This window comes from Bubalus kerabau, chromosome 8 (genome assembly GCF_029407905.1).
Source record: "Bubalus kerabau isolate K-KA32 ecotype Philippines breed swamp buffalo chromosome 8, PCC_UOA_SB_1v2, whole genome shotgun sequence".
Classification (NCBI taxonomy): domain Eukaryota; kingdom Metazoa; phylum Chordata; class Mammalia; order Artiodactyla; family Bovidae; genus Bubalus; species Bubalus kerabau.
In genome coordinates this window covers 12,361,626-12,938,341 of record NC_073631.1, presented here as the reverse complement: position 1 = coordinate 12,938,341, position 576,716 = coordinate 12,361,626, and the positions used below count along the sequence as shown (strand labels likewise).

At 39.8% G+C, this 576,716-nt stretch overlaps 10 protein-coding genes, 5 long non-coding RNA genes and 2 other non-coding genes across 34 annotated transcripts in view; 8 read left to right on the top strand and 9 right to left on the bottom strand.

Annotated features, from left to right (window-relative positions):
- CDK6 (cyclin dependent kinase 6) overlaps positions 1 to 122,372 on the top strand; it is a 248,447-nt gene extending 126,075 nt beyond the window's left edge. For all 3 annotated transcript variants that reach the window (XM_055589718.1, XM_055589717.1, XM_055589719.1), the window contains exons 5-8: positions 48,198 to 48,307; positions 106,688 to 106,738; positions 111,663 to 111,798; positions 118,011 to 122,372. In XM_055589718.1, coding sequence (XP_055445693.1) covers positions 48,198 to 48,307; positions 106,688 to 106,738; positions 111,663 to 111,798; positions 118,011 to 118,157 — 444 coding nt within the window. In that variant the 3' untranslated portion in view covers positions 118,158 to 122,372. The remainder of the gene's footprint in view (positions 1 to 48,197; positions 48,308 to 106,687; positions 106,739 to 111,662; positions 111,799 to 118,010) is intronic.
- On the bottom strand, positions 79,601 to 106,572 carry LOC129658879 (uncharacterized). Of its 2 annotated transcripts, none has more exons than XR_008717555.1 (3): positions 106,044 to 106,572; positions 80,664 to 80,869; positions 79,601 to 80,280 (listed from the first exon to the last, which is right to left on the bottom strand). It is a non-coding gene; the product is annotated as an uncharacterized LOC129658879 (long non-coding RNA). The 2 variants fall into 2 exon arrangements; XR_008717554.1 differs by lacking the exon at positions 106,044 to 106,572 and adding an exon at positions 81,041 to 81,407.
- On the bottom strand, positions 83,381 to 86,691 carry LOC129658880 (uncharacterized). Its single transcript, XR_008717556.1, has 3 exons — positions 86,554 to 86,691; positions 85,804 to 85,855; positions 83,381 to 83,470 (listed from the first exon to the last, which is right to left on the bottom strand). It is a non-coding gene; the product is annotated as an uncharacterized LOC129658880 (long non-coding RNA).
- Positions 122,373 to 131,666: 9,294 nt separating the features above from the next.
- Positions 131,667 to 161,131, top strand: FAM133B (family with sequence similarity 133 member B). The gene is made up of 11 exons (XM_055589714.1): positions 131,667 to 131,837; positions 141,063 to 141,160; positions 143,115 to 143,193; positions 144,058 to 144,132; positions 144,268 to 144,300; positions 144,705 to 144,767; positions 145,235 to 145,327; positions 146,394 to 146,444; positions 152,044 to 152,136; positions 156,687 to 156,734; positions 159,552 to 161,131. The coding sequence occupies exons 1-11, from the start codon at positions 131,814 to 131,816 to the stop codon at positions 159,636 to 159,638; spliced, it is 744 nt and encodes a 247-aa protein (XP_055445689.1). The 5' UTR covers positions 131,667 to 131,813; the 3' UTR covers positions 159,639 to 161,131.
- Positions 161,132 to 161,276: 145 nt separating this feature from the next.
- Positions 161,277 to 175,983, top strand: LOC129658875 (calaxin-like). Its single transcript, XM_055589716.1, has 4 exons — positions 161,277 to 162,907; positions 171,192 to 171,347; positions 172,560 to 172,664; positions 175,788 to 175,983. The coding sequence occupies exons 1-4, from the start codon at positions 162,595 to 162,597 to the stop codon at positions 175,958 to 175,960; spliced, it is 747 nt and encodes a 248-aa protein (XP_055445691.1). The 5' UTR covers positions 161,277 to 162,594; the 3' UTR covers positions 175,961 to 175,983.
- On the bottom strand, positions 171,480 to 173,847 carry LOC129658877 (uncharacterized). The gene is made up of 3 exons (XR_008717553.1): positions 173,576 to 173,847; positions 173,312 to 173,373; positions 171,480 to 172,395 (listed from the first exon to the last, which is right to left on the bottom strand). It is a non-coding gene; the product is annotated as an uncharacterized LOC129658877 (long non-coding RNA).
- A 5,090-nt stretch (positions 175,984 to 181,073) lies between the features above and the next one.
- Positions 181,074 to 187,608, bottom strand: RBM48 (RNA binding motif protein 48). 3 transcript variants are annotated; one of them, XM_055589709.1, is made up of 5 exons: positions 187,431 to 187,608; positions 186,723 to 186,913; positions 185,078 to 185,223; positions 182,991 to 183,544; positions 181,074 to 181,400 (listed from the first exon to the last, which is right to left on the bottom strand). In XM_055589709.1, exons 1-5 carry the CDS (start codon positions 187,539 to 187,541, stop codon positions 181,314 to 181,316), a joined length of 1,089 nt encoding a protein of 362 aa, XP_055445684.1. In that variant the 5' UTR covers positions 187,542 to 187,608; the 3' UTR covers positions 181,074 to 181,313. The 3 variants fall into 3 exon arrangements, with proteins under 3 accessions (XP_055445684.1, XP_055445685.1, XP_055445686.1); XM_055589710.1 differs by lacking the exon at positions 187,431 to 187,608 and adding an exon at positions 187,232 to 187,379; XM_055589711.1 differs by lacking the exon at positions 186,723 to 186,913 and having other exon boundaries at positions 187,431 to 187,537.
- Positions 187,609 to 187,756: 148 nt separating this feature from the next.
- On the top strand, positions 187,757 to 265,057 carry PEX1 (peroxisomal biogenesis factor 1). 2 transcript variants are annotated; one of them, XM_055589708.1, is made up of 25 exons: positions 187,757 to 188,025; positions 195,896 to 196,039; positions 198,268 to 198,351; positions 208,396 to 208,510; positions 208,609 to 209,363; positions 211,175 to 211,294; positions 217,944 to 218,067; positions 218,299 to 218,402; positions 219,295 to 219,377; positions 220,542 to 220,674; positions 229,334 to 229,430; positions 230,921 to 231,091; positions 232,602 to 232,756; positions 235,448 to 235,637; positions 236,036 to 236,202; positions 238,141 to 238,275; positions 241,500 to 241,564; positions 243,723 to 243,865; positions 243,945 to 244,048; positions 244,817 to 244,993; positions 246,073 to 246,303; positions 247,494 to 247,688; positions 247,974 to 248,104; positions 248,875 to 248,964; positions 264,555 to 265,057. In XM_055589708.1, the coding sequence occupies exons 1-24, from the start codon at positions 187,900 to 187,902 to the stop codon at positions 248,915 to 248,917; spliced, it is 3,792 nt and encodes a 1,263-aa protein (XP_055445683.1). In that variant the 5' UTR covers positions 187,757 to 187,899; the 3' UTR covers positions 248,918 to 248,964; positions 264,555 to 265,057. The 2 variants fall into 2 exon arrangements, with proteins under 2 accessions (XP_055445683.1, XP_055445682.1); XM_055589707.1 differs by lacking the exon at positions 248,875 to 248,964.
- Positions 195,339 to 195,411, top strand: TRNAW-CCA (transfer RNA tryptophan (anticodon CCA)). The gene has a single exon. It is a non-coding gene; the product is annotated as a tRNA-Trp (tRNA).
- TRNAG-CCC (transfer RNA glycine (anticodon CCC)) lies at positions 220,829 to 220,900 on the bottom strand. The gene has a single exon. It is a non-coding gene; the product is annotated as a tRNA-Gly (tRNA).
- Positions 261,479 to 289,242, bottom strand: GATAD1 (GATA zinc finger domain containing 1). Of its 6 annotated transcripts, XR_008717551.1 has the most exons (9): positions 288,833 to 289,242; positions 287,972 to 288,097; positions 285,919 to 285,978; positions 284,333 to 284,516; positions 274,687 to 276,794; positions 274,370 to 274,496; positions 274,158 to 274,243; positions 273,526 to 273,675; positions 261,482 to 262,149 (listed from the first exon to the last, which is right to left on the bottom strand). XR_008717551.1 is itself a non-coding variant. In XM_055589712.1 (5 exons), the coding sequence occupies exons 1-5, from the start codon at positions 289,088 to 289,090 to the stop codon at positions 282,172 to 282,174; spliced, it is 819 nt and encodes a 272-aa protein (XP_055445687.1). In that variant the 5' UTR covers positions 289,091 to 289,230; the 3' UTR covers positions 277,464 to 282,171. The 6 variants fall into 6 exon arrangements, 2 of the variants coding, with proteins under 2 accessions (XP_055445687.1, XP_055445688.1); XR_008717550.1 differs by having other exon boundaries at positions 261,481 to 262,149; positions 274,158 to 274,496; XR_008717548.1 differs by having other exon boundaries at positions 261,479 to 262,149; positions 273,526 to 274,243; positions 274,370 to 276,794.
- On the top strand, positions 288,313 to 326,612 carry LOC129658874 (protein lifeguard 2-like). Its single transcript, XM_055589715.1, has 10 exons — positions 288,313 to 288,377; positions 298,609 to 298,877; positions 305,283 to 305,361; positions 306,332 to 306,385; positions 307,406 to 307,496; positions 317,981 to 318,018; positions 318,107 to 318,194; positions 319,759 to 319,848; positions 322,294 to 322,341; positions 326,258 to 326,612. The coding sequence occupies exons 2-10, from the start codon at positions 298,613 to 298,615 to the stop codon at positions 326,408 to 326,410; spliced, it is 906 nt and encodes a 301-aa protein (XP_055445690.1). The 5' UTR covers positions 288,313 to 288,377; positions 298,609 to 298,612; the 3' UTR covers positions 326,411 to 326,612.
- LOC129658876 (uncharacterized) lies at positions 318,622 to 328,449 on the bottom strand. The gene is made up of 3 exons (XR_008717552.1): positions 327,983 to 328,449; positions 327,181 to 327,291; positions 318,622 to 318,983 (listed from the first exon to the last, which is right to left on the bottom strand). It is a non-coding gene; the product is annotated as an uncharacterized LOC129658876 (long non-coding RNA).
- A 7,304-nt stretch (positions 328,450 to 335,753) lies between these two features.
- Positions 335,754 to 490,760, bottom strand: ANKIB1 (ankyrin repeat and IBR domain containing 1). 5 transcript variants are annotated; one of them, XM_055589695.1, is made up of 21 exons: positions 490,295 to 490,759; positions 466,821 to 466,972; positions 436,068 to 436,345; positions 418,513 to 418,813; positions 406,666 to 406,848; positions 395,891 to 396,008; positions 385,102 to 385,310; positions 383,804 to 383,892; positions 373,983 to 374,127; positions 371,426 to 371,592; positions 364,150 to 364,238; positions 355,879 to 356,009; positions 350,948 to 351,082; positions 349,874 to 349,960; positions 349,723 to 349,789; positions 347,922 to 348,067; positions 346,754 to 346,932; positions 345,897 to 345,948; positions 340,344 to 340,458; positions 339,292 to 339,425; positions 335,754 to 338,934 (listed from the first exon to the last, which is right to left on the bottom strand). In XM_055589695.1, exons 3-21 carry the CDS (start codon positions 436,253 to 436,255, stop codon positions 338,194 to 338,196), a joined length of 3,276 nt encoding a protein of 1,091 aa, XP_055445670.1. In that variant the 5' UTR covers positions 436,256 to 436,345; positions 466,821 to 466,972; positions 490,295 to 490,759; the 3' UTR covers positions 335,754 to 338,193. The 5 variants fall into 5 exon arrangements, with proteins under 5 accessions (XP_055445670.1, XP_055445669.1, XP_055445668.1 ...); XM_055589694.1 differs by lacking the exon at positions 466,821 to 466,972 and adding an exon at positions 437,263 to 437,364; XM_055589693.1 differs by lacking the exon at positions 466,821 to 466,972.
- A 197-nt stretch (positions 490,761 to 490,957) lies between these two features.
- Positions 490,958 to 529,409, top strand: KRIT1 (KRIT1 ankyrin repeat containing). Of its 3 annotated transcripts, none has more exons than XM_055589700.1 (17): positions 490,958 to 491,234; positions 495,091 to 495,216; positions 496,331 to 496,490; positions 500,370 to 500,462; positions 501,613 to 501,742; positions 502,373 to 502,616; positions 502,796 to 502,911; positions 503,131 to 503,274; positions 511,307 to 511,463; positions 512,184 to 512,291; positions 514,277 to 514,433; positions 515,669 to 515,820; positions 521,371 to 521,537; positions 522,165 to 522,252; positions 522,718 to 522,924; positions 528,475 to 528,591; positions 528,911 to 529,409. In XM_055589700.1, exons 2-17 carry the CDS (start codon positions 495,115 to 495,117, stop codon positions 528,977 to 528,979), a joined length of 2,211 nt encoding a protein of 736 aa, XP_055445675.1. In that variant the 5' UTR covers positions 490,958 to 491,234; positions 495,091 to 495,114; the 3' UTR covers positions 528,980 to 529,409. The 3 variants fall into 3 exon arrangements, with proteins under 3 accessions (XP_055445675.1, XP_055445674.1, XP_055445676.1); XM_055589699.1 differs by having other exon boundaries at positions 490,960 to 491,346; XM_055589701.1 differs by lacking the exons at positions 490,958 to 491,234; positions 495,091 to 495,216; positions 496,331 to 496,490; positions 501,613 to 501,742 and having other exon boundaries at positions 500,444 to 500,462.
- On the bottom strand, positions 499,514 to 516,096 carry LOC129658867 (uncharacterized). Its single transcript, XR_008717546.1, has 4 exons — positions 515,996 to 516,096; positions 511,365 to 511,439; positions 502,823 to 503,172; positions 499,514 to 500,151 (listed from the first exon to the last, which is right to left on the bottom strand). It is a non-coding gene; the product is annotated as an uncharacterized LOC129658867 (long non-coding RNA).
- Positions 529,410 to 553,017: 23,608 nt separating the features above from the next.
- Positions 553,018 to 569,235, top strand: LRRD1 (leucine rich repeats and death domain containing 1). Its single transcript, XM_055589698.1, has 5 exons — positions 553,018 to 555,014; positions 559,440 to 559,638; positions 566,022 to 566,183; positions 568,310 to 568,427; positions 569,049 to 569,235. Exons 1-5 carry the CDS (start codon positions 553,068 to 553,070, stop codon positions 569,233 to 569,235), a joined length of 2,613 nt encoding a protein of 870 aa, XP_055445673.1. The 5' UTR covers positions 553,018 to 553,067.
- The last annotated feature ends 7,481 nt before the right edge of the window (positions 569,236 to 576,716 follow it).

Here is a 576,716-nt window from a genome sequence, read left to right as displayed (position 1 = left end):
GCATAACATTGAGCAGGGTTCCCTGTGCTATACAGTGCATAGCCCCTTTCAATGTTAAACAGCTAATTTATCAGTAATGAATTAAATTGAGGAAAATTTTTCACGAGTTACAGAAGAAACTAGATCTTATGTTTTTTAAAAAATTGATACAGCTTTCAGAAAACTGTGTAAGTCAAAAAAAAAAAACAAACCCTAATGTGTAAAACAGATAAATAATCAGGTACTTTGCAGATGAGTTTATGGCAAGGTTTTTAAAAAGTAGCTTCTGCAATCTAACATAAAGTTAATAGATTAAAGTTCATTTTCTTAAGCCTTTCCAGAATTATATATATCATGGAAAACTACCTACTCTATCTGACCACTCTAGTTTTCAGTGGTTCTTACATACAAAAAAAAATTTTTTTTAATCCCTTGTGAATTTAAAAGTGTTAACTGTCCAGAAAAAAAAAAGAGAGAGAGAGAGACTTACATGTTCCTTTTATACCTGGACACACATAGGCTACTATCATCATGACTCTTACTTGCAAGTTGAAATTTAAAATGTAGCAAAACATTTAGGATTTTGACAAGATTGAGTAAATAATCCATTTGAAATAAGAAAAGCATCTTCAAGTTTGAACTTTCCTTAATAATGGTATAGTAAGTCAAAACACAACAAACTGTGGAAAATTCTTAAAGAGATGGGAATACCAGACCATCTGACCTGCCTCCTGAGAAATCTGTATGCAGGACAAGAAGGAACAGTTAGAACTGGACATGGAACAACAGGCCAATTCCAAATTGGGAAAGGAGTACGTCAAGGCTGTATATTGTCACCCTGCTTATTTAACTTATATGCAGAGTACATCATGAGAAATGCTAGGCTGGATGAAGCACAAGCTGGAATCAAGATTGCCGGGAAAAATATCAGTAACCTCAGATATGCAGCTGACACCACCCTTATGGCAAAAAGTGAAGAGGAACTAAAGAGCCTCTTGATGAAAGTGAAAAAGGAGAGTGCAAATGTGACTTAAAACTCAACAGTCAGAAAACTAAGATCATGGCATCTGGTCCCATCACTTCATGGCAAATAGGGAAACAGTGGAAACAGTGGCAGACTTTATTTTTGGGGGCTCCAAAATCACTGCAGATGGTGACTGCAGCCATTAAATTAAAAGATGCTTGCTTCTTGGAAGAAGAGCTATGACCAACCTAGACAACATATTAAAAAGCAGAGACATTACTTTGCCAAAAAAGGTCCGTCTAGTTAAAACTATGGTTTTTCCAGTAGTCCTGTATGGATGTGAGAGTTAGACCATAAAGAAAGCTGAGCACCGAAGAATTGATGCTTTTGAACTGTGGTGTTGGAGAAGACTCTTGAGAGTCCCTTGGACTGCAAGGAGATCCAACCAGTCCATCCTAAAGGAGATCAGTCCTGAATATTCATTGGAAGGACTGATGCTGAAGCTGAAACTCCAATACTTTGGCCATCTGATGTGAAGAGCTGACTCATCTGAAAAGACCCTGATGCTGGGAAAGATTGAATGTGGGAGAAGGGGATGACAGAGGATGAGATGGTTGGATGGCATCACCAACTCAATGGACATGAATTTGAGTAAACTCCGGGAGCTGGTGATGGACAGGGAGGCCTAGCATGCTGCAGTCCATGGGGTCGCAAAGAATTGGAGACAACTGAGCAACTGAACTGAACTCAGTGTCAAAATACAATCTTTGTCTTTTCTTTATGGCTATTATTCTCATTTTATTTCTAGAATAATTCCTTAATTTTTAGGATCAGGGACTGAAATACCACATTTAAATGCCATATTGCTGCTGTCATACATATAGCATAATCCAAATTGTATTTTTCATCAGGTTTCTTTCTCTTTGGTGGTTATAGCTCCTATTTTTAAATGAATCAAATTTTCTCTATATTTATTATAGTTCCCAAGTATTATTAGTTCTATTGTATTTAAGAAAAATATGATATTCATGGATTGCTTTAAATTTGCTCTGCAGTTTTTAGAAATTTGACGCTACTTGTATGATACCATTCACTAGGTTTTCTGCAGACATTTTCTCCAATTTCTTCTGCATGTCCCTTTGTAGCATTTGTATACGTGATTCAATCCCTTCTTTAAAACTCTAATCTTTCTATAATCAGTTTTTTTAATCTACATTCTGTTTTTAATTAATTTACTTTTTATTGAAGGATAATTGCTTTACAGAATTTTGCTGTTTTCTGTCAAACCTCAACATGAATCAGCCATAGGTATACATATATCCCGTCCCTTTGGACCCTCCCTCCCATCTCCCTCCCCATCACCCCTCTAGGTTGATACAGAGCCCCTGTTTGAGCCATACAGCACATTCCTGTTGGCTACCTATTTCACATATGGTAATGTAAGTTTCCATTTTACTTTTTCCATACATCTCACCCTCTCCTCCCCTCTCCCCATGTCCATAAGTCTATTCTCTATGTCTATTTCTCCATTGCTGCCCTGTAAGTAAATTCTTCAGTACCATTTTTCTAGATTCCGTATATGTGCGTTAGAATACAATATTTATCTTTCTCTTTCTGACTCACTTCACTCTGTATAATAGGCTCTAGTTTCACCCACCTCATCAGAACTGACTCAAATGCATTCCTTTTTATGGCTGAGTAATATTCCATTGTGTATATGTACCACAACTTCTTTTTATCTGTTGGTGGACATCTAGTTGTTCTAGCTATTGTAAATAGTGTTGCAGTGAACAATGAGATACATGTGTCTTTTTCAACCCTGGTTTCCTCAGGGTATATACCTAGGAGTGGGATTGCTGGGTCATTGGAAAAGACTATGATGCTGGGAGGGATTGGGGGCAGGAGGAGAAGGGGATGACAGAGGATGAGATGGCTGGATGGCATCACTGACTCGATGGACGTGAGTCTGAGTGAACTCTGGGAGTTGGTGATGGACAGGGAGGCCTGGCGTGCTGCGATTCATGGGGTCGCAAAGAGTCGGACACAACTGAGCCACTGATCTGATCTGATCTGATGGTGGTTTTATTCCTAGATTTTTAACGAATCTCCGTACTGTCTTCCATAGTGGCTATATCAATTTACATTCCCACCAACAGTGCAAAAGCTTTCCTTCTACTCACACCCTCCAGCATTTACTGTTTGTAGACTTCCTAATGCTGGCCATTCTGACCGGTGTGAGGTGATAATCTCATTGTGGTTTTGATATGCATTTCTCTAATGATGAGCGATGTTGAGCATCTTTTCATGTGTTTGTTAGCCATCTGCATGTCTTCTTTGGAGAAATGTCTGTTTAGGTCTTTTTCCCACTTTTTGATGGGGTTGTTTGTTTTCTTGGTATTGAGTTGTATGCGCTGCTTGTATATTTTGGAAATTAATCCTTTGTCAGTTGTTTCATTTGCTATTATTTTCTCCCATTCTGAGGGTTTTCTTTTCATCTTGCTTATAGTTTCCTTTGCTGTGCAAAAGCTTTTAAGTTTAATCAAGTCCCACTTGTTTACTTTTGTTTTTATTTCCGTTGCTCTAGGAGGTGGGTCATAGATGATCTTGCCTTGATTTATGTCATCCTATATTTTCCTCTAAGAGTTTTATGGTTTCTGGTCTTACATTTAAGTCTTTAATCCATGTTGAGTTTATCTTTGTGTATGGTGTTAGGAAGTGATCTAATTTCATTCTTTTACATGTAGCTGTCCAGTTTTCCATTTATTGAAGAGGCTGTCTTTGCCCCATTGTATATTCTTGCCTCCTTTGTCAAAAATAAGGTACCCATAGGTGCACAGGTTTATTTCTGGGCTTTCTATCTTGTTCCATTGGTCTGTATGTCTGTTTTTGTGCCAGTACCATACTGTCTTGCTGACTGTAGCTTTGTAGTATAACCTGAAGTCAAGAAGTTTGATGCCTCCAGCTCCATTCTTCTTTCTCAAGACTGCTTTGGCTATTCAGGGTCTTTTGTGTTTCCATATGAATTGTGAAATTTTTTGTTCTAGTTCTGTGAAAAATGCCATTGGTAATTTGCTAGGGATCACATTGAATCTGTAGATTATATTTGGTAGGAGAGTCATTTTCACAATATTGATTCTTCCTACCCAGGAGCATGGAATATCTGTCCATCTGTTTATGTCATCTTTGATTTCTTTCATTAGTGTCATAATTTTCTGTGTACAGTTCTTTCATCTCCTTAGGTAAGCTTATTCCTAGATATTTAATTCTTTTTGTTGCAGTGGTGAATGGGATTGATTCCTTAATTGCCCTTTCTGATTTTTCATTATTAGTATATAGAAATGCAAGTGATTTCTGTGTATTGATTTTGTATCCTGCAACTTTGCTAAATTCGCTGATTAGCTCTAGTAATTTTCTGATACTATCTTTAGGATTTTCTATGTACGGTATCATGTCATCTGCAAACAGTGAGAGCTTTACTTCTTTTCTGATCTGGATTCCTTTTATTTATTTATTTATTTTTCTTCTCTGATTGCTGTAGCTAGAACTTCCAGAACTATGTTGAATAATAGTGGTGAAAGTGGGCACCCTTGTCTTGTTCCTGATCTTAGGGGGAATGCTTTGAGTTTTTCACCACTGAGAATAATGTTTGCTGTAGGCGTACCATATATGGCCTTTTCTATGTTGAAGTAGGTTCCTTCTATGCCCATTTTTTGTAGAGTTTTAATCATAAATAGGTGCTGAATTTTGTCAAAGGCTTTTTCTGTATCTATTGAGATGATTATATTGCATTCTTTTGTAATTGCTAAAATTATTTAAAAATGCAGACATTCCAGATAGGTTAAAAAAAACGAAAAGAGAAATTTCTCAGTTATCTTTCCTCTCAGAAAAAAACACTATTAACAGTTTGGTTAAAACTATGGATGGAGATTCATGACATTGTACAGGAGACAAGGATCAAGACCATCCCCAAGAAAAAGAAATGCAAAAAAGCAAAATGGCTGCCTGAGGAGGCCTTACAAATAGCTGTGAAAAGAAGAGAAGTGAAAAGAAAAGGAGAAAAGGAAAGATATAAGCATCTGAATGCAGAGTTCCAAAGAATAGCAAGGAGAGATAAGAAAGCCTTCCTCAGCGATCAATGCAAAGAAATAGAGGAAAACAACAGAATGGGAAAGACTAGCAATCTCTTCAAGAAAATTAGAGATACCAAGGGAACATTTCATGCAAAGATGAGCTCGATAAAGGTCAGAAATGGTAGGGACCTAACAGAAGCAGAAGATATTAAGAAGAGGTGGCAAGAATACACAAAAGAGCTGTACAAAAAAGATCTTCATGACCCAGATAATCATGATGGTGTGATCACTGACCTAGAGCCAGACATCCTGGAATGTGAAGTCAAGTGGGCCTTAGAAAGCATCACTATGGACAAAGCTAGTGGAAGTGATGGAATTCCAGTTGAGCTATTTCAAATCCTGAAAGATGAGGCTGTGAAAGTGCTGCACTCAATATGCCAGCAAATTTGGAAAACTCAGCAGTGGCCACAGGACTGGGAAAGGTCAGTTTTCATTCCAATCCCAAAGAAAGGCAATGCTGAAGAATGGTCAAACTACCGCACAATTGCACTCATCTCACACGCTAGTAAAGTAATGGTCAAAATTCTCTCAGCCAGGCTTCAACAGTACGTGAACTGAGAACTTCCAGATGTTCAAGCTGGTTTCAGAAAAGGTAAAGGAACCAGAGATCAAATTCCCAACATCTGCTGGATCTTTGAAAAAGCAAGAGAGTTCCAGAAAAACATCTATTTCTGCTTTATTGACTATACCAAAGCCTTTGAATGTGTGGATCACAATAAACTGTGGAAAATTCTTCAAGAGATGGGAATACCAAACCACCTGACCTGCCTCTTGAGAAACCTGTATGCAGGTCAGGAAGCAACAGTTAGAACTGGACATGGAACAACAGACTGGTTCCAAATAGGAAAAGGAGTATGTCAAGGCTGTATATTGTCATCCTGCTTATTTAACTTCTATACAGAGTACATCATGAGAAACGCTGGGCTGGAAGAAGCATAAGCTGGCATCAAGATTTCTGGGAGAAATATCAATAACCTCAGATATGCAAACATCACCCTTATGGCAGAAAGTGAAGAGGATCTGAAAAGCCTCTTGTTGAAAGTGAAAGAGGAGAGTGAAAAAGTTGGCTTAAAGCTCAACATTCAGAAAACAAAGATCATGGCATCTGGTCCCATCACTTCATGGGAAATAGATGGGGAAACAGTGGCTGGCTGACTTTTTTGGGGGGGCTCCAAAATCACTGTAGATGGTGACTGCAGCCATGAAATTAAAAGACCCTTACTCCTTGGAAGGAAAGTTATGACCATCCTAGACAGCATATTAAAAAGCAGAGACATTACTTTGCCAACAAAGGTCCGTCTAGTCAAGGCTATGGTTTTTCCAGTGGTCATGTATGGATGTGAGAGTTGGACTGTGAATAAAGCTGAGCGCCGAAGAATGGATGCTTTTGAACTGTGGTGTTGGAGAAGACTCTTGAGAGTCCCTTGGACTGCAAGGAGATCCAACCAGTCCATTCTAAAGATCAGTCCTGGGTGTTCATTGGAAGGACTGATGCTTAAGCTGAAACTCCAATGCTTTGGCCACCTCATGCCATTGAAGAGCTGCCTCATTGGAAAAGACTCTGATGCTGGGAGGGATTGGGGGCAGGAGGAGAAGGGGACAACAGAGGATGAGATGGCTGGATGGCATCACTGACTTGATGGACATGAGTTTGAGTGAACTCCGGGAATTGGTGATGGAAAGGGAGGCCTGGCACGCTGCAGTCCATGGGGTCACAAAGAGTCGGACATGACTGAGTGACTGAACTGAACTGAAATGAATGTTCATATCCTTTTCTATTTATATGCAACCATCTGTCTGTGTACATGTAAACACGTATTACATAGTATCCATACAGGTTATTTTTTTTTGGCGGGGGGCGGTCATTTAATTATGTCCATTCATCTTACGCAGTTTTCCATATCTAACATGTAGCTTGTTTATTCTTTTTCTTACCTTCACTGTGTGAATATACATAGTAGTTCATTTTACCCAGTCTCCTAAGATGGATCTTTGGATAGTCTTTTTGGAAGGCTACAGTGAACATCCTGGACTTAGACCTTTTCCCCCAAATACAATACTTTTGTAGGATAGGTTTCAAGAAGTGACATCACAAAGACAAAAGATAATGTGTGCAGTTTTCTTCTGTCTTTATGTTTAGTTTTATAAGAAACTCCCAAACTGTTTTCCAAAGTGGCTGTACTATCTCGCATTCCCACCCTCAGCAGTGAGAGGGTGCCTATTGCTCCACACCCTCAGCAGCACTTCGTGTTGTCAGCGTTGATCCTGGCCTGTCCAGTAAGAGTGTAGTGGTGTTTCATTGTTGTTTTAATGAGTGTTGCTGCTGTTCAATCGCTTAGTCATGTCGAACTCTTTGTGACCCTGTGGGCTGCAGCACACCAGGCTTCCCTGTCCCCCATCTCCCGGAGTTCACTCAGACTCATGTCCACTAAGTCAGTGATGCCATCCAACCATCTCATCCTCTGTCGTCCCCTTCTCCTCCTGCCCTCAATGTTTCCCAGCATCAGAGTCTTTTCTAATGAGTCAACTTTTTGCATCAGGTGGCCAAAGTATTGGAGTTTCAGCTTCAGCATCATTTCTTCTAGTGAATAATCAAGGTTGTTTTCCTCTAGGATGGACTGGTTTGATCTCCTTGCAGTCCAGAGGACTCGCAAGAGTCTTCTCCAACACCACAGTTCGAAAGGATCAGTTCTTCGGTGTTCAGCCTTCTTTATGGTCCAACTCTCACATGTATGCACATTTCAAATTCTGATAATGTCAAATTGCTATCCCGCAGGATTTCCCTCTTCCTCCACTCCTCTTATCAGAATACGATTGTGCTCTCTGCCTCCTCTTTCCAGAGTGTCTCTGGTGATCACCTTTGTTGGCCCTTCCTGTTCCTCCTCCCCACTAAGAAAGCATCCTGAGTGTTCCCACCTCAGCCTTTTCACAGATCTCACCCAGGTCTACAGCTTTAACTTTCATGTCTGTGCAGAGGCAGCCCAGCCATCAGCTCTGCCAGGGGTCCCCTCTGTGCATCAGACCCTCAACCCCTCTTTTCCCTTCATGTCTCCACTTGGTGTCCCATGTACAACAGAAAAGCAACATGACTAAAATGTCACTCATGAGCTTCTCCTGTCCCAGGCAGTTCTGCTTCATCTTCCTTTCTTTAATTTTATTACTAGTAATCACCAAGGGGCTTCCCAGGTAGTGCTAGTTGGTAAAGAACCCACCTGCCAATACAGGAGACTTAAGAGACACGGGTTCATTTCCTGGGTTGGGAAGATCCCCTGGAAAAGGGCATGGCAACCCACTCCAGTATTCTTGCCTGGGGAAGCCCATGGACAGAGGAGCCTGCCGAGCTATACTCCATGGGGTCACAAAGTGTCAGACATGACTGAAGCAACTTAGCACACATGCACAGTCACCAAAACTGAAATCCTTAGGGGTTTTTTTCTGGATTCAGTTGTGTCAACGTGCATTTGATTACAGGTTCAGAATATGCAACCAGTTTTATCTTGAATAATAGTAGTTTTTAAATCTGACCCAAGAAGTCTGGAGATAAATAATTCTGCAGCTAGTTCAACTGCTCGACCGTGTCATCTGGAGTCCTATCACCAATGATTAGGAACAGGTTCCATTCTGCTCTCCTCAGTGAATGATGATTTCCCTTGTGGTCTCAAGGTGACTGTTGCATCCTCAGACATCACACCCTCATATAGCAGTTGTCTCAGCAGGGATCGGGCTTCCCAGGTAGCTCAGTGGGTACAGATTCCACTTGCAATTGCAGGAGATGCAGGAGACACGGGTTCAATCCCTGGGTTGGGAAAATCCCCTGGAGGAGGGCACAGGAACCCAATCCTGTGTCCTTGCCTGGAGAATCCCACGGACAGAGGAGCCTGATGGGCTACAGCCCATGGGGTCGCAAAGAGTCGGACACAACTGAAGCGCCTGAGTGCACACACACACGCGGTGAGTAAGGAAGCAGGGGCCAGAGAAGGTTTTTACTGCTTCTTGATCAGGGAAAACAGTCAGTTCCAAAAGCTCTATTCAGAGTTTCACTTTTTTCACCTCCCAAAACTGGATCATATACCTCCCCACAGCCCAATCACACTGCAAGTTAAGCTTTTTTTTTTTTTTTTGCTACCTAAGGAAAATCAGGTTGTGTTAGTCAGGGAGAGGGGGAATGTCTATTCCTCTGCAACCAACGGTACCAGGCCTTCATTGATCTAGGAAACTCCCCACGGCATTGGGGCAGCTGTTTAGGTAGAAACTTATGCTCCTGGCTCTTTATCAGAGGTCACAGATATATTCAGTGATCTCTAGTAAAATAGTTTATCTAGTACAGTGCTTTTAATCCCTTAGTGCTCCATATATGTTAAAAACAGAAAGCTTTAGAATTTCATGAGAATGTTGATTAGGCTAAGAATGAATGCTTACCACTCTCACCAGGACTATGATACTTTAGGTTCTTTAATAAAAGAATTAACAAACACTTGAGGGGGCAATAGCAATCTGGAAATAATCTACAAGTGACATCTCTGCATGCAAACTTGATTGGCTGTGTCAGAAGCTAAGGATAGTTTTTAAAACAGTGAAGCAGCAAGAAATATTTAGTTAAACTTATCACTTCTAAAGGATATTTATTTCATTAATTTCATCAATATATTATTTAGATATATTATTGTAATATATCAATATTTATGTTATAAGCATCTCTCGGAGGTATTATGGGTTTGGTTCCAGACTACTGCCATAAGGCAAATATCACAATGAATTCATGTGAAAGCTAGTCTTTTTTGGTTTCCCAATATGTATAAAAGTTATGTTTACACTATAGTCCGTGAAGTATGCAGTAGCATTATGTTTCAAAAAATGTACATACCTTGGACTTCCCTGGCAGCACAGTGGATAATAATCCACTGCCAATTCAGGGGACACAGGTTCGATCCCTGGTCTGGGAAGATTCCGCATGCTGTGAAGCAGCTAAGCCCGTGCTTTACAGCTTCCAAGCCTGCACTCCAGAACCCTCGAGCCGCAACTACTGAGTCCACGTACTGCAGCTGCTGAGGCCTCTAAGCCTAGAACCTGTGCTCTGCAACAAGGGAAGCCACCGCAATGAGCAGCCTGCACACCGCGGCGGGGAGTGGCCCCCACTTGCCACAACTAGAGAAAGCCTGAGTACAGCAATGAAGACCCAGTACAGCCAAAACTAAATAAACAAATATAACTGTACATACCTTAATTAAAAAATACCTCATTGCTAAATAACGCTGACCATCACCTAGGCCTTCAGTGAGTCATAATCTTTTTCAGTAGTAACATCAAAGGTCACTGATCACCATAACAAATGCTATGTAATAAAATGTAAAAGTCTGAAATATTTTGGGAATTACCAAAATATGACACAGAGACATATGTGAGCAAATGCTGTTGGGAAAGTGGTATCAATAAGACGTGTTCTACTGAGGGTTGCGACAAACCTTTAATTTGCAAAAAATAAATAAATAAACAGTATCTGAGAAGCACAATAAAACGAAGTAATACCTGTACCTAGTTAATGTGTTTATTAGTTATTAATATACTTATATAGATTTTTAAATTATACTGCTTTTTAAAGCATATGTACACGTAAATCTGAAGTTGGCTTCGTTTCTCTTTCTAACCAAAGAAACCCAGGTGAATCAGGAAGCAGGTATTGATAGATGTGGACGAGTTAGGGAATGCTGCACAGGGGAGGTGATTTTTGAGTCAAGTCTTGAAGAATGAGCAGGAGTTTGCCCGGCAGACAAAAGAGAAAGGTGTTGTCTGGGTACCATACTAGGAACCTGCAGAGCACGTGTACAAAAAAGCGAAAAGCATGTGGTTTGGTGAGCAGGGTGTCTTGGGAGAACATGATCAAGCTGCTTCTTTGTTTTTGGGTTTCGTTGTTTTGTTTTTCTCTCTAAAGATCACTCTAATGCAATGTGATGAATGAATTGATAAGAAGCTTTGGCATACATTAAGAAATTGCTGGCAGAGAGACCAGTGTGGAGGCTGTTTTAGGAGAGATATATGATGAGAGGCTGAGGGAAGGCAAGAAAAAGAAGAGATAGAAACTGTACATGTAGATACAGAGAAAACTAGGGAAAACACATCACATGCCAAAGTCTGATATGAAAAGTAGGAGTGCAGCGCTCAGTCGTGTCCAGCTCTTTGCAAGCTCATAGACTGTCGCCCGCCAGGCCCCTCTGTCCATGGGATTTCCCGGGCAAGAATACTGAAGCGGGTTGCCATGTCTTGCTCCAGGGGATCTTCCCAACCCAGGGAAGGGATCTGCATCTCCTGCATTGGCAGGCGAGCCACCTGGAAAGCCCCTGGTATGAAACTTAACTTACGAGAAAAAAATAAAAAGGAATACTCCTTTAAACTGGAAACTATCCGTGGTCATAATTCTCTTCGTGGTATACTGTCGTCGATAATAATGTAGACACACGCTTAACAACGTAGCCGCCAATATCGGTGTAATCATTGCCATTTTTATTGGCAGTGGTATAAATATGTACGGTAGTTTCTCTGGATGTGATGAGCATTTCCATTCAAAGTGGACTAGACCATGCCATGGAGGACCTGCATAAGACATCTCACTAGTAATTGTGTGAATCAGAAGTTTTCTAATGGTTTAATGTATCTCCCAATTGTCATTTAGATGAATCTATCATAAAATGACTTTTTTTTTTAAATTTACAAACAGAGCCTTTTACTGAAACTTTGTCTTTTCATCAGGACTTAAGTGATACATGCTTTAGCTTATTGGGCCTTAAAGACCCAGTACATAGTTATATTGTATCTAATTAGTCACCTGTCTTTCTGTTTCACCTTTTCCATTCCCATAATCCAGTTTTTGCTGAAGTTGGCAAATTACATACCTCACATGTGGTCATTATATGACTAAACCCTAATGAGGGTTATGTTATGTAAACAGCCACAAAATGCCCATAATTTACTCTTTTCATTAGACAACAAGCACCTTGAGGGGAAAAACCAGGCATCACACATATTATGCTCATGGAATAGTAGTTGGGAACGATATGCTTTTAAGATGTTTACGTCCATTATAAAAGTAATACATCCTCATTATGGGCAAATTTGTGTGGTCTCGTTTTATCTCCCTCTCCATTCTCTTGGTCCAGCTTGTTCATCCACTAAAAAAAAAAAAAAAATTGTACCATGGATTTATTTTGCAGTTTCCAATGCCAGAAAGTCAAAGAAGAATGAGGCTAATAAGTAAGGGGTAAGATGTTTTTTCAGCCTTTTGTTAGCTAGTTCTCCTCTTTGGATGCTCAGCTTCAGCTTTCTTCCTTCACTGCTCCTGTGGAATAGCAGGTTTAGAAGTTAGATTTTGGATGTCATTCCACCAAGAGTCTGTCGAGTTTGAGAATTATTTTCAAACTTTAAATAAAAACTTCAGGACCACATGCCCCCCCCTTCCTCCAAATACTATACACTTGAAAATGGCCGTTTCTCTCAGAAAGACCAGTGTCCCTTTCTTGAGGCTGTATGGTAAGTCAGAAGAATTTGAGCAGATAGCAGAACTTTGGAATGTAAGCACTGTATGCCCTAGTGTTCTTTCTTATATTGCATTGGTTTATCATGTGTGTGTTTTCTATATCTCACCAGGTATTGGTGAATAAATAGTTCACACCCTCCCAAGAGAATAAGGTCTTTCTTTTCTTTAAACAGTGACTCCATTGATCCTGTTTCAGAATTTCTTCCCTTGTTTCATTCTTCCTTCTTGGCAACCTTGTTTTTGAAGCCTTAAATTGATTCACAGTGTTCCTGGAATACTCCTTTTTCTCTTCCACCATTTTCAACTATAGGCAGCAAGATTTTTTTCCCCCAAAAGTCTTGCTTTATTCAAGAAGCTGTATAGCCCAGCCCATTGACTAAAGGGACGGATTCTGGAGCCAGGCCTTTTACATGGGGTTTATCTTGCTACTTAACAAGCCATGTGAACTTAACTTCTTTAGCCTCCTCTTGGTGTCCTGTTTGTTAAAATGAATAATATAAATGTACCCACTTTTTAAGATTGTTGTGGGAATTAAATCAGTCCATATGAGAAAAGAATAAGTACTCAGTACAGTCCTATAATGGAAATGCATAGTAGTAGTAACAGTCGTCTTTGCACCTAAACGTGAAGACAGATACAGGAATGAGTGTAACTAATCAAACCGTTTGCTCACTTCTAGCCAGTAACTACTAGGGCCGCTCATTTTACAGTTTACCTTGCCGACGTCTGAGGGAGACCCTTCTCTCCTTTTTCCTTACTATTTGTTTCTCAAAGGGGAGGATGTTTCTGGGACTGCTGAAATGAATCTGTTGAGGAAATCTTCTTTCCACTATCAGTATTCTTTGAACGGTGCCGAAGTTTGGGAACAAATAAAATATGTTCTTTCTAAGAGTATACAGGCACCTGGTCTTGGAATACAAGAAGTTGAATATGCAAATCCAAAAGTTACAGGGTTTTCACCAAGATACTGACTCAGAATGGGTGCCCATGTCACTGTGAATTAACTGCAGAGACAGAGAAGACCATCTAGGTCCCAGGCATTCTCTGTCTCTCAGTGTGAGGTCAGAGTCCCAGAAACCCAGTGCTATTCTTTCCGTTTTTATAAGCTGCTCACTTTCACCTGCCAGGCAGATAATTGAGGGTAAAGGAGAGAAACTGAGTTTTGACCCCAAAGCACAAACCCGCTTGCTGTTCCTTTTCTTCTTTACCACCCCTAGGGCAGCCTGCAGAAAGATAAGAAACAAATTGCTCAGGAAGGGCATGTTCTATACTTAATCTCTATAGAGAGGAAGTGGATGACTGCAAACCAGCAATTCCTAAATTATGAAACTAAATTCCTAACTGTCGTCAAAATGGGCCTTTTCATCTTATTTCTACACCAGACCATTTTGTATTCCGGTTATCACTGTCTCTTGGGGGTAGGTGCTCAGTAGTTAATATTCAGAAAGTTTCATTTTCCAAATAGGTTAGCGTTTTCCCCGGTCAGTAAGTGACTCGGTACCAACCACAGATTAGTAATTAATGTCACAAATAACATACGCTTCTTTCCCATAGTCTGCTTAAGATGTGTGTCACACCAGAACTCTGCCAGCTGTTAACCTTTCCAAAAAAACCAGTTGAAAGAAATTCCTGAGGCTTTCGGCCCAGCCCGTGTATAACCTGCACTGTCTTGTTCTGTTTCACAAAACCACGCAGGAATGCCCCACCATTCACAACCGGAGCGGGCATCTGAGCGAGCAACTCGATGGCACACTCAGTCTGCCATTCATGGAATGTGTGTGTGTGGCATTTTACACAGTTGCTCTCTCTCTAACTTGGTTTTTTTTTTTTTTTTAAAAGAACATTTGTCTCAGTATTGCTCTTATCTGTCTCATGCCTGACTCAGGATTCAGATTAAGCCATGATACTATTTCTGAAGAAAATGTACTCTGGCTTTTCTTAGATTCAAAGGAAAGGTGTGGTTTGGCCACAGAAGCAGCGTTGTGTGGAAATGTGATTCAGGAGCTTCTGCAACCCGATCTTAGTGGGATCTAGCTCTCTTTAGACACTTCCTGCTCTGAACTCTGACCGCCCTTCTGAAGCCACCAGCTTCAGGCTTCACACGAAGCCTTTCACTGTCTATTTACGTTTCATGGGACTTACACCTTTTTTCCTGCTGCAGCGAGCTCCTTCAGATTAGTAACAATGACTCTTTGCCAAGCGTGCCTCGCATCGTTGGAGGGGCCAGACACGGCGGAGATGGTGTCTTGCTTGGTGAATGTACTGTCCTGCTCTTGGGGTTGATAGGACCTTGTCAATGCTGCTGCTTTTGCAGATTTTTTATTACTACTAATGGCTTCCCTGGTGGCTCAGTGATAAAGAATCCACTTGCCAATGCAAGAGAGACAGGTTCGATAGCTGGGTTGGGAAGATCCCCTGAAGAAGAAAATGTCAATCCACTCCAGTATCCTTGCCTGGAGAATTCCATGATCAGAGGAGCCTGGACTACTGTCCATGGGGCCTCAAAGAGTTGAGCACAACTGAGCGGCTAAACAACACAATGAAATGTGTATGAAATTAAAAGACGCTTACTCCTTGGAAGAAAAGTTATGACCAACCTAGATAGCATATTGAAAAGCAGAGACATTATTTTCCCAACAAAGGTCCGTCTAGTCAAGGCTATGGTTTTTCCAGCGGTCATGTATGGATGTATGGATGTGAGAGTTGGACTGTGAAGAAAGCTGAGCACCAAAGAATTGATGCTTTTGGACTCTGGTGTTGGAGAAGACTCTTGAGAGTCCCTTGGACTGCAAGGGGACCCAACCAGTCCATTCTGAAGGAGATCAGCCCTGGGATTTCTTTGGAAGGAATGATGCTAAAGCTGAAATTCCAGAACTTTGGCCACCTCATGCGAAGAGTTGACTCATTGGAAAAGACTCTGATGCTGGGAGGGATTGGGGGCAGGAGGAGAAGGGGACGACAGAGGATGAGATGGCTGCATGGCATCACCGACTTGATGGACATGAGTCTGAGTGAACTCCAGGAATTGGGGATGGACAAGGAGGCCTGGCATGCTGCTATTCATGGGGTCGCAAAGAGTCGGACACGACTGAGCAACTGAACTGACTGACTGACTGACTGACGTTCTAAGTACAGAATACCTTCACAAGATAAAGACATTTTCAGATAAACAAAAACCAAGAGAGCTTCCTTTCATCTTTTCACTAACGAAACTTCTAAGGGGCATAACTTCTAAAGGACATAATTTCAAAAAGACTGAAACTATCTTAAAAGGAGTGTCTGAGATTCAAGAAAGAATGGATACATACATTGGTAAACACGTCCATATAAATTGTTAATCACAGTAAATGTACAAAACTCATCAGTTAAAAGATAGAGAATGTTAGGTTGGATTTTTTTTAATATTTTATGTAATACCAACTAGTGCTTTTCCAAGAAACATCTCAAATTTGATCCTCTGCTGTTGGGAACATAAAATGGTACACTGCTTTGAAGAATGACATTAACTGTGTACTTCAGCGTGTTCATACCATGAGATCTTGCAATTTCACTCCTAGTTACATACTTTACAGAAATTCATACATGTGTGCACCAATATTCAGGAATATTCATAGCAACATTGTATATAATAGCAAAACCTGAGAAAACCACAGTGTTCACGGAAAAAAGGATGGTTCAGTCTCTCAGGTATATTCACAGTAAAATTATCCAGCAGTGAAAATGAAAATGAATGAATGATTGCTGTAGACAATAACATGGATGAATCTTAGAAGCAGTACTGAGTGAAAAAAAAACCACGATAATATATATGAAATTTTAAAATATTTTAAAATTATAAAGTATATGAAATATTATAAACTTCAGAAACAAGTAATTACTAAATATATTATTTAGGCATATTTATGTGATAAACCAATATTTCTTGACAGCACGGAAATGAGAAACTCTGGGGACACAGAAGGATAAGGAGGCAAGAGACTAGAATTACGAGCAGTGAGGAATGTTAAAAACACCAGGAGGGAGCGGGGCTTGAGCACCCAAATAGCTGTAAAATCTTCAGAGCCTGGCAATCACCTCTAAGGACTTTTTTAGACACATACCTTTATTTAACATGATTTCTTAAATTTTCGCCATCTGATTTCCACTGTTCGGGCACTGAATTGAGAGTGCAGAAATTGATGAGACAGATAAAATCTCAGTCTTGTGGGGAAGATGGATGGGATAAACAAGTAAACAGTTATACACAGTCATCCCTCGGTATTCTTGTGAGAATGGGTTTCAGGAAACCACTCCCCCCCACCCCCACCCCACCGCCGCACGTACCAAAATCTGCAGAGTCTCTTGTATATGACACATAGTACACTCATCTTCGGTGTGCAGGGCTGCAGAACCCGCAGAGATGGAAAGTGCTTAGTCACTCAGTCATGTCAGACTCTTTACAACCCCATGGACTATAGCCATGGGATTCTCCAGGCAAGAATACTGGGGTGGGTTACCATTTTCTACTCCAGGGGATCTTTCCGACCCAGGGATCGAACCCTCGTCTCCTGCATTGGCAGACAATTCTTTTTACCACTGAACCACCTGAGAAGATATGGAAGCCCGACTGTAATTTCAAGTTCTCCAAGGCACCATGAAGGGCTCGAGTGTGACAGACCAGGCATATATGGATATTTACAAGGAGGGTGGTCAGAGAAAGTCTCTTATTGAGGAAGGGACAGAACCAGGCTGAGATCCTAGAGCATACCAGGCAGCAGAGGTGTTGCATTCACAGGCCCCTGGCAGGAGGGAGTTTGGACTGTCCAAGAAAAGCAGACTGGCTGGTGCAGAGTGAGTGGCCAGTGAGGGGTCAAGGCTGAGATCAGGGAGGGAGTCCTGGATCCCTTCTCGGAGGTCCACGTAAAGTGTTTGAATGTGTTTTGTTTTGTTTTTTTTTTTTAAGTTTAATAGGAAGCCAACTAAGGGCTTTGAATAAGGGGCCTAGTCCATATTAGAAGCAGAAATTCTGAAAGGAATTAGGCTGAAAGACCCAGGCAGTGATACCAATAGGAAAGAAAACAATTGATAAAGGGATACAAGCATGCAAAAGCTGAAATGATTAAAGTAATACACTTTCAGAGCGTGAAGAGAAAAACTTAAGTAATCTGGGAAATTTTGTTATACTTAAGTCTTCATTTCTGTTCCCAGATAAGTCACATGCTAAAATATTAATTACTTGTATACATACTCACACACTCAACACATACTTTTTCATAGCATATTCATGTCATAAAAGTAGGACATTTTTATTCAGAGTATTGAGAATAACTTGTTTTGTGCTTTAATAACTTAACCTTAGATGATACTGTAACAGTTAATGAGGGCATTTAAAATGTGTCTTTGCCCATCCTGGGATTTGCAGAAAGTGTGTAGAATGAGTAGTAGTATCATTAAGTATTATGCAGTATAAAAAGAGACCTGTTAAAAAAATGTTATTACTTGTTACTAAATGAAGTTCAGCTGAGATTATTATGATCAGAAGTGGATTTACTGTGCCTAATGGGTTTTCGGCTCCAGAGTCCCTCAGTTGCATGCATGTACGTGTGCACGTGTACACACACACACACACACACACCCCCCAAGGCCATGGGAAAGGCCCCAACAATGTGTGCATATGGTCTTTTATTTTTAATTGCACAAGTAAGCTGTTCTAAATGCAGTTAACTAACCTTGTGCTCCTGTGTCCCATCTTAGCTTCCTTCACCTCAGGTAGCACTAGAGTACTTGGCTGTCGTTGGAGTGCTGTTAACCCTGCAATTTTATACAGGCAGCCTCTCCCCCCATGTTACTGCGTATGTATTTTAAAGCCCTCATCTTGCTTAGCGTCATCTGGTATGCCTCTGCTTCCCTCTTCTTTGCTTTTGTTGTTCAGTCACTAAGTTGTGTCCGACTCTTTGCAACCCCATGGGCTGCAGCACGCCAGGCCTCCCTGTCCCTCACCATCTTCCAGAGTTCACCCAGTTCATATCCATTGAATAGGTGATACCATGCAACCATCTCATCCTCTTTTGCCCCCTTCTCCTCCTGCCCTCAATCTTTCCCAGCATCAGGGTCTTTTCTAGTGAGTCAGCTGTTCACATCACAGATGGCCAAAGTATAGGAGGACTTCAGCTTCAGCATCAGTCCTTCCAGTGAGTGTTACGGGTTGATTTCCCTTAGGATGGACTGGTTTGCTGTCATACAGTCCAAGGGACTCTACATGGTCTTCTGTAACACCACGGTTCCAAAGCATCAATTCTTCAGCGTTCAGCCTTCTTTATGGTTCAGCTTTCATGGCTACTGCAAAGACCATAGCTTTGACTGTATGGACTTTCCTCTCTTCTTTACTTCTTATAAATATCCACCTTGGCTTCTGTGACACAGTTTCCTGCTTTATACCCTACCTGTCTGACTCCTGTTTACAGACTATCCTCCCCTGTCTTCCCCCGACTTTAGTGCTACATATGCTCTCTTGCTCAACAATCTCCTCTGCTTCCTGTAGGAAGAGAGGGCTCATCGTCTTTCCAACTTGGTCCACTCCCTTGATCCCCAAACCTGCATATGCAAGTGGACGGCTTCACCAGTAGCAAGCCTGCATGACATTTCCCTTCTGGGTCCCCATGCAGATCGATGGTCCCACCATCCACCCTGTCACCCAGGCCAGAAACCTGGGACTTAACCCACATTTCTTTTTTCTCCCCTTCTGCTTCATTTGACTGGTTTAAAATTATTCCTCCTGCTTCTCATCCCCTCAGTGCTGTAGGTTGGTAGGTCCTTGTCCCAAGGCAGCCAGATCATTGGCAGCCTTTTGATTGAGCTCTTTCTCAGCCTCAAGGAGCTTCTCCAGTTTTATCCTAGGCAGTGACCAGAGTATTCACTCAAAAATGCAGATCTAATGTGTATCCCCTGCATAAAACTCTTCCATGCCTCCCACTCCCTGGAGGATGAAGTCTGGGCTCAATCATATGATGCTTAAGGTCCTTTATGAGCTGCTCAGCAACCTTCTGCTCAAGCTGCTGTCCCTGCCAGGCATACCTTCGCACCTCCTCTCTGAGCAGAGTAACACCGTACACCTCCGCCTTGCATCTGCCCTGCCTTGTAGAGTCGATGTATATTTAACATATGCCAATAGCCAAGATTTACTCTTATAAAAACCAGCAGCTGCAAAGTAGTTTTTAGATCTTACCTCATGTGATTCTACAGTTGTCCTGTGAAATAGGTACTATGGATTTCCCATTTTGCAGGTGAGGAAACCTGCAAAAAGAGGACCAGGATTTGAACCCAAGCTCTTAAAACACATACCTACGCTGGCACAGGCGCTTATGTGTCTGCCGCCCCTGCTCAACTGTGAACTTTTGCGAGCACATTCAGTGTCTTCAGTAATCTTCACGTCATCTTTATAGCCAGGATCCAGTGCTTGTTACACATTGGTACATTAGTGTATATATGAATGAATGAATCAATCAATCATTGATGTAATTTTGTAAATGTCTCATAAACTGCATGAGATGTGATACCAAGAGTATCTGGGAGTAATACACATATATCCGTATTTCACCCACGTGTATTTTGTCCTGAGGATCTCACAGAAATAGAAATGTTATCCCTGCCTTTAATTGAGAAACTTAAATAGGTGAAAGAACTTAAATATTGAGCATTAAAAGCCGCTCTTATTCCTGATACTGACGGACATTATTCATATTTATAGGAAGCAACCTATCTTGTTAAGGGTTCATCGTGTGCTGACAGCTAATGGCATCAGTGGTTTAATTATTGACTTATTCTAGATCTAGAGCAGACAGACTTCCTAGTATTTTGAAAACTGCTGGACACTTTAAATGTCAGCCTTGCTTTGCAAGGGATCTTATACACATGTTAAGCTTCCCATCTTCCGATCATCAACTAGTTTATCAGTTAAAATGGAAGGGAGGCTTCCCAGCCCAGTTGAAATTGGCAAGATTATTCATCTTGCCTATATCAAATGTATACATAAAAATGGCCTCAGTTCCTATTTTCAATGCAAAAACAGTATGCTTAGAAGATAGATACGGGCGCACTGCGGTTTCTGGTGCTGCCCTCATGGAGAGTCATGGAAACATGGTCTCTAGTGTGCTTTGTAATAGTAACATGCTTATGTCATGAACCAGGACTGATGTAGCCAAAAAGCTTTTTCTGCCGCCACCATGCCAAGGCTGACAACTGAATGAGGGAAAAAATGAATTAATTGCATGCATGAATATTAAGAGGTTACGTATCTATTATAACGTTGGGCCCCAAGTTGACTAATTAAAAGGAATGCAGTTTGGAAAGCTGCCACGGGCCTGCTGCTTTCATTTGGAGGACCGCAGGCTGCAGGCAGTGGCTTGCGTGCCGGGCCCAGGGAGCGCTGGTGCGGCGCAGAGGCCGTCCACACGAAGCCTGCACGTCTGCGTTACACTGACGACAGGGTGGCCCACAGGCAAACAAAATGGTTAAACAATGCATAATCAAGTTTTTATTTGGTATTTCCTGCAAGGCTGTACCAGTTGCCAGGGAGTGCACTGTATTTTTTTCTTCGGCTATATTAATTGTTGACCATGGCTGGCAGAGCACCAAACAGGGACAGATAAGGAGGAAAATGGCATCTGGACATTAAAGCCCCAAGTGTACTGGGGGGTGGGGGGAGCACACACACAAAAATTACAGCATATATCAGGAATTTTCCAACTAACGATGTGCGGATGTGAAAAAGAGCCAAACTGAGCTTTCTTTGTTCGCTACGAGAGGCCCCCCTGTAACATTCCTTTTAGCTGTGCATATTTTGGCTTCATTTGTACAGTTTTAACTTTATGCTCTGTGTGGAGAAGCTCAGTTGTAACTGGTTGTTCCTAATAATTATATTGCAATAATTAAAATTCACGGATAGCTGTTAGGTTCTTGGTCATTGAGAAACTGCTTCAAAAACCAAGTCAAAGCCAAAGACTTCTTTTAAGCGACCTTTCATTTCTGTCTAAAAGATGGCTATAATTATTTCTTTGATTTACCAACAGTTTTTTTAAAAGACAAGATTCATTGATGGAAACAAAAGAGAGACAATGTCTTAAAAACTTGGGGTACGAGGGATGGGGGGCAGAGGAGTAATGAGATCATGTAGCCTGCAAATAAAATCTTCCCCAAATGGTTTGTAAAACATGAAAATCTTTGACAGGGACAGTCCCCTTTGCTATGCTTTAAATCCATTTAAAAATGCAAAACGAATACATACATATTCGTAAATCTGTTGCAGAAACAGAGTATGGCAGTTTTGTGACCTCGATTAGAAATCATGTTACTGGTTTAATTGAGTAATAAAATGGAAAATCTCCAGCTGAACACATCTCCCTTCTTGAAAGACTGGTCAGCCTTGGACGTCCCTAGTAACCATGAAAATGACAACGTGCACTGAACCGTTAGAGCTGTGAAGTATGTTTGGTAGGGGTGTCTGTTGTGGTGTTACTGATCTGTGTGTGTGTGTGGCCCTCAGGTCCAGTGGTCATACCTGCAGCCCCCGGGGTTATGCTGCCTTTGAGTTCTGACTCCGGCATGTGGCTCCCTATAGTTATTAGCATGTTCTGCACATCAGTTTCCTCCTGAGAATATGGGCAAGACATTCAGTGCCTACATCGCAAGTCAACACAGGATTTAAATGACCAAATTTGTAATGTTCTTAGTGAAGTACCAGACATAAGGAAAACTCACGATAAACATTGCCTGTCATTACATCTTTTCTATTGTGGAGCTCTGATGTTTCTTTTCGCTTCTCAAAATAATTGTTTCTAGTTAGCGTATGCATTAGACTTGAATATATTTACTTAATCACCATTGACTTCTATCGTCGAACAGGTTGTTTTGTCTGTAATGAAAGTCAAGATAGTGGTTTTGTTTACTCTTAAACATTCTTGGAGAAGCTGAAATTTTAATACCTGTTTTCAGAAGCCCTTATTAAGACCAATTTGAGTTGAGAAAAGCTGAAGAATAGTATTCTCAAATAGCGCCATTCTTCTAGAGATGGACTTCTAACCACAGGATACGCATACTTGATGATGTTATAGACGGCTGCCTAGTAACACAAAGGCCATGACTTCATCTCCAAATGCTGAGAGAAAATCCTCTCTTATTACTGTCTCATATTTGATTGAATGGTTTTCATAAGAACTTATTTTAATAACTTTTGTGCATTTCAGTTACATTTTCTAGTGTTTGGTGTTTTTCACTTTCATCTCCAGAAGTCTTAACCCTTAACCTTAAACACATGTTAGGGATTCATAGACTCTGGATATTAGAATTGCACAATTCATTTCAACACCCCAGGAATTCTGTGTGCTGTCCATTCAAATAAAGGGATGACATTATTCATGATGATCAATATACAGGTACCAAACATTTTTAAATCCACAAAACTTCTTGTAGAGCAAAGCATCTGTTAAAATAGATACAAGTCCTTGACATCAGACCAGTTTTTCTCAAAGCTAAATCTTGTGTCCTGAAAACATTTTGAGGTCTTAAATAATATTACTGTTGAATAACATCTTTTGAGTCATTTAGGAAAGACATACATATATATGGGAAGTTTTTTTCTAGTGGGATCTTTACATCTTAACAGTAGGAATAAAAGCTTTATTAATTCTCTTCCACCGAAACGGTAACAACTAATAATAAGTGGAATGCGGTCAGCTTTAACTTAAAACTGGAAAACTCGCTTTTCATTTCTCCAGTTGGCTTTTTCTCTTCGGCTGCTTTTTAAGTCGGGCTGTTAGCAATTTAGCATGTCTTTAATTGTAAGCACCATTCTTCCAGTCCGGAGATCCCTATAGGAAGCCCCACTCTCCCAGCCGCGCCCTCTCATTGGCTTGCTGGGAAAAGAGCATTTCTGCATAAATTGGATGCTTCCTTCTCCCCAGGAGACCAAATATGCTCATGTTTCACAATCCCCTGGTTTGTAAGCCTGAGTCCGTCGCCCGAAGCTGGAAACTTTCACTTTGTAGAACACAGCCCATGTTGAAACCCAGACCCCAGAGCCCCAACATGCTGTGGGTCTGATAGCGGACTGAATGCACGCTTGTCAGCCCAGTGTTTCTGAGCTGCCCCAGCCAAAATCAGAAACCGATGTGCCTGAGAGCGGTATCCTCCAAAGAAAGGTATTTCCTTTGTGCGGGCCCAGCGCACACAGTATCCAAGGGGTTAACCTGAGAGCTGCTTTGAGAACGGAGGCGAAGGTCACCGGCGGCAACAGCAAAGACTTTTAAAGCCTGCCGTCCTGAGCCTTTCACCCTGCCTTTCCCACCCAGGGGATTGTAAACATTGGCTCCCGGCCACCACGTCCCACAGCACAAAACTTCTCTGTGCTTTCAGCATATACATTTATGTTTTTTTTTTTTTTTTAATGGAAGCTGAAGCAAAGGCGTGTTCTTGCTGGGAGCACAGAGAACATGTTTCTGTTCGGGGAAAGGAAAGAGATCCCATCCTGCTGGAATGTGGAAGCATGCAGATATGCTTATTTAGCGGTGCTTCACATGGAACTTAGCCGCTGCTCTTAGCCTGTCTTTCTCAAGTCAAAAGAATGTGTAGAATGCTGTCACTTAATCAGAACCCAGAAGAGCTCTTTTATCTGCCATTTGTTAGTAACTAGCAATATTGCCCTTATCTCTTTGTCCTTTAGCTCCAGCCAGTGCCCTGGGATATGAGCACTGGTAACAAGAAAGCACTTATTACCTTGAGCGTTTGCTTCTTGTTTTTCTTTTTTAAAACTTCAGAGTTCTTTAATCACCATCTAAGAAGTTGAAGGGATTTTTTTTTTTTTTAACTTAAATAAAGTTGTCTTAGTCCTGGGACCATGGTTGTTCGGTGATGTGGAAAAGAAACCGAGATGATTCATATACTTATGCTGCCATTGATACCTGCCTCTATAAAAGTCTGTTATCCACACAACTTGTAAATAACCTTTATGGATTCAGTCACATGAAAAAGTGGAATTTCCAGAAATATTATACGTAGCTTAAATTTCTCCCTCCTCAGTGTTTTCATATTTTGTAGGGGGGTTAATATCCTTTCACCTATTTTAAGTAATTTTATGTCATTTCAGTCATTTAATATAATAGTTTTTTCTCTTCAGTGATTTCTAAAGACACAGCTGAAAAATTCATGGTGATCAATCCATACGTTATAATAGTAGATCAGGGCAGAAAAAATCATACCCCATGACATTTTTTTAAAAGTGTATTTCAGAGGCAGGCATATAATAGTGTACCCGTTTCTTCTGAAATGGTTACTATGAGCCCATTTTGGAATAAATTTGGATGCTTGCCTACAGAAAGGTCAGTCACTAAACATTCCTGTTTGAGTAACGATGCTTGATTCTGAAAAGCCCGACATCAGCCCCTGCCACATCGCACAGACATGCAGACAGGCTCTGCTCTAGCCTCTAGCTGCAGTTGATAACAGATGTGTGACTTTGCCTTCTGCCTCTCAGCTGAAATGACTCTTAGAGGTTCTTCACCAACTCTTCTGGAATTCCAGTGTTGCTGTATGGAATCACAGAGTCCGTTGTGTACTTATAAAGGTCCTTTACGTTTTCCTCTTGATCAGAGTTCCCTTTCTCACAGTGTGACGGTTCTGTAATCAGCACCCCTGACCTGGATGTGTGTATGGGTTGACAGCACCATGTCCAGGTAGCTTCACCAAGCAGGTAGAATGTATTTATTCTTGATGATTGGAGTCTAGGCTTGAAAGGACTTTAGAAATAATCTCATGTGACCTCTGGATTTTATAATTGAGGATGCTCAGTCATGTCCAACTCTTTGCATCCCCATGGACTGTAGCCCTCCAGGCTCCTCTGTCCATGGGATTCTCCAGGCAAGACTGCTAGTGTGGGTTGCCATTCCCTTCTCCAAGGGATCTTCTCGACCCAGGTATCAAACCTGGGTCTTCTGCAGTGCAGGCAGATATTCTTTATTGTCTGAGCCACCAGGGAAACCCCTATAGTAGAGGAACCTGGGGCCCATTGATACCAAATTACTTTTTTTTGAGACAAAACACAGATATTATTTACTGATATATCTGGAACTAAAACCAGGTCTCTAGATTTCAGTCCAGGACTGTTTCTCTTACTCCATCTAGCCTTGTAGCCCCTGTACTGCATGATGAGCTCCCTGACAACCAGAGGTGGGCATGAGGTACACCGATGCTGCTATTCACACCGTGGGTGTGCCTCCATAGGCTGAAGTTGGCAGAAGTGATTATGAGCAGGTCTTTTGTACCCTGAGCAGGAAGTAGCATGAAGTCTTGGTCCCTACTTATCCCCAAGGTGTCTAGTGACTGGCATTTCAACTCTTTAGCTCATCGGCTTGTTATGCCTCAGTTTTACTGTGATAAGTTTCTCTCAATTCCTATAGCATTCTCTTTTTCTCTTGCCTATTTAACATGTCTCATATTAAAGACTGACTCTACCATACTACAGTGAACTCTCCATCAAAGCTGACAATATGACCAAAGCTATACACGGAGGCTAACTGAGAGCACTAAATGCTTTTATGACTAGATAAGAAAGACTGACTCTAACTGCAAAAGCATCAATCCAAGGACCATAAAAGAAAAGGAAGTCTTTTCAATAGGCATCTATTGCATTGACTGTTTTCTAAAGATGAATGTACTCATCATGAAAAACAGAAACATTGTTGAAGTGCAGAATGATTAATTAATTAGAAAAATGTCTATATAAATCAGGAGGCAGGAGTAAATAATGTTTGACATACAAATGAATGAATTAAGGGGGAAAAAAGTGTAAAATGGAAAAAGAAACCAGAGTTGGTCCTTCCTAAAGACTAATAGCAAAGACAATCTTCTGGCAAAGAGAAGTGTGTGTTAGTCACTCGGTCATGTCCAACTCTTTGTGACCCCATGGACTGTCGCCCCCCAGGCTCCTCTGTCCATGGGATTCTTCAGGTCAGAATACTGGAGTGGGCTGCCATGGCCTCCTCCAGGGGATTGAACCTGACCCAGGGGTTGAACCTGGGTCTCCTGCACTGCAGGCAGATTCTTTACCATCTGAGCCACCAGGGAAGTTACTTCTGGCAAAACTGCGGAGAAAAAAGAGAGTGCTATTACGGACACATCAGTGACCTTTGCTACTGGCTAGTAGACCTTTTGAAAACTTGGTGGCATGTGAGACCGGACAGATAGGATAGGGTGCAGTGCTGACCGGGAAACCTGGAACATCAGGGCGCCTCCTCTGAGTGCGTGCCTGCCCGGTCTTAAGCCTGGCCTCCCCTTGTCTCTCTCCGTGTGACTCTGTTCAGTAACCTAGGTAAGAAAAACAAATGTCACCTATCTTTGTATGTTTTAGGTTCTCATGCAAGCAACAGAACAGAGAAAATATATCCTGTAACAACAACAACAAAAAGAGTTTGGGACTGAGCAAAACAGATTGCTATTATTATTTTCAAAACTCCTATAAGTCATTCTCATCAGCCCCTGTTGGTCCACGACCTCTGTGTAAGAAATTAAGTGCTGAGTGGTGGGGGTATGCAGTATTAGGAGAAAGATTATGCTTGAGAGGTTTATAGTCTGGTATAACATGGTAAATGTGATAAAAGTTCCAATCAGTGAGGTACCCTGTAAAGAGCAAGGACAAAAAAATATCATGGAGGTACCAGTGCATAAAAATGCCTGGTTTTCATTAATAGACACTTTTTCTCACAATACTCCCCATGAGAAAAAATCATGGAATGCCTTGTATAGCTCCATTAAAAAATGAATTTATTGTAACAGTCACAAAGGATTCAGGTATCTCAAGGTAGAAGCTTCCATTCTCTTCACAAGTAGCAGCTTCTCAGTCTTGGCAATTGAGGCAGAACGGTACTGCCTTTGTTGGTTGGTATATATAGACTTATCTTGGGAGTGAGACTCAGCACGCATTTACCTCTGACTCATTGGCAAATGCACTACAGAAGGTCCTTCCTGTTAGCGTCAGTGAGTTCGATTTTGCTGCAAAATGTGTTTCCTATCGCCACGGCTTTCAGATGGGATGGTTCAGACTTTCAGTCCCATAAGTCTCATGGGAGCAAGAGTTTGACATCCTTCAGTTTTTTCAGTGACTGCTTATTGTTCTCTTGTATTACATTTCAGAAACTTTAAAAATGTCAAAGGCTTTCTTTACCTCTCAGGTCTTCTGTTTCTTTGTATATACTTGAGGTTTTCCCTTGAAGAGGTTTACTCCCTCTGCTGGTTTTAACTATGAAATGAATGAACGCATGTAATAAGTATATTTCTGATGACAGATCCCAGGGGTTGCTTGCCTGTGGTGTTCTTTGCCTTAGACTTTCTCCAAAGTGTAAAATTCTACTTTTGTTTGACTCCCTCAAATTCTGGATATAAAATCGCCCAGCAATCTGAGAGGATTTTTTATATTTCTTTTGAGAACAATATGAAATTCTATGAGACTTGTAGTAATTTGACACTTAAGTAAGTCTGGCATGCATATTTATAGTATATAATATAATAGATGCTTAGTAAATATTTATCAATTTCTTAATTGCAGCTACATTTTTATTGTATACAGACAGATTGTGCATACTTTAATGCAGGAGTAATAAATCACTGATTCTTTTTGATGAAGTCACTGGTGTTTCCATAGAGCTTTCTCCATGTAATTCCATATAGTTCTTACTGTAGTTCCAGCCACACTGTAATACAGTATTTCTTTTTATATTTGCCTTGCTGGACTGTGAAGCCCTCCAGAACAGGCACTGTCTGTTATTTGTCTTTAGAGTCTCAGACCCTGTTGGTGAACTTCAACATATTACACAATTAAAAGCTTCTTCCCAATTGGTGTCCAAGAGCCAGAAAGTTTAATTAACCAGAACTGTTTTCTCCATTCTACTTTTACCATAAAAAGGTAATTGAAGGTAAATAACTTATTCGAAATACCCGCTTTCTAAATGTGAGCACGTGTGTACTACAGAATATAGTTAGTATAGTTAATACAGACGTAGCAAGACCGCCCCACCGTCTCCGCGTGTATATTATATAGTAGCGGTCGGTGCTATGATGGTTATACCAAAGCCCTGAATGATCTTTTTGCAACTTACATTTTCTTTTTATACCTTCATTTTCAATGCAAAACCAGCTTTTCATTTACATTGCTTGCTTAAAGCAAGCTACACCAGCTCTGATTTTTTCAAGATGGCATTAGTTAAGAAGGCTAAGCTGCGTGCAAGCATACGTTCCACACTTATTTTGGGTTGTTTGTGCTCCTAACACCGGACGTTGTCTTAGACCATTGCTTTCAAAGCATTTTCCAAGGACCTCTAATTGTATAGGATAGTGAGAGGTATTATATGTGTGGGCGGGGAGGGGGGAGGCACAATTCAGTAATACTTAGTAAATGTTGAATTAAATAGATTTCTTTTTTAAATGTAAAACTTCTCAGATCCTCTAATATTCCGGGGTTAAAAATGTGAATTTCAGGAGAGTGGATTCAGCCTATTCCCAAATTTGTTTTATTTAGAACTGTTTTTTAAAATATTTTTATGTATTCCTTTATTTGTCTATGTCAGGTCTTAGTCATGGCGCGGGATCTCCACTCCTTGTTGTGGCATGCAGGATCTTTTTGATGAAACATATCTTGGCATTATTGTCTTCTAAATTCCCTTTGGGAAACAGGAGTATAGACAGTCAGGACTTAACAGTATAACCAAATGGGTTCCTTCCTCATTTTCTCCAAGATACTGTCAATTATTCATCTCTTACTGGAAATGTTTTAGTTGATAGGAAATATTGATGGAATGGCTTCAGCCTGTTTTTGAAGCCGAATGTAAAGGCCCCCAGATGCTGTGTGTGACTTTCTGGCCTGAGTCACAGTATTCCTTCCTGTGCTTCTCACTGCACTTTTGAAATCAGTCAGACGCTAAAGCTCTGCAAGTGCAGGAACTGAGGTGCATTCACCATCACAGAGTGCCCGCCATCCAGTAGCACTCTGCAAATGTTTATCTAGCAAATGAAGAAAATAATTTTTCCAGTTGTTCAGGTTTCTAAACAAAGGAAAATGGTACCACATGTATACTGATTATTGTCCTGCAGTGCACCCCTCACCCCCAGAATAGTTGTCATGGTTCCCTGTGTTTAAATTTCATGCCAGAGTGAATGTGAACGCAGGCTCACCACAGAAGGAAAAGTGGCTACATGACCTCTTCAGAGGGAAATGTGGCAGCAGGGGCCGGTAGCCGAGCGTTTGCCTCTTAACTAGGCTACAGGACCGTGTACTGACAGGTACGACTCTGTACTTTATAATGATGTTTCAGCATTTTGTTCATAGAGGAAATCTAGTAAAAACCACCTCCACCAACTTCTACAGTTTCTACGTTATTAATATTTTAACTTAGAATCTTGGCAGAAACATTGCAAACTACTTTTCTGTATAGTTTCCCTACTCAGTACCCACATTACCTAAGAACTTTGTATAAATAGTTATATGCCTCCAGAGAAGGACAAGCAGATGCTTAAAGAGTTAGAAATTTGCTGAAAGTCAGTTAGCAAGAGCAAAAGTGAAAAACCGTCTTTAATCTATTGAGCCACACAAATGATAGTTATCATTATTGATTCTGCCATTTCAAAGACTCAAGTTAGGGCTTTAGTAAATACAGACTATATTATAATGTTTTGGAAATTTATGTTCTCATAAATTTATCAAAGTGTAAGAGGCTCCACTACAGGCTAACTTGACTGGTTGGGAACGTCAAATGGTGGCAAAAAAGTGGAGACGCTGGAACTCTGATGCATTCCTAGTGGGAGTATAAGATGGTTCAGCTATACTTGGAAAAACAGTTTTGTAGTATTTGCTGACCATATGCCTTCCCTCTCTCAATAGATAGACAGACAAGTAGATACATACATACATGTATTCAAGAGAAATGAGTGCCTATGTCCAATAAGAGACATGCACAAAAATGCTCATAACAGAATGTTCATTCACCATGTGTGTTAATCACTAAAACCAAGAACTAAAACACCCATCAAAAGAAAAAAAAAAATGGCTAAATAAATTCTGGCATGTTGACACAATGGAGCACTACACGGCAAGGACAGGGAACAAACTACTGATATTGTCAGCAAGTTGTTAATAAAACAACTTACATATTAAGTTGAGTTAAAAAAAAAAAAAAGCCAGACACACAAACTGCATGACCCCTTTTCTATGAAGCGCAAGAAGACCCAGCAGTACCATCCATGATGAATAGTCAATAGAATGGTATTGACTAAGACAGACAGAGAGCACTTTCCATGGAGATGGAAATGTTCTGTATCTCCGTCTGAGTGGTGGGTACCCAGGTGTGTACATATGTAAGGGTTAGGGGCACGGAGAGAGAGAGAGAGCTGGCAATAGGTGGCTAAAGCTTATTTGCTCTTTACAAGAAATTTCCTCTAAGGTACAATGTATAAATGTGATTCTGCTTCCTTATTTATGAATGTGAAGCACCTTTTGTATCTTCAGAATAATCTAAAACAGATGTATTATTTTTTTTTCCCCCTGGTCTGGTCTTGTTTTTGTAGTTTGGGAAAAAATTTGCAAGAACCTCTCTCTTGGTCTCGCACGTAACACAGTCATTGAATGCCTGGTGTATGCCAGACACTGGGCCAGGCTTTGGAGATCCAAAGGTAACTAAGGTCCAGTGCTGCCAGTAAGTCTTGTCGGGGTGATGGAGATGCAAGCAGCTTCTTGTGGTCATACCACACCTCAGCCGGGGTTATAAGAGAGGTGTGGAATGTAGAGCCAGTAGCCTCTCAGAATGTTCTGGAAGGCTTCACCAAAGGCATCTTTTTTTTTAAAATGAAATTAACTTTATTATAGAAATTATTCTGAGGCTTTCTGGGGAAGACAAATACATTTCGACATAAAACAAATTGAATTATATCAAAGACACACTCTACCTTTTAGCTATCAACTTTGTTTCTTCCTTGAGTTTATATCTTACCCTCTTTTTTTGCACAGAAACTTCACCCATTAACAACCTTTGGAAAACCAGCATATATTTCTTTTTTTAATTCATTTATTTTTACTTGGGGGATAATTGCATTACAGTGCTGTGTTATAGTTTCTGCCGTACATCAGCGTGAATCAGCCACAGGTATACATCTGCCCCCTCCCTCTTGAACCTCCCTCCCATCCCACCCATGTAGGTTGTCACAGAGGCTGATTTGAGCTCCCTGAGTCATACAGCAAATTCCCACCGGCTGTCCATTTCACACGTGATAAAGTGTGTATTTCCAGGCTGCTCTCTCAGTCCGTCCCAACCTCTCCCTCCTCCTCTGGGTCCACGAGTCTCCTCTGTGTCTGCATCTCCATTGCTGCCCTGCCAACAGGTCCATCAGAACCATCTTTCTAGAGTCCATATATACAGCATATTCATCTTACATAAATCTAGTATATGTTGTTCCAGGTTTAATTAGATGCCAAGGGATGACACAGACTTGGAACATCAGCCTGTAAACTATAAACCAAAACGTAGAAGTAATTGATATATCTCAATAAAACTCTGAAATTTATGGCCCTGCTTTTCTTTTTGCCATATATCAGGGTCCTCAATATATTAAGCAGCTAAAATGGTGATTTAAGATTACCTTTCAATGGCTAAAGAATAATTTAAGTTTTTATGTAATCTGCATGTTTCCTTAGATATCACTGTTATTACTTCTTAGGCCATTTACCAAAGCCCTGACAGTTTCAAGGATAAAAGAAGCTTACCTGCCACAGATTTCTAGAAAGCAGCAACATTCTTTGAAATGTTTATAAATGGAAAAGTCATCTTTCTTTGAATTAGTTCTGAGGTAAAAGCCAAGTTATACCCAGACTGGAGAGTTACTTTTCCTTTCAAGTCGTCTTTGCATGCAGCAACCACACTGCCCCGAACACATGTGCAGCGTGAGCTCCTGAGCATAGGTGAGAAGCCTTCCTCTGGTTTTTATGTTCACACATGTCTCTCTCTCCTGAGGGCGGATGTACCTAGAAATACTGGTGAGTCCTTGGTATTAGTGTGGTTTCTCCTAGAAACTGAGACAATTTTAAGAGAAGCCTTGCAGCTCATCAAGAGCAAATAAATTCTGTATTTTATAAGTATTTAAAGAGCAGAACTATCCTCTCTTTTGGTAATCCTTTCCTTCCCCTCCTTGCAGAGAAGATACAAAGATACTAAAAATTCTTTAAGCATAGGAAAGAAAGGGAAAATAAAGGGCACATGTTACCCATCTGTCTTTGCTCTTTTTTAATAATGTGGAAATCAGACCATAAAATCCAGAACAATGTTATGTCCATACAGTTACACTGAACCTTCAAATCTGAAAATATTGTATGCCCAGGGATGTGAATGAAACAGTGGGTGGCAGTATCCAGGCTGTCCAAACTGTACTTTGCGTTCTCTGGTTTGCACAGCCCTAGTGCTCGTGCATCTTGCTGTGTTATCACGTTAAGAAGCACCCTGTTAGCTGTGTCAGCTTAAATGGGTGAGGGCGAGTCTGCCACAGAGTCTAGCTTGGGGAACTGGTTAGATGGGGTTTCATTTGCAGAGACAGGGAATGCAGAAGGAGAGCAAGTTTCAGGGGAAGGTCTTTTGCTGTGGTCCCCAGAGAAGGAATGTTCTGGGAGGACATAGCGAACTTGCCTTTGGTGATCACACCGCATTAGAGCATTGTGGGTAGGGACACCTTCCTGACCCTCCATCCACGATCCTGAACCCCCAACTGGTGAAATCCTTTGGGACAGCATGTCCCTGGGTAGGGGGAGGGGCAGGAGGGTGGGAAACATTTCTTTTGTTCTTGGGATATCATGAACCTGGGGAGGGGGGTCCATGATGGGGGAAACATGCCTTTTGTTCTAGTCAGCTTTCCTATTAACTCACATTGTTATGGAGATGATTGTTTGGGGAGGGGGGTGTTTTGTTTTGCTTTTGTGCATATTGCTTTTGTTTCTGGCTGTCCAGCGTGGCTTACAGGATCTTAGTTCCCTGACCAGGGATGAAATTGGCCCATGGCAGTAGAAGGCACCACGTCCTAACCACTGGACCACCCAGGAATTCCCAGAAATGATTGTTTTACAAATACAGACACTTAAAGTCATAATAAGGCATAAGACCAAAAAGCAAACAAAGATAAGTCTCTACACTGAGAGTCAACCTGAATCAGATAAACCTTGTTTCAAATCTTGCTTGTACCATTTGCTAGTTGATTGGGTCTTGGACAAGTTGCTTAATTTCTGGAGTCTCAGCTTCCTTATCTTTAAAAATAGAGTCATGGATACTGACTTCATACCACTAACCTGCAGATGCTCCACGCAGACAGGTGAGGTCCATCTGGCACAGGACTTTACATCTTCTGTGCTCTGCAGATGTTTTCTTTCCCTTCTTCCCTAACCTGCTTCTTTACCCCCCAGATGGGATACAAGTGAAAACTTTTAAGAGAAGAGATCACAAAATAACACAAGATCCCACAATAATCCATCTGCTGTTTAACAGTTCTTCTTGTCAGAGCATACTTCCTTCTTTCTAACCAGAATTCCTAATGGTGCAATCTAAGTCCTCTGCACTGTGGCCTTCTCCTTTTTTGTTTGCAGTTTTAATCTTGCTAAACGAATGGCATGAAACATCCTAATCTCTGGGAGCATGTTTTCTTTAGTTCTTGCCTTTAATAGTGAAAGCACAGGATATAGTGGGAACTCTGGAGTCCTCTGGAGACCTTACGTTTATTGCCAGCTGCCCCGACTAGTTAGTTAGCATGCATCTCTGTGAACCTTCTAGATGAAGGTGTGTCCTTACAAACTTTGGGGAGAGTGGTTTTTTCAGAATAGGCTATACCTTGGTAGTTCCTTCCAGCTCAGAAACTCCACACCCTTCCCATTTAAGGAAAGTAGAGTCCACAGATTTTAAGATGTTGAAGAATGTTTGAGCCTAAACTTAGGTCCTCAAACTGTGCATCCATTTCCGTCACTTGGCCAAATAACCTACAAGTGTTCACGTAATAGTTTTACATGCAGCCTGTATTAAGAATGAACATAGTCACCAAGGAGGAAGAAGGCGTGGACTTAAAGAGACATGCAGCTGTTTTTATCATAAAAAGTCAGTTTGTAAATTTACTTCCAAGTCTGAGTGGTGATGAGGCTTCCCAAAGCATATAGATTTTCTTAAGTGTTAAAACAACCTTTAAAAGGAAATGATGAGCTCTACAGCCTGCCATATCCTGTGTGCAGAATAATTTTCGTTTCTACTTATCTGTGAAGGTTGAAGGAATGTCTACAAATATTTGCTTGGTTTCTATGGTGAAGGCAGAGAGAGATCAAGTGTGTGATTGTTCAGTGTCAAAATCAAAACTACACTATACTGTACTTCTAAAAAGAGAGTGCGTTTGTTGCTTGAAACATAATAAGACATTTAGCGAGTAGTAACTATTTTAAGTTTCACAAGTTCAGGATGAAATTTAAACAATACGGCCTGAAGGAAAACATGGGCCCTTCAGGCATGTTAAAACTTCATTTTCCAAAAATAAAATGGTCCTCACACTTTATTAAAAAGTCATCTGTTGATTAGAGATAATGTTGGTGGACTCTAAGGATGCCTCGTGTGGGCATGGGGACATGACCACAGTCTGTAAAATTCTTTTTTTTTTTTTTTTAAATAAGTTTATTTATTTATTTTTGGCTGTGCTGGGTCTTTGCTTTATGCAGGCTTTCTCTGGTTGCGGCAGGCAGGGTCACTCTCTGGCTGTGGTGCTCGGCGTCTCTTACTGCAGAGCACGGGCTCCTCTAGGGTGCGTGGGCTCTAGGGTACTCGGGCTTCAGTAGTTGCAGCGTGTAGACTCAGCAGTTGCTGTTTGTGGGCTCTGGAGCACAGGCTCAACAATTGTGGCCCACGGGCTAAGTTGCTTCTCAGCATGTGGGATCTCCCCGGATCAGGGATCAAACCTGTGTCTCCTGCATTGGCAGGAGGATTGTTTGCTAGTGAGCCACCAGGGAAGCCCTATAAATTCCTACTATATTAGAAACCCCTTCGTCTGCCCTCGGTATCCCTACTAACCCTGGAACCCTCCATTCATTCTGCTGTCTTCTGGCTACCCTTGCATTTTTGAAGCATACATTTTTTTTTTGGTACTTCCTTAGGTTTTTAGTTTATTATTCTTTATGCTTTAAATATACAGTACATACTATTTTTCATATTGAAAAGTCAAATAGGAAAAAAACATTTTTTCCCCAAAAAAATGAGTGAATGAAAGAAAGAGAGTAGTTGTCTTAGCATTCCTGTTGGTGTGGGGATAGGTTGAAGGGGGAAATACATTTAAATCAGAAGCACCAGACAAGTGGAACATACATTTAAAAAAAAAAAAAGAAAAAAAAACCTCATATGCACAATGCTTTGTCAGGTCTTGAGGATGAAAAGTCCACTTAGGAACAGCCTCTACCCTCAGATGGTAAAGAATTCGCCTACAGTATGGGAGACCTGGATTCAATCCCTGGGTTGGGAAGATCCCCTGGAGGAGGGCATGGCTACCCACTCCTGTATTCTTGCCTGGAGAATCCGCACTGACAGAGAAGCCTGGTCAGCTACAGTCCATGGGGTCGCAGAGTCTGACATGACTGAGTGACTAAACACAGCACAGGCAGTGAGTACACGGTGAATGGAATACAGTGTGATAAGTGCTGCGTTTCCATGTAACTGGGCAGGATCAGGCAGGGCAAGACTCACAGGAATTAAGAGTGGAGTCATGAGAGAGAGAACTTTCCAGAGAAAGGATTTCAATCTATGAGAAGGCCACGAGGCACGCATGACATAGCACGCATGTTTGTACAACCATAAAGCCTCTAAACGGGTGGAGGACGCTTTCCCATAAAGGAGGAGCAGGCGATAAAGCCAGAGAGAGGGTGGGAGCCAGATCATGAGTTGAACTTGAACTTGACCCTGAAAGCTCTCAAGAACGGTGGAAGGATTTTAAGGAGGAATGGAGTGAGCACAGCTGTAGATACAGAAGAAGAGCCAGAGTGGGAGAAAATCTAGTGGAAGAAGACCCCTGAGGAAGCTGCTGTGACCTGTAGCAGTTAATGGTGGAACTGTCAGGGTCTGGTGACTTGATTGAGAATTGGGTTGTGTGGGAAGGAACCTGGGCGGCTGGTGACTTGACTTGCAAAGAGAGGGAATCTAAGAGGAAAGACAGTGTGTGCATTTTGGAATTGAAGTACCTATGGGAGTACCAGGGCTTCCCAGGTGGCGCTAGGGGTAAAGAACCCACCTGCCAATGCAGGAGACTTAAGGGAGGCGGGTTTGATCCCTGGGTTGTGAAGATCCCCTGGAGCAGGCCACAGCAACGCACTCCAGTATTCTTTCCTGGAGAATCCCACAGACAGAGGAGCTTGGCAAGCTACAGTCCATGGGGTCGCAAAGAGTTGGACACGGCTGAAGTGACTTAGCATGGGAGCACCAAGTGGTGATGTCCAGGAGACAGCTGGACGTGTGCATCAGAATTCTGGATACCATATGGACTTGAGGGTCATCCATTATGATGCCCCCCAGGAGTTGTGCATCACATTAGGAAAGCAGTTGCCCAAGAATATCCTTGTTGTTGCTCAGTCGTGTCTGACTGTGATCCCGTGGACTGCAGGACGCCAAGTTTCCCTGTCCAGAAAACAATTGTTTAAGGGACTGATTGGGAAAGAGATGGCCAAGGGGTTACTGGAAAGTCCCTGGGACCCCACCCCAAGTTCTCCTTCAGCCAGCTAATTTGACTTGCTGCTCTTCTGGTTGTGACCCACCCTGTCTAGGATAACAGGGTAGCTCTCCTAGAGTGCACACTCACTGATGAACTGAAGTTCACTTGAACCTTTAAAGACTTGATGTCTAGAATAACACCTTTTTAAAGTAAATTTGCTTAGACATGAGCAAAATGGGAGAGGCGTAAGGCTTAGAAAGAGATGGTCAGTGCCAAGGAAATGGCACCCCACTCCAGTACTCTAGCCTGGAAAATCCCATGAACGGAGGAGCATGGTAGGGTACAGTCTATGGGGTCACAAAGAGTCGGACACGACTGAGCAACTTCACTTTCACTGATATCATGAAAGGTCAGAGCCTGGATCCTTGAACTCCCCTTCATTCATCCTTTAGTGGGTCACTGTCCCCCTCAGACACAGGACACAGGTTTCTATCTACAGAGCGCCTCTTCTCCAAAGATTCCCTTCACCTTGGGCTCAGCTCTTTGCCCTGTGCCATTGTGCTTTGTGTTTTCTGACACATTCTCAGAATCAAATGAGGTTCAGCCCGCCTCCCTCCACAGATACAGTTCCTTTTTTAAAAATACACGGTTAGTGGGGCTTCCCCGTGGTTACGACTACATGTATCTGATGCAGCGGGGCGGGGGCGGGGGCGGGGGGGTGGAATGCAGGTTTGATCCCTGATCAGGTAACTAAGATCCCACATGCTGCATGATGCAGCCAAAAAAAATTTTTTTTAATTTAATAAATAAATAAAAATGCAGAATTACTCAGGTCCTCAGTTATTTTAGACATTGTTGGCCCTATATTCTCCAGGGTAGAGGACTGCCTCTCTCTACCATCAGCACTGACCCCAGGAGTTAGTTCCCTGTGGTTCTTTCATGTGTCCAGTCATCAGATAATAAGTGAGCACCTTCCATGCATTGACACTCTGTGTACACTGTGGCGGATGAATGGAATGACTCTAATGGAAAATAGGAGCTGTGACGGTGCAATGCAAACTCAGGGGAGAGCAACCACCCCCAGCTAAGACATCAGGAAAGGCTTCCTGGAGGAAGTGATCTGTGAACACTCAGACCAGCAGAGACTCAAGGAAAGAATATGCCACAGAGAGAACCACAGAAGCAGTGACCAGGTAGTTGGAAGCCAGTACATCTACACGGGAGCCAGAGGTGGTCCCCACTGGCTGGTCCCCAGTGAGTCTGGACAGCTGGGGTTCTGGAAGGACAGGCAGCCTTCCTGCGGGTAGCAGATGCACAGCAGAGGCCATGATTGTCGTTGGCTCAACTCCCAGAATCTGAAGACATTTTTGTGTAGACTTCTGCCATTTTTTTGTCATACACCAGAACATCTTTTTCTGGCCCTTAGGTTATAAATGTGTCTAGTTGAGATGATTCTGTTATTATTTGTTAAAAGTACTTTGTATGTTAACTTTTATTGGCATTGTCCTCTTTTAATGCTTTCCATTTAATTGGCCTTATAATGACAATACTGGGCCAGAAAGAATTAAAATTCTGATGGTTTATAGTCTCTTAATTGTATGATTTTAAAGAACTGAATTTTGAGACCCTTTAGGAAAAGTCAGTGAAATTACCACTAATTTTGATGTTCACTTTGCAAAAGCATGGGTATCTTCTGGAGGAAAGAAACAGACATACTAGAGAGTTGTATGGGCTTCTCTGGAGACTCAGTGGTAAAGAACCCACCTGCCAGTGCAGGAGACATGGGTTCAATCCCTTTGTTGGGAAAATTCCCTGGAGAAGGGTGAAGGGCATGGCAACCCACTTCAGTATTCTTGCCTGGAGAATTCCATGGACAGAGGAGCCTGGTGGGCTGCAGTCCATGGGGTCACAAAGAGTCGGACACGACTTAGCGACTAAACAACAACTTCACAACAGAAGGTTTTATACTGGTGTGAAGTAAATAAACGGCTTAGAGAACAACTTAGAAAGCCTTCACTTGGACAGTGTAAAAATCCTGAGTTATTCTAAGGATTTTATCCTTATTTCTCAGAAATCGCTACAGAAGTTTACATTTGAGACTTACTGAAATTGGCCCCAGAAGAATCACCACACTGTTCCCCCCGACGAGTACTTACTAAAGCAAAGAGCAGGCAAGGATGTATTGGTTCTATACAGTATATGGATTTTTTAAGTCATTACCATTGCTACATCATTTAAGACCTCTTAGAATGCTAGCAGAGGTCCCTGTACAAGTCATCCAGTCTAAATGTCCTCTATGACAGATAAGAAAGCTGAGAAAAAGTCACCACCCACAGTGGTTTCTTCATCAGCAAACTGGATGTATTAGTCAGGTCCCAGCAGGAAATAGATGGCAGACTCAAAATAAGACAATTCAAGGAAGGTTTGTTTACAGAGACAAGATTGACAAAGAAGTGGGTTTAGGGGAAGCCCAGTGGATGGTATGAACTTGAGTCTCACTTGCATAAGCTGTTACCATTCATTCCCAGGCTTGAAGGGTGATGGGGAGCAGTTAACTGGAGTTGGGTGGAGTGGGCTGCCTGGGAAGGACATTGACTTTGTGGTGACCGCTCTGCCAGCTCTGGACCACCTTGCTGGGAGGAAATCAAGGGGTTAAAGACTCAGCCTCACTGTTCTCCTTCTCTCTGAACTCCTGCCTTGGCTTCCCATTGGCCAAACCCAGTAAGAAGCTGAAGGCAAATGGGCGACACAGGTCCACCTCCCAAGAATGGGGCCCCCGTGCAGAGAGGCAAAGGGAAGCTGGCCCAGCACGATGTCCTTACCGTGCTTCCATGCTCTTTAAGCACGTAGCCATCGATTAAGGATGACTCAGAGAATATCTGCTAAGGTTTTCGGGATCTTGGTGAAAGGGTACATGAATTAAAGACTGCAAAATCTAATATTAAGTAAGAATGCTTTACTCTGACATGTATTTTGAGTCAGAGTTGGCCTTGGCTCTACTTTATCTTACACTGTACTGAACTGTTTCACAAAATTGTGAATAGCGATCAAAGCAGTTTAAACAGATACATCCACTTGTGTAAATATCCTTGAACTCCCCTTGTCTTCGGCTCCCCCTCCTATTGCCAAATCCATCCAGCACCTCTAGAGGCTGTTAATACATGTAGTGATTGGAATAAACATCATATTTGTTTGGGTTCCAGCTGGCTGCAACCACCAAACTCTGTCCATAGTTCCTATTGTTATCTTTGCTTAGTAGACAACATCATTGTTACCCTTAGAAGCCACCTTTGTCTTAGATTTCTAAATGTTGATCTTTATACATTGTACTGATTGTTTACACAACATGTCTTTTAACTGACCATTATATTTTGTTTTTAAGAGTATGTAGAATTATTAAACTGAGAGAATATGTGGGTAGAAATTAACTGATTATATTGTTGAAAGTTTTCTATGTTACTTCATGCACTAAAACCTTGAAACATTTTTTATCCGTTTTGTTCATTCTTTATAAAACTTTCTATTAAAAATTAGTAAATCTGCTTTCCTGTGACTTAAACTGGTTTTAAGTGAGGCAGTCTTCCATCAGAAATTTTTAGAGGTACAGAACTGTAGTAGTTCCTTAGGAAACAGAATTTATACTTTAATGTCAGGGAAATTTGTTACAATTTGTTCTCAGAAGCTTGGAAGTTATGTATTTGAAATCCTATGAAATTACAGAAATTGTCATCATTTCAGATATTTTAAAATTACAGTGACTTAAAGTGAGGATTGGGAGAAGGCACTGGCAACCCACTCCAGTACTCTTGCCTGGAAATTCCCGTGGACGGAGGAGCCTGGTGGGCTGCAGTCCATGGGGTCGCGAAGCGTCGGACATGACTGAGCGACTTCCCTTTCACTTTTCACTTCCGTGCATTGGAGAAGGAAAAGGCAACTCACTCCAGTGTTCTTGCCTGGAGAATCCCAGGGATGGGGGAGCCTGATGGGCTGCCGTCTATGGAGTCACACAGAGTCGGACACGACTGCAGTGACTTGGCAGTAGCTGGACAGCATTGGGGTTATTTTCTTGGAGAATCAACTAGAAATGTGTAGTTCATACTTTTTGGCATTCATGCATTTGAATTTTATAAGGATTAACCAAAAAGATATCTCTTTAGATAAATGTTGATGGTTCAAAAAGACTATAAACATAAACCCAGTGAATGAATCTCATTCCTCTCACCTTGTTACAATGATTTAAACATAGCCCAATTAAAAATCTCTAAGACATAATAGAGAGATTTTTAAATCTTAACTTTCACTGAAGTTATCAAATGGGAATTTGGTGAATACATGTGTACCATGCAGAGCACTGTTGTGGTTTCGAACCAAAAATGAAGCCTTTTTCTTTAACCTTTTTTTAGAGGAAATCACTTAACCCCAAAGGATAGCTGCATTTTTGAGATTTTTTTTTTTAAGTTCATGTTAAAATATTTCAAAGAAAATTTAAAATCCTTTTCTTTCAGTTCTTTAATTGCAACCTGTATGTTTGCCTGCTGATGTGTGCGTGTTTGGAGTGCTGAAAGAAGGGGGCTGGGTTGGATGCTGAGGAGGAAGTATGAGGTTGAAATCAGTGCCCAGGAGAATCCCACGTGGCCGCTCCCTGACTCTGGCTAAATTACCCAGCCTCTCTGATTGTTTTCTCAGCTATAAAATGTGCTTACCAACAGCAGCTGACTGGCCTTGTGCTTCTGAGACTGTCATCCAGCCCCTCCTTTCTCTCCCACTTTCCACCTCCCGCAATGCCACGTCTCCGTTACAGCTGTCCTCTTAAAGCTAGGTGTCTATGTATAGAATCCTGGCAGGCATTTTTGTATGCATAAGTGACTATTTATACCCACACATAATCTTTAATAAAAATTGAAAAAAATTTTGCACTGCTTCAAGACTTACCTGTTCACGTAACAGTGTATCATGAATATCTTTTTATGTGAACAGGAATGGGCAGGATGACAGTTAACTCATCTTTCTTGATGACTGAATAATATTCTATTGGGAATTATTGTGGAGTAAACATCCTTGCAAATACCTCTTTGTATACTAGCCTGAGTATTTCTATAGGATAAATTCCCACAGATGGAACTCTGGTTCAGAGACATAGGCACTATTAATTCTATAGATACGGTCAGATTGTCCTTTAAAAAGGTTGTGCCAGTTTGCCATTTAAAACATAAAGGGTTCCTTCCTTCCTTCCATACCATGGCCAACTCTGAATAGTGGTATTCTGTCCTTTCTGCCCATCAGGCAAAAATGATGCTCTCTGATTGTATTACTTTATTGTATATTGTTGTATTATCTTATTGTGTTAGCCTTCCTCCCTCTCTCTCCTTTCTCCCTTTTCTTTCATTCTTTTTCCTTTCTTTCTTTTCTTTCTTTCAATGAGATTGAGTATCTTTTCTAGTTTTTTCTTTTGAATTTTTTTCATATTTTTTATCCATTTTTCTTTTGTATTGTCTTATTGATATAATTTGTTTTAGATGTTTTCTCCCAGGTTGTCATTCACCCTTTGCCTTTATTTACAGTGTTTGCTGAAGAGGATTTCAGTTTTAAAAAGCTGGATCTGTAAATCTTTTCATTTCAGGCTTCTAGATTACCCATCATGCTGAGAAAGGCCTCCACATCCCAAGGTCCTCTTCCGTTTTCTTCTAATACATTTTCCTAGCTCTGTTCCTTTCTTCTTATACATGGTATAAAGTAGGGATCAAACTTATTTTTCTTCCAAATGAATGGCCAGTTGTCTTGCTTTCACCTATTGAAGTGCATTCTCTCTCTCTTTAAGATGAAACTCAGCCTATCAGAATATCTTATAAAATATCTTGTAAATATCACCTTATAAATATCTCATTCTCTTTCTGAACTTTATTCATTTTTTAATCTGTCAGCACCTACTGTTTTACTTGCTGTACCTGCTTCCCTAGTGGCTCAGATGGTAAAGAATCCACCTGTAATGCGGGAGACCTCGGTTCGATCCCTGGGTTGGGAAGATCCCCTGGAGAAGGGACTGGAAACCCATGCCAGTATTCTGGCCTAGAGAATTCCATGGAGTGTATAGTCCATGGGATTGAAAAATGTCGGACCCAACTGAGCGACTTTCACTTCACTTCAGAGTGTATTTTGGTGACAAAGAACAAATCCCCCTCATCCTAATTTCTCAAACTGTTTTCGGCTCTTCTTAAGTGTTATTCCGCCAGAGGCACCTAACTATCAAAGTTAAGTTACTCCCCCACATCACTGGATTGTCTTACATTTTTGTGTTAAATGCAGGAACCATAATTATCTTTATGATATGGCTTTTTCCCATCTTAGTCATAGTCTGTCTCACCATTTATTTAGTTTTTATTTTATATTCTTCAATAATAGTGTGTCATTTTTTTAATACAGATCTTGCTTTTTTCAATTCCTCGGTGTTTGACATTTTTTTGTTACCGTGTGAATGCGGTCCTTTTTCCATTATATTTTGTAGCTGACTTAGAAGCATTTGCGTGTTTGTTTTGTGCTTTATGTCTACTGTCACCCAAATTTTTATTATCTGAATAATATTTTGTTGTAATTAATTTCACATATTAAAACATAAAGCCAGTGTGTATAAGGCAGAAACCCTTAGAAGGACAAGGAGATTCTGGGGGAAGGAAAGCACAGACTCAATTATCTTTCAGCTTGACACAGTATAGAAGAGTATAAGTAAGGATCTGTGTGAGGTGAACTAATTAATAAAGAACTTTACACTTAAAAGAGAGTACTCTTCTTATATCCTATGAAACAAAAGCCAGTAAAATGCATAGTCATAAAGGGTAGACATTCCACAGGTTGCATTCTCTGGCTGTGATGTAATAGCACTAGCAATTAAATAATCCAGCAAGTAAAAGTTAACCATAAATATCTGATAATATGGAAATTTTAAAACTCTTTTCTAAATAATTCTTCATACTAGTTTATTCTTAAAGAGAAAATTAAAGATAAATTATGTATTATTTAAAGCTGAACAAAAATGAGGAAGGTTTATTTAATAATATATAACTAAATGTTCTATCATTAATCAAAAGTGAAAATAAAGTATCCAAGTTTCAACTCAGAAATAAATTTTAGAAAGCAATTAGGAGGGAGGATTTAAAAAGATAAAAGTAGAAGTCAATAAATTAGAAAACAGTAAGGCCTCCCAAAATGAGAAGACATTTTGAAATCAGTTTTTTAATAATGTAGCTAAACTGTCAATAACCCTGACTGATATAAAGAGGAAAAAAATTAGATTTCCTTTCTCAGAAAACCAAAAAAATAAATGAGATGAAAATAATTGCAAGAAATATTGTATAAATTTAGGCCAATATATTTTAAAATCTAGACTAAGGATTTTCATAGGGAAATTCCTTATCATTACCAAAATTGACTCAAAACAACGTTGAGACCTGAACAGACTAATTACCAAGAAGAAAGTCATGAGACTGTTAAAAACATACTGCTTGGAAAGATCCAGATCCAGGTGGTTTTACAAGTGCGTCCTATCAAGGAACTGATTACTCGTACGCTGTTTATAATATTCCAGAATATAGAAAAGGATGGACAGTTTGCATATATCCCTAACAGCAAACATGAAAAATTACACACAAAAAAGAAAACTGTAGATTAGTCTCATTCATCAGTGTAAGTTAGTGCCCTAAATAAATAGTAGCAAATAAAATCTGAGTCAAATAAAAGAATAATAAACCATGACTAGGAATGATTTATTCCAAGAAGAGAAGGGTGGTACAATATTGGGAAATCTATTAACCTAGCGTTCAAAGAGAATGGCCAAATGGTTATTATTAATAGACACTTTTTTTTTTTTTTTTTTTTTGGCCTCCCAACATGTGAGATCTTAGTTCTATGACCAGGGTTTGAACCTGCACCCCCCTACATTGGAAGTGTGGCATCTTAACCACTGTACCACCAGGGAAGTTAGATATTTTTTAAAGCTTTTGATAAAAATGCATTACCCATTTTGTGTGGTAACTAAATTTTAAAAGGAAACAAAAGGAACTTCTTAAATATATCAATATTTTTCTTATTATTTTAGCTGTCTAAACATTTATTTGATGATCATAATAAGTATCACTGGTTAAAGTACCAAAAGTGAAGATAGTTATACTAAAATGTTGTAGAATGGGTGATCAGTCAGAAATCACAGCCTCTTTAAACAGCGTTAAATAATGCTGTATTCAGATTAAACTTTTCATCTCATGCGTTTGACTCTATTTCAAACTGAAGTAAGAAGATAAATCTGTAATCTCACAGTATCTGTTTATATCTGTGAACCACTGGAGTTTAAGGTCCGTTTGCCCCTGAAACTTGGTTCACAGTGTATTAGAGAAACAGGGAAGTGTTCCTCCAGCTAGAAATATTAGTAATACAGAAATACATTATGTAACTAGACACTGGAGCCCAGAATCACTTTTCTTAACAAAAGTAGCGAGTACTTTCTCTTCGGGGATTGAATTTTTCCCACTTATCTTCTTATTATCACTTATCACTTATTATTAAGGAATGATTGCCTTAAAATCATCAATTTGGTATTTGTTGAAACACAGTTGTGACATGCTCAGTACTCTGATGGGCAGTTATAGACTTAATGATGGGCGAAAGCAGATCCATAGCCCCAGGAATGACCCATATTATGAACTACATTATGTGCTAAGTCGCTTCAGTTGTGTCCCACTCTGCGAGAACTCCATTACAAGGTATGATTTTTCAGTGGCAGTGGGTCCAGAGAGGTGATGATATCAAAGCTGAACTTTGTAGGAGAAGCAGAATTTCAACCTGTGGAGGAGAAAGAGTTTGTCAGACTAGAACAGTGTCATCAAAAACCATGGAGGCAGGAGCTGGAAGACACATTTGTATAATTGAGTGGTGCTCAAACCTGGCCAAGGGTTAGGGTTACCTAATGAAGTTTAACCAAAAGGAAAAAAAAAGGAGGAGGAAGAGAAAAAAAAAAAGAAGAACTCCAGGGCCCCCACCCATGGATATCTAAGTAAGTTACGGGCAGGATAAGGCCCAGACACATGGGTTTTTCTAGACTCCCCAGTCCTGGTGCACAGTCAGGGTTGAAAGCCAGCGATGTGGTCTCACGTGTGACTAGGCCATGTATTTCATTATCAGTCAGAATCCTGTGAGTTGGTGGGACTCACGTGGGCAGGTTTCTGCTCCATGTCATGCTGGCAGGAGCCACAGTCATCGGCTGGGGTGACTGGTCAGGCTGCAGTGTCCAAGATGGCTCACTCACATGGTCTTTCAGCCGAGAGCTCAGATGAGGCTGTCGGCTGGGACATTTCTGTGGGCTGCGCATTGCACAGCAGCTGGTTTCCAAAAGGAAGCATCTTCAGAGCAAACATTCAGAAAGGCTCAGGTAATCAGTCTTCCTATAACCTAGCTTGCTGCTAAGTCGCTTCAGTCGTGTCCAACTCTGTGCAACCCCAGAGATGGCAGCCCACCAGGCTCCCCCGTCCCTGGGATTCTCCAGGCAAGAACACTGGAGTGGGTTGCCATTTCCTTCTCCCATGCGTGAAAGTGAAAAGTGAAAGTGAAGTCGCTCAGTCGTGTCCGACTCTTCGAGACCCCATGGACTGCAGCCTACCAGGCCGCTCCATCCATGGGATTTTCCAGGCAAGAGTGCTCGGAGTGGGGTGCCACTGCCTTCTCTGAGCTTAGGTAGTCTCAGATGTCACTTCCACCATATTCTGTTGGTCAAGCAAGTCACTAAGGGCACCTCAGATGGAAGGGAAGGTGAATTAAACTCCAGTCTTTAATGAGAGGAGTGTGTATATAAGGAAAGAAGGCAATTGATGGCAACCATTTTTTTTTTCCCAAAAATTTCTACTGCAGTCTTGATGCATTAAGTTCTATAGCATCAACGCAGATAAACAGAACTTCAGGAAATCTAGATAGACATCAATGAAAGTGCAATTAGGTAAACAGAGTAATGATAGAAGGAATCTGAATAATGTAAAATGCTATGTAATAGATGCGGTATTGAATTCCTTACCTGACAAGAAAGAATATATCTTCGATTCAGACATCCATAGAATTTCTGCTAAAAAGAAGCACTCAAACCCCCATCTGCTCTTATAAATCTAGAACCTGAATGATATGATTTCCTCACCTTTCAATGTTGCAGAAATAGTTTGTTGTGTTTGGTTTATCTGTTATTACACTGCTCGGTTTAAAGTAGGGCTCTTCCCAGGCAGGAGTCCCTCCCTTTGGATGGCGTTCTCCACGCACTGTAAGCAGTTAGGTTGCACGTTCTCTCTCAGGTTCTTCATGTTTTGTTTTCTGACAAGAGTGGCATTGAAGGGGGCTTTGTTTTGATTCCCCACAGTCTCGTGATAAGAGTAGTTTTGACTTGTCCTGGGTGCTCTGCAGGCTTCAGGGTCACCATCCAACAGCCCCTGGAGTCATCTTCTAATTTCCCCAAATGGCTGACCTGGGAATTGAGCTGAACACATTGCCATCACCTGTTTTCCACGTATTGTTTTTTTTTTTTTAAGCCCCTTAAGAAAGAAACCATAGTTTTAAGGTAAGGGTTTGTTCATTTGCTTGTTTTTTTAAAGTCCTTGCTTTTGCTTTCTGAAATTCAGTTATTTTGCCATCCTAGTAAGACACCCAGAGTCTGAGGTAGGAACCCAGGTTGTGGGGATGATGTAATTTCCTGACCTATCAGCCATGAGCCCACATGACTTACTGCTCCAATCTCAGTGTCCCCGTAAGATTTTAGGAGCTCTTTCCAAACCGAGTCTCGACATGAAACCGCTCAGAATGAGGCGTGAAGCAGACGGCCGTTGCCCGCAGTAACGCTCGGATCCGCTTGTCCTTGCAGGTCGTCACGCTGTGGTACCGAGCTCCGGAAGTCCTGCTTCAGTCCAGCTACGCCACCCCTGTGGATCTCTGGAGCGTTGGCTGCATATTTGCAGAGATGTTTCGTAGAAAGTAAGAAATACTTTTTGTTTCTCTCTGTCTCCCTTGGAAAGAAATGTTTGGGGTCTTGGATAATTTAAGTAGCAGTCTAGTATCTCTCTTTCAAGTGGGATCCTGGTATCCACATCCATATGCCTCCGGCTCTCACTTCCAAGTCTGTCCAGAAACTGCCTTCGCAGGCCTTACAGGGTCACTGGGTGTGGTTGTCGCTTCTGGCTCTTGGAAGCTCTGTTTGGAAAAGAACACTCCACTGTTCTTAACAATTTATTGTTTCTGTTGGTGATAATAAGACATGGTAAACGTGAAGCATGTTATGGAATTTTTTTTTAGTGAGAAATATCCTCAATATTAGTGAGAAATATTAGTGAGAAATATTCCTCCTGTGGCCTTTTCCACAGGAGGAAGACCAGGGATATTATGTATGTGGAAATTTTGATGATGGGTTGACAAAACAGAATGTTTAGACGGAAAAGGAATAGACAGACATCTGAGCCATTTCAGAATACTTTAAATGCTGTCAATTGGAGGAGAGATTAGACAGACTCAGGCACTATAGAGGGTGGAACTAGAACCAGAGATATTAAAAGATTTTTGCTTAGAAGGTGAAAAAAATCTAATGATTAGTGTTATCTGAAGAGCAGATCAGGGCTCGTTCTCACTGGCTATCGAAGAAGAGAACAGGCCGCTGCACACTGGAGATATTTACAGCGGTATTCCTAGAGTGGGCGGGTGGGCTTGACGGCCTCCAGGGCACCTTTGACTCTGAAAGTCTGCGGTTCCTGTGTGTGACTTTCATATCACAAGAAATAGCCAAAACAATATAATAAAGATCTGCCAGGAAAAGAACCCACACCTTGGTACTAAACTCAGCCTGGTTAAAATTAAACAGAGAGGCTAATCAGAATCTAATCTCTCTTTGTCTTCTGTTTTTATTTCCATGGGAAAATGTGAGTTTGGAAGCTGAGTATTCTCCCAAGTTGGACACGTTATATTCAAAATGTAACTCCATGGTAGCTCACAAGAAAGAAATGCGGTCAGCCGGTGTTTGCTTGCTCATTTGTTTGTTTTAACCAAAGGAAATTTTGTTCCTATAACAAATCTGGGGACCTGCTTCTAGACCTCAGCAGATTCATGCATAGCTCACAGAGGGGTATCAAAGTACACAGGTGTTTAAGGCAGGCCTATTGTGTGCCAGTCACAGGACCAAACCTCTTTTCATGCATTACCTTCTTATTTCTCACAATAAGAGATAGCTGAGATGCAGTGGTAAATTTATTTGTCTGACATCAAACAAAAAGAACGAGGGCTATTACTCCAAAGGAAGTCTTGTGAGTCCGGTGGTGGTTTTCTACCAAGGAGGGAAGGAAAAAAAAAGACCGCATTCAGCTGCAATGTTTGCTAAATAGGCTAAATAAGTGGCTCTGAAAGTGTGGTTCTTGGACCAGCAGCACCAGCATCACTTGGGGGACCTTTTGGAAGTGCAAATTCTTGGGCCTCACCCCAGACCCACTGGATCAGAAGCTCTTGGGCTGGGGTTCAACAGTCTGTCCTTTTCACAAGCCCTCCAAGTGATCCTAACTCACCCTCCAGGGTAGGAGCCATTGGAGTGGATGAGAGATTCATCAGCGGTGGTGTGGTTTAGTCACTAAGTCACGTCTGACTCTTTTGCAACTCCATCGACTGTAGCCCACCATGATTCCTCTATCCATGGGATTCTGCTCCACCCAGGGATCAAACCCACATCTCCTGCTTTGGCAGGCAGATACTTTACCACTGAGCCACCAGGAAAGTCTCACCAGGGGATAGCAATCTTTAAATGTACGACTACCAGACCTCTCTCTTGAAATTCTGACTTCTTATTGGGCTAGGGCCTGGCATTCTTGTCTTTAATTAAAAGTGCCTCATGTAGTTCTTTTCTTCAAACAAATGTGGAAAATATTGGGTTAAACGCTTATGGTCAGAATCAGGAATAATTTACTGACAATATTGCAGTGTGGGAGTTAAGACAGTCATTTCAGTTCATCCCATGAACCATTTGGTGCAGATGAGAGATAGTTAGAGTTTGGAATTACTTTGACGTCTAGTGCTGTGCTCGGTCGCTCAGTTGTGTCCAGCTCCTTGGCAACCCTATGAACTGTAGCCCACCAGGCTCCTCTGTCCTTGCAATTTTCCAGGCAAAAATACTGGAGCGGGTAGCCATTTCCTACTCCAGGGGACCTTCTTGACCCAGAGATCAAATCCATGTCTCTTGTACTGTCAGGCAGATTTTTTTACCACTAGCGCCAGCCACCTGGGAAGCCCCAATGTGTCTAGCTAGAATTATCCTCAAATGTTAAGATTGGGTCCTTCTTTTGTTATGAGAGGAGGGGGATCAGTTATTTTTCAATAGTATAAAACTTGAATACCAGCCATAATTGATGATAAAACCAGTCTTTTTCTGGAAGATGTTAAAAAACAGATGAAATTTAAGATATGTAGTGTTACATGTTCTCTAGTAAGGAATATGCTATATTTTTAAGTGTAGATAGCCACCACTTATGGGACAATTGCAACCCATATTTTCATTTTACAGCCACTTTTCATTTTTACAGCCGTATTTTCATTTTGCCACTGATGTGGTGGTATAGTTGGTTGTCTGGTTCCCAGACTAGCTTGCAGAGAATCCTGTAACAACCTGGAACATATACAAAACATTATTTATGAAAATTTTCTACTTAACAACAGTTTCTTCTATGGGAAAATCCATTCTGTGTTCAGTCCAGGAGACAGGAGTACCCATCTCTTCACCCAGCCCTGGATCTGAGAAGGGACTCTGATGGAGGCATAAAGAGAGCCTCCTCTGACGTCAGCAGCAGCAGTCTGCTTCACAGTTCTGGGAAAGCAAGCTGCTGGGTAGAGACCCACTGGCTCTTCAGATGTGCACAGAGGAAAGTACCCCCTCTCTAGGAGCCTTATACTGGGAGAGCAAATGGAGAAATAATTGCAGGCAGCAGGAAGCCATATCAGAATCCAGACCCATGTGCCTTTAAGGCTGAAGGACAATGAATCCATCTGCGCCTGCTATACACGCCCTTCCTGGGGCGGGTGCTCTGTCTCCTGGGTAGTTCCTGCCGGTTTGGATGCGACCTTGAAAACAGCCATGGCATCTGACCCCTCTTCCTGCTCGGTTCACGTTTTGGTATTTCCTGCGATAACACCCAGATATCTGAATGTGCAGGCTTCTCAGTCATGCCAGCTGAATTCTGGGGTCCGGCCACCGGCTTGACCTGCTTCCAGCTTGACTCCTGATTCAGTGCAGACCCACCTGTTGTGGTGTCCAGCTGAGAGCACACAGGCCATGCCTTCTGGAAGCAGACTCTCATTGCCTTAGCTGACCCTACCTCAGGGAATCCTGGCATGTGTCCCCTCCCTCTGGCTTCCTCCTTGTTGCTATGGCAGTAGTTCCCAAATTGTGTCATCTCTTTTAACACCTTCATCATTTTTGCCATACTCTTAAGATAACTGTACTTAGTTTTTTTACTATCTTTAAATTAATTAGTGTTATCTCGCCAAACCCACATTCTGAGGACTGTTAATTCAGTTTGTAGGTGATGAACCACAGCCTTCTACAAGGCGTGTGAATAACTTGTCCATGGACATACAGCTCTTCTATAGGAGAACCAAATTTGAACCCTAGTCTGTCTGACTCTCTAATCTTTGATTTTTCCACTCTGCCATGTTTCTGCCTTGGCTGTGGTTTTACCTGTGAGGCCATATTTTTTTCTGCATTAATTTACACATGATTACAGTGTAGTAGCAATAATATTTTAAGGAGGTGAAGAAGCAAAGCATGCATCTAATAGCTTTGACTTCTAGTCTCTCCTATAGTGGAAAGGCTGACCAGTTTTCTGTGACCTTGTGAAGAGGTGCCTGCCTTTTATTCTAGAATGGGGTACCTAAGAAATATGAACTCAGTAAAAAGAATCTTAGGGCAGATGGTTGACAAAGAGCGAGAGAGTTTGAATACCACCTGTCATTATTATATGAACTTAATAATCGCTACACTGACCTTCCGTGTGTGTGATGCACGCAATCATGCCTGATTCTTTGGGACCTCATGGACTGTAACCTGCCAGGCTCCTCTGTCTATGGAATTCTCCAGGCAAGAATACTGGTTGCCATTTCCTTCTCCAGGGGATCTTCCCAACTCAGGGATTGAACTCGTGTCTCTTGCATCTCCTGCAGTGGCAGGTGGGTTCTTTACCAGCTGAGCCATCAGGGAAGCCCCTGGATCTTTTATCTTCCTCCTCGAACACTTCATCAATGGGTGATCCGTCTTTACCCCACACTGAGTCATATTTTAAGACTAAAAAACGTTGCTGCAAATTGGATCAGTAGACAACTATTCAGCTTGAAGATTGGGATGAGATGGATAGAGGGATGGACTGAGGAATGATAGAGATTGATTTTTAACTTCATAGAAAGATAGATTCACAACTGTTAACTCTCCAGGTATCTGTCTGCTGCCCTGTGATCACGGTCTGAACTGTTTTCTGTGGTTTGAAAGTTATGGGGTTTTCCAAGTGATGGCAAAGTCATAAAAAGAAAACGCACATTAAAAAAAATAAAACGTGCTACTAATTCTTTGAATATGGAGATTGTGGTAAACAGATAGTAGTTCTTAGAAGTCCCAAGTTGCCAGCTAAAGTTGCGAGCTCTGTTGATCCCTAGCTAAAAAATGCCAGATGCCACCAAGAAGAACATAACAAATACAGTCCCTGTTAGAAAGAAACAAACAAGGCTTCATGATTTTACCCCGCCTCAGATGGTGGCCTCTCTCAGCTTGCCATAATTGATTTCTATGAATTGAACACCCAGTAGCTGAGAAACTAACAGTGAAACCATCCTTTGTGGCTGAGTGGTCTGGGAGCAAACATCTTTAAAATGTCACTGAGTGCCCTGCCAACTGTCCTACTGGGTACTGTGTTGGCGTTCCCCATACTTGAGCACTTTCCTCAGTGACGTCAGGGAAATGAGGTCCTTGACCAGAGGCTCTGAACACCAAGGTACCCAGGCAGGCCCCAGCCACTGAGAGGAGACCCATCACCCCAGCTTAGGTCAAAACATTGAAGTGGAAACCAGGGCACTCCCTGGACCCTGAGGTTTCTTGTCTCTTCTTGGATGTTTTCTTGGATCTCTTTTTTTCGTTCTTCAGAGAACCCACCAGATGGGAACTCCAAAGAAGCATTTACTTGAGTGAGGAAATACCCAAGGTGGTGGTACCCAGGAAAAGAACTGATCTTGTTAAACAGTGCACACAGGGGAGTTCTAAGTAAGAACCAAGGAGTACTACTTTTTAATCGTAATCAGTGTGTTTTTTCTTACTCTTGATGTCCCTGATGCGGGGAAAGATTGAGGGCAGGAGGAGAAGGGGGTGACAGAGGATGAGATGGTTGGATGGCATCACCGACTCAATGCACATGAGTTTGAGCAAGCTCCGGGAAACGGTGAAGGACAAGGAAGCCTGGAGTGCTGCAGTACATGAGATCGCGAAGAGTCGGACATGGCTTATCGACTGAGCAGCCACAATATTACTTTAACAGGAATGTGTTTGTTTTCACAGTGTGTGCTGAGATGCCCCCATCAGGCCAGCCTTTCCCTGTCAGGGCACCCCAACAGCTGCCCAGCTTTCCACCCCTTGGGTCTGACTCCCTGGGTCTGCCTGCCAGCCTGTTTTCCTGTTTCTTGCCTATTTCCTGCCTCCTTCCCATAAATTAATCTTTCCATTGTCGCCCTTTTTCCAAAACTTGTTAAAACTGGTGTAGGATCCTTGACCCTCGAGACCTTCTGAAGAAGAAGCCCCAACTGCATTCTGCCCATCTCACATCTTATTCTCCAAGATGTAAATGTATGTTCGTGAAGGGGACCTACCTTGTGGCCCCAAAACGTGTCTTGAGGTTTTCCTCCTTAGAATCCTTTCAGTTCTTTTATCCTAGGTGGCCCCTTGCCCTCTCTAAATCTTCCAGAGCTAAACCTGGAAGATGTCTCTTCAGGGAGGAGAACCGCCCCCTCCCCAGAGATGCCCGCCCACCTCCCACCCCCACATTCTGTTGTGTATGGTGCCTAAAAAAAACAAACCCTCAATAATGAGACAAACACCCTAGTTCAAAATGGGCGAAAGATTTAAACATTCACATCACTAAAGAAGATACAAGGATATCAAATAGGCATACAAAAAGATGTCCTGTATCAGTGCGTGCATGCTCACTCAGTCGGCTCTATGTGACCCCCATGGACTGTAGCCCACCATGGAGCTGAGTGTCTTTATCTATAAAATGGAGAGACTGGGATAAGATACTACATCCATGGCATTCTGACCTTCACAGAGGTATTCATATCCTTCTACAGTCTAAGAGTGCCCAGCCCTTTCGTTCCCCTATTCAGCTTTGTTCAGAGCAGTTTGATTTCATCTTTTTTATTTACTGGGCTTCTGGAATCTAAAAGGGTTTTACAACACGGGAGTAGATGTCCAAGATTCACTCTAACTCTGATATTCTTTGCTTCGGGGCGAAATTGTGGCTTGGTCACTTCTAGAATTCTTAACACGTCATGCAGACCTCACCCTTGCTGGCAGAGGTTCTTATGACACATGCTTGTCGTGGTTCTGAGAACTCGACATACATTATACAATTTAATCCTCCCAGGCAGCTTGCCCCAGGAGCCCACATCTGGTTGTTGCAGAGCTTGAACTCAGAGCTGTATGACCTGTGACAGGTACACTGAAGTGTAATGAGCTACACTAGGAAGCCAGGTAGGCATATAAACACACAGGGCAGCAGTTACAGATGTGCACAGCGGCAGGGGGGCAGGGGGGATAGTGGTGTGTGCATGTGTGTACATGCCTCCCTCTCTACTACTGCTTTTTTTGCACATTTAAATATATAGATAATTCACGTGGAATGTCTATGAAAGTCTAAACCAGTTCTGTCCAATAGAAAAGAGAATGTGAACCATGTCATTTTAAGTTCTCTAGAAGTCACAAAAAAGAAACAAGTAAAAATTGATTTTTTAACACAATATATCCAAAATGTAAACATGGAATAGGGCTTCCCTGGCTCAGATGTAAAGACTCTGCTTGCAATGCAGGAGACCCAGGTTCAATCCCTGGGTTGGGAAGATTCCCTGGAGAAGGGCATGGCGACCCACTCTAGTATTCTTGCCTAGAGAATTCCATGGACAGAGGAGCTTGGTGGGATCCTGTCCATGGGGTTACAAAGAGTCACACATGACTGAGCAACTAACATACACACACATCCAAAATGTTATTATTTAAATGTGGAATAACTATAAGAATATGGATCATACTCTATTTCAATACTAAATTGTTAACCTGCAGTATATGTTTTTTGCTGACAGCACATCTCAGTTCAGACTAGCCGCATTTCAAGGGCTCATAGACACAGGTACTGAATTTTACGTTGTTGTTCAGTTACTGGAGTGGGTAGCCGTTTCCTCCGCTAGGGGATCTTTCTGACCCAGACGTGAAACCCACGTCTGCTGAACTGGCAGATGGATTCTTTACCTGAGCCACAGGTTTAAACCATCAAATGAAAAGATAAAGAAGAAACAGACAGCTCACTGTTTGTTGGGAAGGGGTGAGAGAATGAGTCCGTGCCCTTCTGCTGCTGCTGCTAAGTCACTTTAGTCGTGACCCCAGTAGACGGCAGCCCACCAGGCTCCCCGTCCCTGGGATTCTCCAGGCAAGAACGCTGGCGTGGGTTGCCATTTCCTTCTCCAGTGCAGGAAAGTGAAAAGTGAAAGGGAAGTCGCTCAGTCGTGTCCGACTCTTAGCGACCTCATGGACTGCAGCCTTACCAGGCTTCTCCGTCCATGGGGTTTTCCAGGCAAGAGTACCGGAGTGGGGTGCCATTGCCTTCCCCGCCGTGCCCTTCTACCCTAGGCTTATTGATTTCTCAGTCTTTTGTCTCCTACATTGTCATCTTCTCTAGTGTGGGTGGAGGCCGGAGAAGTTGGAGTCCTTGTAAAACCAGCTGATGTTGATGCAGCGCCTGGCCTTTGTCCCTGAATCAGTGACACTTAAGGGGCAGCCTGTAAATGCAGTGTTATCAGCCCTGGCTGATCAGTCTTCCCCACTGTGTCCTCTTCAAAAGCACATGCACCTGGAGCCTCCGTCGCCACAGTCTCTGACTCTGCAGGCCATTTTCAGAAACAGGAATTGTGTGGGAAGGAATGACTTAGGAGATGCAGATGCCGGTTAGCTTTATTTAAAAAAAAGAGTTTGACAAATGAAAATGTCTTCTCCTATCCAAAATCCATTCCCAAAGACAATCCCTGGATATATTTCCAGATCTTTATTGCACATTCGAAAGTGTGTGTTTGCAAACATCTACATATGTATATGTATAGATAAATAGATAAACACATGCACACCTCTGTCAGTTTATCTCACAGAAATGGGCTTATGCTGTACATATGTTGCCTTATTCATTTTATTTTATCACAATATATTATGTTAGTTCATAGAAATCAAACCCATTTTTAAACTGCTGAATCATTGTCAGCTCATTTATTTCATAATTTAATTTCCCATTGATGAGCATTTATGGATTGGTTGGCTGGTTGCATTTGGTCTTATTACAGACAGTATTGCAGTTAAATCCTGTGCTTATTTTGTGGAACATTTGCTCAAGTATTTCTGTATGGGTAAATTCCAGAAGCGAAATTATAGGGTCAAATAACATGCCTATTTAAAATTCTGCTAGCTAAACCAAATTGCTCTCCAGCAAGTAAACTCTGTTTTTACCTTAAGGTGGGAAATAGGATTGAGAGTCTCAAAAATGAAGAAAGATGGTCAAAAATAAAACAAGACAAGGACTCTTACGTAAGCCCTGGCTTCCTCATGCTGCTTCTACGCCTTTTTAAAAATAATGTCAAGAGGAAAACCTGAGTGAATATGGTAATTATAAAAACTGCTGTTAAGTTGGTTTGAAGCCTGAGGGACCTCTTTCAACTGTAAAGTTGACTGCGGGTTTCCTTTTTATCAGTTGTGTAGTGATAGGGAAGAAATCAACCTCATTTTGTCAGTTAAAAAAAATTATCGTAAGATAAAGACCCAAGCAGTTTTTCAGACTAGTTTTTTCCAGTGCACAGACAGCATATGAAGAGCATTCTGTAGAGTTCAGTAGTGTGGAAGCTTGGAGAGTAATGTATATCGAGTTTTGATCTTCCTTCCAGCCTGGATGTAGACGTGGGTACTCTTCTTCCTTAGTCGCCAGACCTCATGCATCTTTCCTTCAGATTTTGCCTTCCAGGGGACTTCCCTGGTAGCTCAGTTAGTAAAGAATCCGCCTGCAACGCAGGAGACCCTGGTTCAATTTCTGGGTCAAGCAGACCCACTGGAGAAGGGATAGGCTACCCACTCCAGCATTGGGCTTCCCTCATGGCTCAGCTGCTCCTGTAATGCAGGAGACCTGGGCTCGATCCCTGGGTTGGGAAGATCCCCTAGTGAAGGGAACAGCTACCCACTCCAGTATTCTGGCCTGGAGAATTCCACGGACTGTATAGTCCACAAGGTCGCAAGGAGTCAGACATGACCGAGCGACTTTCACTTTCTTTTCACTTTATTTGCCTTCTGAGTCTATTCGTGGAAATAACTCTAGAAGCCCCTGCATCAGCCCTGACCTTGAAAGAGAAAATGAATCTAATAGTCTCAGTTCTACATCAGTCAAAGTCTTAGGTCTTGCTGGTTACATCTCTAAACCCTTGATTTGGATAAAAAGAATATTTGATTTGAGGCAAAAAGCGGCCCATTTTTAAAATATAAAACACTGGCAGAGAAAGTAGCTGTATTGTACACTGATAGCCAGCTGTTACTAGTCTGATCTTTCCTTAGTCAAAGGCAGACTTCTCATTGCTGTTCCTGGCTCTTACGAACATGAGTTGCTTCCCAGCAGTACAAAATAAAAAGTACCAGGCCTACACAAAGTTATTTCAGCCGGAGCGTGGACCTCTGATCTGAGTTGAGTCCGGCCTTGGTAAAGCCTGTAAAGCATGATGTTACGTTACATCTGTTGCTTTATAGCAATCATGCAGCTATATTGGCAAGACAATAAATACAGTGAATAGCACAGTAAGTCCCCGGATGGGAACCTTCAAGTTGCACACGTGCAGAGCTGCACACACGCTCTCACATGTCCCACCGCGTGAGTGAGTTCACCTGTCTGGCATGCGTCGTCGTGTGCGCGCGCCCTCCGCACGTGCCTGTGTTTTTGTGCACCCTACAGTACTGCAGAGTACAGTGGTACCGTGCTAGCGCAAAAGACAGGCGTTCCTTTATTGGGTACTAGTTCAAGAACTTCTTAGAATATGCAACCTTAGATTCAAATACTTCTTTAAAAATTATATCTCAAGTCTATAAAATAACCTCACTCTGGAGAATTTTGAATGGGAATGTACATTAGCTATTACAGATACTGGATTTTAGATTAAAAATCAGATATCTTTTTAATCCAGTGACTTCACTGTGACCACATTTGTTAAAACTGAGTTCAATTTTGTGTGTGGTCTTTAGGATTTCATTGGATCCTTAGTACATATATTTATTTCAGCAGATATGACATTCTTGTGGGAAAAGTATTATAAACGTATCACAGTAGAGTACTATATAGCCGATGTGTTAGTTGGGCACCTAGGCTAACTTTGTTGGACTTAGGAACAAATTGGATCTACAAACAGATTCTCAGGACAGAACTCGTTTGTGTACAGGAAACTTACTGTACAGGGTATTTCAGGTAAATGTAAATTTGATGGGATTTCATTGTATGCCTAAGTAATGTCCCACAGAATGGTGCTAAAGAGCTAAATTACAACAAATAGTAAGGTGTGACAAAAAATTCTACTTGGTCTTGTCCTGGAGCGATAGGTTACGATAACAGTCTGTTGTAGCTCCATGTGGCCGCTGCTGTGGGATCTGGGTCTGTCTGATACCCATGCTCCACTGTTGAATACTGCGTTCCTGCCTCCCATCTGGCCTTCCCGTAGTGGCTGGAGGAGCTGATGTCTGATATACTCAGTGCTTGGCTTAGCTGAGAAGCACTGGGCATTTTCTCATAAAAATAGAAGATATTACCTGGTTCTTTCTTTTCCTCCTTTCATCTCCTCTTCTCCTCAACCCTTGCTGCAGACTTTCTCTCCCTCTTCTGTCCCTCCTCCCTGTCTTTTCTCCACTCCCACTCTGTTCTTCTTTCCCTTCCCAATTTAACTGGGAAGTACAGAGCATTCAACATGGCCTCCTGTATATTCCTTCCCTAATAATACATGGTAGTATTGAGTTCTGATTTACTGCTTCAGTTTTGCTGGATAAATTAAATTTGCAGAGATCCGAATTTACTCAGTGATAGGCTCAAGAGCTGTCGGCTGCTTGGGGGGGGCGGTGTGCATGCGTGCGTGCACATCTATAAAACCAATAATCTGGCCAAATGTATTTCTAAATCTTCTAGTTTTCTTATAAATATTTTAGAGTTTTAATATGAGAGAAAAAAAAGTGTGGCAGAGACAGCTACAGACATGTGGACTGTGTTTACTCACAAATTGAAATATTGCAAAGGACAATTCAGAATGGCAGGTTTCCGGTGGAAATTAGATTTTACTATGAGCTAAACTGGATATTACTAGCTCTTGTTCTTATCACTGGCACAATTAGAGTTTGCTGGACACTCTCAGTCCAGATCTGGGAGAAGATCCAAAACTTGGGAAATTAGGGGTCAGGAGCCTGCCAAATGTGTTTGTACTACATGGTCCAACTGTTTAACTGGTAAAAACTTTACATACTAATATTTCAACATAAGAAGGAGTTTGGAAGCCAAATGCTGTGTCCATTTTGCTGGTCAGGGTCTTACTGAATTCTCTGGATATCAGCATAAAATAAAGTTAATTTTAGAGGCACTCAGGTGAATGGGATACAGCCCCAATTAGAAGTGGCATTGAACTGAAATACACAGACATTTCTCATTTTTATCTAAACTGATACTTTTTTTTATATATTGAGTAAAAACAGTTTCTTGTTGTATTACATATGTGAGCCCTCAATCGGAACACATTAAAAATATTAGTAGCTTTTAGTTTAAAATGATACCTACTGCCCTTCTCTGTTTCTTACTAAAAAGGTGGAACCCCCAGCCCTTATAACTGGCAATGAAATAATTATCTGAATTATGTGAAAGGATCCCCATTTAGCCAGAACTAGATTTAAAATCCTGTTTGGTGATTCAGCTATCTCATGTGCACCTGGAAATAAACGCCTTTCTTCCCCTCCCTCATTCCCTTTTTTAGAAACACTGAGTTGATCGTAGTTCAAAAAACAGTCAGCTGTTTCCACCACAGATCCTAGTGAGATCTCCACAGCGGGACTGACTGCCCTCTGCCATCAGTGTTAGAGCTCTTTCTCTCCTGGGTATGGGTACAAATACCAGGAAAACATATGTGCCAAAAGAGATCGGGGAGGTGAGGAGAACAGGGTATTTAGTAGGTGGAGACAGAGACATGAGAGCGGTGTGCAGGGAAACATGCGAGACGCTAAGATTGATCTAAGAGCTACTCAGAGGCTGTTAAATGCTTACAGAATGGGCCAAAGTAATGTCTACATTTTGTTAACTACACATTGTCTGTCTGGGGAGACGGTCCTTCTTAAGAGAATGAGATAAACTAAAGGAATAAAATTCTTGTTACTTTTGAAAAAATACTACCAAACAAGCAACAGTCTCTAGAAGCCTAAAAAATGATATAAAACTCTGAAAATGATTAACTAGCAAAACCAGAAGAAATTTCTAAAAATCTGTAGACTAACTCAAGACAGTGCTAGAAGACATACTCTCTAAAAGAGAAACAGTGGAATCAACACAAGTGTCCATCGACAGATGAATGGTTAAAGAGGATGTGTGTGTGTGTGTGTGTGTGAGATACGCACAACAGAATATTCCTCAGCCATAAAAAAGAATGAAATAATACCATTTGCAGAAACATGGATGGGTCTAGAGATTATCATACTAAGTGAAGTTAATCAGACAGAGAAATACAAATATCATATGATATCATTTATTTGTGGAACCTAAAAAGAATCATGCAAAAGAACTTATTTACAAAACAGAAATAGACTCACAGACATAGAAAACAAACTTATGGTTACTATAGGGGAAAGGGAGGGAGGGATAAACTAGATCTTGGGATTAACAGATACACACTACTATATATAAAATAGATTTTTATAAAAAGGAAAGCAGTGACCTACTATATAGCACAGGGAGCTATATTCAATACCTTATAATAACCTATAATAGAAAAGAATATGAAAATATATATATATATATTACTGAATCACTTTGCTGTACACCTAAAACTAGCTGCTGCTGCTGCTGCTAAGTCGCTTCAGTCGTGTCTGACTCTGTGTGCCCCCATAAACGGCAGCCCACCAGGCTCCCCCGTCCCTGGGATTCTCCAGGCAAGAACACTGGAGTGGGTTGCCATGTCCTTCTCCAATGCATGAAAATGAAAAGTGAAAGGGAAGTCGCTCAGTCGTGTCCGACTCTTAGCGACCCCATGGACTGCAGCCCACCAGGCTCCTCCGTCCATGGGATTTTCCGGGCAACAGTACTGGAGTGGGGTGCCATTGCCTTCTCCGCCTAAAACTAGCACAACATTGTAAATCAACTATGCTTCAATAAAAAATAAAAGAGAAACAAAAGGCAACAAGAACTGAACATCCTGAAATGTAGAAACAGTAACTGAAATGGAAAGGGAGATACATAAAATGTGAAATTATAAAGAAATCAAGTACAGTAGCACAATTGAAATCTGAGAATAGGGAGTAAAAAGAATTAATATAGGAAATGGAATCTTTGATGTGAAGGACAGTATTGAGAAGTTCTCACAGAACACCGATGAACAAAATTGTTCATGGTTTAAATGGTAAGAAAAGGACAAATATGAAGACTAGAGAGTGAGAATCTGGCATATAAGAAATCAATGGTCTTGACATGCGATAATCAAAAACATAGACTAAGACGTGACTTGAGTATATGGATTGAAAGATCTCACAATATTTTGAAGATAATCATTATGGAAGAGAAAAACCAGTAGTTTGGGATGCTCAGGGCTATGAGTACAGAACTCAAATCAACTTAGATAAGCTAAAGACTAAGGAATTTGTTAGCTCACATAAACGGTGATTCCAGAGATAGATGAGCTTCAGAGTTGGCTTGATCTACAAGCTGCAGCTCCATTTTGCTGAGACTCTCTTCATTGTGGTGTCATCTTTGAAGACTCTTCCCTCATGGCCAAGTGGTTCTGGTAGTTCCAGGTTTTGGACAAAGAACACATTCTTTTGTCCCAGAGTTCCAAATAGGTGCACTGAGATTCATCCTCAGAACGGTTATGACACATGCCTACATTTAAACCAAGGAATGAGACCAGAGAAGTGGGATTTGCTGATCAGATGGTGATCTGAAGAACATCAGACCGACATAAAGCTCATCCTGGGACGTGTTAGAATTGCATAGAGAAAGAAAAAAGCCTGTGAAGAGCAATAAATTTATTTGAAAGCCATACAAGAAGAAAGGAAAATCAGGCTGACCTCAGATTTCTCTTTTATTCTAAAAGTCAGAAGAGAATAGAGAAATGGCTAGATTTGTGAGGGAAAGTCTGTGACCCCAGAACTTAGAGGTTCCAATATGTAAGGATTCCATTACTGTCTTGTTTGTTTGTTAAATACCGATTGGGCATGCTTGATTTGACTGAGAGGGATATCAAAATTAGCACATCAAGAATAGGTGACCACAGATTGTAAATTGGTGCAGCCACTATGGAAAACAGTGTGGAGCTTCCTCAAAAAACTAAAAATAAAGTTCCCATGTGATCCGCCAGTTGCACGCCTGGGATATACCCAGACAAAACTATAGTTCAAAGAGATACACACACCACTGTGTTCATAGGATGACTATGTACAATAGCCAAGACATCAAAACTACCTGTGTCCACTGACAGATGAATGGATAAAGAAGATATATGTGGTGTATACACTGGGATAGTAGCCGTTGAAAAGAATAATGCCATTTGCAGCAATAAATGGATGGACCTGAAGAAAATCATACCAAGCCAATTAAGTCATAAAGAGAAGGACAAATACCATACGATAGCCCTTCTACGGAATCTAAAATAGGACACAAATGAATGTACACACAAAACAGAAACAGACTCAGAGACGTAGAGGACCCACTTGTTGCCAAAGGTGGGGGTGGGGAGGGAAGTACTGGGAGTTTGGGATTAGCAGATGCAAACTGTTACATATCGGATGGGTCAACAGCAAGGTCCTGCTGGATAGCACGGGGAGCTATATTCAGTATCATGTGATAAACCAGTAATGGAAAAAAATAGGAAAAAGTGGATATGTATCAACTGAGGCAGTTTGCTGTACAGCAGAAATTAACACAGCATTGTAACTCAACTATACTTCAATAAAATTTTTTTTTTAAAGAAAAGAATGGGTGACCACAGCACGAAAGGACTGGTGAGATTTCCCTGTGGGACAGAGTATCTACAGACACCCAGCTCTTCACAGAGGTTCTGAGAACCGTGGCTTCAGCAGCCCTCACCTGTTGGTACTGGCCATCTAATGACCCCGTAGGAATGTGGTCGAACTAGTATATTTTTCACAACAGCATCTGGATGAAGCTTAAAAGCAAATAATTCCATTATAAATTAATGGTCCTTATTATGAGAATAGCCCTATAATTGGACTTCAGAAATTCCCCTAAAGAAGCTTCAGGCAGAGTGTACCATCAGATTTAAAAGTCTAATTAAATGAGTCTAAAATTATGTTTCATTTTAGGCCACCTATGACTAGAAAGAAATGGTTTCCAAAGGCCTTTAAAAAAAGAAGAGGAGTTGGTCAAAGGAAAGATGAAATAGAAAGGGAGATGAATGGGATAAGGAACAATTATAAAGATGTAAAATGGAGTAGCCAAATTATAGCTCACTTCGGAGGCACAAAGAGGGAGCTGACGCTTAGGAGGACTGAGGAAATGATACAAATGGCAAATTTGGGTAAACTTTCAAGTGGGATACATACCTTTCTATGTAATTCCTGACATTTTCCCATTTTTCTTTTAACCCTGAAATGTTCTATTTAAAGATTATCTATATTAATACAAAAAAAAAAAAAAAAAGTGGAATCAATCAACATGTTCGACATCAGTGGACCTGCTTTGTAAATAACCGCCTATCAGTACGATTTATGAGGAGGGTCGAAATAGGAAAGTGCATGCTGTGCAGCTCTTAGAAGTGAGAGTGCCCACCGGCATGTTATTCGTGTTGCTGGATGTCACTGTGTTGTTAATATCACTGCCTCTGCTACTTGTTGATAAGATACTGACACACTTCAGTTTTCCCGGTGCTAAAAGACCCACTGCCCCGAGAACCCCAGTTTCCTACGTGCCCCTGCCTCTCTCTCCGCAGATCACCAGGGCTTCCCTAGGATCCAGCTGAAGGGTTGTTGTCACTCAGTCGTGTCCGACTCTTTGCGACCACATGGACTGCAACACGCCAGGCTTCCCTATCCATCACCAGCTCCCGGAGTTTACTCAAACCCATGTCCATTGAGTCGGTGATGCCATCCAACCATCTCATCCTCTGTGGTCCCCTTCTCCTCCTGGCTTCAATCTTTCCTGGTCTAATGAGTTGGCTCTTTGCCTCAGGTGGCCTAAGTATTGGAGCTTCAGCATCAGCCCTCCCAGTGAATATTCAGGGTTGATTTCCTTTAGGACTGATTGCTTCGATCTCATTGCTGTCCAAGGGACTCTTAAGAGTCTTCTCCAGCACCGCAGGTACTGACGGGTTACTGGCTAGCATATCAGGGCTATCCAGAGTCATGCTCCAGCCCTTTCACGTTTAAAACAAAAAAATTTCTAAATATTATCACAGGCTATGGAGATGCTTTCCTAAGAATATCCGTTTGTATCAACTCCTACGTTCTCTTCAGTCCCTGGAAGTCATCCTCTGCTCTGGCAGTGGATTCTCCCAGCTACCCTTTGCCGATGTCAGGAAGATCATTTTTCTCTTTATATCAGAGGCCTTCTACCAGTTCCCAACTGGCTGCTGATTTTTATCCTATTTCCCAGGCCTTGCAGGCTCCCGGAAATGAGTTAAAACTAGGAATTTAACATCTTTGCTGTGAAACTCTTCCTTTGCTTTGGTTTTGTTTTTTCAGGCAAGTGGTTAGCATATCATTCACCTGTTAGCCATCTTGGCACAGAAATGTCCACCAAGAGTGGTACCCAGAATGGCCCCTAAACATGTTTAAATATGCACCTAATTTGTTTTGTTATAATGGGTCACGGGATTTTGCACCGTAATTAAGATAATGAACCTTGAACTTACGGAGGTACAGTGGATAAGAGTCCACCTGCCAATGCAGGGGACACAGGTTCAATCCTTGTTCTGGGAAGATCCCACATGCCACAGAGCAGCAAGCCCATGTGCCACAGCTGTTGAGCCCGTGCTCTAGAGCCTGTGCTCCACTGTAAGAGAAGCCACCGCAGTGAGAAGCCTGTGCACCACAACTAGAGAAAGCCCGAGCACAGTAGTGAAGACCCAGCAGAACCAAAAATAAATTAAAAAACTTTATAAAATAAAGTGAACCTTAAAATAAGTTATTCTGGATTATCTGGATAGGCCCCATCTAATGATATGAAATTTTTTTTCTTAAATTTTTAAAAATTTTATTTTAGTTTGGAGAATAGTTGATTTACAATGTTGTGTTAATTAAAGTTCAGTTCAGTTCAGTCGCTTAGTCGTATCCGACTCTGCGACCCCATGAACCGCAGCATGCCAGGCCTCCCTGTCCATCACCAACTCCTGGAGTTCACTCAAACTCATGTCCATCGAGTCGGTGATGCCATCCAACCATCTCATCCTCTGTCGTCCCCTTCTCCTCCTGCCCTCAGTCTTTCCCAGCATCAGGGTCTTTTCAAATGAGTCAGCTCTTCACATCAGGTGGCCAAAGTATTGGAGTTTCAGCTTCAGCATCAATCCTTCAATGAACACCCAGGACTGATCTCCTTTAGAATGGACTGGTTGGATCTCCTTGCAGTCCAAGGGATTCTCAAGAGTCTTCTCCAACACCACAGTTCAAAAGCATCAATTCTTCGGCACTCAGCTTTCTTCACAGTCCAACTCTCACATCCATACATGACCACTGGAAAAACCATAACCTTGACTAGACGGACCTTTTTTGGCAAAGTGATGTCTCTGCTTTTGAATATGCTGTCTAGGTTGGTCGTAACTTTCCTTCCAAGGAGTAAGCGTCTTTTAATTTCATGGCTGCAATCACCACCTGCAGTAATTTTGGAGCCCAGAAAAATAAAGTCAGCCAATGTTTCCACTGTTTCCCCATCTATTTGCCATGAAGTGATGGGACCAGATGCCATGATCTTAGTTTTCTGAATGTTGAGCTTTAAGCCAACTTTTTCACTCTCCTCTTTCACTTTCATGAAAAAAGTTAGTTTTAAGTGTACAGCAAAGTAATTTAGTTATACGTATGCTCAGACGATAGAGAATCTGCCAGCAATGCAGGAGACCCAGATTCAATCTCTGGGTCAGAAAGATCCCCTGGGAAAGGGAATGGCGACTCACTCTAGTATTCTTTCCCAGAGAATCCCATGGACAGAGGAGCCTGGTAGGCTACAGTCCATGGGGTCGCGAAGAGTTGGACACGACTGAGTGACTAACACTTTCATTTTCATATATGAATCTGTTCTTTTCTAAATTTTTTTTTCCCATACAGGTTATAACAGAGTATTAAGTAGAGGTCCCTGTGCTATACAGTAGGTCCTTGTTGGTTATCTGTTTTATATATTGAAGAAGGAAATGGCAACCCACTCCAGTATTCTTGCCTGGGAAATCCCATGGACAGAGGATCCTGGCGGGCTACAGTCTATGGGGTCGCAGCAGAGTTAGACAGGACTGAGTGACTAAAACCAAGTTTGTTTTCTAAGTCTGTGAGTCTGTTTCTGTTCATAAGCTCTTTAAAAGAGAACTTTCTCAGGCTGGAGGCAAAAGAGATGGGACAGAAGAGGAAGTCAGATTCCAAGCGTGAGAAGGATTTGACCCACTGTCACAGCCTCTGAGATTAGAACCAGAGAGAGGCCTCTGGAGGGGGCGGAGGGCCACTGACAGCCAGCAAGAAATCAGGAACCTCCATAAAACAGCCACATGGAACTGGGTTCAGCCAACAACCCAAGTGAGACGAGAAGCAGATCCAAACCTCCAGAGTGGAATGCAGCCCTTTGTGAGGCTCTAAGCAGAGAACCAGTTAAGCCAAGCCGTACCTGGACGTGTGATCTGCAGAACTTTGAGATGAATCCTGACTGTTGCTTTAAGCCACAAAATTGGTGGTAATCCGATACAGCAGCAGCAGCAGGCCAACACACCGATATATAAAATAATAACAGCACACCAACAACAAATACACCCGGCAGGATGGGATGGAAGCAGTGGTAAATGCTGCAGAACACACTGTTCATCATGGCTGGGGAAGTGTTTTCAGGCTGGGATTCTCTCCACGGTGAGCCACTGGTTCTGAAGGCCAGGAGGACCCAGAGCCAGTCTGCACTCAGCACTCGGCTAAGAGTTTACATAGGATTGGGTGTCTGGGGGAAAAACACATGTACCATTCTGTGTAAGAAAAGTTGTTTTAGAGATGGGCTGTTTTAACAAAGGGGCTTCTCTGGTGGCTCAGTGGTAAGAATCCTCCTGCCAATGATCCCTGGGTTGGGAAGATCCCCTGGAGAAAGAAATGGCAACCCACTCCAGTATTCTTGCCTGGAGAATCCCGTGGACAGAGAAGGCTAGTGGGCTACAGTCCTTGGGGTCTTAAAAGAGTTGGACACAACTTAGCGACTAAAACAGTAAAAAAAAAAAAAGAAAAAAAAATCTTAACAAAGTGGCCTTGTGCACTGCTGTGATTCAAAGAGAGGGAGCGCATTTGTAGATTCTTGTTTGTTTTCCTAAGGTTACTGTTGTGTATAGTAAGAAATTGGTGAGAAGAAGAAATTATACAAAGGAGAGATTGTTTTGACAATAGGTCCATGCTGTCCCATTTGTGTGTAATTTCTTCTGGTACAACTGTAAAACTCTGACAAGCTTTAGCAGAGTTCTGGGTGTTATTTATGAAAACTGCTTACATCAGGCTTCAACTCGACTTAAAGGTCCAGTGAGGTGCTTTGTGCCATGGATTACACTGGTGACGTGGAAGTTAGCTCATATATGCTGGAATTCCATAAAGGATGGCACTCTGGAGCCAACCTGCCTGGGTTTCAATCCCAGCTCTTTCACTGACTAGCTGTGTAGTCTTGGGCCAGTTACTGAACGTCTCTATACCTCAGTTTCCTTTTCTGTGAAAATGGATGATAAGAGGGCCTCTCTCGTAGTGTATTGTGAGAACTTTATGTGCTCAAACTACCACCTAGCACCTTGATCGGCAGCAACAAATGTTAGCTATAATTATGTTTGTTATGCTTTCCCTAAACATGCAAACATTCCTGAAACTGGGTCTTTCTGACTCCTTGTATGCAAAAAACAGTTGAGCCCAAGGATCCCCTAACTGCAGATCACCTACCCGTTGTGTACCAGCAGGCCAAACCAGGAAGTCTAGTTACCTGGCATCCCTTTCTGTCGCTTCTTACTGTTATTTTCCACTTCACATTGGTGGAGCTTTACCGATAATGTGACCTTATATTCCTTACCAGATAAATCTTCATTTTTTAACACCTTAAAAGAACATTCCCTATCTGTTCTTTTATGAAATGATGTTTCATAAGATAATAGGCATACTGTGGTATAGCAGAATAATATTAAAATAACTTTGGAAATGCTAGGTTTGGTTTCCTTACTCAGGATTTATCAGAGCCTTGATTATTAATATGAATTTTCAATGTCCAAGGATATATAGTGCATTTCTCTGCAAACATAATTTGACCATGGAACATATTTTTCAAGATATGCCTCTTCGAATTTCCTAGAAGTGTTCTGCACATCCAGTTTGGGAAACAGCTGCCATGAAATACAAGCATATTTTACCAAGATTATTTAGTATTTAAAAATTAAGAGTTTTATGAATTGTAGCTTGTTCTAAAACATTTTATGGTTCCAAATATGTATATCTATGTCTGTTTACAAGTTCCCCGGTGGCTCAGTGGTAAAGAATCTGCCTGCCAATACAGAAGATGGGGTTCAAGGCCTGGGTTGGAAAGATCCCCTGGAGAAGGAAATGGCAACCCACTCCAGTCTTCTTGCGACTAAACAACAGAAATGTATGTTTACCCAGATTCGACTTAGATAAAGCAAGGGAGAGTCTAATTCTTATTTTTTAGGTTAAAAACGGCCCTTGTTAGGGCAGGTTAATGACTTTTCCCAATAGTCCTTCTCTGAGATAGATAATGAAGATGTCATTGTACAAGGACATGATCCTCTACTTGGCAAAGACTTGGTCATCAAATGCATATTGAATTGGGCAGCCCAAGTGTCATCCATAAAGTTAGTGCGGCCTTTTTAAGAAACAGCTTGTAGGGGCCTTCCCAGGTGGTCCAGTGGCTAAGACTTTGTCTTCCAGTGCAGAGGGCGCAGGTTTGATCCCTGGTGAAGATCCCAGGTACCTCATGACCAAAAAACGAAAACATAACACAGAAGCAATATTGTAACAAATTCAATAAAGATTTTTAAAAGCGGGGAAAGGAGAGTGTGGGCAAATTGGGAGAGTAGCATAGAAACATATACACTACCGTATGTAAAATAGATAGCCAGTGGGAAGTTGTTGCATACCGCGGGGAGCTCACAGTGGTGCTGTCTGTGACGACCCGGGGGCGGAATGTGTGTGGGGTGGAGGGGAGGCTCAAGAGGGAGGGGACACATGGATACTTACGGCTGACTCGTGTTGTTGTACGACAGAAACCAGCACAACATTGTAAAGCAATTTTCCTCCGATTACAAATAAATTTTATAATAATTTTTAGAAGACTTTAAAAAAATACTTAAAAAAATAAAACAGCTTGTACTTTCAGCCAGCACCGCTTATTGAGGTGGTAACTTCTATAAGGTTACCCCCTCTGTGAAGAAATTCCTTCCTTTTGTTCTGAACTCACCTCGCCCAAATGCTAGGTGAAAAGCTTCTTTGATTTGGTATTCAAGAGAAGTGAACGCAACCAAGTTGCTTCTTAGCGATTTTGTAGGCTTCAGCCTTCTCGCCTTCTTGGTGTTTTCCTTTCTAAAGTAAAAAGTCCTCATTCTTCAGGCTTTCAGTTGACTGTGAAGATACTACACTATTGCGGGCTAACAAGTTAGCCTGCCACAGTTTCATGGATGCTGGCAGAAGACAGAAGACTCCTGGGTTAGAGACAAAGGCTACTTTATTACTCACTGCAATGGTAGTAGCTAATTACATATTTATTAGAGTTCCTGGTTTAAAACCTGCCTGTCCCGTCACTCATGCAGCTCTGGACCATCTCTGTTTTTCTCACCACCGTATCCCTAACAGCTCACATGGCATGGTGTGGCGCGGGCACCGAGTAAATAAATAATGAATGCATGAACACACTACGGTCTCTCTAGCTCAGAGCCTGTCTGTTGTTCTGAGTCGCAGAATGGGCCAAATGCATTATTTGGGTCCATGCCTTCCTCTAAACAGTTTTGTTGTGTTTCTCCCTCTTTTCACAAGCTCAAAATTTGTCTTTACTGAAGTTTGATCGTTTTTTATTTCATATTCCCGTGCATGCATGCTATCATTTCAGTCGTGTCCAACCCTGCGACCCTATGGACCATAGCCCACTAGGCTCCTCTGTCTCTGGAATGTCCCAGGCAAGCACACTGGACTGGGTTGCCATTTCCTTCTCCAGAGGATCTTCTCAACCTAGGGATTGAACCTGTGTCTCTTACAGCTCATGCACTGGCAGGCGAGTTCTTTCTACTAACACCCCTGGGAAGCACTCAAATTTTAATTTAGAGATGTTACATCATTTTACTAATTGAAATGATGTAGACATATTACATGGTACCAGTCCTAGATACTCCTGCTAGCATTGTCCATTTGGGTAATTCTGATGTTTCCATTTAACTGACTTGCATCATAAGGAAATGAAAGGTGCTGAAAGCTGAGACTCCGACGGTGTTTCAGTTATCTTTTGCAAACCTAGGTGGTTCAGATTATTCTGGGCGCTGTGGAAGATGGCAAAGTGAAACAGCGCTTCTCACTTACACATACATACCAAGGTCTGTGGCCAGGACCTCAAAGAGGTTAGAATCTATATGAGCAAATAACACAGACTTGGTGTGTTCGCACGTAATCATGGTAAGCAAGCTGCATTAGAATCTCAGCATGTGTCAGTGCTAAGCTACGTGGTACAGATTTAAATACCTCATGGGAGTTTGGCATTACTCTGAACTGGACTACAATACTAGAGATTTCATGAAGTTTGCTCTGGGCTGGATTTTGAAGCTCTTAGATTGAATCTTTAAAAAGAAGTTCATTAGGCAGGCCACAGAAGTTGCAGTGTGCTCTTAGAAACATGAGAGCTGGCTGGAGTGGTAGGCATCAAATGGGAAAGCGTGTGTTCCGTTCACGCTCACCACGGGGCTCGCAACCTTTCTGTCTCCTCTTTCATTCAGTTTAGCCGTGCGTGCGTAGTGAGGAAGCCACACCTTTGGGCAGCTATAGCTGGGATTGGAGGGGGGGGGGTGGGGGCAGGCAGAAGACGGGGCCCTTCTAAGGAGGATCCATGAAGTAAACTCCGAAGGACAAGCTTGGAACGCCAGCCTGTGTACTCATAAATTCCAGCTATTCCCAGAGATGAAAGGGAAGTGAGAGGACTGGGAACAATAGGCAGGGGTGTTCCCTGGGACCTTCTGACCGCCTGTTTACAGCAGAGGAGGAGCAGCGGAGCTGCCCAGATGGCAGGCCAATGCGAGAACGAAGCTTCCTCGCCCTGAGACCTCCTTAGGAAATCCTGTTTGTGACGGTGACTTCACTGCAAAGTGATCAGGAGTGCTCCCCTGGGTCGTACAAGCTCACTTCTAAAACCCTGAACAACCACGGTTTCTAATGAGTTTGAAATCTTATTACCATGCGCGTTCGGCAAGATAGAAACTGGCGATCAGGTGAGGCTTGGGTCAGACCTTATTTTGCAAGCCTCTGCCTATCTTGTGCCACTGACATGCTGGTCACACAATAGCTGAACTGTGAGATAAGCCTCATCTTTCTTTTCCTGTGTTGGTATGTTAGGGAATGATGGTTCTGATGGCCTTTAAAAAGCAGGAAAAGGCAAAGCCCCGTGACACCATGTCTTTGGCACTGCATTGCTTCAGTAAGAGATCTATCTTGAAAGCCTGCGAAATGCAGATTAAGTTTTTTGCGAGCTGGGTCAAAACACCGTCAAATCCAAAGCCGATTGACCAGAGGGCCCTCTCTGAAAAGATCCACTTTTTACATCCACCCTTGGAGTCTACCCTTCTCTCCTCTTTTCCTTCCGCCACTTAAGTGCTTTTGGACCTGGGGATGGGGGACAGTCTGCTTTCTACGCCAAGCCTCATGAAATGGGATTTGTCTTCCATCGCAGACAGGTGGCCAAGCTGTTACAGAGAGGGCTTTGGCCCCCCCGGATGCATGGCCCTGTGACAGCGCAGAGCCAGGCCACGTGTCTGAGCCCGTGGGCAGCCTCAGATGGTGACAGCTTCGGTCAGTTGGTGCGGAGTTCCCCTGGCGGACAACAGAGAGCAGGAGCGCAGCTGCCCTCCAGCGCTCCTGGGTGATAGGAAGAGCTCTCTGAAACAGAACACGGCTGTCCCTCCCTCCCTCTTTCCCAGGCTGGGCCAGGCACTGGGAAAGGAATTTGGGCCTTCTCAGACCATGCTTATTGTTATTATTTTGGCTTGTCGGATTTTAGTTCCCTGACCAGGGACTGAACCCAGGCCCTTGGCCGTGAGAGCACAGAGTCCTAAGACTGGAGCACCGGAGAATTCCCCCATTACCTAATACAGCCTTCTGCACTTATGATATGCATCAGGAACAGATTTCACAAGCCTTTTTCCTAGGAGACTAGATTAGTCATTAGGGTTAATTATTCAGTAGTTAGAGGAAACATCGTAATGGAGAAAAAAATCAACTTCTGGTAGCCAGGAAGCAGAGGGCCTTATAACTTCAGATTGCTCCATGAAAAGAATGTGCACTGCAGTCTTTGCACCCAAAAATCTAATCATGGTTGGAACTCTCCAGACATCAAAAACATCCCCTCCTTAGCTTTAAATGGCCTCCGGTTCCAAGCCCACATATTCTTAGGGAGCATCCTTCTCCCAGAGGAAATACAGTTGGATTGTCGTGAGAAAAGAACCCTGGGTCTTCTGTGCTGTTGGCTTCAGCAGACTCTGCCGAATCTCTACTGGTGAGATAATAAATACCACTTCCAGAAATGTGAAGGAAAGAAGCCTTTTGGTTTCGAGTTCCTCATCTAACCACTACGCAGCATTGATAGAAAAAATCTGGACCCAGTTCACTGCTTTTGCCTTCCACTCCCCCGCTAAGGGCCCACGTGAAAAGCAAATTTGGCCTTGTTTCCTTAGCATCCTCTGGGCCCAATTCTTGTCTTTCATCATCTTTCCTAAAGCTGATATGACAATTCCGCAGGGAAGAAGCAAACAGTACACTTGGATGAACTCTACAAAACTCAAAGACTTTTCCTCTTCTCCCTGATTCTGAAGTGATTTTCTGTATTTAAGAAAAGAGAAATGAGGATAGTTCTGGCCTGAACGGTTCCATATTGTTTATATCATATTGGTGATATTTTAAACTGGGCAGAGAAAGCACACAGATTGTTGGGCTTCCTAGGTAAAGAATCTGTCTGCCAATGCAAGAAGTGCAGGAAACTCAGGTTCGATCCCTGGGTCAGGAAGATCCCCTGAAAAAGGAAATGGCAACCCACTCCAGTATTCTTGCCCAGAAAATCCCATGGACAGAGGTGCCTGGTAGGCTACAGTCCATGGGGTGCAAAGAGATGAACATAGCTGAGCACACGGGCACATACAGATTGTAAGATAGTGGTCGGCCTGCTTTAAGGAACCCAAGTTGTAAATACCCTTGAAAAGTACTCAAAAATTCCAGTTATTACCAAAGTTGAAGGGGAAGTGAACAGATCTCATCAACTGCTTCTTCTGTGTCATCCTCTAGGTTAAATGTCAGCACCTCAGAGAGGCCTTTTCTGACCACTCTCCTCTTCTTTATCAGAGCATTTTATTTTCTCTTTTGCACTCACTTATTTAATGGCCATTTCTCTTTCTTCCTCCCTGAACTCCAAGGGACCACATCAAGGTCAGGGCCCATATCATTCATGCCCTCCTGAATTCCCTTCGTCTGGCACAGTGAAGCACACACATCCCAGACCCCCAGGAGTGCTGAAGGAATGAATGAGCTTTGGAAGTATGGCAAGCTAGCTTCATGTTCTTGGTGAGCTCCCAGTTCTTTGGCATCTCCTCTTTTCTTTTCTCGGATTCAACTAAAGAATGCTACTTGATCTCAACATCCAGCTTATCAGGGTTGGTTCCATTCATTAATTTTTCTTTAAAAAAAAAAATAAACAAACTAGAATTTTTGTTCAGAGTCTCAGGTCCACTAATAGTTCCATATCTGAAGAATGCAGTGTAGTGAGGGGGTTGCAGGAAGCAGTTTTGGAGTGTTTAATTTTGTCTCCATCACTTCTTGGCTGGGTAATGGTGACTCATTATTAACCATCTCTCCCACCTCAGTTTCCTCACCTGTAAAGTGACGATACTAATATATAGAGTTCTCACCTAGTGTGGACCTGGGGTTAAATTAAACAGCACATGTAAAGCAGTGAGCTTTCTGTTTCATGTTGCATATGCATAGTAAACTTTAACCCCTATCATTTTGTTCATATTGTTAAAGGACCTGGGTGTATCATTTTTTCTAGAACAGGATAAGGGGTGGCTTCCTGTCAGAGGTAACCCTGGACATTAGGAGTATTCAAGGTCAGAAAGCCTAGGACCTGGAGTACTGGATCCCACAGAGCCTCCTGCCTGAGGGCACTGGGCGGTATGGCCAAATGACTCAATATTGAAGTAATGACTAATCGTCGCAGGGCTCCTCGTGTCTCTTCCCCTCCGCCCCACCACACTCACCACAAGGCTAGAACTGATCCTGGAGTCTGGCTGAGCATACAGTGAGTCTCAGCAAACCCATCCGGTGGGATTAGAGAAGCCAGGTGGGGCACTCCGGGGTGAGGGAGCAGCTGCCTCTGGAACCGAGAGGAACTGGGGGTCCCTGTCCTGTTCCCTGTGTGCTTCACAGAATCCGGAGTGCAGTCTCCAGTGTGTACTGGCCACCAGAGAGTCTTGTTCTGAGGCACAGGAAGGAGCGCCTCATACCAGCTCATAGGGAAACTCCAAACAGTCAGCAGGAAGAAACTCAATCACAGATGAAAATGATTTTGTCTCACCGTGTGTCTGTGCAGGAATCTGAGGGGGAAAACGAGACATTCATTGAACAGAATGTACTTTGTTCCTTTTCATGTCTGTGGTTGTGTGCCTGGCTCACTGGTCTCCATCAAGAAAAGAGCAATGACTTACACATTTAACTTTGTGACCCCGTGGAGCAGTGTAGCCTGCCGGGCTCCTCTGTCATTGGAATTCTACAGGCAAGAATACTGGAGTGGGTAGCCACTCCCTTCTTGAGCAATTCTCCCCGACCTAAGGATTCTTTACCATCTGAGCCATCAGGGAAGCCTCATTTAATGATCTTATTGGACAGAATTGCCTTTCACACTGATTTGTAAGGCAGATACTTCCCTCTCCTATCTCACTTGGAACTCAAAAGAGGAGCCCATTGGCTTTAATATTTTGCAAGCATGTAGGGTCAGCAATCTGGACATTAAAATAAATCTGTCATTATTGGTTGTCTTCTTTCATTTAACAAAAATAATACATGGCTATTGTAAAATATATTTTAAAATATGAGTAAAGAATATAAGATAAGCCTGTGCATGTTAGTCACTCAGTCATGTGATCCTTGTGATTCTTTGTGATCCCGTGGACTATAGGTGTCTGAGCCACCAGGGAAGCTCTTTAAGATAAGCATTGCTTGTAGTGAACTAAACTAGTGGAGGTGATGGAATTCCAGTTGAGCTGTTTCAAATCCTAAAAGATGAGGCTGTGAAAGTGCTGCACTCAATATGCCAGCAAATTTGGAAAACTCAGCAGTGGCCACAGGACTGGAAAAGGTCCGTTTTCATTCCAATTCCAAAGAAAGGCAATGCCAAAGAATGCTCAAAGTACCGCACAATTGCACTCATCTCACACGCTAGTCAAGTAATCCTCAAAATTCTCCAAAGCCAGCCCTCAACAGTACGTGAACCATGAACTTCCAGATGTTGAAGCTAGATATAGAAAAGGCAGAGGAACCAGAGATCAAATTGCTCACATCCGCTGGATCATTGAAAAAGCAAGAGAGTTCCAGAAAAACATCTATTTCTGCTTTATGGACTATGCCAAAGTCTTTGTGTGGATCACAATAAACTGTGGAAAATTCTTCAAGAGATGGGAATACCAGACCACCTGACCTGCCTCTTGAGAAATCTGTATGCAGGTTAGGATTACACAGTTAGAACTGGACATGGAACAGCAGACTGGTTCCAAATAGGGAAAGGAGTACATCAAGGCTGTATAACGTCACCCTGCTTATCTAACTTATATGCAGAGTACATCATGAGAAATGCTGGGCTGGATGAAGCACAAGCTGGAGTCAAGATTGCCAGGAGAGAAATATCAATAACCTCAGATGTGTAGATGACACCCCCATTATGGCAGAAAGCAAAGAAGATCTAAAGAGCCTCTTGATGAAAATGAAAGAGGAGAGTGAAAAAGTTGACTTAAAACTCAACATTCAGAAAACTAAGATCATGGCATCTGGTCCCATCACTTCATGGCAGATAGATGGGGAAACAGTGGAAACAGTGACAGACTTTATTTTGGGGGGTTTCAAAATCACTGCAGATGGTGACTGCAGCCATGAAATTAAAAGACACTTACTCCCTGGAAGAAAAGTTATGACCAACCTACTCAGCATATTAAAAAGCAGAGACATTACTTTGCCAACAAAGGTCCATGTAGTCAAAGCTGTGGTTTTTCCAGTGGTCATGTATGGACGTGAGAGTTGGACTATAAAGAAAGCTGAGTGGTGAAGAATTGATGCTTTTGAACTGTGTTGTTGGAGAAGACTCTCGAGAGTCCCTTGGACTGCAAGGAGATCCAACCAATCCATCCTAAAGGAAATCAGTCCTGAATATTCATTGGAAGGACTGATGCTGAAGCTGAAACTCCAATTCTTTGGCCACCTGATGCGAAGAACTGGGTTATTTGAAAAGACTCTAATGCTGGGAAAGATTGAAGGCAGGAGGAGAAGGGGATGACAGAGGATGAGATGGTTGGATGGCATCACCAACTCAATGGACATGGGTTTGGGTGGACTCCAGGAGTTGGTAATGGACAGGGAGGCCTGGCATGCTGCAGTCCATGGGGTCACAAAGAGTCGGACACGACTGAGCTGAACTGAATGAGAGCATCTTGCTGTTTCAGAAAATAAGAAAATGCTAATAAAAAAAAACAACCTGGTAATATGTTAAAAGGGCACAGAGTCTAGCGTAGAGAGACAACTAGACAATTCTAAAACAATCTGAGGCATTAAAATATATAATTACAGTAATGAATTCAATACATTGAATAAAACAAAAATCCATGAGTCCATACTTTAAGACAGGAGAGAAGAGAAAGCTCTTTCTTACATTGTGCTCAGACTCTCTGCAGCTCCATGGACTGTAGCCTGCCAGACTTCTCTGTCCATAGAATTTTCCAGACAAGAATACTGGAGCAGGTTGCCATTTCATACTCCAGGGGATCTTCCCAACCCAGGGATCAAACCCACGACATTTGGGTCTTCTGCTTTGGCAGGCAGATTCTTTACCGCTAGTGCCACCTGGGAAGCCCTTCTTACAATAAATGCCAACTATACAGATAGAATGATAGAACAGCATCAATGGATGCTAAAGTTCTGAGTGAATTTATTTCATAAAGATCGAGAAATTTATATGATCTCAAAATAGCTCTCTATAAAACACTTTTTTTTTAAGATGAGTCAAGAGGAGAAAGAAAAATAAACTGTACACCACTAACCAAGAGTTGACCATTATTAGTAACTTAACAAGTGTCTTTCAATTTTTTTCTAATGTTATAATGTTTTTAATGTCTTATAAAAATGAGCTCACGCTTTTTTTAACCTTTTTTCTCATATAAAAATATATCATGATCTTATTTACTTGTATTTAAATATTACTAGGCACATACTGAGTATGTATTGAATGAATGAAATTCACAAGCCTTTAAAAGCAAGGTTGTGCTATATGCTCTTATAACTCTTCTGCACTCCCAAGATTTTTTTCCTTAGTACTAATTCCTAGAAATGAAATAGTGAGGTAAAGAATATTTAGAACCCCATGGCCTTTGATATATGGAGCCAAATCACCCTCCAGAAAGATTCTTCTACCTTATTTTCCCACGAGTGATGTATTAAACACACACCTTTCAATACATTTTAAAGAAGAAGACTGGGATTAATGTGTGTGAAACACCCAGAGTAGGACCCAAGTCATTGAATCAGAAAATAATAGTCATTCACATCCTCTTCTCTCTGTAGGTTAGGTTCTATGAGAACTAAAAGCTGGGGATCGCTGTTTTGCAAAACCTTCCCTCTTATCAGATGGGGTTTTTGTTAATGCAGAAAGCTCCGAGTTGGGATAGAACCTGATTTTAGTTGAGCCACTCACAGACCAGACCCTCATCTCCTAGTCTTTATCAGAAAACCCTGGACTTCTCTGGTGGTACAGTGGATACTAATCCTGCTGCCAACACCGGGGACACGAGTTTGATCCCTGGTCCGGGAAGATTCCACATGCCGCAGAGCAGCTAAGCCTGTGCGCTGAAACTGCTGAAGCCTGTGGGCCTAGAGCCTGTGCTCCACAACAGGAGAAGCCTGCAAGCTGCAGCTGGAGACTCGACCCCGATCCCGCAACCAGAGAAAGCCTGGGGCGATGAAGACCCAGCACAACCAAAGATAAATAAACATGAGTCGATATAGGTATGGATGTAACTGAACAAGATTCTGTATACCTATGGCAACACAACATTGTAAGTCCAATTTATTCCAATAAAACATTTTTTATTAAATAAAAAGAAACCCTACCACCTGTGCTAGCCCTGGAGTCTGCTATGTCAAGGTCAAGGATGAGGGGAAAAACCTCATTTCTCATGATGATGGGCTGGCATCAGGCACCTGTTATCAACACAGAACCTCCAAAAGGTCCTCTTCATTGGACTTGGATGCTGGGTCCTTAAGACCCTCGAACACCAGCAACCAGTGCAGTTTCCAGAGGTGACAGGGCAAAGTGCAGGTTGCACCCGCCCTCACTGCAACTGAGCAGGCTGCCCTCAGAAGCTCCATGGTCCCCATGGCAACTCTCACCAGCTGACGTAAGCCCCCAGCTAGCTGGAGCCGAGGTCTGTCTGCATATTCTCCGGATCCATATGCGATACCGATGGTTAAGGAGAACCAAGAAGGGGATATTCAGAGAAGCATCTTTGGATGCCAAAGATGAGAAATCATTAAAGCTGTAACCATGACATGGCTTTGCTTATATTTTCCTTTTTTGACTTCCGCCAGCTCACATGTTCTCAAGTGATGACAGTTGGGCTGATTGAGAGCCGTTAGTCAAATCCAGTAATAGTATTAATCTGTGGCTGGAAACGACTGTTAAAGAAAGTGCCAGGCTATTCAGTTGTGGTTTTTCTTCCAGCTTCCAGTCATGCCAACCTTCCAGTGGGAGGAATAGAGGCTGTGGTAAAGGAAACCGTTGATAAACGAAAGAAACCAGAAACTGTCACTACCCATAACAACGAAACAACAACAAAAAGATTACAGAAAAGAGGGGGAGACAAAGGAAATGGCACAGAGCAGTTTCAGCCTGCAGTCTGATGTGATCATCAGGCAGGAGGCTAGCGTGGTGCTGCCTCAGGCACTGACTCCAATTTTCCAGTGAGAACAGGAAGACTATAAGTACCAAGTAACAGTGCTGAGCAGGAAAGCTTTTCTTGAGGGAAGAGAAAGCCTGGAGTTTAACTGAAGCTATTTTTATCAGCTTCCTAACATGCTTCTCAGACCACGGATACACAAAGGAAGCTAGGAGTCCAGTCACCAAATTATGTCAAAAGAGCTTACCCCGTAATCCTCTTGACTGAATTCTCTAGAACAAATGGTTCATAATGTTGCACCATTGTTGAGTTTTCAAGAAACGCTTGTTGTAACTGAGAAGGTCTTTAGCAGTCAATGTCTTCTATTTGCTGTTTTTATTTTGAGAACTTTAGACTGGCAGCTCGCCATGTGTGTTCACCAAAGCTCAGAAATGGAGTTGTTGTTGGTTTTAACTTTAAAAAGTGAAAAAACACTGTCAGTAAATATGTATTCAGTGACCTGAAAAGTTAAATGGTTCTATAAAGGAACTGAAGGTATAACTTCCAGAGTAACATCGAGAAGAATCTGAACACTGTATGCCTGAAGCATTTTGCTGTCTCCCAACAAGAAAATAGCAGTTTTACCAGCTATTCTACCGCGTTTCCAGAGAAGGCGATGGCACCCCACTCCAGTACTCTTGCCTGGAAAATCCCATGGACGGAGGAGCCTGGTAGGCTGCAGTCCATGGGGTCGATAAGAGTCGGATACGACTGAGCGACTTCACTTTCACTTTTCACTTTCATGCATTGGAGAAGGAAATGGCAACCCACTCCAGTATTCTTGCCTGGAGAATCCCAGGGACGGCGGAGCCTGGTGGGCTGCTGTTTATGGGGTCACACAGGGTTAGACACGACTGAAGCGACTTAGCAGCAGCAGCAGCAGCAGCTACCATGTTTCACATATTATACCTTTTTTCCATTATTTATTATTCTTAGAATCAGGATGTACATTGGAATCAGTTGGTAGCACCTTAGATTTAATGAAAGGTGGTGCTAAGTCACTTCAGTTGTGTCCGACTCTTTGCAACCCCAGGGACTGTAGCCCGCCAGGCTCCTCTGTCCATGGGATTCTCCAGGCAAGAATACTGGAGTGGGTTGCCATGCCCTCCTCCAGGGGATCTTCCTGACCCAGGGATTGAACCCACATCTCTTACTTCTCCGGCATTGGCAGGTGGGTTCTTTACCACAAGCGCCACCTGGGAAGCCCTCATATATAATGTACAGTAATGATACTTATATTTATCATGTTGTACATTACATACTTAGTACTTAAGTATCTTATAACTGGAAGTTTGTACCTTTGACCACCTTCAGTCTACTTCCCACTCCACCTCAGCCCCACCCCTGCCTCTGGTAAGCCCAAATCTGAACTCTTTTTCTATGAATTTGTTTTTTGAGTATAATTGACTTGCAACACTATGTTAGTACCCGGTACACAGCACCATGACTTGTATGTCTCTGCGTTTCAAACTGGTCACCGTGATAAGTCTCGGTGCCATCTGTCCCCATACAAAGATATTATGTAACTGTTGACTGTATTCCCCACACTTTACATTTCATACCCCAGACTCCATGACTGAAAGTTTGTACCTTTTCATTTCTTTCATTTCATTTCTCTTTGTAGAGAGAGAAATGAAATTCCTCTGTTCCCCCAACCCCTATTCCTCTGGCAACTACCTGTTTATTCTCTGTATCTATGAGTTCATTTGTTCCACGTATAAGGGAAATCATATGTTATTTGTCTTACTCTTTCTGACTTATTTCACTGGGTATAATACCCTCTAGGTCCATTTATGTTGTAGCAAATGACAAGATTCCATCCTTTTTTTATGGCTGACTGATATTGCTGTGTGTGTGTGTACTGTAGCTATACTGTGTATGTCGACAACTTTTTTTATAGTGTCACTGTGGTTGTTGTGGACAGCTTCTTTATCCATTTTTCTATCAATGGACACGTAGGTTTGCCTCAATGTCTTGTTGTTCAGTCGCTAAGTTGTGTCCAGTTCTTTGTGACCCCATAGACTGCATCACTGCCAGGCTTCTCTGTCCTTCACCATCTCCCGGAGTTTGCTCAAACTCATGTCCATTGAGTCGGTGATGCCATCCAACCATCTCATCCTCTGTCGGCCCCTTCTCCTCCTGCCTTCAATCTTTTCCACCATGAGGGTCTTTTCCAGTGCATTGGCTCTTTGCATCAGGTGGCCAGGGTATTGGAGCTTCAGCATCAGTCCTTCCGATTGTAAATAATGCTACAATGAACATAAGCATACATATATTTTTTCAAATTGGTGTTCTCATTTTCTTCAGATGAATACCCAGAAGTGGGATAGTTGGAGCATATGCGTATTTTTAATTTACTAAGTAAGTGATGTTCCATAGAGCATTCAAGGAAGAGCCCAAAGAGCCTAAGGCTGAGAGTTGGTGTTGCCCTCGGGGCCGGCCAGTGGCAGGGTGGGACTGGGCGTGTCCGGCCCGGGCGGGCGGTCCACACAGGGCGTGCGGTCCTGCCGCCCGCCAGAGCCTGTGCCTCCACAGCAGGCCTCTGAGGCAAACCCCACATTTGCTCTGAAGCGTCCTTCTATCTGGGCATTGGCAGAACTCCCAAACAAGTGGGGAAAGGCACCAGGAAAGTTCATCCTCAGATGAGCGGATCAGTTAAACATCAGACAGTAGGACGTTGTTCCATGAGGGGCTGTGGGACCTGTGTGGCCGCGCTCCCCAGCCACGCCAGGCTCACCCTGCAGACACTTCTCTTGTGTCAAGGTCTTCCTGCTTTCAGGAACCCCATTTATCTTTTAACATAAATTGTTTGTTTTGAAAATAGTGCTGATGCTAATAAAATAATACAATAAGATAAAAACACCAAAGATATACTAAATGTACAGCATAACTTGGTAAATTAATAGAGCAGGGCAGGACTTCCTGGGTGCAGTGCTGAGGCCGTTGTGCTTCAGTGCAGGGGACACGGGTTCCAGCCCTGGTCGGGAAGCAGATCCCACCTGCCGTGCAGCACAACTTGGTACGACCCAAATAAAGAAATAAAGGTCTTCTTTTATTAAAAAAAGAATAGCAGTTCAGAAATGTCTTTAAGACTTTTTAGCATGCAAAACCAAAGGAATCTAAAGTGCATGTTAGTTTTGTGCTAAAGATACACAATTTGAAAGTACGTTTAATGAGCAAGGCATGCAGTGTGCACTACCAGGCTATACCAATATTTTATTTTAACTATATTAGATACTTCCATTTATAATGCATTAAAAGCCGTGTGTGTGTGTGTGTGTGCGCGCACGTACGCACGTGTTCAATCATGTCTGACTCTTTGCGACCCTGTTGACTGTAGCCTGCGAGGCTCCTCTGTCCATAGAATTTTCCAGGCAAGAATACTGGAGTGGGGTGCCATTTCCTTCTCCAGGGGATCTTCCTGACCCAAGGGATCAAACCCATGTCTCCCGCATCTCCCGCATTGCAGGCAGATGGTTTACTGCTGAGCCACTAGGAAAGCTGTTCTAAGCTTTAAATGGCTCTAATCAGTTAGCTGAGATGAACACAGTACAAGCTTTCAAGTTTTAAAATTTATTTTGAGCCTCACTTTTTTGAGTACTTTCTCAAAATATGGTAATCACCCTGTATTTGTACCACTGGGAGTGCTGTCTGCTGTTTATTACGGATTAATAGTAGATGTTAGACTTGATACTTGATCTAAGCCTCAGTTCCTCCTTTTAAAATGAGGATAATATTACGTACTTAGCAGAATGCTCTTAGAATTAAATGAGATACTACGTGTAGAATAGAGTAAAGCTGCCCCTGGCCTACCACATGTGCTTGGTAAGTTGCATCTGTAATTAATAGCCATCAGTGGTGAAGAAAAGTTAGCTACTCAACATATTTTAGGTGGCACTGGTTTTTATCTACATAATTTCTCTAACATAATGGTCTTAAGGCTAAGGTTTCTTTTATACTTTCTTAAAGTTCCTCTCAGAGTTTTAATTTGCCAAATGTCATCAGAAGCTTGTTGGTAGGTTGAAAGACTAAATTTCACTTTCCAGGAAAATGCATCCCTCAGTTACAGTACCAAGCCTACCAGTGATGATCAAGAAGTCCCAAAGGTCAATACATAATTATACTTTATAATCAGAAAGTAGACCTTTTGGACCAGACTATTTTCTGAACTGAGAACCAGTTTTTGAATAAATGTTCAGCCACAATTTAAATCTTGAATCTAGTTGGGAAGTGTGTAACACCTAATGTAACCTGCCAGCCCCTTTGACCACATAGCCTTAACTACATTAAAAAAAAAAATGCCTCCCAAAGTTTTTTAATATCGATATATTCATCTTTTCCTAAGACCATCAATTTAGAGATAGCAAAACATGACTGGACTCTTTTTTAACAACTTTTATTGTATTTTTCTTCTTAGAAAGTAATACATTAGCAAAATTTTAGAAAGTTTGATTTTGGAAAAAGCAGAGAAGCAAAAAAGGGAGGGTGAAAATTGCCCACAACCCATAGATAGAAAACATATCTTAAGATTTTCATTATCGGCTTCTTTGTAGTCTTTTTATATATATATATAAAATATATATATATTATATGCTATGAATATATTTTATATTATGTATACATTTGACCTATATTTCCAGGTTTTTTATATGTAATTTCAGTATATAAATTTACAGTAATTATTACTGTACATATTTTTTACCAGTTGTTTCATTTGTATGACTGACACAACTTTATGCCTATAATGTCCTTCTCTTATAATTGTAAAGTCAAGTGCATGGTGGATTGAGTCATACGTCTGTAGAGAATGTGTAATCCAATCAGATCCTGAATATGTTCATTTGTTTCATAAATAAGTACTGTGCACTGGGGCCAAAGGTTTCCCTAGATAACTCGTTTGTAACATATTTTTAATGTCCTGTGTTAGTTGCTCAGTAGTGTCCAGCTCTTTGCAATCCCGTGGACTGTAGGTCTCCAGGCTCCTCTGTCCTTGTAATTCTCCAGATAAGACTACTGAAGTGGGTAACCATTCCCTTCTCCAGGAGACCATCCCCACCCAGGAATCACACACTGGTCTCCTGCATTGCAGGCAGATTCTTTACTGTCCAAGCCGTCAGGGAAGCCCTTTAATGTTCTATGGTAGATTGCATTTAAATGTATGATATAATAGCATCAATAAGAAATTATGAATAACAGTGTTGATTCCAGCATTTGCACTTACCACATATCTGACTGTCTGTTTCAGTTACAAAACCCTCCTCTGAGTCCCAGCTTCCTCATCTGTAAAATGAGGGGAGTATTGCCTGTGCTTCAGGGTTGTTTGTAAGGATTAGAAAAATAGGTCTTACCTGTCGTTCCTATCCCATTTCATTAGGCAAAATTATCTGGCTTTGTTGGAAACTGAGAAGTAGAAATGCATAGAATTATTATCAGTGGTGAATATGCATAAGTATGGAAGTGTTTAAGCTCACCACTAATCAGCGGAATACACATTCTATTAACAGTTTATGAATGCACTTGGGGCTGGGGGGGAGGTTCATTTACTACTATATTGCTAGCATCCAGAACATCATCTGACACTCATTCTCTGAAGTATTCTCTGAAGGAAGGAATGAAGAAGTGAATGAACAAAATATCAAACGTTGAGCAAGTCATTGAATTTTGCAGGACCTCAGTTTCTTCATTAATATAAGAAAAAGACCATGTTTAAACTATGTTGATGGAAGTAGAAAGAGGAATACTCTAAAACTAGTCCAACTGCCATGGATACTGAATAAGAAAACACATTTTCTCTCCCTATTTGTCATTATCCTAACCATATCATCTTTAAGGTTTTCTGAGCCAGTGATATTCCTAAGTAGCACGGCAGAATATCATAGGTACGTTAAACTCAAAGACGGGGCCAAAACAAAAGCATTGAATTTTCTTTGCATACTTAGCCAGAATGAAACCAGACAAAGAAATGGCCAGCAGGGAAAGGGGCAGGGCAGAGGCTAGGATAGAAGGTAATACACTATGAAGCCAAAACAAGTGACTTTGTAGTACAAGAGTGTTTATTATATTTGCTACGTTTTTATTTTGAGGTATAGTTGACTTACGGTGTTGTTGGTTCCTGATGTATAGCTGCCTGACTCAGTTCTACATATGTATATTTTTCATCTTCTTTTCCACATGGTTTATTACAGGATGTTGAATGTAGTTCCCTGTGCTGTACGACAGGATCTTGATGTTTATCCATCGCGTGTGTAATAGTTTGCATCTGCTAGTCCCAAATTCCCAATGTATTTGCTGCTTGATTAATAGTATGACTTTAACCAAGCAGCTAATCTTACTTGCCAGCAGTTCTGATTCGTCCAGTTTGTTATTTCTGCAGCCCATCTGTGGTATCGAGTGGGACAGGAGCTGTGATGTGGATTCTTGAGCAGATGAGCAGAGGTTAAGTGGCCACCTGCCTACACTCAGTGATTTGTTAATCAGTTACAGAGCCTGTTAGGAGCTGGGTCTCTGGCTCCGGGGTTGTATTCCTTTTCCATTACACGTGGCTCAGTGCTTCTGTCTTGTTCTAAAGAAGACGCTACAGGGGACACAGCCCTGTCCTGCTCCTGAAACAGCATCGTTACCTGACAGGCTGGTCTGCGAGGAGGACCACTGTTACCTTTTTTAGAAGGCTGGGGTTTAATCTTTTTTTTTTCCCAAGAGGAAGTAGCCATAATGGTGCACCAAAAATAACGCCTTAACTGCTAAATTCTACTTAGTAGGTGGTTTCCCAGAGATGATCCAATGCAATGAGTCATCACTCCGAGCATATTAGCACATTATTTCTCTTTTTCACTAACCCCTGATGCTTTTGGTTACATATTTCTTAACCTTTAGAGCCTTTCTGGAAGGTTCATAGTCTTCATGCTATGAATATAAACTATCCCCACATGACCCTCTTTTTCTTCTGCTTCCACTTTTGAAATCGAAGGTAACCCCTGACTCAAGAGAACAGTCAGGATCATGACCTCAGATAAAAGAGCAACAGTTTTCTCCAGCTAGAAGTAGCTCTGTCTCACGCCCAGTAATAATCAAGAATGTAAATTAATATAAATAAATATGTGCGACCCAGATCAAGAAAACTATAGAACTTGATCGAGAGATACAAAAGATGTACCTCAATGTAGAGATTTGAATATTGGAAAGATACTACATTTTCCTGAATGAGAAGGTTGAATGTTCAAAAGGATGCAAGAACTTTCCAAATTAATTTATAGGTTTATGCAGCTTCCGTCAGAAGTCCAGTGGGATTTTCTAAAATATGTTTGGAAAAGCTACATTGATGAAAGTAGCCAAGAATTGTGTATGAAAAAAAAAGTTTAAAAGGAGACTTCTACCACCAATCAGTAAAATGTATGTGTTATGCAGCCAGAATAATAAAAACAATTTGGTTCCAGCAGAAGAAATGACAGACATTAATGGAACAGAATAGACAGCCCCCCAGAAAACTCCAATCCAGAAAGTGTTATAATTCATCATAAATCACAAATCCTGGGAGGCAGAATAGCTGGTTCAACAAATGAGGTACAGTAACTGACCAACTCACTGCAGGGGAAAATGGTAATCTGATTAGATTCTCTCTGTTCTTTACCACAGAGCAAGTAACAGATGGCTTAAAGATTTATATATTAAAAATGAAACTGTAAAAGTATAAAGAAGCTATAGATAATATGGATGCCTCTAAAATGGAGCTAGACTTTCAAAGCACTAAAAACAAAGAAAAATGTTAACATATTTGACTATATAAAAATTGAAAGCTTCTGTTCATCAAAAAAACAAAGATGCTGCAAAGTTTCAGAGCATATGGTAAACTTGGAGAAAATGTTTGCAAGGAGTATGACAAAGGCATAACATCCTTAATGAATAAAGGGCTCTAAAGGTTAATTGGGAAGCCACAGCACACTCCACTGTTACTGCACCACTTTCCTCTCACATTATATATTAATACATGTCAGAGTGTAGCATAGCTTTTGTAAACAGAATACCATTCAGATGACATGAGTGAAAGAAATTCAGATCTTATTTTCCATTCACATAGTCTTTGTTCAAAGGCAGTTGAAGGAAACGGCACATTATGCCATAAATACTTCAGGACGGTTTGTCCACATTGACACTTCCATTTCCTAAAACAAAACCCTCACTGGGCCACAGGGAGAAAAAAGGCGAGCTTTGTTAACCAGCTTTATTTCAACAAGCACATCCATATGGTAAGAACTTCCTCTGATGAGTCATCCACAGTTGTCAAACACCAACTTTCCTTTGTTTGACCCGAGCAGAAATAAAAGTCTGTGGAACTATAATACAAGAGTATGAATCATTTAATTGTGTTTTATTCCTATCTGAATTTGCATCCGTCACAAACCCACTGTGTCCACCATGAAAAATTGCATTCTTCAAATATCACTGAAAAAAAAAATCCTGCTCAAATGCTTCTGTTCTGTCTAGATAGTCTGTGAAATTACTAAGGAATGTTGTGGGCTTTGCTTCCTGTGCTAAATTGTTAAATTATCACACATTATTGGATTCCAACCAAAATATTCTGGATAGGAATATTATATTCATACAGGATACTAGTTGTCTTGACCATTTAGAAAGGAATAAAGGGAAAGGATTTGAACTGTTCCTTGTCGTAAAACAGCAACTCTAAAAGGGTAGGTAGAAATGTGTCTACAAATAATATTTTTTTAATATGCCCTTGATTCTTTTCTTCATAGAGGCTTGAATCATACTCAGTCTCAGCTTTGTTTTGACGGCCAACCACTGTCTTGTCTTTTTATTCTTGTTCAAACCAAGGACTGTACAGCCAGGATTCTGATCCTGGTCTGGAGTATGATGCCATCTAAGTTTGTTTGAAAGAGACCTTTAGAGATCCCATCTTAACTGCTTCCATATAAAAAGAGAAAAGAAATGATAGTTGATTTCTTCTAATTAGTTTGCTGTATTTTCCAATTTTTCTACAATACATGTATATTTCATAATCAGAAAAAAAAATTATTTTTAAAGTAGCTGCCCATCATTAAAAATATAAACGCAAAAAGTAAGCCTTTTTAAAAAATTCAACTGGCTCTGAGGTCAGCAGAAATTTATCCTGAGAAAAGAAATGCTAACTTTTGTTGACTGATCACATTAATTTCTCAGTACTAGAGACATATAAACCTCACTGACATCCTGTGGCCAGTGCCCATATTTGTATGCTAAGCAGATTTTTTTTTTTTTTTTTTTTTTTTAAGGAAAAAATGAGAAAATCGGTTTTCCACCATTTGGAGAGTATTTTTAACTAATGATTGAATCCAATTTGAGGATATTTTTGGATCATTTGTAATACTGTATGAGTGATACTTTTGGTTCCCTTTTGAGAAAAACTGCTTTTTTTTTTTTTTTAATAAGCCACTTCAACCAATAGACACACATCTCTTGCAGAAATTTTCTAGTGATTATGTTACCCCAAAATCAACATTAAAACTTGCAGCCTTGGATTATGCATCATTTTGCTGACAGCTGGCTGATGTCAGTATTAGAGTGTTTGCAACAGAGAGCATGTGCATATGAGCATAGAGGTAATCCTAATTATCTGCTCAGAGACACACCCACATGAGAGCCCATAAAACTCTCTTTGGCAGAAATTGTTGTGTCAAAGACAAGACCAGTGGATTCAAAGACTAAAAGGAAGAGTGGTTTGGAAAGCTACATTTTTCTTACCATAACTTTAAGTAATATTTGCTATTGGACTAGGTCACTGTTCAGTGGGCTTACTTTAAGCATTTTCTGCCTTAAGCTCATTATGTATTGCTTTGATGTCTGCCTATCAGACAGAGAAAACTTGACTCAGGCGGGCCGCCTTGGCTCACACAGGTAGTTTGCTTTCCGTGGTATATGTCGCTGATGAATCACAGCACCTCTCCCACTGCACCTAGGCTGTCGCTGTTTAGTCACTGTTAGTCCAAGTGTTAGTTGCTCAGTTGTATCTGACTCTTGGTGGCCCCATGCACTGTAGCCCTCCAGGCTCCTCTGTCCATGGAGTTCTCCAGGCAGGAATACTGGAGTGGGTTGCTATTTCCTTCTCCAGGGGATCACACCTGCATCTCCTGGATTGAAGGCAGACTCTCTACCGCTGAGACACCCAGAAAGCCCACTGCACCTAGGTAGCATTCCAGAGGCATTCTCAGCTGGGCTCACAGCCCGTTACGGTCATCAGTCACACTGGACAAGACGCATTCTCTTTGCCTGCCTAGATGTGCAGTAGCTCCATCCAGTCTCTACTGGTGGTCTCCTCTTTAGATTATGCAGGGCTTCCCTGGTGGCTCAGGTGGTGAAGAATCTGCCTGCAATTCAAGAGACCCAGCTTCGATCCCTGGGTTGGGGAGATCCCCCGGAGAAGGGAATGGCAACCCACTCAGTACTCTTGCCTGGAGAATCCCATGGACAAGGAGCCTGGATGGCTACAGGACTGAGAGACCAGCACTCAGATATGCACTTCCCTCAGCCAGTTAAGTTGACCAGGCAGATTAAACCACAGGCGATGCCCTTTCCCTGTGCGAGAGGTATACAGTTTTACAAAGTCTTTTGCTACAACAGAGTAATAGCAAATTGAATTTAGGTGTGAGGAGGGAGCTACTGAGTGTCTAGTCCCTTATTGTCTAGAAACAGTGAGTTACTAGGAAAACAAGAATGAACTTGTCTCTTTGGACCACCTTCATTCTTACTGTTTTGAGAGATCTCGTTTGATTGTTTACAAAAGACCTCTGAAATAACAAAGATACTTTTTTAAAAATTAGTCTTTTTTTTTCCCTTTTACTATAACTTCTTGTACTGGGTCTCCTGGGTAGGGTCACCAGCCACCCGGTTTGCCTGGGACAAAGAGGTTTCCCTGGATACAGGATCTTTAGTGCTAAAAGTGGAACCATCCTGGGCATACTGGGTCACTTGATCACCCTGTTTGTGGATGCCCCCCCACATGGCCAGTATTGAAGAACAGAGGTGCCAAGATTCCCACCCAACCAGCTCCCTCATGTAGGTTTTCTTTCTCTCCCAGGAAGGCAGAGGAATTGTGGGACAGAATGATTTTATTATGTGATATGATGAGGTTCTAGTTTGGGTAAGTCATGGTTCTAGTTCACATTTCTGCAGAGTGAAGGTAATTGGTAAGCCCTCGCATCTGGTCCCATCACTTCATGGGAAATAGATGGGGAAACAGTGGAAACAGTGTCAGACTTTATCTTTGGGGGCTCCAAAATCACTGCAGATGGTGATTGCAGCGAGGAAATTAAAAGACGCTTATTCCTTGGAAGGAAAGTTATGACCAACCTAGAAAGCATGTTAAAAAGCAGAGACATTACTTTGCCAACAAAGGTCCGTCTAGTCAAGGCTATGGTTTTTCCAGTGGTCATGTATGGATGTGAAAGTTGGACTGTGAAGAAAGCTGAGCGCCGAAGAGTTGATGCTTTTGAACTGTGGTGTTGGAGAAGACTCTTGAGAGTCCCTTGGACTGCAAGGAGATCCAACCAGTCCATTCTAAAGGAGATCAGTCCTGGATGTTCATTGGAAGGACTGATGTTGAAGCTGAAACTCCAATACTTTGGCCACCTGATGCAAAGAAGTGACTCATTTGAAAAGACCCTGATGCTGGGAAGGATTGAGGGTAGGAGGAGAAGGGGAAGACAGAGGAGATGGTTGGATGGCATCACCGACTCGATGGACCTGAGTTTGGGTAAACTCCAGGAGTTGGTGATGGACAGAGAGGCCTGGCGTGCTGCGGTTCATGGGGTCGCAAAGAGTCAGACATGACTGAGCGACTGAACTGACTGAGCCCAGTTAGTAATTAAAGCCTGGTAGACTACAGTCTATGGGGTAGCAAGAGTCAGACATGACTTAGCAACTAAACCATCACCAATCAGTCTCTGGCACTGCTTTTGCCAAGTGTTCCTGGTAATCTCTGATAATCCTTTCTGTGTCTCCACATGCCACCAATCACCCTTGCCCCAAATGATCTTCCAGCATGTCGTCATTAAAGTTTTTCAATACCAAGCCCAACTTAAAATACATTGCATATTACAGCTCGAATTTCCATAAGGGAGGAAGAGAATTACACAGGCTCTGTAGTTATATGAAGAGACAGAAGACCGCCTTCCCCAGGGCATTGAACCTGAGATGTCTGACTATAAAAGCAGGTTATCATTCATGGTGAGAGAGGTGATTCCATGGGAAGTCCCAGATCTTGGACTTGCCTCCAGGTTCCTAGTAATTAGTAATACTAATACAAACGTTTTACCCTTGCAAGTTAGCACATCTCAGCTTTGACTCAGACCTCTTTTCCTGGTTCTCAAGCTTTGTTTCAAATGCAAAGTTGTAGTAGTGCTTGCTAGTTGTCTGACTTTAGGTTAGACTGAGGATGAAAATGCAGTAATGCAGGGAGTAGCCTAGCCTTTAGAAATGCTCAGTTACCTGATCATTTCTTTCCTGCCTTAAGAACTCCCCTGATGGACTTCCTGGTGGTCCAGTGGTTAAGAATCCACCTGCCAATGCAGGGGACTTGGGTTCAGTCCCTGGTCTGGGAAGATCCCACATGCCACAAGGCAACTGAGCTCACGTACTGCCACCACTGGAGCCCACATGCCTTAGAGCCCATGCTCTGCAACAAGGGAGGCCACCACAATGAGAAACCCACGCACTGCAACTCGAGAGCAGCACGTGCTCTCCGCAACTAGAGAAAGCCCGTGCGCAGCATCCAAGATCCAGTGCCACTAAAAATAAATAAATAATCAATTGTTTTTTTAAAAAAAACCTTCCCTGATGAGCAGAGTGATTAGACAGCAAGAGATAAGGGAGGCACCAGGTGAGTAACTAACATGTTATTTGGCAAGAAAAATTCTTGGAAATTACATGAAATAAATACTTGAATCCCAGACACAGAATGAGACAAATTTTGTCTCTTGTTCCTGTCGGACCAAAACATGCCAGCCCAGCCTTCTAATTTTAAAGGTAGGAGAGGTGTTGTATTTAATAACCTGAGGAAGGAAGTCTTATGGACTGAATGTTTGTGTCCCTTTCAAAATTCAGATGTTTAAGCTCTAACCCCTAATTTGATGTGATTTGGAGATGGGGCCTTTAGGAGTTAATTAGAGTTAGATGAGGTCATGAGGGTGAAGCACCCATGAGGAGATTAGTGCCCTTCTAAAAAGAGACACCAGAGAACTTGCTCTCTCTCTCTCCATCAAATGAGTAATGCAATGAGAAAGTGGTCTGCAAACCAGGAAGAGGGTCCTCATCAGAAATCGATCATGTTGGCACTTTCTTCTAGGACTTCTCAGTCTCCAGAGCTGCAGGTTATCAACTTCAGTCATTTAAGCCACCCAGCCTACAATTTTGTTATATCAGCCCAAGTACCCTAAGACTAGGAGAAGAGAAAGACAATTCTTTCATTAAATAAGTGTATATGAGAAATAATAGTTTCTGGCAAGTGATAGATACTCAACATTTGTTCAGATGATTAGAAGTGACTTTTTTACATCTTAATAACTGCTTAGGCTTTCTTAGTCATGTATAAAATTGACTAAGTCAGTAAAAATATTAATTCGTAAGTTTTGTAATGTTTCAGAAATCTCAAGTGTTTGGGTGAGCTCTAGTTTAATTGGCCATTTTGAATCGAAAACCATTGGAGTTTTCCTCTCTCTCTCCCCCTCTCTTTTTCTCTCAAGGAAGTTACTCACAGTCCACTAAATATGAGCCCTCTGTGGAGAAATAAATTATTCACAGCTGGTAACTAGTGAAAATGAATTCAGCTATTTACTTTTAAGGAAATGACCAGGCTGAGTGTCCCCTGCTGTGCACAGAAATGGCAGCACCCTGTAGCTTGTGTTCATCTGGTTTTTGCTGTCAGGAGCACCTCCCTTACCGACACAACTTCATCTCAGCTTCTTTTTGCCCCAGTCCTTCCTTTTTTATTACTTGGCCTTTCCTTTCTTTTTTTTTTTTTTTCTCCCTCCAGCCCTTCTTCCTCTCTGGGCTGGCTTTCTTCAAGCTCCTCTTCCCCCTCCACACCCTCGTTAATCCCTCACTCTCTGTTTCGCCTTTGCTTCCCTTTCTGCACTTTCCCCTTTCTTTGTCTTCCAAGGAGCCCATCCCTGTCCTGCATGCCTTGATGAAGTAAGCCCGCTAGGGCAAAAGTTCTCCCCCCACAGGCCTCTGCTGCTTCTCTGCTGGTTTTGGCAGGCCGCATGGTTTTTAAATACCCACTGTTTGCAGATACTGCCTAGCCCCACAGAGCAGGTAAAGCATAAATGGATACAGCGGTAGAAATCAAATCTGGTTTCGGCTCTGACTGTGTATACATCTATTCACACATACGTATCTGTGCAAACACACATGCTCACACTTGAATTACCCAGAGATGAACCAAGGAAGTGAATTTGGAGACGTGCGAGACTGCACCTTATGGAAAGACTAGAGAGGAAAGCCTTCTTGATAGAAGAAACAGTAACCATTCAGTATGTATTTAATGAGTGCCAATTATGGACAGAAAGTTATGTGCCCTAGATATAGAAGCAAGTAGAGGTTGATCCTGTCCTCGGGGAGCTTCTGGTTTGGCTATAGAGACCAACAAGTAAATGAGGTAGAAGTGGTTAGCCCAGGAGTGGGGAATGAAGAAGTGAGATGAACAGATTAAGTACGTGCAATATATAGCAAGTATATGGCAAGCCATGTTGGGGACTTTTCCTACGGATTTTAAAAAATAACTGATGCTCAGGACTTCACTGGTGGTCCAGCGGCTAAGACTCAACATTCCAATATAGGGTGCCCAGGTTCAATACAGAGAAGGCAGTGGCACCCCACTCCAGTATTCTTGCCTGGAAAATCCCATGGACGGAGGAGCCTGTTAGGCTGCAGTCCATGGGGTCTCTAGGAGTCGGACATGAATGAGCGACTTCACTTTCACTTTTCACTTTCATGCATTGGGGAAGGAAATGGCAACCCACTCCAGTGTTCTTGCCTGGAGGATCCCAGGGATGGGGGAGCCTGGTGGGCTGCCGTCTATGGGGTCACACAGAGTTGGACACAACTGAAGCGACTTAGCAGCAGCAGCAGGTTCGATGTCTGATCAGAGGACTAACTCCCACAGGCCAAAATAAGACCCAGCACAGTCAAATAAAAATAAATGTAAAAAATGTTTAAGTAGCTGATGCTCATGAAATAAGGCTTACCACGTGGCTCAGTGGTAAAGAATCCACCTACCAAGCAGGAGACATGGGTACAGTCCCTGGTTCGGGAAGATCCCCTGGAGAAGGAAATGGCAGCCCACTCCAGTATTCTTGCCTGAAAAATCCCATGGACAAAGGAGCCTGGTGGACTGTAGTCCACGGGGTTGCAAAGAGTCAGACATGACTGAGTGACCGAGCACATACACATGCTCATAAATGCTTAGTACAAAATAATAGAAAAATGCAGGGGCGAAAAATCACCTGTAATATCACCATCCATAGGAAAGCATTAGATAGTTTTCTGAGTGTGTTTTTTAATCCATAGACATTTGGGGGGTTTATTATATAACCCTAATCTGATAAATCAGGTATTTGGGGAGATTCAGATACTAGTAGGTTATTCAGAACTTCTAAAGCACTTCTCTCCAAATGAGTACATGATTGAATATATGGGAGAAGAAATGTCTATCACTGAACTTTAATACCATGTACTTTCCATATATTTAGCCCTAAAGCAGTTTTCTTAGCAGTTTTTCTTTTTCGGTCCTGAATCTGTAATGTTTGCTTGGAAATATAATTTAACCACTTTTTAAAAACAGCTTTATTGACCTATAACTCACATACCATGCAGTTCACCAATAGCAATTTTATAGTTCAGTGGTTTTTAGTGCAGGGTATCCAGAGAGCTGAGCAGGTGTTGCAGCAGTGAGTGTTGGGAGGATCTTCATCACCCTAAAAAGAAGCCCCATGCTTATTAGCAGTCGCTTCTCATTTCCCCACGAGGCCCTGTCCTAGGCAACCACTGGTCTACTTTCTGACTCTCTAGATGTGTCTCTTCTATATAAATGGAATCACACAGCACGTTGTATTTCGTGACTCACTTCTTTTATTCGGCATCATGTTTTCAAGGATCAGCCACATTATAGCAGCATTTCATTCCTTTTTATGACTGAATGATACTCCAGTGTATGGCAGTATCACATTCTGTTTAGCCCTTTATCAGTTGATGGACATCTGGGTACTTTCTTCCTTTTGGATATTATGAATATGAATATGCTTTGTACATTCATGTACAATTTTTTGTAAGGACATTTCAGTACTCTTGGGTGTATGTCTAGGTGTCATTTTTAACTTCACTGATAACAGCTTTAGAACTGAACATGAGTTACAAGTATAAAAGAGCAGACATTCTTCTGGGTAATATTTTCCGAAAGGTCATTTTATGAACGTGGAAAATTCCTCTACTAGTCAAGAAAAATAGCAGTTAAAGCATAACTGCAGGTCAAATGCAGGTTACAGAGGTATTCTATAGGGTGATCCATGACACGCTCATCTTTTTAGTACAATGAAAGTATTGTAACCAAATGAAATCTTTGATCTTCCATTATGCATGAATCATTTCCTTCCTATAACAGACATATCACCATACATGTCTTGTCTGCTAGAAAACATATCCTACTTCTAAACATTACTTTGCACCGTCCATTGAGATTATGAATAATATTTACATGTTCTTTTAGTTGTTTGTTTTAAAAGGCATGTAGTCTGAAACTCGCTCCCCTTTTGTAATTTGACCCAAGAAAATTCACTTCACTGATAATGGTGAGCAAGTTTTTTGCTAAACTTACATTCAGAAGAGGAAAGGATATTGCCAATTCAAAATGAGTTAATCTTCACTAGGAAAATTTGACATTCGCTTTTTATTTTCTTGATGATAAAAGTGTTCAGCGTTATAACAGATGTGCCTGCTAAGTCGCTTTAGTCATGTCCGACTCTTTGCGACCCCAGGGACTGTAGCCCGCCAGGCTCCTCTGTCCATGGGATTCTCCAGGCAAGAATACTGGAGTGGGCTGCCATTTCCTTCTCCAGGGGACCTTCCCGACCCAGAGATCCAACCCGTGTCTCTTGCGTCTCCTGCACTGGGAGGCAGGTTCTTTACCACTAGTACCACCTGGAAGCCCCTTTACAGATGTAGAGAATGTATAGTGACTCCAGAGGAAGGACTGTTAGGTTTGACTTGAGCAACCACCACACTGACAGACGTCCTCTTCCTTTCTTACACATCATGCTAAACGTTTTACCCTATCATCGGTGAGTAATAGTGGCCAGAGCAAGGAACATCTACCATATATAAGTGTGAGAAAGCTGTGTATTTAGCTGCTCTTCATTATGGGTCTTCTATAAGCTGGACATTTTTACAGATGAAGCAACCAAGGTTTAAAGAGGCTCAATGACTTTCCTAAGGCCTTACAGGGAGAAGTGGCTGAGTAGGGGTTCACACCCAAAACAGTCTATCACCAAAGTCTATGCCCTTTCCCCAGTCAGCATATATTCTGAGAAATCAACATGGTAAAGGGCTGGGGGGAGTATTAAGGCTTGCATGTGTGCATGTTGAGTCGTGTCCAACTTTGCGACCCCATGGGCTTCCTCTGTCCATGGGGATTCTCCAGGCAAGAACCCGGAGTGGATTACCATGCCCTCCTCAAGGGGCTCTTCCTGACTCAGGGATCAAACTCTCATCTCTTAGGTCTCCTGCACTGGCAAGGCAGGTTCTTTACCACTAGCACCACTTGGAAGCCCATGTTAAGGCTTAACCTCTCACAAATTTAAGAAAGCCTTAGAGAAATCCTTGGTTTAAAAAAAAAACCCAAGGTCTACATTTATTTTGGCACAACGGTGATATGAAAAGGAAAATGACTTTGCTATGGTTTGAAATGAATGCAATTTGCCATTGTATTTTGTAGTAATCTCCCTTTGGTTAGGAAAAAGAGAAAAAAAATTATATGTATAAATGAAAATGTATGCCTTTCATAGAATTTATTTTATCAGTATTAACTATTATCAAGTATAATGATGAAGAAAGATATTCAAATACTCGGAAATCATGTAAAATCCTCTTTTATAAAAACATAGCCATGTTCAGTTTCAGATGTTTTCCTCCAGATATTACGTATCTTGTCAAATAAGTTGGCTTCAAACAGTAGCATGGGCAAAGTCCTTCTGGAAGTTTATCTGGGAATTCAAAATAGAAGGAGGCTCAGGGGCATGAGAAACAGAAGGAGAGTTTATGCAATAGACCATAAAATTTCCAAAGACTGGAGAAAATCTTTTGGAGAAAAAGGAGACTCATAAACGAGAGGAAGAGAAAAGGGATGAAGGCATAAAATTGGAAATGGATTCATAAAACTTAGATTGAACAAAGGTCCTTAAATAACATTTCCACTGTTCCCCAACCACTTGGTTAAACTACTGAAAAGTATTATGACTAGCAATCCCACTACTGGTCAGATACCCAGAGCAAACCCTAATTCAAAAACATACATGTACCCCAGTGTTCACAGGAGCACTCTTTACATTAGCCAAGACACAGAAGCAACCTAACTGTCCATCGACATAGAAATGGATGAAGAAGATGTGGTACATATATACAATGGAATATTACTCAGCCATTAAAAGGAACTGTAGGTTTTTATATAGTAAAAAGTGTAAAAGTTACCTTAAGTGATGTTCTGTATAATAAAAGGATTTTTTAACATGTTAATCCAGTAAAGCAATTGCACTCATTATTTTCAGACGTTTTTGGTAATAATAATCTTTCTATTTCATTAATTAACCTCCCACCCCAAAATATGTATATAGGAATTCTTTTTAAAAATATAAAGACAGGCTTCAGATTTCCTACCTTCAACAGAATATCTCTGTTGATAACTATGTTTTTAAGTAATTAGTCCAAAATAATTCATATGTCACCTGAGAGTCTTATGTCCAAAACCGGACAAAATAGGATAGCTTTGTGGGTCTCTCCCTGCTCCCACAGTGATTTTTTTTTTTACTGTATGATTAACTTTAAAAAAAAACTATTTGTCTAATTTATTTATATAGCTGTGCTGGGTCTTAAGTTGTAACATTCAAACTCTTAGTTGTGGCATATGGGATCTAGTTCCCTAAGCAGGGATCAAGCCCAGTCCCCCTGCATTGGGAGAGTGGAGTCTTAGCCACTGGACCACCAGGGAAGTCCCCGTATGATTTTATCTTTGATGAGGCTCTGTCTCATGAATATAAGAGAGCATTCCTTTTCCATTTTCATTCTTCAAGGGGAGCCTCTATAAGTACACACTATTTCCACTAGGATTTCCACAAGAGGTAGATTCTCAGGCAGTGGGAAGAAACAGCGTTTAACATTCCTGTGGCCCTCCTCAGGTTGTCTCTATCTGCCCACCTCTGTCTTAGTCTCAGTCTCTCAGTCTTTCTGTGTCTTTTATTCTCCCCTGTCTTGCTCCTTCAACCCTTTACTTCCTTCCCGCTTGACTCTAGTTTATGGTAATAAAGAACCAACCAAGTCTGACTCATACATGTATGTGTGTTAGCAATTGTTCAAGGCAGTAATCACTAAACCAAAGATTATGTTCATATTTGTCCACCTAAAATATGCCATAAATTATATGAATTGAAGCCTATTTATCTCAGCTAATCTGAAGGAGGAAGAAATATTCAAAATAATCTCGATGAAAGTATCAGTCCTATATGTTTCTTCAGTTCGTGGTGCATGCATACTGAATACGGCTGAGACTTCTTACCAAAGAGCCTTATTTAAAGATAGAATAAGGTCCTTGTTAGTCGCTCAGTCATGTCTGACTCCTTGAGAACCCATGGACTGAAGTCCACCAGGCTCCTCTGTCCATGGGCTTATCCAGGCAGGAATACTGGAGTGTTGCCATTCCCTTCTCCAGGGGATCTTCTCGACCCAAGGATTGAACCTGGGTCTCCTGCATTGCAGACGGATTCTTTACCATCTGAGCCACCAGGGAAGCACCAGGGAAAGTCCTCAGGGAGATCTTATTCTCACATCTCCATATGCCACCGTAGCACAGCCAGGAGTTCATCATGATGAAAAGTTTCATCTCTTCTCTAAACCCATTGTCTTTCTCCACGATCCTGATGTACATAGCATCCTTTATCATAAAACCAGCTCATACAGACTATTCCAAATTTTCAGCCAAAAACTGAATAGATGATTTTAAGAATTTGATCACATGACCAACCTCTTGGCCAGCTGAGAGTACCAGTTCCAGTTAGGCCTAACGCCCCTTCTCTTGCCTTGTGACTATTTCTTTGCATCTGAAGATCCATAGATCCAATTTATAGAAGCTAAATTGCCAGCAGTCAGAGTCAGTCGCTCCGTGTAACTCAAGCCAACCCACATCTGCTGCAAAGACAAGTTAATAGACCTCAGAATCACACACCAAGACTTCCTAAGGTGGCAAGGGCAATTTGAGTTCTACACCGTTTTGTAGCCCCTGAGCTTCTAGTATGCCCTGGCATGTTTTTCTGAGTACTCACAGAAGATTGGTTATGATCCAGCCCTTCTGCTTGCTACCCTCATTAAAGGAAGCCAAAGTGATGAGCCAGTCCTAACGCAACAATGCAGGGCACTTTTCACTTCATGGGCCAAGTCCAACCAATAGAGATAAGACTACAAGTTCTTACAATATGGTAGACGACCTGACTTGAAAGTCCTCTGTTAAAACACGTAGCAAATGTAAGATAAGATAGAGCAAGCTCAAGTACATAGTGGAACCAGCAAAAAAAAAAAAAAAAAGTTAGAATATTGCCAAGGGACAAAAACAAGAGGCGAGCTGAGAACCAAAACAGCGAGGCCAAGAGCCACTACCGTTCCAGCCGAGCTTCAGGCTGAGCTCTCGGAACCCACCCCTACGAAGGAGATGTTCTTACGCCTTTGCCTGAAAACATCCATTCAAGTTGATCTGCTTTGTTTGTTTCCCAATAGCTATGCCAACATACTTATTTTAAACTGCTCCATAATCCTCACAAGTAATTTCACTCATGCTTGTGGATACCAATCTTTTTCATGAAGGGTGAGGGGCTTGGCATGTTGACATAGCAACTTAACCAGCTCAGCAGATTAGACTGATGCTCCCGGTGCCTCTGAGCTTGCTGACCTGGCACCCTAACCTCTCCAGCCATCTCAGATACTTACTTAACGAGGAGAGGACTTTTGTTCCTGTTCCCAAACCTAATGCCAGCCATACTTAGCTTTATATATTTATACTTTTGTTTGTTTCCAAAGAATTAAAAGATGATGTATCCACGAAGATGTGTGAGCTAAACAGCTATAAAAGATTGGGCTATAGGAAGAATTTAAAGATCTAGAAGGGCCATCAGTCAGTACGTTTTTATGAAGAGGATAGAAAGCCTTGATCTGATGAATTGTTTTGTTCCTTGTTCAGGTAGAGCAAGAATTTAAAGATAGTTGGACGCTTGCAAAGCAATGTAAGAATCCCATAGACAGACTTCCCTGGTAATCTAAAAATCCACCTGCCAATGCAGGGGACATGGGTTCAATCCCTGGTCCAGGACGATTCCACATGCCAAGGGGCAACTAAACCCTCACGCCACAAGTACTGCATGAGTCCACGTGCCCTAGAGCCCAAGCTCCACAACAAGAGAAGCCCCCACAGTGAGAAGCCCCCAACTACTGCGTGAGTCCATGTGCCCTAGAGCCCGAGCTCCACAAGAGAAGCCCGCATAGTGAGAAGCCCCCAACTACTGCGTGAGTCCACGTGCCCTAGAGCCCGAGCTCCACAAGAGAAGCCGCACAGTGAGAAGCCCCCAACTACTGCGTGAGTCCACGTGCCCTAGAGCCCGAGCTCCACAAGAGAAGCTCCCACAGTGAGAAGCCCCCAGCTACTGCGTGAGTCCACGTGCCCTAGAGCCCGAGCTCCACAAGAGAAGCCGCACAGTGAGAAGCCCCCAACTACTGCGTGAGTCCACGTGCCCTAGAGCCCGAGCTCCACAAGAGAAGCCCGCACAGTGAGAAGCCCCCAACTACTGCGTGAGTCCACGTGCCCTAGAGCCCGAGCTCCACAAGAGAAGCTCCCACAGTGAGAAGCCCTTGCACTGCAAGTAGAGAAAGCCAATGTGCAGCAACAAAGACCCAGCACAGCCATTAATAAACAAACAAATAATCCTTTATAAAAACCTGTAGGCACTCACTTACAAGACATCAGGTTCTCTACAAAGTGCTCATCAAGGGCCCCTGTGCTGCTTCACCCCAGAGGCTCAGCTAAAGTGACTGTCTGTGATTGCAGAGAACATAAGTAACCAAAATCAAAACACAGTAATGAAGCATTCGGGCTTTGGGGCAGAGCAGACCTGGTTTAAAATTTTAAGTCTGCAATTTGTTATAAGTGCTTAGGTAAGTCATGAAACTTCTCCAGTCCTCAGTTTCCTCATCAGAAAATAGGGATGATAGTAATACTGTCTTGCTCCTGAAGTTTTTGTGAGAATTAAATGAGATGTTGTTAGGGCAGCCCATGGCACTATGTCAGATACGACACCGGTACTGTATAAATCATAGCTGTTAAGAGTCCATTATTGAGCTTTTCAGAAACTTTCACTTCTCACCTTGCTATCTTGTAATACCTCTCTGGATGTCTCTTAGAACCCAACCCCATAACTTCTTTAATGTTTATTTATTTGGCAGTGCCAGGTCTTAGTTGCAGGATGTGGGATTTTTAGTTGCGGGAAGCAAACTCTTTGTTGCGGCATGTGGAATCTAATTCCCTAACTAGGGATCGAACCCAGGCCCACTGCCCTAGGAGCATGGCGTCTCAGTCACTGGGCGACCAGGGAATCCCGCCAACTCCAAAATTCTTTACTAATTTGGCTGCGTTAGTGATGTCTGTGTTAGTTCGCTAGGGTTGCTGCAACAAAATGCTGAAGACTTGCGTGGCTTCAACGACAGAAGTTTGTTTTCTGACAGTTCTGGAGGCTGAAAGCCCAGGATCAAGGTGTCAGACAATTGGGTTTCTCTGTGAGCGCTCTCCTTGGCTCACCTTCTGCTGTGTGCTCATGTTATCACTTCTCTGTGGGCATGTGTGCCTCTGGATTCCTCATCTCAGAAGGACTCCACTCAGGCCGGATTGGAGCCCATCCTTGTGACCTCATTTGAACTTACCTATCACTTTAAATTGGACTTCCCTGGTGGCTCAGATGGTGAAGAATCCGCCTGCAATGCAGGAGACCCGGGTTCAATGCCTGGGTCAGGAAGATCCCATGGAGAAGGAATGGCAACCTACTGCAGTATTCTTACCTGGAAAGCTCCGTGGACAGAGGAGCTTGGCAGACCACTGTCCATGGGGTCACAAAGAGTCAGACACAACTGAGTGACACTTTAAAGACTATATCTAAATACAGTCTCATTCTGAGGCACTGGGGTTGGGCTTCACCATGAATTGGGGGTCGGAGGGGAGCGAACACTATCTAACCCATGACGTCACAAATAAATTATCTTCCACTGCATTTGAAAATAACCATTTTTGAGAATTCACTAGTGCCCAGTGGTTAGGGCTCCACATGTCCACAGAAGGGGCCACCAGTTTGATCCCTGGTCTGGGAATTAAGATCCTGCAAGCTGTGGTGTGGCTAAAAATAAAACAAACGAAAAGAATGATTTTCAAGAACAATGGCCTGGATGGAAAGGATGGTTGAGGAATTTTAAGGTGTCTTCTAGCTACTAAACTGCAGTGATTTTGCAGGGGTCTCCATATATAGCTTATATAGCAAGTTAATTTATTGTCTGCAAAAATATTTAAGAGGTCCAGTTTAAGGCCTTATAATTGATGTGTAATATTTTTAAAATATCTCTGATAATAGGCAGCACGTATTTTTAAAAACACATGGCTGTTGAAAAATACCTTTTGGTGTCGTTCATTGAACCAGGAGTTAGGGAACTTTTACGTGTGTACCATAGGATATGTAAAATAAGATGTGTATTAACTGGACACCAGTTCAGGTAAAGCATTAGGTCAAAGGTTAGGGGACAAACCTAGAAAACTCCCTGCTCTCTGCTTAAGAAAGTGCCAGAACTGTCCCCAAGTGAGTTCACTTGTCCCCAGCTGAGTTGTCAGTTAAATGCTCGGTAATGAGATAATAAGGCTTGCGTGTTCACGATTGCCTCTGAAGCCCAGAGTTAGGATTTTGAACTTGTGATAGTTAGCTGGCATAAAACTGGGAGAAAGGGATGTGGTATAATCAGAAAAAACAGCCCCATAGGTAGCTCACTGCAGCATTCCAGACAAGTGGAAGGAGAGAGACCGATGAGGAAGTACTGTGATCGCAGAGTGATGTTAAGGAAAGGCGCTCCACCAGAAAACTAACTTACAGTTACCAAAGGGAAAAGTGAGGAGGAAGGGATACATCAGGAGTATGCGGTTAGCAGATACAAGCGACTATACATAAAGTAGATGTGGACCTACTGTATACCACAGGGAACTATAGTCAATATCTTGTAATAACCTATAATGGAAAATAATTTAAAACATGTTTATATACATGCTGGGCTTCCCCAGTTGCTCAGCAAGAAAGAGCCCACCTGCACACTGTTTACAATAGCTAGGACATGGAAGCAACCTAGATGTCCATCAGCAGACCAATGGATAAGGATGTTGTGGTACATATGCACAATGGAATATCACTCAGCTATAAAAAAGAACATATTTGAGTCGGTTCTAATGAGGTGGATGAAACTGGAGCCTATTATACTGAGTGAAGTAAGTCAGAAACAGAAACACCAATACAGTATATTAATGCATATATATGGAATTTAGGAAGACAGTAACATCGACCGTATATGCAAGACAGCAAAAGAGACACAGATGTAAAGAACAGACTTTTGGACTATATGGGAGAAGGCAAGGGTGGGATGATTTGAGAGAATAGCATTGAAACGTGTATATTACCATATGTGAAATAGATGACCAGTGCAAGTTTGATCCATGAGCAGGGCACTCAAAGCCGGTGCTCTGGGACAGCACAGAGGGATGGAGTAGGGAAGGGAAGTGGGAGTGGGGTTCAGGATGGGGGGACACAGGCGCACCCATGTGTGATTCATGTCAGTGTATGGCAAAAACCACCACAACATTGTCAAGAAATTATCCTCCAATTAAAATAAATAAATGAAATTTTAAAAAAAGAATCTGCCTGCAATGCAGGAGACCCGGGCTCGATCCCTGGGTTGGGAAGATCCCTGGGTTGGGAAGATCCCCTGGAGAAGGAAATGGCAACCCACTCCAGTATTTTTACCTGGAGAATCCTACGGACAGAGGAGCCTGGAGGGCTACAGTCCTTGGGGTCACAGAAGGTCAGGCATGACTGAAGCAACTGGGCATGCACGCATGCACACATACATGCGTTCATACATATATAGAGAGAGAGTTGGAAAACTTTGTTGTACGCTTGAGACTAATATTAAAAATCAACTATACTTCAGTTACAGAAAAAGGAAGGGTGCTCTGAGAAGGATCTGACCAAGAGTAATTTCAAAGAATTCCACATACCTCTGGTTTGAGACTAAGATAGTGATGGGTTCCATCCGATCCCAAAGTTAAACAGGACTTTGAAGCCAGGGCCTGTATATGCTGGTGGCAGTGTTGTTACAGTGACTAAGACTAGGATTCTCAGGATGGGGTTCCCTGGTGGCCCAGTGGTTAAGAATCCGCCTGCCAAGCCAGGGGATATGGGTTCAATCCCTGGTCCGGGAAGCTCCCACATGCCACAGAGCAGCTAAGCCTGTGCACTTCAGCTGCTGAGCACACGTGCTGCAAGTACTGAAGCCCTCTCACCCTAGAGCCCATGCTCCACAACAAGAGAAGCCTGAGCACCGCAACTAGAGAGGGGCCCCCGCTCACCGCAGCTAGAGAAAGCCCGCACGCATTAACAAAGACCCAGCACAACCAAAACTAAAAATAAACAAGTAAAAAATTAAAAAGAAAAAAGGATACCCAGCATGGGAGTGAGACACCACCAGATATTCCGGAGCAATCCTTACCGTAAGGAGAATGCAAGAAAAACCTTCATTTACGAAAGGTTACTTATTCCCCACCCAAAGAATATGTTGATTTCTGTTAAATAATCATCAGGACAAACTGGACTGAAATGTAACCGGAGAAAATTCCTTGTTTAACGTGTGTCTTTCTTTCAGGCCACTTTTTCGTGGAAGTTCAGATGTCGACCAACTAGGAAAAATCTTGGAGTAAGTAGTACCTGTGATTTTACATCCGTGTCTGTAGCGTTAGAACATTTACGGTGACCTTCCTCTGACGTTCATATAATACGTTTTATCTCTTGTCTCTCCTACCCCAAGCTGCTGCTGCAGACAGTGTTACTATTTGTGTGGTGAGTGGGGATGTGGTAGACGTGCCGTTTCATGCAGAGCCCGTCACGACGTGTGGCCTGACTGCTCTGCCCTGGAAGCCTGTGTGTTGCTTGTGTGGCTCCTTTGGCAGCTCCCCTTTGCTTGGCTGAGCTCCCGTTCTTTAGTTCTGTTGTGTTGTCTGCTTGGGGTCTTTTCAGATGCTTCCACCATCAGAGGGTGGGGCGCTCAGTGGCCTGGTAACCCATCCTTATTCACTAGGCTTCATGTCCCCATTGAACATCCTGTAATCAGCCAGGTTGGCTTTGCATTGTTTGGTTTTGTCTTCCTGGGCAAAGGATGGTCTGCTACTCAATTGACTTCTCTTTGGAACACTGAAAAAGGAAATGAGAATCCTAGGTTCCATCCCTCTGTCTGTGGCTAAAGAGCTATGCAGCCTTGAGAAGGTCACTCCGAACACTGTGTAGAGGACTCACCTGGTGCCCAGTGTCACATAATAAGCGCTTGTAAGAATGCCAGCTCTTCCTGTAATTCATCATTAGTTGCTTCATCTTTTTGTTCTTCTTCGCCTGAGAAGTGACTTAGAGGTCCTTCCTTGTGCTCAAATTCTTTGGTTCCAGTTGTCTGTGATGTAGCTCCTTGATGATTTTCAGAGTTGCATTAAGTGTTTGCGTGTTTGTGCATGTGAGGCTGTGGATGCTTCTGTGTGTCTAGAATGTGAAGAAGAGGCTTTTCTTCTCACAGAGCATGCAATAGGGCATCCTTTGCCAAGCTCCATCAGGACCGGAGTGGCAAGAAAAGAAATGGGAGTTCTAGAGCCAAAAATGGTACATTGGTCTGTACCGTTTGATAGGAATCCCCATGATTATTATGATATTCAGGCTGTAAAACTGATGAAAAGTCCCCCTAAAGAAAAACATTATATTTTAACACCGTCTTCTCATGCATAGCTGCTGAAGACAGTTGGGATAAAACGGGAACCTGAGTTTGTTCTTTTGGCGACTAGAAGAAGCAGCTGCAGCAGGCTTCTGTGAGTGCCAACATCACTGCTGAGTGTCAGACCCGGTGGCTTTCAGGCCTGAAAAAACCGTGTGCAGCTTTTACTGTCTGGGGGCTTCCCAGGTCTAGGACAGGCACCACAGTGACTGCTCCTGCCGCTGCTACTGTCCACTCTGTCGGATGGACCAGCTCAGGACCAAACTTGCACGTGACTCTGCCTCTGGAGGTCCGGTTCTCCGTCACTCAGGGGTGAACTCCCATCGGTTCTTGCCTGTCCTGTTGTGAGTATGTTTTGTGCGCATGTGATCGTGAAGACGGAACCGTGAGAGTCAGGCCTACCCGTGAGCCTCTTGTTAAAAGCAAGAACACTCTTGACTGAAGCCAGCTTGCCAGGCACCGAAGGCCTTCGCCTGCTTTTCCTAGCTGACCCCATTTGGGTGTTCTGTCTGCCTCCAGCGCCCTTACTGCCGGTGCCCCAAGTGCTTGAAGCCCATGAGATGGACCAGAAGGAACCTCTGACAAACACATTTGACTTGCTTCCAAGGGAATCCAGTTCCACTTCTGGCCAGGGCCTGAGATCTAGGTTTCCCGTAGAAAAGAAGCCGTGACGCTCGATATGTTTTGTGCCTTTAGATTTTACTGCTTGATTTCTGGCCTTGTGTCTCTGTAATTCTGTTCAGTTTCCTCCGAAGGCTTTCTTGACTTTGGCGTAGAGAAAAGGGGCAATGCTGCACCCTAGTGTCCCTTTGAAGTACTTGAAAAATAATTTCTGTCCCAGCCATTTATGCCATTTATAGGTTTTGTGGGCTTCCCTGGTGGCTCAGCTGTTAAAGAATCCACCTGCAATGAGGGAGACCTGGGTTTGATCCCCAGGTTGGAAAGATCCCCTGGAGAAGGGAAAGGCTCCCCACTCCAGTATTCTGGCCTGGAGAATTCCATGGGCTGCATAGTCCGTGGGGTCCCAAGGAGTTGGGACACAACTGAGTGACTTTCACTTTTACAGGTTTTGTGCTCTGTCAGTCTTTCCAATACAAATGTCAACTTTTAAGGCTTATATTCAGCTTGATCCAAATACTGAAATTCCATGCACGCCCATTTGAATGGACCTATTAGAATTTCACAACACTCATGTATGGACCATAAAAGTTCATAATAGATATTAAACTGAATATATTTTAAAGGGAAGCCATATTCACATTCTCTTAAGGGGAAAAGCCTTCTGTGTTTAGGAAGATTTATACTTTCAAAGGACAGCAAGTACTTTGAAAGTGAAACTGAGTGCTTTTAATCCGTGACATTTTAGAGCATTTTTAAGAGCAGAGTCATAGTAAAATGGAAATAAAATACTGGATTTGGAGTAAGCTCTCTCCAGCCTCTGGGCTGAACTCTCTCTGTGTGGCTTTAACCATTCATTTTATTCCTCATCTTAAGTTTCCCCGCCTATGTAATGAAAATAATAATATATCTAAACTATATGTCTCAGGAGGTGGTAGATTTTAAAACACTTTTAAAAGTTATTTATATACATATAGGGACACTGTTTTTCTGAGAACTTTTGGCATTCAGCTGCCAACATTGCCAGATTTAACTCAACATAAATATATTCAAAACTGCACATAAAAAAAGATTTTCAATTTGTACTAAGAGTTGTTAGAATTGATTTCTAGGTAACTGGTAACAGTACACAAAAATATTGATATAAAAATGGCCAAAAAGCCAAAAATGAAAGAAAGGCAATGTTTTAAAGTCATTTAGTAAACATTCTTCTGTTCTTCCTCTGACTGTCCCATTCTATCCAAACACACACACATTTTTTTTAAATAATTAATGGTAACCTTCTCGCTGTCTTCTTTTTATTCTTATTCTAGATCTTGCTATTAAATTTGTTTGTTGCTCAAGTTGTCATTTCCCTTCATCTGTTTCAGTAACTGTGTGAGTCTCTCTATCTGCCTCAGTAACCTGGCTCTCCCTGCATGTCTGACACGGGTGGGGTAACAGTGACTTTCACCAGGCACCCTGTGGCAGGCGTCTGCTCTTCCCAGGTGAGACCTGTGGCCTGGGCTCTGTCGAGGTAAGAGAAGGGGAACAAAGTCTTGCAGAAATCTTGTGGAATTTACCACTACCTGTTCCTACACCCTGGAGACCCATTCAGGAGAACACCCCAACCACACCACCACCCAGGCCTCTCAGGCCCAGCAAGTACTGGCCAAGAAGACTATAATGCAGGGCAGCACCATTTCTAACTGTAGTCAGAAAGTTTGCTCAGTATTTCAATAGCCATATATTCTGTCCGCTAAATTCTAATTTTTCTTGTGGTTGTTGTTTAGTCGCTAAGTTGTATCCAACTCTTTGTGACCCCGTGGACTATAGCCCACCAGGCTCCTCTGTCCATGAGATTTCCCAGGGAAGAATACTGGAGCGCGTTGCCATTTCTTTCTCCAGGGGATCTTCCCAACCCAGGGATTGAATTGCATCTCTTGCATCTCCTGCCATTGGCAGGCAGATTCTTTACCACTGCACCAACCAGGGTTCAGAATTAATCAGAGTCTATATGAGATATAAGTTCTTGCTTCCCCTGAATTTCCTTGTTCAACCCTACTTACTACCTGTATATAAGTTATAAGGAACATCTATATAATGTGTAAGTTGTGTAAGACCACAGAAGGTTCTTCTGAAGAACCTTAAGTCACACACCCATAGAACTCATCAGTTGATATTTTCAGTGTGTTGGTGACGCATTGCCTGCACATTTTAGATTAATAACGTTATTTCCCTCTTATGATACTAATGGGTAATGCATTGATATTGATATGCATTGATACACAGTACATTGATATTGATATTGACTGATCCTGTGGGCCAGGCACTGTGCTGTGCATTTTACAGAAATCATTGCTGATCCTTAACACCACAGATTATTACCCTTGTTATATAAATAAAGACTCACTGAGACTCACAGAAGTTAAATAATTTGTTCTTACCTACCGATAAGGCAAGTTCAGGATGTGAACCCAGTTCTGCCTGTTTCCAAAGCTTGTGCTGCTTTTATATCGCTCAGTTCTTTCTCGGCATCTCTGATCCTAGGATGAGCTCAGAGGAAACAGAAGATAACAGGGTTTTTAATGGATTGTTTGCTCACTTTGCAATACCCAAAAGTAATTCTATCAAATATGTAAATAAGTTAAATTTGTAATATGTAATGAATAAGTTAAATTTGATATTAAATGATAAAATAGTGTTTGTGTTACACAGAACTAACATACCTTTTAGCCTCATTGGGGGGGGTCTGACTCTAATCTGTGTAATTTCTGTTTGGGGACTCATTCTTTAACCCAAAATGCAACCAAGTTTACGTGTCAACACATCATGTTAGATGAGCATCCTAAAAGTGTGTCAACACAAAAGTGTTTGATCAGGACACAAAAAGCCGTCTGGGGCATAAAGGAAAACACGATGCGTCCATGCGGGTCTCCTTTGAGTATTTAGATCCTGGTCCGGCAGTGTTTCAGGGCTTATTGGTAAGTTTCCATTTCTGCGTGATCTCTTACATCTCACAGCTGCTGCCAGAGCGATTGTGTCTCTCTCTCCCCAGTGGCCTTTACAATCCTGTGAGATTGCCCTCCCCCCAGGGTCACCATACTGCGCTAGCACAGAGAAGAGCCCTGCCGGTCATGCGAGTGGGGGACTCCTGGGGCTCTGTGTTCCCCCGGGCCCCTCCCTTAGGCTTCACCTCCTTCTGGAATTGGTAGAAAAATCGCGTCAGCACAGTAGCTCATGCTTACATTCACCTGTGGTTCTTTTGTAGCGTAATTGGACTCCCGGGAGAAGAGGACTGGCCCAGAGATGTTGCCCTACCCAGGCAGGCTTTTCACTCAAAATCTCCTCAACCAATTGAGAAGTTTGTAACAGACATTGATGAACAAGGCAAAGACCTGCTTCTGGTAAGTTCACACGATGCAGTTGGTCTTCTCTGCACTCACGAATAGAACTCATCAGCTAATATTTTTAGCGTGCTGGTGATGCATTGCCTACACATTTTAGATGATTGACGTTACTTCCCTCTTATGATGATAATGGGTAATGCATTGATATTGATACGCGCTGATATTGCACTGATATGCAATGAATTGTTACTGCTATTGAGAAGTCCTATGTCCACACTGGGCGCTGGGCACAGCATCAGTTCAGCCTCACATGCCGCAGCCTCACAGGACAGAGCCAAAATCTCTCTGCAGCTTTCATTTCCACCCCCGTGGCAGCTAGTGACTTTTGATTCTGCAGTGTCTTCAGGTCCTATAGAAAGGGAAAGAATCTGATTCACACCCTTTCATTCTGCCATTTTTTAATGTTCTTTTGAATGCAGCCTTAGAATCCTCTGGATTCGTCTAAACATATGCTTCAGTAGAAGTAAATATTATGTTTCCTTGTTTACACTTTCCTGCTACTTTAAGCAGCTTCTTTGGCATTTTAAATGTGTCTTTTCTTAAAACAGGCACATCTTTAGGAAGATGTTTTTCCAAAGGAACCAAATAGCAAGACTCCTTCCAGTTACTGATTTATTTAAGAAGTATTGAACGTGCCCTGCCATATAAAATACCTCACCAAAAACAAAGGTCTATGCCCTGTTTGAGACTCAAACTCATATACTTGGCTTTGTACATAATTCCCTGTACTTGGAGACCAGGGCAATGTACCTACTGGACTACTCCTGGTGTCTGGAACCCAATGAGTAGTAATGAGTCTATTCTTTACCAGCCAAATGAACAACCTTTGATATCTAGCCAAGGAAGTGCTCCTAGACTCAGAGGAGCCAGTGCTCCCATTCTGTTAGTGTATTACAAATTTAGATACAGACCTAAGAGTCTATAAGTCTGAGGAGAAATGTTATGCTTCAGCTCTGTATGGACACAGCCATTGACTGGCCTGTTTGCAGAACCATGGATTTTTCCCAGTGAAAGCCCTAACTCCATCTTCACCTCATGGTGGCTCATTTGATGGTTAGGCAAAAGTTCCCTCCACTGCCAAATTACAGATGAGACAGCCCTATTCCCTCCCTGCTGTTTCTTTGTAAGACACTCACTAAGGACCTTGGCCCGCATCCTTTGAGATAGATTAATTAGAGAGGAGAACATTCACCTAGACAAGGGCTCACTGTATACTGCATACATACCCAATGGTTTACGTGCTATCGAGGAAATTTCTTCCTTGATTTCTCTTACATTTCACAGCTCATTTGGTGGGGAGGGTCTGATTCTAATCTTACGTAATTATTGTTTGGGGAATCGTTCTTTAACCCAGAATGCAACCAAGCATGTATTTGCATTACCTTAAGAAAAGGAGATTTGATGGATCGCTTCTGGTGGCCTGCAGATGGAGAGCCGTCCAGAGTACGTCACTGTTGTGCGCATCGCCTTCTCTTACCAATTCTGCTTTTCCCTGCCCTTCACTCCACCTCGTTGCTTCTTTTCAGTCCTGCTGTCTGTTCCCCTTAACATCAGCTGGTCTCTTGACTACCAGAACTCACTAATTCACGGATCCTTTCTTCTGCAGTCCCTCTGCGAGCATTTTTCCTGCCTCTGTTTCCTCCATCGGATTCTTACAAAGAGGAATCTGGCTGGCACACCTTACGCTTTTGCTGCCAAACCATGGTATGGGTTGGTACCTAAGGCCAAGCTGCACTCCTAGCCCAATCAGCTATGCTGGGAGAGGGTGAGGACTACCTGATATAAAATACAGCCACCATAGGCTTTCCTTGTCAGCAGGAACTTTGAATGAAATGTTTCTCTTAGTAGAGGGTTCTGGGTAGAGAGTCACAATGATGAACAACTTTAAAGTAACCCACTGTTTCAGCTACTGGAACGTCCAAAGACAGCCCCAAAGATTTCCTGGCCCCAACATCAGTAGGAATCACCGAGAAGAACTTAAAATTTAAAGATAACAGACAATCCCATGTGTTCATTCAAGGTCCCCTGATAGCGGTGGTGGCTTTCAGAGTCAGACTACAGGTGCTAATCTGAAGAAGTAGCAGGAGACGAAAAAGGAGCAAAGAAACCTACCAAAGAGAGAAGGAGGTCGGTAGATAAGGAGTGGCAGCAGAGATTAGAAGAGCAGAGGAGAGGAATAAAAAGCAGAGCTCAGACTCCCCTGGTGGACCAGTGGTTAAGAATCTGGCCATCAATTCAGGGGGACACGGGTTCGATCCCTAGTCTGGAAAGATCCCTCAAGCCACAGAGCAAGTAAGCCCGTGTGCCACGGCTACTAAAGCCTGCATGCCTTAGGGCCCATGCTCCACAACCGGAGAGGCCACCGCAATGAGAAGCCTGTGACTACAGCTGGAGAGAGCCCGCACGCGGCAGCAAAGACCCAGCACAGCCAGCAACTGGTTTTTAAAAATTTAAAAAGCAGAGCCAGGAACATCATGACCAGTTGAGGGTTAAGCGTGAAGCATAATATGCACAGATATTCAGGGAAAGGACAGTCCAAGACCTTAAACCTCAGAACTATCTAAAATCTCTCACCGTTTCATCTTAGAGAGACACGAGCTAGAACTGTAAAGCTGAGAAAGCAGCCCATGCAGTACGAGAGAGGCCCCTGCGACCCTCAAAGTACTGTTCCTCTATTGAAAATGTTTTACTGGGAGGGCAAGGGAAAGGAAAATTGTTGACAATTAACGTTTTAAAGTTGAACGCTTTTCCATTTCTATCTGAAAAGAAGTCGACTTTATACAATGCTTCAGTCATACGTGTATGGATATATACATCAACATTTATAAATACTCTTATGTAAATCTATAAGGAAAGTAGTGTGCAGTAACAAGACAGTTCAGGGGGAGAGTTATTTTTAGCAACCCAAACCTACATATCTTTACAAGTTTTGCCCCGTCCATCGTGATTAACTTTGGAGGCTGGATACGTCCTCCAGACATGATGCTCTTGTAGAAAAGAAGTTTTGGAGTTCTTGCTATCTAACTGCTTTCAGAGCCTGAGGTAGTACTTTTTTTTTTTTTTTTTTTTTTTGATACTTGTATTCGTCTGCTTCTGCTGCATAACAAGCAACCAAAATAAATATCTCACTAGCATTCAGCAGTCAACCTTTGTCTCTTGCTCATGGGTCTGCACGTTGGCAGAGACAGCTCTGTGAGTCATCTAAAGCAACTCTTCTTCAGCCAGTGGGTCAAGTGCTGGTCTTCCCCATGTGTCGCGTTCTGGGACCCAGACCAAAGGGACTTTGGCTCCCTGGGGCGTGTTTTTCTCATCATGGAAGGAAGGTGGGTCCTCCCAGAAGGGCAAGCAGAAACATACGATGCCCCTAACGGCCTAGGTAGGCTTGGCAAAGGTACCCTGCTATTTCTGTCCGTGTTCCATTGGCCGATGAAAATTACATGGCCGAGGCCAACTTTAATAGAACAAACACTCCCCCAATGGAGGCAGAGAAGGAAAGAAAGGAAATTTGTGTTGGAAAATCATCCAGATCCACTGTAGTAGTCAAGTAGCAATTCCAAAAGTTCGTTTTAAGTCAGTTATTTGGCAAGCAAATTATATTTTTTTGCAGAAACAACATTATTACGCAAGAGTTTGAAATTAATTCTCAAAATAGCCAGTTGCTCTGTTGAAGTAGAGCAATAACAAGACTCAAGCACTTTTTCTAACAATATTTCTGTAGGACAAAGTGTGTTACAACCTCCAGCTTGAGATTCTCACACACACGCCCCACCGCAGGCTAAGGATTCCTCCTCCTCTCTGCCGCGCTCCCAGCTCTAAGCTTTCAGTGTCGTGTGGGAACAGGCCTTCCTCCCAGAGGATCCTCTAGGGATGTCTCTATCTTGGACATATTTCCACAACTTTTTTTTCCTTCTTTCCTATGTCCTGGGAATTAAACTAGCAGCTTCCTTTTCTAGTGCCACTACGTAATTTTCTCCTTCTTGGACTCTGGGAAGAGAGAACTCCGGCTCAAGAATTTGCCCCTGCTTTCCTGTCCTTTGAGAATTCAGCCCTTGTAAAGCTCTTCTCAAGATGTTTATTGCTATTCGAGACAGTAGAACAAGCGCCTTCCTCTGCTTGTTGTTTGGACCTAATTTTCAGAAGACAGGTTGGCATCCATGGACTGGTAGGGAGCTCAGGATAAATAAGATTTGGGGGGACCCAAAAATTCACTTGACGTTAAGTGTAGAATTTTCTGTTTGTACTTTTCTAGGTCAGTTGTATTCAGCCGAGTTTTAGGAGTCGCTAATCGAATCAGGACTGTGAAAGACTTGAGGGCTCAGATTAAATGGAAGAGGTCTACATAATTGTGATGATGCTAAAGCTAGATTACATACAGCAGGGGTCCCCAGCCTCTGGGCCACGGACCAGTACCTGCTGTCAGATCAACGGTAGCATTAGATTAAAAATAAAGTGAAAGTGAAGTCGCTCAATCGTGTCCGACTCTTTGTGACCCCATGGACTGTAGCCTATCAGGCTCCTCCGTCCATGGGATTCTCCAGGCAAGAGTGCTGGAGTGGATTGCCATTTCCTTCTCCAAGATTAAAAATAAAGTGCACCATAAATGTAATTCCCTTGAATTGTCCCCAAACCATCCCACCCCCACCCCCATCCATGGAAAAACTGTCTTCCACGAAACCAGTCCCTGGTGCCAAAAAGGTTGAGGACCACTGACGTGGAAGACTGAAATTCAGAGACATTTCAGACCCCAGCCCGCTTCAGCAGACACTGTCACAAGGATGGAGGAGCTGGCATAGCTTCTCTGCTCCCTGGGAGCTCCTGAGGCAGTGGTGTGGACAGGTGGGGTGTTACTCATCGCTAGTTGGTGCTGACCACCTGCTGGGCATGCTGGAGGAGTTGCTAGAAGGAGAGGAGGAGGATTAGAAGAACAGGATTGCCTGGGGTTGGAGTGGAAATGGAACTGAAATTAGAGGAATGTTAATAACTCATTGATTTGTACTAGCAGCTTAGGAAGACAGATAGCTGCTTTCCTCCTTTCACCTTCTACCTGCACTTGGTCAGCAGCCTGAAATAGACTTTAGTGATTTGAATTGAATCTAATGGTCTCCCTGTATGGCCACTGCTAGCCCCTATGGCACCTTGACATGAATTAGAAGGAAGGCATCTCTCCCTCCAGGAGGTACAGCCCTAGGGTGGGGTACATGACTTGCTAGTGGATTGGGATAATCAGGGTCTAGGTTTAGCCCTTACTTGTTGCCCCTTCCACTGGCCCTGTGTTTAGTAATTAGCCTTACACCTGAACAAGGCAACCCCTTCCCATTTCCCGCTCATGGATAAAACTTGGGCAGAGTGAAAAATCAGGGTGAAGACTGACTATGGCACCAAGTTTGCTAGCATCAGAAAAATCAGTTCCCTAACTAAAGTTATAAGTATGCTGTAATAAGGGCTTCCCAGGTGGCTCAGTGGTAAAGAATCTGGCTGCCGAGCAGGAGACCTGGGTTCAATCCCTGGTTCGGGAAGATCCCCATCCCTGGGTTGAGAAGATCCCCTGGAGAAGGGAATGGCAACCCACTCCAGTATCCTTCCCAGGAAATCCCATGGACTGAGGAGCTTGGCGGGCTACAGTCACAAAGAGTCAGACACAACTTAGCAACTCAACCACCACCACCACATGCTAATTAATAATAATATGATTGAGTTGGAAAAAAATCTAGGTAGGTAACAGTCCACAAGCAACCCAAAAGGTGTTGCCTTTTGAAGCAAAAGGAGAAGAGGGCAGCAGAGGATGAAATGGTTGGATAGCATCACCGACTCAATGGACATGAATCTGAGCAAGCTCCAGGAGATAGTGAAGGACAGGGAAGCCTGGTGTGCTGCAATCCATGGGTCAGAGTCGGACACAACTTATCAACTCAACAACAAGACAACCACAACAACGTAAGATGAGTAACTCTCTACGTTGTTGTATTTAGTGTCCCTGAAAGTAGATATCCATTCTCATTATGCATGCTAGGTTGCTTCAGTTGGGCCCGACCCTCTGAGACGCTAGGGCCTATAGCCTGCCAGACTCCTCTGTCCATGGGATTCTCCAGTCAAGAATACTGGAGTGGGTTGCCAAGCCCTTCTCCTAATACATGACAGTGAATAGATACGTAACTATATAAGCACATGGACGAGTTTTATGTCACTCTGTTATTTTTTCTCCATCACAGAAGTGCTTGACATTTAATCCAGCCAAAAGAATATCAGCATACAGTGCCCTGTCTCACCCATACTTCCACGATCTGGAGAGGCGCAAGGAAAACCTGGATTCCCACCTGCCGCCCAGCCAGAACAGCTCGGAAATGAATACCGCTTAACCTGCCTTGAGCTGATCATCCCGAGAACCTCCTTGGTGGCTGAGGGGTCCCCCGAGGAAGCCTTGCAGAGCTGTTGAGGATCACTGGCTGGAGACCTTCTAGCTGCTGTCTTCCGGATGGGCTCTGCTTCTCCGAGGAAACCACCTCGTTTACTGTTTTGAAATCAATGCAAGAGTGATTGCAGCTTTATGTCCATTCGTTTGTTTGTTTGTCTGTTTGTTTCAAGAACCTGGAAAAATTCCAGAAGAGAAGCTGCTGACCCATTGTGCTGCCATTTCATTTTTTTTCTGATCTTGAATGCTGCCAGTGTGACATGAGCAACCTGGGCACAGCTGAGTGAAATTGTACATGTGATCTCTCTGTAGCTGCTGGGGCCTGATGTGGTACTTCTGAGTGAGTGAGGGTGCATGCGCGTGTGTGTGTGATTCTTGATCTCTTAAAAAGTGTTACTTTCTGTAAACGAGAAGAAGAGTTAAATTTTAAAGACTCAAAAGTGACCGCTAAATAACAGGTGTCTGTTGACTAAAGGAGATCCACCAAAATGGGCTTCTCAAATTAGAAAATTGAGCCTGTGTCCTTAGCATTTCTTTTGTGGTCAAAAGCAGTCAATTCACTAGTAGTAAAGGGTTCACCATCTAGGTGAAGTTTTATACACACAACAAAAAGAAAAAATAACTCTAGTATCTTTTAAGAAACCTGTTTCTGAAAGCACATATTCTATTTACTCTTCAAAAAGCTGCATTTACTCCTTGTCATTTTAACCTGTATAGTATGCTTGATTGTTTCTTTTAAAGAATACCCTTATAAGCTTGCTATAGATTTAGGGAGTGTACCTCAGCAAGGTAAAATTGTCAAAAAAAAAAAAGAGAAAGCCTTTATTTCCTGGTTTGGAATTTATTTCTTTTTTTGGTTTTTGTTGTTACTTTGTTTTGGTTTTGATTTTAGGAATTTTCAGGAACTGTTTCCTTTTTGAGTTGGAGGATAGTTCTCTCTGACTAGAGGCAGGAATGCCATGTAAGTTCTCCTCCACCTTTTACACTGTACTTCTTCTGCAGTGCTCTGCCTAATTTGCAAAGTGTACATCTTTATCTGTCCCCCAGCATGTCTAATGTATTCCACTAGCCTTACACAGTTCATGACAGACCGCTTAGGCTGCTCTCATGCATCTCCTCCTTTCTTTCCTTCAATGAACCTATCATCAGTAGTTTGATTCCGATGATGGCTTTTGGCTCCAATTCCACAATCCTAACAGAATCGCATGTGTTCTCCCCCTACTGCAATCTTCCTGGTGTTTACTGTTGTTACCTAGGCAGTGAGCAGAAGACTGGTTCTTCTCCATCACTGAGATGTAGATTGCTTTAAAGTGTTCCTTAGTGTTTTGCATTTTTATAGATTATATTGTCAGTGTAGTATCTGAGGGAACGTCCTGAACTATTTTTTAGGAATGTGTATTTGCTCTGTAAAATTACCTATTCTCCATCCACCAGGCTGCGCTTGCTTCTAGGGCCTTACGCACATTCCCCGCTCCCTGCAGAGCCAGCCTGACCTGGGCATTGTGAACAGCCTTACCGTTCCTCTTGCCATTTTTCTCTGCAGTACTTTATATCCCATGCCATCTCTGCCGTCTGCGTAGGTAGTGCTCAGTCGGCTCTAGTAACCAGAAGACACAGAGATGAAGTATCCTTTGGTAAGTTTTAGCTCCCTTGGCTTTCCAATTCATGTTTCGCGTGTATGCAACAGTTAGGCCATGTTTAGCATTAGGGTCTTCAAAGAATGGACGTTGCTTCTCTCAGAAGGAAATGTTCTATATGCTGTTCATGCATAATCAGGCCTTTCCGAGTTCTCCATTACTTAATATTGTATACGACTATCTTGAACAAGAGAAAAATTAGGAGACTTTTCTCTTTGAGAGCTTTCTGGGTTGGGACCCATTCTTTTCTAATATATATATATAGTTTAATATTGTTCTAATTCAGTAACTTTAAGAGCAGGAAAATTTTTGCTAAGGCAAGCTCTGAATGAGGAGATGGGCCATCAGGATGCCTTTCCAGTCTTCCTGTGACGGCATCCATTATCTTTTGCCATCACTGCAAATGCTTGAGATATAACAGACCCAGAACATTCGAGGCAAATGTACTTGTGGTCCCCCCAGATAAGTAAGGGGGACCACAGATAAATGAGTTCTGTCTTTCCTTTGGGGGTCAAAATAATAAAGACCAGGGGCCTGGAAATTGAATTTTAAAACACTGCACTGATCTGTCAGGAGCTTTTCAGTAAGTATCCATGGTTAGAGTGAACATAACTTGGGTTTTGGCTTTTGCAAAAATTTTTCATAAGTTCACTCAAGAAAAATGCAGCTGTTCTAAACTGGAATTTTTCAGCATTCTTTAGCATTTTAAACACGTAGAAAGTTCAATTTTTATTTCCAACATATGCTCCTGATTCATTTATTGGTGGCGTTTATAAAGAAAACTTCAAGCACGAACATTTAGATACTTGCCAAATTACCCTGTGAGCGGCAGAGTGAGAGAGCTTTTCGTCCTCTGTGAACTCGTTAAAGAGTCTGTCCCCGGCTCCTCCATCCTGGTGGCTGTAGCACTTGAGTGATTACTTTTTTGTTTTCTGTCTCTCACATCCGGCTCACCACTTCTGAGACACAGATCCCACACATGCACCTTTGCCATTAGGGCACTTTGAATCATAGAGCAGAACACAAGCTTACTGAATGCGGCTTATTCTTCTGTGACATATGGTTTCAGACGTCTTTGCCAAAACCTAGGCAGTGATTAGCTGAAAAGGTCATATTGCCCCAGGGTTACACTGAAGCAGCTTATAGCACTAAGAAACAGGATGACAGACTTGAAATCACATTTGAATTTCTTACTAGGATTGGGACAAGAATATTTGCCCGATCGTTTCTGTGTATTTCGATCTAGCGGCCCACACATGGGGAACTGCTGTGCCAGGGTGGACTTGTAACAACCTACATGTAAAGAGTCCATTTAAGCATCATAAGCTCTCACCTGGCAAAGGTAATAAGGCTGTACCCTTATAATCTTAAAAACAATCCCCAAGAGCTTGTCAGAACCCAGTGCACTGGAGCCTCCCACTTGGCCTCCCCCTTTGAAGTGGATGGGAACTCAAGGAGCGGAGAACCTGTTTTGGAAGAAAGCTCCAGGCCATTTTAGCCCCCTGTATTCTCATGCTTTTCTCTCAGGAAGCACACATTTTGAATGACTGACTTTTCACTTAGCCTCAGCTGACTTATACTAAAAATAGTTCAAAATATTCACCTGATTCTCAGCCTCTTCATTTTGGGTAAAAATGAAAATTTCAGAATGCATGGGATGTTACTATCTTAAATAAAGCGTGGATCTTTTAATAGAGAAATTTATGATATGACTCCAGAATGTGATACTACCCATCCTGGTGAGAAAAAAACTTAAATATGACCAAACCTTTGAGTCTTAAATAGTGGATTTAAAATGAGTTTTTAACTAACTATGGCTACTTCTCTTAAACAGGGGTACCTATAAAAGTCAGTAATGACAATTCTTATTCCTTAATAGAAATTAAATCATGTATGCTTCCTAATATCATAAACATACCAAAATTCTTCTCTAAAGAATTGCTTCTCTTTTTAAGTGACTTTACTGTAATTTTTATGATAAGCACATGAGAGTGTCTCATTTTCCAAAAACAGGCCAATGTTGCATAGGTAGGTGTAGGAAAGAATAATGTTGAAAGTTAATAAGCCACTGTAGTTACTTAATTGTGTTAGTGCAATTTCTTGGAACAGAAATAATTGAATATTATATATTCCAGATATTGATAGAATTCAAAAGAATGCTTAAAGACATAAAATAGTGTGTTTATAAAAATAAAGATGCGATTATTTCTAAATTTTGTAAAAACCAGAAGATACTAGGCAGTGGCTAGAGGAAATTCTGGAGAAAATGAAGGTATTCAAAGAAAGATAGTTTCAAAGTTACGTGTATTTTATTTAAAGTCACCTGGCAGCTATGAACGTGATATGGTCAAAAACAAGTTTTATGGAAAAGCCATTCCAAACAGTTATCATTTCAAAGGTTGAGCTAAGCAAGCTAAACCACCCCTATTCCTTCCACATTTCATGGGAAGAAGCAGCCACGTGAAGCTACTCTTGTGCAAGCCTGAAAATGTTCGATGTTAAAAACAATAAATTTTGTAAAGGTATGTGTTTCCTGTGCCACCAAGACTTTTGAAAACTTGTGAAACCTAAACCGTTTATCATGTGTGTTCAGTACATACAGACACATGATGAGGAAGATAATTACATGTTCCTTCCCTACAGTGGAAAAACTTCAGACTCCCATAAACCTGCCAAGCAAGTCCCCAGATAACTGGCAGTGGTGTCTCCCTCAAAGGCATAAGCAGATAGTAGTTTCACTTTTTTCTCAATGTAATTTTCAACCTGGTTTTATTACACACCTATATCTCAAGCATTTCTAGTTTGTCCTTTTTCAGAAAATAAACCAAAAATATTCCTTTGGCCTTATCCATCTTCCGACCTTTGTTAACAACAAAAAATGGAGAAAGAGGAGGGGTCTGATTTTTAAATGTTTTCCTCAGTTGTTTTTGTTTTTTAAATGAAGTGCAAGCCAGCTTTTCAAATGTTTTCTATTTCTTAGCATTCCCTGAGAGTTAATTGAGATAAAAGAATGGACATCCATCAATATATTTTATGTTTTCTTAATAACTGGTGCTCTGGCCTTCGAGAATATAACGACTCACCTGAAAATAAACACAGTTTTTTTTCCAACTATCTAGTTAAATACTAGTACAGCAATTTGAAGTCAAAATATTAGGAAAGGGAAGTGGTTTTTCTTTCACGTGTCTGTTTTTAAATTCACATTGTCCTAAGGGATGGCCTTTCTTGTTTTATTCTAGTATATTCCACAAGGTGGCACTTTGAAGGGGGGTATGGAATCTGAGCGACGCCTCTAACTTTATTTTTCTGCATACGTTTAACTTTTGCCTAGCACTTGTTTTTCAGGATGATTCATAGTCCTCACGATGTTCTGTACCTTAGATATTTTAACTGTCAGCTAAGTTCTGAACAGTTGTCTGCAAGTAAATTGTTCTTGAGGATGCATAAGACACCCATTTTGATTATTTAAGTGTATGATGAAAGCCTAGTCGTTAATTTGTTCATGAAACATTTTTTGAGGTAACTCATTACCTCACTTTTCCAGGTCCAGAAATTAGAAAGTTGGACAGGCTTATTACTCAACAGGCAACACTCATCTGTGAATAGGATAGTGTGGTTAGGAGTGTAAGACTCCTCCAGAGGCCTCAGGCACAGTATGTATATCCCATGTCAGCTGCTTTCCCATTGCCCACCCTCGTGGCCATTACACCATCCAATTTAAAAACCCTAACTAAAAAAATCAGATGAAGACACTGTTTAAGTGACACATCAGCTACTAAATAGACCAAACTATTTTTTCAAAGATCTGCTATGCTGAAACAGAGCCCTAAAATACTAAAAGACCTGCAAATTTGTATAGTCACAAGTGTAAATTCACAAGATATTCTAATTTTTAAACATTTTCTTTAAGCCTAAGAGCTAATAACTTAGGAGTATATCTACATTAAGTGATGTCTCCGTTTGTGAAATTCCTTGGCAACTTCATGTTATAGAAATATATATGTTTTCATACACTTTTGTTTTAATTTACAGATCTGCTCAGACACCATTATCCACCTGATTATTTTAGTCAATTTGAGAAGTCATTTTCTTCTGTAGTGTCACTGAAATTTAGAAGGAAAGAAATTACATTATTTTTCCAGCCTTCCCTTAGCAGAACCCAGCGGAAGGCCGTTTATTCCTTCTGAGTGGCAGAAACTCCATAGTCCCTGCTTCACTTTTCTCCGAAGCAGCCAGATGGCTAGTCTCAGTAATTTATACTGAATCAAAATACCGCACACATTAGGCGCTGTCAAATCTTCGGCCTGTCCATCTTCTTAAAATCCCATTGAAGAAGATTCCAGTTTAAGCCCCTCAGTGGAAGGCCGAATTCAAACCTCCAGTCTGTTATCATTTGGGCCAGTCTGAACCCTATTTACTCCTGTTCAAAACCTCCCTCCCACCGAAAAAGCCTTCCCGTGCGCTGCACCATCGCCCCGCCCCTTTGGCCGTAGAGTATCAGTGGGCGGGGCTGACCGAGACCCGCCCACCGCTCACCTATTCGTACCTGAAGTTGATGTACAGACCCGGCGGGATACTGTCCGAGGTCCGTGTGCCCTGCTGCTGTCTCAGAGGCATCTGTTCTGCAGTCTTAGGAAGTAAAATGTCCCTAGAGGCAAACGATGTCTTCTGTGCATAAATAAGTACAACATAATTCTCCGAAAGTTCGGGTATAAAGAGATGCTACTCTATCAAGCTATCTACCAGGCATCTCTCAAGCTCTAAGCTCTGCTTTTTTTTTTTTTTTTTCCCTAAAAGAAGTTGTATAATTACAGGAAAGATTTTTTTATTTTTTTATTTTCTATCATTCTACATATATGATGGCAAAAGATATGCCTGGAAAAGTTTTGTTTGGAAAACTTATTTTCTGCTTCATCCTCGGTTGGCAAAAGCTCCTAACTCTTTAGTTTCAAACTTTTTTTTTCTCCTTTTTCTTTGTCAGGTAAATAAAGGTATATGTGAGCAAATTATGTTATGTAGGAAGGAGACTCTCCTGTTGAGAGGAACCTTTGATGTGAATTGTTTTGTCAAACAACCCCTTCCCTATTTAAGGAGTTTGGGTTGTCAAATGTAGTTTTTCTTAAAGGGGACACATAACTGCATAATGCTGTAAAGAACTATGATTGTAGCACTAATCAGCAAGCTTAAAGCCACAAGTTACATCATTTCTAACTCTGTGGTTTCTAGCCAAACCCATTGAAGTGCTTAGGTTACAGTCCTGAAGAGACCCTTCATACCCTTACTTGAAAGTTTCTAATCTTAAGTTTTATTAAATGCAATAATATGTATTAACTAGCAATATTTGTGTGATCACCAGCAACTCTGAATTTGACCTTGAAGTCTCTGGATAAGGAAAATAGATCCCAGCAGTAATACACATCTTGAACCCTCTGCCCCCACCAAGTGTATTGTATATCTTGCCATTTTGGCCCTGTGTTTGCAAGAAATGTATACGGGAATATTTTAATTCCTTAACTTACTTTGTATTCATTTTATTTTTCTATGACCAGTGATAAGTCTGTTAGTTAGCACATGGAATGAATAGCATCAGCTACTCCTAGGATCAGCACTTAACACGGAGGGAAATTTTTATTCCAAGTTGTTCTACATTTGCATAAATTATTTCTATTATTGTTCATGTATATTATTTATTTCTCAGTCACACTAGGCCTGTGAAAGCGCAACAGAAGGCAGACTGCATTAGGATTTGCATTTAATGCTCATAATCATGGTCTTGATGGAACTAAGAAAATTAAAATTAAGACTAAGCCCCCAAGTAAGCTGCATGCATTTTAACATGATTAGTAGAATTTAAGTCTATAGAGATAGTATTTTTGTGTGTCTAGGTGTTTTATAAGTATGTAGAGGAGTTAAAGCAAAGGACTTAGTTGTTCTCTTGTCAAGTATGCATATGTTATGGTGTGAAATACAGCAAAAATTAAAACTGCAGATAGCAAAGCATCAAATAAGGCCTTCAGTTAGGAACTGTGCCAAGTGGTCATCATAATAGATGGCAGGTAGAGACAGATGCCTGGTTGGCACTTCCGCTTAGCTGGCCGAGAGAAGAAGCACCCCCTACCCCGACTCGATCTGTGCTCTCATAGGTGTTGGGTACCGTAGGGGGATCAGGTAGCCCTGTTGAAAGGAGACCAATGTGTGAGTTTTCTGTAGAAGCAGAACTGCCAGCCTGTGCCATGAGGCTTCCAGAACGTGCCAGATGGGAGAAGTCCAAGGTTGTGTGCTTCAAGCAAGGTGGTTTTGTAGAGAAGCACTGCAGTCTGGTCACTGAAGCAAAGAAGGGCTGCGGGTACGTTGTCAACGATGGGATCTTAACCACCAACAGTCCCTAACACCTCAAAAGCTCGTTGCATGTCTGCTATTTTAAGTTTTGACCTGAAGGTTACAAGGCAAGTGTTTTGTATAGAAGAGCAGTATGTGTTAAGAAAAGCACAATGTCGGTTCCCATAGAGTGCAGAGTAGGACTAGAGGATTTTATAGGCTTATCATTTCTGAGATGTGTTAAAAAAAAAAAAAGGCATGTTTTCACCTTAAAATGTATTGGTGTTTCTGCACTCCTATAGGGCCTAGTTAAAAGTTTCTTTTAGATTTCAGCAAGGCTGTTGCAGCCAGGGAGTTATTGTTTGCTTTTTTTTTTTTTACTTATTTTTATAATAGAAGATGTTTTTAAAGTAGAAGAAAATCTTAATTAGGGCTTCTGACTTGTTGGTTTCTGTGTTTGAAATCATGGTTCTGGAGATGTGGGGATTGCACATGCGCATGTCAGATACTGACTGAGGCTGTGTGCGCCAGCCCAGGAGAACAGATGCTCCACCAGCCTCTGCATCCTTTCCTCGCTCCCTTGGCAGTGTTCCCTGCCCCCTTCCTGACCTATCCATCCGCTGCCCCTCATCCTCCTCTGCTGTACTTTGGGGTCAGGGACGTGACGAGAGATGCTTTAAGCATCCTAGGTATGCCTGTTCAGGCTTGGCCACCATCCCTGTGGCCATAGTTCTCAAGAGAAAGTTCCCGGTGCTGAACACAGAGAACAGTCAGGACACCAATCACAAATGCCTTCTCGCCTCTTCGTATGGATCTTGATTTTTAAACCCAGTCATTCTACAGAGCATTCCGTTTCCGCTGTGGTGCAAATAGAAAAACTAACCCAAGACTATAAAGCACATTCCAGGCTGCTGTTTTCTGTCCATCTGCAGGCTGTTCTTTCACTGTATTTCTTCATACTTGAAACTCATTCTGCTATTTTAATATCAGGTACAGACGTATAAGGGTGCATGTTCCTTAAAGGTGCGAAACAACTCTCATTCCGTTTGCTCATGTTGCTACATAATGCTCTGTTTCGGTGCTTTGGGTTCAGCAGGTTGGAGAAGCAGTGCAGAAACTCACTGCTGGGGTCACAGTTTTACACGAATGTTGGCAGGTGGCTTTGTGGTAGATATGACTTCCACTCTTCTCTCTATCCACAAGATGGAGAGTTCCTACACTGGTCAGGCAGGCTCACCGGGGTGGCCTTCCTCACAGGGTCCACAAGCCTGTGCTCTCCCCAGGAGTGGGTGCAGCACACCTCTCCAAAAGCAGGGGCCTGCCTACATACCCAGGTCACTTAGCCCTCAAAGAGAAATGACCTCGGGTGTAGACAGGAGAATGGAAAGAGCCGTCTCACTCTAGAGGCCAACCTCGTAGAAAGCCCTCCTGAGGCAAAAAAAAAAAAAAAAAAAAAAAAGAAAAGAAAGAAAATGAAAAAAAAAGAGAAAGCCAATCTGTAAAATTACCCTCCTCCCAGTGCCCTGAGCTGAGTGATTTTGCTTCCTTCCTTTTAGCTAGATGAAAATATAGGTCAGTTTACCTAGACTCTTCCTTTCGGAAGAGGAAAATAGAAAAGTAGGTATTTGTATCATGAGAGATATGGAATGCAAGGACCGCCAAAACTTACATTAAATACCCCCATTGCTAGCAGTCTGTTCCAAATTAGCTCAAGTAAGTGGTGCATGATGACTTGGGTTGCCAAGGGCAAAGGTAGGTCTCCTAGCTCTTACTCTTAAGACTTGTTTGGAGAGGAACTACCAGTGGTGACTGAAGCGATGGAACGTGTTGGAAAATTCAGAGGGTTACAGATCAAGAATCCTTTGGAAACTGGATGTCTTACTGGGTGCTAGAATGCAAATTTAGGTATTTATTGTCAGGTAATGGAATTCATTGTTTTTTTTAAGAATTGGTGTTGAAATGTCATTGTCCAGTTCATTGTTTTCACTTATGCACAAGCTGAATTGAGGCAAAAAGACAATGGTTTGTATATTTGTCATATCTTTTGTATTTCTTACAATAAAACTCTTGGTAGCAAATAAAAATAATAAAAACAGCAATTTTGACCTGCTTTCTGGGAGATGAATTACTATTCTAGTTATTTTTCTTTTTGCTTAAATGTAAATGTAATCCTTGTGAGTAAGGTAACATAATTGGAAGTTTTAGCCAAATATGTTTCAAATTTTTAAGAGGCTCCTTTTTAGGCTTCAAATGTGAAAAAAGTAACTACTCATTGAACTTAAAATTTCCATAACACATACTTAGTAAGCTCTTATTAGTCGACTGTGGTAATCACTGAAGACCCAAAAATAAGTAAAGCATGAGCAGTCCTTTCTAAAACTTCCAGACTGAGACTATGAAAAAGGTTTGTGTAACCAATCACTGATAACCTGGGGAGGAACAAAGATTTCACATTGGAAATGTTGCTTGCACCTGCGTGCGTGTGCGCTCAGACGTGTCCAACTCTGCGACCCCATGGACTGTAGCCCGCCAGGCTCCTCTGTCCATGGAAGTTTCCAGGCAAGAACACTGAAGTGGGTTGCCATTTCCTCCTGCAGAGAATCTTCCCAGACCAGGAATCAAACCTACATTTCCTGCATTGGCAGGCAGATTCTTTACCACCAAGTCACCTGGGAAGCAGAAATGGTGCCTGAGTGGACTGACAATAAAAGTTAATGCTGGTGAGTCACGCAAGGAGAAATATTTTGTGTCTGCAGTGGCCTGCAGTTATGAAATAGCAGATGGGAAAAGGCAGGAGATTGGTGAGGCCGCACCTGGAGCAGTGGCTTTTAAGCTTTTGGATCATAACCTATAGAAAGAAATAGAATCAAAGAGTATGGCTGGTGTGCACTCACACACATGGACACACACAGACACGCATTGGAAACATATTCCACAAAATGATTCTGTGTGTCCCGCACAGGTTTTCTTATTATCCTCCACAATAAGAAAAAAATACTGGTGGAAAGCCACTAAATTCACTTCATATAACTCCACCGATAGGCCATGACTCAATGATTTAAAACTGTAAGGGGGAGGGGAGTGAGGTCCAGAAGAGCTTAATATGCCATGTAAAGGAGTTTGGAACCGCTGAAGGATTTTAAAGAGACAGACAATTTCTGCTAATGTGTGCCCATTTTTGTTTGACTGACTTACTACATCAGAGTGAAAGATGTAGCAGCTCCTGAGATGCTACGGGCGAACCAAAAGTCGGACTATAGTCGCTGTCTGATACTTATATTCCCGTCTTTGTGTCCAATATCAGGTATTTTAACATTAGTCCTCCAGAATTCTTGGGGGCTCTCATTAAGACTTCTAACTTTTTAACAGGCCCTTAATTGCATCTATATTTTTAGGATCTACACAGAATATTCAGAAGGGATGATACAGAGAGTCAGGAATTTGATCTTTATTAAGAAATGGAAGTTTTGCTGTTTACTAAGAGATCAGTCATAATTACCTGTTTCCATAAACCATAGGCATCCACAACCAGGTTTAGCTGGACCATTTTTTTCAAAGTGGTTTACAAAAGACTTTGAGCTAGTTAGTTATCTCTGTGTCTGTTTAGCTACTTAGAACCTCAGTCCATTAAAAGCGCAAGAGGCCCCTGCCACTGATTTTTCTCTCTGGACTGTGAGCCCAGTTTACAACTCCCAGTTCTTTAGGGACAGTGATGGGCCCCAGGAAGTCATATTTGTAACAGCCCTAGCAAACTAATATGTTAATTCAATGAAGAAAGGATAATCGTTCCCACCAAATGGTTCTGGAGAAACTGGTTATCCATATGGGTAAAAGAAAATGAAGCTTGACCCTTAACTTTACACCATGAAAAACAATTCAAAATGGATCATGGACCTAACATGGAGCTGGAACGATAAAACTTGCTGAAGAAAACATAAGAAAAAGATCCTTGTGACAGGGTTAATATCTGTAAAGTTCCTGGGATATGAAAAAACACTATCGTTAAGCCATGAAAACAAACTTCATCTTGTTCAGACAGACAGAGAAGCCTGTCCTTGCTAAGAGGATCCCAAGCTTAAGTCAGGGGTGAGGGAGGAGGAGGAGGAGAAATGAAATCTTGGAGACCCAATTTACAGCAAGAAGTAAAGTGGTGTTACTAAGGAGAATAAGCTTTCAGTATGGAATAGAACCCCCAGTGGCTGCATTTGAGAGTCTGGGAAAGTTCTGAGAGAACGGGAGCTGGCATTTGTTGCGTGATACAGCATGAGAAAGGGAAGGAGGGGAAGACAAACTGGGAAGATGGTTTTAAGTTTTCTTATATTTGAGTATAAGCCCATTTAGACATTTTCCAGGCGTCTACGAAAGATCCAAATTGATTTTCAATTTCTAATGATGTGCTGAGATGGATCCAGGTTTATCCAGATCTATTAATTCTAAGTGAATATAATGGCACCTTCTCTGAAGCCCCGGAACACCTCCCTTGAAGTTTTAGTGTTTTACTGACATTATTACGGCATGCTATGTAGTAAAGTTGACCCTGCGTTTATCTATCTCCCTAACTAGCTTATAAACAGGCCCTTTGAGGGGAGCACTTGTGTCTTAATCTCATCTTCATGTCTTACTCGTATCCAGCTTCCAGTCACTCCGAGAATTACACCAAGCAGGTGTTCAAAGGGCTTTCCTGGTGGCTCAAACGGTAAAAAAAAAAAAAAAAAAAAAAAAAAAATCCTCCTTCAGTGCGGGAGACCTGGGTTTGATTCTTGGGTCGGGAAGATCCTCTGGAGGAGGGCATGGCAGCCCACTCCAGTATTCTTGCCTGGAGAATCCCATGGACGGAGGAGCCTGGCAGGCTGCAGTCTATGGGGTCACAAAGAGTCGGACACGACTGAGCGACTAAGCACAAGTACAGGTGTTAAAAAATTAGTGTGAAATGGATACATGAGCGATAGATGAACGGGATTGACCTTAAAAGGCAATGTCTTTAGCACTATCTATGAGAACACTGACTTCTCCGCCACCACTTGATGGATTCTGAGGGACTACCTCCGTCCTAGCCCTCACTTTATCTGTACCCAGCATCCGCACTATGCCAAGCACACAGGCATAGTGGAATAATAGTGGAACACAACAGGCCTTGGAATAATCACTGTATCCTCTGGAATGAGGATTTCAGTACATCAGGAATGGCAGAAAGCAAAACAATCCAAGGCCAAACACAAAGCAGCTGCCTGGGCCATGCTGCTGAACTGCTGCTGCTGCTGCTGCTGCTGCTGCTAAGTCGCTTCAGTCGTGTCCGACTCTGCGCGACCCCATAGACGGCAGCCTAACGGGCTTCCCCATCCCTGGGATTCTCCAGGCAAGAACACTAGAGTAGGTTGCCACTTCCTTCTCCCATGCTGCTGTACTGGGTGAGTGGCAAAGCTCAGGAATCCCCAGGCGACCCCTGGGAACCGCAAGTGACCGCGGGCGCCTGCCTCTCCTCCGAGGCGGTAGGTGGCGCTGTGGGCTACCGCGGCCGCTGGGTCCGCGAGGCGCCGCTCTCTCAATGGGGTGGGGACTTGGCCGAGGGACCTGCTTCGGGGCCTCTTCGTTAGCCGCGCTGGCCTGGTCTCCCCGCTGAGGGCTGGCTTAGCTCTCAGTCCGGCACCATGGGGAAGCGGGACAATAGAGTGGTGAGTACCGGGCGGGGAAAACAGTGGGGCGAAGCGGGGCGCGGCGGCGGGAGAGCGGGACCGCTCGCCCTTCCCGGCTAGGCCTGAGAGTCAGCAGCGGCGCTCGGACCTTGAGATTGGAGACCCGGCTCCCCCCAAAGCGGGGCCGGCCCCGGACGCGCTTGCGCCGCGCACGCAGTTGGCGCCTGTGGGCCCCCCACTCCTTTCCCTCTTCTCTCTCGCCCCCCTTTTCTTTACATCCGGTCAGCCCTGCCGCACCTTCTGGCAGTGCTCTGTGGCATCCTTCTCCCCCGCATTTGGGCCAGCAGTGCCCACTGTGTAGAGCCGCCAAGGGTCCTCTGACCCCTCCTGTAAATAAGTGCGAAGTCTGAGGCCCGGGAAGGCGCCGGAACTCGCCCCCGCCACCCCGACCGGTATCGCCCGCCCCATCTCCGCCGCTCTCGCGCATTCGGGTGGGACGGAGGCGCGGAGGTCTGGGACGCTGTCCCTACACCCGGGGGCCTGCAGGGCGCCCGGTTCTAGAGGCAAGCGGGCTCCCTGGTTTAAGAACCAGGATCAAAGCCAAATGCTTTGATCCGGCCCCAGAGCCCACCACTACGCATGTGTGTCGCTCTGTCGTGTCCGACTCTTTTGTGTGTGCGTGCGCGTCGCTCTGTCGTGTCCGACTCTTCTGTGACCCTGTGGACCACAGCCCGCCAGGCTCCTCTGTCCATGGGATTTTCCAGGCAAGAATACTGGAGTGGGTTGCCATTCCCTCCTCCAGGGGATCTTCCCAACACAGGGATCGAATCCGGGTCTCCTGCATTGCAGGCAGATGCTTTACCGTTTTAGCTACCTGGGAAGCCCACCTGGCACTTAGTAGGCCCCGAGAAGGAATAAATGGCTTGATGGTTGACTCTGGACTCAGACCCAGGCTGAAATGTCAGTTTTGGGCTCTCCGGAGTTGGATGACCTAGGATACGTCGCTGTTTTCATCTGTAAAGTGGGATCAGTGCAGCCCGTAACTTGGCAGAATAGTTGAGACCGCACAGGGCAAGGTGGGCGGGCGAATGTTTGGTCTGCAAGTTGTTACTCTGTAACAGAGATGAAAGAGATACAGAAGTAGCTAATAACAGAAAGTAAGAAATGGCTGATGAGAATGCGAGGTTCTGAGGTTAACCATTTTCACAGGCAGACGTGGGAGAAAGGCATTCTAGGTGTCCACTAGCTTGGTTTGGAAAGCCCAGGTTGTGAATCAGATTGCATGGGCCATAAACAAGGAATTTGCGATAAGCTTAAGTTACACTTGCTAGGCTTGGCCATAATAGAGTTTTAAACCAATGTGCAGCAAAAAAAAAAAAAAAAGAAAATGCTGTTGAAGTTAACGTACTAAATTTAATGAACTAGCTTTTTAAAAATTAAGCGATTAATTTCCTTTGCTGTTTGGGGGAGGGAGAGGTGCTCAAAGAGCTTTACTTCTCTGAAATACTTAATATGTTCAAAACTCTTATCTTAGTTTTATATAGTCTTCATAATCAAAGATGTCTAGGAACCACCGTGGTGAAGTTTGATTACAAGGTTGAGGAATGTTCTTTTTTCATGCCTTCCTTTCTGTAGGTCAGACCTTATGGTATTGATTCTCGTAGAGTTGAAATGGTGTTCTCATGGAACTTCCTTAGGCTTAAGGTATTGAGTGTTTTGGCTGTTTAATGACCTTAGGCCTTAAATGTTTAGAAATCACTGGACGTTGGGTACAGTTTTCATGCAAAAGCCTAACATGTTTTGTTTTACTGGCAGAAGGTGTTAGACATTTTTTTTAAAGCATTTGAAAAACTTTTCAAGTTAGTTTCATTTACTAGAGCATTTTTGACAACTCTGGGCTCTGCTGATTCCTTGGTATGTGTCTCAGCATAGGTAGTTCTGGTAACATTTTGTATGCACTTGAAAGATTATAGAAAGGGAAACAGAACATTAAGAGATAGAAGACACAGGTTACCCAATTCAGCCTCCTCGCTGCGGTGGAGGAGGTGGAACTATTAAAGTGTTAATCTCTCAGTCGTGTCCGACTTCTTTGCAACCCCATGGACTGTAGCCTGCCAGGCTCCTTTGTCCATGGAATTCTCCAGGCAGGAATACTGGAGTGGGTAGCCATTCCCTTCTCCAGGGGATCTTCCAACCCAGGGATTGAACCCAGGTCTCCAGCATTGCAGGCAGATTCTTTACCCTCTGAGCCACCAGGGAAACCCCCGAACTATTAAAACTGGGACTCCCCCCAAAAAACACCATGGGTCATCTGGCAACTCAGTTCAATACATCATAACTTTTGACTTTAAATAAAATAAACATTTGCATCTGAAAATAATGGCATTTTTTTCTTTTTACATTGATGATAAAAATCATGGTTTTAGAGATGACAGAACTGCTTTCTAAAAAAGCCATAAATTTCAGGTTGAAGTTTTTTTAAAAATAGGCTTTACTTTTTGGAGCTCTTTTGGTCTCAAGGCAATATTGGGCAGAAGGTACAGAGAGTTCCCATACGCTCCCTGCCCATAGACATGCTCTGCCTCCCCTATCTTCAACTCCCACACCTGAGCAGTATGTTTGTTACGGGCAATGAGCATACATTGGCACATCATTTTCATCTGAGGTCCTTAATTTAGGTTCAGTCCCCGGGTTGGAAGATTAGAGTTCCCTCTTGATATTGTACACTCTTTTTTATTGATTTATTTATTTATTTAGATATTGTACATTCTTAAGCAACTTTTTTTTCCCACTGAATATTTTAACCCTTGAGATTTGTAAAGCATGAAAGTGTTAGTTTCTCAGTCATATCCGACTCTTTGCAACCCCATGTGGCCCGCCAGGCTCCTTTGTCTGTGGAATTCTCCAGACAACAACACTGAAGTGGGCAGCCATTCCCTTCTCCAGAGGATCTTCCTGACCCAAGGATCGAACCTGGTCTCCCACATTGCAGAAGATTCTTTATACTGTCTGAGCCACTGGTTACCCTTTGTGCCCATTATTTTCCAGAAGTTTCTTTCCTGTTCTTTTCTGTTTTTACTAAAACAGATGTATCCTCTAGATAAAAATAGGTAATCAAAGTAACGAATGAAGTTCTGCACATTTTGTCCTCAACAACCACACTGCAGTTGCTCTTTTCCTAGCTGCCCACTTACATATTCCCTTGAGCCTGTTTTGCCAGCCTGACTTCCAAAAAACCAACCCGTTTTTCTGTTACCCAAGCTCATGGAACAGTTTGGAGCCACAGACAATTCTAGTTACATATAAGTATGGGTGTTTGATTTAAAAGGTCACAGTATTTAAAATGATTAAGTCATAGCCATTTTAAGAAATGGCACAATTTCTTTATTTTGATTTATACTCAGCCATTATATATGCTATGTATAATGTGCTAATGTTAGAAGCATTATTTTTCACACTTAGGCATAGTAAGTGAAAGAGCTTTACCTTTGTGAAATGGTTTTGGTTTTTAAAACCTTTTTGCTGTGCATCATAAAGAGGAGCACTGTTGCTTAATGATTATGAGCACAGACTCATGATCAAGTGTTTTGCAAGGAGTTTTTAAGGTGCACTTCATAAGTATTACCATTGTAATTGAAATAAATAATGGAGCTATTTAGAGTGTACTTAAGCAGACTGGGCATAGAGTTTATCAAAAGCTTGAAAGTTAAGCTTTACATACTTAACTTATTACATACTCAGTATGTAATAGCTTTACATACTTAACCTTATTACATACTCAGTAATAGCACTTGTAATTGTGCCATAACTTATCCATGATTGACATGGACTCTTAGCATATGAATGTACTATTTTATATTCCTCTGCAAAGTAAGCAGTAAGATAGGATGATACATACTTTGAAGATGCAGTTTCACAGTAGACATTAAATATATGCTAGAAAATTTAAAGGCTGTAAAACAGTAAATGTTGTGTTTAGATTATTTAAAACTACAGTGGAAAATTGCCTCTATACTAAGTCCTCTGCATACGAACCTTCAAGTTGCAAACTCTCAAAGATGCAAACACGCTTTCGCATGTATAGCCACGTAAGTTAGTTCGCCTGTCTGGCGTATGTTGTCATGTATGTGCATCCTCTTCAAGTGGTTGTGCTTTTGTGTACTGTACAGTAGAATGCAGTAGCACGGTGTGTTTATGGCAAGTCCTGAATGTCCAGAAGCAAATAAAAGCGGTGGTGATGCAGCTGTTACTACTGTACTCTTGGAGGTCACGTGCTATAATATTAAAAAATGTTTTCTTGGGACTTCCCTGGTGATCCAGTGGTTGGGAATCTGCTCTCTAGTACAGGGGATGTGGGTCTGATCCCTGGTCAGGGAACTAGGATCCCACCTGCCATGGGGCAACTGAGCCTGCGCACCACGACTAGAGACCTCGTAACTAAGACCCAGTTTTCATGGCACAGCACAATCTGATTGAGAAATGGTTCGTTGTTGCACAAAAGGTGACACTTCAGAATGACAGCCGTTTTGATTTGTGGGCAGCTCATGAAGTACTGACTTGCCGAGCTTTTTCATCTTTCCAGTTCACTTCAAATGCCAAATATAGAATGGTTGCAACTATAGAATGGTTGCAGTTGAGTTCTTAGGCAACTTCGCATGTAATTGTAAGAGGATCAGCTTCGATGATTGCTCTCAGATGGTCATTGCAAACTTCCAATGACTGGCCACCGTGCTCCTCATCTTCAAGGCTCTTCTTGTTTCCTTTGCAAAACTTCTTGAACTACCACTGCTTTGTACATTTCAATAGCAGTTCTTGGGCCAAATGCATTGTTGGTATTGGGAGTTGTCTCCATTCGTTTACGGCCCATTTTAAACTCTAACAGGAAAATCCACTCAAATTTGCTTTTTGTCTAACATCATTTCCATAGTCCAAAGTAAATATAAAATAAACAAGTAATAAGTCATTAGCAAAAAACCGTAAAGTGAGAAATGTGCATTAAAATTATGTATAACATGACCACATTTATTATGACTGTATTCCAATGTCAAACGGCAAATTTCAACAATGCAAAAACTGCAGTTACCTTTGCACCAAGCTGGTATTTCATTTGGGGAATATAGTGTATTTGATGAATCTCAGGTTGATGGCTCTTTGGGTATTTTCAGTTTTTCCTCTTTTGGTGATATAGTTTTAACATCCGTGTATATATTTATAACTTTGAAAATAAAGTTTTTACAGTTTCAAACTTAAAATGGTTTATCATTAAGTACTGCTAAAATTATGACATGATACCTAAGAAGTAAGAAGGTGATAGATACTGTACTCCTGGTTTAAAGTGATGATCTTAGTTTGTACATTACACTTTTGATTGTTAAGATGGTCAGTGTCATTGGTTGGGCCAACAACTGCTCTGTTGTGGCCTTTGTTGGTTGTCATTTCCGCATAAACTGATTAAAAATCTCAGTAGAGACAGTTGAGTGAAATTTGAGGGCATAACATTTGATATTAAAAATATGACTTTTATGCCTCAGTCTTCAACATTGCATTGACAGCCACATGTAGCCCCCATCCTGTAATTGTCTCTGACCTTAGGAACTCTAGCTGTAAGAAAATTATATTAAAGGTTTAACTGTTTTCATCTCAAGTAATTAGGCAGTATCCAGTTGAATGGAAATAATTCTCGGTATGTGTTGTTTATAATGATTGTGTATTGTTTACTCTGCCAGAGAAATCTAGATGTATATAACTTACATTTGTTATGAAGGTGGAAATTTTGTCATTTTTAAAGATTTTAAGTAAAATGCAATAGATGAAAGTCCCTTTTCACTTTTCTGTGGAATGTTAAGTACTAAGTTTCAGGCCTTAAAATCAATCTTTGTGATAGTCATTTTCAACCAAAGTTCTTTTTATTTAAAGAGTAGAAAATGGAGAAGGAAATGGCAGCTCACGCCAGCATTCTTGCCTGGGAAACCCCATGGACAGAAGAGCCTGGCGGGCTACAGTCCATGGGGTGTAGAGAGTCAGACACGACTCGGCAACTCAAGGGCAGCAGCATGGGCTTGGCGGTTTCTGTTCTGAGCGCTGTAGGGAGCTAAATGGTTAAAAGTGTAATTTGTGATAAAATAAAAAGTGGAAGAGTATTTTAATAAATGTTTGTTGACTTGAATTAAGTTGGAAAACTTAATCATAGGATCAAGAAATTGAGACTGAATTAAAGACTAGATTTTGTATCTGTTCTAAAGTGAATTCTAATAAAACAGTGTCTGCTAGACACTGTCATTAACAAATATTCTGCTTTATTTTGTCTCAGTATGTTTTTGGGCAAAGTGTATAAAAATATGTATTTCTGCTCTAGTAAGTGTAGTTTACAGAGCATAATATCATCATAATTTTGTGGGTTTTTATTGTACAGAAATATATATAACATAAAGTTCACCATTTTAAGCATTTTTAAGGGTATAGTTCATTAGGTACATGTGTTATACAGCTATCACCACTGTCCATTTCCAGAAGTTTTTCATTATCTCAAACAAGCTTTGTACCCATTCCACCACTCTCAGCCCCTGGTAAACTCCCTTTTTTGTCTCTGAGTTCACTTATTCTAGGTACCCCAAATAAGTTGAATCATATAATATTTGTCCTTTGGTGTCAGCTTTATTTCACTTAGTATGCTTCCAAGGTTCATCTGTGTTGTAGCATGTATCAGAATTTCACTCTTTTCTGAGGCTGAATAATATTCCATTGTATGTACTGAATTGGCCAAAATGTTCATCTGGATTTTCCTGTAAGATGGTATGGAAAAACCCAGACAAACTTTTTGACCAACCCAATACGTGGTACATTTCGCTTATCCGTTCATCCATGGGTGGATGTGTGGACTGTTCCCACCTTTTGGCTGTTGTGAATAGCGCTGCTGTGAACGTGGGTATACGTGTATCTGTTTGAGCCCCTCCTTTCAGTTCTTGGATCCTGAATCATATGGCAATTCTGTGTTTAACTTTTTGAGGAATCGTCAAACTTTTCCAAAACAGCCGCACCATTTTTTATTCTCACCTGCAGTGCTTAACGGTTCCAATTTCTTCACATCCTTGATGACACTTTTTATTTTCTGTTTTGGACAGTAGCCATTCAACTGGTGTGAGATGGTGTCTCGTTGTTTTGATTTGCATTTCCCTCGTGACTAGCAACTCCAGGAGATAAGGGAACACAGAGGAGCTTGGCATGCTTGGTTTCAGGGAGTCGACAACAATGACAAGTAACAGCGAACATCTTTTCATGTGCATACTGGACATTTGTTTATCTTCTTTGAAGAAATGTCTAAAGTCCTTTGCACATTTTTGAATGGGGTTTTGGGGTTTTTTGTTGTTGAGTTGTAGGATTTATTCATTCTGCATGTTAAACCTTGTCAGATATATGATTTGCAAATATTTTCTTCCATTCTGTGGATTGTCTTTTCAGTCTTTTGATAGTATTCTTTGATGCACAAATGTTTTTAATTTTGCTGAACTCTTGTTTATTTTTTCTTTTGGCGCCTTGCATAATTTAATTTTTGATAGTTAACAATCTGTGTATAAAATTGCTATCAGGATGGCACAGTATTTCCTGAGATAAAAGATAAAGTAGAATAAGCAATGAACTTAGTGTTAGGTCTTCCATCTTTGAAATCAAGTTTCTTCATTTACCATTGAGAATAGTATTACTACCCTTAGAGCTTTATTGGGCTTTTGGAGAAAGTACTACAAAGCCACCTCAGAGTTAAAGAAGAGGTATCAATATTATTTTCATCAAATTTCTGATGAAGATAACATTTTCTGTGAAATAGTGGTATTACTTATCTCCCAAACCTCTGAGGCTTAATGTTGTTCAGTTGCTAAGTTGTGTCCAACTCTTTGCGACCCCATGAATTACAGCGCTCCAGGCTTCCCTGTCCTTTACTATCTCCCTGGCTTGCTTAAACTCATGTCCATTGAGTCAGTCATCCAACCATCTCATCCTCAGTTGCCCCCTTCTCCTCTTGCCCTCAGTCTTTCCCAGAATCAGGGTCTTTTCTAATGAGTCAGTTCTTCACATCAGGTGGCCAAAATATTGGAGCTTCAGTTTCAGCACCAGTCCTTCCAATGAATATTCAGGACTGATTTCCTTTAGGATGGACTGGTTGGATCCCCTTGCAGTCTAAGGGACCCTCAAGAGTCTTCTCCAACACCACAGTTCAAAAGCATCAATTCTTCGGCCCTCATCCTTTATAGTCCAACTCTCACATCCATACTTGACTACTGGAAAAACCATAGCTTTGACTATATGGACTTTTGTTGGCAAAGTGATACCTCTGCTTTCTAATACACCGTCTAGGCTGGTCATAGCTGTTTTTCAAAGGAACATGCGACTTTTTAATTTCATGGCTGCAGTCACCATCCACATTCATTTTGGAGACCAAGAAAATGAAATCTGTCACTGTTTCCATATTTCCTCCATCCATTTGCCATGAAGTGATGGGACCAGATGCCATGATCTTCATTTTCTGAATGTTGAGTTTTAAGACAGCTTTTTCTCTGTCCTCTTTCACCTTCATCAAGAGGCTCTTTAGTTCTTCTTCGCTTTCTGCTGTAAGGGTGGTGTCATTTGCATTTCTGAGGTTACTGATATTTCTCCCAGCAGTCTTGATTCCAGCCTGTGCTTCATCCAGCCCAGCGTTTCTCATGATGTACTCTACATATAAGTTAAATAAGCAGAGTGACAGTATGCAGCCTTGACGTTCTCCTTTCCCAATTTTGAACCAGTTGGTTATTCCATGTCCAGTTCTAACCGTTGCTTCTTGACCTGCATACAGATTTCCCAGGAGGCAGGTAAGATCATCTGGTATTCCCATCTCTTTAAGAATTTTCCACAGTTTGTGGAATCTACACTTTGACTGTGACCTACACAGTCAAAGCCTTTATCATAGTCAGTGAAGCAGAAGTAGATGTTTTTCTGGAATTCTCTAGTTTTTTCTGTGATCCAGCAGATGTTGGCAATTTGATGTCCTATTCCTGTGCTTTTTCTAAATCCAGCTTGTACATCTGAAAGTTCTTGGGTCCACTGTTGACGCCTTGCTTGACGGATTTTGAGCATTATTTTGCTAGCGTGTGAAATGAGTACAACTGTGTGGGAGGTTGAACTCAATTCTTTGACTTAGTTTGACCTAGTATGCGTTTATAGTAAAGATTGCTTTATGAGTAAGAAAATGATTATTTTAATGGAGTTAATTTTTGTTTTTTTTTCCTCAAGGCCTATATGAACCCAATAGCAATGGCCAGATCAAGGGGTCCAATCCAGTCCTCAGGTCCAACGATCCAAGATTATTTGAATCGACCAAGGCCTACCTGGTATTTGTGAAACAATTTACCTATATAAATATATATAAGGTTTTCATAAATGTTTTAAAGGTCATTTTACAGCTTCTACTGATTGCCAAGCAGTTGCTGGATGCATCATTGTTTGAAGTAGTATTTAATATGTGCTTACTTTTGAACGTATAAAGCACATGCATGAATGTAAAGCAAGCATTTAGGAACCCACCACCTAGTACAGCTAAAGCTGAAGCACTGCCAGAGAATCTTGCATACCAAAAACATCCCTGGCTCCTAAAAGAGACCTTAACCTTGCAGTATTCCAAGCTATTTAAAATGGTAGGTTTGAATAATTTAACCTTTGAGGTGTAACCTTAAGTGTTGAGAAAGAAAATGTTAGGCCTTGTTTCTGGTTTTATCTGCTGGCTTTACAATGTGTTAAGATTTCCCATTGTCTAAGTTGTGTGTTAAAGTTTGTTGTTTTGCCCTCGTTGAGTGGCTCTGATCTTTGCTAAATAAAGCGTCGTAGCTCTAACATTATTATTTTTCAGTATGTCTTATTATTAAATACCCATACTCCTGAAGTGACATAAGAGAAGATTCAGAGCTGTTAGCTTTTTATTCCTTCTAAGGGCCCCCGAGAGCTGGGCAGCTAGAGTTGAAACTTGTGCTTACACACCGGAAGGAACCCTTAAATAGGAAGTAAGCTGTGTCTGCCCCTTCATCAGTGCCGTTGTTTATTGTTGCAGCATACAGGGAAATAAATTATTGCAAAACAAAGTGTATTTTATCTTTAAGATTGGGGAGAAGGGATGAGTACTTTTTTTTTTTTTGAGAGGGGAAAGGGGAAGTGCCTGAGCTAGTGGATTACATATGTGGTCAGCCATTGCCAAGACAACCCTCAGGTTGGGTAATTGCTAGAAGGATTCACAGATAGTTGTGCTCATGGGCAAGATTTATCATAGTGGGAGGATACCAGGCACAGTCAGCAGAGGAGAAAGGCACCTGGGGAGAAGTCCAGGGGAGATTGGGGCAGCTTCTGGCACTGCTTCTGCGGAGTCATACAGGATGCTGCCTTTAATTCCCCCAGCAGTGAGTTGCGATAACACGTGTGAGATGTGGCCACCTAGTGTGATTCAGTATGTCCAGCTTTTTTATTGGAGATTGATCAGCCTCTGCCTATCAGCTGCCAAAATTTCAGACTTCCAGAAGGAATGCAGATGTTCATATAAACTATCGTGTGTGTATAGATAGGCATAGTGAGCACTCTTCTCAGGGGACAGTGCCAAGATCTAAGTGTCCAGATACCAGCCAGGGCCACTCTTTCTTGTAAGCAGGTACATTATAAACTGGGTGACTTAGTAGTAGACTATAGAAGTTCAGTCACACAGGCCTTAACTCACCCTAACACTGCAGCTGCCAGCCTTGTGACCTTCCCTAAGCTGCAGCCTCTTTCTCTCCCATATAATGGGAGTAATAAAGCTACCTTTTCTCACGGGATTGTTGTGAGGATGAAAGGAAGATGTATTTAAAACAGTACCTGTTGTGAGCATGTGCGCTCACTTGCTGAGTCATTTCCAACTCCCTGTGACCCCGTGGACTGTAGCCCACCGGGCTCCTCTGTCTATGGGACACTCCATTCAGGAATACTTCAGTGGCTTACCATTTCCTCCAGGGCATCTTCCCAACCCAGGGATTGAACCTGTTTATATAAACTTATAGATATATAAATTTAAATAAATATAAATTTATATAAAATATTGGTTCTTATAAACCCATGTTCTGGAGAGGAATGATTATGTTATCTAATAGGATTTATTATGATAATTAATATACAAGGACATGAGCAAAGAAATTTTAAATGTAGCAACACTGGAGCTGGAATGGAGGCGTATTAGGATATTTAAAAATTATGAAATTTTTGTTGTTTGTCAGCATCCATCTCTAATTTGAATTGCTTGAAAATTTATTGTACACTCTATTTTTTAAGGGAAGAACTGAAAGAACAACTAGAAAAGAAAAAGAAAGGCTCCAAGGCATTGGCTGAATTTGAAGAAAAAATGAATGAGGTTTGTAAATTGTGCCTTTAGAAAAAGAGACTAATCTTTTTTTTTTTTTTAAATAAAAAATGAGATAATTTTTAATAAGCCAAGAGTTTGGGCCTAGCTCTTTAAGGGGGCTCTGTATTTTAGAAATGTTTTTGTTACATTGAATATGGTTTGTATTTAAATATTTGACGTCTTTAAAAAAGAGAAAAAACATCTTACGGTAATTTAAATCATCTTAAGTCTTCTAAATGTTAGGTTCTTCCCTTCTCTCCCCTAGTCCCCAGGCCCCCATCTTACCCTGAGATTTCCACAATGATGTTTGCTTGTTTTGATTACAAATCTACATGTAGTATTTCAGCCACAGTATAGATTAATTGAACTTTTATTGTCTGGAAAGAGAATTTAACCACCTTTCTTAAAAAGAAAAAACTTCTCAGTTTCAGTAATAACAACCTACTCCTCCTTTCAGTATACAGTGTGGAATTTCCACTTCATAATATCCTCTTGGAAAAGAGCTCGGTAGAGGCTCCTTTGGTGACAGGGAAGAGGATTCTTAAACCTGCAGCATCTTTTGACTGTAATTAGAGGCTGAGATGGGAGCAAGATAGTAGAGGATGGAAGGAAGGAAGTAGTTGTCTGTACATTTCAGTATAAAAGGAGAAGGGGGCAACAGGATGAGATGGTTGGATGGCATCACTGACTCAATGGACATGAGTTTGAGCAAACTCAGGGAGATAATAAAGGACAGGGAAGCCTGGCGTGCTGCAGTTCATGGGGTCGCAAAGAGTCGGACACAACTTAGCGACTGAACAACAAAGGACAACAACATTTAGATATATTAGGAGGGGAGAGGTGACTTCTGATGTGTTTATAATTTTTCTGCAGAACTGGAAGAAGGAACTAGAAAAACACAGGGAGAAATTGTTAAGTGGAAGTGAGAGCTCATCCAAAAAAAGACAGGTAGTGCCATTTTTATTTTATTGCTACTCTTAGTCTCAGAGTTGGGTTTACATAATACTGCTGTGTACTGCTGTTAATAGGTCCATTGGAAAACACTACCTTATTTAGATTTGTACTTGTATTTTTTGCTTTTAGAGAAAGAAAAAAGAAAAGAAGAAATCTGGTAGGGTGAGCAAAAGTTTTCCATTTTTCTAAATGTTATAATCAAGAGCCTACAGAACAAAAAGTAAGAGTAATTGATACAACCTGTATGCTAACTCTAGCTAAGTCAGAGTCTGGAGGTCCTTTGGTAGTTATGGGTGGGTTTGTTCTGTTAGTGATAATAAAAGGAAGATGCTGACCTGCTTATAACTTAGTGACTCCTTCACCACAATTAAAGAGGGAAAATTGACCACATCTTTTGTTACTTTGGGGGGGGATGGGGGGCAGGGGGTGAAATTTGACATTTAATATTTAAGTCATATGGCATCCGTTTCTCAGAAACTAGATTGATCTCATTAAGTATTTGAGAGACTTAGTAAAAGAAAAGTTCCTGCATCTCACAAGCTTTAATTGTTTTGTGCTTGGTCAAGTATTCATCTTCTTCTTCATCAAGCTCTGATTCTTCCAGCAGTTCTTCAGATTCTGAAGATGAGGTAATGTTTGCTGTCGTGATGAAATATGAAATACATGAAATAGCATCTCTGATATCTTTCATAACAAGGGGAAACCTATTATGAAGAATCTGTTGGAAATGTTTACTTCCAAGTTTTGATTGATTATCTCTGAGAGCACTGACGTGAATAAATAACTAGATACTTAAATATTGGTAAATGTATTTTTTAGATTCCTAAATTTGTCTTGTTCGTTTAAGAATGTTAGTAGAAGAAATGGATTTAAAAATCAGAAAGTCCATTTTAGCTAAGAATTACATGTGACTCAAATCACTTAAGGTTTTTTAATTTTTAAAAAAGTGATGTATGTTATATTTTAAATATTTTTAAATAAAACATTTACAAGCTGATATTTTCATTAAGTTTTGTTCATTGATACAGTTTTGATGTCAATTAAATGCAATGAATATATGCAACGAAACAAAGCAAATTATTTATGTTTCATGTAGGATAAGAGACAAGGAAAAAGGAAAAAGAAAAAGAAGAGTCGTTCACATAAATCTTCTGAAAGTTCCATGTCAGAAACTGAATCAGACAATAAGGTAAACTGTTTAAATGAGCAATGTTTTGGATAGCAGACATTTAATTAGATTTTTCTTTTAGTTCTTAAATAGTTCTCTCTTAAATAGAACTATCTTAAATAGTTCTCAGTGTTGAAATGATACTGTTTTTTGTACTTAGATGCTCTGTGCCACTTAATTGATGCACTTAATATTGTCCATAGGGCATTTAATTGTTCTCTAAATGCTCTGACATACAGGTCTCCGTGTCTCAAAATTTTCATGGTAACTTTATGATAAACATGGCTGACATTGTTTTTCCCATCTTCATAAACCATTTATAGTGCAGATAAAAAGCATCTTGCTTAAATTCATACAAATAGTATTAGAATTGGAAGTTGAATCTGTCTTCTGATATCTGATCCAGTGTCCTTTTTATGGTACTATACCTCATCTGTTCTGTACTATCCAGAATTATCAGGTACAGTTAACTTTCAAACATTAGTGGTCATAAGAAATACATGCAGGTTATAGTAAAAATGTAGATTTCTGGGCCCCATCTCCACAGTCTGATTTAGTGAGGCTGATTAGGATCAGAAGTCTACATTTTTAACAAATAGTCTCTGTGATTCTGACATGGTGTTTTACAGTTTGACAAGCACTGTCCTGGGGGTCAAGGAGAACAAAACCACTAAATGGTTTATAGAGGATATCTACTTGACCTACTGAGATTTCTTCTGATAAAATTCCTGGCATCTAGAAAGTACTCAGTAGATGGTAGTTTGTTCTTAAAGCAGAAGAGCCAGTTTAATGATACTGATAGCTAACGTTTATTGGATGCCTGCTATGTATTAGGCCTAGTTCTAAGCACTTGACTTTTAATTCAGTCCTCTCAGCAACTCTATGAAGTAGATACTTGTTTATCCCTTTTGATGGATAATGAAGGCTCAGAGAGGTTAATAGCTAGCTCAGAGGGTTTCAAAAGTAGAAATTCTTGCCTGGAAGTAAATTTCTTTCCATCATAATCACCTTTTTGATATTTTTGTTCATTATGGTATAATGCTCTATCTTTCACATGTAAAATTAATATACATATATGTTTGTTTAGGATAGTTTAAAAAAGAAAAAGAAGTCAAAAGATGCAACTGAGAAAGAAAAGGTAATGTATATTTTATGTTGCCTTTTTTATATTTATATATATGTTTAATATTATTTATTCATTTTTAACTGCGCTGGGTCTTCATTGTTTTGTGCGGATTTTCTCTAGTTGCGGCGAGTGGAAGCTACTCTTTGTTGCACTGCATGGACTTCTCATTGCCGTTGCTTCACTTGTTACAGGCTCTGAGGCATGCAGGCTTCAGAAGTTGTGGCGCACAGGATCAGTAATTATAGTACTTGGGCTTAGTTGCTCTGTGGCATGTGGAATGTTCCCGGACCAGGGATTGAACCCATGTCCCTCGCACTGACAGGTGTATTCTTCCCACTGAGCCACCAGGGAAATCCCTACATTGTTTTAATTTAAGATTCTTCATTTCCTTTAAGAATAGTTTCAAGCAATCAACAATAAAGCATTCCCTTTTTAACTTAAGAGATTTCTTTTGCTTATTGGGTTCGTTATTGAAGGTAAAAGATCAGAAGAGTATTCCTGCAGAGAATTTGTGTAGATGTAATGTATTATCTCAAAATTGAAATAATGAAGTTTTAAACATTCCATTTGTTTCCTCACTTCATTTTAAAGAAGGTCCTTTTAATGAAAGAACATGGATTTCTGTGTCAAATTGAGTATACCATAGATAATTTGAAAAATGTTTTTTCTACTGTAAGTAGATGTTTTGTCTTCATTTATAGCTTATCTATGCTTAATGCTAAATTTATGCCTATCTAAGTTTCTAATTTATAATTTCTAGTCTTTTTAATTCCCTGGAGAGGAAATGGCAACCCACTCCAGTGTTCTTACCTGGGAAATCCCATAGACAGAGGAGGCTGGCAGGCTACAGTCCATGTGTCACAAAGAGTCGAACACAACTTAGCAACTGAGCACATATGCAGTCTTTCTGATAAAAAGCCTAAAGAAAGCATTACTAATAAAAGAAAACTAAATACCAGTGTCACCAAGTTTTATTCAGTCTTTTTATATCATTCCAATGGACATGAAGTTGGGCAAATTCTGGGAGATGGTGAGGGACAGGGAGGCCTGGTGTGCTGCAGTTCATGGGGTTGCAAAGAGTCAGACACAACTTAGTGACTGAACAACAACAAAAATTGAGATGAAATTCACATAATATGCTGTGAACCATCTTTAAATTATAATTTGGTGATACTTTGTTTATGTACAATGCTGGGCATTGATCTGCTCTTTAGTTTCAAGACTTTTTCATAATTACATTAAAAATACCCATACTCATTAAGTACTCAATTTCTTTCTGTCTCCTCATCCTGTGTTAGCCTCCATTCTGCTTTATGTGTCTATGGATTTATGTGTTCTGGCTATATCATACAAAAGCAATTATACTGTATATGACCTTTTGTGACTGGCTTCTTTCCCTTAGTCTATGATGTTTTCTCTTGGGTATATATGGAGAAGAGGTTTCTTTCTTTTTTTTTTTTTTTTCCAGTTTGCAAATAAATACACTAAAAAAGAAACCATATTGACAAAGTTGGTTTCATTAATTCCAAGGATTCAAGCATATAAAATTTATTAATATAACTCACCATATTAACTGCAGAAGGCAATGGCACCCCACTCCAGTACTCTTGCCTGGAGAATCCCATGGACGGAGGAGCTGGTAGGCTGCAGTCCATGGGGTCGCTAAGAGTCGGACACGACTGTGCGACTTCCCTTTCACTTTTCGCTTTCATGCATTGGAGAAGGAAATGGCAACCCACTCCAGTGTTCTTGCCTGGAGAATCCCAGGGACGGGGGAGCCTGCTGGGCTGCCGTCTGTGGGGTTGCACAGAGTCGGACACGACTGAAGCGACTTAGCAGCAGCAGCCATATTAACTGCTCAAAGGAAGGAAACTGTGATTATTTTCATAGTTCCAATAGGGTGTGATATAATTTCAACAGAAATTCCTGATTTTCAAAACCATTATAAAATAATAAGCGGTTATTTTCCTGTGTTTCAAAAAAATGTAAAACTGAAAACTGGCAGTTTACAAACATGAAATAACTAATAAAACATCTGCACTATGATTTTGAAGTACTTCAAAATATGCAAAATAAAGAGCAATACATACACATACAATAAATAACACATATATATACCCAGCAGAATTAACAAATGGTTTAAATTTTGTCATGTCTTGTTTTATTGGCAGAAGTCTCTGTCACACTCTCCTTCACTATAGGCAGCTGTTTTTGAAATTACTGTGTATCCTTCCCATCCGCCTTTATATAAGTGTATGTTCACACATATTTTCAAAATGGTATCATTGTGTTTTCTTCTGAAACTTCCTTTTTTTGACACAACATTGCTGTTGACATTTATCCTTCTTGATACTCTCAAGTTTGTTTCTTCTGCTTCTAATATTCCATTATTCTAATGCACCACAATTTGTATTTCCATTCTTCCGTTTGTAGACATCTACGTTATTTTCTCTCTTCAGTAGTGCAAACAGTGCCGCAGTGGCAATTTGTTTCCTATTGCTCCTTTTCCTTAGCTTTTCCTTGATTTTCTAAGGTATACCTGGAACTATAATTTCTGGGTGCAGGGAACATGTTAATACACTTAACTTGTCTGCATTTTACTCACCAAAGTGCTTATTTTCTAATTTACATTCCTACTAGTAATGTATGATAGTACCCTTGTTCCTCGTACATACTCACCACGCTGTTGACGCCTCCTTTTTTGCTAGTTTAATGTCTGAGCCCCTTCATTTATTAGCCATGCAGATTTCATTCTCTATGGATTGCCTTTTCATGGTCTTGGCCCATTTTTCTGCTTGATTTTAATTGTTCCAATTGGTAAGAGTTATATACCTTGATTGCTAATCTTTCAGACACATAGTTAACATCTCTTAAGAGAAGTCTACGGTTTCTCTTAATCTTATTTAGGATGTCTGTTATAATCTTATAATGTTTTATTAATCATTATGTTTAGCTCCATTTTTATTTTAAATTGTTCCAAAAGTGCTTGGCAATACAATACCTAATTAGAAAATATAATGGAAAAATATATTTCATGTATAATATTTACAAAAAATATATAGGAAAATCTTAAGGAAGTGAGTAGGACTAATTTAAAGAAAACTATACACATCTATTCAGAAATACATGAAAATTTAATAAAATTTCTGTGTGTGACTTGCCCTGCTAGAAGTTGAAACATTTTTCATATACTTTGATTAAAGCAATGTGGTATGGTACAGGAATAGAAAAAACAATGGAACATTGTAGAGTCCAGGTAAAAATTGATGAGCATTTGTGGAATTTAATATATGCCAGAGGTGGCATTTCTTGGGCCAAAGTGACTAACCATTTGAAAAAATTTAAGTTGAAGAAAGCTGAGCGCCGAAGAATTGATGCTTTTGAACTGTGGTGTTGAAGAAGACTTTTGAGAGTCCCTTGGACTGCAAGGAGATCCAACCAGTCTACTCTGAAGGAGATCAGTCCTGGGATTTCTTTGGAAGGAATGATGCTAAAGCTGACACTCCAGTACTTTGGCCACCTCATGCGAAGAGTTGACTCATTGGAAAAGACTGATGCTGGGAGGGATTGGGGGCAGGAGGAGAAGGGGACGACAGAGGATGAGATGGCTGGATGGCATCACTGACTCGATGGACGTGAGTCTGAGTGAACTCCGGGAGTTGGTGATGGACAGGGAGGCCTGGTGTGCTGCGATTCATGGGGTCTCAAAGAGTCGGACACGATTGAGCGACTGAACTGAACTGAACTGAACACGCCTTAAGGCCAAATAAATTCCCAGATAAGTCAGAAATGTGTGAAGTGTAGCTAGAGAAAGACATGGGTGAATATAACATCAGAGTGAGAAAAGCCTTTGCCTCAAAACCCAGGAACTTTTGACCATATAATTCAAATTCTGAATGGCAAAAAGACATTTAAGCTATGAACAAAGTTTAAATACATATGAATAGACTAAGAAAAACTACTAGAAATATGTAAGACAAAAAACTTGATCTTCAGTAGTTAAGGGAAAGAGAATACCTCACACGCATAAACATAGGCAAAACGTGTGTGTGTGTGTGTGTGTGTGTGTGCTTAGTTGTGTCCGATTCTGCAGCCCCATGGACTGCAGCTGCCAGGCTCCTCTGTCCGGGGCATTTTCCAGGCAAGAATACTGGAGCGGGTTGCCATTTCCTACTCCAAGGGATCTTTCCGACCTAAGGATTGAAACTCTGCCTCTCGCGTCTCCTCCATTGGCAAGGTAGATTCTTTACCACTGTGCCACCTGGGAAACCCAAAAAACATGTTTAGGCAATTCTTAAAGAAAATATGAACTATATTCTAATAATCTGAGACTGCTATGACTGATGAAAGAATCTGATGAAGAGGCTTTTTGGTGAGGTGTGATTGATGAATGAATGAAATCAACAATTTTGAGGATTGTGGGAAAGGGAGACAGTCATTTGGATGAAGGCTACTTTGGTTTTTGATTTAGTCTTTATTGTTAGATAAAGATTTTGCCCTCATATACCCTTTACTCTGTTTCAACTTTAATAGCAAAAACCTATATGACTGCCCTCCAGAAGGAGATGGGTTAAGTAGATTGTGGGATATACTTTAAGTGATATGTATTTTCAATGTATATCAAAAGTGGCCAAAAAAAAAAAAAAAAGTGGCCAAAAATGATGGTGTAATTGGCATGGAAAGATACTGTTGGGTGAGAAGAGTGGGTTACATAAACAGGTATTTATGTACAGGCATACATACACACGTAGATGTTTTCCAAAATCCCTGTAGTGGGATTTGGGTGCAAGATGAATTATTTCTACCAAAATAGTGAAGCTGTTTACAGAAACAAATCACATGTAATCTAACGTGTATCATCACTTTTAGTTTATTTTCTTGTTTACATCTTCAAAATTGGGTTCATGCTATAGAAAAAATGGTCACTTTTTTCTGTGTAAGATTAGGTGGTAAGCATTTTTTCCTTAATGTGGTTTTGGTTTTGTTATGAACTACTTCATACACACAGATAAAGGATATGGGCATACCCAGAACGCAGCTTGAACACATCTTCATGTTTCGTCGTTTTGCTTCAGGTGTTTTCAGAGTACTTCTCCCTTCTCCTAGTCTTACTCTCCTTTTCTTCCCCCGAGTTATACATTTTCTCATCATTAAATGCTTAGGGATTAAGTTTGGGTTTTTTTGTTTTGTTTTTTAATGTGAATTTAACACTTTAAATGCATTAAAGTGCAGTGGTCTTTTTAGATCTTTTCTATAGCACTAGGCCTGTCTGATCCAACCTTGGATTGAAACAAGAGTTAGAATGCAAAGGACCCAAATCTTATACTATGTTTTCATTAACTCTTTAAGATTCTATCATGTTTAATTAGAGAAAATAAAGAGGTTATTACATCTAAGTCAATGTATAGTTATTTCTTTTCAAGTTACTTAATAAAAGTAACTTTTATTGAAATTAGAAACTGATTCCTGTCACCGATTTTAGACAGTTCTAAAATGAAAATGGGTAGTTTTTGTGATAATAGGAAAATTTTTTAAGTAAAACTTAGAAACATAAAATTCTTGCGGCATACTATTATATCTGAGTCAGCATACATGTATTTATTTTTCACAGGACATTAAAGGGCTCAGCAAAAAGAGAAAGATGTATCCAGAAGATAAACCATTATCATCTGAGTCAGAGTCAGAATCAGAGTATACTGAGGAGGTAAGTATATAATTAAATCCATTTTCTTTACCTTAAAATATCTAGTTATTTGACTTAATAAATGTGAATTATTAAAAAAATAATTTTTCATAAGTATTTGGCTCACTTTTCTAACATGTTAAAGAAATGCCATTTAAGAATAAATTCTGTATTTTTACAGACGATAGTAATACAGTTTTTATTTTGATAAATGTATTCCCACATACCTTTCCAATCTGAGAACTTTTATTTTTACTCTCCTAATATTTTCTTTAAGTTTTACTACCATTTTGATGACATGAAAAATACTGTATAGTATGTAGCACATTAAAACCTAGCATTCCCTTGTTTTGGTTTTGAACTGCTCTTTAGGAAGCAGAAAGATTATAAGGTAAAGCAGAAATGTTGACAGGACCTCAGTTTTCCTATCCATAAAATGAGGGACTACGATTAGGTAATCTAGACCGTCCTTTTCAGCTATAATATCCATGTCTTAGATTTTGTACTCTATTGGAATTAGAGTCCATTCTTAGTTCATTTTAGGTTTCTAAGTTATCATCTTTGATGTAGTTCTCTGCTTAGACTTGAATTCCTCATTTGAAAAATAAAACCTGTAGCAATTTTATAGCAATTTATGTAGCAATATTTCACACTATTCATTTAATGAAATTTGTAGGTAGTATAACTTACCTGTACACATTTTTATATTATTGATAGTATCCCCTAAAGAAATAAAAATGAATAGAATAAAATATATAATTTTATAAAATTATATTTCGGTATATAAGTATTTGAGCATAATAACACTAGAAGACATAAAATATTGAGCTGCAGCAAAATTCAGGCTATAGCAGGCAAATTGACCTATGCCCTTAAAAAGCCATACAATAGCATTGTCGTCGGTGACATTTTCGAAAATGGTAGACAATTCCCAGTAAACCTCCGAATGAAACAAAATACAGTCTTCCCTCCATTTACATGATATCGCTCTTGTAAGACATTTACTATCCTGTCATTCTTCCCTGTCTGCAGGGAGTTGGTTCCAGGACCCCAGTGGATATAAAAATCCACAGGTGTTGTCTCTTACATAAAATGGCATAGTAAATACTTGTGTATAACCTATGCACATCCTCCCATATACTTTTAAGTTATCTGTAGAGTACATATAATACCTGCTGCTGCTGCTGCTGCTCAATCACTTCAGTCGTGTCTAACTCTCTGCGACCCCATAGACGGCAGCCCACCAGGCTCCCCCGTCCCTGGGATTCTCCAGGCAAGAACACTGGAGTGGGTTGCCATTTCCTTCTCCAATGCATGAAAGTGAAAAGTGAAAGTGAAGTTGCTCAGTCGTGTCTGACTCTTCGCGACCCCATGGTCTGCAGCCCACCAGGCTCCTCCGTCCATGGGATTTTCCAGGCAAGAGTACTGGAGTGGGTTGCCATTGCCTTCTCCGACATATAATTACCTAATACAGTGTAATGCTGTATAAATAGTTGCTGGTATGTGGCCAATTCAAGTTTTGCTTTTTGAAACTTTTCCCCCCCATTTCCCCCCCCCCCCCCAAAAAAATTGTTTACTTCTGGCTGTGCTGAATCTTTGTTGCTGGGTGGGCTTTTCTCTCATTGCAGTGAGCAGGGGATATTCTGTAGTTGCTACATGCAAGCTTCTCACTGCAGCAGCTTCTCCTGTGGAGCATGGGCCCTAGGGTGCGAGGGCTTCAGTAGTTGTGGCATGTGGGCTCGATAGTTGGGGCTCTTGGGCCCTAGAGCAGGAGTTGTGACACATGGGCACAGTTGATCCGCGGCATGTGGGATCTTCCGGATGCAGGGATTGAACCCTCATCTCTGGTATTGCAGGTGGATTCTTTACCACTGAGCCACCAGGGAATCCCCTTCCTAAATATTTTTGATCTGTGGTTGATTTAATCCATGGGTGCTGGACCCATGAATATGGAGGGCCAACTGTATGTTAAAACCCAGTACAAAATACTTTTGTGTTCATATTTTAATAAACTTGTTCAGTCACTCAGTCATGTCCCACTCTGCGACCCCATGGACTGCAGCACACCAAGCTTCCTTCACCATCTCCTTAAGTTTGCTCATGCTCTTGTCCATTGAGTCAATGATGCCATCCAACCATTTCATCCTCTGTCATCCCCTTCTCCTCCTGCTCTCAATCTTCCCAAGCATCAGGATCTTTTTCAGTGAGTCGGCTCCTCACATCAGGTGGCCAAATTCAGCTTCAGCATCAGTCCTTCAATGAATACTCAGGGTTGATTTCCTTGTGGATTGACTAGTTTGATCTCCTTGCTGTCCAAGGAACTCTCAAAAGTCTTCTCCAGCACCACAGTTGGAAAGCATCAGTTCTTAGGCGCTCAGCCTTCGTTATGGTCCAACTCACATCCATATATATGACTACTGGAAAAACCATAGCTTTGACTATATGGACCTTGTTGGCAAAGTAATGTCTCTGCTTTTTAATACACTGTCTAGGTGTGTCGTTGCTTTCCTTCCGAGGGGCAAGCATCTTTTAATCTTGTGGTTGCAGTCACCATTTTTCCCCATGTATTTGCCATGAAGTAATGAGACTGGAGGCCATGGTCTTAGTTTTTTGAATGGTGAGTTTAAGCCAGCTTTTTCACTCTCTTCTTTCACTGTCATCAGGAGGCTCTTTAGTTCCTCTTTGCTTTTTGCCATTAGGGTGGTGTTATCTGCACATGAGGTTATTGATACTTCTCTCAGCAGTATTGATTTCAGCTGGTGATTCATCCAGCCTGGCATTTCAAGCATGATGTACTCTGCATATAAGTTAAAAAAATAGGGTGACAGTATACATACACCTTTAACGTACTCCTTTCCCAATTTTGAACCAGTTTGTTGTTCGATGTTCGGTTCTAACCGTTGCTTCTTGACCTGCATACAGGTTTCTCAGCAATACCAGGTCTGGTATTGCCCTCTCTTAGAATTTTGCACAGTTTGCTGTGATCTGCACAGTCAAAGGCTTTAGTGTAGTCAATGAAGCAGAAGCAGATTTTTTTCTGGAATTCCCTTTCTTTTTCTGTGATCCGGTGGATGTTGGCAATTTGATATGTGGTTCCTCTGCCTTTTCTAAATCCAGCTTGTCTATCTGGAAGTTCTCGGTTCACATACTACTGAAGCCTAGCTTGAAGGATTTTGAGCATAACCCTGCTAGCATGTGAAATGAGCACAATTTTGTGGTAGTTTGAGCATTCTTTGGCATTGCCCTCTTTGGGATTGGAATGAAAACTGACCTTTTCCAGTCCTATAGCCGCTGCTGAGTTTTCCAAATTTGTTGGCCTATTGAGTGCAGAACTTAAACAGCAACATCTTTTAGGATTTTTTACTTTTTATAATTGGGTCCATTATATGAATGTCAAGCAGGCTATTATAAATTTATGTCAGGGCTATCCTATTGCATGACAGCCCGCCCCTGTATTAACCTGGCCCTCCCCACTCAGTCATTGTGATAACAAGAATACCACCAGAAACCATATTTTTATTTTCTAAGTGTTTTCACGAGAGAACTTCCACCCCTGTTGAAAGCTAATAGTCTCTCATGTTTATTTGTTCTATTCCTTTAGTCTGTTTTAGTTTGTTTGTTCTATTGTTAGTTACTTTTCATATATTTAACATATAGTAACCTAGCAGATAAACCAAACAATTCAACATTTTGGCAATTTCTGCCCTTCAGTATTATAATATGTTGTATTAATTATGTATTTCTTAATATAAAATGTTATACTTGGATTGAACATTAATACACATCAGCTTTAGCACCTTGAATGTAATGTAAATCCAGTGTATCACACTTTAAAATATTTAAATAAAACATTAATGGGGTAATAATTGTTACTTAAAAAGATTTTAATTGGTTCATTGATACCAAGTATACTAGATACATTTTTATATATATGTATATACACATATAAAGCTACTATTTATTACCAACACCATAGGTAAGAAAAACACCTACCATATTCCAGCCCGCTGCCTTGAGGGTGTGTTTTACCTACATTTCACCAAGAGGCTACAATGAGAGTAATACATAGCAGAGGTAGGATTCAGAGCTTAGTCTGTTTTCTTTCACAGCTCAAATTTTTTATCTACCATACCTCTACTGCTGTTTTTAGGTGCTGAAAGAGTGGCTCAGTGGTAAAGAATCTGTCTGCAATGCTGGAGACCCAGGTTCGATTCCTGGGTCAGGAAGATCCCCTGGAGAAGGGAATGGCAACCCACTCCAGTATTCTTGCTTGGAGAATCTCATGGACAGAGGTGCCTGGTGAGCTACAGTCCATGGGGTCACAAAGAATCAAACACGACTGAGCGACTAACCCTTTCACTTTCCTTGAAAGGTTTTTCATTGAATCCTCCCTGTGATTTAACTTAGGTTTAAGGAACAACAAAGCAACTTAAAATGTTATTTCATTGTCAAAAAAATGTTTTTTACAGAAAAATTCTAAAAATGCAAGTTATATTAGTGAATGAAAAAAAAAATGCCTTGGGTATAAGTTACATACTTAACTTTTCTCCACAAAAATTTTAATTCTGTAGGTACGAGCAAAAAAGAAGAAAAGCAGTGAAGAACGAGAAAAAACAACAGCAAGTATCACTTATGTTTTTACATAATAAAAGTATAGCTGTTTTGTTTCATATAAACCTCATGATAAAGCGTGATTGCATTTACTAGAACTAAATATTTATTGAGAAAGATGTGGTGTTCAGCAGCTTCACTTAATGAGTTGGAGAAAGTTAAATTTGCTTGGAATAAAAGGAAGCATATCCTGGTAGCATTTCAGTATTTCACTGTTAAAACTGTAAGCTTAAACTTTTGTTTGACTTCCTTAAACGATACTAGGAAACATGAAACTAAAGTATGGTGATTCCCTCCATCTTCGAGAGTAGTTATTCCCAGAGCTACCAGACCTGATACTAACAGAAAAAAGCTCCTGAAGCACAAGCTTCAGTGAAAAATAAGCAGGAATGTGACATTACAATTGATTCATAAATAAAGATAACTCTTGTCATTTCTAAAGCCAGCTCTACTGCTGTGCAGGTTGAGAACGTGGAAGAAGAGAATAAGGAAAACAGACCTGGTATCCAGTGAGAAGCAGACCAGCCTAGAGAAAGTGTATAACAAATTACCAAAGAGAAATGGAGGTCATACCACCAGACTAATTTAGGAGCACTCACATAAGTATGGACTGTGGCCTTTAAAGGCATTTTCTTAGGGAGACGTAAAAGAAACATGAACGGCATCATTTGTAGGTTTGAAAGTAACTAACCCCTCCTCAAAATGTCTTTAGCTCTTAAAATGAGAGTCCTCTGGAAAGAAGGTTCACCTGATAATGTATGATTCATAACGTTTTATATGCTCCGAGATCAAGGAAACATTTAAGAGACTTTTTTCCTGAGTGGGAAAATAATTTGGGTGAAGACTGCTTTCATCTTTGGTTAGATTATTAAGGCATAAAGTTAATTAATTTGGGATAATTGTAATTTGTATTTGCATACTTTACTGTTTCATACATTCAGTTCCATGTATTTATTAAGCTTCTCTATGCAGGCACGGTTCTGTCTTGGTATAGCTGTTATGAAGTTCAAGATAGATAAGAGGGTGAAAAATGAGAGGCTGAGGGAGGGAAGGCCTCTTTAAAAAGTAAAATTCAGCTGAAATCTGATTCACAAAAAAGAGCCAACCAGTAGATGAAAGGAAGACTGTCCGAGACAAAGAGAAGAGCTCAGGACCTGTGGTGGGAGTGAGCTTGGTACACTGGAAGAAATGAAAAAAAGTAGGCTTGGCTCCTCCATAGAAGACAAAGAGGAAGAGCGTGCAGTGAGGTTGGAAAGGAAGCAGAGGCCCTGTGACAGAGCACACCGGGCTTTTATCAAAGCAAACAGGTGGCCTGAATCAACTTCACCTTTGTAAAATATTTGACGGAGGTGATGAGTAGACATAATGAGAAATGCTGTCATTTGCATTGCAGTGATAGTGATGGAGATGGACTGGCCTGGTAGATTCGAGATATGTTTTGGGCTTAGGTGGTAGGACTTGCTTGGTGCTTCACGGGTGGAGAGTGGAGTTAAAAGAGTAGAGTCAAAGAAGCTTAGATTGTTTGGCTTAACTAAAATGACAAATTAATTACTGGTGCCATTTACTAAAATGGTTGAGAAAGAATCTTGAGAGAAAAATTAGGCATTTTTAATGGTAGTTTTAAATATGTGTGGTAGAGCTATTGATGAGGCGCTTGCAGTCTTCAGAGCCTAGGACTGGATATAAAAATTGGTTTGTAAGTGGTATTTAAAGCCTGTGACTGGGAAAGCATGTGGAAAAGAAGGAAGCCCACAAAGGTTGAGCAGAGGAGGAACCAGCAAAGGAACTGAGGTCTTTGTGATAGAAGAAAAGCAGCAATGAGGTGTCCTGGAAGCCAAGAATAAAAGTGTTTTTAGGAACAGAGTGGCCATCAGTCCTTTTATGAAAAAGTAATCTGTACCCAAAACTTACCTTCAGAAGTCCAAATATAACATTTGGACTCTGTAACAGTCCTTGTATACTTGGACTTGTAATGAGAAGAACAGTGGAAGTTGTTTTAAGAGCCACAAAGTAGGTAAAAGGCCTTAGTGGGAGCAAGGGGTGGGAAGTTCTCCTAGATTAGGAGATGGACTGGAAGCTTTGCTCTTGCCACCTCTGTGTGCCTCTTCCCTTTTTACTTTCTTCTCCTGAATATCAACACTAGTGTATTACTTGATACCCCATTTCCACATACCTGTTTCTAAAAGGTCTGCCTTTCTCTTTTACATCAGAAGGTCAGGGTGTAGCAAAATTTTAGCCTCCTTTGTCTAGTCACAATATGACTACTTTTACAATGGCCTTTTCCTCTAAAAATCAAGTGCTAAATAGACTTTTCAACTTTGCATCAGTATTTTGTACCAGTTAGTTGTTAAGTTAATGAAGTAGTCCTACCAGCCTAAGCAGTACATAATATCTGTTCCTTTTTACTTAAAAATAGGTTTAGTGTATTTTTCCTTTGAATGCTACCATTTTACAATTGTTTTACTGCTATGTGACATTTCCTTTGCAGTAACTATAATTATTGCAGCTTTAAAAATGAGATAACAGAAAGTATAGCAGTTGATACCATAATTCAATTGAATTTATTTCCTATAGGAAATGTTGTTAAAAGCTACATTAATGTGCTACTGACATAGAGTTTTTCCTTATCTTTTGAAAATTGACAAGTACTTTCTTTCCTCTGAATACAGTATTATTGAGACTTTTTGAGAAATGTTTTGAGTAACTTACCTGTTTGTGTGGATTGTTTGAAATGACTATGTAGTAACTTAGCAGTATCATAGTGAAGTTGTTTTTAATTTGCAGCTTTTCATGTAGCTATATCTAACACGGAACTATCTTTTCAGGAAAAAACAAAAAAGAAAAAGAAGCATAAGAAACACAGTAAGAAGAAGAAAAAGAAGGCTGCTAGTTCAAGTCCTGACTCACCATAACATTAAGAAGAAGCAGGATTCACTTATAAAGAAAGTGCAATGTCTAAGGAAATTTCAACTGTGAAAATTATGACATATTTACTAAAATGCATGAATTATCTTGTTTTTAAATTATTCCTGGACTGTCAGTAGCCACTCAGATGCCACTGTGTGAAGGGCCATAACTGTTGCCTGCTGCTTGAACATCTGTTTTTTTCCCTCTTCCAGTAACTCTGGGAGGTAATACACTGCAGTCATACTAGTGGTTTAAGGTATTTGGGAATAAAGTTAATACTTTGACTAGAAGTATCTAATGATAAATCAACAAAAACTGAATCTGTTACACATCATTAAGATGTAATCAGAGATGACCAGATGACTCTAGTTAACCTTTTTTGAAGTAGGGATTACGTTGATATTTCAAAATCCTTACTCTTGTAGATAAGTGTATTTTAAATTTTTCCCCTTTTTATTTACCTGGGGAAGGAGCTTTTAGGGGTGGGGGGTGGTTTGCTATCACTTTAGCTAGCAGAATAGCGTGCCTTTATCCTCACACATCTTATTTTTGTGGACACAGTAGCCATGCTTCATGGGGAGGTCAGAGCCAGGTATGGCAGTCTTGCCCTTTACTGAGCTTAGTCACATCCTTGGACTCTGTCCCATGCTACTTTGAGTGAACCAGAGAAATAGCCTTTTGCAGCATGAGAATGCCCCAAAAGCTCTGGGATTTACCTCCACTTCGATAATACTGAATGGTTTTTAGCATTAGAATGTGTTATAACATTTGAACTAATTTTGACTACACTTTGGCTTTGAAAAGGAATCATTTCAGATAGACACTGGTACTTTTTGAACTTGATAGCTAAAGATTCTAAAATGCATGTTTTATACTGTTAAGTTTTAACCAGTCAGGAAAATTTTATGTAACCAGTGATAGTTCTTTTATTTTTTGTATGAATTTTGTTTAGGCTGTAATGTTTAGCTTTTTATTAACTTCTTATTCTTGCTATCTTAAATTCCTTACTGTGTTTAACAGCATACTTGCCAAGCTATTTAGCATGTAAAAAGCAGGTTTTTGATTTTTTTTTTTTAACAGCTTCATATTGAAGCTGAGACTTACCATAAATAAGTTGAGTGGCAGGCCTGGTATGCTGTGTCTTGTTACATAAAACTATTGCCAGAATCTTAGTAAATATAACGTTTTAAAAGTTTGTCTTTGTATATTCACAACAGATTATGACAAGTTAAATTTAAGTGAGAATTACATTATTGCTTTTCCTGTGTCACATTTTACTAAGATTTTGTGCCTCATATCTCCTGCTGAACTGTTTACTAGTAATGTTAAAGAGAATTGAAAATCCTTTTCACTTTACATTTTTATATAATCAGGTAACATGAAATATAATTTGATGTACAATTTTGCCTGTTACAGAGGGTGTGCTAATTATAGTGGCATATGCACAAAACATGTTGGCATGACAAGAAGCTGAATAAATAGCTATTTTACTTAAAAATAGCTGTGTTCTTATCAGCTCCCTTTGAGTCACAAGTTATAAACATTAAGAAACACTATTAAGTATGAAATGGTAGATAGATAAGACATGTCCCCAGATTTTTAGCAAATTTCCCTAAATCTTATGCTTGAATTTTCATAATCTTTCCTCTTTAAAGAAATCTACAAGGTTTTAAGTACACAGCAAGTTGGGGAGACTTTTTTTATCCTAAAAGAAGTTTCTCAGAATTGTTCATGAAATGCTAAAGGATAGGACAAATGTATCGAGTTACTTGTTGATCAGATTTGCTTTGAACATAAAAGTATACCTTTACAGACTGGTCCAGTATAAGATGATTAACGTACCACTAAAAGCAGCAGTTCATTTTATTAGACTGGAGAAGAAGGTGATTTGGCAAAAATTGTATTCTTTCCAAGTTGTGCTGACTGTCTAGGAAACTACTTTTTCATTGGTCTTCTTGTGGTAGCCTTAACAGTCTTCCAAAAGGTATACAAGAAAATTTGAACAGGTGATATTATGTGCAAGTTAATAATATCTCTTTCTCCCTCCACCAAACTCATTTTTATTAAATAATTATATACTAATTTTATAAACATAAAACATGTTATTTGGATAATGATGCCAAGGTAACTGCAACAAAATTGATGAGTGTCTGGGCTGAGAAATTGAATTTATACCTGGTGCTACCTTTTTCTGATTGTTTTGAATTCCTTTGGTTGCCCTTAGTATATTTAGGTGTTTAAAATACCCTCAGATTATTCTGTATTTATTTTATCCAGAGTACAGATTCATATTCCTCCAGTCAAGACGTGCTAAGAGCCTGATTTTCTTTTAATTTCATGGAGAACAATTGACTAGCCACTAAGAACAGTTATTAAAACTTGCCAGTTTTCAACTTAAAATCAGTGAACATTTGGCATTTCCTTAAGAAAAGTTTTGCGAGTTTTGCTTTTTTCCCAGTTGTATTTGCCTAATTTGTTTTTATATGTTATTTAAAATTTAGTAAGATTGTTCTAGATTCTGAAAGTCATTTTAGTACTTTTTTTTCCTTGCCTTACCACAGTGAAGACCAGCAGACATACACAAGAAGATACTTGTTTTTTATACCAGGATTCGACAGTAGACATGAGAACAGTTACCATCTTGGCCAGCTTTGACATAATCATACTATATTTTCCCACCAGTCAGTCAGATAAGTTGGAGGGGTGAATGTGAGGATTTTATGGTTCTCTAGTTCCCAGTTTGAGGCCTCTGTTTGCTTATCATGAGAAGGTACTTGGTTAGAGTTTTCAGAGGAGGTTATATATAACCTTTGAAGGAGCTCTTTATAGCCTAGGAAGTTATTTTATTTCTACTTAAGGATAAGGTCTTTATTGTTATGTGTTCATCCATAAACATTTTCAACTGTAGAATTTGTTCTCAAGAAATATAAGTGGCAATACTCTTAGATACCACTTTAAGTGATGTTGAACCACAAAAATCAAAATTGGATTAGCTGTAATATTTCAGATCACAATAACTTTAATGAAATCACTGCCATTATTGCATATTTTTCCAATTACTTGAGAACCTTCTATGTTTGGTTGCTGGGATATTGCCATGGTCACATTCTGTGTTGGTTTGGAGTGGTGAGTTGTGGAATCAGTGGCAACTCAGGACGCCCAGGCTTGGAAGTAGGCTGTCTGAGAAGTCTTCATTGTTTTGAAGCCACACTTGACATGGACCAGAAGGTTCTGAAGAGACTGGTGGAATCCATCAGTAAGAGTGTCAATAACTGTAAGTACTGACCAGATACCCAGCACTGCCTGAACATCTTCAGTCAAATAAAAACATTGGGTAGTTGGCAATGAACAAGTGCTTTATAACCCCAAAGTAGAGTTCTCCTATTTTCTATCTAATATTTTGGTCATTTAAAAAATATAGGTACTAAGTGAATGATAATGCCTGCACTTACACAGAAAATATTTCAGTCATCAGGTGTCCTAAAATACATGACATATGTGGGAAGACTAGCTTGAGAATTTATGTGACAGTGTAAATGCTAAAGGATTATGTGCCTACGGAGTTCTGATTTTATTACAGTCTGAAATTTAATAAGAGATTTCAAAGTATAAAGGTTTACTGTGACAACTTCCCTGAGTTCTCTGGCACAAAAGCCATAGCAGCAGATGACTGCTGTACTTCACAAGATTGATCGAGATACATAAGGTATTTTAGATGTTAAATATCTTGTTGCTTTTGCATATGGCAAGTGTTTATTGAAACTAATAGATTTTTTTTTTTAGAATTCCTTGCCCTGCCAGATTTAAAAAAGTAATCTTGTGAATTTTTGTTTCTAAAGCCTGACCACAAGCAATCCTGACTGATTTCTAAGAATTTGTTTCTAGACTTTGAGGAAGTACTTTTATTTCAGCCAGCTTTACGGCCTCATTATTGGGCACTTGCAGTTTTCCTTGTGTGACTTTGGCAGGATGGTTACTACCTTGTTTAAGCCTCTCATTGTGGATGTAATTCAGTTTTCTCTTTTCCTAGTTGGATTTTAAATGATCTAAGCTCCTCAAGCACTCCTGGGCCCGGTTTCACTCCTGTTCTGCTGCTGCTGCTGCTGAGTCACTGCAGTCGTGTCCAACTCCGCGCGACCCCATAGACATCAGTCCACCAGTAGTTGTCCTACTACCGAAAAATCCATTCAGCAGATTTACCTAGTGCTGAATGTAGTGAGACATGCCTGCTGTTAATAGCCTGAGTTTTAGAGCACTCAAAAGGCAATTATGCTTACTTTGAAAATCTGACTTCCCTTTCCTTCCTGATGAAATTTTTAGAGGTGTCTGCTACCCATATGTGTGTTTAAAACCATTATTTGTTACTAATATTTGAAAGCAATTCTCTGAAATAATCAGTAGATACAAGTATGTAAAACTTAATGAGAAAAAAAAAATTAATGAGCCCCATATCCCATATAGTCTTCCACAAAAAAGATATAGCTGTTTAGAAAAAAAAGAAGTTGCATTCCTTCCTTATTCCGAAGTTTTTGACACTTGATAATTGTTAAGTTACTGTTAACAGTTCAGACCCTAAATACTTGAACAGCTAGTGACCAGGATAACCAGATTATTAACAGCTGATGTTTGTTGAGCTCTTCATTGGCAAGATACTGCAAAATGGTTTATGTCCATTGTCTTTACTTGAAACAGACCCATTGAGGTAGGTGATGTTATCCATGTTCTTAGGTGAGGAAACTGCATCTTAGATTGTTTGTGTAAAGTTACCCAGTTAGTGGACTATTTGTGGGGGCTGAGCTAGTCTGATGTATACTCCATCTTTATTTTTTCAAATTAGTCAGCATTATACTAGTCCCTGATGGTCATTCTGTACCCTGTTGTACCATAGTAAAGGCACAATGAAAAGTTGTTGAAATCAGTTCTCGTTCTTGAGTCCTTCCAGTTGAGACCAGGATAGACAATGTGCTCTCATGACTAGAATTTGGTTGATGATGGGTATTGCTGCTTTGGCCATCCCAAGAAGGGACTGTCTTTATTATTTCTCTTGGTGTTCTAATTGTGTGACAGAAAGTTGAAGCGATTTTTCCTGGGCTTTGCTTTAGAGCTTCTTAGGAGGGAGCCTTCATAATTTGCTAGGCCCCTCAAGTGCCACATGGCCATCCAGCCACTACCATTGTGTGACTCTGCTCAGATCATCAGCCGGTCACCTCCAGTGACCTCACAAAGGAAATTCACTACCTTGCTAAACAGCTGTTTACTTTTTTTTCCCTAACAGATCTAGACTGTTTTGTGTTCTAGAGCTAATATGACTACTGTCTTCATGTATACTGCTCTCTAGAGCTACAGTGTTCATTATAGTAACCACTAGCTTCATGTGGCTATTTAAATAAAATATGTAGAACTTAAAATCCAGTTTTGCTCACATGAGCCACTTTTCAGGGTTTAATAGCAGCAACTGAGTTGTGGCTACCAAATTGAACAGCACAGATATAGAACATTTCCATCATCTCAGGAAGTTCTATTAGACATTGCTGCTGTAGAGTCATGCAAAGAAGTTATTCCCTTTTCCAAATAATGGCCCTTTAATCTGATGGGGGAGGCAGATAATTATCTCATGGTATATAGTAAATGGCTTCATGGGTGTGTAACCTGTGTGTTCTTATAGGGCCCCATGCTAAGTTTAAGGCTCTGCTAACACTGACTTAAATTATTTTTTTGTGCTTCCTTGTATTTATTTATTTGGCTGTGCCAGGTCTTAGTGGTGGCATGCTGAGTCTTCGCTCTTTCTTGCAGCATGCAGGATCTAGTTCCCTGGCCAGGGATCTAATGAGGGCCCCGTGCATTGCGTGCACAGAGTCTTAACCACTGCACCACCAGATCCAGTCCCAAAATTCATTTTAAATTAGAGACCTGCATTTTCATTTTGCATTGGGCCCACACATTCTGTAGTTGACAGTGGCCATGACCTCGTATTTGTAGTATGGTAGGAGTAGCTCCCCCATCAGCATCACCTAAAGGTTAATATTGAAAATGTAGATCCCTGAGTACCACCCTTAGTGTATTTTTAAAAATCTCTTATCAGTGGTGCCAAGCCTCCAGAGTGTTCACTTCATGTATTCTTAGACACTATAAAGTTTGAGGATCCTAATCTGAATTGTCTTTTCTTCAGACTTCAATTCTGTAGCCTAATGTCAATCCCATTTTGACAGTGAGTTGGGAATTGACCCAGTCGTTTTCACACAGATTGTCATTTTTATACTTAGGTACATTAGCAAACTTTTTTAAAGATAAGTGAAGAATTTAAAAATTATTCTTAGTAGTGTCATGTGGTTTCTTTCAACTGATCATTTTGGCATCTTAGACCTACTCTGGATCTTGACTCTCATCCAGCATATTCCTTAACTTCTCCAGTTTACAAGTGATTGATTATCATTTATTTAGCAAACATGTATTGCGAGATTACCATTGTCCTAGGCTCTGCTGCTGCTGCTCCTAAGTTGCTTCAGTCATGTCTGACTCTGTGTGCACCCCAGAGATGGCAGCCCACCAGGCTCCCCTGTCCCTGGGATTCTCCAGGCAAGAACACTGGAGTGGGTCGCCATTTCCTTCTCCAATGCATGAAAGTGAAAAGTGAAAGTGAAGTCGCTCAGTCGTGTCCGACTCCTAGCGACCCCATGGACTGCAGCCCACCAGGCTCCTCCATCCTTGGGATTTTCCAGGCAAGAGTACTGGAGTGGGCTGCCATCGCCTTCTCCGGTCCTAGGCTCTACTGGTTACTGAATAGATATTAACATAAAAGTAAGAGATTTTGCTAAAATCCCAAGTATTTAGTGAACTAAATTTCCCTGATCCACTCCTACCAGATGGAGGAAATAGTTAAATGTAGTATGGTTTGACTTTGTAAACTCATGAGCCTGTCTTTTCTGGGCACTCAGGAGTTTTTAATACAATTGACCATCTTTTTTAGGACTTAGACCAGGACCACCTAAGCCCACTAGTCCAATATGTGGCTTTTCCTGCATTTGTGGTACGTAACATGAGCCAGTGTGTGCATACGTAGGTCTGTGTACGTACATATTTCCTGGCTGTGTCTGCTGAACAGGCTTTGCTCTAGCACCACCACCACACTCATACTTGTGGTCTCCCAACTGTGTGGAGGTTTTCCCCAGCAAGCAGTTCTCTGTGACATTAGCTGAGTGTCCCTATAGTTTAACATTACCTGGGGAGCATCAGATTCTACAGGTTAAGAGTTCATTCCTACCAGACAGTACCCCACCAGATGCCAATCACAAGTCCAGGTTATTGTGCTTCTGACCAACTGGCTACAAATCATGACCCCTCCTGTGTTCAGTTAATCTGCTAGAGCACCTCACAGAACTCAGGCTGCAGCTTGCTCTCCAGATTACCAATTTATTATGAAAGGATATGATTGAGTAGCTGGACGGAAAAGATACGTAGAGCAAGGTATGTGGTAAGTGGTGTGGAGTTTCCAGGCTCCCTCTGGACACCTTGGTGTGTTCACCAACCCAGAAGCTCCACTTTTGGGTGATTTTATGGAGGTTTTATTACACAGCCATGATAGATCATTAACTCAATTTCCAGCCCCCCTCTGGAGAAGGATGGAGGTGGAACTAGAATTTCTACGCTTTTAAACATGACTTGGTTTTTCTGGTGACAAGCTCCCACCTAGGAAGAACCAACAGTCACCTCATTAGAATAAAAGACATTCCTGTCAACAAGGAAATGCTAAGGGAATTAGGAGCTCTGTGACAGAAACCAAGGGGAGAGACTAATTTTTTTTTTTTCCCTGCCCATTATTTCACACGGATAATACAAGATGGGACTGGCAAGTAGTGCCAGAAAGCAAGGAAGTGTTGCAAAAGGGTGAGGGCATGTGAGACAGAAGAGCCAACTTGAAAGCTCCCAGTGGCCAAAGCTGAAACAACTTGGGCAGCAAAATTATTGATAAGTGACACAGTATTGGCCTAAAATACATATATGTGACTTCATACTGATGTAAATGATTCAATAAATGGAAAAGAGACAAATCTTCCTTTGAAGATCTTAATAATATAAATACCCCTTCCCTGTGAAGTGGAGTTTGCTGCTGCTGCTAAGTCGCTTCAGTCATGTCCGACTCTGTGCGACCCCATAGACGGCAGCCCACCAGGCTCCTCTGTCCCTGGGATTCTCCAGGCAAGAACACTGGAGTGGGTCGTCATTTCCTTCTCCAGTGCATGAAAGTGAAAAGTGAAAGTGAAGTCGCTCAGTTGTGTCCGACTCCTAGCGACCCCATGGACTGCAGCCCACCAGGCTCCTCCATCCATGGGATTCTAGGCAAGAGTACTGGAGTGGAGTTTAATTAAACCTTTATCATGAGAGACTGGCTTCTAAGGAATAGATTAGAGAAAGGGGAAGTAGATTCAGTGGAGAAACTAGACTGACTGAACTGCGTGATCCTGCTTAGCAGCAGTGATACATTATGTTAGTGTCATGTATCTGATACGTGACAAGAACAGCACTTTATCCCTCTAGTATTTTTCCCCAAAACATAACCACAATTTAATTATGAGGAAAGCATTAGGCAAACCTAAATTGAGGGACATTCTGCAAAATAAAAACTGTCAAGGTTATGAAAAGGACTAAGACTGAAAACTTGCAGGATTGGAGGAGACATGACAGCCAAATGGATCCCACATGGGATCCTAGAATAAAAAGGAAATTGGTGGGAAAATGGGTGAAATCTATAATTTAGTTAGTAATAATGTGCCGATGTCAGTGTACTAGTTTTGACGAATGCCCCATGGTTATGTAAGATACAGTGAAGAGTTTATGGGAATCTTACTCTGGGTGCATCTCTTATGTAAAATACAACTATTCCAAACTAAAAAGTTTAATAAATAACGGGTCAATCTCTAGTTTATGAATACCATTCTCATTACCCACAATTTCTCAAGTATCATTTACAGGGGTTCTTTGACCACACATGTAAGGTCTTTAGATATAATGAGCTGCATAGATAAAACTCAGAGAAAGTTACTATCTGCTGCAGATTGTGTTTAAAATCCTTGATTATTTTGCTGGATAACTTGTTAGTATTTGATTCAGAGCAGTTCCTGCCTCCTGACTCACTTTCTTCAGATGGCCATTTCACATCGCTGTAACACTCAAACGTTAATTCTCCATCAGAGTTGAGCAGGGCTAGTTTCAGGCAAACATTAGTGTAATATGTACACCATATAGTGTGTCCACATACCTGAGCTGTGTTTCTCCTCATATTCCATAAAAGAAGGGGGGAAAAAGATGGTTTTTGTCCTCAGAGCACCTGCAGCCCCTTCTGTGACCAAGTCTTGAAAAGTCATGTTGCTTTATTTCTATTGTACTCTTGGTTGAAATGGTGGTCAAAAAATCCCCCTAGTTTTAAGTGAAGGAGACAAACCCCATCTTTCTAAGGGAGAAGTATCAGAAGTCTCATTGTAAGAAGAGCATATGAGTGCTACAGAATTTAAAAGTATCTGGGAAAAGATAACCTGTCACATCTAGATTGACCATGAATAAGGCAATTCCAAGAATCCACTGCCAAAGTGATCCTCCTTAAATGCAAATCTGATCCTGTTAACTTGGCAGCCAAAATTTTTCAATGAGCCCCTCTGTAAAGTCAAACGGTTCTGTCACCTAGCTGCACCAAACCATCTGTGGCTCTGAGAATATGCCACCCTGCCTTCAAACTGCCTCCTCTCGTAAATGCTTACTCCTGTGAGTGCTTTAGCTCAGGTGACACCTCTTCCTGGAGCCCCTTCTTATTCACTTACTGCCTTTCCCCACTTAATGATTCCTTTCTTTGGATCACTACCAAACACTTTAATCATAGTGTTCGTAACACTTTTATTTCACTTCTTTGTCTCTTGACCAAAGTGTAATAAATTCAGGGCAGAAATGATGGTGTATTCATTGCCTAGGTTCATGGGAGTCCCTTAATAAATGCTTAATAGATGGATAAAAATGACCTTTATGTCAAATTTGGGGGCTATGTATGAAGACTGAGAATCTAATTCAGTTGATAAATAATATTAGGTATCTTAATTGTTTATTCTATAGATTTATCAACCTTTACCCTAAGAGCCAAGTCATTCTGACCATGTTAGAAACCCTAATGTAAACTGCATATTTGCTGTCAGTTCTCATTGGTTTTCGTTGGGTAACTTGAAATCATCTCAAAGACAAAATCTAGAAAATATTTCTCCCTCCACCGTCCCCAAAAGAGGGAGGGAGCAGAAGGAAGAGAGAAATAGAACTAGTAACCAGCTTCCCTCCTAACTCTTAGTTCTCTCAAATTATCTTTCATTCATAGAATCAGACTTTTATAAACTGAGGGAATCTCAGAGATCATCTAGAATAATACTCAAATTTTACAGGTGAGGACTGTGAGGCATAAAGAAGTTGAATTGTGTTAAGTCAGCTATGTAGGATAAGAAATGGAAGTGGAACCCAGATACTTAAGTCCAGTACCCCCAACCCACAAAGCCTAATCACTTAATTCTCAGTTTGGACAGTGCATTAGAGTCACCTATGTGCTTCTTAAACAGCGTATCAGGCTCCCTTACCTGCTTTCTGACCTCATTTCTGTGGTCCTAACCAAAGGAGAAGGCAATGGCACCCCACTCCAGTACTCTTGCCTGGAAAATCCCATGGACAGGGGAGCCTGGTGGGCTGCCCTCTATGGGGTCGCAAAGAGTCGGACACGACTGAAGCGACTTGGCGGCAGCAGCAACGGAAGTTTATTGCTCCAGCCAGGCTTCTAGGCTTCCAGTTTTCCCCTTCAATACAACTTTGTCAGGTGGGTTTTCTTAAACCACTTCTCAACCCTTACAGCGTAGAAGAATTAACTGAGCTTTTGTTTCAAAGGTAGCTCCTGGACCCAGTGTTAGCAACTGTGACTTAGTAGGTCTGGGGCAAGGCCTTTGACAAGAAATGAGAGGTGGATGATTTTCATACAGAGGGGTCCAAAGATGATACCACAAGAAAGCCTGCTCCGGTAAAATAAATGTTAATCTCCTGACCAGGCATTCAAGGCTCTCTTTCAACAGCCTGTCCTCTTCAGTCTTGTTTTTCACTTCTTTCCAACTTGCTGTGCTCCCAGCAAAACATATTCAACCTCAATCTCAGTTCTTTCCTTTACTCATGTTATTCCTACTCTTCCTGGAATTCTCCACTTCTTTACCACCCTGAATACATTCCTTTCTGGATAAATGCTCTGCATCCTTCAAGGCCCAGTTCAAAGTCTACTCTCATGAAAATAGCACAACTCTTTCTCATACAGATTTCTCTTCACATGTCTATAGTGGTGAGTGTTATATGACATGATTTAACATTTATATACTGTCTTAATGAGACATCTGAGTGGCATCTATCTTGATTGTGTGAGCTCTTAAGTAACAAGTCCATGTCACAGTTTTTAAACCACTAGTACTTTAGAGAAACAAAATAGCTAATTAGTAAAATATATTTTATTGGGTTGAAGGTTAAATCTAAGTTGTATTTGTATTTTCATTTTACAGTCAAAAAGAGTGAAATAGAGTGTCTCATAAGAATTTTTCACAACGTGGTGGGAAGAGGTGATATGAAACTTGGTAACGTCGGACTAGATTGTAACACATTTCGAGTGATCCTGCACAGCATATTTGGAATGACTGATGATGTGCTAATGAACAGGGGTAAGGAGTCATGGAGACTGAAATGGGCCAAGCTGAGATGGCAGGTGTGTGTGGGTGTGTGTACACACATACATATATACACACATATATTCAGTTTTCACCAAACACTGAAATTTTTTAATGCAAAAACTATAAATATAATTCTGGTAGTGCTACTGATTTAGAACAGTAAATTTGATTCGATCATGAGGATGGATTTTATTATAAACTCACTCAAATTGTTGTCTCATAGCTGTAGTACTTTGAGAAAGAACCAGTAATGAACTAAATAAGCTAGCAGTGTTCTTTTTAAAAGATAAGTTTGTGGTTTCCATTGTCTTTGGATTCATATGCTGTAGACATGTAAAACATGTAAAGACATGTTGACTTCTTCAACACACACAAAAAGAAAATTACTGATTGTATTGAAAAAAATTAATTTTATATTTAAAATAGGAAATTATATAACGTGATCCAGTCAATTTCAATAACAAACTTTTAGTGTTCAATTTGATGTCTTGATGTGTGTAGACACCATGAAAACTATATCATGTCATGTGGTGGTCCTCAGTTATATCCGACTCTTTGCAACCCCCATGGACTGTAGCCTGCCAGGCTCCTCTGTCCATGAAATTTTCCAGGCAAGAGTACTGGAGTGGGTTGCCATTTCCTTCTCCAGGGGATCTTCCCAACACAGGGACTGAACCCTCATCTCTTGCATCTACTGCTTGGCAGGTAGGTTCTTTACCACTGAGCCACCTGGGAAGTCCATAGTCAAAATAACTTATGTTTCCATTACCCCCAAAAGAGTAAACAATATTGTATTTTCTATAGGATAAAACCAAGATTTCATTGGTAGTTTCAAAAATAATGTATTATTTTACTAATTGATCTTTAGGTATAATACAAATTCTTTAGAACAGGATTTTACCACTCTTTTCAGAGTAGAAAAAATTATCACATTGATTATCTACATTATTGGTCTTTTTTCCTCAAAATAGCCATACAAAACATCACAAGTGACACTCATCATTAACCATGGGAGGAGAATGGCTTCTTTCTGTAAAATCTGTTGGAAATACACTTCCGGTTATTTTTGATTCTTTCAAGAAAGATTGTGCCCCTCTTTTGTCCCCCTCTTTTTGGGAGGAAATACTTTTTTTCTCTCTATTCATACTACTCTTGAATAATAGCTATAAATTACAATACACTAACACATTCTTTTTATTTCAGTATTTTTTGCATTTGACAAAGACAATGATAACTATATAAATGTGAAAGAGTGGGTTAAAGGACTATCAGTGTTTCTTCGAGGGACTTTTGAAGAAAAGCTGAAGTGTAAGATTTCTATATAAATTTTAACATATATTGTCAATTTTATATTTAATTAATCCATAAATTATTTTTTAAAAAATATAAACTCAGTGTTATTCTCTATAGCACTCTTGCAAAAGTAGTTCATGAGAGTTTAAAAAAAAATGCAGATGAAATGGGTGACCTATCTTATAGGAGAGTCCCTAGACCTAGGACACTTACTTCAGTAGTTCTGTAACAATCAAATACCACCAGGATGGCTCTTTGGCTCATAGCCTGGGCAAATAACAGCAGCTACAGGTCAGGACGGGTGCCAACTATGATCATAGGCAAGGCTGAGCTCTCTGGGGCTGTGTCTGGGCTCAGCAGGAAATGGGCCTTGAATATGGGCAGCCGTGTAGTTTACTGTGGGACTATTGCTTGTCTTTCCCTCAGAGAAAGTATGAGGGATGAACACACAACAAGGCAAAGCACACAACTGTCCGACACCAGCACTCTATTGTTAGAGTGAGTGCAGGTGGATAAAGAGAGGGAGTGAGACTGAGGCAATGCAATCCCAAAGGAAGGAAGTATCATAAAGGGAGCTTCCTACAGAAAAGCATCATCAGGAGTTCCAAAGACGAAAGTCTCCCAGTTCACAATTTTGTAGAGCTAGCTCTGGCTCACCTCACCTGTACCACCGCTGTGATGCATGTTTTCTATGTTTGACACCTCCTGTGCCAGGGTGTGAAACCTAGAAAGAGAATAGAAACAATTTTAAACAACAGTGTTCAAGGGAACAGATATCAAATTACTTAGGAAACACTGCAGAGTTCTGAGTATGCAAGCAAATTTTTATCCCTTCTGCCACTTGATTCTGGATTTGGGATGTTCAAAAGAAAATCTCTAAGTTAAATACATGTTTTAAAAATGATAGTAACATTTTAAAGACTCACCAACTGTATTTGACATTTATGAGTTGTTTCTCTGTTTTATTTGGGGGAGGTCTTTTTTTTTTCCTTTTTTTTTAATACTTAAAAAATTGGTCAGCTGCTGAAGAGCTGGGCAGATGGCTCGAGAAAGACGTCGGATGTCATTGTCCTCCCAGCTTTTCAATCTTCCCCTGAAGCCCCTCAATAAAATGGTTTGATCCAAAAAAAAACTAAAATTGAGGTATAATTGACATTCTGCTGCTGCTGCTGCTAAGTCGCTTCAGTCGTGTCCAACTCTGTGCAACCCCATAGACGGCAGCCCACCAGGCTCCTCCATCCATGGGACTCTCCAGGCAAGAACACTGGAGTGTGTTACCATTTCCTTCTCCAATGCATGAAAGTGAAAAGTGAGAGTGAAGTCGCTCAGTCGTGTCCGACTCTGCGACCCCATGGACTGCAGCCCACCAGGCTCCTCCGTCCATGGGACTCTCCAGGCAAGAGCACTGGAGTGGGGTGCCAGTGCCTTCTCCAATTGACATACAACATTGTATAATTCCTTTTTTTACTTACATGTTTTTTCCCCCACTTTTCTCCAATTTTCACAGGATACCATTAAGTATAGTAGTCACTTGTTCCTTATAATTGCAGTGTTCTTATACAGAAGTCTCACTGAGAAATGAAAAGTGAAGTTTCATGAATGTAAATTCTTGTGAAAGGGTTCGTGACGAAGTGCAGCTGGACATGATGAACTGCTGTTGTTTAGTCTTTAAGTCGTGTCCCACTCATTTGCCGCCCCATGGACTGTTGCCTGTTAGGCTCTCTGTCCATGGGATTTCCCAGGCAAGAATACTGGAGTGGGTTGCCATTTTCTTCTCCAGGGATCTTCCCAAACCAGGGATCAAACCCATGTCCCCTGCATTAGCAGGTGGTTTCTTTACCACTGAGCCAACAGGGAAGCCAGCATATAATGAATAGCACCACACTATCAATTTTTTTCCCTTTTCTAATCCCACTGCCTAAAAATACTTCATGTATTATATATTTCAAGACATGGTAATTTGGGGAAAATACTATTTCTAGTAGGGTTGTGTCACAAGCTCATATATGCTATATATTAGAAAAATGCAACAAAAGAGCTAATCTGATACTCTGGAATTTAATACCTGGTTCTTTTTCTTCCTCCCTCACTGCCTCCCTTCCTCCCTTCCTTCTTTTCTTCCTATCTTGCTCTTCGTTCTTTCCTTGTCTCTCTGTCTCTCTCTCCCCTCCCCACTCCTTTCCTTTCTTTCCAAAAACATTTAACTAGATTACTAACTCAAGAACTACTTCACTGCTATATTCCCAGGACCTGAATAAGGTCATGTGTGGGATGAAGTTATGATAAACTGTAGTAGTGCTTACATGGTGCAGTGGAAATCATGGAAATCGTTCTCCAGGGAGAGATGGATCATTCTGGATAGTGAAATGGGCAGTCTCCAAGGAGATGACAGACTCACTACCCACTACCCAAATATATTGAAATATGTTTTTTTGTCAGTGATATAGTGATGTGTATACACTAGCTTTTTAAATCTGAGTAAGAAGGAAATTGCCTGGAAAATCCCATGGATGTAGGAGCCTGGAAGGCTGCAGTCCATGGGGTCGCTGAGGGTCGGACACAACTGAGCGACTTCACTTTTACTTTTCACTTTCATGCATTGGAGAAGGAAATGGCAACCCTCTCCAGTGTTATTGCCTAGAGAATCCCAGGGATGGGGGAGCCTGGTGGGCTGCCGTCTATGGGGTCATACAGAGTCGGACACGACTGAAGTGACTTAGCAGCAGCAGAAAGAAGGAAATTATAGCAGCAAGATACACATATATATTTATATGTGTATAAATGAAAAGAAAGAATTTATACACATATGTGTGTGTGTGTGTGTGTGTATCTCACAAAGGATATTTAGTCTCGTGGAAAGATTTATAAAATTCTCTACTGTGTAGAATGTTGTTGTTCAGTCACTAAGTCATGTCTGGCTCTTTGTGACCCCATGGACTGCAGCACGCCAGGCTCCTCTGTCCTCCATTGTCTCCCAGGATTTGCTCAAATTCATGTCCACTGAGTCCATTGAGTCTGGACTATAGATTGTATAAACTGTTTTTATCCTTCTTTAATTACATACTGAAATAACTGAGAAGACTAATGACATTTTAACTATTTTTATCCATATCTATAAACTTCTTGTGCTTTGAAAAGTTTGTTTTGAAGTTTATTATTTCAATGGTGATGGTTACATTTCTCGAGAGAGAATATATGACATGTTGAAGAACAGTCTACACCAACAGTCACCTGGAGAAGAGACTGATGAAGGAATAAGAGAGTTGGTAGATATAGCACTGAAGAAAATGGTAAGAATAAACAAGCTGTAATTCATTATATCCAGTCAAGTGGATGTGAGAAAGCTAAAGAAATGATTTGGTTCCCTACGTGGTGAATGTAACCTTCGTGAGGGCAGGAGTTCTTGTTTGTTCTCTGCTCTATCCATTGCCTAAAACAGTGCCTGGCTGACAGTGGTTACTTCATAAATATATATGGGATGGCTGGGTGATTAAATGAATCACCACATTAAATGAATGTTAATTTTATTTATTACTGTACTATCAGTAAATCCTCATCTGGGAAGGAGGGTGATAGATTTAGTTCTTTTAAAATTGAATGCCACTGTAGTCTCTCTTCATGACCTTTGCTTTCTCATCCATCTCAACACTCATTATAATGAAATAGCCCATATAAACTGCTTACTACATGCTGGGCCCTTCACAGAAGCTTAATATTTAAACATGTTTTATCTTCAAAACAACAGTATGAAGTAGAAAATATTATCTCTTTTGCAGGTGAGAAAACTGAAGTGCAGATAGGTTTATACAAGGTCATGATGGAAAATGAGGTGCAAAGTTTATCTTTCAATGAAACCAGTAACACCTCTTGATTATGGCCATAGTGATTTCTTTTTCTTCTTCCTGTGACCCTAAACTAGATACCAATGGTTTAAGACTCTGAGGCCGCCAGGGTCCAGCTCACTATCTCTTTGGAGTTGAGGAAGTAAGCGATGAGGGGGTCTGCCGAGTCTCAGATTCAGCTAACAGACCAGAGGGTGTCCTCTTCCATTGGAAATGCTCAGTAGCCACTAAGAGGCGGGAGGGCAGACTTCTTGAGTGACAGTATCCTTCCCAGTACCACACCCACGCCCCCTTTTTTTAAAATACTTAAAAAACAAAAAAATTTACTTGGCTGCACTGGGTTTCAGCTGTAGCACATGGGATCTTTAGTTGCAGAATGCAGGATCTGGTTCCCTGAAGGGCGACTGAACCTGGCCAGGCTCCCTGTGTGGGGGGCATGGAGTGTTAACCACTGGACCACAAGGGAAGTCCCCCCAACCCCTTCTTTTGGAAAGAAAATGTTATGGAGTGAATCTTTTTCTGAAAATTATTCAAACTTTTCTTTAAATTAAGAGCCCCCCAGCAACCTTGATTTAGTTATGCTCAGAAGTGAAAAAATAAGGACTCATCAAGTCAAATCCAAATTGAATTAAGCAGTTAAAACTATTCATAATCTACACACACGATTTAGTTACTCTCTCATAGTCCCTGTCATGAACACTGCATTCCAGCCTGGTCTGCCTGCTTCCTGACTTGCATTCCGGCTTACTGTCATAATCCATGCTGAGCCATTCCTCTGCTTTTCCTCACCACCTATCTACACCCCAACCATCTTTAAGGGCCTAGCAGAAGTCTGCTAGCTTCTCCTCCTGATCCTAGTCCTTCTTGCTCTCTCAGTGCCTGCTCCTTATTAAGCAGCTTCACTTTTACACATTTTACGTTATATCCTTGTCTCAAGTTTAAGAGATGCTTTGTGAAACAAGACTAAGCTTAAGAATCTTTGGCACTATTTTCATGACAAAAGTAGCAGTATGGTAACGGGCTTCCTCTAATTTTGTTTCATTTCCCCAACTTGGGTAGAAGTCCTTTAAGGATTTTGATTATTACTTACTTATTTGGCCGCACCAGGCCTTAGTTGTGGTGTGCGGGATGCTAGCTGCCGGCCCACGAGGGAAGCCGCCCGAGGGACAGGGTTTTCTATGCCTCAGGTAACGCTGGGGCTGCTATGACAAAGTATCATACTCTGGGTAGATGAAACAACTGGAGTTTATTTCTCACGATTCGCGGAGTCTGAGAAGTCCACGATGACAGTGCCGGCAGGCTCACTGCCTGGCTGAGCGCTCCCTTCTTGCCTGCTGACGGCCACCTCCTCAGTGGGCCCTCACATGGCAGACAGGGAGCCTTGGCCTTCCTTTTACTCACAGGGACCTTCATGACCTCACCGAAACCAAACTTAGCTCCCAAAGACCCCCACCTTCAAATATGATCCCACTGCAGTGGTTAGGGCTTTTATTTGGGAGATGTGGAGAGACAAACATTCTATTCATAATATCAGGTATTAGATTAAAAGGAACAAAGCAAGTTGCCTCCATAAATAAGCACCTTTTGATGTGTGCAAGTAGTGCCTACGTAAGTGTGAACTTTTTTGATTTGGTAAAATCTTTTATTCTACAGTTCTTTTCCATGCAGAATTAAAATTAACTACTCTGTCATTTACCAAGAAATCATCTTCCTCTCTAGGATTACGACAACGATGGCAGGGTATCTTTTGCAGATTTTGAAAAAGCAGTGAAAGAAGAGAGACTTTTGTTGGAAGTGTTTGGGCCATGTTTACCGGATGCAAAGGTACAGTGGCAGCAGCGAGTTGGTTTGGGGGAAATTTTCCAAGGATCTGAAAAGAAATACTTGCTAGACACTTAGCTCTATAGGGTTCCAACCTACTGCTGAAGTTCCGGCAATCAAGGTCTTTGCCCCATCTTAGCATTTGGGACCCAAGACGGTAGTGACAAAGGAATTATACACAAGACTCTCAGCTTTTAACCACCTTAATCATACACAATTCCTAATATTCTGGATGTTAATATTTTCTCCCTCTAAACCCAAGGTATACTGGCTTGCTTGAGATACAACAGCAAATACAGGGTGGATTCAGCAAGAACCTACCATCAACTGCTAGGAGAAAACTCGATCTCTTTCTCATTTGTTGTCAATGAGAATACACTTTCAAAAATTTTGGACACATGCATAGTATAGTATTTTATTTGTGCTCAAAAAGTATTGAATTTGACAAATGTTTTCTGTGCCAGAAGAGCCGGCCTGATAATTGACTTCACTATTTCCTTTCTTAATTCTTTGAGCAACTGTGCTTTGCAAACACGTGATATAGGAAGAAACTTTTTATTCTCTGCAGTAATTTAGATGGGTGATTTTTGTGGATGAATTTGCATAATGTTAAGCTATCCTTCATAGCTCAGTTGGTAAATAATCCGCCTGGAATGCAGGAGACCCCGGTTTGATCCCTGGGTTGGGAAGATCCCCTGGAGAAGGGAATGGCAACCCACTCCAGTATTCTTGCCTAGAGAATTCCTGGAAAGAGCAGCTTGGCAGGGTACAGTCCCTGGCGTCGCAAAGTCAGACACGGCTGAGAAACTGACACTTTCCCTTTCAAGCTATCGTTAAGTCATCTCAGCTTGTCCTGCTGTAGTTTATCCCCACATTTTAACTGTCTGGAAACCTGTATTAAAAATCAATGTGTAAAAGGCAAACTTTTTAAGAGGACTGATGGGTTAAACAGTATAGAGTAACAGACTGGAGTAAGTACTTAGGTTCAGAGGGAACCACCAGGGTTCTTCAGCTGCTCCCCCGAGTCCGTCCGTGGCCCGTTACCTGGAGTCTTACTGCTCCAAGTGTAATCTGTGCACCACTGGCATCACCTAGGAACTTGTGAGAACTGCACTCAGACCCCTCCTCAAACCAGCTGAACCAGAATCTTTTTTTCTTTAGTGTGTGACACAATTCAGGTTCATTTTCTCTCTCGTGTCATGGTCCATCTTGTGTCTGTGGCCAGGGATGAGGAGGAGTGCTGGCCTCCACAGTCACGGAAAAGGTCAGGGACACAGAACCCACATAGCAGCTCCTCCCTTCAGGACTATCAGAGAAAATTTTAATTGACATAAAATACATGTCATAAAATTTATCTTAACCAGTTTTAAGCGTACAGTTCAATAGTTGTAAATACATTGATGCTATTTTGCAACCAATCTCCAGAAATCTGCTCATCTCGCCAAATTGAAACTCTATACCCATTAAACAACTTCCCAGTCCCATCACCCACCAGCCCCTGCCACCACCATCCAAATCTGCATTTTAATAAGACCCCAAGGAAGAGACTCAGAACACCTAAAAGTCTGAAAAGCCTGATCTAGACAGCAACTTGCTCTAGTCTATGTTGAAGTTGCTAATGTATTTTTTGACTAAGAGTGCACAGAAAGTACAGTTGACCCTTGAACGATACAGGTTTGAACTGGGAGGGTCCACTTGTATGTGGAATTTTTTTCTATTAATAAATACATACTATATGATCCACGGTTGGTTGAATCTGAGGATACAAAACAACAGATATGGAAGGCAGACTGTAAAGTTACATGTGGATTTTTGCGTGGAGGGTCAGCAACCCTAACGCCACATTGTTCAAGGGTCAACTGTATGTAATTATCTCACAAGGAAGTAGGGCCAGTCCCCTTGCCTGCAGCTTCTTTTCATACCATCCACCACGCAGTGCCATCCTAACAAGCTCGCATAACGTCATAAACGAAGGTGAAACTTTCTAACCTTTATGTTCAAATTCAGTCCATTAGGCAAGAGACCCTTAGGATGGGGAGAGAAGAAAAAGAGACACCATCTGGTATGGGCCTCTTCTGGTTACTGTTATCAGCAAAAAAAGAAAACGGCAAACAGCCTGGACATACTTGGACCTCCAATTATGTGGCCCACGGACAGGGAAAACATGTGGGAAGTAGTGGTCAAAGTCTACCATTTACAAACACGGATTTGTTTCTGCCTCAGACGAAGTAAATTATCTTTGAAGTTAACTAAAGCATATATGCTTCTCATTTCAGCTTTGTGCTAACAGTTTATTAACTTTTTTGCTTTACAGAGTTGTCTTGATTTTGAAGCCCTGGCATTCCAACATATCCTGACTTCTAGTTTTTGAATGTTACTCACCCAAAATTATTAAAATCAGAAACAGATCCTGGTTGCCTGTCTTTATATTGTAAAGTACCTATAGTTGCTTCAGTTGGTTTACATATAGTGATTGCAACATGAGAAATAATGTTGTAATGAACGATTTCTATAATATTAAGTATGGATCAAAATAACATCAATTGATATAATAAGTAATGATAAACTAATTAATTTGTTAAGTTAAACCAACAACCTTAGATCTTGGAGCAAATGTTGTGAATCAGCCATTCACAATCCTCTTTTCTCCTGCTTCCTCAAAAACAAATAGAAAACCTAAACATCTGACATTCTACACTCTTCTGTTAGGAACAGCAGTGGGCCCAATTCCAGCCAATAAGATGTAACCAAAGTCACGGAGTGGAGGTTCTAGAAAAGTTTTATTTTTTTTAAAGGGACATAATTGGCTGGCGTGTTCTTTGTTCACGATAAACTAATTTTAAAAGATGAAACTAAATTAGACAAGTAGCTTGAATGAAACTACAAAGAAGAGAGTGCATTAAAAAAAAAAATACCAGCAGTAAAAATCTCTACAAGAATCCAAATGACAGCCTAAAAATAAAAAGTAGTCCTTTAAAACTATTAATTTACTGCAGGCAATTTATATCCTTCTTCTTTGTTTTAAAGGACGACTTCTATGCACATCTTCCACTTTGTCCTCTGGAGGCTTTGGTACAGATGAAATTACCTAGTTTTAAAGAGAACCACCAACAGTTTAATTTTTATAGTAGAAGAGTAATAAACTATTAGAAGAGGTAAGATGTACACCCAGGAGTTTAATCCTTGCCATCACCACACTTAAGGCTGTCAGCCCAGGTTCAAGGTGCAGCCTACAATCTAGGCACAGAGCAAAGTTTTCTGTCCAAATACTGATGGGAGTAAAATTTTTAAAGCCAAGAAAAATTCTGAGGGGAGAAAAGTAAATGTATGCTCTACTTTAACATTCCTTTATAGAGCTGTTATTTTCTGAAGTCACTTGTAATTTTATGAATACAGAGAGATACCCTGGTTTTGTGTAACTTGAAACACGATAATGTTTGATATATTCAGAGACAAGGAGGCTCCAGCCAGGATGGTGGAAGAAAAATGTAGAGAAATAAGCAAAAATGCTAGAATCCTCAATTTCTCAGGGAAAAATGAAACCAAATACATCAGAACAAAGTAGACAATATAAGTTAAAGGACATACAACAGTCTTCACTGAAAATGGAAAATTACTAGAATCTGACATAACTGTATTTAGTATTTTTTCTTCTACAATTTCTAAATCCAGGACTTGGACCTAACTTTTTACTTGAAAATACAGTCGGCTCTGGCTAAGATAACTACGTACGTGTGTCTGTGTCTCAGTCCATCTGCACCTGCAGGCTGGGCGCCAGCACGAGCGAAAACAATGCTACCGAAGTTTAAGCATAAAAACTGTGTCCCTCAGTTTTTATTATAAAATAATTCCTCGTCCTTAACTGGATATAACTTTAATGTTAAGAAAAGGTACATAAAATAATCTACCTTAGCCTTTCTTAATCACATTTTTGAAATATATGTACCACTATGTGAAAAGCATTTTCTGAACCTGAGTTCAAGTACAAGAGAATGGTCTTTCTCCTTCAGATGATTTCTAAAGACTTGCCCCACAGTAAGGTATCTTTCAAAAGCTATCTCAAATATTAACTTTTATTTGTGCTTAGAAAATGGAAAATGATAATGTAAATAACATTAAAAAACTACTACTTAAGGAGGACAATTTATCAATAGGTCTAGTCTACTTAAGAAATATGAAATTAAAATGCAGACCTTCAGGCCTAATCTTTAGAAATCTCACCTTCTTCTATGATTATCAAAGAAGCAAAATAAGCATTTGAATTTTTAAATTTATAATTGTGAACTTGAGAAATAAATTATAATAATTTCCCCTCAATGCAGTAGTTCTCCACGTTGGCTCATATTACAACTATCTGGAGAGGGATAGTTCTGTTTAAAAAGGGAGGGCCTGGGCTCCATTCTCATAGACTGATCTGACTGAAACTACTGCTTTTATATTTTCTACCTAGAGTAACATAAAATATACTTAAAGAAAGGATTAGAGGTATCAAAACAAATACATATCTGTAAGTCAAATTCAGTTACTTCAACACAGAATTGTAGGAAAATACATCTAAAAATTAAAAATGGGAAAAAAAGAATGACAATACTGAAGTTCCTACAAATAATTCTCCACTTAGCTGTTAGTCCTTATAACCAAACTGTCTCTTAAAAGTTTCTTTTTTAAACAATCTTACCTCTTTAAGTTTATTCCGAATTAAATTCGCCGTTGTATTCAAGGAGTCATCATGCATGTCCACTTTAGGAATGTCTGGTAACTGGGGGCCAATCATAACCTCCTTGCTACTTGTGTATGCTTCAGCGAGAGTCTCACGCTTGCAGTCGTCTTCTCTTCTCCTTTTCCGCTCCTGCAGCTGTGTTGTCCTAGGCATAAACCTGTCAACTGCCTCTGAAGGAGTGAGAGCCTTCTGTGTGCCAGGGCGGGCCAGTGAATTTTGTAAAGTTTTCATCTGCATTTTCTGCAGAGAGTCACAGTGGTCACAACGCCCCAGTGTTTCATCGAAGTTTCTACCATCCTGAGAGGAGTTTGATGGTCTGTCTACATGTTCTCCTGATGAACATTTACACTTGGGGGAGAAATAACACAAAGGCAACTCAGAAGAATAAGGAAGACAAAGATCTGAGTTCCCAGTTGAAGTGTTCAGAGAGGCTGCAGGAAATCCAGATGTCTTTGAATGGAAGGCCCCTCTAAAATCTTTTGCATCTTTATGCTTCTTTGTCATGTAATGATCTGTATGTTACAATTTAAAAGGCAGGGAAAGGGAAACAGAAATGGTTCATTTACTGTTTTCACCATGTAGAAACATGTAACTTTAAAAAGAAACATTAAGATGTTAATGAATGCTACACTAAAAAATTTATTCTTGAAGAAGTACTGTATTTACATGGTTTAAAAGCTAAAAAGGATATCTGTCCAGTCTTCTCCCTCCCACTTAGCCCTCTTGTTCTCCTATAAAACCCACTTCTCTGTATCTCTCTGCTTTCCAGTTAACTCTACATCTTAGGGAGTTTTTCCATGTCATTACACAGAAAACTTTTTATATCTTCAAAGTATTTTTACTATTTGAACGTATTGTGCTTAGTTTGTGTTTGTAGTTTTTATTTTTTTTTTTTTTTTTTTATTTTTTTAAATATATATTTATTGATTTATTTGGCTGCACTGAGTCTTAGTTGTGGCATGCACAATCTTTAGTTGCAGCATGTGAACTCTTACTTCTGGCATATGGGATCTAGTTCCCTGACCAGGGATCAAACCCAGGCCCCTGCATTGGGAGCATGGAGCCTTAGCCACTGGACCACCAGGGAAGCCCGTGTTTGTAGTTTTTAAAGGAAACAATATGCTGGGTCCATATTTTATCATTTCCTTTGCCACACGGACAGGTTTTCCTGGAGCCAGTTCTTTACACATTTACACAGATTATAGTTCAGTGCCTACGAATGACCAAAGACTCCCAACAGCTCTTGCCAAAAATTCAGGTAAGTTTACCACTTCGCTCTTCACACTGCCAGGTGCCCCTTACCCAACCAGTCAGAAACTCATCATATTCAATAGCTTTTTAGACACTGTCTTTTTAACCAAAGGGTGAAAATTTGGTAATCTGAGCCTCTAGAATTATTCGGATTTCAGACCACACACACTATCATAGTCCAGTGCTGACTCCTCTAGTTCTACAATCCATGAACTAGATCCTATGACTCCATTCTGTGCACTGGGATTTTGTGTCCAGGGCAACTTGATTAGAAACACGGGGCATCTGGCCAGCTGGTGTTGTTCAACAGTGGAACTTCCCCACTGTTTTCAGTTTTAGATTCACAATTCAAACTGGTCTGCACATCCGAAGCTGTTTCTCACTGCCTTGTAGTCAAAGCCTTAATTCCTCAGCATGGACACAGGCCTTTCAGGATTCACTCACTGTCCCCTTTTCTAATCTCAGATTCACACGTAAGCTGCTGTGTTGCAGTTATATATTACTCACAGTTGCTGAAAATGCATGACACTCATTTATTCCTCTGGCCCATCTTTCCATCTGCTCCTCTCCCTTTCTGGGTAATGTCTACTTTCCCTTCAGAACTCAGCCACCTTTCTCATCCTGCAGGAATCTTCCATGAAAATAACATCTATCCCTTCCCAGGCCAGATTACATAACATTCTGTAAAGAAAAAACTTCGTAGCTTATACTCACTAGACTGGGAAAATTCTAGGAGGATAAACTCAGCAAAATGCCTGACACATAGGAGGTGTTTAGTAGTAGGCTTTACATACCTTTATTTTTAGTCATTCTTGCTACATAAGCATTCCTCTCTCGTAATTTTTTTCTGGTTTCTTCAACTGTTTCAAATTCTGGAGCATAGCACACATGAAGCAACCCACCAAAGAAACTCTGCTCATCCATTTTTCTCTTGGCTATCCTAAACAGAAATTCACGATATCATGTTTTACTTACGGTGAAAGCTTAACTAGTATACAATGCTTTGATCTAGAAAGCAAAGTCCAGATGTTGTTGTGTACATAAATCCTATGTCTTGGGAGTTAAGATGCTCTGCACGTCAATGGTATTGACCCTACTGATCCACTGCATATTCTTTCAGAGCCTTTCTTCCCCTCTCCCAAGAGTCTTCATAGGTTTTAAGCTAAGTTTTCCAAACATATCCAGACTCCTTTTAACCAACATAGGATTCAGCTGGTTGGCCTGAGGTACACAATCTGTGGTCATGAAATAGAGATTCTGTGTTAAAAGGCCCTCGAGAATTAGCTCATGCCCAGCTTAGCCTTTTTAGCACAATGTGTTCCTATAATGGGGTTCAAAGATAAGAAATTAATAAAAATATTACAATTATTAATAATGGAGGAGACACAAATATGTAACAGTAAATGAGAAAAGGAGAGGATTGTATTCATTTAATGTATACTTACTAAACATCTATGACTGGCCAGGAATTACTACAAAATTAAGTACTTCTGTGTCCAGGGAAAATGGTAAGAAATACTCACTGAGATTTTACCATGTGCCAGGCAGTGGCCTAAATGCTTAAATGCTTCACTTGAAATCACGCTTCTCAACATCTCTATGATGACTCTGAGGCATGGGGAGATCATTTGTCCAAGCTCACCTTGGTTTGTGGAGCCAGGATTCAAATCCACATGTCACACTGTCTGGCTCATCGTAAAAGGGGTGTGGGAGATGCAAAAGCTTCGTGGAATGAATGCACAGTAAGAAAATATGCTTCCCTAACCATGAGGAGCTGGCAAGTTGGTTAGGGCAGTGAGATTATACATAAGAGCAACTGGAGAACAATATATGACCCATATACCCCAGTACTATTTGTAGCACAGAAACTGTGAATTGTAACAGCCAGGGAAGGATGGGTCTTGAAGCATATTAGTGACAAGAATATAAGATAAGGCATTTCATATTTCCCTTATTACAGCAGGGGATTTATGCTACAGAGAAGAAGAAAAAGATGGGGTCAATTCGAGCTAATGTTGTTTACTGCATTCTGAACAGGAGGCATCGCATCTGCTAAGCCCTCTACGTGGATTATCTCATTTCATCCTCATACAACTTCAGTAAGTAGACCCTTTTTTACCATTCACATTTTATAGAACAGGAAAACAGGTTTAATGGGATTAAATAACTTGTCCAAGGTCATGATGTTAGTAAGCAGTGGAACCTAAAAATTTAGTCCAAACCCAGTTTTTACTCTACCACACCACAAGACAGAAAATGGTTAAGCATGGAGATGACCTGATGGACAGACTTTTGATAAAGCTAACACTTACATTAAGAATATTGGAGAAAAATAAAAAGCCATGTTAGATTACTGGGTAATTCATGAAAGAATAAGGGAGGCCAAAATGATAGCAATGGGAACAGAGGAAATGAGACACTGCTTAACTTGCATATTACCTTGCGCTTTGTAAATTGAGGAATTTAATAAGATAAACTTCTGTAAACTCTTCTGCTGGGTATTCATCTAGAGCATAATACTGTTCAATTGCACCATATAGAGCAAATCGCTCAACTAATTCCTTCATTGCTCCCACTGCAGGAACTCCTTGTATTAATAAGTACCAAGACTCCAAATTGATTGTATATACCTAAAAGAAATGCAGACACATTAAATGTATTTCACAAACAAGCCTAAGACAACCTGTTACTATTTAAAAAAAAAAAAAGACTGAAAACAAGAACTACTCTGTTCAGGTCTGCAGAAAAGTTGTTGTTTTTTCTTTTTTTTAAATCTGCCCCTCTCTTTGTAGAAACAATAATTCACCCTACATGTGAGGGCTTCGAGCTAAAACACATAATAGACTACCTCCAATCGACATGTCTTCAGAAGCTGCCTTGGTAAATGTTACAGGAAAGAGTTAAATATTCACTACTGTAAACACGGAAGATACGACTAAAACACATACCCCGTTTTCACGGAGCTCCAACAGTTGACCAGAGGCCGCGAGAGTATCTGCTACCTGAGTACCGGCGTTCCTCACACTCATCTCCAGCAAATGGGTGTGACCGAAGCCTTTCAAGACTTTCTTTACATTAACTAGGAGTGTGAAGCTACAGCTCACATAAAGCTACCGACGACAACGAATGAAACCAAAATCACTTTACCTTCACAGCGCGAGGCCGTCGGCCCTCCCGATACTTGGCTCTCGAGTCACACACAGCTCTTTGGATGTGGTGATCCAATACGCCCCCAATTTGCCCTCCACCCGACGCCATCTTGCCGGCTTTGGCCCTCGCAGAGACGACAACATCCGCCTGTTGCCCTCCTGATTATCCAATCAGAGAGAGGGATGGGTCAAGGCGCGCCGAGATTGGCTGAAGGAGCGACAGGGCTGGCCATCGTTTCCTGTGAGCAAGTAGGCGGCGAGCGAGCTGCCGCCCTCTAGCGGCGCGGCGGAGAGGCCCGGCGATCCGGAATGGACTTGCTTGACGCTCCCGCTACCGAGGCGCGACGGGCGCGAGGGGCGGGACCTGGGGGCGGGGCCGATCGAGTGTATCTGGCCCGCAGGCCCTCGGTCCGCAGTTAGCCAGGTCCGCTGGGGTGGGCCTCTGGCGGGGCCCTCGCTTGCGGAGGATGTGGGGCAGCGGTCGGCTGGCGGGTTCTGGTGGCGGGGCGGCCGTGACCGTGGCCTTCACCAACGCGCGCGACTGCTTCCTTCACTTGCCGCGGCGCCTAGTGGCCCAGCTGCACTTGCTCCAGGTAACGCGCCCGCCCCCACGGACTCCCCAGCCCGGACTTGGGACTCCTGGGGGGCCGTCTGCGGTCGCCCAGGACCCGGGCCTTTTCGGGACGCAGCGGCCGCTCGGGTGTCTCCCGACGGCGGGACGCGGGCTGCTCTCCCCCCGCCGCCGACCTGTTCAGCAGCCAGAACGTGGGCCGTTCTGGAGCAGGGCCGGTCCGGGCGGTCTTTGCAGCCCTACCACGTCGGGTGCAGCCCCGGGCCTTTGCGTTAACTTGCCGTACGTATTCCAGGTCTTTACTCGGTGAAACTGGGCTTTCAACATTCTGATAATTCTGAGTTCAGCTATTCCTCACTCCAGGTTGGAAAAGCTTTGGAGAAGTCGGGTTTGTCTTTGCGGGTTTTGTTTTGTTTCGATCGTAAAAAACGTTTTTCCTGCCAGTGATTTCCAGGTGCGCCTGCCTGACTGTGGCCCAAGAGTCCCTGTAAATTAATAGAGACTGAGCCGCGCGCGAGAGATTAATCAAATGAAGGTTCTCGCTGCGTCTCCGCTGCTCAGAATACCTCCGAGGTGTGCCTGGAACGTGCAGTGGGATTATGCATACTTGGACCTCTGCAGTTAGTTGCTGTCTGGACATTGTGATTGTGGTGGTTCATAGCTCTAATCACATCCCTAGTTTCGTAATTGTAAAATAGAGGCACCTGGTCTACCAGTTTGAGTGTGTGATGAGGACAAAAAGAATACTTGAAATCTTTGAAAATCCTGGATGCATAGTACCCACTACGGGCTGATCCTTGCAGGAAATATTTAGGAGTTTGCAATAATTTTAAATATCCCGCCTCTCCATTTTAGCTACTTCCCTTTAACTACTTTTCTAGATTGTTTTCCCCCAGTCTTTCAAAGCATGTTAATTTCAGTGGATTCTGCCATTATTGCTTTTACTATAGAGAGTCTCTTGGAGCTTCCCAGGTGACAGCTGTAAAGAATCCTCTGGCTAATGTAGGGGATGTAAGAGACGCCGGTTCGATTCCTGGGTGGGGAAGATCCCCTGAAGGAGAAAATGGCAACCCAGTCCAGTAGTCTTGCCTGGAGAATTCCAGGAACAGAGGAACCTGGCGGGCTACAGTTGATGGAGTGGCAAAGAGTCACTGAGCATCTGAGCAGCAGACAGTCTCTAGGCTCTAATGAGCTATCCCTCATGGCAGGAGATAAGTTAGTTTTGTCACCAAGTCCTAGGTAGATCCTTCACCCTCCCCCCCTCCCTGCTCTCAGTCAGCTCTGATGGAAATTTAAATCATCACCTCAGGAGTTTATTGGAAACACTCCTCACCTGGTGAGCTTATAGGAGTGCTTCCTTATAGTAACTAATTTGCTCCTAGAATGTGGGTGCTGTATGAAGTTTAACGGTCTTCATCTTTGTTTTAAATTTTAAGCCTTTGATAAGTATTTGTAAGAATTAATTCATGGATATCTTTTTGAAACTTAAACTCCCTTAGCCTTGGAACAAACTGTTGTTTCTGTCTAGCCTGTGTCAGAAGACTAGGCCAACTCCTCTCCCTAATTATAAAAGTAATACATGTTATGTAGAAAATTTGGGAAGCATGGAAAACTATAAACAAGAGAATAAAAGCTACACATAACTCCCAAACCTAGAGATAACAGATGTTAACAGTTTGGATCAAATCTTCCAGTTTTGTTTCAAATCTTCGTTTTATTTCAGATCTCTATTTTTAACAAATCAAGGCCTGCACACACTGGTAGTTTTGTATACTGATGTTTTCTTACAGTCTTATGAGTGTTTTATTTTATTAAAAGGTAATTGTCATTTTTTTTTTTTTTTAAAGTTGCTCAGTCGTGTCCAACTCTTTGCCACCCCATGGATTATGGAGTCCATGAAATTCTCCAGGCCAGAATACTGGAGTGGGGTAGCCCATCCCTTCTCCAGGGGATCTTCCCAACCCAAGGATCAAACCCAGGTCTCCTGCATTGCAGGCAGATTCTTTACCAGCTGAACCACCAGGGATGTCTGGTAATTGTCACTTTTTAGGTTGATTAGTGTTCTGTCATAAGTTTGCCATAATTTAATTGTTCACTGGTTGAACGTTTATATTGTATTCAATTTTTAGACATTAAAAATGATAATATAATTATATTTTAAGAAAAAGTTAAAAGTAACATATCTTTGTGTAATATATAATAAAACATTGTTTTATTTTCTGGTTAAAATGGGCTTTCAGAAATTATTGAGTTAGAAAGCATAATTTTTAAATTTTTTATTTATTTTTGGCTGTGCTGGGACTTCATTGCTGCACATGGGCTTTCTCTAGTTGTGGCGTGCAAGGGCTACTCTGTGTGGTTCGAGGACTTGGCATCTAAGTGGCTTCTCTCCTCTCCTGTGGAGCACAGGCTCCAGGGCACGTGGGCCTAGCTGCCCCATAGCACCTGGTGTCCACCCAGACCAGGGATGGAGCCCGTGTCCCCTGCATTGGCAGGTGGATTCTTAACTACTGGACCACCAGAGAAGCCCCCATGAATAATTATTAAGGCAGAAAGTCATGAATTAGGAGTTAATAGGCGGAATTATTTTACATCAGCTGAAGCATTGAATACATAATACAGATGATACTGTAAAGGGAAAAAAGTTAGAATGATTTTCTGAACTGTATCAGACTTACCTTTTTTTTTCCCCTTTCAGTTTTATTGAGATATAATTGACATACAGCTCTGTGTACATTTCTTTTCTAATATTTATTTATTTGGTCCTGCTGGGTCTTTAGTTGCTGCTCTCATAACCTTTGATCTTTGTTGCATCTTGCAGGATCTTGTTCCCCAACCAGGAATCAGACCCGGGCCCCTGTATTGGTGTGCAGGGTCTTAGCCACCGGACCACCAGGGAAGTCTCCCTGTGTCAGTTTAAAGTGTACAGCACGTAATGATTTGACTTGCATCATGAAATGATTATCAAAATGTTTAGTGAACATCCATCATCTCCTATAGATACAAAGTTATAGAAAAGGAAAAAAAATGTTTTCCTTGTGATGAGAACTCAGCCTTTACTTTCAACCACTTTCATGTATTAATGCAGCAGTGTTAATTGTATTTACTATGTTCCTAAATGCTTTAAAAATAGATATTTTGGTTTTTTGATGGACTGCTGAATCTGAATCTTTGGGAGTGAGTGGGCTTCAGGCATCTGTAGTTTTATTAAAAAAGTATCTTAAGGCTTCTTGGATGCACCAAGTCAAGACCCATTATTCCAGAATCATACAATGTTTATAGTGAAAGAGACCATCTATATCTAGGTCATGTCTGTACTTTAATGTGTAAGGAAATCAGCCAGTACATTTCCATGCAGTTAATTTGCCCTCATCTAAAACTCACCTGGCTTCCCAGGTGGCTCAGTGGTAAGGAATCTGCCTGCCAATTCAGGAGATGCGGGTTCAATCCCTGGGTCAGAAAGATCCCCTGGAGAAGGAAATGACAACCCACTCCAATATTCTTGCCTGGAACATCCCATGGACAGAGGACCCTGGCAGATTCCATCCATGGGGTCTCAACAGAGTTGGACACGACCGAGCGACTGAACAACAATAACTCACCTACCCGGAAGAAATATCAATAACCTCAGATATGCAGATGACACCACCTTTATGGCAGAAAGTGAAGAGGAACTCAAAAGCCTCTTGATGAAAGTGAAAGTGGAGAGTGAAAAAGTTGGCTTAAAGCTCAACATGCAGAAAACGAAGATCATGGCATCTGGTCCCACCACTTCATGAGAAATAGTTGGGGAAACAGTGGAAACAGTGTCAGACTTTATTTTTCTGGGCTCCAAAATCACTACAGATGGTGACTGCAGCCATGAAATTAAGACGCTTACTCCTTGGAAGGAAAGTTACGACCAACCTAGATAGCATATTCAAAAGCAGAGACATTACTTTGCCAACAAAGGTTCATCTAGTCAAGGCTATGGTTTTTCCTGTGGTCATGTATGGCCGAAGAATTGATGCTTTTGAACTGTGGTGTTGGAGAAGACTCTTGGGAGTCCCTTGGACTGCAAGGAGATCCAACCAGTCCATTCTGAAGGAGATCAGCCCTGGGATTTCTTTGGAAGGACTGATGGTGAAGCTGAAACTCCAGTACTTTGGCCACCTCATGCGAAGAGTTGACTCATTGGAAAAGACTCTGATGCTGGGAGGGAATGGGGGCAAGAGGAGAAGGGGACGACAGAGGATGAGATGGCTGGATGGCATCACTGACTCAATGGACGTGATTCTCAGTGAACTCCGGGAGTTGGTGATGGACAGGGAGGCCTGGCGTGCTGCGATTCATGGGGTCGCAAAGAGTCGGACACGACTGAGCGACTGATCTGATCTGATCTGACCTCCCCCATGCTCACCTTCTCACTGTTGCCTCCATAACCCAGCTCCTTCCCACCTCTGTACTCTTCCTCAAGCTATTCTTCCCGAAAACATTTTTCTGCATCTGACGCTACTAAAAACAGCATAATCCTACCTCCCCCATGTAGTTTCAGATTCTCTCTTGCCCATATTTGTCTCCTTTTCAGAACTTCACTGCTGTGTTTATGTGCTAACAGCTCACTTGTTATACTTTGTTCTGTGTTTCAAATATTATCTTATTGTCCAAGTCTGTGTTTGAAGACTGGGTACCCAGAGTATGCTTTAACTCAGGATTTCTTAACCTTGGCACTGTTGACATTTTGAGCTGGAAAATTTGCTGTTGTGGGGCTCTGTCCTGGGTAGTGTAGAATATTATTTAACAGCAACTTGGCCTCTGCCCAACGAGAGCCAGCAACACCCCTCCTCCCCCTCGTGACCCAGAGTGCCTCAAGACGTAGCCGAATGTCTCCTGGGGCACAGTTACCCTCAGCTGAGAACCACTACTAGAACTCAGTTACTTTGTCTGCACTGCTGAAGCACGGGAGTGGATTCAAATCCACACAGAGTGCAACCAAATGAACCTATTAAATAGCCCTCCAAAAATAACCAGGTACAGTTTTGCATTTCCTTTGTGTTAGCCAGAGATGAGCCAGGCCTGGGACCTGGCTGAACTAAGGCATTGCAGCCTGTGGTTTTACCCAGCAGTTCCCTTCAAGTGATACTGATACCATGGGTTTGGGCAAAACTAGATGGTCAGTCCAGAGAAGGCGATGGCACCCCACTCCAGTACTCTTGCCTGGAAAATCCCATGGACAGAGGAGCCTGGTAGGATGCAGTCCATGGGGTCGCTACGAGTCAGACACGACTGAGCAACTTCACTTTCACTTTTCACTTTCATGCATTGGAGAAGGAAATGGCAACCCACTCCAGTGTTCTTGCCTGGAGAATCCCAGGGATGGGAGAGCCTGGTGGGCTGCTGTCTATGGGGTCACACAGAGTCGGACACGACTGAAGCGACTTAGCAGCAGCAGCAGCAGCAGCAGCAGCAGATGGTCAGTCACTTGTTGATTTGATTGAACCCCTGGAAAAGGGGCTCCTTTCTCTATAGTCTGTCCTTTTCTTTTCTCTACCTGAGTGCCCAGGGGCTCTGTGGTCCAAGTGAATGATTTTTGACATAAAAATGGACTCAGAACATTAGTCTGCAAAGTTTACTAAATGCAGCTGAATATATGGGTCTGCTTACCACTTAAAAAAAAAATATATATATATATATATTTATTTGGCAGCATCGGGTCTCAGTGGTGGCACGTGGGACCTTCACGGAGGTGCACTGACTCTCTAGTTGTGATGTGTCGGCTCAGAGCACAAGGGCTCAGTAGTTGGGGCTGCGGGCTTAGTTGGCGTCGTGGTTCCCTAACCAGGGATCAGACCCGTGTCCCCTGCTTTGCAAGGCAGATTCTTAACCACTGGACTACCAGGTAAGTCCCTGGTGACTACCTTTTGACCAAATGAATAAGTGAAGTATTTTTCATATTTCACAAAATTGATTTTTCCCTTTTCCAGGGAGTTGGTGAGTTGTTTTTTTTTTTTTTTTTTCCAGTATTGCAGGGCATGTTTCTTTATTTAACATCTGTGATTTTAAAAGTTTCTTCATATGAAGTAGGAGAATTGATCTGGATTAAAAGTCACTGACTATGCTATCCCAGATTCTCATCCTCTCAGCTCATGTAGTAACAGCTGACCCAGTGACTGAAGACTTGACTCCAGACCTGGGGCTCTTTCTGCCGTATCACACTGTTCTCAGTGGAAAGATTTTGTCAGCCAGACAGGTTGGACGCTCCTGTCAAGAATTCTGAGAAAAATTATACAACTAAGTGATAAACGATGATTTCTTATAAACAAAGTTTTAATAAATTTAAAGTACCTTATATTGCCTTGGAAGTGGCTCCAACATTCTTTGAAATTTGTCCTATTAAAAGAAATACAATAAGCAGTCCATAGCTAGTTTTGAGATAGTAAAATTTGATGTAAGTAAATGAATTTAATATTTTAAACTTAATAAATTTATTTTGATTTAAGTGAATTTAATAGGTGGCAAGTAGTGGTAAAGAACCCACCTGCCAGTGTAGGAGATGTAAGAGACAAAGGTTTGATCCCTGGGTCAGGAAGATCCCCTGGAGGAGGGCATGGCCACTTCAGTATTCTTGCCTGGAAAATTCCATGGACAGAAGAGCCTGGCAGGCTACAGTCCGTGGGGTTGCAAAGAGTTGGACAAGACTGAAGCGACTTAGCACAGCACAACAGGACTAAAACTTCCTGAGATGTTAAGTGTTAATGGCTATTAATGAAACCCTTACTTTTTATTAAAAATGATCTGTATGTGAAAATACTTACAATAACAAGTGGGGGGAAAGGATACTAAATCATAACTGTAATACAACGGTTAACTTGTGCATAGAAAAAAGGATTAGCCAGAAAAGACCAAATTGTATCACATGGTTGATAATTCACATGGAAATATCAGTAATTTTTTTAATATATTTTCCAAGGTTTATGTACTTTCTAATATTTCTGTAATAAGTTTGTAATTTTTTTAATCATAGTAAATGACTTTTAATCCTTAGACATAAACTTGCATATTTTATATAATTGCTATTAATAATTTATATAATTGCTATTAATGAGAATAAATTTTATACTTTGCTTTTTTGACTTATAAATATGTTTCCATAGTTCAAGACTTAAAATTACTTAAGCTGAATAATATAAAATTTCTACAATGCATAAAAGAAGCTATTAACAGTAATTATCTTGGGAACAGGAACCAGCCCTCACATTTTATGTCTTTATACTTTTTGTGCTTTTACCATGTGCATTTATTACTCATCTAATAAACAAATGCTAATGCTTTTTATTGATTATGTGTTTCTGGGCTTCCCTGGTGGCTCAGAGGTTAAAGCGTCTGCCTCCAATGCAGGAGACCCAGGTTTGATCCCTGGGTCAGGAAGATCCCCTGGAGAAGGAAATGGTACCTATTCTTTACTAAAGTAGTAAATTTATAGCTTATTTCCATATTGCTAGACATATAAAGATAGCCCTGAGTTTTCATAATTATAGAAAATACTGCAGGGATATGTTCTGGTGCAGTTTTTTCTTTGACTCATTAATCCTAAATAAGGTCAAAGGCTCTCTCAGTTTACTGGCTCCCTGTTGCTGTTGCCATTGTGGACTCTGGAGCGGCTGAATCAGTTTATCCTGCCATTAAGGATATACAGGTATTGGTTTCCCCATAGTATCATCACGTTAGGTAGTGGAAATGATTACAACTTTAAATGCTGTGATGAAGGTGGTCACAGAGAGCTATCAACTATCTATAGAACTCGCTTTGTACATGTGGATTGCAGTTGTAGTTTATCTTTTCTGTGAATCCAGAGAAGCGTATAAAAACTTTCAAACCCTTTCTCCCCCATTTCTTATTTCTTGAATAAACAGAATCAAGCTATAGAAGTCGCCTGGGGTCAGCAGCCTGCATTCTTGAGCTGGGTGGAAGGCAGACATTTTAGTGATGGAGGTGAAAATGTGGCTGAAATTAACAGACAAGTTGGTCAGAAACTTGGACTCTCAAATGGGGCCCAGGTAAGCACAAACTGTGATGACCGTGACTTTTTAAAATGTTATATAGCAAAAGAAGTAAAAGTTGAGATGTATGTTTTAGGGAGGTAAGATGACACCTAACTTGTGAGCTACTATAACCAGGGTAAGATATCCAGATATGTCTGCTACCTGTCATGTACTCGGTTAAGTCCTTGTCCAATAGTCTCCCATGCTCGCTAGCTGATTTTCTAGTCTACCTTTTATTGTACTCAGTTTCCAGGTTCCTAAATTTGTTCAGTTATTCTTTATGAATTATTCAGTTTTACTTACTATGCTTAGATTGTAAACTCCAAAGCTTAAGGACTCATGTCTGTCTCCACTTTATCATATTCACCAGTTTATGTTTTTAAATATTTTAAACTGCAGAAGTAACACATATTCAGTACAAATATTTTACAATTGAAAGTAAAAAATGTTTTTCCCTTTCTCTAACCCCAGCCTCGCAATGAGGGTGTACTGTGGGGTCTCCCTAGACCGTTAGGAGTTAAAGAAGGAGATCATACATATTTTCTGCAATTTTCCCCCCACAAACTGTATCAGAGATCCTTTCCATATGTTAAGATAATATGCATTGAGCATCTCTGTATATGTATGAAATGAAACCTTTTTTTGGTGGGGGACCACAGTGGAGCATGTGGGACCTTAGTTTCTCTACCACTGGACTGCCAGGGAATTCCCAGAAATGAAATAGATTTTCAAAACTGAATCGCCAAGTCTAGGGTGCCACACATATAAATATTTGATAGATGGGGCTAAATTGCTTTCTATTACCAGTTTCTCATGAGGCTTCCCAGGTGGCGCTAGTGGTAAAGAACCCACCTGCCAACGCAGGAGACTCCAGTTCAGTCCGTGGGCCCAGAAGATCCCCTGGAGGAGGGCATGGCACCCCACTCCAGTATTCTTGACTGGAAAATCCCATGGACAGAGGAGCCTAGCGGCTATACTGTCCATAGGGTCGCACAGAGTCGGACATGACTAAAGCGACTTAGCATGCACACATCAGTTTCTCAAAATAAGTTTTAACTTATTTTGAACACAGGTTAGTTTTGTTCACGCGCATTTCTGATAATGAGAGTAAGCCACTGATGAGAAATCCATTGGCCTAGCAGTAGTCTCTTGCTTACCTTAAATTTTTGCTGGAATCTTAAAACTTGAGCACCAGAGTAGCCTTACAAATCACTGACTTTGCTGCCTTGTTCTACAAGCCTAGGCAAATGGACTGTTTTGCCCAGGTTTCCATAGCAAGCTATGGAAATAACTAACATAATTCTGCTCTCTGTGTATATGGCACTTCTCTTTAGGAAATATCCAAACCCTGAACAGTCCTGCTTGTTTTTCATTCCCATCTGCTCTAAAGTGAATTTGCTGTCTAATTTGCTGCACATTCCCTGTATGGACTGCAGCGGCTCCACTAAGGCCCCCGTCATCGATGGGGCAGGAAGTGGACTGGCTTGACTGGACACCAGCTTCTCGCTTTATGCCTCCTCAGAGTCCCGCCTTTCAAGTAGTGTATGTGGGAGGCGCCAGGGGGAACAACTGGGGAGCGGGCAAGACGCTCGGGGAAATTCTGCTCCAACCCACAAAAGCGAGAGGGAGCATTTACTCCTCGGGGGCTCTGGATTTTACTCCTCTAATCCCCAGAAATGCCCGTAGAAGTGGAAAGAAAGTGAGTGGATTCCAGATTCCTGAGAGACACTAACCTTCCTGTGTCTCTGTAGACTGGAGTGACAGAGGATTTGTTTCACTATATTTTAGCTGTGAATGATTATACTTGTGAATAATTCTAAATGATTGGTTCTGATCTCTATTTCAGTGTGTGACTAACTTTTCCAGAAGCACCATGGCTTGAAGTTTGTTGCGGAACATCTAGAAGCAATAGTATTTATATACTAGATCAAGCCATGACTTGATGACATCATTGTTTTTCTTCTATTTTTTAACTTACATTTTTTTCTTTAAATGGTTATGTTTATGTTATTTTTTAAAATGTGTATTGTGCTAGGATGTATTTCCCTTTATTTTATAGTTGTGAATTTTTTTTTCTAAAATGCTGAGTATATCAGCACCTACCTAAGAAGAGCTTGATAAATATTTGTCAAATAAAGGACTACACACACACGTGACTACAGAGCTAAAAGAGAGAAGTTCCTATTTTCCAGGGATATTAAAAGTCTTTTAATGGTAGTTTTATCCTTTAATTTTTTTTCCAGGTGTTTCTCAAGCCTTGTTCCCATGTGGTGTCTTGTCAGCAAGTTGAGGTGGAACCCCTTTCAGCAGATGATTGGGAGATACTGGTAAAGAAAACAAAATGAGAACTATCCAAGTTTAAGGTCAAACTACTTCAAAATATCAGTGTCTTGTATGTTTTTTTGAGTATAGTTATTTACAGGGCTGTGCTAATTTCTGCTGTGCAGCAAAGCAACTCAGTGATGCACATACATACATTTCTTTTTGTTCCCTTCCATTATGATTTACCCTAGGAGATTGGATACAGTCCCCTGTGCCGTACAGCAGGGCCTTGTTGTTTATCTATTCTATACGCAATAATTTGCATCTGTTAGTCCCAGATCCCCAGTCCTTCCCTTTCCCTCCCCTGCCCCTTGAGCAACCACAGGTCTTTTCTCTCTGTGAGTCTGTTTTTGTTTAGTACATATGTTCATTTTGTGCCTTATTTTAGATTCCACATGTAAATGATACCATATGGTATTTGTCTTTCTCTTCCTGATTTACTTCACTTCGTATCCAATAGCTAGTTGCATCCATGTTGCTGCAAATGGCATTGTTTTGTTCTTTTTTACAAAAGAACAAAAGTAGTATCCTGCTGTATATGGACACCACATCTTTATCTGTCCTTCTCTTCCTGATTTACTTCACTTCGTATCCAATAGCTAGTTGCATCCATGTTGCTGCAAATGGCATTGTTTTGTTCTTTTTTACAAAAGAACAAAAGTAGTATCCTGCTGTATATGGACACCGCATCTTTATCTGTCCATCAGTTGATGGGCGTTCAGGTTGTCTCCATATCTTGGCCGTTGTGAATGGTGCTGCTCTGAACATAGGGGTGCGTGTATCTTTTTGGATTATAGTTTTGTCTGGATATATACCCAGGAGTGGGATTGCTAGATCATATGGTAGTTCTATTTCTAGATTTCTGGGGAAACTCCATACTGTTTTGTTGGCTGCACCAACTTACGTTCCTCCCAACAGTGTAGGGCAGTTTCCTTTTCTCCACACCCTCTCCAGTGCTTGTTATTTGTAGACTTTTTAATGATGGCCATTCTGACTGGAGTGAAGTGATACCTCATTGTAGTTTTGGTTTTGGTTTCTCTAATAATTAGTAATGTTGAACATCTTTTCGTGTACCTACTGGCCATCTGTATGTCTTTTTTGGAGAAATGTCTACTTAGGTCTTCTGCTTTTTTTTTTTTTTGATTGGCTGTTTTCTTGAATTATATGAGCAGTTTATATATTTTTCAGATTAAGCTCTTGTCAGTTATATCATTTTGCAAATATTTTCTCCCACTCCTTAGGTTGTCTTTTTATCCTTTTTTTTTTTTTTCCTGTGCAAAAGTTTGTAAGTTTGATTAGGTCCCATTTGTTTATTTTGTTTTTATTTCTATTGCCTTGGGAGACTGATCTAATAAAACATCGGTACAGTTTATGTTAGAGAATGCTTTGCTTGTATTCCCTTCTAGAAGTTTCATGATGTCATATTTTGTGTTTAGGTCTTTAAGCCATTTTGAGTTTATTTCTGCGCGTGGTGTGAGGGTGTGTTCTAACTTCATTGATTCACATGCAGCTGTCTAACTTCCCTAGCACCACTTGCTGAAGAGACTTTGTCCCATTTGATTTTCCTATATTCCTGTTGAAGATGAATGGATTAATGGACCATAGGTGTGTGGGTTTATATCTTGGCTCTCTATTCTGTTCCACTGATCCACATGTCGGTTTTTGTACCAACACGCATTGTTTTGTTTATGGTAGTATTGTCTGAAATCTGGGAGACTTATGCCTTCTGCTTTGCTTTTTCCCTCAGGATTGCTGTGGCGCTTCTGGGTCTTTATGGTTCCATATAAATTTTTGGATTATTTGTTCCAGTTCCGTGAAAAATGTCATGGGTAACTTGGTACGGATTCCATGAAGTTTGTAGGTGGTTTTGGGTGGTATTGCCATTTAACAATATTAATTCTTGCAGTCCAAGAGCATGGGATGTCTTTCCATATCTTTGAATTCTCTTTAATTTCCTATATTAATACTTTATAGTTCTCAGCGTCTAAGTCTTTCACCTCCTTGGTCAGGTTTATTCCTAGGTATTATATTTTGGTCCAAGTTTAAAAATATTGTTTTCTTACATTTCCTTTCTGATACCTCGCTGTTAATATATAACAAATGCAACTGATTTTTGAGTGTTAATTCTGTATGCCGCTACTTTGCTGAGTTCATTCATTAGATCTAGTAGTTTTTGTATGGAGACCTTAGGGTGTTCTGTATAAAGTATCATGTCATCCGCACATGGGCTTCCCTGGTGATAAAGCATCCGCCTGCAGTGCAGGAGACACAGGAGACTAGGGTTCAATCCCTGGGTCAGGAAGATCCCCTGGAGGAGGACATGGCAACCCACTCCTGTATTCTTGCCTGGAGAATCCCATGACCAGAGGAGCCTGGAGGGCTACAGTCCTTGGGGTCACAAAGAGCTGGACACAACTGAGTGACTTAGTAGGGATGCATTTGCATATAATGACAATTCAACCTCTTCCCTTCCAATCTGAATACCTTTTATTTCTTTTTCTGTCTGAGTGCTGTGGCTAGGACTTCCAATATTATGGGGAAGAAAATCAGTGAGTGGGCATTCTTGTTTTGTTCTGGATTTTAGCAGGAATGCTTTTGGCTTTTTACCGTTCAAGGTTACATTGGCTGTGGGTTTGTCATAAAAGGCTTTTATTATATTGAGATATGTTCTCTCAATACCCACTTTTGAAAGAGTTTTTATCACGTTGTTGCTGTTCAGTCACTAAGTCGTGTCTGACTCTTTGCAACCCCGTGGACTGTAGCACACCAGACTTCCCTGTCCTTCACTATCTCCTGGAGTTTGCTCAAATTCTTGTCTGAGTCAGTGATGCTGTCTAACCATCTCATTCTCTGCTGCCCGCTTCTCCTTTTGGCTTTAATCTTTCCTATCAGGGTCTTTTCCAATGAGTCAGCTCTTCGCATCAGGTGGCCAAAGTATTGGAGGTTCAGCATTGGTCTTTCCAATGAATATTCAGGATTAATTTCCTTTAGGATTGACTGGTTTGATCTCTGGTAGTCTTAAGGGACTCTCAAGAGTCTTCTCCAGCACCACAATTCAAAAGCATAAATTCTGTAGTGCCCAGCCTTCTTTATGGTTCAGCTCTCACATCCATACATGACTACTGGAAAAACCATAGTTTTGCCTATACTGACCTTTGCAGCAAAGTGATGTCACTGCTTTTTATCCTGCTGTCTAGTTTTGTCATAGCTTTCCTTCCCAAGAACAAGCATCTTTTAATTCCATGGCTGCACTCACCATCTGCAGTGATTTTGGAGCCCAAGAAAATAAAATCTGTCACTGCTTCCACTTTTTCCCCTTCTGCTTGCCGTGAACTGATGGGACTGGATGTCATGACCTTAAGTTTTTGTAATGTTGAGTTTTAAGCCAGCTTTTTCACCCTAACTTTCTGCAATTAAAGGAATATCATCTACATACTCTGAGGTTGTTGATATTTCTTCCAGCAATCTTGATTCCAGCTTGTGATTCATCCAGTCCAACATTTAGCACAATGTACTCTGCATATAGGGCTTCCCTCGTAGCTAAGCTTGTAGCTCAGCTGCAATGTTGGAAACCCTGGTTTGATTCCTGGGTTGGGAAGATCCCCTGGAAAAGAGAGAGGCTACCTACTTCAGTATTCTTGGGCTTCCCTGGTGACTCAGTCAGTAAAGAATCCGCCTGCAATGTGAGAGACCTGGGTTCAATTCCTGGGTTGGGAAGATCACCTGAGGAGGGCATGGCAACCCACACCAGTATTCTTGCCTGGAGAATCCCCAGACAGCGGAGCCTGGTGGGCTGCCGTCCGTGGGGCCACTAAGAGTTGGAAACAACCGAGAGACTGAGCACAGCCAGCAGCACTTTGCATGTAAGTTAAATAGGCAGAGTGCCAATGTACATCCTTGTCATACTCCTTTCCAAATTTTTAACCACTCCATTGTTCCACATCCAATTCTAACTGTTGCTTCTTGACCTACATTACAGGTTTCTCAGGAGGCAGGTGAGGTGGTCTGGTATTCCCATCTCTAAGAATTTTCCAGTTTGTTGTGATCTACACAGTCAAAGGCTTTAACATAGTTAATCAAAGTGAAAAAACTGAAAGTTGCTCAGCTGTGTGTCTGACTTTTTGCAACTCCAAGGAATTCTCCAGACCAAAATACTGGAATGGGTAGCTGTTCTCCTCTCTAAGGGATCTTCCCAACCCAGGGATTGAACCCAGGTCTCCTACATTGCAGGTGGATTCTTTACCAGCTGAGTCACCAGGGAAGCCCTAGTTAATGAAGCAGAAGTAGATGTTTTTCTGGAATTCCCTTGCTTTCTCTATTATTCAACGAATGTTGGCAATTTGATCTCTGGTTCCTCTGCCTTTTCTAAACCCATCTTGTACACCTGGAAGTTCTCAGTTCACGTACTGTTGAAGCCTTAGCTTGAAGTATTGTGACCATAACCTTACTAGCATGTGAAATGAGTGCAATTGTACAGTGATTTGAACATTCTTCAGCATTGCCTTTGGGATTGGAATGAAAACTGACCTTTTCCAGTCCTATGGGCGCTGCTGAGTTTTCCAAATTTGCTGACATATTGAGTGCAGCACTTTCACAGCATCATCTTTCAGGATTTGAAATAGCTCAGCTGGAATTCCATCACCTCCCCTAGCTTTGTTGTTAGTAAAGCTTCCTAAGGCCCACTTGACTTCACACTCCAGGATATCAGACTCTAGGTGAGTGATCACACCATCGTGGTTATCTGGGTCATTAAAAACTCTTTTATATTGTTCTTCTGTGTATTCTTGTCACCTTGTCTTAATCTCTTAATCTCTTCTGCTTCTGTTAGGTCCTTACCCATTCTGTCCTTTATTGTGCCCATCCTTGCAGGAAATGTTCCCTTGATATCTCCAGTTTTCTTGAAGAGATCTCTAGTCTTTTCCATTCTATTGATTTCCTCTATTTCTTTGCACTGTTGGTTTAAGAAGGCCTTCTTATCTCTCTTGGGTGTTTTCTGGAACTCTGCATTCAGTTGGGGCTGTCTTTCCCTTTCTCCTTTACTTTTTGCTTCTCTTCTTTCCTCAACTCTTATAAAGCCTCCTCAGACAACGTCCTTGCCTTCTCGCATTTCTTTTTCTTTGGGATGATTTTGGTCATGCGTCCTGTACAGTGTCACAGACCTCCATCCATAGTTCTTCAGGTACTCTGTCTACCAGATCTAATTACTTGAATCTATTCGAGACCTTCACTGTATAACCATAAGGGATTTGACTTAGGTCATAGCTGAATGGCCTAGTCATTTTCCCTACTTTATTCAGTTTAAGTCTGAACTTTTATGCAATGAGAAGTTGATGATCTGAGCCACAGTCAGTTCCAGGTCTTGTTTTTGCTGACTGTATAGAGCTTCCCCATTCTTAGTTGCAAAGAATATAATCATCCTGATTTCGGTATTGACTGTCTGGTGACGTCCATGTGTAGAGTTGTCTTTTTGTGTTGTTGAAAGAGGGGCTTTGCTATGACCAGTGTGTTCTCTGGATGAAATTTTGTTAGCATATGCCCTGTTTTCATTTTGTACTTCAAGGCCAAACTTGCCTGCTATTCCCAGTATCTCTTGGCTTTCTGCTTTTGCATTCTAGTCCCTTATGATGGAAAGAACATTTATTTATTTTTTTTGGTGTTAATTCTAGAAGATGTTGTAGGTCTTCATAGAACTGGTCAACTTCAGTTTCTTTGGCATCAGTGGTTGGGGCATAGACTTGGTTTACTGTGATGTTGAATGGTTTGCCTTGAAATGAACTGAGATCATTCTGTCATCTTTAAGAGTACACCCAAGTACTACATTTCAGACTCTTGTTGACTATGACAGCTCCTTCATTTCTTCTAAGGGATTCTTGCCCACAGTAGTAGATGTAATGGTCATCTGAATTAAATTCTCCCATTCCCATCCATTTTAATTTACTGATTCCTAAAATGTCGATGTTCACTCTTACAATCTCCCGCTTGACCATATGCAATTTACCTTGTTTCATGGACCTAACATTCCAGGATCCTATGCACTGTTGCTCCTTACAGCATTGGACTTTACTTTCACCACGAGACACATCTACAACTGGAGTGTTGTTTCCATTTTGGCCCAGATGCTTCATTCTTTCTGGAGCTATTAATAATTGCCCTCTGCTCTTTGCCAGGTAGCATATTGGACACCTTCCAGACTGTGTCATGTCTTTTTGCCTATTCATACTGTTCATGGGGTTCTCACGGCAAGAATACTCTAGTGGTTTGCCATTTGCTTCTCCATTGGACCACTTTTTGTCAGAACTCTCCACTGTGACCCATCTGTCTTGGGTGGCCCTGCATGGCAGGATTCATAACTTCATTGAGTTATTCGAGTCCCTTCACTATGACAAGGCTGTGATCTGTGAAGGAGTGTTAAATTTTGTCAGATTCTTTTTCTGGGTCTGTTGAGATGATCATGTGTTCTTTTGACTTTTCTTTTGTTTCTGTAGTGTATTACATTGATTGATTTCCATGTGTTAAACTATCCTTGTGAATTTGGAATGCATCTCAGTTAGTAGTGGTGTATGATCTCTTACGTGTTGTTGGATTCAGTTTGCTACCATTCTTTTGAGAATTTTTGCATCTGTAGTCAACAGAGATACTGGCCTGTGCCTTTCTTTTCTGATGTATCTTTGTCTGGTTTTGGTATCAGGATGATGGTGGCTATATAGAATATCTTTTGGAGTGTACCCTCCTTTTCCGTCTTTTAGAAGAGTTTGAAAAGGCCCAGTATAAATTATTCTTTGTATGTTTGGTAGAATTCACCTGTGAAGCCAACAGTCCTAGAAAATGTTCCATGTGCACTTGAAAAGAATGTATATTCTACTTTGGGGGGATGTAATGTCCTGAAAATATGAATTAAGTGTAACTGTTCTATTGGGTCATTTAGGATTCCTGTTGCCTTATTGATTTTCTGTCTAGATCTGTTCTTTGATGCGAGTGGGCTGTCAAAGTCTCCTACTATTATTGTCTTCCTGTCAGTTTCTCCCTTTATGTCTATTGTTTAGTCACTAAGTTGTGTCCAACTCTTTCTGACCCGGTGGACTGTAGTCATCCAGGCTCCTTCTGCCCATGGGATTTCCCAGGCAAGAATACTGGAGTGGGTTGCCATTTTCTTCTCCAGGGGATCTTCCCAACCTAAGGATTGAACCCACGTCTCCTGAATTAGAGGCAGATTCTTTACCACTGAACCACCAAGGAAGCCCTTATGTCTGTTAGTATGTGTTTTATGTATTTGGATGCTCCTGAATTAGGTGCATGTATGTGGACAAGTATAATATCTTCTTGTATTGCTCCTTCTACCATTATATGGTGTCCTTTATCTTTCTCTTTGGCCTTGTTTTTAAATCTGTTTTGCCTGATGTTAAGTATTGCAGTTTCTGATTTCCTTTTATTTCCAATACATGAGATATCTTTTTCTGTCCCCTTACTTCTAATCTGTGTCCTTTGCCACAAGGTGGGTCTCATACAGGCTGCATATTGCAGCCTTTTTTTTTTTTTTAATCCAGTCTGCTGCCACTCTGTCTTTTGATTGGAGTATTCAGTTCAATGACATTTAAGGTAATTATTGATACATATGTATGTATTGCCATATTAAACCTTGTTTTCCAGTTGATTCTTTTTCTTCCTCTTTCTTTTTGTGGTTTGATGGTTTACCTTATGCTTATGTTCTTTTGGGTTTTGTGCATTTATTTTATGTTTTTGATTTGTGACTGCCCTGTTTTTTAAATATGTTAACCCTTTTGTATATCTGCTTGCCCTAAACTGATAGTCATATCTGCTCAAACATATCCTAAAAAAAAAAAAAAGAATGTGCATTTTCTTACTGTCCTTCCCCACATCTTATGATTTTAATGTCCTTTTTTATATCTTCATGTTTATCTTTTTGCTGTTGCTTGTATTTATCATCACTTTCACAAATAGATTTTTTCCTTTTTTTTGGATATTTATACTAGCCAGCTTAAATGATTTACTTTCCAGTCATGATTTCTCCCTTTCTATATCTCCTTGCTTCTTTTCTATTTAGAGATCTTTTACTGTTTCCACAGTTTTACTATTGGTGTATTCATTTAGTTTTTGCTTGCCTGAGAAATTCTGTATTTTTCTTCTTATTCTAAACAATAATCTTGCTGGATAGAATATTCTAGATTGCAGAATTTTCCCTTTCAAAACTTTGAATATATTTTGCCGCTCCTTTTGGCCTGCAGTGTTTCTGTAGAGAAATCAGCTGATAGGCTTATGGGGGTTCCCTTGTAATTAACTCTTTGTTTTTGTCTTGCTGCCTTTAGAATCCTCTTTAACTTTTGCCATTTTTATTATAGTATGTCTCGGTGTAGGTCTGTTTGGATTCACATTGTTTAGCATCCTCTGCACTTCCTATATCTGAATATCTGTTCGGTTCTTTAGGTTTGAGAAGTTTTAGTCATAATCTCTTCAAATACACTTTCAATCTCCTTTTCTCTTCTCCTTATGGAAAACATATTACACATAGATCAACGCACTTTGTATTATTATCCAGTGGGTCTCATATTGCTTTAATTTTTTTCATTTGGCTTTCTGTCTGCTGTTTCATGTAATTTCCTTTGTTCTGTCTTTCAGATCACTTATTCCTTCTTTTGCATTATTTATTCTGGTATTAATTACCTTTAGCTCAACTTTTATCTTGGCAAAGAATTTTCTAACTTTTCTTGGCTCCTTATAGTCCCTAGTTCCTTTCTATAGCAGTTTGCATTTCTGATGATAGCCTTTCTTAATTCCCTTAGCATTTTCATTGCCTCTTTTTGAAGTTGGTATCCATTAGACTGACGAGGTCTGTTTCACCATTCCTTTAGGGGAATTCTCTTGGTCTTTTAGTTGGGAGAAGTTCCTGCTTCATTTTACTTATATTTCTCTTAGTCTTTGAGTTTAGGAGAAATAGTCATGTACTGTAGCCTTGGAGGACTCTTTATATGTGAGGGCGTCCCTACATAGCTTGTGTGGATGTAACACTTCTTTGAGGGTTGTTTTCAGTTTGAAAGCTTGCTGTCTCTTTTCTCTGCGTGTGCTGTCCATTATCCACTTGATAAGGGGTGTGCAGGTGCTTGGCCCATGCACAGTCCCAAAAAGGCAAGGGCAGCAGTCGGCGCTCAGTCATGGGACCCTGGGTGGTGGCAGGGCGTGCTGCCTGCCGCAGTCTGCCGCTACCTCGAGTCTGAGGTGGTAGCGGCCGCTTGTGCCTACCCTGGAGCTCATGTAGGTGGTGCCCACACAGAGGGAGAGGAGTTCTGTGGAGATCCTGCGCCTCTCCTTGCATGCCCCCTAACAATATCACCTTACCTCTCTGGTGGGCCCAGGCTTATCCCCATATTCCCTTGGTTGGGGCACGTGACATGCTAGTCCCCTTGGGCCGTCCATACTGCCAACCCCAGTCCTCTCCCCAGTTCTGCCTCTGAAGCCTGAGCCTCAGCCCCCACCTGCCTCCGTGGATGAGCGTCTGAGACTGGGCAGGGCCTGGTGGCAGTACTGACCATCTTTGTGGGTCTGTCTCTACGTTGCCCTCTGTAAACCAGTTGCGATGCTCTCTGAGACTCCAGAGCCCCTCCTCTGTCCCCACTGATCACTCAGCCTGTGACAGGGCTTCCAAGCGAGGAGAAACCTTTCCCCTCTCATAGCTCCTGTCCAGATTCCTTTCTCTCTCTCTCTCTTTTTCTTTGTTTTGTCCTTCACAGTTAAATGGAGATTTTTTGCCCCTTGGAAATCTAGAAAATGTTCTACTAATGTTCACTAGATGTTCTGTGAGAACAGTTGCACATGCAGATGTATTTTTGATACATTTGTGGGAGAAGGGGAGCTCCCCATCCTACTCTTCCTCCATCTCGATCTGATCCCCCAAAATATCGGTGTCTTTAGATTTCTTTTCTCTGAGTGGTGTTCTAAACCAAGTAGGTTTGCTTTATAAGAAAGAGTTGAGGTTTCCTTTCTACACATGAAATAGACAAAATGTAAAGGGAACTGACCTTTTTGTTTATTTCTAGGAGCTGCATGCTGCTTCCCTTGAACAGCACCTTCTAGATCAGATTCGAATAGTTTTTCCAAAAGCCATTTTTCCGGTCTGGGTTGATCAGCAGACTTACATATTTATCCAGATTGGTAGGTGCTGTTGTAACACTTGCTGTCGTACTCTCCACTGTCGCGTTGACTCCAGAGCAGAGGTCAGTGCTCACTAATGACCCTTGTTTTCTGTACAGCTGCACTGATACCAGATGCTCCTTATGGAAGGCTGGAAACCGACAGCAGACTCCTGATTCAGCCAAAGACCCGCCAAGCCAAAGAGAGTACATTTTCAGAAGCAGAGGATATACCTGGGAAATTTCATTATTATGGAAGAGACCAAAAAGGATTGACAAAAGAACTTCAAACCAAGCAACTTCAATCAAATACTGTAGGAGTCGCTGGGTCTAAAGAAAGAGAATCAGAGAGTAGAATTGACTCATCATTTATCCCAAGCTTATGGACTATGATAGGAAGCATTTTTTCTTCTGGGTCTGAGAAGAAACGAGACACATCCTGGGGGTTAACTGAAGTCAATGCTTTCAAAAACATGCAGTCAGCAGCTGTTCCTCTGGACAATATTTTCAGAGTATGCAAATCCCAGCCTCCCAGCATGTGTAAGGCATCAGCAACTTCTGTGTTTCACAAACATTATGCCATTCATGTATTTCCATGGGACCAGGAATATTTTGATGTGGAGCCCAGCTTCACTGTGACCTATGGAAAGCTAGTGAAACTGCTTTCTCCAAAGCAACAGCAAAGTAGAACAAAAGCACCTGAAAAAGAGAAGCAGATGTCAGAGCCTCTAGATCAAAAACAGGTTAGCCCAGACCATAGTCACAAAGCTGGCAAGGCCTGTGTGCTAAAGGTAGTCTGGAATGGACTTGAGGAACTGAAGAATGCCATTAAATACACCAAAAACTTAGACGTGCTTCATCTTGGGAAAGTCTGGGTTAGTATGTCTTTCTGTAAAAAATATTGTGTTAGTTGCTCAGTTGAGTCCGACTCTTTGCAACCCCATGGACTATAGCTCGCCAGGCTCCGCTATCCATGGAATTCTCCAGGCAAGAATACTGGAGTGGGTAGTCATTCCTTCTCCAAGGGATCTTGCCAACCCAGGTATTGAACCTGGGTCTCCCGCATTGCAGGCAGATTCTTTACTGTCTGAGCCACCAGGGAAGCCCCAAATTGTACTATAGTTGATTTACAATGTTGTTTGTTTCTGGTGTATAGCAAATGGTTTAGTATAAATCTTAGAAAATAATTTTATGTTGCTTGAACTTGCCCAAATTTTGAACTAAAATATTATAATATTTTATGCACAAGTTGAAAACCAGTGTAATAAATACTATTTAAAGTCCCCCCTCCTCTAGTCTTCTCTGGTGGCTCAGATGGTAAAGAATCTGCCTGCAATGCAGGAGACCAGGGTTTAATCCCTAGTTTGGAAAGATCTCCTGGAGAAGGAAATGGCAACCCACTCCAGGATTCTTGCCTGGAGAATCCCATGGATGGAGGAACCTGGCCGGCTACAGTCCATGGGGTCACAAAGACTCGGACACGACGGAGTGCCTAACGACAACAGCAGCCCCCGTGGGGACACATTCTGGTTGCAGGGTAAAGTCCTTGTTTGGGTAAGGTTTGTGTGTGTTTCTGGCGAATAAACTTGGACAGGTAAAGCTAAGATAGGTACAGGCCCAGAGAGGTCAAAATTACCTGCCTGGGGTAACAAGTCAGTAAGTAGAATGAGGATTCAAACCCTGGCAGGCTGACTCTTGAGTTCATGCTTCAAATGGAGTGCCCTACGAAGCCTCACATCTTTAATGCCTGAAGATTTGCTTCCACCTTCTTGAAAGCAAAGGAATATCTTGGTATGTACTGGGGGAAATGCCCAGTGTAGGGAGAGACCCACGGCGTGAGATGACCGGGGTTCAGAGGCACCCAGAAAGCTCCTTGCCCTGCTGGTACTGTTCCTTTACTGTGATGGCGAGCGAAAGTAGCGCAACAGCATTTCCTCTCCTCATCCCAACTTCAGATGCTAATTTTACAGGAAATGAGTCACCAGCCTCCTTTATTTTAATCTAATTTTGAAGGAAGATTATTGGAACAGGGAAGAACGATGGAAAGGAAAGGGAGTCTCCTTAGTAGGTTTCTTTTACTCTCACAGCTTGGACCTTGAGGTCGGTGACTTACAGGTTGTAATCTCTTCAGCCTACATCATTCTTAAAGCTCCAACCCTGCCTCATATTTTCTGTTATCTCTAATCTCTTACTCAAGAAGGTCCCACTGCATCTTGAAAATCATATTGTCTGAACTTGTTAATGGACCTGTCTGTTTCTGATAATCATTCTGCCATTAGGCAGGAAACACTGTTATTTCCTTGATGTTATATGGTGAGGATGGGGTGAAAAAGTGGTGGCCGAATCCTAGAGACCAGGAGAGACGGCGGTGAGGAGCCTGCACTCTGCGGTCAGGCTGGGAGGGTGGCCAGTGAGAGGTGGCAGTTAGCTGCCACCAGGAACTCAGGCTGGCTTAACCGGAGAGACCAAAAGTGATCACCTTCTGAAGAGGACGTTAAAGAAACAACTGTAGGGAAAAATTGAAATGTTAGTATTAGTACCTGAATGCCCACCTATATTGTCAATCATGGCAGTATCTTATCATTCACCTGAGTTGATAGAAATTAATATCATTGTTTATGCTGTGGAATATTTCTTAATCAAGATTTTAACATTTATATTTTAAATTCATTTTTATATATTTCAGATTCCAGATAACCTGAGAAAGAGACTAAATATAGAAATGCATGCAGTCGTCAGAATAACTCCAGTGGAAATTACCCCTAACATTCCAAGATCTCTAAAACTACAACCTACAGAAAGCTTAGTGAGTTCACATTTATATGTTATATCACAATTATTTTACATGCATGGTAAAATTTCTAGTTGCTTTAGCTAAGTAATAAGAATGTACTCCTTTATTCTAGAAGGGCAAAGAAGTCTTATTGTCTTTTGGTTTTATTGTAATAAAACACATATAAAATGCTGTTTTAACTCTTTAACTGCAATTTAGTGCCATTAAGTATGTTTATGACATGAAACCATCACTATTTCTGAAACTTTCCCATCCCCTGAATAGAAACTTTGTGCCCATTAAGCAATCACTCCCACATTTTCCTCCCCCAATTCTCAACTGTGATCAGTCTCTGAATTTGCTTATTCTAGATCTTATATGTAAGTGGAATCATACAGTATTTTCCTTTGTGTCTCTGTTATTTCATTTAACATGTTGTCAGGGTTTATCCACACTACAGCATATATCAAACTTCATTCCTGTTTATGGCTGCATAGTATGCCATTGTATGTATATATACATGTTGTTTATTCATCTGTTGATGGACATGGGGTTATTTCTGTTTTTTTTTAAAAAGACTCTTGTGATCACTGCTGCTGTGAATATTGATATACAGATATTTGAGTCCCTACTTTCAGTTCTTTTGGGTACATACCTAGGAGTTGAATTGCTAGATCAAATGGTATTGTTTACCTATTTGAGAAACCAAAAAGTCTTTTTTTTTCCCCTGCTCTGGAACTTGGTTGCTGCCGGCAGGCGTTCTCTAGTTGCAGCGAGCAGGGGCTGCTCTCTAGTTGCAGCGCACAAGCTTCTCCCTGCAGTGGCTTCTCCTGTTGCAGAGTGTGGGCTCAGTACTCGTGGCGCTTGAGCTTAGTTGCCCCATGGCATGTGGGATCTTCCTGGACCAGGGATCAAACCTGTGTCCCCTTCATTGGCAGGCCTGGACCACCAGGAAAGTCTGCAAGAAGTCTTTAATACATGATATACATATAACATACATTGTGCCAATGCAAATATGGATAATTTGGCATTTAAAGGATTGATCTTTTTGCTACATCTGGGCAGTTTTTTAAGAAAATTCTCACGTTTCAGTATTAACAGTGCAGTGTAAAAGAGAGCTAGACTGTTTTACTTTTCAACACTTAATTTTGATAGAAACTGATATGGTCAGAAATTGAAGTATGGAACTTAATTTTAAAATCTCTTTAGAGTATTATCAGGTTTCCCTGATAGCTCAGTTGGTAAAGAATCTGGCTGCAATGCTGCTGCTGCTAAGGCGATTCAGCCGTGTCCGACTCTGTGCGACCCCATGGACTGCAGCCCACCAGGCTTCTCCATCCATGGGATTATCCAGGCAAGAACACTGGAGTGGGTTGCCATTTCCTTCTCCATGGCTGCAATGCAGGAGACCCCAGTTCGGTTCCTTGGTCAGGAAGACTCCCTGGAGAAGGGAAAAGCTACCCACTCCAGTATTCTATCCTGCAGAATTCCATAGACTGTATAGTCCATGGGGTCCAAAGAGTCAGACGCAACTGAGCGACTTTCATTTATTTTCTTTTAGAGTGTTATCATCTGTACCAACATAGATTACCAGTTCTCAGAGAATTGTAACACAGGAAAATTATTATATGTTTAAAAAATGCCAAACATGATTTAATCCTTCTCTAATAATTTGCATTATACTTCTGGATCCTCTGGATAATGATGGTCATTATGTCAAGGTCATTATAAAATCATTTTAACAGATCTTTCTGCTTGATGGAACCTCAGATAAAATAGTTTATATTTTGTGACTAGAGAAGAAGAAAACAAATAGAATACATGCCATTTCCATAATAGTATGCAACTGAGCATTTAACTTATTCACTGGTTTGTAGTTTTAACTTTCTGATTGTTTGGTCTTCAGTTGTTTTCTGATTTGTGCTTTGTGTTACAGTTGATTTACTTTAGAGTACAGTTGATTTACAGTGTTGTGTTAGTTTCAGATGTATAGCACATTGATTCAGTTCTACATATATCCATTCTTTTTCAGCTTCTTGTCCCATGTAGATTCTTACAGAATATTGACTGGAGTTCTCTGTGCTATACAGTAGTTCCTTGTGATTATTTTATATACAGTAGTGTGTATATGTTAATCTCAAACTCCTAATTTATCTTCCCTCCACCTTTGCACTTTGATAACCATAAGTTGTTTTTGGAATCTGTGAGTCTTGTTTCTGTTTTGTAAATAAATTTGTATCATTTTTTTAGATTCAACATGTAAGTGAAATCTTTTTCTGTCTGAAATAGAAGTAATTCAATTAGTATGATTTATGTCAGAGTGTTCTGGCTATGTTTTCCTCTAAGAATTTTTAAAATTAGATTATAGTTACTTTACAGTGTTTTACAACAAACTGAATTAGTTGTTTGTTTAGTTGCAAAGTCATGTCTGACTCTGTGCGTGCGACCCCATGGACTGCAGCAACCAGGCCTCCCTGTCCTTCACTATCTGCCAGAGATTGTTCAGACTCATATCCATTGAGTTGGTGATGCCATCTAACCATCTCATCCTCTGCTGACCTCTTCTCCTTTTGCCTTTAATCTTCCCTAGCATCAGATTCCAGTGAGTCAGCTCTTCGCATCAGGTGGCCAAAGTATTGGAGTTTCGGCGTCAGTCCTTTCAGTGAATATTCAGGACTGATTTCCTTTAGGATTGACTAGTTTAATCTCCTGCAGTTCAAGGGACTCTCAAGCATCTTCTCCAGCACCACAATTTGAAAGCATCAATTCTTTGGCACTCAGCCTTCTTTATGGTCTAATTCTCTCATCGATACATGAGTAGTGCAAAGACCCTGGCTTTGACTGTACGGACATTTGTCAGTGAAGTGATGTCTTTGCTTTTTAATACAACTGTAGGTTTGTCACAGCTTGCTGCCCAAGAAGCTAGCTTCTGATTTCATGGCTGCAGTCACTGTCCACAGTGATTTTGGAACAGAAGAAGAGACACTGTCACTGCTTCTACTTTTTCCCCATCTGTTTGCCATGAAGTGATGGGACCAAATGTCATGATGTTAGCTTTTTTGAGTGCTGAGTTGTAAGCCATCTTTTTCACTCTCCTCTTTCACCTTCATCAGGAGGCTTTTTAGTTCCTCTTCACTTTGTGCCATTAGGGTGGTGTCATCTGCATATCTGAGGTTGTTGATATTTCTCCCAGCAGTCTTGATTCCAGCTTGTAACTCATCCAGCCCAGTATTTCGCATAATGTAGTGTCTAAGTTAAATATGCAGGGTGACAATATACAGCTTTGACTTACTCCTTTCTCAAGTTTGAACCAGTCTGCTGTTCCATGTAAGATTCTCTTGCTTCCTGACCAGCATACAGTTTTCTCAGCAGACAGGTAAGATGGTCTGGTATTCCCATCTCTAAGAATTTTCCACAGTTTGTTGTGATTGGCTTTCCCATAGTCAGTGAAGCAGAAGTAGTTTTTTTTTTTTTCTGGAATTCCCTTGCTTTGTCTATGATCCAGTGAATCTTGGCAGTTTGATCTTGGTTCATCTGCCTTTTCTAAGTCCAGCTTGTACACCTGGAAGGTCTTGGTTTTTAAGTATTGCTGAAGCCTACCTTGAAGAATTTTTGAGTATAACTTTACTAGCATGAGAAATGAGTGCAAATGTATGGTAGTTTTTACATTCTTTGGCACTGCCCTTCTTTGGTTTGGAATGAAAACGGACCTTTTGCACTCCTGTGGCCACTGCTGGGTTTTCCAAATTTGCTAACATATTGAGTGGAGCACTTTTAACAGCATCATCTTCCAGGATTTGAAATAGCTCAGCTGGAATCCCATCACCAGTAATGCTTCTTCCTAAGGCCCACTTAAGTTCACACTCCAGGAAGTCTGGCTCTTGCTGAGGGACAACACTGTCTTTGTTATCCGGGTCATTAAGAGCTTTTTTTGTACACTTCTTCTGTGTCTTCTTGCCACCTCTCCTAAATCTCTGCTTGTTTTTTCAAGCTTCTGGTTCTTCGTTAAACATTCTTGTGCCTCTGTCTGTGCCATGATTCTTTTGTTGAGATCCTGAGTCATCTTTACTCTAATTACCCTGAATTCTTTTCCAGGCAGATTGCCTGTCTCTACGTTACTTAGTTGTTCTTCTGGGGTTTTATCCAATTTCTTTGTCTGAAACGTGTTTCTCAGCTGGGTCATACTTTCTAACTTTCTGTGTTCGTGGTCTCTGTTCCTCAGGCTACAGGCTTGTGGTTCTTCTTGCTTCTGGTGTCTTCCCCCTAGTTGGTGAGGTTGATCCAGGGGCGTGTGCAGGCCTCCTGTTGGGAGAGACTGCTGCCTGCCCCCCGGTGTGTGGGTCTGGGTCTTGTCTGTCTTTCGGCAGGGCTGTGTCAAAGGGTGTGTTTGGGGGCAGCTGTTGGCTCAGGGAGACATTTGGGCAGCCTGCCTGTTCCTGAGCTGGGCTGTGCTCCCGCCCTGGTGGTGGTTCTAGGGCGTCTCAGTGCTGGAGCCTGCAGGCTGTTGGGGAGGCCAGGCCTCCGGGAGAGCTCACGCCCGTGAACAGTGCCTGGAGCCCCTGCCACCGCTGTCCTTGTCCTCACAGCGAGCCCCAGCCAGTCCCCGCCTCCCCAGGGAGCCGCCCACGGCCTGCGGGCAGTTCCGGCCCGGGTTCCCGTGGCGTCACTGTCTAGCCCTGCACCCTAGTGCACGTGAAGCCTTGCTGAGCACCGGAGTGGAAGCTGCACTGGCCTCCACAGACCAGAGACGCTGATGGCTCCTCCTCCCGGTGCCAGACCCCCGCCTGGGCCGCTGACACGGGGCCCAGAGCGCTCTCACTCCTGTGGCAGAACTTCTGCGATACTATGATTTTCCAGCTTGTGGGTTTCCCACCCCGCGGGTATAGGATTGGATTATATCACAGAAGCACCCCTCCTGCTGTCTTATTGTGGCTTTTCTTTGTCTTTGGATGTAGAATATCTTTTATGATAGGTTCAGGGGTTTTTTTGTAGATGTTTATACAGCAGTTAGTTGTGATTTAGCTCTTTTCTTGAGAAGAGGTGAGCTGAGGTCCTTTTGCTCGCCCTCTTATCTCTGTCTTGTCTCTCAGTATCTTTTTAAAAACCATGTGAAGGAAATTTAACATTGTCTTGATAACCCCAGGATTTTCAGAGTCAGATATTTTGCTGTCTATATTGCATTGATATTCTTAAGTAATCTTTAAACATATAGGCCACAGTATAAAAGTTTTTGTAATATGGAACTTTTATGGCTCTTGACTTATAAAGTTCTGAGTTCTTTTTTTTTTTTTAAGTTTATAGGAGCTCTGCTTTTAACGTGGTTATTGATCTTGATATTTTTTTTCAAAAACTAGGTCTTATGTACAAAAGTAATTAGCCACTGCTCATGAGTTTTGTGTTTTCCCTCTGGTATCAGCAATGGGGTATTCCCTTTCCTATCCCTAGTTGTGTGCTGTGGTGGGAGCTGTGTGACCTTGGCCGGTCTCTCTAGGCTGATTATATCATTTAGGACAGAAAGGTGTTTGATTCTAGAAGAACTATGAGTTGCTTTCTGATTCGGAAACTCTTGATTTTAAAAAGTTTTCATTTTCATGTTATGACTTTCTCTAGGTCTTTAATCCCATTTTCCAATAATATGCAAAGAAGTAACTGACTTATTTCTGTGATTTTTAAGAGTGGGAAAGTGATGCCTTTTCTTAGTTTAGCTTGCTTTTTTAGTGGTGAGCGTATTCTAAACCAAGCTTAATCAGTGGATCTAATGAATGAAGAGAGATAACAGACATGAGTTGTTATGTATGAGCTGTTAGATAATAGATATGGGAGTTGCAAAATGGTAGAAGTTTATTTTCCTAGGCAGATAGTGTCCTTCACATATGAATTTTGGTTAGTTCTGTTTTGTATTTCAAGAAGATTGTTTAAACTTAATAATATTAGTCTAAAAGCTTCAGAAATTAGCAGTGTTTTTCTTAGAATTTCTTCATATCTTTCGAACAGTTTATTAACACTCTACTTGTTGAACGTATCAGCCATCATAGAAAAAAAAGAAAGTGAGACTAACACACAAAGAGTTTGTTTTTCTCGTGTGCAAAGAAGTTTGGAGGAGCTCACAGTGGTTAGACCACGTAAGCACGATGCAGGCTCCTTCGATCGTTCTCTTTGTCATCTTTAGCCTTTGTCTCCTCCTCTTAGATGCAGGGTGTTTATGGTGGTGATAGACGTCACATCTGCATCCTTTCAGCAGAAGGAAAGGCATCTTCTTCTTGCAGGGTTTCTCCACCATTCAGTTTGGGAGAGAAGGCCTTCTCTTGGGTTGCTGATGGTAATTTGTTGGCCAGAGTGCAGCCACACACATGCACACACAGCTCCAAGCTGGGAACAGGGGAGCCCGCTCCCTGACTACAGAGTTTGCTTCACAGGAAGCAGGAGAGAATAGGGTTGGAATGGTTATCAAGTGAGCTGAATTATGCTCTGTGTATCACTGGGCATAGAAAAAAAGAGCATTTAAAACTTTGCCATTTGTATGAGTTTTTCTTCAGGCCACACCATACTCATTGTACTGTAATGTCAAGTCCCAAACCTGTGCCTGTGACCATCGTTTTATTGGCAAGATAAGGTATTAAAATAAGAATGTTAAATTCATGTAGTAGAATATCGCCACTGTTTCTTTCCTTTCCTCTGGCAGTCTGAAGACGTAAGTGAAGAAGACATAAAAGCTGTGTTCTACTCATGGCTGCAGCAGTCTGCCACTACCACAATTCCTCTCATAGTATCAGAGGAGGAGTACATTAAACTGGAAATGAAAGATGGTAAGTGTATTTTATTTGTTCTTTTGATATTTTTCCTATTAAAGAAGTTGGACAATTTTTCATTGTTTTTCCATCTTGTGATAGGTATGAACAGGAAACCTAATAATGATAATTAAACAGTAGATTTTATGTATCAAAGAATCCTTTTATTTAAATGTAAATAAATTTAAATTTTAAAGTATTTCATCTCAGCTTCAGTACTAACTACATTTATTACTTTCTTTTTAATAGGGGTGAAGGAGTTTTCTCTGAATATAGTTCATTCTTGGGAAAAGGAAAAAGAAAAAAATATTTTTTTATTGAGTACCAATCTGCTGCAGAAGATGACAATACAAGTAATTACATACTACTGAATATTTAATGATAATATTTTCACATGTGATTGATGCTAAAGTATGAATTTACTTGTTAAGACCTTGCATCCTAAACTGTATAAGAAACTCAAATGATAAGAGTAAGGAATAACTTGATTTAAAATATTTTATTCTGTAATCTCTTTAACTTACTTAAACAAATGATTGATTTATCCTAAATTTAAAATGGATGCTTCAGCAAAACTGTTCCAGGAATAGAATTGATCATGTTAATTGGCCAATGGATCATGATTTTAAACTCTTCTAGTATGGGAACAAATGAAAACTTAGCTGAGGGCGGGTAACTTTTTTTTTAATTCATATTTTTATTTGCAATTTTGCTGCACAGCCCATATTATTTTGTCAATTCTTAAAGTCTCAACTCTTCACAACTATTATCAGATTACTTTTCTTCCAGATATATGTTTAAAGTACTCTTTTTAGAACATTATGTTTTGGTTAGGATATTTACTGTCATTATAGAACTGAAGATGAATTAAAGTCATTTAGAATTTCAGTGGTTTGGAACTAGATATTATTTCTTTACTTTGGTGAAATACAATTTAAGGAATACCATTCAGAGACGATACAGATGGAAGATTGTGAAAAGAATGTGACATAAATCAAAATTGCAAATAAAGATATATCTCTAAACTGTATGAAGAAGACATTCTTTACTGCTTGTTAAATATTTATATTCCTTAGACAAGTAAATTATTATTGTCAGGGCTGTTTTAAGTAATAATCTTGCATGCAAAGTATATCTTTTCTCTCTGGTGTAACAGAATCAGCAATTCAGTTTCCTGGAACCCAAGAAAAGCAGGCAAAAGGTATTATTTTGACATGTAAAATTGATTTTTCCTTGCTACTATAGGTCCTTCTAGATCCTATGGTAAAAGAAGAAAACAGTGAGGAAATTGACTTTATTCTTCCTTTTTTAAAGCTGAACTGCTTGGGGTAAGAAGTTACGGCCAAACTGGCATGTTTAGACACATTTAACATTACCTGTTTTAGGGCTTTTATGTGTAAATATTAAAGTAGATGTCAGTGTTGTTGACTAGTCTTACTAATGTAATGGTAGATAGTTTTTTCAAGGATTGTTTCTGTTTTCACACCTGGCTTAGTAATTTGCCTTCTCTTCTGAGATAAACTGAAAGTCTGAAACTTATTAGAAATTTTACTTTGAGATTTGATCTGTGAGAAGAGAGCCAACTAGATATGACCTGGATCATACACACTTGAATAAAACAATAATTTTTTGAAATTAATAAATTCGCTTTGAAAGTTAAATCCAAAGACATTAGTTGAGTGTTTAAAAATATTTCAAATTAAGTTATTCCTTCACTGTCTTATAGATGTACTGATTGATGGGAATTATTTGTGTTTTCCTTAACTTTTAAGACAAATTTGAAAAGAACCTCCTCAATTTCTTTAGCTCTTAATACAGTATAAGAATCTCACGTAAACTGTTAATTCTTAGAATTCGTCACAGAGGCCTTTAATGGATGTAGTAGTAGTGATTTGATTTTCTGTAATAGTATAATCTAGAAAGGTTTTAGTTAAAGGATTAAACTACAGAGCAACAATAATCTGCTTTTTAAAGTAAATAATCTACTTTATAAAGTAAAAACTCTTCAGGTCAGACTAATTTTAATAATTTATGATATTTATTATCAGAAATAAACTGGCAGAATCAGGAAATAGGTTGAAGTTCATGTTTGTGTAATCTTCAGATTGAAACTGGATTTCAAAGATGAAGTTTAAGAGGAAATAAGTCTTCAGTTATCCTAATACTTTAAAAGCACTCATGTATGATAATGTTGATTAACAAGCCAGAAATCATTTTGAGGGGGATATATGTGTGTATTAAGACAAATCCCCTTAAGGATTCCTATTTGGACAGAATTTCTAGTTACTGCACATATTTGAAAATAGTAAAATTAGTTTTAAAATCTGTGACTCAGATTTGGCATTAAATCATTTTACTTTCAAGTAAGGGGAAATTTCCAAGATTTTACTCTTTTTATAAATCATTAGCCTGCGAAGGAAAATTTCCAAATTGTTTATAGCTAGATTTTATCCTGTTTTAGCGTTTGATCATGCAATTTACATGTTTTGCAGAGGAGTGAATTCCTTAGGCGTCTCCTCCATGGAGCACATCACTCATAGCCTCCTGGGGCGCCCTTTGTCTCGGCAACTGGTGTCCCTTGTGGCAGGACTTAGAAATGGAGCCCTTTTACTCACGGGAGGGAAGGTATGTGGTTAAAATATGCTCATTTTCGTTAATTAGCATTTTTTTAACTTAAAATTGAGAAATATTTATGTGGCTGCGCCTGGTCTTGGCTGCAAGCATGTTGGGTCTTTCCGTTGTGCCCTACAGCCTCCTAGTCGCAGCCTGCAGGATCTAGTTCCCTGACCAGGGATCAGACCTGGGCCCCTGCATTGGGAATGCAGAGTCTTAGCCACTGGACCATCAGGGAAGTACCTGATTAGCCATTTTTAATTCCTCTCTCTTTGAGTTTTAATCATCTGTTATATAGGGTTGTTGATACGATAGATGGAAAGATTTATTCATTCACTAATATGTTTGAGTGCCTGCTATTAGATATTGAGAAAATAGTGTGGAATTGGGCGATGCTCTCCCTGCTGTTTTTCTATTTCAGTTGATATGATTGTATGAATTTTCTTTTTTATGATGTTGGTAGGGTGTTAAATCGGGATTCCCTGGTGACTCAGTAAAAAATCCACCTGTCAATGCAGGAGGCACAGGTTTGATCCCTGAGTTGGGAAGATGCCCTGGAGAAGGAAAAGGCAACCTACTCCAGTATTCTTGCCTGGAAAATCTCGTGGACAGAGGAGCCTGGCAGGCTACAGCCCCTGAGGTCGCAAAGGGTCAGACATGGCTTAGTGACTAAACGACAACAAAGCGTGTTAACGGGGCTGATTAATGTTGAAATGTTGAATCAGCCATGCAAATCTGTAATAAATCCCACCTAATACTGGTTTGTTATTCTTTTTATACTTTGCTGAGTTCTGTTTGCTGATATTCTGTTAAGGATTTTTGCATGTAAATTCACGATCAATATTAGCCTGTAGTTCTGCCTTTGGTTTTGCTCTCAGAGTAATACTGGCTCACAGAATGAGTTGAAAAGTGTTCCCTTCTGTTCTGTTTTTTGGAAGAGATTGTATAAAATTGATGTAAATTCTTTAAAATGTTTGGTAAAATCTCCACTGAAACCATCTGTGCCTAGAGATTTCTTTATATATTTTTTATAAATTCAAAGTCTTTAATCATCTGTTTCATTTTGGCAGGTGTTGGGTAGTTTGTAGTTTTTGAAGAATGTGTTTGTTTCTTCTAAGTTGTCAAATTTGTGAGCATGAAGTTGCTTGTAGTATTCTCTAACTGTGCTCTTTTAAAAAAATTTTTATAGGAGTATAGTTGCTTTACTGGAGAAGGGAATGGCAACCCACTCCAGTGTTCTTGCCTGGAGAATCCCATGGACAGAGGAGCCTGGTGGGCTACAGTCCATGGGGTCGCAAAGAGTCGGCCACGACTGAGTGCCTGACACTATAATTGCTTGACAATGTTAGTTTCTGCTGTACAGCAGAGTGAATCAGCTCTAGGTATACATATGTGCCCTGTTTTTTAGATTTCCTTCGCATTTGTGTGTGTCCCATTTAGGTCACCATGGAGCACTGAGTAGAGCTCCCTGAGCTATACAGTAGTATCCTTATTAGTTATCTACTTTATACATAGTATCAATAGTATATATATGTCAGTCCCAATCTCCTAATTCATCCACCACCCCTTCTTTCCTCACTCGATGCCCATAGGTTTGTTCTGTATGTCTGTGTCTCTGTTTCTGCTTTGCAGATAAGATCATCTATACCATTTGTCTAGATTCCACATATATGCATTAATATGATATTTGTTCTCCTGACTTCACTCTGTGACAGTCTCTAAGTCCATTCACATCTCTACAAATGACCCAGTTTCATTCCTTTTTATGGCTGAGTAGTATTCCTCTGTGTGTGTGTGTGTGTGTGTGTGTGTGTGTGTGTGTGTGCGCGCGCGCGCGCGCACACGCGCGCGTGCACACGTGCCACATCTTTTTTTTAACCGCAAGAAACATTTTGTATTGGGGTATAGCCGATTAACAATATTGTGACAGTTTCAGGTGAACAGTGGAGGGCCTCAGCCGTACATGTATCTGTTCTCCGCCAAGCTCCCCTCCCATCCGGGCTGCCGCCTGACACTGAGCGGAGTTCCTTGTGCTGGACAGTAGTGTTTTGTTGATTATCCATTTTAAATATAGCAGTGTGTACATGACCTTCCCAGAGTCCTTAACTGTCTCCTCCCCCTGGCAACCATAAGTTCATTTTCTAAGGCGGTGAGTTTCTTTCGATTTTGTCAGTAAGTTCATTTGTATCATTTCTTTTTAGATGCCATATACCAGGGATGTCATATGATATTTTTCCTTCTCTGTCTGACTGACTTCACTCTGTATGACAGTCTCTAGGTCCATTCACATCTCTACAGATGACCCGATTTTATTTTTATGGCTGAGCGATATTCTGTTGTGTGTGTGTGTGTGTGTGCGCGCCACATCTTCTTTATGCATTCCTCTGATGGTCGTTTAGCTTGCTTCCATGTGCTGGCTATTGTAAATGGTGCTGCAGTGAATACTGGGCTGCAAGTGTCTTTTTGAATTATGTTTTTCTCTGGGTATATGCCCAGTAATGGGATTGCTGGGTCATATGGTAGTTCTGTTTTTAGTTTTTTAAGGAACCTCCATACTGTTCTCCACAGTGGCTGTACCAGTGTATATTCCCAACAGCAGCACGTCTTACTGTGCTTTTCACGGATTGGAAATCTGTTATGTCCTGTTTCCTGATATTGGTAATTTGTGTCTTCTCTTGTTTTAATCTTTGTCAGTCTTACTAGAGGTTCCCTGCTCTTTGAAGGGGCTTACAGTTTTCTTCTCTACCAATGCAGTATTTTTTCCAGGGCTGCAGTGTGATTTTTGTGAGTCTTTGTGGGTTTTTTTTTTTTTTCCAATTCAAAATCATAAGGCTTTTTATTTCTATTCACTTTTAACTGCAGCATAATAACTTTTTTCCTCTTACTACCCCAGTTGCTTTCTTTTGATTTCTTACTTGAAATAGAGCAACTACTCCAGTTATCCAGGTTTCTACTTTAGTAAACTAGAAACAGAAGAACAGATTAAATCCAATGTAAGCAGAAGAAATAATATGAATTAGAGTAGAAGCTATTGAAGTGAAAACAGGAAACCAGTAGGCAAAATCAGTGTGAAACCAAAGGCTTTTTTTTTTTTTTTTTAAGATCAGTAAAAATTGATAAACCCTTAGGCAGGCTAAGGAAAAAAAAAAAAAGAGGATACAAATTACTAGTATAAGAAGTGAAAAGGGGGGCATCAGTACAGATCCCACAGACATTAAAGGGATGATAAGGCTCTATGCTGACCTCATGGGGTATAATGGGCAGGCGGTGGGGGCGAGGCTCAAGAGGGAGAGAATAAGCATGTACTTAGAGCTGATTTGTCTTGTAGGCAGAAACTAACACAACATGGTAAAGCAGTTATCCTCCAATTAAAAATAAATTTTAAAAACGGATAATAAAGTAGGAATCGTAATAAACAGCTTGTGCCCCTAAAAATTTTTAGCTCTATGCCTAAAAATTTGATAACCTAGATAAATAGACCAATTCCTTGAAAGACACAGGCTGCCAAAACTCACACAAGAAGAATAATGACAATATGAAATGGCTTACATCTATTAAAGAAATTGAGTCTGTGATTAATATCATTCTCAAACAGAAAGCACACACCCAGATGGGTGCGCTGGGCACACACCACCAAACTCTCAAGGAAGAAGCTGCTCTGGTTGTCTACAGTCTCTTCCAGTGGGTGGGAGCAGAGGAGAGTCTAGTCTATTCTGTGAGGCCAGCATCACCTAATACCAAAACAAGACAGGCGTCACAAGAAAACTACCGACTAAGACCCATCATGAACACAGATGCAGAAATCCTTAACAAAATATTAGCAAATGTGATCAACTAATGTATAAAAAGAATTATATACCACAATCAAGTAGGGTTTATTCCAGATATGCAAGGCTGCTACAGTATAGCAGTTACTCTAAATGTTCCTAAATTACCTATGTCAAATTTCAAAATATATCATCATGGTAGAATATTATTTTAAAAAACAATTCCTGTTGACTGAGAAATCAGCCCTCCACCATGTGACTTAGGGGTAGCATGCTTAATGGAACTAGTGGAAGAACTACTACTCATATGTAGTAGGACTCAAATTGGGCTTCCCTGGTGGCTCAGGCGGTAAAGCATCTGCCTGCAATGCGGGAGACCTTGGTTCGATTCCTGGGTCGGGAAGATCCCCTGGAGAAGGAAATGGCAATCCACTTCAGCACTCTTACCTGGAAAATCCATGAACAGAGGAGCCTGATAGGCTACAGTCCACGGGGTCGCAGAGAGTCAGACATGACTGAGCGACTTCGCTTTCACTTTCACTCTTATGTACTTACTGGCGGTGACTTAAGGCAGTTTTTCAGTTTCTAACCTCGCCTTTTAGGATTAATCTCATTTAAGAGAAATGACGTATAAACTGAAAGGTACTAAAATGTGAATTACTTTGAGTGAGAGAAAAGACCTTGTGACTAAACCAGAAGTATAACAGGTGGGACACACACTCCCATACCCTAATCTCTTTATTCTTTAGGGTCCACTGACTTTAAAAATAAATGCAATTCTGTAAACTATAATGATGGTACTATTGTTGAATGCTTGCTAAATTTAAGACTTTACACAATAAGCTTGGCTAGTTTTCCTGCTCACAGTAATGAAAAGCAAAATATTAGAACTGGTGCAGGGCTATTAAAAGCTAGGCAGGGACTTCCCTGGTTGTCCAGTGGATAAGACTCTGCACTCTTAATGCAGGGGGGCCCAGATTCGATCCCTGGTCAGGGGACTCGATCCCACATGCCACAGCTAAGACCTGGCTGAGCCTAAATAAATAAATAAAATATATACGTTTAAAAAAAAGGCAAGTCAAAGCAACAATGGTAGTAGCCTAAGGGAGTAAGCCTATATTAAAAGAATTATAGAAACCTAAGTGTTTGATCTTCTAGGGGCCACTTACAGCAATGTTTAGCAAAATTTAAATGTGTATACCCTTTGATATAGTATTGCTGCTAAGTCACTTCAGTCGTGTCCAACTGTGCGACCCCATAGTCGGCAGCCCACCAGGCTCCCCCGTCCCTGGGATTCTCCAGGCAAGAACACTGGAGTGGGTTGCCATTTCCTTCTCCAATGCATGAAAGTGAAAAGTGAAAGTGAAGTCGCTCAGTCATGTCCAACTCGTAGCGACCCCATGGACTTCAGCCCACCAGGCTCCTCCATCCATGGGATTTTCCAGGCAAGAGTAGTGGAATGGGGTGCCATTGCCTTTAGCTTGTAGAAATTTATTCTGAAGGTGCAATCTGACAAATAAACATAACTCCATGGATATTTATTTTAGCTTTACTTATCATGGTTAAAAATCGGGAGTAACATAAATATACATCGGTTCACTTCTGTCGCTCAGTCGTATCTGACTCTTTGTGACCCCGTGAACTGCAGCACACCAGGCCTCCCTGTCTATCACCAACTCCCAGAGTCCACCCAAACCCATGTCCATTGAGTCGGTGATGCCATCCAACCATCTCATCCTCTGTCGTCCCCTTCTCCTCCTGCCCTCAATCTTTCCCAGCATCAGGGTCTTTTCAAATGAGTCAGCTCTTCACATCAGATGGCCAAAGTATTGGAGTTTCAGCTTCAACATCAGTCCCTCCAATGAACACCCAGGACTGATCTCCTTCAGAATGGACTGGTTGGATCTCCTTGCAGTCCAAGGGACTCTCAAGAGTCTTCTCCAACACCACAGTTCAAAAGCATCAATTCTTCTGCACTCAGCTTTATTTACAGTCCAACTCTCACATCCATACATGACCACTGGAAAAACCATAGCCTTGACTAGGTGGACCTTTGTTGGCAAAGTAACATCTCTGTTTTTGAATATGCTATCTAGGTTGGTCATAACTTTCCTTCCAAGGAGCAAGCATCTTTTAATTTCATGGCTGCAATCACCATCTGCAGTGATTTTGGAGCCCAGAAAAATAAAGTCAGCCACTGTTTCCACTGTTTCCCCATCTGTCTGCCATGCAGTGATGGGACTGGATGCCATGATCTTAGTTTTCTGAATGTTGAGCTTTAAGCCAACTTTTTCACTCTCCTCTTTCACTTTCATCAAAAGGCTCTTTAGTTCTTCACTTTCTGCCATAAGGCTGGTGCCATCTGCATATCTGAAGTTATTGATATTTCTCCTGGCAGTCTTGATTCCAGCTTGTGCTTCTTCCAGCCCAGCGTTTCTCATGATGTACCCTGCATATAAGTTAAATAAGCAGGGTGACAGTATACAGCCTTGATGTACTCCTTTCTTGATTTGTAGCCAGTCTGTTGTTTCATGTCCAGTTCTAACTGTTGCTTCATGACCTGTATACAGATTTCTCAAGAGGCAGGTCAGGTGCTCTGATACTCCTCTCTCTTTCAGAATTTTCCAGTTTATTGTGATCCACACAGTCAAAGGCTTTGGCATAGTCAATAAAGCAGAAATAGATGTTTTTCTGGAACTCTCTTGCTTTTTTGATGTTCCAGAAGATGTTGGCAATTTGATCTCTGGTTCCTCTGCCTTTTCTAAATCCAGCTTGAACATCTGGAAGTTCACAGCTCATGTATTGCTGAAGCCTGGCTTGGAGAATTTTGAGCATTACTTTACAACGTGTGAGATGGGTGCAATTTTGTGGTAGTTTGAGCATTCTCTGGCATTGCCTTTCTTTGTGACTGGAATGAAAACTGGCCTTTTCCAGTCCTGTGGCCACCGCTGAGTTTTCCAAATGTGCTGGCATATTGAGTGTAGCACTTTCACAGCATCATCTTTCAGGATTTGAACTAGCTCCACTGGAATTCCATCACCTCCACTAGCTTTGTTTGTAGTGCTTCCTAAGGCCCACTTGACTTCACATTCCAGGATGTCTGGCTCTAGGTGAGTGATCACACCATCATGATTATCTCGGTCATGAAGATCTTTTTTGTACAGTTCTTCTGTGTATTCTTGCCACCTCTTCTTAATATCATCTTCTTCTGTTAGGTCCATACCATTTCTGTCCTTTATCGAGCCCATCTTTGCATGAAATGTTCCCTTGGTATCTCTAATTTTCTTGAAGAGATCTCTAGTCTTTCCCATTCTGTTGTTTTCCTCTATTTCTTTGCATTGATCACTGAAGAAGGCTTTCTTATCTCTCCTTGCTATTCTTTGGAACTCTGTATTCAAATGGGTATATCTTTCCTTTTCTTCTTTGCTTTTCACTTCTCTTCTCTTCACAGCTATTTGTAAGGCCTCCTCAGACAGCCGTTTTGCTTTTTTGCATTTCTTTTTCTTAGGGATGGTCTTGCTCCCTGTCTCCTGTACAATGTCACGAACCTCCATCCATAGTTCATCAGGCACTCTATCAGATCTAGTCCCTTAAATCTATTTCTCACTTCCACTGTATAGTCATAGCTGTGGTGTTGGAGAAGACTCTTGAGAGTTCCTTGGACTGCAAGGAGATCCAACCAGTCCATTCTGAAGGAGATCAGCCCTAGGATTTTTTTGGAAGGGATGATGCTAAAGCTGAAACTCCAGTACTTTGGCCACCTCATGCGAAGAGTTGACTCATTGGAAAAGACTCTGATGCTGGGAGGGATTGGGGGCAAGAGGAGAAGGGGACAACAGAGGATGAGATGGCTGGATCGCATCACTGACTCGACGGACGTGAGTCTCAGTGAACTCCGGGAGTTGGTGTTGGACAGGGAGGCCTGGCCTGCTGCAGTTCATGGGGTCGCAAAGAGTCGGACACGACTGAGCGACTGATCTGATCTGATCTGATCTGTATAGTCATAAAGGATTTGATTTAGGTCATACCTGAATGGTCTAGTGGTTTTCCCCAGTTTCTTCAATTTAAGTCTGAATTTGGCAATAAGGAGTTCATGATCTGAGCAACAGTCTGCTCCTGGTCTTGTTTTTGCTGACCGTATAGAGCTTCTCCATCTTCGGCTGCAAAGGATATAATCAGTCTGATTTCGGGATCGACCATCTGGTGATATCCATGTGTAGAGTCTTCTCCTATGTTGTTAGAAGAGGGTGTTTGCTATGACCAGTACATTCTCTCTGCAGAACTCTGTTAAATATACATCAGGAAGGGTTTTGATAAGCACGTTATGGTCTAGTACATCCTCAGAGTGGCATTGTACTAGGGGGCTGATGTACCTCTATGTCTGTTGATAAAGAGGACAGTGATTTATTGTAAACCCTCAGGGATACTGTAATCCCAGCTTAATAAATTTGCATAAAATGTTTGTGGAGTGTCTGGAAGGAAGATATGGCAAAACAGTGGTTAGTAATTTTGTGAGGTGGGGTGGTTTCAGATTGTTTTTTAACCTCTATCTCTAAGTATCTATAGTTATGTTGTGTTTTTTGAATGTTATTTTTATTTTTTTAATTTTTATTTTATTTTTAATTTTATTTTATTTTTAAACTTTACATAATTGTATTAGTTTTGCCAAATGGTTCAGGGTGGGGAACACATGTATACCTGTGGCAGATTCATTTTGAATGTTATTTTTAAATTAGGTATGTGGATTTTCTTCTTTTTCCCCAGTTTTATTGAGATGTAATTGTTATATAGCATTGTGTAGTATATACTTGATTGATGAGACTGGATGTTCGTGATTACCACAGTGACAGGCTGTTTCTGGGACTGAATACATTGAGCGTTCTTACGACACAATTACTTTCTAGGGAAGTGGAAAATCAACTTTAGCGAAGGCAATCTGTAAAGAAGCATTTGACATATTGGATGCCCATGTGGAAATAATTGACTGTAAAGCTTTACGAGGTATGAATATGGTAATATTCTACATATATGTCTTTTTTGGTAGAAAGAAATGTTACTATTTAATGCTGCTAATTAATAAATAGAAATAGCTAATCTTTATTTAATTTTTCTGTTTGTCATTTTGGTAATTGAAATTACTTAGAAATTTTAGATCTTTGGCAGTCTGATGTTTTTAATAAAAATCTTAAAACTCCCCATATTTGCTGGAGGCTCTTTTTTCCCTAGTCAAAACTTTGTAGACAATAGTCCTAAAAAATGCCAATTTGCACAACTCTGAGAAAATTAGTATTTAGTATATATTCTAATTGAGTAGATTAGATTAGATTCAGTATATTAGATTCTGATTAGAACTCTAATCAGAAGTATAGATTACTTCTGAATTGCTTTGGGGAACTAGTCGGGTGACTGTTTCAGGGGAGGGAAAGTGGGTGGCTGTAGACAGCAGAGAGGAAATTTACAATTTACCGTACACAGCTGACTCTTGAACAGCGCATGTGTTAGGGGTACCAACCCTCCATGAAGCCACAAATCTTCGTATGACTTATAGTCAGTCCTTTGAACACGTGGTTCCACTGCATCCACGAATTCAGCCAACCTTGAATGGTATAGTATTGTAGTATTCCCTATTGGAAAAAATCCACATATGCATAAGTACACTTGCACAGTTCAAACCTATGTTGTTCAAGGGTCAACTGTACACTTATACTTCTGAAAGTCTGTAATATATTATTATCCAATTGTTTAAGAATCAGAAAAATTTTACTGAGTAGTTAGTTTTTTCTCCCCTTGCAACCACTCCTACTAGTGGTAGTCTAGTCATTATATTCTGTTTATTAATCTAGTATATAGTAAGAAACTAAGAAATAGCCTTTGAAAACCCATTACTTCATATTCTATAAAGGTGGTTTTTAGAGACTTTGTCCTTGTCTTAGAGTCTTGCTTGCAGCCTCATGTGAAAATTTTAAGTTTGAAGTAACAGGAACTCTTGACCTTTCTTATGAATTGGTATGTTCTCTATTCTTTGAAAATGAAAAGTTTGTAATTCACCATGAAGATGGGAGTCACATTAGTAATTTAAATACAGCAATTCTAGGATCTTGAGGCAGCTACATTTGTGTTTGCTTTTGTCTGATTCTTGACCCCTTATTTTCATTTATATTTTCCCACATCCCTGTTTTTATTTTACTGTTTTGTTATAAATAGGGATCTGAAATTCTCCATGGAATGAACAAACGCATATGTATAGAAATTATAGTAGCATAGTCTTTCAGTTTTATAAAATTCAGTACTTTACTGAGTCCTTTGAAGCTGTATTAATTAAACTGTGTTAATGACTAACAATTTTAGTGATTGGTATATTAACAAAATACTGTATGGATTAGATTTGCATAGTCAGATCAATATTGAGCTTTTCTAATGCTTTCAAGGGCAGCCTGAACTTTCCCAGCCTTCAAATAACATTAAAACCATTTTATATCTTCTGTGTTAAGGAAAAAGGCTTGAAAACATACAGAAGACCCTAGCAGCAGCTTTCTCGGAGGCGCTGTGGCGGCAGCCTTCCGTTGTTCTGCTGGACGACCTGGACCTTGTCGTTGGGCGCTCTGCTCTCCCGGAACACGAGCGCAGTCCGGAGGCCGTTCAGAGCCAGAGGCTCGCCCACGGTAATGCACACGGCTGCTCGGTGGCTGCAAGCCTTCTCCTTTATCAGTCAGCGTCTTTAGTGTTAGTGGTAAAGCTGTGCTGTTCGGAGAACAGGATATGTGCTGTGTAATGTGTTGCTTTTGAGGCCTCTGGGAGCACTGTATAATTGTGTAGTTATCCTGTATTAGCAAGATCCATAGAAGAGCAGTGTGAACATTCTCCAACCTCATCATTAGTCTTTGGGGCCGTATTCTCCTCTGGAGTGGGTTGCCATTCCCTTCTCCAGGGGATCTTCCCGACCCAGGGATTGAACCCAGGTCTCCCACATTGCAGGCAGATTCTTTACCATCTAAGCCACCGAGGAGGTTCTCTCTTCTCCACTTATTAGAAATTGCTGAACTGTACAGCTTTACTTTTGCTCATTTGACAAATAGCTCTCTGTTGCTTGTGCACAGTCTGTAGTCTGAGAGTCTTGGAGAGGAAATAAAAGGAAACAGATAGTGTTAGTACAGAAGACTCATAGTTATGGCAGCTACCATGTGTTGGCTGTGAGGGTTGCTTTGTATCCCCACGCAGATACTCTCCTGGTTTTACAGGTGAGTAATTGGAAATTCAAGCTGATGTAATTTGACCAGGAAGACACAACTAGGAGGTGGGTGGGTATGTTCTGCTGGAAGGTGTGCAGGGTGCGATAGGAGCACATGTACTAAACTGGAGGTAGTTGGGTGAGAAGTTATCAGGGAAGGTTTCTGAGAGCCGTTCATAACTGGGATGAGTTTTGATGGAGGAGTAGCAATTGGCACGGAGCAGCTTCAGGCTAATGAAGGCACAAAGGAAGTGTGATCCACCGGCAAAGGTGCAGAAGTCCAAGAAATTCCAGTGGAGCTTGGGGTTCTAGGAGAGGATGGGATCAGGGGTTGGAGGATTTGACAGCATTCATCTGCATCAGGGTTCTTAAGAGATGAATACAGAATGCAACCATAATGGCTGGATTACCATAAATTAGTGTTAATTTCACATTTGGAATCTTGTAGTGTCTGAAAGACTTGCTAGTCTCGTGTTTAATTTCTAGGTCAGGATCAGATATATGTTGTTAATGCCTGTTTCGTTTCTTACCTCATACCAAACCTTTCTTGAGCTAGGGTAGAAAGAGATTGTCCAGAAAGCCATAGGTATATAAGCTGTATTTTGCTTGCTCAATAGAACAACAATATGAAAGTTTATCATCCTTCTATAATATTTATTTCAGAGACTCCTTTTCATTTACCTATTAAGATCCAGAAGTTTACCTAGTAAGAACCAACCTCACTAGGTATGTTTCTGAGTACACAACATTTACCTTGCTTCCTTTGCCTCTAATAGAGTAACTGGAACCTGGCCAATCCTAGGTCCTCAGTCTAGGTAAAGAGGAGCCATACCATTTATACTCTACTTTAAAGGTCAACTTTAGGTTATTATTTTTAATTAGTGTATGATTTTAAAATTTCACTTTTATATAATAAGCTTTTACACTGTGTTGCTTAATTCCAGGTTTGAACGATGTGGTGAAAGAATTTATTTCCATGGGAAGTTTGGTTGCGCTGATTGCTACAAGCCAGTCACAACATTCTCTACATCCTTTACTTGTTTCTGCTCAAGGAATTCACTTATTTCAGTGTGTCCAGCATATTCAACCTCCTGACCAGGTAATTAATACTTGTGAAGAGTGTTGAAATGTGTCCCCTTTTATATAAATTATTTATCAATTTTATTAATGATTATAACTTTATTAAAATGTAATGCTTATGTTAGTGATCTTAAGAAGACTTAAAAATCAACCTTCAGTGCATGTTTTACTTAGATACGAAATTTTCACCTGTAACCATCTGAAATATTACCAAGTACTTTCCAAGGAAATATCTTTTTTGAAAATAACATTTCTTCTTTTTTTCTTACTAAATTTTTTTTTTTTCCATTTAAAGAGAAACAAAAAAAACCTAAAAATTCTGAACTGCTTCATTCTGCATCAGTAAAATCTGTAAATACACTATGGAAATTAGAATTCTTTTTACATTTAGTGATATACAGTTGACAAGAACAATTATATATATTTAAAGTGTACAACAGTGATTTGATATACATTGTGGAATATTTACCACAGTCAAGTTACTTAACACATCCATTGCCTCATGTATTTACCTTTAAGAAATTCTTCTTTTAAAAATGTGACTAGCTAAACTTTTTTTTTTTTTTAGCAGCACTAATATTCTGTACCCACTATGACTCTGACATCCGTTTCCAGTATGTGGGGTTTCTTCCCCACACCACCAAGCAACTCTTGGAGACCAGGTGGATGTCCTACAGTTCAGCCTGATTCTGACACTACCCAGAGATAGCGTCAGATTTCACGGGTTAAGGGCTCAGTCCCATAAGACTGCCCTCCACGTCAGATACCAGTGGCACCCGTGCTTCTGACTGGTTTTCCGTCAGAGGTTCCCATGACTCCCTCTTTGGCTTCAGTTAATTTTCATAGCAAGTCAGAGAACTTGGGAAACTAGTTTACTCAGTGGATTACCAGTTTGTTACAAAGAATATGAACAGATACAAATCAGCAGTCAGGTGAAAAGACACACAGGATGAGGTCGGGAGCAAAGGAGCTTCTGTCCTCGTGGAGTTTGGGGCTTGCTCTGGTGGCAAGTGGAAGTGTTCGGGTCTCCAGCCTGAAAGTGAAAGTGCTCCTCCCTCAGTCGTGTCTGACGAGTTGCGAGCCCATGGACTGTCGCCCGCCAGGCTCCTCTGTCTGTGGAATTCTCCAGGCAAGAATACTAGAGTAGGTTGCCATTTCCTTCTCCTGGGGATCTTTCCAACTCTGGGACCGAACCCAGGTCTCCTGCATTGCAGGTGGATTCTTTACTGTCTGAGCCACCAGGGAAGCCCTTCTCCAGCCTGGGAGCTCCGCGGACCCTGTCCTTTTGGGGTTTTATGGGAGCTCTATTACATAGGTATCGTTAATCAAATCATTGGCATAGACTCAGCCTCCAGTCCCTCTCCCTCCTGGGAAATCAGGGGTTGGGACTGAAAGTTCCAGTTCTCTAGCCTAGGGAGGTTACTGTGGCAACCAACCGCCTGTAGTCAGGTGTGCTCCAAAAGTCACCTCGCTAACATAAACTCAGATGTGGCCGAAAGGGGTTAGGAACGTCAAGACACGATTATTACTCTTATCATTTAGGACATTTTAAGGGTTTTAGGAGCTCTGTGCCAGAAGTGTGACAAAGACCAAATGTGTATAAGCACATACAACGCATCGTCTCCTTTGGGGCTTACAGTCCTGATGGCTTTAGTGGCAGTGCACTCCAGGAATGTTTCCAGACAGGCAACCGTATTTTAACTTTCTGATTAAAATTCTTACCTAGCATCTACGCTAAAAGTACTCAGCCCCTATGCTAATTAACTGTTCCTGTAGTTAGGGTGTTTGGGGTGGACGTGTGCACGCTGCTGTATTAAAATGGATAACCAACAAGGACCTACTGTACAGCGCAGGGCACGCTGCTCAATGCTGTGCGGCAGCCTGGATGGGAGGGGAGTTTCGGGGAGAATGGACCCACGTGTATGTGTGGCTGGGTCCCTTCACTGCTTACTTGCAACTATTACAACATTGTCTTGTTAATCCGCTATACCCCAATACAAGATAAAAAGTTTACTTAAAAAAAAATCACAATGTACACTTTAAATATCTTATAATTTTATTTGTCAATTATATCTCAAAGCTGAAGGAAAAGAAAAGGATAAAAATATACCTGTTATTAAGCAAAGCAGAACATAGCGGTATCGACCACTAAATGTTTTTAGAATTATGTTTTATGGGAATAACGACAACATAATGCTCTTAAAGGAGCCAAAATACAAACCTTTTTACTGGAGAAAGAAAGAGCCATCATTTATCAATGTAATTCTTTTTACAGCTTTATTAAGGTATAAAAAAATTGAAGACAGCAAACTTACTATTTAAAGTGTACAGTTTGGGAGTTTCCTAGTGGAATAGCGGTTAGGATTCAGCTCTTTCACTGCTGTGGCCCAGGTCCAGTCACTGGTTGGGGAACTGAGATCCTGCAAGCCATGTGTTGCAACCAAAAAAAAAAAAGTGTACAATTTGATCGGTTTTAACATAGGTATATACCATGAAACCATCACCACAATTAGGGCAGCAAACGTGTCCATCCCTCCTGGGTGTTTCCTTAGTGGCCTTTGCGGTCACCCCTCCCCCAGTCTATCTGCAGCAAACACAGTCTGATTTCTGTCCCTGCAGATTATGGCAACTGGATTTTCCTCAAAATACGTGTACAAAAGTTTACACTCAAGTAAAATTATAAATCTGAATTTCGTGTTTTTTTCCTTAGGATCAAAGATGTGAAATTCTGCATGCTATAATAAAAAATAAACTGGACTGTGACATGAAGAGGTTCACCGGTCTTGATCTGCAGCGTATAGCTAAAGAAACTGAAGGGTTTGTGGCTAGAGATTTTACCATGCTTGTGGATCGAGCCATACATTCTCACCTCTCTCATCAGAATGTGTACACCAGGGAAGGTACGTTTTATTGCTAAAACCAAAATTTGGTTCCTTCCTTCCTTGTGGAGAAATGTAATTGTAGTAAGGTAAGAATTAAATCTAGTCCATGTTAGCATTCAAATAAGCAGGTATTTGAATAGAAAATGGGCATTTCCAGCTAAGTTGACAGCATTTTTTTAACTGAGTTAAGATTGGCTGTGAAATCAGATGGGGAAAGACAAATACCACATGATTCTATTCATGTGGAACATAAAAAACAAAATGAATGAACAGACCAAACCAGACATAAATATGCAGATGTGAAGAACAGAGTGGTGGTTACTAGAGGGGAGGGCAAGCTGGGTAAGGGAGGCAGCTGTACGAGAATTCGTGTACAGATATGACCACCAAAAGAAGTTGTGTTTATTTTTAAACAGAATTAGTTTTAACAACATTGGACTTCCAAAAGGCGCTCCGAGGATTTACTCCTGTGTCTCTGCGAAATGTCAACCTGCATAAACCTAGGGACCTGGGCTGGGATAGGATCGGTGGACTGCATGACGTTCGGCAGATACTAGTGGATACTATCCAGTTACCAGCCAAGGTACTTAAAAAAGAATTGAGTACCTCCTGCTTCCTGTAAAACCCCCGAATCACTGGCTCTGGCTGTATGTGTTGGCCTGCCCAGTCTCAGTTTGACCCAACAAGAATTTATTGTTACCAAATAAACGTCCAGTCCTATTTTGGGCACTTGAACAGATTTTTTAAGTATTCGATACGGTCCTTGCCCATAAAGCTGGGGTGATATTTATAGTAAATAATTTTTTTAATTTTTTATTTTTGACTGCACTGGGTCTTCATTGCTTTGTGGGGGTTTTCTCTAGTTGAGGTGAGCAGGGCCTGCTCCTCATTCCGGCGCACGAGCTTCTCGTTGCGCTGGCGTCTCTTGTTGTGGCGCACAGGCTCTGTAGGGCACGCGGGCTTCAGTAGTTGTGGCACGTGGGCTTAGCTGCTCCAAGGCATTAGAATCTTCCTGGACCAGGGATCAAACCCATGTCCTCTGCATTGGCTGGTGGATTCTCATCCACTGTGCCACCAGGGAAGTCCTGTAGGAAAAATACAGTTTGATGTGAATTTCAGGGTTCTTGGATTTTTCTTGAATAATTCAATTTCACTGAAGCATATGAGCCATCAGCTACAATTGAGCAGAAACAGAAATAAACTAGAAGGTGGGAGAGTCATTGAGGCCCCAGAACTGATGGAGTAAGCCAGATTTTGGGTGACAGTCTAGAAAGGCAGAGTTAGCAGGCAGCACTGACCAGGCTGACCGTTCTTTAGATCAGAAGTAGAATCTAGAAGGTGGTGTGTTTGGATGAGAAACCTGAGCATGAAGGATCTTTGCTGATATCAGGGACCCGACCAAAGAGAGAAAGAAATGGGTAAGGCCCTCAGTTACATGTAAGTCCTGGAAACTCTGGTGGGGACTGGGATGTACTGAGTGGCACCCACGACTGGGGGTTAAAGCCTGTGTGGAAGGACGTGGACGGGGGACGTGGCCTTCAGGGTCATGACCCGAAGGCTGGGTCTGGGCATCAGCATCAGTGTCCAGGCATGTGAGGCCATCTGCACAAATGCTCACTTTGGGACCTCGTTCAGATTAGAATGGAGGTCAAGATGAGGTTGGAATTTTGTCAATATATGGGACTAAATAGACGTACCCAATAGAGGAGACCCAGTGGGCTTCCCCAATGGCTCAGGAGTTAGAAAATCCACCTGAAGTGCGGGAGACATGGATTCAATCCCTGGGTCGGGAAAACCCCCTGGAGAAGAATGGCAGCCCACTCCAGGATTCCTGCCTGGAGAATCCTGTGGACAGAGGAGCCTGGTGGCTGCAGTCCACAGGGCCGCACAGAGTCGGACACGACCGAGCGCAAGCTCACATGCTGCCCAGAGGAGACCAGGGGGTTGCTGACAGAGCCAGACAGCTTTCTTGCTGTTCAAAAAGCTTTCTTGTTCAAAAGTTTTGAAACATGTTCAGAAAGTTTTCTTGCTGAGAAGCTGGTGGTTTAGAGGGTAAAATAGAGCAGTCAAATTACTTGCTCAGCATGGAATTTCCTGGGAGATTTTACTATTATCATTACACATGCTTCTTTATTATTTTCTTTCCTTGACTGAGTATATTTGAATAGGTGTAGCAGTCATAGCTTGCCCCATGAGCCATACAAGCGGAGGGCAGTATACTTATTTTTATTTTCTTAATGTAGCACTATTAAAATGTTTGGGGGGAAAAAACAGGAAAAGTGGAAAGAAGTTCAGATCCATTTGTATGCATTTTATGTGGAATGTATTCCATGGTCCAGTGGGAAGAGTCTGTGTTAGTCCCTTTGAGTCCATTCTTTAAGTAGGAATGTGTTTCTGCCGTTGCAGTGTTACAGAGGCGGCAGTTGTTACCATCCAGGGCCTTTTTTCTGTACACTGATCTTTAGCTTCTCAGTCATTTGTTTTAGAGTTGAGCTCTTTGTCATACTTTTGTATTTTTCAGTACCCGGAACTATTTGCCAACTTGCCCATACGACAGAGGACAGGAGTACTGTTGTATGGTCCTCCTGGAACAGGAAAAACCTTACTAGCTGGAGTAATTGCACGGGAAAGTGGAATGAATTTTATTAGTGTCAAGGTATGTTTGGTGTTTATCTTTTTTCTTTTTTTTTTAATTGAGGCAAACTTTACATCCTTATTTTGCAGTGTACGCTTTAGTGGCATTTAGGGCCTTCACAGCGCTGCGTAGCCACCGCCGCTCTAGCTGCAAAGCTTTTTCATCACATTCTCCATCCCCTCCCAGTCCCCTGGCAGTCACCAGTCTGCTTTCTGTCTCTCTGGATTTGCTGTTGTAGATATTTCATAGAAAAGGAATCATGCAGTATGTCTTTTGTGTCTGACTTCTTTCACGTAGCATAATGGTTTCAGGGTTCATCCAAGTTGTAACATGCCTCAGTACTTCAGGACTGTGGATGGCTGGATGATCATCAGTCTTTTTCAAGTTGGTGTGGATATGCCATAGTTTGGTGAACCTCTGGGTTGTGCCCACTTCTTCGCTGTTATGAATAATGCCACTGTAAACATTTGTACATAAATTTTTGTGTGGACATATGCTTTCAGTTCTCTGGAATACATATATGCCCCAGAGTATAACTATATATAGTCACTCATATGGTAATTCTGTGTGTAACTTTTTGAGGAACCACCACACTTTTTTGGTGACTATACTGTTTACATGTGTAGCAGCGTGAGAGTGAGTATACCTATGTTTCCATATCCTCGCCAACCCCATTTGTTTCTTGATAGTGGGTTAGTCTCATATTTGGAAAACTATTAATAGTAGAAGCAGTGATCAGTCTGTTAAGCTGTGTGGGAAATTGAATAATGAGGCATCTTTCTTTTGTAGGGCTTATTATTAATATGTTTTTGCTCAAGGCAGCAATAGAATTATGTATAAATATTCAGATAAAAGAGCCAACTTGAAGAGGGAAGAAAAGCTAGAGGACTAGGGCCTGGAGACCACTCTAAGGCAGAAGGTGAAATTTTTATGTTTCTGTTGTTTGTTGTCTGTATCTCACCCTTGCTGCCTCACACCAAGTTTAAGTTTTCTCAGACATAGGGTGAATATGGTCCTTAAAAGGACACGCTAGGATGGGGGAGCCTGGTGGGCTGCCCTCGATGGGGTCTCACAGAGTCGGACACGGCTGAAGTGACTTGGCAGCAGCAGCAGATCCCCAGGGAGTCACCAGGTGGCGCTAGAGGTAAAGACGCTGCCTGCTAATGCGTGAGATCCCTGGGTCTGGAAGATCCCTTGGAGTAGGAAATGGCACCCCACTCCAGTATTCTCGCCTGGAAAATTCCATGGGCAGTGGAACCTGGCAGGCTAGTCCATGGGCTGCAAAGAGTCAGACTTCACTGTGCGTGGTGCGGACCATTTTGAGTAATGCTTCTCACTCCACCACTGGTGTGTCATTGTGGTCTGGGATGTGATGTCTTATTTGTAAAGTTTCAGCGCCCCAGCCATATGTATTTGCCAAAGAGCAATTACATTTTTTTTTTTTTTTTGAGCGATTACATTTCAAGGCAAAGGAATCATAAGCAAATTTCTCCCCTTCCCGCCCTGGTCTGGAAGTAGGGTGTTTCTGTGAAACGTTTCCATAAACCAAAATGGTATAAAGCAAACTCACAGTCAGACACATCCTGCAAATGGATGAACAAAGCAAACTGAGGTAAAAGCACAGCTGCTCACAGACGCGTTCCAGCTGTGACAGAAAGCGTGTGGAGAAGCTTGGTGAGCCACGCCTGCTGCTGGGGCGTGTGCTGCCGCGGTAACGGTTCACCGCCAAACACTGAATGCTGCCCTCACTCTCTGCTCTGTTTCATAAATGTGAAGGGTTTCTTTGGATTTCTTGTTAGTGAAAACAGTTACTAATTAGGTCTTTCATGAATGCAAAGTAATGTAAAGTGAACTTCAAAAAGAGAGGGGAGAAAAAAAGAGGGAAACCCTACATTGTAATCTTATTCAAAAGTGATTTACAATCTGAAAGCCAGTTTAGTAATTTGCAGTTGTGTTATATCTACCCTCTTTATCACATCAGTTTTTGTGAGCTGGTTATGTGAGTATCCTGGCATTGATGGAGAGCAATGATCATATTCTTTTTTACTTGTCACTAGAATGTCATTTTATTGTGTTTTTTTAAAAATAATTTTCAAGATTAACACTTGCAAATATTTTGTATTTTGGATTGTTCCATTAAGGAGGACATCTCATCTCTCCCCTTTAGTAAATCTTCAAATCACAGTTGGGATGAGCTCTCAGTACATAGGTTTCAGTAGAGAGCTGAGGCTGTGGGTCAGGGTGGGTCCTGGGAGGTGAGCCTCAGAAGCAGGCTTTGCACGGACACCAGTATGCTGCCTTAGTTACTTCTTATTTCATCGTTTATAGTTCTGTATACTGAGAAAATATAACTACGTACTAGTATATTAATAGATATCAAATGATAGCTGAATATTAGAAATTCTTCATTGTGGTCACATATCCTGATCATATTTGGTCTTTTCATGGTAAATGATTTGTCATTGGAGACCACGTTAGCCTTGTTCAGTTTTTTTAAATGTCCCAATTTAAGGAAAAACTGTCCTCATTATTGATTTTGTTATATGTAGTAAAGCTTGTTTTGAAAGTTTTTTCAGTTGACTTTTAGGAAAAACAATATATTCTTTAAATAACATATCTATTTATTGAACAAATAAATTGGTTTCAGTAATTGAAGATGCTGATTAAAGAAATTCATGTCTCACTACATGTTTTTTGGAGTCTCCAAAGATTTGAGACAGATAGAACATTTTCCTCTTTTAAACCATTCATTACTTTACTAAATGAATTATTCAGCACTTACCATGTAGCAGGCACTGAAATTGGATTCGATAATAAAGCTGCCTTTTCTGAGCTTATATTCTGTTACTGGAGAGAGACAATAAACAGACACAGTTAATGCATAACACACTGTCAGGGGGTCGTAGGAAGACAGTCAAGGAGGATGTAAAGTGACCGGAGTGGCTGTAGATGGGGTTGTCAGGCAGGGCCTTTTGGGTAAAGGCCGACAAAAAATGTCCGATATCTGAATGAAATGAAGCAAGAAGCCGTGAGACTCTGGGGACAAATGTTCTAGGCAAAGGAAACATCAGGTATAGAACTTGTGGTATGATATTTATTCCACTCACATTAATTTTTTAAATGTATTTTGGAGAAACCCATTTAAACGTTTTCTATTGTTACATTTAGACTTAGCCATGGACAAAAATACTTTGTTTTTAGATAGTTTTGAATTCATTATAATTTAATTTTATTTTACCTAACAGGGACCAGAGTTACTCAGCAAATATATTGGAGCAAGTGAACAAGCTGTCCGGGATGTTTTTACTAGGTTAGTACCCTATGAATGTTTTTTTAACTAACTCTGTGGTTATTTATCAGTCAATACTTGTTGATCTTGTTTTTTTAAAAATCTGATTTTTGAAACCTGTGATTTAATGTAGGTTATTAATAAGCTGGAGAACAAAATTTCAGTTTTACCAAATACTACTTAAATATACAACATTTTTCATACTAAGCTTTAGAAATTATTTGGTTTTATATTTATAATAGAAATATTTCTGAAATGTTGAAAGTGAAATCATTATCGGTTAAAGTATATGAAGCACATAATTGCTAGTTTTATCTCTCTTGTAAGATTCCATGTGGCCAACTTAATTAAAATAGAGTATAATTATTACTGCATTTATTTTAAAATACTTGTGAATACAGAAGCTAATATTTAAGAGTGAAAATAATACTTAAATGTGATGGGATTACAGAAAGCTTATAAATGAAAAAGCCACTTTGTTCCTTTACTAAAATTTTATTATAAAATATGCAGTTAGAATATATATAACATATCTATATATTTTAAAGAATAACAAAGTGAACTCTTATTTCTACCACCCAATTTAAGAAAAGAATATTGCCAGGAAGGCCTCATCACAGATAAAGACAGTCAACCACATACTGACCAACAGTTCAGTTTACCAGAATGATATTACATTTATAAAATTGTATCTAATACTGTTACTTCAAAATACTTAAGGCAAAAATTTATAGAGCTCCAAAGAGAAACTCACAGATTTATCTTCATAGTGGAAAATTTTAACACAGTTCTCAGTTATTAATTTAAAAATAGTAAAGAAAAAAAGTAAAAACTTAGAAGACTTAAACAACATATTCAGCAAGATTGATGTAAGGATATTTAGAACATGTGCCCAACAATTGGGGAATACACTTTCTTTTTAAGCACACCTGGAACATTTTTGAAAGTTGGCCATATGTCAGGCCATACATAGCAGTTGTAAGTTTCAAAGAAATAATGTAATGTGGACTCTATTCTCATTTTAAAACAAGTTAAAATAAAGGATAAGGGTCCCCCCAATACATTTAGCTGGGCTTCCCTGGTGGCTCAGACAGTAAAGAATCTGCCTGTGATGCAGGAGATGCAGGTTTGATCCCTGGTGTGGGAAGATCCCCTGGAGAAGCACATGACAACCGACTCTAGTCTTCTTGCCTGAAGAATTCCATAGACAGAGGAGCCTGGCGGGCTACAGTCCATAGGGTCGCAAAGAGTTGGACACACCTGAGCGACTAACACTTTCAGACTGGAGAACCGGAACACTTCCACTTGCCATCAGACCAAGTCCCAGTGATGAAAAGATAATAAGAGGATATTATGAAATAATAATATAAATTTTATGCGAGTATATTTGAAATTTGGGCAACATAGATAAAATATATTTGACCAAAGTCAAGCAAAGAAGAAACAAAATCTGAATATTCTTGTACTTGTAGGGAAAAAATGAGTCACTAGTTAAAAATTCTTGCACAAGTTGAACATCAGACGTCTTTGGGTTTTTAAGAGAGTTTTGCCAGACATTTAAGGCACAGATAATCCAGTCTGTTGTCGGTGCCAGATTTATCTTACTTGCCATGTATTTAATAAAGATTTTTTTTTTAAAGCAACCTGACAGTTATTTTGTATTAAGGGCGATTCTTCAGATCTCTGGTCTATCCTTTTACCAGAGATGAGATTTATTTTCATTTTATAAGGTTCTCTATAAAATAATTTTAGTCATATGTTTTTTTTTGTAACTTGAACTTTGTTTAGTTTTGTTAATTGACTAACTTTGTATTAATTAAAAAGAAGGTAACATAATAAGCATGCCGAATTTTAAATTCACAGAAGACATGAAGAGACATTACACAAAAGAAGTGCAGGTGGCCAAAGCATATTAAAAAGAGTTTACTTGTAATAAGGATCAAAGAAGTTTTTAACTTATTGAATAAGACTGGTCCAGAAGGCACAGATCTTCCCTGACTTCTCTAAGACCTGGTGTACTAACAGCAAGATAATTACCATTTCTTAAGGGTTTGTTGTGAAGAATTAAATACATATATATGTATGTATATACAGATATATATATATATGAAATTGCAAACATATGAAATTGCAAACTTGGAGGCCCTCTTCAACTATGAGATACTGTTTGTTTCCCCAGAGCACAGGCCGCAAAGCCCTGCATCCTTTTCTTTGATGAGTTTGAATCCATTGCCCCTCGACGTGGCCATGATAACACAGGGGTTACAGATCGTGTGGTTAACCAGTTGCTGACTCAGCTGGATGGAGTCGAAGGCTTGCAGGGTAATAATCGTAAATACAGAAATACCTTCTAATACCAGATTCCCACAGGATTTAGTAAAGTGTTTTCTTTTCCCCCCAGGTGTTTATGTGCTGGCTGCTACTAGTCGCCCTGACTTGATCGACCCTGCCCTGCTCAGGCCCGGCCGACTAGATAAATGTGTATACTGTCCTCCTCCTGACCAGGTGACAGTTTCATATACCTACAAACGCTCCACTCTTTCCTTGTGAGCTTTACTTCTGCCAGGTAACAGCAGTTGTCCTTAGAAGACCAGTTTCCGGCACAGGCCCTAGTCACTGTTTTCTTACAGCATGAAAAGATTCTGAATTAGATGCAAAGCCTTTCTTTGGCCCAGCCATCCCGTGCAGACTCCCATCTGAAAACTTTGTGTTAGCCAGATGGAAAAAAGGGCAGGAAACCAAGTATTGCTGTCCGTGTTCCCTGTGTTCAGAGATCACACAGCTCATTATCTAACAGAAGACTGATACAGAATCAAGCATAGTAGTATAGGAAGCATCCATGCTGGTCATGTAGAGAGATGCCTTTTAACCAGTCTAGTCCTGTGTTCCCAAATTTAGAAACGAATGGATAAGTGAAAGAAGAAATAGACAAATCAATAGTCACAGGTATAAATGTATATCACATGTAGCGATTATTTTTTCTTTTTGAAACATTTCTTGGCTCCTTTGCCCAGATCTAGAAGATAAGCACTAAGCAATGATCTACACTGAATAGTTGAGAGTGTTGATTTTCATTCATTTTCCTCCCTGTGTTCCTTCTGTTAGACAAAAGTACCAAGGAGGATAGATGTAGTCTGGTGGTACGTTGCTCAACTGATTTGTAAACCTGATTAGATACATGAAGTGAACGTATAAGGAAAATCTTGTTAGATGCACAGTTGAAAATATTGTATTCAATGGTATTGTTAAGTCAGTGAGTTTTTCTCCCTTCAGGCGTCACGTCTTGAAATCTTAAACGTGCTCAGTGAGTCTCTACCTCTGGCAGATGATGTGGACCTTCAGCACGTGGCCTCGGTGACCGACTCCTTTACGGGAGCTGATCTGAAAGCGCTCCTTTACAGCGCCCAGTTAGAGGCCCTGCACGGAAGACTGCTGTCCTGCGGGCTCCAAGTGAGTTATCGGAGGAGGCTGTTACTGTGGGGTCTACGGTGATGTGAGCAGTTCAGTGTCAGCTTCAACCTTAAAAACAAATTTTATTTTTGAACAACTTTAGTTTAACTCTATAGAGATTCACCTTTAGTCGAGTGTGCCGTGATTGGGGTACTGGCTTTGTAGAGAATTTGTACTTACATGAAGAATTTGGTGTCTGTTTCTTTCACCTTACCTTACTGTTGGCAAAATATAGTTGGTGTGTGGAAGGGTATCCTTTGAATTGAGGTGTCAGGAATTATATTGCGATTTCAGATTTTTTACTTTTTTAAAAAAAATCATCAAATAGTTGTTTTGAAGCTCAGGTTGCCCCAGGTCCGGCCAGGATGAGCCCCTTCGGATGGCTTCTGTGCTTTTGCACTGTATTGTCCTCATTCTCTGATCATTACTTCCCTACAGGACAAGATGGTCTAGGTTTATCCTGTACTTTTGGTACTCCAGCCCCAGAAAGTTTTTTCTGTAAGGATAATATTTTAATTTTTGCAACAAAGAATTTGAACTCTGCCGTATTATGGACTTTACCATATATTTTCTAGGAAGACTTTTCCTATATACTCCTCTCCTTCACATTTTGTTGGAAGTTATTGCAGGGACTAAATTTAGATACTTCCAAGTTTGTGCTACTTATTTTGGTAAGCCACGAAAGGTGTTTCCTCCCCCGGCCCCACTTCACTAGCAGAAAGGGTGTTTATTTGTAAAGCACTCTATAATGATGCATCAACCATGTTTTAGAATGCTTTCTCATTTCAGAATAGAAAAATATGAATTTAAAGAGACATGAAAATAAAATCCAGAGGTCTGAGTCCTAGCTTTGTTAGTTTTGGGGGAGATGGTTGGCCAATTACCTATGTATTCCATTTTGTCTTTCCTTATTTTAATAGTTAAAATTATGTGATAAGCCTCAGAAGCATTAGAGAATCAATAAGAACTTTTGTAAAAAGGGCCTGGAGTTTCCTCGATTTGTTAGAATGCTGTGTGGTTTATTTTGAATTGTGGATTATTGAGAGCTTTACAGCTGGTTGTCCTTTTGTGTGTTGTAGGATGGAGGTTCCAGCTCTGATAGTGACCTGAGTCTGTCTTCGATGGTTTTTCTTAACCACAGCAGTGGTTCTGATGATTCAGCTGGAGACGGGGAATGCGGCTTAGAGCAGTCCCTGCTTTCTCTGGAGATGTCTGAGGTGCTTCAAGATGAATCCAAGTTCAATATGTACCGGCTCTACTTTGGAAGCTCTTACGAATCAGAACTTGGAAATGGAACCTCTTCTGATTTGGTAACTTGTGTAGTTGTACAGTTTTGAAATAGGAAGCCATATGTTGATTCAGTTTATGTCCTAACTAGCCCCCATGTTCTTTCTGGTTGGTGTGACTCCGTCAGTAAAGCAGTCTTTCCATACACTAATCAGTCATTTTCATTCCTTGTGAAGACAGGGCTGGCAGTAGGGGGAGCCGAGGTAGCCAGGGGTTGTGATTACCCTTTGGTTTCTTTCAGGTTTTTCTCTCTTCATTAGCAGCTTTAAAACATCTTGAGTAGCAGATCAATTTTAGGTTAAATTCTATTATTGTAGAACAGTTGAGGATAATGAGAAATTTGGTATGATCTCAAAAATTCTGACAACAAAATATTATCTTTTGGTACTACTTCTGGTAGAAAGTATAAGCATAGTGAAAAAGTTATTAGTAATGTTTCCACAGAGAAATGTTTAGATTAAGTTTGTGTGTTTTAGTGGCTAAGTCGTGTCTGACTCTTGCGATCCCATGGACTGCAGCCTGCCAGCTCCTCTGTCCATGGAATTCTCCAGGCAAGAGTACTGGAGTGGGGTGCCATTTCCTTCTCCAGGGGATCTTCCTGTCCCAAGGAATTTGAACCTGGGTGTCCTGCATTGCAGGCAGATTCTTTGCCGACTGAGCTACGAGGGAAGCCCAGATTAAATTTGGGCAATACCATTTTTCTAAATTAAAATAGCATTCAGCACGTCTCTCAGAAGACAGTGATTCACTGTTACTTAACATTTTTACAAATATTCAGTAATTTTTTAGGTAGATTTCCTTAAGTAGGTTTTAAAAAATAGTAACCCATTTTTAATTCTCAAGAATAGTAAGCAGTTTTAATTCTAGTCTTTGCTTTCTGTTTCTTAACATGTAGAAATGCCCCATAACCTTAGTATACCCTCTCATTAGAGCATTAGTGGTGGATTTATAACAAAGCATTTAAAAAAAACAACACCCCGCATGATGGCAGTTTTCACTCTGGTGGTTCAACCACGTAGGTGTAGATGATCCTTTATAGAATATGAATGTATTTTAACCTGCTTATATTTTAGCTAGTTACAATATAAGCTTACCCGTGTTAAAGTTTTCCTGCTGAAAGTTTGTCATTTTATCTTTGATAAGTACATAACTTTTTTCTCCCTTGCTCTTTTTCCTTCCCGCCCATCTCGCATTATTATACTTCACCATGCAGAGCTCACAATGCCTGTCAGCACCAAGCTCCATGACTCAGGAGTTTCCCGGAGCTCCTGGGAAAGATCAGTCACTACGACCTCCATTGTTCAGAACGGCCTCCCAAGAGGGTTACCAAGAACTCACACAGGAGCAGAGAGATCAACTGAGGGCAGATATCAGCATCATCAAAGGCAGATACCGGAGCCAAACTGGAGTAAGGCTTTCCCCCTTCATCAGAATTGTAAAACTTCTTACAGATTGTTTTTCCTGTTTTTGATATGTATTTTTTTGATTTGTAAATGCGCTCTCTTTATAAAGGGCTGAAACACATCGACCGGTCAGACAGTTATGTGCTAACAGTTTTTGGTAATTTTATGAGAAATGGAAGGCGTAGTCCCAAGAAAATGGCAAAAGCAAATAACATTCTTTTTCAAAAGCAAATAACTCTTTTTCATTATGTCCCTTAGTTAACTTTCTGTCATTTTATTTTTTGTTTAAGGAGGATGATGCCCTTAACCCACCAGGACCCATCAGAACCAGTTTGGCTATTAGCCAGTCACATTTAATGACTGCGCTTAGTCATACTCGGCCGTCCATCAGTGAAGATGACTGGAAGACCTTTGCTGAGTTGTAAGTAACAAATTCTGATTCAGAAGTATACAAACTATTACAAGCGACAGTTCTTCAAACTTCTAGAGTTCTTTTTCGAATCACAAATATGTGGAATATTTAAAAGCCAATTCAAAAACATTTGCTTAGCAGCCATGCATTCAAAAACACTCAAAAATGTCAGGAATAAAAAAGTCAAAAATAAATTTTTATTTTTATATAAATGTGTGTTTATATAAATCAGACTTATTCAAATGGTTAATGGATTTTTTAAATTTTAAAAACAAAAAGTATATTAATGAAACATGATTTCTCTCTACAACGATCCCCATTTCTAACTTAAATAACCACAGTAAGACTAAACTGTTTTCAAATTAAATCTAGTTTCAATAAACTTGGCCTGATTATTTACATAAGTTCAGCAAGAATAGTAATTGACTATATAGGTGCTTTTTGCTGGAAATTTTTAGAAGGAATCTCAGTTTGATGTTTTAGAAGACTTGATGCCTGGAAGCCAAGGTAAGTACTTACCATAACATGTTGCTTGCAGTAGCTATATACTGCTGCTGCTGCTGCTGCTGACCCTCAAACAACATGGACTTGAACTACAAGAGTCGATTTTCAGTAAACATGTACTACAGTACTACACAATCCATGGCTTGTTGAATCTGGATACAGAGGGCTGACTGAAGATTTATGTCTGTTAGTGAGGGGTGGGGTTGGTGCACCTCACTCCTGTGTTGTTAAAGGGTCAGCCGTATTCAGGTGGCTTAAATTCCTCTCTTTTGGAGGTCCCCAAGATACCCTGAAGTCCCTATACCTGCCAGGAAATGACCTTCCTAAACTCATCTGGAAAGGTTACTGGGAACTCTGAAAAAAAGGTACCAGGCGGGTTTTCCAAGGGGCGTTATTGGTTCCATAAAATCAATCTTAGTTTCTTAGAACTGGTCTTTGTTCTCTGTGCATTCTCACATGTGACATTACAGTCAAAGCCTTGGTAAGACAACCGGTGCTTCCAGCTGTGTCCTGTCACAAGGAGAAAGGATTCTCATTGAACTTACGGAAATAACTGTAGCCAGAGGAATATTCATTGAGAGTTTCTGAATTCTGGAAGGATCAGGTAGAAAACATGTTTCATTTTTGTTCACAAAGGCATATTTAACCAAATTATTGATAGCTTAAAAGAAAAAAAGTTTTCCTTAAATCGGGAAAAAATAAAACAATACTGGATAAACCCAAAGTCATAAAAACTATATTGTCCTCAGTAGTTCATTCAGTCCCATGTAATTAATTTTTACGGATCTTTTGTTAGCAGTTTTATGAAGCCATCAGTTTCTCCATTAGAGTTCTAACAAATTCTTACCTAATTCAGTGATATAAACTGAAAATTATCAGAAACCAGCTCTTGTTAGAGTACATCCCATGAGTCTCACTGAAGATCTAGCACTTTTGCAGGAACACTTTTACAATAATTATAAATGACAAAAGACTTAAAAATGGCTGTGGTTAAAGATTTGATGAAACTCTTTACTATAGAATTTGGGGAAGTTTGTCAAAAATATCAAGAGGTTTTAAAACACCAGTACTATCTTACGTATCTTACTGTTAAACAATACTTACTCGCTTAACCATAGTTTGCAGGCAAATGCAGAGTTACATAGTTGTAAAAATCAAACACTTAAGACTTTCTTAAGACATGAGGTATAGGGAATTCTTTGGATAAAATAGGATTTTGGTTTCTAAAAATGTTTTCTATGAAGACTACTTAAAAAGGTAAAGAACCTTTCCTAGTCTCAGCAGTAGCAGACCAATAGCCAAAAAAATTTTTGTCCTGAAGGAGAACAGTTTAATATCAGTAGTATATAAACTAAAACTTTTTTTTTAAAACCCCATAGTAAATTCATTCCATTTTTCCACCTTGACTACACAAAGTCAGTCTCTCTGCAAGTTTCTGTATTTGTTCAGTTTGTCCTTTATTCTTTCCCATTCTGAAACAGTCAGAAGAGAGTTGCATAGCTGTTTTCCTTGTAATTTCTCAGTTCTAGTTAAAGACGTTAATTAGAATCCTTAACACAAAACTTAACTTGTGATTTTGAACTGTTACACTGGCATTTTGTAGCCTGGTGGATTACTGCACACATTTCATAATTTCCAGAAGATACACCTTAGCAGTACAATTCTTCAGTGTAGAATAGGACACATTTCTTTATACTTTGAAATATTTTTATTTTCTACATTGTAAGAAGCCAAAAGTAAATAATACCATGTTCAGTAGTTAATGTTTCAGTATTTTATCATATTTAAAAATGATCTAGATATCCAGTGAATTTTCATCATTTACCAAAACTAAGGGTTTAAGTTACTGAAGAGATTATGGAAACAAAGGAGACATACCATAAAAATTATTACTGAGAAGTTCACTTATGAAAATTTTATGGGCTATTAAAGCAGTTAACTGTCATGGCAAGTTTCATAACAGATATACTTTAACTTTTATTTACTGGACAGTATCCCAGATCCCTTTATTTGGATTAGTTGGTATTATGTTTCTGAGAGTTGAGAAATCTTAAATTTGTGTTTTCTTTAAGCCAATTAAGTAGATCATTTTACAAATTACGGCAATATTCATCCAAAATACCATATATACATCGATATAGCAAACACAAACAGATCCTGTTTAATTTCCATCCCCAAATTTTAGCCTTGGGAGGTTTTTTTTAATTGGAATATTTTACTGTGTTGTTAGTTCTTATACAGAACGTGAATCGGGTATTTGTATACATGTATCCTTTCGCTCCCTCTTGAGCCCCCCCTTCTGCCCCACCCCTCTAGGTTACAACGGAGCCCCCAGCTGAGCTCCCCGTGTTACTCAGCAGCTTCCCACGAGCTGTCTTACACATGGTAGTGTATATATGTCAGTTCATCCCACCCTCCCCTTCCCCCCACTCTGTGTCCACAAGTCCCTTCTCTACATCTGCTTCTCTATTCCTGCCCTGCAAATAGGTTCATCATATATGCACTTAACGATTCTTTTTAGATTCTAGACTCCACGTATATGCAATAACATACAATACTTGTTCTGACTGACTGCACTTTGTATGACAGACTCCAGGTTCATCCACATCACTCCGTATGACCCAAACTCATTCCTTTTTAAACCATGGGCGTTGTTACGTGTGTGTGAAAGTCGCTCAGTCACGTGCAACTCTTGCAACCCCATGGACTGTAGCCTGCCTGGCTTCTCTGCCCGTGGACTTCTCCAGGCAAGAACACTGGAGTGGGTTGCCGTTTCTTCCTCCAGGGGATCTTCCCGACCCAGGGATGGAACCCAGCTCTCCTGCACTGCAGGCAGATTCTTTACCATCTGAGCCACTGGGGAAGCCTAGGAATTTTTATGTCTGTATTTTTTAAAAAGCCTCTCCTGTTGCTTCTCCTTTTTTCCCCCCAGTCTCAGGTGATTGTGGACAGTTGTTTTAGTTATCTCCTAGGATATGTACAGGGACAGAGGAAGAAAGTAAGTTTTCTGCTTACTTATGTTCAAATAGTGTTGATTTACAGTGTTAGCTTCAGGTGTACTACATAGTGATTCAATATTTATAGATTACACTCCATTTAAAGTTACTGCAAAATAATGGCTACATTTCCCTGTGATGAACAATACAGTCCTTGTTCCTTATTTTATACAGAGTAGTTTATACCTCTTAATCCCCAAACCCTGGCTTGCTCCTTTCTTTCCTTCTCTTGTCTGGTAACCACTAGTTTGTTCCCTGTATCCGAGTCCATTTCTGTTTTGTTTTATACATTCATTTGTTTTTTTAGATTCCAAAGTAAGTGATAATGGTATTTGTCTTTTCTGATGGTATTCTCTAGGTCCATCCATGTTGTATCAAATGGCAGTGTTTCAGTCTTTTTTACTGGCTGAGTAATATTCCTAAGTAATATTCCATCTTATTAAGCCAGTTGTTTATTGATGGACACTTCTGTTGCTTCCATACCTTGGCAATTCTACATAATGCTTCTTTGAACATTAAAATACATGTATCTTTTTAAATTACTATTTGTTTTTCTACTATATTACTATATTTACTATATTAATATTCTATATATATAGCAATATAGAGTATATTAATACTATATAGCATTACTATACTATATTACTAGTATTACTATACTCTATATAGTAATATCTAGTATACTAATTAATACTAATTACATTCTGGGTATATATATCCAGATCAGAATTGCTGGTTACATGGTAGTTCTAGCATTCTGGTCTTCGAGGCACGTCCGTCCTGTACGCGCCTCCATTCCGTTTTCAGTCGTGGTTACATCAACGCTTGTTGCCACCAGTAATGTCAGACGGTGCCCTTTTCCCCTCGTCCTCGCCGTTACGATCTGTAGTCTTTTTGATGATAGCCATTCTGACAGCTGTGAGGTGGTATCTCACTGTGCTGTTGGTTTGCATTTCTCTAATTAGGGATGTTAGCCTTCTATCTGTATGTCTTCTTTGGAAAATGTCTGTTCTGATCCTCTGCCCATTTTTCCTCAGGTTTCTTTGATATTGAGTTGTGTGTACTCCTTACAGTCTGGGTGTTAACCACTTACTGGTCACATCATTTGCAAATATTTCTTCCCATTCGGTAGGTTATCTTTTTGTTGATTATTTCCTCTTTCTAGGAGTCTGGAGGTACATTTATTATCAGAAGTCTAGAGTAATTATTTACAATTTCCTATCTTTAAATAGTTCTAACATCCTGATCTTTTACACTATCTGCAATCATTTTGAGGTGGATAGGGGAGGTCTGGGGGTTGGTAAAGAGAGGTGAACTTTTGAATTGTTTCCAAAGCCACATTTCTGATTTTGCAGAGACCAATTTGTAAACTATGGACAGTTTCTTATTTCCTTAAAAAACTGGATGGCAGCCTGAAGCTATCAAGGGCCTGACCCATCCAACTACATGAAGAAGATCTTTAATTATGAAGGAAATCAATCAAAAGATGTTGCCTCTAAGAGACCTACCTTAGGGCAAAGGACATGCACAGATTAAAAGTAAGGGAATGGAGGAGGATGCCATCTCAAGATGGCAGAGTAGAGGGATGTGAGCTCACCCTCTTCCTGCAGAAACACCAAAACCACAACTAACTGGTGAACAACCATTTACAAAAAAAATTACTGGAACCTCCCAAAAAAGAGATTCTACATCCAGAGACAAAAGACACAATAAGATGGTAGGAGGGGCATTATTGCAAATCCCATACCTTCTGGGTGGGTGACCCACAAGCTTGGAAACAATTCTACTGTGGAAGTTATCCCACAGGAATAAAAGTTTTAAACCCCACATCAGCCTTCCCAGCCTGGGGGTCCAGCCCCCAGAGAATCTGGCTTTGAAGGCCAGTGGGGTTTGATCACAGTATTTCTACAAGATGGGGAGAAACACAAAGTCTGCTCTTAGAGGGCACACACAAAGTCTCATGTACACAAAGACCCAGGGGAAAAGAGCAGTGACCTGATAAGAGACAGGGACAGACCTACCTGCTAGTACTGGATGGTCTCCTGCAGAGGTGGGCGGGAGAGGTAGTGGCGACCATGACTCACTGCAAGAACAAAGAAAGACACTGGCAGCAGCGATTCTGGGATGTACTGACTAGCATGAATCCTCCCCGAGGCTGCCATTAGCCCCTGCAGGCTCCAGTGCTGGGCGCCTCAAGCCAAACCACCAACGGGGCAGGAACACAGCCCCACCCATCAGCAGACAAGCGGATTAAAGACTCCCTGAACATGGCCCTGTGCACCAGAGGGACAAAATCCAGCTTTACCCACCAGTGGACCAGAATCAGCCCTGCACAAATGTCTCCGACAGCCGCAACCACCAGAGGGCAGTCAGAAGAACTACAGTCCTGCGGCCTGTGGAACAGAAACCGCAATCACAGAGAGTGAAAGTGAAGTCACTCAGTCGTGTCCAGCTCTTTGCGATCCAGTGGACTGTAGCCTACCAGGCTTCTCCATCCATGGGATTCTCCAGGCAAGAATGCTGGGGTGGGTTGCCATTTCCTTCTCCAGGGGATCTTACCAACCCAGGGATCGAACCCAGGTCTCCCACATTGGAGGCAGACTCTTTAACCCCTGCCTCAGGGAAGCCCCAGAAAGTTAGTCAAAATGAGATTGAAAAGGAATATGTCCCAGATAAAGGAACAAGATGACACCCAGAACAACTAAGTGAAATAAAGACAGCCAACCTACCAGAAGAAGAATTCAGAATAATAGTGAAGATGATCCAAGATCTCAGAAAAAGAATGGAGGCAAGGATTAAGAAAGATACAATAAATGTTTGCTGAAGACCGAGAAGAACTAAGGAACAAACAGATGAACAATATGAAATGAAAAATACACCAGAAGGAATCAATAGAATAAGTGAAGCAGAAGAACAGATAAGTGACTGAAAGATAATAGTGAAAATCACTGCCACGGAACATAACAAAAGACAAAGACAGTCTAAGAGACGTCCAGGACAATATTAAAGGCACTGATATTTGCATTAGAGAGTTCCCAGAAGAAAAAGAGAGAGAGAAAGGATCTGAGAAAATATTTCAAGAGATAATAGCTGAAAAATTCCCTAACATGGGAAGTGAAATAGTCACCAACATCTAGGAAGAACAAAGAGTCCAGATAGGAAAAATCCAAGTAGGAACATGTGTAAGGAACATGCTGAAACACATATTAGTCAAACAAAGATTGAATACAACAAAAGAAAAATTACAAACATTAAATATAAAAGCAACAAATGCCATCCAAGGGAACTCCCATAAGTTTATCAGCTGGTCTTTCAGCAACGGGAATAAGACTAGGATGCCCAATCTCACCAGTTTTATTTAACATAGTTTTGGAAGTCCTAATCATGGCAATCAGAGAATAAAAAGAAACAAAAGGACTCCAAGTTGGAAAAGACATTAAAATGTCACTGTTTGCTGTTGAAGTGATACTATACATAGAAAATCCTAAAGACACTACCAGAAAACTACTAGAGCCCATCAATGAATTCATTAGAGTTGCTGGTTGCAAAATTAATCCACATAAATCTGTTGCATTCCTAGATACTTACAATGAAACAAAAAGAGAAATTAAAGAAGCAGTCCCATTTACCATCACAGCAAAAAGAATAAAATACCTAGGAATAAACCTATCTAAGGAGACAAAAAACCTTTACTCTGAAAACTGTGAGACATTGATGAAAGAAATTGAAGATGACACAGATGGAAAAATATACTATAGTCTTGGACTGGAAGAATCAATATTGTGAAAATGACTGTACTACACAAGCCACGCTACACATTCATTGTGATCTGTATGAAATTACCAATGGCATCTTTTACAGAACTAGAACAAAGAGTCTTAAAGTTCATATGGAAACCCAAAAGACCCTGAGTAACCAGAACAGTCTTAAGAAAAACAGCTGGGAGAATCAGACTTCCTGATGTCAAGACTATATTATAAAGCTATAGTCATCAATACAGTATGGTTCTGGCACAAAAGCAGACATATCATCAATGGAACAGGATAGAAGCCCAGAAACATAAACAATGGAGGAGAGAGAGTCTATTCAATAAATGGTGCTGGGAAAACTGGACAGCTCCACGTGAAAAAAAAAAACAAAAAACATTTTTTAACACCATACAGAAGAATAAACTTGAAATGGATTAAAGGTCTAAATGAAAGGTCAGACACTATAAAACTCAGAGGAAAACATAGGCAGAACACTGACATAATTCACAGCAATGCCTTTTTCAATCCATCTCTCAGAGTAATAGAAATAAGAACAAAAATAAGCAAATGGGACCCAATTAAACTCAAAATCTTTTGCACAGCAAAGGAAACCATAAGCAAAAAGAAAAGCGACCCACAGAATGGGAGTAAATATTTTCGACAAGGGATTAATCTCCAGAATTTACGAACAGTTCATGGAGTTTAATATCAAAATAAACAACCCAATCAAAAACTGGGCAGAAGACCTAAATAGACATTTCTCCAAAGATGACATACAGATGGCAAAGAGACATAATGGAAGGATGTTCAACATCACTAATTACAGAAATGCAAATCAAAACTACAATGAGGGCTTCCCTGGTGGTCCAGTGGCTAAGAATCTGCCTTGCAATGCAAGGGACATAGGTTTGATCCCTGGTCTGGGAAGATCCCACGTGCCACGGAGCAGTTAAGCGTGTGTGCCACAACTACTGAGGCCCGAGCGTGCGAGAGGCTGTGCCCTGCAACTAGAGAAGCCACTGCAGTGAGGAGCCTGTGCACCACCACTGGAGAGCAGCTCCCACTTTCTGCAACTGGAGAAAGCCTGTTTGCAGCATCAAAGACCCAGTGTAGTCAATAAATAAATTCTATTTAAAAAAAAAACTACAACAAGATATCACTTTACAGCAGTCAAAATGGCTGTCACCAACAAACCCACAAACAATAAGTGCTGGAAAGGGTGTGGAGAGAAGGGAGCCCTCCTCCACTGTTGGTCAGAATGTACACTGAGACAGGCACTGTGAACAGTATAGGTGTTCCTTAAAAATTCAAAATAGAGATACTCGATGATCCTGAAATTCCACCCTGGGCATATATTTGGAGAACAATAGTCTGAAAGAGTACATGCACTGCAGTGTCCACTACAGTCCACTTACCAGTGCCAAGACATGGAAACAACCTAAATATCCACTGACAGATGAGTGGATGTAGAAGATTTGGTGCACACACACACACACACAGGCATATTACTCAGCCATTAAAAAAATGAAATAATGCCATTTGCAGCAACATGGATGGACCCAGAGATTGTCATATTGTGTGAAATAAGTCAGACAGAAAAAGACAAATATCATATATTGCTTTTATATGGAATCTAAAAAAAAAAATCATTCAAATGAAAGGGAATGGACAAAGATACTCCATCCAAACAGAAATGACAAAACAGGGATTGCAATTCTCATATCATACAAAATGGACTTTAAAACAAGATTATAAAGATAAGGAAGGACATTAATAAAAGCATCAATACGTGCAAAGGATATGACACTTGTCAACATATGTGCACCTAATATGGGAGCACCCAAATGTATAAAACAAATACTAACAGATTCAAAGAGAGAGAATGAAAGGACCACAGTAAGAGACCTTAACACCCCCTCACATCAATGGGCAGACCTTTGAGACAGAAAGTGAATAAGGCAACAGAGATCCTAAATGATAAAATAGCAGTTAGACTTAATTGATGTCTTCAGAACATAACATCTGAAAACAAACCAACCAAAAAACCAAAATACAATCTTTTCAAGTGGACATGAAATATTCTCTAGGGTTGATCGCATCCTAGGACACAAAACAAGCCTCAACAAATTTAAGAGTATAGAATTATTTCAAGCATCTTTTCTGATCATAATGGCATGAAACTAGAAGTCAACCACAAAAAAATGAGAAAAAAAATTACATGCAGACTAAACAATATGCTACTTAAAACCAAGTGGTCAGCAAAATCGAAGAAGTGAAGTACTTTGAGGCAAATGACAATGAAAACAGAACCATATAAAATCTATGGGATGCAGCAAAAGCGGTTCTTAGAGGGAAGTTCACAGCAATACAGGCTTCTTTAAGAAATAGGAAAATATAACAACTTAATCCACCACTTAAAGAACTAGAAAAAGAACATTCAAAATATCACAATGAAGGAGATGATAATAAAAATCAGAAGTAAAATAGATGTAAGAAACATAGGAAAAGATCAATAAAACCAAGAGCTGGTTCTTTGAAAGGTAAACAAAATTGGCCAGGCTTACTAATGAGAAAAGAGGGAAGATCCAAATAAACAAAATATGAAAGAGAAGAAATCACAACTGATACCGCATAGGGGGAAAGGTAAGAATACTATAAACAGTTGCTGTTTATAGTCACTAAGTTGTGTCTGACTCTTTGCAACCCCATTTTTGGGGTTGCAGCAAGCCAGACTTCCCTCTCCTCCAGTGTCTCCCAGAGTTTGCTCAAGTTTATGTCCATTGAGTCGGTGATGCTATATAAACATCTCATCCTCTGCCACCCTCTTTACTTTGTTCTACTGTGAACATACCCTGTTCTACTGTGAACAATCATATGTCAACAAATTTGACAGCATAGAAGAAATGGATCCATTTTTAGAACAACAGCCCACCAAAACTGAATCAAGAAGAAATAGATAACCTGAGCAAACCAATCACTAGAAATGAAATAGAATCTAATTTTAAAAACTCCCTTCAAACAAGAGCCCAGAACCAAACAGCTCACTGGAGAATTGTACCAAACATACCAAGAAGAAAGCACATTGATCCTTCTCAGATTCTTCCAAAAGATTGAAGAGGAAAGAATACTCCCAAAGATATTCTTTGAAAGCACCATCACTTTGACACCAAAACCAAAGACACAACCAAAAAAGAAAATTACAGGCGAATACCTTTGATGAATAGAGACACAAAACTTCTTAACAACACATTAGCAAAGTGAATCCAACAACACATGCAAAAAGTCACACACCATGACCAGTTTGAATTCATCTCAGCGTCACAGGGATGATTCAGCTTCTGAAAATCAATGGGATACACCACATCTGGATGACAGTAAAAGTGACTGGTGAAAGGAATCCAGATTGGAAGACAAGTGATCAAACTCTGTTTGCTGATGACGTGGTACTATATACACAGAAAATCCTAAAGACGCTACCAGGAAGCCATAAACAAAATGAAACACAACCTACAGACTAGGAGAAAATATTTCTCCTAGGGATGAACTAGGAGATGCGACTGACAGAGGGTTAATATTCCAAAATATACAAATAGCTCATACAGGTCAACAACAAAATAACAATCAACCCAACTGAAAAATGGGCAGGAGACCTCAAGACATTTCTCCTAAAACAACATACATATGGCCAATCGGCACACAAAAAGATGCTCAGTATCACTAATTTTTAGAGAAATGCAAATCACAACTAGAGTGAGGTACCCCCTCACACCAGTCAGCATGGCTGTCATTAAAAATTCTACAGATAAAGAATGCTGGAAAGGGTGTAGTGAAAAGGGAGCGCTCTTACACTGTTGCTGGGCATGTAAATTGATACAGCCACGATGGAAAAAGTATGGAGGTTCCTCAAAAAACTAAAAATACAGTTGCCAAAAGATCCAGAATCCCTTCCTTGGGCATATAGCCAGACAAAACTATTAATTTGAAAAAATACCCAAGACCCCTGTTTACACAGCAGCATATTTATTACAGCTGAGACATCAGTTCAGTCACTCAGTCGTGTCCGACTCTTTGCGACCCCATGGACTGCAGCACACCGGGCCTCCCTGTCCATCACCAACTCCCAGAGTTTACTCAAACTCATGTCCATTGAGTCAGTGATGCCATCCAACCATCTCATCCTCTACCGTCCCCTTCTCCTCCCGGCCTTCAGTCTTTCCAAGCATCAGAATCTTTTCAAATCAGTCAGTTCTTCACATTACTGCTACTGCTAAGTCACTTCAGTAGTTTCCGACTCGGTGCGACCCCAGAGATGGCAGCCCACCAGGCTCCCCCATCCCTGGGATTCTCCAGGCAAGAACACTGGAGTGGGTTGCCATTTCCTTCTCCAATGCATGAAAGTGAATTCGCTCAGTCGTGTCCGACTCTTAGCAACCCCATGGACTGCAGCGCACCAGGCTCCTCCGTCCATGGGATTTTCCAGTCAAGAGTACTGGAGTGGGGTGCCATTGCCTTCTCCATCTTCACATTAGGTGGCCCAAGTACTGGAGTTTCAGCTTCAGCATCAGTCCTTCCAATGAATATTCAGGGCTGATTTCCTTTAGGATGGACTGGTTGGATCTCCTTGCAGTCCGAGGGACACTCAGGAGTCTCCTCCAACACCACAGTTCAAAAGCATCAATTCTTTGGTGCTCAGCTTGCTTTATAGTCCAACTCTCACATCCATACATGACTACTGGGAATACCATAGCTTTGACTAGATGGAACTTTGTTGGCAAAGTAATGTCTCTGTTTTTGAATATGCTATCTAGGTTGGTCATAACTTTTCTTCCAAGGAGTAAGCGTCTTTTAATTTCATGGCTGCAATCACCATCTGCGGTGATTTTGGAGCCCAGAAAAATAAAGTCTGTCACTGTCTCCACTGTTTCCCCATCTATGTGACATGAAGTGATGGGCCCAAATGCCATGATCTTCGTTTTCTGAATGTTGAGCTTTAAGCCAACTTTTTCACTCTCCTCTTTCACTTTCATCAAAAGGCTCTTTAGTTCTTCATTTTCTGCCATAAGGCTGGTGCCATCTGCATATCTGAAGTTATTGATATTTCTCCTGGCAGTCTTGATTCCAGCTTGTGCTTCTTCCAGCCCAGCGTTTCTCATGATGTATCCTGCATATAAGTTAAATAAGCAGGGTGACAGTATACAGCCTTGATGTACTCCTTTCTTGATTTGTAGCCAGTCTGTTGTTTCATGTCCAGTTCTAACTGTTGCTTCATGACCTGTATACAGATTTCTCAAGAGGCAGGTCAGGTGCTCTGATACTCCTCTCTCTTTCAGAATTTTCCAGTTTATTGTGATCCACACAGTCAAAGGCTTTGGCATAGTCAATAAAGCAGAAATAGATGTTTTTCTGGAACTCTCTTGCTTTTTTGATGTTCCAGAAGATGTTGGCAATTTGATCTCTGGTTCCTCTGCCTTTTCTAAATCCAGCTTGAACATCTGGAAGTTCACAGCTCATGTATTGCTGAAGCCTGGCTTGGAGAATTTTGAGCATTACTTTACAACGTGTGAGATGGGTGCAATTGTGTGGTAGTTTGAGCATTCTCTGGCATTGCGTTTCTTTGTGACTGGAATGAAAACTGGCCTTTTCCAGTCCTGTGGCCACCGCTGAGTTTTCCAAATGTGCTGGCATATTGAGTGCAGCACTTTCACAGCATCATCTTTCAGGATTTGAACTAGCTCCACTGGAATTCCATCACCTTCACTAGCTTTGTTCGTAGTGCTTCCTAAGGCCCACTTGACTTCACATTCCAGGATGTCTGGCTCTAGGTGAGTGATCACACCATCATGATTATCTCGGTCATGAAGATCTTTTTTGTACAGTTCTTCTGTGTATTCTTGCCACCTCTTAATATCTTCTGTTTCTGTTAGGTCTATACCACTTCTGTCCTTATTGTCCCATCTTTTCATGAAATGTTTGCTTGGTATCCTAATTTTCTTGAAGAGATCTCTAGTCTTTCCCATTCTATTGTTTTCCTCTATTTCTTTGCACTGATCACTGAGGAAGGCTTTCTTATCTCTCCTTGCTGTTCTTTGGAAGTCTGCATTCAAATGGATATATCTTTCCTTTTCTCCTTTGCTTTTTGCTTCTCTGAGCTGAGACATGGAAACAACCTCAATGTCCATTGACAGATGAGTGGATAAAGAAGTTGCCGTGTGTGTGTGTGTATATATGTGTGTGTGTGTATACACACACACCCCGGAATATTACTTAGCCAAAAAAAGTGAAATAATTGCATTTGCAGCAACATGGATGAACCTGGAGATTATCATACTAGGTGAAACAGGTCAGAAAGAGAAAGACCTGTAGACGTATGCAACCCCAAGGCTGGCTGTTGTACCCCTTTGTGTCTTTTTACTGTCGTCTTTCCATAGGCAGCATAAGATACTTGTTTAGCATTAGTGCTCTTCATGTGTTTTTCAAAAAACATAAGTTTTCTCCAGCTTAAAGGATCCATCTGGCCACTGACAGATAGGGTCTTAATGGTGACTGTAACCTGCAACCCTTTTTATGGCTTAACCATGAATGACCATAAGAAGTGTTCAAAAAGAGTGCAAAGGATGTAGGTTTCAGAAGATCCACAAAGTTTACTCACAGAACTAGCCAAAGAAAGCAAAGTGCTTCGTGGTCACAGGCAGTGAGAATGGGGCAGTGAAGATGGAGTCTCCCGTCTCCCACCAGAGTGCGTGATGCCGCCAGTTGCAGACCTGCCCTTCGCTGCACCCACAGGAGCTCCTGGAGCGGGGCTTCCCTGCACCAAGAAGACAGTGAAGCTTGAGCCAACAAAGGCCCCTGTGGGCTGGGACACCTTAAAGCCAACTCCCTAAGAGGTGGCACAGCTGGACAAAGAGATTGCTGCTTATCACTTCTTGTCTCAGATCCTGAGTTTTCTTGATGCCCATCAGATTCAAGCTGATAGTTAATCTTCTGGCTGGCTTCTCGCTGATTAAGCCTCAGAGAGTCACAAGCCCATACCAGTCACAAAGCCAAGCTCTCAAGACATAGAACAAGGGGAAACCTCACCTGTTTAAATAAAGGGGACCCACTGCAGTGTGTCTAAACAAATGCACATCTATTAGAACCATGAAGTCACCAGTCTCTGAGGCCAGTGGGCTCGAACAATGGGCATAAATTAGAACCTATCCCTGGCGGCTCAGCTGGTAAAGAATCCATCTGCAATGCAGGAGACCCTGGCTTGATCCCTGGGTCGGGAAGATCCCCTGGAAGAGAGCATGGCAACTATTCCAGTACTCTTGCCTGGAGAATCCCCATGGACAGAGGAGCCTGGTGGGCTAAGCCCATGGGGTTGCAAAGAGTTGGACACAACTAAGCGACTAGGCACACAGCACACACTGCGTTTCCACTCCTTGGTTTTCTTCCTCATGAGAAGTGACACAGAAGCCAGACGGAAGCAAACAACAGCTGTGTTTGGGGAGAATTGGATCAACAGAAAACAAGAGTACTCAGAAGATATCTTTTCCAGAGTTGCTGTAGCTAAGGCACTAGTTCACACAAAAATTTTTCTCCTGCTTCTGAATTTAGAAAAGGACTCTCCCCACTCTCACTTCCACTGAACCTGCAGGCAGAGACCCAGGACACTGACATGGTAAGGATTCTGGCCCTTGACTGGCTCTTGTCAGAGGTCCCAGGATCTCCCACCTGCAGCGATGGGAGGCCTCCATATGCACCAAACTGCAGGGGTAGCAAAACTTTCCCTTCTCGGTTCTTTGGCTTCTCTATAATTGACTGACATAAGATGTTAACAGGTGATAAACTAATTTTGTAGCTACAGGAACCCCATAAAAACAAGACTCATTGGCGGTCAATGAGCTGAGGCCTCTGTAGTGTCCTGAACTGAGGGAAGGGATGGGGCCTGAAGCTTCAGAGGTGAGGAGGGCAGTTCACAAGGAGATGAGACGAGCAGACGTTCTCCCCGCCACACAGATAAAAAAAGTTATGTCTGGTAGAGGCTCTGTCTGGTGCAGGCCCCAGTCTCAGTTATTTAAGGCAGTTAAGGGAGAGGTAAAAGGCTTTCCTGGGTCTGCTGGGTCTTGATTTCCTTCAAGAAATTTTTTCAAAATAACCCATGTGCCAAAGTGGTTCACTAGGGGGCCATATTCTGCTCCCCTTCAACAAAATATGTGCTTATTGTAGAAAAATCAGAAAACAAAGGGGAAAAAAAAAAAGCAGTTTCCCTAAACCTCATTACCTCCCAAATCTTATTTATTTGTATGCTTATGTTTTCTGTTACTAAAATAAGACACTCTGCACATATTGCTGTATAGTAGTCGTCCGTCCATCCACACATCTTTAACATTCTTTCACATTTTAAATAAGTTTACTATTTTGTCATTTATATAGTACAGCTATGGCGTAACATCCAGTTTTTGGACATATAAGTTGCATCCAGGTTTTCACTATGAGCAATGTGATAAACGTTCTCTTACCTCTGTTTGCACATATCCTTAATTATTTCACTGGGATAGAAGTAGAATTGTCGCATCAGTTTACTCACAGTTTTTTTTAATGCTTTCGAAATCTACTGCCAAATTGTCTTTCAGAAATGTATGTAGCAATAGCAATATAGTTATAGTACCAGCTTCACCATACCCTAAGTTAAATATTTTAGTCTCTCTCTAAACTTGGCCACCTCATGCAAAGTGTTGACTCATTGTAAAAGACTCTGATGCTGGGAGGGATTAGGGGCAGGAGGAGAAGGGGCAACAGAGGATGAGATGGCTGGATGGCATCATTGACTCAATGGACGTGAGTCTGGGTGAACTCCGGGAGTTGGTGATGGACAGGGAGGCCTGGCGTGCTGCGATTCATGGGGTCGCAAAGAGTCGGACACGACTGAGCGACTGAACTGAACTGAAACTTGGCCAATTTCGAGAAAAGCTGTATACATCTTAAAATTTTTACATTTCTCTGATTACAGTATAGCCTTTAATCATTGTCATTTGTATTTTCTCTTTTCTAACTTGCCTCGTTGTTCCTTTTCTGTTGGAGTGTTCAACTTTTAAAAACTCTTATAAGAACTTTTATAAGAACTGTCTTTTGTTTCTTAAAAACTTGTTTGCAGCAATCCATTGTTTTATGTTTTGTAAGTTCAGCATTTTTAAGTATTAAATGTTATCTTTTTTTTTTTTTTTAAAGGTATGAAAGCTTTCAAAATCCAAAGAAGAGAAAAAATCAAAGTGGAACAGTGTTTCGACCTGGACAGAAAGTAACCCTGGCATAAACTATGCTTCTGATTCTGCGTGTGTGTGTGTGTGTGTGGTGTTTGTCCCTGTGTTGTAACACTGAAAATGATGTCTGTACATGTCTTTTTAATTTAACTTGTTAATCTATAAAAACAAAGATTGGTAAACCTGTTATCTAATGATCAGGATTATTTGACAGTAATACTTTAAAATAGAGATATTTATAATATCTATTATAAATAGATTCTGTATTTTATTTCCTATATATATGCAAATTCTTACTGAAATAATATTGGCCACATGGAATAACTGATTTTTTTCTCCTTTGAAGAAGAGAGAAAGTAATTAAATACATTTCTTAGAATTCACGGTTGCATATTCAACATCTTTCATTTGATAACTTTTATGCTTAGCACCTTGATTATTTTGGAAATAAAAAATTCAGTTATCTACTGATCCAATGATCTGTTCTTTTTATCTGAAAATGTAGAATTTGCACACAGTTTAAATAAATTGAGTTGTTCCTTCAATGAGAAGTGAAACGACATCCCCTAACATACTACATGCAGCTGCAAGGCCAGGAGCTTGAATGATGTGCAGTCCTCCCCGCCAGCTCCGTGACAAACCCATCCTGCCGTGCTCTGATCTGTGAACTAACTGTAATGTCACTACCATCAGCACAAGCTGTATAGCATAATGTGGTAAGGGCAAAGGACAAAGGTCAGTAGAATATGCAAATAAACACATAACGGAGCAAACAGAAATGTATCGGCTGTAACCACTGCCCTTCTTGCAACTAGTCATTTGGTCATGACTGATAGATTTTATTTCTCTCTTCCATTATTTATTCCATGTTCCTCTGACTTCCTCCCTCACGTTAGTAGATTAGAAGCTTCCCTGGTGGCTCAGCTGGTAAAGAATCTATCTGCCTGCAATGTGCGAGACCTGGGTTCAATCCCTGGCTTGGAGAAAAACCCCTGGAGAAGGGAATGGCACCCCACTCCAGTATTCTTGCCTGGAGAATCCCATGGACAGAGAACCCTGGTGGGGTACAGTCCATGGCATCACAAAGAGGAGGACACAACTGAGCAGCTAACATTTAGTGGATTAGAGGCCTTTATAAGTAGGGTGGTCTAAGCTGTCATTTCCATCTTTGCCTTTGGTGACCTAAGATTGCAGGTGTTCTCCATTAAATTAACCATGCACACTCAGTATCAGAAGTTTCCAGCCGTTCTTCTCCCATCACCCACTGTATAGCATCAGCTTCGTATTGACTCAGCCAACACTGTAAATCCTCCCCTTTCAAACCACCGGAATCATCACTATGTTCCCCTCCCAGAAGCATGCCTCCTTTGCTTACCTCTAAATCCACAAAGCCCAGAATCACAAGAAAGGCAAGCAAAGATGTTTGAGTCACTAGGAATTAACTGAGACATGTCATTCTCCCTCGCACTTCGGTTCCCAGCTCCTTAGCGCCTTCTGTTAAGGCCATGGGCACTGGTTCACAGTATGTATACTGTGTACTGCATCTTGCAGAAAGCAACTCCAACTTCACAGTCAGTTATCTCCCCAGAAGCCCAGCTGTTTCTGGGTGAGAGGAATTTACGTTCAGTCTAGGGAATTCACTATAAAGTGAGTTTTGTGATCAGGAGCAAATGCCGTAAGGCATAGTGTAATAGTGTGAGAGTGTGTGGTGAGTCCGTGAAAGAAATGCTGGGCTGGAAGAAGCACAAGCTGGAATCCAGATTGCCGGGAGAAACATCAGTAACCTCAGATAATGCAGATGACACCACCCTTATGGCAGAAAGTGAAGAAGAACTAAAGAGCCTCTTGATGAAAGTGAAAGGAGAGTGAAAAAGTTGGCTTAAAGCTTAAAGTTGGCTTAAAGCTTAAAGTTGGCTTAGTTCAGAAAACTAAGATCATGGCCTCTGGTCCCATCACTGCATATGGTGACTGCAGTCATGAAATTAAAAGATGCTTGCTCCTTGGAAGAAAAGTTACGATCAACCTAGACAGCAATATTAAAAATACAGAGACACTACTTTGTTAACAAAGGTCTGTCTAGTCAAAGCTATAGTTTTCCCAGTAGTCATGTATGGATGTGAGAGTTGGACTATAAAGAAAGGTGAGCGTCAAGTAATTGATGCTTTTGAACTGTGGTGTTGGAGAAGACTCTTGAGAGTCCCTTGGACTGCAAGGAGATCCAACCAGTCCATCCTAAAGGTGATGAGCCCTGAATATTCCTAAGAAGGACTAATGCTGAAGCTGAAACTAATACTTTGGCTACCTAATGTGAAGAACTGACTCATTTGAAAAGACCCTGATGCTGGGAAAGATTGAAGGCGGGAGGAGAAGGGGATGACAGAGGATGAGGTGGTTGGATGGCATCACCGACTCAATGGACATGAGTTTGAGTAAACTCTGGGAGTTGGTGATGGACAGGGAGGCCTGGCGTGCTGTGGTTCATGGGGTCACAAAGAGTCAGACATGACTGAGCGACTGAACTGACTGAACCTGGCTTCCCAGGTTGCTCTAGCAGTAAAGCACCTGCCTGCAAATGCAGGAGACCTAAGAGACTAGGGTTTGATCCCTGGATTAGGAAGATCCCCTGGAGGAACACATGGCTACCCACTCCAGTATTCTTGCCTGGAGAATCCCATGGACAGAGGGGCCTGGCAGGCTGTAGTCCATAGGGTCACAAAGAGTCAGACATGAGTGCTTCTTAGCCTAGCACCCAAGGTCTCTACCTCCAAATATATTCTTTAGATTTTGCATAAAAAAGAAAAATACGTAGTTCTTGTCTGAGCCTTCTCCTTCTACACTGACTTATTATTGTCTCCCTGGGGCATGTAGGGACAGGACAATAGAAGGAGCTTCCTTTTACAAGGCTGATCCCATGCAGATGGAGGTGATTTGGGTATTCAAGCAAGGGACACCAGCTGGGCCACTATCAAGCAAGATTTCAAAAGGCTGGGGATAAAAGGGACTCCAGTTTCTTCCATGTGTCCACATCCCAATTACCAGGAATTCAACTCTTTTCCAATCAATACCTGTTGAGGTCCTTTAATGGACCGGAACCTGGTGGTCCAGAGTCGACAATAAGAAAGTAAAAGAAAGAGGCTGATATTCCTTGGTTTATGCAGAAAACCAATAAAGCCCTTGATACAGGGCTTGTGTTGCTCATGAAGGCACTGGGCGCTCTCTCGAGGGGGTGAAGTCACAGTTCACCTTCTCGAGAGGGTCTTAGAAGCCTGGGCGGGAGAGCATGACGCGTTTCTACACTCCAGAGAATTAGCTGGAAAGAGAGAGAAAGACACGGGGACCCAAGCTCTGATGGAACAAGGGTGTTTTATTCAACATAGTGTGGGTATATATACTGTCTTACAAGGTAGCTTCATTCAGCAAAGATAAAGATCAAAAGCCAGACTTACAATTTATCAAGGAAACATAAGGCAATCCATATCAAAGAGAGAGGGTTGTAAATAATCACTTTTACCCTATGGTTCATAAAAAGGAAGAGGGTTGTAAATAGTTACTTATCACCTTATGGTGAAACTAATGAAGGAAATGCACGCATTCCTCAGTCGGAGCGGTTTGCCACCCCTCTTAATTCCTGAATATTCAGGAATTAATAAGGAACAGAGGATTCATGACAGATCCAAAACAGCACACAAGAAGCCTCCTGTTAAATGCTTCCTGACAAATACCTAACTTTTTCATAAGAGATCTAAAATGGCTGTGAACTCAATGAATAATGCCATCCAGTAAACTATGGGATCAAACTCCTGTTTTCGTGCCAGAATTTGGCACAAAAACAAAAATATAGATCAATGGAACAGAATAGGAAGCCCAGAGATAAGCCCACACACTAATGGTCACCTGCTCTATGACAAAGGAGGCAAGAATATACAACAGACAAAAGACAGTGTCTTCAATAAGTGGTGTTGGAAAATGGGCCAGCTATGTGTAATAGAATGAAATGAGAACATTCTCTAAGAGCATATGCAAAAATAAAATGAAAAGAGAACCCTTTTACGCTGTTAGCGGGAATGAATTGGTACAGCCACTACAGAGAAGAGTATGGAAGTTCCTTAAAAAACTAAAAATAGAACTACCATATGATCTAGCAATCCCACACCTGGGCTATATCTGGAGAAAACCATACTTCGAAAAGATACATGTCCCTCAATGTTCATTGCAGCACTATTTACAACAGCCAAGAAAGGAAGCAACCTAAATGTCTTATCAACAGAGCAATGGATACAGAAGGTGTGATATATACATACAGAGGAATATCACTCAGCTATAAAAAAGAATAAGACAATGGCATTTCTAGCAACATGATGGAAGAAGAGTTATGACCAACCTAGACAGCATATTCAAAAGCAGAGACATTACTTTGCCAACAAAGGTCCATCTAGTCAGTTCAGTTCAGTCGCTCAGTCATGTCCGACTCTTTGCAACCCCATGAATCACAGCAGGCCAGGCCTCCCTGTCCATCACCAACTCCTGGAGTTCTCTCAGACTCACGTCCATCGAGTCAGTGATGCCATCCAGCCATCTCATCCTCTGTGATCCCTTTCTCCTCCAGCCCCCAATCCCTCCCAGCATCAGAGTCTTTTCCAATGAGTCAACTCTTCGCATGAGGTGGCCAAAGTACTGGAGTTTCCGCTTTAGCATCATTCCTTCCAAAGAAATCCCAGGGCTGATCTTCAGAATGGACTGGTTGGATCTCCTTGCAGTCCAAGGGACTCTCAAGAGTCTTCTCCAACACCACAGTTCAAAAGAATCAATTCTTCAGTGCTCAGCCTTCTTCACAGTCCAACTCTCACATCCATACAAGGCTCTAGTTTTTCCAGTGGTCATGTATGGATGTAAGAGTTGAACTATAAAGAAAGCTGAGCACAGAAGAATTAATGCTTTTGAACTGTGGTGTTGGAGGAGACTCCTGAGTGTCCCTTGGACTGCAAGGAGATCCAACCAGTCCATCCTAAGGATCAGTCCTGGGTGTTCATTGGAAGGACTGATGTTGAAGCTGAAACTCCAATACTTTGGCCACTTGATGCGAAGAACTGACTCATTGGAAAAGACCCTGATGCTGGGAAAGGTTGAAGGCAGGAGGAGAAGGGGATGACAGAGGATGAGATAGTTGGATGGCATCACCAACTTGATGGACCTGAGTTTGAGTAAGCTCTAGGTGTTGGTGATGGAGGGAAGCCTGGCATGCTGCAGTCCATGGGGTTGCAAAGAGTTGGATACGACTGAGCAACTGAACTGAACTGATGGACCTAGAGATTATCATAGAAAGCAAAATAAGTCAAAGATAAATATCATATGATATCACTTATATGTGGAATCTAAAAATGTGATGCAAATCAACTTATTTATGAAAAGAGTCACAGACTTAGAAAACAAAAAACTTATGGTTATCAAGAGGGAAAGGTGGGGAGAGGAATAAATTAGGAATTTAGGGTTAACATATATACTATTATATATAAAATATATAATAAACAAGGATCTATGGTATAGCAGATACCATAGCACAGAGAACTCAACTCAATACTATGTAATAACCTATATGGGAAAATAATCTTCAAAATAATGGATATATTATTATTAACTGAATCAAAAAGATTCGACACTGAAAGACGAACCCCCCCCCCCGGTTGGTAGGTGGCCAATAGGCCAATATGCTACTGGGAAGAGCAGAGAAACAGCTCCAGAAGGAATGAAGAGGCTGAGCCAAAGCAGAAAGAACGCCCACTTGTGGATGTGTGATGGCGAAAATCAAGTCCGATGCTCTAAAAAACAATATTGCATAGGAACCTGGAATCTTAGTTCCATGAATCAAGGCAAATTAGAAGTGGTCAAACTGAAGATGCCAAGACCGAACATCAACATTTTAGGAATCAGTGAACTAAAATGGACTGGAATGGGTGAATTTAACTCAAATGACCATTATATCTACTACTGTGGGCAAGAATCCCTTAGAAGAAATGGATTAGCCATCATAATCAACAAGGAGAGTCCGAAACGCAGTACCTGGGCGTAATCTCAAAAACGACGGAAGGATCTCAGTTTCCACGGCACACCATCCACTGTCACAGTGATCGTCGGTGCCCCAACCGCCAGTGCCGAAGACGCTGAAGTTCAACTGTTCTATGAAGACCTGCAAGACCTTCTAGCACTAACACCAAAAAAGATGTACTTTTCATTACAGGGGACTGGAAGGCAAAAGTAGGAAGTCAAGAGACACCTGGAATAACAGGCAAGTTTGGCCTTGGCGTACAAAATGAAGAACAGCAAAGGTTAACAGTTTGCCGAGAAAACGCACTGGTCATAGGAAACACCATCTTCCACCAACACAAGAAACAACTCTATCCATGGATATCACCAGATGGTTAATACTGAAATCAGATTGATTATGTTCTTTGCAGCTGAAGATGGAGAAGCTCTATGCAGTCAGCCAGAAGACAACTCGGGAACTATCTGTGGCTCAGATCATGAGTTCCTTATTGCAAAATTCAGACCTAAATTGATGCAAGTAGGGAAAACCACTAGGTCGTTCAGGTATGACCTAAATGAAATCCCTTATGATTATACAGTGGAAGTGACAAATAGATTCAAGGAAGTAGATCTGATAGAGTGCAAAGCAATCAACACATTCAATGCAATCCCTATCAAAATTCCAATGGCATTTTTCACAGAAGTAGAACAAGCAATCCTATAACTTATATGAAACCACAAAAGACTTCAAAAAACCAAAGGATCTTAAACTCATCTAGAGGCATCATACTCTCGGATTTAAAACTATAATATAGTAATCAAAACAGTAATGGTACTGCCATAAAGACAGACATATAGATCAATGGAACCTAACAGAGAGCCCAGAAACAAACCCACATATTTATGGTCAATTTACGACAAAGCCAAGAACATGCCATCGTGAAAGGACAGTATCTTCAGTAAATGGTACTGGGAAAACCAGACAGCCACACGCAAACAAATGGAACTGGAACATTATCTTGCACCACACACAAAGTTTAACTCAAAGTGGATTAAAGACTGAAATGCAAGACCCAAAATCATAGAACTCCTAGAAGAAATAGTGGGTGATCTCCTTGACACAGGTCCCGGTGACAATTTTTTTGAATTAAAACCATAAGCAAAGGCAACAAAAGCAAAAATAAACTTCAGCAAAATGAAAAGGTAAACTACCAGTATCAGACAATACTTGCAAATAATATTTATGATAAAGGATTAATATCCAAAATATACTAAGAACTCATTCAACTCGACAGCAAAAATAATAAAATAATCTAGAAAATGAGCCGAGGACCTGGACATTTTTTTCAAAGAAGACATACAGATGGCCAACAGGTACGCGGAAGGATGCTCAACATCACAGATCAGGGCAATGCAAATCAAAGACACGACCAGATGACCACTCACATCTGTTAGAATGGCTGTTATCAGAAGCACAAGAAATGAAAAATGCTGGCAAGGGTGTGGAGAAAATGGAGCCCTTGTGCACTGTGGATGGAAATGTAAATGCATCCAGCCACCACAGAAAACAGTACAAAGGCTTCTAAAAAAGCTAAAAACAGAACTACCGTACGATCCAGCATTCCCATTTCTGGGTCTTTGTCCAGAGAAAACAAGAAACACTAACTCAAAAATATACAAGCACCACGGTGTTCACTGCAGCATTATTTACAAGAGCCGAGTTGTGGAAACAACCTGTGTCCATTGATGGGTGAATGCATAAAGAAATGGCAGTACATGTGCACAATATTAACCAGCCTTCTGAAAAGATTTAAATAACTAAAAAGATTTAAATCTTATAATTTGCAGCAAGATAGATGGACCTTGAGGGCATTATGCTAAGTGAAATAAGTCAGAGAAATAAAACCATACAGTTTCACTTATGTGGAGAATCTAAAAAAAATAGTAATATAAACACGACCTCATATACAGAGAATGAATTGGTAATTGCAAGAGGTGGAGACAGGGAGTGGACAGGGGGCGAAATGGGTCAAGTCAAAAGGTACAAACTCCCAGCTGTCAGTCATGGGGATATGATGCACACACAGCATGGTGGCTGTAATTAATAACACTGCATTGTACATCTGACAAGTTGTTAAAACTTTTCCTCACAAGAAAAGTCTGTAACTACGTATGGCGACATACTAACTAGACTTATTGTGGCGATCATTCTGTGATGCACACAAAAGCGAGTCGCTGATGCTGTATGCCTGAAACTAATGTGTGTCAGGTATAACTCAGTTTAGAAACATTTTTTAAAGTAAACAAATAAGTATCACATTCTCTTGGGGAAACACTGCTTTCAATCGCCCTTCTTAAATGAAACATCTCATGCGGTGGGGAGGCTCCCCAGGACAGCCACTGTAGTTCCAGGCTGTCTCAGCAAGATGCTGCCGATTATGTACTTACAGCCTCTGGGGCCACAGTTCTTAGATGCAGATCAGGCAGCTGTGCTGCGAGGTGGGAGCTCAGTTCTGAGACTGAGGACTCCACTGCTTTAGCTACACCTGGGTCTCTCAAACCGTGCGTTGTTCCACAGTGCACCTTGTTAGTTCCATGGAAAATTTCTTGAGCCTGGCAGGTGACAGGCATCAGTCCAGCCCACTCGTGACCAGCTTACCACGGCACAGGGGTCTTAGGCGGCCAGAGCTCTACCAGCTCTGCCTGCGACTTTGCCGTGCCGGCTTCGCACTTTCCACTGGTAACAGATCTGTTGTTTTTTTCTGAGATTTCTTTTACAGTGGTGGACGCTGTAATGACTTTAAATATTTTGAGTTGTGCCTATCTACTCAAGATTGTGCCAGCTGGTGAAACCACCAGATACTTCTTGTCTCCACTTACTTGCGCAAGTCCCACAACAGTTTACACTTTGGACTTACCTTGAGGCTTCGCGAGTCTCCTCACAGTTGCCATCTTGCTTCCTTTAGGTTGAGGGTTCCCATTATTATTCCTTGTTGAAATGATCCCAATTCAACCAGACTTAGTGTTTCTGGCTGTCTTTTTTTTAATTGCTGTGTGACTTTATTACTCTAAACATACAATAAAAAAACAAAAACTAGCCCAAATACATCAAACGATAGCACACGTAAACCCAAGACAGGCCAGTTCGCACCCGTCCTTCAGAGTTACGGGCACTGATACTGACGGCGAGGCCAGCGTGCTGGCTGTTGGGGGAGAGGGCCAGGAGAGGGGTGAGGTGGGGCAGCCCCCGCCCGTGTGTGTGTGTGTGTGTGCATCAGCTCGCCTGCACCCGTGGGCACCTGCGGGCGGGAGGGGAGAGGGGCAGGGAGCCAAGGGGCTGGGGGGTGCGGCCCCGAGCATGGCCTCTGCTCACAGGCTCAACCAAAGAGAAAGCAGTCATCTACCACCGAGTGCCCCACTCAGCTGAGCCTCAGGCTGGGCTGCGGCCACCCCAGAGCCGTCCTCTCCAGTCGTCCAGCTCCTCGGGAAGCCAGACCCTCTCCTGCCCACCAGGACAGTGTCTGCACCCAGGACCTGCAGAAGCCCCCACCTGGCTCGAGGTCTTGCCGGGCGGCTCTTCCCAGTGGGGCACCCAGGCTGAGCGTCCCTTCTGCCTCTGTTACCCAGAAAATTTATCTTTAAAAAAAGACAAGGTTATCTCAGATGGGACCCACAAGATGACCCCTCAGGTGCCCCAGAAGGAACCAATCACAGAGCAAGGCTAGGGGCAAGGACCTGGCAGGGCCTACCTGAAGCGCTCACCTTATGGAGCAGGTTGGCCGCAGAGTCCCAGTGCCGTCGCCCCCAAGACCTGGGGTTTTCACACTCAAATTGTCCTCCAGGAAGGATCCAGACAAACTTGAAGAGCTCAGAAGGCAAACTAAGCAGCCTGGAGAGTGGCAAAGAGGCAGTGAAATCAGGGGCTTCCGGGCTCCCTTCGCCACAGTTTGGGAGCCCCCTGACATCTCCAGTAGCTGTCTTCAGGACCCATGTTGTTGCTGTTCAGTCGCCCAGTTGTGTCTGACTCTTTGCCACCCCATGGACTGAAGCAAGCCAGGCCTCCCTGTCCCTCAGCATACCCTGGAGTTTGCCCAGGTTCATGTTCTTTGCATCATGGATGCCATAGAGCCATCTCATCCTCTGACGCCCCCTTCTCCTTCTGCCCTTGATCTTCCCCAGCATCAGGGTCTTTTCCAATGAGTTGTCAGGACCTGTATCCTCACCAAAACTGTCGAGTGACAAAACTCAAGCAATTTAGTAATGATTTGGGGGTCCTTTGGTCAAGGGAAAACAACCCACGGATTCAGGACCTCCCAGCAGCACAGCCTCCTCACAAATGCCTGGCAGGAGCTTCATCAGCCTTAGAGGCTATGTGGAAACAGCCTGATTGGTCAGGGGGCTTCATTAGGAGGCGAGCAAGCCCCGAGCTCCAGGGTCAGGTAAACGAGCCACAGCGGAGCTGCAGTGTAGTATAGAGTGCTCAGTGTATATCGGGTTCCCTGACAGGGGACTAGTTGCTTTTAACAAAGCTAACTGGTATAAACAGGCCTTTGATGAGCTTCCTCAATTACCCCAAGGCAGGTGTAGAAACTGAAGTCTTTATCAGCTGCATTTTATATACAGAGAGAACTAGCCTGAGAAGTGGTTCTCACTGCTGGAACTATAAACATTTTTTTGGCTTTTTTCTTAAATTTTACTAAATTCTTTGCAACCTAATGGGGTCCCAGTCTCACGCCCACAGACACTGATTTACTTAGTTGCTTGCAAGAACTTCCCAGCAGGGTTTCCTTTTTCATTTTGTATTTTTTTGTTTTTAGTTGTTAAACCTCCACAGGGGATTGTAATGTGCTCCTGATTCACTGGTATAAATTCGTGGGAGGACAAGGAATCTAAAAACATACTCAAAATCCATATAAGTCTTAAAATATAAAACGTGGATAATCCGAGTGTGATATTTGTGAATTTGCTAGGTACAAAAGTACGGGCAAGTGACTATGGAGGAGAATGGATAGAAAATGAATTTTCCTTCAGCAAGAGATGATGGTGTTGGCCTTTGTAGTTCAGAACCTCTTAGTCCTGTTAATAAAGCCACAGCCATGAGGACCACCAAGTATGGTGGGGGTCCCGAGGGTCCCGGGTGAGCGGACGGTGGGCCGCAGCCCTGGGCCTCTCCCCAGCCCTGAGGTGGCCGCCGTTTTGAAACCCTGACAGACGCCAACATGTCCTAAATGCAGCCCCACTGTGAGACCCGAGTCACGAAGCTGCCCACGTATCCCTCGTCCAAATTTAGGGCACTGTTAAGGACAAACAGGAATTTAAAATAAGATGCTTAATTCTGTCGAAAATAAGGCAAGGGATTTTCCTTTAGGTCTGAGTATTTACCTTAGAAAACTTGTGTTTTCTCACACTCTTTGAAATGTATTTTTAAGAAACGCAATAAGCCTTCGTCAGGTTTGCGCTCTCAGGGCCCTGGGAGCCATGCCTTTGACCTGTAACTGTCAGGCCAGGGCACCCCATCCTCCAGCTTCTGTGGAGAGGAGGAGCTACACTTCAGTGCTGCAAACTGCTCAAGTCTTCCTGTCATACAGACGTGCGTGCCCCTTTCACCCCTCAGAAAGTCGATCAGCTAAGGAGGTGGTCGCCCCACTCACCAGGGAAATTCACCGAGAGCCGCATGTGACCAACAGCGCCGTGTGGTTCTCGGAGGACCACTTACCGTTTATCTGAGAACACGTGTACAGCGACTGTACCTGCCTGGCCGCACAAAAGGGTCTTTGTGCGACCTTTGTTTTTGCGACCTTAGCCAAATGCCTGTGATGGAGCAGCGCGTTCTAATTTAACCCTCAGTCAATAGTGTTTTCTTTCTCTACTACCTTTTTGGAGAAGACATCTGAATTGAGAGTTTTTTCGAACTGTATATTTCCCCAACAGCACCTTCGTTCTTTAAAGTGATGGTCTTTTTAACTTGCACATTTCCTATCCACGGTGAGAAGTACTAAAGGTACAGGTGTTTTTGTCAAACTTGCTCCCTTCCACAACAGGTGGAACACAGAAGTGAGAGGAATTCCAAATAGCGATATTGTCACTAGAAGCTGAGGCTGATTGGAGCTGCTGTCTGTAATTGAGTAATTACTTCAAGCCAGTCTGTCATGTTCAGTGAGAAATAATGGTTCATGATTCCCACTTCCTGAAAGAAAAAACAAAAAGAGAGGTTTTTTTTAAGTTTTATATACACATTGTTAGGAATTAAAAATGTTAATAACCCAATGTGTTCATCTTTCCCTTTGTGACATCTTTACTTTTCAATTAAAAGAAATTTACCAAAATAATACACGTACACAGTGATTTTTTTTAAAAGGCCAAGGAATTCTAAATAGTTGTAATGAAAAACAGCAGTTCTTTGCTTTATCCTTCACTGTCTCCGTAACTGTATCAGGATTTACAGAGCCACGTACTATTGCAGAAGTATTACCTTACACAACGACTGGAGCCCACTCAACAGCCTGTGTAAGGCTTCTGCTTCTGTGTCCGGGCTCGGCTCTAACATCACCAGGGCAGGCAGTCTGGAGGGAAGATGGGCGTGGAACGAGAGCAAGGACAAACTGGAGCCTGCATTTGTCTCTCAGCCCCTTGGCGACGGGGCTGGGAACACGGTCTGCGGGCCACATCGGCGCAGACCTTCCATTATAGGGTGAGAGACACAGATCTACACTATGAGTAATAGGAGCCATTGGTGTTTGCTAAGGAGGCAAATGAAAATTCAATCTTAATTCTAAAGATACTACACAAGTATCCACCAATTTATAAACAAATGGTCAGTTTATACACTGGTTTAAAAATATTTCATTTAATAAATACCTTACTTTGTATTCATTTTATTGATCAGTCATTCTTTGAGTATCCTAATATCTATTACATATTGACGACAAATCTGTCAACCAAATCACGAGTACAACAACACTAGTGTCTTCTACTTACACCATTTTGGGGCGGAAAACCCTTATTTACATGAAACAAATGAATGAGATAAATTCAAAGTCAATATATTGGGAAAAACACATTTTAATCCACAACTCTTAATACTAGCATTTAGTTATTTACAATGGTATTTACAATCAATTTTACAACAACTTTTGTGAAGAGAGATTAACTATAACATACAGCCATGTATCTACAATATACAGATCATAACTTTCTTCCAACTAATAAACCATAACTGTGTATAAAAATGGTAACAGTTAAAACTGCTACAATTCAAAATCACTGTAATTAAATTAGATTCTGGTAAATTTTCCTGGGGCTGGGAAATAATGGTCAGCTCAGAAGAGGAGAGGAGGCAAGTACATGTAAACCCCACTTTCTCCCACTTTGAAGCTGATGCTCCCTGACGCAGCTGACCTGCCCTTGAAGTAAAATCTGTCCCTGAATCCTGACTAGAATTCCTGTGCCTGACCTTCTAAATCTCAAACACTGTTTTAGGCCTGTTATGATGAATCCACAGCAGATGGCTTTAACTTTGGGGTGGACTTGTTTTTAGATACCAATGCTCAGTCGCTCAGTCACCGTCTGACTCTTTGCAACGCGTCTGACTCTTTGCAACGTGTCCAGCTCTTTGTGACCACATGGACTGCAGCACGCCAGACCTCCCTGCTGCTGCTGCTAAGTCGCTTCAGTTCTGTCCGACTCTGTGCGACCCCCTAGATGGCAGCCCACCAAGCTCCCCCGTCCTGGGATTTTCTAGGCAAGAGTACTATAGCGGGGTGCCATTGCCTTCTCCGCCAGACCTCCCTGTCCACCACCATATCCCAGAGTTTACTCAAACTCATGTCCATTGAGTCGGTGATGCCATCCAACCATCTCATCCTCTGGAATCCCATTGTCTTCCCATCTTCAATCTTTCCCAGCATCAGGCTCTTTTCAAATGAGTCCGTTCTTTGCATCAAGTGGCCAAAGTATTGGAGTTTCAGCTTCAGCATCAGTCCTTCCAATGAACACCCAGGACTGATCTCCTTTAGGACGGACTGGTTGGATCTCCTTGCAGTCCAAGGGACTCTCAAGAGTCTTCTCCAACACCACAGTTCAAAAGCATCAATTCTTCTGCGCTCAGCTTGCTTTATATTCCAACTCTCAAATCCATACATGACTACTGGAAAAACCATAGCTTTGACTAGATGGACCTTTGTTGGCAAAATAATGTCTATGTTTTTTAACATGCTGTCTAGGTTGCTCATAACTTTTATTCCAAGGAGCAAGCGTCTTTTAATTTCATGGCTGAGTCACCATCTGCACTGATTTTGGAGCCCCAAAAAATAAAATCTGTCACTGTTTTTATTGGTTCCCCATCTATTTGCCATGAAGTGATAGGACTGGATACCATGATCTTAGTTTTCTGAATGTTGAGCTTTAAGCCAACTTTTTCACTCTCCTCTTTCAAGAGGCTCTTTAGTTCTTCTTCACCTTATGCCATAAGGGTGGTGTCATCTGCATATCTGAGGATATTGATATTTCTCCAGGCATTCTTGATTCCAGCTTGTGCTTCTTCCAGCCCAGCGTTTCTCATGATGTACTCTGCATATAAGTTAAATAAGCAGGGTGACAATATGCAGCCTTGACATACTCCTTTTCCTATTTGGAACCAGTATGTTGTTTCATGTCCAGTTCTAACTGTTGCTTCCTGACCTGCATATAGGTTTCTCAAGAGGCAGGTCAGGTGGTCTGGTATTTTCATCTCTAGAAGAATTTTCCAGTTTGTTGTGATCCACACAGTCAAAGGCCTTTGCATAGTCAATAAAGCATAAGTAGATGTTTTTCTGGAGCTCTCTTCCTTTTTTGATGATCCAGCAGATGTTGGCAATTTGATCTCTGGTTCTTCCACCTTTTCTAAATCCAGCTTGAACATGTGGAAGTTCACGGTTCGTGTACTGTTGAAGCTAGGCTTGGAGAATTTTGAGCATTACTTTGCTAGTGTGTGAGATGAGTGCAATTGCACAGTAGTTTGAGCATTCTTTGGCATTTCCTTTTTTTGGGATTGGAATGAAAACTGACCTTTTCCAGTCCTGTGGCTACTGCTGAGTTTTCCAAATTTACTGATCATGGTCAAGGGTTCTGACAAAACATGGTCCACTGGAGAACGGAATGGCAAACCACTTCAGTATTCTTCCCTTGAAAACCTCACGAACAGTATGAAAAGGCAAAAAGATAGGACACTGAAAGATGAACTCCCTGGGTTGGTTGGTGCCCAATATGCTACTGGAGATCAGTGGAGAAATAACTCCAGAAAGAATGAAGAGACAGAGACAAAGCAAAACACCACCCAGCTGTGGATATGACTGGTGACAGAAGCAAGGTCCGATGCTGTAAAGAGCAATACTGCATAGGAACCTGGAATGTTAGGTCCATGAATCAAGGCAAATTGGAAGTGGTCAAACAGGAGATGGCAAGAGTGAACATCGAAATTTTAGGAATGTCAGCAAACTAAAATGGACTGGAAATGGTGAATTTAACTCAGATGACCATTATGTCTACTACTGTGGGCAAGAATCCCTTAGAAGAAATGGAGTAGCCATCACAGTCAACAAGAGTCTGAAATGCAGTACTTGGATGCAATCTCAAAAACGACAGAATGATCTCTGTTCATTTCCAAGGCAAACCATTCAATATCACGGTAATCCAAGTCTATGCCCCAACCAATAATGCTGAAAAAGCTGAAGTTGAAAAGTTCTATGAAGACCTACAAGACCTTCTAGAACTAACACCCAAAAGACATCCTTTTCATTATAGGAGACTGGAATGCAAAAGTAGGAAGTCAAGAAATAGCTGGAGTAATGGGTAAATTTGGCCTTGAAGTACAGAATGAAGCAGGGCAAAGGCTAACAGAGTTTTGCCAAGAGAACGCACTGGTCATGGCAAACACCCTCTTCCAACAACACAAAAGAAGACTCTACACATGGACAACACCAGATGGTCAATACTGAAAATCAGACTGATTATGTTCTTTGCAGCCAAAGATGGAGCAACTCTATACAGTCAGCAAAAACAAGACCAGGAGCTGCTCAGATCATGAACTCCTTAATACCAAATTCAGATTTAAATTTAAGAAACTAGGGAAAACTGCTAGACTATTCAGGTATGACGTAAATCAAACACCTTACAACTATTTAGTGAAAGTGACAAATAGATTCAAGGGATTAGATCTGATAGAGTGCCTGAAGAACTATGGACAGAGGTTCGTGACATTGTACATGAGACAGGGATCAAGACCTTCCTCAAGAAAAAGAAATGCAAAAAGGCATAATGGAGGCCTTACAAACAGCTATGAAAAGAAGAGAAGTGAAAGGCAAAGGAGAAAAGGAAAGATAAACCCATTTGAATGCAGAATATACCCATTTGAATGCAGAGTTCCAAAGAATTGCAAGGAGAGATAAGAAAGCCTTCCTCAGTGATCAATGCAAAGAAATAGAGGAAAACAATAGAATGGGAAAGACTAGAGATCTCTTCAAGAAAATCAGAGACACCAAGGCAAATTTTCATGCAAAGATGGGCACAATAAAGGACAGAAATGGTATGGACCAAACAGAAGCAGAAGATATTAAAAAGAGGTGGCAAGAATACACAGAAGAGCTATACAAAAAAGATCCTCAGGACTTAGATAATTACGATGGTGTGATCACTCACCTAGAGCCAGACATCCTGGAATGCGAAGTCAAATGGGCCTTAGGAAGCATCACTACGAACAAAGCTAGTGGAGGTGATGGGATTCCAGTTGAGCTATTTCAAATCCTAAAAGATATCAATGCTAATGACCTGTTAATCATTTTTATGGCTGCCCAATGTTAGTCCTAGGTGCGGTCAAGAAACTACTGCTCTGTGGTGCCTACACAGCATATTTCCTGTGTCTTCAGTGAAGCTAACTGTCCACACTATAAGCCTAACATTTTGATGAAGCCTCGTCCCGACTGAGAAGGTAGGTCAGAGCAGTGAAGAGCAGCTCTATTAAAATCAACCAGATGATTCTGAATTTCTCCCTACTACAGAAGACTTAGAGGAAAGTTTTTAAATGCCTGGGCTAATAAAAATCATCCACCAGTCCCTTTCCTTAATAAAGCAGTCAACAGTCTGTTAATATATTTTCTAGATAATAAAATAAAGCTTTTTTAAGAGATACTGTGAGAGATATTGTTGATCACAGCTATATTTTACTTGATTTAGCTCTTGGTTAGAAATTTGTATCTAAATTAATATTTTATTCTTATAGAAAAATACAGTCCATTTTATGAGTTTCTAGAAATAAATTAAGGAGAAAAATAGACACTACCTGTTCCTAATAGTCTCCCTGGAAATGACAGTATTTGCCTGGGAGGATATACACACTTAATGTGTATGTAATACTTCATTTCAAAATATATTTAATTCTTTTCTATCTCTTTTAATTTTCTAAGTGACTAGTAATACACAAGCTAGTGATTAGTCATTTTTCCATCCAAGAATTTCATTAAAGAAACATGTGGCATGTCTTACAGTGGTACAGATACAAGGGAACTGGAAATCCAGGTTTACTTTTTAAACTATAAATGGTTGGCAACTGTTTCCTTTATAGTTATTGCAGGAGTAGGTCCAACATGAGTCCATATATAGCCCTTCTCTGGTCTGGTGGGAACTGTGGGAAATGGTGATGAACGTGACTTGAAATATTCAGAAGGTGCATGACAGACAAATTCCAAGTATTCCATCTTCCTTGGAAGATCCTCCTCTGGTCCTGGAAGGGAGCCACAATTTACATTTTTGAAGATATGTATCATTTTCATAAAAATTAAAATTCCTAAACACTACGAGAAACTGGTCTGGTGCTAACCTGACATTAACCCTTGAAATATATATTATTTTGAAGTTACTGCCTATCATTTTTTTCTGCTTTTAACTGCTTAAGGAAGACAGTATTCTCTCCAAAATATAACTCAATATAGAAAGGATTCTAAAAGTGATATTTAGCCTTATATAATGTCTTCTATATGTCTGCTGCTGCTGCTAAGTCACCTGAGTCGTGTCTGACTCTGTGCGACCTCATAGACGGCAGGCCACCAGGCTCCCCTGTCCCTGGGATTCTCTAGGCGAGAATACTGGAGTGGGTTGCCATTTTCTTCTCCAATGCATGAAAGTGAAAAGTGAAAGTGAAGTCGCTCAGTCATGTCAGACTCTCAGCAACCCCATGGGCTGTAGCTCACCAGGCTCCTCCATCCATGGGATTTTCCAGGCAGGAGTACTGGAGTGGGGTGCCATTTCCTTCTCTGCTACTATATGTCAACACTGATCTAAATACTTGACAGATACATCAATGCTTTGAATCCTCACAGCAACCCTCTGAGTTAGGTACTATGATTATTCCCATTTTACATGAGGGAAAGAGGCGAGAGAGATGAAGGAAACTGCCTGAGATCACACAGCTAGTAAGTGGCAGTCCTATGAACCCAGACAGTCCAGTTCCAGAGTCTGGGCTCTGAAACTTTATGATATATGGTCTCCTTCAGAACATTAGGAAGAGGAGGTGAGAGAGAAGCCCAAGAGGTGGTTCAGGCACATTACTGCCTCTGCTGACAATCGGATCTGACGGGACAGGTAAATAAAAGTTCACTCTTCTATGTACTTACAAGCAGAAGACTAAAACTGCTTGGCCACGTGTCAAAACTTGACACGCAGGTGAGAATAACAGTTATACTTTATTTGTCCTTCCATTCTCTCGGAAAAATACCTTTTGTGTTTTTTCTTAGAATGAAAAAGTAATGTATGCTCATTGCAGAAAGGCTGGAAAGTTTGGGGGTAATTTTAAAACTCTAAACACTTTCAAAATTCTATTTATCAACAACTTCTTCCTGTGAGTCTATGTCAAGAATCAATTCTTTGGTCAGCCTTGAAATCAATGAGTACGGTGGCTGCCATTTCAACCACCAACAACAATATAACAGGTTACAAATGGTCCAGGATGACGTGTGTGATATGTAGAGGAACACATGTTGAGAATGTGTAAGATGTTGAAACATAACCATGACAGTTCCTCTAGAAATTATTTTTAAGTAACTTTTTGTATGTTACCTAAATAATATAGTTCTTGAGCAATAAATTCTTTTAATAGAGTTTAACCCTGGGTCACCCAGAAAAATCTTATCCACACAGCTTTTTAGTAGGTGCATGCTGCCCCATAACTCAAAATAATTGATAGCCTCAAACCCCAGCTTTATAAAATTTCATATTTTCTGTAAAATTATCTTTTTTGTACTTATGCTTCTTTGTTATGGACTGAATTGTATGCCCCCAAATTCATTTGCTGAAGTCCTAATCCCTAATGTAGTAACATTTGCAGAGAGGGCATTGAGAGAGGTAATTAAGGGTAAATGAAGTTGTAAGGATGCAGCTCTCATCCTATAGAATTGGTGACCTTATAAGAAGAGGAAGAGACGCTAGGAGTGTATGCACACAGAGGAAAGCTCATGTGAGGACACAACCAAAAAAGTGGCTGTCCACAAGCCAGGAAGAGAGCTCGCACCAGAAACCGACCCTGACAGCACCTCGATCCTGGACTTGCAGCCTCCAGAACTGTGAGACAGAAAAATTCTGTTGTTTAGCCCATTCAGTTTATTGTATTTTGTCATGGCAGCCTGAGCAGATGAATAGTTTCACATAATAACGGAAAATAAACTGGTTCAAGAACCTGTCTGTCCCTGTCTAACTCACCCACGATGTAGGACGCAGGGTCGAACTGGTCCCTGGGGCTAGCGAGAGTGGGAATGAGCCACGTCAGCGCTGCACTCTTCTCACAGTACTGGTCCTGGATAAAACCTCTGATCTGAGCATAGTAGGGTTTTCCATCTTGTTCATCAATTACAGAAACAACATCTCCAATTTGGTAATAGACTCCCTGGGAGAAACAGAAGATAAGCCTATATTTAAAAAAACAGAACAACACTACAGGTGCGAACTGAAACTTCCTTAATATGAAAACAACAGTTTTCTAAGTGGTCAACAGAAGGTCTTTGAGATGGTCTGATGCGTTGACATTTACATGGTTGTGATTGATGCCAATTCTAAAGCTGTTTCTTTTTTCTGTCTTTGGCTGTGCTGGGGTTTGGCTGCTGTGCACTCCTCACTGGGGCCTGTGGGCTTTCTCCAGCTGTGGTGCACAGGCTCTCTTGTGCAGCCAAAGGGCTTCTTATGGTGGTGTGTGGCCTCAGCAGTTGCAGCACATGGGCTCTCTAACTGTGGCTCACTGGCTTAGCTGCCCCCTAGGCGTATGGGATCTTATTTCCCTGAGCAGGGATCAAACCCGGGTCCCTTGCACTGGAAGGCAGATTCTCAATCAATGAACCACCAGGGAAGTCCCTAAAGTTGTTTCAATTTTGAATGAAAAAAATTTCACATACACATGATGACTTGCAGCTGGAGAAAACATGTGTTTATAAAAATAATTGTATATCACAATAGTACAATCCCTACTCTTTTCGCCAGAACCACTGCACTGGACAAAGTTAAGTGACTTGCTAAAAGCTCCATAAGGCAGCACCACAGCGGAGGCGCCGATACCAGCCCAGGAGTCTACCTCTGTACAGTCTTGAAAAGCAGTGCTTTTATCAAAACAACTTCACCTCTCCCCCTCACCACGGACTTCCAGGAGCAGCCAATCCCCACTACTGCCTTTCTCCTCTCACTTCTTGAAGGCATTTTTGAACCTCTGTGCCCACTCCCATCTCTGTGTCAGGCTCCATCCTCTATTTGTCCAAATCTCTCCTCTCCCTCCTTAACCGTCAGTGTTGTCAGGTTCACTAGGATGGCTCGTTGCCCTGGCTCCACACCACACATTTGGATTTTAAAAACAATTCCCATAATCTACATTAAAAAATACCTAAGATCCTCATATAGTATTTCCATAGGCAACTTCCTCTCCCCACTCAGCTCTGGATGTTATATAATAGCCATGTATGGGGGAAAAGAGCTTAGAAAGGAACAAAAAACACAATCATACCTTATACAGAGTAGCGAAGACCTTTAGACTAACCCAAAATTTTAGTACCACATTATGCCTTCCAGGTGGCTCAGGGGTAAAGAATCCACCTGCAATGCCGGAGATGGAGCTTCAGTCCCGGGGTGGGAAGACCCACTAGAGGAGCAAATAGCAAACCACTCCAGTACTCTTGCCTCGGAAATCTCATGGGCAGAGCGTGGCAGGTTACAGTCCATGGGGTCACAAAAGAGTTGGATAAGTGACTAAACAACAACAAAAATACAATACATTCAAATCTTCCTTCAATAACTATGATGCTCACCTTGTAGAAGATTGATTCTGCAGTGATTATGGTGGAAACGGACTCAGGAGCTTTGATAGGCTATGAAAAAACAGAAGTAAAAATATTAGCACATTCATAGTGTGTGTGTGTGTGTCTGTGTGTGTGTGTGTGTGTAGTGTGTATAGGCATTTTTCCAGCCACATATGAGTTCTGTAATCTGAGAAATACTAAAGTTGTTTGGTGACAAGAACTGCAGTGTTAAAAAAATAAAAATCTTCTGAACATTGTGACAAAGCATGGTCTGAATATTTCTGCTGTTATTTCCGTTACCTTTAGCTTAAAAATTGCTGAGAATTAAAGGACAAGCTCCTGATCATGTGGCTGAGACCTAACAGAACCCTTCTCAGAGCTTTACTGCACGTAACAATCTAGTTTTAAAAAGTATCTGTGGCTTTAATGGCCTGAGCATGACAGAGGTGGAAATAACAAACAAGTCTCCTCAAAGACATTTTCCATCTCAACTTAACTATAGCTATAATATCATCAGAACTAGTTTTCTAACAAGTCTGAACCAAAGGAAGCTTTCTTGGGAGCTGCTAGTAATTTGCCACCACTCAATCATCATCGAAATTTCTTCTTAAGCTATAATACACACTTTTATGCCATGACACAGTAACTAGGCCTTCCCAAATATGTCTTGATATCATCCTTGAAGAAAGTGGTTACAAGAAAAATTGATATTAAAATACTTTCAGAAAACATATTCCACCATACATAAGAGGAAAAGGGTGTTTAAGTGTGTACAACTATAATCAAGTATTCACATATTTTGTCTAGTCAATAATCACATTTTAGAAAACAAATTTATTAAAATCCTAATAAATTAGAAGCAACAATGGCACCCCACTCCAGTACTCTTGCCTGGAAAATCCCATGGACGGAGGAGCCTGGAAGGCTGCAGTCCATGGGGTCACTGAGGGTCAGACACGACTGAGCGACTTCACTTTCACCTTTCACTTTCATGCACTGGAGAAGGAAATGGCAACCCACTCCAGTGTTCTTGCCTGGAGAATCCCAAGAATGGGGGAGCCTGGTGGGCTGCCGTTTATGGGTCGCAAAGAGTCGGACACGATTGAAGCGACTTAGCAGCAGCAGCAAGGTCATATAAAAACACATTTGGATATTGTCAAAATTACAGATCTTGGTGTCCTGGGTTCCCCCTCACCTTTGCTTAAATACTGGAGGGGTTTACATGACTTTCATTTTCAATCTACATACGAGTCGGACATGACTGAAGCAACTTAGCACTCTCAAGAAAAAGAATCCACAATCTGCACAAGAAAATAATGCAAGGCCTCTCTGAGGTTTTTAAATGAATATACCCAGCTTCAGAAAATGCCTCTAATGGTGAGTGAAGCATTTCTGGTCTGAAAGCAGAGAACCATATTGAGGCTTAAAAAAAAAACCAAAAAACAGTATCGAATGCTTTGCCCAGTGTGTTTGACCACTGTCCCTTGTATTTACAAAATCAAAAATAAGCTTTCAGTTACCCCAGCACAAACCTTACAACGATCTACTTTCTTATAAAAGAAGAGATAAAGAAGATTTAGTAAAACTTTTGATTCATATTCATCAAGTTGATCACTGTAAATCAGTAAGAAACATTTTTGGGGGGCCATATAACAAGCAAATACGGAACTGAATGAATTCCAGTGTTATTATTTACTTAAAGCTTTAGAAAAGAAAAAAAATGCCATGCCCACACCAAGAACTGTAATCCATCTCATCTTTTGCATAGAGAACCCAATAAAATGTGCTCAAGATTTAGGTTTCCTTTAGAATCATGTTTTATGTTCCCCAGGGGGGGGAAAAACTAAAATAAGGAAAAGAGGATATCGTTAACTTTATAAAACAGTAAGCCTCCTAAAAGAGCTCCTTCCCTTTCTGAAAGCCTGGATCAGTCCCCAGAAGGCTACAGAAGAGCTGCCAAGCGCAGAGTCCAAGTTCAGTGGTGAGAGATGAAGGCGGTGGTTGGTCACACTACACACAATGCCACAATTACGGTACAAGACACTGTCCACAATCATCTTACATTTTTTAATTTAAAAATATGTCTTCTCCCTTTCCCTTTAGTGGAAACTTTCTTTTCAGCAGCTGGAGCAGATTTGTATTTAGTGTTTCTGAGCCGAGCGGACCTCCTGTGAATTTCCTGCTTACTCTGTTACATAAACAAAGAACAAAAAGAAGAGAAATAAAAAGTGTAGAAAGGTTGCTGTCCTGATACAACCATCTTACAAGGATCCCAGAGTATGCACTTTAAACGAACATTTAAAAATAAATTGAGTGCAACTTTTCTTTTCATGCTGGGTAATAATCAAACAAACTGGATTAATTTAAAAAGGGAGAGCCACAGGCAAACATCTCCAGAGACTTCAAAAAAATGTGTGAACTACTTGTAAAAGGGCAACGGGCAGCAAGAGGAGTCAGTCTACGCCAAGGTAAGACCATCGGTTGCGTTTATGACACAAAATTCCTTAAAAACTCAACTCTCCTAAGCCAGAGAATGGGTGTGGTATGCCACCTCCTGCCGTGGAACACTTATGTTACTACTGAAAATGACCTGATAATCTTAATAACATGACATTATGACAAAGAAAACTTTATCAACAGGGAAAGAGGTCCAGTAGCCGTGACCCTGTAGACATCTCTGTGTAAACGTACGTAAGTACCCTGAGATGTCCGGGTGCTACCCAAAGTATCACAGGGGAGGGATTTCTGAGGGGTTTTTCCTCTTCCTGCTTCTCTAGACTTAACTTCTCATGAGAAAAGGGGCTGAGAAGGGGTCAAACCAACGACGACCTTCCTGTCGCGGACGGGAGGGGGCGGCCCGGCCCAGTTTGCCGGGAGGGCGCCGCTTCGGCCTCCGCCCGCGGGAGGGGCCGCAGGGGCTCACCTGCTTGCCGCCCCCGCCCCCGTTGCTCTGCGGAGGGGCGGCCGAGGTGCTGGCGAAGGTCGCGGCGCTGAAGCCACCCCCTGTGCCGCCGCCGCCGCCCCCTGTGCCGCCGGCCGCCCCCGGGCAGGAGCCCCCGCCGCCTGCGCCGCCCCGGCCTGTGCAGTGGTGGCAGAGGATCTCCCCCTGCGGGCCCTTCTTCCACATGGAGGACGACGTGGTCTTGCAGACGCTGCAGGTGGGCTTCAGGCCCAGCGGCATGGTGGCCGGCTCGGGCGGCCCCCGCGGGCGCAGCGACACGGGAATGGCGACCGCCGACTTCGGCGGCCCGCGGGCCGGCCCGCCACTCCCACTGACAGAAGAGCGGCGCGGGCGCGGCGCCGAGCTGCCCAAGCCGGGACCGGGCCGCGGCAGCCGCCCCCTGGAGGCAGGAAGCCGGTTCCGCCCGCTCCACAGCCAGCCCCAGGCTCGGCAGCTCGAGGCGCCAGGAGGCGGGGCGGGGCGGGGCGGGGCCTGGGACGACAGCCTGGCCTCGACCTTAGGGGGTTTCCGGTGACGGGCGGGGCGGGGCGGGGCCTGGGACGACAGCCTGGCCTCGGCCTTAGGGGGCTTCCGGTGATGGGCGGGGCCGCACACTGGCCTCCGGCCTGACCGGAAGTGCATTGCCGGGAATTACTGGGACTGCGGCGAGGTTCACGCGCTTTTCGGCCTTTTAGGCCTACGATTGACTTATAAAATACAGGACGCCTAAGTGAATCTAAATTCCAGATAAGCAGCTAATAACTTACTAAAGCCAATGTATCCTATGCAATGTTCGTTGTTTATCTGAATTCAAATTTAACTGCGCAGCCTGTATTTTTAATTTTCCAAGTCCGGCACTCCTACTTAGGACCTCTTTACGCTCTTTAAAATTATAATTTACACCCCATGTACGTTTGCTTATAAGGGACATTTGAGTATTAGGAGTTGAAACATTTTAAAACCCTGGAGACCATTCATACGTTCATGGCACTTGAGTGGCGGTGTCATGTTGAGTCCGATAGCCTCTGAGCATTAGGCCGGGGAGATAGTACTGGTTTGGCATTGTTGGGAGGCAGATATGGCCCCGAGAACCTCCAGAAAGGGTCTTGGGAGCTCCCTGGACCGCACTTGGGAACAGCTGACCTAAGACAAGGGCATCATGAGAGTCCAGCCTTCTCAATTAATGCCGCTGGTCAGTACCAGCCTGGCCAGGGAAACGAGTCTCTACCCAGCCTCTCTCAGTGGAGCGGTGGTTGCCTGCCTCTCTTCGTGATCCTGGGTTTCCTAGGCTTGAAGTTCTCTCACACCTCTTGATGAATATGTTGGTGGAGGGGTGTGGGAGGAAGAAGAAAGCTGTATTGACTGCCTTATCAAGTTGTGAAACTGCATTTAGGGCTTCTGCCGATTGTGGTTTAAGATATTATCCCTATTTTACTCTTAACTGATGATCAACAGAGGGACTGTGATTTGGCCTGGATGCCCGGGTGGACACTGGTCTTGAAAGCACATCTGGACAGGGCTCTGCCGCAGCCCTGCATCCTGAGCTGCGGCTCTGGTCATCCTGGCTCTGAGTCTAGGGTTCCCCAATAGTGGCCACCTCATGCGAAGGGTTGACTCATTGGAAAAGACCCTGATGCTGGGAGGAATTGGGGGCAGGAGGAGAAGGGGACGGCAGAGGATGAGATGGCTGGATGGCATCACTAACTTGATGGATGTGAGTTTGAGTGAACTCCGGGAGTTGGTGATAGACAGGGAGGCCTGGCAGGCTGCGATTCATGGGGTTGCAATGAGTCAGACACAACTGAGCGAATGAACTGAACAGTACCAGAAAAAATTAACTACATTTCAGACTGTTATTGGGTATAAGAGCAATTGTGAAAGTGGCTGAGAATAGGTACACAGTGTGGTCTCACTGTAGAAGGCTGCACTCCGTGAGAGGCATCTAGATATTAAATTCTATGCTTCCTAATATATCTCTGCTGCTAGTACACCTGTCTTCGCACCACCTCCTGTGAGATTACTGCCTCTCATTCACGGAAAACTTTGGCCCCTGGCTCACCAGCTTCCTCTCCACCAGAGACACCATCCTGTCTGGGGCCCACATCCACATGTATAACCATTCAATGTCCTCTTTTCTCCATTCCTCCTCATTCCAACATCTCCATCTCCTGTCCTTGTCAGCTCCCATAGCTCCTGGTTACACCCTCTACCCTTCTGAGATCATCAGAAAGAACCACATTTTTTCCTTGGTTTTTAAAAAAAATTTTTTACAACCTTTTAAAATTAAGTATAATACACATACTGTAAAGTATCCAAATGCATCTAAATACAGCTTATCACAAAGTCACCGCACTGGGCCAACCAAATCAAGAAATAGAACATTAGCCCCTCACATGCTCTTTATCCAGAGATCACCACTATACTGATTTTTAACAGATTTTGTGGCTTCCCTTTGTCAGGGTAAGGAAGGTCCCATCTATCCCTGTTTTCATCATGAATGTGTAGAATTTTATCCAACAGTTTTCTGTATGAGATGATCATAATGCTTTTCCTCCTTTTTAAAAAATCGTTTATTTTTCCTCTGTCGGGTCTTTGCCGCTGCGCATGGACTTTCTCTAGCTGTGGAGTGGAGGCTGACCTCCAGTTGTGCGTGGGCTCCTCCTTGCCCAGTGGCTGCTCTTGTCACAGAGCGCAGGCTCTAGAGTGCTCAGGCTTCATAGTTACAGCATGTGGACTCAACAGTCGTGGCTCATGGGCTCTACAGCTTGGGCTCAGTGGTTGTGGTACATGGGCTTCGTTGTCTGTGGGATCTTCCCAGGCCAGGTATCGAACCCGTGTCATCGGTATTGGCGGCAGATTTTTATCCACTGTACCACCAGGCAAGTCCTGCTTTTTCTTGTCTGTTAATAATGTGAATTCAGGTTTCTGAATGTTAATACTGCCACTAATGGAATGAATCCAGCGTGGCTATTGTGTACTATTCTTTTCACATATTGCTGGATTACTTTACTAATATTTTAAGATTTTTGTATCTGTGTTCATGAGTGAGTTAGGCTTATAATTTTCCTTCCTCTGTCAGGCTTTGGCAGCAAGATCATGTCAGCCAAAGAAAGGACTTTGGATTTTATTCTCAGTGAGATGGGAAACCAAAGCTCTTCTATTAATATTTACTGATATGAAAAGATTTCAGATATAAATTTTCAGAGGGGAAAAAGCAATTTATAGGACAGTGCATAGAACATGATCACTGTATGTAAATTAAATATCTATGTACATGGTGTGTACCTGTTTTAGTTATTCAGGCAAAAAAATGTTGCTAATTGATGCACAGAGGTGGTGAGACAGGCTTACACTTTTCTTTTTGCACCCTTTTTTTTCTTTTATAACAGCTTTATTTAGCTATACAAAACAGTCCACCCTTTTATTTTAAAGTATACAATTCAGTGGGTTTTAATATATTCACAGATTTGTACAACTATCACCGCTATCTAATTTTCGAACATTTTCATCAGTCCAGATAGAAACTATCCATTAAGTAACCATTAAGTAGTCAAAGGGTTAAGTCAAATCTCCCCCAACCACTAATCTACTTTCTTTCTCTGTGGATTTGCCTGTTCTGGACATTTTGTATAAATGGAATCACACAATATGTGGCCTTTTGTTTGCACCTCTTTGTCATTTGAAATATTTCTTACCACATTGTGTTACTTTTATTTTTAAAACAGAGGAAAAAGTATCAAAAGGAAAAGAAGGAAATTGGTGGTTTCTTGGTCCTAAAAATCCTCTGCCAGCTGGAGGTGATAGGTCACAGCAGACAGTATCTAGTCAAGGACTGGCAAGCAGACCTCCTCTCAGCATCTCAGTCCCTTCCTTGTCTGTAAATTGGGGAGGGTATCACCCACTCCAGGGCTGCAGCAAGATTTGATCAATTATCACGCCTGGCCCATAGATCTCAGTCAAAACGTAGGGCTTGTCTTCCGAGCAGCAAAGCTATAGTGTCACAAAGCTCCTATGCAGATGTACTGGAGTGTTAACAGAATAGACCAGTGTGCTGCAAGGATAAATAGGACTAGGTGATGGGGGAGGGGTGGGGTCAAGTTGGGAGGTGAGAGAAATGGGCAGGAGAGAAGGACTCAGGATGACACTGTCAGTGAAAGCTCTGACCCAGTCCTGCTCCCTCGTGGGCGCCTCAGCAAGAGCCGGAGCCACTACTGGCCAGGCCAGGGCTCCCTGAGGCACCATGGAGATCTCAGATTGAAGAAGGAGAGCGAGAGACCTAGCTTGGACGCAGGGGAAAGAGACGATTTGGTGCCTATGGGATGTCTGAGAAAATTCTGCAGGTGGAGTGTGTCTGTCTGTATGTATATTTGTGAGTGTGCAAGCTGTGAACACAAAAATGAATACCTCCCAAGATCTTAACATTCACACTATGGGAAAGAAAGAAAGCTGAGCTCCCCGGGGGATTATCATTGTCAACGTGTGGTCTAATTTGCATGATTTAGGTGCTGCATGCTTCATTAATTAAAACTCTTTTTAAAAATGCATAAAATATATTCCAGGGCCTGTTTCAAACAGATGCGGTTCACCACATTTTGTATCTTGGTTGCGTTTGGAAGGCAGAGTTCCTTGTCCAACCACACCCTTGTCCTGCATACCTCAAGGGCACACAGCCACTGAGTCTCCTTTACCTGCCTGTCAAATGAGGGTAACGAGAGAGCACACCTCCTGGGTTAGTGGGAGGATTCAGTGAGTTAGCACAAGTGAGTGGTAACAACTCTTCCGCCTGGTCACTGCTTGATTTCATGCCAGTCCTGAGGCTAATAAGACAGGAGGAGGCATTCTTTTGACCAGGCTGGTCAAATGTATACCCCTCTCCCCCACCTACAGTCTTGGAAAAAGTGTAATTAACTCAAGTTGCCTATTAACATTGACAAACTAGAGAAAGAATGTGTGTGGACTGGACAGGGTGAGACCTATGGAACTGCCAGAAGAGAGAGAGGGCCAGGGGCAGGTGTTCCTGCTGACCTCGTCTTCAGTCCTCAGGAGGGGTGTCATGGCAGGCCTGTCTGCCTCTGCAGTCACACCTTCTGTGCAATAACCCAGAACTTTCTTTCTGTTCTGTGTGTGGGGCCCCATGGTTCCCACGCCAATGCCTCTGTTCAGGGTGTTCTCCTTACCGGGAATATGGGTCCTCTCAAGGCATCATAAGGACCCTATCCATCTTCCCAGAATCAGCTCAGGCATCATTTCCTCCAGGAAACCTCATGCTAGGAGTCACAGCCCTCCCCCACCCCTACCGAACTAAGTAGCTGTTCCTTGCCCTGCCTTCTCCCTCCTCTTACCCTAGGGTGCACCTTCGTACCCTTGTCTCCTTCACTACACCAGGAGCATGTTGAGGAAAGGAAGTCTGCCCTTTTCCTCTTTGTGTTTCTTCTACCTCCCCACATCTTGCATTGTTTGTTGTTGTTGTTTAGTCACTAAATCATGTCCAGTGCTTTGCGACCCCGTGGACTGCAGCCTGCCAGGCTCCTCTGTCCATGAGATTTCCCAGGCAAGAGTACTGGAGTGGGTTGCCCATTTCCTCCTCCAGGGGCCCTTCCTAACTCAGGGATTGAACCCAAGTCTCCTGCATTGGCAGGCGGGTTCTTTACCACCGAGCCACCAGGGAAGCCTGCACTCAGTAGGTAGGCATCAATTAGCAGTCTAATGTGTGTGGATTAACATATCAGTCAGCCTTTTCTCAGCTGAATGAACAGCCTCAGTTCCAGGCGGTGCCTACGCCCATTCCCCTCCTCACTGCCCCCACCTCATCGGCTGACTTCTCTCACCAACCAGCCTGCATCGGGCCTCCCTGGCTCCCCCCTGGCCTGCAGCCTGAGCAGGCATCCCCCTGCACCACAGTGGGCACTCAAGTTGCCCATGAACATCATCATCCACCACTCAGCACCGGCTGGATCACAAACGAGTCTTCCTTATTTGAAATAACCATGCGGGATCCCTGGTGGAGCTTCCTAAGCATCTTCCTCCTATTTGGGAAAAAGTGATGATGTGGTGAGGAGGACACCTTGTCTTCTGGTTGCCTCTGCTAAGGCCTCGGGACCCTCCTTGACACGGAACCGGTTTGGAGATGGCGGAACAGGCGTCCCTGAGACTCAGCACCAAGTGCCTTGGCCATCACCGGCCACCAAGGGCCCAGCAGAGGGACCTGACTCAGAGCCCATCTGCCAGGCAGCGGGGGTCCTGGCCCACCCCGGCCTCCAACTGCCACTCCCCTAACTGTCACTCAGAACTTTGCTTCTCGGTACCCGCACCCGTGCCTGCCTGCCCTTCGAATGACTGCTGGCTCAGGAGCCAACACGGCTCTTTGAGGACTGGGTGAAAGCCACATTGTGCGATTCAGGTATCCAACCGCTGTAGTTTTATAAGGCAACCTCAGCTGTCTTTGACTCTTGTTCCTTTGGTTTTGGTCTCGAGAGCTCTTCGAATCTTGCTGCCTCTCTACCTTCTGATTTGCGGGATAGCTGGGGAACCAACTTGGTTGTTTGAGCATCTTTTAACCTTTCTCAGCTGTATGTGAAGACTGTGTTCCTCAGAGGGGTTCGGATTTTATCAAAAAGAGAAATATTTTATTTACCCGAGGAAATGTAACTATCTTTTTAATATAAATAATAAGTTTTCATTATAAAAATTCATACAATTCAGCATATCCTTCAATTCTGCTGTGTTAGTGATAACCCATTCCTCTGATGTTGGATATTTAGCCTGTTTTAAATTTTTTGGAGTTACAGTGACTGATATAATGAACTTCCTTACACATGTATTGTTGCCTGTTTGTGTGGGTATTTTTATGAGGGAAATTCCTAAAAATATAACTGTTGTGTCTAAAGTGGCACACATTTTAAATTGTGATTAATGTTGCCAAATTACTCACCCAAAAAAGTCTGCACACCTGCCAACTCCTGTGAAATTATGTTAGGGCTGATTTAGCCACTGGACACAAGATGCATTGCCGAGGGCCCACAGTAGTTTTGGGGGTTATGAAAACTTTTAAAATTTCTTTTAAAATGAGAAGAAAAATGAATACAATAATAGTGAATATAAAATATACAGTGAATCCAGCCTGGATTATATTTTTTATACTAATGAAACCGTTAAAATATACTCCTTCATAGTTTATTATGGAGGTAGGACCCAGGAAGCCAAATATGTATAGGCCCCTTACCAGTCATAATGTGGCCCTGGCTTATCCATTTCTCCACATCCTTGCAATTCTGAGAATTCTTTTTTTAGTTTTTAACAGACTTTTATGCTAAACAAACAAAAACATTTCACGATTGTATTTCTTTTCTTTGACTATTTGTGAGGTGTAGTCTCCTAAGTTGATTGACCATTTAAATTTCCTGTATGAATTGCTTACTTATGTTCCTTTCTTATTCTTCTATTGACTTGCTCACCTTTTCCATGTTAAGTTCTTTTTACATTATAGTAAATATTGCAAATTTTATTTTCAGAATTTTTCATTTCAGATTTGTTGGTATCTTTTTATGATGATATTTGAAGTGTTCCTGTACCCCAGACCTGTCAAGCATTTGTTTCATGGTATCATTCTTATACAGGCTTATATAAATTTCATTGATATTTTCTTATTTGGCTATTAACATTTATTATAATCTTTCATTAATCTGCAATGAATTATTGTAAAAGATGTGAAATAGCTATTAAACTTTGTTTTCCAAGAATAGCTAATTGTTCTAATACCACGAGACAATGGAAATACCACCTGTACCAAATATTAAATTCTTACATATATGATTCTATTTCTTGAATCTCTTCCATCCTGTTGATCCATTTATCTGTTGCCCTGTGAACACTGCACTTTTAATTATTTAACTTTATTATATTTTTATTCCATTTTCCCTCTTAGCCAAAATCCTCTTTCAAATTTTGTCTTGATTATTCTCACACATTTACTCTTTCTGGGGAGATTTAGAGTTATGTTTTTAAGTACTGAAAAAAATTTCAATAAGTTTTGTAAAATTTAGAGATTAATTTGAGAAGAAGGGATAACTGTCTACAAGAGAGTCTGCCTCCCCAGGGGCATGGATGCCAGCCCCACCTGGTCCATGGTTTGCCCAAGCCCTTGCCATCTCATTCATCTCCTCAGACATTTCCATGGTTCCTTGTGGGGCAGGGGGCCAGTAGCAGGGGCCTGCCTGAGTCTGCATGTCCCCAAGAGGTGAATGGGGGCCTTTTCCTTTGCCATAAATGGTCTGCGTGGTACTAGTTTTCTGAGAACTCTGTTCTGTTGAGGAGCGCTGTGGCAAAGCCCGCCATAGTCTCTTGCTGGATTTCTGGTCTCTGCTTCCACTTTTGCTTCCTCAGGTCCATTCTCCACATTGCGCCTCCTGTAACCTTTCTAGTCAGATCCCCACAGCCTCCTGCTGGAAAACCTTCAGCGATCTCCCCATTGTATTAATTACTTATTGCTCCGGACATAAATTACAACAAATGTAACACCTTAAAACAACACAAAAATTTGTGATCTTAGAGTTCTGGAAGTCAGAGGTCAGAAATAAGTTTCACTAGGTTAAAATCAAGATACGTTCCTACAAATAGAATACATTCCCTGACCCTTTCCGACTCCTACAGGCCTCCTTGCACTTCTTGGCTCACAGCCCCTTCCTCCACCTTCATAGCCAGCTGCTGAATCCCTCTGGCCTGTGCTGCTCTCGTCCCATCTCCTTCCTGACGCTGACCCTCCTTCCTCTTATAAGTATGGTGATCAGGACCCTTGTAAATCAGTTGGGTCCACCCAGATAGTCCCACCTCACACTCCTTAACTTATTCATGCCTGCAGTGTTTCTTTTGCCACACGAAGAAACCAGTTCACAGGTTCGGGGGTTAGGACATGGATACCTGTGTGCGGGCGTGCCCAGTCTCTAAGTTGTGTCCGACTCTTTGTGACCCCATGGACTATAGCCCGCCAGGCTCCTCAGTCCATGGGATTTTCCAGGCAAGAATACTGGTGTGCGTTGCTTTGGGGGACTGCTATTCAACCAAGGCCTTCAAGATGAATTTGACTCCCCAGCCCCACAGCAATCTGCCCCCTCCACTCTCCTGTTTCTAACCTCACTCTGCTTTCCCCTTCCAACTCCCCAATTCCATCCACATGAACTTCTTTCAGTTTCTGGAACCTGCCTCTCTGCTTCCTCCAGTCCTGGTCCAGATGGACTCCTCTGCCTCAGAAAACCTTCCCCTATCTCTTTACCTGACTGACTCCTTCTCATCTCCCCACCTCGGCTTAAACGTCACTTTCTCTGGAGGCTCTTGACTGCCTCTTCTACTCCTTGCATCTTCTTCGACACTTTGTTACTCTCATAATATCCTCCATGTTTCTGGCCCTACTTCTATTGCCTTTTATATGATTGCTTATTTGATTATCTTCTCTCCCAAAATGTAAGCTCTTTAAGGGTGAAGGTGACAAGGGCAACTCAACGTAAGAGGGAGTTTATTCACTCACTGCAGAATAAATCTATAAACATATTACTTTCATAATAGAAATAAAGTTATTTTAATCTATAGTTCTCATATTAAAACTATTTGTTCATTTATTCAACCAGTATGTGTGGAGCAATGACTTGGAAAGTACAGAGCAAAGGGAGTTAAAATAAAGAAAAAAACATCATCTGATGTTATGAAGTTGCTAAGGTGGTAGAGGTACACTCATAAGGACCTGAATAACAGTGTTCCCTCTCCAGGAAAATGGACTTGGAGGTCAGTGAACCAATAGACTTTAGTTCTGGAGATCATCAACATCTGGTTCGGAAAGCTGCAGATCCTTATACTGGGGGCAAGTCTGCTCGGTCCTATGGAACTGCACCTTCAACTCAGGAGCCACGACAAGCTCATGGAAATCCACACTCAAGAGCTGATAGACGAGCAGATACCTATGTGGTACAGATTTCACCAGAGACTACTACAGACGACAACAACCCTGGCCCATTTTCAGAAACAGCTGTCCGCAGAGGTAAGAATAAACAAATGGCCTTTTTGGAAGAGAACAGCAAAAGTTCTCTTAAAATATTTCCACAGGGTGGGTTGTAAGATTTAAATTTGCCTTTAGTTTTTCCCATGATGCTTTACCATGAAACAGGACATATGTAAGAACACATGGCTCCCCAAGTTTTCCAAGGCATTCATAAACTCATGATAGACATATTATGGTGAATAAATTGTGGTTTTCTTAAGAAATGTGAATTAGTCATTGAACACAGACTGTCTTAACTTACATACAAAGTGATATTATGATACTGTCTTTAGTTTTAAAGAATACTAATTCAGAGCCCTACATATTAATTCTATATCAGAAATACATTCAGGTGTAACAGAAGTCCAAAAAACTGTGGCTTAAATAAATGAGAATTTTTTTTCTTTCATGAAATATGAAGTTGGAAGTTAAGCAATTCAAGGCAAATGCTGTAGGTCCCAGAAAACAATATGCCACGCCTAGGGCTTCTTCTAACTCCTTCTAACTCAATGGAACTAAGCCATGCTGTGTGGGGCCACCCAAGATGGACAGGTCATGGTGGAGAGTTCTGACAAAATGTTGTCCACTGGAGAAGAGAATAGCAAACCACTTCAGTATTCTTGCCTTGAGAACCCCATGAACAGTATGAAAAGGCCAAAAGGTAGGACACTGAAAGATGAACTCCCCAGGTCGGTAGGTGCCCAATATGCTACTGGAGATCAGTGGAGAAATAACTCCAGAAAGAATGAAGAGACAGAGCCAAAGCAAAAACAACACCCAGTTGTGCATGTGACTGATGATGGAAGCAAGGTCCGATGCTGTAAAGAGCAATATTGCATAGGAACCTGGAATGTCAGGTCCATGAATCAAGGCAAATTGGAAGTGGTCAAACAGGAGATGGCAATACTGCACGTTGGCATTTTAGGAATCAGTGAACTAAAATGGACTGGAATGGGTGAATTTAACTCAGATGATCATTATATCTACTACTGTGGGCAAGAATCCTTTAGAAGAAATGGAGTAGCTACCATAGTGAACAAAAGAGTCTGAAATGCAGAACTTGGATGCAATCTCAAAAACAACAGAATGATCTTGGTTCATTTCCAAGGCAAACCATTCAATATCACAGTAATCCAAGTCTATGCCCTGACCAGCAACACCAAAGAAGCTGAAGTTGAATGGTTCTATGAAGACCTACAAGACCTTTTAGAACTAACACCCAAAAAAGATGTCCTTTTCATTATAGGGGACTGGAATGCAAAAGTAGGAAGTCAAGAAACACCTGGAGTAACAGGCAAATTTGGCCTTGGAGTATAGAATGAAGCAGGGCAAAGGCTAATAGAGTTTTACCAAGAGAACGCACTGGTCATAGCAAGCACCCTCTTCCAACAACACAAGAGAAGACTCTACACATGGACATCACCAGATGGTCAACACTGAAATCAGATTGATTATATTCTTTGCAGCCAAAGGTGGAGAAGCTCTATACAGTCAGCAAAAACAAGACCGGGAGCTGACTGTGGCTCAGATCAGGAACTCCTTATTGCCAAATTCAGACTGAAATTGAAGAAAGTAGGGAAAACCACTAGACCATTCAGGTGTGACCTAAATCAAATCCCTTATGATTATACAGTGGAAGTGAGAAATAGATTTAAGGGACTAGATCTGATAGACAGAGGGCCTGATGAACTATGGATGGAGGTTCATACAATTGTACAGGAGACAGGAATCAAGGCCATCCCCAATAAAAAGAAATGCAAAAAAGCAAAATGGCTGTCTTGGGAGGCTTTACAGATAACTGTGAAAAGAAGAGAAGCTAAAGGCAAAGGAAAAAAGGAAAGATATACCCATTTGAATGCAGAGTTCCAAAGAATAGCCAGGAGAGATAAGAAAGCCTTCCTCAGCGATCAATGCAAAGAAATAGAGGAAAACAATAGAATGGGAAAGACTAGAGATCTCTTCAAGAAAATCAGAGATACCAAGGGAACATTTCATGCAAAGATGGGCTCAATAAAGGACAGAAATGGTATGGACCTAACAGAAGCAGAAGATATTAAGAAGAGGTGGCAAGAATACACAGAAGAACTGTACAAAAAAGATCTTCACAACCCAGATAATCACAATGGTGTGATCACTCACCTAGAGCCAGACATCCTGGAGTGTGAAGTCAAGTGGGCCTTAGGAAGCATCACTACGAACAAAGCTAGTGGAGGTGATGGAATTCCAGTTGAGCTATTTCAAATCCTAAAAGATGATGCTGTGAAAGTGCTGCGCTCAATATGCCAGCAAATTTGGAAAATTCAGCAGTGGCCGCAGGACTGGAAAATGTCACCTTTTGTTCCAATCCCAAAGAAAGGCAATGCCAAAGAATGTTCAAACTACTGCACAATTGCACTCATCTCACACGCTAGTAAAGTAATGCTCAAAATTCTCCGAGCCAGGCTTCAGTAATACGTGAACAGTGAACTTTCAGATGTTCAAGCTGGTTTTAGAAGAATTAGAGGAACCAGAGATCAAATTGCCAACATCTTCTGGATCATCGAAAAAGCAAGAGAATTCCAGAAAAACATCTATTTCTGCTTTATTGACTATGCCAAAGCCTTTGTCTGTGTTGATCACAATGAACTGTGGAAGATTCTTCAAGAGGTGGGAGTACCAGACCACCTGACCTGCTTCTTGAGAAATCTGTATGCAGGTCAGGAAGCAACAGTTAGAACTGGACATGGAACAACAGACTGGTTCCAGATAGGAAAAGGAATACGTCAAGGCTGTGTATTGTCACCCTTCTTATTTAACTTATATGCAGAGTACATCATGAGAAATGCTGGGCTGGAAGAAGCACAAGCTGGAATCTCCCAGATTTCTGGGAGAAATATCAATAACCTCAGATATGTAGATAACACCACCCTTATGGCAGAAAGTGAAGAATTAAAGAGCCTCTTGATGAAAGTGAAAGAGAGTGAAAAAGTTGGCTTAAAGCTCAACATTCAGAAAACTAAGATCATGGCATCTGGTCCCATCACTTCATGGCAAATAGATGGGGAAACAGTGCCTGACTTTATTTTTTTGGGCTCCAAAATCACTGGAGATGGTGACTGCAGCCATGAAATTAAAAGACTCCTTGGAAGGAAAGTTATGACCAACATAGACAGCATATTAAAAAGCAGAGACATTATTCTGGTAGGTCCGCCTAGTCAAGGCTATGGTTTTTCCAGTAGTCATGTATGGATGTGAGACTTGGACTATAAAGAAAGCTAAGTGTCAAAGAGTGAATGCTTTTGAACTGTGGTATTGGAAAAGACTCTCGAAAGTCCCTTGGACTGCAAGGAGATCAACCAGTCCATCCTAAAGGAGATTAGTCCTGAGTGTTCATTGGAAGGACTGATGTTGAAGCTGAAACTCCAATACTTTGGCCACCTGATGTGAAGAGCTGACTCGTTTGAAAAGACCCTGATGCTGGGAAAGATTGAAGGCGGGAGGAGAAGGGGACGACAGAGGGTGAGATGCATGGATGGCATCACCAACTCAATGTTCATGAGTTTGAGTCAACTCCGGGAGTTGGTGATGGACAGGGAGGCCTGGCCTGCTGCAGTCCATGGGGTTGCAAAGTCAGACACGGCTGAGCGACTGAACTGAACGGAGGCCTTCTTAGGACCTGGATGACTTGATGATGGACTCTGAGCTTCAAACTTCACTGCTGTCTTCCCATGGCCCTCACCCTCTACCTTGTTACTGGAAAGATGCCTTTTGAAACTCTTAGCTGGCAGCTGAGTCGCCAATGGCCTTTATGACTCCCTGACATGGATAGCACTTTGTGTTGGTTGTTGGCTTTCTTCTTTTGGCTCGAATTTCTCATCACATGGAACTGGGTCCCAAGAGGTAGACCAGATGGACAAGCCCCAGTGTGTAAGCAGTTTATGAAGCTTCTGCTAGTCAAGCCAGTGCTAATGTTTCACTGGCCAACATGTCATGTGGCCAAGCCCAGCGTCAGTGTGGGAGGGAACTACACAGGCTTTGCCCATTATAAATTCTTATTTGTCTTCTTGTAATTGGAGTGTAAGTGTTCTTCATGTACTAGATCACTTTACAGATACATGATATACAAATACTTTCTCCCAGTTTGTGGGATTTTTTTTTTCACTTTCTTGATGGTGTCATTTGAAGCACAAAGCTTTTGCCTTTTTTTTTTTTTAAAGTGAGAATTCTTTTTTTTAAATTAATTTATTATTATTATTTTTGGCTGTGTGGGGTCTTCATTCCTGCCCATGGTCTTTCTCTAGTTATGGCAAGTGAGGGCTACTCTGTCGTTGTGGTGGCTTCTCTTGCTGCAGAGCTTGGGCTGTAGATGCAGGGGCTTCGGTAGCTTAGTTGGTGCACAGGCTTAGTTGCCCCACAGCATGTGGACTCTTCCTGGACGAGGGATCGAACCAGTGTCCCCTGCGCGCAGGCGGATACTTAACCAATGGACCACCAGGGGAATTCAAATCCACTTTTGATGAAATCCAATTTTTTTTTTCCCCTTTGCTTGTGTTTTAGGTATCATTATCTAAGAAAACATTGCCTAATCCATGCTCACAAAGATTTACACCTATACTTTCTTCCAAGAATTATATTTCTTGTTTATGTTTATGATCAATGTTTAGTCTGTGTGTGTGTGTGTGTGTGTGTGTGTGTGTGATATGCCCAAATTCATCATTTTGTATGCATATGTCTAATTGTCCCAGCACCATTTGCTCAAAAGACGCGTCTTTCTCCACTGGATTGTCTTAGTATGTTTATTAGAAATCAATTGGCCACATTTGTGGTCAGTTCCACAAATGTAAGGGACTGTTTTAGGGCTCTCAATTCTATTTCATTGATCCATATGGTCTAGTCTAATAAGGCTGGGTCACATTTAGTATCTATTCTCTTATAGTTCTTGATACATACTAGATGTGGATTTAAAGTTAACTAAGCAGATATTTTAATGCAGTAGCACACATTTGGGGATATATGTTCTGGCATATCTCAGTGCTATTTCTTTATTGTCACACTTCCAATGCACAGAAACTGCCCAGCAGAAGGACACATTGACAATCCTATAAGTCAACTTTAAGCAGCATTCTTTTTTTTTTTTTTCCTTTTAAAATTGGGATTGTTGTTCAGTCACAAAGTCGACTCTTTGCAACCCCATGGACTGAAGCATGCCAGGCTTCCCTGTCCCCCACTAACTCTCAGAGTCTGTCCAAGTTTATGTCCATTGAATTCGTGATGCTATCCAGCCATCTCAGTTTCTGCTACCCTTTTCTCCTTTTGCCTTCAATCCTTCCCAGCATCAGGGTCCTTTCTAATGAGTCAGCTCTTCTTATCAGGTGACCAAAGTATTGGAGCTTTGGCTTCAGCATCAGTCCTTCTAATGTGTATTCAGGGTTGATTTCCTTTAGGATTGACTGGTTTGATCTTGCTGTCCAAGGAACTCTCAAGGGTCTTCTTCAGCACAGTTAGAAAGCATCAATTCTTTGTCGCTCAGCCTTCTTTATGGTCCAACTCTCACATCCATACGTGACTACTGGAAAGACCAGCTTTGACTATATGGACCTTTGTTGGCAAAGTGATGTCTTTGCTTTTTAATACACTGTTTAGGTTTGTTATAGCTTTCCTTCCAAGAAGCAAGCATCTTCTAATTTCATGGCTGCAGTCACCTGTGATGGGAGTGATGGGAGAAGTTGGGAGAAGTCCACAGAAAAGCAAATGGTCATTACCAAGGCCATATCCGGAGGGCTCTGGAAAAACCCATGTAGTTAGCTGGAAGTAAACATAGATGCTAACACACCCTGAACTCCGCTTTGGCATGCCACTTGCTTGAAACTCCTTGGTTATACTTACCACTAGTCAGATTATGCAGTTTCTGCACAAGTAGGAGGGAAGGGAGTTGCTAAAGACAGGGAGGGTGGAGAGAAAAGTGGTGGAGCAGCCCTGCAGACTCCCTGCAGAGGGGTGAACGCCCTCTCCACCGGCAGTCCCTGGTGCGTCACTGGCTCCGTCTATGCAGGGATGCTGCTGGGTCCCTAAGGATGGGCTGGCGACATTCTGAGATTCTCAGGTCACTTTTGGTCCTTAGGAGGATGGGGTGTGCACAATACGGAATCAAACCCCTGAATTTGGTCTTTAGATTGTGGGGGCTCTTATGGATAAACCCTTGCATCTCCACTAAAATGCCTCTTACAGTCTGGACTGAGTCTTTTCTGAGAGTTCTGCAGAGCTGTACTGTCACACCATTGGCCAACTCTAAACTCACACTCCCTCTCCTGTCCTCAAGAAAATCAGAGGAGAAATTTATTTCACTAACTGTCAAAAATCGGTAGTTACATTTTATACTTTTACTTTTGAATACTGTCTCATAAAAATAAGTTTCTGTCTCCTCAGCTTTCATCGTAAAAGTGTTATTCCTCCTGTCCATTCAGCTTCTGATCACTGGGGCAATCATCAGCCTGTTTGTTTTCTGGTAGGTCTTCATTACTGATGTAGATGACCTATTAAGTTGCCCACGTTAATTCTCACTATTTAGCTTGACTGAATTTTTATCATTAAAAAATTATCTATTTTTTCCGTAATCATTCATGTGTGTCTGTGCTCAGCTGCATCTGACTGTGACCCCATGGACTGTAGCCCTCCAGACTCCTCCATCCATGGGATTTTCCAGGCAAGAATACTGGAGTGGATTGCCATTTCCTTCTCCAAGGGATCTTCCCAACCCAGGGACCGAACCTGTATGTCTTGTGTATCCTGCATTGACAGGCGGGTTCTTTTCCACTGGGCCACCTGAGAAGTCCAACCATTCATAGGATATACCATTTCTATGGCTTTGTTTTTCTGAGGCAACTCCTAGACCAAAGTGTTAGTAGATTTCTAGAGTTTCACTTTAACTTCCTAAGCCAAAAAACTTTTCCCTTACTCTTATTTTGGGTACCATTTTCTTTTTTATTTTCCCTGAGCTATTTCCACAGACAAAATCGAGTAAAGGCAAAAAGGTGAGATTGTGAAGGCCTTGAAGGCTAGATCTCTGTTAAATGCAGAAATTATTTCAGGGCGTATGATCCCTCACTGCTTAAACTCATCCTTGGAAATCTATATTTTAGACAAATATATGAAAATTTTATTACTTTTGTTTATATACACATCTCAGTATTTTAAAATAAAATCGTCACTGGGACATTTGCATTTATGCAAATTTCACTTACTACTTATGACTGTACTTTTTATGACCCTATTCTTAGAAGATACAGTTTATCTTTATCTTACAGTTTAACAGTTATATGTTTCCCTCTTTCCTTTCCCATCTGTCATTGTCAACTACTTAGCGTTTTCCCCCTTTCTTCTCATGAGATTGTTTAATTTATACTTAAATATTATACTAGTTAGCAAAATAAACTACTTATTGTGTAAGACAATATCTTTTTTTTTTTTTTAACCAGGAAGGCTTTACGATCTTGGGTGGTCAAGAATCCTTGGTTCACTTACACACTCTTGTAAGTATTATTGGATTAAATAAAAAGTGTTCTTTCTACTAGCTATCAGTTGATGTTCTTTATTGAAAATTAGGTAAAGGTAACAAGACTCTTGAGAGTCCCTTGGACTGCAAGGAGATCCAACCAGTCCATTCTGAAGGAGATCAGCCCTGGGATTTCTTTGGAAGGGATGATGCTAAAGCTGAAACTCCAATACTTTGGCCACCTCATGCGAAGAGTTGACTCATTGGAAAAGACTGATGCTGGGAGGGATTGGGGGCAGGAGGAGAAGGGGACGACAGAGGATGAGATGGCTGGATGGCATCACTGACTCGATGGACGTGAGTCTGAGTGAACTCCGGGAGATGGTGATGGACAGGGAGGTCTGGCGTGCTGCGATTCATGGGGTCGCAAAGAGTTGGACACAACTGAGCGACTGAACTGAACTGAACTGACCTGAACATATTCTTGTAATGACAAAATTATAGAGATGAAAAACAAGCAAATTAGTAGTTGCTGGGAGTTAGGGCTTTATGAGTGTGTGTGTATATGTGTGTGTTACCATAAAGGGATGGTACACTAGCTTAATGATGAGATAGTTCCACACCGTGATTGTGGTGCTGGTTACATGGCTCTGCACACAGATTTGTGTCACAGGTCTATGACATAGCATTACATATATACACGCTATACCAATGTCGCATACTGGTTTGGGTATTCTACTTTAAATATGTAAAATGGGGGGCCAACTGGGTCAAGGGTACACAGGACCTCTGATCCTTTGCAATTTCCTGTGAATCTACAATTATTTCAAAGTAAAAATATTTTTTAAAGAACCCACAAACTGTGTGTGGATGGCAATGGGAAAGGTTAGTTTTAAAACCAAAAAAAAAAAAAAAAAGAAGAGGTAAAGATAATAATCTTTATTTTTCTTTATAATACTTATCATCAGATCAAACATCTCTGTATTTCTCTACCTGTAATATATCACATGATATAAGCCCTGGAAGCAAATAACACATGGTTTTAAATTCTCCCCAGGCCAGCCTTTTTTGTTGTATTTATTGTACTCGCCTGCTGTGGGAATCTCCGCCGCCAGGTGCCTGCGAATTACATTCTCCTGGGATTGTTTGTAAGTAAACCTCTTTAGCATCTGTTGTCATTCACCTCTGAGATATATTTTCATCCCATTATTCCTTTTTTTGTGGAAAAATCTTCCTATGGAATAAGAAGATTGAAATTACTTGTGAGATGTTCTCTTGGATGAATTTTGAAGTCAACTTACATATGAGGTGGACTCCACACCCTTTTATTTTTTTTTTTTTGTTTTTTTTTTTTTTTTAATTTTATTTTATTTTTAAACTTTACATAACTGTATTAGATTTGCCAAATATCAAAATGAATCCACCACAGGTTTACATGTGTTCCCCATCCTGAACCCTCCTCCCTCCTCCCTCCCCATTCCATCCCTCTGGGTCGTCCCAGTGCACCAGCCCCAAGCATCCAGTATCGTGCATCGAACCTGGACTGGCAACTCATTTCATACATGATATTTTACATGTTTCAATGCCATTCTCCCAAATCTTCCCACCCTCTCCCTCTCCCACAGAGTCCATAAGACTTCTATACATCAGTGTCTCTTTTGCTGTCTCGTACACAGGGTTATTGTTACCATCTTTCTAAATTCCATATATATGCGTTAGTATACTGTATTGGTGTTTTTCTTTCTGGCTTACTTCACTCTGTATAATAGGCTCCAGTTTCATCCACCTCATTAGAACTGATTCAAATGTATTCTTTTTAATGGCTGAATAATACTCCATTGTGTATATGTACCACAGCTTTCTTATCCATTCATCTGCTGATGGACATCTAGGTTGCTTCCATGTCCTGGCTATTATAAACAGTGCTGCGATGAACATTGGGGTACTCGTGTCTCTTTCCCTTCTGGTTTTCTCAGTGTGTATGCCCAGCAGTGGGATTGCTGGATCATAAGGCAGGTCTATTTCCAGTTTTTTAAGGAATCTCCACACTGTTCTCCATAGTGGCTGTACTAGTTTGCATTCCCACCAACAGTGTAAGAGGGTTCCCTTTTCTCCACACCCTCTCCAGCATTTATTACTTGTAGACTTTTGGATCGCAGCCATTCTGACTGGTGTGAAATGGTACCTCATAGTGGTTTTGATTTGCATTTCTCTGATAATGAGTGATGCTGAGCATCTTTTCATGTGTTTGTTAGCCATCTGTATGTCTTCTTTGGAGAAATGTCTATTTAGTTCTTTGGCCCATTTTTTGATTGGGTCATTTATTTTTCTGGAGTTGAGCTGTAGGAGTTGCTTGTATATTCTGGAGATTAGTTGTTTGTCAGTTGCTTCATTTGCTATTATTTTCTCCCATTCTGAAGGCTGCCTTTTCACCTTGCTAATAGTTTCCTTTGATGTGCAGAAGCTTTTAAGGTTAATTAGGTCCCATTTGTTTATTTTTGCTTTTATTTCCAATATTCTGGGAGGTGGGTCATAGAGGATCCTGCTGTGATGTATGTCAGAGAGTGTTTTGCCTATGTTCTCCTCTAGGAGTTTTATAGTTTCTGGTCTTACGTTTAGATCTTTAATCCATTTTGAGTTTATTTTTGTGTATGGTGTTAGAAAGTGTTCTAGTTTCATTCTTTTACAAGTGGTTGACCAGAGTTCCCAGCACCACTTGTTAAAGAGATTGTCTTTAATCCATTGTATATTCTTGCCTCCTTTGTCGAAGATAAGGTGTCCATATGTGCGTGGATTTATCTCTGGGCTTTCTATTTTGTTCCATTGATCTATATTTCTGTCTTTGTGCCAGTACCATACTGTCTTGATAACTGTGGCTTTGTAGTAGAGCCTGAAGTCAGGTAGGTTGATTCCTCCCGTTCCATTCTTCTTTCTCAAGATCGCTTTGGCTATTCGAGGTTTTTTGTTTTTCCATACAAATTGTGAAATTATTTGTTCTAGCTCTGTGAAAAATGCTGTTGGTAGCTTGATAGGGATTGCATTGAATCTATAGATTGCTTTGGGTAGTATACTCATTTTCACTACATTGATTCTTCCAATCCATGAACATGGTATATTTCTCCATCTGTTAGTGTCCTCTTTGATTTCTTTCACCAGTGTTTTATAGTTTTCTATATATAGGTCTTTAGTTTCTTTAGGTAGATATATTCCTAAGTATTTTATTCTTTCCGTTGCAATGGTGAATGGAATTGTTTCCTTAATTTCTCTTTCTGTTTTCTCATTATTAGTGTATAGGAATGCAAGGGATTTCTGTGTGTTGATTTTATATCCTGCAACTTTACTATAGTCATTGATTAGTTCTAGTAATTTTCTGGTGGAGTCTTTAGGGTTTTCTATGTAGAGGATCATGTCATCTGCAAACAGTGAGAGCTTTACTTCTTCTTTTCCAATTTGGATTCCTTTTATTTCTTTTTCTGCTCTGATTGCTGTGGCCAAAACTTCCAAAACTATGTTGAATAGTAATGGTGAAAGTGGGCACCCTTGTCTTGTTCCTGACTTTAGGGGAAATGCTTTCAATTTTTCACCATTGAGGATAATGTTTGCTGTGGGTTTGTCATATATAGCTTTGATTATGTTGAGGTATGTTCCTTCTATTCCTGCTTTCTGGAGAGTTTTTATCATAAATGGATGTTGAATTTTGTCAAAGGCTTTCTCTGCATCTATTGAGATAATCATATGGTTTTTATTTTTCAATTTGTTAATGTGGTGTATTACATTGATTGATTTGCGGATATTGAAGAATCCTTGCATCCCTGGGATAAAGCCCACTTGGTCATGGTGTATGATCTTTTTAATGTGTTGTTGGATTCTGTTTGCTAGAATTTTGTTAAGGATTTTTGCATCTATGTTCATCAGTGATATTGGCCTGTAGTTTTCTTTTTTTGTGGGATCTTTGTCAGGTTTTGGTATTAGGGTGATGGTGGCCTCATAGAATGAGTTTGGAAGTTTACCATCCTCTGCAATTTTCTGGAAGAGTTTGAGCAGGATAGGTGTTAGCTCTTCTCTAAATTTTTGGTAGAATTCAGCTGTGAAGCCGTCTGGACCTGGGCTTTTGTTTGCTGGAAGATTTTTGATTACAGTTTCAATTTCCGTGCTTGTGATGGGTCTGTTAAGATTTTCTATTTCTTCCTGATCGAGTTTTGGAAAGTTGTACTTTTCTAAGAATTTGTCCATTTCTTCCTCGTTGTCCATTTTATTGGCATATAATTGTTGATAGTAATCTCTTATGATCCTTTGTATCTCTGTGTTGTCTGTTGTGATCTCTCCATTTTCATTTCTAATTTTATTGATTTGATTTTTCTCCCTTTGTTTCTTGATGAGTCTGGCTAATGGTTTGTCAATTTTATTTATCCTTTCAAAGAACCAGCTTTTGGTTTTGTTGATTTTTGCTATGGTCTCTTTTGTTTCTTTTGCATTTATTTCAGCTCTAATTTTTAAGATTTCTTTCCTTCTACTAACCCTGGGGTTCTTCATTTCTTCCTTTTCTAGTTGCTTTAGGTGTAGAGTTAGGTTATTTATTTGACTTTTTTCTTGTTTTTTGAGGTGTGCCTGTATTGCTATGAACTTTCCCCTTAGGACTGCTTTTACCGTGTCCCACAGGTTTTGGGTTGTTGTGTTTTCATTTTCATTCGTTTCTATGCAAATTTTGATTTCTTTTTTGATTTCTTCTGTGATTTGTTGGTTATTCAGCAGCGTGTTGTTCAGCCTCCATATGTTGGATTTTTTAATAGTTTTTCTCCTGTAATTGAGATCTAATCTTACTGCATTGTGGTCAGAAAAGATGCTTGGAATGATTTCAATTTTTTTGAATTTACCAAGGCTAGCTTTATGGCCCAGGATGTGATCTATCCTGGAGAAGGTTCCATGTGCGCTTGAGAAGAAGGTGAAATTCATTGTTTTGGGATGAAATGTCCTATAGATATCAATTAGGTCTAACTGGTCTATTGTATCGTTTAAAGTTTGTGTTTCCTTGTTAATTTTCTGTTTAGTTGATCTATCCATAGGTGTGAGTGGGGTATTAAAGTCTCCCACTATTATTGTGTTATTGTTAATTTCTCCTTTCATACTTGTTAGTATTTGTCTTACATACTGCGGTGCTCCCGTGTTGGGTGCATATATATTTATAATTGTTATATCTTCTTCTTGGATTGATCCTTTGATCATTATGTAGTGACCATCTTTGTCTCTTTTCACAGTCTTTGTTTTAAAGTCTATTTTATCTGGTATGAGTATTGCTACTCCTGCTTTCTTTTGGTCCCTATTCGCATGGAAAATCTTTTTCCAGCCCTTCACTTTCAGTCTGTATGTGTCCCCTGTTTTGAGGTGGGTCTCTTGTAGACAACATATGCAGGGGTCTTGTTTTTGTATCCATTCAGCCAGTCTTTGTCTTTTGGTTGGGGCATTCAACCCATTTACGTTTAAGGTAATTACTGATAAGTATGACCCCGTTGCCATTTACTTTATTGTTTTGGGTTCGAATTTATACACCATTTTTGTGTTTCCTGTCTAGAGAATATCCTTTAGTATTTGTTGGAGAGCTGGTTTGGTGGTGCAGAATTCTCTCAGCTTTTGCTTGTCTGAAAAGCTTTTGATTTCTCCTTCATACTTGAATGAGATCCTTGCTGGGTACAATAATCTGGGCTGTAGGTTATTTTCTTTCATCATTTTAAGTATGTCTTGCCATTCCCTCCTGGCTTGAAGAGTTTCTATTGAAAGATCAGCTGTTATCCTTATGGGAATTCCCTTGTGTGTTATTTGTTGTTTTTCCCTTGCTGCTTTTAATATTTGTTCTTTGTGTTTGATCTTTGTTAATTTGATTACTATGTGTCTTGGGGTGTTTCGCCTTGGGTTTATCCTGTTTGGGACTCTCTGGTTTTCTTGGACTTGGGTGATTATTTCCTTCCCCATTTTAGGGAAGTTTTCAACTATTATCTCCTCAAGTATTTTCTCATGGTCTTTCTTTTTGTCTTCTTCTTCTGGGACCCCTATGATTCGAATGTTGTAGCGTTTAATATTGTCCTGGAGGTCTCTGAGATTGTCCTCATTTCTTTTAATTCGTTTTTCTTTTATCCTCTCTGATTCATTTATTTCTACCATTCTATCTTCTAATTCACTAATCCTATCTTCTGCCTCTGTTATTCTACTATTTGTTGCCTCCAGAGTGTTTTTAATTTCACTTATTGCATTATTCATTATATATTGACTCTTTTTTATTTCTTCTAAGTCCTTGTTAAACCTTTCTTGCATCTTCTCAATCCTTGCCTCCAGGCTATTTATCTGTGATTCCATTTTAATTTCAAGATTTTGGATCAATTTCACTATCATTATTCGGAATTCTTTATCAGGTAGATTCCCTATCTCTTCCTCTTTTGTTTGGTTTGGTGGGCATTTATCCTGTTCCTTTATCTGCTGGCTATTCCTCTGTCTCTTCATCTTGTTTAAATTGCTGAGTTTGGGGTGTCCTTTCTGTATTCTGGCAGTTTGTGGAGTTCTCTTTATTGTGGCGTTTCCTCGCTGTGTGTGGGTTTGTACAGGTGGCTTGTCAAGGTTTCCTGGTTAGGGAAGCTTGTGTTGATGTTCTGGTGGATGGAGCTGTATTTCTTCTCTCTGGAGTGTAATGAAATGTCCAGTAATGAGTTATGAGATGTCTATGGTTTTGGGGTGACTTTGGGTAGCCTGTATCTTGAAGCTCAGGGCTGTGTTCCTTTGTTGCTGGAGAATTTGCTTGTTATGTCTTTCCCTGGAACTTGTTGGCCCTTGTGTGGTGCTTGGTTTCAGTGTCGGTATGGAGGCGTTTGATGAGCTCCTGTCAATTAATGTTCCTTGGAGTCAGGAGTTCCCTGGAGTCAGGGATTGGACTTAAGCCTCCTACTTCCAGTTATCGGTCTTAATTTTACAGTAGTTTCAAAACTTCTCCTTCTATACAGCACCACTGATAAAACATCTACGTTAACGATGAAAAGTTTCTCTACTGTGAGGGTCACTCAGAGAGGTTCACAGCGTTACATGGAGAAGAGAAGAGGGAGGAAGGAGTTAGAGGTGACCCAAATGAGATGAGGTGGAATCAATAGTGGAGAGAGTGGGCTAGCCAGTAGTCACTTCCTTATGTGCACTCCACAACTGGACCACTCAGAGATGTTCACGGAGTTATACAGGGAAGAGAAGAAGGAGGCAGGAGACAGAGGTGGCCAGAAGGATAAAAGGGGGAAATGAAAAGGCGGGAGACAGATCCAGCCAGTAATCAGTTCCTTAAGTGTTCTCCACCGTCTGGAACACACAGAAATTCACAGAGTTGGGTAGAGTAGAGAGGGGTTAGGGAGGAGATACAGGTGACCTGGTGGAGAAAATGGAGAGTCCAAAGGGAGAGAGAGCAGTCAAGCCAGTAATCTCGTACACTAGTGAAAAATGGGTCCTGAAGATTGGGTTCTTAAAGGTACAAAATTGGTAACAAATACATAAAAACAAAAATTAGAAATCTAGAGTAGAGTTTGGAATTTCAAAAATGCGATGTTAATGAAAAGGAGAAGGAAAAGAAAGAGAGAAAAAACGAACAAAGAAAAACAAACAAGGTCGTGAAAGTAATAAAGAAACTACAGGTACAAAATTGATAACTAATACCAAACAGCAAAAATTAAAAATCTAGAGTAGAGTTTGGAATTTCAAAAATACAACGTTGAAAAAAAAAAAAAAAAAGAAGAAGAAGAAGAAAAATAAAGAGAGAAAACAAACAAACCAACAAAAACAATGTCGCAAAAATTATAAAGAAAATACAGGTACAAAATTGATATCAAATACCAAAAAGCATAAATTAAAAATCTTGAGTAGAGTTTGGAATTGCAGATATACGATGTTATATAAAAGAAGAAGAGAAAGAAACAGAGGAAAAAAAAAGTCACAGAAATTATGAAAAACACTATAGGTACAAAATTGATAACATATATCAAAAGGCTAAAATTAAAAATCTAGAGTAGAGTTTGGAATTTCAAAAATGCAATGTTAAAGAAAAGAAGAAAAAGAAGAAAAAAAAAAAAAAAAAAACCACGGTCAAAAAATTATAAAATATATATATGAAGTTTGCTGAAGAAGAAGAAAAAAAAAAAAAAAATAGGGTCTTTTTTTTTTTTTTTTTTTTTGCAAAGTAATAGTTATAAAAGTGAAAATTAAAGGACAATAGAGGACTTAAAAAAATTTTTTTTTAATTAAAAAAAAAAAGAAAGAAAGAAAGATTGATCGTAAAAATAGTAAAAATATATCTAGGTCTTTCTCTGGTTTTGTTGTGAGTATTGTGGGTTCAGTTCATTTTTGGCAGTTCCTTAGTCCGACTTATATTTCTCAAGATCTATAGGCCCCTTCCTATGTAATCCGTAGTAGCCACAGGGTTTTAATCTATGGCCTGTAGCTTCCAAGGCGTTTCCCTCTGTTATAGCTTCTTCTGTTTGCTGGTCTCTTCAGTGTCTGGTTCCCGCCCTGACACAAAGGGGACGGTGGAGGACCCTATTTTTTTTTTTTTTTTTTTTAATTTAGGCTCACTTGTTCAGCCGCGCTGTGGGGAGGGAGGGAGGGATGCTGCAAACAGATAACACTGGCGTGCGCTCGCAGTGCCTCGGCCACACTGGGTCTGCCCCCGCTCACGGCGCGTGTAACCTCCCTGCCCACACTGCTTGGGCTCTAGGTTGTTCCGCCGGGAACAATCAGAGGCCGGCCCTGGACTGAGCTCCCAGGTCCAAGCCGCTCAGGTTCAGGCACTCGGGTAGTCCTCAGAGGCGCAGACTCGGTTGGGCCTGCGTTTTGTGTTCTTCCCAGGTCGAGCAGCTCAGGTGATGAGGTGTTTGGCGGGCGCCAATGCTGCGACTTATCGCCTCCCCGCCACTCGGTTATCTGGGTGTAAAACCGGCGCACCTTCTCAGGCAGATATTGACCGTCCAGACCCCCAAGAAGTTTTAGTTAGCAAAGAAGCCTGCTTACAGTTTTATAGATAGTGTCTCTCTGGGGCTGCAATTGCCCCCTTCCGGCTCTGGCTGCCTGTCACCGGAGGGGGAAGGTCTGCAGCCGGCTATCTCTGTTCAGTCCTTTGTTCTGTGCGCGGGCCTGGCGGTGTCTTAGGTTAGGGCTGGCTTTTCGCGTGGTAGATATCCCACAGTCTGGTTTGCTAGCCCAAATTATTTCGCTCAGATAGCGCTCAGGACATTCGGCCCGATTCTTACTCTAAGGGACACAGCCCGTGCCGCACTTCCCTGCCCAGCCCCCGCTTGCTAATGCCGTGTGCAGGCGTCTGCGCTGCTTCTCCGCTGGGGGAGTTCCCGTAGGGCTCACAATCCGCGATTTTTAATTGTTTATTTATTTTTTTTCCCCTCCCTTTTATGTTGCCCTCTGTGCTTCCAAAGCTCGGCACAGATTCGGCAGTGAGAGGGTTTCCTGGTGTTTGGAAACTTCTCTCTTTTTAAGACTCCCTTCCCGGGACGGAACTCCGTCCCTCCCTCTTTTGTCTCTTTTTTTGTCTTTTATATTTTTTCCTACCTCCTTTCGAAGAGTTGGGCTGCTTTTCTGGGTGCCTGATGTCCTCTGCCGGCATTCAGAAGTTGTTTTGTGGAATTTACTCGACGTTTAAATGCTCTTTTGATGAATTTGTGGGGGAGAAAGTGTTCTCCCCGTCCTACTCCTCCGCCATCTTGGCTCCTCCCTCCACACCCTTTTAACAAGCTAGAGAATTTGGGGACCTTCGGCTACTCCTTTGGGCTGGCACACTTTCCTCTGAGAGGCCTGCTCCCGAGTCTCCCAGGACAGTTGACCCGACTGTCCTCTGTCAGGCACAACAAACTCATTTTGGTATGGAGAGTGAGTTCCACATTTAGTTCACAACTTGTGTGCAAGAAATGTAACCTTCTCTGTAAAATGTATTTTACTTCTATTTCCACGTCTCCTGACTATGTTGTGATTGAGGTTTCTGTTCTGTTAATGTTTATACCAGTTGGGCCAACACTCTTGCCTCCTGGAGGCAGTGATTTCACTGACAATAAGCATTTGCTCCTCTTAGGAAAATTCCTTGCTCCTCTGAGGAAATCTCACTGTGGTTCAATGAGTTGGAAAGAAAGTCAGACTCTATGCAATTGCTCCCACGAACTGCTGACCACCCTTCCATGAGAAGATTTACTCACCAATTCATTTGCTTCTCACCTGGTTCCATATCAGTGTTGAGGTAGCTTATAAAAATACAACGTAAGAAGATAAGTTGGTGGGGAAATCTGATGGAAGGAAAAATAAGGAAAGACAAATGAAGCCAGAGGTGAGATTAGCGCACAAAATGCCTAGTCCCGAGCGTTTGAGTTTGATCAGCTTAGATTTGGATCTGCGCCTCCTGGTGGTCAATGTGAGTAAGAATACATGGGCAACGGTGTTTCTCAGCACTCAGAATCTTGCATCTTGCAACCCGAAAATCTGAGGATCTTGCATTGTCTAATGTGAATTACATGTTGGGAAGAATAGCTTCCTCGTGTCACTGGAGAAGACAGAGCATCTGGCCAGCTGGGAATGTCCTCAGGCCCTGGAGCACTGCCAACTGCAGTTCTCAGCGCCCTGCTGGACAGTCGTGGAGCCCGATGGTGGGCCTAGGCATACCATAACTGCCTTCTTGGTCTCATCCTCCGGCTTGACTGCCTCTGGTTCTCAGCTCCCCCATCTCCCATGCTGCCCCATCCCTGGTTCATGTGGACCAAGGGAACCCTCGGACCCCTATACAGTCCCCACACTGCCCCGGTGCAGCCCACTTCAGAGTTGAGGATTGGCACCTACCAGTTCAGCTGCGTGCTCTGTAGGTAAGTGTCCTCCAGCCCCACCCCCAGGTACTGAGGTCTCAATCCTCATCCCACATCTGAGGTTTGACACATTTTGTTCTCATTCAAGCACTATGGGAAAGGTCAGTACTGAAACAGTTGCTGAGGCGTTAATAGAACTAGCACGTCCTGCTCTGATAAAATGTTAAGATTTGTGTGGATGGTCCCATTTGATTAATGACAGTATGGTCTACAGATAAAGCTTGTACCTTGGTTTCTACATTCCTAATTAATAACATATTCAGTTTAACTTGGGCTTCCCTGGTGGCTCAGAGGTTAAAGTGTCTGCCTGGAATGTGGGAGATCTGGGTTCGATCCCTGGGTTGGGAAGATCCCCTGGAGAAGGAAATGGTAACCCACTCCAGTACTCTTGCCTGGAGAATCCCATGGAGGGAGGAGCCTGGTAGGCTACAGTCCACGGGGTTGCAAAGAGTCGGACACGACTGAGTGACTTCACCTTCACCTTCAGTTTAACTCACTGAATATGTTGAAAGTTACTATTGTATTCTAAGAACTTTTTACTCATATGAGAATTTTTTCTTGTCAGTCTTAGGGAGAACATTAAGAAAATGTTTATTTCCATTATTTCCATGTGGCATAGCCTATAGCTTTGTGCGCTAAGATCATGAATATTCCTGCTAGCTCCCTCTAACCTGGCAGAACACACATACCTCAAAGCGGCTCTTCTGGATTTGGCGCCTTGGGAAGCAGGCTTCTGATTTATTGTGAATTTTGTTTTTTAGACAGTTCTTCAAGGTTTGCTGCTAGGAACCGTGTCAGTGTAAGTCTTTGATACACATCTTTTCATTTGTGTGTGCGTGCTTTTCTTGTAATGTTACGTGAATGATAATCACAGTCTCTGGTTTTAGCTTCTATCACGTCGAGGAAGTGTTATGGGCAACAGGAGCGACTGCTCTGGTGACGCTATCACTCAGTTTATTTGCTCTTCAAACAAAAGTACGTATTTTTGAAGCAGCTTTCTGTCATAGGCAGTGTGTGATTATCTTCCTCTGCCCGTCCTGACCCACCCTGCTTCCTCCTCCCCCTGGCTGGCTGCTTTCTGTGGGCCTCACCTCCACTGAGCACTCGTCTTCTGCCTTCTGGCTTTCCTAGTGACCTTGCTAAAAACGTAAGAGGGGCTTCCCTGGAGGCCCAGTGGTTAAGACTTCGCCTTCCCGTGCAGGGGGTGTGGGTTCCATCTCTGGTCAGGGACCTGGGATCTCACACACCTCGCATACAAAAGAGAAAACATAAAGCAGAAGCAATACTGTAACAAAATTCAATAAAGACTTACAAAGATGGTCTGCATCAGAAAAAATTTTAAGTAAAAGGAAACAGGTAAAATTAATTTGAATGATATATTTCATTTAACCCAATATATATGAAGGGTTATTATTTCAACATTTAATCAATATAACAAAAGTAGTCATTTTACATTCTTTTTTTTTCCAAACTAAAATTCAAATCCAGTGTGTACTTTCTACTTGCAGCCATCTCAGTTTGAAGTAGCTCTATTTCCAGTGTTTATTAGACATGTATATTGAAAGCTCAGCTCTAGATGAATTTTCTTGGCAGACATCAGGGTCACCTGGAGAGCTTGTGAAACGTAGACTGCTGAACGCCACGCCTGGAATTGTGAAGACAAGGTCTGGGCTGGGGCTCAGTAACGTTCACTTCCCAGGCACTGCCGATGCTTCCGGCCCAAGAACCAGCCTCGGTGACCTGGTACTTTATTCTCTTGGTGTGCTGAAGGCAGGGAGTGATATAGGGAGATAGAGGAATTAGGAAAACCCGCTTGCAAGAAAACACATTGGATTCGAGGATCTTCTTTTGCTTCCTAATCCAATTTTTTTCAGGTCAGAAGATGCATATTCCTCTTTCTTTTAAAAATGCTAATCTTCTCTAAGCTGATTTGGTTATTGATTCATAAAAGCACATTAATAAATTCTAGGTTTACAAAAGGATCATTAAGTTTTGAAAGCTTAGTATATATATTTCACCTGAAATGTATACACTGAAATTGATACATACAAATGCGAGAAAGGTACCCAGTTAATATCTTTGTCTACTGAATGCCATTAATGTATTCTATGCACATGCTTTTAAAAATATGAATGATTATGATCATACTATACTTACAAATTTACATCCTACTTATTCAGTGTACATTTTTTATTAGGGAAAATTTTATAAAGATATACACACAAATAGAATATTTTAACAAACCCCCATGTGCCAATTACCTAATTTCAAAAACTGCAAATTTGTGGCTCCTGTTATTTCATCCATGCCTTATCTTTTCTCTCTCCTGAAGAAGCACGATACCTTTATGTAGTATTTTTCGGTGTGTAGGGCTAATGGATTTCCATGGTTCTCAGGATTAGCCAGGGTACATTGTTAGCAAATGGGCCAGTTTCTGCCTAGGGGATATGAGATATATCTCTAAATACCCTGAAATTCCTATGGATGATAATTGAATCGTTTTTTGTGTTTTTTTGTTTTTTTTTTTATGTTTCCTCAGTGGGATTTCACTTTGCTAAACGGAATGCTGTTTGTTTTACTCTTCGTACTTATCATCTATGGAATTATCTTAATCTTCATTCGAGCATATGTAAGTGGGCCCTCCGTTGAAACCCTCAGAGGACCGGTAGAATATCGGGTGAAGTGCTGGTTGTGTGGTGAAGCAGACACCAGATGGGTGAACCTTGCAAAGACACTGGTGGGAGAAAGGTCTATGAATAGCGTGGGGGTGACAAGGGCCGTAAGAGCTATCAGAACACGACAGCACATGTGAGACCCGTGGAGGAGAGGGACGTAAGAGGGGAGCTTGCTGGATGCCGTGCCGTCTAAGGAGGCTTTGGCAAGCCCATCAGGGGGTCCTGGGTCGCCCAGGAAGGCTCTGCTGCCCCCTACCAGTGATTGACAGGGGAAAGCATGACCCAGGAAGGAAACCGCAGTGGGTCGCACTGTGCGGCCACCAGGGCCCTGGTCAATTACATGCCCCTCCCCATAGCTGGAGGTCTCCAAGGTCGCCTGCCACACCTGTGTGGTGGGGGGACCATTGAGAGCAGGTCTGGGTGTGAAGATCGAGCTCCAACCTGAGACAACAGCTGTCCTCCCCTAAGAGAATCACGGAGGTGACCAACCCACAGGGCAGATCAGATTCCAACTTCCCTACATGGTGCTGCTTGTCTGAAGTAACGAGGGTGCAGAGATGGGCAAGCATGGATGGGCTTGCTTTTCTGACAGCAGCAGCCTAGAAGAAGCTCCTCGTTTTCCAATTCCAGCTTTCTTCCTTCCATTTTTTTTTTTTTGCTTTAATATATTCATTGCCTTCTTACTAGATATCATACATAGGCCTATATGTTTTTCACAAAGTCATCAAGGTTAATTCTCACAACATTCCTGAAAAGTACATATCTAATCTTATAGAAAAGAAAACAGGCTCAGAGAAATGAAAGAATTCACACTCCACACTGCACCCAGGGAGTAGATGACAGGAGTGGGGTTAGAGTGAGGTCTGTGTGATCTGGTGGTCACACCCTTTCCACCACACACACCGTCCGTGGACTGAGTCCGGTGTGCAAGTGGACAGGCGGAATGAGAAGGTCTGGCCCCACGTCTGGTAGGGGCCTGGAGTGGCCCCTGTATGGAGACCCTACTGGAAGCCAGGCTCACAGAGGACTGGCCTGGGGCTTGTGACCATCTGTCTAAAGCCCCAGGGCCAACTTGGTCCTGCTGCTGAATTAAAGAGTTTCTGTGGCAACAAGTGGTGTTGCTAAACGGACTTCAGACACAGAATCAGTATTTCTGCCTGGATTTTGGAGATAGACTCAAAGACGTCATAGATATGTCTTTAAAGGCCATAGTTCTCCATTTATTGTTACTGATGGTGGCACAGATACTGTAGTAATAATACACATATTTATGTGTTGGCTGGGTTCCTTACATCTTTACCATGCCACTCAGGAGCAGTTAAGAAACTGTATTTCCTACTAGATACATGAACCCTAGTTTGCATTCTAAATTTCCTGTCACAAATACAAATAATATATAATCTTAAGCATATGATTAAATGGAAGTCGGACAGCTAAGCATGCACGCCTGATGGGCCCTGGCAATTCCGAATCCTTCAGACTGCAGGTGCCAGCTGTCTTCTCACACCCAGCTCAGTCTGAGAACAGGGGGCCTCACGCAGTGTATTGCTGGCCCCTGGTTTCTCTTTTTCCTCAAGAACCTTCTCTGGTTAGCAGAGGTTCCCCATCTCTCATCCTGAGGAGTGAATGCCATTGTGTTTCTCAGATGATGTACACCACTTCCTTAGTCTCTTCTGCAGCATTTAGATCAGTTTGTCACATATGCTGATCAGGGCTGTTTTGGTGGCAAGGAACACATACCACTCAGATTGGCTCAAGGCACAGGCCCAGAGATGCTCATGGAGCTCCTAGATGGGAAGAAGAGCCAGAATTCACAGAAATGGAAACCCCACCGCCCTTTCTGGGTCATCTCAGCTTTAAAGCACTAGCTAATCCAGCTAGTGCTAATCACACAATGGCGGCCTGGATCCCTCTATCGTGAGAACTGATTTCTACCTGGCCCAGAGGATCTCTATGATCCTGATCCTGTAAGAGGTTCCTGGTCAGGCAAGAGATTCACTGCTGTTGGAGTGGCATCTCCCACCTCTCGTCAATCAGCTCTAGCAAGGCTGTGTGAGGGTCACAATATTCCCGGAGCTGAGGGGAGGGTACTCTTTCTAGAAGAGCTGTGTGGATGGGGCAAAAAAGGAAACATACTCAGTATATCCCATTTGCCTTACTATGCATGAGATGTTTAGTACTTGCTCGATGACCCTTACTTGATATACATAATGGCTAGTTTTCACCTCCTCGCTGAATGGAATTGAGTTGATACTGTCGACCGACTATGTTCAAGAGAAACTAATTTCCCCACAGCTTTGACTTTCTAAGCGTCTTATCTAACAGGAGTGACCTAAGTGACCCCCTGTGTTGTTCCCCACCTTGCTCTTAACATATCGTTGTATCCTTTCTTTTTGCAGTGGTTGCATCTATTGTATGCTGGACTTGGAACTGTGATCTTCTCACTCGTACGTCCATTTCTCCCTTTCTTTAATAAAGAATATGAATGTGCATTGACAGGGCCTTAAGACCTCTCCTAGGCCTGGAGTCAAGCGGAGTCAGTAATTTACTGGGAAGCCCTCCCGCTGACTTGCTCCTTCTTTCTTCTCATCCTCTTCCTTCTCCTTTTTACTTTTTATAAAGACAGTTCTTCTCAGAGTAGCTTTAGGTTCACAGTAAAACTGAAAGGAAGATACAGAGATTTCCCAGCCTCCATACAGGCATCACCATCCCCAATGTCAATATCTGCCACCAAAGTGTACCATTTACTACAATTGATGAACGAACCTACATTGATATATCACAATCACCCACATTAGGGTTCACTCTCTGGTGTTCTACATTCTACGGGTTTGGACAAATGTATAATGATATGTACCCATCATTGTAATACCATACAGAGTATTTTCACTGCTCGAAAAATCCTCTTTGCTCCTCCAAACTGATCCCCAACCCCTGGCAACCACTAATCAGGTTATCTTACTGTTTCCAAGTTTTGCCTTTTCCAGAATGTCATACAGTAGGAATCATATAGCATGAAGCCTTTTCAGATTGGCTTCTTTTACTTAGCATGTGCACTTAAAATTCCTCCATGTCTTCTCATGGCTTGGTAGCTCATCTCTCTTTAATGTTGAATAATATTCCACCATCTGGATGTACCACAATTTATTTATTCTTTCATCTACTGAGGGGCATCTTGTTTGCTCTCAAATTTTGGCAATTATGAATAAAGTTACTACAAACATCCGTGTGCAGGTTTTTGTGTGGATGGATGATTTCAGCTCCTTTGGGAAGATTCCAAGGAGCACATTTACTGGATCATACAGTAAGAGTATGTTCAGTTCTGTAAGACAGTATTCCAAAGTGGTTGCAATATTTGCATTCCCCACTAGCAGTATATGAGAGTTCCTGTTGCTTCATGTCCTCACCAACATGTGAGGTTATCCGTATTTCAGATTTTGGCCATTCTAATAGGTGCATAGTGGTACCTTATTGTTATTTTAATTTGCATTTTCCTGTTGACATAAGATGTAGAGCATCTTTTCATATGCTTATTTGCCATCTATATATCTTCTTTGGTGAGGTGTCTATTAAGTTCTTTGGCCCATTTGGTAATCAAGTTGTTTGTTTTCTTACTGTTGAGTTTTAAGAGTTCTTTGTATATTTAGGGTAACAGTCCTTTATGTTTCTCTTGCAAATAATTTCTCTCAGTTTGTAGCTTGTATTATCATTCTCTTCACATTGTCTTTCACAGAGCAGAAAATATTAATTTTAATGAAGCCTAATTTACCCATTACTTCTTTAATGGATAATACTTTTGGTGTCATATTTAAGAAACTATCACCATACCAAAGGTCATCTAGATTTCCTCCTATGCTACCTCCTAGGAGTTATATGTTCTACATATAAGTCTATTATTCATTATTTTTTAAAATTTATTTATTTAATTTTTTTGACCATGGTGCATGGTATGCAGGATCTTGAGCAGGTATTGATTCTGCGCCCCCTGCAGTGGAAGCACAGAGTCTTAACCATCGGACTGTCAGGGAAGTCCCTGTTATGAGCAATTGTGTGAAAGATGTAAGATCCGTGTCTAGATCCTTTTTTTTTTTTTTGGCATGTGGATGCCCAGTTGTTTCAGCACCATCTGTTGAAGAGACTAGTATTGCCTTTGCTCTTTATTCTCTTCTGCTGATCTATATATTCATTAAGTCTTTATCTTGATTACAACTTTCTAGTCAATGTTGTTGTCTGGTAGCATCAGTCCTCCAACTTTGTTTTTCTCCTCCAGTATCATGTTGGTTATTCTGGGTCTTTTGTCTCTCCATATCAATTTTAGCAGTGGTCTGTCAATATCCACGAAATAACTTGCTAGGGTTTTGACTGGGGTTGTGTTGAATCTATAGATGAAGTTGGGAACAACTGATATTTGACAATATTGAGTCTTTCTATCCATGAACATGGAATGTTTCTCCATTTATTTAGTTCTTCCCTAATCCCATTTGTCAGAGCTTTATAGTTTTCCTCATACAGTTCTTGTACATATTTTGTTAGATTTATATCTAAGTATTTACTTTTTTTGGATGCTAGTGGAAATGTTTTTGTGCTTTAATCTCCAGTTTCACTCATTCACTGCTGGCATATAGGAAATCAATTGACTGCTGTATAGTAACTTTGTATCCTACAACCTTATTATGATTGTTCATTGAACCCCTAAATGTGCCTGGGGCTGCAAATCTTGATCAGGGCTTCCCCTTGAGCTGGCTGTCTCTGGCATGGTGTCCTGAGTCCTCTTTCCCTGGGGCCAGGGGGCAAATAGCTTGATCCCAGCTCACTTTCCTCTCCCACTTCCCTGTCTGCCTTCAAACGCATACCCTCACCAGGGAGGTGCACTCTGCACTCCTCACTACCAACACATGAAATGATTAGGAGTCATTATCTCTCTTACAAGAAGAAATAAGATAAAGTCAGCAGTTCTTAGGGGGGAGGGAGAAAGAAAAGCACTTTTCCATAGAAGTTAGGACTCCGGGGTGACAGATGGAGGCTAGGGGCAAGGCTGGAAGCTCAGCTGCTGGGGGCCTTTTTTTAAGGATGACCAATTGTCCTGGTTTGCCTGGGACTGAGGGGTTACTGAAGACACATGAAGTCCCTGGGCAAACTGGAGTGGTTGGTTCATTCTAGCTTTTTCTGCACAAAGTTGCTGAAATCAGACATTGGGAGGGGGAGGATAAGTGGGATGGGACTCAGTGGTCCAGGCGAGGGAGCTGCCTTGGCAACCCCCAGCCTCAGGTTTGACTCCCTTCTCTACCACTTGCCACAGAGTGATCTTCCCTTCTTGGAGGCTCTGTTAATCTCATCTGCCTCAGCTAGGTCGTTCCTACTTTATATGAGATGATGTCTATCATGAACGGATAAGAGGCTACCTAGAAGGTGCCCAATTCTTCCTTTTCCTCATGTTCTTTTTTCCTCTTCCCCTCTTCATTCTTAGAAGCCTGAGTGGGAACCAGGACCCAGGGAGAGCTGGTAACCTGAACTACTGGGGATGGGTTTCACTGTAGTGGCTGTTGTTCTAAAACGGCTTATTTTCAAGAATCTTTAAAACCCCAAGAACTCCCTGTAGTGCCAAGGTTGCCCCGCTGCCTCACGGCACTGGACTCCGAGTCCGCAGTCTGGATAGAAAGGCCCGAGGAGCTGCCTGTTTTCCCTTCCTCCCTCTAACGCACTTGTGCTGCCCACATTTGCTCACTTTGCAACAAACACAAGGGTGAGAGGGCTCTCCGACTTTCTTCTTGATGTTTAAGAAGCCTGTAATTTTACCTACCACAGCTGAGCTAAGACGTTTAATTGGGGGTTATTTAACCATACATAAATCTTCTCCTCATTCTATTTTGGAAATACTGACATCATCACAAAGCCATCTCCAATGTCAAGCTTTGAAAAATGCTATCACCCAAAGGAGAGTCCAGAACTACTGCCGTGGGTAATGTGTCAGGGAACCATCTGTTTCTTCCTTCTTTGTTTTCAGTGAGAACATACTGGAAAGTCACAAACACAGGGCATTTTGTAGTTTCTCTCTGTGTCCAATCGGCCCACCTGGTCCACGTCACTGATGAGAGGCACAGAGGTTTCTGGACTTGGAAGGAAAGGAGGGGTCACAGATTTGGTCCTACTGGCTTCAGGAGAGTGAAGCGCTTGCTTTAATAGATAGAGCACCAACCTGGGGAGATTGTGAATGATTGAGGCTCTAAGAATAACATCTCTAGCTACAAATTTACTTTTAGTGATATATTTACTGATGGTAAGATGCTTTCCAGGTAATCTCAGGACACTTCTTTGATCAAAATGTACACTTTAAGTAGCTAATTCTTCTTTCTTTTCTTTAAGTACTTGGTGATGGATGTGCAGCTGATGGTGGGAGGGCGCCATCATCATTCTGACCTGGACCCTGAAGAGTATGTTTTTGCTGCCCTGAACATCTACATGGACATAATCAACCTTTTCCTTTTTATTTTGCAACTGATTGGAATGGGACGGTAGTCACATGGGCAAGGCTGGCTCATGCTGAAGAGAGGGAAGGAGGGACGGCTGTGAAGACTGCAGAGGTTATCACTCCATAAGTCCCTCTATTTTAAAAAATAATTTTAAAAATACTTTTTTTTCTTGTCAAATGAAAGCAAGCATTTGGTAGATAGTAGCTATAGCTGTTATATATTTTTTAGTTCCAGTGTTACATTACAAAACTTTCTGGTGGACATTTTCTGATTTTTATAAATTTAAAAGATGAGTACATAACTGCATACTAACAAATATTTGTAAGATGCTCATTACTTTGTTGAAGTTTTCCAGGTACTACTTAAAACTGTAAACAATGTCTGTCTACATGAATAAAACTGATTATAGAAACCTATATTTACTCCATTCTCTTCTCTTGATGTGGACATTTGGTGGGAATATTTTGCCATCTGACTTAAGAGTAAGGTGAACCAAAGAAGTCTGCCTTTCTCTAGGGTTCAAGTCAGACTGGAGAAGTAAATTCTATCTTGAGAGATCTGTTTCTATCTCAAACAAACATCTGCTCCCAGGCCAACCTTTGAGGTCTGAACTACTTCCGTGTCTGGCAGGAAGATAAGCGGGGGCCATTTCTAGCCTGGATGGATTGTGCGGGGGATAGGATGGGGAAATCAGATGACATCTTCTAGTCTCTCTGGATTTATCGTGGAGCTTTATTTCTAGGTTTAACTGAACACACAGACCTCAGATAAGACACATGGACTTAAGCAACAAGCCCTACAGTCACATACACCCACCTGAATTTGATGACCTGTTCCAAATTAGCCATATCTCCACTCCTGCGGTAGAATTTCTTTCTAGTGTTTGTCCTCTTATTACCAGCAAAGTCCTGAAGATTGATGTAACCTCTGAAATGTGAGCAAGTAGCAGAGAAAGGGACTTTACAGCCACCCAGAAAAAAAAAAAAAAAAATCTAGGGCCCTGTAAAGATCCTGGGTGGGGTTGTCTCAACAAATATCACCATGCGCACATATACCGGCCAAAGTCATGGGGAACTACTTCCATACGAGAAAGCAAATTCCCCTGGGAAGCTTGAGGTTTGCATATTCTTCTGGCATCAAAACAACCTTCCTGCATATTATAGGGACACCTGGTCAATTTACTTCTCCATTGACATTTCTGCTGTCCCCACACATTAGACATTTGTTGCCTCAGCAATGCTCCCAACAGAGTCCACTCTGAGTCTACTGTACGTGCCATCACATGGAAGTCTATTATTATATTGTATTTAGATTGATAGTCATTTAGTTGTGTCTGACTTGTTGTGACCTCATGGACTGTAGCCTGCCAGGCTCCTGTGTCCATGGGGATTTTCCAGGTAAGAATACTGGAGTGGGTTGCCATGCCCTCTTGCAGGGGATCTTCCCAACCCAGGGATCAAACCCAGGTCTCCTGCATTGCAGGCGGATTCTTTACCATCTGGGCCACCAGGGAAGCCCCTGGTGGTGACTCAGTGGTGACTCAATTAAAAGAGATTCTAACACTCCTATGACAAACTTTTGACTTCTGCATTTAATAAGGACTCTGAGCAAGACATACCTTTTAGGGTCAGCCTATGAAATGAGTAATTACTTTGCTCTCAATGATAGAAATTCATCTTTTGAGAAGACAGTCCATGATTTGCCCGTGATGGGTAGCACATCTGTAAATCAACCCAAGGTGTCCGGAATGTGGCAATGGAAGCTTAAAGAAAAAGAATCCATAGAAAAATTTAGGTTATACTTTCATAATGCCCACAAATGCTGGGCCTATAATTTACTTTTAACTTTTGTTCTTTGTGTTATCCCAAATGGGTATTCCCTCATTTAGCTTTAGGCATGGTTTGCTGAGCAAATCTATCATACACAAATGGACCCTGGTGAAACTACTCATGTTAAAGGCTAGTATGCTGTTAGCCATGGCACTTCTAACACTGGTATGTCACTTAAAGAATATCAATGGCCCAAATGCCATGCCATGCGTTTGACACAAATGTTGGCAGTTTTGGTATCTTTTGCTTAATCAAAGTCCTTGAAACGAATGAACTGCTGAAAATGTAAAATCATCAATGGTTTGCAAGTTGTAGGACTCTGATAACTCATAATGCACTAAGGAAACGTTTATCTGATTGTTGCGCTAAAGCAGGGGTCAGCAAATGGACAACACATGCCAAGTTTAGCCTGTTACCTTTTAGATTTTTAAAATTTTATTTTGAAATAATTATAGATTTACAGGAAGTTGCAAAGGTACTTCAGAGAGTGTACTCTTGCCCCCTAGTGGTTCTCTCTTACATAATGTACAATATCAAAACCAGCGAACCGACACTGGGTGTATCTATGTATAGCTGTCACTTTATCACACGTACACTCATGTAGCCCCTATGGTAACCAAGATGCAGACTGCACCATCACCACAGAGGTCCTCTTTCTATCCCTTTAGATAGACACACACACCTCCCTTGCCCTCCAACATCCCTGACTCGTGGTAACCACCTGTCGTTTAAAAATGTTAAATGGATGAAGCCATACAGTGTGCGACATTTTGAGATGATTTTAACTCAGAACGCCCCTGAGATCCATTCCAGTTGTTACAAGCTGTGTCACTAGTTCATCCTTTAAATATTCCATTTACTGCAGTAAAGCATGCCGTTAATACAAGACATTCTGGTGGACTTCAGTCTGCTATGAACAATTGTGTACAGGTTTTGTGGACCTAAATTTTCACTTCTCTGTCATCAGTGTCCAACAGTTGATGCTTGGTCATATGGTTAGTGTAGTTGGTTTTTAGCAAAACTATTCAGCTATTTCCCAGGGAGGCTGTACTGTCTTACATCCCCACAGGCAGTGTATGAGTGATCCAGCTGCATCCTTGGCAGCACTTGGTGTTGATACCACTAACCACTTGAGCCATCCTGATACGTGTGTAGTGTGCCTTGTGTTAATCCCGCAGTCGTGTTTGACTCTGCGACCTCATAGACTATAGCTCGCCAGGCTCCTCTGTCCATGGAGTTCTCCAAGCAAGAATACTGGAGTGGGTTGCCATTTCCTTCTCCAGTAGCGTGTCTCACTATGGTTTAAACACGCATTTCCTACTCAGTAGGGATGTTAACATTTTTTTCAGGTGCTTATTTGTTAGCCATACATACGTCTTCTTTGGTGAAATGTCTTTTTTCCATTTTATATTGGATTGTCTATCTTTTTACTGTTTAGAGAGTTCTTTATATATTCTAGATATGTGGTTCGCAAACATTTTCTCGCAGTCTATAGCTCGACTTTTTCATCTTCTTCATAAGGTCTTTTGCAGAACAAAGCTTTACATTTTGATTAGGTCCAACTTATAAATTTTTCCTTTTATGGATCATGCTTTTGGTACCAAGTGTAAGATCCTTTGCTTAACCTAGAATGTAAAGATATTGTTATTTTTTCTGGTTTTTTTTCAAAAGTTTTATATTATCTATGATCTAGTTCAAGTTTTGTATAGTGTGTGATTCAGTGGTTCATATTTTTGCCTGCCTTATTTACCAGCACCGTCCCTCCTCTGTTGTAGCATCGTTGTACATTTGTCAAAATCAGTTGATGATATGGGAAGGAGGCTATTTTTGATTCTCCATTCTATCAATGTGTGTGTCTATCCCTCCATCAGTATCAGTTTTGATTACTGTAGTTTTGCAAATGGGTAGAATGACTTTTCCCACTTTTTCCTTTTCAAAATAGTTTTAGCTGTTTCAGTTCCTTTGCCTTGCCATATTTTTAGAATACTTCACAATTTCAGAATTATTTACAGCTATAGGAAAATATTGCTGGGCTTTCCTAAAGTTGCTAATAAACAACTGAACCAAACCCAGGCATTTTGTGGACTGAGACCCCTGAGGAAGCCAGTGGTTTTTCTTTAGTAAATGAAGATATATACAAAATATCCCCCAAAGATAGCTACTGATTTTTCACGTAGTCAAAATACTTGTTGCAGCAGTCAGGCTGGCTATGCTCTCTAACTTACCGTTTGTTTGACTTGCAAGGCCTGTTGGGTCCATGTTGGTTACTAGGCAACCCACCCCAAAGTGGAGATGTCACATCAGTGACATCAGTGACTCCCAAGGCCTCCAGGGGTCAGGCATTCAGTTTCAAGAAGAGCCTAGGAGCCAACTGGAGTACTGGGTGGCTGTGTCAGGCAGGCTGCAATGTTATGCTGGGAAATGGCTTGAGTACTTGGGCTGCTACCAAGTCTTTAACAAAAGGAGTGATTTCACTTTCTCTTGTTGGACTTCTTTATTGTTTCATCTGGACCACAGGAGAGGGGACAAAGAAACAGAATGGGAAGGGACTCAGGCCCCATTCTCACCTCGATGCATGTTCAGTTCAGTTGCTCAGTTGTGTCCGACTCTATGTGACCCCATGAATCGCAGCACGCCAGGCCTCCCTGTCCATCAACAACTCGCAGAGTTTACCCAAACCCATGTCCATCAAGTCGGTGATGCCATCCAGCTATCTCATACCCTGTCGTCCCCTTCTCCTCCTGCCTCCAATCCCTCCCAGCATCAGGGTCTTTTCCAATGAGTCAACTCTTCACATGAGGTGGCCAAAATATTGGAGTTGCAGCTTCAACATCAGTCCTTCCAATGAACACCCAGGACTGATCTCCTTTAGGATAGACTGGTTGGATCTCCTTGCAGTCCATGGGACTCTCAAGAGTCTTCTCCAACACCACAGTTCAAAAGCATCAATTCTTTGGTGCTCAGCTTTCTTCACAGTCCAACTCTCACATCCATACATGACCATTGGAAAAACCATAGCCTTGACTAGACAGACCTTTGTTGGCAAAGTAATGTCTCTGCTTTTGAATATGCTGTCTAGGTTGGTCGTAACTTTCCTTTCAAAGAGTAAGCGTCTTTTAATTTTATGGCTGCAATCACCATCTGCAGTGATTTTGGAGCCCAGAAAAATTAAGTCTGACACTGTTTCCACTGGTTCCGCATCTACTTCCCATGAAGTGATGGGACTAGATGCCATGTTCTTAGTTTTCTGAATGAGCTTTAAGCCAGCTTTTTCACTCTCCTCTTTCACTTTCATCAAGAGGCTTTTGAGTTTCTCTTCACTTTCTGCCATAAGGGTGGTGTCATCTGCATATCTGAGGTGTTTGATATTTCTCCCGGCAATCTTGATTCCAGCTTGTGCTTCTTCCAGTCCAGCGTTTCTCATGATGTACTCTGCATATAAGTTAAATAAGCAGGGTGATAATATACAGCCTTGATGTATTCCTTTTTCTATTTGGAACTAGCCTGTTGTTCCATGTCCAGTTCTAACTGTTGCTTCCTGACCTGCATATAGGTTTCTCAAGAGGCAGGTCAGGTGGTCTGGTATTCCCATCTCTTGAATTTTCCACAGTTTATTGTGACCCACACAGTCAAAGGCTTTGGCATAGTCAATAAAGCAAAAATAGATGTTCTTCTGGAACTCTCTTGCTTTTTTGATGATCCAGTGGATGTTGGCAATTTGACCTCTGGTTCCTCTGCCTTTTCTAAAACCAGCTTGAACATCTGGAAGCTCATGGTTCACGTATTGCTGAAGCCTGGCTTGGAGAATTTTGAGCATTACTTTACTAGCGTGTGAGATGAGTGCAATTGTGCGGTAGTTTGAGCATTCTTTGTCATTGCCTTTCTTTGGGATTGGAATGAAAACTGACCTTTTCCAGTCCTGTGGCCACTGCTGAGTTTTCCAAATTTGCTGGCATATTGAGTGCAGCACTTTCACAGCATCATCTTTTAGGATTTGAAATAGCTCAACTGGAATTCCATCACCTCCACTAGCTTTGTTCATAGTGATGCTTCCTAAGGTCCACTTGACTTCGCAATCCAGGATGTCTGGCTCTAGGTGAGTGATCACACCATCATGATTATCTGGGTCGTGAAGATCTTTTTTCCACAGTTCTTCTGTGAACTGAAGCAGGGCAAAGGCTAGTAGAGTTTTGCCAAGAGAATGTGCTGGTCACAGCAAACACCCTCTTCCAACAATACAAGAGAAGACTCTACACATGGACAGCACCAGATGGTCAACACCAAAATCAGACTGACGCATGTAGCAGTCCCTAGGTAAGAACAGCCCCACTGACTCTTATGCGACAGGGACCTGTGGGCACATAACATGTCAATTCCATTAGACCTTCAGAGCTGGGAGCAACGTGACTTTCTATCAGCCAAAGAGCTCCACTACAAGGGAAGCCTCCCTTCTCCACTAAGGAGAAATTCCCTTTTCCGAGCTGAAGAGTCTAAACTGTGTGAGTCAGGAGCTATAAACAAAAGGTGGCAAATGGATGCCACATCACCTTGTCCCTTAGCTGAGAGGGTAAGGAAGCTAGGGGTGGGGGAGGTAGGCTGCTGGGTGGGAAACTTAATTGTTTTGGTCTTTTCCCCCACCCCCACCCCTTGCTCCCTGCCAGTGCCTGAAAACCTGCAAAACTCTCTCTCCTATGGCAGTGGTGATGCCTGCCAGTATCAGAGGAAACTAGTCCAGGGGCTTCTTTCTTCTTCACGTGCACCTCTGTGCTCAGCCTGTAGTCCTTGGCACCTTCTGTCCCTCACAGGCACTGCTGGCCCTTTGTCATGAAAGCATTCCTTCTTGTCTGCATACCGGAGTTGGCAACAATCAAGGCATATTAGGACAGTTTGTTTCAACCCTATTTCCACCATTCAGCCTGTAAACATTAACTCAACTCCTGTTCAGTAAAAGCTAGGCCAGTGGGGACACTTGTCCTCCCCCCATCTTTAATCCATCTTGATTGACAGCACTGACTACCAGACTGATTCCAGGGAATCTAATATTCCCAAACCTGGCCCAATGGTTCCCCTTCCAGAAAAGCGTCTGTCAGCATTCCAATCCTTGCTGCTGAAACCATCTGAGGTTTGACTTTATCCAGTAAGTTAGCCTGTCAGTTTTGTGGATGCTGACGGAAGACACAGGATCCTTGATCAGAGGCCTGTGCAGCATGCAGAGTGAGTATCTGCATATTTATGTCCGTTTTCCAGGTCCCTAGTTCCCACAGGCAACACCGTAGGCCTGGATGAACGCCAAGCACGCAGCGGTCTGTGTCACAGCTGAGGAAGAGAGAGCAAGAAATCCAACACTTTTACAGCAAACCTGCTTCTTGTCCCCAAGCTTACTAGAGATATAAATGCTGAGAAGTGGCTCAGGCAAACCCCTCATCAGTTCTCGTAGTCTTGGCACACTCAGCAAGATGTGTAGGCACTTCAGAGGCCCAGGAGAACTGGACTGTCTCATCCCATAACTACCATTTTCTGTACTGTTTACTCCTCATGAATCTTTCTCCCAGCTTGTCTGTGAACTGATGCCTTGTAAAGGCTAGGCTGGCTAAGAGATGATATCTATATCCTGATCAGGAATATTTTCAAGTTACAGTTTTAAAGACTGAATAAAAGTAATTTATTCATAAGTTTGGCCACCACTCAGTTGGTTGAGAGAAGGAAATGGCAAACCACTCCAGTATTCTTGCCTGGAGAATTCCGTGGACAGAGGAGTCTGGTGGGCTGCTGTCCATGGGGTCGCACAGAGTTGGACACAACTGAAGCGACTTAGCATGCATGCATGCATTGGAGAAGGAAATGGCAACCAACTCCAGTATTCTTGCCTGGAGAATCCCAGGGACAGGGGAGCCTGGTGGGCTGCCGCCTATGGGGTTGCACAGTCGGACACGACTGAAGTGACTTAGCAGCAGCAGCAGTGTGTCAGCCACTTGTCATTCCTAAGTACAACAGAGAGCTAAATTTAGGAAACTCTTCTGGTCCATCTTTCTTTAAGCATGACTAGACCCAGTTCTTAGAAGAATGATCACATAATAATCTAGAAAGACCTGCTTCTGCTAAGTCACTTCAGTTGTGTCTGACTCTGTGCGACCCCATAGACGGCAGCCCACCAGGCTCCCCCGTCCCTGGGATTCTCCAGGCAAGAACACTGGAGTGGGTTGCCATTTCCTTCTCCAATGCATGAGAGTGGAAAGTGAAAGTGAAGTCACTCAGTCGTGTCTGACTCTTAGCAACCCCATGGGCTGCAGCCCACCAGGCTCCTCCTTCCGTGGGATTTTCCAGGCAAGAGTACTGGAGTGGGGTGCCATTGCCTACTCACATCTTTCCAGAAAGAAATCTACTGGAGAGAAGGGGATAATGACTGACAAGGCAGTAACATACTGTTGCTAGGTGATGACCTTGTAATTACAACCACAGCCCAGGGCTAAGATACAATTACTACTCAGCCCCAGAGCCAAGCACATGAATGCTTTTCTCCTATGGAGTTTAATTTCAGCCTGAAAAAGGAAAAAACCCAAATTGGTATTATCATGTGATATTTAGATTCTAAAATTTTACTCTTTACTAATTTACTAACTGTAACTTTTCAAATTATGACCAAATTTCAGTAAGTCTGAGACTGTAATTTCATAACAGGTAAGCCACAGTACGTGCTATGTCACTTCAGTTGAATCCGACTCTTTGTGACTCGATGGGTTGACTGTAGCCCACGAGGCTCCTCTGTCCATAAGATTCTCCAGGCAAGAATACGGGAGTGGGTTGCCATTTCCTCCTCCAGGGGATCTTCCCGACCCAGGGATCTAATCCTGTCTCAAGCACTGGCATGGGGCTTCTTTACCACTGAGCCACTAGATTTTAATTTCATTAACGTCAGCAACATGATCCAAGGACTAAAAAGGGAACAGAAATGAGATCAGTGGCTGTAATAAACAATATTTAAGGAGTAATTCTGCATACTGACACTGGAGTTAAGCTTGGGATCCACAAACTGACAGGCACAAATGAAACGACGACTCTTGGAGGTTACCATGCGCACATGCTGTGAAGTGTCAGCTGGGGGTCTGGGACTTGTGTCTGAGCACTGAAGTTCAGATGCCGGGGGCTGCTGTAATTACTTAGACGGAAAAGAACAATTAAATGATTGAGAAGCAGGCATTTCTATTCATATGGCATAAAAAATTTTTCCTATCCTAAGCAATTTCACAAACTATCTTAAAATTCTTTTTCTATGTCTCTATTAGAGACTTCAAGGAAAAACCATAAGTTTTCTTCTGAAAGTTGTTACAGTGATTAAAAATAATGAGTGCTGAAGTCACAATGTTTTAACACATTATCATGCAACGTTTTAGGCTTATCTCTGGGGTATAAAATGCTCAGTAAGTGGGCTAGTATAGAAAATATTAGGAATTAATCTATTACATGTAAGAACCAAATTAACCCCATCATATTAGAGGGAATTTAATGTGAAGAAGATTAGCTTCCTGACTTGGTTAAACAAAGTCTATAATGAGACAAAAGTGAAGTAGTTTAAGTAATAAATGTTTAATCAAAGAATTTTACATATTATTAACAGCATTCATTTGGCCAAACATCTACACGTTTGTAGAATCCTATTGTATATAAAGTGGGAATGTATCAAGTATAGACTATGAAAGTGCAAATAACAAGTCAAGGTTAGAGTAATTTTTTCTTACATTATAAAATTAACTTGTTTACAAAATAGGCTTTGCCAAACTTTATTTCTGAATCGTAAAGTCAGTGACTGTGTTTTTAAAATATGTACCAAGGAAATACAAATTGGATACTGATCCTTTTCATGCTCAGGAGAGACCACAGAAACACAGGGAAGTGCACACGCGTGTGGAACCAGAAGCCTCGACGACACTGCCGGCACGGCGCTCTTTCCCCGGCACCGCGGCTCTGCAGCCGCCTCAGTGTGGCAGACTCCTTCTATTGAAAAACTACAACTTGATCTAAAAACTGATTGGTGTTGATATTTTCAATCTAAATTAAACTGGTAAAAAAATCCTTTAATGGACTATTTCAGTTTCACATACAGTAATACACTGTAGATAAAGGTAATATTTTCCCCAACTAATTTTAATAGGGATTGATATCAATCAATGTTTCTGACAGCTGGGGAAATAAAAACCAATGTGGACTTCCGATATCCATGGCACAGGAGCAATTCCCACACAGTTTATCCTAAGGGAAGAGGGGAATATTAAATACTCTAATATAATGTCTGAGCCATACGATTCGAAGTACAAGGAAATTCCAAAAGCAGGGTTTGGGACAAAAAGTAATCAAAAATTGTTAATTACAGCTCATGTGGATATTAATACTAACATAACCTTTCACCCATCCCAGGACTTGCCTGTACAAACTTGGTACTGGAATTTTGGTATCTGTAGATTTCTGATAAGAATCTGGCAAAACATTAAATAGAGTGTTGCATATCTATTTGGCTTATGTTAAGCTAGTTTTCATATTATGTAAGTAAAACAGCGATTCCAACAGTTTATTCTAGTTTTAATTACACACTGTACCACTGTATCTTAATTACAACTAAGACCAGCATTTTCTTCACAGTAAGACACTGGTAACTAGGAAGTTGATTTTTTCCAACACTAAACAGTAATCACACAGCAAATGAGTATTGTGCAATAGAACAAACACGTCAGCATTTGCGATTTAGTCAAACAAACCGATTGAACATTTAGTTGTTATATTTACTGTAAAGGCAAGGCCATGGGTGGTTTTATGGAGGTCTTTGCAATTCATACAGCATAGTTACTTCAGAAGAGACATTGAAGTTGGAATTACTTACTTGACTGGCAACTACCCATTGAGGTGAGGCAAAGGCACGGTAACATGTTGCGCAGGATGCTTTACTGAGTTTTTTTTTTTTTTTTTTTTTTTTTAATAATTGTGGGATTTACTATAACTCATGAAAACTCCACTTTTTTTTTCTATTTTATAAAACACTTACCATTAAAAGTAATTGCACCCATTAGTAATTAGAATGCACTGTAAAATTGTGAAAACAAAGAACTATGATTGCACTTCCAATAAAGTGTCTCTTAAAATACAGCACCGCTGTTGCTAATCAACTGTATTTTAATATTAAAATAAACTGTTTTGAACAGCAGCATTAGATTTAGTTAACTTAAGCTACAGGCTACATTTATTTAAATGCAGTCTCCATGGCAACAAAAGCCCACTAAATTCTGGAACATCACTGCTACCAAGTGGCACCTTTTACTTCCAGGAAGGCTGAGACTGCTTGGAAGCCCTCTGGGACACCGCACACCTGAACGCCTTGTTAGCGCACGAGTCAGAGTTTGGCACAAGTGGACTGTAAATAGACATGAAAAGAGATCTCCGATTCATGTGAAATTAAAATTAATTACACTGTGGTAGACGCAACGCTAAAGAGAAGCCTTGGCTACCTCAATTCACACCGCTCAGACAAAAAGGAAGAAGGAAAGTTACAGAAGAGCACAGAGAGATGGAGGAATGAAATGTTAGATCTGTCCAAAATAACTTCTGAAATGAAGAAAACTTTCAGTTTTTTTTTTTTTTAAAGGAAAAACCACCCAAGGATTAGAAAGTAAGCCTTTCATTTAATGTTCAATTTAAGTACTGCTGATCTAAACAGAGGACTGCATTTTCTTGAATGTGGAATCTAAGCTATTTATTCCATTTGTGTTAATCTCTCCGGCTCTTCTGTTTGTCAGCATGAAGGGGAAAAGCTATCCAATTAAATACAGAAGAAATTCCCTGTCAGGTTAAAATCAGAAATGAAGCTATACCATTCAAGGGAACTCCTTCATATTTAATCCTAATGTCAGTGGTTTATAATTAATTGGAATTAAGTGGATCAAGTCTCTGTAAAGCATACTCCACTAGCATACCATCTGTACCTGCAAGTCACTAGAGCCCCGAGATGTGCAGTTCATACTAAGTGGACTTGTTCAGGCCAGTCACTTGAGGTCTGAGGTGTCTGACTTGAAACATCGGAACCATCCCCCTTGCTGGCAGCCTCATTACCACTGTCGCCAGCTTGAGATGCTGCTTCCCCAGCCAGAATATTTCCCTCCAAAGCATTTTCTTCTCCTCTTTGGGTTCCTCTACCTTCACTGATCGCAGCATCTCCAAACACTGAATCTTCTGGAGGCATCAGTTCCACATCCCTCACACCTTCTGACTCGTCTTTGACACAGGGGAGCTGAGAATCTGCACTGATTTCTGTAGCTGCTGGAGGAATCAGAGCAATACTTTGAGGGTTCATGTCATGAAACCAAGCCATGATATTGCCAAGAAGATTGTCATTGATGTTGGCGTCCTGGCTGGCTGAGTCAGGGTCACTGGATGAGGGGAAGAATTCACTTCTTGCCTCACTGGGAGGGTGGGAACTCAGGGTGTCAGTTGAAAATGGGTCTCTTTCTGCTCCTAGTCTCATGAGGCTGTCACCAAGTTCCAACAGCTCAGAGCTGCTCAATGCAGCTCGAGGGCTATCTGTGTTCCTGGGGACGGAGTCCAGTCTGGAAGGTAAAGAGGTGCCTATTGCCCCTAAGGATGCTTCATTACTGAGAAAGTCTGTACTTTCTTCATCGATGGCCAGCCCAGATTCTTGCAGAGATAACTGTATTGCAAGAAGTATATTGGGATCGTCTTCATCCAAGGAACTCAGAGCCTGAGGCAACAGAAAGTAAAATTACTGCAAAATTTAAAAGGAAAAATGATTGAACCCAGTGAGGTCTGCCACTGTTCTTTTACCAAACAGATAATTAATAGTACCTCTATTTATACAGAAGAACTTTTTGACCTACTAGAATCTTATTTTAATTTTCTCCTTGCCCATGCTAAAGGGAAAATAAATTACTTAAGTGTAAATCTGAAATGGAAAAATCTTTCCCTGTAGTATAGCTCTGAAGCAAAGATTGTAGAAGGGAAGGGAGAAAAAGGAGAGCAACAGAAGTAAAAATAGGAAGCCAGGCTCAAGGGAGAAAGAGCAAAAGGCAGGGGCAACGAAGTTGCCCAGAAAGGCTACCTGAAGAGAGTCCTGGTTCTCAGAGCGACTGGCGGGTGTGTAGTCACGCAGGGAGGAGGTGTGCAGCGCACTCATAGATGCAGAACTTACCACGGAGGTGCCTGGCCTGCGGCCACCGCCACCTTCCGGGAGATCTGTGTCAAAGCAAGCAGTGCCAGAGAGTTTAGTCACATCAGGCCTCGTACATCTTTTTAACTAAATCAGTGACTTCTCTTTGAGCGCTGGTGAAAGCCCGGGGCCACAAGTTCACTTCATCTTTCAGAGATTTTTCATCCATAATGTCTCACCACAAGCAACAATATATATCTAACACAATTATTTCAAATCCATGATCAGTCTTTACAACTTTATTTAGATTATACATTGTTCTATTCATAAAGGCAAGTGCTACCAAGTGTTCGTTTTCTTCCCCTTAGGCAACAAGAAAGGTGTTTTAGTTTTCAGAGTTCTTAAAACTAAAGAATTTGCAAGTTACAATAGCCCCCAAAGCTAATCTTTAAGCCTGTCGATCCTGATATATTAAAGATGAGCTGCTGACACTGCTGTAGTTTGAAGATTTTCAATTAACAATTTAATATTTAAAGGATGATAATTTATCTTCACTACTAGGAATTTTAAAAATGTTGATAGGAAAACTGAGGTTAGGAGAAAAATATTTCATGAACACACTAAGAGTAACCAACAGCTACAATCTATCAAGTGCTATTTGTATTTAAGGGTTTTACAGACACTACCTAATGCTCACAACAAGCCCACAAGGTGACACTACTGTTGTTGCTTCTCTAGAATGAGGAGACCAAAGCTTGGAGAGGTTGGGGGACTAAAGCTTCACAGTGACATGCAGCAGAGCTGGAGACATGAGCTCAGGTCTGTCTGACTCCCCAGTCCATGGTTTTAATCGCCCTGGTTTTCTGCATCCTGTGACATTAGAAGCACCTGCATGCTGACTGTATACCTAAATTACAAACTCTTTCACAACATTTAGATTAGCCACTTTTTGAAGACATGCAAGAGAACTAAGAGATTACAACAAACCCAATGCAAGGACTCACCTAAAGTGCTTTCACTTGGCTCGTCGGGGTCTGGAGGGTTACTCAGCAGACTGTGCACGTCTCCTCGCCGGCGCTGTTGTCTGTGCCTCCTCCGATACTGAAATTCAGCATATTCCTGCATAAACCACAGGTTATAAAACACGGGAGAGCATGCACATTTTAAAATGCAAATAAAACCAACCATACACTTTTTTTCCAGGAAAAAAAATGTGTGATTTTATACACATATTATAAAATCACTTGGCTTTAGAAAAAGAAACTTCAGGTTTTGCCATGCTAAGGAAAACAGAAAAGGTAAAATGGAAAAGAAAAATTTTACATAGCCACTGTAACTGTCTGAGTAAATTTGGAATACTTGCAAGCTCCAATGCTAGATCATAACTGAGCCTCATTTCATATGCCTGGATCTTGTTATCTAAAGTTATAACTAATATCAGAATAATTTTACTGATATGAGTTAGGCCCTCTCTGGAGGTCTGGTTTTTAAAAAAGGACTGTGATATATGCAACAGGAGGAAAAAAAAAAAAAGGAAAAACAAAAGCACAAACAGTTAAGTACTTGTTAAGATTGATGGATCTGGTATTCTTTGGGACTACTACAAACCATATTCACTGCAAAAAAGAATATGAGGTTACCTTTAAAATAAGGTACTACTTGGCTTCCTTCCTGTGTTAGCTCATATGTAGGGTGATCTACAGCCCAGGCAAGGCAAAGTGTTTTCAATTTAGCATATGGGAAGACACAGATGTGGGCAAATGTCCCCTAGCCTATTTCACATTTGTGATAACAGTTTAAAGTGGGTTTGCTATCACTGGAGGCAGAACCTGGGACTATCTGCTATCATCTGGGTACACATGTCCTTTTCCAGATTTTAGTGACAGACCAGTGTACATGATACAGCATGTGTGTGTTAGTCCTCAGTTGTGCCCAACTCTGTGTATTCTCATGGACTGCAGTCCACCAGGCTCCTCTATCCATGGGATTTTCTAGGCAAGGACACTGGAGTGGTTTGCCATTTTCTTCTCCAGGGGATCTTCCTGACCCAGGGATCGAACCCGGGTCTCTCGCACTGCAAGCAGACTCTTTACTGACTGAGCTACCAGAGAAGCCCTCATACCAGCATAAAAAGGCTAATTTTGAGAATCATTGTAGAATCTTTGAGTGATACACACTAAAATATGATTTTAGTTTGATTCGTGATTATCTAGTTACTATGATTATCTAGTTACTCTAGAATATTCAATATGATTATATTGTGAAAGTAACAAATAGATGAGAGTAAGTTTTATAATCCCAGTAAAACTTTCACATCGTATGACTCAGGTGAAATTCTCCTTTATCTATGTAAGTAGCTGGACTCTAATTAAAGAATGGAAGGCATCCTATCAGGTTGGAAATAAATGAACATAAGATACTACAAGTGTCCAGAGAGATTAACCAGGTTCTTTAAAATTTACTGCTGAGCTGAGGCATCGTTTCCTCTTTTCCTGGAGGCTGGTGATCTAAAACTGGATGACTATGTCATCATGGTTCACAGGACCACCAAGTACTACCACATTTCTCAGACAAAGATGGCAACAAAATATTATGCCAGTTTGAGACTTATCTTTGTGATCCACACAGTTAAAGGCTTTGGCATAGTCAATAAAGCAGAAATAGATGTTTTTCTGGAACTCTCTTGCTTTTTCGATGATCCAGCAGATGTTGGCAATTTGATCCCTGGTTCCTCTTCCTTTGACTATGCCAAAGCCTTTGACTGTGTGGATCTCAATAAACTGTGGAAAATTCTTCAAGAGATGGGAACACCTGACCTGCCTTCTTGAGAAACTTGTATGCAGGTCAGGAAGCAACAGTTAGAACTGGACATGGAACAAAAGACTGGTTCCAAATAGGAAAAGGAGTACATCAAGGCTGTATATTGTCACCCTGCTTATTTAACTTATATGCAGAGTACATCATGAGAAACGCTGGGCTGGAAGAAGCACAGCTGGAATCAAGATTGCCTGGAGAAATATCAATAACCTCAGATATGCAGATGACACCACCTTTATGGCAGAAAGTGAAGAAGAACTAAAGAGCCTGTTGATGAAAGTTAAAGAGGAAAGTAAAAAAGTTAGCTTAAAGCTCAACATTCAGAAAACTAAGATCATGGTATCTGGTCCCATCACTTCATGGCAAATAGATGGGGAAACAGTGGCTGACTTTATTTTTTGGGGCTCCAAAATCACTGCAGATGGTGACTGCAGCCATGAAATTAAAAGACACTTACTCCTTGGAAGGAAAGTTATGACCAACCTAGACAGCATATTAAGAAGCAGACATTACTTTGCCAACAAAGGTCCGTCTAGTTAAGGCTATGGTTTTTCCAGTGGTAATGTATGGATGTGAGAGATGTACTATAAAGAAAGCTGAGCGCCAAAGAATTGATGCTTTAGAACTGTGGTGTTGGAGAAGACTCTTGAAGAGTCCCTTGGACTGCAAGGAGATCCAACCAGTCCATCCTAAAGGAGATCAGTCCTGGGTGTTCTCTGGAAGGATTGATGTTGAAACTGAAACTCCAGTACTTTGGTCATCTGATGCGAAGAGCTGATTCATTTGAAAAGACCCTGATGTTGGGAAAGATTGAGGGCAGGAGGAGAAGGGGATGACAGAGGATGAGATGGTTGGATGGCATCACCGACTCAATGGACATGAATTTGGGTAAACTCCGGGAGTTGGTGATGGACAGGGAGGCCTGGCGTGCTGCGGTTCATGGGGTCACAAAGAGTTGGACATGACTGAGCGACTGAACGGAACTTGAGATTTATCTTTAGGAAGAATTTGTTTACTTTGTACACTTGGTGATGGTACAAAGTTACTCAGAATTAAATAAACTATTTCATAGAATATACGTATTTCCATTGAAGAAAACTAAATAGTTGAAAAACAACTGTAAAAGAAACTTGTTATAATTATTCTGATAAAAAAATCAAATGGCATTCTCTCACCATGTAATAGACTTTTAAAAAATTGTTTTCATAAAAGTAAACTTATCTGAAAACTTCCATGGATTCCTAAGATCTCCAAGTAAGCATATGAAAGGCTTTAGTCAGAAAACTCCAATAGGTTTGAGAGTGTTATGGCTACAGAGAAGAATGAGAAGTTCTAGGATTTATAGGGGGAAAAGCTGCCAGGAGTTTTTTATTCTTGTAAATAGTAACAGCCACCGTTTATTGAACACCAGCTCTGTCAGTGACTTAAACAGATGCTTTAATCTTTCCAGAACTTCCATGGGGGTAGATATCAGGATCCACATTTGAAAGATGAGAAATGAAGGAAGGTACAGCCTAAGCCGACCTTAAGTTATAGGGTTAGGCCTTGAATTCTGGTGTCCCTGAGACATCTTGATCACACTCTCTCCTCTGGGCTCCACTGCCTTTGTTGTTATTTTAGTTGCCCATTTGTGTCCGACTCTGTGCGATCCTATGGACTGCTGCCTGCCAGGCTCCTCTGTCCATGGAATTCTCCAGGCCAGAATACTGGAGTGAGTTGCCATTTCCTTTTCCAGGGGATCTTCCCAACCCAGGGATCGAACCCATGTCTCATGGAGCACCTGCACTGGCAGGCAGATTCTTTAACACTGAGCCACCAGGGAAGTCCCACAGCCCTTAAAGTGGCACAAAACAAATATTGATGCTTGTCAATGACTCATTCAATTTAGCTTAAAAAGAATAAGATCTAATTAACCTTAACAAAAAATATAAATTCAACCTAAAAGTCTATTGAAGTTTGGTAACATTATTTTTTTCATAATCTATATAAAGGCAAAGAACTAATTTTCAAAGATATAATTTTGGTAGATACTTGATAATCACACACATGACAAATTTTAAAATTTCATGTGGCATGGTAATTCTTTGGATTTGCAATGTTTACACAAAAGCTTGGTGCTCAATGTGCCAAATACCTTAAAGAATAAAAAAGTTTAATTATTCTTAAGAATAAAATATTATTTATAATTTCACATTTTTTCAATCCCTAGAGAACAAGAGCTCAATAATTTTATTTAGAAATATTTACACGTGAGATAAAAAGCTTCTCTATTTTTACTAAAATGAAATTGTGTCAATCATATTAGTAGGCTCTCAATATTCAAGGACAAATATTTTGAAATTCTTTAAGTTACTGCCATAGTCAGAAGTCTCAAGATGATGCATACCTGATTGTGAATATATTTTTGCTCTATTGTGTTTCTACCTTGATACTGAAATCTGTGTACTCTGTTTTTGATAACTGAAGCTTATTTATTCCTCCTTTAAGGTGGAAATTTTCCGAACTATCCCCAAAGCTGAAATTATAACACAGAAATATTAAAGTATAGGTTCCAGTAAAGAAAAGGTTCATAATTTGTTCTACAATAGAAAATCCATTAATATATCAAAAATTCTTTAAAAATTTAAGTGACTTTAAAATTTTCATATCAGAGCTCTAAGCACAAATTTTTCCTCAAGTCAATGCTGTTTTGGATATATCTACCAATATCAAAAGGCCACAAGGTGACTGCAAGTATTCTCAGCAGCTGAAAAGAGAAAGTATCTGATTTAAATAAACCACAGTCATTTACGAATAATAATCATTTCCATTGTCTTTCAGTTGCAGATATTATATGGGCTATAAATGATAAAGGTTTCATAGTTTACAAGAATTAAGTTAAAAGGTTATATCAAAGTGTCGAATGGTATACTGTTGTATGAAGAACAAAGTAGAGAGAACTGCTAAAACCATTTAAACTCAGACTTAGCAGTGACAGTGGCAATTTAAATCTCAGAAAACAGCAATATGTTTAAGATTTTCGCTTTATCTTGTTTTTATTGCTATTTGCAGTATTATGGACCTTCTTATTTTAAAGTGGGATATAAACAACAACAATGAAAACAAGATTGTGAACATCTTAAAGAGAAGCAAAAAGCAAATGATCAAAGCATTCTTTCTGCATAAAACATTAATGTTAAGCTTTCACCTAACTGACTATAAATCAATTCTAACAGGTTGTTTCAATAACTTAAAAAAATAGATTTTGTATTTATGCTTTTTATAAATTCAGACTGAAACAAGTAATATTATCATTAGAAATGAATTTCTAATACATAAAATTCCTATTTCTGTTAAAGATATTTTCCAAAAATATACCCTAAGTTGGTCTCCCATAATTAAAATTCAGTAATTAAAAATTATAAGAGGGGGTATGCATTTAATAGTGTGATGATAATTCAATACCATAAGAAGGTAAATGTAGGCTCTGCTGAGGCACTGTTACAATAAAAGAAAGAAAAAACATTGTTTACAGCCTCAAAGGGATATTTAGAGAATAGAAAAAGTGAAAGGGAAAGTGAAGCTGCTCAGTTGTGTCTGAGTCTTTGCGACCCCATGGACTTTAGCCTACCAGGTTCCTCCGCCCATGGGATTTTCCAGGCAAGAATAAACAAATGAGGGTGCAAATATAAGCAGGATTGCACTAAGGAAAATTATAACTGACCCAACCCAACCCAACCCAACCCCCACAAAACAATTACCTCAGGTGATGCAAATCCTAAATATTCCCAATCCCATGTTCCACCAGCAAAGCTACAAAGAAATCAGACACACCATTTGATTTCTTATCAGTACAACAAAGTTCAAATAATCAGACCCTTGTCCTTTGAACACTACTTCTAACTCCTTTGCTTGGAACTTGCTTAACCAAAGACCAACTACTGAATATAATTAAAATAATTCTTTCAAATTCTATGTTGTTTTATGTTTATGTAAAATGGTGGAAAATTAAAAATCACCATGCTATACCAGAGTATTTTTTATGATTGCTTCTATTTTTAAGTTTATATAAAAATAAGGGTCCAAGGAATTTCTAATCCTTATAATTAGTACAAACAAGAAAATATGCTTCAATTTATAATGTCAGTATAAGTATCTGAAATAAAACAACCAAACTCAACTGTTCTTTAATGGATGAGTATGTGGATCAATTACAAAACTTTACTAACATCAGATTTCTAATTTCCTCACAACTTTTTACCAGAAAATACAAGTATGACGATAATAAGTTAGCAAGGCTTCCAAATTCTACATCATGTCTATGACTGTCAAAATGACACATTACAATACTTGAATTATGAGTTCACTGAAGTGTGAAATTTACCTGCCTTAATTTAGTCTGAGAAAGTACACAATGACCAACAAAAAATAACAAGAAAAACAGAAATAGTACTGGGGAAAAAAAAATCACCAAAAAGAAGTTAACATACTTTTATAAGCTATTGATATTTCAGGTATAAGTAACTTTCAGGAATATGAATCCCAGTTGGACAAAAAATACACTTGCTGCCTCTGTGGCTGGTGCTAGGGTGAGGTTCACAGTGTGCATCCTTTTTACCTGCGTCGTGGAGCTTCTGGTGAGTCTGCAGGAGCAACTCCCCGAGCCACAGACGCCAGGAACTCTTGCCTTTTCTGCTGTACAAGGCATGCCGCCTTGATGATCTTGTGGCGGGGTGTGCGAAGGTAAGGCCTATTGACTTTTTGGGCAAGGTCTTCAGTGACCATTTCTAGGTCTGTCTATGTTAAGAAAAAACAAACAAAAAAATTATAGGATAAATGGGTAAGTCAATAGCAAATTCAGTATCTATCTGGTTAAATCTAACTCTCTTTTGAAATCAGAAAGTAATCCAACTATCATAGTAACTTCCAATTTAACAAGTTTCTACTATGCAAATTTTAGGAAAACACCATTCATTCAACAGGCATTTATAGCAATGTAGTTGGTATGGATTACAAAGCAGTAGTGAGTACAGCAGCTGTATAAAAAAAGTTTATAAACTTGCCTGTGTGAAAAAGAACTAACAAAATTCAAAGCATTGTACATGCAAGTGAAGGCCACATGGCATAGACTTTATGTAAATGCTGAAGGAAGGTGAGGCAAGGCAAAACCTTTGGGATCTGGGGTTATGTCTGGAAGACCTCATGGAGAATACGAATATCAAGCATTGAAAGAAATACAAGACATAAATTAGTAGAGGGGAGTTTAAACGGATGATAAAAACATCCGTAGCAAGAGGAGAAAGTTTGGTTACTTCAAAAAAAGAGGAATGTATAATATACTTGGTTGGCTATACTCATGTCAGTTGGCTTAATTAAATGTTTTATTTTTTAAAAGTACGCTGTTTTTCTTTCAGTTGCACTGTTAAAATGAACTGGCAAATACCAATGTTCTCGTCTAGTAAGTGATGCTGTTAGTTTCACTTTTGAAGATAAAATTCTATCAGGCCAGATTTCAACCTCAACCAGTTTAAAATAAATAATTGCAGTGGGAAATGCTTGCCTAGCTCAGAGCTCACTCGAATCTGCATAGTGACAAATTCAAACATAAAGAAAATTTCAGTTTATTACTGTAACTTTTGTTTTATTTAAAAACCATTCTAAAAATGGAAACAAAATTGTTAATTACACTCCAGTAAGATAAAACTTAGTTGTAAAGTGGTTGAGAAAGGAGAAAACCTGTTTTTCATCATAACTGCATTTAAGTTTAATAAAAAAAGATATCTTACCTGCATGAGTTCAAAAATTTCTTTCTTTGTGCTTTTAAGTTCTAAGAAAAATCCATATGGATAAGAACACTTAAGAATGCGTCGAGTTTTTAAGAGCACATGAACTGCATCTTCAATGAAAGTGGTATCTGGACAGGCTCCTTCAGCTATAAAGTAAACCAGGCACGGTAAAAAAATTTCTTTGTAAATATGCTGTTATAAAATTAAACAACTAAGTTTTCTTAAAAGAAAAGAAAAAAAAAAAGAGACAAATCTCCAAGAAGAAACTGAAGAAGCTATATCATAATATTTACTTGAATCAGACTAAAAACCTATGTAAAACTCATACATTTTGCATTTATGTGACCTGCATACATTTATAAATGGAACACACCCCTGCAGTATCCCAGGAATGCAGTCCTAAAGGAAAGCATACAATGATCCTGGATTCTGTTCTCACCCTGTTTGTAAACAAATCTAGCTTTAAGTTCTAGGCTTTACTAAGTTTCTCAGGTTGTCCCTAGCAGAATTTAGAACAAATGCCTTCCTAAGTTCTTAAAAAAAAAAAGAGTCTAATTATAAATTATGCTTCTTCAAAAATGATATTGTAAGGTAAAAGATATAACACTGTGGGGGAACAACTGGGTAGTGAATGCTATTAGCAGTAAATGAACACTTCAGGGAGAGAGAGAGCAGAAGAGGGGAAGAGTAGCTTCATTTCTTCCTTTCTGAATCTTCTTTTGATTCTTTCTTATATCTTACTATGCTGGCTAGAACCTCCAGAAAGTTGAACAGAAGCAGCAATTCAAATCTACAAGTATTTATTTTATATTTACATGTTTTGGGCACTGTTCTAAGTATTAGGGACACATCGGTGACAGAACATACTGTAGAATCTGTGAAGATTTTTTCTTTCAATTTTTACTGTGGACAGTTAACACTTCAAGAGTTTACTATTGGCTTGATATAGTTACGTCATTACTATGGTCTAAGAACTAGTAATTAACAAGGAGATTAAGCTGCTATTGATGCTTTTTGTCCCATTCTAAGCTATTTAGCTTACAGTTATTGTTTTAGTAAGAAAGTTATTCTCATGAAAAGGCTGTTAGTACTCACTACTTTTATAAAATGGACCAAAAAAACATAAAGATGATTGATTGCATTTTAGGCTTAAAACCTTTTATAGATAAGCTATAATTTAAAAAATATGACTTTTTAAAACAAACATGCCAGAACCTGTATGCTGTATAGTCACTGTGAGGTATTTATTATATTCTAATTATGTAACTAGTATTCAATCCATTTTTAGGAATGTTCTTTTTGAACTTCCATTTTAGGGACCATAAGTAAGCGCTATCTCATGCCTTTGCTTTTTGACTCCAATTTCCATTATTTACCAATGAGATGATTTTCTCCCAAACCCGTACTTGACTTCCATTCCATAAAGCACTCTGCTAAATTTCTCAAGAATCTTTGGGAGTTAGTCATACAACTGGACAGCCTGTGAATCCTGCTCTGTTGACTAGGTCAGGGATGCCTTTTCAGTCCATATACTTTTGCCCACATTGTAGAGCATCAACAATGGTGCAGAGTAAGCAAAACCATGATGTGTGCTGAGGAGAAGGTGAGGTAAGCCAGGTGGAAAACCTAATCAGGGGCCTCAAATGCTAAACTGCACTCTGGACTTCAAAGAACTCCAAACTACCAAATGAGCTAATGGAGATAATATATTCCTTTAAGGGTCTTAATCTCCTACCAAAGAAGTGATTTAAGCATGACAGATATTTTATATTAACTATCATATATATCACTTATAACTTACTTTCTTTGAGAGCTCTACTCAATTGCTCCATCTTTTCTTTGGCTGTTTTAAGAAGGCGTTGTTCTAACTAAAGGAATAGAAATAAACATATCATTTTCTTTCTTACTCACAACAGTATTATACAGTACATCTGAAATGATATAGGACATACCTGATAGCTATGTTCATGATTTTTAAATCTTGTATAATAGTGCATGAATCTGTCAAGTTCCTGAAATCGCTTGTGTTTTTTTTCAGCCTAAGAAACAGAAGTCCAAATGACTTTTATAACATAAACAAAAGTACTAGCTATTAAAATTGGGCTTTTTTTGACCACACAAAAAATTTTTATTAATAAAAGATAGTAATGCATACAAATTTGTTGCTTGCTTTGTTGAGAAAATAATAACCAATACATTTTAAACGCTTTCCAGGATAAAGTCTTGCATTTGTATTTTCTGTGACAAACCACTGAATCCACTATTCCCAAAGTGTGAGGTAAATATGTCTCTCAAGCCCTATGGTCATCAGATCTTCAATGTTTTATTATATTGTTTATTGCTATGGACAGAAATGTGTCTCCCATCAAATTCATGTTGAATGTCTAACCCCCAACGTGACTATATTTGGAAACAGGCCCTGTGATATCACCCTGTGAGGTGATAAAGGTGGAACAAGGTCATGAGGGTGGAGATCTAATCCAACAGAGCTGGTGCTCTTACAAGAAGAGGAAGGGACACCAGAGCTTGCTCTCTCTCCTCCCTGTGAAGACACAGTAAAAAGACAGCTGTCCGTAAGCCAGGAAGAAGGTCATCACTAGAAACTGAACTGGCATAGATCCTGATCCTGGACTTCGTAGTCTCAAGAACTGTGAAAAACACATTTTTGTCATTTGAGCCACTTGGTCTATGGTATTTTGTTATGGCAGCCAAGCGGACTAAGATACTATTGTATGAAATAACATATCATATTGTTGATATAATGTTAAAATTATTTTTAAGTCATTTTAGAGTTATGCTGGGATATATGTCTTCTCTGATATTACCCATATAAACAAGAAAAAATTAAAAAAAAAAAAAAAAGAGCTCAGGCTTATACAGCCATTTTGTTTAAATTAAAGGCTATGTAAAAGTGTATTGAATTTAATGCCTCATTACAATAAAGGTAGGAAAAGAAGAAATGCAAAATACTTCCACTGGTATTAAGTGGCTTAACCAGAGGTCTTGGCTTAAACAGTTTTCTCTACCTCCACAGTCATTTCTTTGGATTGCTCCTCCACATGCTGAATGACTTCATAGCGAGTACATCTATAATATCCTCCAGTGGAAGAACTATGTTTTTTCCATTCTTCCAGACAAATCCAGCAAAAGTCATACTTGCACTGCAAAAGAAAACATATGTGCAAACATCTCCCCATGTTGGTATGCAAATTACTTTTCAACTTCTAGTTAATCAATTAGTTAAGAGATTAAACAATCCTGCCTGTGTGATCAGGGACACAAACCTTCTCAAAGACAAGCCCTCTGTTTCAGGTCTTCTCTGAAGGCCTTATCCGCACTATGGAAAGTTGTGGGGGTAGTTTAAAATTATTGTTTATAAGGATAAATTAAAATATAAATAATATTAAGTAATCTCAAGAAACCTTTAAAAATATCAATATGATACTCTTTCCAAATAACAAAAACAGATACTGACAAATGCTTCATTTTTCACGTGCATAGTAATCTTACTTTGGTCTCTAAAGCTCTACCTTTGACTTTGACAAACTGGTTTTGAAAATGGGAGTAAGTTAAAAAGGTCTTTAATCAGAACATCTAACAAAAAACCTATTTCTCATTAAAAAAATTCTTTAACTACCGTAATTTGCAAACAATGCCAAAAATACGAGCATTCCAGTATGAAAATATATCCTTTTTTTCTCTTAAATGCTTTTGGATTTTGAGTCAGAAAGATCTTCCTAATTTAAATCAATGTTTTCTCGTGGTACGTTTACAGCTTATTTTTAAAAAATATTTACATCTTTGATCTGTTCAGAATTTATCTGGGTATTCAGTATGAATTAAACTTTCTCCCATGCAGCTGTCCAGTTGTCTCAATACCATTTATTACACAGCCCACATATCTCTACTGGTTGGTGATGCTTCCTTTACCAACACTAAATCCCCATGTATGTATCTATTTCCCTGGGCTTTGTTTTGTTGATCTGTAGATTCATGTACCAGAGCTATGCTGTTTTAATTACTGAGCCTTTATAGTGTGGCCTACTATACTCAATTCTCTTGCCTGGCAAATCCCATGGACGGAGGAGCCTGGTAGGCTGCAGTCCATTGGGTCGCTAGGAGTTGGACACGACTGAGTGACTTCACTTTCACTTTTCACTTGGAGAAGGAAATGGCAACCCACTCCAGCGTTCTTGCCTGGAGAATCCCAGGGATGGGGGAGCCTGGTGGGCTGCCGTCTATGGGGTCGCACAGAGTTGGACACGACTGATGCAACTTAGCAGCAGTTCCTCCTCACTGCTCTTTTTCAGAGTTTTTTGGCTCTTATTTCGTTTCTCCATAGGAATTTTTGAATTAACTTGTCTAGATGAAGAAATAAAACCTGTTGGTATTTTTGCTGTAATCTTTCTAAGAACTTTGTTAGCTTTCCATTTGTTTGTCCACTTCTAAGACCTAAAGATAGGGGTCTTAACATTTTCTTCAGGTACTCTTACACATTTCTTAAGCTTTTTTCTAGATAAAGGAAGTCTTTTCTTTCAGCATATACTCTATCTGGATGTTGCTGGAACACGTGAAGGCTATTACTCTCTGCATATAACTTTTGTATTCTGCTAGATAATTAAATTTTTATTGTTTGCAATAGTTTTTCAGTTGATTCTGTGGGTTTTCTAGGTATACAATCATGCTGTCTGTAAAAAAAAAGAGACAATTTTATTACCTCATTTCTAACCTTTACATCCTCAATTTCTTTTCACTGTTGAATTATGTTGACTGGTATCCTCGGTCCAATGTTAATAATATTTGTGATGAGAGCATTTTTATGTTGTTCTCCATTTTAGAAGAGTACCACTAGTTTCCCTACTAAATACCATGTTAATTTTTGGACAAAGTAAATTTATTTTTGTCATACTTGAAAGGAAAATTTTGTGTATTCCTATTTCTTTGTGTGTCTTATAAAGAATGGCTGCTGAGTTTTTGTTAAATCCTTTTTTAGCATCTACAGAAAATTTACATAGTTTTTCATCTTGTATCTACTAAGATGAGGTACAGTAATAGCTTTTAAAATATCAAACCATTCTTATATTCCTGAAATAAACCCCATGTGATTAATTACTTTTTAAAAAATTAAAAACATGTTTTTTCATTTAGATATAACCGATGGTCAACTACTCTTCTAATGCACTCTGTTGGATTATATTCGCTAATATCTGTATTTTCTCCTCCAATATCTTATTTAGGACTCATGCATTGTTGTTCATAAATAAGACTGATCTATACTTTCAATGGGGATTCCAGGTGGTGTTAGTGGTAAAGAACCTGCTTGCCAATGCAGGAAACTCGAGAGAGGTGCGTTGGATCCCTGGGATGGGAAGATCCCCTGGAGAAGCAAATGACAACCCGCCCCAGTGTTCTTGCCAGGGAAATCCCATGGCCAGAGGAGTCTGGCGGGCTACAGTCCTTGGGATTGCAAAGAATTGGACATGATTCAGTGTGCATGTGCGCGCACGCACACACACACACACACACACACACACACACACACACACAAACATTCAATATTTATCAAGCACTCATATCAAGGCTCTACTCATTTTATAATAATAATCTGAAAGTTTCCAGGTTTTTCCTTTTTCCTATTTGTCCCAGAAACAGTTCAAATCATATTGAAATTACTTATTCCATAAGTTTTGATAAAATTTTATTGTGAAACTGTTAGGGGCTATTGCTTTTAAAGAAGACATTGTTGAAAAAAACTCGTCTGGGGGGTGAGTTTGTTTGGATATTTTTTCTAGGGTTAGTTTAATAAATTAAATTTTCTTAGAAAATCAATCCATTTCAAATCCAAGTTCAAATTTATCTGAAAGAGTTGAGCAAAATTACCTATTATTATTTTACATTCTATGATAAGAAATTTTACATTCTATGATAAGAAAAAGAAAATAGAACTTTGATAATTTGTAATTTTTTAGTTGCAGCATATACATTTTCCACAGAACCAGATCAAATTTCAAGTGATTTAAAATGTGTAAGAATAAAATTTAAATAGTTTCCTAAAAATCATCTAAAGGGAAATGAATTGAGTTTTTTTAAAAGATGAACCTATTTTTATATTGCCAAATGTATCATTATTTTAAAATGTTTCACAATTTGATTCCAGATAGTAAAAACAATCTATTGAGTAATAATAAACACTGAAGAACTAATAAAGACATATTATCATTTAGTCATTGTGTTATAATATGGATTCAATTACATGTGACTTCTTGTTCTACCTTAAAAGTTAAAAAAACCTCTAAAAGCATAAAAACTTTTACTTTCTAGATGTCTCCTTTTATGTCATAAGAATGAAAGAATTACTCATCAGTTTCCTCTGTTGAATGCAAATACTAAAACAACAAAATTCTGTAAAAATTATCCTTCAGTTAAAAAAAAAATTATCAGAATGAGATAGGGCAGGGCCTGAGTTTGCTGGAAATAAATGTTGTTTAATGACGTACAGAAACTGACCATAAGAAATAGGTATGCATTTACATACATATAATTTTAAATCAAATATTAAAAAATGTTGAGCAACAACAACAACAAGACTATTCTTATAGAATGTAAGTAAGTGCTCCTTTTAATATGCAACGGAAGCTTAAGCAAACTTTAAGCTAAGTTACCCTGTATCATTAGCCTGATTAGTTCATGAAAATACTTATTTACTTGATATGTATTCATCAACTACTTACTGTTGGTGAGTGCTATAACTGAAATAGTGAGTGCTATGACTGAAATAAAGGTAACAACAGTGGATTTGGTCTTTTTATTAGTACCCCATCTGCTGATTTTTTATGGTCAACCTTTTGTTGTGTAAAAAAATTTTCTTTTACACATCTATGTAGTCTGTATCAGACTGTCCAAGAAAAAACTAATATGAATGTTGGAAATACAACTGCATATAAATGAAAGAATTTTGCCCCGATCAGCTGAACTAACAAGCACTCCTGAGTATTCAGAACACTGTACAAAGTTTTTCTTCTGAGGAAATCACTGCTGTCTCACTAAGACAATTCACTCATGTTAGTTTATTATAATATAAAATCATCTGGCAACTGTCATTATTTTTGAAGTCATAGTAATAATGATTATTAGCTTCAAGGTAAAAAATCAATAAGTACTTAAGATATTGATGTATTTTATCTAAATCTTAACTGTACGGGTTTCTTTCACATCCTAAATCAGAATAATTATATTGCTCTTCTCTCAATAATTTTAAATAAATATTTTTATATACATGGCATTTGCAAGGAAAAGGAAAAAAATTGAGAGTACAATTAAACAAAAACAGTCATGAAAGTAGGCATGGATTAATAAAATATTAACTTCTAGAATATTTCTTTTAAATATAGTAGTTTCTTTCTGTGCAACTAAGTCAGAAGGGTAACCTTTTAAAAGTAATTATTAATTTTTAGCCAAGTGACATTTTCACTTTCAATATAGTAATAAGTTACTTATTTAATTGATTGTTACTAGCAAACTTAAAGTCTGCACACTGCTTTGGGCACTTTTCTTATACAGGATTTAAATTTGGGCTTAAAGGGTTCGCTTGGGGCCTGATTTGAACCTCAAGACTAAGCAGTATGCTCCAAAATAAGTTTTGTAACATCTCTATGTAAGGTAGCACTTGATCATTTACATATTTACATATACACAGAACTCTCTGAGGATTATGGACTCCGGCATCTCTGATCTGGACAAGGACCATGGAATCCTTACCTTTGTTTTTAACATTCACCATGATTGTAAAAATTAGTAATATAAATCAACATTTACGTTAATTAACAAAGAATGTGGAATACGATCTCCTAGAATCACTCTGAAAGACAAGATTTTTATGCTTACAGTATTTTTCCTTTGGATTCACAATCAAATTAAGGTTCTAAACACAAAGCAAGTACAATCCTCTTTAACTTACCTTAGCACACTGCATGTGATTGCATCCCTCATTCTTCTGTATTGGAGACTTACAATTCGCACAAGGCTTGGAGTTAGTTAACAACCAGAGACAATTGGCAGCATCCTCATAAGCTTCACTGACTCCTACAACTTTGGGGTATTAAGCACAAATACAAAAATAAACAATTTAGTGTACAACTTCAGATGGAAAAAGACTCAAAGTTTTCTTTGCAGGTTGCCTCTCAATTTTAAATATATATACTTATTTTTCTATCAGAGTCTATGGCAAAGTTTTTAACCCATGATTATTTAAGATAAACTAAAAATGAATCCAATGACATGTCTAGAACTAAATTCATTATTTCCCCCCAATCTCCTTTCTCTACCTCCTGTGCTGGTAAATGACTGATTATCTACCCAGAATCAATCTAGGAAGAACATGATCTTGGACATCTTCCTCTTTGCCTCATCTGCTGTATCCCACGGGTTCTATCTCTTACTTTTTCATATCCATCTCCTCTCCATTTCCAGCTAGGATCCTCCAAACCTTTTTGCCTAGATAATTAAAACACAGAAACCAACTTAATCTCCCCAGATCCTTCTCCCTCATCCCCCAAACCCCACTAAATTGCCTCTGTAAAGTGATCTTTTAAAAATACAAATCTTTAAATCTTTTAGTTGTTCCTCACTGACTACAAGATTAATCAAATTTCTTCAGCAAAGAACACAATGGACTTCATGATTTGGCCACTGACTGACTACCTGGCAAGGTCCTCCCATCTGCTATACCCACACCAACCTTATACTCTTCACCATCTTATAAACTATTTATTCTACTTAAATATGAGATCTGCAATCTTAAAGAATGTCAGGGTTTTTAAAGACTCTAAATTTTACATTTTATATTCTATAAATCCCTATCACCACCTACAGAGAGATTTAGGGGCTGGAGAGAGTGGCAGATGGGTAATTTAAAATTTATTTTTTCCTGCAAGATTGTCAGTACTCAAGTTTGCTTTCTAACTTCAAGTACAGAGGAAAGTTCTACGTTTTCTTCACTGAAAAGAGATTCTGAAAATCACTGTGAAATTCTTGAGAGTGGTCCATTCTATTAAGGCCCTCATTATATGCAGATTGTCTAGAAAGGGTGGGGTAAGAGGTTAGCCCTACTGAGGAAAGCAGGGGAGAAATCAACTCTAAGTTTTGAAGTCTAAAAGAAAAAGTCACTCAACTCCTAGATTCAAATCCCTGGAGAGGGAAGGGGACAAAGCTTTGCGGTCTGACCCTTGGGAAGTAGTTCTGCATATGAACTGGAAGCGCTGAGCACCAGCAGCAGTGCTTTGATGGAGTCTAGCAGTGGAGGGGGGATGGTGTCTTGCCACACGGAACCCTTAGTACCTACTTACCTAAGTTTGTGTCAACAATAGAACAGCAGCTACTGCTTGACTGTAAAGCACTGCTCTTCCACATAGCAGAGAGAAAAAACTGCGGCCATGAACTGCTCAGACTCCACTCCATTTCTAAACCCACCTGGGAAGATGGTTTCATTAGGGTGCTGGGGCAGAGAATTCTTTGATAATTTGGTGGAAAACAGGAGTTTCAGGAGGAACTTACTACCCTTCAGTTCAGTTCAGTCGCTCAATCGTGTCCGACTCTTTGCAACCCCATGAATCGCAGCACACCAGGCCTCCCTGTCCATCACCAACTCCCGGAGTTCACTCAGACTCACATCCATCGAGTCAGTGATGCCATCCAGCCATCTCATCCTCTGTCGTCCCCTTCTCCTCCTGCCCCCAATCCCTCCCAGCATCAGGGTCTTTTCCAATGAGTCAACTCTTCGCATGAGGTGGCCAAAGTACTGGAGTTTCAGCTTCACCATCAGTCCTTCCAATGAACACCCAGGACTGATCTCCTTTAGGATGGACTGGTTGGATCTCCTTGCAGTCCAAGGGACTCTCAAGAGTCTTCTCCAACACCACAGTTCAAAAGCATCAATTCTTCAGCGCTCAGCTTTCTTCACAGTCCAACTCTCACATACATACATGACCACTGGAAAAACCATAGCCTTGACTAGACGGACCTTTGTTGACAAAGTAATGTCTCTGCTTTTCAATATGCTATCTAGGTTGGTCATAACTTTTCTTCCAAAGGGTAAGCGTCTTTTAATTTCATGGCTGTGATCACCATCTGCAGTGATTTTGGAGCCCCAAAAAATAAAGTCTGACACTGTTTCCCCATCTATTTCCCATGAAGTGATGTGACCGGATGCCATGATCTTCGTTTTCTGAATGTTGAGCTTTAAGCCAACTTTTTCACTCTCCTCTTTCACTTTCATCAACAGGCTTTTTAGTTCCTCTTCACTTTCTGCCATAAGGGTGGTGTCATCTGCATATCTGAGGTTACTGATATTTCTACCTGCGATCTTGATTCTAGCTTGTGCTTCTTCCAGCCCAGTGTTTCTCATGATGTGCTCTGCAGATAAGTTAAATAAGCAGGGTGACAATATACAGCCTTGACGTACTCCTTTTCCTATTTGGAACCAGTCTGTTGTTCCATGTCCAGTTCTAACTGTTGTTTCCTGACCTGCATATAGGTTTCTCAAGAAGGCAGGTAAGGTGGTCTGGTATTCCCATCTCTTTCAGAATCTTCCACAGTTTATTGTGATCCACACAGTCAAAGGCTTTGGCATAGTCAATAAAGCAGAAAGAGATGTTTTTCTGGAACTCTCTTGCTTTTTTGATGTTCCAGCGGATGTTGGCAATTTGATCGCTGGTTCCTCTGCCTTTTCTAAAACCAGCTTGAACATCTGGAAGTTCACGGTTCACGTACTGCTGAAGTCTGGCTTGGAGAATTTTGAGCATTACTTTACTAGCATGTGAGATGAGTGCAATTGTGTGGTAGTGAATGAAAACTGACCTTTTCCAGTCCTATGGCCACTGCTGAGTTTTCCAAATTTGCTGGCATATTGAGTGCAGCACTTTCACAGCATCATCTTTCAGGACTTGAAATAGCTCAACTGGAATTCCATCATCTCCACTAGCTTTGTTCGTAGTGATGCTTCCTAAGGTCCACTTGACTTCACATTCCAGGATGTCTGGCTCTAGGTCAGTGATCACACCATCGTGATTATCTGGGTTGTGAAGATCTTTTTTGTACAGTTCTTCTGTGTATTCTTGCCACCTCTTCTTAATATCTTCTGCTTCCGTTAGGTCCATACCATTTCTGTCCTTTATCGAGCCCATCTTTGCATGAAATGTTCCCTTGGTATCTCTAATTTTCTTGAAGAGATCTCTAGTCTTTCCCATTCTGTTGTTTTCCTCTATTTCTTTGCATTGATCGCTGAGGAAGGCTTTCTTATCTCTCCTTGCTATTCTTTGGAACTCTGCATTCAGATGTTTATATCTTTTCTTTTCTCCTTTGCTTTTCACTTCTCTTCTTTTCACAGCTATTTGTAAGGCCTCCCCAGACGGTCATTTTGCTTTTTTGCATTTCTTTTCCAGGGGATGGTCTTGATCCCTGTCTCCTGTACAATGTCACGAACTACCATCCACAGTTCATCAGGCACTCTGTCTATCAGATCTAGTCCCTTAAATCTATTTCTCACTTCCACTGTATAATCATAAGGGATTTGATTTAGTCACTCCTGAATGGTCTAGTGGTTTTCCCTACTTTCTTCAATTTCAGTCTGAATTTGGCAATAAGGAGTTCATGATCTGAGCCACAGTCAGCTCCCGGTCTTGTTTTTGCTGACTGTATAGAGCTTCTCCATCTTTGCAAAGAATATAATCAATCTGATTTCGGTGTTGACCATCTGGTGATGTCCATGTGTAGAGTTACTACCCATAGTGGCTGCTAATGAGCTCTGGAGGTAATGCTGTCTACAAAAGGTGCTGCTATAAAACCTAATTACTAAGTACAATGTCCGATTTTTGTTTAAAAGTAGTGGTCTTTCTCCTCCCTTTAGCAACAACGTTATTTTTAGCTCAGAGGCTCCAATATATTCTTATGACCTTTATTGTCCATTGTTACAATAAATAAAGCACAAAGGCATTTAAACAAAGCAGCTGTGTGGCCTGCAACATAACAGTTTTTTTCTCTCACCCTTGGAGAAAGAATGCTAGTTTCTGATTGCATTCTAGGGGATTACATGAAGTAAGTGGTGTTCAGAAAATAATCGACTATCAGAACAACAAATCCTTGTGCTAGAAAAAATGCCTTCACTACCAGAGCTCTGAGCAAGCTCATTTCGGACATCTGCCCTTTGTATATACTTTTCTCAGTACCTACAACACGTGTGCAAGGTCCCTTCAATCTACCTGGTGAGCCCTCTTCACCCCCTCAGACTTCCAAACTCTTTTTTCAGCTGCATGTGGATCTTGATCTTCTTTCCTTAATAATCCAGTCTCTTTGTAAGAAAAATTAATTTCATTTAATCAAGTATTACAGTATAACAATATATTAATAGAATCAACATCTGTTAGTGAAAACAAAGTTGCTTTTAAAGACTGAATTCTTAAAAACTATTTGAATTTCATTTAGTAACCATTATTATGTGTACTATGAAAAAACACTGGTGTTAAATTTTTATAAATTACAATTTCACAGAAAATATAATCATTCCTGTTTCTTGCTCTGATTAGCTACAATAGAGGTAGGTTCGGTAGTAAAAGACAGTGTTTCAACTTTATATGGAATTAATTCTTTCAATTAATAATTGAAAGAATATTTTCTCAGTATATTTTCTAGTATTTTTCTCATCAATTAGATTTTGTCACTCCTTTTAAGTCTCATAATTTAAAGACTCTGGAAAACCGGTGATAAGGGAGAAAACACTCTCATGAATCTACCAGTTCTGTTGAAAATTCTTATGTCAAATATATGTGACCCTGACCCAAACTAATATGTAAACCCAATACAGTAGTAAATCAAACTTTTCTTTTTTAGAGTATTATTTTTGTGTTAGTATATTTAACAATGATGTTCTACTTAAGTATTACAATTGGCCTATTATTGTTTGCTTTAAGTCTTACCATAAATTTCATACACTTAAATTAAGAGTTTACTGGTCACCACCAGCTTTCACTGTGGTGGGTATGCATCAGGACAGTGAGAAAGTTTTCTTAGCAACAGGGAATCTTCCCTGCAATCTTGGTGTTGGCTCCCTCTACAGTAGACTACTTGTGGGTGTCTTGGGTCTCTTGCTTCCTATCGAATTTTCTAAAGTTCCTCCATCTTTCTGAAATAAGATACCATTTGGGACTCTTTGAGGGTGACCTTCAGTTTTTCACTTGAGGTCTCCCTATCTCCGAGCACCAGAGATAGCCATGTATACACTGTGTGCACCATTTTCTAACTCTATTTGTCTTCTCTCTTCATTATCAAGATCTTTGTCTTATGCAAGAATATTCTGTCACAGTTCCACCAAAAAGCTGTACTGTACAAAAAGCTGTACATACAATGAAGTTATCTTATTTCTCTTCTATATACCTCTCCCCTCCCAAGTGTGGTGCTTGTCTTGTTCAAGCCCTTATATCATCTTACCTGTACATTCCGAAGTTACTGCAGAAACAGTGCTCTTACCTACTCCCTGATTCATCATCCACACTTGCACCTGACTGATTTTTCTAAGCAAACATCTTCAGTTATCATGTCCTTCCTTAAAACTCCTTTTTGGCGTCTCGGGATAAAGCGAGACCTCCCAGCATTACACACAACCCCACCCTGCAGGCGCAGTCTCATCTCTCACTGCATGTTTGTACTGGCTAAAGGGACTTGCTTGCAGTCCTTGGATATGCCGTGCTATTGCACAGCCCCACTGCACCAGAGCCTAGAATGCCCTTCTTATTTTCGTCTGTGTGAAGAACATCTACCATCTTTCAAGATATGGCTTAGGCATCAATTATTTTTATAAAGCTTTCCCTACCTCTCTCCTAGATGATCTCTTAACTAATCCCCTCCTTTGTTTCTCCTCTCCCTCACAATGTATCACAGGTATACTGTTCTCTAACAGCATCTCTAATACTTATTGCTCTGAGTTTTGTACACAGCTGTCTCCATCTCTAAAATGTAAATTTCAAGAGCATAGAGGGCATTCTATTTCTGTATTCTACCATAAAATAGCACTAAATTAATGGTAAAGACATAATGAAGACACCATTTAAAGGCAACAAGTTATTCCTAAGTTTTCTCAGCATCTGTTTTGAGCTGCAGACAGGCACTTGTTAAAATCCACCAGACATCTCCACACATATGTCTTGCAAGTAACTTGAGTGCAAAATGGCCACAACAAAATTCATTATTTTCCCCTGAAAGTTATTCCTCTACCTGAATCTCCTAAGTTGACCAATGACATCATGATCTACTCTCTGACCCAAACTAAAAACTTACCTTCCTACCTCTGGTCTATCCCTCCTTTAGTCTATCACTCCTAGTCATCAGTTATCTTAATAAACAATATCTTTAACCATGTTATTTCCCTATTCGAACACTGCATTCTACAGCTTATTCTGTTAATAGGATAAACTCAGACAATTTGGCAAGAACTCTTTCAATCTGGCAACACCTATCTTTCCAGCCTCATCTTTTGCAAATTTCTCCCATGGACCTTAATTTTAAACTCCACAGAATGTATAAAGATATGCAGGTAGGTGGGCAATAGCAAGCCATCTCTAATGGAAATACAGATGTTTCCAGGTGTCAGAAGCAGGAAAAGAAAGCAAAATCCAATCATCTTGCCATATTTAAATGTGTTAGAGGGTAATGGTATTAATCTCTCTATGGAACTCTCATACATAGACATAGTACACACAGATGAAGAACAGGGAAAATGGATGGGTAACCAGAGAGCAATGACACAGTCTACCTGGTATTCAGAGGAGAGATACAATGAACCAGGGGACCAAGAACAATCTATACAAACCTTTCTGATTTGGGAAGCTGGTATTCAGAAGATATTTGACTGAACGATCAATGTTCAGGAAAGCAATGATTAACCAGATATTACTATAAAATGTCCTAAGACTATCCAGCTGCCTCTGCTCCTGTTTAGAGAACATGCATTTTCTTAACACGTGAAAGAGATCTCTGTCATGGTCAGTTAATAAACTGGTATTCTAGTCTACCTAAGTTGCCTCTTTTCCATGGATCTGAATAATCCCGAGTAGTGCACAATATCATCTTGTGAATATAAAATGCTGAGAACCATTTTTTCAGGCAATGGTATACTGTCCAATATAATAGTAATACAAGGCTGAGGAACTGAAGGCTGCCAGCCAGTCTCTTCCAGTATTGCTTTAGCTGCTGACAGATATGCCTCTGCAGATATGCTAAAACTCAATTCATATCTTGCTGCTGCCAGGAGGATTCCTTAACATCCTCTGTCCCCAACCTAGTTAGTTGTTTTTGTACTCTCATCTAACCTAACTATGTTAGCTACCATATGATAGCGAACTGTAATATCTGACTGCTTCCCTACTAGCCTCTGTACTCCCTGGAGACTGATGTCATCTTTATTATGTGCTTTGCTCATAATAAGTGAAGATGAACCACATGAATTCTTAATCCTGATTTGCAATACCTTAAACTCCAATATTTAAAAAGTCAAAAAACTCCAAATGAGTTTTAATTTATATTAATTTAAAAGAAAACAGCTGTCATAAAATATGTCAGGGGGTAAAAAATTATGGCAAAGCAGATATATTTACCTATCAAACATAGGAACTGCTATTAGGAAGGCTAATTCAAACCTATTCTATTTGCCCTGTGTCGCTCAATCCAATCTGTTAGCTTCCTATCTGTGCAATGGCATAACTACCATCAGTCTCATAGCACTTCTGTGAGGATGAACGGAGAAACTATACTTAGAGACATCTCATTAAAAACTAGTTAAACAGACATCGCATTTAATCTAAGTAAATCTACAGAACCACGTAATAGCAAGAAATTGACTTGCCTTACCCTCCACTGGAAGCTTCCTCTCAGTACAGACCATGCATTTCTTCTCATGAAGTCTAGAAAAGCTGGCGAGCTCACTCCAGGATAAAAGGGAAGGACTACAGGAACAGAACTTAGAGTGACTTTATTTACCTTGGAGTCCTAATAAGTCTGTTAGAAACATGGAACCTGTCTATGCTTCCCCCTGAGATCTCCAAAATGATATTGGCTAGAGGGCTTAAAAGGGGAGCTCTCCACTAACAAACCTGAAATCTTTAGAAATGAAGACTAAGAAACAGGACCACGTTATCTTTGGAATGCTATTAGAAAATATATAGCTATCTAAAATTCCCCTTACGTTCTTCCGGTTTCATTTCAGTTATTTTTTGTAGCCAATTTTTCCACGTTTGGCAGTCACAAGGCTCATGGGCTTCACCAAGGCACTCCCTGAAGAGGAAAACATGGAAAAGGTAATTTTAAAACATGCTTCATCAACATCAAGATAAAAGAGCAGGTGGGAAGTACTGTTCTGAATGAAAAGTTGAGAACACCAAGGCACAGCGGCCCCTGAGAGATGAAGCATTCAGCTGAGAGAATGCAGCACGACTCTACAGCTCGGCAGCACTCGGCCAGCGCTTTCCTTCAGCGGTGCATGTATGCCCACATTTTAAAAAGCTCTAAACAGATTAACTAATATTTATAACAGTCCTTCAGCTTCCCAGGTGGTGCTAGGGGTAAAGAATCTTCCTGTCAATGCAGAAGACACAGGTTTGATCCCTGGGTGGGGAAGACACCCTGGAGAAGGAAATGACAACCTACTCTAGTATTCTTGCCTTCTAAATGCTGGCGTGCATTGTCATTTCCTTCTCCAGGGTATTTCCCTCATCCAGGGATCAAACCCGCATCTCCTGTGTTGCAAAGAGTTGGACACAACTGAAGTGACTTAGCACGCAGGCAGGCCTTAAGAGCGGTAAAGATATTTTTATCAGTTAGGTTCTGTCTCACTAACAGTTTAAATTTTTGCAATTCAAAGTATGTTCCCCTGGGGAACAGCACTGCCATTACTTGAGAGCTTGTTTACCTGCACAGGAGCAGACTGCATAAGACATACTGATTAGAACCTGCCTTTTCTCAAAATAACCGTATGACCCTTTTGCATTTTAAAGTTTGGGAAGTACTATTTTACATTACATTCTTGTCACTACTTTTACCTCTGAATCCCCAAGTAACAGCAAGGGCAATCTAACTTACTTTCAAGTGTTTGACAAATCCTAATTTTCTGTCCTATTGGCATTTGGCAAATTTTGATTTAAATAATAAAAACTCTATCAATGTATCATTGTAACTTAATTATATATTCTTTCTACAGGCATATAAAAGTCAAACATTAAAAATGACATAGAGCCTTTACAAACTGTTTAATTCAATATATTATAGTCTATAGGACAAACTGTTACAATTAATAACAAAATATCATTTTGGGGAAAGAAAAAGGCGATCTATAAGTGCCATCATCACCATTATCATCACCAGTGTCATTTTAAACAAAAATCTTATTTACAATTTAGCTTTGTTAAGAAGACTTGCTAACTGACAGGTAGTCTTACAAACAATTATGAGGTAACATTCCACTGTGTTAAGAATGTATCAATTCTATTTCATACCCATGGCTACTATTTTTGAAAAACAAGAGAGAACAAGTGTATGGAAGAATGTGGAAAAACTGGAACCCCTGTGCATTGCTGGTAGCAATGTAAAATGATGCAGCTGTTATGGAAAACACTTTGGTATATTTCCTCAAAGAGTTTCAACAGGATTGGAAACAAGGACTCAAACTTTTATGCCAATGGTCATAACATTATTCACAATAGCCAAAAGATGGGAACTAGACTGTTCATTGCCATATGACTGGATAAACAACGAATATATATACATATATATGTATATACACACACACAGCGAAGTATTAGTCATAAAAAGGTATATATATATACACACAATGAAATGTCAGTCATAAAAAGGAATGAGCTTCTGATACATGCTATAACATGGAAAGAATCTTGAAGACATGTTAAGTGAAATAAACCAGAGACTAAACGACAAATATTGTACGACTTCAGTAGAATAGGGACATTCATAGAGACAAAAAGTAGAATGATGGTTACCAGGAGATGTGGCAGGGAGGCAGGATGGGGAGTTACTGCTTAATGGTTACAGAGATTTTGTTTGGGATGATAAAAATGTTCTAAAATGGATGGGATGACAGTTTCACAACAGTGAATGTACTTAATGCCATCAAATTGTATACCTAAAAAAATTACTACGTACACCTTGAAAGAATAATTTTCTTAAATTTCTGATTATTACCATATCTGGTATTTGGGAAATCTTTTCCAAAACTGGTTTTATATAGCTCCTTAGTAACTTAGCTATAATTTAACAGCCTTTAAAAAAATATTGCGTTGATTAAAAGTGGAGGTAGATGTATTCGGTATATATTTTAGCACATATTAAAATCAACTCTGCTTTCCAGAAATGTAAGGGATATCTGTGATGACTGTTCATTTTAATTTGACACATATATTAGAATAAGAAATATGCCACAGATCTAAAAACAGTATTTCCATTTGTTGTCTGAAAATGGAATACAGAATCTATATTTCTCATGAATCATCAAAAAAACCCAAACGAACATAAAAAAACCACAGTGCAGAAATTTTACAAATCTGCAATATCTAAAACAAAACAAATGAAGTCAGTAAAATAAATTATTTTCAATAAGTTTAGGATTTCCCTCCTCCCCTGGCATATTCACTATTTTTTCCTAGTAGAATCAGCATCAGTATCAGTATGACTGACTGTGCTACCAGCACATTTTCTGACAGAAAAAAAGAAAAATAATAATGGAGGAAGAAGTCCTTTGCTTTCAAATAGAGTCTGAAAAAAATGAATGCCATGTCTTTCAAAGGCCGTACTTGCTTATTAGTGGGCTTGGCTCACTGAGGCCATGCTGCATTAGAGAGCCGTCAGTTTTTCTTCTCTAGAACCTCACAGGAGGGCACAGGCGCTCCCTCAATCGCTAGCCTAATCAGTATGATCATGTCTGAGTGTTACAGCCCGTTGGCACAGTTTCTACCACTTTCCAATGCTGCTGCTGCTGCTGCTAAGTCACTTCAGTCGTGTCCAAAAGGAAGCTTATAAATAAAGGAGGAGCTAGAGCAAAAACCGCGAATGAGAGTGTTGCCATTGAATACTACTAAGTTTCTCTGAAAACTAAGGCATAAGAGAAAACAAGCCTGAACTTCTGCAAAGCACAGCAATGACAATGCTGTCAGACGTTAACAGGTGACTGATATCCTGTGGTCATATATGGATGTGAGAGTTGGACTGTGAAGAAGGCTGAGCACTGAAGAATTGATGCTTTTGAACTGTGGTTTGGAGAAGACTCTTGAGAGTCCCTTGGACTGCAAGGAGATCCAACCAGTCCATTCTGAAGGAGATCAGCCCTGGGATTTCTTTGGAAGGAATGATGCTAAAGCTGAAACTCCAGTACTTTGGCCACCTCATGCTAAGGGTTGACTCATTGGAAAAGACTCTGATGCTGGGAGGGATTGGGGGCAGGAGGAGAAGGGGACGACAGAGGATGAGATGGCTGGATGGCATCACTGACTCGATGGACGTGAGTCTGAGTGAACTCCGGGAGTTGGTGATGGACAGGGAGGCCTGGCGTGCTGGGATTCATGGGGTCGCAAAGAGTCAGACACGACTGAGCGACTGATCTGATCTGATCTGAATCTAGATCTTGCCATGTGTAGGGAGAGATAGTATTCTGAGAGAAATAATGAAGATACTGAAAGTTCTGCTGACACTGGAAAGCTAAATTCCTGAAGAAAGTGTTAACCAAGACACCAATGACTAGTGGCAAATACTTTGACAAATTTGTCATCATATAGGCTAGTGGGAGAAAGCATTCTGGGTTCAGTTATTAAGGGCACAGAACTTGTTGGTGAACAAGTTAGAACAGAAAGGGCTATACTGTAGTGGGAAGAAAAATGCCTACTCCCACCTTCCCTCCTAACAATGAATATATTCATTCTATCCGGGCAGACATATCCTGGGGACAGCTCTCAGCTGATTCTGTCACATTTAGTTCTTAAAAAGAAGAAATTATTATTGGCATTTCTGATGGTTTTTACAATCATATTTAGAAAATATTTTTGAACTTTTGGGAGAAAGAAAGAAGCAAACCCTTTGCAAGATCTCTCTTGCAAAGCTTCCTTTTGCATGAGGCAGATTTTTTATCTTTGAAACACTAGATAAGGGCAGCGGAATTCTCCTTAGAACTTCTTTTTTCCTTAGAATTTCTGATTACAGGCAAAGCTATGAATATAGTCAGTGAATATGAGTAGGCAGCTATGTAAAACAAAAAATGCCAATTAATGGTTAGAGAAGTGAAGCAATAGAGAAATCCTAGAAAATACATATATCATATACCTACATATATCAATCTTGTAGCTTAAGGAATTTCAAAACTGAAAAGTAACAAGGTTAAATCTTGAATTGCAATCTTAGAAAATGATGATACTATTGGCTAAGTCCTACCATACTGCCAGCAGGAGGAGTAAATAAGCGTGATCTTAAATCCATGTGGCCATCCACAGACCCCTTAAACTGGGATAAAATTCCAAGTAGGGCCTGTGATTTTGGCATACAGTTTCCAATGCAGATTGAGTATACTCAGCCTAATATTTTGGGTATGAGAAAGAGTAAGCTGACATATTTCTCTAAACACTACACTAGAAATGTACAGCTTACAGCATCATGTATATGTATGCATATGTATGTTTTACAATCTAATCTATCTTGGTAGGTTTCTCTATTAGTTTCCATATTTTCAGTTAATCCAAACTTGCTACCTATAGCATACAAAGAGAGGTGGGGAAGAATACAAGAACATAAAAGCTAATCCTGAGTTAAAAAACTAATAAAAACTAGACCACAGAAACCAAAGTTTATCGTCTTAACTTCTACATATTTTACTAATTTGTGTTTTCTGTTTTCTAAACATTTTACTAATCTGTGGTTTCCATTTTTGTAGGCTCTTCAAAAACCCTCTTAATCAGTTTTTTCTAAACCAGGGAAGCTTACACGAACCAGAGAGCTCAGAAAATGATTTTCCGAAGGATAGTACATAATTAGTAACGTTCTAGGCTGAGTGCTTGAAGGTACTAGAACTTAAGTTTCTCAAGAAACTCACTTCAAATAAGTTCTTTTATTTCCTTATTTTAAATACTCTTACTTTAAATAAAGTAGGCTCATATTCATCTATGGATAATTTATCTACAATTAAGTTTATGTATATTCATTAACTCACTTCCCATTTCTGTTGCTGAATCCTTATCTCTTCTGCTGGGGTAATGAGGTGGAATTAAGGGTCAACCATTGAATAATAAAACATGTAAAATGAAAAATCTGTTGCTGCTGTTCAGTCGCTAAGTAGTATCCGACTCTTTTGTGACTCCATGGACTGGAGCCTACCAGGCTCTTCCGTTCATGGGATTTCCCAAGTAAGAGTACTGGGGAGGGTTGCCATTTCCTCCTCCAGGGGATCTCCCCAACCCAGGGATCAAAATCACATCTCCTGCATTGGCAGGCAGGTTCTTTACCACTGAGTCACTTCAGTCTAGTTCAGTCGCTCAGTTGTGTCTGACTCTTCGCAACCCCATGGACTGCAGCACGCCAGGCCTCCCTGTCCATTACCAACTCCCGGAGTTTACTCAAACTCATGTCCATCGAGTCGGTGATGCCATCCAACCATCTCATCCTCTGTCGTCCCCTCCTCCTCCTGCCTTCAATCTTTCCAGCTTCAGGGTCTTTTCAAATGAGTCAGTTCTTCACATTAGGTGGCCAAGTATTGGTGTTTCAGCTTCAGCATCAGTCCTTCTAATGAATATTTAGGACTGATTTCCTTTAGGATGGACTGGTTGGATCTCCCTGCAGTCCCAGGGACTCTCAAGAGTCTTCTCCAACACCACAGCTCAAAAGCATCAATTCTTCGGTGCTCAGCTTTCTTTACAGTCCAACTCTCACATCCATAAATGACTACTGGAAAAACCACAGACTTAACTAGATGGACCTTTGCTGGCAAAGTAATGTCTTGCTTTTTAATAAGCTGTGCCACTAGGGAAGCCCGAAAGTAAAAATTAGGCATGTGCTTTTTAAATGTTGTGTAAAACTACCGCATGTGGATACAGGTATGTGGATATACTCTAAATATTTATTCAGTATTTTGTTGCTATTTTACTTGTTGAATCTGATTTAGTTATGAAAGTAGTAAACACTGTTTTTCTTTTATTAATCATTATATTCAAGCAGTTAGCATAGAGGCCTAGAAAACTTTTTCTGTAAAGGATCAGTCAGTAAATATTTTGAGTTTTGCAGGCCACATGGTCTCTGCTACAACTACTCAATACTGTCACAGTCTGAAAGCAGCCACAGACGATAGGTAAACAAACTGACATGAGCAGGTATGGCTGTGTTCTAATAAAACTTTATTTTAAAAAATTGGTGCAGACACTACGTTGTTGACACCTGACCTAGAATTCACTGCTATATATAGGTTGGCAGTTCAAACAATAATTTTAGCTAATGATGATGAGTCTAAGAAATAGATCTTTCATGGTAGGGACACTTCCATAACTATGCCCTTTTACCATCTAGCAGTGCCACAATTTGACTTTGGATTCTGATAGGTATACTAAACAAAGATTAGTGTTTTATATCCACCTCAAATATATCCTTGCGTATGTGATAAATCTGGAAATGCGCAAAAAGCATTACAAATACTATTTCTTCCTTTGACCATTAAACAAAAACAAAAGTTATTATAATTGAAACTACTCTGAATAAAGTATAACGCTGATGTTAGACAAACACACAGTCAGGTGACTACACACACTGACTATACATCATAACTGATTTATCATCAGTTCATACTTACTGAGTACTTATCAGGCACTAGAAATTATATAAAACACAAGATACATGAAGTGGTTTCTAACTGGGACTGTGCAACAGAATCACATAAGAGTTTTTCTCCAAAATCCACTAAATCAGAATTTCACTTGTTAGGGTCTAGAATGAAAATATGGAAAAGCTGTTTTATATTAAACTCTGGGCATCCCTGGTTAAGTATCACTGCTAGACACTTCTACTTTAAGAAAAGATATCAAACTCTAAATATTTTCTAATCTAAGGTCAATAATTTGGTATTAAAGTTCAAGTTCATGGGTTCTAGCATCAAACAGAGACAGAGTCTAATCTCATTTCTGCCAGTTCCTAGCTATATAACCCAGGGCAACCACTCTGCGTCTAAATTTCCTTATCTGTAAAATGGGTATAATAACAGCATTCCATTCACAGCACTGCTGGGAGAATTCAGTATTTGAAAATTTTGACAAGGTGGTTGGCACACATCAAGCACACAGTAAATGTAAACTATCCCTACTGCATACATTTTTTAATAAATAATAACGGTATCAAAAATACTACTTAAAGGCATGACTCAGAGTATAAAGTCTCTTTAAAAACTGTCAGAAAGGTGACTAGGCTATTCCAACTTGTCCTGTACTGACCAGCAGAAGAGGTGTCCTTTCCCACAGTCCACAGCAGGAGCTCTGAGCAAGGGGAAGCTGAGTGTGTCAGACCCAGAGGTGTCTGATCCTTGTTTTGTCAGTCTGACTGCTCTTTCACAGCCTGGAGTAGGACACCATTTAATGGCAGGATTATTTTCAACAAAGGCCTGTTTAAACAGCAATAACAAAACATAAAAAAATATTTCAACTCTCAATTCTAACAGACTGTAAATGTCAATTTACTTCAGAATGAATGAAATGAAAAAACAAAGAGTAGTCAGTTTCAAGAAATACTTAAAACAGTACTGGAATGTATTAAATAAGAAAGAAAAAATGTGGCAATTACCTTAGTAATAATATTTAAAATTTATGTATTATTTAATCTAAGAACCAAGTAGATTGATGACAGAGTAAAAATGCAACTACTCATACCGAAAATGTGTAATTTAAAAATGTTTTCTCACAATATGCCACTTTTCTGATGGAAAATAATTATAATAAACAGAATTTTATTTGAGGATTAGCTGTATTAGAATAATAAATTTCTACATGGTACTTTAATAATACATAAAAATCAATATTACAAACACAGAGTTATCATATGATCCAATAATTCCACTTCTGCATATATACCCCAAATAATTAAAAGCAGGGACTGGAATAGATATTTGTACACCCATATGCATAGCAGCATTACTGCTGCTGCTGCTGCTAAGTCACTTCAGTCGGGTCCTACTCTGTGAGACCCCATAGACGGCAGCCCACCAGGCTCCCCCATCCCTGGGATTTTGGAGTGGGTTGCCATTTCCTTCTCCAATGCATGAAAGTGAAAAGTGAAAGTGAAGTCGCTCAGTCGTGTCCAACTCTTAACGACCGCCTGGACTGCAACCTTCCAGGCTCCTCTGTGGAGTGGGGTGCAGTTGCCTTCTCCGAGGAGCATTACTAACATTAATCAAAAGGCACAAACAACTCAAATGTCCATGGATGAAAGTGTGGATAAACAAAATGTGCTACATACATTACTGGAATATTACTCAACCTTAAAAAGAAATTCTGATACATGCTACAATGTGAATGAACCTTGAAGACATTAAGCCAAGTGTAATAAACCAGATACATAAGGATAAATACTGTATGATTCCACTTACATGAAATAATATAATATTATATGGATATAATATGGTTTATAAGGACAAATGCTGTATGATTCTACTTATATGATTCCACCAGGCTTCCATGGGTCAGGAAGATCCCCTGGAGCAGGAAATGGCAACCCACTCCAGTATGCTTGCCTGAGAAATCCCATGGACAGCGGAGCCTGGCAGGCTCCAGTCCATGGGGTTGCAAGAGTCAGACATGACTTAGAGACTAAACCACCACTGCCACCACTTACATAAGATGCCTAGAAACACACAGAGACAGAAAACAGAACAGTGCTTACTGGTGGCTATGGGAAGGGGAAATGGGGCATTTGTGTTCATGGAAACAGAGTTTCAGTTTGGGATGACGAAAAAAATTCTAACCATGAAGGGTAATGATGGTTGCACAATAATGTAAAAGTACTTAATAACAACAAATTGGTCACTTAAATCTGTTTAAACTGGTAAAGTTTATGTGTATTTTATCACAATAATGAAAAATGTAAAAAAAACACCAATTTTATGATACTTTCTATGTTAAAGAAACAGCAGGACTTCTTTTTTAAAAGTCAATATATTAGGGTTCGGAGAAGGCAATGGCACCCCACTCCAGCACTCTTGCCTGGAAAATCCCATGGACGGAGGAGCCTGGTAGGCTGCAGTCCATGGGGTCGCTAAGAGTCGGACACGACTGAGCAACTTCACTTTCACTTTTCCCTTTCCTGCATTGGAGAAGGAAATGGCAACCCACTCCAGTGTTCTTGCCTGGAGAATCCCAGGGACGGGGGAGCCTGGTGGGCTGCCGTCTATGGGGTTGCAAAGAGTCGGACACGACTGAAGTGACTTAGCAGCAGCATATTAGGGTTCAGACTATAAAAAAATCTGAACATGCCTGTTAAATCCCACAAAAAAGATTTGCATACAGTAATGAGTAACTCCTGAGTGAAAATAAAGAAGGGAAAAACAAGATGAAATAAACATTATACTTTATTATATGAAATGATTACTTGAAATATAAAAAAATCCATAAATTTCCAGGTTGATAATCTTTATTTCTAAATATTTATACTGAGAGTAAAAATATATCATTTAGAAAATTTAAAATAGCTACTATTTAACATGAATGTTTTTTTGACCAATTAGTTACAAAAGTTCAACACCCAAATCAACAAATAGTTCTGCACAAAAGTTTTATTTTCTGGTAAACTACTATTGCCACTTTTCACTTTTACTTCTATCATGATTATAAAACAATACTTTAGCTTAAAACTTTAATTTAGGCCACTACTCCTTTATTCTGAGAGACAAAAGCCAGAGTCCATTACTTTGCTTTCAAAAATAGAACAAAAATTAAAAATTTTAATATAGGTTTAATAAAATTTAAATTGTGGAGATTACACAGATAACTGGCAACATACCTTAATATCAAACTGTAGGTATCGTTTGTCCATCTCCTTAGAAACTACACTTTCTATTATATCCACAGGCACAAGTTGGAAGCAATCATATGCAGGGCAGAAAATGTTGTGAGCTTCACCTTCTTGAATTTTCAGATTCAAAAACCTAATACAATTGTCAATTGATAGAAAGAAAGGCAAGGATAGAATTTATTTGCACATTCTAAGAATTTTTCCTGATGCTGAATTTTGTTAGAGTATAATTAAAACACATCAATAAACAAAGTGTGCAATATCAACTGTAATATATTAACTCAAATAATTCACAAACACTGAGCATTTATTATCTGCCCAGCCATTCACTATATGACTATTTATTTATGCACATCTATGTTTTATACATTTTTTTACATTGTTTGCTTTGTCCTCTTTAAAAACTTGAAACAATATATTTAAGAGTAAAAATTTAGAAATAAGTGATTTAGAAAGGTCATATTCGATTCTCAATATTCTACGCCTTTAAAAAAAGACAGCAATGGTATATAGATTTAAGCCACACAAAAGTCAAGAGATTTTTGAGACGGCACTGGAATATAGTGTAACTTTTAGAAGAAAAGGTTTTCTATTTATATTTAGATAAACATTAAAATGTGTTTCATGTCCTACTCTAGGCACACTGGTTGAGGTAGTAGGGAAAAGGCATCGTAGAAAGTGACAGGAATCTAATCCAAGGTCAATTAAGTGGTCAAGAGCAAGATTTGGAATTAGAGAATTCCAGGCCTGCCACTAACAAGTTGTATGATCTTAAGCAATTATCATGTAAGTGTACTGTGCCTCAATTTTACTATCTATAAAATGGAGATAACAACATGCACTTCCCAGAATTGTTTTCAGATTATATGATATAATGTATGTGAAATATCTACATGGTGCCAGGCACAGAATAAAGAATTAAAATATTTTACTGATGGTTTGATTATTAAGAATATTTCCCATGGAAAAAGAAGAAACAAACTTTTGAACTGTGAATTTCCCTTGCCTGAGGAGATATATATTAAAAAAGAAAAAAATCACTAAGACTGATGTCAAAGACCTTACAGTCTACGTTTTGTTCTAGAAGTTTGTGGTTTCAGGTCTTACATTTCAGTCCTTTAATCCATTCTGAATATATTTTTATGCATGGTATATGAAAGCAGTCCAGTTTGATTTTTTCATACGTGACTGTCTAGTTTGCCCAGCACCATTTACTGAAAATATTAATATTGTGTCTTCTCCATCATATATTCTTTGCTCATTTGTTGCAGATTAATTGCCCATGTAAGTGTGAGCTCATTTCAGGGCTCTTTTATTCTGTTCCATATAGCTATGTGTTTTTGTGCCAGGACCATACTGTTTAGGTAACTGCAGCTCTCTTGTTGTTCTTCAGTTGCTCGGTCGTGCCTGACTCTCTGCGACCGAAGGACTGCTGCACGCTAGGTTTCCCAGTCCTTCCCCATCTCCTGGAGCTGGCTCAAACGCATGTCCATCGAGTCAGTGATGCCATCAAACCATCTCATCCTCGGTCGCCCCCTCTCATCTTGCAAACTGTATTTCCCAGTATCACGGTCTTTTCCAATGAGTCAGCTCTTCGCATGAGGTGGCCAAATTACTGGAGCTTCAGCTTCAGCATCAGTCTTTTCAATGAATATTCAGGGTTCATTTTCTTTAGGATTGACTGGTTTGATCTCCTTGTAGTCCAAGGGACTCTCAAGAGTTTTCTCCAACACCACAGTTCAAAAGCATCAATTCTTTGGTGCTCAGCTTTCTTTATGGTCCAACTCTCACATCCATAAATGACTGCTGGAAAAACCATACCTTTGACTATACGGATCTTTGTAGTAATGTTTAAAATCAGAGAGTGTGACAAATTTAACTTCATTCTTCTTTCTCAAGATTGCTTTGGCTGTTAAGGGTCTTTCGTATTTCCATACAATTTTTAGAATCATTTGTTTTAGTTACGTGAAAAATGTCCTCAACAATTTTTAATAGTGTAAAGGCATGATGAGACTAAAAATTTGAGAACTGCTAACTACAAAGTTGCTTTTTCAACAAAGCAGGAATCACTTCCTTTTAGCTCTGAACAGGTTCCCTGTGACGTCAGATATAATTTATCTTAATAGTCTCCTGTCACAGTGCACAATGCACATAGATATAGTTAATATATGATGATGTTTTAAAATTTTACGTATTCGAAATACTCCAGTGCGGCGCTGGAGTGGTGAATGGCTGAGAGGAGCTACCCCAGAGCCAAGGTCAGTAGCGGCGGCCATGAGGAGATACCCCATGTCCAAGGTAAGGAGCAGCGGCCGTGCTTTGCTGGAGCAGCCGTGAAGAGATACCCCATGTCCAAGGTAAGAGAAACCCAAGTAAGATGGTAGGTGCTGAGAGTGGGCATCAGAGGGCAGACAGACTGAAACCACAATCACAGACAACTACCCAATCTGATCACACGGACCACAGCCTTGTCTAACTCAATGAAACTAAGCCATGCCTGTGGGGCAACCCAAGATGGACAGGTCATGGTGGAGAGTTCTGACAAAATGTGGTCCACTGGAGAAGGGAATAGCAAACCACTTCAGTATTCTTGCCTTGAGAACCCCATGAACAGTATGAAAAGGCCAAAAGGTAGGACACTGAAAGATGAACTCCCCAGGTCGGTAGGTGCCCAATATGCTACTGGAGATCAGTGGAGAAATAACTCCAGAAAGAATGAAGAGACAGAGCCAAAGCAAAAACAACACCCAGTTGTGCATGTGACTGCTGATGGAAGCAAGGTCCGATGCTGTAAAGAGCAATATTGCATAGGAACCTGGAATGTTAGGTCCATGAATCAAGGCAAATTGGAAGTGGTCAAACAGGAGATAGCAATACTGCACGTCGGCATTTTAGGAATCAGTGAACTAAGATGGACTGGGATGGGTGAATTTAACTCAGATGACCATTATATCTACTACTGTGGGCAGGAATCCCTTAGAAGAAATGGAGTAGCCATCATGGTCAACAAGAGTCCGAAATGCAGTACTTGGATGCAATCTCAAAAATGACAGAATGATCTCTGTTCATTTACAAGGCAAACCATTCAATATCACTGTAATCCAAGTCTATGCCCTGACCAGTAACACTGAGAAGCTGAAATTGAACAGTTCTATGAAGACCTATAAGACCTTCTAGAACTAACACCCAAAAAAGAAGTCCTTTTCATTATAGGGGACTGGAATGCAAAAGTAAGAAGTCAAAAAACACCTGGAGTAACAGGCAAATTTGGCCTTGGAGTACAGAATGAAGCAGGGCAAAGGCTAATAGAGTTCGCCTAGAGAACGCACTGGTCATAGCAAACACCCTCTTCCAATAACACAAAAGAAGACTCTACACATGGACATCACCAGATGGCCAACACCGAAATCAGATTGATTATATTCTTTGCAGCCAAAGACGGAGAAGCTCTATACAGTCAGCAAAAACAAGACCGGGAGCTGACTATGGCTCAGATCATGAACTCCTTATTGCCAAATTCAGACTTAAATGAAGAAAGTAGGGAAAACCACTAGATCATTCAGGTATGACCTAAATCAAATCCCTTACGATTATACAGTGGAAGTGAGAAATACATTTAAGGGACTAGATCTGATAGACAGAGGGCCTGATGAACTATGGACGGAGGTTCATGCAATTGTACAGGAGACAGGGATCAAAACCCATCCCCATGGAAAAGAAATGCAAAAAAGCAAAATGGCTGTCTGAGGAGGCTTTACAAATAGCTGTGAAAAGAAGAGAAGTGAAAGCCAAAGGAGAAAGGAAAGATATACCCATTTGAATGCAGAGTTCCAAAGAATAGCAAGGAGAGATAAGAAAGCCTTCCTCAGTGATCAGTGTAAAGAAATAGAGGAAAACAACAGAATGGGAAAGGCTAGAGATCTTTTCAAGAAAATCAGAGATACCAAGGGAACATTTCATGCAAAGATGGGCTCAATAAAGAACAGAAATGGTATGGACCTAACAGAAGCAGTAGATATTAAGAAGAGGTGGCAAGAATACACAGGAGAACTGCACAAAAAAACCCCGATAATCACGATGGTGTGATCACTCACCTAGAGCCAGACATCCTGGAATGTGAAGTCAAGTGGGCCTTAGAAAGCATCACTACGAACAAAGCTAGTGGAGGTGATGGAATTCCAGTTGAGCTATTTCAAATCCTAAAAGATGATGCTGTGAAAGTATTGCACTCAATATGCCAGCAAATTTGGAAAACTCAGCAGTAGCCACAGGACTGGAAAAGGTCACCTTTCGTTCCAATCCCAAAGAAAGGCAATGTCAAAGAATGCTCAAACTACCGCACAATTGCACTCATCTCACACGCTAGTAAAGTAATGCTCAAAATTCTCCAAGCCAGGCTTCAGCAATACATGAACCATGAACTTCCAGATGTTCAAGCTGGTTTTAGAAAAGGCAGAGGAACCAGAGATCAAATTGCCAACATCTGCTGGATCATGGAAAAAGCAAGAGAGTTTCAGAAAAACATCTATTTTTACTTTATTGACTATGCCAAAGCCTTTGACTGTGTGGATCACAATAAACTGTGGAAAATTCTTCAAGAGTTGGGAATACCATTCCATCTGACCTGCCTCTTGAAGAATCTGTATGCAGGTCAGGAAGCAACAGTTAGAACTGGACATGGAACAAAAGACTGGCTCTAAATTGGGAAAGGAGTACGTCAAGGCTGTATATTGTCACCCTGCTTATTTAACTTATCTGCAGAGCACATCATGAGAAACTCTGGGCTGAAGGAAGCACAAGCTGGAATCAAGATTGCCTGGAGAAATATCAGTAACCTCAGATATGCAGATGATACCACCCTTATTGCAGAAGGTGAAGAAGAACTAAAGAGCCTCTTGATGAAAGGGAAAGAGGAGAGTGAAAAAGTTGGTTGAAAGCTCAACATTCAGAAAATGAAGATCATGGCATCCGGTCCCATCACTTCATGGCAAATAGATGGGGAAACAGTGGAAACAGTGGCTGACTTTATTTTCTTGGGCTCCAAAATCACTGCAGATGGTGACTGCAACTGTGAAATTAAAAGACATTTACTCTTTAGAAGGAAAGTTATGACCAACCTAGACAGCATATTAAAAAGCAGAGACATTACTTTGCCAACAAAGGTCTGTCTAGTCAAGGCTATGGTTTTTCCAGTGATCATGTATGGATGTGAGAGATGGACTATAAAGAAAGCTGAGCACAAAATAATTGATGCTTTTGAACTGTGGTGTTGGAGAAGACTCTTGAGAGTCTCATGGACTGCAAGGAGATGCAACCAGTGAATTCTAAGGGAGATGTTCTTTGGAAGGAATGATGCTAAAGCTGAAACTCCAATACTTTGGCCACCTCATGCAAAGAGTTGACTCATTTGAAAAGATCCTGATTCTGGGAAAGATTTCAGGTAGGAGGAGTAGGGGATGACAGAGGATGAGATGGCTGGATGGCATCACCGACTCAATGAACATGATTCCGAGTAAACTCCGGGAGTTGGTGATGACAGGGAGGCCTGGCATGCCTCAGTCCATGGGATCACAAAGAGTCGGACATGACTGAACAACTGAACTGAACTGAAATACATCAGAGCAGGTTTAACTATTTCAGGAGAATTAAATGACAGAACCCAGAAGACCTTACTGAAGAAAAGGTAATTTTTCTGTGAGCCAGGCTATCAATTTTCAGCAACATACAATTTCTCACTAAATTTAGAAGTATAACATAGTCTTGGTTAAATGTTAGTAAAAGAGGAAAATCTGGATCAATCTTGACTTATATTTTTATCTTGTAGGTCAGCTTCATACATTATATCCTAAGCTCCCACTCCACTGTTCATTACTGAGCTTAGTAAGATTCTAATAACTAACATTTACTGAGTGGTTACTATGTGCCAGGCACTGTTCTAAGCATTTTACATGTACTTATCCATTTAACAATTAACTGGAAACAGTCCTATAAAGTAATATGACAGTTACCATTTTATAGATTAGGAAATTGAAGCACAGGGAGCTTATTGCTTACTTAAATCAACAACTAATAAATAGCAGGAAGGATATTCTAGGTTGGACAGAAAAATACTAATTTTTCTTTCATCGAAGCCCTCGGCATAGATGCTTCAAAGCATATGTATGGACTGATGAAATAGAGGGTAGAGAAGAGTAAGGTAAGAGGTTTTCAAACTATCTAAAGTGAAAGTGAAAGTGAAGTTGCTCAGTCATGTCTGACTCTTTGCAACCCCATGGACTGTTACCTATCAGGCTCCTCCAACCATGGGATTTTCCAGGCAAGAGTACTGGAGTGGGTTGCCATTTCCTTCTCCAGGGGATTTCCCTAACCCGGGGATTGAATCCAGGTCTCCTGCGTTGCAGGCAGACGCTTTACCATCTGAGCCACATATTGTGTACTAAAAACTGTGCTACTGAGGATACAATGGTGAGCAAGACACTCCGTATTGAAATGCTAAAATTGCAGTGAAGGGCCAGGTATTGATTTGTCCAGCAGAAAATGAAAATATTCTTCAAATCAAATCAAGCACCACAGCTGTCATATTTTATTACATAAAAGATCCAGGCTTCAACAAAAAATTACACAGAAAAAGGAAAGTATGGGCCATACCCAAGAAAAACAGTAGTCGGTAGAAACTGTCCCTAAGGAAACATAGATACTGCACTTATCAGACAAAGATTTTAAGTTACATATTTCTTAAAAAGTCACATAAATGGAGGAAACAATACCTATAAAACTAAAGAAAATTATAAGAACAATGCCTCACCAAATAGGGAATATTAAAGAAAAAAGAACATATATAAAAACAAACAAATTCTGAAGTTAAAAGTAAAATAACTGAAATGTAAAATTCACTTATGGGGTTTAACAGCAGATCTGAGGAGGAAGAAGAATCAGCAAATTTCAAAAAAGTTCAACTGAAATTACCTAGTTTGAGGGAAAAAAAGAATTTTTTAAAAAAAGAACAGGGACTTCCCTGGTGGTCCAGCGGTTAAGAATCCGCTTTGCGATGGAGGGGACACGGGTTCAGTCCCTGGTCAGGGAAACTGAGATCCCACATGCTGTGAGGCAACCATGCCCGTGCACCCTGGAGTCTGTGCAACACAACTGGAGAGCCTGCGTGCCACAGGGAGAAAGCCCGCGTGATGCAACCACGACCTGACGCAACCAAGTAAGTAAATAAAGAGAACAGATCATCAAAGATCTGGGCAGCAAAACCAAACGTACTAACATATGCATAATGGAGACGCAGAAGGAGAAGAAGGCGTGAGAAAGAGTATTTGAAGGTATAATGACTGAAAACTTCCCAAATCTGATGAAAAACATTCAACTATGTATCCAAAATGCTCAAAAAACTCTAAGCAGGAAAAGCTCAGTAAGATCCACTTCTATGATGAACAGCAAATCTCTATGACATCTTTGACTCTTGACTGACGCCTATACATCTAAACCCTATTTCCAGCTAAGTATGCCAGCGCACAACCCACACTATAATCGTCATATGCCTTGGCCAACACTCTTCCTCCTAAGCATCCCACAGTTCTCTAAGCTCGGTCTTAGTTGGAGTACCGCCATGCCACCCACCACCCAATCCACTTTTAACCTCTCCCTCATCTCCTTTTTCTTGGAAATTCCACCATTAATGGGGGGAAGGAAATTAGCATTTATTGAGGAAAACTTCCTATGGGCCAGGTGTAATCTCCCCTGCTTCACCTTTACCACCACCCTATCGGGGTCACTTGGATATCCATTTAAAACTAAACTACTTAAGGCTTCCAAAATACATCACACTGTTTCATGTCTTTGAGAATGCTGATTCTTTAGCACAGAGGTTGTCTGTCCTACTTCTTTGCCTCTAGCTAATTTTAACTCACACTTCAAGACCTGGTTCTATTATCTCTTCCAGGAAACTTTCCCAAGTAACACACACAAGACAATCTAAGGGCCTTGAAACATTCTTTCTTGCTTCTTAGACTGGGGAGTTTCTTTTCTATGTGCCAATGAAAGGATTGCAATTAATTTAAAATCTGTTTCATTCACAGATGAATCACTCAATCTGGAATGTGTTTTACTGACACTGCAGATACCTGACTGGACAAGAACTATCTGGTAGGGGTGAGGAGAACACTAGGTGGGCTGATAAGGGACCATGGAAAACAACAATCAGTCTTTCAAATTTAAATCTTACCACTAATTCCTCATGGCTAGTCTGTCATGAGTATGGGAGATGGTTCCTGTGATAGGAGTGTGGTGAGGAAGGTCAAAAAAATAAAAAAAAAAACTCAAGTAAATCTCTTAGGGGGACTCAATTTTATAGAGAAATGAAGGTCAACAATATCAAACTTGGTAGAACCCAAATAATACTTCCTAATGCAATTCAGTTGACAATTTTAAGCTAAATAAAGTACTAAACCTATGGAGGACTTTCTGTGCTCAGAACTAGGTCAAAGTTTGCTTTGTGTTATGAGCTCTGACCCTTGCCAATTAATTTATCTGTATCAACTGCACCCATCTGATCCTATCTAATTAGACTCAGAGTAGAATCTATGTTTTAAAAAGAATCAGATAATTTTATTTATTCTGATTTTTGAAAACCCTTTTTAAAAGGTTCTTTTATTCCCCCCTCCAAATAAAATCTTGCCTTATATCCCAATTTGGAAAACAGATAAGAGAAAAGGTGCTGTGCTGTGTGGTCAGTCGTGTCCGACTTTCGCGATACCAGGGACCATAGACCACAGGGCTCCCCTGTCCAGGAGACTCTCCAGGCAAGAATGCTGGAGTGGGTTGCTGTTTCCTTCTCCCAGAAAGACAGAAAGAAGATCAGTGTTTGCCCACAGACGGGAAGTAGAGCGGGGTGGTGGTGTTGGTGGTGGTGCAAGTATAAGATGGAGGTAGGAAGAGACGGGTGGGATGGATTTCAGGGGAAATGAGGAAACACTGGGGGGTAATGAGTATATTCATTAACTGGATTGTTTCATGACATTGTATGGTATATGGAGTCAGAGCTTTTTGAATTATTTAATTTGAATATGTGGCTTACTGTATGTTAATTATACTACAACACAGTTACTAATAAAAGAAAACCAGGAAACGTCCTCAGGTCCTTGTCTAACCTCACATGGTGCTCCCCAACTCCCTACACTTGGTACCCAGTTTTAAAAACTTTTATATAGTTTGAAAGAATAGTTTTAAAACTTTTGTCTAAAATACTAATGACATGCCTTGCTTAGGTCATCAATCAATAGATTATGTGTCTCTGGGGATAACCTAATATCATATTGCTCATCACACTGATCTTCTTCATTCTGTTTATAAACCTCTCTTGAAAAGTACATTAGAGTAAAATTAGTGGATGGTGAGAAAACATAAATTGGCAAGGTACTGGGAAGGAGGACAGAGACAAACATGAGAAGGAAAATAAAATTTCAATTTGTAATATAGACTAATCATACCTAGAAGAGACATATAAGTTTGAATTGATTAGAAAGGAATTTTAAATATCCGTATTCTTATATCTGCTTGCTTCCCCACAGTACCTCACATTAAGCTAAATAACCTTAATTACTAAATTAAACAATTTTATAAAATAGATGGGAAGATAGCAAAATAAAAACAAAATTCTTCTTTAGTAGCAAAATATAATACATTTCAGTGTAATTCTGAGACCAATATAAATAATCCATATCATTAAATATTGAAAGCAAGCAGTTTTACTGCCAAATCAGAGTGCTATCCTGCAGTAAGAAATATGAAGTTGCACATATACTCACGACTCCCAGCATCCTCTACAGAAGTCATGTCCACAGGGCATGTCCACTGGGTCTTCAAACACTGAAATACTGCACATACAAATATCACACTGAAAATGAAGAAGAAAAATGATTTCAACAAAGTCATACTCTTGATGGAGAACATTCCTTTGTTCATTAGTTCATGGCAAAAAATGCCAGTAATTATATAAAGTGTTTCAAAATTATAAGGGAAGTTAAAATTACTGTGCCTATCTTTGACTAAATAACAAATATCACGCTTACCTCATTATAAATTACTGTGGGACTGAAATGTTTTAATGCAAAAGTTAAATTCTTAAATTCTAAACTTATGTGCGAAATTAGTCAGCAACTATTTGTTTTGAAAGGGAACATAAGAAACAAATCATTACAATCTATTCAGGTCAAGATCAAATTGCTCCTTGCGAGATAACCACTTCAATATGGTGTCCTTCACCCTATACTCAGCCCAGAAAATCTACAAAAATAAAAAGTAACTTTATTTTTTCAATACAGCAACTCAGCATATTCAGAGTAGCAATTTAAGGATTTCTACCCAGGGAACCATGCTACAAAGCTTTGTACCTTCTACACATAACTAGGAGAATCAAACTTTAAAATGTTACAGATGTGAATTACCGAAATAGGATGCTGTTTTCCAAGAAGGTCCAGATAAAATCTGGAGTACATTCATCATGTACTCCATGATAAATGGAATACATTTATCATGTATTTTGAGCAGCTGAATTATTCAAGAAACATAAAAATTGCCTATATCAGTGCATCAATGGTTTGACTATTAAAAATGGACACAACGGCAGTACTGTGTCTCAATAAAAAGCAAATATTTATTATGGAAATGTATCTGGATAAATAACTCCAGAAGCTTCATTGAAACACAGTTATCAACATATTATAAATGTATTCTGAAAAATATAAAAAGGGTCTCATATTTTTGGTTTTAGGTGCTTAACACAAACTCAATTTTTAATATTTCAATATGGCTTATTTGAAACTGTAAGTAACTGGAGCTTTTCAGTGAAAATATCATAAACAGTTTTGCCAAAACCTTTAATGTTTCCTGTTTTAAAAGAGAAAAGAAAGCCCACTTGTTTTTCAATCTATAACTCAGAGATCACAAAAACAGTCTCTGATGATAAATATTTAACCAAAGCATGAAATAATCGAGCCCTTTAAGCAGGGTACAGGATTCAATTAAAAGAAGAATACAACTAGAGGCTCCATGAAACAACGTTAAAATTAAAACTATGAGAAGTACACTGAGTACTAAACCGTACCAAACTGGTATCCAAATCCCCAGGCGATAAACTTAATTCATCTGGAGAGGTGACGGAAGAGCGGGTCGTCCTTGGCGTTCTTGGAGAAGGGAGTGTGTCCCAGGCGTTATACCCGCTTGGTGGTGGCGTTGGCATCTGAACACCTGATCGTTGGCAGCAGTTCTCTGGGTTGGACATCCAAGCTTCAAGTAATTTCTCCCTGTCCCAGTCTTTAAGACAAATGGAATGGATATCTCTCAAATAACAGAGAAAACATGGTGCTGTTTTAAGAGCTTCATAATAACAAAAGAGAGACTAAATTACATGGCTATAGGTCCTCTAGAAAGAAAAGTTATTTGTTAGCAACACTGTAATTACAAATGACATACTTAGGTATGTTATATCCATTCATATTCTTAAACAGAATTGAAACTTTTATAATTTACCATGGCTTAGCACCATGTCAATATTTAACAAGATCGCCAAAAATTTCAGGCATTTCTACTCATAATCAAAAGTGGTGGCTCATACATCATTGGAATTTACTAAATTTTTATTGGTAAAGGTTTGATTAAGCCATTTTATTCCTTCAAGAATAACATATAACTTCACAATTGGCCTCACTGCTGTCAAGTTGTAAAATTTTACATAGTTCATAATAAACATGTCAAAATGCCAACAACTCCTAAAAATTCATTTGATAAACATCTTGAAAGCAGAAAGAACTTCTTAAGGGATTATGATTATAAAGTTTTAGGGAATTTGATGTAAATTATATATTAAGTGAGCCTGAATCTGGCTTAACTAAAAAAGGTTATCTTTCTACTATGAATACTTTAAAAACAGCCAAGTCACCTATGTTATTACACAGACTCACAAAAACCTAAACCTTTAAAAACAATAAACTGATATATCCAATGATTTTGCTAGGTGTTTAACACATATTATTTCACCCATTCCTCCCAGCAAACTTTCCAATCATTATTGAGGTGAGGAAACCAAGACTTGGAGAAATTATGTGACTTGGCCAGGCTCAAACAGATATGAGGTATATGAAACAAATTTCTGTGAATCCAAAGTCTGTGTTCTTTCCAGTGCAGCCCAATAAAGCACAGGTCAGAAGTAACACAGAGTCAATTATTTACCATAGGCCCATTTTATATCATTTTACAAACCAAATACAAATATCTGTGGAAACTCTATATGGAAGACTTTTTTCAACCATATTAAGTCAATATATTTGGTGGTTTAACAGGATAATTAGGATTCAGGTATGCAATGAAGACAGAGAGTGTTTCCATAGGTGCAAAGGCACAGGAGTACAATGGAGAGATGTGAACAGCTCTGTAAAGTTAGAGTTGACTCATTGGAAAAGACTCTGATGCTGGGAGGGATTGGGGGCAAGAGGAGAAGGGGACGACAGAGGATGAGATGGCTGGATGGCATCACTGACTCGATGGATGTGAGTCTCAGTGAACTCCGGGAGTTGGTGATGGACAGGGAGGCCTGGCGTGCTGCGATTCATGGGGTCGCAAAGAGTTGGACACGACTGAGCGAATGATCTGATCTGATCTGATCTGATACTTTGGTTTGGGGAGATAGAAGATAAGATTGGAAATAGGAGTCAGATTACAAAGAAGAAAAATCCAGCAACTGAAAAGCTCTGCATATGAGTGTATTCTCGGAAATGTTGCTAAATGGACCTGAGGTTTTTGATAGGTCACCACAGGCATATCTTGGACTTATTGCAAGTTTCGTTCCAGACCACTGAAATAAAACAAACAGTGTAAAAAAGCAAGTGACACAAATTTTTTTGTCTCCCAGTACATGTAAAGATTATGTTTACACTACATTGGCTATTTTTTTTTTTACTATAATGCTATTGCACACTTAACAAACCTTACGGTACCTTAATTAAAATACTTTATTGCTAAAAAACACTAACCATCATCTGACAAGGTAAGGTTGCCACAAATCTTCAAGTTGTAAAAAATGCAACATCTACAAAGCACAACAAAGTGAAGTGCAATAAAACAAGGTATACTTGTAATTAACAAGTTCAAACTTTCTTAGAACAGTATGATTATTTTTCAAGTCTCCATTAAAACACTTTTAAATAAAGGGAGAAAAGAACTGCTATAATTTATCTACACACAAACAAATTAAATTCTAGTCTTGGATTCTGTCATATTGCTCATTTAGCAAACATTTGTTGAGTGTCTTCTATGTGCCATACACCATGTCAAGCTGTAGGGATACAATGGGAGGGAAAAACAGGCACAATTCCTGCTTTCATGGAATGTAAAGTCTAGTAAAGAGAAAGTCATTAAATAAAATCAATACATTAAAAAAAATATCATCACTGTCAGAAGCAGCATTAAGAAGAGGTAGAGGCTCCCATTTAGGGAGGTCAGAGAAGGTGACTGGGGAATTGGCCTGGAGTGAACATCTGAGGGATGAGTGAGAGCTAACTAGTTAAAGGTCTCCAGAGACCAGAAGACCAGAAGGAGACCAGAAGGACCCTTTGAGCAAGGCTGAAGAAACAGGCTGGGACCAGGCCATACAGGGGGCTTCCCTGAGGCTCAGTGGTAAAGAATCCGCCTGCAATGCAGGAGCTGCAGGAGACACGGGTTCGATCCCTGGGTTGGGAAGATCCCCTGGAGGAGGGCATGGAAACCCACTCCAATATTCTTGCCTGGAGAATCCCATGGACAGAGGAGCCTGGAGGGCTACAGTCCTTAGGGTCACAAAGAGTTGGACATGACTGAAGCGACTTAGTACGCATGCAGTCCATATAGAACTTCTAAATAACACTCCTATCATCAGTTTACGAGTGACAGGAAGCCAGAGAAAAATTTGGCATATGGGTAGGAAGAAAAGGTTGTCAAAGTTAGATTTGAACAGATCTTTCTGACTATACTATGGAGAGAGAAACTGGATAGGACGAGAGTGGAGGGAAAGGCAGACTAGCAAAGGCTACTGGGAAGTACAAGTAAGAGATTATGCAGCTAAGGCCGTGGCTGGCTGCAGTGGAGACGAAGAGAAAGGGAGAACTTCAGATTTGGGAGGTCAGACTGAAAATTTGGTGACATTGGGATGTAGTGCCTGAAGGAGAGGAAATGTCAAAGTTTTTGTCCCAGGTCTACCACGTTTGTTGGTTGGTGCTGCCTTCCATGTAAATAGGAAACACCAGAGACTCAGGTACAGGTTTAACAGCGTGATTTTAATTTTAGACATGATGAGATATTCTAGAGGTACTTTCAAATAGGCAGTTAAATATAAGCGTATAGAGTTCAGAGAAGAACTCTAGTCCAGAGGGAGAAATATCTACAGAAGACTTGGGAGAAGATGTCATTTCCTAGTAAGAGAGTAGAGTGAGAGAAGATGTGGACTATTCAAGTTCAATTACCTTAGAAGTGATGTGTCTCCAAAGGAGCTTTAAAAAATACTTCAATATACATTTACTCTAAGGACAGTCAAACTAGACTTGGCCTCATATTTTAAAAAACAGAAATGGCAAACAGCTCCAGTATTCTTGACTGGAAAATTCCATGGACAGAGGAGCCTGGCGGGCTAGAGTCCACGGGGTCACAAAGAGTTGGATACGACTGAGTGACTGAGCAAACACACAAGTAAATTTTACTTATTTACTCATTAGGTAGCTTTCAACTATTAATACATGTTACTTTTATTACTGAGGAAATGCTCAGAAAATGACCTTTGTATTTTTAACAGAGTCATTCTTAAAATTCAATTACTTCTCAGTAAATATAGCCAAACATTTCTGTCTTCTGTCTTCAACCTCATTACTTTGGGACTAAATTTGACAGTACCTAAAATAATGCTTAAATTTATTTTCTTGTGGAAACCTGAATGAATGTTACCAAGGATACAATCTATAAATCTACCAAATAGTTCAGTTTAATAGCTCTGAAACAGAGCCCATCCGGGTTTTGACAGCAATTAGTGTAAACTGTAGTTCTGTGCACTGTCTATTTTATTCACTAACATCATATACCTCTGAAAATCTTATTTGATTATCAGATGTCACTGATATTACCTAGAAGAATGTAGAAGAAATGTTCATTTGAAAGTCTGCATTGGCCTCTATTTTATGCTCTGACAGGGGAATGCAATAAATTAACAGAACTCTTAAGTTATCAAAAAGTTATCACAGAATACACAAAAGTCAACTGCTGCTGCTGCTGCTAAGTCGCTTCAGTCGTGTCCGACTCTGTGCGACCCCATAGACGGCAGCCCACCAGGCTCCCCCGTCCCTGGGATTCTCCAGGTAAGAACACTGGAGTGGGTTGCCATTTCAAATTCAATTAGATATCACCTTATTAGAGTTGAGCCTATTATGTAAAAGAAGTAAGTTAAGCAAATATCAATAGAAAGAAAATGGAGTTTATCACTTACAAATACTTGATGACATAATGTATAAACACTAGAGAAGAAAATCTTTGTTTTAATTACAATAAAGTTACTGGTTAAGTTAGCCTTAGATTTTTACAGGATACAACATTATAAGTTAAAATTATGATACATTATATAACTTAGCTCAATGCAGACAACTGTGGCAGAAATGGGTATACTTACAGAGAAGAATTGCTGCTTATGGTTAAGTGTGACCATGTGACTAAAGTCTGCTCAGTGGAATAGGTGCAGGGGTGATTTATGTTACTTCTGGGACAGGCTCAAAAAACCCTCCCACATCTTTATCTGCATGCTTTTTCCTTTCTGACTGGTTGGCTAGAATGGAGAGAATCCCCAGGGCAACCTCAGAAGCCACTGTTGGGATGGCAGAGTCTCAGTCAGTCAGGATAACTCTGTGGAGCGGAGCCACTGCCCCATTCCTAACCTAAATAAAACACCTTAGACTACTATTATGATCAAGACACATTTACTGTGGTTGACTCTATACTTTCACTTCAGCAGTGGCCTACTCTAATATAACTGGCACAACACAGCCCCTCGCAGATGAGTGACTTCTACTTCTATGCCGGCTCTATATCATATGTACATGAACTCTATTTGAAAGCTCAAGCAAAGGACAGGTCGCTGTGAACCTTATACAAAAGAAACACAATTTAAGATATTTTGTATTTCTTTCCCAGTTTCTATATTATGACTGGTAAGCATTATTACTGATTAAAAGGAAAATATTTTATCTTTAAATTCTAAGATTTTAAAAACTATTTTGAATTCCTCAATTTCATTTTTGAACCAGGTCTAGATTTTTTTTTTTCCCAAAGGATTACTTCAAAGTTTTAAAGATGACAATGGAGAAATAGGGTTTTATAATAAAAAGATGGTTTAAAATATACAAATAACATTTCAAATATATTATCTATTCATTCTGTAACTATGTTCTCAAGGCTTAAGGGATGGTTATTGTAGAAACAAAAAAAACAATAAAAAGCTGCCCTCTAAGAGCTCCCAGGTTAATGTAGAGGAAAAGCAAATACAAAGATTATTGCAATATTGTATTCTAACTGTATGACACATGTATGCACAGGATATAATGGGAAGAGACAGGAAGGCTCTCAAAGTAACCCTGGGAATACATAAGCTGGAAAGATTTCCTGGAAGTGGTGCTTAATGAAGACAAGCAGGAGTGGGTAAAAATACATGTGGAGACTGACAGCCCAGGTGTACAAGCCTGAGTCATAAAGATATACTAAAGAGATGGGGTGTTCCAAGTCTGGGGAGAGCCAGTGAAGGGTTTTTCAGCAGGGGAGATAAATGCTCAAAATTTTAAAATGCAATACAAAAAATGAATACGGGTGAAGAGGAATGCCAACAATGGACTACAATTTAGATGAAAAATAATGACAAACTGAATTTAAGTCGGGGCAGTGAGAATGGAAAGAGCTAGGGAGACTGGGGAGAGGATGGGAGCTATTTAGGAAGAGAAATGATGAGGCTGTGCTCAAATGTAATAAAGAGGAAGAAGGAAAGTGTGACTTAGTCTGGTCAGGGTAATTAAATGAATATGGAGGCCATTTATCAAGATAGTGGGAGAAATGATGAGTTCATGTATGGACAGCCTTTGGTTAGGGAGAAAAGGTTAAAAAGACATTTAGAAATAAAGTCCTAAATACTACATTAAGGTCAGGTTGTAGCTATGTTCTTTATTATCTAGGTGGTTTTTGAAACCCTTGGTTTCAAAATGTGCACAAGAATGTTTCTCAGATACGGGTCTATTTGGTAGGCTGTTTATAACACATGTTTTTATGCCTATTCCCTCAACTAAAGAAAAGACTTAGATTCTCTAGAAGTCATCCTAGGAATTTCTGGTTAGTTTCCCAGGCAATTCTTATTTACACCAAAAGTTAGAGCCACCAGTATACAAAGTGGAAAAGTGTGTCAAGTACAGAACTCTGGGAAATAGCAATATTGCAGTTTGTGATTCTGGAGGGTAATATACCAAATTATTCACAGAAATGAGCAAAGGAAGATGAAATATGCAGTTTAAAATTTTCTTCTATATCAAAAGATCATATAAAAATTTTTGGAAGTAGACATTCTATTTTAATACAGATGATAAAGATTTATAGTTAAAACAAAGAGGTATGTCTCAAAATTATTGGATGAGAAAGACCATTCACCTTTCCCTTTTTAAAAGTAATTTCTAAATCAGAAAAAAACTCTTTGAATAAGCCAAAATGTCAAATATCAATTGTGCAATTGGAGGGTCCAACTCAGCATGTGACAATTCCCAAAATGGTTGTCTTAAGGATCACAGAGGACTTACAATAAGCTGAGCACTTTTTCTAAGTAAAGTTGGTAATGTCCTCAAAAAAATTTTAAAAATGAGCAAAAAACCCCCCACCGTAAAAGGAACAGTATATCCTTGCGTTGACTCTGTAGATTCTGCTTTGTGCATTTCATGGTGAGAAACAGTTTTTACATAAAATAAATACAGCTGACAAAAAGAAATAATAATAACAAACTGTTAGTTAACTGACTTTATTTAATCGGCTTTAGTAAAAATTAATGTCAAAACCAGGACTAGGGCTATGGACTTCAACTCTCAACCCTGCTCGAATCAGATACATTTCTAAAATTAGACGATCTATAAGTTGGTTATTTGCTCAATTTTCAAAAAGAGATTTCTTATTTCTTCTCTGATTCATAGCCAGTTTATATTTACTTCAAAACACAAGGATGTCGAGTACTGCAGTAACCACTGCACAAATAACAACTCAGGCTTGTTTAGCAAACCATTTTGTTTTATATTAAAACATTAAAACAGCCATCTTTTTTTTTTTTTCATATTGATTGATAGTTATTTGAGGACATGCCATGTCAAAATAAAACAAGAGAGTCAACTCTTGCCTTTAACAATAATATTGTATTATAAAAGCACGTTACAACTCCATCCCATTTTTGAGTTCTAGTTACTGGGGTATGTGGCCTGATGATTATCTGAAAGCATTTCTCTATTCAGATCCATAATCCAAGTGCTCTCTGAATATTATAAGGTGACAGTAAGTGGCAACTGGAGGAGGAGGAGCAGAGAGGAGAATAAGTTTCTCCCAGTTAAGGGGAGGATGAGGATGTATGAAGATATTTTTGCTGTCTTTTCACCCTTATACTGTGTTAAGTAATGCTTACAACATAAATTCAGCAGGCTTTTCCTGAGCTGTAACTCAGAAATTTACTTCCTGCAAACAATGTATTTACAGATGTGTTTATTAACTTACACAGCATCTCACAAAAACTAGTAAAGTTAAAACGGTGCACTTCTGCTGCTGTTGCTGCTGTTAAGTCGCTTCAGTTGTGTCCGACTCTGTGCGACCCCATAGACGGCAGCCCACCAGGCTCCCCCGTCCCTGGGATTCTCCAGGCAAGAACACTGGAGTGGGTTGCCATTTCCTTCTCCAATGCATGAAAGTGAAAAGTGAAAGTGAAGTCGCTCAGTCGTGTCCGACTCTTAGCTCCTCCATCCATGGGATTTTCCAGGCAAGAGGACTGGAGTGGGGTGCCACTGCCTTCTTTGTTTGCAGTGTTTTACGGGAATACATATTGCCATTGTGATAGAGCTCTAGATAGACTGAATAAAACATCTAAAAGTTAAAAGTAGTTTAAAAAGGCAAAGAAATAAATATCACCAAAGAAAAAAGATTAATTGTAGCTTAAATATAAAACCGAATCACTAATTAGCCAAACTATATAGATCTAATAAAAAGAAAAGCCAGGTTGAGAGAACCAACATTTAAAAAATGCTGAAAAATAAGGCATAAATCTGCATAATGTTAAGTTTTACTTTCATTCTCTCTTTTCCCTCTTCTATGTATGCCTTACAAATAGCTGTGAAAAGAAGAGAAGCAAAAAGCAAAGGAGAAAAGGAAAGATATAAACATCTGAATGCAGAGTTCCAAGGAAAAGCAAGAAGAGATAAGAAAGCCTTCTTCAATTCGAGAGCAAATCAAACCTCTATCCAGACAAGACAAAATAAAACTCACCATCTCCTGGAAAAAAAAAAAAAAAAAAAAAGAAAGCCTTCTTCAGCGATCAATGCAAAGAAATAGAGGAAAACAACAGAATGGGAAAGACTAGAGATCCCTTCAAGAAAATCAGAGATACCAAAGGAACATTTCATGCAAAGATGGACTTGACAAAGGACAGAAATGGTATGGACCTAACAGAAGCAGAAGATATTAAGAAGAGATGGCAAGAATACACAGAAGAACTGTACAAAAAAGATCTTCATGACCCAGATAATCACAATGGTGTGATCACTGACCTAGAGCCAGACATCCTGGAATGTGAAGTCAAGTGGGCCTTAGAAAGCATCACTACGAACAAAGCTAGTGGAGGTGATGGAATTCCAGTTGAGCTATTTCAAATCCTGAAAGATGATGCTGTGAAAGTGCTGCACTCAATATGCCAGCAAATTTGGAAAACTCAGCAGTGGCCACAGGACTGGAAAAGGTCAGTTTTCATTCCAATCCCAAAGAAAGGCAATGCCGAAGAATGCTCAAACTACCGCACAATTGCAATCATCTCACACGCTAGTAAAGTAATGCTCAAAATTCTCCAAGCCAGGCTTCAGCAATACGTGAACCGTGAACTTCCAGATGTTCAAGCTGGTTTTAGAAAAGGCAGAGGAACCAGAGATCAAATTGGCAACATCTGCTGGATCATCAAAAAAGCAAGAGAGTTCCAGAAAAACATCTATTTCTGTTTTATTGACTATGCCAAAGCCTTTGACTGTGTGGATCACAATAAACTGTGGAAAATTCTGAAAGAGATGGGAATACCAGACCACCTGATCTGCCTCTTGAGAAATTTGTATGCAGGACAGGAAGCAACAGTTAGAACTGGACATGGAACAACAGACTGGTTCCAAATAGGAAAAGGAGTACTTCAAGGCTGTATATTGTCACCTTGCTATTTAACTTAACTGCAGAGCATATCATGAGAAACGCTGGACTGGAAGAAGCACAAGCTGGAATCAAGATTTCTGGGAGAAATATCAATAACCTCAGATATGCAGATAACACCACCCTGATGGCAGAAAGTGAAGAGGAACTAAAAAGCCTGTTGATGAAAGTGAAAGTGGAGAGTGAAAAAGTTGGCTTAAAGCTCAACATTCAGAAAACGAAGATCATGGCATCCGGTCACATCACTTCATGGGAAATAGATGGGGAAACAGTGTCAGACTTTATTTTTTTGGGCTCCAAAATCACTGCAGATGGTGACTGCAGCCATGAAATTAAAAGATGCTTACTCCTTGGAAGGAAAGTTATGACTAACCTAGATAGCATATTCAAAAGCAGAGACATTACTTTGCCAACAAAGGCTCATCTAGTCAAGGCTATGGTTTTTCCTGTGGTCATGTATGGATGTGAGAGTTGGACTGTGAAGAAGGCTGAGCGCCGAAGAATTGATGCTTTTGAACTGTGGTGTTGGAGAAGACTCTTGAGAGTCCCTTGGACTGCAAGGAGATCCAACCAGTCCATTCTGAAGGAGATCAGCCCTGGGATTTCTTTGGAAGGACTGATGCTAAAGCTGAAACTCCAGTACTTTGGCCATCTCATGTGAAGAGTTGACTCATTGGAAAAGACTCTGATGCTGGGAGGGATTGGGGGCAAGAGGAGAAGGGGACGACCGAGGATGAGATGGCTGGATGGCATCACTGACTTGATGGACGTGAGTCTCAGTGAACTCCGGGAGTTGGTGATGGACAGGGAGGCCTGGCGTGCTGTGATTCACGGAGTTGCAAAGAGTCGGACACGACTGAGCAACTGATCTGATCTGATGTATGGTTGTTTAGATCTGCTCTAAGGGCTTATAAGAAAACTGTTCATATTCAATTTGATCTCAAATGTCCTGGGCAAAGTATTTGCTATTCTGTTGAAGATTCTATAGTTGGTAAGCTTTAGACATCATTGTTTTCATTTGTTACAGAAATTTTGATCAAGGTACCAAATTTACATTCTAAAAATCGAAAGTAGGTAAAAAAGGCAAAGAAATAAATATAACCAAAGAAAAAAGATTAACTGGTTCTTCTTAAAGGAATTTGATTTCTACAGTGCCTTGCCTGCATAGCATTTTTAAAAAAAGAAAACAAAGGAAAAAATAAAGAAAAGAAACTCAAAGAGAAATCTATTGCTTAAAAAACTTTTCTTTTTCAAACAGAACTCTATTTTGACAATTTTAAAATCTTGGGAGAATTAGCTCTTAGAAGAATTAAATATTTAAAACGTGCTGAAAAAACAAGAGAAAAGTAAAAGTGCTTCAAAAGCCATCTTTTAACTGTGTAAAGTTTCAAAAGTACTCAGGACATTTCTTTCATTACCATGAGCTCGAAGTAAAGCTTCAGCAGTAAATAGTGGAGCCTGGAGCATGTCTGCTGTTTCCACAATGAGCATATCTTTCAATCTACGAAGATCCTGAGGTCTTAATCCTTCATATGGCTGTAAAAAGAAGAAAAACAAAATTAAATTGGCTATTATACCTTTAGGAAGTTCTGCAAATCTATAAATAAATATATATGGTTATCATTTATTTAATCTTTCAGTTCTGGGTTGGCAATGAAGCTAAAAAGGCACTGTATCTTCCACTATCACGAACTTCAAACTACTTTATCACGTCTTTTTTTAAGTTGGAAAGTAGATGCCTGGTCTCACGAACCTCATCACTCTAAAACAAAGAATTATACTATGGTGACAAGATCATCTTATAGTTTCAAAAATCTAAGTAATACTAAACAAAATCATTAGAAATAGAAACCTACAATTTACCACTGATCAATGGTTATGATTAATGTTCTAAAGTATTTTTATCCAGTCTTTTCTTTCTGCAACTCAACTGTATGTGAATATGTATGTATTCACTTATATACAGCTTTAATCACTGAACCACCAACATTTACACTTATTAAGACTGAATTTGGAGAAAAAGTGATTATCATATACTATTCAACTTACTCATAAATGTATTATCTGTTTATTCAAGTGTTTGTTAACACTCCATAAAGGTACTTTATCATTTCAAGTGTTTTTTTATTCTTCTGTTATCCTTTATCTTTTCCCCCCTTTGCTTTTAACAGAAAACATATAAAGAATAAAATCACAAATGTCCCACCATTCATAAATTTATAAATGCCAAAATAACCTGTGACATGTTTTCTTCATTTCATTTCCCCAATTTCCCCATCTTCCCCATCCTGTTTATGGCAATCACTACCATGAACTTGATTTGTAGCTATTGTAATAATAAGGCATAACATTTAAATATCATTAAGCAGTTTGCCTTTATTTTTATTCAATACTGCATTTTTATTACTAATATTAATATATAGATATCTACTTCAATCCTTTAAACAGATGTAACCAGCTTACTGCAGTAAGCACAGAACTAAAGATAACAACTTAAAAAGCACTAGAAATTCTGAACTACTCATCAGAATTACAACCACAGAGGATGTCCTTTGGTGACATTTATCAAATATTCCAGAGAGTTCTGGAAACCCCAGAACAGATACAGTTAGTAAACTCCATCTTTTACAGTTGGCTTACAGTTATTTTAAAATTAGATATTAACTTTATTTCTTGGTTTCCTTTTTTTTAATTATCATGGAAACCATTTCATCAGTTGTTACTCAACCCCATATGACAGGAACTCTATTCATCAAGGATATTTCTCTCACTTGATACAAGTTTTCTAATCCTAAAATGTCTTCTGGTAGGGATGCATATATAAGCAATGAGTGTATTTATGACAGGAAAGACTGACAGACTTGACTGCAAAAACACTGCCAAGATTTAAACATAAAAACTGTGTTGCTTTTAATATATAAGGAATTTGTGACAGTCAGTAAATTTAAAACATCGAACGTCACAAAAACACAAACATCCTTAAGTATATCAGCTCTTTACCTAACAAAATGGTCAACGTTTGGAACTAAAAAACAAAAAACCCAACAACCACCCTCAATATCGCTAAGGTCGCAGTGAGATAGTCCTCTGATATACTGTGGGTAAAAATAGAAATTGGTATATCATTTAAAAACTAAGCATCACATCTGTGGGTAAAAATAGAAATTGGCATATCATTTAAAAAATAAGCATCATATCCCATGAGTCTTAAAAATATTCATTTTTTGACTCAATAATCTTACTTACAGGAATTCATCCTAAGGTCTAATCGCAATGTGAACAGAACTGGTCATCTGCAATGTTACTTATAAAAGTGACAAAATACAACTAACTCAAATGTACTTTAAGGGAGTTAAAGGATGTCTACACGTTCAGAGTAGTCAGCAGTCACTCAAAATATTTCCTGTAAGTTTATAAATATCAAGAAATGTTAAGGAAAATAAAAAACTATAGGACACAAAATGTCCAATATCATCACACTGATGAAAAGTGGAAGGTAATGTGTTACAAGTATTATTTACAAGCAGTAGAAAAATGAATATTTAAAATTTTTACTGTGCTTTTTATAAAGAGCATGTTTGGTTGAAAAAAATTTAATTAAAAAAATTAAAGAAAAGTCACTGGGGATGTTAAAGAGCTTTAAACATTGGTGGAACATGCACTCAATCGGTCTGCAGTGTTACTCTTTTTATAAATGATGGTAAAGCCTTAATACTGAATACACCACACAGCACACTGTATTAATAGTCTACTATATCAATACATGCATTCAGCTATACTGCCATGAATCTCTACATATTATAGGTATCCTATGACCCTAACTAGAAAAAGAAAAAAAAAAATTAACCTAAACTTCTAATGTAATTTATTATTATATCCCTCTCTAGGGATTAACTAAAAAGAAATTAAAAAGGGAAATTTAATCCCAACTATCCTTTGAAAAGTACCCCCAAATCATCATGTACAGCTTGCTTTTAAGCTAATTTATTAAAACACACCTTTTCATGCACAACCCTTCATGATTAAATTTGTAGTATTCAGTCTAGCCTAGAAGTTATTCACTATGTATAATACTGCTTCTAAGTTCAGATTTGGGACTCCAGGTATTTTTCCTGCCCCAGTAATGAAAAACAATATTTCTTGATATTCCCACTGGTGACAGTTGTATATTTCCCGGTATTAATTCCTTAATGTTCTTCTTTAGAGTAGCCTTCATTCTACCTAATTTATGTTGAACAAAATACAATGTGATTTTAGATATATCAAGAAAGCAATAACGTAAAGCAACTTGTATACATTCCTTTTTTAAAAAATACACAGCTTAAAACTTCAATAGGTAACAATGGAAGAAAAATAGTTCTTGAAGGAAAAAGACATACTGCCTTCATGAACATGTAACATGATCACTCTGAATCTCTGCAACTGAACTAGGTTACGTGAAGCACTTTAATACATAGTTCAGTCCCAGGTCAGTAGGAGTCCAATATGCTATTGGGGAAGAGTGGGAAAATGCTCCAGGAAGAATGAAGAGGCTGGGCCAAAGCGGAAACCATGCTCAGCTGTGGGTGTGGTCTGGTGGGGAAAGTAAAGTACGATTCTATAAAGAATAATAACACACTGGAACCTGGAATGTCAGGGTTTATGAATCAAGGTGAATTGGCTGTTGTCAAGTAGATGGCAAGAGCGACCATCCACATCTCAGGAATCACTGAACTAATTAAAATGGATGGGAATGGGCGAATTTAATTCAGATGACCATTATATCTACTACTGTGGGCAAGAAACCATTAGATGAAATGGAGTAGCACTCATAGTCAACAAGAAGAGTCCGAAATGCAGTACTTGGGTGCAATCTCAAAACCAACAGAATGATCTTGGTTCATTTCCAAGGCAAACCTTTCGGCATCACAGTACTCCAAGTCTATGCTCCAAACACTAACACTGAAGCTGAAGTTGAATGGTTCTATGAAGACCTACAAGACATTCTAGAACTAAAACCAACAAAAGATGCTCTTTTCATCACAGGAGACTGGAATACAAAAGTACGAAGTCAAGAGATACCTGGAGTAATAGGCAAGTTTGGCTTTGGAGTACAAAATGAAGCAGGGCAAAGACTAACACAGTTTTGCCAAGAGAATGCACTGGTCATAGCAAACACCCTCTTCCAACAACACAAGAGACAACTCTACATATGGACATCACCAGATGGTCAATACCAAAATCTGACTGATTATATTTTTTGTAGCTAAAGATGGAGAAGCTCTACACAGTCAGCAAAAACAAGACCTGGAGCTGACTGTGGTTCAGATCATCAGCTCCTTATTGCAAAATTCAGACCTAAACTGAAGAAAGTAGGGAAACCACTAGACCATTCCGGTATGACCTAAAACAAATCCTTTATGATTATACACTGGAGATGATGAATCAATTCAAGGGATTAGATTTGGTAGACAGACTGCCTCAAGCACTATGGATGGATGTTCGTAACACTGTACGGGGGGTGGTGACTAAAACCATCTCCAAGAAAAAAGAAATGCAAGAAGGCAAAGTGGTTGTCTAAGGAGGCCTTACAAATAGCTGAAAAAGAAGTGAAGCAAAAGTCAAAGGAAAGAGGGAAGGATATACCCATCTGAAGGTAGAGTTCTAGAGAACAGCTAGGAGAGATAAGAAATCCTTCTTAAGTGAACAATGCAAAGAAATAGAGGAAAACAATAGAATGGGAAAGACTAGAGATCTTTTCAAGAAAACTGGAGATACCAAGGGATCATTTCTTGCAAAGATGAGCACAATGAAGGACACAAACAGCAAGGACCTAACAGAGGCAGAAGAGATTAAGAAGAGATGGCAAGAATACACAGAAGAACTATACAAAAAAGGTCTTAATGACCCGGATAACCCTAGAGCCAGACATCTTGGAGTGTGAAGTCAACTGGGCCTTAGGAAGCATCACTACAAACAAAGCTAGTGGAGGTGATGGAATTCTTGCTGAGCTATTTCACATCCTAAAAAATGATGTTTTTAAAGTGCTACACTCAATATGCCAGCAAATTTGGAAAACTCAACAGTGGCCACAGAAGTGGAAAAGGTCAGTTTTCGTTCCAATCCCAAAGAAAGGCAATGCCAAAGAATGTGCAAACCACCGTACAATTGAACTCATTTCACATGCTAACAAGGTAATGCTCAAAATCCTTCATGCTTGGCTTAAACAGTACGAGAACCGAGAACTTCCAGATGTACAAGCTGGATTTAGAAAAGGCAGAGGAATCAGAGATCAAATTGTCAACATTCACTGGATCATAGAGAAAGCAAGGGAATTCCAAAAAAAATCCTATCTACCTCTGCTTCATTGACTTTGCTAAAGCCTTTGACTCATTGGAAAAGACTCTGATGCTGGGAGGGATTGGGGGCAGGAGGAGAAGGGGACGACAGAGGATGAGATGGCTGGATGGTATCACCGACTCCATGGACGTGAGTCTGAGTGAACTCCGGGAGTTGGTGATGGACAGGGAGGCCTGGCGTGCTGCGATTCATGGGGTCGCAAAGAGCTGGACACGACTGAGCGACTGATCTGATCTGATCTGAAAGCCTTTGAGTATGTGGATCATAACAAACTGGAAAATTCTTAAAGAGAAGGGAATACCAGACCACCTTACTTATCTCCTGAGAAATCTGTATAAGGGACAAGAAGCAACTGTTAGAACTGGACATGGAACAGCAGACTGGTTCAAAACTGGGAAAGGAGTACGTCAAGGCTGTATACTGTCACCCTGCTTACTTATAAGCAGAGTACATCATGTGAAATGCCAGGCTGGATGAATCCCTAGCTGGAAATAAGATTGTTGGGAGAAATATCAATAACCTCATATATGCAGATGACACTAATGGCATAAAGTGAAAAGGAACTAAAGAGCTGCTTAATGAAGGTGAAAAAGAAGAGTGAAAAAGCTAGCTTAAAACAACATTCAAAAAAATGAAGATCATAGCATCCAGTTCAATCACTTCAGGCAGGCAGATGGGGAAAAAGTGGAAACAGTGACACATTTTATTTTCTTGAGCTCCAAAATCAGTGCAGACAGTGTCTGCTGTCATAAAATTAAAAGTTGCTTGCTCCTTGGAAGAAAAGCTATGACAAACTTAGACAGCATATTAAAAAGCAGAGACATCACTTTGATGACAACGGTCTGTACAGTCAAAGCTATGGTTTTTCCAGTAGTCATGTATGGAAGTGAGAGCCAGACCATAAAGAAGGCTGAGTATCAAAGAACTGATGCTTTCAAACTGTGGTGCTGGAGAAGATTCTTGAGAGTCCCTTGGACAGCAGGGAGCACAAACCTGACAATCCTACAGGAAATCAGCCCTGAATATTCACTGGAACAACTGACGCAGAAGCTCCAACACTTTGGCCACCTGACATGAAGAACCAACTCATTGGAAAAAATCTTGATGCTGGGAAAGATTGAGGGCAGGAGGAGAAGGGGTTAACAGAGGATGAGATGGTTGAATGACATGAGTTTAAGCAAACTCTGGGAGATAGTGAAGGACAGGGAACTGGCATGCTGCAGACCATGGGGTCGCAAAGAGTTGGACACAACTTACTGACTCAAAAACAACAACATGTAGGCAGTATCCCTCTCTTCTGCAGGAAGGATTAGATTGAAGGTGCCTTTCTCTTTTCTGTTGCAAAGATAAGCTGCTTCAATTTTCAGATTAATACAAACCATCAATAACCTTCAAAGCAGTCCAATACTGATACAAAGAAAGAAAAAGAAAACTAATTTAAAGACAAACAGGGAATAAAAGTGCCTCTTTTGCATCAGTGCATATTACTGCTACCAAAATACCACTGAAGAAAAGTGAAACAGTCCAACATGTAAACTGTACCACTTTGAAGTCATGTATAAAGTGATAGTATCTTCAAAAACTCTTTCAGAAGAGACTGTGACAAAGGAGTTATTAAAGATATATTTATTTTTCCCCACAATTAAAATAGCTTTCCCTGATTATATAGGTGAAATAAGTTCACTGTTGGAAAAAAATGAAAAAACAGGTACTTATTGACCCAAGTATATTGGTAACTGTTAAAATTTTAAAAGATGTGAAAGACACTCAGGAGAAGGAGAGGATACTTTCAATTTCTCTCAATACCAACCTCACATTAGCTGACCCCTGAGCTGAGCCTGGCTCAGCGATAAAGAATCTGCCTGCCAATGTGGGTGACACAGGAGACGCAGGTTCTATCCGGGGTTGGTAAGTTCCCCTGGAGAAGGGAATGGCTAACCACTGCAGTATTCTTGACTGGACAATCCCAATGACAGAGGAGCCTGGCGGGCTGTAGTCCATGGGGTCGCAAAGAGTCGGATACGACTGAGCACACAGCACAGAGCTTAGTCTGAAAAACAGTAGGGGAAGAACAAGCACAGAAAGACTCAGGGCTCTCAGAGGAAAGCAGCTATGCCTCCTAAGTGTGGTAGCCAGCCAAGGCAACGGCCAACTGTACTGGTTCCCTGTCAGAAAAGGAGCTTTGAGCCTCCCTGAGTTATAGGCTAGGAGGGGAGAGGAATGGGTGGGTTCTTGCGATGGCTTTCCAGTACTGTATTGCACAGTTTTCCCTTCCCTTATCTAGCTGTAGTCACACAGTCTTCTACAGAGCCTGACTCTTACTAGAGTCTGTTCTTTCTTTGGGGGGTTGGATAAAATAAGTACCTCCACTCCTAGCTATCACTCTAATATATCATCTTGTTTTTATTTCTTCCAAGCAGCTAAAACCCTCGATATTGTGTTCATTTATTTTTTAATCTTATTTGTGTGCATCTATCTTTGCTAGAATATAAGCATCTAGAGGGCAGGACATCTTTGTTCCTCACTATATCGCTAATTTCTGTTAAAACACTGTCTGGTAAAGTAGTCACTCAAAATTTTGTCAATGATGGGGTGAAGAAGAAGACTGCCCATTTACAGACTATCATCTGGAGGAGAGGACTAAATTAAAATGTGTCAGGAATTCCTCAGTGGTCTAGCAGTTAAGACCTTGCCTTCCAATGCAGGGGGTGTGGGTTCCATCCCTGGTCAGGAAGCTAAGATCCCACATGGCTGGTGGCCAAAAAAACAAAACATATAACAGAAGCAATATGGTAACAAATTCAGTAAAAACTTTAAAAACGATCATTAAAAAAAATCTTTAAAGTAACCTTTAACTAAAGAAAATATGATAGGTAAAACAATATAAATCTTTTAAGAAACTCTTTTTTTGGTCATCTGGAGAGGTAGAAGCTTACAAACTGTCAGAAATTCATGGGAAATTAAAAAACAGACAATACAGTTATTTTTCTAAACACAAACAAATAATAGTTATATAAGTCCTATTGAACCAAATTCAATTCAGTTCAGTTCAGTCGCTCAGTCGTGTGCGACTCTTTGTGACCCCATGAATCGCAGCACGCCAGGCCTTCCTATTACCAACTTCTGGAGTGCACTCAAACTCATGTCCATCGAGTCGGTGATGCCATCCAGCCATCTCATCCTCTGTCGTCCCCTTCTCCTCCTGCCCCCAACCCCTCCCAGCATCAGAGGCTTTTCCAATCAGTCAACTCTTCGCATAGGTGGCCAAAGTATTGGACTTTCAGCTTTAGCATCAGTCCTTCCAATGAACACCCAGGACTGATCTTTAGAATGGACGGTTGGATCTCCTTGCAGTCCCAGGGACTCTCAAGAGTCTTCTCCAACACCACAGTTCAAAAGCATCAATTCTTCGGCGCTCAGCTTTCTTCACAGTCCAACTCTCACATCCATACATGACCACTGGAAACACCATAGCCTTGACTAGATGGACCTTTGTTGGTAAAGTAATGTCTCTGCTTTTGAATATGCTATCTAGGTTGGTCATAACTTTCCTTCCAAGGAGTAAGCATCTTTTAATTTCATGGCTGCAGTCACCATCTGCAGCCCCCAAAAATAAAGTCTGACACTGTTTCCACTGTTTCCCCATCTATTTCCCATGAAGTGATGGGACCAGATGCCATGATCTTAGTTTTCTGAATGCTGAGTTTTAAGCCAACTTTTTCACTTTCCTCTTTCACTTTCATCAAGAGGCTTTTTAGTTCCTCTTCACTTTCTGCCATAAGGGTGGTGTCATCTGCATATCTGAGGTTATTGATATTTCTCCTGGCAATCTTGATTCCAGCTTGTGCTTCCTCCAGCCCAGCGTTTCTCATGATGTGCTCTGCATATAATTTAAATAAGCAGGGTGACAATATACAGCCTTGATGTACTCCTTTTCCTATTTGGAACCAGTCTGCTGTTTCATGTCCAGTTCTAACTGTTGCTTCCTGACCTGCATACAGGTTTCTCAAGAGGCAGATCAGGTGCTCTGATATTCCCTTCTCTTTCAGAATTTTCCACATGTTATTGTAATCCACACAGTCAAAGGCTTTGGCATAGTCAATAAGAACCAAATTAGCACTGAATAAACATTGAGAAATCAATCACTTTTAGAGGAAAAATTTATTGTGTATTACAATAACTTATTTAAGTATTATTTATGGATGTCCACTGTACAAGCAGTGCTTTCAGAATGGAAAATATTCTGCTGAATAAGAAAGTTATGATTCTGGCACTAACGGAGTTGACAATCTAATAAAAGAGAAAGGCAATAAACAAGTAAACAAATATATAAACAAAATAATTACAGCATGTGATAAAAATAAACAGGGTATTGTGATAAAGAGTAAAAGAAGAAGAGGGGCCTACTTCAGAAGAATGGTCTAAGACTGCCTCTTTGAAGATCTGATATAGTCAAGAGAAAACTTGGGAGATGATTTCAGACATAAAGAATAGAAGTGCAAAAAGCCTTAGTGCAGTCTAAGTACTATAGCGTGCCAGGAAAAATCATTTGAGATAAGGCTGAAAAGGCAAATAGTGGCAAGACCATATAAGTTCTCATATCTGAGCAAACAGTTTGGATTTTATTCTAAGTGCAATGAAAATCACTAAACGGTTAAGTGATATGATCTAATTTAAGTTTAATAATGTCACTCTGGCTACTGTGCACAAAATGGATTCTAAGGGGACTAAAACAGAATCAGGAGACCAGTTAGGGAACTACTATAGCAGTTCAGATGAAAAGTGAAGGTAGAAAGGACGACTGAGGGAGGCAGGAGCAGAGAAGGAGAGAAGTAAACGGATTTGGGTTGTATTTTTGGAGGTAAATTGACAGAACTCCCAGATTGTTTGGATGTGATGAATTGAAAATGTTGCTACATTTATGCTTGCATGGGTGGAGGTAATGTTTACTGATATAAGGAAGACTTAAAGGAAACCCAGGGAGCTAAGTCCCTGCAGCCCAGGGAAGAAGTGTCTCACTAAGAAGGGAGTGGTTAATTGTGTCAAGTGGTGCTGAGGAATTCAGGTAAGATGAGGAGAGAAAAGCATCAAGTAAGAGGAGGAGAGAAAAGGATTTGGCAAGATGGTGACTCTTAATGTCCATGTCAGAGCAGTTCCATCAGAGTAGAAGGGGAGAAAGTTACACTGCAGAGGGCTGGAGAGTGAAGGGAAGGTGAGGAAGTATGTACAGACAACTCTTAAATTTTGTTTTTCTCATATGAAGATCAGGGATATGGGGCTACAACTGAAGGGGGACAGGGACAGGAAGAGTGGTTAATGGAGAAGTTGTTTTGTATTTTAAGATGGGCGTTATCCAAGCATGTTTGTTGAGAAGAGCAATCCAGACAGGCAGAGACTGAGGAACAGGAGGACTGGAGTCTTGGAGTCAGCATCACTCTATACAATTAAACATATACATGGGGCTTCCCTCATAGCTAAGTTGGTAAAGAATCCGCCTGCAATGCAGGAGACTCCGGTTTGATTCCTAGTCAGGAAGATCCCCTGGAGAAGGGATAGGCTACCCATTCCAGTATTCTGGCCTGGAGAATTCCATGGACTGTATAGTCCATGGGGTCACAAAGAGTCAAACATGACTGAGTGACTTTCACACATACAAACACACATAAGTCAAAGGACAGGTTTTCTACATCTTTTTCATACTTATGGCTTTTTCAGACGTATTTTCATACTTATGGCTATACAGACGACGGAATGTATAGCATACTGCAAAGAAGACCACACAAACTGGGTTTTAAAGAAGAAAAAAAAATTTATTACAATATTTGCATAATTTCTTTCATTAAAAAAAACTTACCTCTCGTTTATCTAAAGCAGCATATTCAGCTTCTATTTCTTCAGCTTCAGGATCTCGTGAGAATACCATTTGAGATTCTAGATTTAGGGCCAAATCTTTGTGGTGCTGCTTTTCAGCACAATCACAAGGAGTATCTTTATTCTCATTCTCAGCAAACAGGTCTCCTCCATGTTTTACTAAAAGCTAAAAAAGATTTTTTCAAAAAATTGCACCTATAGATTTAAATGACAAGTTATTCCATGCTACATATTAAAACTTTTTAATATAATAAAAGAAGCATGACAAAAAATCAATAATATGTAATAATATGAAGTGACAGTAAAAGTTAGATACCAGTGGCTTCTGATTTTAAGATAAGCAAATTACTGTTAATCTGTGTTAAGATGACTTCCTTTGGTTAAAAACAACAAACCTGTTTCTTAAATTTTATAAAGAAATTCTTAAACATTCTGTCCAATCCAAAGTTTTACTTAAAAATGAGTAATTTTATAGCTATTCAATGCTTTAAATTTTATACATTTCTACAAATCTTTCTCAAACAAGAAGGACATAACCACTAACACCTGCTATCCTGGCAAGGCAGACAAAAATTTTCATTTGTGTCATTCATTATCCAGTTAAACACTGAAATGAAATTAGGTTTAGCAAATCACTGAAGCAAAACTGTTTCCAATATTACTCAAAATAAGCAATGGGAATAGCTACTCACAGCCAAGGTAAGAAGATACTCCATCAAATCTCTTGATATTTAAAGGAAGGATTTCACCCAAAGAAATCCCACTTGTAAAAACGCATAAAAGAGTAACTGTGTTTACTACCGAGGGTTCTGCGGATTTTGTAGAAGCTTAATACACTGCTACTAAGGGCTGTAGGTTCAAGGTTCCCCATTACATGTGCAGACGCTGGGAAGGACATGAATACCACGAGGGCCATAATCCAGGACACCCCTGAAGGACAGCCTAACAATTAGTCACAGAGTGAATTCTTTTACAGAATTCACTCACCACCACATAACACAGTAACAGACACCACCTATTGTTTTCTGAGTGCCAAGCACTATGCTGAGACCTCTAACACATATTCTTATTTAATGTTAACAACCCCAAGTAGTAGGGACACTGTGATGTTTCAGAAGAGTTAAATAACTTGACCAAAATTACCGACTAATAAGGAGCAGAACTGGGTTTCAGACACAAGTTTGACTGAGTTCTTAATGACACTGTATTGACACAAAGAACAGGTTGACCACAAACATTAAAGAAGTCACACGTATCCTGGGCCTACTGTAAAGTTCTGGCCAGATCTCTTTTATGATCTAAACGTAAATACTTTTTAGCGATTTTCATTGTTTAAGGGAGTTAATCAAAATGGCAGTTTCTTTTCATTTTCTTCCAAATTTTATCTCCTCTCCTTCCAACAAACACAGATCTTCCTGTAAAATTCCTTTATTGCTTCTGCAATTCTCATGGTTTCTCTACAGTCATCCCAAGAGGCCCTGACAAAATAAGGGACCTACGCCAATGCCAGGCCTGGAAGCCACTGACAAGCCCAGTGGACATGACTCTGGCTTCCTGCTTTAGGCCAAAGGTATTCCTCAGACCTAAGATGGTTTACAACATTTTTTAAGTTGTAAAAACAAGCAAACAAATCAAGAAGAATATGAAACACAGACTTGTGGTCACAAAGGTTAAAATAGTTACACATTACATCTGGCCCTTTAAAGAAAAAAAAAATATGTGAAGCATAAAGTCTCAGCAGTCACTGTTATCATCTGAAACCCTTCAGTCTAAGTGTGGTCTGGGGACCAGTGGTATCACTGGGGGTTTGTTAGAAATGCTGAATCTCAGTGTTACCACCCAAGCCCCTCCCACTCCAGACCTCTATATCAGAATCAGATTTTAATCTCAAGGAGATTCTTATGCACATGAAAGTCTGACAAGCAATGACCCTACACTCTGGCCTAAGTGGTATGGAGACTGGTATATTTATATTACCTAATCTATTTAATACTGGGAAGTAATAAGCCCACAGACTTACCATACCAACTGCAGGATCTATTACTGTTTTCAGCCTTTCAGCTTCACAGGTTATCCAACACAAAACAATTTGCTTCTGACTGCTACAGAACTTGCCTGGAGAATCCCATGGATGGAGGAGCCTGGTGGGCTGCAGTCCATGGGGTCACTAAGAGTCGGACATGACTGAGCGACTTCACTTTCATTTTTCACTTTCATGCACTGGAGAAGGAAATGGTAACCCACTCCAGTGTTCTTGCCTGGAGAATCCCAGGGATGGGGGAGCCTGGTGGGCTGCCGTCTATGGGGTCACACAGCATTGGACACAACTGAAGTGACTTAGCAGCAGCAGCTACAGAACTAAGAGCTGACTTTGTTCTCTGCTTCTTTATTCAGAGTGGTAGGAAATGATTTCTAAAAAGCACACTGGGATAGCTTTCAAAGCCATGATTTGACTTACATCCAAAATAGATACTACCACAGAAGACATTCCAAATATTAGCAAACAAGATAAATCATATTTAACTTAATTATCCCAGTCTTTAGCAAAAGTAAAGACAACAAAATTTAAGAGGCTGTGCCGTTCCAAAATATTGGTGAGAGGAACCTTCCAGTCTGCATTCCATGGGCTTTAAAAAAAAAAAAAAAAAAAAAGAGTGTATGGAGAGGGAATGTGCGAGAAGTCATTGTTGAGAGTCACTGTTGACAATTTTCAGAACTTGAGATTTCTTACATTGACTGGTGATCTGTCTTCAAAAGCAGTCCCAAAATGAGTCTGCTGGGAGTGAGGTGAGGGGTCCCCAAAATCTGTTATCTCATTGCTGGAGAGATACCCGTGATGGGTGATGGGAGGGAAGGCTCATATTTGCAGCACGTGTCCATTTGTCTTGGCAAGGAAATCAATGTATATGCTACTTTGGGCAGAGAAGCCAGCTAGCTAACAGCAGTACTGCCTGACACTGGAGGAGGAATTTTTAAAAAAGTGTTTCAGCATACTGACCTTTGGGGCCTAAGGTAGAAACACCAGTAAACACAAGATGTCAAGACATGTTAAACTTCTGCTACATATGTTAGTCACTCAGTCGTATCAGACCTTTGCAACCCCATGGTCTGTAGCCCACCAGGCTCCTTCTGTCCATGGAATTTTCCAGGCAAGAATACTGGAGTGAGTGGGTTTCCATTCTCTTCTCCAGGGGATCTTCTCAACACAAGAGATCAAACCTGGGTCTCCCACATTGCAGGTGGACTCCTTAACGTCTGAGCCACCATTTCCTGCATAAAGTCAGATGTTTTGCTTTTGCATAATAGGGAGTTACACTTGGTTGGGAAGAGGCAGTTTTTAAATGCTTCAACCAAAGCATCCAAGTATCATTTTCTTCACTCTCAAGCAAGGAGAACTGAATATTTTATTCAAATATATATATATATATATATTTAGCCTATTTCACATACTTGGTGGTATACACAATTTTCTACCTTAAAAGAAACATCCAATTATCACCGTCTCAGGACATCTGTTTATTGATGTTGTCTTCCTTTCTATTCATAATCCCGCAGGAAGAGGGGAAGGACAGCCCCCAGTTGATGACAAATCCCTTTCCACCCCTTTGATCCTTCATCTAAATGCCTGGTGACTCTGCATAAGTCATTTAACTTCTGTAAGCCTCAGTTTACACAGGTCCATTTGTAAAATGAGGCTTACATTATTTTGAGAAAAAGTGTAAAAAGAAAGATAATAAGTCTGTTCTAGTTGTAAAATTCCCATTTCCTAATCTGTTTCCTCTATGACCCTGAGCACTCCATTACTCCCACCCCCTTTAGTCTCTGACTCTACTGGCTCCTGGCAGAGGAGTCCCCTATCTTAATTCTGTTAGTCCTCTAATGACTTCCTTAATACTTTCTCAGCCACATTTCTGAAATTAGTGACTGACACTCATTGTCTCTACATTTCCTCAGCAAATTACTCAATTTCTCCCAGCAATCTAACTTCTACTCTGCCCACTTCACTCTAATATTATTCCTGAAAGTCATTAATACCTCTCAAAGCCAGCCGCCTTTCTCAGTATTCTAATTCCTTGCCCTTTCTGAAGCATGGCAAATGACTGACTGCCTCCTCTCCTTGAAATTCTTCTCTTGGCATCCTCGATGCTGGATTATTTTGGTTCTCTTCTCTGCTTTTTTGTTTTTTTGTTGTAGGCCACTTCTTGTTCTCATTCCCTTTAAACACAGACATTTTCCAAGTTGATGCTGTGACTTTAATTCTGTAATTTTATCTATAATCTAAAGTCCTGTCCTTGGATTTGTCATCTATACCTTATCTTGCTTTTAGTTATCAACTCTATGGAGATAACATTTGATTCTAAATCTATATTCATTACCCCCAGTTAGTTCTAATTTTTAACAGCCTGAATACCATTTCATGTGGATAATCTAAGACCTCAATCTTCTTCTAAATGACAATTCAAGATATTCGCCTTTCCTTCTAACCAATTCCTTCACCTCATCTCACTTTTAACTTTTTTTCTTTATACTGTTGAAGTACACTTCACATACAACACCTGAACTCACTTTTTCGATGTTTGTCAATTGCTAGCAGGCTTCAAAGTGAACCAGGTTCAAAATCATGCTCAGTTTACTTAAAAATAAAGTTAATTTGTTCTACTCTAATTATAGATATGATAGCAGATTGTTATACAAAATGCAGAAAAATCAAAGTGAGAAAATTATATTATCCAAAGATAGCTCACCTTTTACATTTTAAAGTCTTCATCACCTTTAACCTTTCTCTTACTTTCTTGTATAAACTGACCAAGTCACCAAAATGCATTTGTCTCATGCTTTCCATTTCTAATACCACCGCACATACCCAGGCTCTTTATCAGTTCACAGCAGAATCAGTGCAATAATATTCTAACTCCTATCACTATCTTCTAATATTTTGGTTTTCAACCTTGGCTGTACACTGTAATCATCTGGAGAAGTTTTATTACAGGGGCCCCATGCTCAGAAATCCAATTTTATTGGTTTGAGATATGGTCTACAGAATGGGATTTTGTGTGCAGACATGGTTAAAACCACTGTTCCAACACAAAGGTTTCCAAATTGTTTAAGAATCACTTGGGTAGTCTGATAGTTATACTAGGGTGATCTGGAATGGAGACTAAGTATATGCACATTTTACAGATTATTCCATTGTAGGTCCCACAGATTACTGCTCTAAGCTAAGGCTTCTCAAACTTTAATGTGAATATGGATGACTTCAGCGTTCCTGTTAAACTACGGATTCAGACTCAGGTGATGAGATGAGGCCTGAGATGCTGCATTCCCAACAATACCCAAACTGATGCCAAAGCCAGTCTGAGGAATAGTGTCTCGGTAGCAAGACTTTAAGAACCACTCCTTTATCAGTACCCTCTTTCAAATAAAATCTATTCTACATTACAACCATTAGGTTAATCTTACTATATTTGCTTTCTTTTTTTTTTTTAATATTTGCTTTCAAAATAGCACTAACCAAAAAAATTAAATGGCTAAATTTTCTATAAATAAATTTCAAATTAGCACTTAGGATTTTCTACTTACTATGGCTTCTATCTTCATTTTAAATCATCTGTCTTATCAAGCCTCTCCAAAATACTTCAATTTGCATATGTTTGAGACGTAGAACAGTCCTTCTCAAACTGCAACATGCAAACGAATAACCAGTGAAACTTGCTTTACGCATTCCTGGAGTCTACCCCAGAGATTCCTATTCGGTATCTGGAGGTCTGGCAAGTACAAGAATTTGTATTTACAACAAGAGTTACTGATGCTACAGGTCTGAGGACCACATTTTGAGCAGCCTCCTCCAAATACTTAAACTGAAGTCTTATCCACTCAAATATTACTACTATCCAAAATATTTTCTGGGCTTAGGAAAATTAAAATGATCTTTCCTTCCCTTCAGTGCCTGTAACAATATTTTGGATGCAATAATGAAATCATAACTATCTTGATTAAAAATTAGAAAACAGAGGCCCAGACAGGCACAGTTACTTCCAGTTGCTAAGGTGGGGCCACAATTTCCTTATTCTTTTCTATAGTTTTAAAACCCCAGGTGCTAAAAACACAATTGCAATTAAGTAAAACTTTTCAGTATAACTTGTGAATGATTTGTATGGCTTTTCAATGAAGTGTGAAATGCTCTGACAGCTGCTGAGTGTCATATAGGCCCTGTGGCTACAAAGGGGAAGTGGGACTTACCAGCTTTGGTTTTCTAGTGACCTTTATTTGATCTGACAATAAGCAGCAACACTTAAAGCTTTGAATAAGCAAGTAGGACAAAGGTGTATAGGAAATATCTAATGATAATACTCATTTTAAAAAATGCTTTTCACAAAGAATTGAAGCACTATTAAACACAACAGCCACCTCTGTCACATCAACCATTTCTTGAATCACTATGACAGGTGAAGCAGCAATATAAATGAGGCCTAATGACTGGGCTTGCTCTAGGGAAGTCGGCCAAGAGGAGAAAAATCACAAATTAGGCCTTGCTAACAGACCTATCCCATGGATGGAGGAGCCTGGTGGGCTGCAGTCCATGGGGTCACTAAGAGTCGGACACGACTGAGTGACTTCACTTTCACTTTTCACTTTTATGCACTGGAGAAGGAAATGGCAACCCACTCCAGTGTTCTTGCCTGAGACTCCTAGGGACGGGGGAGCCTGGTGGGCTGCCGTCTATGGGGTCGCACAGAGTCGGACACAACTGAAGTGACTTAGCAGCAGCAACAGACCTATGCTGGCCAAGAAGCAGTAGTTAGAACCTTGTATGAAACAACTGACTGGGTCAGGATTGAGAAAGGAGTATGACAAGGCTGTTTATTGTCACCTTGTTTATTTAACTTACACACAGAGCACATTATGAGAAATGTCAGGCTGGATGAGTTTTAAGCTGGAATCAAAACTGCCGGGAGAAATAACAACCTCAGATATGAGGATGATACCGCTCTAATGGCAGAAAGAGAAGAGGAACTAAGGAACCTCTTGATGAGGGTGAAGGAGGAGAGTGAAAAACCAGTTTAAAACTCAGTATTAAAAAAACTAAGATCATGGCATCCGGCCCCATTACTTCATGGCAAATAGAAAGGGAAAAGGTGGAAGCAGTGATAGATTTCCTCTTCCTGGGCTCTAAAATCACTGCAGCCATGAAATCAGAAGACAACTGCTTCTTTGCAGGAAAGCTATGACAAACCCAGACAGTGTGTTAAAAAGCAAAGACCTCACTTTGCCGACAAAGGTCCATAGAGTCAAGACTATGGTCTGTCCAGCAGCCACGTACAGTTGTGAGAGCTGGATCATAAAGGCAGAGTGCCAAAGAATTGAGGCTTTCAAACTGTGGTGCTGGAGAAGACTCTTGAGAGCTCCCTGGACAGTAAGGAGATCAACCCTGAATATTCCTTGCTGTCCAGGGAACTCTCAAGAGTCTTCTCCAGCGGTGTGCGGACTGATGCTGAAGCTCCAATACTTTGGCCACCTGATGCAAAGAGCCAAGTCACTGGAAAAGACCCTGATGCTGGGAAAGACTGAAGGCAGGAGGAGAAGAGGGTGACAGAGGATGAGATGGACATGGCAAGTACTGAGCCTGCGTGCCCCACCTACTGAAGCCTGTGTGCCCCAGAGCCCACACCGCAACTGCTGAGCCTGCGTGCCCCACCTACTGAACATGCATCTACAGCCTGCGCTCCCCCCAAGAAGCCCATGCACCATAATGAAGAGTAACCCTGGCTCATCTCAACCACAGAAATAACTCACGTGGCAATGAAGCCCTAGCAAAGCCAAAACAAATGAAATTATAAAAAATTTTTTTAATTAAATATACACTATCTGGGTTTTCACAGAAAAATGTTTGCTTACCCTTGGAATGATTCTTTGAAATATGAAAAAATTAGAATTAAAGGGACTTTAATTTGCATTAATAAATGTTCAACATATAAGCATTTCTAATTTTCAAATAACTGCAGTCTACTCTTCTTTGTGTTACTTTTATCTCATAAATAATCTGAATGATTAATTTGTCAAACTTCAAATTTTCCTACTTAAGGAAAAGTAGGATTTGATATAAGCATCTGTTGTTAGAAGCTGCCCCGTAGAGATAAAAAGAAGGGGCTGGCCAAAATAGGCAAGGAACAGCTGTATTCTGCAAATTAGTGGCATGAGTTTGACACAACAAAACAAAACAAAACAAAAACATTGCCAAGATAAATCCAGGTATCAAGAGTAGATATGGTGGTAACGGTAGCATCGTTAATAGGAACAAGGCAGTCCAGAAGAGGAGCTGTGGATAGAGAAGCTTGAGTATAGTTTTGGAAACACTGACTTTGAGAGACTGTTGGAATGTTCATATGAGGAAATCAGCGAGGCAGTAATATAGCATGAGAAACTTCAGGGTGAGCTCTCCATTTATATGTGTGTGCGTGTGTGTATATGTGTGTGTGTGTGTATATATCAGTGTATCTATATCTATAGCTTATATAGCCACTGATGCCTTCACACATGCAAGTTTCTAAAAGAACTCTGTGATTAAGAGGTTTTTATGTTATGTTCTGTGTATGTACATGTGTGTGCCCCTTTAGCTTACTACAGAACATCATTATCACAGAGAGAAGGGGAAGTTGTAAACATTTCATTTAAATGGTTCAAAATAATGAGCCACAAGAATCTGTGTGTTTAAATGCACATACAAAATTGCCCAATGTCAACTTTATCAACTCTGTCCTTAAATAAACACAGAAAAAAAATCTTCAATAACTAGAAAAGACATATTTCCATAGACATTTATAAATAAATCCTTAAGAGTTAAAAAAAAATAGTTTGGCCTTAACCGTGGAATAAAATAATCAATTTAACCTTAAAGGCCAGACATTAAAAATGGGATCTATTTTGCTACAATCACAGATTAACAGAAAAATTAGTGCTAAAGGGTTCTTTTGAGGTAACTGTGAAAGTTACCTCTTGGACGGCTGGATAGTTTCCTCTTCTTTGATAATCTCAAAGAAGCTGAGTGACTGGAGGTCTACAGATAACCACTGTGAGGATCAGGGCTAGACACCAGTGCTCTTTACACCATACTACGATAGCTTAATGAAAAAGGTAATAAACATCTGGTAACACTCTTTCACTCAACCCAAGCCCTTTATATCATGCTTGGCATCAATGAGCACTATGAATACTAGAAGACCTTACACAAAGACACTTAAGGACTAATACTCTTAAAGGACAGTTACAGAGTAGGTTATGTATGTCAGTGTGTTTGTTTTATGTACTAGAACTAGAAAACACAATAAGGCCTCTGGGAATTAGTTAATGTACACTTTCTTGTGAAACTCTTTGTGTTTAGTTAACAGTTAACATTATCAAAAGTCATTCAAGACCTGAGGCTGGGTAAATATAAAGTCAAGTATATAAAACAGATTTAAAATAGCTTTATATGGGTAAAATGACATGCTAAAATCTGTTGATGACAACTAGAATAAATGCAATGAAGGTATTTACAGGGTTCTATTTACAGATTTTACATTAAGTCAAAGAGCTCTTCTGAATACAGAAAAATGAAAATAGTTATTAAATGGTGTGGCTTGTGTAACATCATATACTGAAAGATCAAACAGTAAAACATACACATTCACACCAAGCAAATCATCAGAATTGTCAGTCAGAATAAATCTGGCATTAATTTTCTTCACTGAATAAAAAGTAATATACAAACACATAAATGTGTTGGCAAAAATACCACATTCACCTTTTGAAAACAATTTAATAAGCCCATCACTGTAAACTTACTTCAAAATCAACAACTACTAAAGCAATGCTTATAGAGAATTTTTGGAAGCAAGATATAAAGCAGCAATTTAAAAGCAATATTATTACTATCAAGAATAAGCTATTTTCTACTCTAGCTCACTTGAAAATTATTAATATGATGCTGATGCAGTCCTGTCAACAACAAGTCACTACAGCAGTGATTCGTTCTTAAGACGTGGGCATAGAACAATATATAAAAAAACTTGATTAAAAGCCTCAGTAATTCTGTCAATAGCCTCATTCCATGCTAAATCCTAGGACATCCTTCTACCACACTGAGAATCAATGTTAGAAAGTAAAGCTTAAGATTAGTTTTAAGTTAATGACCATCACTGGACTTCCCTCATAGCTCAGTTGGTAAAGAATCTGCCTGCAATGCAGGAGACCCTGGTTCGATTCCTGGGTTTGGAAGATCCCTTGAAGGAAATGGCAACCCACTCCAGTGTTCTTGCCTGGAGAATCTCATGGGCAGAGGAACCTGGCGGGCTACAACCCTTGGGGCCGCAAGAGTTGGACATGACTTAGTGACTAAACCAACCAACTAAATGACTGTCACTAGCTAAGCAGTGGGCAAAGGTGACACAATTCCAAGAGCTGAAATGACTAATATTCTAAAAGATCAGTAAGTATCACAAACAAGAGCAAAAAACACAAGATAAGGCTTCCAGAAGTTGAGAACAACTGACATTTCAGATACGCTAAAGAAGTCATATAAATGGCCATAACCTTTTAACATGAGTAAGAAAATGCAGAACCTTCATGTTTTTTGTATATTTATTTTGTACATGTATTTTGTATATGTACATTTATTTTGTATATGAATTTTGTATATTGTATATTGTATATTTATCAATTTAGAAGTATAAGTTTACACACATAAATAATATTAAGGAAATACTAAATTTTAAGATGCATATTTTAATCTTATTAACATATATTTAATCTGGAAAACTACTTTTCTAATCAAGACCTACATATCTGGTAAATGGATACTCTGATTCAATTTATAATGCTACACTGAAACTTAAATACATTTATGCAAAAGAACGTCTAAGAGTTACGTATGGATTGACATGTATATAGCTGAGAGAATACAGCTGTATAGCAGCAAGGACAGTATAAAGAATAATGATTTCTTAGCTTAGTTAAGATCCTATACTATACGGTTGACTTTATCTAAGCCTGTTGTTAGAGAGAGATATATATATATACACACACACACACACATATATATATATATATATGAAAAACATAGATGGAAAAATTCAAATACAAAGTACTCAGGTACTTTAGTGCAAATTACACAGAAAAAACCCAGCACATTTTAATATATAAAATTTTTTAAAGCCCCAATAAATATATTCATTAATATTTATCCCTGCTGCTTATTTAGTCAGTAAGTCGTGTCCAACTCTGCAACCCCAGACTACAGCCTCTTTTGTCCATGGGATTTCCCAGGCAAGAATACCAGAGTGGGTTGCCCTTTTCTTCTCCAGGGGGATCTTCCTGCCCAGGGATCAAACCCAGGTCTCCTTCATTGCAGGTGGATTCTTTTACTGTTCAGCCACCTGTGAAGCTCATAGCTTAGGGAACTGATCACTTCTAGATAATATAGGTAAAGGTCCCACTTGTCAAGATTTGCCATATGTATACATTCTATAAATTGGTGTCTAAAATCAGCGACAAGTGAAACTTTTGATACCAAAAGTATTACTCTCAATAAGATAGTGTTTGTATGATGACTGCTATGTTCAGGGATGTCAGTCAATTTTAAATTGCTTCTGATTTCATTTCATTTCCAAGGATGAATGTTTGTGGGTTTGTTTTCCCTAAAACAAGGGCTCCCAATTCTTTTAGAACCACAAGAGACAGAAATGACTAGTCAAATTAACTAAGTAAAACAAATATTGATTATCACACATTACCAAGACACAGATTTTACCATGCAGATTGCTAAAACAAACAAACGGGCACACCAAAGGTTTACCTCTACGCAGGTTTTCATCCCTGAGGCAGCAGCATAGTGCAGGGGTGTGTTCTTTTTGTTATCAACAGCGTCAATAGCTGCTCTCTCATATTCGCCTTGGTCAAGTTTTGCTCCTTTCCATCTTAAAATCATCTGTAGACAATCTGCTCTTCTAAAATCATCTTCCGCAGGGCGTGCTAAGCGAGGATGAAGGGCTCCTTCTGAGATCATAATCTGAGGTCCCATACACAACAAATGCATAGATGTTTCATTGTGCACATTCCGTTTATTTGGATTTCCATCTCTACCAAAAAGAAAGGTCCTAAAATGGTAAAGAATGAAAATCAGGTTTTTCCTACCTGGAAATAATACACAGGAGATACATGTAAAGCTCTACTTCTAAGCTGCTAATCCAGTTTCTATTGAGGCACTGTTTCACAATAGGTTGAATGACTAATTTTTTTTTTGGTTGTGCTGGGTCTTCGTTACTGTGTGGGCTTTTCTCTAGTCGCGGAGAGTGAGGGCTCCTCTCTAATAGCGGTGCACAGGCTTCTCACTGCAGGGGCTTCTCCTGCGCGAGGGCTTCAGGAGTTGCGACACATGGGCTCAGGAGTTGCAGCTCCCACACTCCAGAGTATGGGCTCAGCAGCTGTGGCACACGGGCTTAGCTGTTCCGTGGCATGTGGGATCTTCCCAGACCAGGGATCAAATCTGTGTCTTCTGCATTAGGAGGTGGATTCTTTACCACTGAGCCACCAGAGAAGCCCCACTAATTCTTACAATTATAAAAAAACTTGATTCTAGAACAATAATACTAAAAAACCAAAGTTGACTATCATTACAGTGTTTGCTAATAAAAGAGAAAAAGGCATAAGAAGAAAAATGAAAGGTAAGGAAAAGGAAAATGACAGAGAAAAGGAAAAGGAGGAAGAAAGAAAGGAACCAAAGGGCCACATAACGGACTAGTATGTCAATTAACATAAATGTCTTAGGTACATTATTAAACATATCCCAGCAATTTATTTCAGAGAAGGCAATGGCACCCCACTCCAGTACTCTTGCCTGGAAAATCCCATGGACGGAGGAACCTGGAAGGCTGCAGTCTATGGGGTCGCTGAGGGTCGGATACAACTGAGCGACTTCTCTTTAACTTTTCACTTTCATGCATTGGAGAAGGAAATGGCAACCCACTCCAGTGTTCTTGCCTGGAGAATGCCAGGGACGGGGGAGCCTGGTGGGCTGCCATCTGTGGGGTCACACAGAGTCGGACACGACTGCAGCGACTTAGCAGCAGGAGCAGCGATTTATTTTTTTGTTATTGCTCTGCTATATTTTATTTCTCTTGAGTACATATTTACTTAAGAAGGATGCTGACCATATAGGAGAAGCAAGCAATGCGTAAGTCTGGAAGTAAATGTTAAATCTAGGAAAAATTTATCTGAGTTTTCCCCAGCTTTTGAAAGAATAAGGCATATATTTATACAATGTAATACCTTCTTAAGGCTATAAGCTAGGTGAGTACTGGAAGAGCACGATATAATTTCAAGGTGGTAGACCTTACCGATGATAATAGGTGAGCTGCCTTAACTTCTGCCAGATCCAGATCTGAGAGCTGTGTCTAGCATCCACTACATCTTTTGGGCTAGGCTCAGTGGATTAACATTTGAGCCAGTTCAGTGGCCATAACAGGAAATGAGTTGGATAAACCTAGTATAATTCAGTCAGCCTGTACTAAAAAACACAAGTATACTATGAAATGGGCATACAGTCCCATATCCAAAGATGAGTCAATTTACTATGGAGGGCTGGTATCACTTGCGTTCCTATGTCTAAGGGCAGAATAGCAATGGGAAGGGAGCAGAAGAGTTAAAAGCTAAATCCTAGTTATATCTGGATTGTTTTTAGGTTAGTTTTAGCTTAGAACAAGAAAAAACAAAGACAAAACCCTGACTAGGAAGGAACTAGGAAGAGCTCTTCGAGCCAAGCTAGAAAGCTCTTATGAGGAAAAAGGCCGAGTAAGATGTCTTACGGTGGTTTCCAATTTGTAGAACAACTCTGGGTATCTTCTGCTTTTATCATTTAAGATTCTAGACAGTTCAGCAATACAGCCCTTCAAAACTAGCCTATTAGGCTTCTAGGGTCCACATTCATTTGAGCCATCTTGAAAGTAAAACATGAAGTCTCTGAAGCAGGAACAAATGAAATAATAACTAGTCCCACATACCCTAACTCCTACCACTGGGGATATGCAATCTGAGCCAGATCAGACATCACATAGTACATGTACTGGGGTCTGCACTGCAGGGCAGTGTGACAGGCAGACTAGTATCTCCGCCCCAAAGAGGTCTATGTCCTAATCCCCGGGACCTGTGAATATGTTACCTTATACAGTAAAAGAGACTTCACAGATATGATTAAGTTAAGGTTCTTGACATTGGGAAAGTATCCTAGTATCCAGGTGGGCCCAATGTAATCACGAATCCTTAGAAGAGAAAGACAGGAGGGTCAGAATCAAAGACATATTGGAAGATGCTATGCTGCTGTCTTTAAAAATGGTGGAAGGGGCCACAAGCCAAGAAGTGCAGACAGCTTTTAGAAACTGGAAAAGGTAAGGTAAGGGATTCTACCCAAGAGCATGCAGAAGGGATATAACTCTGCCAACACTCTGAGTTTAATTCAGTGGAACCATTTCAGATTTCTGATCTCCAGAGTTTTAAGATAATACATTTGTGTTGTTTTTAGTCACCAAGTTTGTGATAATTTGTTATAGCAACAATAGGAATGAGCCCTAAATATAAGACTCTGGGAAGCTTGTATAGTAGATCTCCTTCCCTCTGGAGACCAGGGAAGGTGTGAGGAGAAGGGGTTGGTGGGGGGGTGGGGATGGGTGGGGGGTTGTGTGTGTGGAGGGGGAACCTATCCCTGCGTATGAACACTATTCTAGGGAAGACCTTGGGTTCTTATGCTCTGCAATGTAAAATATGTTTCTGGGCAAGAGATAAGACTATCATCTCTGAGTCTTACAATTCAGGGAATGTAGGAATGGTCTCAGGTCTCATCCACTCCTAATCCCCCAGGCAAATGTTAAGCAAGTATCTCCTGAGAAGTAAGTATCTCCAGTATCTCCTGGAGTTCTCAATCTCTACTCAGTCCAAGTTTAACTTTCAAAGCTTGTCTCTGAAGCTCAGGTCCCAAGTTCTAATAAAATTTGCTCAGAAAGCCATTTTCTCTAAAGTCCTACAGAGCCTTTATGGCCTTCTGACTCCCTCAGTACATGGGTATGCTCTTTATTGCTTACTCTATCTGGTTTCCAAGGATCTGACTTAGCCATCTAAACAAACCCAACCCTACTTAGAAGCCTCTTTACACTAAGCTCCCTCCTCCAGCTGCATTGATCATTCCCTTCTTTGTCTTCCTATCACATCCTAATTATATAATTCATTACATCGTAACACAGTTACTTTCTTACATATCTGTTCCTTTCTCCCACTTGGTTTATAGCCTTTTAAGGCAAGATCTATATCCTGTTCTTTCTTGAATCCCCAATATGGTGTCAAACACACAGGAGACTTGCTATAATTTTGATAGATGAACTACTTTGTGTATTACTTTTATGATGAAGATTAGTGATGTGGCATTGGGAATACATTAAGACAGAATTCTAGATCTCTCAAGCCAGTAGCACAGCAGACTGGTCAAGAACCCAGTACCTACTGACCAGTACAGACTGCCTGGCTGTAGTCCCAGTTCTGTCACTTTCTAGGTGTGTGATCTTGCACAAAATAGCTAATATATAAAATATACCATGTATGTAACCAATATAAACACATAGCTAATATACATATTATATACATAAAACCAACTAATATATGGCTCCTATTCTTTGACCAAATAAACCTACTCCTGAAATTTATCACTTAAATGTCTGGTTATAGGAAAACTGGGAAATATAAATCATAGTATTTCTGTACAATAGAAAATTATAAAGTCATTAACAAGTCTATATAAGAATATTTATAGTGAAAATCAGAAGGGACATGGAATGATTCTAACAGTTGTTTAAGGGAGGCAGGAATGTGAGTAGTTTATTTATATAACCATAATGTTGCTTCATAATTTAAAAAAAAAGGAAAAATATATTTTTCCTAAGTCAACAACTGATGATAAAATTTTCAATGATATTTCCCTGTATTTATAATGGCTGAATTACAGTGAATAACCAAAATTTTAAACACTACTCTAAAAATGTGTTCAAGATTAAAATCTCTTCCAAGAGCCATTATTAACAAAAAAAGAGATTTCATTTTCTTAAAAATTTAACTTAGAAGTAAATTATTAAAATTAATTCTGATTACATATGATTCTGTACAGCAACATAGATTCAGCTTTTCCTATCCCTATTTCCAATATATCACGTATTTTCTCTTTTAGTTTGTTCAGGAGACCTCAGGTTCTCATCACCATGGAATTTAACACAAGGTGGAAGGATGTCAGCTGATATGGAGACCGACTCTCTCATTAAACAATCCTACATCCTCCCCAATAGAGAGATGAGATAATGTGATAATTTAGCAAACATTCTTATACCCAATCTGCCAGACTCTGATTCAGCAAACCAAAGCAAGTTTATTATTCTGAAGTTAAAATATTAAAAGAGCTTAATTATTTATTCAGGAAAAATTCTCAAATTTATTAGATACAGTACTATACCTGCATAAACATTCTGTACTAAAACTGTCAAGTTGGATATTCTAATTTTATTGATTTACATTACTACTTTTATATTATATACTTAAATTCAAAAGTAGTCTTCTTTAAGTTACATGAATGAGTAAATGGAATTACAAATTTGTAATTGACATGTAAGTTTTAGATAGGCCCCTCTTATAACTATGCCAGTAATTATGAAGTGTATTTTACTACTTACATACAAGGTTAATTCTTGGACCAGGATAGGAGATAACTGGCAGGAAGGAAGGGTAAGGAAAACATTAACCTGGAAAAAAATTCCTTTCATTTGACCTTAATAACCCATCGAAAGTGATTTGTTTGTCTAGATTCTTTCAGTGTTCATTGTGAAACAGTCAAACTATAACTGCAACCTATAAATCTACATTTACTCTCCACTTCAATATAACCCTATTCTGATCACTGTACTAAAACGGCACTCGTTCACATCATCAGGAATTTCCTAAGAGTTAAGTTCTTATCCTCAATTCTTGTTTTAACCTTAAACTGCTAATAATTCATTTATATACTTATCTCTTTATTACCTTGGTTTCCATAACTACCCATCTTTTTAACAGGTCTCTTCATTTTTTTAAGAACAATCTCACTTTTGCCTATGATGATGGCTCTACTTTCCTACCTCCTTCAGATCAGTTCAGTCGCTCAGTCGTGTCCGACTCTTTGCGACCCCATGAATCGCAGCACGCCAGGCCTCCCTGTCCATCACCAACTCCCGGAGTCCACTCAGACTCACGTCCATCAAGTCAGTGATGCCATCCAGCCATCTCATCCTCTGTTGTCCCCTTCTCCTCTTGCCCCCAATCCCTCCCAGCATCAGAGTCTTTTCCAATGAGTCAACTCTTCGCATGAAGTGGCCAAAGTACTGGAGTTTCAGCTTTAGCATCATTCCTTCCAAAGAAATCCCAGGGCTGATCTCCTTCAGAATGGACTGGTTGGATCTCCTTGCAGTCCAAGGGACTCTCAAGAGTCTTCTCCAACACCACAGTTCAAAAGCATCAATTCTTTGGTGCTCAGCTTTCTTCACAGTCCAACTCGCACATCCATACATGACCACAGGAAAAACCATAGACTTGACTAGACGAACCTTTGTTGGCAAAGTAATGTCTCTACTTTTGAATATGCTGTCGAGGCTGGTCATAACTTTCCGTCCAAGGAGTAAGCGTCTTTTAATTTCATGGCTGCAGTCACCATCTGCAGTGATTTTGGAGCCCAGAAAAATATTTCCCATGAAGTGATGGGACCGGATGCCATGATTTCCGTTTTCTGAATGTTGAGCTTTAAGCCAACTATTTCACTCTCCACTTTCACTTTCATCAAGAGGCTTTTGAGTTCCTCTTCACTTTCTGCCATAAGGGTGGTGCCATCTGCATATCTGAGGTTATTGATATTTCTCCCAGAAATCTTGATTTCAGCTTGTGTTTCTTCCAGTCCAGTGTTTCTCATGATGTACTCTGCGTATAAGTTAAATAAACAGGGTGACAATATACAGCCTTGAAGTACTCCTTTTCCTATTTGGAACCAGTCTCTTGTTCCATGTTCAGTTCTAACTGTTGCTTCCTGACCTGCATACAAATTTCTCAAGAGGCAGGTCAGGTGGTCTGGTATTCCCATCTCTTTCAGAATTTTCCACAGTTTATTGTGATCCACACAGTCAAAGGCTTTGGCATAGTCAATAAAGCAGAAATAGATGTTTTTCTGGAATTCTCTTGCTTTTTCCATGATCCAGCAGATGTTGGCAATTTAATCTCTGGTTCCTCTGCCTTTTCTAAAACCAGCTTGAACATCAGGAAGTTCATGGTTCACATACTGCTGAAGCCTGGCTTGGAGAATTTTGAGCATTACTTTACTAGCGTGTGAGATGAGTGCAATTGTGAGGTAGTTTGAGCATTCTTTGTCATTGCCTTTCTTTGGGATTGGAATGAAAACTGACCTTTTCCAGTCCTGTGGCCACTGCTGAGTTTTCCAAATTTGCTGGCATATTGAGTGCAGCACTTTCACAGCATCATCTATCAGGATTTGGAATAGCTCAACTGGAATTCTATCACCTCCACTATGATGCTTTCTAAGGCCCACTTGACTTCACATTCCAGGATGTCTGGCTCTAGTTCAGTGATCACACCATTGTGATTATCTGGGCTGTGAAGATCTTTTTTGTACAGTTCTTGTGTGTGTGTCCTATCTCCTTAATGGAAGCAAACTCACTTTCTGAGTCTGTTTTCTTCTCTAGACATCTTCCTTCCTTCCAGAGAGCAAATCCATTCTTAAAGTCACTTATCTTTCAGTGGTTTCTATGAATACACATTGTAAACTGTAAACTTTTATTGGAACCCAAATGACAGACAGTGGCAGCAGAATCATGGTTTTTCTCAAAGGGCTTCTACTATTATTTCAGTGATAATTCTTAATGCTTGATAACTCTGACTACTACCCTGACCTTGAGCCCATATTCTAAATTTTTATGGGTTTCCCTGGTGGCTCAGCTGGTAAAAGAATCTGCCTGCAATGCAGGAGACCTGGGTTTGATCCCTGTGTTGGGAAGATCCCCTGGAGAAGGGAAAGGCTACTCACTCCAGTACTCTGGCCTGGAGAATTACATGGACTGTACAGTCCATGGGGGTCCCAAAGAGTCTAAGCCCCATTTTTCTTGCACATTCCATCATTATCTCACATTCAGTTGAGCTCCCCTCAAAATAACCGTCTTCTTTGTTACAGCCTCAATTTCTTGTCATAACACTATTATTCCAGTAGTTACTAAGATATACATACACTTTCAGTTCCCTTTACATCTTACCTTTCATGCAACATTATTTTTGAGTACCTGTAATTGTATTACAGAGGTTAGGTATATTATTAAAAAAATAGATTAAGTACCTGCCCTTACAGTGTGTGCACAGCAAGGGAGGTTAGGAGAGAACTGAATTTCAATCCATTTATAAGAATTTAATAACTCCTGAAATACAAGAATCAAACAAAAACCTTCCAAACTGGAAACTCTGTTTTAATTTTCAAAGCTTGATATTAACATATGCTCTGACAAACACGTGCTCTAATAAAGATTTTATATTTCATTTATACCAAAAGACAGGCCCCTTTCATATTCTAGGAAGCACAAGAAGTTATCCTATAAAATCTAAGGAACAAACACTCTAATTTCCCATTTTATACATGCTTATCCAAACTAGAACATGTGGACTCCAAAGTCTAAACAGTGCTTTTGCTACATCAAATAGTAATTATTCATGAATATTTATGAATATGGATTCAGTTTCCCAGGAAAGAAGCACTGTGGTATGGTATGATGTAAACACATAGCATTCAGGTTCAGAGAGATACAGATGCAAACTAGCTCCTGAACTGTAAACCGCCCTTCTTTTACCATATTATTATGTCTAAGAAGAGGGGAAAGCTGTGCCTGCTGTTGCAGGTACCATAAAGCTAAAGGAAATGGGGATTAAATCAAGGCCTTATTGCAATTTACTTTATGGCTACTAAAGTATATTGTCCTTGGCTAGGTATACTCCTTTGCCCACCCATATATGTCATGTGTTAGGAATGTAGCCAAGCTTAGTCAGAGTCTATACCGAAGCTAGCAGGCAGGTATGCCAGGTTTCATGAGGCAGCATGAGAAAATAATGGCCATCAACTTGTTACCAGTTTAGAAAAGTTAAACACAGTGAAACATTTGAAGCTATCTAAAACATAAAGCTAAAACAGAGTTGGTATTTCACTTCATGTTGATGTGTGCTATTTATCCTTATTCTATTGAATTCATGACACAGTGTTAGTTCAGTTCAGTTGCTCAGTCGTGTCCGACTCTTTGTGACCTCGTGACTGCAGCACTCCAGGCCTCCCTGTCCATCACCAACTCCCGGAGTTTACTCAAACTCACGTCCATTGAGTCAGTGATGCCATCCAACCATCTCATCCTCTGTCGTCTCTTTCTCCTTCTGCCTTCAATCTTCCCAGCACTAGGGTCTTTTCCAATGAGTCAGTTCTTCACATTAGGAGGCCAAAGTATTGGAGTTTCAGCTTTAGCATCAGTCCTTCCAATGAATATTCAGAACTGATTTCCTTTAGGATGGACTGGTTGGATCTCCTTGCAGTCCAAGGGACTCTCAAGAGTCCTCTCCAATGCCACAGTTCAAAAGCATCAATTCTTTGGCGCTCAGCCTTCTTCACAGTCCAACTCTCACATCCATACATGACCACAGGAAAAACCATAGCCTTGACTAGACGGACCTTTGTTGGCAAAGTAATGTCTCTGCTTTTTAATATGCTGTCTAGGTTGGTCATGGAGAAGGCAATGGCAACCCACTCCAGTACTCTTGCCTGGAAAATCCAATGGACGGAGGAGCCTGGTAGGCTGCGGTCCATGGGGTCGCTGAGTGTTGAAAACGACTGAGTGACTTCACTTTCACTTTTCACTTTGATGCATTGGAGAGGGAGATGGCAACCCACTCCAGTGTTCTTGCCTGGAGAAGCCCAGGGATGGCAGAGCCTGGTGGGTTGCCATGTACGGCGTTGCACAGAGTCGGACAGACTGAAGCGACTTAGAAGCAGCAGAAGCAGCAGGTTGGTCATAACTTTTCTTCCAAGGAGTAAGTGTCTTTTAATTTCATGGCTGCAGTCACCATCTGCAGTGATTTTGGAGCCCCCAAAAATAAAGTCAGCCACTGTTTCCACTATTTCCCCATCTATTTGCCATGAAGTGATGGGACCGGATGCCATGATCTTAGTTTTCTGAATGCTGAGCTTTAAACAACATTTTTCACTCTCCTCTTTCACTTTCACCAAGAGGCTCTTTAGTGCCTCTTCACTTTCTGGCATAAGGGTGGTGTCATCTGTATACCTGAGGTTATTGATATTTCTCCCAGCAATCTTGATTCCAGCTTGTGCTTCCTCCAGCCCAGGGTTTCTCACCATGTACTCTGCATTTAAGTTAAATAAGCAGGGTGACAATATACAGCCTTGACATACTCCTTTCCCTATTTGGAACCAGTCTGTTGTTCCATGTCCAGTTCTAACTGCTGCTTCCTGACCTGCATACAGATTTCTCAAGAGGCAGATCAGGTGGTCTGGTATTCCCATCTCTTTCAGAATTTTCCACAGTTGGTGGTGATCCACATAGTCAAAGGCTTTGGCATAGTCAATAAAGCTGAAATACATGTTTTTCTGGAACTCTCTTGCTTTTTAAGTGTTAAGTGACAGAGTGTTAAGAGTTATTTAATTACAAAATTGACTAAACAATTAAAATAATAATATGATTTGTGATTTTCTCTGCCCTCAATAAATTTTGAAAAAAGATACACAGATTAAAGAAATTAGAGTTGTCTAATCTTAGGAAAGGAGAGCAAAAAGTAATTTCTGATTCTAAGACAGGATGTTAAAGGCTTTAATAACGAAATTATCAATCAGTGATCTCCAAACAATAAAGAAAAAACAAACACTTTAGACTGAAATTGAAAGTATAAAGTAAAACTGTAAGTATAAAGTATATGGCCAAATCATAAAAACAGTAATTTTAAAGAGAATATATAGTCACCTTTTCTTCACGTCTTTAAACACTCATCAACAGAATGGTAAGCAGAAGCTGGAGACAAATACATCCCTTCTTAGATAAACCAATAATATTGATCAAATCAGCAATTTTTAAACTTTCTGGTAGTAGACTATTATAACTTTTACAAATTTAAAAATTACTGAAGATTGGTGTTGGGAAACTGGGATTGATATATACACACTGCTGCTGCTGCTGTTGTTAAGTCGCTTCAGTTGTGTCCGACTCTGTGCGACCCCATAGATGGCAGCTCACCAGGATCCCCCATCCCTGGGATTCTCCAGGCAAGAACACTGGAGTGGGTTGCCATTTCCTTCTCCAATGCATGAAAGTGAAAAGTGAAAGTGAAGTCACTCAGTCGTGTCCCACTCTTCACTACCGCATGGACTGCGGCCAACCAGGCTCCTCCGTCCATGGGATTTTCCAGGCAAGAGTACTGGAGTGGGTTGCCATTGCCTTCTCTGTATTATTTTACACACTACCATGTAGCCAGGCTTCAGCAATACATGAACCGTGAACTTCCTGATGTTCAAGCTGGTTTTAGAAAAGGCAGAGGAACCAGAGATCAAATAGCCAACATCCGCTGGATCATGGAAAAGGCAAGAGAGTTCCAGAAAAACATCTATTTCTGCTTTATTGACTATGCCAAAGCCTTTGACTGTGTGGATCACAATAAACTGTGGAAAATTCTGAAAGAGATGGGAATACCAGACCACCTAATCTGCCTCTTGAGAAATCTGTATGCAGGTCAGGAAGCAACAGTTAGAACTGAACATGGAACAAGAGACTGGTTCCAAATAGGAAAAGGAGCTCTTCAAGGCTGTATATTGTCACCCTGCTTATTTAACCTCTAGGCAGAGTACATCATGAGAAATGCTGGGCTGGAAGAACCACAAGCTGGAATCAAGATTGCCGAGAGAAATATCAATAAGCTCAGATATGCAGATGATACCACCGTTATGGCAGAAAGTGAAGAGGAACTCAAAAGCCTCTTGATGAAAGTGAAAGTGGAGAGTGAAAAAGTTGGTGTAAATCTCAACATTCAGAAAATGAAGATCATGGCATCTGGTCCCACCACTTCATGGGAAACAGATGGGGAAACAGTGTTAGACCGTATTTTGGGGGGCTCCAAAATCACTGCAGATGGTGACTGCAGCCATGAAATTAAAAGATGCTTGCTCCTTGGAAGAAAAGTTATGACCAACCTAGATAGCATATTCAAAAGCAGACATTACTTTGCCAACTAAGGTCCGTCTAGTCAAGGCTATGGTTTTTCCAGTGGTCATGTATGGATGTGCGAGTTGGACTGTGAAGAAAGCTGAGCACCAAAGAATTGATGCTTTTGAACTCCGGTGTTGGAGAAGTCTCTTGAGAGTTCTTTGGACTGCAAGGAGATCCAACCAGTCCATCCTAAAGAAGACCAGCCTTGGGATTTCTCTGGAAGGAATGATGCTAAAGCTGAAACTCCAGTACTTTGGCCACCTCATGCAAAGAGTTGACTCACTGGAAAAGACTCTGATGCTGGGAGGGATTGGGGGCAGGAGGAGAAGGGGACGACAGAGGATGAGATGGCTGGATGGCATCCCTGACTCGATGGACGTGAGTCTGGGTGAACTCTGGGAGTTGGTGATGGACAGGGAGGCCTGGCGTGCTGTGCTTCATGGGGTTGCAAACAGTCGGACACGACTAAGCTACTGAACTGAAATGAACTGACTGATAAAGTATTTTAGTGTGTAGTATTTTACATACTACTATATGTAAAATAGATAACTATAATAATAAGGACTGATTTTATAACACAGAGAACTCTACTGAAGACTCTATAATGACCTTTATAGGAAAAGAATCTAAAAAAGACTGGATACATGTATATGAATAACTGATTCACTCTGCTGTAAAGCAGAAACTAACACAACATTGTAAATCAACTATACTCCAATAAAAATTTTTAAAAAAGATCTCTAAGAGCCTTTGTTTATGTGAGAGATGTTCAACATATTAAAAATTAAAATAAATTTTATCCATTAAAAATAAACTCATTATATATTTGACATTCCTAATATCTTAAAATGAAAAATAACTATATTTTTTTAAAAATTAAGTGAACACAATGGCACTGTTTTACATGTTTACAAATCTTTTTTAACATTTGGCTAATAGAAAACAGATTCTCATAGTATTAAATCAGTTATGATATGTTTCGTTTTGGTTGATGCATATGAAGAAAATCCAGCCTTATATAATTAGAAAAGAGAGAAATGTTTTAAAATAGCCTTTTTAGAGAAGTGTGAATATTCATATTTGATACCAAAAACTCAACAAGTGGTCATTTCTTAGATTACCTGCAGTATAAAATCTGAAATCTTATCAATGAACTTTTGCAATGTTTAAAAATCTACTGGTTTACCTTATATTTTGAATAAATCTTTTACCCATGCATAACTGCAAAAAGTCATATACTTATCTTCTGAAAAATACTAATTCACTAAGTTATACAGATCTTCTAGATTTTGTCACATTTCATTATAGAGTATTTTAAAAACTCATGTTAATTTATATCACTGCCAATCTTAATTAGTAAGTCCCTAAGTACTGGGAAGCTGTCAAGCTTAAGGCAGTAAATATAAGTTTTCAAAATTCCAATACTCACTGGCAAGCTCAATCATCTTTTACTGTTGTTATTAGTTTAAAATGTTTTCATGAAAAAATAAGCATCAACATTTCAACTCACACCTCAAACAACAGTACAAGTGTTCTTCCTCAAAGCTATCAGCAGACAAGAGCAGAAGGACTTTGTGCATTCTTTTCATTTATAGACTAATAAAAAGATGTGTACTCAAGGATGGAGATTAATTAACATTAGTAATTCTACTGCTTCATCGAGGAAATTTTAAGTAAAATTGGCTTTTTATTTTTTTAAACAGCAAGTGGCCGGCAGTGAGGAATACAGTAATTACTAGTAAGGTTCGGTGCCACTGCCTTGATTCACCCAAAAGCATTGGCAGTTTTATCCTCCATTTTCTGCACTATCACCACAAATGTCAACACAGTGAAAAAGGCAAATAACATCTCAAAATCAGTATTTATTTAAATACTAAAAATAGTTTTGATCTACTTTACCTCTACAAGTCCTCAGAACGCACTCTAAGACTCACTAGATTAGACAGGAAAACAACCTAAATGTCCGCTGACAGACAAACAGCTAGAAAATATGTGGTGCATATATACAGTGAAATATTTACTAGTCAGCTATAAAAAAGAATGAAACAAAGCTCCTGAAGCAACATGGATGGACATAGAGACCACCATAGTAAGTGAAGCAAGTCAGAAAGACAAAGTCAAACACCATATGATATTACTGGATCTAAAATGCGACACGAATAAACCTAAATATGAAACAGAAACGAAATCAAGGGCACATAGAACAGACTGGTGGTTACCAAGGGGAAGCGGGTGGGGAGGGCAGGAGTGAGAGTCTGAGATTAGCAGATGCAAACTGGTATCTACAGAATGGATAAACAACGAGTCCCACTGTACAGAACAGGGAGCTACATTCAACATCCTGTGACAAACTATAATGGAAAACATATGAAAAAGAATATATGTATAACTGAATCACTTTATTGTACAGAAATTTATACAGCATTGCAAATCAACTACACTTGAATAAAACTAAAAAAAAGACTCAATGGATTAGATACATCTCTTAAATAAAGTTTTCCAATTTTATAAAGTATATTTTAAATTATACTATAAATGATTAAAAAGTATTTTCCTACTTGAGTTCTTTTATGTTAAAATAGACATATTACCTTAGTCATAACATTCAAAAACATTTTACTGTGGTATTCTAAGAAAGTTTTAATCACATAAGAAGACCTGATATTAAATGTTATTGTTAGTGTTCAATATTCAGAACCTAAAGCAACAGTTTCATAATCTCACTGAAAATGTTCAAATCAAAAGCAAAGACTGAACAGACTAATCAAGAGTTAATCTCCTTAGAGCATTACTGTTCAGCAGTGTATTTGTAATATTTACAATCTAGTCAAAGAGATGAGTTTAATAACAACTGGATGATTTAAAATCTAAGTTATAGGAATTTCTGAGAACAATACTGCAGGTCAGAACAGTTGGTAATGAATTCATAAAAAGGCAGAAATCAAGTAAGGACTTAAAGGACAGGGAATTAGAGAAGAAACAAGACATTTCAGAATCAGGGATTAACAATAAAGCTAAGGGGATGGCATTTTTAAAAGTGGGAAAGCAAGAGGGAAGGCAACCAGTCTGACTGATATGATCATGTTGGAGAATAATGAGAGATTAGGCTGACTCGGCAGAATGAGGGCAGAGAAAAAATAAGGCTTCAGAAGCCAAGTAAAAGGAGGCAAACAATAGTGTACCGCTACAGTTTTCTTATGACAGAACGTTGAAAAGGATAAAGTTTTAGCAAGATTAACCTGAACATGAGACTTGAAGAGGAAAAGACTTGCAAAAGGAACATTTAGGAGTCAAGTACTTTCAGTATTGGAAGAAGGGGTTGTTAAGAGTAAACAAACTTTTAGGCAACAGGAATGGAAAGACATGAACCCATCAGATAAGACGGAGTGAACTCTGCATTAGTAACAGGTTAGGTAAAGGAGATGAGTAAGTCAAGGATAATCTGAAGATATTTAGGGTTACAAATTTGAGAAATAATAAAACTATACACTATGCTATGCTATGCTAAGTCGCTTCAGTCGTGTCCGACTCTGTGCGACCCCATAGACGGCAGCCCACCAGGCTTCCCCGTCCCTGGGATTCTCCAGGCAAGAACACTGGAGTGGGTTGCCATTTCCTTCTCCAATGCATGAAAGTGAAAAGTGAAGTGAAGTTGCTCAGTCATGTCCGACTCCTAGCGACCCCATGGACTGCAGCCTACCAGGCTCCTCCGTCCATGGGATTTTCCAGGCAAGAGTACTGGAGTGGGGTGCCATTGCCTTCTCCGAAACTATACACTAGGTATCATGAAACATAACACATTCATTTAATTATACAAGCTTAATATTTTAGAGACAAGGAAACTGAAATCCAGAGTAACTAATCTGTCTTGCTAATAAGTGTTTTAGGATTCCAGGGGGTGCTAGTGGTAAAGAACCCACCCGCCAATGCAGGAGATGAAAGAGATATGGGTTCAATCCCCTGGAGAAGGGCATGGCAACCCACTCCAGTATTTTTGCCTGGAGAATCCCATGGACAGAGGAGCCTGGTGGGCTACAGTCCATGGGGTCACACAGAGTTGGACACAACTGAAACGACTTAGCACAGTGTTTTAGGCATTCCTGACATACAGGTTTATCTGACTATAGAGATAAGAGGCTACCACAGTGTTGAAAGCCTAAAGACTATAGTCATCTGCCTATATGGGCAGTTAGCTTTGCCATTTATAAGCTGCAGAGTTCTGAGAAGTTGTTTAATCTTTCTGAGCTTCAGTTTTCTCACTTCTGAAATGCAGATGATAAACGACCTTATAGAGCTAGAATGAGAATTAAATGAGACAAGGCACATAGAGCAGTTAGTAGTGCCTAGAAAACAGTTAAGCCCTCAACACGTTTGACATTATTTTTTAGTACAATATGTCAGTGTAATTAACATAGGGAACATCCATTTTTGAAAGAAAAAATGTAAAATTTCAAACAAGATTAGGTGGCAGTAGCTTCTAAGTGGGTATTTTTAGAGAAATGAAAATAAGAGATAAATGAAAAATGGAGAGGTAATAGAAATATCTCTTTTTAAATCAAGAAATACCTATTTTATTTTTAAGAGGTTACAAAAATACCTACTTGATAATCATAGGCCTGAATAAACTAAGTTATTCATGGAATTTTTCTCATTTACAAATCCTGATCCTAAAGACAGTATCTGTGCAATGACTTTTAGAAAGGTTCTATTTACTTTGTGTAAGATACTATGCTAGACGCTAGAAGTACAAAGAAAGTCCTTTTAAAAAGCTGTAATTTAGGTAGGCAAAGAGTAGGTTTACAAATTTACAAAACCAATGGGATGGTGTATACCACACAAGTAATAAACAAAAAAGAACCACAGAAGTTCAAAAGAAGACTGAAGTTCCTTGCGGACTAAAGTTCCTTACAGGTTGTGACAGGAATAAGACAGATAAAGAATGCCTAGGACCCTGCTGTTAAGTCACTTTAGCCTGCCAGACTTCTTTGTCCATGGAATTCTCCAGGCAAGAATACTGGAGTGGGTTGCCATTTCCTTCTCCAAGAGATCTTCCCGACCCAGGGACCTAACCCACATCTCCTACATTAGCAGGCAGATTCTTTACCACTGAGTCACCCGGGAAGCCCAGGACATTGAAGGAAGGCTAAAATTTAGGTAAGAAATAGAAGGCTGAGAGGAGAGATACTCCCGGGAAACAGCATTATGAATGTGGCAGACAGAACACCCCTGGCATGATACAGGGATACCAGAAAGAGCAGCTTAATTTGAACAACAAATTTGTATAAAAAGAAATAGAAAAAGGATTGAAAAGCTTTTTGTCAAGTTCTAAAGTGCTCAGAATGCCAATTTAAGAATTATATTTCACTGCATAAGCAAAGAATTGTTTCTTTCTCTTCTACCACCAGACTTCCACAGCTGCACAATCTACTACTAAAAACACTACATTTATTTTGGAACTACTTTTCTATCCTTTGCTTCTTTCATCTTATAAATTAGCAAATAGCAAATTTAACTCCCATGTAATTAAGAAGAATTCACATACTGCTATCACTAATGCTTTCTACCTAAAGAGATTTTTAAGTTTCTTAGTATTGATATTTTCAGTTCCAAGAAAACGTTTTACTTTTAGAAAAGTCTTCTCTGTAACTGAACCTTTTAAAAGAAGGAAACTCAAATCTGATCAAGACTAGGTAAGGGAAACACATCAGTTTTTCAACTAAATTGCCTTGGACACCATTCCCTGCAATTTTTTGATAGATGACAAGTACTTTTCTAGAACTGAAACATTTTAAATTAAAACACTACACTGTTATAAAGAATTCATACTATGAAACATACGATCAAAATGTATTTACCGTAAAAAGAATATGTGAACTAACCTCAGAAATGAAACACATAATAAAAAAATCATACTTAATAATTTAGGCATATTCAGTTTTACAAAGTTTAGTTCACTATAATACCACATAAGGCATGTATTCTCAAAGACCAGAGCGGTTTTTTTTCCCTTTCTCTAATCTGTTACCAATTGGTTTCCAGTAATACTTACCCTAATATTCTATTCATTCCATGTCTAGCAGCATAGTGTAATGGAGTATTGTGCTGGTAGGGCTCCCCGTAAGATGTATTTGGATCAAGGGATTCTTTTAGCTGAGGGTTGCTTTCGTATATTTGGCAGGCCAGGTTTTCATCACCATTGATGAGTGCTTTACGGAATTTGGTGGTTGAACTTCCCATGTTTTGTTTTGCTTTTTTCTGATAGGCAATGGCACTTTTTCCTTCACCCTTCAGCCACTTCTTAAATGCTTCTGCAACATGTTTCACATTCTAATGGAGGAAAAAAATATTAATTGTAAAACCAGTAATTATGAAGCGGTATCCTAAGGAAAAAATACCACAATTAGGAATATTAATAAAATCCATGAAGCATATGTAAGGGAAAGAATTATGTTTTACCAAATTTATCTTAATAGCCAAAAAAAATCTCTAATGTTTAATATTGCCCAAACTAACTTCTTAAACTACAATATTTTCCCATACAGAAAGTGACGGTTTCACAGGCTGTACTTTATACTATAAAGTTACATATATACACGGTCTTTTCAATTTTCTCCTTCACAGAGGCAGGAAATGAGTTTGATTAAAATTTATGGTTGAATACACTTAAATTCTTGTATAAATTACATATAAATCTGATTCAGCCAATTTCTAGGATAATGAAAAATACAGGAAATTTTGCTCATATAAGAACTCCAGAAAATGTTAAATTACAATAAAGTAAAATGAAATTGTTCAGTACTTAGAAGGACTTCAAAGAAAAGATTTTTCACATGTAAATACAGAGGGCTATACAACTCACAGCAAATGAATAAAACTAACTACAACTAATTACACTCAGAATAATGAAATAGTGATTATTCTACCATAATACCATTACATTTATTTTCTTCTACTGTAAATAATTCAAAACAAGGCTGAAAACATGAACTGTTTATGACTACTGTATTTGGAAAGAGGTTATAATAAAGATCACAGGTATTTACTACTGAAGCAATGTGAGGTGGGTAGGGGAAAGACAAGAAAACAATCACTTAATTTGGAGTATGAAATCTCAAACTAGCTGTGTAATTGTAACTACCCTTCTAATGCCTCAGGTTACGTCTATACAGTAAAAGGAAACAACCATTTCTTAAGGACAATAGTCAGGATTATGAGAGCTACTTATTTAAGTACCTACCACAGACCTTGGCTAGTATGCTTAATAAATGCTAGTTTTGTTCCATTCCAATAAATGTTTCTGAATCTAGTCTTCAGTCATTATCAAAACCAGTCATAAAGGAAACAGCCTATGCAAAGGAAGGTATGAAACAAAAGGTTTATTCAATTGGTGAGTACTGCTAATAGAAAATAAAACTGAAAATAGGTTGTGGCCAGACTAAGAAATGTGTCCTTTAACGGGTAAAGAATGGATGAAAGTGAAAGTGAAAATCACTCAAAGAGTAAGAAATATGTCTTTCCCTAATTTCCTGATTATCCTTTAATTGTGAATGGCTCTATAATTTTTTTTTCTTCTTCATTTGGTGGCTCAGAGGTTAAAGCGTCTGCCTCCAATGCGGGAGACCCGGGTTCGATCCCTGGGTTGGGAAGATCCCCTGGAGAAGGAAATGGCAACCCACTCCAGTATTCTTGCCTGGAGAATCCCATGGATGGAGGAGCCGGGTGGGCTACAGTCCACGGGGTTGCAAAGAGTCGGACATGACTGAGCGACTTCCCTTTCACTTTCTATAATTTTTGCTTTTAATAAGAAAGAAATATGTCTTTCTTATTCTTTATTTTTTGTGGATATAAGGTAACACTTCAATAGTATATGTGACATTTAAACTACACCTCCACTTGTATTAATTAATGTTTGCACTCAGGGATTTTTGTTTACAATGAATTATACTATGGCTCAAATTTTAAAAATTATAGTAAGAGGGTTAAGCTCAAGAGTCATATGTTAGAGGGGTGAAGGTACATAGAACCAACTGCTACAATAAGTAACCTTACAAGGGAGTGTAAGATTCCTCAATAGACTCTTCCAGTTGGACACTATATTTCTAAAGGTTATCTTTAGTACCAGTTAAATTAAGAGTAGGAGCCAATTATTTTGTTGAGGCCAACCTTCAGCCCATAATAATGACTTTAAAAATAGTTTACTTTTGTAGTAAAAGGTAACATATTAGGAGATAGATATTTATTTTTAAACAACTTCATCTTCTATAAAGGATTTCTGGGAGTAGTTTATTAATTTAAGCGCACTTGAGTTTTTGAGGCAGTTTATTAACCTATGAATGAGGAAACTGGGAGACATGCACTGAATCACAGAAGCAGAAAAGACTATATTTAAATCATACCAGCCTATCTTTCCAAATAGGAAAGCTTTTGAACATTCATGGGTTGTTGCTTGCCTTCATCATTATCTTATTGCTCTTGTCCAAGTCTAATGCTTCAGTAAGACTGAAATTTATACTACAGAATGTAGAGTTTACAGTACCTCTAAACAAAGCAAGGTTTAGTGCCGGTATCAGCAAACTTTTCCCATAAAAGACCAGATAGTAAAATATCTACTTGTGAATCATATGGCTCCCTGAGTCATATGATCTGTCTTAAGTACTCAACTCGGCTGTTACAGCTTGATGGCCATAGGCAGTATCTAATCGTAGAATAGCTGTGGTTGTGTTCTATGAATTTCATTTACAAAAGTAAGATCCGAGATGTGGTCCATGAGCTGTAGGTTGGTAGACAACCCCTGATGTGGTGGAAGGAAAATAGCAGGTTTGGAATCCCACATCTACTTGTTAGTACTAATAACACAAATCATTTAACCTCTCTGTACCTTAATTTTTTCTTATGTAAAAAAGGTATAAGGCCACCTACCCTGCGGAATTGTCAAGATTACCTAGGTTAAGTATGTAATACAGTGCATAGTAGGTACTCACTAAATTTTATCTCCTTCTCCTATCTGCAAGCCATTGGTTAAGAGTTGCTGCCTTTAAAGAACTCAATACTCGAATTCTTTTCAAAAGACAGTGAAACCTTAAGAAAAATGTCACCTACTCTAAGTTTTATATCAGAACTGATATGTACCTGGTAGTCTAAACTTCATCATTTATTAGGGGTCTGACCTTTGACGATAAAAACTATGTATTTTTTTCAACAGTCTTCTGAATCAAAGTTAACTCCTCTTTCACTAATTTTCTAGGTCACTGCCAGTATTAACAAAGGTCTCTCCAGTGTAACTGCACTTACAAATACTAAGTGAAAGGTATACAAAATTTAGAACAAAGCCAGCGCAGGAGACAGAATCTCACACTGGAGGTACATGGAAAACACACACATACACACATAAACATATATAAGGCAGGGAGCAGGAGGTCTTTTGGAAAAGACCCTGATGCAGGAAAAGACTGAAAGCAGGAGGAGAAGGGGATGACAGAGGATGAGATGGTTGGATGGCATCACCAACCAGATGGACATGGGTTTGGGTGGACTCCGGGAGTTGGTGATGGACAGCGAGGCCTGGCGTTCTGTGGTTCATGGGGTCGCAAAGAGTCGGACACGACTGAGCAACTGAACTGAACTGAGGAGGTCTTACTCCAAAATGTTGCTACAAATGCAATATAGTTAAGTGATTTGGGAATTAGCTTGCCTAATTGCATATTAAAGTGAAGTCAAGTGTGGCTTTAATCTTGGTGGCTTCCTGCAAGAAGTTCATGAACATCTATCTGCAGTCTACAGCAAAACTTGTGGGTATTAGAGATTATTATCAAAATGATCTGAGCTGAGAAAAACCTCTTAACTAAGACAGCAACTTCCCTGTAAGATGTATTCCAGAAATAAAATGTCCAGACAAACATGAAAGTATTATGCTGACAGCTCTGGAAAACTCGCTGCGGCAGTTTGGCTGCCCGAGGTTTCTGAGCAACCAAGGAAAGAGATCATCTAGCAAATTCTGGCTGCTGCTGGATACCATTTATATCTATACAGCTTTCACTGTATGGAAAAGGATGCTGCAGTTAGTAAAGAAAGAAGTGAAAACAGCTGCAAAGGACAGCAACTGAGTGCCTCTTTTTGCCAAACTGGCAGATGAACACAGAAAACAGCTAGCATGAGGTCCACGGTGGAAAGCTGTTCAAACACGGGATACAACCACTGCATGCAGCATCACTCTTAGAATTATTCTATTTCCTATTAAAACATAATTATCTGCAATGATCAGAGAATTCTAAGTTCTAAACTCCCTGCTAGTAAAATTTTCAAGTAGCTACAATTTTTCTTAGACGGTATTCAGCTTTCATACATTTGACTTTACAACCACTGAAAATATGTAGTGCTCAAAATGAATATTTTGGGCTCTAATGTTAAGATAATGTCAGTGAAGAGCTCAATTTTAGCAACTTTGGCATATCTGGTTTGCTTTCACAATTTTTGAATACCATATTGTCTTTATTTCCTGAACATAGGTAAAAATGTTAAGTTGGAAGCATTTTAGTGTGGTGTGAAGAAATAAAAGTCTTAAAGTTGATGCAACTGAGAAAAAGAATTATTTATGCCTCAAACTGAGGCTGCCTAAACTTAAATCAACTGTATATTCAATTTAAAAAAGAGATAAATGGTTAGAAATTTGTAAACAGATATTATTTTAAGAAGTAATAATTATGAGATGAAAACAAGATAGTGGAATAGAAAAGACTTGAGCTCACCTCATCTAGAACCTACCAAAAAAGATACTGTAGTTCCAAAGACAAAGAAAAAGCCACAATGAGATGGTAGGGGGGCAAATTCATAATATAATCAAATCACAACTTGCAAACTGCCAAATAATTATATCATGAAGTTCTCCTACAGAAGAGAAAGTTCTGAACCCCATGTCAGGCACCGCTCTCCGGGAAGGACTCATGCAAGGACTCATGCGCGCTAGGATCTAGGGTGAAGAAGTGACTCCACAGGACCCTGGGAGGTCTTTGAAAGGTCTCCTGAGGAAGCGGGGGTCGGCTGACGCTCACTTGGGGGGCAAGGACACAGGGCCAGAGGCCCCAGGGTATGCTCATCGGTGGGGGCTCTCCTGGAGGTCACCATTGTGGCACTGGAACCTTGTCTCACCTGTAGGTGCCAGTGGTGGGATGCCTCAGGCCAAAAAACCAACATGGTGGGAGCACAGCCCTACCAACAGCTGACAGGTGGCCTGAAGTCCTCCTGAACCCACAACTGCCTCTCCACACATCCCTTGACAGAGCCTTGATAACCAGAGGGCTCAGGCACCAGTCCCTGGACCAATCTCATCCACCAGGGAGCACATAATCCAGTAATCATGATACCTACTCAAAGGTGTTGAAAATCTACAGCCACACAAAAACCTGCAAATGGCTATTTTCTGTAGTTGTTTAATCACTCATGCATGTCCAACTCTTTGCAACCCCATGGACTGTAGCCTGCCAGGCTTCTCTGTCCATGTGATTGTCCAGGCAACAATACTAGAGTGGGCTGCTATTTCCTTCTCCAGGGGATTTTCCTGACCCAGGAATGGAACCCGTGTCTCCTGCACTCGCAGGCAGATTCGTTACTGTTGAGCAACCAGGGGAGCCCACTTGGATGTCTACGGCAGCTCTATTCATAACTACCAAAAACTTGGGAGCAAATAAGATGCCCTTAAGTGAGTAAATGAATAAATTAACTGTGGTACATGCAGACAATGGTATAGAATTCAGCACTATAAAGAAATGAGCTATCAAATCATGAAAACACACGAGGAACCTTAATTGTACATTAGTAATAAAGAGAAGCCAAAAGGCTACAGACCACAAGATTCCAACTACATGATATTCTGGAAAAAGATAAAACTATCCAGTTTTAAAAAGATGAGTGATCACCAGGGCTGGGGACAAGGGAAGGCTGAATTGCTAAGAGTCGGACACGACTGAGTGACTTCACTTTCACTTTTCACTTTCCTGCATTGGAGAAGGAAATGGAAACCCACTCCAGTGTTCTTGCCTGGAGAATCCCAGGGACGGGGGAGCCTGGTGGGCTGCCGTCTATGGGTTGCACAGAGTCGGACATGACTGAAGTGACTTAGCAGCAGCAGTAGCAGCAGTGAATTTTTAAGGTATTGAAAGTATGTTGTGTGATATTCTAATGATGGAATATCATTATATTAACAATATAAATAATACATGCATATTATAATAATAATTAATATATTATTTATACATGTCTATATTATTAATACACGTATCCAAATCTACAGAATGTTAAACACTTAAGAGTGAATCCAAAGGTACACTGGATTTTGAGTGATTCTGTCGTGTTAACGTAGGTTCACCAGCTTAACAAGTGGGCCATTCTGGTGAGTAACGCTGATAATGGAGGGGGCCATGCATGCATGGGGTTAGGGGTGTGTGGGAAACCTCAGTGTATTCCCTTTAATTTTGCTGTGAAACTATAAAGCCCTAAACAAGAGATTCTTAAAAAAAAAAAAAAGACCAGAATCCTAATCTTTATGTTAATCTCTGGGCATTTGCTTCCTTGACAATATAATGAACACGAGTTACTGTGAAAAATAAAACTGAAAGTAAAGTATTTAGCACAGTGACTAATAAAGAAGGCATTTCATTAGTCTGCGTACTTTCCCCTGGGTGTGTGTGCATGTGTGTGTGCATTTCCCAGAAGCCATTTCATAATTACTTATTGGTTCAGAACTTTAGGACAGTTGAAAGAGTTAGAAATTTAACCATCAGATAGGTTGTAAATGACTGTCCAAATCTAAGTTGTGAGAAAACTTCCAAATAATATTTTATCATTATGTACTTATAATTCATTTCTGAATAGTGCTGGAAACTAAAATTACTTAAGTAAACCATACACATGCATTAAAAAGAAACAAACAGAAAAGACAAGGAAATATATGCCAAGGACATAGGATAAACTTATGTTAGTCTTTTATGACAACTAAATTAAGGAATCTAAATAACATTAGATAAGATTTCTAAAATTTATAGGGAACTCACAGAACAATCAATCCACATTCACTGCTGGTGTGCCTATGTGATATAGTTTCCATAATGAAGGGATATTTTACCTCACTTGAAAAATGTTAGGTTAAAATTAGTTCATTTTAAACCAAAATTTTCATTAGTTCAGTTCAGTTGCTCAGTCTTGTCTGACTCTTTGCGACCCCATGGACTGCAGTACTCCGGGCTTGCCTGTCCATCACCAACTCCCGGACTTTACTCAAACTCATGTCCATGGAGTCGGTGATGCCCTCCAACCATCTCATCCTCAGTCGTCCCCTTCTCCTCCCGCCTTCAATCTTTCCCAGCATCAGGGTCTTTTCCAGTGAGTCAGTTCTTCACATCAGGTGGCCAAAGTATTTACACATACTTATAAGTATACTTATAAGTATTTCATACTTTTACAAAAATGACAAATATATTATTTAATATTGTTAAAAAGGTTTATTCCCCATTATCAAGATCCTAATTTTAATTTAGGGTGTTCTGCCCACAGGAAATTCAAGACTAAGAGGAAATCAATTCTTTTTATGCAAACTAATGTTCTCTCAAGGTTTTCCTATTAAAAATGAGCTTAAAACTTCACAATGATTCTTATAATTTACAATGTTAGAAAGCTCTAGGGAAAATTTTAAAAATTAGAAGAAACAGTAACACTGAAAGTATGTGAGTACCTAAAATCTATGACTTTAAACAGTATATTCTAAATATACATCACTAGTATTAGAATTATGCTACACATAAATGATTCTTTTAATTGTTATTATCATAGTTTTTATTTACTATGTTGAGTATAAGTCGAAAGTATGGTACTGTCTGGTCTTTCTAACTTCTGAAACTATGTATGCATGTTAAAAACTGAATCAAATTTCAATTTTTGGAGTTTTAAATTTTGTAACATTTAAAGATAAACATCTAATCTCTCAGTATTGGAAAGTTATTAGCACCATCCACTATAGAACCATACGAAGAGAAGTGGAGAAAACAAAAGAAGGGAAGCTGTTGGTTTTCCTCTCCTGTCTTTTATTCACAGTAAGCTATCTGAAGATCACCAACAGGGACAAGGATGAGTGATTGATAATCTCTGATGTCAACACCCTGCTTACATATTCAAGTGAGAGGGAAACCCAGGGGGTAACAAAGCTTGGATCTTGCTTGCTGATCATCCTCCAGATAAAAGTGAGATAAATAAAAACATCATTGTTTTTCTATTTCCCAAATATAAAATGGATCTCTTTTCCAAAATTTCATTTTCAGCTCTTTGTATGGAACTTAAAACCTTATTTTAGAAACTGCTTCATTTTATTTCTAGAGCATATCTAAAGAAAGTTATTTCAATGCATGAAAATTCATAAACTAAGTGTTCATAACTCAAGAAATAACAGAACTTACAATCTTCTCAAAAAAGAAAAATCACTAGAAATACCTATAATGCAATAAATGAATTACACTTCAAAATAAAATCACAATGAGTTTTAAGTCTTAAAAAAATCTTTTCAATATCTCTTATCATAAACTAGTCAAATAGAGTATTATTTTAACTTTCAATTTAAGAGGAGAATATATGTCCACTTGAATCTAAAATATACGAAAGAAAATTATTCTAACACTCAAAACACACAAGTAGCTCAACTGCTTTTAAATTTTCAATTTCCAAGAAACTATGAACAAATGTTTCTCAGTTTAGCTTCCAATTAAGTAAATTATGGTAAATCCATTCAACAGAATGCTGGGATACATTAGTTGAAATCATTTTTATAATTTTATATTCTGTGGAAAAAAGCTTTTACCATAAATGTTACATATACTACCATCACCACTTAAAAAATACATATTTATAGAAAAAGACTAAGGAAATATGTATTACCCTATTAACTGTGAAGGGAAGAATTATGCCAACTGTACTTGGAATTCTTCCTCTATTCTTTTTGGCATTAACAAAAAGTATTTAAAACAGATCTACTAACAATGGACATAATAGGGAGAACTTGACAAGAATACAGTAACAGTAGGATTTTAACACTCCACTTACCATCAATGGACACATGATCCAAACAGAAAACCAACTGGGACACAATGGCATTACATAACAAACTAGACCAGTTGTACTTAACAGTTACAAAATATTCCATCCAAAATCAGCAAGATACATACTCAAGTTCACATGGAATGCTCTCCAGAATAGGTCATCAGGCAAGTCCCAATGAATTTAAAAGGACAGAAATCATATCAAGCATCTTTTCTGATCTCAACAGTATAAAACCAGAAATCAAATACAGGAAGAAAAATGGGAAAAACAAAAACAAATAGAGACTATACACCTCAGAAAACAAGAAAAATCTCAAATAGACAAGCTAAACTATCACGTAAAAGAATTAGAAAAAGAACAGACAAAACTGAAAGTCAGCGGAAGGAAGGAAACAGTAAAGATCAGAGACAAAAAAAAAAACAAACAAACTAGAGAACCCCTCTACCGAGAAAGGAAAAGAACAACGAAATGAGGAGTTCTTTTTTTCAAAGATAAAATAATTAAGCCTTTACACAGGTTCATTAAGAAAAGACAGAGGACCCCAATAACAAAATAATAGGTGAAAGAGGAGAAATTACAATCAGTATCACAGAAACATAAACAATCATAAGAGAATACTATGAAGAGGTAAATGCCAACAAATTCAGCAACCTGGAAGAAATGGATAAATTCCTGGAAACACACAATCTTGCAAAACTGAATTAGGAAGAAACATAATTTGAATAGACTGATACTAGTATTAAAACGGAGAAGGCAATGGCACCCCACTCCAGCACTCTTGCCTGGAAAATCCCATGGACGGAGGAGCCTGGTGGGCTGCCGTCTATGGGGTCACACAGAGTTGGACATGACTGAAGCAACTTAGCAGTAGCAGCAGTATTAAAACTGAATCAGTAATCAAAAACCTCCCAACAAAGAAAAGTCCAGAACCAGACAGCTTCCCAGGTGAAGTCTACCAAACATATAAAGAAGAGTTAATACCTACCTAGCCTTCTCAAATTATTCGGAAAAACTGAGGAGAAGGTCACACTTCCAAGTCCATTCTAAAGTCCACCACTACACATATCAAAACCAGACAAAGATACTATGAAAAGGAAAATTATTTCAATATCCTTGATAAATATAGAGGTAAAAATCCTAAACAAAATATTAGCAAACCAAATTCAACAATATACAAAAAGGACCATAAATCATGGTCAAGTGGGATTCATTCTGGGGATGGAAAGATGGTTCAATATCTACAAATCAACCAATGGGATGAATCACGTTAACAAAACAAAAAATAAAAGTCACATGATCATCTCAACAGGTACAGACAGACCACCTGACAAAATTCAACTTCCCTTCATGAGAAAAACCCTCAACAAAGTTGGCATGGAGGGAACATATCTCAACATAACAAAGTCCATTTATAACAAACCCACAGCTAATTCATATTAAATGGCAAAAGTAAAAAAACAATCCCAGTGACCACTGCATCAAAAAGAATGAAATACCTAGAAATAAACACACTAAGAAAGAAAAAACCACAGTCTGAAAACTATAAGACACTGATAAACGAAACAGACGATGATACAAATAAATGGAAAGGCATTCATATTCATAGACTGGAAAGATTAACATTGTTTAAAGGTCCATAAACCTAAAGCAATCCTTATCAAAACAACTCTTGACAAATGTCACAAAACTAGAACAAAAAATCCTAAAATTTTCTGGAACAGAATCACAAAAGGCCCCAAATAGTCAAAGTAATCGTGAGAAAAAAGAGCAAACCTGGAGGTATCACACTCCCTTAACTTCAGATTATACTAAATGCTACAGAATGAAAAAAAAAAAAGCTAAGGCTCAGTTCAGCTCAGTCGTGTCTAACTCCTTGTGACCCAATGGACTGCAGCACGCCAGGCCTCCCTGTCCATCACCAACTCACAGAGTTTACTCAAATTCATGTCCATTGAGTCGTTGATGCCATCAAACCATCTCATCCTCTGTTGTCTCCTCCTGCCTTCAATCTTTCCCAGCATCAGGGTCTCCTCAAATGAGTCAGTTCTTTGCATCAGGTGGCCAAAGTATTGGAGTTTCAGCTTCAGCATCAGTCCTTCCAATGAATATTCAGGACTGATTTCCTTTAGGATGGATTGGTTGGAATTCCTTGCAGTCCAAGAGACTCTCGAGAGTCTTCTCCAACACCACAGTTCAAAGGCATCCATTCTTCGGCACTCAGCTTTCTTTATAGTCCAACTCTGACATCCATACATGACTACTGGAAGTCATAGCTTTGACTAGATGGACCTTTGTTGGCAAAGTAATGTCTCTAGTTTTTAATATGCCGTCTAGGTTGGTTATAACTTTCCTTCCAAGGAGTAAGCATCTTTTAATTTCATGGCTGCAGTCACCATCTGCAATGATTTTGGATCCCCCAAATATAAAGTCTGTCATTGTTTCCTCTGTTTCCCCATCTATTTCCCATGAAGTGATGGGAACAGATGCCATGATCTTAGATTTCTGAATATTGAGCTTTAAGCCAACTTTTTCACTCTCCTCTTTCACTTTCATCAAGAGGCTCTTTAGTTCTTCTTCACTTTCTGCCATAAGGGTGGTGTCATCTTCATACCTGGGGTTATTGATACTTCTCCCGGTGATCCTGATTCCAGCTTGTACTTCATCCAGCCCAGTGTTTCTCATGATGTACTCTGAATATAAGTTAAATAAGCAGGGTGACAATATATAGCCTTGATGTACTCCTTTTCCTATTTGGAACCAGTCTGTTGTTGCATGTCCAGTTCTAACTGTTGCTTCCTGACCTGCATACAGGTTTCTCAAGAGGCAGGTCAGGTGGTCTGGTATTCCCATCTCTTTCAGAATTTTCCACAGTTTATTGTGATCCACACAGTCAAAGGCTTTGGCATAGTCAATAAAGCAGAAATAGATGTTTTTCTGGAACTCTCTGGCTTTTTCCATGATCCAGCGGATATTGGCAATTTGGTCTCTGGTTCCTCTGCCTTTTCTAAAACCAGCTTGAACATCTGGAAGTTCACGGTTCACGTACTGCTGAAGCCTGGCTTGGAGAATTTTGAGCATTACTTACTAGCATGTGAGATGAGTGCAATTGTGCGGTAGTTTGAGCATTCTTTGTCATTGCCTTTCTTTGGGATTGGAATGAAAACTGACCTCTTCCAGTCCTGTGGCCACTGCTAAGTTTTCCAAATTTGCTGGCATATTGAGTGCAGCACTTTCACAGCATCATCTTTCAGGATTTGAAATAGCTCAACTGGAATTCCATCACCTCCACTAGCTATGTTCTTAGTGATGCTTAGTAAGCAGCACTTGACTTCACATTCCAGGATGTCTAGCTCTAGGTGAATGATCACACCATTGTGATTACCTGGGTCATGAAGATCTTTTTCGTACAGTTCTTCTGTGTATTCTTGCCACCTCTTCTTAATATTTTCTGCTTCTGTTAGGTCCATGGACTGCCCATCAGAACAAGACCCAGTTTCCCCCTCAGTCAGTCTCTCCCATCAGGAAACTTCCATAAGCCTCTTATCCTTCTCAGAGGGCAGACAGACTAAAAACCACAAAAAACTAACCAGTGTAATCACATTGACCACAGCCTTGTTTAACCATCCATGGGATATTCCAAGCAAGAATACTGGACTGGGTTGCCATTTCCTTCTCCAGGAGATCTTCCCAACCCAGGGATTCAATCCAGGGCTCCTGCACTGTAGGCAGACGCTTTACCGTCTGAGCCACCAGGGAAGTCCAGCATAAAAATCAGACACAGATCAATGGAAAAGAGTAGAGAGCCCAGAGAGAAACTCATGCACTTATTGTTAATTAACTGATGATAAAGAAAGCAAGGCAATGCCAAAGAATGCTCAAACTACCACACAATTGCACTCATCTCACATGCTAGTAAAGTAATTCTCAAAATTCTGCAAGCCAGGCTTCAGCAATACGTGGACCGTGAACTTCCAGATGTTCAAGCTGGTTTTAGAAAAGGCAGAGGAACCAGAGACCAAATTGCCAACATCAGCTGTATCATCAAAAAAGCAAGAGAGTTCCAAAAAAACATATATTTCTGCTTTATTGACTATGCCAAAGCCTTTGACTGTGTGGATCACAATAAACTGTGGAAAATTCTGAAAGAGATGGGAATACCAGACCACCTCTCCTGCCTCTTGAGAAATTTGTATGCAGGTCAGGAAGCAACAGTTAGAACTGGACATGAAACAACAGACTGGTTCCAAATAGGAAAAGGAGTACATCAAGGCTGTATATTGTCACCCTGCTTATTTAACTTCTATGCAGAGTACATCATGAGAAACGCTGGACTGGAAGAAGCACAAGCTGGAATCAAGATTGCCGGGAGAAATATCAGTAACCTCAGATATGCAGATGACACCACCCTTATGGCAGAAAGTGAAAAGGAACTCAAAAGCCTCTTGATGAAGGTGAAAGAGGAGACTGAAAAAGTTGGCTTAAAACTCAACATTCAGAAAACGAAGATCATGGCATCTGTTCCCATCACTTCATGGGAAATAGATGGGGAAACAGTGGAAACAGTGTCAGACTTTCTTTTTTTGGGCTCCAAAATCACTGCAGGTGATTGCAGCCATGAAATTAAAAGACACTTACTCCTTGGAAGAAAAATTATGACCAACCTAGATAGCATATTCAAGAGCAGAGACATTACTTTGCCAACAAAGGTCCGTCTAGTCAAGGCTATGGTTTTTCCAGTGGTCATGTATGGATGTGAGAGTTGGACTGTGAAGAAAGCTGAGCACCGAAGAATTGATGCTTTTGAACTGTGGTGTTGGAGAAGACTCTTGAGAGTCCCTTGGACTGCAAGGAGATCTAACCAGTCCATTCTGAAGGAGATCAGCTCTGGGATTTCTTTGGAAGGAATGATGCTAAAGCTGAAACTGCAGTACTTTGGCCACCTCATGCGAAGAGTTGACTCATTGGAAAAGACTCTGATGCTGGGAGGGGTTGGGGGCAGGAGGAGAAGGGATGACAGAGGATGAGATGGCTGGACTGCATCACTGACTTGATGGACATGAGTCTGAGTGAACTCCAGGAGTTGGTGATGGACAGGTAGGCCTGGCGTGCTATGATTCATGGGGTTGCAAAGAGTCGGATGCGACTGAGCAACTGAACTGAACTGAACTGAAAGAAAGCAAGAATATATAATGGGGAAAAAACAATCTAGTCAAATAAGTAGTGTCAGGAAAACTGGACAGATAAAAGAATGAAATTAGAATATTTTATTGCACCATATACAGGATAACTCAAAATGGATTAAAGGCCTGAAAATATAACCTAGAAGAAAATACACAATGTACTCTGACATAAATCTTAACCATGTTTTTTTGAATCTGTTTTTTCGGGCAAAAGAAACAAAAGAAAAAATAAACAAACGGGACCTAATTAAATGTACAGGCTTTTGCACAGCAAGGGAAACCATCAATAAACCCAAGAGTTCCCACTGAATAAGAGAATATATTTCCAAATGGTATGTGTGATATGAGAGTAATGTCCAAGATATATAAATAGCTAATAAAACGCAATATTGAAAAAACAATTAAAACATGGGCAGAAGACCTGAATAGACATCTTTCAAAGAAGACATACAGATGATCAACAGGCGCATAAAAAGATGCTTAACATGACTAACCATCAGGGAAATGCAAGTCAAAATTACAGTGCGATATCATCTCACACATGTTGGCATGGTTATCATCCAAAAGATAACAAATAATAAATGCTGGTGAGGATGGAAGAAAGGGAAACGTTGGTGGAAATTTAAATTAGTACATCCACTATGGAAAACAGAATGAAGGTTCCTAAAAAGATTAAGTACAGACTACCATATGATCCAACAATTTGAGACTTGGGTATATATCCAAAGAAAATGGAAACATTAATTTAAAAAGATATATGCACTGCAATTTCACAGCAGCATTATTTATAACAGCCAAGATATAGAAGCAACCAAAAGTGTCCATCAACAAATCAATGGATAAAGACAACGTAATAAATATATAATGGAATATTTATATATAAAAAAAGAAATCTTGTCATTTGCAACAATGTGAATAGAATTGGGGGATATTATGCTTAGTGAAGTTAGAGAAAGATAAATACTGTATGTTTTCAATTATATGTGCAATCTAAAAATTAAACAAATGCAGAGGGTGTGGAAAACAGGGAACCTCTTACACTGCTGGTGCGAATGTAAACTGATAGAGCCACTATGGAGAACAGTCTGGAAATTCCTTTAAAAACTAAAAACAGAACTACCATATGACCTGGCAATCCCACATCCGGGTATACAACTGGATAAAATCATTAATTCAGAAAGATGCATGCACACCACTGTTCACTGCAGCACTGCTTACAACAGCTAGGACGTGTGTGGTAGTCTCTCAGTCGTGCCTGACTCTTCGTGACCCCATGGACTATAAACCACCATGGACTATAAACCAGGTTCCTCTGTCTATGGGATTCTCTGGGTAAGAATAATGGAGTGGGTTACCAGTTGCTCCTCCAAGGGATCCTCCCGATCCAGGGATCAAACCAGAGCCTCCCACATTGCAGGGAGATTCTTTACCATCTGAACCACCAAGGAAGCCTAGCTAGGATATGGAAGCAACCTAAACATCCATCAGCAGAGGATGGGTAAAGAAGATGCAATACATACATATAACTAAATATTATTCAGCTGTAAAAAGGAAGGAAATTGTGCCACTTGCAGAGATGTGGATGGACCTAGCCACTCATAGAGAATGAAGTAGAAAGAAAAAAGCAAATGTCATTTAGTATCACTTCTATATGGAAGCTAGAAATTGATACAGATGAACTTAATTATAAAGTAGAACTAGAGACACAGATGTAAACAAACTTATGGATACCAAGGGGGGAAAGAGGGGTAGGATGAATTGGGAGGCTGGGATTGACATATATATACTACTATGTATAAAATAGATAACTAAAGAGAACCAATTGTACAGCTCAGGGAACTCCTGCTCTGTGGTAACCTAAATGGGAAGGGAATTCAAAAAAGAGGGGATATATGTATAGCTGATACATTTTTCTATACAGCAGAAACTACCACAATATTGTAAAGCAACTCAGTTGAGTTCAGTTCAGTTGCCCAGTAGTGTCTGACTCTTTGCGACCCCATGAATCGCAGCATGTCAGGCCTTCCAGTCCATCACCAACTCCCGAAATTCACCCAAACTTATGTCCATCGAGTTGGTGATGTGATCCAGCCATCTCATCCTCTGTCGTCCCCTTCTCCTCCTGCCCCCAATTCCTCCCAGCATCAGGGTCTTTTCCAATGAGTCAACTCTTCGCATGAGGTGGCCAAAGTACTGCAGTTTCAGCTTCAGCATCAGTCCTTCCAATGAACACCCAGGACTGATCTCCTTTAGGATGGACTGGTTGGATCTCCTTGCAGTCCAAGGGACTCTCAAGAGTCTTCTCCAACACCACAGTTCAAAAGCATCAATTCTTCGGTGCTCAGCTTTCTTCACAGTCCAACTCTCACATCCATACATGACTATTGGAAAACCCATAGCCTTGACCACACGGACCTTTGTTGGCAAAGTAATGTCTTTGCCTTTTAATATGCTATCTAGGTTGGTCATAATTTTTCTTCCAAGGAGTAAGTGTCTTTTAATTTCATGGCTGCAATCACCTGCAGTGATTTTGGAGCCCAAAAAAAGAAAGTCTGACACTGTTTCCACTGTTTCCCCATCTATTTCCCATGAAGTGATGGGATCAGATGCCATGATCTTAGTTTTCTGAATGTTGAGCTTTAAGTCAACTTTTTCACTCTCTTCTTCAACTTTCATCAAGAGGCTTTTTAGTTCCTCTTCATTTTCTGCCATAAGGGTGGTGCATTAGGGATGTACAAAATGATAAATATAATCAACACTGCTGGATGTTACAGATGAAAGTTGTTAAGAGAGCAAATTATAAGAGTTCTCATCAAAAGAAAAAAAAAATCCTATTTCTTTAATTCTATGTCTATATGGGATGAAGGATGCTCACTAAACTTGCTGTGATATCCTCACAGCAAGTTTAGTGAGCATCCTTTATCTCATATAGACATACTTTAATGATGTATATAAATTAAATCATTGTGCTATACACTGAAAACTTATCCAGTGTTGTATGTCAAGGAAGGAAGAGAGGGAGAGAAAGAAAGAGAGAAAGAAAAAGAGAGAGAAAAAGAAAGAGAGGGAGGGAGGGTTGGAAGAAGAAAAGGGGTAGATAAACTATGTTCATAGATTGGAAGACTAAACACAGAATTGCAGAAATCCTAGAATATACTCAGCAAACTTGAAAAAAGGGATGGTGAGACAACTTAAATATCTGATTTCAAGATGGTGTCATACTAGCATAGAGGTTTAGCAAATAGATTAATGGAACAGAATAAAGTCCTCAGAAATAGAATCAATAGCATTAGGGTGCCGGGACAATTCAATAGAGGAAAGGTAAGTCCTTTCATCAAATGACACCAATTAATAGATATCCATTTGGGAAAAAAACTGAACCTTCACCCTTATCTCAGATGATGTATTAACAACAGATCCTAGATCTTAGTGTAAAACTTAAACTGACAAATCAGTATACAGAATGAATTAAGAATTTCCATTAAGTGGTATGAACAAAGACCAAAAGGATACAGTGACAGACTACAATATTGTTTCCAATTATTCACTTCTCTTTCTATAGGAGGATTTTACTTCCTTGCCATTTACAGCAGTGTTGGCCATTTGATCTGCTGTGGCCAATGAAATGAGTAGAAATGAGCATGACATTTCTGAACCAAAGCTCTGAGAGTCATCGTGTAATGGCTGCTCTTTTTCTCAATGCCATAAGACCCAGGCAGTAGCTTCTCCTTCAGCCTGGGTCTCAGAAGGAAGACATGAAGCAAATCTGAGCAGATCTGTAGCTGACATGTAACTGAATAAAAAATGTTTGTTGTTATAAACCACTTAAATTCTGCAGTGATTTGTTTTCATAGCATAATTTGGTGCAAGCTAACTATTAGAGGACTGAACCAACAATTCACAGTAAACCCCAAAAATCTATAAACATGGCTAAAACAGAAAAAGTTTATTTTTATCACATAACTATAAATCAGGAAGGAGGTAGCCCAAAGCTCTTATCTAACCTATAAACTACATAATGTCATCAATGTCCTGAGCTCCCCCAATTTTATACTCTGCCATTCTTAGCTTGTAGGTTTCATTCTCAGGGTTGTAAAATGGCTGTAACAGCCCCAGACTGTACCCTTGTTATATCTCATTACGCTGATCTAGATCACATAGCTATCAGTACCTTCATGGAGAACTGGAGAATAGTTTTCACCTTTTATAGTTTCCATAGTTGAACAGGAAGAAAGAAAAGATTTAAAAACAAAGGTTGGGTCAGCACACATAGAGTGTGTGGCACAGATGCCACTTCCACTTACTAGACTAGCAGAAGGGCCTGGAAATGAGCTGAAGTGCTGTATTACTGGTGGGAAGTATAATTTGAAACAATAATTTCATTATTTTAAGTAATTTGTTCATGTTGAAGATGAATATATCATAGGCCTAGAAAACCTACTTTTATATATATATATTCTTATATAAACTTATAATGTATATGTATTCTTATATAATATATATTTACTTTTATATTTAAATGAGGTATAACAAGGCCAATTTATTTCTTTTGATAAACTAAAAATGTGTTAGTTACTACAGTCATGTCCAACTCTTTGAGACCCTATGGATGGTAGTCTGCCAGGCTTCTCTCTCCATGGGATTCTCCATGCCACAATACTGGAGTGGGCTGCCATGCCTTTCTCCAGGGGCTCTTTCCAACCCAGGGACTCTTCCCAACCCAAGGAAAACCCACATCTCCTGCATTATAAGCAGATTCTTTACCCACTGAGCCATCAGGGAAGCCTAGACTAAAAGTGTCAAGAGTACATTTATGTATGAAAGGTAGTTCTGTGGAATTTTTATTTCCATAAATAAGCAAATATATATATACACACACACACACACACAAATAACATGTGTATGTGTGTTTATACCAAGTTAGGATAATGTTACTTCTTACTGTGGGTTATGGTTTTAAAAAATTAACAGATATTGTCTTAGGATAACTCCTGACAGGTACACAAAGAGATCTGTACACTTATGCTTGTTTTGTAATTATTTATAATAGCAAGGCTTGGCAACCAGCAGACTCCACTGTACCATAAAACTGGCTGAGTGGTTTCACTGTGGATCTCGACTGTACAGTGCTTAGGTCTACTCTTTTAGGCTAAACAGAAGGAGGAGGCTGGGGTAGATGTGACCAGTTAGTACGAATACTTCCACCTAACCCCATTTCCAGAATGATCCATCACCCTCAGCTGACTGCCCCTGTGCTTCTAGCACACTTTGTTCAGATAGTATACATCCTGTTAGAGGAGCTAAGATGCAGAGAAGGCACAGGATCTGGACAATTTTACTCCACATAAAATTTTTCAATCTCTGCTATTTCAGTCACATCCATTAATTCTTCATTCATAGCTACCTGTACCCCCAATCCTTATATTTTTTGGGTTTCTTTAGCACTAATCAGCCTTCTTGTTTTCTTTCACAATTGTAGAATTAGGTTTGAACTTTGCTTAATCATTTAGCTTTGCTCAATCAGTTGCCTTTTTTGTCTTTTTTTTTTTGATGTTTTTCATCTGTTGTTTTCTCCTCTTCTGTTCTTTTTTACTTTACCATAAAATTCTGACAGAACATAAAAGTCATGACATGCATTCATGTTGTTGTGTAACCATCACCAATCTCCATCTCCAGACTTTTTCACTTCTCCCAGACTCAGTCTGTCCCCAGCTCACCCTCTCTTCAGCTCCTGGCAACCACCATTCTATTTTCTGTTTCTCTCAAGTTTGTGCTTTTAAAAATTCAATTTTCCAAAATGGAGATCTATCTCCTTCATTCAGTTCTAGGACAAATTCTCTGATCATCTTTGCCTCTTCATTCCTCTGTTCTCCCTTTCCAGAATTCCTGTTATTTGGATAATAGATGTCTTAGCTAGATCTAATTTTTTTAATCTTCCTCTCAACTTCTATCTCTTTACCTTTTTCTTCTACTTTTAGAAAAATTTCCTTAACTTTATCTTCCAACTATTCTACAGTATTTAAATTTTAGCTACAATGTTTTAATTTTCAAGCTCTTTCTTGTCATCTGGTTGTTCCTTTCCCTATAGTATCCTATTTTGGGATCATGGATATAACATCTCATTTCTATGAAGATATTAAAGTCTTTTTTAAAAACTTTTGTAGATTTAACATAGAGATGCCAATTCCCCTGAAATTGATTTATAGAGTTAATATAATCACAATCAAAATCCTAGAAGGAATTTTTATAGATATAGACAAGTTGAATCTAAATTTTATATGGAAAGGTAGAGAAACCAGAGTAATTAAAACCAATTTTTCAAAGAAGAATAAAGTTGGGGAAAATATTAATTGATTTCAAGACTTAAAGCTTCATTGATAAGTGTGCTACTGGCAAAGAAACAAGACATACAGATTCATGGAACAAAAAACAGACTCCAGAAATATATCCGTACAAAAAATTCACTTTTGACAAAGGTGCAAAAGCAATTCAATAGAAAAAAAGAGTTTTGTTTTTAAAAACAAATGGTGTTGGAACAACCAGACATCCATTTGAAAAGAGAAAAAAAAAGAAACAGAACAGAATCATGACCTGAGGTGTAAGGACAACTTACTCTTTTAACTAAAAATGGTTCATGGATCTAAAGGTAAAACTATAAAACTTTAAGAAGAAAACACAGGAGAATTAATACAAAACATTTTTCTATTGGGTTCTACTTCCTTTTTCTAAATGAAAGACCATTTTAAAATTAGGCTTTTCTGAAGATAGCAAAATTCTTCTATTGTTAAGTAACTACAGCCCTCGATCTAAGAAGGACATTTGTTTAGAATATGGGGACATTTTATTATTTTCCTGTTCCTTAAGGCTGTCCCAATGACTGAATCTAATACAGGGTAAGATATGCTATTACAAAAGAGATTTCAAAAGAAAGTGAACCTATCCCATAGGTACTGTACAGTACATAACTGCATTAAAGATGAAAGATACAATTTCTAATGTTCTTTGTGCTTAATGTCAAACATTAAGAAAAGTCTGGCAAACACTGTGTGATCCACAGGCAGGTCTACAAAGGTATCCTCTCATGATGAATAATTTATAGTTTAGAGTACTACTCTCCCCAAACACTCTACTACAAACTGTTCTAATAACAAAGGGTATTTCTCCCTTTAATCCTTTGAACAAAATGTACTAAACAAAAAGGTAAGGAAGAGAGGTAAGCTGAAAGGAAATATCCACAGGGCACTGTAGTGGTGTTGCTATTAAGTCAAATGACACTGATTAACAGTAAACACAAATTCTAAAAGAAGACTGAACAAAGTCTTTACAACATGATTTTTAAACTTGCTGATTTTACAAGATAGTTGTATTTCCTTAAAGATAAAGATTCTACAAATGCTTTCCTCCATTACATTCCAGTTTATTTGTATTATCTGGCAGCTGTTCCACCCTTCTCTGGTAAAAAAAAAAATCCAATTTTTCTGAGGAAAAATTCCACCACAAGCAGGACATGTTCAGATAGGGTCGGCTCTACTCTCAGTTCAGTTCAGTTCAGTCGCTCAGTCGTGTCCGACTCTTTGCGACCCCGTGAACCGCAGCACGCCAGGCCTGCCTGTCCATCACCAAGCCCCGGAGTTTACTCAAACTCATGCCCATTGAGTCAGTGATGCCATCCAACCATCTCATCCTCTGTCATCCCCTTCTCCTCCTGCCTTCAATCTTTCCCAATATCTGGGTCTTTTCAAATCAGTCAGTTCTTTGCATCAAGTGGCCAAAGTACTGGAGTTTCAGCTTCAGCATCAGTCCTTCCAATGAATATTCAGGACTGATCTCCTTTAGGATGGACTGGATGGATCTCCTTGCAGTCCAAGGGACTCTCAAGAGTCTTCTCCAACACCACAGTTGCAAAGCATCAATTCTTCAGCGCTCAGCTTTCTTTATAGTTCAACTCTCACATCATGACTACTGGGAAAACCATAGCTTTGACTAGATGATCCTTTGTTGGCAAAGTAATGTTTCTGCTTTTTAATATGCTGTCTAGGTTGGTCATAACCAACCTAGATAGCTCCTTGCTTCTTCCAAGGAGCAAGAGTCTTTTAATTTCATGGCTGGAGTCACCATCTGCAGGGATTTTGGAGCTCCAAAATATAAAGGCTCGGGGGCATTGCAAGATGGTGGAGGAGTAGGTGGATGTGGAGTCCATCTCTCTCCACGGATACATCAGGAATACACGTTAAGACACAGAAATGCATGCGTAACACCAGCTGAGAGTGGAGAGGAGGACCTGACCAGTAGAAAAGAACATACAGACCCACACAAAACTCAGTAGGACGAAGGAACTAGTGGGGAAGAAATGGAAATGTTTGTTAGTAGGACTGGACCTGCCCTTGGCAGGTGGGGGAACTGAAGCAGGGGTCTGATCCCCCATTGGGCAATTGTCTGAGTTAGAAGAGAAACATTTAAGGCTGAGAGGGAAACAGCTAATCTGTGGCAGCCTAAATGGAATGAGAGTCAGACAGTCCTTGCCACAGCCATACAGGCCCTGGACGGCGCAGTTGCTGGGGGCTGGAGTTTAGGGATTGTGGAGCAATCCCAGGGCGAGGGCTGCTGTTGACTGTGGAGAGAGATCGAGGGGATGTGAGGGAGGAGATTGTGGTGGGAAATGCTCGTGGAGGAAAGCTGGGCAGCCATGGAAGCAAGGCGATACTGCTGAGTCATGCATAGGGGGTGGAAGCATCCCCATGGCCTCTCCCCGCACAAGCCAGCATCGGCAGCTGAACAATAGAGAGGCTGGCCCGTCAAAAATCTGACCCACTGAACTACAGAGTAGGACCCCACCCACGGTGCTCCTTTAAGTGCCTGATGTGCTGATCTACACAGTAGGACCCCAGGCGGGGGGCCCCTCTATGGGCCTGGTGGGCCAAACAACAGAGAAGGACCCCAGGCAAGATGCCCTCTAAGTGCCTGAATGGGCGGAGCTGCAGAGAAAGACTGGCCAAAGAGGCCTTCTGATCGCCAGCTACAAGAGGCTGGAAAAAAGACTGAGAGGGCCATAACTCCGGCGGTGGAGGCAGTCTATGTCTCTGCACACTTGGCGCTGCCAGGGTCCCTGCAAGCCTAGCAGCTGCGCTACCTTCATGCTCAACTCTCACTGGGGCAGAGCTGCCACAGGCAAAAAAAATCTTGCGCCCATGAGCGCAGGGTAGCTTTGGTCCTGTCTGACTTGTTGCGACCCTGTGGACTGTGGCCTGCCAGGCTTCTCTGTCAGGGAGGGGGGTTCTCTAGGCAGGCATACTCAAGTGTATTGGCCAGTACTGGTTTCCATATCCTTCTAGAGCACTATATCTCCTGCTGCCCCAGCCAACTCCCCTGAGTACCTGGTGCCACCAGAACCCCTGCAACCCCAGCAGCTGCACCACCTCCACACCTGGCCCTCTCAGGGGCAGACCCAAGTCTTCCAGGGCAGCCTCAGGAGCAAACCCCAGTGGACATATCCAGAGGTGGGCCAGGGGCAGTGTGACTAAGGAAGAAGGCCCAAAACCCTCCCACCAGCTGGACAAGCTACAGATTAAATTCACACAATCAACTAGGCAGACTCTGTGTCTATGGAATATATAAAAGGTCACTGAGAGCTCCCACAAAAGAAAATGCACTAGTTCTGATAGCTGTGGACACTGGAGGCAAGAACACAGAGGAGTAGGAGCAGATTAGAATCTGAGCTGCCCCCACAGCAGGCAAGAGACCAGCACAGTGCTGGGCATCCTAGGGAGGTGGGGTGGACTGTAACTCCCAGCAAGGCAAAGGACTCTGACAGCAGTGACTCCAGAAAAACACTTATTATGACGATGTTCTGACTTTGCCTGTAGAGTCTTTTAGATCCGCGCCCCTACCCCGTTCTAGTTGACAATTTTATTGGCACTATGAAATCTAACTAAGGTTTTGAGCTTTCATTTTTCTTTTTTTTCCTCAGTCACATTTTTTATTGTTGTTATAAATTTCTGCCTCTACATTGGGCTTTTGCAGTTCTGGGGAGTTGTTTTACTTTTTTTTTCTTTTTTCTTAATTTTAATTTTTTAAGCCTATTGTTATTTTTTCTAAATTTATTCCTTTGTTTGCTTTTCCTACTGTTCTTTTCCTCTTGCAGTTAATCTTTAATATACATAAACCTTCTTTATCTACCTCTATTTCACTTTGCATAGCTATTCTTTCTTTTCTTTCTTACCTTTAGTCTCAACATATTTGTTAGTTTTATTTTCATTGCTTTATACCCCAATTGGCACCTTGCTTTAGTTTTGTTTTCCAGTTTGTGCTTTAGATAGTTTTGTTCTGGTAGATGTAACTTTTGGTTCCTTTTGTTTACCAGGTCAATCTACTGTACTATATTTTTGTTGGACTGTTTTGATTTTGCTTATGGGTGTATATGTATGTGTGTATATTCAGTCACTTTTTATTGTTATTATAAACCTCTGCATTTACATTGGGCTTTTGCAGTTCTGTGGAGTTTTCCTTTTTTTCCCTTTTTTTCTTCCTTCCGTTTTTTTAAATCTTTTCTCTTTTTTTATAATTTTAACTTTTTTAAACCTATTATATTTTTTCTACATTATTCCTTTGTTTGCCTTTCCTACTGTTCTTTTCTCCTTGCTGCTGCTGCTGTTGCTGAGGCTACGTGGCTTCAGTCATATCTGACTCTGTGCGACCCCACAGATGGCAGCCCGCCAGGCTCCTCTGTCCCCGGGATTCTCAGGCAGGAACACTAGAGTGGGTTGCCATTTCTTCCTCCTTTCCCCTTGCAGCTAATCTTTAATATATATAAATCTTCTTCATCTACCTCTATTTAACTTTGCATATCTAGTCTTTCTTTTCTTTCCTTTCTTCTCAACATATTTGTTAGTTTTGCTTTCACTGCTTTATTCCCCACTTGGCACCTTGCTTTAGTTTCATTTTCCGGTTTGTGCCTTAGTTAGTTTTGTTCTTAACTGGTAAATATAATTTTTGATTTCCTTTGTTCGCCAGGTCAATCTATTGTACTTTATTTTTGTTGGACGGTTTTGACTTTGTGTATATGTATTGTGTATATTCCATTATTTTAATTATTATTTGCCTGATTCTGGAACTGCCATTTGTCTGGGGTTCATCTTTGGTTTCTCATTTTTGGATATTTGTTGTAATCTCACTTAATGCCATAACAAATCACTTGTGGAATCTTAATTCCTGACCAGAGATCAAGCCTTGAGCCTTTGGAGTAGGAGCACTGACTCTGAGACCCTAGACTACCAGAGAACTAACTCTAGGGGGTATCAAATAGTGAGAACTCACACAAAGGAAACCACTGTAATACAAGACCCAGCATCACCCAACCACCAGTAGCACCCTGTGCAGGATGCCTCATCTAAACAACAAAACAAAAAAACCACCCAATCATCAGCAGACAGGATTACCACCTCACTCAGCCTTGCCCCTCAGAGGAAAACCAAACAAACAAAGGCTCAGCACAAATCTCACCCTAAAAGAAGCTTACACAAACCACTCGACCAACCTTAGGAAGGCAGAAACCAAAAGGAAGAAAGAATTCAACCTTGAAGCCTGGGACTAGCAGGCCTCAAACACAAAAAGTTAAAAAAAAAAAAAAAAAAAAAAAGGCCGAGAAATACTACACAAATGAAAGAACAAACTAGAAACACAGAAGTTGAAATAAATGAAGAGGAAATAGGCAAACTACCTGAAAAAGAATTCAGAATAATGATAGTAAAGATGATCGAAAACCTTGAAAACAAAACGGAGAAAATGCAAGAATCAATTAACAAAGACCTAGAAGAATTAAAGAATAAACATGCAGAGACTAAACAACACAATTACTGAAATTAAAAATACTCTAGAAGGAATCAATAGCAGAATATCTGAAGCAGAAGAATGAATCACTGAGCTGGAAGATAAAACAGTACAAATAACTTCTGAAGAGCAGAATAAAGTAAAAAGAATGAAAAGAATTGAGGATAGTCTCAGAGACCTCTGGGACAATATCAAGCGCACCAACATTCGAATTATAGGGGTCCCAGGACAAGAAGAGAAAAAGAAAGGGTATGAGAAAATTTTTGAAGAGATTATAGGTGAACATTCCCCCAACATGGAAAAGGAAATAGTCAATCAAGTCCAAGAGGCATAAAGAGTCCCATACAGGATAAACCCAAGGAGAATCACGCCAAGACACATACTAATCAAACTAAAAAAAGACTAAACACAAAGAATATTAAAAGCAGCAAGGGAGAAGCAACATATAACATATAGGGGAAACCCCATATGCTTAACATAAGACAAACACTAACAGACATAAAAGGAGAAAACGACAGCAACACAATAATAGAAGGAGACTTTAACACCCCACTCACACCCATGGACAGATCATCAAAACAGAAAATAAGGAAACACAAGTCTTAAATGATACATTAGATGAGATGGATCTCATTGGTACATTCAGGACATTCTATCCAAATGCAGAAGAATACACCCTCTTCTCAAGTGCACATGGAACATTCTCCAGGATAGACCACATCCTGGGTCACAAATCAAACCTCAGTAAATTTAAGAAAATTGAAATCGTATCAAGCATCTTTTCTGACCACAACGCTTTGAGACTAGATATCAATTACAAGAAAAAAAAAAAACAACTGTAAGAAACACAAACACATGATTAAACAACACGTTTCTAAATAACCAACAGGTTACCAAAGAAATCAAAAGGGAAATTAAAAAATTTCTAGAAAGAAATGACAATGAAAACACAACTCAAAACCTATGGGATGCAGCAAAAGCAGTCCTAAGAGGGAAGTTTATAGCAATACAATCCTACCTCAAGAAACAAGAAAAACACCAAATAGACAACCTAACTTTACAGCTAAAACAACTGGAAAAAGAAGATCGAAAAACTCCCAAAATTAGAAGGAAAGAAATCATAAAGATCCAAGCAGAAATAAATGAAAAAAGAAATGAAAGGAACAATAGTAAAGATTAATAAAACTAAAGCTGGTTCTTTGAGAAGATAAAAAATTGACATACCTTTAACCAGATTCATCAAGAAAAAGAGAGACGAATCAAATCAACAAAATTAGAAACGAAAAAGGAGGGGTTACAACAATGCAGAAATACAAAGGATTATAAGAGACTATTATGAACAACTGTATGGCAATAAAATGGGTAACCTGGAAGAAATGGACAGATTCTTAGAAAAGTTCAATCTTCCATGACTGAACCCGGAAGAAGTAGAAATTATGAACAAACCAATTAAAAGCACTGAAATTGAAGCTGTGATCAAAAATCTCCCAAAAAACAAAAGTCCAGGACCAGATAGCTTCACAGGACAATTCTATCAAACATTTAGAGAAGAGTTAATGCCTATCCTTCTAAAACTCTTTCAAAAAATTGCAGAGGAAGGAACACTTCCAAACTCATTCTATGAGGCCACCATCACCCTGATACCAAAACTAGACAAAGACAGCACACAAAAAAGAAAACTACAGGCCAATATCACTGATGAACATACATGCAAAAATTGTCAACAAAATTTTAGCGAACAGAATTCAGCAACACATCAAAGTGCTAATACACCATGATCAAGCTGGGTTTATTCCAGGAATACAAGGATTCTTCAATATATGCAAATCATCAATGTGATATACCATATGAACAAATTGAAAGATAAAAACAATATGATAATCTCAAGAGATGCAGAAAAAGCCTTTGACAAAATTCAGCACCCATTTATGATTAAAACTCTTCCAAAATGAGCATAGAAGGAACCTACCTCAACACAGTAAAGGCCATATATGATAAGCCTACAGCAAGCATTATTCTCAATGGTAAGAAACTGAAAGTATTCCCCCTAAGATCAGGAACAAGACAAAGGTATCCACTTTTACCACTATTATTCAACATAGTTCTGGAAGTCCTAGCTACAGCTAGGACTGTATCAGAGAAGAAAATAAATAAAAGGAATCTAGATCGGAAAAGGAGAAGTAACGCTCTCACTCTTTGAAGATGACATGATACTGTACATAGAAAACCCTAAAGATAGTATCAGAAAGCTACTAGAACTAATCAGTGAATTTAGCAAAGTTGCAGGATACAAAATCAATACACAGAAATCACTTGCATTTCTATATAGTAACAATGAAAGATCAGAAAGAGAAGTTAAGGAATCAATCCCATTCACCATTGCAACAAAAAGAATTAAATATCTAGGAATAAACTTACCTAAGGAGACAAAAGAACTATACACAGAAAATTATAAGACACTAATGAAAGAGATCAAAAATGACATAAACAGATAGAGAGATATTCCATGTTCCTGGGTAGGAAGAATCAATATTGTGAAAATGACTATACTACCAAACACAATCTACAGATTCAATGTGATCCCTATCAAATTACCAATGGCATTTTTCACAGAACTAGAATAAAAAACTTCACAATTCCTATGGAAACACAAAGACACCAAATAGCCAAAGCAGTCCTGAGAAAGAAGAATGGAGTGGAGGAATCAACCTGCCTGACTTCAGATTATACTACAAAGCTATGGTCATCAAGATAGTATGGTACTGGCACAAAAACAGAAATACAGACCAATGGAACAAGATAGAAAGCCCAGAAATAAACCCATACACCTATGGGTACCTTATTTTTGACAAAGGAGACAAGAATATACAATGTGGCAAAGACAGCCTCTTCAATAAATGGTGCTGGGAAAACTGGACAGCTACATGTAAAAGAATGGAATGAGAACACTTCCTAATACCGTACACAAAGATAAACTCGAAATGGATCAAAGACCTAAATGTAAGACCAGAAACTATGAAACTCTTAGAGGAAAACATAGGCAGAACATTCGATGACATAAATCAAAGCAAGATCCTCTATGACCCAGCTCCTAGAGTAACGGAAATAAAAACAAAAGTAAACAAGTGGGACCTGATTAAACTTAAAAGCTTTTGCACAGCAAAGGAAACTATAAGCAAGGTGAAAAGACAACCCTCGGAATGGGAGAAAATTAGAGAAATGCAAATCATAACCACAATGAGATATCACTTCATATCGGTCAGAATGGCCGTCATCAAGAAGTCTACAAACGGTAAATGCTGGAGAGGCTTTGGAGAAAAAGGAAGGCTTTTGCACTGTTGGTGGGAATGTAAATTGATACAGCTACTATGGAAGACGGTATGGAGATTCCTTAAAAAACTAGGAATAAAACCACCATATGACCCAGCAATCCCACTCTGAGGCAACCAGGGTTGAAAAAGACACATGTATCTCATTGTTCATTGCAACACTACTTACAATAGCTAGAACATGGAAGCAACCTAGATGTCCATCAACAGATAAAGAAGTTATGGTATGTATACACAATGGAATACTACTCAGCCATAAAAAGGAATGCATTTGAGTCTGATGAGGTGGATGAACCTAGAACCTATTACACAGAGTGAAGTGAGTCAGAAAGAGAAAGATAAATATCGTATTCTAACGCACATATACGGAATCTAGAAAAATGGTTCTGAAGAATTTACTTACAGGGCAGCAATGGAGAAACAGACAGAATGAACTTATGGACATGGGGAGAGGGGAGGAGAGGGTGAGATGTATGGAAAGAGCAACATGGAAACTTTCATTACCACATGTAAAATAGATAGCCAACAGGAATATGCTGTATGGCTCAGCAAACTCAAACAGGGGCTCTGTATCATCAGCCTAGAGGGCTGGGATGGGGCGGGAGATGGGAGGGAGGTTCAAAAGAGATGGGATATATGTTGAGGTTTGACAGAAAACAACAAAATTCTGTAAAGCAATTATCCTTCAATAAAAAAAAAATTAAAAAAAATAATAAAGGCTCTACCCTAGTGGTAAGCATAAGGCCCCAATCTGGCTAATCAATGTTTTTTATTCTTCTATCCACAGTGAACAGTTCGTGCAAAGTGGACCACTGACTTAATTCTAGGGCTTCTGTTGGAGGGACCAAGAAAGAAGTGTTTCCTTCTGCATCTGAACAAAGAATGTGTAAGTCATCGTGTTTTCTATCATGTATCTCCCCCACTGGCCCACAGCTATCTGGACTAAGGACGAACATCTGACCCAAAGTGAAACTTCGAGCAAGCCAGCAGCCTATTACAAGGTCTGGTTCAAGAATTCTACTCAAAAGCAGGTGCTATACTCTCTTTTACAGAATTTGAAAGTATTGAGAGAGAGGGAAAACATGAATTAACTGCACTTTCATACTTCATTATTTCTCCTCAACCCTCCACAATTCTTCCCTGCAAAGATCTATCTGCTCAGGACCTACCCTTTTCTCATGAACAAAACAAGCACATGGAAGGAATTCTTTCATCTTCTCATAGTCAAGTTTATAAACCAATTTGCATTCATTTTTTTCTTTTCCTCCTGTTAGAATGAAAGCACATGCATCGCTTACAAAGCAAAAGTAAATGACCTACTTATACTATGAATTCCTTGCTTTTTAAAAACATTTTCTTCTTTTCCAAAAACTATACTCTTTCATTTACCTTATCCCATTCATAGGCCAGCAGTTCCCCAGAATTGAGGGACGATATATGCCCTGATCACCTATCAACATGCAAACATGCTTATTCTTTTCCACTTTAAAAAATCTGCTTCTTAAAGGATGGTCTTCTCAATAATGCTCGGTCAATGACATCTACATGGGGAAAAAAAGAAAAAAAGCAATCTTGAAATCTACCTAAAACCTCACACAAAACTGAAATTCCAAATGAATGGCAAATCAAAATGTGAAAGGCCAAACAATAATTCTTTCAGAAAAAAACTGTGGGGAAACACATTTATAACTAGGAGAAGCAGAGATATTTTAAGCAAGATACTGTTAACAGTAGTTTATTTCATGTACATGTCACTGTCTTTTCCCCCATAATTGTTTCAAATCTCTGCATTTATAAGGATGTAATGCATAATCAGGTTTTTTCCCCTGCCACAATCATTTCCCTCCCACTCTCTTGCAGAAAAACCACTACCTTGAAGTTGGTTTTTCTAAATATATGGAATAACCTAGCTATTCATCAGTAGAACAGATAAACGGTGGTTAGTCATACAATGGAATACTGTGTAGTAGCTAAAACATACCAAAAAATCTGCACGATCATTATCTAAAGAAGTGGGTTTTTTAATCCAATCAAAATAAACTTGTGGCTAAGTATAGTTTTATACTTCCTTATATTTCCCACAGATACGAGTGTCTGTATTTTCCAAATCCAAACTCAAGAGAGTCAGGTAGAACAATTTAAAGCCCAAATACAATACTTGAAAATACTTATCCTGGATTTTCTGAGAGGTGTATAGTGTACCCAAAAGCAACAGAGCAAGTGAATATGAGTAAACAATCTGTATCTAATTTATCCATTGTGTTCATTATAAGAATAGCTGTCAGCTGGGACTCGGTTCATCACACATAGGCATTTCAGCAGCCTTTTTACACTAACTTCTAAACTTGTAGACAAAGTATGAAACTTAAAACTTCCTGCCCCCCCTGATGTTTTTTTCCATTTGAAGGAGCCCAACTGGTGTTATATTTCTAATTTTTGTCTACTCCAAGGATATAAACAAATCTGGAGAGAAAAAACTGGATATGCTTACTGTTTTTACCTCTCAACTTGTCAGAACTCAGGGAAGACACAGAAGTGCTTCCAAGCGTCACTCAACAAAACATTTTCTTAAAGAAGGTGAGAAACATAAACTTTACCCCTTTTAACAAAGGATCATTAGCACTGATCTTCATGAAAATGAAATTTCCGAAAATGACTACAAAATTGCATTATATAAACATAATAACTATAAAGAATAAAATTCCAATTGATGGATTCACTTTGCTGTTCTTTGACAAAATGTAACTTACAGGCTTAAGACTGTAAATTTCAAATAATGCTATTAATGAAACTAACAACTCAAACAATACATGTACAGAAGTCAACTGAAAAAAACGCCAGAAGCCTAGGTCTATAAGGAAAAGCTCATAAAAACACCTAGTCTTATGGTTTAACCTATACTACAATCCCACCTGCATTTTATAGTAAAGAAACACAGGCTTCGGGAGTTTAATTATTTGGGGAAGGCCTTATGGTACATTTAGAAAAATCTGAAGACAAGCTTCAGTTTGAATCCTGGCTCTGACACTTACTAGCTTACAAGCTACTTAAAATTTTTGAGATTTTTTCCCCCCATATGTAAAACAGATAATTAAGACTCCATTGCTGGGTTATTATAAAACAGAGTAACAACATATATAAAATACATTCAATATTTCCTAAATAGTAGGAATTCAGCAAATGTACCTGGAGGGGGAAAGGGCAACCCACTTCAGTATTCTTGCCTGGAAAATCCCATGGACAGAGGAGCCTGGTTGGCTATATAGTCCACAGGTTGCAAAAATGAGTTAGACGTGACTGGGTCACTGAGCATGCATGCGCTGTACAATGTAGGCATCATCATCATCATTACTAACTTGCCTAGAATCACACAGCTATATCTAGTTCCAAAAACTTGTTTCCTTCTTTAAAAATGCTTAATAAAATTTTATACAGAGTATAAAAATTGGAAAATACATAGAAAAAGATAAAGAAGAAAATTAAAAGATCACTATTACCCTTAAACCCTGTAATAATTACTGTTAACACATTGGCATATTTTCCTTCTGTATGTACAGAGCCTTCTTTTAAGTCCAGAACTGGATCATGATGTAAAAATAAAGGTGAAATTCTTTCTTTTGCACTTAATTTTTATCATGAGCATTTCCTCATTTGATGAACACATAATTTTGATATGAAACATAGATAATTGGGCTTCCCAAGTGGTACTAGTGCTAAAGAACCCACCTGCCAATGCAGAAGACATAAGACACACAAGTTCAATGCCTGGGTTGGGAAGATTCTCTGAAGAAGGGCATAGCAACCCACTCCAGTATTCTTGCCTGGAGAATCCCATGGACGAAGGAGCGTGACAGGCTACAGTCCATAGGGTCGCAAAGAATTGGACATGACTGAAGTGACTGAGCATGCATGCACATAGATAATAAATTAGTCCTTTCTCTATTGTTTTATATTCAGCTCAGTTGCTAAGTCGGGTCTGACTGTTTGTGACCCCAGAGACTGCAGCACGCCAGCCTCCCTGTCCATCACCAACTCCTGGACTTTACTCAAACTCATGTCCACCAACTCGGTGATGCCATTCAACCATCTCATCCTCTGTTGTCTCCTTCTCCTGCCCTCAATCTTTCCCCGCATAGGGTCTTTTCAAATCAGTCAGCTCTTCGCATCAGGTGGCCAAAGTATTGGAGTTTCAGCATCAGTCCTTCCAATGAATATTCAGGACTGATCTCCTTTAGAATGGACTGGTTGGATCACCTTGCAGTCCAAGGGACTCTCAAGAGTCTTCTCCAACACCACAGTTCAAAAGCATCGATTCTTTGGCCTTCATCCTTCTTTATAGTCCAACTCTCACATCCATACATGACTACTAGGAAAACCATAGCTTTGACTAGATGGACCTTTGTTGGTAAAGTAATGTCTCTACCTTTTAATTTGCTAAGTTGGTTCTAACTTCACTAGTATGGATAAGCTTATGTACACCTTTGAAGCTATGTTCTTACCCCCCACAAGAGGTCTTAAGCCATGTGGCAGTATCTGTTTTCTCAGCAAAGTCCCTACTATTATTATACATATTGACATTCAAGTCTTGGTTTGTATCTGGAAGATCTGTTTATACTTTACATATCTTTAGCTATTGACACTGAATCTTAGCATTAAGTACATTCCATTGCCATAGCAACAAAATAAAGGTTAAGGGCTTCCCTTAACTGTCTGTCTACTGCAAGCCAGAGACCCAGACTGAGACTGGAAATTCTTCAACAGCAGAGACAAGAACCTGAATCCTATGTATTTGACTTAACGTTTTTGAATTCACTTTATATTCCATATATCTTAGTGAAGTAATGAAAGACAGAGGACTATAACAACCTTTAATACCTAAAAAAGACATGAAAAATTCATATTTGAGCCACCAACGTTTCCCTGTATCCTGAAGAAATAGCAACAGGATAACCCTAAGTGCTTCAGTGACACTTTTTCAAATTGAAAAGTTAGGCAGGATTTAAAACATGATATGACAGTAGGGCACAATATTTGAACTGAAATATCTACAGTGTATGACTTCCACAGCAATACGATCCAAGTCTTGCTGGGCTTGAGAGAAAGAGGGCAAGGTACCTCTGTGGGATCTAACTGCTCCAATTAAGGTAGTTAGTAAGCATCGGCTACACAAAAACACTAGAACCTACAAAATACTCAAAAATTGAATCGGGACCAAGTACCCTCCATTCTGGTTTACAAGGAGGAATAGGTATCGACCATTCTTGCTAAGTCACTTCAGTCATGTCCGACTCTGTGCGACCCCATAGACGGCAGCCCACCAGGCTCCCCCGTCCCTGGGATTCTCTAGGCAAGAACACTGGAGTGGGTTGCCATTTCCTTCTCCAATGCGGGAAAGTGAAAAGTGAAGTTTCTCAGTTGTGTCCGACTCTTAGCGACCCCATGGACTGCAGCCTATCAGGCTCCTCCGCCCATGGGATTTTCTAGGCAAGAGTACTGGAGTGGGGTGCCACTGCCTTCTTCGATCAACCATTCTCGGAGAATATTAAAGAATCTACAGTATAAAGTTATAAATCATGATGCAGAGTCATCTAAAAGCAAGCTCCATATCCAAATATAATAATGACTGTTAGGAAACTCCACTTTCAATGACAGTGATGTAAAAATTCATATGCTTTCAGTTCAGTTCAGTCGCTCAGTCATGTCCAGTTCTTTGCGACCCCATGAACCACAGCACGCCAGGCCTCCCTGTCCATCACCAACTCCCGGAGTCTAGCCAAACCCATGTCCATCGAGTCGGTGATGCCATCCAACCATCTCATCCTCTGTCGTCCCCTTCTCCACCTGCCCTCAATATTTCCCAGCATCAGGGTCTTTTCCAATGAGTCAACTCTTCACATCAGGTGGCCAAAGTATTGGAGTTTCAGCTTCAGCATCGTTCCTTCCAATGAACACCCAGGACCCATCTCCTTTAGAATGGACTGGTTGGATCTCCTTGCAGTCCAAGGGACTCTCAAGAGTCTTCTCCAACACCACAGTTCAAAAGCATCCATTCTTCGGTGCTCAGCTTTATTTATAGTCCAATTCCCACATCCATATGGAATCTACATGACCACTGGAAAAACCATAGCCTTGACTAGATGGACCTTTGTTGGCAAAGTAATGTCTCTGCTTTTTAGTATGCTGTCTAGGTTGGTCTTAACTTTCCTTCCAAGAAGTAAGCGTCTTTTAATTTCATGGCTGCAGTCTCCATCTGCAGTGATTTTGGAGCCCGGAAAAATAAAGTCTGACACTCTTTCCACTGTTTCCCCATCTATTTGCCATGAGGTGATGGGACTGGATGCCATGATCTTAGTTTTTTGAATGTTGAGCTTTAAGCCAACTTTTCACTCTCCTCTTTCACTTTCATCAAGAGGCTCTTCCGTTTGTCTTCACTTTCTGCCATCAGGGTAGTGTCATCTGCATATCTGAAGTTATTGATATTTCTCCCGGCAATCCTGATTCCAGCTTGTGCTTCCTCCAGCCCAGTGTTTCTCATGATGTACTCTGCATATAAGTTAAATAAGCAGGGTGACAATATACAGCCTTGACGTACTCCTTTTCCTATTTGGAACCAGTCTGTTGTTCCATGTCCAGTTCTAACTGTTGGTTTACAGAGGATTAAAAAATGCTCATTTCTCAAAAGAATATATAGACTTAGGAACGACATATGCTAGGGAAGCATGCTGCAATAAAAATCAGTCAAAAAGTAATTTCAAGTCAAAATAAAAGGCACAGAACATATTTTTAGAAAAGGGAGGAGCAGAAAAATAAGAGCTGGAAGTCAATGGTCTGTAGCCTATTCTAGAAGCACATGATTGTCAAGCACACTTCTCAGAGCATAAGCAAAATAAGCACATAATATAATAAATTCATGCAACCAACATTTATTGAGCATCAACCACGTCCCAAGCGTGTAAGGGAAATACAGCAGGAACAAAATAAAATATTTTTATTCCCATGGGAATATTTTATTCCCACTCCCAGTATTTTATTCCCCATTCCCATGGAGTTTACACTCTGTATTCAATAGTGTAAGGTGTTATTGAAAAAATAGTAATAAAGCCCGGAAGAGGATAGAACTGGGGGATGTAGTAATTTTTCATAGGATGATTAGGGAGGGTGACTTTTAAGATGAAATAGTGAGCCACGTGTTATCTAGGGACAAGAGTATTCCAGGCAGAGGCAACAAGTGAGTGAAAAGAAACATGCCCTGTGTGTTCAAGGAACAGAGAGGAGACCTGTGTGGTGCACAGTGAAGAAGAAAGTGGTAGGATATGAAGTCAGGAGATATAATGGGGGCAGGCACACTGTCTAGGGTCTTGAAGGGTCATCATAAACCCTTAGGCTTTTATTTTGGATGAAAAGGGAAGGCACTAGAGGGTTTGGGGGAAAGGAATGAAATGACCTGACTTGCTTTAACAAGATCACCCTAGCTGACTGTCTAAGAAGACTAATGGGGGTGGTGCCAAGGTTAGAAGCAGGGAGACTATCCAGAAAGCGGCTGCAATAATCCAAGTAAAAGATGATGACAGCTTGGACTGGAGAGTTAGCAGCAAAGGTAGTGAATACTCAGACTCTGGATTTATTCTAAAAGTAAGAAGAGACAGAATTTGCTGACAGATTGGAAGTACAGATGAGAGAGAAGGAAAAGACAAGAATGACTTCAGGGTTCTTGGTTTGAACACCAGGAAGAAAGGGGTTATTACTGAGAGGAAGACTGCAAGCAGTGAGGTGACTGGAAAGGAAGGAGATCTGCCTATATTTGAATGGTACACTCAAGAAACCTATTAATACCAGGCAGGCAAAAGGATACATAAGTCTGAAGCTGAGGAGAGAGGTCTGGACTGGAGCTACCATTTAGAAACTGACAATATACAAGTTGTACTTCTTTTTGTATAAACAATTTAACATTAAAATATAAGCCCGCTGATGCTTTCCACACATTTTTCCAATTTTAAAATGCTGAGATTTCCTTCCTATCTATTCTATTCAATTATAAGTTACTTAAATAAGTTACACTACAATTCAGTTCAGTCGCTCAGTCGTGTCTGACTCTTTGCGACCCCATGAATCGCAGCACACCAGGCCTCCCTGTCCATCACCAACTTCCGCAGTTCACTCAGACCCATGTCCATCAAGTCAGTGATGCCATCCAGCCATCTCATCCTCTGTCGTCCCCTTCTCCTCCTGCCCCCAATCCCTCCCAGCATCAGAGTCTTTTCCAATGAGTCAACTCTTTGCATGAGGTGGCCAAAGTATTGGAGTTTCAGCTTTAGCATCATTCCTTCCAAAGAAATCCCAGGGCTGATCTCCTTCAGAATGGACTGGTTGGATCTCCTTGCAGTCCAAGGGACTCTCAAGAGTCTTCTCCAACACCACAGTTCAAATCAATTCTTCAATGCTCAGCTTTCTTCACAGTCCAACTCTCACATCCATACATGACCATTGGAAAAATCATAGCCTTCACTAGACGGACTTTTGCTGGCAAAGTAATGTCTCTGCTTTTCAATATGCTATCTAGGTTGGTCATAACTTTCCTTCCAAGGAGTAAGCATCTTTTAATTTCATGGCTGCAGTCACTATCTGTAGTGATTTTGGAGCCCCCAAAAATGAAGTCTGACACTGTTTCCACTGTTTCCCATGAAGTGATGGGACCAGATGCCATGATCTTCGTTTTCTGAATGTTTTAAGCCAACTTTTTCACTCTCTTCTTTCACTTTAATCAAGAGGCTCTTCAGTTCCTCCTCACTTTCTGCCACAAGGGTGGTGTCATCTGCATATCTGAGGTTACTGATATTTCTCCTGGCAATCTTGATTCCAGCTTGTGCTTCTTCCAGCCCAGCGTTTCTCATAATGTACTCTGCATATAAGTCAAATAAGCAGGGTGACAGTATACAGCCTTGACGGACTCCTTTTCCTATTTGGAACCAGTCTGTTGTTCCATGTCCGGTTCTAACTGTTGCTTTCTGACCTCCATATAGGTTTCTCAAGAGGCAGGTCAGGTGATCTGGTGTTCCCATTTCTTTCATTCCAATCCCAAAGAAAGGCAATGCCAAAGAATGCTCAAACTACCGCACAACTGCACTCATCTCACACGCTAGTAAAGTAATGCTCAAAATTCTCCAAGCCAGGCTTCAGCAATATGTGAACCGTGAACTTCCTGATGTTCAAGCTGGTTTTAGAAAAGGCAGAGGAACCAGAGATCAAATTGCCAACATCCGCTGGATCATCAAAAAAGCAAGAGAGTTCCAGAAAAATATCTATTTCTGCTTTATTGACTATACCAAAGCCTTGGACTGTGTGGATCGCAACAAACTGTGGAAAATAAATGCATTAAATAGGATACAAAAATGAGACGCCTAAAGTCCAATTAAGGAAAAGTAGTGTAAACAAACGACACCAAGGAGTAAAGAGTGTGAATAAGGAAAAGGCAGGTGGTGAGAGGCATCATGGAGACAGTTTAGCTACACGTTACATTAAACAGGTCACTGATTTGTGACTGCCACTGCCTGGATTTAAGGGCAGGAAATTCCATCTGGAGAGGTCGCTTTAAAATGATACTCTAGGTAGCAGGGGAATGAGAGACATTCCTGTGTAAATGGATTGGAACCATTTTTTTCTCGCTCCTATCCATCCTGTACCTGACTGCTAATCTTACATATGTACAATTCTGTTTACCTTCTTTTATGAAATAAGATTGGAATTATGGCTAATTTCATTCATTTTAAGCTATTTTATTGTAGACTTTCTTTAGTTTTGGGAGAACTGCTTTTAGATCACTGTGATACACACACATTTATATCCTGAATTTTTAAAACTTAGCATCATAACAAAAAGTTATGGAATTTTAAATACTGCATTAAAATCTAAATTGTAGCAAAATTTTTCATTCATTTTATTATCTCCCCTGTCAGGGCTCCTCATCTAAAGAACTCTGAACACAGAAAATGATTTTCAATGAGGAACTGTTTTTTAAAATTCTCCCAATGCTTGTATACAAATAGTACCATCCCAGAAGCATGAGAGAAATAAGTTAATTCATTACAATAGATGTCAGAGACACCAGCAGCACCTGGGAACGTGCTGGAAGTGTGAACTCTCAGGTTCTTCCCTGGACTTACTAAATCAGAAACTTTGGGGGTGGGGCCCAGCAATCTGCACTCAAGCTCTCCCAGTGACTGATACATGCTAAACTTTGAACATTAAGGCTCAATTCTCTCAAGGAATGCCTGTTGAAAAAGGCTACTAGACCATAAAATCTTGAACATAGAAACCTTATTATGTTTCACTTTTGACTGCCTTATGTAACTAGCATTTAATCCACATTCAGAATTTTGGAATGGTTAAATGAAAAAATCAGAGGTACACCTCTCTCCAAGTTTCCTTGCTTTTTTACATTCTATGATACCAAGTTACCAGCCCAACCTTTACCCTTCCTTTCTAGTCCTCACTATTCTATAGAACAGGCAATGTCTTTCCAATCAGAATATTATATTTGAACTTTTAAAGTAATTCTGTGAATGCTGCGTCGTCACATTTCACAGCAAGAAAATTCCTTCAGAAGATTATTTCTCCAAAGGCATCAATTTACGGACGAGAAAAATAAATGTGTGGAGAAATCACATGACAAGCACATCCTTAGACACTAAAAGATAAAATTATTACCTTCAATTAACTTTATCTGGCCTGATTTAAAATAGCTAGTATATTAGATTTAAATAAAGAAAGGTGTTAGAAAGATTGAAAGAATCATCTTTATACCTGGTTTCTGGAAATAAAAATAAATATAACACCAAAATCCATCACTTTATTTATTGGCAACAGAGTGTGCCCTTTTCTCATTCTTTCATCTATACATTAACTATGGGGGGAAAAGATCCCTAACATTAATAAGAATGCTATTCAGCTACCTAGTGAAATGGCATGCAATGCTTGCCCTCCGCAGGGCACCCAAAGCTGGTGCTCTGGGACAACCCAGAGGGATGAGGTGGGAAGGGAGGCGGGAGGGGGACCCAGGACGGGGGGACACATGTATACTTGTGGCCGATTCATGCTGATGTATGGCAAAAGCCATCACAATATTGTAAAGTAAATACCCTCCAATTAAAACAAATTAACTTATTTTAAAAAATACTAAGTTTCCCAGAAAGGAATCTCAAGACTTTACAGTAACTGTTTCATTCAGGTAATGTGGTAATTTTTCTGACCAACATTTATCCTCCTGGTTATACTCCATCGAGCACAGAGGCTGCCTAGAGAAAGGAGCTCCTCTGATACTCTGTATCCCAAATTGAAAGCAATTTTAATTGTACTCTCATCTTATTTCACAAGGATTCAGAAATTTATAAGCAACATACTGATAATTAAATAAGGAAGGGGATATAGTGTACTGAAGACAGCCTGGTATATGAACTTTGGAGTCACAGAGATCTTTAGGATTTGAGAGAGAGGGGGAGAGAGAGAGAGAGAGAGAGAGAGGGAGAGAGAGAGTGAGTGTGTGTTCGAAGATCTATTCAAGTGTTTTTATTTTAAGTTTTTTAAAATTGTAGTTGATTTATGACACTTAATTTCAGGTGTATTCAATATTTTTGCAGATTGTATTCCATTATAGGTTACTATAAGATAATAGATGTAATTCCCAGTGCTATACACAGTAAATCTTCCCTGCTAATCCTATTTTTCACATGCATGCAAGGTAAGTTGCTTCAGTTGTGCCTGACTCTTTATGACCCTATCCACTGCAGCCAACCAGGCTCCTCTGTCCATGGGATTCTCCAGGCAAGAATACTAGAGTGGGTTGCCATTTCCTCCTCCAGGGGATCTTCCTGAACCAGGATCGAACCCACATCTCTTACATTGGCAGGTGTGTTCTTTACCACTAGCGCCACCTGGAAGATCCCCTATTTTTACACGGTGGTTTTTATCTGTCAATGCCATACCACTGATTTATCCCTCCCCACCTCCGCTTCCCCCTCTGGCAACCATAAGTTTGTTTTCTGTATCTGTGAGTCTGTTTGTCTTTTGCATATAACTTATTTATATTATGTTTTAGATTCCACATATGAATGATGTCATATAATATTTGTCTTTCTCTGTTTAACTTATTTCACTAAGCATATCCTCTAGGTCCATGCATGTTGGCAATATTATATTTTTATGTCTGAGCAACATTCCATTGTATGTATATATGTATACATATAGAGATATATCCAAACTACACCTTAAGCCATTTGTCTGTTGATGGCACCTGAGCTTGCTTCCGTGTCTTAGCTATTATAAATACTGCTGCTATGAACACCGGGGTGCATGTATCTTTTCAAATTAGTGTTTTTGTTTTTTTTCTGGATATATCCCCAGGAGTGGAATTGCTGGATCATATGATAGTCCTACTTATAGTTTTTTGAGGAACAGGGATTCCCTTTTCTCCACATCGTATCCAACATTTGTCATTTGTAGACTTTTTCAAGATAAGCCATTCCAAGCAGTGTGATTTGCATTTCTCAAATAGTTGGCAATGCTGAGCATCTTTTCATACACCTGTTGGCCATCTGTGTGTCTTTATAAAAATATCTACTCAAGTCTTCTGCCCACTTTCTGATCAGATTGTTTGTTGTTTGACTATAAGTACAGGGCTTTACTTCTGGGCTCTTATGTTCCATTAATCTGTGTGTTTTTGTGCTAGGATCATTCTGCTTTGATTACTGTAGCTATACAGTGTAGACTGAAATCTGGGAGGGTCTTAGCTCCAACTTTGTTCTTTCTTCTCAGGATTACTTTGGCAATTCTGGGTCGTTTGCAGTTCCATATAAGTGTTAGGATTATTTATTCTAGTTCTCTATGGATTCAAGTTTTAATTCTTATCTGTACTTATCGTTTGACAGAATAGAAGCCATAATGTTAGCATACTGCCTCATACTGTTGATTATCAAGTCTTTAGTTATTTTAAAATACAGAATTCTTGAAAATAGAAACTATGTTTAATAGTATTTCTGTATTCTCCTACATTATATTCAATTAGGTGTTCAATAAACATTTACTGAACTAATATGGGACAGATTTTAATATATCAGATGAATGTCCTACCTAATAGGTGCCCTTGCTTCCAGATTTCAGCCCCCAAAGCATCCCCTTAAGCCAACTAGCTTAAGACAGATCTGCTTTTGTCCAATTCCACTTAAAAACCTTCCAAGGCTTCTAGCCCTTAAGCTGTTAAAGAAAAGTTCCTGCTAATACCAGAATCGATCTCACCATAATCTATCTCTATCAGACCTACCTCTAGACTACTCAAGCTACAGCAATGCTCTTGCCATGCCCCTATAAACTCCTCCTCAGCAGGCTAACTTCTACTGGTCATCCAGGTCTCAGTTTAGAAGCCATTTTCTCTATCAAGGTCCCTGATCATGGTTCTCCAAGCCTCCACTACCAATTAGGTGTCCTGCCTCCCTAACCTGATAATACACTCCACCCACCATCTAATACTATAATAAAGTGCTTAACCTGCTTCCCTAATTAAGTGGTAAACTTGAGGACAGGATCACACATTCAGTTTTACACCCACCGTTAAGTTCTGGCACATTTATTGAGCATAGTGATAAAGTCCTGTGTTCTCAACAACAGTTTCCAATTTGAAAATACCATCATGCTTATTTCCCTGTTTACTTATAAATAACTGGGGACAAAAACAGCTGGCTGACTGATAGATTAAAGAAAAAGATTCTGGGGCCTTATTCTGCCCACATTTACTATGACACAGAAAGCAAAATCAGCATTAATTTTTTTCAAAGAACAGAAAAACTATTTCATGAGTACTTATTACTAATGGGGGACCTGTTTTGTCTTGGTCCCAACCCCAGAGGTTACAGTCATCAAACTGGATTTGATCCTAAAAGCAGCAGAGCCACGGTTGATGGAAGAAGAAACAGAAGCTGCTGCTCAAACTGGAATGCCATCCTGGGACCGAAAGGTGACAAGCACCTGTTATGGACGACTGAAAAGAATGGCAAGTGAGTCTGTATCCCTGACAGGCCAATGGAACCACCACTGGAACCAGCCCTAGGCTTCCCTCTAACTTCTCTTACAGTGGCCCTCCATATCCATGGATAAGAAACCAGCATACATGGTGGGCTGATTGTAAGGGACTTAAAACATCCGCAGATTTCTGCCTGGGGCCCTGGAAGTAATCCCTGCAGATACAGAAGGATGGCTGTACTTAAGGAAAAGGCCCATCCCCCGGTTTGTTTCTACCACTCTCTTTCTGATTTCTAGAGCAACTGAAGATGATTTCTGATCGACAGGAAAGACAATACAAGATCAGAAGAAAATTCAGAAAAAATTTGTATACTCAGAACAGTATAGAGATATTCTCAAGACTAGAATACTGGAAGCCACAGGGGAAAAGATAGACATAAATGATAATGTGAAAGACCAAAAGAAAATGTGTGGCCAGTGATTCCATAAACTAAGACAAAAAACAGAAGACAGACTGACAAAACATACTGGCAAACAAAGCTAAAGGATTATATCCAGATGTATCAAAGGCAACCAACAACTCAATAAGGAAAAAAATCCAACAGGAAAAAATAAGTAAAGCTATGAATAAGCAATTCAAAGACCTGAAAAATCAAAAGGACCAACAAATATATGAAAAGATGTTCAGCTTCACAAGTAGTTAGGAAAATGGAGAATTAAGCACCTTAAGAAACTTTTTAAAACTGATTTTATATTCAAAGAAAAATATCAGTGATAGTGAGTTTCTGAGGTAAATAGTTACTCTCAGATTGAAATGATGGCAGTAAGAACTGTGACAACGTTTCTGGAAAATAATCTGGCATTATTTGTCAAAATTACGCAGTATACATTATGTACAAGATACTTGTCACAATATTGTTTGTAATAGAAGACTAGAGACAACACAGATGTCCAAAATGAAAACAGATATGGCTTCAGATATCTACTACTACAAAACTAACCACTTCAAGCTTGCTGCCTCTAAGCAACGTCATTTCTCACAACTCTATAGGTTGGCTGGGCCATCTCTTTGCTTTTTTCACCTCTGGTTCCTCTGCAGGTGCATTCAGCTCAACCGTCAGCGAGGTTAGTACGTCCAAGATAGCTGGTTGGTGGTGACTGGAGTGTCTTGGTTCTCCCACCCTGCTGTAAGCTAGACCGGCTTCCTTACATGGCAGCTGTGGGAAAGCATTCTTTGAAGTCTTCTTAAAGACTAAATCCCACTGTGGCGGATTCATTTTGATATTTGGCAAATCTAATACAGTTATGTTAAGTTTAAAAATAAAATAAAATTTAAAAAAAAAAAAAAAAAAAAAAGGGGAAAAAAAAAAAAAAAAAAAGGACTAAACCCCAGAACACATCATATCCATCATATTAATTGGCCAAAGCAAATCATAAGGCTAACCAATATTCAAGAGGTGGAGAAATAGATAGGAGAAGCAGCAAGGCCTTGTATCAAAGAGGAATACATATCAGTATGGGAGAACTTTATGGTCATGAATCATTCTATCACCGGTAGGTAGGGGTATGTGTGTGTGTACTACATACATACACACTATGTTCATAAATCTGTAGTTCTATAACAGTAATATTATATAGGTATATATTTCATCACATATATGTATGTTTGTAAATCTTGGAAATATGCTTATAAATTAACTAATGAAATATTGAGCTATGTAAAGTAGTCAGTACGCTGGCCAAGAACGCAGAGCACTGAGGGCATGTCAGGAAGGCCAACACAGGTGTGTCCCGGAGGTGAGGATAACAGGGTGTTGTATGCAGACAGGGTGCTGTGGGCCCAGTGAGGGCCTGTGGATCCACAGGCCAATAGGCTCAGCAGTCAACGATGCAGGGTGTGGTAGGGAGAGATATACGGAGATGATGGTCTGCATGACGGAGAGAATGGAAACAAAACAACTGGACAAATGATGACTATAATGAGGTTAATGTGAAGCCAAGCTTCTTACCACCAGAGAAGGCATTATAAACATGGAAAGGGCAAAGATTAAAAGAACCCTGGGATACCAGATTGGAATTAGAAGTATACAAACAAACTCCTGGTTTTATAACATATGTACACAGGTATAGAAATAATGATGGATGTATATGAGTGTATTATATATATATACACATGTATATAAACCATACTCACACATTTCCTAGTTCCTATAAGCAATGACACCCCAGTGGCAATGAGCAAACTAAGTCTCTAAACTTTTGTTTTTAAAAACCATCTTCTACATGAACAAAAATACCAAATAAGGCTCCTTGGAGAAATGGCTGATTCCAGGGCTAGGCCAGGCAAAGTACAGTACGAATCAGGAACAAACAGCATGTGCCAGAAGTGCACAATGAATGAGACAGCGCATGATAAGTTGGCATGGGAGCCAGCTTGAAAGGGCGCCCACTGGCTAAACCAGGGACAACTGAGACAGCAAAATAAAGAATAAGTAACAAATCACAGCACACTCAAATCAAAACCCATGAGTCCTTACTGATTTAATAAACTCATAAACAGAGGAGAAAGCAAAGTTCTACCTTAAAATACCAACTAATACATGTAAAAGGACTAACAGAAACAGAAAAATATACAAGCAATTAATTCAGGTGGGAGTCATCACTGATACCCACACCAAGGCTAGTGAGTAGAGGTTTGAAGAGAGTCAAGATGTGTAATTTTGGAATACCTCTTCACACATACACTGATCAAATGCAAAAGGACACCAATATGATCAAGGTGTTTATCACCAGCAGCAGTGCGATTTGACATCATATGCCTGCGGATGCAAGGCACCGGGAATGGCACAGCCCCACTTCAGTGGTATTCCTGCCAGGCATGTCAGACTTGATTGGAGTCACGAGGAAATAGCACATGGGCCTAGGTTAAGGGTCATCCTAAAGAACGGAGGGTCTGTACTTCCTAAAACTGTCAAAGACATGAAAGACAGGGGGAAAAGGAAGCTGAACAAGTCTGTAAAAACATGACAACTAAATACAACGTGTATTCATGGATACGATCCTAGACCAGAAAAGAAACAGATATTGTTGGGAGAGTCAATGAAATATGAATAGATTGGTAGGGTTGTTGTATCAATGCCTATTTTCTGATTTGTAGGGTTACATAAGACAATGCTTTGTTTTTGAGAAACAGACACTGTAGTATTTATGGGCGATGGAACACCATGTCTATAGCTTGCTCTAAAAGTTTCAAAAAAAAAAAGACTTATTATGGGTATATATGTATGCATTTATACACACATACACAAACATGTATGTAACATACATATAAAGAAATAGAACAGGCAGTGGAAGAAATACAGTAAAATATTAACAATGGTGAAATCCGAATGAAGGAGATATAGGAGTTCTTTGTACTGTTCTGACATCTTTTCTGTTAAATCTGAAATGATTTCAAAATACTTTTTTTTTAATGTTATTATCAATATGTGATACAGAACATCTGGTGTTACAGCAAATGATAAGCAGCTATTGTCTGAAGCTAGGAGACAGAATGAAAACGCTGCCTTAATATGTATATTTACATACTTTCCTTTCCAATACCCAGAGGGGAAACATGAATAGGAGGGCAATGTTTTTATGCATTTGGCATAAAGGCATCTCAATGTCTTTGCTTTTGATTTGTATTTATTTTGGCTGGGCTGGGTCTTCGTTGCTGTGCGGGTTTTTTAGTTGCAGCGAGTGGGGGCTGTTCTCTAGCTGTGGGATGCGGGCTTCTCACTGCAGCGGCTTCTTTTATTGTGGAGCTCGGGCTTGGTTGCCTGTGGCATGTGGGATCTTCCTGGACCAGGGACTGAACCCATGTCCCCTGCATTAACAGGCAGACTCTTAACCACTGAACCACCAGGAAAGTCACATTTCAGGGTTTTTAAGTGAACTTTCTTATCTTCTCATGGATTTTAAATAGGCGTTTTGAAGTTCCTTAATAAAAGGAATTCTGACTTTATTCATCTGTGTGGTCCCAGTACCTAACACATTAATGATTTTGTCAGTTATATCTTGAATACAAATTCTACCCCCAGTATTATTCCGATCAGAAAATACAGTGATCTAAGTACCAAGAATTCTACCACACTGAATTCTATGTCAAGCTAAAATATATACATATATATTAGACTGATGTTTGAAAAACATCAAGGATTATCTTTCTTAGGAACTTGGAAGATTATATGCTCTACATTCCTAAAAACAAGAATATATAATCAGAAGCAAAAGGCCTTAGTCTAAAGAATGGCTAACTGTTGACAGTTTGGGTTTAAAAAAAAAAAAAAAAAAGGGAAAAAAACCCACAAAACCCCAAAAAACAGAATACAAATGAAACTTGGTCTAAAGACCTGACACTGGTTGATCATCTTTTAAAAAGTCTAAGAGGGTCTGAAAAATAATTAGATTGAACTATATCAAAGTGCTGATAAAGCATATATCCTTCCAATAGATGAGTTAAGATCATTTCTAAATCAGAAGGAATACATTTTCATTGCAGAAACCAAAACTCTTCAAGGCATCAAAGAACTGTTAAAATTAAACTCAAAATGTTTAAAAGCTGAATAGATTTTATATTGCTCAATACTCTCTCCTTCATGGAGAATACAAATATTTTTAGTACATTTTCTAGGCTCTTGGTCCCCCTGATTAACTAGAAAAAAAAAAAAAGTTACATATGCCTGAAAATCTATGTTACAGGTAAGCATACAGAACTTCAGAGTGTCTTTTCAAAGGTTTAAACAACTGAAAACTACATTTTGATACTATACAATTCATCTGTTCCAGTAAATAAAAGATACTAATACCTTATGAAATTAGAATCTTTCATTCAAAGTATTATTAACCTGTCCTGACCAAGGGGTAAAAGACTTATACACTGAGAACTATAAAACATTAATAAAGGAAACTGTAGATGAGTCAAAGAAATAGAAAGATATACCATGCTCTTGGATTGGAAGAATTAATATTGTTAAAATGGCCATACCACCCAAAGCAATCTACAGGTTTAATGTGATCCTTATTAAATTACCCATGACATTTTCCACAGAACTAAAATGTGTAAATCCTAAAATTCATACAGAACCATGAAATTCGGCCCAGAATTGCCAAAGCAATCCTGAAGAAAAAGAACAAAGCAAGAGGCATCACCCTCTCAAGCTTCCAACAATACAACAAAGCTACAGTAATCAAAACAGCATGGTACTGGCACAAAAACAGACATATGGATTAATGGAACAGAACAAAGAGCCCAGAAATAAACCCACACATCTACAGTCATTAATCTTCGACAAAAGAGGCAAGAATATACAATGAGAAAAAGACAACTCTTCAACAAGTGATGTTATGGAAAGATGGACAGCCACATGTAAAAAGAACACATCCTCTCATCATACGCAAAAATAAATTCAAAATGGCTTAAAGACTTAAACATTAGACATGACACCATAAAACTCCTAGAAGAGAACATAGGCAAAATATTCTGACATAAATCATATCAATGTCTTCTTTGGTTAGCCTCCAAAGGCAAAAGAAATTAAAAACAAAAATAAACAAATGGAACCCAATTAAACTTGCAAGTTTTTGCAAAGTAAAGGAAACCATAAAAAAAGAAAATAATGAAAAGACAACCTACAGAATAGGAGAAAATATTTGCAAAATGATGCAACTGACAAGGGCTTAATTTTCAAAAACTACAAATAGCTCTTACAAGTCAAAAACAAAACAAACAGCCCAATCCAAAACTGGGCAGAAGATCTAAATAGACATTTCTCCAAAGAAGAAATACAGATGGTCAACAGGCACACAAAAAGATGCTCAACACCTCTAATTATTAGGGAAATACAAATCAGAACTACAATGAGTTACCACCTCACACCAGTAAGAATGGCCATCACTAAAAAGTCTACAAATAACAAATGCTATAGAAGGTGTGGAGAAAGGGAACCCTCCTACACTACTGGTAGGAATGTAAGTTGTTGCAGCCACTGTGGAAAATATACGGAGGTTCCTTAGAAAACTAAAAACAGAATTACCATATGGATCCAGCAATCCCACTCTTGGGCATATATCTGGACAAATCTATAATTCAAAAAGATACATGTACCACCTCCATGTTCAAAGCAGCGCAATTTACAACAGCCAAGACACGGAAGCAATCTAAATGTCCACTGATGGATGAATAAAGATGTGGTACATATACACAATGGAATGCTACTCAGCTATATAAAAAAAGAATGAAAAAATGCCATTTGCAGCAATATGATTCAACTGTGGAAAATTCTAAAGAGATGGGAATACCAGAACACCTGATCTGCCTCTTGAGAAATCTGTATGCAGGTCAGGAAGCAACAGTTAGAACTGGACATGGAACAACAGACTGGTTCCAAATAGGAAAAGGAGTACGTCAAGGCTGTATATTGTCACCCTGCTTATTTAACTTACATGCAGAGTACATCATGAGAAACGCTGGACTGGAAGAAGCACAAGCTGGAATCAAGATGGCCAGGAGAAATATCAATAACCTCAGATATGCAGATGACACCACTCTTATGGCAGAAAGTGAAGAGGAACACAAAAGCCTCTTGATGAAAGTGAAAGTGGAGAGTGAAAAAGTTGGCTTAAAGCTTAACATTCAGAAAACGAAGATCATGGCATCCGGTCCCACCACTTCATGGGAAATAGATGGGGAAACAGTGGAAACAGTGTCAGACTTTATTTTTGGGGGCTCCAAAATCACTGCAGATGGTGACTGCAGCCATGAAATTAAAAGACGCTTACTCCTTGGAAGGAAAGTTATGACCAACCTAGATAGCATATTCAAAAGCAGAGACATTACTTTGCCAACAAAGGTTCGTCTAGTCAAGGCTATGGTTTTTCCTGTGGTCATGTATGGATGTGAGAGTTGGACTGTGAAGAAAGCTGAGCGTCGAAGAATTGATGCTTTTGAACTGTGGTGTTGGAGAAGACTCTTGAGAGTCCCTGGGACTGCAAGGAGATCTAACCTGTCCATTCTGAAGGAGATCAGCCCTGGGATTTTTTTGGAAGGAATGATGCTAAAGCTGAAACTCCAGTCCTTTGGCCACCTCATGCAAAGAGTTGACTCATTGGAAAAGACTCTGATGCTGGGAGGGATTGGGGGCAGGAGGAGAAGGGGACGACAGAGGATAAGATGGCTGGATGGCATCACTGACTCGATGGACGTGAGTCTGAGTGAACTCCGGGAGTTGGTGATGGACAGGGAGGCCTGGTGTGCTGCGATTCATGGGGTCGCGAAGAGTAGGACGCGACTGATCTGATCTGATGCAACTAGAGATTATCATACTAAGTGAAGTAAACAAGAAAGAAAGACAAATACCACACGGTATCACTCGTATGTGGAATTCAAAATATGACACAAATGAACCTATCTATGAAACAGAAACACAAAGAGAAGAGACTGGTGGTTGCCATGGGGAGGGGACTGGCAGAGGAATGTAGCAGGAGGCTGGGGTTAGCAGATATAAGTTTTTATCTAAATAGGTAAGAAGCAAGATCCTACTGTACATCACAGAGAACTACATTCAATATTCTATGATAAACCATAATGGAAAAGAGTATTTTTAAAAGAATGTATATATATCTATAACTGAATCAAATGGTTATACAGCAGTAATTAACACGTTGTAAATCAACTTTACTTCAACTTTAAAAATTGTTTTACCTACAGAAAAAAAATTAAACAGTTATAACTATATAACAAGTTTATACATAACTATCTAACAAGGACTTCCCTTGTGGCTCAGCTGGTAAAGAATCTGCCTGCAATGCAGGAGACATGGGTTCGATCCCTGGAGAAGGGAAAAGCTACCCACTCCAGTATTCTGGCCTGGAGAATTTCATGGGCTATAGTCCATGGGGTCGCAAAGAGTCGGACATCACTAAGCAACTTTCACTTTCAACTATATTACAAGTCTTTTTCCTTAATGGGAAATCTTAATGTCAAATCTTTTCTAGCGTATAACAAATAAAACAATATTCAGCATTACTATAAACCAGAATCTGTGTGGTTTTTAAATGGAGATAAAATACTTCTTAGGAAAGTAATAAGAATCAAATGAAATAATGTAATAACTAAATACATGGTGGTCAATGTGAATTAAACATTCAATAAATGGCCTTTACTGTGTTAATTCTCATAGAAAGGAAGTCAAACAATCCTGAAATATGGTCAAGTGACTTAAAAACGTATTAGAGATGTCTGTAAAGGTATATGGATAAAATCACAGTCAAATATACAGAAAGGCAAATTCAATAAGGAAAGGAATCTTAATTTACTTATCCTTGGAGTCCCCGAATCTAACACACAGCCTGGTACACAGAGTAGGCATTTAATAAAGGTTACTGAAATGAAGTGAATATGAAAGTTAGTTATCTGAAAAAAAAAACACACAAAAAAAACAGGTAATCTGAGGTTGTCTGAAAAATAAAGAATCTCCAAATTACCAATACTATTGTCTGAGGAAATCACACTTCAAGAAAGAAAACAAAATACCTACGCATTTTAAGACCATGCACAGAAACTCCTCTCAGACTGGTCTTTTTAATAATGATGAAGTCACTCTCAAATCTGTTTTGGCAAATGTGTCATATATAAAGTTCAATATTAGAAATATTTTAAAATTTCATCTAATTAACTGTGCATCCCCAAATGGGGAAAAGTACCCAAAACACTGAGGAATCTTTCCTAACTTCCATTGGAGGAGAATCAGATAAATTTAAATCTTGGTTCTTCCATCTATTTATATATGAAAATTAGTTTAAGCTTTTACCTACAAGTAAGTTGTAAATACACATATTTCACTTTCACAAGTTCAAATGCACACCCCAGAGAAGGAAACAAAAAAACCCCAACTCTCTCAAAAGTGGGTAGTGCTCCCATTATAGGAGTATAAAAGAGTAGCAAACAAAATTTCTCTCCCATGTCTCAGCAGCCACCTGTTACAGCCCACACTTATGGCACAGGCAGCATGGTTCGGGAACACTTTCATATTGAAAACTCAAAATTCCCAGTGCAATGGATGAGGGAAAAAGCATAATGTGGAGATACAGCCCTATCTTCTCCACTCTAAGTCCAGAGGTAATAGAGGTCAATACAGTTTTTTTTTTAAAGATTTTCTTCAAGTTATTTCCCATTTTACTAAACGTAAAAACCACACCCTTAGTAATACATTTGACTCTGTGCGGTGCTTGGCTTCTGAAACATGCCAGCAAAGTACATTTCCAGAGAGACAGCTGGAGCTACATCTCTTAAGCCTACTTCAAACTAAAATCTGTGAACAGTGTGCAGTTATAAATCAAATAATAGCCTCAAATCAACTGCTGGGAGGTTTTGAAAACAAACAAACAAAAAAAATCACTCTTAAATACATTTACCTTTCTGAACAAAATGATAATGTTTTCAGGAAAACACACACACACACACACACCCCTCCCCCCAAAGCTACCAGTCTACATAAGAGAATAATTTAAAGAAGAGTAACAGAGAGCCTGCAATACACAGAGGAAAATCATTCTTAAATTATCTTTTGCTTTCTTCAATGCCTTGAAAAGTATAAACTACATGAAGGCACCCAAGTCACCAGACACTGACAGCGTTACAGTTATTCTTAAGGGTAATTTCTGGAAAGTTCTGCAGTGGCAATTTAAAAAAAGCAAACCAAATTTTAACGAAGAAAAAAATGCTTAGTTCAAAATCTGGAAATACACGTTGATGGTTTTTACGGTGAATTTTTTTTTTTCTTTAAACTAAGAAACAGGAAGGTGACAGGCACAATGGTGAGTAACATCTGTAGGTGGCTGAGCCAAACCAAATTCAAAAAGATCTCTGTGGAATTAAGGATTTCAAATAATATCTTGACAAATATAATATGACATGATCAAAAATCACTTTAGCTACTTTTTTCCTTTACTAAGAAAGCAAAACCTTCCAGTACAAAGGTTTTCACATCACACACACTGTAAGAATTAAATGTAAATCCAAAACACTAAAATTATCAAAAGGTAACCAAAACACATTTGAAAATATGAGACTTCCGTTTTTCATACGGATTTCTCAGACCTACTAGTAAATCTCCCCTGGAATGGGTCTTCATTTCAATACAAGACTGTTCAATATGCCACTTCGTGTGAATACAGCTTGTGAGACTAATTCTCCAAACCTCCTCCGGAGATGCTTAATTACAGCTCTAATTCCAATTTCCTGCGACTCAAACAGTCACACACAGAAAACAGCTTATATACACAGGAGAGGAGAGGAATGGAGGTCCAGGGGAGCGGCCCGATTTTGTGTAGTGGCAGAAAGCTGCAAAAATAAAGGTTCACTGGAGCTATTATCCCCACCCATCACAGCCCTCCAGAACGCTTTCATCCATCCACCCGCTCCAGACTCTCGAGCTCTCCAGAACGGACGAACCCGTGGCTTTCCACGTCTCAGAGGATGGGCGGGGGAGGCTGTGAGGTCCGGGGTACACACAGAAATAGAGGGAGGGCACAGATCCTTTGAGGACGGAGGGACAAGGAGATGCATCCAGATGAGGAGGCTGGGACGCGCCACGGAGACACCGAGGCTTGCAAATTCGCTGACAGAAAAGCTCACAGGAGGCAGACAGAGGATGTTGCCTGTTCAGAGACGGGAACAGACAATCCTCCAGAAGAGAAGGGAGACGGCATCTGTACGAGTCCCGGGAGGGCGTGAACTAGGTAGCGCTGAACTCGGAGCTCAAAATGGGTAGAAACCGCCTCAAAAAGACCCGCACGGCGAGGCTGAGACTTACGGTTACTTCCCGGGCTGAGGGTAAGGGTCGGGTGGACCCTGCAGCTCTGCAGCTCTGCCACCGCCGTGGCGCCCCTGTCTCTCTCGCCGAGCCGGTGACCTCAGGTACTCTCTGCGCCCCACCCACCCGGGGGGACGCCTCTTCTCGGCGTGCGCCCCCTCCTCGCTGGCCCGGACGCGCCCGCCTGGCAGAGACTGCTGGGGCCGAGAGTGCGCACTGGAGGCCCGTGGGGACGCAGCGAGAGCTGGAGGCGCCCGCGGCGAGGCTCAGACTGGGCGGGCGCCCCCCATCCCTCTCCGGCCGCCGCGCCGCCTTATTCGGGGGAGGGGAAGAGGGGGCGGTGGCTCTCGCCTCCGCCTCGCGGTCAAGTCCGGCTCAGGCTCCAGCCTGGAGCGCGCGCGCGCGCAGCCCGGGCCGTCCTCCTCCCCTCCCCCGCCTCCGGCTCAGCTGCTGGCGCGCCCGCAGCCGCCACCACCCGGTCCCCGAGCCGCTCGCCACCAGCCCCAGACAGCCGGCACCCCAAGCGAGAAGCGGCAGGAACGGCAGCACCTCAGCCGCTGCCCCGGAAGCTCTTCCCCGCCAACCGGGAGGCTTCAAGGGGTGTGAACCCGGAAGCGATTTCCTCGCCCCGGTAGCAGCGGGATGGAACGCTAAGGCCTTTGAAGACCTGGAATCCCCTAATTTAGAAAGCAGGTGAAGTGTGTATGGCGCAGAGCTCAGAGGCGAGCAGAGGCTAATAAAGAGCCGGTGGACAAGAGGCTCTCCGATCCCAGAGACCGGATCTCTCGAGTTGCCGGGTGTGGGTCGCGGCCGCACACGCCGGGCGGCTTCAACTGGCGACCGAGTGTTTTCCTGTCACAGGAAGTTGGGCCTGGCCGCTGGGAAAGCGAAGGGAAGGCGGAATGAGAAAGCTGTGAAGGGCCCCCGCCCCCGCCCCCAGGTGACTGTCCCACCCTCTGAGTTGAATGTAGCGGCCCGGGAGGCACTCGGCCCCCAAGCACGGGTGAGACGTGGAGGAGGACGGTCCAGACTCCAACGAGAGAGACGGAGAGGTAGGAGGCCGAACTGTCTCCATCTAGGCAAGGACTTCATTTCTTATAAGTAGTTACAGAGACGCCAAAGACTTTTTGGGTGGCATCTCTTTGTGCAAAGAGGCGTGCCCGCCCTTTTCTGGTAATGGACGCTGATGGGTGGTGGTGGCCGAGGAAAAACCTCCTAGGAAGTTTTTATTTTTGTCACTTCAGGAAAAGCGATTGACAGCAGCTCGCCCCTCCTCTCTGTCCTCTGCATCATTTAAGGCTTTTGGCTGTCTTTCTTTGCTTGTTTCTCCGTGGTGTTTTTAGCTTCACCAGAAATTTTTCATCTAGCTGACCTGACTCCGGATTTCACCTCCATTCCCATCTCACGCATGGAGAGGTTTTTTAACTTCAGTCTGCTTGCCAATGCTTCCTTCACCATCATGTCTTTTAACTGTTTTGATGTCCTTATTTATTTGGGGGAAAATGTCAAAAGCTCGAAAATGTTTTCATAACAATAGAAAATCAAATATTTTATGGTCTTTTCGACTTAATCCCATGTTAGTGTATTGGTTATTTTCCCCTTAGAACTGGGTTGTGGAACCACAGTAGGACTTGATATAAAGTATATTTGGATATACTACGGATGAAATCAGGCTCCCCCAAATAACTTCTTCAAAGATACCTAATATTCACTGTAGGAATTCATTAGTTCCTTCTCTGTTAGTCAGATTTAGTATAATTGCCTTCAAAAGTTATTTGAAGATTATTAAATATCTTACAGAATAGAATGTGACTTAACAGAAAGAAAGAACTTGAAAATTACTGATGATGCTTTTTCATATTACCTAATGTTTGGTAGAACTGGTTGAAAGGACAGGAACAGAGCAAACTAGAAATAGCACCAATGACTGTTTTCTATTCTGCTTTATTATTATTTCCTCTCTTTTTATTACTGTAAGCCAATTTGAGTGGCAAAAGGATGAAATTTTTAATGGTCAGCCTATCCTTGGAGGGAAATTCTTACTGATATTTAGTTGCCATCTCTTGTCTCTAATACTATAATGCTTTAAAATATTAAATCGTTTAATGAGAGTAGAGAAGTGGCTAGTAACTTAGCTACTCCGCCTCGGTTTTTTTCTTCTGTAAAATGGAGATAATAACAATAATAACTACGTCATTAAGTTTGGGGAAGAATAAAATGAGTTAATGCATGTAAAGCCCTTAGCACAGTATCTAGGATGTAATAATCATTGTAAGTGGTGGTAATTATTCATATTATTTTAAAAAGTTGAGAAACTTTGCTTAAGGATGAAGGAGAGGGAATCAGGTACATCCTACAGAGCCCTAATGCTCCATTTTTTTGTTTTTAATTCATGAAGTACACTTTCTGATCATTGTTGCTAATTTATATTAGCATGTACTTTGCAAATTGGTAAATCATCTTGTCTGGAGTAGGAAATGACAACCCACTCCAGTATTCTTGTCTGGAGAAGCCCATGGACAAAGGAGCCTGGTAGGCTACAATCAATGGGGTCTCAAAGAGTCCGACAGGACTGAGCAGCTGCACACACAAATCATCTTGTCAGTTTTGACTTCTGGTAACTAAATTTACAATACCTATATTCATGTACTGAATCTTCTCTTTTTCTACACTGCAAAAATACTTTGAAAGTTTGTCCATCTTGGGGATTGTGTGGCGGTCCAGTGGTTAATTCAGATTGTGCATGCATTGCCTAGGTCCCATTTTCAGTCCCTGGTCAGGGGACTAACATACTGCAAGTCTTGTGGCATGGCCTAAATAAATTAATTAATTTCATTAAATTTGTCCATCTGTACTCTATGTAGTAAACGTTTCTTATTAGCAACATTATTGGCAGTTTGTTCAACAGGACCTGCCCCATGAGGACTAAATGGTGTCTGTTCACCCCATTTTTCACCCAGTCATAGAGATGAGAAATGCCCATATGTTTTCAAATGATGCCTGGTAGGTCTCAGGCCAAATGAGAACCTCTTCACTTATTTGTAAGGCATCATCCGGAGAAGGCGATGGCACCCCAGTCCAGTACTCTTGCCTGGAAAACCCCATGGACGGAGGAGCCTGGTGGGCTGCAGTCCATGGGGCCGCTAAGAGTCAGACACGACTGAGTGACTTCACTTTCACTTTTCACTTTCATACATTGGAGAAGGAAATGGCAACCCACTCCAGTGTTCTTGCCTGGAGAATCCCAGGGACGGGGGAGCCTGGTAGGCTGCCGTCTATGGGGTCGCACAGAGTCGAACACGACTGAAGTGACTTAGCAGCAGCAGCAGCATCATTAGTCAGGCAACATAGCATCACTTATACCTAAGCATTTTCCAAAACAGAATGATTGGTGAACAAAATGCCACATTCTTCCTATTCTTAGTCACTTGAACGCTTACCTAAAATTCAGTCTAAACACATTACAAACTAGTTATACAGTTTTCTGTTATTTTTAGCTCAAATTACTCTCTTTCAATCCTTTTGCATGTGATTCTGCCTTAGCAGTTTTGTCTTCATATATTAATAGCTTTTGTTCTTTTCCTAACTTAAGCCTTTGTTTTCTTCCTTCATGTCACTGGAAGTATGTATATTTCAAATATTCATTTTTTTTTATTGTATCACATTTGTTTATCTTTTAAAAATTCAGTGTACTGTGCAATACCAAATATTCTAGGTAAGTAATAAGTATTAGGAAATAAAGCACTTTGCCAATAGATTTTTCTTTTTAACAGGTGACTAACAGTTTAATCAATTTGCTTTAAAGTGTGTTTAGAAAACTAAGAATTACTTGATTTCTCATTTTAGATGCTTAATAGAAAAAGGGTTTCTGTAAATATGCCATATATGTTATACAGTGTATTCATAATACAGTGTCTTTCTTCTGGGGACTGTCAATATTCAAAGAGGCAGGCATACATTTCAAAAGTTAGTAGGTTTTATATCCTGAAGTCATTGTTAATCTGAGGTGAAAAGTAAGTGCTAAATTGGAATTCTGAGAAGAAAAAAAGTCTCATTTTTTTCACTGATAGGAAGTTCTGTTGCATGAGGTGGGTTTTAAGATGGTCTTATGAAAAAACTAAACTGAAAAAAATCCCACAAGGTATAGAGTGAGAATGCATGTCTTCAGAACTTTTCACAAAATGAAATGTCTCAAACTTAATGTTTTATTGTAGTTTCTCTGTTATCTATAGTTTGTCTGGATCTAAATTAGTGAAAATTTTTATAACCTAAAAATTTTTATAAATTATAAATAAATCTTATAAAGTTTTATTACTTAAATAATTTATAGATTAAAATAATTTAAAATTTTTGTACAATACTTATAATTTTTAAAAAATTTTAGCTAGTGTTTACTTAAAATGTCAAAGGTTACTGAATTTTAAAAGCATTCTTTTTAGGGAAATTTTTTAGTTTTAAGGCAGTGGAAGGGAGTAAATTAAAGATTTTTTGTTATTATGTAAAGAAGTGAATTACAGATTTCAAAATGACTTTATTTTGCAGTTGAGAAAACAATAAGGTCCTCTGTCTCCTGAAAGTATATATCCCCATTTAAAAAAAAAAACAAAAATCTACCTTTAATAGAAAAGGAAACAAAGACTACAAGGTATCTGAAATTATGTGTAGAGGTTACTAGTGGTGAGATGTGATCAGTCATCTCTCACTTGCTTTTTATATAGTACATATATTCTAAGACAGAAAAACCAACATTTTATTAACTGTTCTCATCATGATTATGTCTCCTTTAATCTTTCAAGGGATTTCTTTGTTTTTATAAAGCAATGGGAAATCCAGAAAACATAGAGGATGCATACGTTGCTGTTATTCGGCCGAAGAATGCTGCCAGTCTCAATTCTCGGGAATACAGAGCTAAGTCATATGAAGTGAGCACAGTTGACTAACATTTGATTTTCTACCACTGAATGTCATTCTCCATTATCATTTTCATTCACATTTAAAGTCTTACCATAGCCTGTAAATTCTTATTGGTAACGTAGATATTGACAAGCTAGAATTTATGATTATAGAGCTCTTCCCATCACCATGTCTTCTTTTTTTTCTGCTGCACGTATTTTGACCATTTTTTTCTATTCATTGATATGGGTAAATTCTTAGATAGTAAAAGTTACTTATTTGAGTTTTGCATATATAATTTATGAGAGTTTGGTTTTTACTAGAGCTTCTGGAATGGCTTGCAATAAAATTGCAAAATTCCAGTCTAAATTTTATTCATGGTTATTTTTCAAAACTCTATTTTTAACAGTTCATTTAAAAATATCTTTACCTTTAATTATTTTAGGCAATTAAATTACTTCTCTGAAGTCTTGAATACATTATTAGTATTAGTAAACATGACTGAGGCACAAAAAAAGAAAAGCTCAAAGCAGATTTTTATCTTTACTATGCAGCAGATTCAAGCATCATAAAATACTTCTAGTCTAATCTAATTTCACCTAACTTCTCTGCACGCGTGCATAGCCGCTCAGTCCTGTCCAACTCTTTGTGACCCCATGGGCTGGCGACCCCATGGGCTGTAGACCACCAGGCTTCTCTGTCCATGGGATATCCCAGGAAAAAATACTGGATGGGTTTGCCATTCTCTTCTCCAGGGGATCTTCCCGACCAAGGGACTGAACCTGCATCTCTGGGTATTCTACTTTAATTGCCTTTTCAAGGTTAGTTATCTGAAACCTATTAAAGGATATTGCAAGGATTCTGAGGAGGCTGCCATTCAGCAGTGCTGTGGCTTACTAGTTCTCAGTCCTGGCTACACTTTAAATCACCTGGGGAAGTTTAAAACTTCAGTACCACGACCTTACTCCCTAACATTCCAATTTACTAGGTCTGAGATGAAGCTATACATTGATACTGTTCTAAAAGGGTACATGTTATTCTAATATGCAGCTAGGCTTAAGGTTAAGAAAGATTTCTGGCTGTATTTTAGGGCAAGTACATTTTATTTTAAACATTCTCTTAATGTTGTTTTTCTCATCCAAGATTTTGTTGCATGAAGTTCCCATTGAAGGACAGAAAAAAAAGAGAAAGAAGGTTTTGTTGGAAACTAAACTGCAAGGTAACAGTGAAATAACACAAGGCATATTGGATTATGTAGTAGAAACCACCAAACCAATTTCTCCTGCAAACCAGGGTATCAGAGGTAAGAAATTTTTCTCTTTAACACAGTTGGTTTTAATTGCTTGTGAAGGAAGACATTTAAAAAAATATATTAAAGTCAGTTTCTTTTTATGTTCCTTTTCATTGAAAAACTTGAAAAAGACTCATAAATTTCTGGTTTTTTTTTTTTTAAGGTGGAACCAAACTCCCTTCAAGAAGTTCCTTGACTATAATGCTTTTTAAGTTAAAAAATATTTTTAAAATATTTGAATAATTTTAAGTAAGAAAAAAAATTGAAAAATATTTTTGCAGTTTCTTTTTTTTTAATTGGAGTATAGTTGCTTTACAGTGTTGTGTTAGTTTCTGCTGTACAGCAAAGTAAATTAGCTATATATACACATAAATCCCCTTTTTTGATTTCCTTCGCATTTAGGTTGCTTCAGAGCACTGAGTAGAGTTCCCTGTGCTGTACAGTCGGTTCTCATTAGTTACCTATTTTATACATAGCAGTATATATGTACGTCAGTCCCAGTGTCTCAATCCGTCCCACCCTCCCCTTCTTCCCTTTGTATCCATACGTTTGTTCTCTCTCTCTCTGTCTCTATTTCTGCTTTGCAAAGAAGTTCATCTATGACATTTTTCTAGATTTTACATATATGCCTTAATATATAATATTTTTCTCTCTCTGACTTACTTCACTCTGTGTGACCATCTCTAGGTCCATCCATATCTCTGCATATGGCACAATTTTGTTGCTTTTTATGGCTGAGTAATATTCCATCATATGTATGTACCACATCTTTGCTCATTGCTCTGCTGCTGGATTTTTAGGTTGCTTCCATGTCTGGGCTATTGTAAATGGTGCTGCATTGAACATTAGGAAGCATATATCTTTTTGAATTATGGCTTTCTCCAGATATATGCCCAGGAGTGGGATTGCTGGATCATATGGCAGTTCTAGAAAAATATTTCAATTGTGTTAATGATTTGTTCAAGAAAGAGAGGAAGCCAAAGTGGCTTGAAAACTAATAAGAAAGCACAAGTTATTTTTGTTAGAAGTATATTTCCCTAGATAAGTATCTTTGAACTACTATTTTTATTTCTTTACTCCAGGACACAGAAAACTATAAACCTCTCTCCGTAACTAAGTAGCAGTTAAGATTCTGTGTATTAGAGCAAGTCATATAAATTACAGGTAGCAGAGGTTTTCTTCCCATTTGGTCACAAGAAGAAAATCATTTTCAACGAGCCAAACTGTGAACTGTAGAAATATTCACTCTAAAAGGTTGAGGCCCCATTTACAAGATAATCTATAGCTTATGAAACTGATTAAATATCAATGATCAATTTTATCAGGCTGTGCCTCAAAAGAAGCAGATAGCAGTTAGAAGTTCTAGAAATTATATATCTCTGTCCAGAATTCAGGCATTATAATTAAAAAGGTAAAGCTAATTTCAGTCAGACAACCGTTGAGAGCAGTTGTTGGTAGTGAAGTAAAACGTACCTCTCTGTGCCTAAATTTTGGGGTTTTTTTTTTTCAGCTTATTCAGTGTTTTGTTTTTTTTTTTTTCCCTGTTTGTTCATCTCTTTTCAGTAAAGAGACTATTATTGTTGTAAAGATAAGGCTGAATCATGTCATTTGATTTATTGGTTATTTGGGATACCTGTTCTCTAGAGATAAGCTGAACTAAGCCTGTTTGATAACTTCTGAAGGTACCATTTACCATATTTTACCTCCCCAACAGGTAACCTCCTCAATAGGGCCTGAAGAGTTTTTGCAGTTCTGACCATTGTAACTGGAGATTACAAGAAGTTCCTGCATAAACGTACAGATCTTTGATACACATTCTGAGTCCCACAAAGAGAATCCCCTTTCCCTGATTATCAGATTGACTTTTTAAATAAAGTGATCTAGAAATTGATCTTAGCTGAAAAAGGGGACTATCCCTGTGGGTGATCAGGCATGTGGAAGGCTCCTTTGGATGCCACAAATTTGTCATTTTTTCTACCTGTCTTAGACGTCTCTTAGTAATTTGTATTACTATTACTTAATTGTTTTAGTTATCAGGACCTATTCTGAGATCAAATTACTGAGACAAAGTCTGAGCCCAAATCACGTATTTGAGCTAAGATAGAAAAGTCATAATTTGCTGTGAATTAGCCAAACTCTAACACTTGGTTCATTCACCAAGAAAGGGGATATACGTGATATCAGTGTGAACAAAAATGTCCCCTGGCACAGAGGACTGGTAGTTTTTCTTAGAAGTTACGAGTGGATAAGCACCCTGAAATATGTCTAGCACAATTATGTCTTGTATACTTAGTAGAATGTGCTAATAAATTTTCAGGCAGCTTTTAATAAGAGAAATGAAAATAAAGTTTTTACTTAACTAAACAGTTAAAATAATGAACCATATCATACCTGACTATCCTATTCAATTGAGTTTTTCTAAAAGTGTGAAATATTTTTATAGAGAGTATGATTTCTTACATAAGTATCACATGAAAATTACAAATGACTTTATAACTGCAGTAGTTTTGCCTTTTTGTGCAATGCTATACATAGTTTACAAAGCACTACCACAATTACTTATCCATGAAATTCTTAAATTGATCCTGTGAGTTGGTATACGGTCATTTTCACATCTGTAAAATGGAAATGCAGACATGCTGCCAAGTCGCTTCAGTCGTGTCCGACTCTTCGTGACCCCATGGACTGCAGCCCACCAGGCTCCTCCATCCATGGGATTTTCTGGGCAAGAGTACTGGAGTGGGGTGCCATCGCCTTCTCCAAATGCAGACATAGGCACCTAGAAAAATCATATTCCCATTTGTGGAGGACTTAGGACTAGAACTGTATTTCCCAACTTGTAGTCAGTGCTTTTCTCCTCCCCTAACCCCCCCACCAGCACCCCACCCCCTGCCTGAAATAGATCTCATAGTTGCATATAAAATTGGCAAAGTAGTCAGTTTCGATCAGAACTAGGTTTAGGGAAGCTACAAGGCAGGAAAGATTAAGTGGGACAAGACCTCAAACCAGACAAAAGTAATATTACCTCTGAAATTTATTAGAATGTTTTTCTTTATTTAACACTTACATTTTGTACAAGTGTCAGTTTTGTAGAAAATTGTTTGGGGGCTCCAATAATAATCGGCCATAATAATCACAAATATTCACTCTAGCATTTTGTGAATGAATGAAGCTGTTTGAACACTTGTAGTATATACTTGTCCACAGATGGCATCCAGCCAGGCATTCCTACCTGGGTCGAGAACAAGGTTCTGTTTCTGGGAGTGGGGAAGTTGGAAGGGTTGATAAAAATCATGACAAAGATAGCCAGAAAATGAAAGGTTTCAGAGTGAAAAACTTTTTATTTATTGCCCCTTTGCTGCAAATCAGGAACAACAGACTAAGAGTGATGGGTAAAATTCAGAACAATAATTTATAGCCCAATCAGATTTTAATAAAGCCTGAAATTGAGGATGGAGGTTGAATATTAAATGAAGGGTTACTAAACTTTAAAACTCTGTAATTCATATATACTACCCTTCTTGGCCAGCTCAGACTTTAGTGAAATTCTCACCATCTACGTCCCAACTGAAGACGTGCATGCCTCTTCACCTTGCAGGATGCTCTGCTGTTCGGCTGCTCTGCCAGTCCTTAGTGGGGCGGATTTCCTTGCTGTGCATGGGGAGCTTCTCTCCTAGTGAGTCAGAACCAGGGATCTGTTGTTAATTGCCTACAGAATGATGTACATTATTATCAGAATTACCAGTTTTTATTAGTGCATATAATAAAATTGACTTTTTATATTTCAGTTCCTCTTATACTGCCTTTAAAATATTTTTTCTAATTCTCAAGGTAATTTATAAGATTTTAAAAGGCCCGTTATGTTTATCTTTACTGACTTAAAATGATTAGGAAAACGAGTGGTCCTGATGAAGACATTTCCTCTGGATGGGGAGAAGGTGGGCAGAGAAGCGGCATTATTTATTGTTCCATCAGTTGTTAAAGGTAAAGCCTTGAGTTTCATCTTGTGAATCTTGGTGTACCTTAAGTGCTAAGCTAAAGTCTATGGAGGAACTTAGGAATTTGGAGTCATAGTTACTATTGCAATACTGTTGTAAAAATCATATTTTTAATATAATGGAAGATGGAGAAATTTGTTATTTAACGACATTTGATTCCCAAGTAATATTCAGGCTTCTGGACTAATCGTAAAGTTTTTGTTTCTGTTTTTAAAAGTAGAATAAAGAAGTGAGGAAGGAACCTATAATAAAAACAAAAAGTTTTCAGGTTATAATGAGGTATTTTTCAGACTGTGCTATATAAATAGAATAGAAATAAAAATGTACGTATTTTGGGAAATTAACAGACTATCATCAGAACTTGTCTTGTATTGGATAAGAAAGTGTCAATAATAGTTTTAAAATACTCCACCCAACAATAATGGTAATATTTAAAGAACTTAGATCTAATGTGAAAATTTAATTTGAGCTTTGACAAGGAATTTATCCTATCATCCTGGAATAATAGAAAAAAATATTGAGCTTCAGTCAGACCTGCAGTCTACCAAGGTTTTGTTATGGGCAAACCACTTCTTTAAGCCTCACCTCTTTATCTATAAGATAGGTATCTGCTCCTGCTTGATTCATTGTGCTGGAAGAATCCAATGAGGTATTAGATGTAAAAATCATTTTGGAACCTGTAGAGTACTGGCCTCATGTAAGGTAGTAATCATACTGATGATATATTAATGGCCCAATGTGGGCATCTCATCAGACTGCTGCTACACAGTACTTAACATATGTTTTATTAGCCAGCTCTGCCATTCCAGATTTCTTTTTCCCAGCCATACTTAGGTTAAATAGTTCAGCATTTTATATGATATTGGAAATCTTATTATTAATTAGAATTTTACAACATTGTTGAGCAAGAGAAAGGGGAAACAATTTCTGTAGTCCTACAAGATTCTAAATTCTGCATTCACCCAACTGGACAAGGTCACAGAGCTGGCCAGCCCTTGAATCCAAGTCTTCTAATTACAAGTCTAGAACAACTTATACTTACCAGTTTTTTTAAACATACTGTATATGTTTAAATAAAAAACACGCAGTTGTAAGCCTTTTATATGATGGCATAAATCTTCATTTTTCTTTTTCAGATAATACTAAATATACTTATACTCCAGGATGCCCAATTTTTTACTGCTTACAAGATATTATGCGAGTCTGTAGTGAATCCAGCACTCACTTTGCTACACTTACAGCAAGAATGTTAATAGCCTTGGATAAGTAAGAACTGCCATTAAAAATATTTTTTAATAAATCAAATACATATTCATAATAGAAATTAGCTTTGTGAGATAGAAATACTTTATGGATGAAAATAATAAAATTTATAATATATTTATTATGAAATGGTAAGTTTTTGAAGTATAATATAAAAATTTTAAACCCCAAAGATAAGATTGTCCTGATTTATTTGCAACATGTTAATTTTATTCTTTGAAAGTGACAAAGATTGCCCTGGCTTAAGAATTAAGATTCCTTTGTTATAAAACAAGGTTTATTATTGATTTACCCCTATTAGTGAACAAGTCATTTAACCTGTCAAGCCTTTGTCCTGTAATAACAGGTCTCATGTCACCTACATCTCAGTGGTTTAAATTTTAAAGTGCTTCATGTTTTTGAAATGGTTTTAATTATTTAGTGTTATATAGATTTTTTTGTTATATGCATTTAAAAAGAATAGTTTGCTGTATCCAGTAATAAAACTTTTATTTAGAGTAAGTGAAATACTTAACTAACACTAATTAAAATTATAAAAATCTGAATGTAGTATTAGAGTTAGACAGTAGTTTACTTTTTTCATCTTCACTTTAGTACAAATACTTCTACTGCCTCTTCTTTCTATTTTGCCAGGTGGCTAGATGAACGTCACACACAGTCTCACTTTATTCCAGCCTTATTCCGACCTTCTCCTCTTGAGCGGATAAAAACTAATGTTATAAACCCTGCATATGCTACTGAATCAGGTCAGGCAGAAAACTCACTACATATGGGCTACAGTGCACTAGAAATAAAGAGTAAAATGTTAGCCCTAGAGAAAGCAGATACCTGTATTTACAACCCTTTGTTTGGATCAGATCTTCAGTATACAAACCGGGTAAGAATTTTGGCTCTTATTTCAAGAGATATTTCATTTCAAAATATAATTTATTTTTCCTGAGACAAATGCATATATTAGTAATTATAAACACTGAGATGACATCCTCACTTAGCTCTGCTTTTATACTTAAGGTCATAAAGCTCTTAAACAGCTTTTGTTCTGTTTTCCCTTTCTAGGTAGATAAAGTGGTAATAAATCCATACTTTGGTCTAGGAGCTCCGGACTACTCGAAAATCCAAATTCCCAAACAGGAGCAATGGCAGAGGAGCAGGAGCAGTGTCAGCGAAGACAAGTACGACTCTGGTTTCACTTCACTGTGCCTTTAAAAGCCTATATGCTAATATTAAACAATTATTGTAAATGATATATGCAGTAGTATGCAATGTAATCACTGCGTAAATGATTCAGTTTACAGCTGTTCGGTGATGTGTAGCTTTCATAGATGTGTCATATTTGTTTCAGAACAATTTGAATTTCAACAGTGTTGTTCTTGTTTGTTTTTCATGATTAGGGAACGACAGTGGGTAGACGATTTTCCTCTCCATCGAAGTGCCTGTGAAGGAGATTCAGAATTACTAAACCGACTTCTCAATGAAAGATTTTCAGTCAACCAATTAGATAGTGACCACTGGGCACCCATTCATTATGCGTGCTGGTAAATAGACTACTTATTCTTTTCTTGTTAGAAAGAATGAATCTTTAGTTATTAATGTTAGTGTTTCTTTTCAAAGCTGTTCTCATTCCAGCCACGTTTTCCTCCACTGTGTGTGTTTGCCTTCTGCGCTTTCTCTGTAGGAATCTTTGATTACTATGCGTGTGCCACAGCATCTGGCCCGTTTGAAAAGTATCATTAATGTTCTCAGGCATTTCTTAGGTCATGAAGTAGGATAGCTAATAACTAACAAGTGCCACTGCACAGCAGTTGGTCCCTTAGTCACCCGCAATGTCTGTTGTTTTGTACTGGGGTTGTATTATGTCTGCTTATCCTTATTATAAAATGTACGTGTGTTAGCTACATATGACTTGACCTGCATCATGTTAGAAAAGTATTCTTTTAGTTCTTTGGAAAGCTATGGTATCTGGAAACATCCAAAAGTTTTCATTAGAATTAAAGCCTTTTTTTTTTTTTTTTTTTTTTTGATGAGATGGATTAGCTCTCAGGAGTGAGGTTAGCTCTCTCCACTAGTTGCCTATGGAGTTCTTGGTCTTGCACTTTTCTCACATAATCATAACTCTTCCCCTCAGCCTGGACTGAGTTCTTAAATTTATGTTCATAGCAGTAGTTAACCATTTGCTATAGCCTGTCCTCTAGAAAGGATGTAATGAAGTTATTTACCCTTATATATTTTTTAATTTATTTAAATTGGAGGCTAATTACTTTACAATATTGTGTTGGTTCTTGCCATACATCGACATGAATCAGCCATGGGTGCACATGTGTCCCCCATCCTGAACCCCCTCCTACCTCCCTCTACACCCCATCCCTCTGGGTTGTCCCAATGCACTGGCTTTGAGTGCCCTGCTTCATGCATCCAACTTGGACTGGTCATCTGTTTCACACATGGTAATATACATGTTTCAGTGCTATTCTCTCAAATCATCCCACCCTCGCCTTCTCCCACAGAGTCCAAAACTCTGTTCTTTATATCTCTCTTTTGCTGTCTCGCATATAGAGTCGTCATTATCATCTTTCTAAATTCCATATATGCATAAATACACTGTATTGATGTTTTTCTTTCTGGCTTACTTCACTCTGTATAATAGGCTCCAGTTTCATCCACCTCATTAGAACTGACTCAAATGCATTCTTTTTAATGGCTGAGTAATATTCCATTATGTACATGTACCACAACTTTCTTATCCATTTATCTGCCAATGGACATCTAGGTTGTTTCTATATCCTAGCTAATTGTAAACAGTGCTATGATGAACACTGGGGTACATATGTCTCTTTCAATTCTGGTTTCCTCGGTGTGTATGGCCAGCAGTGGGACTGCTGGGTCGTATGGTGGTTCTGTTTCCAGTTTTTTAAGGAATCTCCACACTGTTGTCCATAGTGGCTGTACTAGTTTGCATTCCCACCAACAGGGTAAGAGGGTTCCCTTTCCTCCACACCCTCTCCAGCATTTGTTTGTAGACTTTTTGATAGCAGCCATTCTGACCAGCGTAAGATGGTACCTCATTGTGGTTTTGATTTGCATTTCTCTGATAATGAGTGATGTTGAGCATCTTTTCGTGTGTTTGTTAGCCATCTGTATGTCTTCTTTGGAGAAATGTCTGTTTAGTTCTTTGGCCCGTTTTTTGATTGGGTTGTTTATTTTTCTGGTGTTGAGTTGCATGAGCTGCTTGTATATTGTTGAGATTAATTCTTTGTCACTTGTTTCATTTGCTATTATTTTCTCCCATTCTGAAGGCTGTCTTTTCACCTTGCTTATAGTTTCCTTCATTGTGCAAAAGCTTTTAAGTTTATTAGGTCCCACTTGTTCATTTTTGCTTTTATTTCCATTACTCTGGGAGGTAGGTCATAGAGGATCTTGCTGTGATTTATGTCAGAGAGTGTTCTGCCTATGTTTTCCTCTAGTTTTACCTTATATTTTATGGGAAAGTTGCTTTTGACTTACTGTTTAAAATGAGCTTCTCTGGCTAGTTTGAGAAGTGCCTACATTGTTTATTGCCTGTTAAAGTCCACAGCTTTTTAGCTGCATGGCATTGAGCAAGCAACTTTACTTCACCTCTCTGCATCTTAGTTTATTTCAGTCAGTTCAGTTCAGTCGCTCAGTCGTGTCCTACTCTTTGAGACCCCATGAATCGCAGCACACCAGGCCTCCCTGTCCATTACCATCTCCAAGAGTTCACTCAGACTCACGTCCATCGAGTCACTGATGCCATCCAGCCATCTCATCCTCTGGCGTCCCCTTTTCCTCCTGCCCCCAATCCCTCCCAGCATCAGAGTCTTTTCCAATGAGTCAACTCTTCACATAAGGTGGCCAAAGTACTGGAGTTTAAACTTTAGCATCATTCCTTCCAAAAAAATCCCAGGGCTGATCTCTTTTAGAATGGACTGGTTGGATCTCCTTGCAGTCCAAGGGACTCTCAAGAGTCTTCTCCAACACCACAGTTCAAAAGCATCAATTCTTCGGCGCTCAGCTTTCTTCACAGTCCAAATCTCACATCCATACATGACTACTGGAAAAACCATAGCCTTGACTAGATGGACCTTTGTTGGCAAAGTAATGTCTCTGCTTTTGAATGTGCTATCTAGGTTGGTCATAACTTTCCTTCCAAGGAGTAAACATCTTTTAATTTCATGGCTGCAGTCACCATCTGCAGTGATTTTGGAGCCCAAAAAGATAAAGTCTGACACTTTCCACTGTTTCCCCATCTATTTCCAATGAAGTGTTGGAACCAGATGCCATGATCTTCGTTTTCTAAATATTGAGCTTTAAGCCAGCTTTTTCACTCTCCTCTTTCACTTTCAAGAGACTCTTTAGTTCTTCACTTTCTGCCATAAGGGTGGTGTCATCTGCATATCTGAGGTTATTGATATTTCTCCCAGCAATCTTGATTCCAGCTTGTGCTTCTTCCAGCCCAGTGTTTCTCATGATGTACTCTGCATATAAATTAAATAAGCAGGGTGACAATATACAGCCTTGACATACTCCTTTTCCTATTTGGAACCAGTCTGTTGTTCCATGTCCAGTTCTAACTGTTGCTTCCTGACTTGCATACAGGTTTCTCAAGAGGCAGATCAGGTGGTCGGGTATTCCCATCTTTTTCAGAATTTTCCACAGTTTATTGTGATCCACATAGTCAAAGGCTTTGGCATAGTCAATAAAGCAGAGATAGATGTTTTTCTGGAACTCTCTTCCTTTTTCGATGATCCAGCAGATGTTGGCAATTTGATCTCTGGTTCCTCTGCCTTTTCTAAAACCAGCTTAAACATCAGGAAGTTCATGGTTCACGTATTGCTGAAGCCTGGCTTGGAGAATTTTGAGCATTACTTTACTGGCGTGTGAGATGAGTGCTAGTTTATTTGTCTATACGTAAAATACAATAATTAGATCATTTCCAACTGAAAGTCTTTTGATTTCTCTGATTTCAATATTTGTGATTAAATAGCTAAATATAGTTGCTTTTAATATATATCTTTTCTCTGTTGACAATATGCTATTTCTTTAAAAATATCCTTTATTAAATATGCTCAATTTTTTTCTGCTTCCTTAAAAATATTTTATTCTATAAATGTAACCTTAATTGTTTTCCCATTATAGGGAATTTTTATACTCAGATTTGAAGAGTTACCCTAAGTCTTCTTTCACTGAAGTTATAATTGTTTTTTCAGATTACTGGTAAATACTGGTAGCAGCAACAGTACCAGAAGAAATCACATGCTTTTCCTTGAGCTAAACAAAAAGAAGTAGAGAATATAGTTCAAACATCACGAATTGAGAAAGACAGAGCCAGTGAATTTTAGCTTAGGAATCCCAAAATTACATTTGGCTATATTGTTGCCCTTTCTGTGGCAGGGCCTCATTTCCTTCTCTATTAAGAGAGCGGTAATATTTTCAACTACGTATTACATAAAAACAGAAGTATGGTATTGTATTTAACGTGCTTTGGAATGTACCTACATTTCAGTCCGCACTGAATATTTTAGTTCCTAAAAGTATGGCCTTTAGCAAATTAGTTAATGTCTCTAAGGATCTATTTCTTTATCTAAAAGATGAGCTTAATTTTAGTGCTTTTTTTAAGATTAGAGGAGAAAATGTGAATAAATGCTTGGAAGGGTACCTGGCAGTAATAAGCATTCAAAAAAACGGCTATTATTAAAGTATTATAAAAATTTAAAGATTTTGATGTCTGAATCTAAAATTCATTCATCTGTTGTATTTTTATTTGGATATTACTCCAATACACTGAGGAAGAGTTTTATCCATCAATAAAATCAAATTTCCATCAGCTGGAAATAATAACCAAGTTTAAATACCAATAGTAGTAGTAATATAGGTCACCTTGCAATACTTTTAATAAGATAGATCATTTGATTGGTGTGAACTTGAATGAAGACTGATTAAACTATTTAGTAAAGAACATAAATTACTTTATCTTGGAAATGTACTCTTACTTACTAATTAATACTAGGATTAGAAGAGGAATACTGGGCTGTCTCATCAAGAGACTGGGATGGGGTCTATCTTTATAAGCTTATACAAGATGTTTTAGCCCTCTTATTCTGTCTTCTCATCTTTAAACTGGAGAAGTAAATGGCAACCCACTCCAGTGTTCTTGCCTGGAGGATCTCAGGGAGTGGGGAGCCTGGTGGGCTGCTGTCTGTGGGGTCGCACAGAGTCGGACACGACTGACACGACTTAGCAGCAGCAGCATCTTTAAACTGAAGGATTTTATTAGCTCAGTGGTTCTCAAACTTTTGTGTTAAAACTCCTTTTATTCTTCAAAATTACAAGATCCCAAAGAGCTTTGGTTTATGTGAAGTAATACCTAGTGTTATATACTTTATTAGAAGTTAAAACTGAAAAATGTCTTAAGAATTTAATTATTTTAAAGTAGCATATTAATATAAATAGCAGAGTTTTCCAAATATATCTTATTTTCCAAAATAAAAAAGTTAATAAGAAAAGTAGCAGTGTTCTTGCCTGGAGAATTCCAGGGACGAGGAGCCTGGTGGGCTGCTGTCTGTGGGGTCACACAGAGTCAGACACGACTGATGTGACTTAGCAGCAGCAGCATTGTTTTACATTCTTGCATCGTTTTACTGTCCAACCTTATAGAAAATAGTTGGATTCTCACATCTGATCTTGCCTTTAATTTGTTTTAATTCTCATGTCAGGGAGCTTCTAGAAAACTCTGCTATACACTTAAGAGAAAATCATAGTGAAAAGGGCGAATAAATCTCAGTATTACTATGAAATATGTTTTACCTAGAGGACACGCTGAAAATCTTTCAGCTATCTTCCTGGTTTCCTGGATCAGTCTTTGAGGATCACTTAATGAAATCACCCCTAGGATTGCTCCAAGCTTTAAAAATTATATTGATGACAGGTGCCTAAAAACTTTTCTTTACCAGAATCACCATTTCCAAAACTATTTAATTTGGCTTTCTCCCCATATGGGTAACCTCTCAGCCACTCAGTAAATGTCTCACTGACATCTCATATTTTCTCACCTCTCTCAAATCAGTGTCTTCTCTCTCTGATAGTACTTCCAGGCTTCACATCATTGGTAGAGAGTGTTTCAGAACTCTGATGATTTGGCTCCCTACAAATTATCCCATCTGATTTCATTTGGGCCTTCACTGCAGCGAGCTGTGTATTGTCTTTATCTCATTCATCCTGTCAAGCTTTCGGTCCCCTATTCTAAACCTAGGAACTTCCTGGTGGCTCAGACAGGTAAAGAATCTGCCTGCATTGCGGGACACCTGGTTCAGTCCCTGGGTTGGGAAGATCTTCTGGAGAAGGGAATGGCAACCTACTCCAGTATTCTTGCCTGGAGAATACCCATGGACAGAGGAGTCTGGCAGGCTACAGTCCATGGGGTCGCAAAGAGTCAGACACTTTGCACTTTCTGCTTTTCTGTACTTTCTTTTCTCTTGTCTTCAAACATACATGAATCCTCTCCCTACTCAAAAAAGAACCTTAATTTGAACCTGCTGGCCCTTCTGGCCACTGTGCTGTTTCTTTCCTTCCTTTCACAGCGAGACTTCAGTGATTACAGGACCATACTCACTGCTTTCTCTTTTTCAGTCTTCATGAACCTTCTTAACCTTTCTGAGTTTTTAATCTCTTTCACTGCTCTGCTGCATTTAACGCTGTTGACCACCCCTTTGTTTGCAGAACAAATGGCAGTTGAAAGCGCAGCTATAATAGAGCTATAATGAAGGTCAATACAAATGCAAGATAATACTTGTTATCATTATTCTTATTATTGAAATACTGGTCTTCATCCTGTGACCCAAGGATGTTTTATATTAATAGTATGGAAACTGTTACACTAAGAGTCAGAAAATTGGATTTTAACTGGTTAACCATGAGACCTTGGGCAAATTACTAAACTGGTACAGGCTTCATTTTTTTCATCTGTGCATTAGAAATATCTCTGCCTGCCTCATAAGTTGTTGTGAAGATTATATTAAGTAATTATATAAAGAAGTACCTTGAAAACTTTTTAATCATACACAGTGTTGAATTGTCCCCCTCAGTATCTTTTTCTATTCTGAGAGTATGTTTTTCAAGATGCATTTCATTGTTCTAAGATGTTCATATTTCTGTCTCAGAAAGGTTTCATCCATTCTCGCAGCTTTAACAGGCTCAGTTGGATGAATTTGTATATCTGGTACCTCAAGCCTTTGCCTTCCTCCTGAGTATCAAGTCTGTGTTTTCAGTTGCCAGCTGAACAGTTTAGTCACCCATTTTCTTAATGCCTGAGGCAGTATGGAGAATGCAAAGATATAACTTTAAAGGAACATCCAGGCTGACAGAAATATATATATAAAAGGATGAAAGTAGTTAATGAGATTAAAAAAGTAAAAGTAAAATGGTAAATTATAGTGGGAATATATATAGGAGGTAGTTGGTAAACTGTTTCAGAGAAATAACAGAACTTAACCTGAAATAAAATCAGGAGGAGGAAAAAAGACATCTCAAGAATAGCTAAGAACGTAAGCAAACAGTCACGTGAATGAGAAGGGTAGGATACAAGTGGCAAGTTCAGGGCAGAGAAAAGCCAGAGCATGTGTGAAAGGGAAGAAAGTAGACAGTAAGTTGGTTTAGTTCTAAAGATGTGCTGTTTGCCCCTCAGATGCACCATATCTAAGAGCAAATTTCCTTTCCCTTTTTACCCATTTATTTCCAAAAAAATGAATTGCCTTTCCACTATTGCATTAGATTGAAGCCTTATTGTAACTAGATGGTAAATTCACTATGTCTGGCACATTCTTTGTACTCTTTGCTTACTTTTTTTCCTCACTACCTAGAATATTTTAGTTCTCTTCAGCATCTCTTCAGCTTTTAAATTGTTCTTCTATCAGAATACTTTTCAGGACTCTCTTAGACTGAAATCTTATCTTCCTTTTCCAGCATTTTCTAAAGCATCATTATATACTATTATTTGACAAATATATATTTTTTGATTGTTACCCTCAACTGTTACTTAAATTTTACAGCATGATGTAACTTATCTCACATGTTTGTTTTCTTCTGATTACATTAGAAGCCTTTACCAGAGCAGAGACCATTTATCTTAACATATCTTTGTGTCTTTCACATTGCCTCATTCAACAGCTACATGTAAATTAGGTCTTGGGCCCATTGTAAATTTAAAAAAAAGCATTATTAAATTTATGCGTTACTTTCTGCTCCTGAAAATATTTTTGACTAAAAATTTTATCTCCCTAATTTATAATTTTTGTATATTTTGTACGATTGTGATTCTGTATCCTCTGCTCTATCTTGTATTTGAGATTATATTTTCTCCCAGTTGATCAGAAATAGAAACATTTGAATTAAATCAGAGTACTTCATAAGAAATCCATAAGCACTGAAAACATTTACATCAATGTCTTCATTCCTTGTTCTCTGCCATAGAAAAATCTTAGATTTCTTTGAGATGTCTGAAATTTGGATTTTTCATACACTTCATATGACTTTTGTAGGTGTTTTATTTTTTTGTAGGTATGGAAAAGTTGAAGCCACTCGCATATTGTTAGAGAAAGGAAAGTGCAATCCAAACCTTTTAAATGGACAGCTTAGCTCTCCTCTTCATTTTGCTGCTGGAGGAGGACATGCGGAAATCGTACAGATCCTCCTAAACCATCCAGAAATTGACAGAGTAAGTTATTTTCCAGGTGTTGTTTTTTTTTTAACATCCAAACAGTAAATAACTAGTAATGACACTTAAAATGTTTAGTCGTACACTTGTGAGGGCAGCTGAGAAATGAAAACAAATTTAACTTGCTATATAGAATAAATAATATGTATACACTTTGCTTTTAAATTGTAATAGAATACACCTCACATAAAATATACCATTTTTGCCATTTTTAGTTGTACAGATCAGTGGCATTAAGTACATTTACATTGTTTTACAACCATCAATACCATGTAGCGCCCAAATGTACATAAAATTTAGCTTCCTGTCATTTTATATAAAGTGTCTCCTGTATTGCAGGGAGATTCTTTACCAACTGAGCTATCAGGGAAGCCCTTATATAAAGTGTTTTCTAAAAAATATCTTAAAGAAGGAAAAAGATATTTTGGAATTTGTACTATCAGATGTGTAAGGGAAAAATAATAGCTTTAACAAGACCTTTGTTGTTGCTCTAAACAGAAGTTTTGAAAAACAATAGCCACAGTGATTAGTGCTTTGAATCTTTCATCTTCGGCTGTTCATGTTTACTTGAAGTATAGCATGCGATAAGTATGCTTAATACCTACTTAACACTTGCCAATAGTCTTTTTAATGAAATTTTGATTGACTCATATTTTCCCTTACTTGTATATTTGTAATGCCTTTTTTCTTTAACCTCTGATTTTTCCCTCACATTCTTAGCACATAACAGACCAACAGGGAAGATCTCCTTTAAATATTTGTGAAGAAAACAAACAAAATAATTGGGAAGAAGCTGCAAAATTGTTGAAGGAAGCCATTAACAAACCAGTAAGAATTACCTTCATAAATATTAGTTAGAGCCAAGCATTGTATTAAAGTTGATAAAATTTGAGGATCTGTGGTAAGAACTGAAGGATGAATGTATGGATGGCTTCTTTACTACTTTTATAAAGCCTCATGTTTAGACATCGTAGATATTAAATTTGCTGTCATCTCTAACATTTGGGCATTTATTCTTGCATATCGAAATAAAAGTTTGCATAAGTAAATCTTTCAATCACTTAAAATTAATCTAATTCCCAATGTAATCTCTATACTTTATATGGTGATTACAAATTGTAACCACTTCATTGAAGCATCTCTCTCTACTTAGGCCTTCTAAATGAAGTGAAAGTGTTCATCGTTTAGTCATGTCCAGCTCTTTGCGACCCCATGGACTGTAGCCTGTCAGGCTCTTCTCTGTCCATGGAATTCTCCAGACAAGAATACTGGAGCGCGTAGCCATTCCCTTCTCCAGGGCATCTTCCCAACCCAGTGATTGAACCCAGTTCTCCTGTGCTGCTGTCTTTACCGTCTGAGCCACCAGGGAAGCCCCTAGGCCTTCTAAGCAATATGTTACATTTGTAATAATCATATTACACATTGTTCAGTAATTTAATTACTTATCTAGTTCAGATTCATTTTCCTCCTTAAGATTAGTGAATGGGTTAAAATAAAAGAGTTTCTAGTCTTTTATTTTGCCCATTCAGCTTGGCCTTTCCATCTACTTATGTACAAAATAGTTAGCAGTGGCATTAAGATAGAGAAGAATTAACAATTAGAAAAAACTGCTATGCCTCAAAGTTATGGTGACAGTAAACTGTTTTCAATGTAAAAATTGTTTGAAAACTTGCAAACCAGATAAAAGAATTTATACCAACTAATAAAGGATAAAAGTTTTATACCAACAGGATATAACCCATATGTCTGAGCCTTTCCAGACATTTCCATTAACTAGATAATATGTACTTGTTGAGCATTTTTGTAAATTTACCACCATGAAATGCTGAAAGTGATGTGATAAATAATAAATACATGATCTCTGTCTTAAAGGGAAATCTCACACATTCATACACAATTTTGTCAAAACATTATTCCCTGAGCACATGACAAAAGCAAGGAAATAGATAAGCAGTACAGGCACCCTTATATTAACTTCCTTGCAATTTACTTTCTAATTGTATAGTTAAAAACACATTTTTATTTCTCATATAATCTTTAAATCTGGAGGTATACGATAAAAGGAATTAGGTACTTTTACCTAAAATGAACTGTCCTGGAAGTTGTTTAGAGGCATCAGTTACTTCCTATAACAGTAAAAATGAATTGATAATATCATTTCTCTCTGTGATTTTCTGAACTGGAAGAAAGAAACTGGCTCAAGGTCCATTGTTCATAACTTGTATCTGCAAAGTCCTTTATCACAGATTCCTTCTGGGATAAATTATTGATGGTGCACATTTCTACATTGTAATTTGTGGCCCACTAAACTCATGAGGTAGTTAACTAACACCAGATTTAGTTAACCAGGTCTATATCCCCCATTTGGTATTTACATTGTACATTAATAGCTTTAAAGTATCCTCTCAGAAGATTTTTGAAGTTGAATATTTTTTTTTTTAAACCATTTCCCTTCATTTCTCAAACTTATTTGACCATGGAATATTCAGAAGAAATTTCATGTTTAAAAATATAAATAATGGAAGTAAATTTTTTAAAAATATTGCCAGAAGTGGTTAGGTTTCTAAGCTTCCAGTGCAGGAGGCACAGGTTTGATCCCTTATTGGGCCACAAAGATCGCAAGCTGTGCAGCAAGGCAAAAATAGAAAAAATAAAATATTGCCAGAAGATTCTCACTTAAAGTAGTTTTTCTGATATTTTCCATATTAGAAATCTATAATAAAGCAGATGAAGTTGAAATTAAAGCATTTTGGGGGGTTGGGATGTATAACTTCTACCCAGCTTGCATAATTTATTATCATTCTTTGTCCTAGTATGAAAAAGTTCGTATATACAGAATGGATGGATCATACCGTTCTGTTGAACTGAAGCATGGAAATAATACCACAGTGCAGCAGATAATGGAAGGAATGCGTCTCTCTCAAGAAACACAGCAATATTTCACTATTTGGATCTGTTCAGAAAACCTCAGTAAGAAACTTGTTATTCTGATGTATAAACCTCATTATTCCTTTCTGAGAGTGAGTTGGTAAACTGAAGGGTAGCATCAATTGTTATTGACTTTTAAGTTTTCAAATGATATAATATTCTTCTCTTTTACATAAATTGTTTATGTTCAAACTTCTGAAACAGATAAGCCTCTGCTTGCTCCTGGCCCCTCTTTATTCATACAATGTTGGGTGTTTTTTTTTTTTTTACTAATTTTATTTACTTATTTATTTTTGGCTGTGCTGTTCTTCATTGCTGCGTGGACTTTTTTCTAGTTGTGACAAGTGGAGCCTACTCTCTAGCTGTGGTGTGAGGGCTTCTGATTGCAATACAGCAGTAGAACAATGGCATCTGTTGTTGAGGAGCACAGGCCCTAGGGCGTGTGGACTCAGTAGTGGTGCCGTGTGGGCTGTAGAGCACAGGCTCAGGGGTTGTGGTGCACAGGCCTAGTTTCTCCCCAGCATCTGGGATAATCCCGGATCGACCATCAAAGCCATGTCTCCTGCATTGGCAAGTGGATTCTTTACTACTGAGTCACCAGAGAACGCCATACAATGTTTGAAGTGGTAAAAACCAAAACATTTTTTCTTTGGCAATGAAATTTGATTTGAATGCTGTTTAAATGCAGTTTAAATTTCATTTGAATGCTGTTTAAATGCATCCAACTTGCCTTTATTTTCAGTGCTCACCTCCTCTCAGAATACAGATACTCTTTTTCTTTATATTGGTTTTCTATCAGATCTTTCTATTGCAGTTCAGTTCAGTTCAGTCGCTCACTCATGTTCGACTCTTTTTATTTAAACTCAGCCTAATGTCACTACAGATTTGGTCTCTCAGACAAAGTATTGCAAATGCATAAGGGATTTCATCGAGATGGTTGTGATTTGTTTTCTAGTGATTTAACTGTATTTTTTTAAACACCAAATTTTTACCGATTTTATCATAATTAAATAGGCTATCATGGAATTAAGGATCTTAAATTCATTTGATAAATTTTAATTCATTTCCAGAATTATTCTCATAATTCTTACATTCTTAAAAAACAGTTAACCTCAAATTGGGCATAATATTGATTAAAATCAATATTGATTTAAATTTAGACCTTTAATTTGTGTGTGTTCAATACTTAGGTACAGAATTTAATGAAAAGTTTCTATGTGTTGATGTAATTAGTTCATTTTTACATTATCATTTATTAAGGGAAAGATGTTTTTCAGGCCTTCAACTCAAGCCTTATCATAAACCATTGCAACATGTTCGTGACTGGCCAGAAATACTTGCTGAATTGACTAATTTGGATCCCCAAAGGGAAACACCACAGCTTTTCCTAAGAAGAGATGTGAGACTTCCTTTGGAAGTTGAAAAAAAGGTTTGCTCAGACATCATTTTTGTAGTCATTGATGTTCAGAATCTGCTGAGTTCCTATTTTACGCACCAGAGGCAAACATTGTGCTCTTCCTTTTCAGGAGGGTTCATTTCTGTTTTTCTGTTCAATCCTCACATCCCTATTGTAAATGGTAGAGAGTTTGAGTCAGTCTACTTACAAAGCCCCTGGTTGGTGTTTCCATTTCCACCTCCATTGTCTTAGAATACAAAAGAAATCGAGACTCCATCCTAAAGAGAATAGAGAGAACTAAAAAAAAAATTCTAAATACAGAAGATTATATTTACAAAGGGGACATTAAAAAGTTATTCCTAGTAGTCAGTATGTAGCTATTTTAGATTCAACAGAGAACTATACATATAGTAAAAAATGAGAATGGAATTTACTTGATTAAAAAAAAGTCTGTCCTAAATAAGTATGTCTGGATTTGAATTATTATAAATGTTAGAAGTGAAATAATGCCATCTGAAGGATGACCAGACAAGGAAAAAACCTAAGGGATATATTACAGTTTAGGTGATAGTCTAAATACAGCAGTAGCTTTGAAAACTGGGGAAAAGAAAAGTTCTGAGGTCTCATAAATTTGGTGAAGAAAAAGTATACAATGCATTTCCTCATTCTTTTATTCAAGGAAATACTAAACACATAAGGTTAAGCACATTTCAACACATGAAAATTTCAGTGACCTTGTCCAAACTTGGTAAATGTTTTATGTCTGAATGTTTATATTGTCTCGGAGAAGGCAATGGCACCCCACTCCAGTACTCTTGCCTGGAAAATCCCATGGACGGAGGAGCCTGGTAGGCTGCAGTCCATGGGGTCGCGAAGAGTCGGACACGACTGAGCGACTTTACTTTCACTTTTCACTTTCATGCATTGGAGAAGGAAATGGCAACCCACTCCAGTGTTCTTGCCTGGAGAATCCCAGGGACGGCGGAGTCTGGTGGGCTGCCGTCTGTGGGGTCGCACAGAGTCGGACACGACTGAAGCAAGTTAGCAGCAGCATTCATATTGTCTGTCTTATATTATCCAACTTAAGGTAAAAAAGACATTTGACAAAATCGAATAGCCTTTCTTGATAGAACTCTCAGAAAACTAGGAGGGGAGCTTCCTCAATCCTATAAATGGCATTTATAAAAAACCCGCAGTTAACATACTCGATGGTGGAAGACTGAAAACTTTCCTCCTAAGATCAGGAACAAGACAAGGATGCCTGCTTTCACCACTGCTGTTTAACACAGAACAAGAAGTTCTAACGAAAGCAGTTGCTCACACTCTCCCCAGCAGCACCAAAAAGTAAAGAAAGAAAAAAAAAGGACATCCAAATTGAAAAGGCAAAAGTTAAACTGTCTCTGTTGATCAAAAATGACATGATCCTATATATGGAGAATTCCAAAGAATCTACACAAAAGCTGCTAGAGCTAATAAATGGATTCAGCAGAGTTGTGGGCACATGCTCAACACGTGAAATCAGTTGTTTCTATAACCAGCCACAGACACTCAAAAAAAAAGGAAATTAAGAAATCCTTTAGAATAACTTCTATAAGGATAAAATACCTAGGAATAAATTTAATAAAAGAGATGCAAGACTTATACATTGAAAACTACAAGAATAAAGTGAAGGGATTCACATTTCCCAGTTTCTTAGTACAAAGCTACAGTAATCCAAGCAATTTGGTACTGCTATAAGGATAGAATTGAGAATGGAATAGAGTTGAGAGTCCTCAAATAACTCCATATACCATACCAACTACTTTTTTGACAAGGATGCCAAGTGAATTCAATGAAGAAAGAGTAGTTTCTTCAACAGATGATACTAGGGCAACTGGAAATTCACACGCAAAAGTATCAAATTGGACTCTTGATCTCACACCACATCAAAAATTAACTCAGTGTCTTAATAACCTAAATATAAAAGCCAAAACCATAAAATTCTTAGGACAAAATATATGTGTAATCTTTATGACATTAGATTTGGCCATGGACCTTTAGATATAACACCAAAAACATGAGTAACAAAAGAAAAAATAGATAAATTGGACTTCATCAAAATTAAAATCATTTGTAAATCAAAGGACATTATCATTAAATAGAAAAGACAAGCTAGATAATAGAAGAAGATACTTGAAAATCATATATACGATAACTGTTTCAGTTTAGTTCAGTTCAGTCGCTCAGTCATGTCCAACTCTGCAACCCCATGGACTGCAGCACTCCAGGCTTCCCTGTCATCACTAACTCCTGGAGTTTACTCAAACTCATGCCCATAGTGTCAGTGATGGCATCCAACCATCTCATCCTCCGTCATCCCCTTCTCCCACCTTCAATCTTTCCCAGCATCAGGGTCTTTTCTAATGAGTCAGCTCTTCGCATCAGGTGGCCAAAGTATTGGAGTTTCAGCTTCAACATCAGTCTTTCCAATGAATATTCAGGACTGATTTCCTTTAGGATGGACTGGTTGGATCTCCTTGCAGTCCAAAGGACTCTCCAGAGTCTTCTCCAACAACACAGTTCAAAAGCATCAATTCTTTGGCACTCAGCTTTCCTTATAGTCCAACTCTCAGATGCATACATGACCACTGGAAAAACCATAGCTTTGGCTAGATGGACCTTTTTTGGTAAAGTAATATCTCTGCTCTTTAATATGCTATCTAGGTTGGTCATAGCTTTTCTTCCAAGGAACAAGTTTCTTTTAATTTCATGGCTGCAATCACCAACTGCATTGATTTTGGAGCCCCAAAAATAAAGTCTCTCACTGGTTCCATTGTTTCCCCATCTACTTGCCATGAAGTAATGGGACTGGATGCCATGATCTTAGTTTTCTGAATGTTGAGTGCTTACTATTCAGAATATAAAAGGAACTCCTACAACTCAGCAACAAAAAGACAGCTCAATTAAATTGGGTAAAGGACTTAACATTTCTCCAGTAAAGATACACAAGTGGCTAACAAGCACATGAGATGATGTTCAAGATAATTAGGCATTAAGGAAATGCAAATCAAAACACACAAAGAATCCACACCTACTAGGGTGGCTGTAATAATAACAGTTTATAAAGGAAGATATTGAGGGTTGAGGAAGTAGAGAAAATAGAACCTTTGTATGCTGTAGATGGTAATATAAAATGGTGTGGTGTCTGTGGAAAACAGTGGAATAGTTCTTAAAAACACTAAACATAGAATTACTGTTTCATCCAGCAATTCCACTCCTAGGTGCATACCTAAAGAAAACAAGAGCTCAAATATCTGTATTCCAACATTTTTATCAGCAATATTCATAATAACCAAAAAGGTGGACACAAGCTGAGTGTTAATCAACAAATCAATGGATAAAGAAAATGTGGTATATACATACAATGGATTCTTATTCATCCACAGAAAGGAATGAAGTTCTGAAACATGTCATAACATGGATGGACCTTGAAAATATGTTAGGTGAAATGAGCCAAACACAAAAGGAAAAAGTGTTTGATTTTACTTATATTAAATAAATATCTAGAACAGGCAAATTCATAAACAGAAAGTATGTTAGAGATTACCACAGGTGTGATGTGCAGAGAGTGAGGCCTTACTGGTGACAGAATTTCTGTTTGGATGTTGACATGTGAAAATCGTGGTGATGGTTCACAGCGTTATGAATGTAATGAACGCCACTAAATTCTACACTTAAAACATGGGTAAAGTGGCAACTTTTATTAAACAAAATGTGATAGATCTATGAAATCTGCCAGGTAATCTAAGTATACTCAGCCTGTCTTCCTTCTTCACTTAAATATTTTCAAAGTTGGCTGGTAGAGAAAGAGTAATAATAATGATAGTACTTGGACATTAAATTAATTGCATTTTATACTACCACTTAGGTAAAGCAGGTTCAAGTGAAAAAGAAGCAAGGTTTAGTGACTTCTGACTCACTGTAAGTCAGAATATCATCATCTGGTAAAGTGGGTATGTTCTTTCACTCCTGTGTAATTGAGAAATTCCTGTTCTTACCATCTGAAAAATAGAAGAATTGCATTGTTTTGGTTAGGATTATTCTTTTAGGATAAGAAGAGCCTACTTTCATTTAAAAAGAACAGTTGTTGACTAATACTCCCTGAATACACTACTAGGAATTATAACTATTCTCTACTCAAATTCTTCAAATTCACTAAGTCGGTTTTTACTAACTAGAAAAATATTTTCTTTCACTTTTTCCCAACATTTAGTTTCAGAAATTAAAAACCCATAAGAAAGTTGAAAAAGTAATAAAATTCATACCATATACCATTCATTAAATTCACTAATTGTTAACATTTTACTATATTTGCTTCACCTTTCCTCTCTTTTCTTTGTAAACCGTTTAAAATTGAGTTGCAGGCATCACGGCACTTCATCCTTAAATATTTTAACATCATCTTATAAGAACAAGGATGTACTGTACATACCACAGTACCACTGGCAACCCAATAAAATTAGTATTTCCACAGTAATATCTAGTATCAGACCCATATTCAGATTTCCCCCCTGTTTCTCAGTCTCTTAAAACACTCAACTGAAGAAGCTAGTCAACCTTCATGCTTTGTATTTGTTACCTCTTTGCTTCTTTTAATCAAGAGCAATCCCCTTATCTTTTTTCCTCCATGAAATTCTGATTCAATTTTTTAAATATTGTGTGGAGTGTTATTTTAGTTAGCAAGACAACAAAACTTTTTACTGTAAGGAATCTGGGTCATTTTGAATCATATATGGAAATATTCAAGTATTTATTTAGAATCTCTGTAATTGGTGATCATATTATTCCATGTATAAATGTATTCTGTGGGGTAGCATTTTTCAGTCTTTTTTAATCTTATCAGATAAAGGGAAACTTTAGTTTTTAAAACTTAAAAAAAGTATGCTCTCCTTTCATGTTATTTATCAAATAAAAACTGTTAAGCTCTTTTCAAACTTCATGTATCCTGGGAATGGACAATACTTCTTTCATCTTTGTGGTTCACTACTATGTTGTGTGAAGCATAAAATTTAGAAGGATGTTTGAGGAATATAAAGAATTTAAGTAAAATTGTACTAGAAATTACTCACACTCATATCCATAAACTGATGATAATTTTACTGGACTTGAATCAGAGGTTAGCAAACTGGCCTATTACCATATCTGAACTGTTGCCTATTTTTGTATATCCTATAAGCTATTAATGGCTGAAAAATTCAGAAGAATTAATATTTCATGTCATGTGAACATTTCATGAAACTCAAATTTCAGAATCAGTATAAAAAGTTTTAGTATAACTCTGACATTTGTAGATGTATTGTCTACAGCTGCTTTTGTGCTAAACTAGAAGAGTTGAGTCACTCTATTAGAGACTTTATGACTCACAAAGCTTAAAATAATACTGTCTGGTCTTTAATAGAAAAGACTTGTCAACCTCTGCTCTAAAGCAAAACCAGCTTATTTATATGCAGTTACATAGCTTTTGCTTTTTCATGTTAGTGACAAGTTGTACATTTATAAAAGGAAATTGTGGCCTAATAACCATACTATATTTTCTCCTTTAAGATTGAAGACCCACTAGCTATTCTTATTCTCTTTGATGAAGCCAGATATAATTTATTGAAGGGCTTTTATACAGCTCCTGATGCTAAACTGATAACGTTGGCAAGTCTACTGTTGCAGATAGTTTATGGAAATTACGAGAGTAAGAAACACAAGCAAGGTTTCCTAAAGTAAGTATTTAATATAATTCATGGTCTTGTGCTATGCCCAAGATTCAGTTTACCAAGGAAGTTTAGAAATATGTTATTAAGAACTATTTAGACACTGGTTTGGAATTAAATAACATAAGGCATGGAATGAGAAGAAAACCTATAGTAATACATTCTTTTTTAAGTTACATTCTCTCCAAGGTTATTTTTCTTATATTTGAATATAGCGTGATATGCTTTTTACTTGTCTTTCTTTACTGTATGTTTAAATAAGTTCACTAAAACCTTACTTAGATAAGTAGTAAAAAAAAAAAAAATGTTATAAGGCAGACACATTTCACAACCCACCCAAAAACTAGTTCATGTTTCATGTTGTGAGAAAACACTGAAGTTTAGCACATCTAAAGTTTGTTTATTGTAGTTTTCAGTATTCAAAAATATTTTGTGCTTACTGAAAAAAGAAACATTTCTCTAGACTGAGCAATGTTGGGATCATGACTTCTTGCTTAAAATGTCGAGTTCTCTGATATTTTAAGTATAGTATTTTTCAGCTCAAAAATCATTTAAAACCATTTATATCTAGATGATTATATTACTTTAGCTACTAAAGATAATTTATTTTTAAAATGTTGGCATATTTGCTTACAGTGAAGAAAATCTCAAATCTATTGTACCTATTACCAAATTGAAAAGTAAGGCACCTCACTGGACAAACCGAATACTTCATGAATACAAGGTAAGCTGTTACATAGAAATAAAAAGACATAGCCTCGTTGACAGTTTGTTAATATTATTAATGTTTTAAACATAGGTACATTAAATTTATATTCCTGAAATTAAAAAGTTATAGTTCACATATCTGAAAGAAAAAGTAGCAAGATACTTTATTTTTAACAATATAGAATTTTTTACTGACTACCTTCTGTATGCTGGTACTGTGGTAAGTGCTAGAGATTTTTTAAAAATATGAAATAATATACTGTCTTTATCCATGTACTTAAAATGTAATAAATAAGCATTATTTTTAGACCTTGATTTTTATTTTTTAATAGAAGATCTCAGAAGAAAAAATGCCCTCGGGATAATGTCACACATGTTATTCTTTGGGTTAGCCTTGATTTTAGAGACTGTTTAGTTGACCTGTTTGGATTGTTAAAGGTACATTCTCCTTTCACATCTCCTTATTTTACTTTGTTTTTAGAATCTTAGTACAAGTGAAGGTGTCAGTAAAGAAATGCATCACCTACAGCGCATGTTCTTACAGAACTGTTGGGAAATTCCTACATATGGAGCTGCTTTTTTCACAGGACAGATATTTACAAAGGCAAGCCCCAGTAATCATAAAGTCATCCCTGTGTATGTAGGTGTGAATATAAAAGGACTTCATCTCCTCAACATGGAAACTAAGGTAGATTTTTATCTTTTCAGCTGTTTTTGACCAGTCACACTATATATATAATATTTAAAATAACAGTACCAGGCTACATGAACAGTTTCATTTATAATAGCAGAGGATGGGGGTTGAAAACAAAATGATTACCAATAGGGAATTGTAGTACATTTCTACATTGAAATACCTTGCAGCCATACAAAAAAATGAAGAATATTTTTGTGTAGAATGATCCCTAAGATATATTTGGTGCTGAACCATATGTAATATGCTATCATTCATGTAAAAATGGGTGGTAACGGGTAGTTAACTGAAGAAAACAAAAACACTAACACAGAAAGATACACGCACATCCCTTTTCATTGAAACATTACTTACAGTGGCCAAGATAAACAACTTAAGGGTTATCAGTGGACAGATGGCTAGAGAAAATGTGTGTGTGTGTGTTTTATGTTGTTACAGGATTGTTGGGGGGAATTCCTACGTATGGAGCAGCTTTTTGCACAGGATAGATATTTACAAAGGCAAGCCCCAGTACTCAGTCATCCCTGTGTATGTAGGCATGAGCATGAAGGTTATACATGCGCGCACACACACACACACACACACAATGGAATATTATTACTTGGCCATTAGAAAGAATGAAGTCTTGCCATTTGCAATAATATGGATGGACCTTGAGGCCATTATGCTAAGTGAAGTAAGTCAGACAAAGATAAATGCTATATGATCTCATTTGTGTGTGGTGGAATCTTAAAAAAACAAAGAAGCTTATAGAAATAAGAACAGACTGCTGGTTGCCAAAGGCAGGGAGTTGGGAGATGGGCAAAATAGGTAAAGGGGGTCAAAAGATAGAAACTCTGAGCTTTAAAATAAGTCATGGGATGTAGTATAGAGCTTAGTTAATAATGCTGTATTGCATAGTTGAAAGTTGCTGAGAGATGAATCTTAAAATTCATCACAACAAAAAAATGTGTTAACTGTGTATGGTGATGAATGTTAACAATACTTGCAGTATATACAAATACTGAATCATGCTGTATACCTGAAACTAATATAATGTCATATGTCCGTTATACCTCAAAAAATGTGGGCAAGTGAAAACTAGATTTATATAAATATGTGTTGTGGTGCTTTTGTGTGGATAAGAAGTTTCTTAAAGGCTTTGGAGAAGGGAAACTATGTAACTGGGCATAGAAGTAGAAGGGAGACATTTCACTTTATAGCATTTTGCAACTTAAAAAAAAATTTAACTGTGATTGTATTATCTATTTAAAAATTAATTAGATATGAATGAAAAAGATACAAATTTTAAAAGGAAGTAAAATATCTGAAACAAGTGGTTCATTTTGAAAATTTGAATTAGTTACAAGAACATATTTGGGGGCAGGATGAAGTGTGGATTGGACTGTGAATACCTGTTAGAACACTTCAGAGCTTTTCTATTCCACCATCTTGGTCTGGTGGAGGTGATGGAATTCCAGTTGAGCTATTTCAAATCCAAAGATGATGCTGTGAAAGTGCTGCACTCAATATGCCAGCAAATTTGGAAAACTCAGCAGTGGCCACAGGACTGGAAAAGGTCAGTTTTCTTTCCAGTCCCAAACAAAGGCAATGCCAAAGAATGCTCAAACTACTGCACAATTGCACTCATCTCACACGCTAGTAATGCTCAAAATTCTCCAAGCCAGGCTTCAGCAATACATGAACCGTGAACTTCCAGATGTTCAAGCTGTTTTAGAAAAGGCAGAGGAACCAGAGATCAAATTGCCAACATCCACTGGATCATCGAAAAAGCAAGAGAGTTCCAGAAAAAGATCTATTTCTGCTTTATTGACTATGACAAAGCCTTTGACTGTATAGATCACAATAAACTGTGGAAAATTCTTCAAGTGATGGGAATACTGGACCACCTGACCTACCTCTTGAGAAACCTATATGCAGGTGAGGAAGCTACAGTTAGAACTGGACATGGAACAACAGACTGGTTCCAAATAGGAAAAGGAGTACGTCAAGGCTGTATATTGTCACCTTGCTTATTTAACTTATATGCAGAGTACATCATGAGAAATGCTAGGCTGGAAGAAGCACAAGCTGGAATCAAGATTGCCGGGAGAAATGTCAGTCCTCAGATATGCAGATGACACCACCCTGATGGCAGAAAGTGAAGAACTCAAAAGCCTCTTGATGAAAATGAAAGAGGAGAGTGAAAAAGTTGGCGTAAAGCTCAACGTTCAGAAAACTAAAATCATGGTATCCGGTCCCATCACTTCATGGTAAATAGATGGGGAAACAGTGGAAACAATGGCTGACTTTATTTTATTGGGCTCCAAAATCACTGCAGATGGTGACTGCAGCCATGAAATTAAAAGACGCTTACTCCTTGGAAGGAAAGTTATGACCAACCTAGATAGCATAATTCAAAAGCAGAGACATTACTTTGCCGACAAAGGTCCGTCTAGTCAAGGCTATGGTTTTTCCAGCAGTCATGTATGGATGTGAGAGTTGGACTGTGAAGAAAGCTGAGCGCTGAAGAATTGATGCTTTTGAACTGTGGTGTTGGAGAAGACTCTTGAGAGTCCCTGGGACGGCAAGGAGATCCAACCAGTCCATCCTAAAGGAAACCAGTCCTGAATATTCATTGGAAGGACTGATGCTGAAGCGGAAACTCCAATACTTTGGCCACCTCATGCGAAGAGCTGACTCATTGGAAAAGACCCTGATGCTGGGAAAGATTGAGGGCAGGAGGAGAAGGGGACGACAGAGGATGAGATGGCTGGATGGCATCACCGACTGTATGGACATGGGTTTGCATGCACTCTGGGAGTTGGTGATGGACAGGGAGGCCTGGGTCGCAAAGAGTTGGACACGACTGAGCGACTGAACTGAACTGAAGCGAAGCTTATGTAAAAAGGCATTTTAGATTAGGAAATGTCACTGTAAACCTAATTCTTATTTTCATCATTTAAGTCTCATTTATGTAATCACATAACTTCTGAAAATATCCCAGCGGTAGTTTCATGATAACTCAGAATCATTGTTATGGCAGCAGTTATTTTACCATACTATTAGATATGCCTGTGAATGGAGAGAAGGACAATGCAGGGACATATGCAGAAGAGGGACTGGCTTCAGTAATTCACTTGGAACGTGACTTTTTGAAGTCTTTGATATTGGCTTGTTTTTGAGTCATTTCGTATCATTTTCTATTTAGACTATTTTATTCATACAAAATATAAACTGTTTATTAGCTTATAACTACTTTTTTATTCCCTATTGTACTGTTTGTTAGAGGAAATGAAAGAAATTCCCCTTGTCATTTCAAGAAATTCGCCCTCTGCTATTTTAGAGCATTTTATATCAATATCTGCAAATTCTTCTTCACTGAACTGGTGGTGATGCCATGGGCGTAACACTGAGCCTTTTCTCTAAACTGTATATTATGTTTGACTTTTGGTAGCATTCCAAATTTAGGCAACAGTAAAAAGCTTTATATAGTATTCAAAGGATGGTTCAGTAATATCTTATAACATTTCATCCTATGAATAATATTCTGTTCCAGGAATTGAGTGAGATAGCAGTAGCAGGCAGAGGATGATAATAGGATTATTAAGAATCTGCTTTTTCTAGAAATAGAAATGCTGTCATTGGGTATATACAGAGGTGATTGAAACCAAGGGTAATGTTTTCTCGCCACATAATCATTACCTGTGTGCTCTGTAAGCTACAGGTAAATTTATGGCACTATAAAAGCTCTAAGATTTTCAAACCATCAAAGATGAGAACAGTCAGCTTGTCGTCAGTTGTCTTAGATTGAGCAAGACCTAAGGTGTCTATATGGTCAATATGACAGACTTGCTTAAATAGAGTAAACACCTTCATCTGAAAAAATATCTTCATTTGCATTTAAAACTCTGTTTCAGTGTGTACTTTGTGTAAATAGCTATCTTAGCAGATCCTACCCATATGTTATATTTTATAAGTATAGCTATTTGTAAGCAAAATGTTATTATTTTCCCATTAGACATGGTATACACATGTAAATTAATTACATTATGTTTCACTTACAGAACCTCACTTTCAAAATGCCCTAAATCATAATCTTTCTGGCATATCCTTTGTTTATTATTTACAATCATTATGTTAAGAACTGCTAGTCCTGGAGAGGTAATGTTTCTAAATATACTTATTTTAAAGGATGGCATGAACATTTTCTTTTATATATGTATGCAAAGAATATATTTATTTTTAGGGTAAGAAAATACAAGTTATTACTAGGAGATAATTATTTTTTAAATAATCGAATATATTGGATTCCTATTTAAATATACCATTATTTAGAACATGTAGGTACAAGGTACTGTCATTGTTTTTTAAATAGTTCAGTTGAATATATGAAGGATATATTATTGATTTTTAAAATAGTGCTTATATTTACTATAAATATGGGCTTCCCCCATGGCTCAGATGGTAAAGAATCTGCCTACAATGCAGGAGACCTGGGTTTGATCTCTGGGTTGGGAACATCCCCTGGAAAAGGGAAAGGCTACCCACTCCAGTATTCTGGCCTGGAGAATTTCATGGACTGTATAGTCCATGGGGTCTCAGAGTCAGTCACAGCTGTGACTTCCACTTTCTTTCACTTACTATAAATATAACAATGTACTTATTTTCAGTGATACGAAATTGCCTAAGTCACCAATTTTACCACATTAAATAAATTTCAGATCTGAAAGTACTGTATGAATATTCAAAAGGTACTGAACATAGTAAAAGGAATTGTTTTTAACCTGCAGAAAGTAAACTTTTAGTACACTTAATTTTCTTGAAAGCCACTAATAGAACGGGCATCTTTGTTTTCCCATCATTGGGTAAGTTTAAAATGTACATACAGTGTGTTGATTTGTTATACTTAACCTATTTCAAAATGGTTACCACTATAGCATTAGCCACACCTCTATCACATCACATAATTATAATTTATGTTTTCTGGTGAAAACATTTAAGATCTACTCTCTTAGCAAGTTTCAAACATATAGTACAGTATTGCTAACTATAAGCACCATGCCCCACATTAGATTCCCAGAACTTAATTCATCTTATAACTGAAAGTTTGTACTACTTTGACCAACATCTCAATTCCCCCCACCCGCCAGTCCCTGATATAACCACCATTCTACTCTCTGTTTCTATGAGTTTGGCTTTTTTAGATTGCACATATTAAGTGGTATCATCCTATGGTATTTGTCTTTCTTTAGCTTAAGGTCCTCCAGTTCCATCCGTGTTGTTGCAAAAGACAGGATATCCTTATTTCTCATGGCTGAATGTGTGTGTGTGCATAAATATATATACATAGCACAGAATGGGCATCTTCAAATAATTTTGTCATTCTGATAAAAAGAGTGTCATTGCTCAAGAAGTCTGCTATGGCTCTGTGCTGCAGGCTATGTCAAGTTACCAAGTGAACCATTCTGTTTAGACCTGCTTAGATAAGTGTAGATAGTAAGAGCAGATAGGTGTTGTTTTTAATAAATATTTCAATATTAATGATTTCCAATTATGTTGCAGGCTTTACTCATCAGTCTTAAGTATGGTTGCTTTATGTGGCAATTGGGAGATGCTGATTCATGTTTTCAGATCCATAGCATGGAAAATAAAATGAGCTTTATAGTACATACAAAACAGGTAAGTACCTAATCAGTTCTTGATTTACCTGATAGTAATAAACTCTACTGTATTAGTAAAATTATTTCTTTCTTAAAAAACGACAGTCCATTTTACTTCAAGTAAAACCTCTAACGTGAAATTAATATTATTTAAGACCAAGGTAAAAAGGCAGGTCTTTCCTAAACAAAGCAAGAAACTTAGCTGGATAATTTATTGCACTCTTATAACAATGAAAAATTCCTTTTCAAATAGAGAACACTCTGTCTACTGCCATGTATGTCATTTACACATTTTTATATGTTTCAAATTTATTGTTGACATGTATTTTACTTTGTAGGCCGGCCTTGTGGTAAAACTGCTGATGAAGCTAAATGGACAGTTAATGCCCATGGAAAGAAATTCGTGAGAGGAAACCAGCTGATACTCAAGCCACCACATTTTGTGATGTAGATTTTTTCCATGAAAGATTTCTTAACCTTACTTTTAACAAGGCATTTAGTCTCTTGTAATATATATGTATACTATTACATTGTACAGAATCTGTACTCATGTTTGGTGTGTGATATACCAATTAGTTTTATATAATATCCTTATAAGTTAATTTTTAAGAGAAACACACAAAAATGTGTAGATTGATAGTCTGTATAACATTAGACAAAACAGTAAGCTTTAAAAAAGTTATTTTTGGTAAATGATAAAGAATTTAGAGGGGAATATGATGAAATTAAAAATACAGGTTTGCTATATCTTTATGTGTGTATCATTTCAAAATATACAGAAAGTCAACATCTGAATAAAGAAAATATGTTTTCTACTTAAAGCATATATAACACTATTACTTAAAATGTGTTTTTGTAATCTTTGAACATTTTTCACATGTTAAGATACTTAATTAAAATAAGCTAGTATATCTCAAAGTATTATAGTTATTGAAACTCCTGCATCATAATTATCTGAGTACCTCTTAAAAACAAGGATTTCAGGGACTCATTCTAGACAGGTTCATTCACTGTCTTCAAAATAGCAGAGCCTGTGAATTTTCTCTTAAGTTTTAGTTTGTTTTCTGTTGATGCAATTCCAGACACAGAAATGAATTTGTATTATTAAAGTTAAGTAAATTATACAAACTTCCTGGCACACAAACTCATACACACATGGACACACAGACTAAGGGACAGTCTCTGGTATTAGTTGTTTCATTTATTAAGAACATGCTGTATTTTTATGAGTTCGCACAATGGTGTAATACTGCCTTTACATTGTAGGAAGTAGATCACCAGATATCTGGTGGTTTTCTTTAGGGAAGCACTGATGTCATATGAGTAGCTAATTTGATTAATCTGCCATTTAATATTGAAATTAGGCTTTCCAAGTTTTCCAGAAATTAGTCTTTCCAATTCCAAGAATTGTTGTATTCAATTCAGAGACAGTTCAGAGATTCAACAGTCACATTTAAAATTAGCCCACACATTGCAGATAATTTTTTCATATCATCATCTACTCTTCAGATTGACTTCTGTGTATGTTTAACGGTGGTCTGCTGAGCTTTATTAAGATGATGTGGTTCAGTAAATTAAAAGAGAAACCCTGATTTATCTTTACCTCGATGCTAAGCATCTTTGACTACATAGACAGTGCTCTGCTCAGTTTCATCCATTTCAGTGGCCTCAGTTATTACCAAATACTCTGTTGACTCCCAGACCTAAAACTCTAGCCTCAGCCTTTCTTCTGAGTTCTTGATCTTAATTTCTTGCTATTCCAGCTCCCCGTCAGTGGTTTACACAAGGAACATCTATTTCATCATAGCTGGAAGCAGTTTGTTCCATCTCCTGCCCCATTCTCTCCTTAATGCTTGTATTGTCTGGTTAATGGCATCAGACTGCACGTGGCTGCTTAGCCTGGAAATTTGGGAGTGTTCTACAGCTTTTCTGCCTTTAATCATCCTACACAGTCCTCTTACCAAGTTCTGTCAAATGCCCTGTGAGTCCTTCCTGTTCCCTGCCTGTGTTTGCACTGCAACCACCATAGTTCAAGTCCTTGACGTCTGTTCCTGGGCTCATTGTAGCATCTTCCCCTGGCTTCCCAACTCAGAGCCTACATTCTGCCCACCTGTTTCTCCACACCTCTCTCATAGATCCAGTTATTTCATTACCTTCTGAAAATCCTCCTCACTGCGTGTAAAGTTAAATTCCAGTTCCTTAGTACTGAATATGCTAACCCACCTATCCAGATTAATATCTATCCATTTCTCCCACACTCATTCTGTGCTTCCAGCCCAGTGTTTCCCAACCCTGGCTCTGCAGTAATGTTGTATGGGGAGTTCTACTGCTTTATGACTCAATAATTTTAGGTAGGGCCCAAGCATTTCTGTATTAAAGTATCCCAGGTGATTTTTATATACAGCTTAGGGTTTAGAATTGCTGTTCTAACTCACTCTAGGAGATAGCTGAATGCTCTTTTTTTCATAGAGGGAGGTGAGGATACATCTCGGCTGCATCAAAGAACTCCCTCCTCTACTTAATACCACGTACCCTCCTGGAGTTGTACAGTATGGCAGTGCTGGGAAAAGGGAAGAGGAAACTATTAGAGTAGCATGGCTATTAAAAGCTTAAAAATATACAGCATTAAGTCAATTTCAAAATTAGTAGGGATAAAATGCATTATTGTCAGACCATAACAAACCAGAAGTAAACAATAAAGGGGAAATGCAGACAGCTTTTAATGAGTGCCTAGGAGGTTATGAGCACTGAGGGTAAAAGATACTATTTTCCTTTTCATCATTCTTTGATTGCCTTTTATGTGCCAGGGAGCCAGTGGTAAGAAAAAGTCTCTGCCTTCAGGAATCGAAGTTTAATGAGAGAGGCAAAGTACTCACATAAACTATAATATAAAAGTTAAAATTACTATTTAAGCAAAAAGAGGGAAACTTGATAATAGATCAGGAGAGGATTCCTCAAGCCAGCGCTGCTTGAGCTGGTGTCCAAGGAATAAGCAGGAGTGAATGGTGTGAAGACAGCTGAGGGGAGAGGAGATGAGGTAAGATGTTTTGACCTCAAGGATGGTCTTGGAGAATTGATGAGAGGAATTACAATTTTCTCATTTTTAGCTAAGAAGTGAATTCAAACTGTTGTTTATCCAAATCACTGCAAATGAATTTCCATTATAGAAATAAAACCAGAATAGGTAACACTGTATGATGACTGCATTACAAAGAAGAAAATGTACTGAAGAACCACATCTTATAAGATTAAAAATTGCCAAAATTGACTCTAGAAAGACTTGATGGAAATATTTAACAAAGTAAAACTACCCATAGTCCTTGACCAAATTTAATAAAGGATTGCATAAATAAAATTTAGGTTTTATTTTGATCCTGAGGAACTCAATGGCAAAAACTAATTAGAAGAATTTGATATATGGAAAAAAAAAACTGATTTATTAATCAGTTCCTTACTTTATAACAGAAAAAAACACTTCCAGTGAAATTATTTCAGTAAGATGAAAATGGGAAGAATTTAAATTGTTTTTGCTGTACTGTGTGTATAGAAATTGAAAAATTAAGTTGGTGTGAGTACATGCAAAAAATAGTACCTCAACAAAAATTCATCTGTGATGGTATGATTCCTCTTTAATATTGTATTCATAAAGCTAGAATGACTCTATGATCATACTTGATATTTGAAGAGGCAGGGATAAGCAGACTGGAAAGGACCTAAAGCAAAAGAGGGGTAAGCCCTGGAAGTTCTTAGAAATAAGAGTACCTGAGGCAAAGAAATGTATTTTGGACATCTTAAGGTGTAGGTGAGAAAAGCAATTTCAGTACATTCGGACAATTTCTATGACAGGAGGAAGTACTGGTTGTTCAGAATCCATTGGAAGGGCACCAAAGATAAGCAGAAAATTAGGCAGCTACTTCCCCATTAGTTAAATAATACAAATAACTAATACTTTAAAATGGTGTTTACTATAGGCCCGGCATTATTCAGAGCACTTTTAGATATGTTAATTCATTTAATCTTCATAACAATCACAGAAGCAGTTAGTATTATTCCCATCTAACAGATGGAGAAACAATTAAGTAGCTTGTGGAAGAACATATCTAATTAGCTGTGGAGCTGGGATTCATATCAAGGCAGTCTGGTTCCAAATACAAAATGAATTAGAAACATACATGATTGTAATAAAAACAGTATTTGTTTTCTATCTTTTAAAAAGCTTAAGACTCAAACTTCCTAACAGAAATGTAAATGTTTTCATTTTCTTATACTGTGTAACCTGAGTACCACCACATATTTAGAGGTTATGTGGTTTCATATTTTACTTCAAAGTGAAAGTCGCTCAGTCGTGTCTGGCTCTTAGCAACCCCATGGACTATACAGTCCATGGAATTCTCCAGGCCAGAATACTGGAGTGGGTAGCCGTTCCCTTCTCCAGAGGATCTTCCTGACCCAGGAATCCGCCTGCAATGTGGGCGACCCGGGTCCGATCCTTGGGTTCCCTGGGTCACTCGAAGAGTCAAACACGACTTAGTGACTACATGACAACAATGCTTAAGACAGGGAAGGGAGGAGGAGGGTTTGAAGAAACGTGTTGAAAATCCTGGTGCCTAAGGGACATGCAGGTGGAGACGCCCCTGGCCTGAAGCAGGAGTGGCAACTGAAACTACAGGAACAGATTTAAAGCCACCCAGAAAGAGTAGAATGAGAATCAAGCCAAAGAATGCCATTTGAAAAATGGGCAAAGGTAGAGCAACCCACAAAGCATCTTGTTAGGTACATGGTTATCAGTATGGAAAGGAAATACCTTGGCACCATCCTGCCCATAAATTTCATATAGGCAAAAATTAAGAATTAAAATAATTTTAGGGAATTCTTTTTTTCTTACATTCTTTTGGGGGGGGGGTTGCTATGCTGGGTCTTCCACGTGGTACGCAGGCTTAGTGAGCTAGCTCCTCTCATTGGGGAGCATGGACTCAAGGTGCGGCTTCAGCAGTTGTAGCCTAGAGGCTTAGCTGCTCTGTGGCACTTGGGATCTTCCCGGAGCAGGGATCAAACTCACGTCCCCTGCACTGGCAGGCCAGTTCTTAACCACTGGGCCACCAGGGAAGTCCAAGGACGACCCCTTTAAAGTTTTTTATTTTCCTTCCTTTTCTAAAAGCTCTTTGATCTGGTTCTTCAATTACATCCTCATATTCTACAAATGTTTCCGGTTTTTTGATAATACTGTTATATTGGTTATATTAGGCTAGGACTAAATTAGTCCTGTAACTCTTCCTTGTCTTGTTGTCTAGATGATGAGGTTTGAAAGGAGGTCACACTCACCTCAGGACCTTTCTCAAAGCTCAGCCACCTCTCCTGCCCATGTTCATTCCCCAGTATGCTTCTTGGAAACTTCAAAGGCAGCCCCGCCTTTAAATCAACTCCTCTAGGTCTCAGATCAGATTCTGACTCTTTGCAACCCCATGAATCGCAGCACGCCAGGCCTCCCTGTCCATCACCAACTCCCAGAGTTCACTCAGACTCACGTCCATAGAGTCAGTGATGCCATCCAGCCATCTCATCCTCTGGCGTCCCCTTCTCCTCTTGCCCCCAATCCCTCCCAGCATCAGAGTCTTTTCCAATGAGTCAAGTCTTCACATGAGGTGGCCAAAGTACTGGAATTTCAGCTTTAGCATCATTCCTTCCAAAGAAATCCCAGGGATGATCTCCTTCAGAATGGACTGGTTGGATCTCCTTGCAGTCCCAGGGACTCTCAAGAATCTTCTCCAACACCACAGTTCAAAAGCATCAATTCTTCGGCGCTCAGCCTTCTTCACAGTCCAACTCTCACATCCATACATGACCACAGGAAATACCATAGCCTTGACTAGACGAACCTTTGTTGGCAAAGTAATGACTCTGCTTTTGAATATGCTATCTAGGCTGGTCATAACTTTCCTTCCAAGGAGTAAGCGTCTTTTAATTTCATGGCTGCAGTCACCATTTGTAGTGATTTTGGAGCCCAGAAAAATAAAGTCTGACACTGTTTCCACTGTTTCCCCATCTATTTCCATGAAGTGATGGGACTGGATGCCATGATCTTCATTTTCTGAATGTTGAGCTTTAAGCCAACTTTTTCACTCTCCACTTTCACTTTCATTGGACCCTTTTAAACACTGGTGCAGTCGCCACCTCCTGGAGTTGAGCATACTCCATTATCCAGAGCTCCAGTCGCTCACCTTCAGCCTGGTTCATGGTATGGGAGCCTCGTCTGGCCTGAAGAATGGCCTGGGAGTAACCGAAACAAAAGAGGGTGGACTCCAAGAAGCGGTTTGGTCAAATCAAGTGAGATGGCGTGGTGACAAGCTGCGTCCTCCATGTTACTAAATGCCATTGTCCGCACCCCCGCCGCTCCCATGTATCACCTGCCATTTACCGCGCAGGCACGAAAACCAGGCTGGGGAGCAGCACCTCAGAGCACGACTCTCCGTCAGGTTGAACCCGAGTGGATTAGCGTGTGGTAACCTCTGAGGGTCAAGCCCTACCCAGTGACTTTCCACTCCGGCTGCTCCTTGGAATCAGAAGCCAGGGCGGCCGCCGACCCACTCAATCAGAACCTGTCTCCCTAGGAAAGGCCAGTGCTCAAGCTGAGGACCCAGACGCGCGCTCTGGCGCGCGGCCCCTCCGGGGGCTCTCGCGTGACCCGGAGCCAGCTCACAAACGCGCGGGCGCGGCGGAGCCCAGGCGCCGGGCCACTGTCGCTACGGGCCAGGCCTGCGTCCGAGACGAACAGCAGGCGCGCCCGCCGCCGGACTCGCCAGCGGAAGACTCCAGGTGACGCGAAGCTCTCTGACTTCACATCAGCGACCCTCTAAGCCAAATCCAGGTTATCTCCCTCTCCGTTTCCCCTCAACACCCGCAGCTCTGCGTGTCCTCCCTTTGTTCTATGTCCCTGGGATACCCACCTTGAGCACGTGTGCATCCAGTCGCACGTCGCTTTTTTCACAGTCTAGGAAGTAATTTGTCCAAGCTGCACTGTGTCTTTCAGCTCTGTAACAAATTACATTGGGTCACTGTTCAGCTAATTAATACTTAGGATAACAGAAGTTGGGATCTATTTTTGCCTATCAAATTGGCCATATTTAAGATGAAGCTCTCAGTGCTTGTGATAATGAGGGGAGACTATATCATATAGCTTTTTAGAGTGTTATTTAGTTGTGTGTGTCCGTCTTAAAAATATTCACATAGGAATGGTCAAACAATTGATGGCACATCATTCAGTGGGATATTTTTCAGGCATGAAAGGTAAACTTTTAAATATTGGATGGCAAAGCATGGTATGTTAACTAGGATTTATATTCTGTGATAATGTAAATGTTTCACATCTGTACTGTTCAGTAAGGGAGTCAGCACTTAGGGTAGTCAGTCAGTCAGTGGCTTCTCAGCACTTGAAATGTGGCCAGTATGACTGAAGAGTGAAATGTTAATTTAATTAAACCTGCACTGAAATAGCCACATGTGGTTACTAGCTACCACACTAGATGATGATGCATGGTCTCGTTTTTTCAAAAATGTATGATATTCATCATTGTTCTCTCTAAGAAAGGGACATCATAGTTGCTTCTCCAGCATCTAATCTTCCTTTAGGTTGTTCTAACTCCCTGATATGTGTATATATATGTGTGTGTGTGTGAATATATCCATACACACACACACACTCCTCATTTCTGAGTCAGTTTCTCCTCCAATACCAGTCCAAACTGGGTGCAGTATTCATGGTCAATATGTAGATACCTTCACATGAAGACCAGAGCAAGCAACCCTTGTCCAATTCTGTATCTTTTAAAAACAACCCTTTTGTTACACACAGCAATGTAAATGTATATAATGCTACCAATTGTACACTTTAAAATGACTAAACTGATAAATTTTATGTATATTTTACCACAATGAAAACAAAAAACCAACCCTTTTTCAGAAAAACAGCCAGAAACCTGAGGATACAACTACCATAAACCATGATGACCCATCAACATCACGACCCCCAGGTCTGCCATGCTTACTAAAGCACAAAAGCTGAAGCCACTTGAGGAAGCTATCCCCACAAAAGCCAACTGCACAATCTGGGCTGCTATAAAATACCAAGGTCAAAACTCAAAAGCTATAAAACATGAACCCTCACCACCCCATAGTCTCAATTTCTCTAGTTGCATTTATTTTTCAAAATGTTCAGCCAATGCACCAGATGTTGGACACCCTTCCCCCCCCCCCACCCCGCCTCTCAAGTTCTTTATCATTAACTATAACCAAGTAGAAAAGAGTCAAAGTAACACAATTATTATTAAAGCAGTTTAGAGATAGTGGTTTTGGTGTGCAGCTAAGTGAACTTGTAATAACTCACCAATGAATTCGACATAATTACTTTGTCATGGATGGACAGCCTTGGCTCCCCCAGAAGTTATGCAGCGCTCTTATTCTATGGAAGATAACCACGTGTGTGCATGCTAAGTTGCTTCAGTTGTGTCTGACTCTTTGTGACCATATGGTCTATGGCTCACCCAGCTCCCGAAAGGAGCTGAGTTCACCTGTCATCCAACTCTTGTCTTGCCTATGAGGAGGTATAGTGGGGGAGACTCAAGGCCAAGGGGACTGCATGAGTAGACTTTCCTCCACGTGGAAGCCTGAGGTCAGGAGAAAGAGTTACTCCCCCACATGTCTCAAGAAGAAAAAAAAATGTGGACAAACCAATAACCATTAAATCAAATGCATGAGCAATGAAGAAGCAAATTTTACAGAACCTTTAGGGAACAGATTATTTCTATAATATTCAAAATGCTTTAAGAAGTAGATAATTCGTATGCTACCCAGTTTGTTTTAAGAGCATGGTATAGCCTTGACAGTAAAATTGGACAAGAACAGTACAAAAAAGGGAAACTGTTAGCAAAATTACTCTTAAAAGCATAAAAATTCTGAGTAAATGTTATATTTAATTCAGAAAAAGTAATCTATAATGACCAAGTTTGATTTATCCAAGAAATGCCACATGTTCAATAAAGAAAATCTATTAATATACCACATTAGCAGATTAAAGTAATAAGACAGATAGCAGCTGTCATTTCTCCACATGGTGCTGAAGGGCTTAACAAATGTATTAAGACCATAAGAATAAACAAGAGTCAGAGAAGTGGAAAAGAAGAAACAAAAATTGCCAATATTTATGATATTGTCCCTATAGAATATCCAGGAGAATGTGTAAAGTTATGAGAACTAATAAGAGCATCCAATCAAATTGCTGGATACAAAATCAACATACAAAGATTAGTAGTGTTCCTGTATACCAATATTTTAAAAACTGAAAGAAGAAACATAGAAAACATATATCATTCCCAATAGAAATAGAGCTATATCACATTATTAACTAGGAAGACTTAATGACATAAATACATCACTTTTTTCCCAAATTAATTTATAAATTTAATTCAATACTTATTGAAGTACAAACAAGAGATTTTATGGAACTTGATATACTTATCTTGAAATTGATCTGGCAATGTAAACAGCTCGTGGGATCTTAGTTCCCCAACCAGGGATTGAACCCAGGCCTTCGGCAATGAGAGTGAGGTCCTAACCACTGGACTGCCAAGGAATTCCTTTCACTTTACTCACAATTCTGGGTTAGCCATTCGGAGTTGGGTCAGCAGAACAGTTCCTCTGATAGCCCTGGCAAGGTTCCCCCACCAATTTGTGGTCAGGTGGGTCACTCTGCTTTGGAGTGTTGTGTGGTTAAAAGCTGGAGTGACAAGTCAAATGTCTCTCGTCATCCGGTAGGCGAGCCCAGACTTCTTCACATAGGTAGGGGTCTTAAGAACTGTTGGGAAGCCAGTTTGTAAGTTCCAATATCTGTCAAAACTCTGCTTGCATCATGTTTGCTAATGCTCCATTATCCAAAAATAAGTCACATGGCCAACCTGAGATTCAAGAGGTGAGGAAACAGATTCTACTACTTGGTGGACATACAAAGTTAGGAAACATTTATGGCCCTTTTGAAATTACTGATGCTGCTTTCTGCCCTGGGCGCTGAACAATATGGACATCTTTAAGTGTTTCTCATGCTCTTTGGCTTCCCCTGGGCTCAGCCAATGGGAACAGCAGCAGAAGATAAGCGGAGAGTGACACTGAGGATTTATTCCCTTGATTCTCTTGCTGCAGACTGACTGGTTCCTCCAGCCAAAGGCCCAGCTCCAATCAGGTGGTTTTTCTCCTACAATCTGACAAAACACATCGTAGAAATAGAAAATTATAGATCCAATTACTTGGGCTCAGCCATAATTGAAATTATAATTAAAGCCTTAAGCCATACATTTTGAGAAACTTTGAGTAGAAATCATTCGGACAAGGACTATTTTAATAACCTTTACTACTCAGGTGTTTTGTTAAAGTTAAGTGAGCAGATAGGTGACTCAGATGGTAAAGAATCTGTCTGCAGTGTAGGAGACCTGGGTTTGATCCCGGGGTCAGGAAGATCCCCTGGAGAAGGGAACGGTCACCCACTCCAGTATTCTTGCCTGGAGAATTCCATGGACAGAGGAACCTGGTGGGTTATGGTCCATGGGGCCACAAAGAGTCGGTTATATTTGGGCTTCGCTGGTAGCAAAGATGGTAAAGAATTTGCCTGCAATGCAGGAGACCCCAATTTGATTCCTGTGTCAGGAAGATACCTGGAGAAGGGAATGACTACCCACTCCAGTATTCTTGCCTGGAGAATTCCATGGACAGAGGAGCCTGGCAGGCTATATAGTCCACGGGGTTGCAAAGAGCTGGACATGACTGAATGACTCACTCACTTCACTAACACTCAGTTAAAGCAAAAGCCAAAAGGGTACTGATTAAACCGAAGTCCAGTCTGGTGTGGTTATTGCCCTATTGAAGTTAGATCTACTCATGGAAATAATATAATTTAATATGTCTCCTATTATGGACCTCTATGTTATTGCCAATCTATTACTATCACAAACAATGCTTTTTCTGTCGACTTAAGAATTCATTCTCCTTTAATCAAAATAATACATTATGATAAACAGTAAGGAGGAAGGAAGGTTATGACCAACATAGATAGCATATTGAAACGCAGAAACATTACTTTGCCAACAAAGGTCCGTCTAGTCAAGGCTATGGTTTTTCCAGTGGTCATGTATGGATGTGAGAATTGGACTGTGAAGAAAGCTGAGCGCTGAAGAATTGATGCTTTTGAACTGTGGTGTTGGAGAAGACTCTTGAGAGTCCCTGGGACTGCAAGGAGATCCAACCAGTCCCTTCTAAAGGAGATCATCCCTGGGATTTCTTTGGAAGGAATGATGCTAAAGCTGAAACTCCAGTACTTTGGCCACCTCATGCGAAGAGTTGATTCATTGGAAAAGACTCTGATGCTGGGAGGGATTGGGGGCAAGAGGAGAAGGGGACAACAGAGGATGAGATGGCTGGATGGCATCACTGACTTGATGGACGTGAGTCTCAGTGAACTCTGGGAGTTGGTGATGGACAAGGGAGGCCTGGCGTGCTGCGATTCATGGGGTTGCAAAGAGTCAGACACGACTGAGCGACTGAACTGAACAGAAGAATTCACTGCATAGTAAAGGGAACTATATTCAATATCTTGTGATAAATTATAATGGAAAAGAATTTTTAAAAAGAATATATACATATGTATAACCAAATCACTTTGTTGTAGACTTAAAACTAAAACAATAGTGTAAATCAACTATAGAAAGTGAAAGTGAAAGTGAAGTCGTGTCCGACTCTTAGCGACCCCATGGACTACAGCCCACCAGGCCCTCCGTCCATGGGATTTTCCAGGTAAGAGTACTGGAGTGGGGTGCCATTGCCTTCTCCGACTACTATACTTCAATATAAAAAGTATTTTTATATTGAAGTATTTTACTCTTCTCTATTCTCATGTCATGAAAACATCCTCTTAATATCATGTACTTAAAAGTCTTACTGTTCTACTTTTCACATTTAAATCTGTAGTCCAGCTAAGATTGACTTTTGTGGATGGCAAGATAGGGGTCAAAAATCTTTTGCTTTCTGTATGGATTCCCAGTTGACCCAGAATCAAGAGCCATTCTCTCCCCATTATTCTTAATGCCATCTTTGTCATAGATGAAGGTCCATGTATGCATGGGTCTCATCCTCTTAATGTCAACCTTTCTGTGATCTTATACTTTAGAATCATCTTACATGTTTTCTTTCTTTTTTTTAAAAAACAAATTGGTGTCTTTTTCCATTCATCTATTTGATTATCAACATATTTAGACTGGATACTCAATTCTACACCGATGGTGACTTTCACCAAAGTTGCTAGGAATTCTTTTCTCATTTTGTTATTCCTTTTTGTTACGTGTTCCCTCCCATCTGATTGCTCTCATGATATTTTCATTGTTTGTAATGTTCTATAATTTCAGGATAAAGCTTTCTATTTATTCTGTTTTGGGTATTGTTGTACATCATGGATCTGTGGATTCATATTTTTCATCAGTTCTGGAACATTCTTAGCCATTATTTTTAATTTTTTCATAATTTTATTTATTTTTGGCTGTGCTGGGTTTTTGTTGTGGCACAGGCTTTTTCTCTAGTTGCTGCGAGTGGGGGCTACTCTCCAGTTGTGGTGTGAGGGCTTCTCGTTGTCGTGGCTTCTCTTGTTGCAGAGCATGAGCTCTAGGTGCAAGGGCTTCAGTAGTTGTGGGACATGGCTCAATAGTCGTGGCTTCCAAGCTCTAGAACACAGGCTCAGCAGTTGTGGTGCACGGGCTTAGCTGCTCTGCAGCATGTGGAATTTTCCCAGACCAGGGATCAAACCTGCATTGGCAGGTGAATGCTTTACCACTGAGCTACCAGGGAAGCCCTCATTGTTTTTAAAATATTGCTTTTGCTTCATTGTCTTCACTTTTTCCTTTTGAAACTCTAATTAGATATATGTTAGTCCATTAAATTTTCCATGTGCTGACTTATAATTTCCATCTCCTTATCTCTTTACTACATTCTGGATATATCTTTCATATTTTCTAGTTAAATAGTTGTCCAGTTGTTCTAGCATCATTATTGAAAAGAGCAGTTTTCCCCCAACACTACAAAGTCCCATCTTTTTCATAAATCAAGTATCTGTATATCATAATCAAATGTCTGTTTCTGGGACTTGTATATTTTCTACTGATCTATTTGTGTATTCTTGTACCAACTCCATATCCCCTTAATTGCTGTGGCTTCATAATGAGTCTTGATATCCAACAAGCAAGTCCTCCCACTTGATTTTCCCCCTTTAAGAGTGTCATAACTATTCTTGGCCCTTTGTTTGTCCAAGCAGTTTTAAAAATCAGCTTGTCAAGTTCCACAAAAATAAGGTTGGGGTTTTTATAACAATTTTGCTGCATGTATAGATCTGGGGCAGACAGGTCCTGGGAGAAGACTGCCACAGAGGCAGTCCAGAGCCCAGGCAGTGGCAGAGCCACCTCCGTTCTTGCAGCTTTAATACCCTGACCCCAGCACCACGCTACTACACGCCATAGCCTTGCACTAGATTTGGGACAAACACAACAGAGAAAGGGATGCAACCTCGGGTTTCTTCTGGGTGGAACTGCAGATGCCTACACAGGCGGCACATAGGTTTGCTGTGACCACATGTGCCTCCCTTGCTTTAGCAATCATCTCCTTTGGAGCAAGGCACACAAACAAGGGCAATGGAGTCTGATCAAACCGGGCCCACAGAGCTTCTACTCCAACAGCTGGGGAGCAGATCCCATCCCTAATAGGGCAATGACAGCCACAGAGGAAGCCCCACTTCACATCCAGCACAATCTCTAAACACAACATCAATCACACTCCCTAGCAAGGGACAACAGTCAGCACACTCTGAAGAAAGACATGGTTATTATCTATACCAAAACCAACCTTTACACCAAAAATATTGAAAACACACAGTGTTCACAGGGATGATCTTACATAAAAACACCCCTTTAAAACCACAGTAGATAACTATTTCTCCTAAATTCTGAGAGACTTAGAGTTAAGTAAAATGAAAAAAGCAGAGAAACTGCTTTTAATCAAAAGAACAAGAGAAATCCCCTGAAAAAAATAATGGAACAGACCTCAGTAGCCTATCAGACCCTGAGTTCAAAAAGCAGGCAATAAAAATGCTAAAGAAATTAAGAAAGTTTATTGATAAAAATGTAGCTCACTGTAACAATGAACCAAAACTATAAAGATGAGTCAAATCAAACTATTCAATTGCTGAAATAAAAACCAATCTAGAAGCAATGAATAGCACCGTATGACAAAGAAAAACAAATAAGTGATCTGCAAAATAGAATAATGGAAATCATGCTGTTGACAGCAATATGTGGGATCTATGTGATAATATAAAGTGTGCTAACTTAACACTTAATAGGACTTCCCGAAGGAAAAGAGACAGAAAAGCAGGGATCGAAAAGGTATTGGGAGAAATTATGGCTGAAAACTTTCCAACGTAAAGAAAGAAATAGATATTCGAGTACAGGAAACACAGAGACTCCAATATGATACGAACCCAAACAGATCTGTAGCAAGACACATCATAATTAAAATGGCAAAAGTTAAAGAGAGGATTCTGAAGACAGCAAAAGAAAAATAAAGATTAAGTTATAAGGGAAGTCTCATAAGACTATCAACTGATTTCTCTGCAGAAACTTTGCAGGCCAGAAGGGAGTGGCATGATGTATTCAATGTCATGAGAGGGAAATACTGTAAACTAAACTATTCTGTCCAGCAAGATTATCATTTAAAATAGAAGGTGAAATTAAAAAAATTTCACAGGTAAGCTAAAACTAAAAGAATTCAGTAATATTAAACCCACCCTAAAAGAAATACTGAAGGGTCTTCTCTAAATAGAAAAGAAGCAAGAATCTATAGGAAATGGAAAATCATGATAAGAAAGGCAAATGAATAAAAGATTTGAGGATATTTAAATAAACCAGTACGTAGTTTAAAAAACAAACAAAATATTTTTGTTAAAGTGATTATAACTATTACAATAAACAGCAAAAGGATAAGCATGAAGATACAAAGCAAGACATCAAAACTGCAGAGTGTGGGGAGAGAAGTATAAAAATTAGATTTTTAGAATGTGTTTGAACTTGTATAACTGTCAGTTTAAAGCAAGTGGGTATAATCATGGGTAACATACTTGAAGACTAGGTTAACCACAAATCAAACACATACAACAGATTCACAAAAACCAAAAAACAAGGAACTTAAGCATACTACAAAAGAAAATCATCAAACCACAAAAATAAAAACAAAAAGAAGAAATGAGCAAACTACAAAAACAAAGTTTAAAATGGCAATAGTACATACCTACCAAGAGTTACTTTAAGTGACAATGGAATAAGTGCTCCAATCAAATGACATACAGTAGCAGATTGGATTAAAGAAATAAGAATCTACAATATGCCACCAACAAGACTCTCACTTCAGGGTGAAAGACACACACAGAATAAAAGTGAGGGAATGGGAAAATATGTTTCATGCAAAGCAAATAGAAATTATAAGAAAGCAGAGGTAGCAATACTCAAATCAAACAAAATAGAGTTTAAAACAAAAGTCATAAAGAAAGATAAATAAGGATATTATATAATGATAAATGGATCAATAAAACAAGAGGATATTACACTCATTGACATATATGCATTCAATATAGGAACACATAAATATATAAAGCAAATGCTAACAGACATAAAGGGAGAAAACAATAGCACACCACCAACATTAATGGACAGATCATCTGGACAAAAAAGTCAAGAAGGCAACAGAGGTCCTAAATGATACAACAGACCAGTTGGACTTAATTAATATCTATGCTGCTGCTGCTAAGTCACTTCAGTCGTATCCGACTCTGTGTGACCCGAGACGGCAGCCCACCAGGCTCCCCTGTCCCTGGGATTCTCCAGGTAAGAACACTGGAGTGAGTTGCCATTTCCTTCTCCAACTTATTAATATCTATAGGACACTATATACCAAAAAAAGTGAATACACATTCTTTCCAAATGCACATGAAACATTGTCTAGAATGGACCACATGCTATGCTATGCTAAGTCACTTCAGTCATGTCCGACTCTGTGTGACCCCATAGACGGCAGCCACCAGGCTCCCCAGTCCCTGGGATTCTCCAGGCAAGAACACTGGAGTGGGTTGCCATTTCCTTCTCCAATGTATGAAAGTGAAAAGTGAAAACGAAGTCGCTCAGTCATGTCCGACTCTTAGCGACCCCATGGACTGCAGCCTACCAGGCTCCTCCATCCATGGGATTTTCCAGGCAAAAGTACCGGAGTGGGGTGCCATTGCCTTCTCCAAATGGACCACACACTAGGTCACAAAACAAGTCCCAACACATTAAAGAGGATAGAAATTATTTTAAGCATCTTTTCTGATCACAATGGCATGATACTAGAAATCAACCACAGAAAGAAAAATGGGAAAAGAATGAATGCATGAAAACTAAACAACATTTTACTAAAAAAACAATGGGTCAACAATGAAATCAAAGAAGAAATCAGAAAATACCTTGAGACAAAAAAAAAAAAAAAAAAATGAAACTACAACCTTACAAAAATCTCTGAGATACAGCAAAAGCAGTTCTAAGAGGGGAGTTCATAGTGATACAAGTCTACCTCAAGAAATAAGAAAACTCTCAAATAAACCATTTCACCAATGACCTAAAAGAATTATACAAAGAAGAACAAACAAAACACAAATGCAGAAGGAGGAAGGAAATAATAAAGATCATAGGTGAAATAATTAAAATGGAGATTGAAAAAACAATAGAGAAAATCAATAATACGAAGACGCATTTCTGTCTGTGTGTGTGTGTGTTTAAAAATTAAAAAATTTACAAACTTCTAGTCAGGCTTCAGTTCAGTTGAGTTCAGTCGAGCAGTCACGTCCGACTCTTTGTGACCCCATGAACTGCAGCACACCAGGCCTCACTGTCCATCACCAACTCCCGTAGTTTACCCAAACCCATGTCCATCGAGTCAGTGATGCCATCCAGCCACATCATCCTCAGTCGTCCCCTGCTCCTCCTGCCCTCAACCTTTCCCAGCATCAGGGTCTTTTCAAATGTCAGCTCTTCACCTCAGGTGGCCAAAGTATTGGAGGTTCAGCTTCATCATCAGTCCTTCCAATGAACACCCAGGACTGATCTCCTTTAGGATGGACTGGTTGGATCTTCTTGCAGTCCAAGGGACTCTCAAGGGTCTTCTCCAACACCACAGTTCAAAAGCATCAGTTCTTCGGTGCTCAGCTTTCTTTATAGTCCAGCTCTCACATCCATACATGACCACTGGAAAAACCATAGCCTTGACTAGGCGGACCTTTGTGGACAAAGTAATGTCTGCTTTTTAATATGCTGTCTAGGTTGGTCATAACTTTGCTTCTAAGTAGTAAGCATCTTTTAATTTCATGGCTGCAGTCACCATCTGCAGTGATTTTGGAGCCCAGAAAAATAAAGTCAGCCACTGTTTCCAGTTTCCCCATCTATTTGCCATGATCTTAGTTTTCCGAATGTTGAGCTTTACACCAACTTTTTCACTCTCTTCTTTCACTTTCATCAAGAAGCTCTTTAGTTCTTCTTCACTTTCTGCCACAACAGTGGTGTCATCTGCGTATCTGAGGTTATTGACATTTCTCCCCGCAATCTTGATTTCAGCTTGTGCTTCATCCAGCCCAGCGTTTCTCATGATGTAGTCTGCATATAAGTTAAATAAGCAGGGTGACAATATACAGCCTTGACGTACTCCTTTTTCCTATTTGGAACCAGTCTGTTATTACATGTCCAGTTCTAACTGTGGCTTCCTGACCTGCATACAGGTTTCTCAAGAGGCAGGTCAGGTGGTCTGATATTCCCATCTCTTTCAGAATTTTCCATAGTTTATTGTGATCCACACAGTCAAAGGCTTTGGCATAGTCAATAAAGCAGAAATAGATGTTTTTCTTGCTTTTCCATGATCCAGCAGATGTTGGCAATTTGATCTCTTGTTCCTCTGCCTTTTCTAAAACCAGCTTGAACATCTGGAAGTTCACAGTTCACATATTGCTGAAGCCTGGCTTGGAGAATTTTGAGCATTACTTTACTAGCATGTGAGATGAGTGCAATTGTGCGGTAGTTTGAGCATTCTTTGGCATTGCCTTTCTTTGGGATTGGAATGAAAACTGACCTTTTCCAGTCCTGTGGCCACTGCTGAGTTTTCCAAATTTGCTGACATATTGAGTGCAGCACTTTAACAAAATCATCTTTCAGGATTTGAAATAGTTCAACTGGAATTCCATCACCTCCACTAGTTTTGTTTGTAGTGATTCTTCCTAAGGCCCGCTTGACTTCACATTCCAGGATGTCTGGCTCTAGGTGAGTATGAGCAATCACACCATTGTGATTATCTGAGTTTTGAAGACCTTTTTCTGTATAGCTCTTCTGTGTATTCTTGCCACCTCTTCTTAATATCTTCTGCTTCTGTTAGGTCTATACCATTTCTGTCCTTTATTGAGCCCATCTTTGCATGAAATGTTTCCTTGGTATCTCTAATTTTCTTGAAGAGATCGCCAGTCTTTCCCATTCTATTATTTTCCTCTATTTGTTTGCACTGATCATTGAGGAAGGATTTCTTATCTATCCTTGCTATTCCTTGGAACTCTGCACTCAAATGGGTATATATTTTGTTTTCTCCTTTGTTTTTTGTTTCTCTTCTTTTCACAGCTATTTGTAAGGCCTCCTCAGAGAGCCATTTTGCTTTTTTACATTTCCTTTTGGGGATGGTCTTGAGCCCTGTCTCCTATATAATGTCACAAACCTCCGTCCATAGTTCATCAGGCACTCTTTCTATCAGATCTAGTCCCTTAAATCTATTTCCCACTTCCAATGTATAATCATAAGGGATTTGATTTAGGTCATACCTGAATGGTCTAGTGGTTTCCCCTACTTTCTTCAAGTTAAGTCTGAATTTGGCAATAAGGAGTTCATGATCTGAGCCACAGTCAACTTCTGGTCTTGTTTTTTCCGACTGTATAGAGCTTCTCCATCTTTGGCTGCAAATAATATAATCAATCTGATTTCAGTGTTGACCATCTGGTGATGTCCATGTGTAGAGTCTTCTCTTTTGTTGTTGGAAGAGGGTGTTCACTATGACCAGAGCATTCTCTTGGCAGAACTCTATTAGCCTTTGCCCTGCTTCATTCTGTACTCCAAGGCCAAATTTGCATGTTACTCCAGGTGTTTCTTGACTTCCTACTTTTGCATTCCAGTCCCCTATAAAGAAAAGGACATTTTTTGGGGGTGTTAGTTCTAGAAGGTCTTGTAGGTCTTCATAGAACTGTTCAACTTCAGCTTCTTCAGCGTTACTGGTCAGGGCATAGACTTGGATTACTGTGATATTGAATGGTTTACCAAGAAGAAAAGAGAGGGAACCCAAATTCAACAAAATAAGAAATTAGGAGAAATAACAACTGATACCACAGAAATACAAAATAATAATAATAATAACATTAAGAATAGTTATATGGTAGGAAACCTAGATGAAATGGCCCCATTTCTAGAAACACATAGCTTGCCAAAACTGGGTCAAAAGAAGCAGATAATTTGAACAGACCAATCACTAGAAGTAAAACATGATCCATAATAAAATTCTGTGCAAACAAAAGTCAGGACTGAACAGCTTCACTTAGAATTCTACCAAACATACAAAGATCTTACACTGATCCTTCACAAATTATTCCAAAAAACTGAAAAGGAGGGAAATTCATTCCATGAAGTCACTATTACCCTATGCCAAAACCAGACAAAGACATAACAAAAAAGAAAATTACAGGTCCTTATATTTGATGACTATAGATGCAAAAATTACCAACAAATACTAGGAAACTGAATCCAACACCACAAAAAAAGGATTGTACACCATGATCAAGTTAGATTCATTCCAGGGTCACAAGGATAGTTCAGCATATGTAAATCAATCAGTTGATACACCACCACCAACAGAAGAAAAGACAAAAACCATACGATCATCTCAACAGATGCAGAAAAAGCATTTGACAAAATTCAGTATCCATTCATGATAAAAACTCTTACCAAAGTGGGTAGAGAGGAACATATCTCAAATAATAAAAGCCATTTGTGAAAAACCCACAGTCAACATAATATTCAATGGTGAAAAGCTGAAAGCCTTTCTACTAAATTCAGAAACTAGACAGGATAGCCACTCTCACCACTTCTATTCATTATAGTATTAGAAGTCCTAGCCACAGCAATCAGGCATGAAAAAGAAATAAAAGGCATACAAATTGTAAATGAAGAGGTAAAACTGTCACTATTTCCAGGTGTCATGATAATCTATATCAGAGATCAGATCAGATCAGTTGCTCAGTCGTGTCCGACTCTGCGACCCCATGAATCGCAGCACGCCAGGCCTCCCTGTCCATCACCAACTCCCGGAGTTCACTCAGACTCACGTCCATAGAGTCAGTGATGCCCTGCAGCCATCTCATCCTTTGGCGTCCCCTTCTCCTCTTGCCCCCAATCCCTCCCAGCATCAGAGTCTTTTCCAATGAGTCAACTCTTCGCCTGAGGTGGCCAAAGTACTGGAGTTTCAGCTTTAGCATCATTCCTTCCAAAGAAATCCCAGGGATGATCTCCTTCAGAATGGACTGGTTGGATCTGCTTGCAGTCCAAGGGACTCTCAAGAGTCCTCTCCAACACCACAGTTCAAAAGCATCAATTCTTCGGTGCTCAGCCTTCTTCACAGTCCAACTCTCACATACATACATGACCACAGGAAAAACCATAGCCTTGACTAGATGAACCTTTGTTGGCAAAGTAATGTCTCTGCTTTTGGATATGCTATCTAGGCTGGTCATAACTTTCCTTCCAAGGAGTAAGCGTATTTTAATATCATGGCTGCAGTCACCATCTGTAGTGATTTTGGAGCCCAGAAAAATAAAGTCTGACACTCTTTCCACTGTTTCCCCATCTATTTCCCATAAAGTGATGGGACTAGATGCCGTGATCTTCGTTTTCTGAATGTTGAGCTTTAAGCCAACTTTTTCACTCTCCACCTTCACTTTCATCAAGAGGCTTTTTAGTTCCTCTTCACTGTCTGCCATAAGGGTGGTGTCATCTGCATATCTGAGGTTATTGATATTTCTCCTGGCAATCTTGATTACAGCTTGTGCTTCTTCCAGCCCAGTGTTTCTCATGATGTACTCTGCATATAAGTTAAATAAGCAGGGTGACAATATACAGCCTTGACGTACTCCTTTTCCTATTTGGAACCAGTCTGTTGTTCCATGTCCAGTTCTAACTGTTGCTTCCTGACCTGCATGCAAATTTCTCAAGAGGCAGATCAGGTGGTCTGGTATTCCCATCTCTTTCAGAATTTTCCACAGATTGTAGTGATCCACGCAGTCAAAGGCTTTGGCATAGTCAATAAAGTAGAAATAGATGTTTTTCTGGAACTCTCTTGCTTTTTCCATGATTTAGCGGATGTTGGCAATTTGATCTCTGGTTCCGCTGCCTTTTCTAAAACCAGCTTGAACATCAGGAAGTTCACGGTTCACGTATTGCTGAAGCCTGGCTTGGAGAATTTTGAGCATTACTTTACTAGCGTGTGAGATGAGTGCAATTGTGCGGTAGTTTGATAATCTATACACAGAACCCTAAAATATCCATATAAAAATTATTAGAACTAATCCACGAATTCAGCAAGGTAGCAGAATATAAGATTAATATATATAAATCTGTTGCACTTCTTTACACTGACAAGGAAATGCCAGAAAGGGAAAGTTTAAAAAAAATCCTGTTTAAAAGTAACTTAAGAAATACCTAAGAATAAACTTACCCAAGAATGGAAAAGATTTACACAATGAAAAGTACAAAACATTGATAAGAAAATTGAAGGTGAGTCAATGAAATCAAGAGATACCCTATGCTCTTGGATTGGAAGAATTAATACTGTTAAAATGGCCATACAATGCAATCTACAGATTTAATGGAATCCCTATCAATATATGCATGACATTTCCCACAAACTATAATAAATAATCCTAAATTTTATATGGACCCACAGAAGACCTAGAATTGCCAAAGCAATCCTGAGGAAAAAGAACAAAGTTGGAGGCATAACCCTTCAAGACTTCAGACTATACTACAAATATACAGTAATCCAAACAGCACAGTACTGACACAAAAACAGACATATGGATCAATGGAGCAGAATAAAGAGACCAGGGACAAACTCACACACCCATCTACAACAAAGGAGATAAGAATATACAAAGGATAGAAGACACTCTTAACAAGTGATGTTGGGAAAACTGGACAACTACAAGTAAATCAATGAAATTAGGACACTGTCTCACACCACACACAAAAATAAACTCACAGTGGTTTAAGGAACTAAATATAAGACATGATTCCATAAAATTCCTAGAACAAAATATGGACAAGACATCCTGACATAAATCATAGTAATATTTTCTTAGATCAGTCTCCCAAGGCAAAAGAAATAAAAGCAAAAATAAACAAACAGGACCTAATCAAACTTAGAGCTTTTGTAAAGCATTTAAGAAACCACCAACAAAATGAAAAGGCAACATAAGGAATGGGAGAAAAGATTTTTGAATAATGCAACAAAGGATTAATATCCAAAATATAAAAACAGCTAATATAACTCAACATTGAGGAAAACAACCAAACCAAAACAAAAAACAAAAAACAAAAAAACCCCCCAGAAAACCTAAATAGACATTTATTCAGAGGAGACATACAGATGCATAAAAAATGCTCAACATCTCTAACTATTAGAGAAATGCAAGTCAAAACCACAATGAGGTAGCACTTCACATTAGTCAAAATGGCCATCGTCTACAAAAAATAAATGCTGGAGGGGGTGTGGAGAAAAGGAAACCCTATACACGGTTGGTGGGAAGGTAAATTGGTGCAGCCACTATGGAAAACAGTATGGAGGTGTCTTAAAAAGATAGCTAGCACATAGTCCAGCAATTCCACTCCTGGGTATATATCTGGAAAAGATGAAAACTCTAATTAAAAAGATACACACACTCCAATGTTCATGGAAGCACTATTTACAATAGCCAAGACATGGAACTCATCAACAGATGACTCCCTTAAGATGTGGTGTGTTGTGTGTATGATGGAATAATATTTAGCCATCAGAAAGAATGAAATATTGCCATTTGCAGAAACACGATGGACCAAGAGAATATTATTCTTAGAGAAGCAAGTCAGATAAAGACAAGTATTATATGGTATCACTTACATGTGGAATCTAAAAAAAAATACAAATGAATATATATATACAAAACAGAAATAGACTCACAGGCATCAAAAAACAAACTTATGGTTATGCTTACCAAAGGGGAAAGGTGGCAGAGGGAAATAAATTAGAGGAGTATGGGACTAACAGATACAAAGTACTATACATAAAATAGATAAGCAACGTGGATTTACTGCATCACACAGGGAACTATATTCAATGTCTTGTAATAACCTATAGTAGAAAATAATCTGCAAAAATATTACTGAATCACTTTGCTGTATACCTGAAACTAACACAATACTATAAATCAACCATATTTCAATTAATAATAATAATAACAATTTGTTAATGTAGGGAGTTGTGTAGACAAGTATTGGAGTGCTGAAAAGATAAAGGTGAGACTGCAGCAACAGAGACAATAAATATAAGTAGCAGCTACCAACCCTGGGGATGCAGATTGGGTTGTTAAAACCCATAAACTTGAAGGAGGGACCTACAGAGATCAAATTCAGACCTCTTGAGGAGGTTGCTCCCTAGCTGTGGAGGTTCCTCAAGAGTTACACAAAAGACTTAAAGTCAGACATTAATTCTTGAAAAGGTTGTTTTACCTCTAGTTTACTTTTACTGAAAGCATCCCCCCTTCCTTAAGACATTTTACTTTCACCTATTGGAGAACTGTCATACACAAGAATTTGTTGGGACAAGATACTTCAATACCAGATGTAAATCTACCATATGTAAACAAACCCACAAAAGACTGAAAGTCTCTACATGTGGCATGAGGGAGTCACTGGCTACACCCTGTCTTCCAAAAACTTGAGTTCTTTGATTGCCTTATGTGTCCTTTCTCATTTTCTTTGATATTTTTATTCCTTTCTATAATCTTAATGTGATTTTAAGAGCATCATGTGATAAATGCATCCAATCAAACTGTCTTTAGCCAGTAATTATATATGTTAGTTAATTATAAATGTTTTTAATGATTATGAAATTATTCATTATAGAATAAAAATTATTGTATTAAAATTCTTTTGTAACTTTAACATCTTTATTATATCTCTTAACATCAACATTTGTTTTGTAGGGTCAAAGGAAAAAAATTAAACATGAAAATTATAACTGAGTTACAATCTTGTATTGGTATAAAACATACCCACAAATAAGATGTCTGAAAAGAAGCGTACTTCAGAAGAGCTAGAGGATATCATTAGTCAATATAGAAAAGAATCTAGATCACGGTCAGTGGAGGAATCTGGACTTACTAAAGAAACATCAAACTTGTTAAAGGAAGATTCTGATGAGACATCGTCCAACCAAATTTATGAAACACATCCTAGAAAAAACACATTAGCTATACATGATGATACATCAACATCTTCCTCTGGAAGTAAGTCTAAGAAAAATGAAGAACAAAGGAAAAGTCTCCAATTTTCTGAAACAATTACTACGTATGACAGCCTGCAGTCAAAAACTGGAATTTCACAAAGTTCATCATTATCAGAAACTGAGATGAGGGCTGAATATCAGGCTTTTGTTGACTCCCTATCTCATGAAACATTAGGAAAAATTAGTCCACAACTCTCTGAAGAAAATCAGGAAGGATCTGGCTTACCATCAGATAACTTTACAATTAACCTCAAAGCCAAGGGTTTACAAGAATTCCCTAAGGACATTTTAAAAGTCAAATATGTAAAATATCTGTATTTAGATGAGAATGAAATCAAAAATTTTAAAGGAGCAGACTCAAGGGATATGCTAGGACTTGAAATTCTATCCATACAAAAAAATGGGCTATCAACACTTCCATCTGAAATTCAGTTCCTTCATAATTTAAAACTATTAAATGTCAGTTACAACCAAATATCACATATACCTAAAGAAATATCACAGCTTGGGAATATCAAGGAACTATTTTTAAATAACAATTGCATTGAGGATTTTCCTTCTGGCTTGGAAAGTCTTAAAAACTTGGAAATTTTAAATTTGGCTAAAAATAAGTTAAGACATATACCGGATGCCCTGTCTAGTTTGAAAAACTTGAGGGCTCTTAATCTGGAATATAATCAGTTAACAATATTTCCTAAAGCTTTGTGCTTCATTCCCAAGTTAATTTCACTAAATCTTACTGGAAACCTGATAAACAGTTTGCCAAAAGAAATTAAGGAGCTTAAAAATTTAGAAAAACTTTTACTGGATCACAATAAACTTACCTTTTTGGCTGTGGAAATTTTTTTATTGCTCAAAATGAAAGAACTCCAACTGACAGACAATAAATTGGAAGTTATTTCAAACAAAATTGAGAATTTTAAGGAACTTAGGATTCTAATACTTGATAAAAATTTATTGAAAGACATGCCAGAGAACATTTCCCACTGTGCAGTGTTGGAATGCCTTAGTCTTAGTGATAATAAATTAACAGAACTTCCTAAGAACATCCATAAGCTTAAAAATTTAAGAAAACTCCATATAAACAGAAACTATCTAGTGAAAATACCTGAATATATTTCACATCTTAATAATATGTTCAGCCTCGAATTTTCAGGAAATTTTATCACAGATTTTCCCATTGAAATAAAAAGCTGCAAAAACATAGCTAAAGTTGAATTGAGTTATAATAAAATAATGGATTTTCCACTAGGTTTGTGTGCTTTAGATTCTCTTTATTATTTGAGTTTAAACGGAAATTATATTTCAGAAATACCTGTAGACATATCTTTCAATAAACAACTGCTTCATTTAGAATTTAATGAAAACAAACTCCTTTTATTTTCTGAGCACTTATGTTCTCTTATTAATCTTGAATACCTGGATCTTGGTAAAAACAAAATAAGGAAAATTCCACCATCTATTTCCAACATGGTATCACTCCATGTTCTTATTTTATGCTATAATAAGTTGGAAACTTTCCCCACAGAAGTGTGTACTTTAGACAATTTGCGAGTACTTGATCTTTCAGAAAACCAAATACAGACTATACCTTCAGAGATCTGTAACTTAAAAGGAATCCAGAAATTAAACATCTCAAACAATCAATTTATATATTTTCCTGTTGAACTTTGCCACCTTCAATCACTGGAAGAACTGAATATAAGCCAGATAAATGGGAAAAAGGTAAGAGACAGCTTGGGCTTAGTGAGGAAGGGAGGGCTGAGGGGATCAGAATCTACGCTGCAGTGTTTGTGTGTTTAATTTAGCTGGAATATTTTATTTTTTAACCTCAAACATGGCTTACAAATAAACTTTTCAACACAAGAGTTTAACAGGAAAACATTTCACTAAAATGAAATACCAAGTAATTAAAGGTGACAAATTTATAGATTTATTTTCACTTAACTTAAAGATGTAACATAAGCACATTACTGAAAATTTGGAAAATTGACAAAAAAGAAGTAAAAATAAATTCCGGAAGCATACCATCACAATATAACTACTGGACGTATGTTGATACAACTTACTTTTGAAAGTGAAAGTGAAGTCGCTCAGTTGTGTCCGACTCTTTGCGACCCCATGGACTGTAGCCTACCAGGCTCCTCTGTCCATGGGATTTTCCAGGCAATAGTACTGGAGTGGATTGCCATTTCCTTCTCCAGGGGATCTTCCCAACCCAGGGATTGAACCCAGGTCTCCTGCATTGTAGGCAGACGCTTTACCATCTGAGCCATCAGGGAAGTTCTAACTTACTTTTACTCTTGCTTGTTCTTATTTATATGATTTTATAAGCAATTGTAGAAATACTGTATACTCAATTTTAAAGTCTTCCATTTTCACTTAACATATACAAATTTACCCATAACATAATCTTCCCAATAATTATTATAACCAATGCATGATATGTGTAACTAATCCTGTTGTTAAGCATTCTATGATGTTTTAATTTTTATCATAAATAATGCTATGATGAACTTCTTCATAAATGTAGCCTTTTCATATTTTACTATTTCCCTATGGAATTTCCCCTAAAGAACTGCTAGATCAATGGGTATAAATGTTCTTACAGCATTTCAGTTTACTCAACACTGACTGAATTTTATGGAAATATTTTTTAAAAATCAAAGAATTTTATTTATATATTAAGATCTCAGGAAACAAGTGAAAAGGACACAGCTATTACCTAGCTATCTTTAATTTGACCACCACAGTCAAATTAATTTGAGAGGCTGGGACTATTATCTGGAGAAGGCATAGGCTACCCACTCCAGTATTCTTGGGCTTCCCTTGTGGCTCAGCTGGTAAAGAATTCGCCTGCAGTGCAGGAGACCTGGGTTTGATCCCTGGGTTGGGAAGATCCCCTGGAGAAGGTAAAGGCTACCCCACTCCAGTATTCTGGGCTGGAGAATTACATGGACTGTATAGTCCATGAGGTCACAAAGAGTCAGACACAACTGAGCGACTTTCACAAGTCACACAAGTCACAAGGGACTATTATGGACAGCAAGATTTCCTAGTATGTGTTATGTGTCCAACTCTTTGCAACCTCATGGACTAGAGCCCGCCAGGCTCCTCCATCCATGGAATTCTTGCTCCTCTGTTGAGGCAAGAATACGGGAGTGGGTTGCCAGCTCCTCCTCCAGGGGATCTTCCCGACCCAGGCATCAAACCTGGGTCTCCTGGAAGATTCCAGGCAAATTCTTTACCGTCTGAGCCAGAAGGGAAGCCCAAGATTTCCCAGAGTCTGTTACTAAAAAATACTAGGCCCATGAGCTTTGTGAAGCACTGGGCTCTTAGATAATCACAATGGATTCAGCATATTAAAAGCTCTCCAATGTCCTGCACAAAGAGATTGGTTTGTCTCTATTTAACCCACATTTCCCAAAGTTATTTGACATTTTAAACCTATCTGCTGTATATACTGGAGAAGGAAATGGCAACCCACTCCAGTGTTCTTGCCTGGAGAACCCCAGGGATGGGGGAGCCTGGTGGGCTGCCATCTATGGGGTTGCACAGAGTCGGACACGACTGAAGTGACTTAGCAGCAGCAGCAGCAGCAGCTATATATACATTTTCCAGAAAGACTACTCCAGAAAATACTTGCTTAAGTAGATGGAATGAATAATAATACATGTTATGTTTTAAAAGTTTCTCTTATACTAAAAGACACGTTTTAGTTCTGTACTATAATCATCAACTAATTCCTTGGCTGATTTATAATCCTCTCACTTTCTCTTCCTATATCTTCCTATGGAAATCTACAAAGTTGTGTCTTTAATTTTCTCTTTTCTATTAACTGCTTCCTAGACCTCAGCATGCACATAACTCTCAGATCCACATATCTGGAGCTAATCTTTCACCAGTGAGCTAGTACCACAGATTCCCTGGATATTCTCTGTTCTATTCTTCTATTGTCTCAAACTCAATGTAACTTCAAAATCAAACCCACCTTTCTTTCTAATGCAACTCCCTTCAAAATTTCCCCATTTCTGTTTGTGATGCCACTTTCTTCAGACCTGCCGATCTAGAAATCATGGAACCATCACCAGTCATACTGAACCTTACACCAAAGCAATTCCATTTTTCCCCTGAAAAAGCTCTTGGATCCTCTCTCTGATTTTCCCATGTCACTGGCTCCATCCTGGTCCATGCTTATTGCTCAGTTCATGCCTAGACTACTCTGGGAAACTTCTGCTATTCTCTTTGATTCCGTCACCTTCCTTTTCTCAGGACTCATCAAACTACCAGCCTTCATTTCACAGGGCCATTCTTAGGAATCTAGATTCCTTGGATGGGTGGATGGTTGCCAAAGACACCATTCCATGTCATTAAAACATCAATTTGAAGGTCACCAAATGAGAAAAATGTATCAAAACTCCTCTCAATAGGAATATCCTCTATCATTGGAAAGATCACTTTGATAACCCTCTTGGGGTGAAGGTAATATACTCAAAAGATTAGTCTATAAACAGCATATATTCACTGAACAGTCATCTGAAGAACAGGAATAAGGTTAATTACAGGGCTTTTATTTTGCTGAGTGAAGGATGCCCAACAAAAATTTTCCTTTCAGAGTAGCTCTCTCATCACACAGTTCTGAGGCACTTCCTCGAAGAAATGCTGAGCAAGTTGTTAAAGAATATTTGTTTGAAGGATTGTCAAATTGTAGACCTAGCTATTTGTGTTGATCAGATTCCTCCCAACAGGACCAGATTTCAAGTCTTGCCAGAGGCTGGTTCCATATTCCTTCTCTAAATATATCTCCTTCTGCTTCCTATCACCTCTTTACTTGTCAGCTTTTCACTGGCCATTTTTATGCATGATATTTGTCTTGCCTGAAGTGTCCTGTAACTCCTATTCATTCTCAAAAAGCCATTTGAGTCCCACCTGTTACATGAAGCTTCTTTTTTGTTCTCATTTATGCTGATATACATTCCCTAAATTCTCTCTCTATATTATCGTAAACATTATATTGGCACTGAATTACTTATTGATTAGTGCTGATCTCTGTTTCATATGTGTATATTTTGGGCTTCCCAAGTGGCACTAGTGGTAAAGAACCCACCTGCCAATGCAGGAGAAGCGACGCGGGTTTGGTTCCTGAGTCAGGAAGGTCCCCTGGAGGAGGGCATGGCAACCCACTCCAGTATTCTTGCCTGGAGAATCCCATGGACAGAGGAGCTGAATATCAGGCTACAGGGTTGCAAAGGGTCCACAGGATTGCAAAGAGTCGGACACAACTGAAGTGACTGAGCATGCACACACATACATTTTGTTCCCAAACTGAATTCTAATCTCCCTGAAGTTAGGATCATCTATTATGCTTCTTTTATACATGGAAGAACACTGAGCTTAATATGCAGTATTTACTTTGTTGTCTGATTATTTTTGAGGGGCCCACATATTCAAAACACTTTTTTGCACTCACAGGACTTCCTCTATTTCAGAAGTCACTTGTGATGACCTTATTTTTTCTGAAGATGCGTATTTCTTCTTTGCCTTAGCAGAGTATTTTAATTCCTGTTACTTTGCAATACTTTTTGTACTAGGAATTTTCATTTGAAGCTACATTGCTAAACTGTGTGTGTCTATTACAAAGGAGTTTACTGAACACTTACTCAAAATGTATTATGATTGGGAACATGTATTAAAAAACTATAAAACATACATTATGTCATTTAAAAATCTAAGGAGAATACATACACAAGGGATTAATAAAAAGCTCTGTTGATGAGAGTAGGAGGAAAGAGATCAAATATGGAAGAGAATAGTTTAGAAAGACTTCAGGGAGAAGAAATCAAAGCAGGGTAAGCTTTAGGGACAGAAGGGATAAGGTGCACTGAACATCAAGTGTTGGGAGAGTGAAAAAAGTAGTTAATAAGCCACAGGGTTGAATAGGTAGCATTGGTCAGACTGGGGAGATATTTGGATGTTACACAATTTGTTGTGGGTTTTATTAAGGAAGGGAATCACAAGGACTTTGCGACATAGTGAAAATATCTCCTTTTTTGAAACAAACAAAAAAATCTCTCCTTCCCTTTTATTTCAGAAAAAGTTTTCATCATATAAATATTTATTAAAAATATAATTGTTTAACTTTTGTTACAGCTAACAAGACTTCCAGAAGAGCTGTCTAATATGACTAAACTTAAAGGACTTGATATCTCAAATAATGCAATCAGAGAGATGCCAACAAATATAGGGAAACTGAGAAGTCTGGTTAGTCTAAACGCAAAAAACAATCAAATAAGATATCTGCCACCATCTTTTCTATCTTTAAATGCTCTCCAACAGCTAAACTTGAGTGGTGAGTGTCAAGTATAATCAATAAGGATTATCAATAAGTTGAGTTTTAGTTTCTAGGTTGCAAATTTTGCTGCCAAGACAGAATGGCAAGCAATCAACACCATGTATTAAGTGCCCATTAGAAGGAAATGGCTATTGCACATACAGAAAATGAGAGCAAAGCCTGAAGTCCAGTTCCTTCCCTGAAAGAGGCTATGACCTAGCTGGGGAACCTGAACATATTTTCATTTCTTTTCTGTCTTCTCTGCCTATACCTAATCATTCAGTATTTCTTCCCTTTGTGAACCTGACCTCACTCTCCCTCTCCACACACAACCTTAGGTCAGCATTTTCTCTATTTTCCTTTCCTGCTGGGTACCCTGAACCCACTTCTACACCCTATAGTAATCTAACATCTTACAGTGTTTTACAAAGTAAATCACTTCAATTGCAAGAACAAAAGTAAGTCATTCTAAAAATATCAGAATTCTCAAAGCTAGACTAGTATATTTCTTAATTTTTATTATAAAGTATTTCAAGCTTACAGAAAAAACCACCTATATGCTTACTCTCAGCTATAAGGAATTATTTACTTGAGATTTTTTTCATTCTTTTTTTTAATTAACTTATTTATTGAAGGATAATTGCTTTACAGAACTTTGTTGTTTTCTGTCAAACCTCAACATGAATCAGCCATAAGAGGAGATACATATATACTTGAGATATTTTTGACTGTTAAGAATCAAAACTTCTTTTGTACTTCTCCGCAGACTAGAAGTAGGGGCAGGTGGCTCACTGGTAAAGAATCCACTGCCAATGCAGGAGATGCAGGTTCAATCCCGGGTAGGAAAGATCCCCTGGAGAAAGAAATGTCAACCCACTCCAGTATTCTTGCCTGGGAAATCTCATGGACAGAGGAGGCTGGCAGGCTACCATCCATGCGGTTGCAGAGTCAGAAATGACTTCGCAACTAAACCACCACCACCAAACTAGAAGTAACCACTGTACTTCTAGTGGTGTATCTTTTTTCTACCCATTTTTTCCATCCTTGATAATCATACCACACACTCTAAAAAAGTATATTCTGCAAGTGTTAGGTACAGTGTTTTTTAAATATCATATAAGTACTGGTTGATAATCTTGTTGGAATATTCTGTCTTTATTGGTATACTGTCTTGTATTAGTTGCTTTGGAGAGGCATTAAAATCTACAAGTAGGACTGTGGAATTTGTATGATTTTTGCTTTAATTATCAATTTTATTCATGTATTTTGAAGGACTAGTATTAGAAAAACACACAAATATGATTGTTTTTAATAACAAAATGGTATTGAATGATGAACAATTGAATGAATTGTTAAATGACTTTTCTGTATCATTGAAAGAATCATGAGCTTTTTTCTCTTAATATCACGTTACACTGATTGATTTTCTTATATCATATCATCCTTGCATTTCAAGATAAATCCCACCTCGCAATGGTGTATAATCCTTTTAATATTTTGTTAGATTTCATTTGCTCTTATTTTTTTGAGGATTTGTGCAAAAAGGATATTGATCTGTAGTTTTCATTTCCTGAAGTGTCTTTTTCTGGCTTTGGTATCAGAGTAATGGCAGCTTCATGAAATGAGTTATGAAGTGTTCTGTCCTCTTCAATTTTTTGGAAGAGTTGAGGATTGGCATTAGATGTTCTTTAAATATTTGGTAGAATTCACCAGTGAAGCCACAAGGTGTAGGGTTCTTCTTTGTTGGAGGATATTTGATTACTGCTTCTGTCTTCTTTCTAGCCATAGATCTATTCAGATTTTCCGTCTTTCTCCATGATACAGTCTTGGCAGGTTTTGTGTTTCTAGGTATTTGTCCATTTCCTCTAGATTATCCAGTTTGCTGGTATAATAATGGTCCTAGTGCTCTATAATCTTTTACTTCTATAGAATCAGTAGTAATGTTTCTACTTTCATTTCTGATTTTGGTAATTTGAATCTTTCTTTTTCCTTAGTCCATTGAACTAAAGGTTTATCAATTTTGTTGATCTTTTCAAAGAACCAGCTTTTGGTTTTGTTGATTCTATTGATTCTCTATTTCATTTATATCTGCTCTAAAAATTCCCAAGTGGCTCAGTGGTAAAGGATCCGCTTGCCAATACAGGAGATGCAGGAGATGTGGGTTTAATCTCCGGGTCAAGAAGATTCCATGGAGTAGGAAATAGTAACCCACTTTAGTATACTTGCCTGGAAAATTCCATGGACAGACGAGCCTGGGGGGCTACAGTCCATGGGGTTGCAAAGAATTGGACAACTGATTGACTGAACATGCTTGCAATCTGTATTTCATCCTCCTCCTGATAGTTTTGGGTTAATTTACTTATATTTTTCTAGTTAATTTATATATAAAGTAATTACATTCTTTTTAGTGTTGGTATTTTCAGCTATAGATTTCATCTTCAGCACTGTTTCTGCTGCATCTATAATTTTTGGTTATTGTGTTTTCATTTTATCTTTGCGTTTTATAATTTCCTTTTTGATTCCATCTTTGACACAGTGGTAGCTTAAATTTGGCATGCTGCTTAAATTAGTAAATTTTCCAGTTTTCCTTCCATTATTTTTGGTAGTGTCATTCCACTGTGGTCAGAATAGATATACTATTTGGCTTTTTTTGAATTGATCTTAATGAGACTTGTCTTGTGCCTTAATACATAGTCTATCATGGAGAATGTTCTATGTGTACTTGAGAAAAATGTGTATTCTGCTGTTGGAATGTTATATGTATATCTATTGGGTTTAATTGCTTTATAGTGCTGTTCAAGTCCCCTAAATGACTTTTTGTCTAAATGTTCTATCCATTACTGAAAGTGAAGTATTAAAGCTTCCATTTATTAATGTAAAACCACCAGATTTTCCCTTCAATCCTATTAGAATTTGCCCAGTATGTTTTGGGGCTCTGTTGTTTGGTTTGTACATACTTCTAATTGTTATATCTTCTTGATGTAATGATCCTCTTATCAATATATACTGTCCTTTGTCTTCTATAACAGTTATTGACTTAAAGTCTTTGTTATCTGATATTACTAAAACCACCCCAGCTCTTTGGTTAGTATTTGTATGGATAGCTTCTGTCCTTCAATACCCAGAGACATAAAAAAAAATACGACTTTCCCAGTCTTTGCAGTTTAGCCCTAAGCTGGGGCACGTTAACACTAAGCCAGGCCACCTACAACTCTGTCTTAGTCGTTTCCTGACTGTAGGAAGCCCAGAAATCCACCTCAGGTGCAGGCCTAGGATTCTCTCAGTTTTCTTCTGGGCAGGTGTCCAGTTTTGAATATGCTTATTGCATTCCATTTCCCCCAGAATATACTGTGGCCCTTCTGAGCCCTAATTCCCCCAAGAAACTTCCTCCTCAGCCTTCTCCTGCCTGGGCTTTTCAATTTGTCTGCTGCTTTCTTTGTCTGCTGTTCTTTGCCCCCCCCCCCCTTGTGGGGGAGGGGGAGACAGACAGTGTATGTCTTTACACGGGACAACAACTGCCACCAGGGAGGCTGCTCCAGTCTGAGCTGGGGGAGCAAAACAAAGGTCATCCTCTGTGCCAGTCCGTCAGAAGATCAGCAGACAGGTCAAAATGTAAAAGCACAGTATTCAAAGAACAAAGTCTATGTTGGCTTTCTGATACCAGTACGCTGTACCAGGAATGCAGGCCGCCCCTGCCCTCTCTGACTGCTGCTGCCCTGGAAGTGGAGAGTGGCAGGGAGAAAAGTCTCAGTGCTCTCTTACCAAAACTCTTCTGCCGTTTTCTTCCTGGAACAGGGTCCAACTAACTGTAAAATCCTGGAGTAAATGCCAGAACTATGAAAAAGCTGATTCTGTCATTGCTTTCCAACTTTTGATTGATTCAGTGGAGGACCTGATTTTTTGAGAGGATTACTCTGAACTTGCTGTGATATTCATTAAAGGTGTGGTTTTCATGTTTATTTATACTGCTTAGATTTTGCTGTTTCTGGTCTGAATATTTACTAAATTGGGGATTTTTAACCTATTTCTTCAAAAATTTTTTCTGCTTCATTTTCTCTCTTCTCTTTGTAAGATTCCAATTACCTTTACGTATTGTCTTACAAATCCCTAAAACTGTGTGTGTGTACACACACAGCTTTTAAGCATCTCATACTGATCTGCCTTCAAGTTTACTGACTTGTCTATGATCTCTAGTCTGTTACATCTGTCGGATTAACTTTTAATTTCAGATACTAAATTTTTCAGTTCTAGAACTGCCATTTTTCTTTTCATAGTTTATAGTTCTCCTCCAAGATTTCCCATTTTTTCATTCATTTGAGACTATCTTTCTTTATATTCTTAAACTTCATTGTATTAGCTGCTTTAACAATAAAATTCTTTTATTGTTAACTACAATAATTGAGTCAGTTTTTTTCTCCTGGGAGTGAGCCACACTTTCTTGTTTCTCTGTTTTGAATCCTGAAGTCTATCATCAATTCTATCTTTCTCCAAAGAAAGTTGACATTTGTTCTGGTTGCTATTGTTGCTTCATCAGGCACTTAAGTTGCTGGATTAAAAATGCAAACTCCTTTCCTGCAGTTGGCAGCTCCTTAGATCTCACAGTACTTTCAGCTGGTAGCTGTTATATTGGTTATCTGTTGATGTGTGACAAATTTCCACAAAATTTAGCTTCTCAAATCAATAACATATTTATTTCACACAGTTTCTGAGGGTCAGGAACCCAGAAGGTGTTTAGTTGACTTGCTGTGTCTCAGAATCTTGTATGAGATGGCAGCCAATCGGTTGGTACTACAGACAGGCTTGATTAAGGCTAGTAGATTTGCTTCAAAACTTATTTATGTGGCTACTGGTAGCAGAATTGAGTTCCCTGCCATGTCAGCCCCTTTAAGACATGGAAACTGGTTTTCCCCAGAGCTAGTAATATCAGGGAGAGAGAATATACATGAGTCAGAAGCAGCACATACTCCAAGAAACAACCTAGTACCCAGATCTTGGTTTCTAAAACCTTTCTTCACTAAAAGGAACCAGGTTCCTTTATTCTTGGCTAAAATAACATAACCATAAAATATACAAATAACACAAAGGCAGACTTTAGGCCAGTTCCTCTTGAAGTGATTACAAATTCTTTGTCTGTAATCACAGTTTTACTTTTCATGTCAAGTTTATATTATCAATAGATTAAGATGGTTTTGAAAAAATTACATTTAAGGAAGTGGAGCTTACTCTCCACTCTTTGAGGATGGACTAGACTTTATAATCCCGTTCTAAAGAAAAAAGTATGGAAAGGAGAAAATAAAAACATTACCTTGCAGAAACCTGGCAGACACTATTTTAGCCAAGGGATCAAGGTTAACATGCCAGTGATATCTTGTGGATGTCAGGTATCCCTGAGGTGAAGAGAGCACTCAATCTCTGTGGTGTTCTTTCCAAAAACCCATAACCCCAGTCTATTTATGAAAAAATATATCAGATAAACTCATATTAGGAAATATTCTTCGAACTCCTAACGAGTTCTATACAAAACCATTAAGATCTTGAGAAACAAGGACAGGCTGAGGAATTCTCATGGACTGGAAAACATACCTGTATGCAGTGTGCTATCCTGGAATAGATAACTGGAACAGAAAAAGGACATTGATGGAAATATAATGAAATTCAAAAGCATCCAAAGCCTATTTAATAGTACTGTGTCAATGTTAGCTTCTTGGATTTAAAAATGTGACAGAGGGGACTTCCCTGGTAGTCCAGTAGTTAATACTCTGTGCTTCTACTGTAGAGGGCACAAGTTCAATTCCTGGTTGAAGATCCTGCACACTGGATGATGGGCCCAAAAAAAGTAACATAATAATGTGAGATGATAACATCAGGGAAAACTAAAACTAGATGAAAAGTATTCAAGAACTCCATACAATTTCTGCAACTTTTCCGTAAATTGAAATTCCTGGAAACAAGAGGTTTATTTTTAAAAATTACTGAAAAAAAGTACCATCACACTTAACTCTCTAAAGTCCATTCTGGTATTGCAAGAGGAAAGCCTCCTATCTTATTTTGTCATTCTCGATGAGAAAAAAGAATCCTTGCTCTGTTTCTATACGTCCTCCTCTTCACTCCTAGCAAGTGGACAACAGTAAGAACTTAAGATCTGCCAGCACTGTGGGGCTCCTCCGTACCGCGTCCGTGGGGCTCCTCCGGCCCTGCGTCCATGGGGCTCCTCCGCACTGCGTCAGTGGGACACAACAGACCCCCTTTCATTGTTGTTGTTCAGTTGCCATGTTGTGTCCGACTCTTCGTGGCCATGGACTGCAGCATGCCAGACCTCCCTGTCCTTTACATGGTTGTTATTTGTCTCCATAGTTTTCCTTTACAAAATGATATAATTCAATTATGTTTTTTTCTGCTAGGAAATAATCTTTCAGTTCTGCCTAGTGGTATCTACAACCTTTTTTCACTGAAGGAGATAAATTTTGATGATAACCCTTTGCTGAGACCACCAATGGAAATCTGTAAAGGAAAACAGTTGTATACTATTGCACGCTATCTACAGAGGGCAGATGAAAGAGATGGTAGGTAATGACTGAGTGACTAGCTAGCTTACAAGTCATTTTCTGGTATGTGTATATTAACAAATAATTTGCTTTAATCAGAAGTTTTCAATCTGGCAGGGACATTAAAGTATTTATCATCTTCTCTTTTCTGAAGGCTGGGAGTTTATTTTGATAATTCAGATTATTTAATCTAGGTCTTTACATTTTGAACCATTGAAAAACAGGTAAATTTAAGTCACAGATGAGTTGCTCCCCATGTACTAGCCTTGATGCACTTCAAGAGGTTGTGGCCATCATGATCGTGGCCAGACTCAGAGAATCTACATATTGAATTTTTTTATCAGTTCTGGACTATATCACCATTATGCAGTTGTTCCAAAAGTCGTGTTTGGCCTTGAAAGCAGTTCACAGATCAGGTTTACACTGATGGCAATCAGTTCTTGGCCCATTACTATTACTTGTCTGCAATCCTTAGGCAATCTTCATTCCTGCTGTTCTTAAGTACTCCTCTGATTACTTCAGAGACTGGGTCCAGTTTCTTTAAATGCTCTTTCACCAGATGGAGACTGGTTTATCCAAGTCTTTGGATGGAAGTTTCACTGTCTCATTCTTTCCCTGGGTTTGGGTTCCCAACATCTAAGCTTTTTCCTGGGACTCTGAGTTTGCCACTCACTGTCAATCCTCAGAATAGATCCAGATTTTTGTCCTCCAATTTAATGCAGTTTTTAAGTATTAAATCAATTTAATGATCCAGATTTGGGGAAAGAGAATATATACAACTGTCCCCCCAAATCATTCTATTATGTACCCTGTCTGTGTAATCAAGAGGTTTATACCATCATAATCCTTTAATCTGTTGAGATGGTCACTAAAAATGCACAGTCCTCTGTAAGCCACAATATGTATGGTTACCTTAGCCACAATATGTATTGTTAACCTATCTAAAGATTATGCAAGAAGACGGCCTCATTGATGGAAGGAGCCTAAGCAAAAAAGTCACAGTAGTTCTTTTCTCTAACTTCCTATGCAAGTTGGTTCTGCTATCATAAAAGGGGATATTTAATGGTAAGTTTACTTTTGTAAAACAAAGCTTGAAGGCCTTTGTAAAGATCTGTGTGATTGCTAGGTTACAGTACTTTAGAGAAGGGTTGTAAAGTTACATGACTGAACTTCCTTGTTAACATTCTGTTACTCAAGTTCCTGAGGATAGAAGGTTCATGTGGTTCTAGCCCACGGAAGGGAAAGTTCAACAGGCAATGACAGTAAATCAAAGTCAGCAAAAACAAGAGAATTCAAGTCATTTATCTCCTTTCTTTATTCCCATGGGGCCATCACACTTCAGGCTTGGCACCACAGGAAGTCATCATGGGAGATATATTTATCCTGCAATTAACAAGGAACATGGGGTCTCTTCCTTAAAATTTCACTTAGAAAACTGGATTTTCAATTATATCATTAACATACAATCTAGCCTGAGTGATTAATTGTATGGATAAATATTTTAAAACAGAAAGCACTGAACATATTTGAGATGATTATAGAGGGGTGGCAGATCTCTAGTTTTTGAAAATTCTCAAATTACCCTGGTTAACAGAACGATGGATCTAGTTCATATTAGCTAATAGCTTTTTCTAAACTAAAAACACTCTAATTATGTCTAAGCCAACATTCATTAAATACATGATGTGAATATAAAACAAGCATATATGTGTGTGTGTACAACATATTTATAGTAGTTTTAAACTTGGTTTCTCAGGATAATACCCAAAGAAGCATATTAAAAAGCCAGAACTGAAGGAAGGAGTTAACTTTGTTTCAAATCCTGAAAGAATTAAAGGGTTTAATGATCACTTTGAAGTTGCTTATGATATTCTTCTAAATAGACATTTTATATGAAATTGATATTTATGTTATTTATGTTTAGGGTTATTCAGAATTTAGAAGAAATGGACTAAGTGGTTCAAATTTCTATTTTGTTATCTTCTCAAATTTCAATTAGTATATCTGTACTTATTTTTCAATTTTGTTTGATATATACATTGTTTAAGAGCACAGAAGTAAAAAACCTAGCTATAATATTAACTCAAAATAGAGTACATTTTTCAAAACAGATGGCCTAAATTTTCTTTTATGTTCCACTGTAGAGAAAATCTTAGCGAAGGTCTTCAAGATAGTTGCCAAGAATATTACTGAAACACATTTTCAATTTTTGTGCCAAAAATTAAACCTGACACTCTCAGAAAGTGATAAGTCTGCATTGAGGTATGTTTAAATGACAACCTGTAGTATAAGCCCATTCTCATGTTCTGGTTTATATCATACTGATATTACATGCTTCTGAAACATTCATATTAACATGAACTCTGTTTGTTATAAAAGACTGATTTTAGTTTACTATATGTTTGAGATCCATATGGTTACAGTAGTTTGAGAGCAAGTACTCTGAGGATAGACTGGTTGGCTCTAAATCCCAACTAGTTTTGTGACCCTGGATAAGTCCTCTAACTTTTGTATGCTTCAATTTTCCATGAGTAAAATAAACAGATTTACCTCAGAGAGTTGTCATGAAATCAAGTTATAAAGCATGTAGTGCAGGAGCAGTAATGCACTGGTCTACAGTAAATAGGCCACAACTATATTGAGGTCTTGAGTAAATCTCTCTTAGAATCAAATGTTAATTGAATTGTCAATGTTGTACAAGGCAACAAGGGCTGGCATAGGACTGATATTCACGTACTATGTGTCAAACTCTATGCTAAATTTTTATGTAGACTGTCTTCACCAGTTAATTCAGTCACTCTGGCAAACTATATATCTAGGTTGCAGTTTAAAACAATGTTCCTAACTGATAATTAAAATAATTATTATTTAAAACTTTTTCAGCACTGTTTCACTAAGCGAGAGAGTCCACCAAGTACTTGATAAGTGGAAAACGGAAAAGAACAACTTGTCAGTAACCACTGCTGCTTTAAGAGATCAACTAACTCGGGCGCTAACTATGATAGGAGCATATGAGATTATGGACAAAATAACAGCTTTAAAACTTTTTTCATGTGCAACTAAATTCTGAACAGCGTATCTAGAATAAGAACTGAGAACTTAGGCTGCACTTAGATAACTGAAACTGGATAGAAGAGAAATGCACGTCATGTCTCTTTTTATGAATTCCTAAGAGAGGATACATTTTGGCTACCACTCTAGTGTCATCATAATAAAATATTACAGACACTGTTTTGTGTATTAGTTCTGTTGTTTCTCTACCCTCCCTTCAGAGATACAGATATAAAGACAGCTATTCTTCAGTTCAGTTCAGTTCAGTTGCTCAATCGGGTCCGACTCTTTGCGATCCCATGGACTGCAGCACGCCAGGCTTCCCTGTCCATTAACCAACTCCTGGTGCTTGCTGAAACTCATGTCCATGGAGTTGGTGATGCCATCCAACTATCTCATCCTCCTTCGTCTCCTTCTCCTCCCGCCTTCAATCATTCCCAGCATCAGAGTCTTTTCAAATGAGTCAGTTCTTAGCATCGGGTGGCCAAAATATTGGAGTTTCAACTTCAGCATCAGTCCTTCCAATGAATATTCAGGACTGATTTCCTTTAGGATGGACTGGTTGGGTCTCCTTGCAGTCCAAGGGACTCTCAAGAGTCTTCTCCAACACTATAGTTCAAAAGCATCAATTCTTCCGCGCTCAGCTTTTTTAGTGAATATAAATCCTTAGGCACTCTTATTACTGTGGGAAAAGTTTAAAAATAGAGGACTGGAGACAGGTGCTGTAGTTGGGAACCAGTATTTCATGTTGCACTTCCAAAACAACAACAAAGACAATAAGATACACTGTGTTTAAATCCATGTACTGTGTTTAAGTACTGTGTTTAATTTGGTCTCACATCACAAAATGTCTGTATCTTTTAAATAGAAGGTTATTTTATAAAGTTAATAAAAACTGTACACTGTCTAGAATATTCCCAATCACTTGGAGACTCAGGTCACACTAGCTTGTTGTTGTCGTTCAGTCCCTAAGTTGTGTCCAACTCTTTTGTGACCCCATGGACTGTAGCCCACCAGGCTCCTCTGTCCATGGGACTTCCCAGGCAGGAATACTGGAGTGGGTTGCCATTTCCTTCTCCAGGGGATCTTCCTAACCGGGATCAACACTATAAAAGGGATAATTTGAAATTTTGATCAGGAGGTTGATATGCTTAGATCTGTGTTTTTAAAACATAAATCTGGCAACAAAATACAGTGAGCTCTGGGTGAGTCTATGGGTAGGACAGGAAACCCTGATGGGTGAGAGGGTGAGAGGTGAAGAATCTGCCTGCCAGATTCTTCTGCATTGCAGGAGGATTCTCTACCACCAAGTCACTCAGGTAGCCCCCCAGGAGCTTAAGTCAGTGAAAAATGAGGAATCCAGAAGTATTATTTGTTTCACCCATGGTTGGTGTTGATGGTTAACATTCTCAACTGGCAGCAAAGTATTTCCATAGAACATTAAAATAGGAAGGAACTTGGAAACTTAGTTTACAGATAAGAAAAGTAAGACCTAGAATAATTAAGTGACATAGGCAGGTTCTCTAACCTTCCTTCAAAGATACAAAGACCAGAAACTTTTCTTGGGAAAACTTTAGTCTGAAAGTGAGAGAGAGAAGAAAACTGGATAACATCAGAACAACATCACAACTTTCGCTGTGCCCAGTTCTTATCTTTTGCCAGACTGCTACAACAGCCTTTCAAATAGATGTTTTATCGTATTTGTTGTTGTTTAGTTGCTCAGTTATGTCCAACTATTTTGCAACCCCATGGGCCCCCCAGTGAGATCCCATGGAGCCTTCCAGGCTCCTCTGCCCAGGGGAGTGGGTAGCCATTCCCTTCTCCGGTTGGGGATCTTCCCAACCCAGTCATTGAATCTGCGTCTCCTGCACTGGCAGGCAGATACTTCACCTCTCACCCTCTCACCCATCAGGGTTTTCTGTCCTACCCATAGACTCACCCAGAGCTCACTGTATTTTGTTGCCAGATTTATGTTTTAAAAACACAGATCTAAGCATATCAACCTCCTGATCAAAATTTCAAATAATCCCTTTTATAGTGTAGATCAAGGGCAGCCAGTCTGGCGGAGAGAGAGGTTCAGGTCACTGTCTTCCTGAGTTTGTGGGGCAGCTGAACTCCCCCAACTCCTTGGTCCTTTGGCGCCACCTCAGGAGCAGGGAATGATTCTGACTGAGGAAGGGTCGAGAAGGTTCCTTGGAGAGACTTCCATAGAGAGAGGTAGGCTCTGAAGAGTTTTAGCATCAGTCCTTCCATGAATACTCAGGGTTGATTTCCTTCAGGATTGATTGGTTTGATCTCCTTACAGTTCAAGGAACTCTCAAGAGTCTTCTGAAGCACCACAATCCTTTATACATACTGTACAAGGAACCATTTTCTAATCCAAGATCATGAAGATTTACACCTAAGTCTATATTAATAGGGCTTCAGTTCAGTTCAGTCACTCAGTCGTGTCCTACTCTTTGAGACCCCATGAATCGCAGCACGCCAGGCCTCCCTGTCCATCACCAACTCCCGGAGTTCACTCAGACTCACGTCCATAGAGTCAGTGATGCCATCCAGCCATCTCATCCTCTGTCATCCACTTCTCCTCTTGCCCCCAATCCCTTCCAGCATCAGAGTCTTTTCCAATGAGTCAACTCTTCGCATGAGGTGGCCAAAGTACTGGAGTTTCAGCTTTAGCATCATTCCTTCCAAAGAAATCCCAGGGCTGATCTCCTTCAGAATGGACTGGTTGGATCTCCTTGCAGTCCAAGGGACCCTCAAGAGTCTTCTCCAACACCACAGTTCAAAAGCATCAATTCTTCGGCGCTCAGCTTTCTTCACAGTCCAACTCTCACATCCATACATGACCACAGGAAAAACCATAACCTTGACTAGACGAACCTTTGTTGGCAAAGTAATGTCTCTGCTTTTGAATATGCCATCTAGGTTGGTCATAACTTTCCTACCAAGGAGTAAGCGTCTTTTAATTTCATGGCTGCAGTCACCATCTGCAGTGATTTTGGAGCCCCCAAAAATAAAGTCTGACACTGTTTCCACTGTTTCCCTATCTATTTCCCATGAAGTGGTGGGACCAGATGCCATGATCTTCGTTTTCTGAATGTTGAGCTTTAAGCCAACTTTTTCACTCTCCACCTTCACTTTCATCAAGAGGCTTTTTAGTTCCTCTTCACTTTCTGCCATAAAGGTGGTGTCATCTGCATATCTGAGGTTATTGATATTTCTCCTGGCAATCTTGATTCCAGCTTGCGCTTCTTCCAGCCCAGCGTTTCTCATGATGTACCCTGCATATAGGTTAAATAAGCAGGGTGACAATATACAGCCTTGACGTACTCCTTTTCCTATTTGGAACCAGTCTGTTGTTCCACGTCCAGTTCTGTTGCATCCTGACCTGCATATAAGTTTCTCAAGAGGCAGATCAGGTGGTCTGATATTCCCATCTCTTTCAGAATTTTCCATAGTTTATTGTGATCCACACAGTCAAAGGCTTTGGCATAGTCAATAAAGCAGAAATAGATGTTTTTCTGGAACCCTCTTGCTTTTTCCATGATCCAGCGGATGTTGCAATTTGATCTCTGGTTCCTCTGCCTTTTCTAAAACCAGCTTGAACATCAGGAACTTCACGGTTCACATATTGCTGAAGCCTGGCTTGAAGAATTTTGAGCATTACTTTACTAGCGTGTGAGATGAGTGCAATTGTGCGGTAGTTTGAGCATTCTTCGGCATTGCTTTTCTTTGGGATTGGAATGAAAACTGACCTTTTCCACTCCTGTGGCCACTGCTGAGTTTTCCAAATTTGCTGTCATATTGAGTGCAGCACTTTCACAGCATCATCTTTCAGGATTTGAAAAAGCTCAACTGGAATTCTGTCACCTCCACTAGCTTTGTTCGGAGTGATGCTTTCTAAGGCCCACTTGACTTCACATTCCAGGATGTCTGGCTCTAGGTCAGTGATCACACCATCGTGATTATCTGGGTCGTGAAGATCTTTTTTGTACAGTTCTTCTGTGTATTCTTGCCATCTCTTCTTAGTATCTTCTGCTTCTGTTAGGTCCATACCATGTAAATCCTTTTGTTTCCACCAGTGGCTGTTAAGATAGCTGAGCTTCACAAATGCATGTGGTTAGTTTTCAAAGCTACTGCAGGAGAAGGATGGGAGTAGAGTAAGTTAAAAATACTTGAACATTGCTGTTCTTATCAAGATACAGCTGCTTTTCTTTAATAAATGCTCCATGGATTGCTGACAGGTTTTGATTAATTCTCAGAGTTCTCAAAAAATTGATTCTGACACATTTTAGGTCTATTTTCTTGTTATTTTAGAGGGGAGAATTCTAGGAATTTTTGACTGCCATCTTCCCTGACATCACTCTATATGTTTAGTTTAATATCAACCATCTTGCTACATGTTTTCCATTTGTCTCACCTTCTTATGTTTATTCTCATTACCTGTCTTAATTTGACCAATCATTTTATTATTTTTCTACTTATTTTATTGCTATTATTTTAGAGATTACATTAGAAATCACAACATTCATATAGCAAAATATACAAGACGTAAAACTTCTTAATGCATGTTCTCCTCTCTTCATTTGTTGTCTTGCATTTTTAATTCTATATTTAAATTGGCTAACTTTATACATTGCTTTTAAAGTCAATATGTATGCATTTATACACACATATATATATAAATTATTTCTCCCAGGGTTCTTCATTCCTCGTTGCATTTCTATCTTGTCTAGATCATTTTCCTCCTGCCTAAAGAATTCCCTTTAATATTTATTTTAATTCAAATTTTCTCATGATTAATTTTCAGTTATATTTGACCAAAAATAGTTTGGCCTTCAGAAATTCATTTTAACAATGTTAGCACATTACTTCTTACATGCTTCTATAGTGGCCTCTTAGTTTTTCTTGAAACTCCCAATTTTTTTGGTTCTCCCAAAACTGCAATGGTTCAAGAGTCCCATTTTTCCTCAGAGGAGTTTGTCAATACTTAAATTCAGTCTGCTTGGTTGTCTTATGATCGCAACTCTCTAACGGTTTCAAAAGAAAGCTATGATTTTAGAAATTTTTTTTCTCCAGGAATTTGGATTTAAGGGTTTAAGAAAACCCTTATGTGGTTTTCCTCATCTTAAGTAGAAGCAGAAATCCTGGTTTCTTTGTATATTATTCCTGGAATGCTTTTCCATCTCTTTGCTTAAAAAATAATATTGGTTTTGGACCAGTGCTTCCTGCATGAATCAAAAAGCAGGATGAATTTACTGAAGTTTTCTTCCTTCATTTTGAGGCCCTTAGTTTAAGTTTCTTCCCAGTCTCCCATATGGTAGTGATTGTCCTAAGGTCTAAAAATATCCTATTAACATAAAATGTCTCCTCCTTCCGGGTAACTCACCTCCATCTTACTTTTCCTTGCCTTGGGCAAATTATTTTTTTATAGTTTGTAACTGGAGCCTGACATAAACTTTAATGTCCTCATTTTGCAACTTTGTGCCTCTGTCAAATTCTCACTCTATTAACTTCTGTATTCTTGCTGATAGCCTCCAGAAAATAAGGAACTCACACCCCTAGGCATGGCTCTGCTGGAGGATGAATGTTGCTACTATCACTTCTCTACATTATTCTCTTTCCACTTACATTTTGCCTTCTCGTCTCAACTATAGCAATGTTCTTTCTTCCTTCGTTAAATCTTTGACCTCAACCTAAATGAAGAAGAGGTGATAAAACCTCCTCAAAGTCAGGCTGGCACAGTGCTTTCACTTCCAGTTATTCCAGCTTTTTGACAGTAAGGTACATGGGTTTATTTCTAATTATCCCCTATTCTTTATAGAACAAATACCCAAACGCATATTGAATAGCATGCATGTATTATTTTCCCAATTTCAAAGTCTGGCTTCTTACAGAAATTCGAGTTTCCACTTCTTTTGAAATTTATCTGAACATAATCTTGCTCAGTGTACCAATACTGTCAGAAATACTATGTTTTTTGTTTTGATTTTGGTAGACAATGGTAGCTAACAACAGTTTCAGGTGAGTGAGGGTTAGTTACATTCCCCTAAAACCTTACTCTGTCAATGAAGCAAGTCTTAAGACAATTCTCTCTCTCTCACACACACAGACATAGAGTTATGTAATCTGTAAGTGCAACAAAATCCCAGCTCTGTCATTTTTAAATATGCTAACCACACCTTTCAGGAAAGATACACTGGGGGCAAATGTGACAACATACTAGAGATAAGATTTGACTAATCTGATAGTCTAGTTTAGGCAACCAGAATCTTCCAAATTTCAACCTAGACAAACAACAGTTGTGGGATTGAGCTGGAGAGTCATCCTTAACAGAAGAGACTACGGGGCTGGATGGAATTTTTTTTAACTGTGGTAAAGCACACATAAAATTTATCATCTTGACCATTTTTAAGTGGGATTAAGAACACTGACACGGTTATGCAACAACTGCTGCCATTCACCTCCAGAACTTTTTCATCATCCCATACTGCAACTTCAAACCCATTAACCCTTTGCCCTTCTCCTCAGCCCTGTAAACACCATTCTACTTTCTGTCTCTAGGTATCTCATAGAAATGGAATCATACAATATTTGCTTTTTATGTCAGGCTTATTTCACTTAGCATAATGTCTTCAGAATTGCATTCACTTTTAAGCTTGAACAATATTCCATTGTGAATTTATGCCATATTTTGTTTATCCATTTATCTATTGATAGACACTTGAGTTACTTCCATGCTTTAGTTTTTGTGAATGAAGTGAAGTGAAGTTGCTCAGTCATGTCTGACTCTTTGCGACCCCATGGACTGTAGTCTACCACACTCCTCTGTCCATGGGATTTTCCAGGCAAGAGTACTGGAGTGGGTTGCCAATTCCTTCTCCAGAGGATCTTCCCAAACCAGGTATCGAACCTGGGTCTCCTGCATTGTATGCAGACGCTTTACCATCTGAGCCACCAGGGAAGTTATAATACTGCTATAAACATGGGGGTACAAACTTTTGTTTAAGTCCCAACTTTCAGTTCTTTTGGATATATATCCAGAAGTGAAATTGCTGGCTGATGGTGCGTGTACTCAGCCAACTCTTTGCAGCTCCATGGACAGTAGCCTGCCAGGCTCTTCTGTCCATGGGATGTTCCAGGTAAGAGTACTGGAGCAGGTTGCCATTTCCTACTCCAGGGGATCTTCCCAAACCAGGATTTGAACCTGCATCTCTTGCACCTTCTGCACTAGCATCACCATGGAGAAACTGCTGGATCATATGGTAATTCTATGATTAATTTTTTGAGGAATCACCATGCTGTTTTCCAAAATGACTGCACAATTTTATATCCTCACCAGAAGTGCACAAGAGTGCATTTATCTTGGTAAGACTTGTTATTTTCTGTATTTTTATAACAGCCATTCTAATGGATATAAAGTGGTATTTCATTGTGGTCTTGATTTGCATTTACCTAATGATTAGTAATGGTGAACAATTTTTTCATTTGCTTATT

Bases quoted from the DNA above. Each gene is read 5' to 3' on its own strand.
- ANKIB1 (XM_055589695.1), bottom strand. From the start codon at position 436,255: ATGGGAAGTTCAACCACCAAATTCCGTAAAGCACTCATCAATGGTGAT. The intron at 406,849-418,512 runs GTAAACCTTTGG...AATCTTTTTTAG, and splicing joins GGATGAAAACCTGCGTAGAG to CTTTTAGTAAAACATGGAGG. The intron at 374,128-383,803 runs GTGAGTATATGT...CAATTGTATTAG, and splicing joins TGTAGAGGATGCTGGGAGTC to GTTTTTGAATCTGAAAATTC.
- KRIT1 (XM_055589700.1), top strand. From the start codon at position 495,115: ATGGGAAATCCAGAAAACATAGAGGATGCATACGTTGCTGTTATTCGG. The intron at 514,434-515,668 runs GTAAGAAACTTG...GATGTTTTTCAG, and splicing joins GATCTGTTCAGAAAACCTCA to GCCTTCAACTCAAGCCTTAT. The intron at 522,253-522,717 runs GTAAGCTGTTAC...CTTTGTTTTTAG, and splicing joins GAATACTTCATGAATACAAG to AATCTTAGTACAAGTGAAGG.
- PEX1 (XM_055589707.1), top strand. From the start codon at position 187,900: ATGTGGGGCAGCGGTCGGCTGGCGGGTTCTGGTGGCGGGGCGGCCGTG. The intron at 208,511-208,608 runs GTAGGTGCTGTT...TTTTCTGTACAG, and splicing joins TTACATATTTATCCAGATTG to CTGCACTGATACCAGATGCT. The intron at 244,994-246,072 runs GTGAGTTATCGG...TGTGTGTTGTAG, and splicing joins TGCTGTCCTGCGGGCTCCAA to GATGGAGGTTCCAGCTCTGA.
- RBM48 (XM_055589709.1), bottom strand. From the start codon at position 187,541: ATGGCGTCGGGTGGAGGGCAAATTGGGGGCGTATTGGATCACCACATC. The intron at 185,224-186,722 runs GTAATATGCAAG...ATTTCTGTTTAG, and splicing joins CTCAATTTACAAAGCGCAAG to GATAGCCAAGAGAAAAATGG. The intron at 181,401-182,990 runs GTAAGATTGTTT...CTTTAAAACTAG, and splicing joins TTCGGAATAAACTTAAAGAG to GTAATTTCATCTGTACCAAA.
- LOC129658874 (XM_055589715.1), top strand. From the start codon at position 298,613: ATGGACTTGGAGGTCAGTGAACCAATAGACTTTAGTTCTGGAGATCAT. The intron at 318,019-318,106 runs GTAAGTCTTTGA...CTCTGGTTTTAG, and splicing joins CTGCTAGGAACCGTGTCAGT to CTTCTATCACGTCGAGGAAG. The intron at 322,342-326,257 runs GTACGTCCATTT...CTTTTCTTTAAG, and splicing joins GAACTGTGATCTTCTCACTC to TACTTGGTGATGGATGTGCA.
- LOC129658875 (XM_055589716.1), top strand. From the start codon at position 162,595: ATGTTGAACCACAAAAATCAAAATTGGATTAGCTGTAATATTTCAGAT. The intron at 171,348-172,559 runs GTAAGGAGTCAT...TTTTTATTTCAG, and splicing joins TGATGTGCTAATGAACAGGG to TATTTTTTGCATTTGACAAA. The intron at 172,665-175,787 runs GTAAGATTTCTA...TGCTTTGAAAAG, and splicing joins TTTTGAAGAAAAGCTGAAGT to TTTGTTTTGAAGTTTATTAT.
- GATAD1 (XM_055589712.1), bottom strand. From the start codon at position 289,090: ATGCCGCTGGGCCTGAAGCCCACCTGCAGCGTCTGCAAGACCACGTCG. The intron at 285,979-287,971 runs GTAAGATGATTG...GTTTTTTCATAG, and splicing joins ATATTTTTAAATTAAAAAAT to CCTATCAAAGCTCCTGAGTC. The intron at 284,517-285,918 runs GTGAGCATCATA...TGTTTCTCCCAG, and splicing joins CAGAATCAATCTTCTACAAG to GGAGTCTATTACCAAATTGG.
- FAM133B (XM_055589714.1), top strand. From the start codon at position 131,814: ATGGGGAAGCGGGACAATAGAGTG. The intron at 141,161-143,114 runs GTATTTGTGAAA...CTATTTTTTAAG, and splicing joins AATCGACCAAGGCCTACCTG to GGAAGAACTGAAAGAACAAC. The intron at 144,301-144,704 runs GTGAGCAAAAGT...TGCTTGGTCAAG, and splicing joins AAAAGAAGAAATCTGGTAGG to TATTCATCTTCTTCTTCATC.
- LRRD1 (XM_055589698.1), top strand. From the start codon at position 553,068: ATGTCTGAAAAGAAGCGTACTTCAGAAGAGCTAGAGGATATCATTAGT. The intron at 555,015-559,439 runs GTAAGAGACAGC...CTTTTGTTACAG, and splicing joins GCCAGATAAATGGGAAAAAG to CTAACAAGACTTCCAGAAGA. The intron at 568,428-569,048 runs GTATGTTTAAAT...AAACTTTTTCAG, and splicing joins AGTGATAAGTCTGCATTGAG to CACTGTTTCACTAAGCGAGA.